The 499,592-nt window shown below is 40.2% G+C and overlaps 1 protein-coding gene across 5 annotated transcripts; it reads right to left on the bottom strand.

Moving 5' to 3' along the window:
• Nucleotides 1-52,321: 52,321 nt before the first annotated feature.
• LOC104144135 (transient receptor potential cation channel subfamily M member 3) lies at nt 52,322-450,111 on the bottom strand. 5 transcript variants are annotated; one of them, XR_011137448.1, is made up of 26 exons: nt 326,198-326,670; nt 203,613-203,692; nt 202,690-202,885; nt 193,827-194,040; nt 190,757-190,881; nt 172,913-173,084; nt 156,233-156,407; nt 142,233-142,356; nt 123,102-123,174; nt 114,627-114,727; nt 112,674-112,808; nt 110,020-110,070; nt 103,737-103,877; nt 102,312-102,341; nt 100,886-101,175; nt 99,809-100,037; nt 97,016-97,183; nt 88,629-88,769; nt 82,997-83,125; nt 80,624-80,875; nt 74,702-74,876; nt 64,817-64,967; nt 64,060-64,259; nt 62,550-62,682; nt 55,216-56,929; nt 52,327-53,676 (listed from the first exon to the last, which is right to left on the bottom strand). XR_011137448.1 is itself a non-coding variant. In XM_068925563.1 (26 exons), exons 1-26 carry the CDS (start codon nt 326,285-326,287, stop codon nt 53,651-53,653), a joined length of 4,950 nt encoding a protein of 1,649 aa, XP_068781664.1. In that variant the 5' UTR covers nt 326,288-326,670; the 3' UTR covers nt 52,329-53,650. The 5 variants fall into 5 exon arrangements, 4 of the variants coding, with proteins under 4 accessions (XP_068781666.1, XP_068781665.1, XP_068781663.1 ...); XM_068925563.1 differs by having other exon boundaries at nt 52,329-53,676; nt 55,581-56,929; XM_068925565.1 differs by lacking the exon at nt 326,198-326,670 and adding an exon at nt 449,927-450,111 and having other exon boundaries at nt 52,322-56,929.
• Between the last annotated feature and the right edge of the window lie 49,481 nt (nt 450,112-499,592).

A 499,592-nucleotide genomic window follows, 5' to 3' on the forward strand; every position in this document is an offset into this window, starting at 1 on the left:
ATAACAGGCCATGTTATCCAGATCTGATCAGAAGGAGATGTATTGTTGTTCATGTATCACTAATACTGAAATAAATATGGCTTGTTCTCTGGAGTACCAGTGGCTAAAACCTTCTCTTTCCTTAAGAGGGGCAGTAACATTTTCCCCTGAGAGCTGACCTCCTGGTTCATTAAACTGGACATAAGGAACACAGTTTCAAGTTGTGGTTTAGTCAGCCTTTTAATAGCACTTCCAGAACTTCTTTGGGTGACACTGTCCAAAACTTTCCAATAGGAAATGTCATAGTCTCTTACTGACATGAAAGTGACTTCCCAGAAGTTGACTGACTTAATTCAAATCTAATCATCACATTAAAGAATACTCAACTATATACCTAAAAGAGACAACTCTGATTTCATTGATCTGTCAAGTAGAAGGAGCTGTTCTGGAGAAAAGGATTTCACAGATGCTGTGCTGCTAGAGAACTGAAACATTTTTCAATATGATAAATTATTTGGGGAGAGGTAGGGAGTCATTAAGTGTGGCTGTGATGCGCAGCAGGGTAACACAACAACAATTCAAATTCTTGGGATCAAATGTAACTTATGTAAACTGAGTCAGCCTGAGGTAATGGTGCTGGTGATGATGTGATTTGGAGGAGAAACATACTGAAAAACTTCAGACCAATGGCTCAGGACCACTAAAAATCATAATTATCACATGGTCTAGGCAAGCAGGACTGAGTTCATTTTCTTTCTCATTATCCCTTGCCATTCTTCTCTCTTTGCTCCACTATCTGTCACTATGTCTAGCAGTAGCACACATTTAACTTCACTAATGCAGAAATATTTTTCCTGCAAAAATCAGTAGTTGAATCATAGATTGCCATAATTGTTTTTTAGGAAAGAGGTTATCTTGAGATATTTTGGATAAACTCATATTTCTCTTAAGGCTATTGTTTTAGGCTCTCTGCAGACTCAGGAAAATTACATTACTTTATACAATTCACAGAGAGAAGCATTAACAACCAAAAAATAGAAATATTACTCTTTTTTTATTTGTTAGCTTATTTTGTTTTAAATTAACTCTTGGCATCTAGTTTAAAGGCTAGAAGATAATCTGTGACAAATTCCATAAAGAGGAATCATACTGAGCTTTTTTAATAACTTCAGTATGCCTCCAAAAATACATTCCCTATTAAAGACAAAATAATATATTTCATTTTGATACATGTAGGAGTCCAGAGCTCTGAGGCTCCAAGATAATTAGGTCCAAACATCACTTACTAAGTGATGTTAGCAGAATTTGATACTTGGAGACAGTTTCAAAATGACCCCAATTACTTTCTAAACAACAGCATATACATATGGTGGAATGGGGTTATGCTTGCAAACTGCTTTGTCTTCAGATGATCACAGATAAGGGCCATCACCTAGATTGGACTGTAATGAAGAGACTATTTGGATTTGATTTCAAAACATCCATTTAATCTACAGCTCAGTTTTTAATTCATAACAAAGCTATTTCATTGCAATATCTAGACTGTATTTGGATGACCAAAGATGTTTATCATAGCTTGTAGAGGTAACAGTTGAAATCCTCTACAGCCATTCAATAAACCTGAAAGCTTGGGTGCTTGCAAGACTAAATGGCACTCACTTGTCAATGTCCAAATTCAACTTGCTGTTTATGGCCTCAGACCAGCTTCTCACGGGTTTGCAGTCTAAACTAGCCACACATAGAGGAGTATAGCACAGCTGGCAGCTCCTCCGCAGGAGCAGCTACTTCCTTCGTGTCAGGGTCGAGGTCACTAGCAGCAGTTTTTGAGGAGGCTGCTTGTTCCCTGACCCAGAAGAAACACCCATTAATAGGAGCTGTTTGTTACAGGGGGTGTAAAAGAGAAAGATGGTGACCCCAAGATGAATGAGAGGAGAACAGGCCAGGATTCTGGTCACACCAGCAAGTCACATACTAGTGGCTTGCAGGGAGACATCACAGGGGCGCAGCAGAAGGGAAGTGGCAAAAGGGAAAACAAGAAGTGAGATTCAGGTGCGTGTAAAGAAGGAGAGGAAGAACAAGTTTGCTTGTGTGTCTCACATATGTGAAGGAAAAAGTGATCCTTTATGTGGTACTTATGTTTTCCTTAAAAGAAAGTTGTGTACAGATTCTGTGAAAGAGGATAGGTTATGATGGAAGCAGATTTATCTTTATTATTTTTGAGATTTTCAAAATGTTTTCTATTTGCAAAACCAGAAGTTTTTCTTCAGAGTAAAAAACAATCTAGCCCTCCTTCTCTCCACCCCCCCCCCCCCCAGTCTCCTACACTCTGATCCTGTGCTTAACATTGGCCTAAAAATTGCATCCTTGTTTGCTTGGAGAATAAGCATGCTTAAAGAGACTTGCAGTCTGCATGAGCACTGAAGTTTTTGTGCTCCAACAGCCTCTTCATGTAAATTACCTTTGTGCTGCTATGACTGAGAAGGCTTTTCTTTGACTGGCAAATGAGTGCATAAAGACATACAAAAATCAGTCATTTTACTTCAAACTTTGTTCAGTTACTCCCCTGAGCTCTTTTACAGAGCAAAGAATTTTCTTCTCTGCTGGTGTCTTCCTGCTAAAGTACAGAAATCCCTTTTGCTTCTGTATTAACATTTGCTAATGCTTTGAACACCAGAAGTTCCAAATATTATTTCAGTTCCTGCTTTGACTTTTTTCATCCTCCATAGCCCTTGAAACTATGTTTAATGTAAGCTCAATATGATTTGATAAGCCACTGAGGACTGACCAGTGGCAAGGTGGTTTGAAATTGCTACAATAATATGCCAGTGTAAATGGCTTATTTGCCAACCTGTATTCTTAAAGTTTGTGGCCATGCTGAAAATGTTAGACATAACTGATATTCAGACAGCATTACAGAATAGTATTCAACAGTCATATAAATACAAACACATTATAAAATATTTTACATGTACACGATATCTTTCACACCAATGTGTTGCACAGGTTCTCTGCATACAGTGCCTGTGAAATATGGCTACCCCTTTCATGAGACAACAGCAACTAACCACAGCACAGCCTAGTGCAGTAAGGAAGTGTTTTAACCTTTTGGATAAATGTCTCTTAGGCACTGAACACATAGGACAGAGAAAAATTGCTTTAGAAAGTAATCTGAAGTAACAGAAGACTTCAAATTTGATTTTTCTAGATCAGAAGGGAAATATGAGAGTCAGCACAGCTGATTACTAAATAAATGCATGCAAGATACAGTAAGTATGCTGAAAATGTGTTTTTACATTAGCAAACTGACCATCCATTTTAAAAGTAGCTATGCAGTAGAAGGCTACTGACAGAAGACACTTCTGACCTTAAAATCAATAACTATGAGGACTAGAAGTCTCAAATTCAACTTTCTGGAAGAACTAGTGTTGTGGATATGCAGCCATATTGGAAAGTATGACTCCTTCCTCTTTACTACTGAGCATGGCAAACTCTTGGCTACTCTGAGAGTTAGCATTTCTCTGTCTTTTGTTACATTTAACAACTTCTCCTGTAATTTCATACAAATTCTGCACTACATTATTAATCACAGATCTTGGTCATGAGCTCTTTCTAGTACCTGCTGAATCATAGCTAATGTAACCAGTTCTGCTGATTTTGAACCTCAGAAATCAGAATGACTCCTTCCTTCCCCGGCACTTAAGCTGTACAGGTGATCAGTCCCCAGGGGATGTCTATGCTTCAATAAAATTACAGTCCATGTGGGTGCAAGGGAGCTAGATTTAAACTCGGTTTGGATCCTGGCAGCAGTGTAGCCATGGCAGCACTGAACTCAGCGTGGGCTGAGTACCCAGGATCCCAGATGGGTTTTGCAGCCTGCATCAGACATTCTCTTTCAGTGCTTGCATGGGTGTGTGAATTTCAAGTTCAAAAGTAGAAAGCTAGACTAAAGTTAATTTGGGAATGTCTACCTTTGACTACAGCAAAGACATCCAATGAAGACCAAATTCACAACAAAGCCAGCACACAACGTATGTGGTGAATGTGGCCTGGGGATCAACTTTGCTTTAGGGGTAGGTTTAAATCACATAATTTCATTTGATTCAGTGATTCATGCTGGGTATGCTCCCTATTTGTTTTTTATGAACTGATCAAAAAACCATTCCTCCCTCTGCTTCCTCAAGATTTGTGCTACTATGCTAGCTAAAAATAGGTTTTTGTAATCTCTATCACAGAATATTGGACATGAGCTCACCAGGTAGGTGTGTTATGTGTCTTTGTATGTAAGGCTTTGAAACTTCCTAATATTGACTTTATAGTAAAAGCCAGCGTCTGGCAGAGCCACCGTTTCCCCATGGAAGGCCATCTCTGGAAAGGGGTGCTACAATACAGTCTATAAACATCACTACCAGTTTACCCCATCAGATGGGCCGTGTAAATGACACAGATGAGGCATTGAAATGTTTCATTTGAAAAAAGCAAACATAGGAGAGGGATTGAAATTCAGTGAGTCAAAGTGCAATGCCATGATGCATTTTGAATAAGGAGTGAGGTCTTTTAGGCCTTCTGCCTTTCCACATGCAAAGGAAAGTGCTGTTCCTAGCACACCGCTGTGTAACACACCACCATGGAGCATGCACACAATTGCTACAGCCAGCTTTGTGTTGGCTGTTGTCAAGTCCCTTAAGTGGAGCTAGCAGTAACGTGGCAGAGCTGTTGCTTCCAATGGTCTCCCCACCAGTGACTGGCCCCTGGCCCCTCTGCCAGCTGGCATGTGTTTGATGTTAACCCAGGCAGGTGCCACTAGTCTTGCAGTTGTATGAGCTCCTTAAGGTGTGCTGCAGAGCCTTTCTTCCCCCAGCTCACCCAGGCCACCACACTGAGATGGGACTTTGCTTGGGGCCAGCTTGCTTTACTCTGTGGCCTGGTGTGTTTGCCAGCATGCTAGCTGTCCCCAGCATGGGGACACCCCCAACCTTCCTCCGGGAAAAATCCAAAGGGAACTTATTTGCTTTTCAAGGTGTTTTTTTTCTTTTTTTTTTTCATTTCCCTTTTCCTCTCCACCGGTGGGCCTGGTGGCTCGACAAGCGGAGAGGGGCCGGCAGAGAAGCCCCGGGGCAGGCGGCAGAAGCGGGCCGGCAGCAGCGGGCTGCAGGCCTACGTGTGGCGCGGGCAGGGCGGCCGCGGCGCGGCGGCATCGCCGCTTTAAGGCAGTGGCGCAGGCAGCGAGCTAGGTTCATCCGAGGACACAGTCCCAGTTCTCAGAAATCCCTTCGCTGCGGGAACATTGAGCTCCCGTTACTGCAGTTGAACGAATTGCCCTAGATCGGGGGCTGCCGGGCCCGCCCCCAGCCCGCGCGCCGCGCCCCACGTGAGCCGCGCCCGCGCCCAGCAGCGGAGCCCCCGCCGCCGCTGCACCGGGCCCTGGCCTCGGGCCATCTTCGCGGCTCCCGTCAGTCAGCGCAATTGTGGGGCGGCGCCCCGTCCCTTTCGGATTTGGGTTTGTTTTGATTTTTTTTTTTGGTGGGGAGCTCCCTGCAAACCCACAGTGCAATCCTTTGTAACTCTCCTAGCCGCACCGGGGCCACTGGGACGTTATCGTATGGGGTTTGGGGCGGGGGGGAGGCGAGGGCTCTCCCCTTTATTTAATTATTGTTCTTTTCGGCGATAGTTCTCTTTGCCAGAGCGTAACATTAGATTATCGATAGATGAGCTATTAGAAGAGCTAAGAACTTGCCTGCATTGTACGGCAGGGAGTGAGCTCTACGTGGACGCACCTCAGTGATTGGCAGGCTGCGGGAACATATTTGGGGGAGGTATAACAATAACCTCTTTCGGGGGTGGAAGAGTTTAAACGCTCCCGCACCCGCTCACTAAATAAATGACAGGCTGCTGCGAATTTATAAATAGAGCTATGGCAATACGCGTTTAGGGAAGCCAGAGATTCCCCTCCCCTTTATACTTGTTTAAAAAACAACAGCCACCATTGCAGCCTGCATGCGAGCGACACGTTTGCAGGGTTTTTTTTTTTAATCACGCCCCGCTTTCCCCCCGCCCGTAGTGAGTCACATTTCTGCGCTTCCTGTGGCTGTTTGCTCGAACACTTTGTTCCCCCGCGGCTCTAGCCCCCACCGCCCCGGGAAGCGGAGGGGCTCGGCCCCCTCCCGCAGCCCTGGCCTGGCCTGGCCTGCCCCGCCCCGCCCCGCTGCCGCCGCCCGCTGCCTCCCGGCCCGCCCATCCTCTGCCTGCCTTCCTCCGGCGTCCCCGCCCCGCTTCACCTCAGATGCCCTCCTTCCTTCTCCTCCCTGCCTGTCTCCTGCTCGCTCGCCTCCTCCATCTTACGCCCCCGCCTCCACGCCCCCGCAATGTCACAGGCACCGCAGCAGCCTCCGCTAACACGTCCGCCCCCCACCAACCGCCGCCCGCGCGGGGGTGGGGGGGGAAGAGGGGCGCCGCCAACCGCCGTGGGGGGCAGGGCGGAGCTGGAGGGGCCGTCCCCCCTCCCGCGCCGAGCTCCTTTTGCCGCCATGAGCCTGTCCTTGGACCACCTTGCATACGTTTTTAGTGCTGAGAGAAGTTGAAATCTGTGGTGCAAGTTACTCAAGTATGTTTGGCTACTGTGAAATTCATTGCTGGTTTGCTTTATTTTCAGGTGTCCTTTGAGTTAGGCCACACAATTTTGAAGTCTGCTGGTCATTATCTAGGGGACCAGGCCCCTCCCAAAACCACATGCTGAAAATATCCAGCCTGTTCATCAACATGTCTGGGCTTTGAGATAGCCTATAGCTTTTTCCAGCTTCCTTTGCTTGGTACTATAGATTTATTTTATAGAAAGATGGCCTTTCTCTAGATAACAGTCTGAGGAGCTTACAGTTTTCATTGATCTAGTCACACTAACCTTAATCCATTGCTGAAGGGCTTTCACACTGAAAAGATACTAAGAGGTGAGGAGTCATCTCTGCTTCCCACTGCAAAGGCAATAGTGATACTATATTGCAGTGTCCAGACCTCTCCCACTTCACCTCAGCTGTTGGCCTCAGTGTATGCACGGTTCCTGAAACCATTAATTTTCTACTAAGTGTGCTTATCTGAAACAATGCTAATATCTCCTAGCACACTTTTTTCCTTTAACTTATAGTTCAATATTTTCTGCATGACCATAGTTCTGGTGAAGAAGACGAGGGAGGGGCGAGGCAGGGAAACAAGTTGGGGAATACTTGTATTACATGTCCTGGAGATTAAACTTATATTGCTCAATATTTTCCAATATAATATTTGGCTTCTGGTTATATGCAGAAATTTGTCTCCTTTTCCACCCTTTTCCTGTAGGTTTTTATCAGAAAATAAAATAGGTGTTTTGGTGGATTGTTTGGCTATACATAACACTTTTGGAGTTTTCTAGTTTCTAGTCCTCTGTGTATTTTTCCCTGGCCAACTCTCCTTAGGAAGTAAGCGTCTTTGCAGTCTCCACCATTGCATTACTACTACCACAATTTCTCCAGCAGTGGGAGTGCTGAAGTGTTAGCAGAGGCCTGCTTTGGAGCTTTCTATACTATTGAGAAGCCACGCTGGATGCTGTAACTGTACTTGCAACTAAATTTACAATAATGTTGTAATTACTGTTACTGGTAGCATTACAGAGTGTACTTGTGAGAAATGTCCTTAGGAAGTCTACTTCATCATCAGTGGAAATTCTTTCCAGACAAATCAAAGATCTGATAGTCGGATAGGTCAGTCAGTGCAGGTTCAGTCAATATTTGGGAGTATGGGACAAAAAAGGAAAGGGTTAAACATATTATCTTCCTCTTATAATAATAAGTAATAATACTAAACATACTAACTCCTCTTATAATTTTGGCTACTGCTGGGTAGGATTCTTATAATGATTATCCTGTGTTTACTAGTAATATAATATTATTAAAATATTAAGTTATATCAAAATATTAATAGATTAAGTTATTATATATTACATATAACATTATATAATATTAAGATATTAGATTATATGAAACTACATCAAAATTGTAATTATATTAAAATTATATATGGAGGGTCATGTGGATTCTACAGCTCATTTCCTTGATGCTTTTTCAGCTTTTAGGATTTACTTCTAAGAAACACAGCCTCTCAAATACCAATTCCTAAACTTAAATAAAAAGATAAGTGCAAAATGAATATGTGCTTGCACATATGTGCCACATTATCATAAATGATCTCTAAGCACATCAGAGTGACTAAAAAGGCTTCTCTTGCCCATCCTCTTAGTCCCTTCATTATTTAATAAAAGATAGCCCTGTTAAAGATATTTTGTTTCAGAAAGATGTACTCTAAAACAGATAGCAGATCTTGTTTTGTGGTTTGGTTGTACCTTGAGTTGATTACCAACTCAAGCTTTGTTTAGTAATAATCAGTTATGAACACTGACTTACTCATTAACGTTATCTTAACAGCTGCATTTTCCCCAGAATGTGAGAAATGCATTATATCACTAAACTGAAGAAAATACTGGATTTTTAGTTTAGACTTACAATATGCTTTTCTGCATAACAACCAACCATCTACTTTTACTGTAGCACGTTTTCTGTGCTCCTGTTTAACATTATCTTATATTGAGTTTAGGTGAACTCTCCTTTAGTCCAAAGCCCAAAGACATTTAAGTATGCTTCCACTGTTTGTGAGAATAGAATTACAATAAAATTAACAGTTAGCTGCTGCAACATTTCACATGAAGTTCTTTGTAAGTAATAATCTAAACAACCTAACTTGCTAATTAAATAGCCATCTATATACAGCAAGTACGGTATGCAATGGGTATTTAGCTCCATCCAGTAGTTACATATACAAGGAACATATTGCTCTTAATGCTGAATTTGCCAAGAGCTTCATTCAGATCCACTAGTTGTCCTGCTTAGAATGCAATATAAGATCAAATAATAAAGGTTGACTTCAGTAAACATTTACCCATAGAAATAACATTAAATAACTATGCTGTTCCTCTTAATATCTATCATGCTGCATTTTGTGCAAGACTGAATTGAAATTCAATTTACCTGTTGATGTTTACATCAGCAGCTGTTTTGAGAATTTCAGCATTCATTCTATCAAGCAAGTATATATTTAGTACTCTACTTCCCCCAAAGCAGCAATGGCTATTAAAGCAGTAACAAAGGAAATTTGGTATTTCTGCAGAAATTAATACATCTTGAATTTTCCTCCTAGGAGTCACTTGACTGTGAAAGGCAGGAAAAGTGATTAAATGCACTTTTAGGTAGATCTTCACATATATATACAACTTTGGGAAGCCTACTCTCTTTGCATGTTAAGAATCACAGCTGTTGATTTCAGTGCCTATCTAATTCTATTACAGCCACTGTTTCTGAAGAGGAGCAAAAAAATGAGAAGGAATTATAACTTGTTATTCCCATCCATCCATCTAAAAAAGACCAATGGGAAGTTTGTTCTTCCTAGTCTACTTATAAGGACTTGCTGACTTTCAATCTGCTATACCAGAGAAGGTCCACAGAGAACAATAATACTCAGCAGGTGCCAACCTGAGAGCTAATTTTATCTACCTCTCAGGTTGCTGAAGGTAGTAGCTGGAATTTCCCTAATTCTCTTCTTCCCTTCTTAGCTTATAAACTAAACCCACCTCATGGAATAGGTATTGAAGACAGAGTAAATATAACAAGAGTTCATTCTTTCCAACAGATGCAAGTTGTGTTTTATCCTGACCAATTGTTAAAGACCCTGGGAGTAGAAAAAGTTGTCAGTGAGGAGTTTGTGTGCAGAAGATCATATAGTATCTATACCTTGTAGTACTTGCACTGTAGAGATATAAACCTTCATTTTTGGAGGGATTTCAATCCACCATTCTTGTAAAGATGTTTTTAAAAAAAACATTTAGTTATCATAGCATCCTTTGGTCTCAGTCAGATAATTTCAAAGTGATTGCTACATTTAATAACTAATATTATTCCATTGTGGAGCAATCTGCCCTCCAAAAATGTAAAAGATGTGGAAACCCTCCGATAACGTAAAATATCAGGTCAAGCCAATGGTTCCCTTCATATGAGTGGTAACTACTGGAACAATCACAAACAGTACATGTCTTATCTGGATTATCATAGTGGAGATCTAAATCACATATACAATGCCCTTCAGCTTCTTTAGATATGCTGGAATGCGCAGCCTCTTAGCAGTGGTTAATGTCCTCAGCTTGGGAACAGCTCACTCAAGAGTTCTCTTAAAAGCTGGCATCTGCATTTCTGAGCAATTTTTCTGTAGTCAAGATGTCTGTTGATCACTTGATATCTTTCCATGGATTTGGGTTGTTTGTCCTGCTAGTTTTGTGCGTAGCTGATGTTTTCACTGCTGTCCAGAATGATTTATAGCTTTGTAAAAACACCATACAATACTTAGAATAGACTTAACATTCCAAGTATCTCATGTTATCAGCTTTTTTTCCAGTGTTGTGCAATGGACATGTAGTGCAGTTTATTTTTAAGCGATACAAACAATAAACATCACTATTAAGGAAAAAAGCCTTTTGCTTTCTTCAGGAACAGTGTATAGTGAAAAAATCATCTTGGATAAATGGAAAATAGGGTATACATTACCAAATGAATCCCTTGAGATATTCTGTTAATCAATAGGCAGTTCCTATTGTAATCAACAAGTAAGAGGAAGCCTTACACTTTTTGAAAGAGGTTGGATAGGCACAAAACTACCATAAATTAATGTATTTGTTGATAACATTTTTTTTTCAGTGAGTGATGCTAATTCTCCTATCAAAATAAGAAATGAATGGAACTCTAAAAAAAATATAGCAATTTAATAGCAGTTTTCTTGTTTCTTTTTAAAAGAAGATATAGTTTCTCACAGTGTCAGTAAAAGTGAACTTTGTTCAGAGTTTCTAATGAGTTACTCTGTTCTGGTGCTCTAGAGATGGTCATTCCAAGTGAAGTAACCCTCTAGATGAACTCTGTTAGATCCAAGATATTGTTCCTGGTAGGCAGATGGCTTATGGAATTATTCATAGAGTCAGTCTTCTGCTGTCTCAAGCTGACATTTTTATTTTCTAACAAAATGCAGTAAAGGAAAGAACTATGAGAAAGCAAGAAGAATCTGCCTAGATAATAGGATTTGAATATGCACTGTCAACATATTTTATAGAGATGGTGCCAAAAAATCCTAGAATATGCACTGTATCCTTGACCAAAAGCTATTTACAATTTATGATATTTCTTCCTTGGAAAGTAAAAATCATTACAATCCAGCATCCTCTGGGTCTCCCAGAAACAGATACATGTAAATAGGTGTCTAAGACTTTACAACTTCATCTTGGACTGCCAAAAGAGTTAGCAGATGATCATGATTTTCATTCTATATTGTGCCACCCTGAGGAATCTCCAAATATTTTGAAGAACAAGGCATGGGAATCATCATTTAATCCCTTGCTGAAAGTAACTACTTCTTCATAGGAATGAAAAAAGTCAGTTCTCAAACAGCACAAAAATGTAGGACAAGAACCGAGGAATGCTTTTTATGTAGCTGCAGCAATATATCCAGAGTGTAATTATTTATGTTGAAATGTGAACAGGAGATTTCAGTTAGCAATCTTTCTTTATGAAGACTGCAAAGGCAACTTTTTAGCTGCCTCTTATGCACAGGCCTTGGACTTTTTCTTCAATGGCCAGCACTTCCTAACTCTCTAGGTTTCTAACCCCCGCTGTTTTCACTCTGACCAATATGGAGCAATGCTACCTTTTGAATTATTCAAATTATTTTTCTGAAGTGCCTGCTTACTCCCTGGAAGTCTTCCATCCAGCTACTAATCAAACCCATCACGACTGAGCTTATGAGATCTGGTCAAACTGATATAGCTAGAAGGTGCATTTTATTTTAAAAGTGCATATTTTTAATGATCAAATTGTTTTAACACTTCTCTTTCCTGACCTGGGCATACCACTGACTCTGCAGCACTACCAGGGTGCCTGTGGTGGTGGTGGTAGGGCACTATTTTTTGACTCCAGACATTGTGATGCGCCCATTTTTTTTTGACTCCAGATATTGTGACTCCAGACATTGTGATGTCTCCAGACATTTTTTGACTCCAGACATTGTGATGCGCCCCCCTGCTGCCTGGTGTATGTGCATCCATCTCACTTCTCTCTACCACTCCATTTTAAGTCAGCAGCCTAATAATGAAGCACTTCATGAGACTGTGAAACCAGTACCAGCAACAATGAGTCTTCATTATTTCTGGAGAAGACTGGGGTGTTTGAGATGCATGAAGCATTGTGTAGACAGTTACAACTATAAACTGCTGTTTGTTACTGCCAAACAAATAAGTGTTACAACTATTTGAAAGTGTTGCTCTTCTCTAGTAAAAGATTTATACTTAAAAAAAGAAAACAAAAACTAATTAGTACTTTATCTTTGTTTCATCCACACCTAAAGCGTATGGATATTGACTGGTGAACAGAAACCCTGTTCTCTATTACTGCTTACTCAACAAGGTTGGAAATGATAAACAGTTGGTTTGATTATATTACAAATAAGTGAGATAAAGCAGCTGTGACCCAAGACCTAGCCACCAAATATTTTATTTATTAGTAGATGGTTATTATGTTTGTAAAATATAAATTTTTCATGTAACTGTATGTTTGTAGATTAAAAAAATAAGCACAACTGAGAGCCTAAAACACTAGCATCCTGGTAATCTATGTTGCTTTCAACTGTATGGGAAGGGCTGAGTTTGGCATGCACATTGCAGAGAGCTGAGAGAAGATGAAATCTTAATTGCAAGGTACCCCTCCCCCTACCAGCTCCCAAATAAAACCACTGAGGTCTTATTGATAACAGCCTAGGTATCTACAGGCAGTGTAGCTGATAAGCTTCCTGTCTACCCAAACAGACTGAATATAGCATGTCTCATCAAAAGATTTAGAGCTGTCTCCTATATTAAAATAAGTCTACTCACTTTTCAACTAAATTTTTTTCTTGTATACAACCAGAATATCTTTTTCCTCTAGTGAATCTTTTAATGCCTGTGAATTTCAAACTTGTGTCTAATTTATGTCCATACCCACAAGGCATCTATGGCATCTCATTCAGGGAAAACCTTTTGACATCATGGACAGGAAATATTCCAAGTTTATGGGATCCAGTTAGTTAGAAAATTCCAAGCAATTAGATTTATGTGAAAATTATAAAAGGGACTCGATTTGTGTGGAAATTCATCTCTGTGTAGGACCACGTCACCAGATGACTCTCTTTGCCATACACACAAACAAATAAATAAGAAAAAGAATATAGTATGGTAATATTTCTAATGCATGTTCTCTGTAACATATGGGCAGAAGACTGGTAATTGCCATTTTTTTCCTCCTGGGGCAGATACAGCTCTACTCTGGAGTAGGAGAGGTGAGGAAGCAGGAATGCCATGCAGTTATGCGGTTATGATTGTATGTGACTAGACGGTGCTGGTAGGCAGATTAAAATCCCCTTAATATTTCTGACATACATACCTTATTTCTGCATGTGTACACAGACATACACACATGCATGTGTTGTGTGTGTGTGTGCCTGCCCCTGTACTTCTCTGCCATTCATAGTGCTTCAACTTAAATGATCCCGGCACAGTCATTGCAAAACAGCATGGGGAGTTCACAGAGGCTTTCATGGAAGGAGTTCCACTGCATGGCTGCATTCATGTGCTTACCTTCGTTCCTGTGGTTGGCACATGTGAAGAATGAATCTCCCTAAATAATCTCCTAAAAGAGAAGAAATTAAAGTTAACTCCTACCATTCTTTTAGTATGTGGCTGAACAAATTCTTTTAGCTTTTAAGGATTAGGGCAATTGCTGAGCAAGAGTTGATCCCATCGTGAAAAAAATAAAACAGAGGAGAAGGGAAGCTGAAATGTGTCTTTGAGCATGCACTGTATTCATCATATTCCTTTGGTTTGGTTCAACTGGTCTTTTTGTAATTTCTTACAAGGATATAAGAAATGCAAGTTGCAGTGAATATAAATTCATGTGGGCAGCTAAACTGTGATCTGTCATTCTCTCCTAATCTTAGTTGACACCCAGATGGACACTTTATTCCCCTGTTCACTTGTATTTACACCTTTTACTCCATGGTACTGGGAGAAAAAAGCTTGTTGACCCCTGTGCTAATTTAAGATAAAAGACTGGATGACTTGGGGCTATTTTATCATTTACAAAGAAATCAAAACAAGCTCTCTTATGTGATTCAGAGCTGGATTAAAGCCACCAAGGGCCTTGTGTATGCTGAGAAGTATTAGTCTCACCTGTGTAATACACCATTCTCCTTGATAATATCAGAGTGATTTTGTATTTGGATATGCTTACTGAGACCACTGTGGGAAGCCTGTCACATGTTTGCTTCCTGTCCACAGTATGAATACAAATGTCAAAAGAATCATTATAACTTACATAAATTGCTCAAGACTTACACCTCAGAGTTTTTATTACAAGAGGAGAGTGTCCTTAGAGAATGAAAAACCAGGGAAGAAAAGTAGTTGTCCCAAGAGAGCATTAGTTCATAACTGGGAGAAAAAGCATAAATAGGTTGTGAGAGGACTGAAGGGTCTAAGCAAACTGTTTATTAACACCATATAGCTCAGCATGTGTGTGTCATGAGAGAAAGAACTGCCCAAGCCATGGTTTTAAGGGGTTTAAGCTTTAAACCTCCCCTAACCTCTTCATTAGCAGTGACTAGCACAGCACATATTCTTCTGTTACCAGCTTGTGGTTGTGCATCTCTACAGATTTCCCCACCCTTGAGAGCACCATCTGTAATGGCTGTACCGTTGTACTGCCTCCCCCTTTACCATTGCAGTTGCATCCAGCCCTGTTGGAAAATGTAGATCGACAGAGGGTGTTCTTATTTTGGAGTACCTGTTATAACCTCATATGTTTATGCTGGAGAAAATAATAGCTATATTTTTCCTTTGTTCTGATGTTGGCACCAAGGGGTGTTCTCCAGCACTGTGACATGATAGCTGTGTATATCACAGAATCACAGAATCGTTTAGGTTGGAAGGGACCTCTGGAGATCATCTAGTCCAACCTCCCTGCTCAAGCAGGGTCACCTAGAGCACATTGCCCAGGATCACATCCAGACGGGTTTTGAATATCTCCAGGGAGGGAGACTCCACTACCTCTCTGGGCAACCTGTTCCAATGCTCTGTCACCCTCACAGTGAAGAAGTTTTTTCTCAGGTTCAGATGGAACTTCCTGTGGTTCAGTTTCTGCCCGTTGCCTCTTGTCCTGTTGCTGGGCACCACGGAGAAGAGGCTGGCCTCATCCTCTTGACACTCCCCCTTCAGATACTTGTACACGTTGATGAGATCGCCTCTCAATCTTCTCTTCTCCAGGCTGAACAGGCCCAGCTCTTGCAGTCTTTCTTCATAGGAGAGATGCTCCAGCCCTCTAATCATCTTGGTAGCCCTCCGCTGGACTCTCTCCAGGAGTGCCATGTCTCTCTTGTACTGGGGAGCCCAGAACTGGACACAGGACTCCAGGTGGGGCCTCCCCAGGGCTGAGTAGAGGGGCAGGATCACCTCCCTCGACCTGCTGGCAACACTCTGCCTAATGCACCCCAGGAGACCATTGGCCTTCTTGGCCACAAGGGCACACTGCTGGCTCATGTTTAACTTGTTGTCCACCAGCACTCCCAGGTCCTTCTCTGCAGAGCTGCTCTCCAGCAGGTCAACCCCCAGCCTGTCCTGGTGCATGGGATTATTCCTGCCTAGGTGCAGGACCTTGCACTTGCCTTTGTTGAACTTCATGAGGTTCCTCTCCGCCCAGCTCTCCAGCCTGTCCAGGTCCCTCTGAATGGCAGCACAGTCTTCTGGTGTGTTAGCCTCTCCCCCCAGTTTAGTATCATCAGCAAACTTGCTGAGGGTGCACTCTGTCCCTTCCTCAAGGTCATTGATGAATATATTGAACAAGACTGGACCCAGGACTGACCCCTGGGGGACACCGCTAGCTACAGGCCTCCAACTTGACTCTGCGCCATTCACCACAACCCTCTGAGCTCGGCCATCCAGCCAGTTCTCAATCCACCTCACTGTCCACTCATCTAGCCCACACTTCCTGAGCTTACCTAGGAGGATGTGATGGGAGACAGTGTCAAAAGCCTTGCTGAAGTCCAGGGAGACAACATCCACTGCTCTCCCCTCATCTACCCAGCCAGTCATTCCGTCATAGAAGGCTATCAGAGTAGTCAAGCATGATTTCCCTTTGGTGAATCCATGCTGACTACTCCTGATCACCTTCTTGTCCTCCAGATGCTTAGTGAGGACCTCCAGGAGGAGCTGCTCCATCACCTTTCCAGGGATGGAGGTGAGGCTGACAGGCCTGTAGTTTCCTGGCTCCTCCTTCTTGCCCTTTTGGAAGACTGGCGTGACATTGGCTTTCTTCCAGTCCTCAGGCACCTCTCCTGATCTCCAGGACCTTTCAAAGATGATGGAGAGTGGCCTAGCGATAACATCCGCCAGCTCCCTCAGCACTCGTGGGTGCATCCCATCAGGGCCCATGGATTTATGGATGTCAAGTTTGGACAAAAGATCTCTAACCTGATCCTCCTCAACCAAGGGAGAGTCTTCCTTTCTCCAGCCTTCCTCTCTTGTCTCCAAGGTCTGGAATTCCTCAGGACTGGCCTTAGCAGTGAAGGACTGGCCTTAGCAGTGAAATATATTCCTTTTACTTTGTCTCTATAGTAACAGAACGCCAGAAGAAGAGATATTGTGTCTGGGAGCTCAGCCACGAGCATAGGGAGGACTGAGGACTGTAGCCCACCGTCAGGAAAGAAAATTCTTTAAGAATAAACTATTTAACCAAAGGGTTCTGGGGAGAAGGCTGGAAATGACATACACAAGCTAATATGATTGCAAAGAAGGTATTATCCCAATTCTCTTTTGTTGAATGAAAGACAAGCTGAAATGTCTGGCCTCATCTCTTAGAGGAAAGGAGTGGGCATACTCCAGTCTCAACATTTGATCTTATTGCTAATGCTTTGGCACAAGTCCTCAATGTTGCTTTGTGGGCAACCACCACATTTTTCTCCTTTCTTCCCCCTTTATCTCCTACTCCAGTCCAGTCAACACACAGTAGCACAAGCATACCTCTGAACAATTCAGTCCATTCTTGAATTTATCCACTAATTTACTGTTTCAAGCCACAAGAAGTTCAAACGCCCTTGCTCATTTTTAACATTCTCTGTGATTCAGCCTCATACATTCCCTTGCATTTACTATGCTATGCTATCATTGCCTCCCCCTTTTGTAAGATTGTTTAGCTACATATAGATTTATGCCTCTCAGTTTCTAGGCTGGCAAAGTGTTGCAGCTGCATTTCAGGGTGAGAACCAAATGTACAACAGCTTTGCCCATGCCTTCAAAGCTCTGCTGGGATAGTTGAGAACCCCAACACCTTGGCATTAGGATTTAAGGAAAAAATAGTAGATTATATAGCATATCAAATGTTTTGGAAACCATAGAAATTAAAAGCCTACAGAATTAGAAAATAGAGATAATGAAATACAGACACTCACAAAACCCTTCCTGAAAAGGTATAGGCTGCTTTCATCTGAGGATCCCACTTCCCAGTTTTAAATAATGATATTCCTGGTTGAAATACATGTGGATGAAGGGACTTTGTTGAGCTTCTGTACACCACACATTTCTTTTATGTCTGCAGCACTGAAAGAGCTACACTAGCCACTATGCAGGTTCATGGAAAATACATGTGTGTGTGTTATGTGCACACATCATATATTATGGAGAAGGTTTGCTATAGTATGGCAAGTATTGGTCTTTTCAATTTATTTTATGTGAAGGAGACAACTGAAAGCATTTTAAGACTAGGTGCTTGTCTTTCATGTTCACTGCATTTTTTCCCCAACATATAAATGTTTAGAAAACCTTTCTTGTATTTCACAAGTGTAGAATTGGGGCAGCATATTAACTGTGAATAATAAAAGATACAGAAAAAAACTTGTGAAATCATTCCTTTGAAGCTGAAATAAAAACATGGTTACACCCAGAGATTAATTATGAATAATTGGATACTAATGCATTGGCAATATGCAGAGACTTTAATCCATTCAGATGACAAGGGAAGCGTGGATGAGTTGAGGAGGAATATTTTTCCATCTTAAAATGATCAAAGTCTTTTTGTATATTTGCAGAAATTGGTGGAGACAGATGACAGTCAGTGAGGGAGGAAAAGGGTGACAGTTTAAAATGAATAATGATATCAGATGAAACATATGATGAACACAAAAATGGCAGGAATCTGTACAGGAGGTTATGCAAAAATTCTGCATAATTCTGTAGGAAATAGTAAACTCTCAGTGTCCTTATAATCTCCTCCTATCTCACTCTGTGGGAATCCAGTTTCTTTCCAGCTTACAGCACTACAGTTATAAAAATAGTACAATGTAAAAATAATACACATATAATAAAATGGTAGCAATGGCCAGGGCCTGTTCTGTAACTGAGGAGGCCAACACTTTAGCTATTCAGTTGGACTTTTTGTTTTCTTTTGGCTGTGAATTTCATGATTCATTTCATAGTTTCTCTCCACCCTTTCTGAAACTTCTACACCAACTGAGCCAGAGGTTCAGTCCTGGAGGAAATGAATAAATAATGTGTTTGGGCCAGAGATGTGTGTTTGTTAGAGAAGGAAATACTAAGGGTGAGTAATGCTTGTTTTTTTAAACCTGCCAAAGACTGTTAAGTCTAAGGTAAAGCTGGAGATACTTTTCTCTGCCAGATTGCTCCATTTACTAGGCAACGAGGAAGGCACTCTTGCACCATAAGAAGGTAGAGAAAATAAGTACCATGTAAACCTTTCAGTGTACACCTTGCAAAGTATCCCTGTGCCCTGGAGCTCTCACCCTGCAGCGGGGCACCACAGTCTGAAGATGCTCCTGTGCAGGGACCCCAACGGCACTGTGGCCTGGATTGTGCCTCTCCACAGACTTCAGCTTCTTCCTTGGCTGCTTTCCCCTATCAGGCAACTTCAGTCCCCAATTATTATCTCCATTATCAAAAATAATAAAGATTCCCTCTTCAGGACCTTTTCTTCCTCTCATCCTTCACTCTAGTGACCTCTGGTTTCATTTTGCTGACATTCCCTTACAGTAGGAACCGACTATTGGAAGAGTATTGTTGGGCTCTGTTAGTGGTTGTTTTTTTTTTTTTAACTCATGCTTTTTCATACCCAGGGATTGTTTCATTTCAGGTTATTATGCAAGAATAAGCCTCAAGGCTTTTATATATGTGGAATGCTCGTGGCTGTTGCAGTTCCTCCCACCTCTGCATTTCTCCTGAAACAGGAAAAAAAAAAAGCTAGATTAGATAATGAGAGTGTAGTACAAATCTCACTTTTCTATATTTAAAGCATAACCAGATCCAATGACTGCTGAAGCAATGAATCACTGTAATTTACATATACAGGTCAGTGGAGGACACTTGCAAACAGCTGAAAACATCTCTTCAATCTGCACCCTCCTTTACTACTCCCATCTCAGCCACCTCTCAGCAAATCCTGCCAGATATGTGTCCATTCCTATTATTGATCATTTTAAACAGTAAACAGGTTGTCTGATGAGAAGGTCACGTTTTTCATCACGGGGAGGAGGCTTGACAACAAACAGAGCTCTTGCCCCACTGAAGAAGTAGCAATACTTTGCCGGCTTCAGTTAAACATGTAGCTTGGAGGGGAGAAGTGCTTCCAGTTTATTCTGTGAATTCCTGCTGAAGTCAATGAGATGAAGTCAGTAATAGATGCAGGCTACAATCCTGGAGTTCAGGTGGTAATGACACACAAAAATACTTTTTCCAGTCCCTGGCCAAGTCATATTTGAGGGAATGGGGAAGTGGGAGGGGCAGGCTTGTTTCCTTGGAAATGCTTTTGCTGTAATTAAATTTGGGAAGGGGGGCAGGGAGGAGGAAAGGAAAAAAAATCCCACTCCTTTTGACTGAGGGGAAAAAATGCAACTATTCAAGTCCTAGACTGGAAAATCAAAGAATCCACTGACCCCAATCACCTACCCACATGTATGTGTCTAAGGGTGCGAGTGGAGTATTTTCTGTAAGTGGAGCACTCTTTGGACAGCTCAAATATTGCAAATGTCCCTGTCGTGGTGCAGCTTGCTGAGCTCACGTTGTTGATGCCGTCTTGCAGCACAGCCCTGCCTGTTGTGCAGAGTACAGTCTGTTCCCTCCTGTGAACTGGGAATGAACTTCTCCAAAACCACTGTGTTTCAGGAGTTGCACAGATATGCCAGAGGGGGGTGGGTGGGAGGAGAGGAGTGGGGAGCTAGAGAGTATAAAAAAAGCAAGATGGGTGGAGGAAAGGAAGTTCCCAGAGGGTTTGTTTCATCATAAGTATTTAGGGTTTTATTTGTTTTGTTTAAATTAAAAAACAAAAAAAATCCAAAGCAATCAGCATACCTAAACAAACATCTTTTGGCAAAAGATGGGGAAAAAAAAAACCCACAGCAAACCTGTTTTTATAGAAATAGATTAATGACACTGTTGTTTCTTTGACTATGCCTGTCATTGTTAAATAAGTACATTTACTGTGCTATTTCTCTCCTCCCTACTCCTCACACTATACTTCAGTTCTTTTTCCAAAATAATTTGAAAGTGCGGCTGACTTCACCAGATAAAGGAAAGGCCAAAGGTTTGAGGAACACCCACACAAGCTTTTTTTTTTTTTTTTTCTTTTAAGAGTATGTCTTCAATAGCTGGTGGCTCTCAGAAATTTTGTGCCACCATGGTGGTGTTCTCAGGCAAGGCTGCATGTGGCTGGCGGGACTGTCCTATGGGGAGGAATAACCCCATGCCCCAGGACAGGCTGGGGGCTGACCTGCTGGAGAGCAGCTCTGCCGAGAAGGACCTGGGAGTGCTGGTGGACAACAAGTTGACCATGAGCCAGCAGTGTGCCCTTGGGGCCAGGAAGGCCAAGGGTATCCTGGGCTGCATGAGGCAGAGTGTTGCCAGCAGGTGGAGGGAGGTGATCCTGCCCCTCTACTCAGCCCTGGGGAGGCCCCACCTGGAGTCCTGTGTCCAGTTCTGGGCTCCCCAGTACAAGAGAGACATGGCACTCCTGGAGAGAGTCCAGCAGAGGGCTACCAAGACGATGAAGGGACTGGAGCATCTCTCCTATGAGGAAAGGCTGAGGGAGCTGGGCCTGTTCAGCCTGGAGAAGAGAAGACTGAGGGGGGATCTCATCAATGTGTACAAGTATCTGAAGGGAGGGTGTCAAGAGGATGAGGCCAGTCTCTTCTCCGTGGTGCCCAGGGACAGGACAAGAGGCAACGGGCACAAACTGAAATGCAGGAAGGTCCATCTGAACATGAGGAAAAACTTCTTTCCTGTGAGGGTGACAGAGCCCTGGCACAGGTTGCCCAGAGAGGTCGTGGAGTCTCCTTCCCTGGAGACATTCAGAAGTCATCTGGACATGGTCCTGGGCAACGTGCTCTAGGTGACCCTGCTTGAGCAGGGGGGTTGGACTAGATGATCTCCAGAGGTCTCTTCCAACCTCAACCATTCTGTGATTCTGTGATTCTGTGACTGAAATACCTTTGTGCAGACAAACAACTCAAGAAGTTTTAGTCTTCAACAGGTAATGATTTCGGCAGGCTGCAACGCAGGAGCCTTGGTATCGCACACTTTTTCCAAGGTGCTGCATTGCTACAGGCTGTCATCATAAAAGCCTGGTTATAGGGAGCAGCCAGATTAGCAGCCGACTTAGGCATTTTTCTTGTTTAATGCAATCAGATCTGTGCCAATCTTGGATCAAAAAGAATTGAGAATCTCAGGAAATTTTGGTGGTCTTCTGTATAATTTCTTGTACTTCATGCAAATGTCAGGCTTTTGTAGCTTGTGAAAGAACTTCTGCCTTTCTCTAATTTCATTATGGAGAGCATAGAGTTAACCTACTCACTGTCTGCATATTCTTCACAATAGCTAATCTCACCATCTAGTCCAGTTTAACTAACTTCTAATTTATTTCTCAGTGCTGACTGGATGCCATCTGCATATATTTTTTGGCAGCAAGTTGAGATTTATATCACTATGATGTGTTATATCCTTAATGTGTTCCAGTCCTTTAGGCACCTCATCAAATCCTTTAAGAACATGTTTTGTAGTCTGTTCAATAGCTAAATGATGCACCCTCTTGCAGTCTGCTGTTCAACCCCAGTGAGTTAGGGTTTTTTTTTTCTCTTGTTTTACTGCTATATTACCCCAAATATTGGGTAAGCTTCTTGCCTCTCAAGTATGAAAACATGCAGAAGAAAGGTCCCTCTCTTGCTTTGGAGTTTGTCCCCTGGGTGCCATGAGAAAAGTCATACTATGCCCCTTTTAAAAGTTGCTCTGGTTGCATCCCAGCAGACAGATCCAGCAAGTTTGAGAACAAGCTCCCAGAAAGCATATGCCCCAAGCCTTGCTCCAAAAGGCAGTGAGGCTGCAGCACCCTTTTGGTCTGATCTGGGCCCTCTGCCATCTGCGGGTCCCCACCTCTGCTCTGGGAGCTAGAGCAGCCCCTGGACCAGAAGAAGGGTGGGCAGAGAGGAGGCTCGGGGGGTCAGGTAGGATGCTGGGCATTGTGTAGCCTTGTTAAAGTCTGCAGGGCTATGCACGGAGGGATTGGAGGATGCGTGCTGGCCATGCTTCACGTGTTCCTAGCCTGTTAGAGAAGGTGACTCCCGGTCTGGTGCCTTGTTGGGACAAATCTGTCTTCCTTGTTTTCTTTCCACGGCATGGAACTCTGCCTCATTGTCCCAGGTCCCATTGATGCTCCCCTCCCTCTGCCTTTTGTCCCTTATCTTCCAGCTGCCCTGCTTTATGGCTTGTCTCTGACATTAGCACCTGGCATTGCCCTGGCCTCTGCTTCTTAGCAGGGAATGGCTGTTTCATGGCCCTGCCTGTTTGATCTTATCCACAGCCCTTAAGAGCTAAGTTGGTCCTCTCCCCCTGTGCTTTGCAAAGCTACTGTGCCATAACCATCCAAGATCTGTGCAAAAGTTATCTAAGGCCATTTCCTCTCTGTGAAAGAGGTGAGCTACTTTGTGCAGGCCACGGCCCAGGATCTTGAATATGAGCAGTTATGTGGCAGGGCATGGTAATTTCATGGTGGGGAGGTGGAGAGATCAAGGTTGCAGGTACCCCAGAAGTGCAGGGCTCCAGGAAATTGCTTGGACTTTTTGCACCTGTGGTCACTTGAAACTGATCCATGCTCAGGGTGTTCCCAAAAAAGAATAGCATTGTTCTCCCTCTTCTGAATATGCATTAACTGCAGCACTGGTATCTGTGCAGCTCAGCAGTGATTCGGATCAGGGAGCTGATCTGTCTGAAAAATAGTCTCTTTTGAGTTGTTTTGCCACTGGATCAAGTCAATGATTTGACTGTGCCAACAGATGGGAGGGTATGGGAGAGAGAGGAGCTGGAGGTATGGCTAACAGAGGTGGGACAGCACTTTTTTTCCAACTGTTTTATGTATGTTTGAAGTGACCTATTTAGAACTAATCTGTGGGCTGGATAAGGCTTTTTGGCCTTCAGGCCATAAATTTGAGATGTCAGTACAAAGCAATGTTGAATGTAAGCCTTGGACAAAGGCAGGGTTTAAGACACACCTGTCTTTTAAGTGTTTGCAAATGCAGCTTGCTTGCCTGGCTCCCAACACAGCTTCCTGGCTTTTATGATTTTATTGCTAATGCACCTAACACTTTCTGTACATTGTAGAACAGGGCAGTGTGCTTAACAGAGCTATGGACTTGGCATAAGGACTAAGAGATCAGGGTTTGTTATGGCTTTTTATGCTGCTTTGTGAAACAAGCTGGGATTTCAATTCTAACATTAAATGATATGTTTCCTTGTAGATCCTGATTGTGATAACATTGCATTTGGAGCCACTGCTATTCAAGAAGTTCCATTTTTATTCATTAATTTTCAGATCTATTGGTTATAGAATACTATTTTTATCATTAAGAAGACTTTTTTTTAACTTCATGATTATCACAGATTTGTCCTCCAGGTGCATATATTTAACTGTTTTGTGTGTGTGTTTCTTTGCAATTTGTGAAAACAGGGTAATGCCCTTGCAAAACAGTTGTTTTATTACCGTCATGGTACTTGCAGCATTTGCAATGAGCACTTTTTTGCATCAGAGAGATTGCTTTCACATGTGTGCCAGGAGACAGCACATATCCTTACCCCTCTATTCTGCTTTCATGTCCTGCTACACACTTATAATTGTATAGACTCAGTTCTTGACTACTTGCTAATGCTTTCTGCCTAGAACTTCAATTTTCCACAAACCCTGTAAAGACCTAATATTCTTTATAAACCCATGGCCCATTTGTCACAATAATTTTGCTTTGACCTGACCATTAGCTACACCACAAACTAATTTAGTCCCTAATTAGTCCATTTGCTAGCTACTCAAATTCCTAGGACTTAGTCTTATTCATTGAGGTCACCTGGTACCCAGCTCTTACAAAGAAAATGTACCTCCTCCAAGTGAATTCTTTTGCATGGGTAATGTAAGTCTCAAATTTTTTGAATAATTCTTGCCAGCAGTTTGTGATTTTCTCTGTGCACCCATGGGACTAGATTGTAGGTCTCTAATAGCTCTGGGTTTGCTGCATGCAGCAGTGTGGAAGATTTCACTCTGAATGATTTTCTTTCAGTATCATTTTATCAGGCTATAATGGGAAGTGTTGTAACTATTTTCTGCAATTTTGGCAGGTTCCCTCCAGTCTGGAAGTCCCAGGCAACTTTATTTTCCCCATTTTCAGTTGTCTTTGGCCCTGTGCATTACTAAGGTGATGCAAAAAGAGAATAGCTCCAGTATCTACCATGGGCTAAGGTTACTGTTCAAGGCAGGGGCATTATCAGCCCTGCTGATAGCAATGGCTCCCTATGAACTGTTACTTTTCCTATAGGCAGGACCTCCAAGGGGGAGGGCTGAGCAGCTCTTCAGCAGTTGTGCTGCTGCCTGCCTGGGCAGGGACAGAGCTCACAGGGTAGATAATGCAAGAGCAGACTTGGAGTTAGTCATCATCGTGGTGATGACAACTGATGCTCTCCAGAGTGGCGAGGGAGGGGGAGAGCCCTGCTGCTTTCCATGTACGACAGCATCAATAAAACCTACCCAGACAGCTGTGAGAGCAGCTGAACAATGCTTGCTTCTGCCTCATGTTTTCAACTGCAGATCCAGAGATGTAAAGCAAGGAAAAGGTCATAATGTTTTCTTCCAAGCTGTGGCTTGCATCTGTGTCTGCAGAGGAAGTGGCTGTATATTGTCAGCAGTCCTCTGGCGGATGTGTTGCAGTCAGGGTGAGCTCAGGTGCTGGGAATCCTGGAGGAGAGTGCACAGCGTGGTCTGCTCTGACACTGCTGGAGGAGAGCGGCATGTTCATTCTTCCCCAGCACAGCTCTGCTCTCTCAGCTGATGCCTTCCTCCTGGTAGGGCTCAGCACTTTAATCACTAATAGTGTTCTCCTCTGCTTTTCCTGGTGTTTCCATCCTGGGCAACTTTGCTGTAGGGACAAGTGAGCCACTGTCTACAGCTCTTACCCCTCCACCTTGAGTTGCCTTTGGATGAACTGAAGGATCAAGTTTCATCAAAACCTGACAGCATGAAAGTTCATTTCTGTAATAGGGAACATATGCATGGCACTTTGCCAGTGTCTTAGGGTGTTAAATATACATATATTTGTATATTAGGATGGTAAATATATATATTTACCATCCTAATATATACACACATTTTTTATATAATATATATAAATGTATGCTTTATTTGAAAGAATATAATTGACAACTTTATGAAAGCTTCTGATGTAATTAACCTGTCAGAATGGCTCACTAATCCTCATTAATATGCTCATTCAGAACTGTTCTGGCTCTCACATCCATACCCTACAGCCATCATTAGGCCTTAGCTTTAGTTTAATATCTTTAGCCTTGCTGACAGCATATAGGTCTGGCTGAAGTCTCCTCTTCTCCCTCTTTCCATAAGACAGGCAAACCTCCATTGTGATCTATTGTTTGAATACGTAGCAAGCTGGCATCAGGAGGCTGAGCAGTATTACAGCACTTAACTCTGAGCAAGCATGATGCACAAATGGACCTACCACCAAGTTATAGTTGGAGAAGAGCTGAAAGAAAGCAGTGTTCAGGTTCTGATAATAAATTTGAAACTGGGCTTGGTGCCTAGGTTAGGGGCTAAAACCTGAGTGGGGTCTGGATTTGACTGCACTGCCAGCTCATGGACTGGTTTTATAAGATGTGAGACCAAAGGTTGTGCTTGTGATATTTGAATCTCTTTATCTCAAAATGCTATAAGAATGTCTGCAACCCCTACTCTTGTGGGGTTTTGCCAGCTACTAACTTAGAAAAGGAATGCCTGGTTTGGGAGCCAATAGAGTAGAAACCTGCAAGGCTAGCTTTGCATTTGGCAGGGTGGAACCTGATTTCTCTGTGGTTCAACAGCTTCCATTGAGCTGAATGAAAGTGGTAGGAGTTCCTTGAAAGGGGTACATAAAGTAAGCATAAGCATCTTTCTAGTCCGGAGTGGGAAGTAGACCTCATTGCCATCACAGGATGTGTTACAAGGGTGTGCTGTGAAGGGGTTTTGCAGTCTTGCAGCTATAGGTGGGTAGAGCTAGAGACATCTTCTGGTAGAACTGGGAAGTCACTGGAGGCTGAGAGCATTCAACCTCTATCAAATCTGGATGCCGTGAAAGAATACTTTGATTTTTGCCTGTTTAAAAGGAGTTGAATTGGAGGAGGGCCTACTTATGGGCAGCTTTTTCACATGCAGAAGATATTACTCATATTGGGAATGTAATCTGTGATTTGAGAATACATGAATATTTTGGGAATACACGGGTACTCAGTGATGAAGGTATCACAGTATGTATCAGAGTAAAGGCTGTTTTTCTGAACTCTTATGCTGAATTTCTTGACTCATGCATGTATTGTTTTTCAAACTGTTAAAAATATTTACAATGACAGATCAGTACTACTAAAGTATTGGAGCTTGTAACCCTATTTTTAAAAGGTTTTATTTTTATTTAAATGTTAAATTAGGGTAGAAATTTTAAGTAGACTTCTCTTGCTATCCCTGGTGGCCTGAAAGTTCAAATCATACTCTTAAAAAAACCCTGGTAAGTAACATTTTCTTGGCATACTTTCTGACATAAATGTTTTCATCTGAATACACTTATAATTGGATTTCCTTGAAACTTCTGGATATGAGTATAGGGACATTTTTCATCTCTGCCAGATTTGTTGAATATATAACATATATTCTGTGAAATGTATGTGAAGCCACACTTAACAAGTCTTGCAAGGCAGAAGTTTCTTGCGACAAGTTCTTCATTCTGAGAAGAGGCTGCAGAAAGACCAGTAGGAAACACTGGTGGTGGGGGTGGTAGAAATCAAAGAACTTACTCAAATGCCTGAATGTGAATTCTGATGTTTTTGAAAATCCTGGCCAAGAGTTAGTCAGCCTGTAGACTTTTACAAGCACTGCTGTGTATCTATCTATGGCATTCTGTGAACTTTGAACTAAAGTTGTTTGATGAAGGATGTTTATAACCTTTGACTTGCTTATCAAGGCCATATATGTAAAAAAATATTTTCTAATCACCTGCAACTTTTTAAAAAAATTATTTTCCAATTACCTGGAACTTTTTTTTTTTTTAACAAAATCTCTTTTGTCTATAGATCACATAGAAAAAGTTTTAATATTTTTAAAAATAAATTTGGTCAAGTCAGATGTTAAAGTAGTCATAATTTACAAGTCTAGCTACTGGATTTGTATCATGCCTTTACAGTGACACTAGGTGGAAGGAATTTCCAGGACATTTTTATGGTAACTTCACAGAAGGTGTGAATAGAAGGTAAAAGAGTGACTCTGGCCATTTTCCTTCTTGTTCCTGCTATGTTGTGCAGTCCAATAACTATAATTATTTGCAGTTGTACATAAAAGGATGTTTGTCCCTGAAAATGAAACTAATTTTGTAATTTTTTAAGAACAAAAAAGGATAGTTAAGACCTCTTTAATAGTCATGCCCTACAATAGAGAAAGCTCTTTTATGAGCCAGATAGATTCAGTAAACAGAGCAAGTGACAAAGTATGCTTGAAAAAGAACAGGCTGTTTAATGGATTTATGTCTTAGTTGTGATACATTTGGGTACTTTTTTTTTTTTTTTTTTTACTGTTGCTGCCAAAGCCTCTTTTTGAAACCTCCCAGGTTTCTCCAGTACTGCTTGAACTGGACAGTCTGTACTAAACTCCTCTGAGAACTGTGGAACAGGGAGAATAGAAATCCTCATTTGTTTAAAATACCACACAAAGACAAAAACAAGGCACCAGGTCGTTCACCTCAGTGGTGGATAATAAAAACATTGCAGTGTGGGCTTGTGTTGCCTCTGGAATACCCTTGGGGATGGTTGGGGTCAGGGCTGCTCAGCACCATGGCGGCCGAGTGTAGTGATGCTGTTGTGGTTACTCCTGGCTTGTGTCGGTGCAGAAAGTAAGAGCCCCAGGCAGGGACTAGGACCTTGCTGGGCTGGGTGCTATACAGGTACAGGCTAAAAATAAGGGCATGGCCTTTACAAGCTTGTTGTAAGGGTGGGTAGAAAACAGAAAAAGTGCAAGGAAGTGACTTGACAGCACCATACCACCACACCAGCAACCTGACTGACTGTTTTCTGTAGGCATTGAGCTGTACATAGGACTTTACAGGATTTACAGTAGAGTAATGAGAACCCTTGGGAGTCCTTGCCAGCAAAGAAAGGCAGCATACGAAGGAGGCTGGCATCAGGACTGACTGGAGGAATAGAGGACAGTGGGGCATGAAACTGAAAGCAAATATATTGCCTAGAGGAAAGGGTGGTAGTCATGTCTGTGCAATCACGTCCCTGCTATATGTTCTTTTATGTATTTTATATATTTTTTGAGAAGAATTCAGTTATTGGGGAGCAGAAATAAATTTTGTCTTCCTGGATGCCTGAGTTTTATTTTGACACTTTTCCTACAGGCACAAACTGATGATGACAAGGCCCTTCCAGCCTCTGTGACAGTAGGCAAGGGCTGTGAAGCCTCCCTCTCTCCCTCTGTCTGGCTCACAAAGGTGGAGGCTGCAGGGCAGCTTGGCCTTGGCAGCTGAGCAGGCAGATGTCAGCATGCTCAGGCAGGGAGGAAAATTGTCTGCTTTTGGGTGGGCTGTCAAAGAACAACTGTTTTGGCTTTTGTGTTTTTTTTCTATACCTTAAAGAATATTTGATTTTTCTAAAAGGACATTTTCTGTCACAAAATAATTCCCAGTAGAAAACTCCCAATCTGCAGTCATGAGTGAGGCAGGGGATTCCAGGGAAAGGAAGATGATCTGATGGATGAGGGTTTCTCTAGAGGACTTGATTCTATTCCTGCTTCTGCCACAAAGCTCCCGTGGGGTTTAGTTAAGTAATTTCAATCAAACTTTTCAGTCATCACATCCTTCATTTTTCAGATACCTGGCTTGAGACCATTTGCAAAGGTAATATAGGTTTACAGCTGTAGAAAAAGCCACCAAAATTTTTCAAATGAATAAGATTCAGTATAAAATATTCTAGAAGTTTGGATCACAAGTATTTCAAATTTGGTATCCACAATTACAAACCCTTTTGTAAACTGAGATTATCAGCACTCAATCATGTCAACGTTCTTGTGGAAATAAATTAATTCATATGCATGCAAAACACTTGATAATGTACCAATGACTAACACGGGGAAAAAAATTAAATTAATAAGTTGGTCTTCAAGAGCAGGCTGTGAATGGGGTGCTGTAAATAAGGCATGGATTGATGAGAAAACAGTGTAGCTGCTTATCAATTTAAACCAGTCCTATATGTGAAGGGATGGGGGAAAATAGTATTTGAATATGTAAATAAATCTATCATTTTCTGCACAAAAGGATTGCATAGGCTACCTTTTGATTGTTAACTTCTGGGGGTTTTGCAGCTTTAATAATGCTTTTTGAAGTAGGATATAAAGAAACTAAAGCTTGTAACTAGTGTTCCCCATACCTTCAAAATACAATGAAAGTAAGTCTTGTGTTCATTTTACTGCTTGGAGTTTTAAGAGACCTGAAAGCTGTGTTGGAACCATTGAACTGCTCATATTAAAACAGGTTTATTGTGCTGATCCCATAGTGAGCTAGACAGATAGTTGAAGAATGTCAATAAATATCTATTTACAGTTTAAGTAACTGACTGTGATTGAGTTTGTGACCCTTTTGGTTTGAATAACTTGGATAACTCAATTACAAAAAGGCTATGGGGCTGAAGGAGCAAAGCTTAGTTCTTTTGAGTATTTTGATATTAAACTACTCATGAAGAATTAGGTGCCTAAACATCTTTGAATATTTGATCCTGTATCATAGTCTAATTTAATCTAGCCTAATTAGAAATAGAAGTAGAAATATTAACATCTGATTGCCTATACCTGAAGGGGGATAAGACTGGCTCTTTTCTGCCGTCTGAACCTCTATGTGCTTGAATATACTGAGTGAGTTATCCTTGAAGTCTTAATTGAAGCAGCAGTTTCAAGTGCTAGTTTCAGACTCTTTACAAAACATACATTTCAAATTGATATGTGCAATAATTAATTTTCCAAAAAAGGATTTGGATATACTCCAGTCTGTTCAACAGAGAATCTAAAATGGTCTGTTGACTTTTTCTCTGATCAGAGAGATTAAAAGTTGCTTGTAAACAGTCAAGAACCAAGGAAGCACTTTCTAGATATTTGAGAGAGAGTTCAAGCAGAGAGTGAATCTGGGAACTCTAATACTAATTCATGAACAGTTTACTAACAGAGGTGAAATTCATCTATAAATTGCTATGTTAATAAAAAATATCTGCCACAAGTGACAAAAAGTTACGATTATGTAAAGATTCCTTTTTTTTAATTCATAAGGAGTTTGCTTTTCCTGTCTTTTAGTTATTTGCTCACTTTCTAGTGCTTTTTTGAAAAACAAAGCAAAAATTCTCAAGCTGTATTATCTATTTTTATCACATTACCTAACCTTTTAAAAAGGAAAAAGGCAGGTAAGATGCAGAAATGCATGGACATTGCAATGCTTTCAGGAGAGAGAGAGAATGTCTGGGTTGAGGGCACCACAGAATATTTTTCTAGCATCAAACCAGAAACTTGCAGGGAATCTGAGAGCGATACAACCCTTTCAACTGGTGTTCATAATCCACCATCTGTACAGAAAAAGGTGCAAAGCTCAAAAACCCTCACGTGACCACATGCATATCATATACCAGTGCAGAGGACAACGGTTAGAACATTGTTAGTGGCCTACAAAGCACTCAACACAACCGTGCTCCTTCTGTGCATCTAAATCCAAGTAGATCTATGCCAAGACAGACAATCAGCAATCTGTTTAATGAGGCCCTGTAATACTGCATTACAGTAGAGCTTCATATTAGCAGCTCTGGAACAAATGAATGTATCTTAATCAACAGCATGGTAGGAAACTAGCTTCAAAGATTGCTTGTGACCCAAAGATAGCTAACTGAAGCGATGGGACTCTAATTGCAACTGGAAGTTAGTATACTGCTCTCAGGATGTACCTCCAAGCGACAGCTTATTAAAGCATCTTCCTTAGCAAGTGCTTAACCTTTTTGTTACAGATCTCTAGTTCTGCCTCTGGGCTCTCAGTCCTGGAAGCGGCACTTTTTTCTTAAAGAGGCTGCCTCACTGAAGGGGAATGGTGGCTTATGCTATACCCTCCTTTGTGGGAGCAATAACCATGCAGCTTATAGCAAATGGACTGTGAACTCCACAGAACGTCACCTGTTGAAGCCCTGCAGTTTACTTAATCTCGCTTTGGTAGCCCTTTATGCCATGCATTGTTCACTATATGGTAGGTGAGCCATCATGTTGGGGTGACCTAACATTTCATTGCTGGGAGTTAGATGCCTGGGACATGTGGTAAGTGGATAGTCACGGCTCTTGTCTCTAAGCAGTGCTATACTGAACTGAAAGTAGTGGATGGTGCTCAGTTACAGCTGCAACTTCATTTATAGGCTGGCTAATCAGTTCCCCCCATCTCCTGTGTCACATGGAGTCTACAGCAGGAAAGAAGGTGGCTCGCTAGCTGAGTTCATCCTGCAGCTCAGAGTTGACCTCATGAATGGCTTTTTGGCTCATTGTGCCATGTATATGTATATGACAGTAGTGGGATAGCAGGTGCCAACGGGTAAATGTTCTATTTCTTTTATTTCCAAGCTTTTTTGGGGGGAGAGCACATGAAAATGTTGACTGGAGGTGGGAATAAAAGGGACTTATGCCCTTAACTTTTCATTGATTGCAGCGGCTCTGGTTAGTCACCAGCTATTAATCGCTATCATTTATGTGCACAGGTAGGCTTTAAGAGATTGATGTTAGATTCGGAAACGTGGCTATCAATAATAATAATGGCAGTAATAGAAATATATTTCCACGGTGTGCTGCTAAAACAGAAATAAAAGATAATTATAAAGCCTGTTCTCACAGCCCTGATTACTGGGGCTGTAGTGCTGGCAGCTGGGGCAATGTTTAACCCTGATACTATAACAATAGCTTTTAAACAGAAGCTCAGAGCTTTTAAGTTGGCTTGCCTTTTTGAAAGGAGATAAAAACCTTGTATAAAGCTACTATGTAAATTCTGGTGAATCATTGCAGCCCACACAGTTTATGAACCACCAGCATATAAGAGAAGTGGGCAGAGAAGAGGTTTTTGTAGAAAGCCAAAAGAAAGGTTGGGTTGATACATCCTGTTGCAGCAAATTAAGACAGCTCTCCGGAAAGCTACTCATTTGAGTTTAGATGCTTCTTTATTTGCAATAGACAGCCAATGTTGTTCATCACACTGTGCACTGCTGGCTCAGGTTGGTTTCATTTGTCGGGTCAATTTTTGCTTCTAGCTATTTAAGTGTCCAGTCTGAGTGACTTGGTTGCTTTGGTGGAGCAGACAGCTGACCAATTTGTGTTTAACTGAGGTGAGAATTTAGTCTTCAAAGTAGCCATTTCTCCTTAAGTCTGCATTTTTTGATGCTCTGTTCAGAAAGCACGAACACTGGTGTTTCTTTTGCTACATGAGGACAGTTGTTTATGAGATGCTTGTTTCTGAAAGTTTTATTTGATTTAAGTAGTAAAATATTGCCTCTGATCTCAGCATTCCTGTCAGATGGTCACTTTCAGCAAAGTTTTTTCTTATTTGTATGCCCATAGTGCTTGCCTTCCACATGCTTCCATTTTCATTCAACCTCGGCTGTTCTCCTGCCAACCACAGCGGGAACAGGAACTGGTTCACAGCAGTATAACAGGTGTTGCTTGCTTAAGGTTTCTGAGTGTTTATTTAGTACTATTTTTTTAAATATTTCAATTGCAAAAGAAGAAAGATACGAAAAGAGGAGTGAGTAGAGGAGCTTTGGCAGTTGCATCCTGGTTCTCTGCTTTGATTAATTTACATTTGAGGCAACCTTGGAGTGTGAAGCAAAGGAACCAGTGTGTTTTAGGCTATCCAAACCCCTGCTGTAAAATGGTGTGAGTTGGACTTAGACCTGGCTGCAAAGGTTTCAGATGGACAGTTGTGGCAGCCAGGGATTGCCAGGATTTCTTTACAATCCTGGATAGTCCTTTTTTTTCTGGATGGAGAATCACAGACTCGCAGACTAGTTGGGGTTGGCAGGGACCTATCATCTGGTCTAGCAGGGTCAGCTAGAACAGGCTGCCCAAGACCATGTGCAGTTGGCTTTTGAATATCTCTAAGGATGAAGACTCCACAACCTCTCTGGGTAGCCTGTGCCAGTGCTCACAGAGGCTAGTGTAGTATAGGTGGTTCTGTGCTGCTCAGCGCCTTGAGAAAAATCAACTTGGGAGCCTTGTGATAGCTCAGGTGTTCCCTGTTTAGGAAATGTTTGGGTGAATGTGGTAGTCAGGTTTTCCTGTGGTTCAGCTTTTGCACTGCATTAAAGAGACATGAGTAGAAAGAAGGTAGCAGGACACCCCCCCCCCCCAAACTTCAGATTAATAAACCAATTGAAAGGGTGACATTGCCACAGTGCAGAATTAAAATCTTTAATGTTTTCACAATCTGTCTTTGGTGTTTTTCCATGTAAAATGCTTACATTGACAGATGTGGAACTGAAAGACAGGGCAATTTAGCACTGGATGTTCAAAACAACATAATATCATGGCCATTTTAAATACTTACGCACCAAAATTAGATTCATAAACCTGCTTAGCTGTTGCCTATTGTAGTAAGTGCCTAAAGTTCCTAAGTGCACATATTTTCCAAAGTCCCTTGGGGGAGACATACCCAGTACTTTCTAAGCATGGTTTTGCCAAACAGCCGAGGACTTAGCTGATATATGAAATCCCTTTAGAAATCATTAAGCAAGTTTTCCCTCTCTGCCCTTTTCTTTTGCTTTCCAAGCCCAGGAGGCTTAAAATAGGCCAACTCAGAACATGCCTAATAAAACAGGGAGCAGGAGAAACAGCTGGTTATGACACTGGTATCCTCTCCTATTATGCAGTATATAAAAAGCACTCTGAACTTTGAAAGATTTCCCACATTCTACAGTCTTTTCTCTGTCTGAGACTTCACATTATGCCAGGGGAATGCCTGACCTCGCTTTACTTTGGACTTTGGGGCCCTCTGGTTCTATGAACAGCTTCAGCCTCCTGATGGAGGGTGGCTTGCCCAAGGATACTTTACAGACAGGCAAGTGACTGCTCTAGGGGAAGGTGAGACTGAGGGATTCATCTGTTGAAAGGGCTCAGAGGAGGGATTGTACCCAATTATCACGTCACCTTGAAGTTCTTCAGGGATGTTGTTTTCTGATCAACAACTCCTGAGGACTGTGTGCCACAGTTCCAGAGAGAAGCCAGTTGCCTGGGACACGCTCACCACAACACTGCTCTTTCTGGTGCTCCCAGTCTCACTAAATTTGCAAAAATCCCTCAACAAAAGGAACTGGCTTCATACAGACAGTCTTTTCCCTTTCAGGCTTTCCATGCCCATGCCCAGTTCACAGTCAGAGCAGGCCATTGCTATGGGAAGTTTTTGTGGCGCAAGTGGTTTATGATTATCTGAAATTTTTGTATCATACACTCCAGAGCAGCGAATCAAGGTTGCAGAGACTGCACTGCTACAAGTCTAGCATTTCCAAACTTTGAATGTTCAACCGCAGCCATCTATCAGGGGATTCACCAGCAAGGTGGAAACCTGTGTATCTACTACACGGACTACTACCATGGGAGTTAATTTAATCACAGAATGGTTGCGGTTGGAAGGGACCTCTGGAGATCATCTAGTCCAACCTCCCTGCTCAAGCAGGGTCACCTAGAGCATATTGCCCAGGATCACATCCAGACGGGTTTTGAATATCTCCAGCGAAGGAGACTCTACCACCTCTCTGGGCAACCTGTGCCAGGGCTCTGTCACCCTCACAGTGAAGAAGTTTTTCCTCATGTTCAGGTGGACCTTCCTGTGTTTCAGTTTGTGCCCGTTGCTTCTCGTCCTGTCCCTGGGCACCACTGAGAAGAGTCTAGCCCCATCCTCTTGACACCCTCCCTTCAGATACTTGTACACATTGATGAGATCCCCTCTCAGTCTTCTCTTCTCCAGGCTGAACAGGCCCAGCTCTTGCAGTCTTTCCTCATAGGAGAGATGCTCCAGTCCCCTCATCATCTTTTGTCTCTCTTGTACTGGGGAGCCCAGCACTGGACACAGGACTCCAGGTGGGGCCTCCCCAGGGCTGAGTAGAGGGGCAGGATCACCTCCCTCGACCTGCTGGCAACACTCTGCCTAATGCACCACAGGATGCCATTGGCCTTCTTGGCCCCAAGGGCACACTGCTGGCTCATGCTTAACTTGTCCACCAGGACTCCCAGGTCCTTCTCTGCAGAGCTGCTCTCCAGCAGGTCAGCCCCCAGCCTGTACTGGGGCATGGGGTTATTTCTCCCTAGGTGCAGGACCTTGCACTTGCCTTTGTTGAACTTCATGAGGTTCCTCTCCGCCCAGCTCTCCAGCCTGTCCAGGTCCCTCTGAATGGCAGCACAGCCCTCTGGTGTCTCAGCCACTCCCCCCAGTTTAGTATCATCAGCAAACTTGCTGAGGGGGCACTCTGTCCCTTCCTCCAGGTCACTGAGGAATACATTGAACAAGACTGGACCCAGGACTGACCCCTGGGGGACACCACTAGCTACAGGCCTCCGACTAGACTCTGTGCCAGTGACCACAACCCTCTGACCTCGGCCATCCAGCCAGTTCTCAATCCACCTCACTGTCCACTCCTCCAACCCACACTTCCTGAGCTTACCTATGAGGATGTGATGGGAGACAATGTCAAAAGCCTTGCTGAAGTCCAGGTAGACAACATCCACTGCTCTCCCCTCACCTACCCAGCCAGTCACTCCCATCATAGAAGGCTATCAGATTGGTCAAGCATGATTTCCCTTTGGTGAATCCATGCTGACTACTCCTGATCACCTTCTTGTCCTCCAGATGCTTAGTGATGACCTCCAGGAGGAGCTGTTCCATCACCTTCCCAGGGATGGAGGTGAGGCTGACAGGCCTGTAGTTTCCTGGCTCCTCCTTCTTGCCCTTTTTGAAGGCTGGAGTGACATTGGCTTTCTTCCAGTCCTCAGGCACCTCTCCTGATCTCCAGGACCTTTCAAAGATGATGGAGAGTGGCCTAGCGATAACATCCGCCAGCTCCCTCAGCACTCGTGGGTGCATCCCATCGGGGCCCATGGATTTATGGATGTCAAGTTTGGACAAAAGATCTCTCACCCAATCCTCCTCAACCAAGGGAGAGTCTTCCTTTCTCCAGACTTTCTCTCTTGTCCCCAGGGCCTGGAATTCCCAAGGGCTGGCCTTAGCAGTGAAGACTGAAGCAAAGGCAGCATTCAATAACTCTGCCTTCTCTGTATTCTTTGTCACCAGGGCACCCGCCCCATTCAGCAGCAGGTCCACGTTTTCCCTAGTCTTCCTTTTGCTATTGATGTATTTGAAGAACCCCTTCTTGTTGTCCTTGACATCCCTTGCCAGATTTAATTCCAAATGGGCCTTGGCCTTCCTTGTTGCATCCCTGCATACGCTGACAACGTCCCTGTATTCCTCCCAAGTGGCCTGTCCCCTTTTCCACCTTCTGTAGACTTCCTTCTTCTGTTGGAGTTTTGCCAGGAGTTCCTTGCTCATCCATGCAGCCCTCCTGCCCACTTTGCTCGACTTCTTACTCAGAGGGATGCACTGCTCTTGAGCCTGGAGGAGGTGATGCTTGAATATTAACCAGCTCTGCTGGACCCCTCTTCCTTCTAGGGCCCTACCCCATGAGATTCCTCCAAGTAGGTCCCTGAAGAGGCCCAAGTCTGCTCTCCTGAAGTCCAGGGTTGTGATCCTACTCATTGCCCTGCTCCCTCCTCCCAGGATCCTGAACTCCACCATCTCATGGTCACTGCAGCCAAGGCTGCCCCCAACCTTCACATCTCCAACCAGCCCTTCCTTGTTTGTTAGTACAAGGTCCAGCAGCACACCTCTCCTTGTTGAATTTTTCCATCACCTGTGTCAAGAAATTATCCTCAGTGCTCTGCAGGAACCTCCTTGACTGTTTGTGGCTAGCTGTGCTCTGTTCCCAGCAGATGTCAGGGTGGTTCAAGTCCCCCATGAGAACCAGGGCCTGTGATCATGAGGCTACTTCCAGCTGTCTGTAGAAGGCCTCATCTACTTCCTCTTCCTGATCAGGGGGCCTGTAGGAAACCCCCACAACAGTGTCACCCATGTTACCCTGCCCTTTAATCCTTACCCATAGGCTCTCAACTTGCTCTTCATCCACCCCGAGGCAGAGCTCCACACATTCTAGTTGCTCCCTCACATAAAGGGCAACTCCACCACCTCCCCTTCCTGGCCTGTCTTTCCTAAAAAGCATGTAGCCATCCATGACAGCATCCCAGTCATGTGAACTATCCCACCATGTCTCTGTAACTGCAACGAGATCATGGCCCTGCGACCACACACAGATCTCCAATTCTTCCTGCTTATTCCCCATGCTGCGTGCATTGGTGTACAGGCACTTCAGAGAGCCAATCGAGCATGCAGGTTTCTCAGGAGAGGTGCAAGAGGATCCTCCATAGCCATGTCCCATACACACTCCCCTGGCTGCATGCACCCACTGGAGGCATCCTGACTTGAGTGGTGTTTTACTGACTACCCTGTCTCTATAACACTCCCCTTCCCCCATCTTGCCTAGTTTAAAGCCCTCCTTACCAGGCTGGCCAACCTGCTGGCAAAGACATGCGTGCCCCGCTTGGTGAGGTGGATCCCATCGCTCCCCATCAGCTGTTGATCTTCAAACAGGGTCCCATGGTCATAGAAACCAAAACCCTGTTGCCAACACCAGCGACGCAGCCAGTTGTTAACTTGGAAAATCCATCTACTCCTCCTCCCGGCCTCCCCCCTCACTGGCAGGATGGAGGAGAAAGTGACCTGGGCTCCCAGACCCTTGACCATCATCCCCAGAGCTCTGAAGTCCTGTTTGAGGGTACCCAATTTGCCCTTGGTGTCATTAGTGCCCACATGGAAGAGCAGCAGAGGGTAATAGTCCAATGCACGGACAAGCCTTGGCAGTCTTCCCATGACATCTCTTATTCGAGCCCCTGGCAGGCAGCAAACCTCTCTAGACAAGAGGTCAGGTCAGCAGAGAGGTGCCTCTGTCCCCTGCAGCAGGGAGTCACCCACAGCAATCACTCGCCGCTTCTGCTGGATGTTCCCACATGGCATGGGGTCTGCCAGGCCAGTTGCCTCCCTTGAAGCCATGCCCAGCTCCTCCTCAGCCTGGAGGACGCTAAACCTGTTCCTCAAAGGCAAGTCTTCAGGAAGAGCAAGAGCCTTTCTCCTCATACAAGAAGTGACCAGTTTCCAGCCTTCTTCAACAGTGTTATGAGGTACCGTTTCACACAGCACAGAGCCCTCCAGCAACTCCACTGCTGTGGGGGTTTGGGACTCCTGGAGCTGCACGGTCTCCAAGAATACCCTGTCTTTCTCTTGCTCGGCTTCTCGGATGCTACGCAGCCTACTGACTTCCTCCTGTAACTCCTTTATCTGACAATACAACTCATCAACCACAGCACACCTTCTGCAGGGGAGCTGACTGTCAGCCCAGGCCTCCCAGAGAGGCCCCAGGCACTCCCTGCAGCCTGACACCTGCAGGGCTGCATCCACTGCCAGAAGGTCTGTCTGGGGCCAAGCTTCAGACACAGCTGATGCAGCAACTCCAGCAGCCACTGGGGAATGTGCTCTGCAGCATGTCATGACCATACCTGAGGAAGCGTACACCACTACAAGAAATGACGGTGCTGCCTTGCCTTCTGGCGCCCTTCTGTGCAAACTGCTGCGCAAACTGCTGCGTGTGTTTGCTACCTCTGTTAGCTGCGCTCTCTTAATAAAGGATGGGAGAGAGAAACCTCCTGTTTCCACTATTGATGGCTGGACTGAAAATGACCTACAGCAACCCAGTGCTGCAGGTGTAAACCAGTCCTCATCAGTACTCCATGTGTGTCAAATCTCCATGGATTTTAGCTGCTAAAATCTAAACCATTGCTGCTCACTGATTTTAGTGTATATATGCAAAGTTCAAATATGAGTATGCTTTTTTTCTTTGTTTTTTTTTTTTTAACATGAATGAAACTTTCATTTATTTCCCTGGTTGCATTTACCTCCAACCAGAAATCAGCCTAGAAAATTTCACACTTAAAGATTACAATGTTTATCAAAGTTGTGAACAATTAAAACATGGTTAAGGTTGCCTGACATTTCCCTTTATAAGAAATAATGTTACTATCCCCATATATAATTAAATTTCATGTTGGAGATACTTTGCAGGTAAGCAGTTAAGTTATTTATGCAATGCTTTTCATCTGGGATTTTAAAAAATTGTGAACGTGGATAATGCACATAGATCAAGCACTCCACTCTTTCTTTTAAAATCTCTTGCTTTACACAGAGCTAGACCTATCCACCATAGAGTGCCAGGAATTTATTTCAGAAGACTTCCCACTTCTGCCTGCTGGTGTTTGTATTCTCTATTGCTAGTATAACTCAAACGAGGTGCACTGTGGTCTGGTGAGAAATCATAGGGTTGCAGTATTACCTGTTATACCTGTGGGCCTGCCTGGCCACTGCTTGCCCCCATTTGCTCCTGCATCACCTGTTCTTGCAACAAGGGCACTTCAGCCTGCAGTCCTGGGGCAGGCCATGAAGCCTGGTCCATGTTTGTCCTTAAGGACCCCAATTCCATTATTTAGAGCCAGAGAAATGGTCTATGTGGCTCTCTCTCAGAGAGGAAACAGTGACATCCAGTGGCCATGAAGACAAAAATGACATCACATCATGAAACCAGTGTGACCAAGTGTAATGCAAGAGCAATCTGATGTGCACAGGGCATGAGCACCATGGCAGCAGCTTCTGCTAAGGCAGAGCCTACAATGCAAAGTGTGGCCTGAGCACTACTGCTCTGCAGGGGCAGGGGGCTCACCTTTCCCAGGGTGACCAAGGTCCAGGGGGAGGACAGAAATAAATGGGAAAAAGTCTGAAATACTATGAAGGTCATTGCTTTATCATGAGGACCACACATTTTCCCATAACCCTCTATTCACCTTTTGAATGCCCGACTTCCATCATAAATAAATTTAGAAACAAATAGAGCTAACCAACACATCCCTCTTAAATTAAGAAATTACCTAGATTCACAGATGGCAGTACTTGATGTACCACATTACCAAAAATATAACTAGGATTCTAGGATCTATACAATATGATAGGTTCTGATTATTTTGTACTAAACCAACACTTCAAGCAGTCTTCTCCTTAATATCATATTTTTGAGGCATAGTGATCAACTCTGAATAAATCTTTAAAGGTAGGGAGTCCCAGAGACACAGAGGGTGTGGGAACTGGAACTTATATGGTACTGTGTAAGCCCAACCTTTTCCATGACAACTGTGTTGCTAGTTTCCAGCTGCATTTAGGCACCCAATGCAAAGAACAAGTGCTATGCCTCCATTATGTTAGATCAGAGTTTCTATTAAAACATGTGAAGATAACATTTGAATATTTAGCTAACCAAAACAGAAATGACCAGTTATTGAATCTCTCCCTAGTAGTAGAGGCAAAGTAAGGTCTTAGGCCTTTTTTCCTCATGAAAGCATCTGTGACGCGCCACTACGGGGGGGGGGGGGGGGGGTCCGGGATCCTTTCGGCTCCCGGGGTTAGCTGCACCGAACTCGAGAGCGCAGCATTTGTCAAGCGTGAGCCCTCGTTAGAGATAAGAGGTTACAACAAAGCTAAAAGCATAGCAAGGCTAGAAACATGACGGAACTGAAGATACGTGTACGTATCGGCGCTCTACAGTTCGGTCACGGGTGCCCGGTACAGCGACCGCTCTCGCCCCTTACGGGCCGCCCCTCCGGTCTAGTTTCCCCGGCTTGGCCTCACCACGCCGTTGGCACCAGGGGCGTCCCCGCCGACGGGTGGGTGCTCGGGTGCGCAGGCCAGCTGACGGTGGGGCCGAGTGCACGCAAGCGTACGCGGCTTACTCCCTTTTATAGCCAGTCAGCACCATGCCAGCCCCCAGCTATACCGAAGCCGTGCGGCTCTAGGCAACAGCAGCGCGCGCGTCAACAGACGACCCAGTGCTCAGCCGCAGCGCTGCTCCGCTGGCAACAATGCGCCCGTTAACGGGTCGTTCTGCGGGGAATGGCTCCGCGGCGCCGAGATGTTTGTGGTGTGGGTCTGCGGTGCCTTCGTCTGGACTTGTCAAGCACGGGGTCGTTGGAGGGTGCGCCCCCAGGCTGCAGCGACCCCGCAGCGTGGTGGCGCCGGCCGTGGTGCACCCGGCGTCCGTTAACTCCTGGGGAGCCCCCCAGAGCGAGCCCCTCTGCGATGGGCTGCGCCATCCGGAGCCCCGCCCTTGCCTGTCAGCATCATCAAAGCAATTTTGGCAAATAATACATAGTGTATTGTTTTGTATTGTATGGTAGTATACATTTTGGAAAAGATTTATTTGAAACTTGGCACTGCAATTTCTTTTTTAATGGTGCAGTAACTCATCATGTTAGCAGCCTTGATTAATATGTTTTTAGTGTATGATCGTTTTGTGCCACTTCTTCTAAACTTTAAAAACACATGCCTAACTTCTTCCTGCACCCAGAACTAGCTTCTCAGCAGAGCTGAGCCTTTGGTGCCTGCCTCACATTTTGATCCATAAATTAGTTGCTCACCTGCTTTGCCTTGCCTGCAGGACATGAAAGGTAGACTTTCCTGGAGTCGAATCTATATCACCACTGGCTGAGAATGGAGTGGGAAACTCTAATATGTTCAGGCTGCTTGAAAAGGTTGGAAAGCTACGCCTCTAACCTTCCATGTGAATGCCCTAACCAATACACCATGGGACTGCGCAGCTGAGTGAGGAGTCACAGAGAAGGGGGCTGTGAGTCTGTCTTGTTGAAGCTGTTCCTGCAATATTTAAGCATTTGGAAGAGAAGAAATTATGGCTTTAGAGACAGCAGTTTAGCACACCCCTCTCTGAGGGGGGAGGCTCGGGGCTCAGCTTTGTGCTCCAGCACTTGTTTGACTTGAAATATTCCAACATGCCACTAAAACCTCTTGTGTATGTGGCTGTAAGTATATTAGGATCTGCACTTGACTTTTTTTCCCTTTTACTATGGGATTTGTGAGCCTAAAACACTCACTTTTTTGCAGTTCCACCCTAGATCATTATCTTGGACTGCAATGCATTATTTAGTTATCTAAACTAGACCTGTATGTTACAGCCTATGTATCGACATAGTACCTTGAGAGGGAAAGAGCAGAAGATGATGTGGCGCACAGATAATGCACCAGCTCCCAATCTTACAGCCAAGCCTCTCTTGAGAAAATTGGTGGTAATCCACATCTCACTGGGTCCCAGTCCTTGTTTCCCTCTCTCTGTCTGCTGCTGCTATTTCATCTTTCCTGCCAGCTGGGCACTGAATTTAGTAGCCCTAGTGGCCACCTCCGTCTCCAAGGGGCCCTGGGCACAGCTTGTCCATATTCCTGATGCGGCGCCAGCAGACTGGGGTGCACAGGGCTAGCGTAAGGCCAGCTCAATGTGCCCAAGCTCGGACTCACTCGGGAAGGGCTGAGGTGCTGCAATGCATTATTTCCTGCATCCTCTCAGACTGCTGAAAATTGTTATCACCTTCAGTGGTCAGTGACCAGGATCAGCAGTTGTTAAGGAGATCCTGTTTTCTCATAAATACCCATAGTACCTTATTGCCTGAAAACACCCAGGCATTTTAGACGAGATCATGTTTGGACCAAAGTAGGCTTAGTTCATTTTCTAGAACTATTGCCAACCCAAATAAGTATATAAAGGTTTCATATAAATGTTTAAAGGACTCCAGTGGTAATGTAGACCCTAGCTATACCTCTGCACAGTGAGAAAAGGGAAAGAAAATGTCCCTGCGTTGCAGCACACTTTCCGGGGCAGCTGCTGCTCCTCTCTGCCATAGCTGAACAAGGGTGGAGGTGGCAGCAAGCCGCTCTGGTTAGAAAGCCAAAATGCTTCAGGGAGAAAATGATCTTCTGGGGAACTGGGGACCAGGTCACATTTCCTGAATCTTTGGCCTGTTCTTGCAACAGGGCAGCTATTCACCATCCCTTGCATAAGACTGGAGCAAAGAGACAGATTGTCCTTTCAGATATTCATCAAAAACCGCTCAACAGCCCCACTGAGATGGGGACTATTTATTCAATAATAAACCCAGATTAATCATCGTTGCTGTAAGTTATATGTATAAGTTATGATTCTCTGAGGAACACACTACAGTATTAGTAAAATAGAGAGCATGGTAGAAATGGGTTAGTCATAAAAAGCTCCTATTACTAATTTCAGAGCTGTTGTATAGTTCTCCAAGCATCCACTGTGGGAGAGACGTGAGATCAAGCCACATAGCGTAAGACTGATATGCATTTTAGAATACATTGTTCATATTTTTCTTAGCTGGACTACTTTTCCCCCTTTGCACCTTCTTCTGAATTACAGTGCAGTTACTGTAGTTTAGCAACTAGTGGGTTTGAATTCAGGTTTGTGACTAATTTTTGTAATGACTTCTTTGGAAAAAAGTAATTTTCAATCAGTTTTACTAATTTTTACTGAAATTTTCAGAAGCTTTGATTTTTCATTAAGTTTTCATTACAAAGTAGTGAAATGCTACATTGGCAGTTGAATTTTGGTGAGCTTTTGGATAAAGCTAAAAAAAGATTATTTGTTTACTTTTTCTGTAATGTCTTTAGAATTTTGATGTGGGTTTTTCCAATCTTGTTAAAAAAATTATAAACTTGCACACTTTGAACCAAACACATTGATATATTTTGTGAAGATAATTCTTTCCCATCCACAGGCTGCTTCAGTGGTGTACATATGGCTGTTTAACATTTGGCTATATGTTTAAGCAAGGAAAAGTGTAACAAGACTTTGTGTGGTAAGGTGGTAGGTGCATATCAGTCTTGCGTTGACTATCTGAATAGCTGTCAAACTTCTTGTTTTGAAATCCAGCCTAACCAAGGTGGTGCCTCTCATAGCTGTTCATTTTCCACCCATAGTTCTATATAACAATTGCTTGCATCACCTGCAGTGGCATTTCTGTAGCTGTTCATGGAATGCTATTGTTATTTCTTATAGACACACTGCATAACTTACTCTCAGATGCTGCTTGTTATTATTGCTTCCTAAATGTATAATCCAAATGTACAATATTTATGCCCACGATCAATTATCTGAAAATTTCAAAATCATGAAATTTTTAGAGTTTTATAATTTTTGGTTTGTGCCAGAAATGTAAACAGGGTGAAATTAAAGCTTGATATGCAAACCGGTGAGCATGTGGAAGTATTTCTGTAACTATAAGTTCTTGCTGTATTCAGTCATGACGCTAATGAATCAGGGGCTACTGTCATGGGCTAATCCAAATGGAGCTCTTTGCCATTCTGTGTTAATGAGAGCAAAATAGAATAGACCACTGGCATCAAGGTTACAAGGTTGCAATTCATGGGAATGAAAATCAAGGCTGGTGATGTTGCTTGTTTCCATTATTTATTAATTGCATGAGAATTAGGTGAAATATGTTAGCATGAAAAATCCTAGGGGGAATAGGTATATAGTGATACCTGGAAAGAAACATAATGAATACTGTCTAGCACATATTTTTTTTTAAAGCTTCAAAGCTCCCATAGCATTTCCTTCTCAGAAATTTGAAATACAGAACATCTCTCTGAGCCGTTCCTCTCCTGAAGCGTGACTGATCTGTGCAGAGCTGTTGAGCTGATAACTTTTTCATTCAATGGGATATTTGTTTTCTGTGTTTCTTTTGCATTTAGCTAAATGATCTATTATCTCAGCGAAGACGCATTTGCAGAGGGAGTAGATCCTGACTTTGACTTAATGTGTAAGTGTCTTTTATTAGTGTTTTTGTGAGGAGGTATCAGAGCTGGTCATTATTAGAGCAGCATGAAGAGAGAGACAATGGCTCCTTTCTTGAGGAAGGTGAGATACTGGGTCAGAGGAGGTCATAGGTATTAGTGCATTAGTCGGTGCCATTTGTTTTAATAAACCGAGGAGAGCTTCTTTAGCTACAAGAGCCTGTAATGCCACCCATCTGAGGAGAACGCCATACAAATGAGAGTGTTTCTCTGAGTCTATGCGAGAATAACTGAGAGAGGATCTGCAATTAATGTGCAGGTCTCCCTGCCTGCTGAAGTGGTAGCTGTAGGTAAAAGAAACAAACCCTCCTTTTAAATAAACACAGCACAAAGTATGTCTGTCTTGGTTCAGACAGGGGCCTGATATTGGCTGGAAGAAGGGATACCAGAATGACATCAGATCTGAGGTGGAAATTACTTAGACCATTCAAAACTTCAGCACAGTGATATGGGATAATAGTTTGTACCAACACTGGCTGCAGGGCCAAGCATGCTGCTATAAAGTTTGGAGAGAGGGTGCTGTACTTGAGCATCTGGAAGGTACGTATCTAAAATAATAATTGGATATTTTATTAGTGCATTGATAAGATGCTGGAAGAGTGGGAACCCTTTTTTTTTATTGTTTTGTTAAAACGAAAGCAGTAAGAGATCCTAGAGAAAAGCAGCTGCAGCTGCATTATTGTTTATTGCTTTGAAAGCAAATGACCATAAATAAATGCACCAGTAAACAGTACAGACATTTTGAACTACATCTTTTTTATTGCAAAACAATTGTTACAGAAATTTCAGAAAGTTCTACGGTAGCAATTGCCAACTTCTACTTTTTATTACATATCTAAACACAATCTAAAAGTGCATTGTGAATCCAGTAGACCTTTGGAAAGGACCATTTTCCCTAGTAATATACATTTAGACAAATTAAACTTGAAAACCTTCATAGTTGTAGGAATTTGTTTAAAATGTCATTTTAATCGTTTTTCTCCCTTTATAAATGATTGTTGTACACTTACAAATGATAACCCAAATAATAAACCATTAAATAGCTATTAGTACACTATATTGCAGACACTGTTCCAGACAGCAGTAGCAGCATATAGACTCTCCTCATGTACGACAACTTCAGTGGTGGAAGAAGGATATAACTTTAGTACAATTTACTCTTGTGCAGGCATAACACTGTATTTCACAGCCAATTCCCACTTCTGTCCCCTCCCCTTCCCCCCCCCCATCCAATACTAAAATAAACAAGAGTTATCACTTCCCTGCAGCAGAAACAGCAGCACTTTCATAATCAAACCTTTTTTCCTAATAGCTTTTTGAAATAAGTACTCTGTGGCTCTATGATGGAGCTGAAAAAGGAATCACATAAGGCAAAAATTAAAAGGTCAGAGATTGGTTCACAACCAGTCTGGTTCAATGGCTTGGTCATTAGACTGCCCACTTGATGATTTAGGATAATCTGTGTCATGACTCAAAGTAATATAGCGCTAGAAATGCAGACTAAATCCATCCTCTGATAAAAATTGGAGTAACTATTGAAATCAGGGGGTTTTCTGCAGATTTGCACCAGCATCAATGAGACCCTAGTCATGGTCAGCCTGGGCGAGGTGAAGTGGATGTGACCTTTTGCATTCTCCAGTGACCAGCTGTAAAGCAGCATAACTTTCACAGGTGTGCAGAAACTCAGTCTCTTTACATTCAACACTGGTGCTTCTATGTGCAAGTGTGGCAAGGCCAGTGGATCTGATTTAGAGGGCTGAAGGGTTTCCTTAGGTAAGCAGATACCCCAACACAGACCTTTTGCTTTTGCCTGATTTGGACTCTCCTCTTACGTGAGGTGGATGAAGGAAAATTCATGCTAGGAAGTGTTCCCATTTCTTTTGGAAAAGATCTGTACTTGATATTTTTTTAACAAAACTGAGAATGTGGCCTTTGTTGAGACTGATATGCTGGTTTGTGCAAAAATGCAAATGTATTATTATATTTAAGCAGGGCAGAGACATCACAACTACTTAAGTACTCCTAGGGAAATCCAGGAATGAAAAGTTCACATTTTCCCTACAGGTGATTATCGAATCCTCTTAAGTATGTAACCTGAGCAACATAACAATACCTTTATTATTGTTTTTAAAATTTGCACCATGAGTTTACAGATAATTTTGTTTCACTGGCTCACACCAAACTAATATCTTTGATAACTTTTGCTTTCAGGACAGAGATTTGTTTGCTCTAACTGAAGTCATTGGACTAAGGCCTTGTGCTGCAACCAGCACTCTTTTTGAGGAGTTATTTGTGAAGCTGCATTTTCCATGTGCTGACAGTTTCTAAGAAACAAATCATTTTCTTCTCTTACAAAAAATATACCCAACTAAGATATCTATCCCCTGACAAAGGGGTATTTGTTCCAGCAAAAATACAAATCCGTTTTCACCAGAAATCTATAAATGGAAAAAGAAAAAATAAAAGCAACCTATATCAGGAACCCAGAGTGATTTTCTTATGTGCATGACTGGACATTTTCAGTGTTCATTATAATTTGAAATTAGCTCCTCATTGCCATTGGTTAACTGACACTTGTGCTAAGAAAAGTAATGTAGCATCTGATCTCTTCCAAAAAAGAGAGAGCCAAATGTCTCAGGACTGCTGTTGGTTCACATTTTGTACTGAATGTTTCAATTTCAAAAAATATAATTGTCATTTTAAAATAATAAAAAGATTAGCTTCTTTGCTTAAAGATCAAATATAATGGAAAATAATGTAAACATCCAAAAGCTTGAATTCATTCCTAACTGGATTCATCTTTACAGGCAGGCAATGTTAAGTCTCTCATAGTAGTCCAAAGAAATTCATGGAATAATACATGCATTTTCATTGACACAAAAAAAGACTGGACTGTAAGGAAGCAAAACTACCTCAGTCATATCACACAGTTATTGTGAAAGAATAATGTGCTATAATCCAATACCTAGGACACATGTATACCCAACTTTAGAACAGCATCACTTAGACTGGAAACAACAGAACAGATTACTATAGGAAAACATTTATAAAATACTGTACACTGCTTCCTCAGTCGGCCAGCATATGTAAACAAACAGCTAAGTTCAGTTGAGTTTCAAAATATTATTTAAAGTTAATTTATCTTATAATCTTTTGCATAACATGCTAGTTCATCTTTCACACTATCACAACTCACCTGTCACAGCCCACAGTGGCTCATTAGAGATTTATACACCAGCTCATACAGACATTTATAGTGGAGCTATACAGAGGAATGAGTGAACCATACAGAACTTATGCACTGTGACCAGAAATGCATATTCCATATGTATAATGGAAAGTGGAACTTAATGCTTGATGCAACATGTGCTATTTTATTGAATGTTACAAATTTACAAATATGACTTTATAATGTGATGTTAGAACTGTCCTGTAACATTCACTAATCTTATCACATGTCACAACCATACTGGATTATACATGGGAGATATGTATATATGTGAATATATATATATTTCATAAGCTATCATTTGATACAGAATATGTCATATGGCACATGCTATAGTTGCACAATAATGGATTATAAGACTTTTACTCTCACTAAAAGGTCATAATAGTATTGGGAGTAGGAAATCTGATCCCATTGCAAAGAATGGGTGTTTTGCCATCAGTTTCAAAAGGAGGCAGCTTGATGCAGTGTTTAAAAAACCAGGTGAAGATAAAATGATCTAATATCCATCATAATATACTCTATATACACCATATTTCAGAATAAATGGGAAACATTCAGGAAAAGCAGTGGTCTGACATCTTGCAACACACTCTTAACATCTGGATTTACATTTTATATATAATGGTAAATTATAAGAAGGAAATAAAGTGTCCTGTTCCATTTTACCTGGAAAGTGTGCTTCAGATCAATAAAGTGCTGTATTCAAAACATTTATACAGCTTCTGGGTTTGGCAAATTCCTTTACCCTGACAAACTAAGCAATGAAACCTACCCCAGAGGAGAGCCCTGCACCTTGAACTAATTCACTAATCAGTGTTGTGGGATTTCTAACAAATGTGAAATTCCTCTAGGATAGACCAATAATATGATGGGGATGGAAGAGTTTGTGGATACATTCATTAAAAGTAACAAAGAAAACAAAACAAAACAACCCCCCCCACCCCAAACCCACCCAGGAAAGATAAAACACCACTCAAGTCAGGATTCCTCCAGTGGGTGCATGCAGCCAGGGGAGACAGCATGCAACATGGCTATGGAGGATCCTCTTGCACCTCTCCTGGGAAGCCTGCATGCTCGATTGGCTCTCTGAAATGCCTGTACACCAATGAACGCAGCATGGGGAATAAACAGGAAGAGTTAGAGATGCGTGTGGTCGCAGGGCCATGATCTCATTGCAATTACAGAGACATGGTGGGATAGTTCACATGACTGGGATGCTGTCATGGATGGCTATGTGCCTTTTAGGAAAGACAGGCCAGGAAGGTGAGGTGGTGGAGTTGCTCTTTATGTGAGGGAGCAACTAGAATGTGTGGAGCTCTGCCTAGGGGTGGATGAAGAGCAAGTTGAGAGCGTATGGGTAAGGATTAAAGGGCAGGGTAACATGGGTGACACTGTTGTGGGGGTTTCCTACAGGCCACCTGATCAGGAAGAGGAAGTAGATGAGGCCTTCTACAGACAGCTGGAAGTAGCCTCATGGTCACAGGCCCTGGTTCTCATGGGGGACTTGAACCACCCTGACATCTGCTGGGAACAGAGCACAGCTAGCCACAAACAGTCAAGGAGGTTCCTGCAGAGCACTGAGGATAATTTCTTGACACAGGTGATGGAAAAATTCAACAAGGAGAGGTGTGCTGCTGGACCTTGTACTAACAAACAAGGAAGGGCTGGTTGGAGATGTGCAGGTTGGGGGCAGCCTTGGCTGCAGTGACCATGAGATGGTGGAGTTCAGGATCCTGGGAGGAGGGAGCAGGGCAATGAGTAGGATCACAACCCTGGACTTCAGGAGAGCAGACTTGGGCCTCTTCAGGGACCTACTTGGAGGAATCTCATGGGGTAGGGCCCTAGAAGGAAGAGGGGTCCAGCAGAGCTGGTTAATATTCAAGCATCACCTCCTCCAGGCTCAAGAGCAGTGCATCCCTCTGAGTAAGAAGTCGAGCAAAGTGGGCAGGAGGGCTGCATGGATGAGCAAGGAACTCCTGGCAAAACTCCAACAGAAGAAGGAAGTCTACAGAAGGTGGAAAAGGGGACAGGCCACTTGGGAGGAATACAGGGACGTTGTCAGAGCGTGCAGGGATGCGACAAGGAAGGCTAAGGCCCATTTGGAATTAAATCTGGCAAGGGATGTCAAGGACAACAAGAAGGCCTTCTTCAAATACATCAGTAGCACAAGGAAAACTAGGGAAAACGTGGACCTGCTGCTGAATGGGGCGGGTGCCCTGGTGACAAAGAATACAGAGAAGGCAGAGATACCGAATGCCTTCTTTGCTTCAGTCTTCACTGCTAAGGCCAGCCCTTGGGAATTCCAGGCCCTGGGGACAAGAGAGAAAGTCTGGAGAAAGGAAGACTCTCCCTTGGTTGAGGAGGATTGGGTGAGAGATCTTTTGTCCAAACTTGACATCCATAAATCCATGGGCCCCGATGGGATGCACCCACGAGTGCTGAGGGAGCTGGCGGATGTTATCACTAGGCCACTCTCCATCATCTTTGAAAGGTCCTGGAGATCAGGAGAGGTGCCTGAGGACTGGAAGAAAGCCAATGTCCCGCCAGTCTTCAAAAAGGGCAAGAAGGAGGAGCCAGGAAACTACAGGCCTGTCAGCCTCACCTCCATCCCTGGAAAAGTGATGGAACAGCTCCTCCTGGAGGTCATCACTAAGCATCTGGAGGACAAGAAGGTGATCAGGAGTAGTCAGCATGGATTCACCAAAGGGAAATCATGCTTGACCACTCTGATAGCCTTCTATGACGGAATGACTGGCTGGGTAGATGAGGGCAGAGCAGTGGATGATGTCTCCCTGGACTTCAGCAAGGCTTTTGACACTGTCTCCCATCACATCCTCCTAGGTAAGCTCAGGAAGTGTGGGTTGGAGGAGTGGACGGTGAGGTGGATTGAGAACTGGCTGGATGGCCGAGCTCAGAGGGTTGTGGTGAATGGCACAGAGTCAAGTTGGAGGCCTGTGGCTAGTGGTGTCCCCCAGGGGTCAGTCCTGGGTCCAGTCTTTTTCAGACCTGGAGGAAGGGACAGAGTGCCCCCTCAGCAAGTTTGCTGATGATACTAAACTGGGGGGAGTGGCTGAGACACCAGAGGGCTGTGCTGCCATTCAGAGGGACCTGGACAGGCTGGGGAGCTGGGCGGAGAGGAACCTCCTGAAGTTCAACAAAGGCAAGTGCAGGGTCCTGCACCTGGGGAGGAATAACCCCAGGCAGCAGGACAGGCTGGGGGCTGACCTGCTGGAGAGCAGCTCTGCCGAGAAGGACCTGGGAGTCCTGGTGGACAACAAGTTAAGCATGAGCCAGCAGTGTGCCCTTGGGGGCCAAGAAGGCCAAGGGTATCCTGTGGTGCATGAGGCAGAGTGTTGCCAGCAGGTGGAGGGAGGTGATCCTGCCCCTCTACTCAGCCCTGGGGAGGCCTCACCTGGAGTCCTGTGTCCAGTGCTGGGCTCCCCAGTGCAAGAGAGACATGGAGCTCCTGGAGAGAGTCCAGCGGAGGGCTACAAAGATGATTAAGGGACTGGAGCATCTCTCCTATGAGGAAAGGCTGAGAGAGCTGGGCCTGTTCAGCCTGGAGAAGAGAAGACTGAGGGGGGATCTCATCAATGTGTACAAGTATCTGAAGGGAGGGTGTCAAGAGGCTGGGGCCAGACTCTTCTCCGTGGTGCCCAGGGACAGGACAAGAGGCAACGGGCACAAACTGAAACGCAGGAAGGTCCGTCTGAACATGAGGAGAAACTTCTTCACTGTGAGGGTGACAGAACCCTGGCACAGGTTGCCCAGAGAGGTCGTGGAGTCTCCTTCCCTGGAGACATTCAGAAGTCATCTGGACATGGTCCTGGGCAATGTGCTCTAGAGGACCCTGCTTGAGCAGGGGGGTTGGACTAGATGATCTCCAGAGGTCCCTTCCAACCTCAACTGTTCTGTGATTCTGTGATTTGGAGAAGCTTTAGGAAAAGGATGCTAACAAAAGTTGTCACATTTGAAGCAGCTTGTTAAACACAAGTTCCTTTGTCCCTGGGCTTTGTGCTATTGTTTAACAATCAGCCTGTCACAAGCATGCTTCATAATGCACAGAAAGGGGACAGTTTCTGACCTTTCTCAGTGTCACCACATGACCATAAAGCTGCACATGGACTGCAAGGTAATTGTGTAAACAGTGTCTGGATGGGGTTTAGCTCATTGAAAGCCTGGTTAAAGAAAATAAAGAAAGGAACACGTCAGTGCAGAAAGTATGAAGCAGGTTGTGTTTAATGTCACTACATTGCATTTCTTTATTTTATGAACTTTCCAACAAAGGGAGTCGGTGCCTAAAGGGTTTTTACTTTCTTTGTCCTTTGTGTTGAGGCAGATGATTATTTTTGGGTGGGGATTTGTTGCCCTTCAGAATTAACTGTCATACAGTGCTCAGAGTCTGCCAGGGTGAGATCTTAGTGAGAAAATGTCAGCCTCCATTTTCAAAGCTACCTTAGAGATTTGGAAGATAATAAATGGGATGTACCTCAGTTGCACGTGTTCATATTTTAAAACAAAAAGGATCTGGTTCTACATAGCTGTTAGTCATTTTAGAGGTGCTTTGATTTTTAAAAGCACTAGCTTCAACTCTTTTCAAGCTTAAGTTTTCGCCTCATAAAGGATGTGAGTCCAAATGCTCTTTATGCTTCAGTACCTTTTCCTTATCTTCTGCATCCTCTTCCCCCTCTGACCACTGTGATATCTTTTCATGAGAAGTTTGAAACTCCTGTTGACACTGTGGACTGCGTTTTGCACTTGGAATGTAGGTGGAGTCAGTGGAGATGTTGGAGGTATGAGAAAAAGGAGATTAGGGCATTACTCAGTCTTTCACAGGTAGTTAACAAAACAAGGCCCTGGAGGAGGAAGGAGCAAGACAACACTATAAGGCAACCAGATAAGGAAGTACCCAAATAAACCTGAAGAGAACAAAAACAGACGATAAACAGGAGAGAACTACTTGAACTACGGGAGAACTAGCCTAATTAGCAGAATAAAAAACCCACCCACGGGCAGGGAAGCCCCCCGCAGATCGAAGCCCCTTCCCCATAGAGCATGCGGTAGTAGAAAAAGAGGGTACTGTGACTTTAAACGAAGACGAGACCTGGCAGAACCAATGGGAACGAGGGTGACGATGTAGTTGTGAACTGTACTGATAACCGTTGCTTAAACTGTATGAGGTGTCGGCTGTGTAGTAACCAGGTGTGCTAGCTTTGTGGCGTTACCGCCTAGCACCCGTCTGTGCGCAGAAATGAATTAAGCAAATATCTCGACTCTGTGTTTTCGGCTCATTGCACACCGGGTGAAAGAACCCTTCTTTGGGACAACAGAGATACTACCAACTTCAATCAAAACCATATAACTACACTACAAGTCAGATATATTTTCTCCTACTAAAATGCATGTTGTGTGATATGTTGCTGTACAGTGGAAACATACTTGCAACTGATGGCTTTTACTTTTAACAGGCACCTCAAGTTTCACTGTGGTTCTTCAGCTTACCTTAAAAGCATTTTTTTTTTATGTTTTCCAGTGTTCTGCCAAGAACATTTTCCCTTAAGCAACTTCAGTCTAATGGCGTTAATCTGAATTCAGACCACATGATGAGCCTTGTGTACTTTGAAATGCTCAAATACAGCCATGTCCTCATAAAAAAGATGTATATTTTTGAGTGAGAGAATGATGTGAAAAATCGGCAACTCAAATGGAACAGCAACTTGGTGAATAAACCTCCACAATTTGTATAAGCAATTAAACAGAGCAGTGAGAACCTGATGATATTGCTGTGCCCTGCTCTGATCACACTAGTAGGACATTATTCTTACTGTTCCATCACATCCTTTAATTTAGTGAGACAACATATTGATGACGAATGTGGTAAAAAAATAAATATATACCATTCCGCTTAATTACATTCATCCTGAGCTTGCTCAGCTGTTCTAGAATCTAGAATGCCTGCTTTATACAGTAAATCATCTGATATTTTAACATAAATTCTTCCTCCATTTAAGTTGCAGTACAAAAGGCATTTCATTTCCCTTTCTGCTCTTGAAAATATAAACTTTTTGTGGCACTAGAAGTTAATACAAAAAGAGATAAGTGAACTCTACGGTTGTTATCTTGTTCATCTTTCTTCAGTTTCACAAGTGTGGGGATGTGAAGAATTTGGGAGAGTTTAGGTTTGCTTGCTGCTGGTTTCTACAGAAATAACAAATGCTTTTCATCAGTCATCACAATGGTGAAACAGATGAAAAAGAAGCCAGGATTGACGTTTAGACTATCTAATTTGTATATCTATTTTTGCTAGCTAATTCCTGGGTCCTAAAAACTTGTGAATAGTCACCAAACATCTTATGATGCCTTCTAGTAAAAGACAGATTTGTGAACCTACTCACTTATTACTTGTGATTTCATAACGGGGGGGGGGGGTTGTTGTTCCTGTTGTTTACTGAAGTCTTTATAAATCTTTCCTCCCTCCCATGTCAACTGGGTCAAGATGCAGTAACTCAGTGGGTGATACTGAGACTGACAACATGCTCCCTTGACTGGTGGCTAACGCCAACTGGAGTTGACATGTGATGATGTGTAGTTATTTAATTCTTCTAAGGAAAATGGACTGGAGAGCAGATGACCCTTAGACTGCCTGTGAGCTTTGTCTAGGCCTAGCTGTGCTTGCTCTCAAAGCTGTGGAAAGCTCCTGTTCTCGACAGTCTCCTCATAGATAGGTTGTCCCCTCTGCTCTCTGGCCTCAAGGACTTACTCCTCTGGAAGGGATTTCGCAGGCCTGTTGCATTTTGCTGTCTGTCAAGTTTGTCACTGATAGAATAGCTTTTCTGTGTGTGCTGTGCATACATGTTGGACTCCTCCACAGAGTAGCTGTTGGCTCGCTCTGTTTTTGGAAGTGGGATGCTGTTGGTCAGAGTTCTTGCAGCATTGCCATCTTGAGGAGATAAAGGGGTCCCCTTCTTGTCTTTGGCCTCAATATCCTCATGATCAGAGCTTGAGTGGCTTAGTTCTGCCTCTCTCTCTGGGTGGCAGCATCCCAAGTCCTCCACCTTGCCTCCAAGACTTCCAGGGAAACTGGCCCTCACAGCGATGGTCTGGGGAGTGCTCACACACCTCGTGTCTATGCAGTCTGTAATACTTGTGTACTCTGCTGTTTTGACTGGGACGCCAAGGCTGCTGAAGTAGCTTCGAGATGGAGAGAACATAAAACTGTGAGATTTCATGATTGATGTTTCCTCCAGAATAGATGGAGTTGTAGGCAGATAACGACTGCTTTTAGATCGCTCTAAGGTGTGATACAAGGGAGGGTCTGAATCCCAGGGGATTTGGCAATCTGTGATTTGTGAATAGTCTGAAGAAAATGCTCTTGTTTCTATTCCAGAAGTTTCCTCATAATCAAGACTCCTGCCAGAAATTCTTTCACCTGGTGTACTGCTAATGTACGCACTGTTAGCTAAAATGGAAGAGGCTATGTGAGCCTGTAGAGCCACATCTCCAGTACCAAGAATGTTTATTGAGCTGTTGAGAGGCTCTATTTCAGACTGCATCTCATCCATGGCAGAAACGTAGATGTCTATACAAGATGAAGGCCTTCTGGAGTCTGGGGCAATCGACAAAGTGCTGGTAGGGGCTAAGGGAACCTTTGCTTCTTTTGCTATGGAGTGAGAACTGCTAGCACGGTGCAGGATCATGGATCTTTCTTTAAAAATGCTTTCAAACTTTTCCAGCCCACACTTCTCCTTCGTATTTGTTGCATAGAAAGAGTGGCTTCGCATGCGGGGAGTGATTGTAGGTGACATTGGGGACATGGACTCCTCTCCTGTGAGATCTACGCTCTCCTGAAGCTTGTAAGTATTTCCTTCCTGACTGTTGAAGCTACTCTGCCTTACAATGTAGGCTGTGTCGGTACAGTCGGAGGAGGTCCTGGATCGTATCTTGGTCGTCTCACCTCTCTCTATACCAGTCAATTTTTCCAAGGCCATCGCCATTCTTCCTATCATATCCTCCAACTGAGCAAGCCTGATGTCAACAGTCTGGAGAGATGCCTTCATGCAGTGCTCGCGCTCATTTACTTCTTCCAGTCGCATGGCCATGTTCTCTATCCTTAAAAAAGGGAAGAATTAAATTGGTTCATTTCTACATAGCAGTGGTGTCCAAGTAATAGATCACCAAAACAAATGGGAACAGATAGGTCTTAAAATTCAAAGCCAATCTATACCATCTCACCTACTTCAAACCCTGCTAAAAGAGGTTCAGCAGTCAAATGATACTAGTTGTAAATGAGTAGTGTCTGTTGCTTGTTGATCATAACATAGAGGGGATTTTGGGTGTGTGCTACACGAGGGACAGAACATTAGGGAAATGTTACAATGATTTGCCAGCTTTCTACTGCCGAAACTTCTGTTTAGACTGTTACAAATGAATAAAACTTAGAGCACACATGACTTCACATTGCTCTCAGTTGTGCCATAGGCTGAACTACTATGGTTAATTCTAGAATTAAATGAAGGCATGAAAGTGGGTAATATGCCATAGACGGTGGGTAACATGCCATACTTTTTCCCACTGTTTCCCATAGATTTGCACCAGATAGTGTTGTGTACACCTAAGGAGATAGTCTCGTTCCCAGATTTATTTTTATCTCAGATATATAGAATTTTTTTATCAGTTATTATACTGAATGTAAGTAATATCAGGTGAAGTATGTGTGAAAATTATAGAGGAGAGAACACGAATCAAAACAAATGCAGTGTACAAGAGTGTATACATATTAAGATTGTTCTGATACTGTGTTTGTGCTTTGTGTAGTTTATATTAGTAGTTCAGAGATTGAAATGATGGATTTTAAAGCTATTTATCTACTTAACATATTATTTAAATAAGAAAGTTAAAGTATTTATAGCTAATAATTGAGTGTGATCACTCAATTTTTTACTCATTTAAACTTCAAAATAACTGCATACAGTGCTGATTTATCTCATTTTAAAATGTTTTCAACAATAAGGTGAATTGTGTACTAGTTTATGCCAGTGGCTTTCAAACATTTTAGTTTGTTCATTTCTAAAACTTTTCTATCAAAGGACTCCTATGGAGTCCTCTCACATATGGAAATTGCCTTTAGCATTTATGAAATGTCCTCCCATAATTATTTTCCCCAGCAGCAGTCCCTAGGGCAGACCAGGGACCTCCAGTGTCTGCCAAAGAGATACTAAAAGCAACAATTTTAAGTAGTTATCTCAAATACATATGTCATATTTCTAGATTTACACTTTTGGTTTTCTCCATTCCTGTAGACCCTGAAAAATGAATAGAGAAGTGACAAATATCAAACAGCAAGATTTCCACACTTTTATTTTCACAAGTCTCTTATTATCTGCCTGTTAGTGCAATTTCTACTCAAATATTAATAAGCACCCTGTCAAGCATAGCTAGGATTTCTGATGAGGTAAATATCATATTCTGCTACTGCTAGTTGAATTTCCAACAGGACATGTAGCCTGAAACTGATAACACCGTTAACTTTCCTACCCATCCAAAAGGAAATCAGATTTTAGACAATAAATGAGTATGGGGCATCATTAATGCATTATACATTACATAATTTTATCCCCTGAAACACTGAACTCTGACTACCTTGTGGTGAAGAACAGCAACAACCTGTCTGCACAAAAGAGAGTGAGGAATGTTATTCCAGTCTCTAGAGCAAGTGTCTTGTTCCTATGAAATATGTCTTGTAGTGAAGCCCTTGAATTTTGAAAGCACAAGCACAGCAAACCAAATGTATAGATGTCTTCTCTAAAACAACATCTGGATTACTGCAATTACTGTATTACTTCAGTAGATGAATGATCAAGTAATCAATGCTAAGAGATGAACCTGTAGTTTCAAAGAATCTCACTCTTTTTATTGTTTCACCACCAATCTACCTTTTCTACTAGCCTCCCCACAAAAAACAGATTAATGTTGTTGCAAGCACAGGATGTAATTCCATAGTCAGAGATCAGTTTACATTGGAAGCAGTTAAATGCTCCCTCATGTTATCTGTTACCTAAATTGTTATTTTATCAAAATATTATACTTCTGAAATATTTATCAGCTAAGGATTGAGTGCCTGATCACACATCCAGCCTCTGTAACAACTCTTCAATGATGATGACAGATATAACTTCATAATTGTAGGGCTGTCAGAGATACCAAACAATCTGAGTAATCTCCTGGTCCTTTTGGAGTAAATGGAAGTGTTTTCCACTGATTTTAATAGAGCCAGGATTTTACTTGTGAAGGCTCAGATTTCCACCAACAAAAACCATTAACCCAGGCAACAATCACCCCAAGAACTGGAATTAATTTATAATATTTTGTGAAACTAGCTGGATAGTCTTGTTTTTTTGATTGCTTGCTTTGAGATACATACAGAAGTGAAATATTTTTAATACAGACATAGCTAATTGAGTTATTGCATTTGGTTGCATCTTAGTGCCTGGAATATGAGCAGAGCTGTCTGTCTAAGTTGTGCACCCTGCACTCATGTGAGGTCCATGCAGTGCTACTGAACACAAGGAAACTGATGCAGCTCAAGAAGAATCTAGAGTCATATCTTGGTGGCACACCTCTGTATATTTGTCCTGCTTCCCTGAACATGCACTACTAGCTCTTGCCAGAGACACAGGATGTAAGGACCATGGCATTGCTGGCCAAACCAGAGAGAGGTTTCTGGGCTACATGGACTGTTGGTTCCTAAGGAAATAATCACAAATTTAATTGCATTGATATAGTGGGAAATTTATGTGAAAACTCAACAAGCTTAGGATAGTGCAGTCTGGCTTCAGAAACCAAGGGCAACTATAGATGCACATAGATGACTGAGAAGTACATACATGTGTTTACACTGAGTGAGCCCTGACTGTGTCATTTTTATTCACAAAAAGAAAGCTTAAGCGATGGTGATCTCCAAACTCAAAGCTAATAGCTGAATTCAGTTGCCTTTTAAATATATATGTGTCCACTCTCAGATTTTTTTAACAAATATTTATTCTTTCAGTTAGTGATATTCTCTTATATTCATATGGTGCTCAAATCTGGAATCATTCATCACACAGAGCAGCACCATGCTTCGAGACTAAGCCTATGAGAAACATGATATAATTATATCAATCAAACACTGTGGAATTAAGAGGATGTGTTCTGAAGAAAGACAATCATACTCTGATCCTTAGAATTTTTTAATAAATGAAATAACAGTCTTATCGTCCCGTAATGCTGGATGATACTTGCACTCAGTGAATAGACAGCTAGAGCTGTATTTCTTTCAGGAACAGTCTTGAATTAAAGCACTATTTCAAAATAAGAATGCCCAGGTTTTACCTCAGATTTTTTTTTTTCCCCCACATGTATTAGAGATAGTATAAACCTTTTGGCAAATTAATAATATCTGTGTACGGGAAAACGCGGAGGAAGGTCGAGGAGCTAGGCGATGGAAGCTAGCCAGACCGTCCCGTGGGAAAAGGAGCATCCGCTGGGCACGCTGACCCACAGTCACACGGCCGAGCCCGTGCCAGTGTGGCGCTGCACCTGGGCTCTGAATCGGAAGCAGCGATGAGCTCAATGTGCTTGCTGCGCATGTGTGCCGTCCATAAAAACCTCACATAGTGCCCCCCCGGCGTTCCTCGCCCTGGACCGACGCTCAGCGGTGCCAGGGACTCTCCCGCTCCATTAGTGCCTCGATCGGGAAATCGCTGGGGAACCCCCGCCCAGACGCAGAGGTAATAAACGCTCAGTATCGACCCTGGTGTGCCTTGTGTTTGTGCATCCGTCCCTGCCGGGAGTCCGGGCCGTGCCCCCGCCTTACCCTTACAATCCATGTGTGATGCCTTCACTGCACCTGTGCCTTTTCTTACAGTAAGACTTTTATCCAACATATGAGAGGGCATGAAGCCATCCTAACAGATGGACATGAGAAAAGAAAAACAGGAGGGTACATCTAAAATGTGCATCATGTGTTTTGCTGATGCTCAAAAATTTCTACTAGTAAAACATAAACATGAACTATCTGAATATGGTATTCAGTAGCTAGGAAAAAAAAATTAGCTCAGAACTGGGAACCTGACAAAGATTGTATTTTATCTGCAATCAGCCTTTTAGTTATGGTTTGGGAGATGATGGACTTTGCTGGCATTCATTCTGATTATAATTATTTCTAATATTTGCACATGTATTATTCTGTAATTTAATTGAAGTAATGATTTCATGGAAGTAAGGCACTCTTTTCAGAAATCAACTTCTTAAGTGAATGCTAGAGTTAGGTGCCCAAGTCCCTTTGTGGACTTATGGCCATTATTTAGGCATCATTTATGTCTTCAAAATCCTGTTCAATTGCTATAAAGATTGTAGACAGTTAAAGTCACTTACAGGGGTGTTCACATCGCTCACTGTAAGTGACTGTAGAATGGTTTCATTCAAATAAAATGTAGAGAGCAGTTCCCTGGCCTGTAACAGGCTATTGGCACTTTCCCTGACATTTTTTTGGTGAGGCATTGCTGGTTAAGTGGCCAGCCAGTTTTCCCAGGTGCTTTAGTTTCTGCAGGTTAAAGCCCTCGGGTTGCCCTGGCTATGTTCCCACCTACACCGTAAGGCTGCTGAACTCAGAGCAACCATCGCTTATGCAGAGACACTGCAGGATTCACAGACCTTTCCTAACCCCACTTTGTGTGTGTGGCCTGATCTGGTAGGCTGTCTAGCAGCCCTTATACTAACCCAAAACTCTGTGCACTTGTTTCCCATCTCTAAAATCCGGATAATAGCTATGCCTTTCTTCATTCATATGGATGCTGTTAGGGTAATGCACTGAAGACTGTAAAGCATTCAGGTACTATGGTAATGGAGGCCATATTGCACCAAAGATGACATAATAATATCTACTTCAATCAGCTTATCTGCTTTTTGAATACTGTTAGGATATGACCCTGCTCCCTTTGGAATCAACAGCAGTTTTTTGCATTGGCTATGAAAGAGACAAGACTTGGCCATAGGGAAGAAATACCTGCAGAGGAGATTGTTTTAGTGGCTTCATGGCAGATTAAGAAAAATCTGGCAGTCATTTTTGATCATGTTATGTATATATCTAGGCTGATGAAAATGTGCCACTGAAAATTTCACAGTGTTTAGAAAGGAAGGCTCTCCAGGAGGAATTTGTTGTGATTCTTCTACAGTAGCAAAGTCAATTTGTCCAACTTCACTTTCCTCCCTGGTCTCCAGCATATTCACCAAGATTTGTCTTTGTGATTAATGAAGTTAAAGGAACTTTTTGTCATAAAAGAGAGAGAAGGTATTTCCTGAACCAATACAGACCCCCCCACGTGACATCAGGTTAGCCTATTCCAAGGTGAGAGTATAAACTGCAACTTGTTTTAGGTGAGTCTGACAAGGCACTCTGGTCCTGACCCAGCAGAGCCATTGAATGTGTAACTGAAGTCACTGGTTTACATCCCGCTCAGTGCAGCAATAAACAGGATCTCTTGTTCTTTTGTTTTCCTGAGTTCCTCCCTGCTTCCTGGACTGCTGTAGGCTGAGCCTATTATAACTGGTTGAAATGATTCAAATATTCAAAAATTAGAGGAACATTTGTTTTAGGAAGGAAAAAAAAAGAGAAAAGAAAGAAAGAGGGAGAATGGCAACAGAAACACACTTCCAGATCTGCATATGAAATAGAACAAAATATGTGCACCTTTCTGAAGTGACACGGATTCTTTCATCATTTGAGGAATTGAATTTGTCATCCTTTTCTCTAAAATATTCTTCTATGCACTGCTCTTCAAAATCATGGACTTTTTTCAGTTCATCCTCAGTTATGAAAAGTTCTGTAGAAACAACGGAAAGAATGTGAGCCTGGCAAACCACTTTAACATGTGAAATTAACTCCAGTCTTCTTACAGCAGAATTCATGGACTAAACTTTCAAAAGCAGGCTTCAAGTTTATCTGGCATTTTGGTATGAAATCAGATGCATCTAATTACCAAATTAGTGGCTTCAATTATATATGATTCTGGAGACAGCAACACTTTAGCAAGCAAACACTGTGCAAACATGAATGCTTTCTGATTGCATGAGATCTAAACACAGCTGCTGGTCAGGACCTGGAGAGACGGTGGGGGCCAAAACCCACTTGTAACCTAATACACATATAATCAAATTCAGAGACTGTTAGGAAAGGAGTCTGAGAGCATGGAGGGTCTGTTTGACATTGCAGGAGCTGAGATCTGCTGGAAGCAGCAGGGGCTGGGGCAGACATGGTGAGGGCTGAGGGGGCAATCTGGTTGCACTTGCATCTCCAGTGGCACAGCCTGTCTCCAGCTCTCTCCTTCTAGAGAGATGGGCTGTAGTGTGGGCTAGCATTGGGCAGAGGTGCACCTCCCTGAACTCCCTACCTCTGACATATATGGTGAGGGAGCTGGAGACACCTTTCAGTTTTGTGGCATTATGCTGGAGATGCAAGTGTGGCCAGCGCAGTAGCAGGCATGCGGAGAGGGATTCATGCTTTGGCATGAGACGATATTAAAAGCCATCTGCCTCTAGATCCACAGCAAGTTAGGGTAACTCCAAAAAGGAAACTTGGAGAGGAGGGGGAGCTAGTTAGGCTGGGAAGAGAGAGGAAGAAGAACAAGATGGGGAAGAGGGGAGAAAGTATTATCAAAATAATCTAACAGGTTTTCAGTCGTGCTTATGGGAGTTCATTAAAGTGTTTGGAGACACCACTCCTCTGGTTTTAATCAGTATCAAGGAGAGAATGTGTCTACAAAATAATTACTCCACATCATCTCTCAGTTTATCTACACGTCTAGGCAAAAAGCACATTGAGGGAATGTATGTGCTGTTTGCTTTAAAAATAGGAATGCTACCTCTGCAATTTCAGCAATAAGACTGAAGACCTGGAAGCATGATGGACTGTAAGAAGAATTCCAGCAATAATAGACTACTAAGAACAACAAAACAAAATCTTTTGCTTTGAAAGAAAAAAAAAAGCCCAAGAACAACAGAGCCTCATTAATAGTCTCAAGAGAACTAAGAGTTGGGGAATGCAGGTGAAACTAACTGGTTCAGGTAAGAATTTTGTAGTTAAAAGTAGTTCTCTACTGAAAAGCTTATTTAAGTGCTGGACTCAGCCTCCATTCACATCAAACAGTAGATATGACCAAGGGCATTAGAAAGTTCCCTTCTGTAAATTGCTCAAGGCTTACTTAATCCGTAGTCTCTCTCATCTGGGTCACTTTCATGTTTCCGCCATCTACAGCAGAGGTGTTGGAATATCATAGTCATATGGCTGAAAATGATCAGAGGTGGTGGGAGAACTGGTCTTTCATGAAATGTCATGATTAGTTGATACCTTTGAAACTTCCATACTTGGTTAGATATGGATTTGACTTCAAAAAATGTATTGCTAGAAAGAGAGAAGAGGAAAAACAAATCAAATTTAAATGTTTTTGGGTGCTTTTCCAGAGATGGTAAGACAGCACTTCTAACCTTAACTGGACACACATTAGTGTGTTTCCTTATCACAAAGAAGGAAAAAGAACATATGAAATGGACAAAATAAGTTACTATCCCTTCAGTGAAGCCCAGTGGCTCTATCAGCCATTTCAAAAGTACGTTACTACTAATTAATCCTGCTCTATACAGCCGTTGAGCGTTACAGCAACCCAATGACACAAGGAATTATTTTTATTTTCATTTTCTGTATCGGGAGTGAATGATGCTATAACTGAACTCTGAATGCTTGGTTTCTCTGCTCACACTTACACTGAGTGTCCGTCCCTCGGACATGAGACAATTTAAAGAGCTGGGTACTTTCCTCATTCCCTGGAGACAAGCTACTGTCTCTCACCTTCTCACCCTTCCCTCCTCTGAAAATGGCTCTCAGCCAAAGTCTTTGGCTTAGCTGCCTTCTTAGACCATGAATAACCCCACTAAATCCATACTTAGCAATGTGCCACTCACTTGAAAACAGCAATGAGGAGGTTTACCAAAAGGATATTTGCAACCAAGAGGTAACAGGCCATGATGGCAGGAACGATCCATGCTCCTGTCTTGCAAGGAGGCAGCTGGATTATTTTGCCATCTTCTCTGGTTTCATTTTGACCACAGGGAGCTGGGAACAAAATGCAAACAAGCAAAAGAGGAATGAATCTTATTTTTTCAGTGCTTTTAACAGAAGTATTTAAATATTTATGAAGGCCCTCTCCCACCAAAACAATATCCTCCAAATAAAAGTGGCATTGATGCTCCCCCAAATAAATTTACACTTGCTATAGATGGTGGTGATAAAGTGCTTGTCAGATTTATCACAGATTTTAAGAGCTGCTGTTCATGATGTTGAATGCTGTTTGCCATTAATCACAAGATATTCCCCTCAGAAATGTCAGGAGGCCTGTCTGGTGTGAGTGAGCTGGCTGTCTCGTACTGCTAAAATACCATAGTATTCTGGTAGTAATTAGTGGCTGTGCAAATACTGATGAAATCATGCTTAACCACTCTGATAGCCTTCTATGATGGGAGTGACTGGCTGGGTAGGTGAGGGGAGAGCAGTGGATGTTGTCTCCCTGGACTTCAGCAAGGCTTTTGACACTGTCTCCCATCACATCCTCCTAGGTAAGCTCAGGAAGTGTGGGTTGGATGAGTGGACAGTGAGGTGGATTGAGACCTGGCTGGATGGCCGAGCTCAGAGGGTTGTGGTGAATGGCGCAGAGTCTAGTTGGAGGCCTGTGGCTAGTGGTGTCCCCCCAGGGGTCAGTCCTGGGTCCAGTCTTGTTCAATGTATTCCTCAGTGACCTGGAGGAAGGGACAGAGTGCCCCCTCAGCAAGTTTGCTGATGATACTAAACTGGGGGGAGAGGCTAACACACCAGAAGACTGTGCTGCCATTCAGAGGGACCTGGACAGGCTGGAGAGCTGGGCGGAGAGGAACCTCATGAAGTTCAACCAAGGCAAGTGCAAGGTCCTGCACCTAGGCAGGAATAACCCCATGCCCCAGGACAGGCTGGGGGCTGACCTGCTGGAGAGCAGCTCTGCCGAGAAGGGCCTGGGAGTGCTGGTGGACAACAAGTTAAACATGAGCCAGCAGTGTGCCCTTGTGGCCAGGAAGGCCAAGGGTATCCTGGGCTGCATGAGGCAGAGTGTTGCCAGCAGGTGGAGGGAGGTGATCCTGCCCCTCTACTCAGCCCTGGGGAGGCCTCACCTGGAGTCCTGTGTCCAGTGCTGGGCTCCCCAGTGCAAGAGAGACATGGCACTACTGGAGAGAGTCCAGCGGAGGACTACTGAGATGATGAGGGGACTGGAGCATCTCTCCTATGAGGAAAGGCTGAGGGAGCTGGGCCTGTTCATCCTGGAGAAGAGAAGACTGAGAGGGGATCTCATCAATGTGTACAAGTATCTGAAGGGAGGGTGTCAAGAGGCTGGGGCCAGTCTCTTCTCCGTGGTGCCCAGGGACAGGACAAGAGGCAACGGGTGCAAACTGAAACACAGGAAGGTCCATCTGAACATGAGAAAAAACTTCTTTCCTGTGAGGGTGACAGAGCCCCGGCACAGGTTGCCCAGAGAGGTAGTGGAGTCTCCTTCCCTGGAGAAATTCAAAACCCGCCTGGATGTGATCCTGTGCAATGTGCTCTAGAGGACCCTGCTTGAGCAGGGGGGTTGGACTAGATGATCTCCAGAGGTCCCCTCCAACCTTGGCCATTCTGTGATTCTGTGAAAATGCTTAATCCTGTGAAAAGCTAACATATTAGTTTTTTTACTGGTGGAAGTTTGATCTTTTTTGATGGATAGAGACGGATATGATAAATAACATAAAAGTATAATAAGTGCACAAAACTAAAATAAGGAATAGACATTTATTCCTGTGCACTGCACTGCCTAGAGTCCCTCTGAAAGATATTCATAACAACCCTCTGCTATTAAGGACTTTTGACTGCATGCCTAGAAACAACGGGGGAGATTATCAAGTCTTTACTGTACCAGGTAAAGGGGCAGGTAGGCAGCGAAACTGCCACCTGTTTCTTCCCTGAATGTTTTAGAAACGAAACAGTCTTTGTATTAATATTGTAGATCTGAGGCAAGCAGGGAAAAAACATTGCAAAATGGTTTGCGTTACTTCTTTCTTTTACATGCCTTCATGTCCTTCAGCAGAAAGTCTGCATTTGCAAGTGTGGGTTCAGTTTATTCCCTTCTAGCCTCAAGCTGCCCTAGCGATATTGGTCCCAAGTCTCTAATCAGCTCTTCAAGGAAATCACTGAAGAAGTGGCTTACACATATTCTATCACAGTAAATTTTGCTCAGCACTGCAGCTAGCTTCCCCTTGTCCCCATCAAAAAGAAAAAGAAGATTCAAGTGAGGAATTTCCATGTACTCTGCATTGGCTCAGATCTGCAGTCCAGCTGATATCAATGAGTGTTTCCCACTGACTTCAAGGAGAGCATAGTTCACCAATGCTGCATGTTTTGTAAAATCCTGCCCTGCATCAACAAATCCATGATCTACCAAGTATTATTTCTTTTAAAAATGTTCATTCTGACCTTAGTTCACAGAGTATAGGATTCAACCGCGGGTGATTGTATTGTGAATGGTATGATATTAAGTGTCACTTGGGTATTTGTTTTTGAACACTACATGAAGATGTTAGGCTATTGCATATAGACATAATATAGGTTTATGGGACAGAAGAGTATGTGCTACATCAGCTTCAGACATGAATTCTCCCAAAGTGTTCAACTCAGAAAAAAGAAATGGCAAAGCCAAATATAAGCAATGCTACTTTTAGCAGCAACTCTGCTGAGTCTGGACCAAAAATCTACATTGATATTAGTATTTCCCACTTATAAAAATACATGTTATCACTGGAACAGGCTCAGAGCAAGCAATTCTTCATTTCTCAGAAAACATTGCCCTTGCAGATCTTTTCAGTTAGTACTGATTTTGTGCTTCCTGCACTGCTCTGGTGCAGTTTCATTTAGGCATCCAAAATGCCATTTGTGAGCTGCTGGATTTCTTGTGCTAAGTGCACTCAGCCTTCATCCAGCAGAAACAGGGACATTGGACACTTCTTGGCATCAGCCTCAAAATGAGACTTTATGGTTTTGTTTGTATGGAAACACTAACTTACTCACATGCTGATTCAGAGCTACAAAGTCCAACAGAATACAGTACCTAAACCCATCATGTTTTCACCAGTAATGGAACAATCACTGCATGAGCTGATGAAACCTGTTGCCTTTTTATGTGCTGAAGCACACAACAAATAGTGTCTTTTGTAGCAATGAGAGAAATTTCTGAAAAACATATTTTAAACCATAGATCAGGGATATCAGAAGTTTAGGCCGAAGTCTGGCTACAATCCTGTTATCCCATTTTTTTCTATTAAAAAAGAGATTTTCCTCTAAAAAACCCTCCAGCTTTGAAAACTACCTAGACAAAGAGGATTTCTCCAACTTTCTTTTGGCTACCACACAGGATTTAGAGTATTATTAATGCGTCCTTGTCAGTGTATGCCACACAGTGATGGCCAAATTAGACTTCCTATGAAGACAAGCTTCCATAGTGTTCTGTTCTATTCATACACAGGTATTTGACTTTTCCTGGATGTTTACCAAAGCTTTTAGCTTTTGTCAGTTCTGTTGGGGGAGCAGTTTTTAAATGACAATTTTGTGCCTTACTTTATAGGGATCTAAAGCACGACTCACCCTTCAGATCTACTGCTGCATGATAAAAAGTGTGATGTGTGACCAAAATGCAGAAACTTGTGTTCCATTGAACATCAAACCAAAATTAACATTTTACTCCAGTTTTAGACTATAAAATTAGTTTTTAAAGGATTTTGTTCCACTATTAAATAAATTATTTGTTCAAAAATTAATTAGTCCCAGAAAATCAGAAACTAAAATTTCTCCCTTTATTAAAAAGGGCAGATAAATCTGACAACTGGCTAATAGTAGCAACGATATTATTTTAGATAACAAAAATACTTGCTTATGTTTAAGAAACTAGAGTTCTATTTGGCCACTTTAAATATTTTTGGAGAAATACAATAATTTTTGTAGCAAGTAAACTACTTCCATGACGACAAACTTTTTCAAAGCACAATTTTAACATGCATGAAAATGTATTCTTACATCTTTTCACGTTATGGCCTTGTTTTAGCAAAGTTATGTAGACTACTTAATTCTAGTGAAGTGTTTTGTTGAAGCAAATTCTGTTAGTGTAACTACATGCGTATTTCACGTAACCAAAAAAAAAAAAAAAAAGGTAATCTGATACCTGCAGACCATTGGATGAAGGCAGGACATTGACTCCTGACCTCAGAAATGCTTTAAAAGATAATAATTGCCTGGAGTTTTAATTTCAGTTATATGTGTTAACTTCACTCAGCTTTCAGACATTGCATTCTGACATCTGTAGATGTACGTATTTTTTGCATCTTTCGTTTCCTTTTTCATAATCTCCTCCTATGTTTGTTTTCCCTTCCTGGCTTGCCTTTACAGTTTCCTGCATGGGCCTTTCCTGCTGCATACCTAATCCTTCCTCTTTCCTGGCCAGCTAATCATTGGAGACCAAACAGCAGCAACCCATGTCTCTGTTTTGGGCCTAAAGCATTAGCAGGGCTCAGGCCTCGGGCTGTGTTTACAGGCAGAGTATATTCCCCTGGTGCAATTACAGGCATGACATGGGCACTGCTCATTTTTAATGTGTGTTGGGTGGAGGGCTTGGGAAACAACACTTGCAAATTGTGGTGGCATGACTCTTCCCCCAGCTACACCCTTCCAAAGGAGTTGTGGGAAATAACAGAGAGAGGAAAGCGCATAATTTAACAGCTTTGTTACCAAATAGCTTTTTGTCTTTGATGAGAACTTCTCATTTAAAAATGGATACGACTTTTACAACACAGGTTTAATTGTTTAGAAACACAAGAACCTGCTGAATGGGTACATATGATCACAAATCAAAAAAATAAGGAAACCAATATGTGAGTATCAAGTAACAAACAAACCCATCTTCTTTATTCAAATTTGGACATCTGAAATATACTTTTATCATCCTGCTTATGAATATATGGGCGCCTTCCAATTTTGATCACCACTGAATCCAAAGGATGCAAAAGCATTTGATAATTATTTAATGGAATGCCTAAACAACCTTGTGTTAATGGTTTGCCAGGCTGGTAAATATTGAAAAAAGGCTAAATGAGCTGCCTGGGGCTGTTTACTTCTTCACTGACAGAGAAAGTACTGAACTCTGGGAAGCCTCGAATCTCACACCATTGCTCTGGTCACCAGAGAAACATCCAGGAAATTGAACAGGGTCTCATTGCTTCAAGTATGTTGCTTTAACTATAGTATTGTGACCTTATGTATTACTTTTTGCCCTCAGCCACATTAAAAACATCCTTCAAGCATCTCTCCTATCCACTGGTATTTTAATCACCTTTCATGGAAATCTACGTATTCTTCTTGTTCTTCCTAATCCTTGCTTCCTCCTCCTCCCCTCATTAAAAATATCATGCCAAATGCAACCCAAAATGTGAGATGAGAGGAGTGCTAGGAAAGTAAAGACTCCTCTGGCGCAGGCCAAAGAGACTCTTAAAATGGCATGTAGGCTGTGCACAAATATTATCCCTTGCCTTTGTCTAATAGCGCTAAAAATATTGTCTGTACTGCAGAGCTGAAATACAAAAAAACACAGAAGAGCACAGGTATGGTTTATTCTGTTTCGTGCAGAGCTGCTCTGTTAGTTCTAATTCCAGAATGATCCATGCAGATTACATCCCTTATAGAAAAGTCCTATAGAGACATAAAAAGGATGAAATCCCAAGACCTATAGAATTTAGAATAAAATTTTCACTTATACTAAGAAACCTTAAAAACTTCTAGGGGATTTAAATAAATTCTAAGAAACCAAGAAACTTAAAGAATTTAAATAAATGTCCTTTATGTTAATTATGCTTTTCTCTTAAATTCATTAGATAGTTAAAACCTGTGCATACTAATTTATCTTTCCTCTTATACTGGAACAACTGCATTCTGGTTACTGGGCATTGCTCCAATGTAAGTGAAAGAGAAGGAGGCCCCATCCTTTTCTCTCAAACTATATAGGACTTTCCAATAAGGGAGTAGGCACAGGGAACAAACACAACGCAGACTGATCCTCAGATTCCAGATGGCATTTGAAATACTGTCAGCTGGAAAGAAAATCCAGATGCAAATCTGAAAAACAACCCAAACAAAAAAAACAAGCCCCTGTTGGCTAACAGCACTCTCAGTTGCTTCACATTCTAAATATAGGAAAATGTGAAGTCTAATGCTGATTTTCTAAAGGTGACTGCCATTTCTCAAGATGCCATTTATGATATCTGTCTATACTTTTTACCCAGCAAACTCACTCCCTGGAATAATCCTTCCCTCTTCAGTATTTCTCATATACCTCTGTACCCATACTATTCTGGAGAGGTAGATAGCTCGGTAAGGTGAAAAAAAAGTTTTTTTGCATGTGTCAAGCCCATCCTTAATTTCTTTGGCTAAAGTTGTCAGCAATAATGTCAAAGTAAGTGAGGCAAACTGAGGGAGAGATTTGATGATAGTGAACGCCTGTCTGGTTAACTGGCTGGCTGTTACCCCATGGATCCCATCAGTCAGCATAAGGCTGAGCTGGATTAGAAAAGACAGCCTAAAAGTGAGACAATTCCACATACCATCACAAGTTCCCCGACCCAGACCCCCTCTTCCTCCTCCAGTTAACAAGGCTGTGATGAACTGTCAATCTGAGAGGAGCTACCTTTCAGTTTCAATTTTGGAACTGGTTTTGCTTTTTTTGTTGAATTTGCCTGAAAAGTTGAACATAGTTCTAAAAGATTTGCTCTGCTTTTTTTCCTTTACAGTTGATTGATAGTCAGGAATTTGTAGGAATATACTATTTATGTACAGCACTGATAATAAACCACACCACTGAATAATGTATTCAAACTCCCAGAAGTGAGGATATAATTCTGTCCCCACTTTTGAGTTGCAGATGAGATCACATGCCGACAGTACATTAATGCACACACCAGTTAAAGTATGTATTTTTAATATGGAATGAATACAGGCACGATGGGTAAAAAGTATAAATGTATAAGACATGCATTATTTTAGACATTTAGCTAGTGTTTTAACAGTGCAGTGTGTTGAGATAAAAATCAGAGTAGACCCACTGGACGGACAGGCTGCCAGCTGATGGGATGGATCCAGACATTGTATCTGGTCAGCCTTAATGGCATGCTTTACAAATCAACAGAAAGTGGAAGAAAAGAAAAGAAAAATAAGTCAGAAATTTTAGAGTAACATATACTATTTGTACATTTCTCAAACACACTAGGATAATCTCCAGGAGAATAGCTCAAAGGTATATGCATTTCCAAGATCAGCACTTTTGCTGAATCCCAAACTTGTAAATAACATAGAAATATGAAATAACAGTATTCTAAAGAAAACCACAAAGAAACCCTTTTGGTTTGCTAGACAAACAAACAAACAAAAACCCTCTCCAAGCTATGAAGTTCAACTGCAGTTTAGATATAGCATAAAAATTTTAGTACGTTTATCATATTTGAGAAAGTACCAACACTCTGTAGCACTCTAAGAAGAATACAGTGGCTGATTTAGCTTAGAACAACTTGAAAAATATATGACAGTAAATTTGCAAATAGTAAAAAAATGCAAATATCTTAGCAAAACCTTTTGGGTGCCAATCAGGTCATTTTGATTGTATAGCAACATCACCAACCATTTGCTCATGCTCCCAGTCTATTCCAGAGGTAACATTTTTGAGACAACTGAGTCTCAGGCAGGCATAACATATTGCACGTAATTTGTGCTGAAAGAGTGGCAGATTCTAATTCCCTGCATCATCTGTCTCTCAGGAAGGAGGAACTAGGTGTTGCTTTTCATCACTACTTTTGCGGCAACTCCTGGTTTCCTCGACTCAGACAGAAGAACAACATGTCCACACTTATAGCTGGGGTTGAAACTGTCAGGAATTTTACTTTCCCTAAGCCTCAGAGTAATTACCCTGCATCTTTTTGCAAGGTTTAAATGTTGGGCATCTGAATAACACACAAGATTACCCCTAAATCCTTATGCAAGGGTATGGAGTCTGCCACCCTCTTGTTATACTTAAAAAGCCATGCTTCATTCAAAACCACTTTTATTTCTGAGGTTTCAGAGTTCTAAACTACAATCAGCACTTCATTAAAATAAATATACCAAGAACATCTTATTCAGCCAATTGCCACATTTGTTGCACTATGCTAGTTACTTAGTACAACATCAATAAATGGCCACTTGTAGAGGGACAGGCAGAATTCTGCTTGTGGAAGGGAACCACAATTTAAAGGGATAAACCTTTATCCCTCTATCATGCCTTTGGAACAAGATGAACTGTTAATACCCCCAACTATCATGCCTTTGGAATGAAATGCATTTTTAAAAAGAAAAGAAAAGGAAAAAAAAAATGGGCTCAGGTAAAAAGCTAAACTCAAGGAGAAGCTTTATGCTTTTATGTATTTGCTTACTTCCTTGCATGCCATGCTGCCTCTGAGAACAAAGTGGAGAGGTAATCATGAAAAAGAGATTTTATTTGCATCTACAGTACTGATTCTGTGCTCACCAGGAAGAAGAAGAAATACAAATGGCACTGCTGAAATATCTGTCTTATGATATATATACATCTGTCCATCTGAAACTCCTTAACTGTGTGTGTGGGGGGGATTCATGGTGATACAGATACATTTGTTATCCTCTGGACCTAATCAGTCCTAACCCATCCTTTTTTCCATTCAAACTTTTTCAGTGCTGAACAAGCAGAAGATCAATTATGAAAACACTGTCCTCTCCTAGGGCAGTACATAGGATAAAAAGGAATACCTTAAGTATAGGTTTAATAGATTCTATCTACCATTGGAAGAGATACTCACTTGTAAATGCTGCCAAGACCAATGAACATTTAAGTAGAAATTATGAACATAATTTATATGTCAGGGTTTGTTAAAGATAGGCTATTTGTGATTCTTAGTTTGTTCTATTCATCATACTGCATCATTTTGCATGACCACCCATCTTCTTTGGCATAATGCACCAGGTGGCACCAGGAGGTTTAATTTAAATAGAAAACTGGTATTTTCCTTATCACCAGCCAAATGAATCCTGAGGAGATAGTATATGAAATGCTGGCTTTTGTTCTGTTTGCACTGATGTGAGCACTCTTGCCTTCCAATAAATAAATAAAGCATAATTCTAATAATGGATCTACTGTCCCCAAAGAATTGCATCACATGGTTTAGCATAAGGGTGGTGGCAGTGAGAAAGTTACGGAGAAAAGAAAACACAGTGGATTAGATCCTCATGAAGTGGCAGAGCTGAAGGTCTAACCCAATATTATTAGACTCAGTACTCGGTATAAAGTTAGGTAAAAAGCATTTAGGTCTAAAATCAAACCAATGGATGAAAGAAAAAGAAGTGACTTTTTGTGTCCCAGATATACCAAAGAACTCATCATGGATACCTGGGAGGTTATCTCATCTCCATCATCCAACTGGTAAAAAGAACCATTTAGAAAGTTATTTAAATGCAAGGTAAATTTAGCATTACAGATTTCTGATTAAATAATTGGAAAATGATGCTAGAAGCATATTCTAAAATTGGTACCCCAATATTAGCAATAGAAATATTTTTGTGACCATTCTCTGTGATGGAGGAGTCCTCTATCCTGAGCCATTTATTGAGAACATGCACATGATCTAGTAAGACATCATCTGATCAAAGTTGGATACCTGACTTTGGAGTATGAGAATCATAAACTTGCTTACGGTCTATCTGGTCTGCAAACACTTCCCCATAGATCATCCAGTAAGGCATGTAAAAAATGTTTTTTGCCAGCTTCCATGAAGGCTCCTCATTGGGGAAGAGAATAGCCTGTCTCGCAACGCCAAAGCTCATCAGAACCACCAACATGATGATGACAAAATACATCATGTCTATCATCTGAAAGTCATGAGAGGAAAAGAGAGGGAGAGAAAGAGATAGAAGGGACAAGAATTAGAGAAATTTATTTGTCTATATTTCTATCATTCTATACTACAAAAAGTTTGTAAATCTTAGAGTTTTCAAAAACAACTTCTGAAAATACACTCTCAATTTTACACATAACATTTCATTTTCAAAGAAGGGAAGTGGTATTGTGTCCTTGGTTTTCCCCAGTCTTCCTTTTAAGAACAATTTCAATGGTATGAATAGGCTTGAAAATACAGACTACCATCTGGTCACATCAGTTGCCTGAACAGCAATATAGGTTCACTGGCATCAGCAAAGGGCACAAGATGATATATTGTTTTTAGGCACCTAATGGCAACTGTACCAAAACAGAAGAGCTGACATGGATTATTTTATTCACTAGTACTCATTGTCTTGGAGCAAAGGAAGGAAGCTGCATCTAACATAAGGAATAACGGGCGGCAGAACAGCCTGTTATTGCAGCATAAGGGACACCACAGTCTTAACCAGTGAGAAAGGAAAGCTGTGATACTGGCTGGACTAGAAATCAGCCTGATGGGGGAGTTTGACAAAGGCCATATTTAAAAAAAAAATGCAGATAACACAGGCACTCAGCCCTATTCTTCTCCACTGTTGAATGGCTCATTAGCATATGCACAACTTTAATTAGCGCCTGCAAACGATGTCTACCCATTCAAAATGTTCCTGGAAAAAGTGGGACAGCAGTCCTAGGATATACTGAATAGAGGCTGAAGATAAGAACAGGAGCTGTGCTAGCAGTATAAGTGAGACCCTCAAGAGAGCAGAGCAAAGGAGAAACCTTGGACATCAAACAGATCTAGCACAGATGCTTTATAATCCAAAATGATTGTGAAAAAAATGGTAGTCCTGTAAGGTCTCTTGTAAGATCCCTTTAAATGTTTTCATTATTATGGCCTTCAGTTATACTTATGCTCAGTAACTTATGTCTCTGGCCAATACTCAACCCAGAGTAACTCTAAAATTTTTTGAATTTTAATCTTTACAGATTTCTTTTCTCTGCATTTTCTGGCTCAGCCGCATTCTGCCTTCAGTGCAAGGTGTGGGCTGGGCAGGCGTACAACCAATGTGCCCCCAAAGTGAGGGACATATAGCTTCACGGCTACCTGCTGCAGCTCAGGAGCGGGGCTGCCCATGACAAGAGCTGACAGAAGAGGGGACCCATTTGTAGCAGGTGGATCTGCCATTGCTGCTGGGGTTCTTTAGCTTCAAAGCATGAGGAGAGAGACATGAGGTCAAAATAACACTGGAAAACTATTTGCTGGAGAAAAGAGAGGGACACAGAGGAGCAAACAGAAAAGGATATTCTTACACTTACTGAGAGAGAGGCTGTAAGATAAAGACACCTGTGGGGCAGGGCCCTGGTGGGAGAGTCTTGAGGAGCTGGAAGGAAGGAACTGGGGATAGGTGAAAAAAAGCAGGGGGAAAATGAAAATAATGAAAATCTTGAGGTACATCAAAAATGTAGGAAAGAAAGAAAAAAAATGGGGAGATGGGAGAGGAAAATAAATGTTATAAAGAATTAAAAAATGGACAAGTAAATCATTAACATTCCTATGTTATTCAGGGTATTAATCTCTTGAGAAAACCTGGCTGAAGAGGAAATCCAGACCATTATGTCTCAGAGAGCATCCTGAAATGGGGAATCTGCATAATTACACTAGTTCTTACTGCTTTTAGAGAAGAAACTTGTAGATGAAACCCATATCCTCTTTCCTCCTCTGATGAAACTTTGATTTCAGATAGAAAGATATAATATGATATAATGTAATATAATATAAATAAATTTCATACAAGTAAGTAAACATAATGAGCATTTCATGGTAATTTAAGATAATTTCTTAAAAGCTTCCAATGTTTTTAATCAGGAATCACACAGGTTTGAACTCATGTTGGAAGAAATAAAAATTTCAGTGTTGCCTTTTATCCAAGCAGTATATTAGCTTTTCACTCCTTCAGTTGGCTGTCTTTTAAAAACCTCAGTAGCTTGGCTGAAATCTTGTGAAATAGATGGAGGCCTTTCCACTCACTGTAACGGGCAGTGTATCAGGTCCTTTGGCCTGCAGGGCCAAATTACAATCGCTATTTTAACAAGGTTATGGCCATTTCAGTCATTCCAAAGAACTCTTCAGTTACTGGTGTAAAAAAGTGATAAAGCAGCAATGTGTTAGTGCAGTTTTATAAACTAGCTGGCTCCATTGCTCATTTGGGATTGCAGAGAAATTAAGAAAATGTAGACATTCATGCATAGGAGGGGAGCTGATACACTTCTGACCCTCTTGACGTGCCACAGGGATTTCATTCCATTCCCAAATGGAAAGGGTGTAATTCTACCCTTGTGCAGAGATCAGAAAGCACATTATGATAAGCACAGTGTGGTACTGAAATTAGCTGATAATAGTAAACTCAGCCATTCATCTTCTTATTTCTCATCTCTTCACCTTTACTTTAGACCATTGCCTTTAAACCTCACAAGCCCATTCCTGTCCCTCCTTTAATTTCACAGGAATATTTGCTCACAGGGCCCAAAGGTAACGCTTATTATTACAGCAATTTTGTTGGATGCAACATAGATGCAAGTGAAGCAAGAGAGCTATAACATTGGAAGGCTGGAGAGATTCATCTTTTGCCTCCTGAGTCTAAAACTTGCTCCCAGTAAAAGCTCTATATAAAAGCAAAGGCTATAGAGTGCATTAAAGATGGAGGCTATGGATTGCCTTTTGAAGAACCCAGTAGCTATGATGGGCTTACTCTGTAGAAATATGTGTAATCAGCTCAATCCCCTCCACTGTGCTGTATGGTACTGGCAAGACCATGGAATTAAAAAGGAGAGAACCCAAGGAGCTAAAAGGGAATGTGTTTTAAACAAAAATACACAGGGGAGCCCACTGCAGCCAGGAGCAAGTGTAACTCCCAGGGAAGCCTGTGCATGATCATGCATCAATATAAAGGGGATGGCCATTACACATGTCAATAAGCTGGCCAGAAAACAGGTGCAAGAGGCAAATTTATGTAACTCACACCAGTTGGGCATTCCATGTGTGGGCAAAAAGAATGAGGTATTAAACTAAATAACAGGAAGGCATAAAATAAAACAACTTCCCTCCTTTAGCAGATGCCCACACCTTCAGAGTACTCTGGCAGCTAAATTCAACCCCCTCTGAGTGGGTGCCAAGCCCATGGAGGCTAGTGATTTTCCTGCATTTGTTTTCCACAGAATACAGAAGTGGAATGAGGCTTAATTCATTGTACACATGTGAGGATGCCAAAGTGATGGAAATTATATTAGTTGTTGCTTTCAACCATTTCCTTTCTGCGTTGACCCCAGGAGAAAAATATACGACCATTTATACTACTGCTGAAGCTGGGCTCCTATCAGTCCTCCGTAACACTGACAGCTAGAACTTTGTTTATTCATGGCCAATTTGTTTATTATTGGTTTTCATTATTTCATTATTCATTATTTGTAGTAAGCACGGATTCACCAAAGGGAAATCATGCTTAACCACTCTGATAGCCTTCTATGATGGGAGTGACTGGCTGGGTAGGCGAGGGGAGAGCAGTGGATGTTGTCTCCCTGGACTTCAGCAAGGCTTTTGACACTGTCGCCCATCACATCCTCCTAGGTAAGCTCAGGAAGTGTGGGCTAGATGAGTGGACGGTGAGGTGGATTGAGAACTGGCTGGATGGCCGAGCTCAGAGGGTTGTGGTCAGTGGCGCAGAGTCAAGTTGGAGGCCTGTAGCTAGCGGTGTCCCCCAGGGGTCAGTCCTGGGTCCAGTCTTGTTCAATGTATTCCTCAGTGACCTGGAGGAAGGGACAGAGTGCCCCCTCAGCAAGTTTGCTGATGATACTAAACTGGGGGGAGGGGCTGAGACACCAGAGGGCTGTGCTGCCATTCAGAGGGACCTGAACAGGCTGGAGAGCTGGGCAGAGAGGAACCTCCTGAAGTTCAACAAAGGCAAGTGCAAGGTCCTGCACCTAGGCAGGAATAACCCCATCCGCCAGGACAGGCTGGGGGCTGGCCTGCTGGAGAGCAGCTCTGCAGAGAAGGACCTGGGAGTGCTGGTGGACAACAAGTTGACCATGAGCCAGCAGTGTGCCCTTGGGGCCAAGAAGGCCAAGGGTATCCTGGGGTGCATGAGGCAGAGTGTTGCCAGCAGGTGGAGGGAGGTGATCCTGCCCCTCTACTCAGCCCTGGTGAGGCCCCACCTGGAGTCCTGTGTCCAGTGCTGGGCTCCCCAGTACAAGAGAGACATGGCACTACTGGAGAGAGTCCAGCGGAGGGCTACTGAGATGAAGGGACTGGAGCATCTCTCCTATGAGGAAAGGCTGAGGGAGCTGGGCCTGTTCAGCCTGGAGAAGAGAAGACTGAGATGGGATCTCATCATTGTGTACAAGTATCTGAAGGGAGGGTGTCAAGAGGATGGGGCCAGACTCTTCTCCGTGGTGCCCAGGGACAGGACAAGAGGCAATGGGCAGAAACTGAACCACAGGAAGGTCCATCTGAACTTGAGAAAAAACTTCTTCACTGTGAGGGTGACTGAGCCCTGGCACAGGTTGCCCAGAGAGGTAGTGGAGTCTCCTTCGCTGGAGATATTCAAAACCTGTCTGGATGTGATCCTGGGCAATGTGCTCTAGAGGACCCTGCTTGAGCAGGGGGACTAGATGATCTACAGAGGTCCCTTCCAACCTTGGCCATTCTGTGATTCTGTGATTATTCATTATTTGTATATTATTGGTTTTCAGACTGCCTTTGCTGGCATCACAGCTTTTTGTCCTTGGCACCTGTGAAAAACATAGCAGAATATGAAGGTAGTTGTTCTTTTAAAAAGTTTTTTAGACTATGGATTGCATAAGCCTGAGCATGTTAAAAAAAAAAAAACCCAAATGTAAGCATGTAAATTAGGTACATGTTCAAGTAAGAGAGTAACTGGTACTCAAATACCAGGGACACATACATGCACCTCTGTAAACTCAGTAATTTTATTTAGCTCCTACAAGCAAAATGGTGCCTTAATGCAACACTTCTCCTGAGATGTAAAGAGAAAAAGCTAAGAAGCTCAAAATTGTACATCTGGCAGCAAATAGCTCTCAGTCCTTTTTGTATGCATTTACTTCTAGGCAAGCTATTTACATCCCTGCCATATTATGTACACATAATGTGACCAAGGGACAGAGGCTGCACATATGCAAATAGGTTTCCAACCTCACAAGGGCACAATCGGACAAAGGTGTTGAAAGAACATGTAGCCATCAGGCAAAATATAGAAAGGTTGCAGTTTTAATCATAACCATTACGGTTTGGAACATACCATCCCTATTACAGTGTACTTTCTTTGAGGGTCTCAAGAGACTGAACACTTTTTGTTACCTAAACAAACCACCCTCTTTGCAACTAGGCAAGAATTATCACCCTCTGTATTTACTACAAATGAGGCATGGAGGTGTAGGACGGTTTTGCTGTTAAAGAGAGATCTCGGAGAAAGACGAGCAATGTAACAGGACAGGGATATTCTAATCCTCAATGCTGGGGGACTATGCAGAGGATTTGGTTCAGTAAGGCACTGATTTCTAGGTTACATGAAAATGCTAATCTGTAAAAAAATACAAATAAATCTGCAGTGATTTCACTGGCCAAACCAAAGATATGGAGTCAAGAACTGACAAAACATAGAAGGAATACACCAGCTTCCCTTACCATTTTCCCAATCATCATAACATATGGTCCCAAATACTTGTTTACTCCGAAGATGTCTAACAACCGTATATACCAGTAAATGATGTTAACACAGTATATCACTCGGCCATCACTCCGGAGAGGCAGATCTTGCAGACGGAGCACCATCCCAATGGAGAACAGGAGAATCGCTATGAGATCAGTAACGTTCCAGTACTCCTGGAGCCAAACTTTTACTTTCTGTAACAGTTTCCCGGGCTCCGACATCAATATCTGAAGGACATAGGACATGGAGAGAAAAAGAGCTGAGTTGTCTTAATTTAAGCCTGAAGTAAATCTATAGTAAACAGACATCTAGCACACAGGCCAAAAGCAAAGCTGATAGACTCCTGTCATATAAATACTTTATGTACTCTCTGATTTTCTTGAGAAATCTTCCATTTCGGGCATCTTATTCTGTATCTATGTGCAAGATTCTTAAAAAAAGAAAAAGAAAACTCTCTCACTCACTCTGAAATCCTTGTGAAATTAGAAAAAATATAGTAACTTCTTTTTGCTTTTCAAATTGTCAGACTCTGATTAGAATTTTGGAACAGAAGGAGAAAGATGGAAAGATATTTAATCAGAGAATTCACATTTAAATAAGCTATAAAGTGTTTTAAAATGTGTATCAAAGTGCCAAGAAATATTTAATGACCATAAAGTCCCTGATTTAGCATTTAATCCAGAAAAGACCAGCTACTACTGGGATCTGCTTTTGGAAATTCAGTTCCACAGCTGGGATGACAATTCATAAAAATAATTAATCTTACCTTATGAATTTATCATCATTCTATTTGCAAGATCATTTGGGAGAGCTGATTGTTTTCCTGAATTACTGTTGAAACTGTTCCTCAAGTGATTTCTATGAATAATTCCTAGCTTTTAGTTAGTTAGCAAGCTATTTGTTTTTAGTTTTCTATATTTAGCTTGAGAGTGTTTGAGCAGATTCATACAGTTCCTTAAAAAGACAAGTGCAATTCTTACAATTTTCTTATAATTCATTCTCAGGATGAATTTTAGGCTCATCTTCGATGAACAATCTCCAATATCCACTTAGAAATCCATCCCCACAAATGTTCTTGATAAACTTTTGTGGAAAGGACAATTTGGGATGAGTGATTAGATAAAAATGGCACACAATTCCTGCCAGCAGTCTCCCACCTACTGAGCCAGTGGCGCTTTGTCTCTGTCAGTGCTGCAGAGCCCTCGTGTGGCTCCCGTCTCTATTTCCCTTTTCCTTTCAGTTAGTGAAATAGGCCATGGAATTAGTGTCTTTCTCTCTCTCAGTACCTCTTCCTTTTATTTATAATGTAGAGTTTATCGCACAGTGTTTGACATCTATCTGTGAAGTCTAATCGGCTGTTTCAAGATCACTTTTCCTCTAGCCCTCAAAAGCATTTAAAAGAACATTTGCTGTGGAGAATACATATATAGATGGCAACAAATTCAGCCCAGGGGTACAAATGTGCTGTTTCAGATGAGGTCAACGGGAGTCGCACTCACTCACATCAGGGCTGAATTTGGCCTCTGGTGTCATTGTGGAATAAATGTGTATTTGGCCAAGTGAAAAGGGCACAGCGGCCGCTGGGAGTGGGAGAGACCGCAAGGGGCAGGGGATGGCAGAACAGCTCCACACTGCATACAGACTGAGCGCCACCTTAAATAGTCTCTTTGTTGGACATGCTTTAGCATCTTTAGGGAGATGCGTGCAATTAGTTGACATAATTAGCAAGAAATTTCAAGATAAAAAGGGGGAAAACCTATTAGAAATGTGTTGCAATACTCAATATGGATCTAAATTTCCCCACAGTTAGGGCTGTTTCTATTTAAAGCCTTTGTATGGCATAGTTGGGACAGACAGAACAGCTGTAAATTTTGAAGGAACTCTATTTGGGGGAGGGGGAGTTAAACATGGCATTTTTGGCTGGCATCCCATCTCCATATTCATTCCATATATCCTTTCTCCTTTCCCTCTCCCTAAAATGTACTTCAATTCCCTGGCCACACTTCAAGGAATATGGCAAAGCTTTAAGATATGTCAGAAGACCACCATATACTTATGAATGCTATTAAACTTGCATCATGTGGAAATCTGAACAGAGAAATTCCATGGGAGAGAGGTTTTTATGCAGAGGAGGAAAGAGACAGATTCTTGGTTTTAAAATGGAGGAAGATAGAATCTTTAACTCTTTGTTTTTAACAATCCATCTGCTTTTTTGCAAAAAAAGCAATTTTATGATAAGCCCATCCTTCAAAAAAATACCTGGAGAAAAATAATAAAACCAGATATTAAAATGAAAAAAGCATTTATTTCCTTTTTCACTCTGTCTTTCTTGGTTGGGTTGATTTTACCTCTCTCATCTTCTCTATTCCCAGTGTGAAAATGTATGAGATGACAATCCATTCCTGTGTAGATGGCCAGCGATCCATCTTCACTAACACTATATAATTGAACAGCATCAAGTAGCCTATATATGCCAGCTGTAAGGAAACAAAAAGAATATCAATAATCACTACATTTATGCAGCTCAGACAGTTTCTCAGGCATGGTTAGATATTCTTAATTCCAGTGTAACTGGAATTAAACAGACAAAAGAACAATCAGACAGTGCTCTGGGTTCTCTGAAAAAGCTCACATTAAATCACATACAAAGTGGAATCTGCAAAATAAATGCCTTAATATCTTCTCTCCCACCTACATCTGACTCCTCAACAAAACTGTATTAATGCAGCCCCCTGGATCATCCCACAGTGGTGGGAACTCTGATACCTCAATGCCAACTACCACATACTGACTTATTAAGTCACCTATGTGCATATTTCTGCGTAGCCCACTTCTAACACCCTTTACTCCTCTAAAACTCCCCTTCCTTGGTTTTTATCCTTGTTCATCTAACCTGGGCTCACTCTGACTTTCCATGCCCTTTTTGCACAATCCTTGTCTGACCCCTAGAAAGTCCTAAGTGTTGCTAACGATCTCCCTACCCAGTGTAGTATTGACTTAACCTGTACCATGACTCCTTCCCTAAACACTGCTACTCCTACTGATCTTACTGCTGCAAGTAGCCATACATTCTCATCTTCTATTTTTTTGCAAATTTTTAAGTACAACCATTTTGCTTCTACTTCTCTAATATATTTGCCTTCTGCCCTAATCTTTGACATAGTGAAAAGTGCAGATTATGTTTTTGGTTTCTTTTTCCTTTTTCCTTTCTTTCTACATGCCCAGTCTAATCAAATGGTCAATAATAAAAAAAAAAGGCAAAGCATATCATCAAATTCGCAAATTCAGAGAAGCCCTGATGCCATAGCGGACCATGGCCTGTAGCAAGGGTGAGTGGCTGGGGTTTGTGGTGGCCAGAATCTAACTGTGATTACTTCGCAACAGCAGTCCTACAAGAAAATGCATCTTAAGCAAATTCAGATCAGAGAAAACATCATTCAATCCTGTGCACAGATATTCTGATCACAATCTCCATTGTTGCAGAAAGCTTACTGAATACATCTATATTTCAAACAGAAGTTTTTATCTTATGCATTTTACTTACAACTATTTGTTTACTCAGTATCAAGTTTAAGATGTTGCAATTGTTAGAGGGGCTTGGGACTTTTGGGTAGTATTATTCCAGTGTTCAGCACCTCACAGAACAGGATTTAGAGTCTTGTTCTATATGCTAGAAAAAAATATTTCTGCACTGTGTAAAAGCCACAGGATTTTGGCTTTCATTTCAGTTGCTGATTTGAAGGATACTCAAGAGAATTCTTTAAATTGCCCATAACTATCAGCACAGATAAGACAGTTGAATCACTGGTTCTCATCTACTTAAAATGGAGGAGGAAATGATCTCATTTGTCTTTTGGTTTGTGCATGATGATGGATTGCAATGCCCAGATCTAGAGCTATCTTAGCCTTTCCTGAACACTCCTGAAGGAAACAGAGCAATACTGACTTATGTCAGCATCTAGGGCATCGCATGAGTCAGCTGAAACCCTGTTTGGACAGGGAGAACTGGATACATGCCTCTCCAGCTGAAGGAACACCTTCTACCATACTGCAAAAAGCCAAGTGGCAGTGTCAGCTAATGTCCCCCTTGGAATGTGCTTATAAGATCTTGTTAAAAACTAATTAGTAGCAAATCTTACTGATTTATTTTGACTCATAAACCTTTACTGAACTTTTGTGGTTAGTATGGCAAAAGAATAGGGACATTAAAATAATAGAAACCACAAGACCCTTAGTGTAACTACAGGTCTTTGCTTTTTCTTAATTTTCTGAGATTTTGTCAACCCAAATTTACTGAAAATTACTGAAAATTTTCAGCTGGCAAAAAGAAATTGCATCTTGATTTAAGAATCGAATGATGCTGAAGCAGTGCCCCTTTCGCCCAAGAGACCAGCCCTTCAGGCTGCCGGTGACACCTTCCCTTTCCCTCCTTGAGCCTGTAACTCTGCCCTCCCAGGAGTGCGTCCTGCTCCCACACTACTGTCAAATCTCAGTGCAGCTGCCAATGCTGGTACACAAGCTTCTTCAAAAGTGCTACTACATAAGTAGTTGAACACTCTTTTTTTCTGCTTTTACATGGTTTGGTGGAGAGCTAGCAGCTGCTCTTCCCACGCTTGAAGGCAGTGCCTGAAGAAACTAAGCACAGGAACGTCTGCTAGGCTGGGTTACTCCTTGCCCTCCTATGGCTGCTGTCCCACTCTGTACAAAATACTTAAACACTCATTAAGGCAAGGGGCGAGCCTGGAAATAGTACCAGTAGGAGAGTGCTTCAACAGCAAGACTATCTTCCTCTTTTTTCACTGCCTGCCATAATTAAATGATCATAAAGTGAAGTGGTCCCAAAATGAAAAACTTATGGCAAAGCCACTCTGATGCTTAGAAGATGGCTCTTAACAGGGTCCAATTCCCTCCATAGCTCCTCCTCAGGGGAGGAAGTAGAAATGTGGCCTCTTACACCTTATGTCTTACACTGAGGCTAGCACTTCAACCAAAAGTTAGTAGTTAAAAGGGGAAGGCCACCCTCTTCACTGACAGTCTGTGAGATGAGACCTTTGAGTCATGGATTTTCATGCAACAGCCACAAAACAAAACAAAGTAAATGATTTTTGAAACTAACAGATGTTCAGAGTGAAAGGTGAAAGTTTTGTTGGTGAGAAAAGGCTGCTTATTTTGATGCCTCTGCCTAGCCAAAATATTACTTACTCAAACATCCCTACATTTAACCCGCTCTTGTGTATAGATATAGAATAATAGCTGATAGGAGGATATAGAATAATCAAGTGGTTTTAATTGATGTACAATAGCCGTGGACACATTTCTTGCATTGCAGACTGTGGAGTGTAAAATTTGGGGGATTTCTTTTGACAGCTATGATTAGTGCTTCCATCTGTGTGCTTGTGAAAAGTGAGATAGACTGTGCAATTTTAACACTCATCTAAAAGTTGCTTTCCCTTTTTCTCCAGGAGTTCCTCAATATATCCAACTGGTCAAGCACTTCAGCCAGAGTCCACCTTAATTTGCTCTTGAAGCTCAGTGTAGCCAAGATCCAGATTTAATAAGTGACCTTGATTGAGACCTGCCTTAGGACATAAAACTGCAGAAACAGGTCTACATGGAAATGCAGTATTGATCTCTCTCTTCCATTTCAGAATTGAACTAACAGGGAGAGCCAGGATGCTTCTTTCTGCTTATAATGGAAAGACTTTTCGGGTTATGTATAATACATTTTGCAATTGATAATGATACTCGACTGCTGATGAGCAGTTTCTAGACTCATCAGCCTAATTAACATGTATTGGCCACAGTTCAGCAAGTAGTAATTCCAAATTGCCAAACTGGATGTTAGAAAAGGGAGCTAATTTAGCTCTCGCCCAGCTTAGCACTAGCGCCTAAAGTAGACGAAGCCTGCAGGCCGCAGGAGTGAGTTGTAAATGAGCTCGAGGGACATCGCTGAGGATGCGACTGCAAACCCAGCTCGAACCAGCCCTCAAGGACACAGCACACAACGGCCAGAGGTAACCGTCAACCTTGGGATAAGAGAAGGCACCGTGAAGCAGGAACACAGCAACCGTCCCGGGACGTAGACGTGAACCAATCCAGAGGAAAGAGACCACCGACTCAGTAAAGAAGATTGGGAGAGACTGTCACGGGCAGGCGGGGAAATTTCACTGTAAGGAGTATAATTACCCCAAAATTTCTTTGTTTGGGGTCCCTTCCCAGAGGCACCCAGCTCAAGCTGTTACTTTGCTGTACCGTCATTTAAATAAATAATTAAATTCGCTGCTAGACATACGTGAGACTCTGCTCCTCGGAAACCTAGGGTCGGACTGTTTCCATAACACTGGAGCTATTTGCTAGCATAAGCTGTCCACCACAATTTAGTCTCTGTTGATGTGGGTTGTTCCTGCTCTCTGTAGATGTAGTGTCCAGATCTCAGAAAGGTGGCTTTTCCATTAATAAGTCATATACAGAAGGAAGGAGAGAAGTACATTCTTTGTGATTTGCTGAAGTTGGGCTGCTTTGCATTCAACAGAATGAGAAAATATAGCTGGGAAAGATGACAAGAAATCATCTGGCCAAGTCAACAGTGCCAAAGCAGGATCAATTATACTATACCATACTGGACATATATTTTGATAAGATAGATTTAGAAATCACTAATAATGGAAAATCTACCATCTCCTTACACAATTTATGGCAGTATTTCTCAGAGCTATCCTGTTAGAAACTGTTTCCTAACGTCCAACCTAGAACTGCCTTGCTGCAATTTAATTCATTTCTTTTTGTCCTGTTCAGCAAGGATTTGGAGAATATTCCATTTTGTTCCTCTTTGCAGCTACATATACATATTTGAAGACTATTAAATCCCTTCTTCAGAGTTTTTTTTTCCAGAGAAAACTTCACTTCCTTAAATATTTCCCCATAAGTCATGTTTTATAAACCTCTTGAAACATTTTTCTTATCCTCTTTTGGGTCCTTCAAATCAGTCAACATTTGTCACATGATGCAGAAGCTGGGGTATAATATTCCAGCTAAGGTTTTACTAGTGCCAAGAAGACAGAAAATATTACTTTCTGTGTTCATTTTACATTTTCATCCTATCCTTCTACATTCTAGTGTAATTTGCAAATTTAATAACCAGTCTCTATTCCATCCTCCAAGTTGTGAATGAAAATATGAGACAGTACCTGATGTAGGAGAGACTCTAGTGGAACCCTTCCTAATACCTGTTTCCAGCTTGATAGTGAATAATTAATAACTGCTCTTGAGGACCAATTGCCAAAAAGCTTTGTATCCACATAATAACTGTTTAATATAGCAGTTATTAATTTATCAGGGAAAAATATCTAGTAAAGTTTTTGACACTGTCTTACCTAAGTCAAAATATAAGACATCAGTTGCTTTCTGCCCCATCTGCAAGGCCTGTTTCTTTATAATACAGGAAATTAGACTGTCTTGACATAATTTGTCCCTGAAAAATCCATGTTGGCTGCTACTCCTATCTTTGTGTTTAACAGGTACTTACACAAACACTTTGTCTGAGAGACACTCCACAGATTAGCCAAACAGAACAAAGCAAAAATGTTCCAAGAAAAAATGTGCTTTATCTGTTTCTTATTTTCATCAGTTATTGTCCAATTTGATATACTGATTCAGACCAGCTTCCCATTGGGCTTAGCAGTGAATTCCATGGGAGCACTTGCTGACAGCAAACTACCACTTACTGCTGTACTTGAAGAAAAACATACACAGGGGTTCATATTTTAATCATTAATTTCCAGAATGAAGCAGTAGTATTTAAAACTCTTAAACAGGTCTGCAAGTGCTAGCTGACCTCCACAAATGATGTTTATGAAAATATTTATGGAGAATCCCTCCAGTGTATGCAGATGCAGACTTTAAAAGAAATACACAAAATGACCTTGATCCTATCCCAGTACTTGTCCCATTAGTAGTAACATAACAGGAAAGATATCTTACTGTGTAAAACCAAAATTTAACAATGGGAGCATTGTAGAACTCATAGATCTTTCTTCCAACAGGGATCAGTCTGTGCCTGCTCTGAACTTCCTCTTCCTCTTTCTTTCTTGATGACTCTCCATTCCCTCGTCCCAGCATTGCCTACAAGAAAGGACATTTTTGTGTTTCTTTCTTTGTGAAAGATGAATACAGTTATTTTTTGAAATTTCAAAAGGAAACTATTCAAAAGTTCTCTGATTTCTTGATCTTTAGAAAAAAACAGATGACCATAGCTAGGTATAAAATGCTTTGTTCTCAGATTATCTTTTATGTAAGAAGCTACTGTTTAGTACCTTGTAAATTGAAAAAGCAATGCTTTATCAGGAACTGTCAACACCAAGGTAATCCTTGACTGGTGGACAAAAAATAAGATGCAGAGAACATTTCCCCTTTTTGCTGTACTGATTTATTTTCTCCCAGCAGTAGCTTCTTATTGTATACTTATACACAACAAACATACACACAGAAAACAGAGAAGTTTTGAATATACTATTACAAAGGAAAGATCATAAGGTTGACACTGAAAGAGAACAGCAGGGGGAAAGATGAGTTAACGGTTGCTGAACTGGAAGCAATGAAGCTAGTGATGGTTTTTGTGTTGATCACTGGATCCACCTTAGGTGATGATCCCACAGTGAACGTTATATGGATGTAGAGGACGGAGCAGTACAGTTCACTGCAGGATTAAGGCCTTGGATCACAAACTTCCTTCTGCAGTGGTTGTAACTTCTTCCATAATGAAGCTGCAGAGTGCTCATGCGTTGCCTGTGGCTGACTTGATTTCACTGTTACTACAGCAATTCATGCTCCCCGAAGATCTACCCAGAGCTCCAGAAACACATATTTAAGGAGTCCTCAGTAGTAAGTGCATAGCTAACAGGCAAAAGAAGATAATATTATGTTTACTCTTAACTTCACACTCAGCTTCAGAGAGAAGTGGCAGGACTGACTAAACCAAATACTCACTAAAATTAAGGTGTCCCTTTGTATTTAGAATATAGACTAATCTAATAAATGTTCTTTTTTAAAAAAAATTCTTTTGTGAATACTAGACTAAGAGTGGATTTTAGGTTATTGTGTCCTGAGCAAGTTCTTACTACTTAGTTTGTGGCAGCAGATATAGATTGTAGTACTCCTGCACATGAAAGCAACTGCAAGAATTGAGATATAACTGCCCTGTCTAAGTATGCAGGGACTGCACCATGCTGCTTTTATTGAAATGTTTCTATAATGTTTTTCTCCAAGCAGATCAAAACACTTTAGTACTTTTATGTTAACTGAAGCAAATTTTCAACATCCCTGAAGATACTATTGTTCTCAATCACAATTTAAAAACATGGAAAACTAAGCCACTGAGACAACTAACTGTTAAAGAGAACAATGAGCTGCCAGACATGCTGTCTTTCAATGCAGAGGCCCCTCTTTTATCTGTCTCTGTGTTCTCTGATTCAACAGGATGTTCTGCACACACTTCACTAATCAGCTTCAGGTGAGCTATTTGAGCTGGTTCTAGTTCCTTGCAGGAATAGGGGATGATTTATGAGTACAAAGGCCAAGCAATTCCCACTTATTTAAAAGTAAGAATCACAATCTTTCCTTTTCTTCCTTTTTCTGGGCCTCATGTGGAGTCATTCATACAGGGCTTTGGTCAGGTAAAATATTAAATTTTAATAATAAACTGGTGACCACATTTTTTCTTTCAGTCAGTCTAGATATTTGTAACATTACTTACATGTATGATCCTAGATGCCTGCTGTCTAATATTTATATTGCATTTAATTTGCAAATTTATTTTTTTCTCTGGTGTCATTGCTTTCCATCTGGTCCCTTATATTCTTGAATTTGACTATGCACAGATGCTGCCTTTCATATTTTTAACAAAGTAAAACAATGACCCAGGACACAAGTATGACACCAAAACTAACTTGATATCCTCTTAGAACTGCAGCCTACTTTGATGAAGTTATCTATTTCCTTTACCTTTTTATGCCCGTTCAGATTTATAAGTTCATTACCATACATATATAAAACAATGCATGCTTAAAAAAAAAGATGCCCCCTGCTGATTCTCATCGAGCACATAAAACCTCTTAAAGTCTGGCAAGGGTTTCATATAAAAAAAAAAAAGGAAGTGGCTGCTGAGCAGAGGAGATGGTTGAAGGGTTCTCATTAGATAAGCAGATAGTCTGCAAGAACATGAGACCTACTGAATATAATAGTAACAGAGACTATGCAACCTTCACAGAACCTTGCATATCATTACCTGAAGACTACAAAACCAAACTCATTCCCAGATATATATCAAGGACTGGCTATTTGGGGGAAAAAATGGATTATGATCTGAATGTTTTGAAAAATTTCTAGCTTAAGAAATTACTCATTTATTTGCTTCTCTCTACCTCCTGACGCTGTTTTAGGGAAAACTGCCATCTGGTGCTACAGAATTTTCCGTAGCTTTTCATGAGGCTTTGTCTCTGCTGTCCTCTTGCGCTCAAGAATTTTGCAGGAGAGGTAAAAATGAATGCTGGCAGCTTTAATAAAAGAGCAGTGTGGTGCTTTAGTAAAGGGGATTATTTAAGACAGTTTAAATCCTCCACAATTTTATAAATTTCCCATTTCTGAGAGACCCTCAGCTCTCACTGGAATCAGTGAGTTGTAGGTGTTTTTAGGATAATGCTCTTTCAGTACCTGGATTTATGTTTTAGCTCATGGATGCTGGTTTCCTGCTTGTTGTTACTTTCTTGTTGATAAATGATGCTGTAATTTTATCATGTTATAATTATTTCTGAATTAACTGCATACCGTACAATGCTAACCTCTCCCTTCCCCCATGCTAAAGATGGGGAATTGCTCTGCCATGGCTCGGGATTAGATTTGACCTAATGTCCCCAAATGTTAATTATATCACAGTATTAACCATCTGAAAAGCCGCCCTATTAGAAATATACTGAAATAACATAAGTCCCTGCATTAACAGAATAGCTACAATGTTGAATGTGAATAAATGCGTTTCCATTTGAAGGGGGAAGCAATAGGGTGAGAATAACTCAAGACACTGAGTGTAGGTGGCATCTCTTTCTCTAATACACAGTTCTGTCTGTGATTCACTATGAGTCATACAAGGTAAGCCTGACAGCAGTGCAACATGTGAAGTACAGTAGGACTGCATCATTTTAGCCTGGGGGGCTGGGGTTGATGTGTGCATTTCTTTTACATGGAGATTTTCTAATCAGAATTCTGGAGTTTTTTTTCCAGGCATTTTGCTTTATTTATACCCAGGATACTTCTGGGTAGTGTACTTCTGAATTAAAATATGTTATTTAGAGAGCAGCATGAGATCCTATGATATAGTTATCTGTTTTATAATTGAATAACAGGAATTTGAGTCCTGATAATATGACCATAGGCTTTCATTTTATCTTTAGTGAAATGTATGTGCTACTTACAGACTTTCCTAGTATTTACACAGAACTGGTGAGGAAACTTTACATAGCTGGGTGGATATATTATACATCCCTCTGCATACCCCATTGTATCCTACAGTATATACAGAAATTATGCCTCCATGATAATTGTTCCAGGGTTACAGTTCTTTGCCTTGAACTACTGGTAGGGAAAAATGTTTAATGCCTTTGAATTATAAGCATATAAAATGGGATTTTGCACATGCTCAGCAGTTCTTTAAGCTGAATACAGAGAACACATCTGAAACACTAGCTGCAGCCTTAGGAGCTCAATCCTCCAGACTGCTGAACACTGTGAAAGAAGCAGAGAGTGCCAAAGTGGTTGCTTAGCAGCTGTGCAAGACGTTTCCAAACAGCTTGGAGAAATGGAGGAAATTCCTCATTATGGAGAGGGCCAGCACTGACCTAGCACCTTGCAAGTCTCTAAAAAGTCTCAAACTATATTTTTTAAGAAGCCATGAAGGGGTGCCTGCTGTTGCATGGGTGCCTTGAGCAGAGGTAAGAGTGCTGTGAGCGCACTCCTCCCTGACAGAGGTTGGTGAGAAGTGGGCGAGATGGAGATGGAGGAACTCCAGATTCTTGGACCACTGGTGCCCATAGCAAAATGATCTTCAAAATGACACCAAAACGCCCTTAAGCCTGTTAAAAGTATCTTCATATGCTTATATTCCCATGTGTGAAAGTAAGCACATGCAGCATGGCATAAAATAAAAATAAGAAATGGCCATTTAAAGTTCATCAGAATTTTAATTTGGCTGTAAATGGAAACCACTGTGGCAATTCTAGATAAGATGGTTCATGTATTTGTCCCACTTAGCCATAATTGGTGTGATACTGATGATGCTGACATGCCGCTAATGGAGGCCACATGGGATGCTGTATAATAGCTTTTTTAGAAAATAAAAAAACCCTAGTTTGCTCTCACCTTCTGTCCCTGTCCTGGGACAGAGAGGTATAAGCGCCGACTCGGTGACCGCAAGCCATGTCCTGTGTGGTAGCTCTCTGTCCTCAGCTCTTTCAGATGCTACTGTTAATGGACAGGCAGACCTCTAAGGTAACCCCATCATGGAAAACAGGTCTCAGTGTTATGGAAAAACAGTCTCTCTTACAGGCAGCTTTCCTTCTTGCAGATGAAACAAAGCTTTTTGCTTTAGCACAGGTGGTCTGTAACCCCCCACCAGCACCCACTGACCTTGCACAAGTGCTGATGTTCAAAGTTTCCCAACTTAAGAATTGCATTTTTCCTGATTTAATATTTAGCTACTTTTACTAGAGAGAAAAGGCTAAGCATACATAACATGAATAAGATGCATATCATCTCAAAGGCCAACACTAACCAACTTTGCTGTTGTTGGAATGTCCTAACTCAGACTTTTAGTGCTCTCTATGAAAGCCCAAACTCCTTATTTGATGTGGGAAATTTGAACAAAACAACCAAAACAACAAATAAAACACCCTCTAAATGGCTTTGATGTGTTATTCTGTATTCTGAAATAAGATAATTTACCAAGGAACTCTAATGTCCTAACTATAGGGCACTGAATAAGGATAAGGGCAATCCTAGTTATAGCTTCCAGAATCAGCATTATCTTTGGATGAGGCTAGACCATTGGGTTTTTTGACCAACCTAAAAATCAGCCACTAAACTAATGCCCTGGTCAGGACATTGTACAAATACAAAAGGTCCCTGGCTTTTAGATTTTAGAGCCCTTCTACTCCTCTTGGTCTACTACTAAGGATTAATGACTGGCAGGTCCATGCAGAAATTGTGTTAAACTGCCTGGTGCTGAGGTGGTGATGGGAGTGGTACTCTAGTACGTTTTTGCGAATATGCTGCAAAAAGGCAAGTCTGTTGCCTAGCATCAAAGTGTTAAAGAAATGTGTGCCCAGCACTCTCGTATACCTGTTATAATTTAAAAGCAGGTGTGAGTAACAAATAGCTTACAGTAAATAAACACTACATGTTTATATAGTATATCCCAACATTTACCAGTCCACCAAGTCCTTTGAGAGGAGCATGGCACAAAATAAACATATATTCACATACAGATGCACCCATGTGGGGACTTATTTCACTGTTGCTGTGATCACATTATTCTGTGCAAATTAGGTGTAAAAGAGTACAAAAAAATCACTGTGGCCCTGTAGTTCATCCACTCTGCACAAGCACAATCCAGAAGAATAAACTGACTCTTTTGTCCTACCATTAAGCACTGGCAAAATCTCTCCATCAAGCAGTCACCTGGGTTTAACAGCAGATGAGACAGACAATTTCAAAAGAAATCAATCAGTTGAGCTTGTCTAAATGTGATCCTTTTATGTTAGGGGTACTTTTATAAAAATGCATATAAACATAATATTACAGAAATACACAGATGAGTAGTATTCATTGGAAATGATTAGGAATAGAGCTAGGTGAAATTATATGGATGAATAGTTTATTGGTCAGAAATAGACTTTTGGGGTGACCAAAATGATTTTTAGTTCACCTTTTTTTGTTTAAGCTTTAGGGCAAAAAAAGCTCAGAAACCCAAACCAAGGGAAAATTTGGAAAATATTTTAAACAATTGTGTATGAAATATCTAAACAAATAAAACAAAACTACAGTAAATGTATATAAAAAGCCCTATTCATTTGTTCTGAAAGGAAAAATATGGAGAATAATATGCATTTGGTTTTGAATAAAAATAAAACTAGTCAAGAAAAAAGGTCATCACTGAACCAAAAAAATCAGTTATCCAAATAGATTTTATTATAAATGCTTCAGCAGCAGGTGTTATGAATGCTGTAGTTAGGGGCAATGACTGATCTGTTGAACTAGAGTTGAAAAATTGATTAAACATTTGTGAAATCACCTCATAATTATTTATTAATCTCAATAAGCCATAATAATGTACCCTTAATATAAGTGTGACTAAAGAGAAGCTTCACAAAGGTGCTTCCTGAACAGTCTCTCAGGGATCCTCTTGTCCATGGAGAAGAGGCCAGATCTAACTTATGCCAGGTAATTTGACTAAGGCCAGAAGGAAAACAACCCCAAACTTCCATCTAAAATCTTTTATTATATTTAAAATATGTCAGGCAGGACCACTCTCCCTGACACCAAAGGGGACAAGATATAACTGTCTCTGATATCTAACCACAGACATATATGCAAAGGTCTCTTTACTAGCAAATCATTCTCCGCACCACTGAAGGACATTGCTGGTTTTAAAGTGAAATTATGAAGCCATGTTACAAGTCCTAAAACTCACCACAAATTATGTAGTCAAAATATTAAGTCAGCAGTAGTGGGCCCAAGATTTTGTTTCTAAAATTGCTGGACTCAATGGAAATGGTTCTCACTTTTCTATAAAAGGCTGTATCTGTCTGAAACTTCACTGGAGTGATGCATCAAATTTGAGGGAGTAGCTGGGCAGAGTCAGTGATGGGAAAGAGCAACAGGACTGTCAGCACACTGAAAGGAGAAGGGAGGGAAGGTCTAAGACTCGTCTGGGAAAGCATATACAGTTCAGCACATCACTTCCTTGCATTGGGAGTCAGAAGGTAAAAAGGAAACACAGTATTATAGACAAGAAACCAGGAGCTGGGATAATTGCAGAGAGATGGAAGTGACTTCCCCAAATTTTATACCCATTGCCAAGAAAACGGCAGCTTGCAAAGTGCTTATTTGATTTGAATAGGCACTTCATGAGCAGATCAGAAGCTAGGGATAGTAAATCACAGTTAGCAGCTCATGGGCAGAGAACAGCCCATTGCTGCTATTCTGGCTTCTGGTCTTTCCCAACAGCCAGGTTCTTGCCTGCAAATGGGTCCTGTAGGTGGGTCTTGTGGGCTGTTCCTTCTGCTTGCCTGCATATTGGGTCCTGTAGGCAGGTCCTTCTGCCTGCCTACAGACAGGGTCCTGGGGGCAGCTCCTGCTGTTTGCCTGTGGGAAATAGTCTGGTTTTTTTTGTGTGTGTGTGTTTTTTTTTTTAAATTAACCAGGAAAAAACCCTCTTATTTCTACTCCTCTGTCCTGACCTAGAAGAACTGGGGATGAGTTTTAAGCCTTTCAAAGACACCACAATCGGAACCAAAGTGAACTGAACTAAACTAAGGCAGGACTGTTAACTCTTACAATAATAGCCTGAATTAGAAAGTGTCCAGCAAGTCTGAGAACAACAGACTGGAAGTAGGTGACTTGCGTAATTTTCAGAGCATTAGCTATTTGATTCTCCCTTTGGTGTAAATTATTCATCTAAGGCTGTGTTACTACTACAGACAAGCCCTTCTTTGCACAGTTCTACTGAGCTATGGAAGCTCTTAGTAATGGCTGAGTTGTCTAGCTACTTGCTAATGTCTTCAGGGCATTAAAAATTGCCTGTGTATATATGTGAGAGGCACTGACTACAAATCCATAAGGAATTTTGAAGAATGTTTTCATCATTTTTCTTGCCTACTTGCATGCTAAATTGCACTCTAATGAAGTGAACTAAGAGAAAAAAGAAAATCTCTAGTTTTCATCACTCTCTGGGCATCTCCATCCCAAGGAAGACCTAGTGAGCATCTTTTCTACCAGGGGTGCCCAGTCATCTGTCACAGCTGAGTGCTTTCAATTCTGAAATCTCTTCAATTTATTTCAGACAATGCAGCATCGAATTGAATCAAAATATGAGGACATTACATTACAACGTGATGCTTCAGCATCATCATGTCCTGCTGCAACATGAAGACATAATGATGCCAACATATACAGTTTAAGTCTCACCAAGCAGAGGGGGCTGTTAAGACTGGTATCCTGTTCATATACTAAATTTAGCCATCAGATAGCCTGCAACACCCACAGAGGTGCGAATAGAAAACTAACAGCACTGAAGCCGGTGATTTATTGTCAGCTCTTACAGTGAGTTCCATGCCCTCCTCCTCTTTTTCTTTCACTGTTTTTTCTGGTTCCTCTGGCTTCTTCTCCTGAAGATGGATCTCGCTGGCTTGAGACATGTAAGGCATGTCATCTTTGTTCTTGAACTCCAAGCTGAGGATTGAAGGAGGAAGTAGAATTCCTAGAATTACCTAAAGCAATGATAATGATAATAATAATAATCACAGTAAACAGATTACAATCATGGTGGTTGCTTAGTATCAAATGGAACAACTCCCTCGGGACATTTGGGAAAAGAAATAGACTTGTGCATGCGAGTTTCTATTGCAGTATAGTATTTGTCACTTGGGGCAATGTTTTCAGAGCTCTGTGGTGAAACAAAGCATGTAACTTCCATTAGTATTGCTATGAGTGCTATGGCTAATTGACTCTCTTGAATGTTTTATCTGTTTGCTCATCAGATGCATATTATTACCCACTAGAATACATTTACAAAATATTACATAGGCTCAATGGCAGGTGGGACCATGGGTGCATTCAGACCTTGAACCTGCAGATTTCTGCATTGTATGTAATAGACAACATCAGTGTAAATGACACACAAGAAGCATTAATTTAATATAACTTAATATACAACTTAATATGCCCAGGTAGTACAGGTCAAGGCATAAGTATGTGTGGGTCTGAGAAGAGACAAAGCCAGCAATAGCACACACTGACGTGCTTAGCTATGCAGTCCCCTTAGATTTTGCTTCAGTAACCTGGCAGCCACGTAATGTTCATATTTATGCCAGCTCCTTGTTTTCTGCATTCCCTCTCTTGTGCAGAGGGAATGCAGAAATCATTAAATTTGCCTTGTGCTGATATGTGCAATGCACGATGCTTGGGGTCAAATCTGTAGTATAACTAAAGACATATAACAATATAAAAAGAAGTGGCCTGTCTGTAACTGGCAAACACAACAGCTTTTTTTTTTTTCTGGAATCTCACGGAAAACAATTTTATTATACATCTTTCCCTAAAAGACAGTGAAACCAGATAGGCTGTTGGCATGTCAGAAGAGGGAGACTGCTTGTGCTCATCATGTTGGCAGGCAGCATGTGTGTTGCTGAAATCATCCAAATTACTGCAATTAGGAGCAGTTAGAACATACGAACCCCACGTCCAGCCTCAGACCAACTGAGCACTAAGTGGCCTTGACTGTTCCTGCACTCGGTTCATGGGAAGAGGATACCATCGGGCGAGGATGTGCTAAAGCAGTGGGGGTTACGGGCAGACCTGACTTCCCAGAGAGGCTGTTTTTAAGGACAGGCAGCATTAACAATTGCCTCTTCCCCTTGCATTAGTGCTATACATCCCTGGTGAGACATCAAGAGAATTAGATTCAGCCTTCTTTCCATTTGCCAATTTCAACTGGAGAAAATTGTTCATAGGAAATAATTCATGACTCATGCTTGCAAATTTATTTCTTTGCCATCCTGCCTCTTGCTTGCATAGACTGTAGCTTGCTTTGCCTTTATACAGGGCCTGCTAATGAGCATCAGTGAGTAAAATACAGACTATAAACTGAGTAAAGGATCCTTGTGAGGCCCTTCTGTTACAAGAAGTTGACAGGCAAAAAGAGTTTGTTACCTTTGATTAATCATTGTGAAAAGAGGGTCTATTTTATGACTTAAGAGATGCAAGCTGTAAAGAAGAAAGCATACAGTGGGAAATGAGTTGCTGCACTGAGCCAGATCTACCCAGGTGGAATATCTGCAAAGCCAAATGGTGAGCAAGGGACCAATCCCTCACGAAGGGCAAAGGGCCTGTGATGTGATTCAGAAAAGCAGGTAGTAAAGACGTCCCCAAACATGAGAACGCTTTCTATCTGTAAGCAGCATGGTATTTAAGTATAGCTCCTACAGGAGAATGATGAGAATCTTATCAGTCACTTATCCTCATTCATCATTGTTACTGGATTAGATCCAGTATGATAATGATGCATTTAGTCATAATCATTCTCATCATTAGCAAACATCATTTCATGCAGCAAAACAGCCGGAGCAAGTACCACTTTTCACACAAAGGTAGTGCAGGAGAGAGAATTCCCCTTCCCCTTCCCCCCCCCCCCCACGAAAATATTTCTCTATCACCTGGGAGGAAAAGGCAATTCCTGGTTTTGAACTGACTAGTGAGTACTTTGGTGAAGGTGAAAGATGCCAGCCCAGTTTTTTTCTGGATGGAAACTCACCTCTCAGAATCCACCTTGCTCTATTAGCAGTTTTGCTGGTGGAAGTAAAGCTTAAATGGCTTTGGAAATTGAATTATTCTCTAGATCCCCTCGGGTAGTCCCTTCAGGTCAGTCATCAGGAAGACTGACAGGGGCTTGCAAGAAAATTTGTACAACTCACTTTGACCTGTTCTGAGGAATTGCTCCCCAAGGCCATCAGATCAGCACCTTCCATTTGCAGTTAATTCACTTACACACACTTTTTCTTTATTTATCTTTAGAAACCTTGGCTAACCCCTCAGGTATCCAGGCAGGGTGACATACTAACCTGCTGGTGCAATTCTTACTCTGATAACTCTCGCTGATGCTGGAGGGGGCTTTGAGAAAGGTGATGAAAATCTAAGTAATATGCTTTGAACTTGGGTTTGTGATAATCTCCCTGCTGAAAAGCTGAACACAGGAAGGATATATCCCAGTTAACGCCATTATAAATAAGCAGCCGAAACGTGGTTAATAGAGCCGGTTGTTTCTAATTTGTTGTGAGCCCGGTCACCATCTATTAGAACTGCTCTAACTGTTAATTTTATTTTAAAACAGGGCTGACCTTTAGACCAGAATTTTTGCGCATCCGGAGATGACCCATCCACATGTCCGTGAGCAGCATTTGGCTGCAAGTGTGAGCAATGAAATCCCTGTGCTTGGCTGCCACTGCGAGCTGCAGGCACGTGGCGTTGCTCCAGTTCTTCAGCTCATAGGTCAGCAGTTTCATTGCCAATTGCTCGTCCTGCTTGTATGACTGATCCAGCAGCTCCACTGCCAACTGGCCAAAGTCCCTGCAATGGGGGGACATTTGTTCATTCGTGTTAGCCCGAGTGGCCTGCTGCAAAGAGAAATCTCCGTGACCGACAGCCTCTGCAAGGGGTGCATCACCTGCCCTCACGCAAGTCGTGATGGTGACTGTACACATGGAAACCCATGTTTTCAAATGTGAGTGACTGATGGTAGGCATATAAATAAGTGGCCCAACTTAGAAGTGCTGAGCACCCACACCTACCAGATGTCTGCTCCCACCTGCCTGCCCACCTCCCTGACATTTTCTGGTTGAAACCCACTGGCTGTCTGCAGCTTCGTGGATCGCTTCTCCACTGCTTGCTCATGGTTTTATGGTCAAGTCTCCTGGAAAAAGGAATGTCCGATATTCTTTTTAAAATTCTCACCATTTTTTATGTCTCAGTTTTTAATATCAGAAAAGATTATTATGAAATCTAGTCTCACTGATGGTTCACCTAAGCATGAGCTCTTTGTTAATTACTGTTTCTGCCTGAATATCATGTTCGTAAGATTTTCAACAACCGTTTTGCTTGGGATAAACAGAGTGGCTTGAAAAGGCACAGAAAAGGTTGCAGCCTGACTCTTGAGGCCTCAGGGACAACACACAGGCAGTATAGATATTTCATTGCCTTCTTGACACCTTCTCATTTCAGAAGTTATACTGCTAGCAACACTGCTTCTCTGGCAGACAGATTGCTTAAAAGCCATTTAGACTTTCTCTGAAGGGACTGTATTTTCCCTACAATTTAGAAGTGAAAGCAAGGCACAGAAAAGCAAATTTTTGGCAGGATCAGCAGGCTCCTCTTTTTTTTTTTTTTACCCAAGAAAGTATACATGAAAGAAAATCCACCTGGAATTATGGTTCAGTTCTTGGGATATGTCGTCCACCATGTCATTTTCTGATGCTTCATGGGCCATGGCTTTGCACAGTTTACAGGCCACCAGTGCTTTAGCCATAGCCTCCTCCCCATGCTGCCAGAAGAAGAGGGCCATCTTCTGACGCTTCATCAGCACAGCCCACACCATCAGCTCATGAAACGGGAAGGGGAAATGATTGATCTCAGGGTCATCCAAATCAATATCAACTTCTTCTTCTCTTTTCTTAGTTGTTTTCCTGCCTCGCCGCAAAGGGACATCATCCTGTGAGAATTGTAGAGAAAGTTTTTTTTTCCCAATAAAGGGGCTGAATCAATTCACACAATGTATTGGAGTCAATACCTGAGATGTCAAATACCTTCCCTGCAGGCCAGCCCCTTCAGCTCTTTTGGATAAAATATTTCACACAATAAAATAACAAAAAAAATTGTTCCATGCAAATTAATTAGTAAGTCAGTGCCCCCATTTCTAAACACAGGGAAAAAGAGCTTTGGGCTATCACTCTAAATTGCTCCTTCTCCCTAATAACATGAAGCACAATCACATAATGTCCAAAACAATTTTGGAAAAGCCACCATTAAAATAAAGCTAAGAGTTTGCTCTAATTATAGAGTCTTTTGGGACACATCCACCTCTTTCCACCTAAAGAAGGTATATCCAGGGGATGTTCAAGTCTACTAAACATTTCCTCCCTATTTATGGTTTGCATTTTCTCCCTTTATCCTCTCAGTAGAGTAGGAATCTCCTTTCTTTACTCCCGTTCTTACTTTCTATCCCATGTTTATCCCTTCTTCCTCCAGCTTCATGTTGTTTCTCTCGCTAGACTGTCTTGTTTATTTTTCTTTCACGCCACATTTTAGCCTACTGCTTTTATCAGATGAGCTGACCTATTCTGTACTACATCTGTGGGTAGCAAAATGAAAGTTATGGTATAAAACAAGCAAACAAACACCACTATCTCTTTGAAGCATCAGAGTGGCCAAAAGAGTCAACAAAATAGATGAAAAATTTGCCCATGTAAAGATTTCTGCACCATGCTCTACAACTGCTTCATTTCTCTGAAATCTTTTTAAGCTTTATGGTTATCTGACTGAAATACTGCTTGGACTGATGAACTGAAAAATGTTTAATCTTCAACAAAAAAAATCTGATGCAGAGAGGAGGAAAACCCTTCTTTTCTTTTTTCTCTGCTGGAGTTATATTAAGAAACATTTCTTAATTTGGCCTTTGCATAAACAAGTTATCTGGATCAAAAATACACTTTTTGTGGCACTTTTTCTCATTTAAAATTTGAAAACAACTGTTGGTGCCTTCATTATTGTAAATCTAAACATTATGTTGATAATACATATAGTTGTTAAAAAAGGGGAAGACATTAAGATTTATCGCAGGTCACTTACCTCCATTCCCAACAGTTTCAGGGCTTTTGGCTGTACAAAAAAGTTAAGAAAAATGTTATTTGTCCCAGAAGCATGATCAAAAATTCCAATTATATGGATATATATTCTGTATATAAAAATATTCAAAATATTATGTAATAATAATTATTAAATTATTATATTATTACACTATGATTAATTACATTATATAAATATATAATATAAATTGAAGTCAACCTTGAGTTTCGCCCTATTTCAACAAAACAAAGAACAGAAGACATACATACATTTGGATTCAGGCACAAATTACAGATGTTTCGAGGCTGTTTAGTGGATGGGAAATAGGAATCACTGCTAAGAGATGCTGGCATGAGTGAATTTATCTGGAGTGCATCAGTATTTTGGCTATTTCCCTGGCATACTTTTATTGACAGCTATGAAGCTGCTCTGCTTGCCTGGCTCAGGGTCTGTGAAGTCTCAACTTGTACACTTTTCTTGACAGAGTGGCTAAGGGAAGGAAGTCTCTCCCAGCACGGAAAATTACTACTCTTCCTCTCAAAAGTGAAATATAATACCAAAGGAAGTATTGGGGAATAAACAAACCCATTTCACATGTTTGGCTGTAAATGTTTTACAGAGCTGTTGTTCTTTATGGTCACTTACAACAATATTCAATAGTGTGTGTTGCTAAAATCTGAACTGAGACGTGAAACAACACTGTGAAGTAAAAATAGGCAAAGAAAGAAACACTGTTACAAATCTTACTAGAAACATGATCAGATTTTGCTTCGAGTTGGATTGGGTCAGTTGCATTATGAATGACAATGAATATCTTTTATGTTTTAGAAGGATAGTAATTTTACTTTGGATTCATGGTAGTGTAACCTGTCAGACAAGAAAACCTCAAAAATACAGAACAGTATTTTTGCCATTAGCCCACTGACTCAATGGGAGCCACATCCAGCCAATAAAGCTAATTTTGGGTTATGAGTTTCCTTGTCCTGATATCTTCAGGTGGCAGTCAAGAAGATGAGTCCTGAGCAAGGAAATGCTTCTATCAAAATACAGTTTTTTCTAAATCTAACTTGAGTGCCCTACAGTATTATTGGGAGAGATAAAAAGACTCTGGTCTTTCAGAAGCTATGGATACTCCCAATTATAGATTTTAAAGCCAGAAGAGACTGTTTTATATCTTGGTCTTACCAAGGCAGCAGAACAGCCCCACCTAAAAATTTTTACATCAAACTCTAAAAAATTGCAGCTTGGGCTGACTTGCAGTACATTGAAATAGCTGCTAAGTACGTGATAGAAATGAATCAGTAGACAGAATAGTGTGTGCCTGTGGATTTTTGTCCCCAACCTGGAATCATCTAAGAAACTATTGTAATTCATTTCCTCACTGCCAATGGGTGCAGTCATACTGATGGCAAATAACTTGCTCCTTACCCTCTTGGGCCCAAATAAATTGTGGTATAATGTTCTGAACTGCTTTCGGGTATAGTTGCAGCGATATGCTCCTCCCATCAGGTACTCTATCACCAAACCAATATCCATCAGACTTATCCGATAATCAGGAGGTAAGTTTCCCTGCAATGAAAAGAAAGAGGATTGTGGGGGAGGAAAAAATGGTTATTATTGGCATTGTTCAATATACTTTATAACTATGTTAGAATAAAACAAATTAAAATAGTTAAAAACAGGAAGGTATTATTATGCTGGTTAATTAATTCACCTTAAAATAGATCCAACCGAAACCTGGATATTCTCATTTGGAAAGAAGACATAAGTTAAATAAGAAGGTGAAGAACTTGTTGACAGTAACAGACGACATCAGTACACAGTACTTATATTCTTCAGCTGGGGAAACAAGGAACATGACTGCAGAACAAAAAGCAGGAGGATCAGCACACTTGAAAGGTCAGGCGCAATTGCTGAAGGCTAGTCTTGCTAGAGAGCACCTTTGCCGCACCATCTGACCCCCATATCTTCTGTGCTGGCATCTCACTGGGCTGCCTCATCTACTCTGCTGCGCCACTGAGGTGATGTCATGTGATGTCATTTGCTCACATGAAACCAGCTCCTACTTGTGATCTTCACATCCTGACAGGTTTCCTTCCCACAGTTCAGAAGAGGAATGGCGGGGCAGAAAGAGAGTTGCCTTATCAGCATACCTACTCTAGATGACAGCGCATGAGTTACTGTTATTGCTAGTCTCTAGAGGAAAGGAGGGTCTGGTAGCTTCCCTTTTGGAATTATGCACAAATAAATGAATAGCTTTGCTTAAATTTTACACCTAGTGTGAGGAAAATATCACTGATAGTTGTGATAAACAAAATTTGTGACTCCATTCTTGGCTAATACTTTGGGGTTTTGTTCAAGAAGAAAAATACAAGCCCAGCAATTTTCCTAGATGATACTTTCTTACACTCCCGAAATATTTAACTGAAAACTTCTCTAAGCACAGTAATCTTGCAACCTAATTTCCAGCAGTGCCGAGGAGCTCTTGTCCCATATACAGAAAAAGGAACTGTGTTTGTGGTGGGGGTCATTAGCAGGATCCTGGAAAAAACTTCTATATCATTGCTCTCCCATTTCTTTTCCTTTCTTATTCTCTGTTAAATATAATATGAATTTTCAGTGTCATCATCATGCATCATTCTTCATGTACTCTGTTGCACATTTCTTCCTTCCCTTTATGGTCAAGCCTGAAAATGGCACCACTGATGTTATGAATTCTGAGATTTTGCCTACAAGGGCAATATTATCATCCCTTTACAGGAGAAAAGGGCTAAGGGGAAGGGATTGCCCAAAAACTAAAATTTGCCTTCCTCTCCATATCATTGCCTCTGAACTGTTCAGCAAGCAGTTCCCTACCAGAAAAGAGGGCATGATTTAGCAAGTCGGGAATAGGTCACCCACATCTAGAGATGTTGTTAAGAACACCACAGATTTACAACTCTCTGTCCTGTATGTCATTGTGCAAGGGATGTGATTATGCATGAAAGATGGAAAAAGAGATAAATTATCCTTCCGTAAACTGTGAGCAGTAGCCTTGGAAAAAGAGAAAATTAGTCTAGTAAAAAATTAACTTGTACGGTCAACATTGCAGAAGGACCAGGAAATTGCAATTTTTAGCTTCAAACTTATTCAATGCACTCTAATAAAATAATCACATTTGCTATAATGATATACAGCACAGATTACAGTTAGCCTGTAGATTTCTTTATGTGATCATCACAAGAAGGTTAATAATTCACATGGAACAATTTTATGACTGCTGCATCTTGCTGGAAATATCTGCACGTCTGCCTGGCTTCTCTGCAGATGTGCTGATTAGATTCAGAGCAGAGATGCACTAATGGGGAACAGATGGCACCTGGCCATTACATAGCTGCAGAAGAGATGAAATGGAGGCAAAGATCCTCCTTCCTCTTCTCCTTCAGCCAGGAAAAGCAAAGGTTATTTCCATCTCTGCTCACCATGGTGCAGAAGAGTTGGGGAGGGAGAGAGGGAGGCAGCGCTGTGGTGTGCTCTCCCTGCCAATGGGCTGGGATTCGAGGGGATGGGGGATAAATATCAAGCAAATTGGGTGGCAAAATGTAAGCTGCCAACTACCTTTCAGTGCTGCCCCTTAGCACAGCCCTTTGCACTCTTCCTACTCTTAGCTAATCTGATGGGGGGTTCACTATGTCCTGCAAAACCATATCAGCTTATTTGTACCCAATCAATCATTTGTATTTTGAACAGTTTAAAGAAAAATCATCATAAACCAAAAAATTAAGCACTGTTTTTTTCCCCCAGAAATGTTCTCCTCTCTCCAGAATGCTTAAGGCAATGAAAGTTTTACTAGAACAAGGAAGAAAGCACTGGCAGCAGTGGGAATAACTAAGCTAGTATTGTAGTTCTTCAGCAAACTCTTGCTGTCTCAGGAATAATATTAGACACTAAAAATGAATGCTTTGAAGTTATTGAGTGACAAAGAAATATTTGAGCAATTAAAACCAGCATAACAGGCAACAGGGTGCAGCATATATTGGAAAAATTGACTTTCTTGATATAGTTGTTCTGATTTCTAAAACTTAATTGGGGGATTTAGATGCAAAGTTCCAATAAAATAACTTAAATGAAAGATGTATCTGAATCTCCTAGAAAATATTGAAACACTTCACTGAAGAAAATTCATAAAAGCACAGCAGAAATACACATTTTATACTGACGTACATATATGTATGGCTATGTGCTGTTAACAAACACAGGGTTACTTTCCCAAAGTGAGGAGCCACGATAAAGTCTTGGACTACCCTTGCGAAAGGAGTTATGCACGTGCCAAAGTGTTTGCCCTATCAGCAGACACACTGAACTACCACAACAGTGATAAGTCTGCTTGTAAAAGCTGCACGCTGCTGCGAATGGGCCAGAACTCCTCCAAGAACAGCAAAAAATTGAATGGGATAATTCAAGTAGAGCCAGGTTGGTCGGGAATGAGAGAGGAGAAGATTTGATTTTGGGATAGGATAGGTACCCTGATTAATAATCAATTAACCTATCAATGCTGAGATAAGCTTTCTAGTGCTAATGCATTATTCTTTTCCAGTAGTAACTTCCATTTTTAAGCCATAACTAATCAATTATAGTACTTTTTCACTTCATATATATTTTTATATTCAACAGAGAATGAACCTCTGATTTTGCATTCTGAGGAATACATAGTACTTAAAAAATTCTGAACAGCAATATAATACCTGCTAGTTCCCTGGAAACGTAGAAATCCAGAGGTAGTCCAGAGCAAAGGACTTTGAAAACATATATGACCCGAGAGCGAATTAAGACACAGTCATTATATACCCATTTTTGGAATAAAGAAGAAAAACATTGATCTCAATTTTCACTGTTCTTTGTTAACTAGTTCAGTCAGGGGAGGATTTTTTTTCTGAAATAACCAGTAGAGGGCAACCTCCACTTATGAAAAGGTTGTCAGGCACAGCCACTATTTCTTCCCTCTTGCTCTGAATGCACCAGTTTGTACAGTCAAGGGAGGAAAGTCAACCCTCCATGTGAAACTCTGTACCCCGAATAAGATATCAAAAAGGACATTATGCAGACGATGCAGGCAGGCTTGACCCCGTGTGTAGGTACCAAACTGAGAGGATCAAAAAGAGAGATGAACACAGTTCTCTAAAGCAGAGTCATTGGAGGAATAATTTGCCTGGTTAATCGATACATACAGAATTTAAGCCCTCTGATTACTGTAAAGTCTTTTAGCGTGTTTCTCCATGCCTTTGCAATTTGCTGCCCAGAGCTAACCGTGATACCTGGAAACCCAGAGAGGAAAATAAGCTATTGGTGTGTGGGTGTGGGTGTGTGTGGGTGTGTGGGTGTGTGTGTGTAAGCTGCTGCAGACAGGATGGTGGCAGTGTGACTTCCTTTCTGTTGCGCAAATTCTCTGCTATGCCAAGGAGTCAGGATAGTCTTTCAAATCAAAACGAAACCTCCCAGAGATTTATACAGATATGTAATACAATGGCAGTAAATTAAATAATACTTCTATGTATGATTTGTAAGCAGATGTTTTTTATTTCAGAATTCACAACAATTAATATATTAATAACTTTTTATAGCATGTACTCTTTTGCATAGTGCAGGTTTTATAATTAGGATGCATGCATAAAAGCGCAGAGTATGCATATCCTTCAAGTGTTATCTCAAACATTTTTTGTATTTATGCTTTGTGATACTGTAATTAAATCTGAGAGTTTAGGTATCTAGCTTCAAAATGTGTATTAACTCAAAAACTAGCTTCAACACTGTGGTCTGGTTTTCATGCATGGTTAGGCACTTAACTGTTAAATAATGACGTCCATTAAGAAGCTATTTCCATGGAGATGTTTTTATTTAAACTGATGTCAGATCTGCTGACTGATTTATAGCCTGGTTGACTGGGAAGGGCTGTAATTGCTCGGGCGGCAGGGCTATGTCAAGCTGTCAGATTTTTCCCAGTGACCTGTGGGTGTTCCTCATCACTGACAAAATGAGAAATAGAGTCACAGTGGTGCAGTTTCTGATGAAGGTGCTGGAGGGCTGCCCTGACCTGTTTATTTTCAAAGCCCTTAACTATATTCTAATAAGAGTACACACCAACTTCACATAGTGGGAATTACTGAGGCTTCAGATGTGGAGAGAGGAAAGAAAGATACATTTAAGGAAAAATCACCATCACCTAACGTTTAGCAGTTACTGTGGAAAAATAATGTCATTAAATATGAATGTAAGTATATTTAATGCCAATGTATGTCAATGTATAGCTATGAGTAATGATCCTCTTTTTGCCTATTCTCATACCTTCTTTTCAAATGCTCCTTTAAAAATACATCTTTTATTAGGGACTCTGGGAAAATATATTGTTACTATATACTCAGTCAAAAGTGGGTATTAAAAAGGTGATGTTGGGGGAGAGAAGACGTTTGAAAAGGAATCTTTTTTAATGTAAGAAGACAGATAATATTTGTTTCAAACATTTAAAGGCACATAAATAACTGCATATTTAATAAAGAAAAAATTCTATTAACTTGCCCTTCAAGATGAGCAGCCAGCCTAAATACACTCTAGCTTTACTCTGCTCCATCCAAGGGGATTTATGCATAAGAACAGTTTCAAATTCTTCTGTAGACATTTCAAACTTTCTGATAGTCACTTAATATATTACATATAAGTGAGCAATGATGATGCCATGTAACACACACAAACAAAAACATCAGAACTTCCCTAAACATTGCTACTGATTATTATATAGGGTTATTTAATAGAAAGATGGTATCTGAGGCATTGCTACTTCCCTCCTCTATTTCCCTTTAGTTCTGCCCAGCTCTCATGGACAGAAGAAACTACCAATCTGTGCTCTTACAAAATGTCTCCATTCCTTTTTCTGTCTTCTCTCTAGCTATTCCCATGTAAAGATATCTCATTACACAAATATACTACCCTTGAGGTCCATGTTATGTAATGTCCCCACATGCTTTGGGAGAAAATTCAGGTTGATGAGGTTAGCTGCAGACTCAATTGTTTTCCTTGATCTATATATTTAGAGGATAAGAGATTTTCATTCATTGCTGCTGCTGCAACACCTTTACTCCTGAACACGTTGCTAAAGGTATTTGGTGTTTTCTTCCTGTCACTGTATCTTTCTGTATTTCTCTCCTACCCTCTTAATGGGTCATTCAAATTCAAGATGCTTGAAATGAACTTGACAAGGGGGCAGGGGAAAGTTGCACTATTTCTTTTGTACGCTTCTGCAGAGGGAGGCGCTTACAATGTACCACACAACACAGCATGAGGAACCATTTCAATGAACTAGGATCCAGCACAAGGAAAATGGATATTTCACAGACTCAGGAGTTAATTAACAACATGGAAATTAGCTTTGAGGTTAGCTGCAGGTATGGAAAAATACAGATATCAGCATAAATCCACATGGTATGTAAAAGCCTACAGTTCTACTAACAGAAGCACTAAAACTGAAGCATCTAAAACCATGGAGAAAGTAAGCCAAGTAACTTGCTGATTGTGCATTATATGCAAAAACTTCATATTCAGGACATTCAAACTGAGCATTCTGATATGGCAGGGGAAGGAGAAGGCTCTGATTGAAAGCTCATGCAAAACAGAGACTGTATCTAGCTACAAAAAAGCAATCATGACATTATCTCCAACCTACCATCTATTGGACTCTTACCTTTTTGACGTCCCTGACTAGATGATACAAAGTGTTGGATGGTCCGTGCCTCTGCAAAGGACAGATAAAGAAGAATAAAATATTTTTGCGCTATCCAAAGAACATGCAAGATATAAATGTTGAAATAGCTTTCTCACCTTAGCAGTTTAAAAATCAGGCAACTGAGAGCACTTCAATTATATAGTGTTATCAATTATTTTAAAATCAATTACAAGAGCATTATTTCACCAAATTTCTTTTTTGTGCAAAGCACTTCTGTAGCAAAACCACAAGAACTGCCATACAGGGTTAGGTAGGAGCAGAACAAGGCACAGAGACTGGGAGGGGGCTGAAGGCAGACCAGCAGGAGAGACGCAGCCTTTCCACGCCCACAGCCTCAGCTCCCACTGTCAGCAGCTCAGAGCGCTCCTGCACCAGAGGTTGCATCTGAGCTGATGGCCACTAATGGTACATATAGTCTGTGAGCTTGTCCAATTCTTTTTTAATCCCATCTGACATGCAAAACAGCCGATGGTAATGACTCCCACAATTTTGATTACATGTTGTGTGAAGTACTTTCTTTTCAGTTACTTTTTTGACTGTTGCTGATGTTTTCAGAGACTTTTATAGGAGGCCTCCTTGGCTGTGACTGATGATAGATATGAGAATAACACTGCACGTGCACAGTCTGTGTTTCCCTACATACACTACTCCGCAGTTATCAATGTTCAACTTGATGTGTGCCAATCAGTGTGATTAGACTTTCCTGCAGTTCTTCACATGCAACTTCAAATTTGCCTATCCTGAATGGCCCTGCATCACCTTCAGGTCCCTTGTCCCTTCTCTGTCTAGTCACTACTTTTCAGATCATCTCTAAATAGACTGAACAACATTAGTCCCAGCACAGGCACTTGGATGACTGATAGTGGCCTCCATTTATGCTGAAAACTGAGCATTTATTCCTACCCACTGTTTTCTATCCTTTGAGTAGTATTTAATCCACAAAATCCTTACCTTCTATGCCATGAGAAGCCTAATTTATTTAAAAACCTTTAAGGATTAACATTGTCAAAAGGTTTTGAAAATCCAAGTGTATCAAGTGCATCATCCTTATTCTCTTGCATGTTGACTTGAAAAATGATAATAGATTTCTAAGGCTTGGCACTTCTCTATAAAAGCCATGTCAATTTTCCCCCTTGACATAAGATTGATTCCTGTGTCTATTAATTCTGTTCTTTATTGTATTTGTACAAATTTGCCATGGCAGAAGTCACTCTTGCTGGTCTGTAGTTTCCCAAGTCACTCTCAGGGCTCATTTTAAAGTTTGGCACTTTTTATTTGGGCTTTTATTCCTTTGGCGCTGAGGCTATTATGGCTGCGGTATGTCATATACCACTATTGGTAGTTCAGGAATTTCACTGCCAAGGTCTATTTGAATTCTTGCATGAATAATTTCCGGTGATTTCTATAGTTCACTTAATAAATTTGTTCTAAAAGGTCTTCTTTTAGCTGTAGAACTGAAGACTTTCCTCAAACTTATTCCCTGTAAAAATTGGCTTTGGTACAAGAACTACGCTGCTTACCTCTGTAGCGAGAAAGCTCCTAGGCTTTCTTTTTTTAATACATAGATGCTGGTGTAGGTAGGCAAAGTTCAAGCCAATCAAAGAACAGATGGAAATCTCTGGCTCTAGGGCAGCACAGGTACCTGATCCTCTATATCTTGCACAAATTTAATAAATTCTTATATTTGATATTTTTGAAAGACTGACTTCTGGTCACCATCAGTATGAAACATCTCTGGATAACAGCCCGCAGTGTGGCAGCTAATGATGGCAGTGCTTTGAAAAGTATTGGCAAAACAAAGCTTTTTGAAAAGTCTTATGCACTATAACACAATCTCTTTCCAACAGACAGAGCTAGCAAACATAAGAGCTAGACAATTCTTGAAGATTTTTTTCCATACCACTCAAGCAATTCTAACTTCTTGGTTTCTCCCAGTAGCCAGTTATGATATGAATGCTGGAATGTGCTTTGGAGTTGGGAACTGAGAAGCAATTTGAACCTGTGCAGTTTTATGTTTGTTTTAAGGGTGAAGATATAAAACTCACAAACAATGTTTTAAAAGTCAAAACTATCATTTTTGGAACATTCTGTGAAAACATAGGGAGGTCCTTCACTGTAGTGTCACTCAGGTCTCCTGAAATTACCAGATTTTACCTTTAAAGTCAGGATGTCTTCCCAGTCAGTTTGCTTTTATTTGTTTTCTGGTGTCCGAGTTTGATTAACATTTGCAAGATTTGTCTGAAACCATGGAGAGTCTCAGGAGTCATATATGACCATCCTACAGGTGCTAACTTGCCAGTTACTGTCTTCCAGCCAGTGCAGTCTGCCTACATCTAAGGTCTATCATATTGGAATTACAATGACCACAAATCAGTTGGTAGTATGTGGGGTTTAATTTATGTTTCACAAAATACATACAGAGAGATTAAGTGGGTGAGTCACAGAGAGCTCCATTACATGAGAGACAAAGCTAAGAGACAATGTGGACTTCTAATATGGAAAATGTCCCCAGCAGATGTTGGCTGCCTTGTGCATCATCATGTCATTATAATATGGATGGGAGTTAAAACAATAGATACAGAGATAGAAAATTTGCCTTAGGTTGGCCCTACCGTATTGTACAATTCCTCTAGCCGGGAGATGGTGAGAAAACGATGCATGCTTACTCCATTCTCTATGAGTAATTTCACAAAATCCACTCTGTCCAACACCAGTGCATCCAGCATTGCTTGCTCAAGGGAGCCCACCTGCAAAGCAAGCGATTAATTCAAGCTGTTCCTGGGCACTGAAGGCCATTTCCAGCTGCTTCTGTCACCCTGGCATAGGCAGAAACTCCTGCCAGAATCCTGAGGGTTGCTTTGCTAAGCTTCAAATGAGATAATCACAGCTGTAGTCTATATCGATTTCTCTGATTCAGAGAAAAATGAGTGTCAGTGTTAAGATTAACATACTCTAGGAAATTCAGATTAGCAGCAAGGAACTGAAACCTAGGAAACTGGTGACCACACCTCTACTCTATTCAGCATCTCATTATTAATTATCTTTATTTCTTGCTTTCCAGACAAACGTTCTATTTATATTGGATATATTTATTATATATACACACACACTCACTTGAATTCAATCCTTATGAGCTTTCTCCTTAGTTTGTGATGTTGAAACTCAGGGAAAGTTTGAAAGTTAGAAAGCAGAAACAGTTTCACAAACAGTATTTTCTCAAAGGGCAAAATGCAAGAGGTCTTCTTATACATAACATTCTTTTCTATCTCTTTCAGGTTGGTGAGAGATGAAGAGATGAGAAGGTACTTCATAGTTACAGCTTTTAGCTTGCAAAACGATTGCAGGCAACAGTGTTTACAAAAATTGTCACTATGATGTGGTGATGGAGCGATAGCAGCAGTGGCAATTTAGTACCATCTAAATCTCTGCTGCATGTTGCTACATGCCTATGCCCAATATTGAAGGCAAGAGAAATAGTCCTGTTCATTCTATAGCTGAAAAGGTAAGGATCTTTTAAAATCCCAGCTTTCAGGGGCAGCAAGCTCCAGAAACTACAATTAAAGCAAGTATATTGAAACAAAATAATTTTCCTTTGCTATAATTTTTCCATGGGGAGATGTAAACGCTCATATAATGATGGGGCTAGCATATGAATTTTTTCATGAAAATGACATAAGAAGTGTCATGATATTGAATATGGTGATCCAGCTAAACCTTCTGAACAAAGATGTGGGGGGGTTTAAGGTGTGGTGGGTGGAGGCCGGGTCTCTCTGGTCTTGCTGGGTGACTCCACGAGATGGAGTTGTAGCATGGGAAACTACTGCTCCGCTGCCCCACACAGAGTTCAATGTGTGTGTGTGGGTTCAATGTATATTTACAGCCCTCTCACAGAGCTCTCCCGCTGAGCAGCCTGGCCACAGTGGCCCCTCAAAGGGAAGATGCTGACCAGGGGAGCCTGTCTCACAGCTGGCGACAGCTGGAGCCGGGGCGAAGCAGGCAGGCTGGTGTCTAGCAGCGCTGGGCACAAAATTGGGTTTGGAGCCACAGCACTACTGTGGTACCGTCAGGGCTCAGCTCTCCTGGTCCACCTAATGACCTCCAACATCTGTGCAGCATAATTTTGATGTCCAGTCATCAGCAAATTCAGTATATAAAAACATATAGTATGAAGAGCCCAAATAAATTTTGCTTTTCCTTTAATTTATAGCCATTTTTTATTTTACCACGGCTTTGAACAGACACTTGTTTTTCTCAGTATTCAGAATGATTTTTTAAAACAATCAATGTGTTATTTCCTATCTTTCTGAAGGTGTGGTCTTTCGGCATTAAGGCATTGGTAGATGTCACCATTTCCTTGAACAAGCGAACATTTTAGCATGTTTGTAACCTTGCCTGCTTTCGGTAGCTATGAATAGGAATGTTGTGTTTGACTAAGAACATGACTCAGTATATTTTAAACCCTCACAAAATTGATTCAAAACCACCACCACCAAAAAAAAAAAAGCATTTAATGTTGCATAAGGTTTAAAGTGTTTTCAGTAGAAGATGCTGTATATATACTGTACCGGCCATTGTTGCCCATAAACAAAGATCTGACTGCGGGCGATGTCTACTCTGTTCCAGGCTAATGCTAGGCTCAGCTGGTCGGGAGCAGATGCATTAGCTCCTGTGTATATAGACAGGGGTGCAGGGAAGAGAGGAGGAGAAAAAAAAACAAGACATACTTTAGACTCAGTCAATAGTCCACCATAATAATCCCTCTTAGTCAGAAGTCTCACAGATGTCCATGTCATTTCTGCAACTAATCTCAAATTAAAACAAACCCAAACCTTCTCTTGTCCCTGTAATAAAATACTGGTTCTCAAATCTAAATCTATAGTTCTCAAATTGTCTCATTGACATTAATAATTACCTTACAATGCCCTTGAAAAGATATTACATTGGCAGATTCATTTGCAGTGGAGTGAGCTGATCTCCCTCCACTCAAAGAGGAAGCAGAAATAGACTTCAAGAGTGCTCCTGCTCCAGTTGCAGGAATATATACATATATATATATATACATACACACACACACATTTATATATATGTGTATGCATGTGCATGTGCACCTGCACACATACATACACAGACATGTGCATCTACAAACAAGTTCAACTCACATGGACTCCCTTATTTAAATAAACATGCATTTTATGCACATCTTTTATGTATTCCTGCCTGATAAGGGAGGATTCTGTACCAGCATAGGGATTTATCTTCTACCTGTTTGCACTTAATGATTCTGGTGGAACGTTTCCCCTCACACATGTGATATTCATGTAACCAAGCATGTCATAGAGCTGGTGTCAGTAAAATATATCTCAATTAAATAAAAAACTATGCAGATGATAGGATAGGTTTGGAGCTGTTTGTTTTTGGAAGGCAGGGTATGTTTTTCCCTTTAGTCTTAATGGACGCTGTAGGACATTCCTGCCCTGTTGTGCTTTTTAAATCTTTCACTAGGAGTTTCATGGTTATTAGGTGATTTATAATAACAAAATGGTATTTGTGCTTCGATGTCACAGAGGGAACTGGCCTGAATGAGCTGATCAACCAAATAAATAAAGTGACCTTTGACTTTTAACTACATGCTTGCTTATAGAGATTAGATGATTGTATAAAGGCTCATTTTTAAAAGGCCTAATACCTTCACTTTTTTCTTGTCTTCACATATTCTTATACTGAAAAATGGTCCTCATGGAGTGAACACAAATAAGAGCTTTACATTACTTGAAAACAGTTCTGTTCCCATTTCCATACTAATCAAAACTGTGAATGCAGACTCTGAAATCAGAGGCACAGAAAGCATACAGTGTAATATGGCATGGTGGCTGCTGAAATCCTGTGAAGGATCAGTTCAGCAGACCTCAGGAAAGCTTAGCTTACAGTTTAATTCCAAAACTCTCAACTTTTCAGTCAGTTTACTGCCATGAAAATTTGCCAAATATTTGGCAATTTCTAAAGCAATTATTTGGGAGAGGGAGGACTGTAGGTCAGCCACATAATTTTCATTTTATTACAGAAATGAGCTCCAAAAAAAAGTCAGGTGATGCAAGATAGATAGATAAAAATGAGGAAAAGGAAAACAAAGTAGTGAAAAGAGAAAACCACCTTTCTGCAGCTAAGAAGTGACAAGAACAGCCCTGTGTGTAAGACAAAGATTCTTTTTGCTTTATACTGTGATACAGACAAAAGCTCTCATGGGAGACCTCATGGGGCACCCCAACGACATCTGAACCTTTTTGAGTTTCTTATGTAAGCAACATATGACATTCAAGAATAGAAATTATTCACCTTTGGGGGGGGCAAAAATGTCTATACAGTTCTATTTGTAAAACCAGAAAAAACCTGCCCAGAGAATAAATAATATTCTCTCTTGCTCCCAGACAAACAGAAGATCCTCTCAAAATGTCAGTGGGCCTCCTCCTTCCCATCTGTGTGCCTGCAAGGAAAGGGAGAGCCTCGCCATGTGCTCAGGTGAGGTACCTGGTGGCAGCAGCTGAGGCATGCAGGCAAACTCTGCAGCCCAGGAATGGCGATGGTGATCCACCTCCTAACTTTGCTAAACTGGCTGCAGCAGTAAGGTCTGGGTACCTGGGGAAGCTGCCTGGTTAGAGATTGTTTTGGATGAAGAGGGGGCAAAATGGGTTGGGGGGAAGAAGGGGTTACACATGCTATCCCCAGTTCAGCCAAACTCAACCGAAAGCATTGAGGTTTAGCGTGGCTTCAAGGAAACACCTTCTGACCTGTAGCAAGGAGCTTTCTCCAGGGGCCTAGTGCTACTGGGCCTTTTTGTGCTTTTTTGTGCAGGAATGGCTTTGGGAAGGACTGGGTTGTTGGGTAAACATGGGGCCGCCTGGTTTGTGTGGTCGCGGGGAAGAGCACTAGGCATGGGGCCTGGAGTGGTTGCACCTCTTGAACATAACCCAAGCCCAGCAGTTAATTAAGATTGCTTTCCTTGTGCATGTTTACTGCTCCAAAAATTGGGGAGAGGGGAAAGCAAGACATGATCCAGCCTCTACCTCTCTCCACAGCCTGCAAAGCTGCTCGCTGCAGAAGGGTTTTCCTGCAGGCAGCTGTGCGGTCCCAGAGGCAATGCTCTTCTCAGTGCTGGTTACTCTAATGGTTCCTTTGATTATCTAGCAGAGTGCTGGAAACATTTGATAGTCGGAGGAAACATATGGTTTCTCAAGGGGTTTTTATACTTCACATCCAGACCAGTCCCACAGTTAGCAGAGCCTGGGCAGTAAGCACCGGCATGCCCTGCCTTTCATGAGCGTGGCAGGGCAGCGGGCCCCAGCAGCAGGGCTGCTCTGAGAGCTTTTGTTGCTAGGAAATCCTTTCACTTTTATCTTTGTTTTGCTGTCTTCTGTGATTTTCAGGTGAGTTTAGATTATGGTGGTGTTACATGAGAGGAGAAACAAAACAAAAGCTATGGGAATTTATGCAGAATAGCATATGGGCTGGGGATGCAGTTTAATTGATTTTATTCCAGGATGCACTGATGACTTTTGACTTAACAGAAAAAAGAAAGTATTCAGGCTATTTCAAGTTAAATTCTACCTGGCATTAAAAAGCAAAAATAATTCCACTAATACAAGAAATATTCTCTTGAACAAAAGTGAGGTGGGTTGTCTTAAGATATTGTTTCATCTTTGCCGTGGAAAACAGTGGGAAAACTGTGAGTAAGGATTGCGGTAGGTGTCACAAACCATTCATTGATCTGACTCAGTAAGAAGAACCCCAAAAGTGACTCTTGTGAGGAAAAAGGCAGAGTTAATAACCTACTGCTCTTATCAGCTCAAACCAGAGGATCACACTGGAATGACTTCTTAGGCCCTTAAAATTGCCAGTGGTGAGAAATTAACATTTCTTCTCCTCACAATTCTGTTTTACCCAATCTCATGGAAAGATTCTCTGCTTTGTTCCATTGTATTATTTTAATTACCATAGTATACTTATTACTTGAAATAGTGTTTTAGGCAACATGACCAATGTCTATATAATATTTACTTAATATTCTAATGTCTGGCAGAACATAAGATATGTCCCTTGAAAGAATGTACAAGACAATATGACTAATATCTGCCGTGTGGTTCTTCCTTCCCTTCATCTGCTCCTAGAAGAAAAATTCCATTTGGGATGTAATGCATTGCTTTGGCAGTATTTTATGTCAGGGTAGATTTTGCTAGATATGGATACATATTAAGCAAGAGAAGCTGAATGAGCAAGGAGGATATCTGTGACAGCTGTTAGTTCCTGCAGGTATTAACTGTATATTCTTAGGCTGGCCATCCAGAGCGAGCTCTGGATGAACTCAGATCTCTTGCACAGATTCATCTGGTAAAAATTCCATTCACATCAGATGATCTATCCGATATCTTGGACCAAAAATGCAATACACCTTGATGATAAAGTCTGGGACCATCAAATTGACTCTGTATCCTAGGTGAGCCAGGGTACAAGTCAGAAAATAAGTATTGTGCCCTTGCAGGATCCCATGTTACTGAGGAGATGCACTACAGGTTTTTATAAAATGACTGAGTTTTACTGTGACCAAAGTAAAACCTGTGATGGATTCTCTAGGAAGAGTCTATGGTACTTAGTGGTCAGGAATCTGGAAAGCCGAACTGACACGACACTGATTTATCTAGACAGCGATCATTGTTGGAAACCCCAGAAGACTCATTTCCACAATGCTTTTAAGTACCTCGGTACCTCTTTGAAGTGTCATTTAAATAAAAGAATTAGATTAGGAAAAATAGAAATACAAATTAACTTTTTCTTCTGCATCTCAGTATGTCTTATATTGCCTTCTGCTTCACAGATTGCAAGCTCTTTGGAGAAAGAACTGTATTTCCACTGCATTTGCTACAAGCACCTTCCTGGCATTTAACAAATCAATTGGCAATAACAAAACTGATAGCAACAACTACAGGGGCAGTTACCAGACATCTGGCCTAACTCTGAAACATACTGGACTGAGCTAACATTAATCCTTCTGTGTCAGGGATTTCATGGTTGACAGACCATCACACTGTGTCTTCCAGGACCATCTGATACTACATGACGGCTATTCAGTGAGCATGAATCATGACTTACTCCCAGGCTGGAAGGCATGCAGAGACATCAGGTCTGCATTAGCCTAACATGGCTCATCTCATAGGGCTACATGGCAGTAATATCATAATAAGCATGTACCATGCAGCATCTTTTTTCCAAATATTAACGATTGCACTGGGAAGGCTTCTGGAGTACCAGCTGAAACATGACTGGTGCTGCTAGTATGATGTAGACATTGCAACAGCCTTGTGAACTAGGATCTTTGATGCCCCTTCAAAACAATATTTTAGTACATTGCAATATGTTGCCTTTAACTTCCCTGTCATATGTGTTTGCAGCTATGCAGCTGCAAAAGGACAAAAATCCATTACTGTTTCAGTTCCAACTGTTCAAGTTAAGAGAGCACAGACAGTTAAACTGTATCAAATAAATGTACTTGCTACATAATCATGCAATTGGAAACTTACTTCCCACATTTGTATGTCTCTCAGAATTAAAAAAATAATATTAATTTACAAGCCATATGCTGTTGTGACATCCATGCAATATATATCGATAACCAGTTTGGATGCCATTCCCTGGTTTATTGGAGATCACTTCCAAGAAAGATAGAGCTTCTGACAAGATTAAACAAGTGGTTCATGAAAACAAACATGGAAATAATGTCTTCTGCTCAGTGCAGGGTTTGTGGTTTGTGGAATATCCGGGACAAGAGAGTTCCTGCATTGGCAGTGTGCCTGATTCAGGATTAAAGACATTAGTGCATTGCAAATCTTACACAGTAAGCAGGAAAAGATACTCTGTGTTTCCTAATCCTTGTCCTCAACCTATTCCCTGGACAAATCACTCACACCAAGGTGGGATTAGTAATTAGCTTTTATGAATTTTGACTATAATACTATTAAGCAAGAATTGCAAAATCCTGGTCAGTGAGATTGTGAAAAAGTAACCAATAATCACACACTGGTTTCATTCTTTCCTCTGCCCTTTTTTCACACAATTCTGAAGAGGTGAAAGAGAATATTTCCTGAATCCAAACACTCATGAATTTCAAGATAATTCAGATCTACTCTTCAAAGCTGCTGAGTAGTTAGACTGAATTAGACAAATATTTCAGCATTACTACCTTTAATTTCTTGATCTGATGAAAGCCCAGACTACTCATCATCTTGATTTTTTACCATGAAGGGTATATTTACAGAAAGGCAGTGTTTCTTTCAGGTTGGGCCAGAACCTTTGTGCAGTGACACTGTGTGCATAAGGACAACTGACTTGTTTGAGACAAGAGATTTCATCTCTGCACACATTGATAAAAAAACTCATATGTATTTTCATTCTCTGCGATCAGAAAGTGCAGGTTAACAAGATCTAAAATAGCATCTGATAAATCTAATCTTCTCTGAGTATCCTCATAATCAGAAAGTGATGAGGAGCAGAGAAGATGATGTTTAATTTTTAGCTCCTATGACTCTTAAGCAAGACACAAATGCTGCCATCAGCAAATTACAAAATCATGAAGTTCAGGAAAGCATGAAAGGAGATGTCAACATTACTTATGCAGATTCAGGCTCCTTCTAAGATATCAGAAGGAAGGACATTTCATTTACTAAGGAGAAGACAGGATCAATTAGGCACTTGCAAAATGGATGGCCTACATCAGAGAGGACTACTGCAGAATACATGTATATCCAGACTGCAAACTCAATACAGTTGCTTGTGTAAATACAGCAAAAGAACTTTTTAAATAGAGAACAATCCCTCCCAGCCCTATGATTTATTTTCTTCAGCTGCTGAGAGGATTGCTTTCAAGGTGGTTAAAAATTTTGAGGAATCTATGTTGGGATTCAAACCTTGAAAATATACCTGGAAAAAGTGGAATGACAACTTTAAGAAGAAAAGCTGTATCTTACTAATAGGAGTCAAGAGCAGCAATCTCAGTGATTGCCTTAAGAGCAAATGTTAAGTCAGTACACTGTACACTGAGGATAATGAAGGATCTAGTTATATTAAAGATCAAAATGAAATCTGCAATTAAAATATTTCCTAAGGATGGAGGTGCAGAGGAAAAAAGGAATGTGGTGTTGGATGTGATTCTGGTTTCTTACTTTGAATTAATTTCTTTTTCCTTTCCAAAATGCCTTGAGATTTAACTACACGGATGTCTAAAACTTGCTACCTGAGGGTAGCAGCAAAACAGTCATGTTACCTACAGGCCAAACTACTGGCATTTTTATCAAGATGAAGAAAGAAATGGAGCAAGTGATAGTAGAAAAGCCTAAAGAAACAAAAGCTACTGGAGTAAAATAATCCCAATTCATTTCTTCTGTTAGTAGTTATCAACTTGCAATCATGTTTTTAAGGTGGACAGTGCTTGTTTATTCCTCCTGTTCAGACTTTTGGTTTGAAGTAGCATTTATGCAATGAGACTAAAAACTATGTAAAAGGTAAAATACTTTTTTGCTTGGTAAGGTGAAAGTAATTCAGGCCTTCTCCCTTTTCTTTTCATATCGCTTCTGTCAGCCTGCACAGGAAGAAACCAAGAAGAAAACTGAGCCCTGAAACAAGCAAGAACAGTTCCCATTAGCTTTTGAATACCCAGTAGTTCTATTAAATTTTATGATATGACTCAAATTCAAGTCTGCCACATGGCAGTATGTATCCTCTTTCTCAGGTGTGGGGGTGGCAATAGCTTGATGACAGCTGCTGAAGTGCTTCATGAAACATAATTTTCCCCAGTCACCTTCTGAAGTCCATTCCCTAATAATTCTCAGAAATGTGCTTTAAAATTGTTTGGTATTTTTTTATTCTCTGTTTTTAAAATCGGTATAGACTGTGCAATGAAATCCGAACAACAAGATGACCATGGTGATTTTTAAGTCATTTTTACTGCACATGCATTTATGAAAACCCCCATCTGGGGAAATACCATGTAAATGGAGGGCTAGATCCTGCAAACCTTTGCTTGGGTGAGTAGTTCTTCATCAGGCAGGCAAGTACATGTACTTCAGAGCCTTCAGAACCTCACCTCTTTCTGTATTTGCAAGCAGGTATTCAGTTACCTGATAACATCATATGGTGAAGAGAGCCAAGCTTAATTGCCTAAGAGTCTGCAAGATCAGGGCCCATAATGAACTGTAATTTGAAAATATTTAAGAAAGAGCAGATTTATCATAAGACAATCTTTTAAGAGCATAAGCATAACACGTAAGGGCTTAGAAAGACTTCGCAAACTGTGAAGTTTAAGATTATAACTGCTATCAACACAATAGTCGAGTTCTTAGCTCTATCTGCAGAGGATGGAAGAAATTCCATCCTAGACTCTCCCAGGAGGATTAGAAATAAAGATATTTTTCTTTTACTATAGTGCCAGTTTTATCTAAGGGGAGAGAGTCACTTTCTGGAGTTTCTACTAGCCATGAAGATAATTTTAATACTGAAAAGTTCTTTGGCTGTCTACTCATGAGTACTAATCTTATAAATAAATAAATAGTGTATGTGGGGGGGGAGGTCACCATTAAATTATCATAGGTCAGGTAGTCTGAAACTCTGCCAGCCATCCAGTGGTTATGAATCACTAACCAAGATGGATTTCTTGAATTAACATGCTTTGAAAAAGGAAATATGACAGTATTTTAAAATGACAAAGAAATAACAATATTTTATCATTTCCTGACCACTGATGTTTCTTCTGACACATTAGGAACTGTGGTTGGAGAATAAAGATTCAGAAAGGAAAATCAGTGGCTGTGTAAACATTAAAGAAAGAGCTAGATTTGTATAAAGCAGTTGGAGCAAAAAATATACTTCAATTTCATGGTAAAAATTTACTACCTCAGTATGGTATATATTGTCAATAAATGCAGGTTCCAGGACAGCAGAGATACCGAGTTAATCCATTTGGATTGTTACAGGCTCACTGTGAAGTGAAACTCTATTACCTTTCAGTAATGCTGTCAGGATAGCTAAATCAATATCCTGGTGTCCTTCTGATCCCATGCGAAATACTGTGATCTGAAATGTTAAAAGATAATACCATTATTAAAACCATAGGTAACTTTTGAAAACAGAAATGAAATCAGGGCAGCATCTTCTGGATCTCAAAATGTCCTGATTGTTACAAGATGATGATCTTATTCTAGTCATTTTATGGGAAGCTTATTAGATAGGATTAACGCACAGTATTTTTGCGAGATAAAATTCACTAAAGGTAGAAATTGTATTAACGAGCATCCAAAAGGATAATCTTCAGTGATACTTACAGGATGAAATCAGGGATGAAAGAAGTAACATTAGATTTAGGGTGTCCAATACGTTATTTCAGTAGAGTTAACCTAGGATAAATTAGGTGTATTATAGGTTGTGGGCCTAATTTATGGATTATGGTATTGAAAAATGTTTTCCACCAAACCCAGCAACCTATTCAACCTCATGATTTTATATAGCAGAAAGTTTGCTACATAATCTAAAAACTAGGCTTATACTGGGTCCAGAAAATCTTTAGGCATATGTAGTCAGTGACCTAGCACTACAATATATAACTTTCTGAAGCAGTGAGGCGAAGTATACAATTCACGAGAAATGAAAATGAATATGGTGGGGCTGCTCTTTCAGGCCAGTTTAACCCCTGGTTAAGAGTGCACTGAAACATTTAGAAGTGCAAATCCTCTTGCTCCTTTTGTTACTATGGCAACAGCTGCTCTTGGGCCCCTACTTCCTGTGAGGCAACAGAGTGCATGCAGCCTTTTGTTAGTGCCTTTTCTTTACTAATGCAGCCTATGTCACCATTTTCATCTGAACAACTGATATCTATTTTTTTCCTGTTTGTCATAGAGACTGCCTCCAAAAAAATTCCATTTTTCATAACTCAGTTACGCTGAATGTACCGCAGTTACCTCTGTGCTGATTCAAAGTAACCTCAATCCCTTTTTCTCTTGAGGTGCAGTGAAATACAAACAACTATAAAGCTATTTATAGAAAACTACTTAAAAACAGACAGAGGAAGGAATATCAGAATTAATTCACTAGAATTCCTGAGTTTACATTTGGATTAAAAAACTGAACAATTTAGACCTCTTTCCATAATTTTTCAGATCACACACTGGATTTCACAGCACAGCTTGAGATACAACCATTTTACAATTAATTTCCTGACTTCCATTTTTTTCTACTAAAGGACAGAAAACTTTCAACAAAGCATGCACATTCCATTGCCTGGAAGTACCTGAGCTAATGCTTCCTCAAGACATCAGTCTCCTTTACAGCTACATCTCCATTTCAAAAATTGTATGTTAAAACTGCCACAGCTTAAACTGTCCATGACACCTGAATTTGTTTTTGAAGCTATTTATTTGAATATTAATTGCTAAAATCCTTTCTATTATGTATAATGTACATTACTACTGCCTTGATGGAGATGCAAACAATTCACTACCACTGAACTTATTTCCTTATAAATGTTTTAATTAAGTCATATCTTTAATTAAGTATTGTGTAATCATATTTTATACTCATATTCAGCAACACATTTAGCCCTTAAGTCCCAAATTCCTGCTCATATAGCACCACTGAATTGCAACAGTGTGCTAGAATGCTATGCAGCAGCAGGGAAAAGAGAGAGATAAACTGGCCAAGGCTAAGACAATGCTGCAGTGACAAGCTTCAGTTTACCAGCTGAAATAGCCCTGCAAAAAATATCCCAAGAAATTCAGTTTAGCTGTCCTAAAGGCTGCCTCTATTCCACCTTCTCTTGACCCTGGGAGCTCTAGGGAGATCAAAGCAAAATAAGAGATTTTGGCATCAGTGCTAGCACAAAATGCTTGACACTGAAAAGGCAAACTGGATCAAATCACACTCAGCCTGGCTTAGCTCACTTAATCAACTGATTTAGATGCCATCTAAAAAAGTTAATGTGAGAAAGCATTTACATTCAGTGTCTGCCTCAACTAGATGGTTTTCAAATTTGATATAGTTTGACCCTTGAAAGTGTTCCTGAGAGATACCATAAATACTTTAAATGATACTTTAATGATTTATTTTCCTTCATTCCCCAAGAGTCTATGGATGTTTCTGGCAAACCCAGTTGATGTCCACCCTCGTATCACAGCTTTTCGTATCTCCCCAGTGTCTGGCAAGGAAACTTTCCCTGTCAGTGTCTGTTCCTCTGACCTGCAGAGCATAGGTAATATTTCTAGGGGTAGCAATATGCTTTTCTATGTATGTCTCATCCCCAAACATAATAAAAATGTGAACTGATGAGCTCAGCCCCTCTGCTGTATGAGCGTGTGACGTGATTCCCACACCACAGATGACAAACAGTACCACGGAGGTTAGCAGCCAGGCAGATGGGTCAGGAGGCAGAAGGAAGAAAAAGTCTTCCTCCCTTTCCCTCAGCAGGAAAGAGAAACATGTCCCTTGTTGCTGCCAACTCTGGCAGCCATTGAAAATAAGTGGGTGAACAGTGTTGCCGCAAAACAGCCTGAGCATAATATCCACACACTGCTTGGCAATTTCCTTCCCAATTTTGCATCAACAGGCAGCTCCTGGTGAACAGCTCAGCTGGGAGCACTTTGTTTGCAGCACTGGTCTTGGTGGCACCACCATATGGCTAAAAGCCTCATTTGTTCCTTAAGGCCAGGTAAAGCAGTCTGCACATCGGGACTTGAAAATACTGAACAAAGGGAGTTCTGAACATGTAGAGGAAGAACAAACTAGGCTAAACGCATGCTCAGTGAACCCCCAGCTTGTGAGATAAGCTATAATTAAAAGGCAATAAAGCGCAAACACTGGAAAGCTTACCACCACAGGAAAACTAAGGGAAGCATGTTGCATGTATTGGATCACATATAACACCAAATTTCCAACTTCTCTTTCACCCTTCTCCCCTGCCTCCCTTTGTCCCCCACAGAAAAGTGAACCCACTATAGCAAAACAAATTGCTGCTCTATTAAAAATAAAGTAGAACTGTAAATTTTTGTTACATTAGAATTAAAAACCACCTGTCCATAGTAACTACCACTTTATTATTATTTTTTAAGAGGTCAAGCCATAATTCAGACAGTAAAAATAAAGACAAAGAAGATAAATAATTAAATTAGCAATAGGAATGGAAAGAGTGCTCAGAGTCAAATCAGATTTTTGATCATTTTGGGTGTCTTGCCCAAGACTGAATTAAGGATAGAATTTTAGACAGAACCAAGGCAAAATCTCACAGTACTTCATTTCAAAAAGCTGAAAGTTTAGTAGCTCATAGACTCAACTGCTACTGTGAATTTTTGCCTGCTCTGAACAAACAACAATTTTTGGACAGAAAATAGATAAGTCTAACATTCGCCAGATGGTTTAGGCCAGCCCTAACTATCCATAGCAGTTTTCTCTCCTGTCACAGGTCATGAATAAGACTTTGGACCACCCTCTGCAACTTACTGCTCTTCCTCATGCTGTTTTCTTCAGAAACCTTTCAGAGCTAGTTATCTTTTGATCTGTCGCCTCCCAATCTGGTGAAACAGCTCCATTTCAATCTGGAGTTCATAGGAATGTCTTTGTCCTGTAATGGTCTTCTGTGGTTTTTGGAAAGTTGCTTGTTTGTTCTTTCCACTGTTGCCATAAAGCTTGATCAGTGTGCTTGTAGGTTCACAGGGTGGAAGAATTAAGATAGGACCACACACTAATTAGGCAAGGAGCAAACTTTCTCACACATCTCTGCTGATAACATTTCAGTTCCGATATACAGCAATTCTCCAGCTATAGTCTTGTTGCCTCTCATATCTTTGCCAAATGTATTGGTTGTTTCCTCTATTAAGTCTTTAGAGATATTTGCATATGCATATCTCTCATGACATTTACTTTTAAATGACTAAAGGACAATATTTGAGTAGTCATGGCTCTGCAGAATTAATTTTGGAAGATGAGGCTTGCAAGGTGCAGAATGCTCGCTGCTGAACCATTTGGATCATCATCATTTCTATTTTATTTGGCAAAGCCAGTTTGTTATCAAATCAAGTGGCTGCAGCTTCCATTTTCCTTCAGTAACAATTTATGATTCAGGGACAAGGCAGCTGGATTGGAGGAATATCTCTGCTATGTTTCAAGTCCCAGAGCAGCAGCACATGAGGAATCCTGAGATCTTGGGCAGATCCCAAATGCTTCTCCAATGCAGCTTTATGTCAGGTTGCCATAGTGCTTTAATGCTTCATTAATGAAGGTGACTACCAATTCTCCTTGCCTTTTCTCACAATTTTTATCAGAAATTGTCATGGAAGGTTTGGTTTAGGGGAGAAGTTAGGAAAATGGGTTTTACTGAACAATGGGTATGAGGTGCCAGTCACCCTGTCCTCTCTGTGACCCCGGTTAGCCTGCAGGAATCCCCCACTGCCGCAATCGAAGATCATTGGCGGAGGGCTACGTGTGCCCTAGCAGCCCGTACCGGTCAGTCAGGCAGAACGTTCCAGAAGGAAGGCGAGTCTACACGGCCGTCTGCAAACAGGTCCGCAGTATCATTAGGGATCGAAACCGGACCACTAAGAGCAGGGGTCTAGACAAATCTGACCAGTCGCTTGCCTGCGGTCCCAAAGCGGGACAGGGATAAAAGGGGCACACGCGAGCCCAGCAGCGGCTTTTGCGGTGGCAGTGGACAGAAGAGAGCTGAATTCACTGAAGAAGTGGCGGTGGCGGCAAAGAAGCAGCTGCCGAGAGCTGAAGCCACTGAAGCGGCTGAGGAAGCAGCAGCCTCGGCGGCCTGTTTCAAGGCTCCAAGACGCCAGGCAGCCTTGTCCAAGGCTCTCTTCCCGCCGCCCCGCCCCGCCCCGCCCCGCCCCGCCGAGGGAAGCTCTCCGGCCCGGCAGGCTGCGGGCAGCCAGCGCCGCCGTGCCCCCTGATCCGGGACGCCGGGTCAGGCAGCTGGGGATCCCCCCACCGCTACTAACACCGGCGGACACGTGAGTCCGCCCCGCCCCGCCCCGGGGAGCAGTAACCGAAGCGGCACGCCGGCTCGGCTGCGGCCTGCTCGCCTTCAGAGCGCGCGCGGCGGCGGCGGCGGCACACTGCGCCCGGTGCAGCCTGCTGAGGAGCCCTCGGGCTTGAAGCGGCACCTCCCCCCGGGGCGTGGCCTGCTTGTCCCTCCCCTCCCCTCCCCTCCCCCCCGCCTTCCGGCGTAACCACCAGGTACCTTCCCCTCACCGGTTTGAGCCCACGTCTGTACTTGTAATGACCGTAGTTGTTCCTGTCCTGTGCTGCGCGGGGAGTTCAATGTGTGGCTACTGCTGTTGTTGTTATCGCTAGCTTTTAATTGTCATTGTTACCAGTGATACACGTTAAACTTTGTTATCTGCTTCTGGCCGTTAATTGAGAACCCAGTCATAAGTGACAGGGACACCTATACCGCCACCCGAGCCTTTCTTGCAGCGTGGGGCGCTGTGGGGACCAGAGCGTGAGGGTGCTCTGTGGTCGGCTCAGCCGCCCCTCCCCGGCCTCCCGTGACAGAAATGCATCTGCAGATGTTACTCCTTGTTTTTCCTGTCTCCTTTTAACATGGATGAAAAGGGAAAATAAACAATTTTGTAAAACACTGTCTGAGAGGAACAGAGAAGCATACAAGGTTTGTTGTTGGATGAGATAATAATGCCTTATGCTGAAGGCTCTCTTCACCTCGCCAGAAGGAAAGCATGAATTTTATTTCTATGCTTTAAAAGTACAGTTGTGAAAAGAGCAATTGTTCTTAAAATATGGATTTATTTCTTTATTTAAATACTGTTCATAGTTTTTCCAGCATCCTTTAATTCTCATAGTGAGGGAAATGAGAACATAGAGACACATCCTGAAGTACTTACTCAGGATGAGAAATGTTCAATATTTCTAGGTCTCCTCCAAATCAGTCTGTCTTGCTACAGATCTATTTTTCTGGTGATTCCTTTCCCGCAGTTAACAGGTACAAATTTTAGAATTTGTCCACTGTTTTGTTTGTTTGCAGTAGCCTCATCTAGTTTCAGGAGTCCTTAATAGTTCTGACATCTTACTAGGTGCCATTCTGAGGTACTTTGGTGGGTAAAACACTGCAGAAAATTGAGAAACACTGCATTGGTGCTGTTAAAATAGGACACTGACCTGAGTCTTGTTGGAAAGGGTTATAGATCCTACTGCACTAACATACATAAAACTACTGTGCTAAAGGTAAATGTCTGGGTGCAATAAACTATTTCCAGCTTCCTCTAACTGGATGAGCATGTCTGCCACTGGGAAGGGAAAACAGCAGGAAATTACAAACTAAGAAACCCTCCTGACAATTTATCACTGAGAATAATAAGTTTTCCTTATTTAAAGGAAGAGAAGTGACACAGCCTAAGAACTATCCACCTTTAACAAGATCTACCTTGTATTTAAGCCTGTTGTAGAATCTTAGCCTCTGTACAACTTCTGTGGAAAAAATAAAAGAAAAAAATAACCTAATAAGGCATGCATATATAATCCAGGCCATTTAATTGCAAAAACATAAAACAATACGTTGATAAAATATTTTGAAAAGTCCACATGCTTAAGACTCACTTACTCTGGCAAAAGAAAACAAGGAAGAAGAGTTGCAGCATTAGCCAGATTAGCACTAACCATTTCTTCACATTGTGGGGAAAAAGGGAAGATTAGTTTGAGTAATTTTCTTTATGCTGATCTGATTCAAACTGTTTCTATATTCTATTTTTCTGAGTACAATGAAATTGTATTAGAGAGAAAAACTACCATTTTACCTGTTTAGTTATTCCCTTTGAACCTAAAAAACAATTTATCTTCAAATAAAACAATTCCAAAAATCAAGTACACTTTTTTCCCTGAAGGGATTGGGCCACATTGTCTTCCATGTGGCTGGTAGTTTCAATTACTGAATTGAATTATTTAGAATTGCTAAACTGAATTATTTTAAAAGAATAGTTTTTTTTCTGTTCCTCCAACACCATCTTGGGGGGGGGGGTTGGGGTTGCTCTTTTTCAATTTCCTTTTTTTCTTCTACAGTGTTTGTACTATTTATTGACTCAAAATGACTGTTGCAGATAATTGTCTGAGGCATCTCAGTGAACAAGTGACTTCCAACAGCAGCACAAGCTTTTTTTAATAACACTTCTCTTCTTTACAAATACAATAAAAGCTGATGTTAACGTACCTTACAAATACAAAACTGTATTGTACTGCACTGAAGATGGAGTTAAATCTTTGAATGAAAACACACCTGGAATCTTAACAGACAAGCAAAAATGCCTCTGAATGACTAATAAAGGTTACACCAAGAAGCTGCAAAAGCTGCATTAATGGGCATCCAGATTCTTGCTAAATCTACTGTATGGCTTCCTTTTCATATGCCCATCACTATGTGCAAAGTACAGCACCTACTTCCAACCCAGGTGACTCACATTTATGTACTCTTATATTAGTGGGAAGCTGCAGGTGATGTCTACAGGAGTGAGAAGGGACCTTCCTGGGTAAGATCAGCTGGTTAGGTGAGGAGAGGGAGCAGTGGTGAGAGATTGGCAGGGAGGACCAGCTCTGCCAGGCTCCTTGGAGGAGCACTGCCCTGTGGAGGTGGATGGATGATGGACATCCACTAGCCAAACTCTTGTATCAATTTTCCTGGAAAAAAATGGAGGGAATGCATCACAGAGAACTGCCTCTTGTTTGCCTACACAAAACCTACCTCCAGGATGAGGCTTGCCTTTAAAAACAGGAAAAGAGAGGAGAAAAAAAAATCTAGTAAGGTCTTCCCTCCACCCCATTGTGAATTTTACTGAAACATCTTAATGTGAATGCAATTAACTTCCAGGAAAAAAAACTAGCTGTGTTCTAATTCTGCCTAGGAAAATGTGCTAGGAAATCACTGAGCCAAAACAGACCTCTGCAAGCACAATGATTGCAGCACACTGATTCTTGCCAGCAATAATTACAGTCCAGCAGGGCAGAAATCAAATTTTCAGGCAAGGCAGCTAGAAAGCAAATAAAAAACAGAGATGAAGAAAAAAAGCAGCAGGATAGAAAGCAATGGGGGGGGGGTGGGAGGAACAGATTATCTGACCTTAGACTCTGTATTGAAAGCACTCATTTTAAAATAACAGCTGTTTTCTTTTTAGCACTAGTTCCATTCTTGCTTGACAGATATCTTTTTTCCTTCCCTTTCCCTTTTCTCTATGTAGTTTCTGGCTCAGCAGGGTGGATTTAGCCTAATATGTTGCATTCTGTCGTTTGCTTCCCTTCACAGTGATACTGCATTGCACGTCTATAGGCAAAATCAGGTAATATTGTTTTACCTCAGAGTAGGAAATACCAACTAGAGATTCAGAAATGATTTGTACACTGTGAGACACACACTGCACTGGAACTTAGGGTTTTCCAAGTTCTGCATGCATGTAAAGGCAGGGTTACCTTGGAAATACAAATTATGGCTACACATATGCAGATGTGCACCTGTGATCTGCTTAATGGCAGCTGCCAAATCAAAGGACTAGCTAAGATCAAATACATCAAATAGATGTTGAGGAGTTTCTTCAAACAGAAAGCAAATTAAGTAATAGGAGAGACACCCCCAGCAGTGGTATGAGTATTCAGATACGTAGGGGGACAGGGAGTAGACTGTAATAATTTAATTGTAAAATTTCTGAATTCTTGAATTCTTACAACTTGTTCCCCTGTCTGATTCCATAGTAACCATTCATTTTTCTGCCCCTTACTAATTTGGGTGACATGGAGCTATTGTGTGTGGAGAGGACAGGACTGTGTGGGGGGAGACAGACAAAAACAGCTCTATGTAGAGGGCAGTAGTCCTATAATGAGCAAGTCATACAGGCTTTTTGACACAAAAACTTGCTCATTTTGCTTTGTAGGCTTTTCTCTGAGTTAGCATAGCTGTGTCACCATTTGATATATTCAGGTCTAGTTGAATATATAAATGATAACACTTTCAGCAGTATGAGCTACTACACTGCAAACATTTGTATTCTACATGGGTGAAGTTGACTTTACCCCTAGAATGAGAAGCAAGAGTAAAAGGTAGGGGCCATAGCCATAGATATCACTAACTGCAAATTCTCCAGGTCACGGGATGGGAATTAATTTGAAAAACTGTTTTGAAATTCTTTAGAACAGTTTTTGATGAGATTAATTACAGGGCATAAAGATTCTTCCCAACTACTGGCATATTTATTTCCTCTTTTAGTGCCTTTTCTAACCAAAAGTGAGTCCTTCCCTCTCATCACACTGATTTTTTTCTGGGACTTATTCTGAAAACTTCCTGGAGGCAGAAGAGCTTCTTCCATTCAGACTGAATATGAATTGCTGTGCAGTACCAGGCTATGCTTCAAATTGCTAAAATATTCTATTACACACAAACACTTCTTTTTTTTAAATTAGGGTTATCCTCAACAACTTCAGAGTGAGAAGCAGCAGCTGAAATGTATTCAGATTTTTAGCTGGTATTTATCTGGAGGGAGAGGAAACAATGCTAAATCGGTAGGGAGAATGCTGTGCCCAACTGCACTGAAAAGCATTTTGCTCTCTGTCACAAAGGAGATAAAGAAGAAAAATTATTCCCTACACCTTGGATTGACTGTGCCTGCTGACTATACAATGGATAGCAGAAGACACAGTAAAAACCACTGTAGCAATAATGAGAGCAGAGAAGGCAGCCAACAGTACTCTCTTTATATACTGTATTTGTGGCATCTTAAGAATGCTGCAAGTTATTCATGCTTTTAGAGCTGGGAGCATTTTTCATCATCATTTCACTATGATATTGGGGGGGGTGGAAACAGTGATATAACTTTCATTCAAAGTGATTTTTTTTTGCTCTCTCCAAAATTTTTTAATGTCTTTAAATATCACTTCTTATGAAAAAACAAATTGTAAATGCCTCACAGTTACATAAGTCAGAAAGAAACATCTCCCTTTTCTACAGAGAAGCAGGCACAGTTGTAAATATACCCTGAAACTATTCTGGCTGAGAGCACAGGTTCAGCAAAGCAGGCAACTTGTTCTGGAGCACACTTTAGCACTTATAATTTAGCTAGGCCTACCTGAATATTTCAGAGGAAAATTCCCCTAAAAAGAAAAAATTTGAGTTTAATAAAACAAACCATTAAAGGAAGTCAGTTATACAAAGCCTCAAGATAGTTAAGATAAGAGGGGGAAAAACACTTCCTTTTTTCTTGCACTAAATAATCCTGTTTAACTCAGGGGAAAAGCAGCATAACAAAGATCAAAGTGAGCAGGTAAGTAGCTGGATAATACTGGAGAAGAAAGGAGATGGTCAAATAAGGGAAAATTCAGCAATAGGAAGATTAGAGAGAGGAATGTTTAGGGAAAAATTAAATCAAGTGGTGTGCTATTCTGAGGAATAAGAAAGAGAATTCCAAATGAGGAAATAAGAGGGAACAGATATGTAAGGGAAGAAGTTTGAATGCTGACTGTAAAGTTTCAGAAATTTTACATTTCCTTCCACTCCATGACAGCACTGCCACACTTCACATTTTTCTTTGATCCCATAATTTGTCACAGACTCATTATCTGGTAAGAAGTAGGGAACAAACAAAAAATTCAGTGCTTATAAGAAAGGCAGCAATTCTGCAATTCAGAAGCCATCTAGGTCCACAGAAAATTGTCAAATATTATTGTCAATGTTTGGCTTCTCCTGTAATTGGTAGCTTTTGTTCCAGGCTGAGACAGCTGTGTCAACTACTTAATGACTGAAGAGAAAAGGCTATGGAAATCTCACAGCTCTGCCCCGCGTAAAAAACTTTATATTTTGCTATCTAGCTCTTCAGATAACCTGTCTGTATCCAAGTCTGGGTAAGCAGAATGTGCATGTCCCTTTGAAGCCTTTCAGCACTGCCAACCTTTTGGAAGGGAACATTCATATTTTCCAGTGGAGTAAATGACAAAAAATAAATACTGACAGTAAAAACATTGAAAACAACCCTTTTCACTTGTACAACAACTTTCATGCAATTGCTACCTTAGGCCATTTACCTCTCTGTTCAGGCAGTGAAATACTAGTTCCTCATTTCAAAGTTGAAGAAACATGAATAAATATAAATTGCAAGTCACAAAGAATATAAGCAGGGGAATAGAATTTAGAGACTATGCTTTAAACCACTAGGCTGTACTCATCAACAGATTATGATGATAGACACAAATTGATGTGTTTCCATGTAGACTTGCAATATTGGAACTGGGCAAGTATAGTGAGGAAAGAGAGATGGTTTTGGGTGAAGAAATGGACATTTTCTTTCGAAAATTGATGTATCCTGAGCTCCTTCATCACTCTGATTCAGGAAAGAAAAGTGAAGTAAATGTGATGTTGTTCACTTCCACCATCTCTTCTTCTGTAGAGAGGGTTCATAGAAGTTTGGAGAAGAAACAATATCAAGCTACCCCTACAGATTTTTTTTTTTTCTAAAATAACATAAAGTGACTTAAATTGGTTAACAGTAAAAAGGGACATGAGTGCATAAAATAAAGACGCTTTATCATCTGGAAGGCTTTGTCATCTGAATCCCAAATAGCAGGAATTATAACCAATTAAAACCTAATATACTGGAGTTCATTAGCCCTACTTGTCCCAAAGCAGCTGCTATCCACAAACACTGATTCACTAATACTATAAGACCATGTATAGGTTCCTGCATGGCATTCTTCTAGGTGTGTGGCATGTACCTAGAAGAAGCCTCTATAAAATGCATTTGCAGGAGATGCTACATGCCACCTTTAGAAACCATAACCCTATCAAATTGGTATTTCTACTGGAAAGCGCTCTTCTGGCAGAGCAGCAGGCACCTATGCCACGGACTGGAGGGGTTAGAGTCAACTTCGATCTCTGCCTGTGTCTGATCTTCTGAGCGAGACCCATGTGCATACCATTTCAGTTTTGTTTTACACTTTAGAGACTCAGTTATCTCTGGTATTTGCGTGGATTTGTGTGTCTGCTTCTCTCTACAGCTGTACATGTCCCAGTAGTTCATTCATGGAGACTATGAACTGACAGCAAATCACAGCCTTAGATATTGCTGTTTTTGTGTAAATAGGCTCCTTTTGGCACGTAACCTCAGATCCTCAATGTCTCTGCTCTCATGCTAAACAATGAATCTTGGGTAGGAAAATTTCTGTAAAAACCAGCCAAGTAAGCTAGTGTCATTCAGGGCTTTTAATGAGCAATTTAACCCATAACCCATCTCTTGCTCACAGCTAGTAACCACTGTAAAATTGAATTGTTATTCAAGCCAAAGTGTAATATAAAAGCCATGAGTGATGTTAAGAGCTCACCACTGAGACAGATAGACCTAATATTCTGTTATTTTAAGGGAACGAAACTCCAATTTGGTCATTCCCGCTGCTGTATATACTGGAAAATTATGACTTGCAAGTCACTGTCTTAACTCTATCTGTAGGACTTCCATGCACAAATATGTCTTCCGATTTTAATTTCAACTGAAAACACTGACCTTAGAAGGAGGTGTTGTGAGTTCATTAGGTGGGAAGGTATTAAGCTGGGGACCCAGACTCTTGCTCCACCTAAAACTTCAGTTTCTAATTTTGCTTTGCAATTTATTATCAAAAACTCTGATAGTACATGGAAACCCAGGTTGCTTTGCCATTGATGATGCAGGCATGTGCCTATTCTGTATTTAAGTTGACATCAAGGCCATGATAACACCCAGAAACAAATCAACAAAAATAGCCATGAACTATTAGTTTCCTAGCCAGTTTGCTAGTGATACTAAGCAGGTAAAACTTGGAAAATAAATCTCAATTTTTGTAAGGTATTCATAGAGGACAGTAAATTTGCAGATGTTGTTGTATCTACATAGAACCCGCATCTCATACAGTGAGCTACTCGTCTATGGCTTTTAGATATTACAGCAGTAAAGAAAGGGTTTCTGCCCCATCTGGAGCCAGAGAAGAGGAAATTCTTTTTTCCAAAAAAAGGCAAGAAAAATTACAATTCGTTGGACACCACAGGGTCAGGGAACGAGAAAGATTTCTGAGCAGTATGTGTAGCATATAACCTGTATTGAATACTGCTGACTTACTGATTGCAAAAATTGGCCTATATTATCTAATGTAAAACTTGCTGTGCCACATGCTACTGTTCTACCTTCACTTTCTTTATTGGGACAATTGACAGAGCTCTATAATGATTCAGTGTGCATTTTGCAGAATTACTTGTTAACAGTGTGAATAGGACAATGGGTATCTTCACAAACATATGCTTTTAAAGGGCAAAGAAACTTTTTAAATTTAATTTCTCCAGCTGCAGTTTTAATCACAGAATACATAAGAAGGGAAGAGATTTATTTTAAGTTACATTAGTCTCTACTAGGTGACTCCATCTGTGATAATTGGGCAGGGAATATGCACCAAATAGAACAGAAAATGCATGCTTACTGAAGGTAAGCAACAGATCAGGGATTTTCTGTAACTCTCTAGGTGGCTCAAGTCACAAAAGGGCTATTGGTCTTTGCAGACTTGAGCTGAAGATGGCATAGCTGAGGTTCAGGACAGACCAAATAACTAACTGTCTAAATTGCAAACTTTTGTTTTGACAGTTGGTCTGACATTCTTGTGCTTTCTGTCAGCAGGAGCCCTACTTCATCTGCCACCAGTTGAAAAGTGACTGCTAGGATCAAAAGCTTTTCAAGGCTTCAGTGCAATACAACAGCTGCTTTTGTCTCTTTTTTGATGCAAGTAGCTGTTTTGCCTGTGGAACTTGTTCTCTCGATTACTGAAGCACAAGGCACAAAAACCTGGGTCTAGGATCAGATTTTGTTCTCAGTGGAGTCAATGGCAAAGCCCAACTAGCTTCAGCTGACTTCTTGTCAGCTTGCAGGTCTGAAAAATTAAAAGGTTTACCTCCTAAGCAAAAAGGAGTCAAATAAGGTTTACAGATTTTAAAACTACCCTGTAATCATAATTTTAACACATATTTACAGAGGTAGGGCCTACTTACTAGATTAATCCTATTGACTGGAAATGATTGGATTGGAAGTTTATTTTTCATGAAAATTAAGGAGAGTTGCTATGCTCACTGCTCGACAGCACTGGCCCCTCCATTAGGATGCAAAGGACTAATCGGAATCAATTCACTTTACATTGGAAATCTTACAGAATATTTTGATGGGCGAAAGGCCAGTTGTTCTAGCAACCAGCAGATCATTAGTTATATGGTGCTCCCCTGCTCCAAATCTTTACTGCCAAGTTACATGCTATTCACAGCAACTATACTCCTGCAGAAACTAAGATTTTACTGTTTGAGAGATTACCACGTCATCTTCCACCTCCTCTATAAAAAAGATTCCATCAGCATTAAGAAATCTTGGCTGCAATAATTTATTTGTTTACTTGTTTATGAAACCCAATTTCTTTAAAAAGCTGGAGCTCAGTGAGCTATTTTAATCTTTGTGAAGGGCCAAGGAGAGAAAGAGACAATATCCTGGTATTATTAAAAACCAGTTGACATAGCTAATATGCAGTTCAACACATATCTACATGTATGTTAATAAACACTTGCAAATAATGTTTAATTAGATTGCTAATTCACTGAACTTGCACATCCAGCTGAAAAAACAGTTGTTTTTGTAGCCAGCATATGATCAGGTCAAGCTTTTGCCAGTATAAACTCTTCTAGACACACTGACAGGTTTGCTCCAGCCTTTTCAGTCAAACAAAAATAGAAAGCTCTGGAGAAGAATAAGTCTTATTGGTAGTTCGAATGGAAAAGAAATTGCTAAATCACTCATCAGCCTCTCAGTACTTTGGGTAAGTAACTGATGAGCTGAGTCAAAATCCTGTATTAGTCGGATAAAACCAAGGTACGAATGTTAGCTTTGCAACTCAAGCCACTCATACGCTGAATCTTTGTATTTCTGGACAATTTGGTTCCACTTCTGTTTGAGAGAAAAAGCCAATAAATAAGCAAGCATTTTCATGACTCACACTGTCCTGGTCTCAGCTCATTGCGCTTGCCAAAGGGGCCTTTCCCCATGCCTGCCCAAAGAAGCATCCTCCTTCCTCTTCTCCCTGCTCTGCAGAGGGACCCATTCAGCTCGCTGGAAAGCACACACTGACTCAAGAACTCACATCGCTTTTCTGGGAATAAGGCACTCTGGCAATATGCCAGTCTAAGCTGTAAAATGATTCAGTACTCCTGAAACAGTGGAGCAGCCTGTATTTGCCAGATAACTCAAACACCAGAATTACTGTCTTTAAGGATGAATAATAAGGCTAATTTATTTATTAAGACAGAAAAAAACACTCCTTTGCAAAGCTGGAAACAGACTTTTGAAGTATAACCAAATGTAACGTGTGTTCAGACACTATCTGAAGTGAATTTTCTTCTAGTCTGTTACTTGAGGGATTCCCCTCCTAGCTGCCACTTGACTACAGGGCTGAGCGAGGACTGCAGCAGGTAAAGTCCCTGCCAGATTGAATCCTCAGGGAACACCCTCACCTGCTCTTCACATTCTGAGTTCAGCAGGGTAACTCCAGAATAAAAGTGAGAGATCAGAGAACAACCTTGGAGACAATCTTGTTCTCCTCTCTCTCTCTCTCTCTCATTTTTTTTAATTTATAGAAGTCCTTTATATTGTGCCTTTGGACAAGTTGATATGGAATTCAAAGGTCCCATGTGAAAAATTCTGTTTTCTTTCCTTAAAAATTCCCCCTTTAATCCTCCCCAATTTCTTTTTTCTTAGTGGCAGACAAGGTATCATCAAATTTGCTGTTGTAGCTTCCTCTGAAGTTACATGGAGGAGATGGGAACAGGTAGAAAAAGTGCTCATAGTAATTTTCAAAAAAAGGTGTTGACTGGACTTTACAATACTACTTCCTGCACAATTAGCTTTGGTGAGCCTTCATGCTCTTATTTTAGGTAAATGTTTTTTAATAATTCTTTGTAAGTGTAACAGTAGTGAATCTCCATAAATTATATATAAGTCACTCTCCTGCCCTTGTATTCTACAGTTATATGTATAGACACCTATATTCTATTTAATTCTAAATAGGTTTTTATACCATATACATTTCTAAGCACCTTGATTCAAATAGATTTCTGAATATAAGCTTGAATGTATGCAGTGCCAACACAGCTAAGTTCGCAACGTAATTAAACCTACTCATTAAATAGAGAAGTGAAATTTGCTCTGTTTTGCAAACCTAACAGACTTAGGTCTTTCATCTGCTATGGCCTCACCCTATCATTCAGTTTGCATACTCAGATTTTATTCAGCAAATAAACAGAACACTGCACATCTAATAGTAAGGCATACAATTCAGAGACCATTCTTTAAAAGTGAACATTGAAATGTCAGAACTTGAAAAACCTCATTTCCTGTGAAGAGGGTAACCTTTGTTACGATTACGCTTTTTCCCTGGCCACCACAATTCTGTTAGGTTTATAAAAGAGATGCCAGTCATTTATATGTTCTAAATAGGTACAGTAGAAAATCTTGTTTTCAAAGTTTTTTATTCCTTTCCACAGATAAACTTGCATTTTCTTTTCTCTTTGGAAATTTCCTCTGCACATCTGTAATTCAGCTGTATTTATGTATTTTACTGTAAGAGCATCTTCCTGTCTGTACCTATTTGCATTTATTTGTTTAGCTGCACACCATAATATGGCAAGTCTCTCCCATACTGTCTACTTCGCTACTTATGAATTTAGTAGCCACAAAATCAGACAGCCTGGGAGACCGGACCCATCAACTTAGGAAAAATAGCTGTGATCAATTTGGCTGCTGCTGAGCTCTAATAAGAGACAATCTTTTGCATCTTCCTTCTATTTGTTTTGGGAGAGGGAAGATCTGAGCAATGACAATGCCAGTTCATCAAGCAGTGTTTTGTCTTATGAACGACAAAAATCAGAAGGTCAAGCCAGAGGAAGGAGAAGAGCTGGAGCAGATGTGGAGATATGAAACATCTGGCTATATAGAACTGGTGAAGCCTCCACTCACTCCTGGGAATACTTCACGCCTCCAAGGCCATCTGACTCCTCTGGCAATGCTACCTTCATTATTATGAATATTGCCATTCTTCTACATTTATCTACATCATCATGAGTCTTAAAGGACACCATTAGCTTAACAACTACACCACAGGTAGAAAATCTTTTCAGCTTACCACTGTTAAAATTTGCACTGTCTGAGTGCAACTGAGATACCTGAGAGAAACATCTGTTTTAATGTATTCCCTTTGTGCATAGTTGGGTTAATGTTACAAACTCAAGCTCAAAACACCTATGGGCAAACCATCTCCTGGCTGCTGGCTTTTCACCTGAGAGGTAGCTGAGGAGTACAAATGGTGACAGAGGTGACACATCTGCAAAGCAACTTTTAACAAATGCACCACCTTGCCTGGAATAAAAATCCTGACTTGATAACCGCAAGTGAAAACTCCATAGTTAACTTCACAACAGCAGAGTTTGTTCAAAGCCTGACAATGAAGTCTGGAATTAGAGGCCTGCAATAATCTAGATTTGCATGTTTTCGAGAGTCTTGGTAACTTGATGTCTCTCTATTTCTCTCTCTCTCTCTCTCTTTTTTTCTTTCTTGATTTCTTGCTTGCTTCCTTCCCTGCCTCCCTCCCTTCTTCCCTCCTTCCTTCTTTCATTCCTTCCTCCCTCCCTCCCATGTAGGTCCTGTACATGTGCATTATGATTATTAAAAATGTTAACATAAATGGGCACATTTACAGCATCAAAGCTATAAGAGGCACAGGGTTATCATTTCATCTGAATTCTGACTGTGGGAGGAAGCAGCCCATGGGGGATGCCGATAAATGGACAAATGCCCAGGCCAGCTCCATCAACCAGCTATGGTGCAACAGCAGAGTGGAGCTGCATGCTGCTGCTATGTCTTTCCTGCAAAGTTGTCCTAGACAACCCCCTCCTGCAGCTCTCCAAGGTAAATGCCATGTGCTTATGATATGCATAAATGTTTAGTTATGAATGAGGAAGGCTGGCTACTTTTTGATGGATGCATGAGCTGCTGGTTAGTGACCAGGGTACTGCCCTCTTGGCAAGTTAAATTGTATAAAGGAATATCTTCTGCTCTTTTGCAAAGCTCTGGCTAAAAGGACCAGCCTTCCTATTGACCCTTCCTAACCATTACTACACCCACATTCAGTGGTATCATTCACTCCATGTCCTGTTTTCAACTGAAATTAAAAGGCACAACAGAGGATGAAGTTAAAGAGAACTCAAAGAGAACTTCAGAAAAGAAACACCTATAAAAAATCTGAGTCAAATCCTTTCTCTTGAATGTTACCCTACACAAAGTGTTGCAGGCTGTTAACAACCTGGAATTTCAGGGAGCTGTGATATGAATTGAAAACAGATCATGGGAGAAGGATTAAGTTACAAAATAGAAGGATGTCTATTCAGTCAGTCTGCAAGAAATAAAAGCTACTAGAATTTAATTCCAACCGTTTTAAAATGTGATTTTGCTTCAGAAATGCTTCTGCAAAAGCAGCCTCATGGAGCTCCCAGAAATTATTGAAAGATCTTGTGTTCATCTAGAAAGTATAAGTATGTGTAAAGGGATAGCCTGCCACTGCAGAATAGGATCCTTGGGGACAAGCTGCTTTCTTTTCCTTTCACACATCTCCATAATAAAATAATAGCCCTAGTGATACTTCTACAACTGCACAGTATCTTCAAAATATGATCGCAGTGATGGATATACAATTACACTTTCTTCTGAGGGTTTCTATAGTTGAAAGTGGTAGAATTTTAATCACAGTATGCCTGAGGATGACTGAAAAGTAATAATATCCATGTCCTATTAGCTACATTTTGTTCTGTCAAAGTAAACATAGGGGAATTTACAGAGGGAGCAGAACTATTGGATTAATCACTTTATATCAGGAAATAGACTAAAGCAAACAAAAGTCTAATATAGTGATCAGATTTGGGAATACTACATCCTTCCCTTATACCTTTTAGAGTCTAGATCACCATGATCAGATTTGTAAAATCTTTCAGCAGGCTCCTGAAAGACTCAATCAAAACAATTTATTGAGCTTTCTCTTCTCAGCTAAGGAAGATCTGAACATACCAGCTCCTTCTTCTTCATGCACTCCATGAGGATAATGAAGAGGTGCTGTGCTTGCATTCGGGTATAGGTGAACGTCTTCTGGATGGTAACTAGCAACTGGTCCCTAAAAGACTCATTGATAAGTCTGAAATTCAGAAAAAAAAAAGAGAAAAAGCAAAATTCTGTTACTAAAATGGACAGCAAAAATGGACATAAGGGAAAATGTTGCAAATTCAGGCAAGTAGGAGTTAGACAGCAAAGCACTGAAAGTTGTTCTGGACAGGTTTGAAGGGCAGGAATTGCTGAAAGCATCAGAGACAAACTTGAAAACATTGTTCTAGAAAAATATGTTGATCATCGTGTTGAGATCCCTCATCTCCAAAGTCTTTATTTTCAGTTCCCAGAAGTTGCATGACAGAAGGTCATTCAAGCTATCAGCTATGTGGGGTTTCCTAATGAGAACAAGAACCACACTGTCAGCCTGCAATTTGAGGGACATCAGCACATCTAGTTGAACTGAACACCCATTTCTACCAGGGAATTAGCAGAATTTAACTCATATTTTGTTTTATGAAACCAGGGTTATTTCCGTTTGTCAGTTTTTGGTCTTAACTTCAGTATCCCAATAACTTCATCTCACAACATTGATGCTGTGCAGAACCAGGTTAAGAAAAGCATAAAGAATATTGCCCAGCTCCTGAAACCACCCAAATAAACCATTTTGCTTTTGTTTATGCTGATCATCCAGAAGTTTAAAGAGTAACCATTTTTATGTGCCTCCTAAGTGCTAATGTTAATACTTGCAAAAAGTTGGCCAACAGCAGAAAGAAATAGTAATGTTTCATGGAATATCAGTAACCGAACCACAGCCCTTGATATCAGGGAGTCTAATCATCATGACTGTTCTGGAGGAAACACTGCTATTCTTAATGTCTTACAAATTAGTGGGCTCAATAATTTGGAACATGTATCCTTTGAAATGTGAAAGCTTCTGCACTATAGCAGTTTTCTCACTTAAAATGTAGCTGAGTTTTTCAAATTAGCTGAGTCAGAATGTTTTAAAGGCTAAGTCAATGCTAATCATCTGGGGATATGAAAATCAGAAAATGTTCATCAGTCATATTTTATAAGAGAAGAAAAACAAAGCTTTATGATTAAAGCCTTGCAGCAACTGCAAAGAATTATCAGAAGCAGTGCAGCATCTAAAAGTTAGTGCTTGCTTATGGCAACTGCTTTGAGATAATAAAGACCAAAATCCTGTTTATTTCATACCATTGGTAAATGTCACCTGTACCTCTCTGGAGCAAGGAAGCCTGAATGAGACTGCAAGAAATTCACTACAAAATTGAATTTCAGATATGATTCAAATATCTTGTCATCCTACCTAGAGCAAACATGTCCTTAGAAGGGATAATGAATGGGGCTAGGAAAGAGGGCTAGAGGTGCATAGGAGAATATATAGATGCTGGCATATGGAGTGCACATGTTCTCTACTCTAAATTTTACTGTGGGTGTAAATATCTTTTGTGGAGTGGAAGACCTACTCAACACAAGAGACCTGCAAGTCATATGCAAATTTGTTGGGATTAAAATGAATTAACATGGGATTTTAGACCATCCCATGGATCACTGTTCTCTCTACACCTGGCTCCTCCTGGTGTCTTCTGCTTTCTTATGGACTCTTCTTGAATGGAGAGTTTCCCTCTGTACATCCTCTTTTCATTAAAGAGCAGTACAGCCCCAGCTGTACTTTTCCCTGGGATGTGTAAGCACTCATTCCCTCTAGTGTGATCAGCTTTCCTCACAAAAAGGGGGCATATGATGAGTTCGGTGGAAACCACCAGCCCTCTTCCTCGGGGGGTGGCAGGAGGAGCTGGCAGTGGAGGACTTTCTGTACATGGGGAAACAAGAAAAATAACCTGACCTACTGTGTAGAAGGAAGGATGCTACAAGTACATGGAAACATGAAACAAGATGTCAAAGTCCTTTGAAAGCTGAGTTGCATCTAATACACCTGTTTGCACAGGCAGAAATACAGCTTCACTTCACATGGAGATAATCAGCTTTGAAAGGCTGACACCCCGAAGAGCATCTTGTAATTACAGCAAGTTAGGTCTCCTCAATCTAACATGTTTTGTGCTGTACATTCAGAAGTCATATGTGATGTAAATTCTGAAGCCTGTTTTTAGGGCTCTAAAAAAATCAGTTGGAAATTTGCTTCGATCAAGAATACTGCTCTTAAAAAGAAAATGGTGTGGAAAGGAGCCATCACTGTAAATATAAATGGTTCAGAAGTATACATTTTTCCATCCTTCAAACTAAGAAAAGGAAAAGGGGACAATCACGAGGAGCAAATTTTCTAAAAGCATCAACTAGAGAGTCCTAAAAAAGAGGTTTAAATAAAGTTCTTATTTCTGTTGGAAACAATGTGAAGTGTATGACAAAATACATACTTGGAAACATCTGAAATCAGAAGCTTGAACCAGGGAAGATTTTCACAAAGGTTTCCAAGGATCCTGGGATAAAGCTCATCCTATTTTCTCATCATGATTGAATTTTCTTAAAAAAAAAAGTTTAGAACCCAAACCTGAAGTTTCATTTAATGCAATCAGCTTTCTCTCAGGCTAATACACACAGAAGCAAGAGAAATTCACTTTGACAAGCATTGAGTGAAAGCACAATTAAGTCCTCAGGGTTTGCTCCCAAGGCTTCCTAAGCAGTCATCACTTTTTTCCTGAATTATAGCTATGGGAAACCATATCATATCATAAGTTTAAACAGCACGTGAAGCAAACTCCATGTGAAAGCTATAGAGTTCTTTTAAAAAATCCACATAATGAAATGGTTTCCTAATTACACAGAATCACAGAATCGTTTAGGTTGGAAGGGACCTCTGGAGATCATCTAGTCCAACCTCCCTGCTCAAGCAGGGACCTCTAGAGCATATTTCCCAGGATCACATCCAGATGGGTTTTGAATATCTCCAGCGAAGGAGACTCCACTACCTCTCTGGGCAACCTGTTCCAATGCTCTGTCACCCTCACAGTGAAGAAGTTTTTTCTCAGGTTCAGATGGAACTTCCTGTGGTTAAGTGTCTGCCCATTGCCTCTTGTCCTGTCCCTGGGCACCACGGAGAAGAGTCTGGCCTCATCCTCTTGACACTCCCCCTTCAGATACTTGTACACGTTGATGAGACCGCCTCTCAATCTTCTCTTCTCCAGGCTGAACAGGCCCAGCTCTTGCAGTCTTTCTTCATAGGAGAGATGCTCCAGCCCTCTAATCATCTTTGTAGCCCTCCGCTGGACTCTCTCCAGGAGTGCCATGTCTCTCTTGTACTGGGGAGCCCAGAATTGGACACAGGACTCCAGGTGGGGCCTCCCCAGGGCTGAGTAGAGGGGCAGGATCACCTCCCTCCACCTGCTGGCAACACTCTGCCTCATGCAGCCCAGGATACCCTTGGCCTTCTTGGCCCCAAGGGCACACTGCTGGCTCATGTTTAACTTGTTGTCCACCAGCACTCCCAGGTCCTTCTCTGCAGAGCTGCTCTCCAGCAGGTCAGCCCCCAGCCTGTACTGGTGCATGGGATTATTCCTGCCTAGGTGCAGGACCTTGCACTTGCCTTTGTTGAACTTCATGAGGTTCCTCTCCGCCCACCTCTCCAGCCTGTCCAGGTCCCTCTGAATGGCAGCACAGTCTTCTGGTGTGTTAGCCTCTCCCCCCAGTTTAGTATCATCAGCAAACTTGCTGAGGGTGCACTCTGTCCCTTCCTCCAGGTCACTGATGAATACATTGAACAAAACTGGACCCAGGACTGACCCCTGGGGGACACCACTAGCCACAGGCCTCCAACTTGACTCTGCGCCATTCACCACAACCCTCTGAGCTCGGCCATCCAGCCAGTTCTCAATCCACCTCACTGTCCACTCATCTAGCCCACACTTCCTGAGCTTGCCTAGGAGGATGTGATGGGAGACAGTGTCAAAAGCCTTGCTGAAGTCCAGGGAGACAACATCCACTGCTCTGCCCTCATCTACCCAGCCAGTCATTCCGTCATAGAAGGCTATCAGATTGGTCAAGCATGATTTCCCTTTGGTGAATCCATGCTGACTACTCCTGATCACCTTCTTGTCCTCCAGATGCTTAGTGATGACCTCCAGCATGAGCTGCTCCATCACCTTCCCAGGGATGGAGGTGAGGCTGACTGGACTGTAGTTCCCTGGCTCCCCCTTCTCACCCTTTTTGAAGGCTGGAGTGACCTTGGCTTTCTTCCAGTCCTCAGGTACCTCTCCTGATCTCCAGGACCTTTCAAAGATGATGGAGAGTGGCCTAGCGATAACATCCGCCAGCTCCCTCAGCACTCGTGGGTGCATCCCATCAGGGCCCGTGGATTTATGGATGTCAAGTTTGGACAAAAGATCTCTAACCTGATCCTCCTCAACCAAGGGAGAGTCTTCCTTTCTCCAGCCTTCCTCTCTTGTCTCCAAGGTCTGGAATTCCCAAGGGCTGGCCTTAGCAGAAAAGACTGAAGCAAAGAAGGCATTCAGCAACTCCGCCTTCTCTGTATCCTTCGTCACCAGGGCACCCGCCCCATTCAGCAGCAGGCCCACGTTTTCCCTAGTCTTCCTTTTGCTACTGATGTATTTGAAGAACCCCTTCTTGTTGTCCTTGACATCCCTTGCCAGATTTAATTCCAAATGGGCCTTAGCCTTCCTTGTTGCATCCCTGCACACTCTGACAACGTCCCTGTATTCCTCCCAAGTGGCCTGTCCCCTTTTCCACATTCTGTACACTTCCTTCTTCTGCTGGAGTTTTGCCAGGAGTTCCTTGCTCATCCATGCAGGTCTCCTGCCCACTTTGCTCAACTTCTTACTCAGAGGGATGCACTGCTCTTGAGCCTGGAGGAGGTGATGCTTGAATATTAACCAGCTCTGCTGGACCCCTCTTCCTTCAATGGCCCTACCCCATGAGATTCCCCTAAGTAGGTCCCTGAAGAGGCCCAAGTCAGCTCTCCTGAAGTCCAGGGTTGTGATCCTACTCATTGCCCTGCTCCCTCCTCGGAGGATCCTGAACTCCACCATCTCATGGTCACTGCAGCCAAGGCTGCCCCCAACCTTCACCTCTCCAACTAGACCTTCTTTGTTCGTTAGTACAAGGTCTAGCATTGCACCTCTCCTCGTTGGCGTCTCCACCACCTGAGTCAAGAAATTATCATCAATGCTTTGCAGGAACCTCTTTGACTGTTTGTGCCTAGCTGTGCTGTCTTCCCAGCAGATGTCAGGGTGGTTGAAGTCTCCCATGAGAACCAGGGCCTGTGATCGTGAGGCTGCTTCCAGCTGTCTGTAGAAGGCCTCATCGATGACTTCCTCCTGATCAGGTGGCCTGTAGGAAACCCCCACAACAGTGTCACCCATGTTACCCTGCCCTTTAATCCTTACCCATAGGCTCTCAACTTGCTCTTCATCCACCCCGAGGCAGAGCTCCATACATTCCAGTTGCTCCCTCACATAAAGAGCAACTCCACCACCTCCCCTTCCTGGCCTGTCTTTCCTAAAAAGCCCATAGCCATCCATGACAGCATCCCAGTCATGTGAACTATCCCACCATGTCTCTGTCACTGCAATGAGATCATGGCCCTGCGACCGCACACAGATCTCTAACTCTTCCTGCTTATTCCCCATGCTGCGTGCATTGGTATACAGGCATTTCAGAGAGCCAGTCAAGCACGCAGGCTTCCCAGGAGAGGTGCAAGAGGATCCTCCATAGCCATGTTGCATGCTGTCTCCCCTGGCTGCATGCACCCGCTGGAGGCATCCTGACTTGAGTGGTGTTTTACTGACTCCCCTGCCACTATACCACTCCCCTTCCCCCATCTTGCCTAGTTTAAAGCCCTCCTTACCAGGCTGGCCAATCTGTTGGCAAAGACACGCGTGCCCCGCTTGGTGAGGTGGATCCCATCTCTCCCCATCAGCTGTCGATCTTCAAACAGGGTCCCATGGTCATAGAAACCAAAGCCCTGTTGCCAACACCAGCGGCGCAGCCAGCTGTTAACTTGGAAAACTCATCTACTCCTCCTCCCATCCTTTCCCCTCACAGGCAAGATTGAGGAGAAAACGACCTGGGCTCCCAGACCCTTCACCACCGTTCCCAGAGCTCTGAAGTCCTGTTTGATGGTTTCCAGTTTGCCTTTTGTGTCATTAGCACCCACATGGAAGAGCAGCAGAGGGTAGTAGTCGGACGCGTGGACAAGCCTTGGCAGTCTTTCCACGACATCTCTTATTCGAGCCCCTGGCAGGCAGCAAACCTCTCTGGACAAGAGGTCAGGTCGGCAGAGAGGTGCCTCTGTCCCCTGCAGCAGGGAGTCACCCACAACAATCACTCGCCGCTTCTTCCGGGGGTTCCTGCACGGCACAGGGTCTGCCAGGCCAGTTGCCTCCCTTGGAGCCGTGCCCAGCCCCTCCTCAGCTTGGAGGGCGCTAAACTTGTTCTTCAAGGGTAAGTCTTGAGGAGGAGCAAGAGCCTTTCTCCTTCTACGAGAGGTCACCAGCTTCCAGCCCTCTTCAACAGCGTTATGATGCACCTTTACACATGGTGCTGAGCCCTCTGACAACTCCGCTGCAGTGGGGGCTGGGGACTCCCGGAGCTGAACAGTCTCCGAGAACGCCCTGTCAATCTCCCGCTCATCCTCTCAGATGCTACGCAGCCTACTAACCTCCTCCCGTAACTCCTTTACCTGGTGACGCAACTGGTCAACCACAGCACACCTCACACAGGAGAGCTGACTGTCAGCCCAGGCCTCACGGAGAGGCCCCAGGCACTCCCTGCAGCCTGACACCTGCAGAGCTGCATCTGCTGTCTGAGGGTCTGTCTGGGTTGAAGCCTCAGACACAGCCGATGCAGCACCTCCAGCAGCCACTGGGGAACGTGCTCTGCAGCGTGTCATGACCATGCCCCGGGGAAGGACACACCACTGTGCAAAATGGAGAGGTGCCTTCTTTGCCTTCTGGCGCCCTTCTGCACAAACTGCTGCACAAACTGCTGCATCTGTTCACTGCCTCTGTTGGCTGCACTCTAGGCCTGGCTCTTATATAGGCCTCTGCCTAGCAGTGACTCACAAGGGTGCTTGACCCACCCAATCAGGAGCCACCTGAAACAAAAGCCCCAACTCCCTCTGACCAGGGCAGCCCAGAGAGCTCCTTAGCAGCAGCCCCACCTAGCTAGGACTTCCCAGGAGAAGTTAAGTCAAGGCCCCCTGCAGGAGTCCTTGCCCAGCTCTCCCTTCCTGCTAGCAGCAAGCACCGTCTAGTTCCTCGGGGGTCCCCAGAAAGTCTCCACAACTCCCAACAAGGCCCACAAAAGGCCCAGGCAGAGCCCAGACACTGCTGCGCAAACTGCTGCGTCTGTTCGCTGCCGCTGTTGGCTGCGCTGCCTCTGTTGGCTGCGCTCAGCCAGCCAATTACAGGAATACACATCTCAAAGTATCACTGCTCAGAAGCTTGTTGTCATCATTTGACTTATGCAGTTTTCTAACCTTATAAAGTACATATTTTAATGTCTCAGCTCTACAGCTCTACAGCTCTACAGCAAGCCTTATTGCCTTATTCTCCTGTTCAATGTCTTTGTGAGACAGAAAACTTGAAGTAAGTATAATCAGAACTAGAAAAAAAATAGCAAGCCTTCTAATAAAGCGTACATAGTCGAGTTAAGCTTTGTGCAAACTGAAAGCATTCATGTCAAGACTATATCACGTAGGAATCTATTAAAGTTAGAACCTCTTAAATCAAAGATCCCAATTGTGTAATCCAGCTGGGACAAATGCAACCTGCACCAGGTTATTAAAATGTCTAAATCTATGATGCATATACCAAACCTGATGCATGTAAAACAGGTAACTTCATAGACCACTGTGAACAAAACTTGCAGGTGGTGTGATGATTTATCTGTTATGCAAAACCAACCGTATTCGCTACACATACAATTGTAGCACACATTTTTAGTATCACAAATTCCTGATTTTAGGCTCTGAGGAAAAGAGATGGACCCTAGAGTCTTGTGATTTTAGTTCTTACCTAAAATATAGGAGATTCTCAACCCCTAACATCAAAAACAGTAGATGCAGCAGCCTCTGCCACATGTTATAAGCCTCCATATGCATAAGGCTCCATAGGCATCATGTGCCTCAGTTTACCAGATTGAAACTCTATGATCACATCTTCTTTCAAAGTCAGCATACTCCCCCCTAAGAAAACTGTATGCTTCATATTTAAAAACAAAGTGTCAGATGAAGATAGCATTTTTATCATCTTTCTGCTAGGCTTTGATACAGAAAATATTTTGCAGTGTACCAATAAAGTCCTGTTTCAGGCATTTTGGTGGCATAACTCCCTGAATTCCATTTACTTCATCATGGCAGCAATACTGCAGGTAACTTGCTCCTGCCTAGAAAAAATTTTCAACAAAAAGACAATTCAACCTGTTCTTTTCTTTTCCCACATAACTAAAACCTATTCTTTCATTCCCTACATACCTAAGATAAGCCCATTCCCTGTAAGTTTAGGTACCAACTACTTTATTTCCAGAGGAGCTGGGTTGCTATCTTATATTTTGATGGAACTTAGGTACCTACTTTCAAAAATCTGACATCTAATCTAGAACCATATACATCAGTTTTCATTAGTTTCAGAAAACATCTGCTCAGAAGTGTTAAGAGCAATTTTTTCTTTTTTTTTAAAGGTGCCAGTATTAGTTTTGAAAAGCATTAGATCCTCAAACCTGATCTTTATGATCTTACCACAGGAAAAAAGGGAGGAAGATGTCTTGTATCCATCAAGGCAGGCCACTTGAAACAACTGAAGTCATAAACTAAATAAAGTGTCATTCTAGTTCTGTCCAAAATATGCTGGAAAATTTAACGACAAAGCAAAACTTCCTTCATTGTTTCAGCTGATCCAGTAGAGACAGATGACAGCATTTTGGCATCCTCCCTTCTCATAAAGAAATCTTTTTTGAAGTCATGCCTAATATCTGAGGAGATAATAGACACTCCACTCGATAACGTCACAGTCTTTCAGCCTCATGGCATATGATTTTGTAGTGAAAACTGGAGAGGATTTGAAAGATCTGGTCCATAGCCAGTTCCCTAAATTATTTAGTCATTTTTCTCTAGAGATCTGGAGTTGCACAACATGCTGGAGATGTACAATGATTATGCTCTAATCAGATTTCTAAGCGTAAGTTAGATTTCTTTAACTGGCTGATATTGAAATACTTTGAAATTCTCTAAATGAAACACTTCCATTCAGTGCACTGCACATAATTTCTTTCTGATTTTTTCATTTGTGAATTCTTTTTTTTTATTATTATTATTCTTTTTATTCAGGATAAAGAAAGTTTATACATAAAATATCTGTGTGATGTGAAAACTGTTCCCTGCCCTCCTTTATGGGAAACTGAAGGTATTTTCTTTTTTAATTATGGTTTGGACTGTAGACAATTATACCATATGTAAGAAACAGGACCAGAGGCTCTGTTGATATTTATTGTGGTAGGAATTGTAAATAAGGCACAGATGTGCAACTCAGCAGAACTGACTGTATTTCTCTTGTTCTGAGAAGAGACAGAAAATCAACATACTTATTCCTTTTTTCCATTCAAACAGTGATGATTCCTAGGTGCTTTCATGAAGAAATGGTGCTGCTTGAAGTTATTCACAGGTGGTTGTTCTTCTACACCATTTTTGCCTGACTTCTGTTTATTGAATAGCTGTCCCCTCACGAAAAGAGAGTTGGCTGTATTTCAACAAAGAAATGACCTGTTTCTATGCAGTTTTTTGCTTTGCAAAGTGCTTTGGTACAAGAGAAAGGGACCGATATAAATGTAAGCAATGTGAAAACAATCTTACAAAATAATTCAGATGCAATACTAAACATCATGGTGGACATAGAAGACAGATATCCAACCTACATTATGATCCCTTTTGCTCAAAGTGAAAAAACTCATTTTTTTCCTTTTTTTTAATATTTAAGTCAAATGCTTTGGTTATGAAGCCTAAAAGCTATGCCATGGGAGATGTAGAGACAGATCAATCCAAAGGCAATCTTTAATGATTCCCACAAGAGGATGTATAGCTCATTTAAAGCAGAGAGAATGTTTTATATGTTTCCTTATGAACATCAGGCAAGAAGTACATTTTTATTGCATTGAACTGAATTCCTTAAGGCTCTCATGCTTGCAGGAGTAGAGCTGATGGAATAGTTAAGACACTATAAACTCAGCTGGGAGACTGCATTTGAATATTGCAAGTCATTTCCCATTCTGTAAGGAAATATTTGTCTAAGAAGTGACATAGCTTTAACCTAGTGTTTCATCTTTCTCTTTTTAAATTCAGCATTTAATTAAAAAAATTATCTGAGGATTAAAAATTACTACTGAATGATTCTATAAATAGTTGTGCTTTACAGTCATTTTACTTTCAGCTTGTGCTTGTATGCAAGAAAGGGAAATGAGAAGCCATCCTTGATTATACAGTCAAAAATACTTTGGCTTTGTGTGGAGGAAACATATATGAACTACTTGAATATTCACTTTCATAGCTTGGGTGCTTAGTAGGGGGCTAAATTTGGGGGCTTATGATTGCTCCTATGTTCTCACCCCTCAAAGTACTTCAATATATTTTCAGTTTTTAAGTAAATGAGCAAGTAAGTGCATCAGAGCCTGTAGATCCTGACCTTTCAGTTAGGGACAATACTGATAAGCAGCCACAAAGTCCCTCCTATTCACAACTTGGGGAAGGTTGCATTTAAGCCTATTTCTCATTTATGTGATCTCCTATCCATAAATTGTTTGTCAAGTAAGAAGATGTAAAGGGTACTGGGAACATGTCTTACTATTGAGACTGTTATTCGCTTGTAGCAAAATGGAGCCACCTTGTACATCCTTGAATGTTCTCTTCACAATTTTTGGGACCAAGACAATATGTGTTCTCCAATACTAAAGTTATGGTAAACTTAAAAAAATGCAGTAATACTGCATATCCGATATTTGTATTTAAACCAAGTCCAGTATGAAACACTGCATATTGGGCTTGCATCCCCCCCCCACCAAGTTGAACAGACTATTTTTGAGAGAGAAAAGGCACTTAGTCCTCAGAACTGACTGACCTTCAAAGATGTCTTTACTTTAAGGTACACTTCACAGTTCCTTCTGATCCATTTCTTACTCCATTACAGTGTTGCAGGCAGCCCTTCTGCAAGTCAGTGCCAGCACAAGTCTCCGCGCAGTGCTGGCTTGGGCCATCACTGCGCACTGCAAAATTTTGCTTACAGTTGCATTACATACCAGGAATCTGCTTTAGTGAAATTTCCTCCTGTCATACTGAGCAACTGTTTATTGCAGAAGAAACCTAAAGTAAGGCCTTAAAATAAGGCAGTGTTTCCAGCTTTTTATCTCAGGTCTTTTCAAGGATGCACAAAAGGTCACATTGCACAGAGATACTGCACCTTGCATAATATCAGAAATGTTTTTTTCCCTGCTATGTGAAATCAATTGGGAAGGATAAACAATGAGGAGAGAAGGCAGGCACAGCACAACTCTGTGAAACCCAATATGAAAGGGCCTTTGGGGTGGATGATTGCCCAGTGCTGCTCTTTAGGATCTCTCAGAGAGGAAGGATTGGTGCCACACTGATTGAAACTCAAGCAGAGAGCTACGTCTCATCCTCCTTCACCTCCAGACGTAGTTCTGTGTCCATGGAAACAAACTTTCAAACAAACTTGAAAACTCACAGCAGTGCTTAGTACGCACATACACACATTCTTATTGTATATGTAGAAAATGAGTCCATTTCTTGCCTGCAGTGAGTGGAAATTTAAGACACTGAAAAACAGTGCGATAATATTGACATTCAAATGCAAAGCCTGTTGCTGCCAGGAGTGATGGGGTTTTTGAGTGATTTAGATCAGATGTCCAGTGCATAGTGATGAGAAGCTATGCTATGGCTTGGAGAAGACCCTGATTTGCAGCCAGCAGCCAGAATTAAAGTAGGTTTTTTTGACTTTATAGTCTGATCGCATAGAGAACTGGAGAATTACATTCTGACTGCAATTTGGATGTGCTACATTGATTTATAGTCTAATAAGACACAGTTCTGTGTAACCTACTTGGATTCCATCCAAAAGAAAAAACTAGTAGCTGAACTCAGTTAATGTGCCAATTATTCTGTATTCTCCTCATATTGCTAAACATTATTCAAAAGTAAGTTAATATAATTAGAAAGGGAAAAGTACCCAATTTGTATATGAAGTGTAATGTATTTGGGTAAAATAGTTTTATGAATATAAATAATATTGGTGTTTCACTTTTGGTATTCTTAAAAATAACATTGCACTTTAGACTGGTGTTTTCAGAAGTGGGACAAACACATAGAAATTCCCACTAGCTAGCTTTACATATTTCATAGTATGTACGTATTATTTAGCGCAGGCTGAACAGCCCAAAAAGTTTTATGCCATATGATAATATTGCAGGTACAACCTGGAGAGTGTCAGATGGAAAGAACCACCACAGACTAGAGAATAGTAGCTTTCAAGAAGCCAAACTTGAGAATCTCAGATAAGAAAGCACTCGCTTATTCTGCCTCTAGCAAATATTATTCCATTATTTGCTTTTTTTATAGGTAGGAGTTTATGATGATGAAATAAAGTGTATCCATTTTGTTCTTGCTAAATTCTTTTTCATGATGACATCAGAACACAGAGCAGGTAGATGGAAACTGTGTAGGTGCAAACAGAGCAAGGGGATAAAATGTGTTTGAATAAGGTTTTGGTAAAGGTATAAACAGTGAGGCTGCTTAAAACAGAGGAACTACTTCTCAGGGATTCAGAGGAAACCTGAGATATTCAGAACTATCCCAGACACAACACTGGACTAAGCATGAACCTGAATATAAAAGTCATTGAAATATTTGCTACAAACTTTCTTATTCCCATTAGGAGTTTTAAGTTGAGGAAGCTTCATGATCACATTTATTTTCAAAATATATGTTAGATTAAAGCTCAGTGTATATGTATTTATGCTTTATTATTTGCATAATTCTATTGTAGGTCTGAATAGTTGTCTTTACATATGCTAATACATACAAAAATGTGTCCCCTCCCAGTGAACCCTGGATTTGTGCAGGTCAGTGCAGGCAGTTGGAGAAAAGGAGCATGAACTAGCTCTTGGTAATTTGAATCTGAGGAGATTTTGGTTCCACCTTCATGTGTTGGTTTTAAATGGTTGAATCCTCTCTTATTTGTGCTACTCTGATTGCATACATGTTTGTGGGTAGAGGAAAAGAACAAAATATTAAACAATTAGGCACTTAATTATAACATGCACTTGGGATCTTGCAAAGTGTATGTACAAGTTGATTCAACAAAAACACACTTGAATTTTCTTTAATACAAGCTCAATACTATCCTTGCTTCACCTTGAGTCTGCACAGAAAGGTGGGACAAGGCAAACACAGATCAGTGCACAAGCAGCCATGTGTGAATATAGACAGGCATGCAGAATCTTGCCCAAAGGACAAGGCAAATACAAACTAGCTTATATGAACTTTTAGGGATCATGATGATTTAGTTAGGGCTGCCTGAAACCTGAAGATAGCAGTACACTATATTATCACACATATCATATCTAAGCCAGCTTTGAATGCAGTGAAAATAATTCCCCATGCCCTTTGAGTGAAATGCAGGATACTACACATTTGCACTTGACCCTGTGTTACTTCCCATGGCAAATAACTATATTATACAGCTTCTACAACTCTGATTGCTTTATTCTAAGGACTTTCCTTAGTTTTGCTTTAATTTCTTATTTTCTTGGACTGCATACCTTCAATATTTTACCCATATCAATGGCAGAAACATCCATGCGAGGAAGGGATTAGTTTTGCACTACATTGCTAATAGTTTCCTGGGCTCTTGTTACCACCAGACTGAACCTGCAGATCGAGAAGGAACACTCACTAGTAAAGGACTCACCCTCCTTCTTCAGAATATTTGTGACCAAAGGCAAGGATGTCGGATGCCCGGCCACTGCCATCACATATTACAACAGGAACAGGAGGAGTGTCTCGCAGGTATTCCAGAACGATGGAGATAACATTGGGACCTCCTTCCACAATGAGGGCCACCACTGGAACCCCTTGACCAATTCCTGGAATAAAAGAAAGAAACAAAAAAAAAACCAAAAAGAAAAGAAACAAAAAATGCAAAGTCAGCAAACCAAATAAAACATAATGGAAGACAAAAAAAAAAAAAGATTCAAACTGAAATTACTGCATTGTGACCATATAGTGTCATGTTAGAGAAAATGGCACTCAGCAAATCATAGATTTTGAGGACAGAAGGGATAATTAATCTGGTCTATTCTATCACATAAAACAGGGTTTTCTAGAATTATCTTCTGCTTTAAATAGAATATCTATGGCTGAAATACACCATGCATTTCTAAAAACATTGAATCTTGATTTAAAAGCATAGAGAAGCTACCACAGTTCTTCCTAACTTATGCTGAATCATGACATTGCAACTTGCTTCTGATCTAAATTTTGCATAGTTTCAGTTTCCCATCACTGAGTTTTCTAGTACCTTTATTTTCTATTTTAAAAATCTCCTCTATCATGATATTTTTGTTCCCTTGTTAGATTCTTTTAAGGCTGCAGCTGGATAGCCCTGTAACCCCCTCCTTGATAAACTAAACATATTATGTTCCATGTCAATGCAATACTTGCTTTCCAGTTCTACAACCAGTCTCATGTTTTCCTCTGAATTCTCTCCAAATTTTCCAGCATATCCCTTAAGTTGCAGACCCCAAACTGGACACAATGCTCCAGAAAGAGCTGAACCACTGCTAAACACGGAGGAGACATCTTTATTTTCAATACTTGTACTGTAATTAGATGGGAACTCTCTGAAAAAGTTGCAACACAGACTTTGCCAGAAAAGTCTCATGGATTTAGAGAATGAAAATTTGAGAGCAGGCTGGCACTTAAATGACTGGCAAAACCTCTATGGTTGTCACTTCTTGACCAGTGAAGACTGGGGTTATTTAAAAGGACCTGGGCAATAAACTAATTGGACATTTTCTATTAACATTTCTTTTCAACACAGTCTTTTTTTTTTTTTTTGAAATCAGGTTTTCCTGTGAAAACTACATGCATTCTGCACAAAATTTTGATGTTTCTTTGAAAGAAAAGAAATGAGTCCTCCAAAACTTAATACTTGGGTAGGGAACCATGAGTTTTAGTCTAATTGCCTCACATTTCCATTTACAGGGAATCTGATCCACAGAGACAAAGGTAAGCCTGAAACACCTGTATGTTAAGTCTTGTTAGACCCTATAGAGACATTCCTGAATGAAACCATATTGGATATTAACCAAAGCTTATAAGGATTTGAATTACTGCCAAAAAAATAAGTGAACTGTTTTTGTTTAAAAAAAACCCAACAGTTCTTATATACAACAGCAACAATATAAGTGCCTTCTGAGCCACATTAGAAGCAAATGTTGCATTTCTTGGAGAGACTCTCAGCATACTTCATTAAGGCCATAATTTACTGTCAGATTGCGGCCCTTTTATGATTATAACTTAAATAAAGCGCAGTTTATTTATCTTAGAAATCTTTAAGCAGAGTTATAAAACCAAGGCTAATGAAAGAGAGAAAAAAAGAATGGAACATAACAAAGCGATTAACAGAATTATTATTTCTCTACCTAATCATTATTTGGTAGTTAAGTTCTTTTCAAAGGTGTTAGTGGAAAAGGAAGTCTTAGAAAGGAGTCAAATGAGAGAGAGGAATTAAAACCTTGAATTAAGAGGAGGGAATTATGAGTCTCATGGGTCAAACTATCCCTTATGTACTCCCATTAACTTTAAGGGATTTAAGCTAAAGATGAATTCACAGAACCACAGAATCACAGAATGGTTGCGGTTGGAAGGGACCTCTGGAGATCATCTACTCCAACCCCCCTGCTCAAGCAGGGTCCTCTAGAGCACATTGCACAGGATCGCATCCAGGCGGGTTTTGAATATCTCCAGCGAAGGAGACTCCACTACCTCTCTGGGCAACCTGTTCCAGTGCTCTGTCACCCTCACAGGAAAGAAGTTTTTCCTCAGGTTCAGATGGACCTACCTGTGGTTCAGTTTCTGCCCATTGCCTCTTGTCCTGTCCCTGGGCACCACGGAGAAGAGTCTGGCCTCAGCCTCCTGACACCCTCCCTTCAGATACTTGTACACATTGATGAGATCCCCCCTCAATCTTCTCTTCTCCAGGCTGAACAGGCCCAGCTCCCTCAGCCTTTCCTCATAGGAGAGATGCTCCAGCCCTCTAATCATCTTTGTAGCCCTCCGCTGGACTCCCTCCAGGAGTGCCATGTCTCTCTTGTACTGGGGAGCCCAGCACTGGACACAGGACTCCAGGTGGGGCCTCCCCAGGGCTGAGTAGAGGGGCAGGATCACCTCCCTCCACCTGCTGGCAACACTCTGCCTCATGCACCCCAGGATACCCTTGGCCTTCCTGGCCCCAAGGGCACACTGCTGGCTCATGGTCAACTTGTTGTCCACCAGCACTCCCAGGTCCTTCTCGGCAGAGCTGCTCTCCAGCAGGTCAGCCCCCAGCTTGTCCTGGGGCATGGGGTTATTCCTGCCTAGGTGCAGGACCCTGCACTTGCCTTGGTTGAACTTCATGAGGTTCCTCTCTGCCCAGCTCTCCAGCCTGTTCAGGTCCCTCTGAATGGCAGCACAGTCTTCTGATGCACAACCATCAAAGAAATCTGCTTCTCAATAACTTTTGGGCAAGCAACAGAACTGATTTGAATTAGATGGTTTGATACCAGAAAATCCTGGGTGTGTTTTTGCCTCCAAATATTAGGAATTTGGAAACAAATACAGAGGGTATATAGAAAAAAAATTCACTGTGTAGGAAGATATCTACTTACTATTCCTAAGTAGATATTAATATTGCATTTGCTAAAAATTTTGCATGTATGAAATTGTAAACTGACCATGCCTTGCCTTACTGTTAAGCCAGATTGATTGGAAAAGTGACTGGAATAGTTGCTGGATAAGACAGCACAACTGACTTTGGGAAAAAAGGTCTTTGATGAAGACTTCTCCTAAACTGGTACTCAAAATATTTTTCTTTCTAGATCTCTGTATTTCCTTAGAAACCCATGAGTCAGGAATTCTCTGCAAGAGCAGCATTTTGGCTTGCCCCCTAGCATGGGCACAGTAACAATAGTTCACAAAGAAGGGGCTGAAAGTGCCTGATATATCCGTAGGGAACCTCTCATTTCAGCCATGCCATTCAGTAGGTGAATGTCAGACTGGGATGTGAGATGCTAAATCTGAAGGTAATACACTCTTTTCTAAGCCAAGGACATCGTCATTATAAATAGAGCTTCTTCCTTGAGACTGTCAGAAAGGAAGCAATGAAGAGATGAAACCAGGCTCACAAAATCTGGGCTAAAGTACCAGGCTTGCTGTCTCCTATCACACATCCAGAAAGTACCAACTTCTTGCCAAGTGTTAAAATGGACAGTCTAATAAGTCAACTAGAAAGAAGTTTTCCCTTCACATTTTTTGTGGAATTTACCCACTGGTCTAGGCAAAACTAAGGATAGCACTCACCTTGCTGGAGTACCTCCAACACTACTGCTGTTTTCACTATGTATTTGAAAAGTATAAAATCCAAAAAATTGTGATTCATATTTTGTTAACTGGAGAGAGAGTGGAAGTAATACTGTCCATTGAAATATCGTCCATCCTGAAATTGCAGATCACCCTTCTGATGACAGGAAAAAGTGTTATTATCCCCCCCAAAATTTTGAATATTGGTGATGTTTTCCAAACATATAAAAAGACATATTCATTTTCAAAGAGCCAGATACTTTTCTGTTTCTTAGAAGACAATAAACAGTATATTACCCAGTTTATTACATCCTTTGTAGAGAAAGACTCATCCTCTTTTAAATTCAGTTGATCTTTTTTTAAATGTCTGAAAAATTATGGTGTTTTTCTGCCTTCTGATAGTTACGTGGAGGATTTGTTTTTAAGTTTACTAAGATTACACACAGTAGTTTTTATTCTATGTTATCCAAAATAGTTCATAAGCCAGCAAGGAGATTTTTCTCAAATTTTCAAAGGAAATAAGTCAACTTGAATTCAAGAGCAGGCATGTGAAACATCTCATCCAAACTTGCCTATTACTATTTCTCATTTAATAAGGCCTCCAAGTCCCATACCAAAGTCTTAGCCTCCTTGCTATGAATACAAAAAGACAGATAGTCTCTTATGATCAAGTTAACAGAAAACAGACAAAATGGTATTTTTTAATTTCTATTTTATATAGTGAATCACCCAAAATGAAGATGAAATAGTGCAGAAGACCCAGGAGTTAAAGCTGGTTCTCTGAGGCTCCTCACCATCTTAATTTCTAAAGCTATAATTTGTATTTAGAGCATTTCAAAAATGTAAGCATAGATTTTTGCAGATTATACTAGATTGGTGTTTTTCAATGATGTCCATTACTGTGGTTGCTGTTTGTGCAATATTGTAAATTACACTGTAATAATGGACAAAAGATTTCTACAATCAACCTAAAGTTTCATTACTATGTGGCAAGCAACAGAGGAACGAGAGACATTCCAGCAATTGTGATTCTATGCAGGTATGTAAATACTAGAACGTTCATTCTAATGTGCATTATTGGAAACTTGTGGGCCTTAATGTTGATACACAGAAAAATAATCCCTTTTTTCCCTTGCGACAACAGTACTGCATGAATATGTAAGTTAAAACAATAAACTAGAATAAATGAATGGATCTGGAAATAGTAGCAGGGAAAAACACTGCATAATGTCAGTGCAGCGTGAAAAGTGATTTAAAAAAAATCTATCATGTTTTGCAGAAGCCTTACTTTGCTCCCAGATCTTGGAAAAACATTAATATTTTATGCTATGAGCATATGTACAAATAATATATAACAGGCTTATAAATTATTGCTAATTATTTTTATGAAGAGCTAAACATGAGTTATCCATTGCTATATAGACCAACAAGTGAATCAAATGTCTTATTTACTATAAAATGCCATTTACTACTCACGTATGTAAATGTGCTTATAAGAGTAACTGGGATGTATCAGTATATTTTGAACTATTTCTAAGTTCACCCTTGAGATCTGCGTAAACAAAACTGAGAAGCTCTAGTTCATTATCCCTGACATAAATGTTTCTAATTTCTGTATCTTAACACTGGGTGGTAGGATAGGTGTATCTGAGCTGATTTTCTGCAGGCTGGACATGTTGGTGTGGGCTCTCCTAGACCTGTTTTATTTTTATAACTGGAAATTTTAGCCAGGGGCTTTGGTAATTGTTTGGATTTGTCTGGGATGCCGGGGCCCATGGCTGTCCCACTGGAGTTACTGCACAGCGATTCAGATGGAAATCCCTCTCACATCTCCCACACAACGTGAAGCTGTACAGCAAGTTCTCCAGAAGGTGGCTGCGATGGGAAAACATCAGGCTTACAGTACATGTAAGACAGAGTCACAATGGACATGCCACATGGGTCCAAGCTTTCCCAAAGGATGGGGAGAGTGAGCCTTCATGAGCATGTGCACAGTGCATGTGCAGTCAGTCTATGACATCCCAGAGTCTTTGATTAACAGGGAATACAGTGGTCATCTGTGCAGTGTGGAAACAGGACTTCTGACCCTTCCTAGAAATCCTGAATCTACCACAGACATGTATATGCTGCGTCAAAAATCCTAGACAGGCATGTATAGGGCAACATGAGTCTGGAATGGCTTATTAGTTCTTCATGAAAGCATGCATATTCTCATGATTAAAGTGCCTCTGTAGTTTTACATAACACCACCCTCCAGGTCCACAGTTTGCTAAACTTTCCTGGACCTGGATGGACTGGGGCCATGGAGTACAGGAACAAGCAGGTTTCTCCAGTAGTCAAGTCATCACATCACAGGTTGTCACACCCTTACCTGAGATAACAAGATAATGAACAGTAGAAAGTTTCTAGGACATACTTTAGATTTTTTTCAGGCCTCTAACTTCACTTGCAAATATCCTACAAAAGGCCTAGCATTCGTGAGCAACTGCTACATTTCCATCTGCAAAATTCTTTTAGGACTATGACTTTTGCAGGAGGTAAACTCAATGCTCTCTTAGTGGCTAACAACTAAAGGATGCATACACATGCGTTAGTGTGCCTGCAAGGGTTTGTAGCTGCACAGTGTAGTTGAAGGCATGTAGGTAGACCATTTTGCACAGGCTGTTTTGCATGTGCTCAGTGATGGCCACATGGACTTCATGAAAGTGAAGCCTTTCATATGCAGTAGAAAAATTAATTTACATCAAAAACCAGACAATTCCAAAATTGTCCTGTCACATTAAATTTTATATAATGAGGATCTCTGTTTCAGGGACCAGCCTGTTCTGGATTTTCCTGCATTCCTATTCTGCTTTATAGAGAATATTTCAGGTTGTTCCAGTTAATAGAAAATGTTCCTTTATTACAAGGAATGAATCACCATCTTTTCCAATGATATTAAGAAAAAATTCTCTATGACCTTTGCTTTTTTTTTTTCAACTATCTGCCTGTTAATCTGGAATTAAAAACACTCTGAGCTCCAGGGTTGTTTCACAAGTCCTGCAGTCATGCCTCTCCCTTACCTGACTAACGGCTGCGCTTCCCAGGCAGCAAGTACCTGTGTTGCTCTGAGGTATGACCCGATTCCACCCTTGGCTACAGCCTAAGCTAGCATTTAAGGCGGTGGTGGATAGCTGGCTTAATAAGTTTAAGTCAACTGTAAGTGATGACTGGAATGGTAAAACAAGTAGAAATACATTTTATTCTAGCATACTGGAGGTGATCATCCTGCCCCTTACAGAGATGATTTCCCTCATGTACATTCACACAGGACTACTTCAAATGAAGATCAGAATGAGAAGCTTCATAAATACAAGGTGTTAAATTGGCAAGCAATTAGGCATTGAAGTAAAATTTGGGTTCAGTGGTTTCATCCTAAGAAGAATGCCCTGTGAGCACATTTAATACAATTGCGTTACGAATAGGGATCTCGATACTCACTTTAACTTGTAAATTCTAAAGAGTGCATTGGGATTTGTTTTTCTTTGATTGCTACAAATGTTTCAGATGCACAAGTATTGATTATCATGTGGATGAATATTTACTAAATTGAAAAGAAAAATGAATAAAAAGATCATGAAAATACCAATTTATACATGCGATGCTACTAACTGGGAATAGAAATACCAAAACCACTCTGCATATGTGGGTCTTTAATCCTAAAGTGAGTGCCAGTGTAAAAAATCCACAGTTACACCAAACATATTACATGTTTCCCAGTCACAGACTATTTATTCAACAGATGCGATTAGAATTCAGGACTTTTTAATGCAATCCTTTCTCACTGGCATTTAGAGGAAAATCCCATTTAATTGTCAATGGAAAACTATCTTAAGAAAGTATTGTGAAGATCAGTCAAAATGTTCATGAATTTACAGACTTTTTGACAATTTTGAACTACATTTTGATCAAATCTGAGCTTAGCTCTAATCTAAGTATGTGAGATGAACTGAGATTTTTGAGTGGAAATCAACTAATGAGCATTAATCATTCATACTTGAAACAGAGTAAAATGACATTTCCCTCTGAGTTTTTTGCAGAGTTTGAGGATTTTGGTACCTTGAAACTGAAGTTGGAACTTGGGGATTCTGTGAATTTGCATAAACAAAAACAAAGACAGTCCTTAGCTCTATTAATAGAGAAGTCTGTCTCAAAAGTCCAGCTTCTGGGGCATTACTATACTCTGTGGGGCTAGCAGAGTAAGCAACAGCGTGAGCCTGTCTCACCTTATGGACTTCCCTGTGGCACTGCCTATGGTCCCTACTGCCTCAAAAAGGCTTCAGTGGTAATAGAGAATATCCTGAAATAATCCAGATCCTTCCTCCTAGGTTAAATTGAAAGGGATGTTACAGGTCAGCTATTTTTTTTCAGCCTTTGGGCCCTTCCAGAAACACCTCCTGAGCTGTATGAAATACTTTTGTCTAAAATACCAATAGCAAATAGATAAGAGCATCTGCATATCTGAAGCTCTGCTTCCCCCAGCTCTGCAAACGCTTATCAGCCCCAGGTCTCTACCCTCCACACTGGCTGCTCAAAGGAATTATATGTTTAATGAAGAGCCTCTCAGTATTTAAATTCGTGCATAAGATGGACTTTGGTGACCTGAGAGTTTGCCTCTCCTTTAACTGCTCTGTCCTGCACCGATGTTCCAGCAGAACAATTACATTATTCACTATGCAGCGAATCCCTCTGCAACAAAGGGAACAGACCTTCACAGGAAGCTGAACCAGAATGGGTCTCATTACCCAGAGAGATGGGAACTTCCCCCAACAGCCATGTTTGGAGCAAACGTAATTTCACTTCGCTGCTCTTTGTACTGTGAGCCCTCCCTTCACCCCACCCCTTATTTCCTGTATCTTCCCCAGTGCATTACCTGTTAATTGCTTATTCTAGATAAGGCAAAGATGAGACAGATATATTTTTTTTAATCCTTGAAAGGACTGTTCAGTAAAGAGAGCACAGAAACCTGTAGATACAAAAATAAAAAGGAGCCCAAACATGAAAACTCCTTCCACCCTCTTCTGAATAATTTTAATAGATTTCTAATTTAATAAATTAAATGGAACTTCCACTTGATTGGAGGCTCATTACATGCCCTATGTCTAGAGAAATCAAAGTGACCTGGAAAACTGATACAGCAAATTCTGAGAATATTCTCTCTCTTTCTCCAATTCACAGAACTAAAGGATTATGTGTGACAGAATGACACAGAACCACTACTAAATAAAGGAAAGCTCACAAGCTTTGGACTTGTGTTTGCTTTTCAATTTGTTTTTTTGACTTTTCTTCTTAGGCTCATTAAACCTCATTTGCTATCATTTCCTTTTTCTTTTTCATGCTTCCCAACCACATTTTAAAATTACTATTATAACTCTTCTTTTATTCAGCTTTACTTTTTCCTTTCTAGTTTGCATTCATTCTCCTTGTTCCTCTTGTTATGGTCATTTCCATTCTGCATTCTCATCTTTCTAATTTCCCTTTTGGTATCCCAAACACACTTTCACCTCTTCTCTGTCTCCTCATGTCTAATAAGCAATCTCCTTTTATCTCCTCTATTTTGAATTCTCTTCTTTACTGAGAATATGATCTGATTTTATTTGTCTTCGTCTGTTCTCCTTTCTCTTCTTGCTTCATCTCAGTAGTTTCCCTCTCATTTTGATTTGTTCAGTGCTCCTTCCTTGTCTATCTCAATCCAACTTGTGATAAATGTGTGATATTTATGTGACATATTAGTCGCGCTCCCTCCATTCTCTTCATTTTCTGGCTGCCTACAGCTAAACTGTCTCTGCTGCTCTCTCCTGAAGAGAAGAACTGACAGCTGGATGGAAACAGCACCTCTAAGGTTTATCTACATGTAACTGCCTCTGTTACAGGTACAAATAAGTTAGCAAAACCAATACCATAAATGCACCTACCCAAAAAAGAAGGAATTTTTCTGGGAATGGATAGCTGCATAGGGATAGGTCATAGTATGTCCTCCATCTTTACCAGCAACAGAGAGAGATTTCAGAGAACTAAAGGATAGGTCACTGGCAGGCCTCTGCTTTAGTCCCATGGTTCACAAACCATGGTAAATATATCACGCATGCAATTTAAGCCATTTGAGAGTGGTACACAATCTGGTGTGGAGCCAGAACAAACATGGCCACTGGCATCCGTACACTGATCCTGCCAGATGTGATACTGACAGACAAGCCTGTGGACCTGACATCTGGACTGCATCTTCATTTAATATTGGACCAATACTAAAAACTGCTCCAAAGGAAAATGCCAAGTGATGGCAATAAGAAAACCCGATGAAAATTTTGTGATCATGATACCTTCTTTCCATTTTCACAATGATCTTTGCAAAAGGAAAAAAGTTGAGAGAGTCCTAAAAACAGGCAAGACATGAGAACAGTCTACATAAAGACTAAATGTTACGATTTCTGAGCCTCAGAAGCCGGTTACAACCCCCTTGGTTACTTCCTACAGGATGTGAATATATTGTTCAAAGCAGGCATTAAGTTCAAAGACACACACACAAGAACCTTCATGGATTTCAGTCAAAACATAACCTGTCTGTCCTAGTGGTCAACTGTTTATTAGGCCAGTACTACAGGACCTAACTGGTTTTGCTCTTCTTAGAGCTCATCAGCTGTAGGTAATGGCCTAAGAGACTCAGGAACAACTAGAGTTTCAATAACATTCACGGTCTGTCTTCTCTACCTTGGTGCTTTCCCTGGTTCCCTTTGGATGTGAGCCCTACCACATATTGCAGCCATCACTTTACAAAGTTATCACAGTAATATAACCAACTTCATCACTGCCCCAGATTACATACCAAGGAGTTTTTCCTTGTTATATTTTGCATATTTGTCAATATAATGGGCACTGTATGATCTCATATGAAGCCACACATTTATATAGCTCTAAGGTGAGATCATGAACTCATCTGTTGAAAATCAAGTCCATGAGAGGAATGTATGTATCCAGTTGCACCCTTTCAATTGTTTATGTTTCTGTGCCTCAAGAACAAATTTTAACCCATACCTGCTTTCACAAGCCTCTCTGAGATATTTTTTGGCTCCAATGCCAGATCTACAAGCATCATGAATCTTTTGAGGAAAGAGGCTCAGGTTTCCTATCTCAAACAAAGCCTGAAACCTGTCAAGCCTCAAACAGTTCCGAGTTTTACTCAGGCTTCCCAGAGCTCTACTTTACAGTAGGATCCCTCTACTAGAAGGAAGTCTGCACCTACATCTTTCTAGCTATGTAGTTATGAAAATGCATCTAGTGCTGCACAGAATGTGAAAGAAAAATCTAAAATAAATGAGAATTCTAATGCACTTGATGATGGTGCAGTGGTCAGGGAAGATGCCAGTGATGACAGTTGAACGTCCCTTTGCCTTCCCAGCCCCCTTCATATATTCTCAGGCATAGGATGACAAAGGGAAGTCCACGGGTCACATGAACAGATATTGTCAACATACTACACTGTCCAAATTGCCTTCTCCATCTAATCAGCTCACTCAACTTTGTCCACCATTTCCTTATTCAGGAGTAAGTTCTTTTCATATGCCTACCAGAACTGAACTACATTTGCCAACTCTACAAAGAATGATAGATTAAATGCAAAGATATATATACCAATGTCTGCAGTCCTGTTTCAGAACAGTATGCTATGTGTAGGCCAAACCTTTGGCACTGAACGTACATTTTGTCCAGAAATGTACTAATCAAGAAGAGTAAGAATACCACAAGATGGACCTACATAACCTAAGGATTTGGTGTGGAAATCTTTCTAAGAAATATCAAGGTGGTTCAGTGCGTGGAACTCACTGAGCAGTGCAGAAGGATTCTGAGGCAAACTACACAGAGGTTGGAATTTTTTTTTAAGGAAATAAAACCAAGAAACTGACAACTGCAGAGTTTCTATAAAAGTGGACTAGACACCAGTCCTTACAAAAACTGCAGCACAGAATATTTTTTTTTTTTCTGTTGTTCTCACATGATGTTGAGAAGATGAAACACAATGTAGGTAACACTTTGGGTGTTACTCTTGCAGCGGGAGGGTAGGAGATGAAAACTAGTATTGAGGCTCACTAAATACATCTGTCATGCCAGCTTTAACACAAGTGTACTGTACAGCTTGTTCTTCAAAGCCTTGTGATGCAGTTTGACTACTCCAGAAACGTGCCTAACTGCATGCAGTTGGATTCCTTCTGATCTATTGCTCACATTTGGCTTTGAAGAATAAAAACATTTTGTCCATTGTTTGGATTTGTAAGCTTCAAACAAACTGAAAGAGTGTGTTTATTAAGAGAGTTTATGAAAGATGCAAAATAAACCAAACTACTGTTTTTTTGAAAGACACCACTTATAATTAAATATGCTTTGCTGTTATGTCTGTTGGCTTAACATTGCTGTTTCAAATATGTATTTCATACATATCCTCATTTTTACTTGATTTTGGGGTCTTTTGGGAAAAAGAATATTTAAAAAAAACTCCAAAAAGGTCCTTTTTTTTCTGCACAACTGTGAAATGTTCAGACAGCTGTTCCTGAAGAGGAAGGTGGTAGTTTTATGAAGAATAAAGACTTTTCATAGTGAAAAATGTCTTTGTTTTTTCCCATCAGTAAAGGCTATGCTACTGTCTAGGCTACATTATCGATCCTTGTCATTTTCACTGCTGATGAGAGTGAAGTCCTTTTGCTTCATCACTTCCTTTCCTCAAGATTATGCCTCATAATGTAAAATGGCATAAATCTAAGTAGCGACTTCTGGTATTAAATTAATTTTCAAGCAGACTAGCAAATAAGCTTCTTTTAAATCATTAGAGCAATCATTAGATCTTTTTTACATTTTAATCCCTGAGGGCAACTGTTAATCCTAATGTGAACACCACCACCTCCCTGGTTGGACTTTACCTCTTCCCAAAGCAAATTTTAAAGATGTAAAGTCTCAGTCAGATAGTTACAGAGAACAGAAAATTCTGGCAGTACTCTGACCAAGATTTAAATCTTTTGATAGATGGAGTTTTCAATACAAACAATGAGGTCTGGATTTAAAAGAAAAATGTCATTAACACATGATGAAAATGTTTACAAGGCTATTCGTCAGATTTGCAAATATCTTACAAAGCCCTTATTCTGCACTTCTAACCACTACTGAGAGTAAATTATCCCTCTCTAACACATGCCAAACACATATCTAAACAAAAAAGACCCCTGTAAATGAAGTAAAAATATTTGTTAATAGAATAGAGCAAAAAATTGGCAGATTTGATGCTTTTGTGCAGTTAGCAGAAAGCTATAGTATTTGTTGTTTACTTGACTTTTCCAATTATAAAAAACCAATTACCCTCTACTGAAAATGTTTACTTTCCCTTTGTTGAACATAACCTGTGCAACCAGATGGCAACTGGATCCCAAAATGCCTGAACAATATGATATTTGGTAAACATAAACCATGGGTGTAAGTGCCATGGAAGCCTAATTGAAATGGGATTCGTTCAGTTTCCAAATAAAAGCCAAAGTAAAAGGAAATAGGCTGAAATCACTGCTCCATTCTCATAGGTATTTATTCAGGCTACAAAATATCACTCTATAAAACAATGCACTTTTCTTACTGTATGGCTTTCTTTTAAGAATAGTCTTAATTATAAAAAAGTAGCTGGCAAGAATGGCACAGTACATAGATTCATTGCCATACTCAGTTTATGTCTGTTGGTATATATGTACTGATATATGCAAAAACAAAAAGAATAATTGCATGCTTCCTGAAATACACTGTAGGTGCATGTATGCTTTCTATGCTGTGTCTCCAAATTCTGATTCTGGTGACAAATAATTATAAATGTTCTTTTAAAGAGAAACTGACAGTATTTCTAATTAATTCACAACCTCTTTTACTCAATTTTGATGCTTTTATATAGCCTACATGTGACCATCTTATACGTATGGATCAATTGTTTTCTTGCCTTTCCCCACTGCTCAAGTAAGATCATTCATACGAAGGAAAGTAGCGCATTCATGATGGAAGTACTTGGCAACTACGCTCAAAGCTGTTTAAGGATTTGAGTCTGATTTCAATTAATAGTAATGATTATACCACATGAAGTGAAGGCCTTAATGCAAACAAGAAGAATGAACTGCATATTATAAATAAGTAACAATTAGCACAAAGTCAAAAGATTTAAACTTGAAGTAGGATTTTTAAAAATTGTACCTTTTCCTGACTTTCCGGAGAACAGAAGTCTGATGCTGTCAGTGTTTTTTTTTTTCCCACTCCACATGTTGACTACTGAAAAGCAGTAAATAAGGACACGCATGCATGGCTGCACGTGCTGCCCTTCAGCCAAAGGTCTCCCCCGCAGCAGTGCCACTGCCCATGCTGGGCCAGGGAAGTCCCTACCCTGCTAGGATGGGCATGGGAAAGGCAGCAGAAAGTGGCCATCTGCTTGGCTGACCCACCAGGGCAGATGTTCCTCATTTCGACCATATGGTCACCTCTCTACTCACTAGAGGCAGGCCAAAACTCAGTCACCTTCTTTTAAAGCAAAAGAAAGCAACGCAAGGCAGAGACAAGGAACTTCCAAATCCTTACAGTGCTAGGTATTTTGTTTGCTGAAGTTATATCATCACTCAGATCTACAAACCAGGAAAAATTCTGGACGTCACTGAACCAAGCTCTATAAATCTCACCAGCAACCTTCCCATTTAACAGTCCTCTCACATTTCTGTCTTTGAAGAAGTGTCGTGAGACCCAAGTATTCTTATATTTACAAGAGAGAGAGATATGGGAGGGAGAGGTTAAATGATAGAGTGACTGCCACCTAGAACAGAGAAGAAAAAAATGTATATATCCTTGCCGGGGGGGGCTTCAGATAGAAACCAGAGAAGAGAGATCCTTCATGGCTTTGTAGTTTTTTGATGAGGTCAGGTAAGCATTTGATTTGAACCACCTTTTATCTAAACCTGAATTAAGTAAATCTCTAAAGAGATTTGTATTTTAATATGAAGTTTTCTCAATACAATTTTGTCCTGTAAACTGAATATGCTCACCTTTTTCTCATAAATGGTCTAAAAATAATTATTATTTATGGCACAGTTTTCTATAATTTGATTACATCATATATGTCACTCTCAAATGTGACATATTAATGCTGGTCAATCTAGGTTTAGATCATAGTATCTCCATCTGCTAAGGACACTCACATGCACGCACTGCTAAGGATTATATACACACCACTATCTGAGAAAAAGTGATATACACACTGATATCGTAAAAACAATAAGCTTGGATTCCTCCCATTTTGATTTACTGTGGCATGAAATCACTCTATTTGTGCAGTGATGCTGAAAGATCTAAGTAGCACACCGTTTTAATTTAAGCACATACTGTAATCTTGATATAGAAAGCTATATCAAGCACTACCAACACACTGTTTTGCATTCAGCCCTTTGGGCCTGTCTGTAATTCATTATTGTCTGATGGCTGAGAGGCTAAATGTGTTTCCTGGTCTCATTCCAGTTTCAAGTGCCTGTATCACAAAAAACATCAACCTTCCTGGCCTTAAAATTGCATGTTTACAGGGAGTTATCAGCAGAAAGGCTGAAAATTGAGTTCTGTTTTCATTCCTAAACTTAGCTTATACAGGTCAATGCTGAGGTTTGCTTTTAAGACTGAGGAAGTCCTGCCTGGCTAATGTTCAAACTGAAGATTTGTTCCCTATGCAGGGCACAGGTTCAGTTTCCAGAGCTGATCCTTTTCTCCTTTGATTGCATCAACTAAAGTTTCCATCAACTAAAAGAATGTAAATAGAAGCAAGAAAAATCCAAAACATTTAGAAAAAAATTATCTCCTAGCCTAAATTAAGCATCTGTAATATTACAGAAATAGCAATAAAAAAAACAAAACACCAAAATGTTTCTGAGTTTGGGCTATGAAAAGATGGTTACAATAACAGGTATGTTCAGGTCAAAATATCTTTTATTTTATCCAAGCAGAGGTACTTACTTGAGGGATTATTTTTTCCTGCATTTTATGTGGGAAAGTGGTACATGATTATAAATATATATCAGAGAAAAATTTGGGCTCCAGTCTGATCATGACATGGAATAGATCATTGCAGAAATGATCATAACAGGTCAGACCAAAGGATCATCTAATCTCATATGCTCTCTCTGACAGTGGCCAATGACAGCTGACTAAGAAAAAATGATAAACCCAGTGCAAACATATAGTGTCATTTCTCTGAGATATCCTCTCTGCCTCTTAATATCTATGGCTCAGGGACTACTTGAGTTGTGGGGAATAAAAGGGGATGGCCATTAATGGATTTTTCTTCCATGACTTACAGAGAAATTTTCTGAATATGTTTAAGTTTAGGTGTCTGCAGTAGCTTGTGGTAATGAATTCTACATATTATGTGAAGAATTACCTCCTGTGTTTGAAACCTGCTACCTGCTAATTTCATTTGAATCCCACAGCTCTTATATTCTGAATAGGAATGAACCATCACTTCTGCAACTTCTGTGCCATGCAGGATTTCCTACACCTCTATCTCAGTCATCTCTTTTCCAGGCTGAAAAGTCCTTTTCTGCTTAGTCACACCTCATAGAAAACTCTCTCACTTTTTGTCACCCTTTTCTGTACCTTCTCTAATTCTATTATTTTCTTTATGAGATGAAGGGGACCAGAACTGTATACAGTTTTAAGGAGATGGTAGTAAAGATTTATATCTAAGTTGAACCGAGGAGCCTTAACAAAGACTGTTTGTAAGCTACCAGAAACCCATTCAGCTATTTAATTTGTGCTGTACTATCACCCACAGTACTCTAGAATCAAATTGTATTAGCTTTGTTCACCATTATTTACTTTTATTAACTCATGTTCACCATTTTAGATAGCAGAATTCTAAAAATATACAGACCTTATTGCTTTTCAAACTCCTAGTGTCCTCGATACAATTGTAATTATAAATCAATACAGGTAAAATGTTACTCACTTGTATTTATCTTCTGAAGTGAAATGTGCTTTTCCAGCTGTCTACGAAGTTTCACCTCTGCTCCATATTTGCCAGTAGTGCCATTGTCAGCCAAAATAAAATGAGAATGCATACTGTTGAGCACTGTCAACTTACTCATGGGATTGGACATCGTCTGGTATGGTCGGACCACCTGCATTTTAGAGACAGAGGAAAAAGATAATACTAAACAGAACAGACCCTCTGAACTGAATCAGTTATGAGATACCAGCTGACAAGATGATACAATAGAAAAAAAAACACCAAAATTGTTTGTGACTAGCTATTTGAGCATTGCACTTGAGCACGACTGTCTTCTACATAAAGAACAGAAAATAACCTTAGCACTTAAAACAGTGTGGCCACCTCTTGTAAAAGTCCTGTAAAGACTGACCTTTTAGAGGTAGACACTGTTTGAAGGATTTTTTGGGGTAATCTGTTTCAGTGGCCCCAGTAGCCACTGTTTTGGTGGCAAGTCCAGCTGAGGGTCAGTCCTCCAAAGGACTACGTGACCATACACGTTGTACACCTTGTTTGTGCCTTTCAATGGCCTTGCCACAAATCCCCTTCTGGCACCTAAATACAAGCATAAATCTCTACAAGGAGAAAAGATCTGGGTCTGCGGAATAGTGAATGCCACTCTTGCCAGGGTGTACACATGGTATTACATCATGTTTTTTATTTTATTGGAAAAAACTGTTGGCCCATTCTCAGCACAATACAAAGGCAGGCACTTGCATTCACAATAGCATTGCAAAGTTGCCATTCAACAGGGCATTTGCTACGTTGCTTTTGATTTGTTTTCATCAGGGGAAATTATTTTGCAAAGTAAATATTGTTGCAGAGCTGTCCCACTCATATCCTCCAGTCAGACCAAACAATGACACTGAGCCACACTGGGCCATCAGCTACTTTGATGGGTCTCCAGTGACGTCAGTTAGAGTGCACTGACATGACAAAAAAATTTCATCTTGTATTGAGGGATTCTGGCTGATCATTCAAAGTCATTTGCTAGAAATATTGTTCCCTGTATTGTTTACGTACATCTGCCTTTTCTTTTTGGAAAGACAAAGCTCCTTGTGAAAATTTGTAAGATGAAATTCCTGTTTGAAAAAAACGCTGAAGTGACTTGCTACAAAACTCAGCTGTGCTATGCTTGATCTGCAAGGACTTTTCTTCAAGGCTCTGGCATTGTTCTTTTTGCAAATCTCACAAAAATCCAATCTTTTTTAGTGCACAAAAATGTACATTCTTATGTGTTGGCAAAAGTGCTTGCAGACAGAAAAATATGAACTTCTTAATTTCTCTCTAAGCTTCCCTCCCTTTTTGTTATTTAAAAGAGCTTTTTAATTGAGAAATAATTCTTTATAAATAATATGTGTTTTAATATGTCTTTAGCAAGAGATCTCTCTGTTCTTTCACTTGCCAATGCTTGCTCCACTTTGGTCAATTCTTCGATGGCAAATGGAAATCCACAAACTTCTGCTACTATTATAAACTGTCAATACAAAGGGTGCTCTGTAAGGTGTTTCTCCAGCAAAAGTGAAGAAATAGTTCTGAGCAGACCAAGAGGGCTGCTGGCCAACAGCAAGGCAGTGCCCTCTGCTGCAAGAACAGGTAATAGCTTGGGCTTAAATTTCTTTTATGCTGTTTCTTTTCGTGCCCCATTCATAAAACATTTATTCTACAAGGAGGTATAGATTAACAAATAACAATAAGTTGCTGGAATATGCTAATTAGATAGCTTCTACAGACACAGAAACCATATCTCCTATGCCACAGATAGAAAGAAAAAAAAAGATTCACTCATACCCCCTAAAAAATCAAAAAAAAAATCAAGCTAAAACAGTTAGAGGTTTTGTAACTGATACCTGTTCCATCTCTCAATACAGAGGGCACAGCCAGCAAGATCTTTTAGGAGGGGAATGACTTGAGCTGCCCATTCACTGTGTGATTACAAGAAAAACAATCACAGAATCACAGAACGGTTGAGGTTGGAAGGGACCTCTGGAGATCATCTAGTCCAACCCCCCTGCTCAAGAAGGGTCCTCTAGAGCACATTGCCCAGGATCACATCCAGATGGGTTTTGAATATCTCCAGGGAAGGAGACTCCACTACCTCTCTGGGCAACCTGTGCCAGGGCTCTGTCACCCTCACAGGAAAGAAGTTTTTTCTCAGGTTTAGGTAGAACTTCCTGTCTTTCAGTTTGTGCCCGTTGCCTCTTGTCCTGTCCCTGGGAACCACGGAGAAGAGACTGGCCTCATCCTCTTGACACCCCCCGCTTCAGATACTTGTACACGTTTATGAGATCACCTCTCAGTCTTCTCTTCTCCAGGCTGAACAGGCCCAGCTCCCTCAGCCTTTCCTCATAGGAGAGATGCTCCAGTCCCCTCATCATCTCAGTAGCCCTTCGCTGGACTCTCTCCAGGAGTGCCATGTCTCTCTTGTACTGGGGAGCCCAGCACTGGACACAGGACTCCAGGTGAGGCCTCCCCAGGGCTGAGTAGAGGGGCAGGATCACCTCCCTCCACCTGCTGGCAACACTCTGCCTCATGCAGCCCAGGATACCCTTGGCCTTCCTGGCCACAAGGGCACACTGCTGGCTCATGGTCAACTTGTTGTCCACCAGCACTCCCAGGCCCTTCTCTGCAGAGCTGCTCTCCAGCAGGTCAGCCCCCAGCCTGTCCTGGGGCATGGGGTTATTCCTCCCCAGGTGCAGGACCCTGCACTTGCCTTGGTTGAACTTCAGGAGGTTCCTCTCCGCCCAGCTCTCCAGCCTGTCCAGGTCCCTCTGAATGGCAGCACAGCCCTCTGGTGTGTTAGCCTCTCCCCCCAGTTTAGTATCATCAGCAAACTTGCTGAGGGTGCACTCTGTCCCTTCCTCCAGGTCATTGATGAATATATTGTACAAGACTGGACCCAGGACTGACCCCTGGGGGACACTGCTAGCTACAGGCCTCCAACTAGACTCTGCACCACTGACCACAACCCTCTGAGCTCGGCCATCCAGCCAGGTCTCAATCCACCTCACTGTCCACTCGTCTAGCCCACACTTCCTGAGCTTGCCTAGGAGGATGTGATGGGCGACAGTGTCAAAAGCCTTGCTGAAGTCCAGGGAGACAACATCCACTGCTCTCCCCTCATCTACCCAGCCAGTCATTCCATCATAGAAGGCTATCAGATTGGTTAAGCATGATTTCCCTTTGGTGACTCCATGCTGACTACTCCTGATCACCTTCCTGTCCTCCAGATGCTTAGTGATGACCTCCAGGAGGAGCTGCTCCATCACCTTTCCAGGGATGGAGGGGAGGCTGACAGGCCTGTAGTTTCCTGGCTCCTCCTCCTTCTCACCCTTTTTGAAGACTGGAGTGACCTTGGCTTTCTTCCAGTCCTCAGGCACCTCTCCTGATCTCCAGGACCTTTCAAAGATGATGGAGAGTGGCCTAGCGATAACATCCGCCAGCTCCCTCAGCACTCGTGGGTGCATCCCATCAGGGCCCATGGATTTATGGATGTCAAGTTTGGACAAAAGATCTCTAACCTGATCCTCCTCGACCAAGGGAGAGTCTTCCTTTCTCCAGCCTTCCTCTCTTGCCCCCAGGGTCTGGGATTCCTGAGGACTGGCCTTAGAAGTGAAGACTGAAGCAAAGGCAGCATTCAATAACTCTGCCTTCTCTGTATCCTTCGTCACCAGGGCACCCGCCCCATTCAGCAGCGGGCCCATGTTTTCCCTAGTCTTCCTTTTGCTACTGATGTATTTGAAGAACCCCTTCTTGTTGTCCTTGACATCCCTTGCCAGATTTAATTCCAAATGGGCCTTGGCCTTCCTTGTTGCATCCCTGCACACTCTGACAACGTCCCTGTATTCCTCCCAAGTGGCCTGTCCCCTTTTCCACCTTCTGTAGACTTCCTTCTTCTGTTGGAGTTTTGCCAGGAGCTCCTTGCTCATCCATGCAGCCCTCCTGCCCACTTTGCTCGACTTCTTACTCAGAGGGATGCACTGATCTTGAGCCTGGAGGAGGTGATGCTTGAATATTAACCAGCTCTCCTGGACCCTTCTTCCTTCTAGGGCCCTACCCCATGAGATTCCTCCAAGTAGGTCCCTGAAGAGGCCCAAGTCAGCTCTCCTGAAGTCCAGGGTTGCGATCCTGCTCATTGCCCTGCTCCCTCCTCGGAGGATCCTGAACTCCACCATCTCATGGTCACTGCAGCCAAGGCTGCCCCCAACCTGCACATCTCCAACTAGACCTTCTTTGTTCGTTAGTACAAGGTCTAGCATTGCACCTCTCCTCGTTGGCGTCTCCACCACCTGAGTCAAGAAATTATCATCAATGCTTTGCAGGAACCTCCTTGACTGTTTGTGCCTACTTGTGCTGTCTTGCCAACAGATGTCAGGGTGGTTCAAGTCCCCCATGAGAACCAGGGCCTGTGACCATGAGGCTACTTCCAGCTGTCTGTAGAAGGCCTCATCGATGACTTCCTCCTGGTCAGGGGGCCTGTAGTAAACCCCCACAACAGTGTCACCCATGTTACCCTGCCCTTTAATCCTTACCCATAGGCTCTCAACTTGCTCTTCATCCACCCCGAGGCAGAGCTCCATACATTCTAGCTGCTCCCTCACATAAAGGGCAACTCCACCACCTCCCCGTTCCTGGCCTGTCTTTCCTAAAAAGCACATAGCCATCCATGACAGCATCCCAGTCATGTGAACTATCCCACCATGTCTCTGTCACTGCAATGAGATCATGGCCCTGTGACCACACACAGATCTCTAACTCTTCCTGCTTATTCCCCATGCTGCGTGCATTGGTATACAGGCATTTCAGAGAGCCAGTCAAGCACGCAGGCTTCCCAGAAGAGCTGCAAGAGGATCCTCCATAGCCATGTTGCATGCTGTCTCCCCTGGCTGCATGCACCCGCTGGAGGCATCCTGACTTGAGTGGTGTTTTACTGACTCCCCTGCCACTATACCACTCCCCTTCCCCCATCTTGCCTAGTTTAAAGCCCTCCTTACCAGGCTGGCCAATCTGTTGGCAAAGACATGCGTGCCCCGCTTGGTAAGGTGGATCCCATCGCTCCCCATCAGCTGTTGATCTTCAAACAGGGTCCCATGGTCATAGAAACCAAAGCCCTGTTGCCAACACCAGCGGCGCAGCCAGCTGTTAACTTGGAAAACTCATCTACTCCTCCTCCTGTCCTTTCCCCTCACAGGCAAGATTGAGGAGAAAACAACCTGGGCTCCCAGACCCTTGACCACCATCCCCAGAGCTCTGAAGTCCTGTTTGATGGTTTCCAGTTTGCCTTTTGTGTCATTAGCACCCACATGGAAGAGCAGCAGAGGGTAGTAGTCCGATGCGTGGACAAGCCTTGGCAGTCTTTCCACGACATCTCTTATTCGAGCCCCTGGCAGGCAGCAAACCTCTCTGGACAAGAGGTCAGGTCGGCAGAGAGGTGCCTCTGTCCCCTGCAGCAGGGAGTCACCCACAACAATCACTCGCCGCTTCTTCCGGGGGTTCCTGCACGGCACAGGGTCTGCCAGGCCAGTTGCCTCCCTTGGAGCCGTGCCCAGCCCCTCCTCAGCTTGGAGGGCACTAAACTTGTTCTTCAAGGGTAAGTCTTGAGGAGGGGCAAGAGCCTTTCTCCTTCTACGAGAGGTCACCAGCTTCCAGCCCTCTTCAACAGCGTTATGATGCACCTTTACACATGGTGCTGAGCCCTCTGACAACTCCGCTGCAGTGGGGGCTGGGGACTCCTGGAGCTGAACAGTCTCCGAGAACGCCCTGTCAATCTCCCGCTCATCCTCTCGGATGCTACGCAGCCTACTAACCTCCTCCCGTAACTCCTTTACCTGGTGACGCAACTGGTCAACCACAGCACACCTCACACAGGAGAGCTGACTGTCAGCCCAGGCCTCACGGAGAGGCCCCAGGCACTCCCTGCAGCCTGACACCTGCAGAGCTGCATCTGCTGTCTGAGGGTCTGTCTGGGTTGAAGCCTCAGACACAGCCGATGCAGCACCTCCAGCAGCCACTGGGGAACGTGCTCTGCGGCGTGTCATGACCATGCCCCGGGGAAGGACACACCACTGTGCAAAATGGAGAGGTGCCTTCTTTGCCTTCTGGCGCCCTTCTGCACAAACTGCTGCACAAACTGCTGCATCTGTTCACTGCCTCTGTTGGCTGCACTCTAGGCCTGGCTCTTATATAGGCCTCTGCCTAGCAGTGACTCACAAGGGTGCTTGACCCACCCAATCAGGAGCCACCTGAAACAAAAGCCCCAACTCCCTCTGACCAGGGCAGCCCAGAGAGCTCCTTAGCAGCAGCCCCACCTAGCTAGGACTTCCCAGGAGAAGTTAAGTCAAGGCCCCCTGCAGGAGTCCTTGCCCAGCTCTCCCTTCCTGCTAGCAGCAAGCACCGTCTAGTTCCTCGGGGGTCCCCAGAGAGTCTCCACAACTCCCAACAAGGCCCACAAAAGGCCCAGGCAGAGCCCAGCAGACACTGCTGTGCAAACTGCTGCGTCTGTTGGCTGCCTCTGTTGGCTGTGCTCCCATCAGCCGATGGGAATGCAATTTTACTGTAGGCTGGCAGTTTATCTTCAAGAGCAACTGCTCAGAGCTTTCTGGCAATAACAGCTTGGTCTGCAGTTCTAATGAGCTGCAGCTCCAAAACCTCCACGTATTGATTTGGTAATGCTGCTTGAAGGCAGATTAGAAGATAATGCTCTGGTTCTGTGTCTGCTGTTTAACTACAAGGTGAATCATATTATTAATAAAAATTAGAAATGTGAAAACAAGAACACAATTATTTTCAATGGGACTGTTCACAACACGTGCAGTTCAGTAGCTGAAATATCTTTTTTTGTAATGTAGTTCACAGACCATATCATGAACTCAGACTCCTATCCTGATTAAATGATAAGCAAAATCTGCATGAAGACAACAAAATCCTAGTCTTTGAGGTTATTTCCTTGCAGCAAATTGCTTTGCCACAACACTCAGCAGATTTTTGGTTTCCCACTCTTACAGTTCCCATTCCTTTGTTCTTTTCAATCATCTCTTCCATTTTACAGGCAAGTTAAAAGGTTAGAAAAAGTTTGACTTTAATGTCTTCTCATCTTCTCTCTGCATCAAGAAGGGGGAATAACGACCCCTGGCATCTTCCTCTACAGACTTGAAAGGAACTATTTATGTAATTAGGTAATCAGGTGAGAGATTTAAATTAGAAAATGTAATTAGGTGAGAGAAGAGAAATGAATCAAATGAGTAACACCCAAGACATTGAGACCTTGGGAGAATAGAGAGGTCAAAAACTGTACTGGTCCATTTGTTCTTCTTAAGCCTGCTTTATAGCCTCACAGTTCTGCGGTACACCAGGGAATAGGGTAGTCTTTGGTATAATTTAGAGGCTCCTGGAAGCATCACTCTCCAAAGCCTCTGTATATGCTGCACATATGCCTGTCTCCAGCTTGGCCTCAGGCATGCTCCCCACGTGTAATGAAGGATTTACAGATGAGATCATAGAGAAGGGAGAGGGTAGGACTTTGTGTGTTGATGAAAATAAATCTTTTTCAGTTAGTCCAGCTGTGATATATAGTAAAACCCAACTCTCTAAGCTTTCCTCATTAGTCATGTTTCTACATCTCCTATTTGTTCTAGTTAGTTATGAACTTTCCTTGATTCTTCTTAAAACTAGACACAGGACCTTGGAGCAGGCCTCACCCATGCCAAATGCCATAGAAATAAGTGATTCCCTATGTCATATATCAGTCCTGCTACTAAGTTCCAACATAACGCTCATCTTTCTGCAAAAGCATCATGTTATTAAGTCATTAACTGTTAATAATTACTTGGTGAACCACTACAATATGGTGAGATGTCCCTGTCTTTCCTGAAGCAGTTGGTTAGTCAGTTATTGCCCCAGTAATTTTGAGAAGTTCACAGTAGCACTTATTCCATGACAGACTAACTTCAATTTCTCCAGTTAATAAGAATCTCTCTCTAGATTTCTGATCCTGCCCTCCAAAGTGTATGCAACCTTCCAGCTTTTAAATTTCTTCCGTTTCATCATCCAAATGATTACTGAAAAAACTGAATATATGAATAACTAAGCAATTACAGCAGGACTGCAGAGTTCTACTGTGAGTACTATCTGAGCATCCTAGAGAAAACTCTGCTGATGACAGGCCTTTACTCCAGTTATAGTTTAAAAAATTCAGCAACTGCACTGATATTAGAATTGGTTACTGTGAAACTGCAGTCTTTAATAAATCAGAAGCATTATCTAGACATAGAGTGGGAAAGCCAGGTTTTATTTTATAACAAAAAAAAATCTAAATTTGTTTATTTTATAAATCTAAATGTATGTTTATTTTATAACAAAAAATCTAAATTTATATTTAATCCAATATAAGTTTAGGTTTTATACTAAAATGGACAATTTTTGCTCCTCAGTTTTGTCATTTCAGCTGCATGTGAGAGTAGGTTTCAAGTAGCAGTATACTCATTGCTTAAGTTCTATTCAACTTATTTTTTCCAAATGTTCTGAACAATATAAAAAAGCAGGCACCTGTTGTTAGTAAAGTCCATAAAGAACAACTGCAATTGGCTGTGATCCTGTTTTCAGCATTCGATTTCTAGGGAGTCAAAAATATAATTTTTTCTGGAACACAGGGTGCATGAAAGGGGTTGATATATATGTGTGCATATATATGTATGTAGTATATATTTCATAATTTTCTGTGAGAAAGTGGTTTTCTGTCTGATAGCACTTATTGCTTTCATGTAGCGCTTTTAACTGTTTGTGCCACAAGTCTACAGGGGAGGTTTATATCGTGGTTTCTGTGTTCTGCTGCACTAAATCATAAAAGCCAACCACTATTGCTTCCTCTTCATTGGGTAAAGCCACTGTTAAAACAATAATTATTCTACTTTCGCCAAAATTTCTGCTGAGCTTCATTTTTGCCAACATAGTAGTTGTTGAGTGTAAACCACTGATCAATGAAGTAATGTGGGGAGAGAAACACACTATCACCCTTGGCTATAAGAGCACTCTAAGTGAGAAATAAAACCCAAGAAATTTGGAGAGAACTCAGGAATTTTTCCTCCCTCAGGGTCTACATATAGAAAGACTTCATAGGAAGTGTGGAACAGTGGGTGACATATATTTTGTAGTGATTCAGCACAGCAGCACAGGAGCTCAATTTTAATTTCAGTTAGTTCAGAGAGAAAGGTTTTGGGACTTTTTTGTTTTCAAAATTTTCCTTACTAAAATATTGCATTCCTTTCAAGTTACTTGGTAATATACTACAGCGTTGTCTCTGATCAACGACATATCAGAGTATGCTGGAGATATCCTTTTGTTCACTAAGTCACACAATAAAAACATATTTTGATTTGACGCTCAAATACTAGCTCCTTTGGACTAAAATGGGACTTATTTGAAAGATCTTGCAGAGGAAATGGAAAGTACTAAAATCAATGTCCTTTTATTAATCCAAGCACCGTGGCAAATAGGAATTTAATCCAAGTAAGGACTGAACAGACTCTGAAAGGAAAGACCCAATAATATTAACAGTAAGTGTGCTACAAAGGCTTGCAAGGTGTGCTCTTTTAAAAGGAACAGTAGGGAACCAGACAGGACGTGGCGCATGACTATTCACTACAGGGCTTTAAATAAAGCAACTGGCCCTTTAACAGCCGCTGTTCCTAGCATAGTGGATATAGTTAATACAATAAATGAACGTGCTTTTCTGTGGATGGGAGTGTTAGATATAAAAGATATGTTCTTTATGATCTCTATACAAAAGCAAGACAAACCAAAATTTGCTTTTACTTGGGGTGGAATACAATACACCTTTAATCACCTACCCCAAGGTTTTAAACATAGCCTCACCATCGGCCATGCTATTTTAGCTAAAGAACCAGAATCAGTCATCCTCCCACCTGAAGTAACGATTTTACAATATATAGATGATATTCTAATCGGAGGACCAGATGAGGAAACGGTTCGCCAAAATATGGACGCTATTGTCCAGCATTTACAATAATTAAATATTAGCATTCTCAACTCAAAATGGCAAGGACTAAGTCAAGAGGTTACATTTTTAGGTACCCGATGGATAGGAAGACGGAAAACTGTGCCAGAATCTGTATTAACAACAGAGATGCAAAATATTCTGGCACCTTCTGATAAAAAAGAATTGCGGGCTTTATTAGGAACTTTTGGGTTTTGGAGGTCACACATTCCTGGATTCAGTATTCTGGCGAGACCTCTGTATGATTTGCTAAAGAAAAACATGGTATGCAACTGGGAACAAAAACATCATGAAGCGTTAACTGCTTTAAAAGATGAAACTTTTACTTACCGGTCTATGGGACCCATCCACCCTACGTGCCCATTTCCACTACATATAGGCATAGGTGATAAGGGCTATCAATGGGGATTATGGCAGCAAGACGTGCAAGGTAAAAGGGATTACCCTATTACCTTTGGCTCTAAATCGTGGCAAGGCTCTCAAGGGAACTACGCTCCCTTGGAGAAAGTGCTATTAGCAGCATATGAAGGGCTGCTAGCTACCGAGCCAGTAACTCAAGAAAGGGAAAAATCAAATTGTGCATGCCTATTCCTATTTTAAAACCAATTTTATCTGGTAAACCTTTACCCCTAGGGATAGCACAAAAGACTACAGTGCAGCGATGGGCCTTGTATATACATCACCGGGTGACAAGTGATGGGACGAGTAAAGAAAACAAGTTATTGGAGAGCATAGAGCGAATTGGGGTGCCTGTGGAGTACTCCCATGCGCCCTCCTCCCCGAGGACTGGTGCCCCTCCCTGGGATGGGAGACCAAAGCAGGGGTCCGGTTCACAGACGGGAACGCCCGGCACACAGGGAAACAACGGAGAGGCAAAGCCGCAGCTCTGTCAGTAGAGACCAGAGAAGCTTTCACAGAGGAAACGGACGGCTCAGCCCAGCTAGCAGAGCTCAGAGCAGTGGAAATTGCCCTGGAGCAAGGAGCCACTTGTGTCTATACAGACTCATATGCTGTATGGGCCGGTGCCACCCAATGGCTAGGGAATTGGGTGAAAAACAATTGGCAAGTAAGTGGTAGAGGTGTATGGGGAAAAACACACTGGAAAAGATTTATGATATAGCTCAATCTAAGAACATATCCATAGGACATGTATCTGCCCACCTAAAACCTAAAAAACCTGAGGCAAATTGGAATCAGATGGCTGATCATGTGGCTAGAATAAACGTATTATGAAATTCTGCGGCCGAATGGCGAGGTAAGTGGTTACATGAATGGCTAGGACACCCTGGGAGTTATGATTTATTTCAACAGGCTGCAAGGAGAGGATGGCCTGTGACAAAAGCTCTGGCAAAGCAAATTGTAGACTCGTGCCATTTTTGTCAAACAATGGTACAGTGTATGTCAAAGGGACAACAGTTTGCCAACCTCAGGGAAGGTAAACTGCTCTAGCAAGTTGATTATATTGGCTCCTTAAAGAGAACACCTGAAGGCTGGAAAATGCATTCTCACAGGAGTAGAAATGATGAGTGGTATAGGGAATGTGCATCCCACCCAAGCTGCAACTGGTCTAGCAACCCAACCGTAGCTGGCTTAAACAGGTGGTTTGCCACTCTTCCCTTGCCCCCCCTCCCCCGAGAAATACAATCAGATAATGGATCACATTTTAAGAATAAAGAGGTGCAAACTTGGTGTGCTTCAAATGGAGTACAATGGACTTTCCACCTCCCTTACCGACCTCAAAGTAATGGGATAGTAGAAAGGTGGAATGGATTACTAAAACAACAGCTACACAAGAGTGAATCTATGAATACCTCTAAACGGGGATCCCATTTGTGGAAAGTTGTAAGTCAGCTAAATAAGCGACAAACTCCCATGGGAGGTCCCATAGGTAAGGGATTCATGTCAGTAGCCACACAAATTCCTGTTAAATCAGAAGTAAAATCCTACTGAAATCCTGGAGATGAGGTTGTGGTTAAGCACCCCACTCAAGGATCCATCTGGGTGACTCTGTTGTCTTACAAAGGAAAAGGAGTATGGAATGCTATAGACAGTAGAGGGAGTAAGTTAACCATAACCGAGGCTTGGATTATGTCCAAGACCTAAGTGCCTTCTCTTGCAGGAAAATGTGGTGTTACCTTGTCACCGTGGGAACACTGATAATGGGAACCTACACCCAAAGCCAGCTTCTAAGAGCTTTCACCTTTTCAAGCTGCCCATGGAACAACTCGGGCATTGAAAATAAGTCACAATCCATCGTTAAAGCTGCAGTTACAGGAGGAATGCTATCTGTAATAGCACAAGGCCACGGACTGTCAGTAGGCAATAATGTTACATAAACCCTAAGATCTATGGTTAGTCTAAATTTAACGGTTTGTAATAACACTGGATGGGAAGCTGCGTATGGTTTTAACAATCAATTGAAATGGGTACTACAGACACGTAAGGCAACTAATCATACATTAGTGGCCCACGAGAAGTACATTCTAAGTGTAAAACATGAGAACAACATAATAATATATGGCAACTTTTCTGTAAACACCAGTAACAACCAATGGGCAAGTCAATGTAAATGGACAAAATTAAAGTACCAATGGTACCTGATTGTATTTCTTATAAAACATCCCAAACAACCTCCAATATTCCCCACCTAATGCAATTGCATGATGGACGAGAACCTATGATTATGGCTCCAAGATTAATGACAATGAACGTACATTTGGACCTGACCAATTTACACACCAGTGCATGGAATAAGACTTGTGCTAATTATAGTGACCCTCTCTATGCTTGGTGGCTACAAAATCATTGACCAATAGGACATAGAACTAAAAGAGATATTATTCAAACTCTGTTAGGTGGAATTGGAACAGGAATACTGAATTCATTTGATATTGAAACCCTAGCAAATAAGTTGTCAGTATTGGGAGAAACCGAAGCTGGTGTAACCAGAATGACTGCAAACTGGCTATCAACAGCTTTACAAACTACAGTGCGAAATTGGCAAGGTACTTGGCACCTCTGGCGACACACTAATGTATCCCTGTGGTCCCAATTACTAACTACCAAAAACGTATCACGAGAAGTTGGCTCTGCTTTATCATGTATTGTATTTCAGTTAACAAGTATGTACCAAATCGGTCAGATTTGGGTAGCCATTGAAAATAGTCAAGGACAAACATTGGAACAATTGTTCCCCGACCTAGTGAAAGGCAAATTCAAAGGCAGGTGGCTTAAAACTATTGAAGGCCCTTATTATAATGCAAACACAACAGAACCAATATTCCAATTGCTAGAGATTGGACGAATTACGGACACTCATACAAAAATAATACCTTTATGCCGATTTGCTGTCATTCCTAAAGTCTTTAATGAAAATATGTGGGTACCTACAGTAGCAGGAGATCGTTTACATTGTAATACTAATGACACTTATGAAATTAGTAAACATTGCACCTACTGGCTATCCAGTCGAGGATGGACCTGCCCTACCATGTCTAGAGCTCCAGAATTATGCAGTATGAAACACTCATCCGGTACTTGCATCTGGCAACATATCTATGGTAATGAGACACGAGTATATGACAATGGTTTTGGATGTGTGTGTGTATCCACCCTCAATGCTATTCACTTCAAAGATGATGTTAATTTTGGACCTGGCAACATTTGCCGTTGTGATGTGACATATGTTTTTGACCAAATTACTAAGCAGACTTACTGGTTAACTTCTCATATGACTGAACAAAAGATATCTTACTTTGCACCATTTAATACGTCAATAACACTGAGAGTAACATTCCATGAACTAGACAACTTCCTCAAACAAAACACCAAGGTTACTCAACATCTGTCTGAAATTGGGAAAGGCTTAGAAGAAAGAAGTGAAAATGACATATGATAATAATGAACTGATTTGTTTAGCAAATGTAAAAACTAGTCGTACAGAACATCATTGGTATGACATCTTTACAGGCTGGTCACCAAAAGCCACCAATGTGCTGCGACTAATGTTACATCCTATGCTCGTACTGTTAATAATCTCTGTATTGTTATTTTTTGTAACCCTGATATCGATCTGTTATCTTAACAATCGAATAGTACACATGAATGAAATCTTAACTCAAGTTAAATCACATACTAACTTATTGTAAGTTACTGGTCTCACATGTATATATGTTCTTACCCTCACTGTGCACAGGTCATTCATACAATGAATGTATTAAGCTCACTGTGCAACACCAGTAATCGCTAAACATTGGTCTGAGCCAAGGGGTGGAATGTGACTGACCAATAACCCCTACAACGGGAGAAGGCTCAGAGGGCCAGGTGCCCCATGAAGCTCAGGAACAGTGTAGGATGTAGCTCGTTAATCCTTGCTGTTGCACAGAGAACTGACTTTATCTCAACACAAAGAGGGCCCGGAACAGTCAACTTCTTCTGAGTTGATCAAAAGAATGTGAAGGTCTCCCTGAGATAGCCAGACCAGCATGGGGGAAGCGTATACATGGCTCAGCCCAACAGAAAGTATAAAACCTCAACAACTAACAAAGGAATTTCGAAGAGAGCAACAGGTTTGAGCTGGCTTCAACCCATGTATTCCTTCCCAGTGATTGGGGACGCCCAGCGTCGTGACGGTGAGCATATTATAGAGGCCAGTCATGGGGATCCCATTGGTATTGTGATTGGACTGTATGTTGCAATTGCTAGATTTTGTTAAGTGTATACACTTGTATTGTGATTTCAGTATATTGCTGTATCACTCTGCTAAATCAAAACTCCCGTGCAACTTCAAATTCCCCCTCAAATAAACTTTTATATGAAACACTGCACTCTCCATTTGCACGGAATATCTAAAAGAACCTGGTCAGAGAGTACTGGACTGACACAGTGCTCAGTCACCCTCACAGTAAAGAAGTTTTTCCTCATGTTCAGCATGGGACCTTTAAGCAACCCAAAAACAAATGGCTTACAACAGTAATAGTTTGCTTAACTTGGCCACTTCCCTTTATAGGTCTGAGGAAACCCCTTGGGCTTCCCAAGAGCTGACCCATTTGGATGGGTTGGTAAATGTAATAAAACTCAGCCACGACTTCAGAAAACATAAAGGGTGGAACATTAACAGTGGCACTGCTCTGCTGAGCAAATCAGGTGTCCATGAGGCAGAGAGAGACAGCACGCGTGGGTGCATGGGCAATACAGATAACTCCCTCCCTTCCCATAAATATCCCATGACCAAGCAAATTTTCTGCATCTGACACTGCTCTAAGCAGCGAGGGTATGTTTTGACTAGTCTTTAGTTTTGATCATAATTTAACTAGACATAGTTTACATAGGCATAAAGCCACATTGATGCTGGAGTTCAACAAGCCTTTTGCTATTGGTTGACTTATTTCCCCCTGCCCTCCCGTGTAATCCTTTGTGCCCTTTGTTACTTGCTTAATGATGATTCATTTTACATGCTTTTGATACTATTTATATTTCCCCTTCTTGGTTCATTTCACAGCATTCACCTCTAATGAGCCAGTCAATATAGCATTCTTTGATTTTCAAAAAGCTTCCTCACCAAATGCTTCTAAAGAAAGTGCATACATTGGATAAGAGGGAACATCATTTTAGGGATTAATAACTGAGGCAAATTGGGGGAAGGGAGGGAAAAGGATAAGAAAGAAAGGTTAATTTTTGCAATGACTGAATGTTAATAAGCAGGTCAGTAACAGAAGTGACCTACCTCGAGCTGGGTCTGTTCTGCATGTTCTGCTCAACAGAATTTGGGGGAAATAATAGGGTAAAAAAGTTTACAGATCATTCATCAGACTACAAAGAGTTAAAGATAGCTTTCATAAGGCCTTTCACCAAGCCTGGCTCTACTTCAGGCACAGAGGGAGCCACCAACGGGAGCCTGGGTAATAGAGGTACCAGCTCCGAGGGCAATCTGCCTCTTTGCTTGGCAGCCGAGGGCTTCTCACCCACCCTGGTGACGTGGTGGCTGTGTCACAGTGCACAGCAGGTAGCTGAGGGCTTTCCTGCCCATATTTGGCCTGCAAGCTCACTCGCAGCAACATCTGTGTCACAAGTGGCAGACTGTCACACGGTGCCCAAGGTGGGATATAAAAAGTCGGTCTTGGCAATCAAATGGAAGATGAAATTCAGTATCAGTAAGTGTAAAGCAATATCATTACATGTGCATTAGAGATGTGTAAAAGCAGAAGTGCTTCAGTGTTGTGTCATGTCACTGATTGATCAGGTCATGTAAACAGTTGGGGCCAGGAGGCTCAGAGGAAAAGTTTCAATTTTGTCTATCATGGAAACATTTTGGAACCAATTTTGTCCCCAGTGATGGCCCTGTAATAGTAAACTTAATGACATTGTTGTAGCTGCATTAACAGAAGATTTTGGGCAAGTTTTTTTTTTTTTATTGTTTTTTTAAATGCTTGTCCCTTTCTCTCAGATGATCAGAGACTGGAAAGATATTTAGCGGGAAAAAAAATCTTCTAAAGAAACTGGAAATCAGGGGAGGGGTTTCAGATGGTTGGAACCATAAGGAAAACAACTTTTTTCTTCAGTCCTTTATAGAAAGGAGGGCAGCAGGAGTCCTGTTAGCAGGTGCTAACTAGCTGGGAACAGAGGCAGGTAGCTTACTGACAGGTGGAAATAAATAAGGGAGGAATCATAATGTTCCAAAATTTCTGCCACTCAGCTTTGGGATTGCATCCCAGAAATGCTCATAACTGACTCTGAATTACTCTTGCAGAGCCCCATCCTGCTGCAATATAAGTATTGGTAGCCCTATTATACAAGCATTGGTGGTATTAGAGACCATAAAACTGCGCTAATTGGAATTCCCTCTAATGGCCATGAATCCCAATTGGATTTCTTTCTTCCCACTCATATTGTAATTCCCTTTGACTTGACTGATAATTGAATCCTCTTCCCCTCCCCAGATTGCTAATGGACAAATATACTGAGAAGGATGATTCAGAGTAATTTAGACAAGAAAACGTTCATTATGCAGAATGAAGATTGCATCTCTTCTCCATTCAAAACTGACCACAGGTTCTCAGGCAGAATGCTTGGGAAAGAACCAGAAATGAGGGGAAAAAAGGCTCAGGAAAGTTTCAGATAATATATAACTAGTATAAGCAAGGCATTCATCTATTTAAAGTCAGGGGGGTTAATTTTCCTGAAGAACAGTATAGGTTTAAAAGAGAAGAATGATATGAAGGAGTGTAAGAAACATTGACTCTGCCCCTTAAAAGATGACTGAAAATGATTCTTTGAGGTCTGACCTTGTGTCCAATACATTTATAAGACTCCTCCCAATTGCAGTAATAAAAAGGGATAGGATGGAATATAAGGGGGACCATCTGTAAATATGAAATTAACCAACACATCACAATACTGTTGTGAAATAAATCAGACTTCAAGCTTTGCAATCAGTGTTTTCTTAGGCACTTTTCAGAGCTCATAATGATCTAATTATGCAAGTTTAATATATATTTTAAGAATAACATTTAATGACATTTTTTTATAATTTATTTTTAAAGAAAAAAATGAATATATACTAGAAGCTACTGCAAATTCTTATCTCTTGACCTGCACAGCATGGGAATTTTTGCTGTTGCTATCTCAAAACTGTTATCAAGCATAACGGAAACCCAATGTATCTATTGATTTTTTTTTTGCTGCAGACATTAATTCTGTGAGGAATTGTTAGTGAGGGGTGAGGAGTAAAGGAAAAACAACCACAAGACTTTTATATATATATTGGTGGTGATCTATGTCTGCATAGGGCTTACATCTTTGCCAATCAGATCCTCTCGATTTTCCACAATCCCCCAGGGAGCTATACCAATAGTGCAGATCTTCCCTCGAGATTTTGAGGCATGATCCTTCAGTGCATCTCCAACATGTCTAATGACTCCTGGAAAAGAAACAGCATAAAATAGAAAATTAAAATTATGACACTTCTGTTCATTATGGTCTGGGTTCAGGATAGAATCCCTTTTCAGGAAACACCTATACATATGCTTACAACTAAGTAAAACTATAAAGCATTTTCTTATTGATTACAGTTACAGTATTACTGTAGGTATTACTGAACTTGGTCCACAATACTGATACCTTCATGGGCTTGGTAGTCCAAATTATATAATCTACAATATTATTAAATAAAGTAGCAATAAAAAGTTACACAGCTCTATAAATAAAAATGGAAATGTTGACAGCTGACAGTAACTTGTTTTTCTGTACTTGTGTTCACAAACATACATGCAGGCAAGCAGACACATGGTATATATGTCCTTCCCAAGTATAGAAAGAAACAAAGGAATGAAGAGAAAAAAAAGTGTAGTTTGCATATAAATGTTCTCTTGTGTCTGAATAAAGGATAGAAAAGTTGTGAAAGCATCATTACGCTCCTCCATGGTAAGCTATTCTACCATTCTTTCCAAATACTCAGTCACCTGAGATAGCTTCCAGTAGGATATTGGAAAAAAACCCTGGGGATCAGTGAGAAAACAGAAATTAGTACAGAGAGAATGACTGCTCTCCAACTCTCTTTCCTGTGCTTTCTGATAATGCTGCTTGTGTATGCTTTAGAGCAGCTTTGTGAGCATTTCAGTGGTATTCCTGTGCAAAGAACATGTAGGGAGAAACACTGTGGCAGGCTAGCAAAAAATTTACTCACTCATGTATCATTCCTCCTTCCCCTTCAAAAAAATCATTTTTATGATGTGGATCAATAACTATTTTTTGTGATGTGGCTGCATGGAAGTATGCCTGTGAATTTGCTATTGATGTTATCTCTTACTCAGTTTCTCTGTTTACTTCCTGTTCAGATTCCATGAATTTCAAAATGAAAAAAAAAAATCCCAACTGTTGTTATTACTATGAATTAAACTATGAACCAACATCACAACGGATTCAGAGCAGAAAATCTGGCCAGAGTGCAAAAACTTCTATTATTTATGACAATCAACTTACAGTATGGCGTGAATATTCAAAACAACTTAAGTCATTAAACAGTCATGGTTATAGTCATGTATGCGCCATCCTTTTCACATCACTGATTCACAGTCCAACAGCAGCATTTCAAGTTTTCTCTATTATACTTTTCCCTGAGAGAAACCTGATGTAAAAATTCATCATCAGGACTGTATGCAGAAATTCTCAATTTGTACAATTTCATGCAGAGATAAAATGCACAATTGTCACCTATACAATTTAAAAACCTAGCCCTAGAGCACTCAGCTACTTTGCTCCACAATTTAAAAGCAGCAATGAGTTGTAACTGATAATGTAGAACTGCTTCTGCAATTATATGGCTTTAAAATAGCACACAGCGACTGTTATTTTAACTCCATTGCTTTGGCTATGGTCACATTTGATTACAGGAAAAAGAAATCCCTTTCAACAATAATTATGTTGACTTTCTTGCTTTGTTTGTATTGTTTGGGCATTCACAATTATGATGCTTTGAAAAATGATATGTCTTGTATTTGCCAAATGAAAGTATTATATTCAGTTCCCATTCACAAAATTTCTGTAGTTTCATATCCAGTGTTCCTGTGGCAAGCCACGCACTGCAATGAGTGTACAAGGTCTACTGTCTTCTAATGTTTTTACCAGAATTTTTAGCTATCTTTGCAAATTGTCACCACAATACTATCTGAGCAACTAACACAATCACTATGACCACAGTACACAGGTCAACATTTAACCTAATTTTCTTTATTCTGCAGAGTGATGGGGAATATTAAATACATATGCATCTATCTATTCATCTATCTAACACTCCAGAAGTTATGCCTCTTCTTTGTTATTTATATTTCTAATGTGAAAAAACTGTATATTGTTTTAAATTCGATGTGCTCTGGAAACTAAAAAGCCCAAGACAAGCACTCATATCCAAATATGTAGAAGTTGATCCACAGTACACTAAAATTAATGTATGATAGAGTTATTACAATATTTTCCATAGGTAGTAAGAGGATACACTATGTTGGATTAGTGAAGCAATAAATTGCAATTTTGTTAATGCAGCAAATCAGAATGACGTAAGAAATTACATGTACATCTGCTGGCTCAAAACTTTATGCATTTATCTTTCACAGAAAACACTGATTTTCTCTTGACTCCTCCTTTCTGCCTCCTTTGGGGAGGGTGACTGACAAGCCACTGCTCGATCTTTTTCATCTGGGAAAACTGTTTCTCAACTCATTCCTGGAATCTGCATGTCATTTTCCAACAGAGCTGGGCCAGCTGCTTTCCTGGGTTCTTAAAAGGCCCATATGATATGTTACAGATGTTCTCAACTTTGCATACAAATGGCAATGATGTTATCTCTGTTGCTCCAAGGATAATAGAAAAAAATTAGGTCAAGCTGTCTGCAAGAAAGGAAAAAGTGATTCTTATTCACAATGAAGTTTTTCCCTATAGCCACAAAACAGAACCTTTTTTTCTTTCACACTTCAGATGGTCTTATAAGAGAAAATAAAAGGTCTTTTCTGGATGAAAATACTTCCTGTTTTATGTAATAAGAGTTTTGCTTCTTTGGGGTTCTGGTTACCAGACCTTCTGTGTAGGTAACTGTTGATCTTACAAAGTCCTCACTGGCAATATACTAATATAATTGCCTCACAGGAGGCTTTATTTTCAGCTTCTTGGTGTGCTTTAGCAAACCTTTTATTCTCTGGGAGCTGCCAGACTGGTATGAACTTGGCATTTTCTTGTTTGCCCATAGTACAGCCAGCACTAATAAAATAAAGCACCCAACAGCTTCTTAATTAGATCAGTTCTAAATATTTTCTGTTAAGGCAATGAAATCTCTGAGATGTCACTATGCTTTCCTTTCAATATTGCTGTTACCTGTGTTTACTCCTCCAGTGAATATCCACGCTCCAGTTGTCATAGCAGCCTTAATGAGGCCTTTTCCAAAGACTTGCTTGAGTTTTGGCTGAAGTTCAAAATTCTGAAGGCCCCCGTGCACGGAGATGAGAAGTTTAGGGAGCTCAAGCTGCCACTCTTTGGTCATCAGGTGCAGAAGAAGGTCAGGCTTTGTGTCAAAAGACACACGTACATACTGCAGAAATAAGGGCAGCAGTAAAGAGAAAAAAGATTGGTTATACCCAGTGTCTAATGCATATGATTTATGCCCAACAGATTACTGAAAAAGAGGCAACCTTCACAGCAAAAAGCACTAATTAATTGCTAACTTGATGATTTAAAAAAAAAGCTATTTGTGAGACTAGGAAACATGGAATACTTGCAATTCACAGGCTGGACAATTTTCCTTTGTTAAGGAAATTAACCCATTAATCATTTCAACATGCTTATCAATGTTAAAAAGATGAATGTCTTTAATTTATGGATGTGGATACTGAAGCAGAAATCTAAGTGATCTGCTAAAGACCACCCAGGTAGCCAGAGTCATAGCTGTACTTGAATTTCATCTTCTTCCAGACACTAAAGGAAATCCACAATATTGCAATAATGGACATTCCCATGTATCTGATTTTTAAATTAACAAAATCAAACACTGAAAAGGTAGGAAATACCAGACGAGATTGGTTGTTCACACACACAGAAGCTGAAACTGAGCAAGACTACAAAACAGATACTTTTCAGATGAATGAATGCAACAAGGGCTAACTTAGGACTTACAGACTAATTTGTACAAATTCATGAATTTGCATTACAAGGGCAAGAAACCTAAAAGTACTCTGAAACACCTTTACACATTTCCAGTTCTTGGCTTTTATGTGCTACACCTGCAGCATTTTGTCCCAAGGGAGATGATGCCTATCTGTGAGTGCACAAAGTGAACAACTGTGTTCAAAATTTCTATAGTAATATTATATAGCACACATACCTGTCTCTTCCAGACCAGCCCCTCTCCCTGGGCTCTTCCTCTGCTCTTTCTATTGCTGATGTACGAGGAGTCCCACAAAGCCTGTGCCAGGGCTCATACCTTTTTTGAATTTCATTTGCACAGCAGAAAAACGGTCATGAGAGGATAAAATCCTTCCTATAGCTTCTAAGGAAGGGCTTCCTTAATCAGAAAAAATAGGCTATAGAAAGCCACTCATGTATCAAAATTCTGATTGAACTAATGCATATAGAGTTATTTCAGGGGTCTTTCCCCTGGGGGGGAACTGGATGAACTTCTAGTTCTTCTTCTAGATGAACAACTTCTAGTTCTATCTTATGTACTGTAACATTTCAGGTAGTGTCACATCCACACATACTATATAATAATTTTGTTCCTTTTTAATATGTCTAATCAGCATTTCCTGCCATAAGGTTGTTCAGGTATTGAAAAATCATATGATATTTACATGGACTCCTCTCTAATTGAATAAGAAAAACTAAAGGACTTGACTTTTTTTTCATCACAAATTCCTAATAGCCAGATTTCTTTGCAAGAATGGGTTCTCACATGATGAACAGCCATTCCCTACATTTCTGGAAGCAGAAGCCCGTTTGGGCAAACAGTCACAGGAAAGCAAGTGGAGCACAGCCAGACTGAAAGATGAACAAGAACTTGTGAGCACAAATTCATCCCACTAAATCAGTAAAGTTCCCTGCAGCTGCCAGGCAAATTCTTAACAGGTAATAGACAAACATACAATATTCGTATTTGGCAAGAGTGCAATGTATCTTTGAGCTTCTATATGTGTACTGTATCCTTAGTAGCAACCCATCCAATTACCCGGAAGTTGAGAAAACCCTGCATGGTACCTGATCCCACTGGCCAGAAGGTGAAGTGCATAATTTTGATTAAGAATCAAGAGCTGTCAAAGTTTTAACACATAGGAGAGCTGCTAGGTGACTAATGTTTATTCCCTTGGCTCTGCCCTTAGGGAGAGCTGAGGCTGCAAAGGCAAGTCCTCATTATGTTGCAGGCATTTATAGTGAAGCATGGGCTTTATTTCAGTGACTCCAAAGACTGAATCCTCTGCCAGTGAGTGTGGAAACTATGTTGCGGTGCAATTGATGCCTTACTGTGCTTTTGGTGAATGCAGACTGGGAGTTTAAAATCAAAAAGATGATTACAGAAAATTAACTGATAAGAGTAATAGCCATATAGATTTGTTGAGAACAGAGGCCACTGAACCATCCAGATAACTGCTCTAACTCGAATCATGCTTATATCCATCCTGCCTCAGGCTGATGCTAAAATGAAGACACAAACAGCATCAGATGTATATTACCTAATCTACCTAGTGACTGTTTTTTTGAACCTCTAGTATTGGTTTATGCCCCAGAAGGTGCGATTTCACTGTCCCTAACTTCTTAAGCCCACCCATTGATTGGCAAAAATCTCTTTCAATTCCTTATCCACCTAGACCTCTGAGTTCCAATAAAGACAAAGACACATGCTGAATTGCAGATTTAGAAGTAGTATTTTCTTACATTTATTTGAAATGTAGACATCTTTTATCACAAATGCCTGCTTGTTCCTTATAATATAGGCCAAAACCCTCTATATTTATGATAAGAATTCATTTTACTTTATAAGGAGGAAATTTAAGTAAAAATAAATCTGAAAGTTTTTTTAATGTAAATTTAAATTTAAACCATCATAGATGAGCCTTACTGTTTAGAAAGTTTTTTTGAGAAGGGCAATGGTACCTAAATGTTGATTTTTCTTCTTTGCAGAGAAAATGCATTGACCTCAATTTTTGTTACTGTTGGATTCATTTTAACTCTTACAGAAGGCATTTTCAGTTCGGTATGCCTGGGATAATTCTTTTGCCATTACTTTACATGCTACCTAGTGAGTACAAGAAAATTATTTTGTCATCATTTCCAAAGCATCCATTAAGTTATGAATAAACACTTTTAAGGCCATTGTTGGCCATATTAAACATTCATTTCTTTCAATACTGTAGCAGAATATTTGATCTTTTCAGTTTCTATTTCGAATCTTAATGAGTACTTCTGCCATTCCTGATTTCTTTTGCTATAGCCTCCTGAGGTAGATTTAAAACTTAAATATGAACCTAAGCTAAACTACTGCTCTGTTCCCCCAAACTTCAGGGTCTGGGGTATTTGTCTGTCAACTTTAGAAGTGATCATTCCTAATGGCAAATTATTGAGTCTCTCCTTTATGGGAGTGGCATATGGATAGGATGTAAGATTTCTTCAGTTATTGCATATCAGCAGTGCAGGTCAAAAATTGGAAGCAGTAGTACAGTTTTTAACCATAAAATCTACCGACCGACCTGACTGATTTCAGCATAACACCGTAGAATGACACATCAGTTCAAGTCGTCATAGCCATTTTATCCCTAATCTGGCCTGGAGGTTGTCAAGAAGGGTGCCATTTGATACTAGTATTTATTTCAATTTGTCGTCAAGCAGTCACCTAAGAAACAAATGCGCCTCTCACCAGTCAAACAGCCAGATGTTTGCAAGCTGGACCCTCTCCTCCTTTGCCCTAGGCCAAAAATGGAAATTCCTAAGTGGTAAAAATTCTATGCTGTTACTCAAACCGAGCTGTCCAACTGAACATGGTGCATGACTGCAGAGGAGATTCTCAGTGAATAAAATGGAAAGACCTAGATAAAAATCTATTTTGTTGTATTTCTTTAAAGAAAATCTCTTCAGATAACATTTTGTGATCTGCAAGGCAGTCTAACATTGCTGCTTTGCTTTCTCTTTGAGGGCAGGCCAATACTACTGACCATTTCACCCATCTTGAGTATGATTCCAGTGTTACAGATAGTTCTTCAAGGTCAAGATTGATCCCTTGAAGTTTGATATTCACAGAAAATAGGCCTAATCTAATTCTCTCTAAACTCAACAGCAAAACTATCACTTAAACTGAAACCACATTGGTTCCTTACTAGTTAATATTCTTTGATGTCTTAAGGACATCTAAATTCTACTAAATAGTCAGTGGAAGGACCCTCATTAATGTAAATGGACCTTGGATGGATGTCTTTGTGCGTTACTTCTCCTTTCTCTCCATGTAGCACATCATCTCTTAAATTCTGTAAATGTGCTTTGAATATTAATCTACTATAACAAAAATAAAACCCATTGCCTTTTTCATGTTTTATGTCAATTAAAGGATTCTCTCTCCTTTTTCTCTCTCAAAAGCATTGAGGGCTTTTAAGATAATTTTTGCACAGTTTTGACAAAACTCAATAAATTTTAAAAGCAAAAAATAATACCTTTTATTTGTCTGATTTCCAAATATCCTTAGTAAAGTATAATGTATTGAGGATCTGAATATCAGAAGGTCTCTCTGCCAAAATTGTTTACGTACTTTGGAATTCTATTGAAGTTCTTTCATGTTTCCATGCACCATAAGAAACATTAAGCCCTTAGCACTCTAATAAACTTTCTATCTTCTACAGCTACAAACATATGCTAGCTTTTTATTGTGCATATTAAATATATAATTGGAATGCATTTGATTAGGAGGAAGTTATTAAAAAAAGAACAAATGTATTTAACTCACTAAAGCTTTTCAAACAGCCATCTTCCACCTAACCTTGAATAACCATGATCAAAGCAATTTCAGTTCAGTAAAGAGTGGTCATTAAAAAAAGATTGATATGGAATTCAGATTTACCAATTAATGAAAGAATGTCAATTATTTTGGATATAGAAAGGCAGATGCTAAATTCAAAAAATTGGTTTAATTTGGTCACAAGTTCAGTGCAAAATGCAGGACAGCAAGATTGTCTTAACTGGTCCACTAATGACCAAAATCTTTTTATTCTGAAATGGTCCAGAATATTGCTCATAATTGGAATGTAATCTGTCACGTTTGTTTAATAACTGCTCTTGGAGTTAGGGTATTACTTTGCTGGTATAAAGTTAGATGGACAGATACATGTTATTTCTAAAACTACTCAGAGCCAGCTGATATACACTGATTCCATTATATTATTTTTCCATTTTTTTTTAAATCCACTGATTTGTTGCAAAAGCTGCTGAAAAAGTTTATGCATTTCCACATCCTTCTCTGCCTTTAGCTGTTCCTGTTCAAAGCTGTCTTTTTACAGTTGTCATAACTCAACACCTGCCACAAAAACAAACTTAAATGTGAATGGCAAAACTGTGAAATGCATTTCTTAAACATTAATGGGATGAGCCATTTGTAAAGAAAATGGAGATTGATACTGATTTTAAAAGAGGGACACAATATTGTTACAGGATCATCTGTGGTTACTAGACTAGAAGAAAGGCCTCTTTAGCAACTGATCTCATTAAACAGTGTTAACTAATCTCTGTTATATGTTTTCAGATAATCTATTGTACTCTGTTATTCAAATTATTGACTTAAGTAGCTTAGTGCAGCCCTACTGAAGATGCTTTAGCAACTCTATGGTATTAGCAAAATTAACGCTGCTTGAGAATTTTGGTTCTGTGACTGGGGAATTAAAATCAATGACACAGCCACTTTTATTGGCAATATGCAAGCCTACATGGTCTTTGCTGTTTTGTTCCAAACTCACATTTGCTGTTACAATCTCAAAGTGATTTTTGTTTTCACAAAAACTAAAGATAATATGACATTGTTAATTGTCTGGTGGCAATTGATAGAGTACTATATCACTGCATTTGTGGCTTGCAACTATGCATGCAAAGTTATGTGAATGCTTACCATCAAATTCATGTTTGTTATTTTCAACAGGGGAAAATCATTATCTGTCAGTCTTACACCCACTAATCTGTTCCATGAATTAACTACAGGTACTAGTTTCCCAACCGCAAATCTGAGGATATAGTTGTTTATATTAATAAATCTTATCACATGCTTCATAGCCTTTATCCAGAAAAACTTACTAGGTTTGCTGTTAGCACAGATGAAGATAATGCTACTCAGTTCTGTATTTACTCTGCTTAATAGTCTTCATGTACGGGCATCTGTTCCAGGAAATAAAGTAAGGAACAGGTGGTGAATTTTATTCCAAACTCTTCCCCTGAGGCTTTGCTTGATCTTGGTCAGCTTACTAAATCTTGTTGTTTTATAGAGTTACTCTTTTATGCAATAGGCATAATAGCCTACCATGATTGCCAATAAACCTCAGCTTGTATGCTACAGTGATATTCGATATCCAGTAGTTAGCACTTAGAAAATAACTAAGTAGGCTATTTCAGAAAAGAACAAATGCTCATTTATCATGTTTTCTCTTTTCTCTCTCTCTGTGTGCATGTGCATTGATGTTTGAGCTTCTTTGCTTTTGAGTTCAAAAATGTAATATCTAAGTATTGCCTGAACATGAACATTTCCATGGATTATTATGTATTTGTTCCTTTTTCCAAGCCTTATTTCTCAAGACACTAAAATGTTCCTTTTTTCCTTACCTCTGCTGGCAAGATTGGTTGGTTGCTTTGACTGAGAAATCAATCATCTCAGATTTTTCAGAAAGCCCTTGATTTGGTAACTTTCATTGTTTATTATGGGAAAGACTTTGTAACCAGTAAATTCAGAGCTAGAAGTTTCATTCTTTCTATTAATAAAACTGCAACAACTACTCAACCAGCTCCTTGACTAAAATCTACCCTAAAACAATGTTTGGGACTGGAAATGTGACCATAAGGACATCTTCATGCTGTTTTCAGTGACAAACACCGTAGCATAACAAAGTTTTTTAGTATTTTCTCATTAAAAAAAAAGCACCATTACTTTTTTGCAGACCTCCTCATTTGTGCTTTGGTCATATGCAAGATGCTTCTCTCATTGGTGGTAACCAAACAGGACACCCATTTAGAGATTTTTAGTGAATTGTTTGATTTGAAGCGCTTTTTCCATTAGTGGGATTATTGAATTTCTTGAGGTTTTATACATATTTTTAAATCATGCAGAATTTTGTTGTTTCCATGCATTGCATGGGGTTTAATGACTATGAATAGATGGCAAATGCAACTACTTCTCCTGTTTTCTAGTACTGTCAAAATAAATCCAGAGTTTTTCCAATAATAAATGTTTTGTCTGCATTTATGCCTGACTTTTTACTTGTACTTTAGGTCTCTGGGGTTTTTAAACACCTTTTTTGTCTTCTCTTCTCTAAACTCTTCATGGATTTTTTTTGTTAGAAACCCTGGCTGAGCTTTGTGACAAGATATTTCTTTCCTTCATGTTGACTTCCAATTTTATCTTCACAGTTTCACTCCAGGTATATTCCTTTGAGCACACAGCATATACTTTGGAGCATCTCCTGTTCTCTTATGGCACTGTTTGCAGGACACCAGAATTTCAACAGATAAAAACATAAATCCTCCAGCTCAGTTAATATCAACAGCTTCCCTAAACTCTTCATCATTTCTTGTCTGCCCTAGACTACTTCTGTCTTGTCAGTATAGTTTATTGCTTTATAGAGCTTGTGAAGGACATCACTCAAAAAACTCTAGCGATTACCCTTTCCCATAAAGATAGATATAACTCAAGGTGGAGAATAGCATGATGGTTACTATATCTCCAAGTTTCACTCAGATTTTGTGAAAAGCATTCTGTTCTGTTCCCGCTCCTTCTGAGATACCATGAGAACAGTTTGTTCCATTTGTGTCAAGGAAGGTCTTTTAACTTATTCACACTAAACAAAGCCTATTTACTGAATCAGATTCTATAGCAATGGGTTGATCTGCTTTGTGGATTTTTAGGTGATTGATCATCAGCTGAACATAAGGTGTTTATGGCAGAGAAATGACATAATTTTCTATCTGCTTCTTGGGGCAACAGTGTTTTCTATTCTATCAACAGAATCCACTGCTCTGGGTGAACAAAACCATCCATCTAAGCAATTTTTCCATCTCCCCCATCCTCATGTCCATCTAAGGAACTTATATGGTTCTTGTTACCATAGTACCTGAGCGCTTCATCATCTCTTCATGTCATCTTCTCTAATCCATCTAGTACCATGACAGCTCTGAGAGCCCTATTGGGAAGAATTGAGTCAAAGAACATACCACTGGGTTGCTGGGCAGGATACTACATAGAGCACCCTGGGGTTTGGCCTCTGCCATCACAGCTGCCCAAATCAGCATTTTGGCCACTATCTGCTTTGGACACAATCATGTTTCTTTCCCAAAGCCCCAGGCACTGCAGTTTAGATATAGCTAGAGAGACTCGCTTTCAGGACCATGTAATGCCATGTAGAAATACATGCTTGGGTTAGCATGGGAACTGGAAACATATCACTGTCTTAGTGGAGCAATCTGCTCAGATTAATATACTTTGGCATCATTCAATAACAGTGTATCATGACTAAGTGAGTTTCCCAAGGAAATCTGTGGCAGAATAGGAAATTCCCAATTCCTAGCTTAGTGGCTTACCACTGGGCCTCTTATTTCATTGAAAGTAAAACAAGGAAGTATAACTGGTCTATCCTCCAATTTATGTCTGGAGGCATATAAGAGAAATCTGGTATATTTCAAATGTTTCAGCTTTGCAATGGCACACCAGGCAATGGGAAACCACAGTTTAATTCTAAAGTTATTCCAAAAAAGAGAGAGGGCTGGCCAACAGAAAAAAATCAAAATAGCAGCACATTAGCATATCTTCATAAAGGTAAGTCCTTTCATGCTGCACTGTAGCTTTTACGGTTCACTCTGTTCACTGATTCTTTGGCACAAGATACATAAAAGCATATGGTATGGTCTTACGCTAAATAAAACTTTAGAATGAAATTAAGAAAGTAAGTTGTTTATTTTTTGTGAATGTCTTTTTTGAGTTAGAAGCATTATTTATCTAAGAGAAAAATGTAGTTACCATGGCTTTATTGGAGTGGCCTCCTCCTTGGAACTCAATGGTTCCAAAAGCATCTGTGGGGCTGAGCTGTGTGTGCTTGCTGATGGACCACTTCTCCGACTGGAGAGTAAGCCTGCTTTCGTTTTTCTCATTCTGAATAACGGAGATACTTGGAGTCAGTCCAACATGTTGGCCTATTAGATGCCCACAGCAACACCTATGACATTAAACAGACAAAACATCTGAGTAACTTGCATGTATAAACTTAACAGGGGAACAAACTATATTAAACAGATTATAGATCTTAAAAAAAAATTGTTTTAACCCAAAGCCATTTTAACTCTGATAACTGCTCTTCTACTATCTCTTCTCTTTCAACTCTGATAACCACTCTTCTACTATCTGAAGACTCTATTTTTGGAAGCCAAATAATACAGATGCTACCATTTCTTTCTGTGATCCTATTTTCTTAGGACTCTCCTATTTTTCAGTAAAATCATGCTTTGTTCTAAATATATATGAAATGAAAGTAAAGAATGTTTTATAATGTCCTCAGATGGCATTAGGCCAAATAATCAGCCTTTGCATGGACTACCACATATTTTAAACTGGTAGTTCACTGCAATTATCTTCATTTGAGAGTATTTTGTGTTATGCATCCAATTTAAATAAATATTCAAGGAATCAAATGTTTCACTAGGAAGATGAGGAAATTAAACATAGACACTGATCCATCTTTGATTTCTATGTTTTGATAACATACATTTTGGAATGTAAAGAAATAGCGCTTTGCCTCATAGGAATTCATCTCTCCAAATGTAATTCAACCACCTCTCTGATTAAATATGGCTTTACAAATGACTTATATGTATATACATACACACACACATATATAAACATCTTGCAATTGACTTTATTTTTTCATATAAGTAGCATACAATTACCTATGGGGGTCTTTGGTGCTGGGTATGATACGAACACATTCTCTCTTGTAAAATGCTCTTTCTATCCATGATTTCTGTGCCTAAAAAAGAGAGAGGAAATGCCTTAAGTTCTGTGTGCTTGTTAAACACTACTTACAGTACATCCAAAGAGAAACTTCAAACATAAAAGAAAACTATACTGACAATGCAGATATGCAGTGAATATGCTGCACCGAATAAACATTTTCCATTAGAACTCTGGTTCCCTTCTAGAGCTAAGCACCCAACACAAGCTCTTAACATTTTTTTCATATTCACTAGCCAGATGACTTTGATGCTGTTGTCTACATTCTCATAACAGGAATCACTGGAGAATAATTAATTCAAATGAAATTATCAGAGCTTTCTGCATAGTAGAGAAAAACATGGCATTTTACTAAAAATACTTTAAAAAATCTGTTTCCATTTTAGTGATACAACTAAGTCAGCTCTAATTAAAAGAAATCTCTGAAACTAGAAAAAATTTCCAAATAAATTTGATAGCACCTTGATTCCACTCTAACTTTTTGTACAGGCACTGAGAGTGCTGTTTAACTTGTAGCCTGAAAATACAGTTTATTATGTGCACATCTTCAGGAAAAAAGAAAAAAAGGAAGACTTATTGGAGAAAAAAGACAAAAAAAAATCTTTGAAACATTAAGAGTCAGTTGATCAACTGGTGTAAATTGTAAAACTGGCTGAGTTCAATGAAATTATGCCAATTTATACCAGCCAAAATCTAGCCCCAGATATTCTCAGGAAATCAAGTCATTTCCTTCAGTAGAGTATTAATTTCCAGATACAAAAGAGTTCTTTTTTAAAAGAAAGACAGATGGGTAGCAAAAAAAATATGAGGAAACTTCAGAGTTCTGGTCTATTTAATTATCTGGACAGTCCTCACTCAACGCAATATGAATCCTGGTAAATCATCTAAACGATTCCTCCAGATAGAACTCAATTGTTTCATTTAATAAGGAGCTGTGTTGAAATTTTCCTTTTAAAAGTCATTACAAAACAGATATATTTTATAAAATATGTGTAAAGAATAAAATAGCCTATTTAGTTGCACAATATAAACAGAAATATAAATTATGAACTAGGAAAAAGTTATTGGGGACTTAAGTAACATGAAATGAGCTTTAGATAATTTAAGTGAAATGTTATCACCTTGCATTTATAAAAAGAGAAAACATGAAAATGCCTCTATAAATTTACCTAAAATACCTATATGATAACTATTATCTAATGTTACATTTTTGTCAACTAAATCTACATCCTATTTTGATGCCTAAGATTTGTGTTTTTGGGACTTCTGGAAAACACTGAATTGTGGACATTTCTTGGAGTCAATAAATGTCACAAGTATAAACTATAAAGTCTCATAATAAGAATTTCTAACTACATCCATTGCTTATCACTCACCATACATAAAAAGTTTTTCTTTTTTGCCTTTTTCAGAGAATCTAGTTCCTTAGGGGAACTAGTGGTCACTCATGTTAAATAACAATATTTTATCTTTGCTCTACTTGCATTTTTATTTGAAAAGTCTGCTAGATTTCATGTTCTATAGGAATGGCAGACACCCTCACATGACTCTTACTGACAGGTATAAAAAGAAAAATCTTTAAAAAACATTAAACGGAACCACATTTGATTGTTCTTCCTTATTGTAGCAAACAGAAAGTTAATACGTTATAGAATCTGGAACAAGGTGTGTTTCATGTGTAAACAAAGGAAAGTTAAATAGAAATTCTGAAAGTCTAAAAAAAGTGTGTAGACTTCATAGAAGAGATTTCATTGAAATTTTCAGTTGTTATAACTTCTGAATAGTTACAAGGCTGTGATACTGGCAATAATAATGATAAAACTGTAAACTATACAACCAAATCAGCTTGGAAGTCTAATGCAGCACTGAGTAATTCCTGAATTTAGTAGTCTTTTTCAAACAAAGAAAGGATTTTTAAGAATTAACTTTCTACACTTCTCAAGGCTTTCAGAATGAACTTTATGAACTTCATTTAACCTTACTGCGGAAATCTTGAAGCTAAACTATGTGGGAAAATTATATATATATTTTTTCAGAGTGTTGTATAGAAAGAAAGGAAGTTACAATTATTATTCAGGTATTCCAGGGATAACATTTAAAATTATGTACTTTATTGTATGGACTATATAAACTTGAAATTTCGCCCTACTTCAAGCTCCAAGAGTACACATGCTTTCTGTATTGCCTTAAGAATAGGTACACTGATAAGAAGCTGCAGATATATGAATCACCTTTGTTGCACATACACATTAACTTTTTGCCAAGTAAGGAACATTATCAGAATAATGCCAGTTTTATTTTCTTCCTTGTTTGTTTTAACACTAACTAGGTGCCTGCAATATCCTTTATCTTGTCTAGAAACATGAAAAGCTTTTACAGGTCATATTTCTGAATGGCATCCAAAAATCAGCTCCTACTACAGAAGTTCCATAATACATTATTTCATTCATGCTGTCGAGACTCATTAAAAAATCCTTTATTACATTTCATACATTTTATGTAAATTTCCCCAAATGATTTACCTTGGTAAACTTACTACATAGGCCTGAAGTATCTTTTCTAAAGATGGCCACTAATTCAATTTCTCTAAGCAACAAAATCCCATACAAAAAGGTACAATAACAGGTACTTCACTGAGAACTTTTTTCTTTGGGCATCCAAGCAGGCTATCATAAAAATATGGACAAGAAACTGACATTTAAAATCTGCTTTCTTACTCTTTTTCTTACTAACTCCAATTCAGATGTTGAATATAGAATAAAAACCCAGCTATGCTAAATATAATAATAATTTGCATTTGAATTTTCATCATACTTCATCAAATGTAAAATTGCAAACTAATAACCTGATTTAAAGAGTCCTTTATTCATATCAGGAAAAACGACTTTCTAGGTTTTAGATCTCAAACAATATACTGCCCTACCTGCCACAGTCATAATGCCAAAATACATGATTTACTCATTTCATAATTCTTTGTCTTTCCAAACAAAAAAGAAAGCATCCAGTTATATTGCCCCATGTCAGGATCTTTCTGAGACAGAGATCATTTGCAATGAAATACAAAGTTGAGAGGTATAATAAAATATGTTACTTGCAGTACAGTCTTCATAGTAGAATCAAAATAACTTGAGGAAATTACTACATTAATAACAAAATTACGTTAGATATGAAGTCTGCATTGAACTTTTGTGTATCATGAACGAATAGAGCAATAAAGCTTTTAGCAAAGTAGATTCAAGAAGAGTAAAGCAAAAAGCTTATCTTCACTTTTTGTTATTTCACAAACGCTCCTTCAATGTTAATTCATAACATTCATTTAAAGTCCATAGTGAGCTCATAAACGCCATGCCATATTTATACCTGGGAGTTCACTCTCCGCTCAATTCCCTAGATTAACCATCACTTTTCATTAACTATTTGTAAAAATCCCCCAAAGCCCATTATTACCTGAGCGTCAAACTTGACGTTTGGGACCGTCCCAGAGCAAACTGCACTGCCCACATTCCGCCGGCGCCGGTCGTTGCTAATAACACCGCTGCGCCCGCCTCCGGGAGAGCCGGGTGGCCGAGCGGGTCTGCACGGTGGGGACGCGGGTGTGAGCGAGCGAGGGGCTCGCTCCCATCAGCTGCTTGGTATGTGCCCCCTCTGGATTAGCCTCATTAAAGGCTCCGTAGACACCCACCCGCTGCTGAAAACGCTGCTTGATTCGAACATCTAATCTGATGCTAAAAGAAAAACAAATCCCCAGAGAGCTTGAATTTAACTGGCACAAGCCCTGACAAGCTTTTTTTTTTTTTTTCTCTTCTCCCCCCTTCCCCCACCGCTGCAGAAAGCAAGCTTGTGACAGTGTGATAAGGTGCCCCAAGTCCTTAAAGTTCAACTCAGGAATACAAATCCTTCAAAAGAAACAGTGTACTAGGATGGAAAGAACCTGAACACACAAGAGAGATTGTTAATCTCTAAAGAATGAAACTAGTGTGTTTATTGGGTAACTGCAAGGAATCTATACACAGTGTAAATATATTACAATTAATCAATGATGGCATTTATCCAAAGAAGCCGAGTTTTGTCGCTGTTTCTCACCACAGTTGCTATACTGTAATGAATGTATCTTTTCAGAATGTTATAAGCTCAAACCTTTGTTTTTCAGAGACAGGCAACTGCATTAATTTCAGCTTAATTAAAAGTAACTAAATTTAACCTGCATGTTTACAAATTTGAGGATTAATTCTTTACTGTAAGTACTTGATATCAGCACTGAAGAACAACCTTTTCATGTAAACAACATTTAGATTTTTGCTAATGCATACTAATGTGTTTTGAATCAAGGACTTCTTTCTAGCTCTAGCCAAAAACCAGTATTTTTACTCTTCCACTCTCCTATACATGCATACATTCCCTCCTTTCCTTTTCAATAAGGCTGCCATCTAGCCCACAGAAATCTTTCTGTCCATCTGTGGAACTGATGGATACACAAGTACAAAACTATTCTACATGTGCATTGGCTCTGATGGGCCCAGGATGAGTCAGACTGAGCATGTGCATCAACTTCTACACTTCTTATACCATCACAGGTGCTGAGAAGTTTCTGCAAAGCTGGCTAACCCATGGGAATTTTTTTCTCTCTCAGTTCCCTGAGATTTCTGTGTTTTTTATATATATATATATACACATATTTGTGTATATATATAATTTCTCTGTTACACAGTTTTGAGCAGCAGAGACAGAGTGTCAGTCTTGGGAGATGTCTTTAGGACAGGATCAGACCAGCGATGGTCTGTGGAGGATGGTGAAGATGAGTTGCAGTGTCAAGAAGACATCTGGTAAATGGAGCTCAGTGAGGTAAAGAATATGATTTGGGAGTCAGTAGAAAAAGACTGCTTGCATTTTAACACAAGGGAATTTGATTTGGTTGAGAGGTTGAAAAAGAGGGAGAGGAGGAGACAGAAAGATTTCAGATGATTTGGATAACTAAGTAAAAATCCAAATCTAACTTTGAAATGAAACATCAGTACTTGGACTTTGCAAGATCCTGGAGCTCTTTCCTGCACTCAGGTTTTAGCTTGCAAAGTAACTTGGGGCAGAAGCCAGTGACACTGTGGAGGATGTTTTATAGATAGGGACTAAGGGAGAGCCTGAATATGCCCTAATGCCACAGGGAACTACAACTCTGTTCATGGTAGTTCATGTAAAGATGCTTTATGTTATGACACTGGCAATGAAACTACCAAGGCCACAGATCTTCCTGTATTTTGGGCAGTAATAAGGAAACAGCCAATAAACAGACACAGCTATTTTTTCTGTACTGTGTAAACTGCAGGATAGAGCTAGTGCTTTTAAGGAGGTGGGTGCTGCACATTTAAGTCTACGAACATACACACTATTAATGTTCTCAGGCCAGCTCACTGTAAATGAAATGAATTCTGAAACAGTAGTTAGCAATGGGCTAACCCAGTACTGACTCCTTATGCGAGAGGAGGGTGAATGTGAAAAATAAATCAAGAGCAAAAATTTTTCAGGAAAATAGGTTTTGGCAGATTTTAACATGTTTGGCAGCTGGAATACTTAACTGCTGACCTATGAATTGAAGTTATTTTTAAAAGGGAACCAAGAATGACAATAGAAACATATTCAACTTCAGAGGTAGGGTGGAGCAGGAGCCAGTTCTAACCCCCTGCATCCCAACCTTGTTAATCTCCAACAAGTAATGGGGTTATAAGACAGGTTTCATCATGGCAAGAAAAGTGTTGATAAAAGCCTTTCACTACCTTGCAATGGGACAGGGTAGCTGGACAGGCAATGGAGTATTACTGAAGCAAATTACAGACAGGATTTGCAGGAACATCTGGTGACTGAAGTGCATCAGTGTTATTGCAAGCTGATGCGATTAGTGTTCCTTAGTCACATGGGCACTTTTGGAAATCCCACTGCCTCTGAGTAAAGAGCCTATATCAGTAAATTTCTACAGCTATATGAGTACAAGGGATGGCAGTGCTTCAATATAACCTTATTACAAGTTGTACTCAAGCCAAATTTCTCCCTCTTGTTTTAGTGTTGCCCAGTTATAAGCATTATAAGCAGTTTTATGCCTTTCTTGTAGCATTAGGAATTGGCCTCTCTGGACATTAAGCTACATGGATCATTGGACTGTCCCCAAATGTTTCAATTTCTATGGGACTTTTATTACTGGTGGTTGGCCATCAGACCTTTACCCACGATAGCTGTATTTCTGTACTCTTCATTCTTTTTCTAACTGATTTCCCAAACACTTTATCATCAGAGTTGTTCCAAGAACAATGTTCTTGAACAACATTCAATTGTCTTGAAAATCAAGCTGTATTCAGTAGGGTAGGAGGGCGCAGAACGCAGTCATTTATTACTACAGTACGTTACAGAATCTATCTGTTATCATTGTTTACCAGATGTAACTTTTATATTGTACTTGGAAGAAATTGAGTAATTTGAAAATAATCAGGAACTTTTCAATCAATAGTTTATAATTTTAAACAACATTATATCTGACATTGTTCTTATCAGAAGGCAATGGAAAATAAAATTTTATATCTTTGTTAAACCCTGCTACTCAAATATGTATTTATGCTTTGAATATTTTCAAAGCATTGTACAGATAAAACCCTTACAGCACATCGGTGACCTAGTATTATTGTCTATGTTATAGACAAGTTAACTGGAAAGATTAAGGGATGTTTGAAAAAGAACCATGGAGAATGATCAGACCTGAGATTTGGTATAGACACCCAGCCTCCCACAGACCTCTTCAATATTGATAGGAGTTTGGGGGGCATATTCCAGAGTAAAAACTGATTAAAATGAAGAATACTTTCAATAAGTTCCCTCTATTTTCTTCTCATGGGTACTGGTAAATGGGGGTAAGAATTTAGCTTACTGACTTCATTTATGATGTTTAGCTTTGAATAAATACTTATGATTTCCTCAAATTTGTCATGAGGTTAAAGTTATTTAAGTAAGTAAATGAACCTTTTATAGCAAGAACAGCCCTACTGAGTCAGATGAAGGTTTCATCTAGCCCAATATCCTGTCTCTGAGTGCCATAAACAGGTGCTAAGAAAAGGAAGAACAGGGCAAATGTATGTATTACTTTCTCCTAATACTCTTGTCAGCCAACAACCATTTTCTGCTCAGGGGCTTCCTGGGTTGAATGTAGTTTCTATATATTCTGTAATGCTCCATGGACTTTCCTTCCATGCACTAGCCTACTGATTTCATGTAAACTTTCATCATCCTTTGTTCTGAACCTGGCTCCCAGTACCTCCATGTGATGTTCTTGTACTCAGACACTGAACAGTCAATTCCCATCCATCCTCTCCATGCCAATCACAGTTTTCAAGATATTGATTACATAGCTCTTCTTAATTTTTTTTCCAGACTGAGCACTTACCAAGTATTTTTGCACATGGAAATCATTCATTACCTTTTATCATCCTTGTTGCCCTTCTCCAAAGCTTTTCCAGTTCCTCTGGTGAACTACAGACTGGTATAGCAGCATGCTGATATTCACTGTTTTGGTATCAATTCCTTTCCTAATGATTCCTAAAAAAATTGATCTGCTTTTCTTGACCACCACTGCTGAGCACTGAGTTAATGTTTTCATGGAACTATCTAGCATAACCCAAATATTTCACTCCAGTGTAGTAAAGAATTTATAATACTAATTATAAGGAACTGCCAGCAAAATTAAGCCATTTTAATCAAAATCCAACGGAATAGCAGTATAGCCATATGCAGTTCTAATTCCTGTCAAACATGGCCTAACAAATCATAAAACATGAAGTCTACACAGAAGTCTCACAGAAGTCTACAGGTGCACATAAACAATTGTAGAGAGGCATGTACAGGAAATATACTTTATGCCATTCAACACTGACAGTCTGTTTATCTTTTAAAACAGTAAACTTGTTTCCGTCTTCTAAAAAAATGCAACATTATTCCTAACTCCCCATATTAAGGAAAGAAAACAACCTCCATATTAAGACAGATCTCATTCCTCTCTAATAAAAATCATGAGGTTAAAATACAAATGTAGGAGTTTTGCACTGAATCTATTTTTGGTCTGAACTACTTGATTTCTGAACTGCTTATTCCACCCCACAAATGTATGACAGTTATAACATTGTTTGCTGTTTCAAATTTAAGGAGTAAGGTGGTTTTGTTAATCATTGTGTGGGTGCTGACTTGAAGAAGCAATTAAAATTAAATTGCACATAATTGCGTGAAAGAGCCTGAAGGAATGGGGATTCCAGACGTTCCCCAAGCCCAAACTTTCAAATGGACCGATTATATGCCACACTTCACATTTCATCTCATCTTCCAGCCCTGCAATTATCGACAAGTCCCTCTCTCATCCCTGTGTAATGTAGTCCCACAGGTGTCCTTTGCTAGAATGCAAAGTTCAGTTCCGGTTTCCTCATCCTCCAGACACTGTTTTAGAAGACTGGAGTAAAAGAAGAGCCAGTTATAAGAGACGAGAGATGAGATCATGTATCTTATCAGCTATTTTGTCTCCCTTGCCCTCTTTTGAAGCAATTTCATCATTTTCTCAGATGCCAAAGCCAATCTTAGTTGGAGAAAGGAAAAATTCAGTTTGCCTCCCAAAACACCCAGAAGGCAACAGACCAGAAGATGTTTCTTCCAGGCAGGGCCAAAATCAAGAGAAAGATTGATCATGTAAAACACTGGCAAAAGTGGTTTCAGCTTCTGTTGCTCGATGAAATTGTGAGAGCTGCTACAACATCCTTTTCTCCTGCCCTTGGCTGCGGGAACCTCTCCTTTCCTGCGCCTGAGCTTCTTCACCTTCTCCTCCCTCCTATTCTCCTGGGGCCTCCTTGCATTCAGGTGTGTCCCTCCGGGTCTCCCTATTTGAAATCACCTTCATGCCATTGAACCGAGGATGAGCGTGAGGCTGCCTTCTCTACCATCTCCGATCAATAACTCTCCTCTTCCCCTGTGCCTGGCCAAGCCTCAGGCAATAAGAGGTGGGCTCCTGGCAGGAGGGACAGACAACCCTGCTCCCTGCCCAAACACATTCAACAAATGGACACAGGACAAAGAAGTCTGAGGAGAAGAGTGTGTCACCCCAGCAGCACAGCCTGGTGTAGCAACAGTGCTTCCTAGGTTTTCTACGTGAAGTGAGAAAATTCTTAATTCTATTTTTAGTTGGCATTTTGGAACTATGTGAAACTTCAGGTGAAATTTTGAATTATATAAACCCTTATTAGTCAGACCTGATAATGTCAGTTCTCTGACATGGAATAAACTGGTAGCAACGTGCTTCCCTCTGCTGATAATTATACTACACAAAGTGTTAATTTTTGGAATGAAATCTGTTGTGATTTTTGATTATGTCATATCACTATTCAAATAGGGTCAACTGGAGTTTCTATTATTGATATAAAAAAATCCAACTAATTTAAAATCATATAGGAAGATTTAACAATGCAGTCTAAATCCTATTATCCCTTTGGACTAATAATTTTAAGTGGACTGTAACTGCAACTGAAAGAGATCTGGAGGCAGAGATTCTTTATGCTGAGTCTTCATAGCTAGAACTCTTCACAGGCATAGAGAAAACTGTAAAGGTACATACTGTTTGTATGTAGTACAATCTGATATACCAGTATGGTTCTGATACAGTGAAAAGTAAATCCAAATCTTCTTATTATAAAGAAGAGGTTCAGAGCACACATCTCAAGCATTATAAATGGGAATATATCACATTATCATCTCATACAATTAAAGGATAAAATATTATGGAAATATTTCAGGTTGATATTCATTTTTTTTCATTTTCTCAAATGTAATTATATTGTCTGCATTTTAAAAAGAAAACAAAGCCAGCTCTATAAGTTTTCTATGAGATATGCTGCACTAATTTGATATTTTTCTAGATAGTCAAGATTATTAGATACAGATTTGGACTGTATATCCAAGTTGCTCATTTTTGCTTTAAAGTACAACTGTGCAGAGACCTTCACTGTAGAAGTAGCAGGCGTCTTTAAGTATATGATCAAATATCAGAACCAGACCTGGGAAAGACACTAGAAACACACTGCTTGAATCACCCTAAGACTCCAAAAATTCTAGCACAGAGCAGGCTTCCCCAGGGGTAGGAATGGCCATAGCACTCTTGACACAGATTTTTGGGAGAAGACACTCCCACGGAGAGCAATCACCAGCAAACTGTGGTTTATTCTAATTCACTCAGTTCTGGCACTAACCTAATCCTTTGCTGGTCTGAAGAACAACACGGTAGGGTCTACAGCATTTATCTTTTCAGCACAGCTGTGAGACAGGCCCTCTGCTGCAATGGATTATCAACAGTGGTTATTCACTTTTTAAAAGATCTTCCAGGCCATCACACAAAATCCTCTACAGACAGAGGACAACTGCTCCCTCTGTGCATGGAAATCCATGGTCAGCATGGGTAAGGGAAACCACACAGAGCACCAGCCACCATCTCCCAACCTCCCCCACTCCCAGCCCTGTTAATGCCATGCCAGATGGAGAATTTGGTCCACAGACTTTGTTAAAACTTTAATCAGGATCGCTAAGCTATCTTTGTCACTATCTTTGTGTCAGAGCTTACATAGATAGGGTGCTGGGAGACAGGAGGGGTTCCTCAGGGGCCACTCTTTTGACCTTGCCAACTTTATTATACAAAACATAGGGATTAAGGGGCACAGATCCTAGATGGATGGAGCTATTTCATGTTCTGTATTCTAACCTGTCTTTTTTTTCTTTTTCTTTTTTTTCCTGGCACTTCAAGCACTGACCTTTGCTGGTTTCTGCTCTAAGAAACAATAAATAACAGAGACTTTTTAGGCATGTTTCAAGCCCAATGTATCATTTAGATTCTGATAGTCAAATTGATGGCAAAAATGAAAGCTGGCTTTCAACATTAGCTTCCTTTTATATGTTCTTGTGAAGAGCTGGTGGACATATTCTGAACCAAGTTACAAGAATACTGCTATCTCTGCTTTGCTAGTCAAAAGGAAGTAGAAACAACAGCTCCAAAAATTTTTGTTTCAGATGTCATTTTCTACTATATGCTCTGTTGTAGCTTTGGATTTCAGTGATAGCTTGAGCTGAAACTTTGAATGTATTACTTCAGGACACTAAAATAAAGGGGAAGATTTTAATAAGTGATGCCAGTCATGTATCATTTGAAACTGTTTGAATTGAGCAAAATGTTGGCAAGCCTTGATACTGAAGTCAAATAGACCTAATGAAAACTTTTCTCAGCAGATTAGGTCAAAACAGATATTTAGACCATAGCTCAGAGCTGCCTCTCACCAAACATGGAAGTGGGTGGAGGAATAAAAGTTGAGTTTTGGAGCTTGTGAGCTTACATCTAAGTCATAGCTATTACCCTGATGCTTGTACTAGGCACATGGCTGGGGAAGAATTCAGCCATATAATGCATTGCAAAAGGAGAAGCATCACTTTCTCTTTAGTTTTGTTGTTTGTACCTGCCCATGTCTGGCCGCAACACAGAGACACAATGCACTTCCAAAACAAAGCAGGAAGCACTGCTCCTGAGAGCAGAGAAAGAGAGCAGCCCTCCTGCCATCCACCAGTACTCCTGCAGCCACAGGGTAGCTCTTGCCCCCAAATTTGACCTTGGAGAGCAGTCAGTTCCTCCCCTACCTCTGAGTGAACAGCCCCTGCCATGCTATTCCTCCCCTTCCTGAGCAGATTCTTCTTCTCTGCCTTGTCTAACAGTGTGATAGAAAAGATCTGAGCAAGTCCCATGCTGTCTGAGACCTTCCCCCAGAGAACTCATGGTCTTCTTTTTTCCTTTTGGACAGAAAAGTCTGTTCTTTTATTCATTGCAAAGATACGATGGCCAGTTTCTTTACCAGAAACCTAGAAAATCCAGAGTATGGCTCTTACAAATGTGTATCTGAGAAATGAAACATGCTCCCTGCAATTAAAGCTACATTTCTTTTTGAAGCATTTCTGTGAAGTTTGGCATAATATAATTCTATTTCCTAAGGATTTTGGCATTACAATATTTTCTCATTGTATTATAATCTAGGCATACATGGCTTAGCAGTACAGTTAGCAGATCTGTTTTTTCTATTTAGTAGCCAGAGACTGTTGACATTTGATTTTCCTGAAAAATAATATCCAAATATCAAGTGTCAACCCAAGGCAATATTTTAGTGCAGGAATAAATGCATAAGGAAGATTTAGAGTAAAAACATGATTAAAGTATAACCTAATAATTAAATTCCTGAATTCCTCAGGAACATTACAATGCCTTAAAAATACTTTTTCCCTTATAAAAAATGATTCTCTTTATAATACCTACAGCATATTTGTCTAGCTGTAAATGAAAGAGGTGAAAACATCTAAAGAGTATGAACATTAATGTATTCATTGGAGTGAATGATCAATTTGAAATACTGTCAGATAAGTTTTATATAATGGCAAATATTTTTCTGGCTTTTCCATCCTATATTAGTTTATGGATTCAGCTTTGCTTGATGCATGAAGCTTTACTGAAAGGTCTTCTTTCAGCCTATTTGGCTTTGACTTTAAAGGATTATTAAGCCAGTCCAACAGTTCCATTTCTAATCCTTGAATTAATATTAGATTTACAATTTTATAGTGAACACAGGTGGGCCTCATTAAATCTCAACTCCTGCAAATTCTTCTGTGTGGGCAACCCTCTGTGCCCTGACTTTGGTAACTTTGAAGAACTGGAGCCTAGCATGGAGGAAAACAAACCACAAGCTTTCACATCACTGCCTTATTTCAGTGTCCTTTTAGCCACAACAAGTAGCTGATTATGTCTACTAGTTTTGTGAACCAACTGCCAGAAATGCTCTCAGCAAGAAAATGATATTTCTATTGGATGGCTTCATATCAGCTTGATTTCTTGAAAGGACTAATCCTTACAGCTGTTCAGCTATATGTATTTATATAGGTAAAAAATAGAAGTGTGGTAGGCAAGCTGGATAACATCAATGTAGAAAAAAAATTGAAACATGAATATGCTAGGTGAAGCCTTAGAAACAGACTCTGACTCATGTGCAAAGTATTGCAAACTTTCATCACGTGATAACCCCACTCTCTGGGATTGGACCCCCATATCACTTTCTGCTAACAAATTCCAAAAGGACAATTGCAGCAAAGGCTGTTGATAGATGATGTTCACCTGCAGAGATTTTGTTAAGCTTACAGTTATTGCACCATTACAGGAAGCAGCCTGGCATGAGGAGTGGATAATTACAGCTGTGCTAGCATTTGAACATGAAGATAGGAAGAGAGCTGTCTCTACATGTTGGTAGGTCTTTTCCGCTGTTTTTCCCCTCAGCACCTGATTAAATATTTTCATGTGAACAGATACGTTTTGTGGAACAACTTTCTATGCTGTGTTGATTTTCTCCAGGCTAGTCAATCTTCTTCCTTCTCCCTCCTAAAGGCTGGATGACTTCCTTAAAACACACTTGAACTCAGTCACAAGCTCTAGGCTCAGGGAAATTCTTGTACTGAAACTACTTTGGAAAGCCAGGTGGCACGGATTTTTCATCAAATGTATACAAATCAAATACTATCTGTTAAAAGACAATACAGCGCTAATATTCATCATCTTGGACCCTGGAATGCAGATAGCTCTACTTCCACACAAATGCACATGCATGATTTGAAATAAAACCACTGCTGCTCTCCAGCACTGTAAGTTGAATGCAGCTTGCAATGTGACAGGGAATTCTGGAAAGGATTTATACAAATTACAGCTTATTAGAGCTTCTCAGTTAAGTGAATATTCATAGGACAGAGACAGAAAGCACCCAGTCCAGTCTTATTTTTTGCAAAGCTGTGTGATGGAGGTCATTCACAGAGAGGGCACATAAGCAGTTTTAAATTACTTTCTTGTTTTGACTTGACATTGTAATTAGGATTTTAATAGCATTTTTTAGAATATGCAATTTTGAATATGCTAGATATTAAAGCTTACAGATGGAAAAAAAAGCCCTTTTACTTAGAAAGGCTTGGGCAATTTCTCTTTTTTTGTTGGGTCTAAATCTGGAATTTGATTACACAGCACATTCCAGCTATTTGCCCCAGCAGGCCCCCCTATCAGGACTTGCTGATTATTTACACATTGTTTCAATGTGAGCCCTTGAAGGACTTCATTTAATAGAGATTAGTACCTTTATTAAACCATGGTTAATTGAAGCTTCTGAGCTTTGCTAAGTATTGTTCAGTGAGGTGGATTAGTTGTTTTAATTTGTTGCTCCCTCACAAAAAAATAATGCCGAACGAAATAATTGGGCTACTGAAGGTGACATTACTATATGGCTCCTGGTTTACATACTTTAAGCAGATAGAGCTGTAAGTTTTCTAACTTACAGAGATGCCTATGGTTCAATAAGCTTTGAAACTAAGTTATCCCTAATAGCACTCTCTCCAATTGATTTAATTTTTAAATGGAATACATTAAGGCTACCATCAAGAATGCCTTACCAAATGTATGACTAAAATCTGGCATTGTGTTCTCTGATCAGAAAATAAAAAACAGAAAATAATTGTTGTTTTAAATGTAATTGCTTTTTCCAAGGGCTTCTGTAAATTTTTTTTATTTGATAGCTTTACTTTCAGTTGAATTAATTAGCAATATTAATTAATAATAATTAATTTAATAATAAACCTTGTGTCCCATAGTACACTTTAAAACAAACTTCATGCAGATTTCTCTTTTATTATTATCCATAAACTGAACTGCTCTCTTACTGCAAAAGTGGAGAAAAAACAATTCTCCCAGTAGTGTGGCATTTTGTTTAATCTGAACCCTTTCAAAGGCAAGAAATGATTAAATGCCCACACCCCATAATAATAAACATCAATCCTGCTATCATTCATTTAACATTTATTACTTGTAAGTTTTATCTGTAGTGACATTGTACTTACAACCTGTAATTCACAGATTTTTCTTTCATGTGCTTACTTTGGAAGGACTGTAAAATGTTACAAGCAAGAGTACAGGTATGAGTGATATAGAAGGTGAAGAGGTTAACATATTCAGTGTAAAGTACAATCTAAAAGGCATGTAACGTCACCAAAAATTGATGGTTCTCCTCATTATCACAAACAAATGTTTAGTATTCTCATACTTAAAAACACGAGAAGAGTCTTCTGGTAGGAAATCATTGCTGGAGTATTATTTATATGGCAGAACACAGTATGCTTGTAAACAAGCCATGAAAATGTTGGGGTTTTGCATATTTATTGTATCCACATTTAAGCATAGATATACCAACTCCATATTTCCTCGATACTGTAAAAGTCATACAATTCAATGCACAAGGAAGGTAAGATTCCACCATTTTTTGGTTTCAAACATATTCCAATTTCTCTAAGCTGGAAACTAAACATGACATTCTTATTTAGTATTTAGGACAGCTTCAGGCTATAGCTTCAGCTATGTTAAACAGCTAACGTTTGGTTGTACTAGTTACCCATTTCAATGCATTTTTAGAATGTGTCATGTAATGATTTGAGTCTAAGCACAATATGAAAAGTTTTAAAACCTGAGATACTGATTCACTGATAATTTGAAAACATTGAGGACTTGGCTACCACAAACTCCATCTTCCCAAACACACCTTCAAAATTAGCATCAATCAAAAGACGGAAAAAATCTATCCTCCATCTTCAATCACAGATTTTCCTTTGTGACTAAATGTATAAATGATTGACATCTGGATCTAAACACAGTGAGTCAAATTCAGTTTCAATCTCCGTTGACTGAAGTGAGGTGTGTGTGCTTATGTCATAGGAGAATTTGATCCAAAATACACGAGACAACTGCTTGCCCAGATAGGCTTAATATCTTGCAAAATTAATTTTCAATGTAACCAAATCTGCAATGTTTTCCCTGGAAAACATTGTTTTTCCTTTTCTTTTAGGCCCTACTTACAACATGAATGATTTATGCAGCCTTTATGCAGGGCTTTTCAGGTAATCTTCTTGGGGGAAAAAAAATTGCATGTGTTTATTCTAACTGCAATCAGAAATTAATGATTCCTTTTTATCTGAGGCAAGGAAGAAAATTGAAGATTTTTTTTAAACCTTCATTGCTTATTTAAGGATGGGGTAAATTTATCTTTCATGAGAGACTCTACTTGTGTGAAGGCTGGTCCTGTGCCACATAATCACTGGGATCTTATTTCTGTGATGTGCAATAAAATATTAGCACTCTTTCAATATGTTGTAGCAAAACTCAAGCAGAATAGAAGAAAACAGTGCAAGAGAGCAACTTGAACACTGTATGTCTGTAACCATTTTAGGAACAGAAATTGGCTTTGCCGATTTGGCATGGTGAAAAATAAATGTGAATCCTCTACTGGATCAATATTTCAAGCAGTAAAATATTTGGGATGTTTTAGCTCTGAAGTTTTAGTTTAGCTTATTATATATATGTTTCTGCTACCATCAACACATTCCCAATATGCTCTTGAGGAGTTTTTGGGAAACCACATCAGACTGGCTTTCCCTTAACATTTTAAAAAGCACTGTATAAAAAGCAGTCAATAAAAATAAAAGTTGTCCAAAGTCTTCCTTCTGAAGCGGTCCTTTAGAAATGCACAGACAAACCATTTACTTCAGGTAAAAAAGGACATAATGTGCAATTTGTGGATAATTGCTATTTTGCACTAGAGAGTCTGCAGCTGATACAGCTAATTCAGAATTAAGGGAGAAGAAAGAAGAGCGTTTTTCCAGACCTAACAAACCACTCCCTCCTCAGTTCCTCCTAAATCTAAGGCTGCATTTCAAGAATTTGTGCATTATGGTATTATGTCCAGTTTCGCACCCACGTGGCCAGGAGCTCTTTCCCGCTCCGGAATGCCAGGCAGGTGGTAGCAACAAGGTGCTGCCACGGGGAGGGGGAGGAAAAGCCCTTCACACTCCTCTCCCCCCAGTGCGTGGGCAACATAGCCATGGCCTCGTTCTTGTGCCAGGCTGGAGCGCTACCCTGTGTGTCGGAAAGGAGGGTATTTGATGTCTGGGTGTTCATGAACACTGAGGGTTATAATGTGGCCACATACAGTCTACCTATATTTAACAAAGTCATTAGGCTTTGCCCATACTTGAAATTTCTGCTCAGCTATGCAAATTTAGATAAACAGGTTCATTTGTCTTATCCTGTGCATTAAGATTCATTCAATAGCACGTACAATTTTAATAGACACAAAGTCCTCTCCCCTTCCCTCCATTTCCCCCCACCAGTCTCCTCCATCCCCACAATAATTTACTAGATAATCCACAGGCTACATTAATTTCCTTTACTACAAACGAACCGCACTGCAAATCATTTTCTGAAAACACTCACACTAATTCAATTACAGTGACATGATCTACTACTTTAACATCTCATCTGAAATCATAACAAAAGCAACTCCTACAGGAAAAGTCTGCTTTTAGCAATGCTTTTAGAGTTGTGTACACAACAATTTCAGTAATATATCACAATTAACTTGTCTCCATTTTACCACCAGTGCCTTGTGACCTCACTGCATGTTGTATAACACAGCCCTGCTATTTATCATAATTTAGCAATCTCAATTATACACTGGAAAAAGGTTGTGTAACTCTTTTCAGATCACTCTACCAATAGTTGAAAGTTTTACCATAGAGCTTAATAGCTGATTACATATGGGAACACTGGCCTTTTGAGATAAGGAAGCAAGTTAGAATCTGAGTCAAGAAATAATGATATTAGCAATTTTGCTTAAAATTCACTGACAGCAGGATGCCTTCTCTGATGAACTTGTGAAATAAACTGTCATGAGAGCAATAGCTCATGTTTGCTGCTTTTCTAGCTTCAGTTGAGATCTGAGTTACAGTTTACCACTGACAAAATGACTAATACTATTGCCATATAATATCCAACATCTGAACAGGAGTCTCCAGCTTGAACCACATCGGAAACAAGTAGTAGGTAAAGTAGGCAAATAGTGGAGACTATTTAAAATAATCTTGTGATATAGGGAGAAGAAGCTGAATGTGAAAGATAAAAGTGGTTAAGAAATAGTCTCTGTCATAAATGAAGAAAATTATTGTGAGGCATTGAAACTAAATAAGAGTTGAAGAAAAAGGAAAAAATCAGATAGCATTTGAAAAACTAGTGAAGACATGAGATTTTCTTTTTAAAAACTGCGAAGTAAAAATCTTTTGCTAGCAATAATGGTGACTATGGAATGCACTTCAAGAAAATTTAAGTGGATTATGAAAGATAGCTAGAGCTTGAAAAGATGTATTAACTAGTCTGGAAGTACCAAATCAGTCAGCCTTGCTAAGATGGTATTGCTGCTGTGCACGTAGAAATAGGATGCCAGCAGCTTTTCTTTACCAAAACGATGATAACAAAAAAAAATATAGGCAGAAGTTCTGAGCATGGGACTATCTTAAATGCTTAAATACCTTTGTGAATCAGAGACCTTTCTTTGCTAAAGGAATGCCTTAAAGGTTATGGCTAAATAGAAGGAAAAGACCTTATTTAGCAATATGCAGATTGTCACTCCAGAAGGCTAAATTTAGGCATCTGAGTAACACCCATTGAGCCTAACTGAAATCAAGACCACCAAAAGTCAATGATTTTGTTTTTACTGCTGATCTCTTTTTCAGCAGCTGTGATTTTCCCTTTAACTTCATCACGCTAAGCACTATGTGCAAATTACATCTTTTTGTATGCCTCAGGCACATGGTTAAAAAACATCCCTTAGCTTATCCTTCTTATTCACTCTCAACTTCTTCAGAAGCTTTTCCTTCTGAAACACAGATATTAAATGGCTTCACACAACATTATAGATCCTCCTGCATAGCCACTGTAAGGGGAGAAGTGATGCTAACAAGTGTGTAATCAAGGCATCGCAAAATGTGAATGCCTCAATTGGTCTACTGGACCAGAAAAATGATCCTGTTTTTAGTAATGTCACCTCTAATACATTATGGCAGTAAAGAACAACTGAACAGCTTATTTCCCACAGATATTTTCAAAGCCTTAGAGAGTGCCATTTGAACCATTCTTTAATTACCTCTGGCACAGACTTCAGAAAGCTCTGTGCATCCAAAAGTGAGAATAGTAATTGAATTTTGCTGTAGCCCAATAATAGTAATTATGATGCTCATAAAATTTAAGGGTCAATTTTATGAAGTATATAATGTATGTGTAGGTACTAAATAATATATAGATTAGGAGATTGGTTTGAATGTCACTGCTTTTGTCATTCTAGAGATCCTGATTTGGAAAATGCTGAATAATCTCATTTCCCATTGAAATACGTGGGTGTTACAGTTGCTCCATGCATTGTATAATTGGGATTTCAGCTGTAACTCGTCCTGGTGTGACACAACTAAGCCAGCACACAAACACTGGGCTGGATTCTCTCCTTTGAGATAAGTTTTTGACTCCCATGAAAATCAAGAGGACATGTGGTAGGACTACTATTCCACGCACCAGACTTGGTACAAATTACTTTCTTCTCTCATCTTCGGCAGAATACATGGGTTTGCAGTTTTTCCTTTAAGAGCAAAAAAGTCAAAGACAATTTTCAAAGCTTGTTTCTTAGGCCCCGACTCATTTGTATACATACTCAAATTCAGAAGTCATGTCTTCTTAAATCTAAGTCTCAATGATATCATGAATTTTATTTAAATACTTTTCTAAATAGAGATACTTTCCTGAATCAGAGCATCAGTTTGCCAGAGTCGTTAAGCAATGCTATAAATAGAATCTTGGATCCTATAAACTCTTTTAGCTCTTACAATGCACTAATAGTTTTAAGAGGAGAGGAAATGCTTCATTTGAAAAAAGGGAAAAGAGTATTTTTCCTAGATAGCACACTAATTTAACAATGTCAAAAAACTGTTATTTATGCTGTACGGTTAAGCTATAATAAAAAGTGAAGATAGTGATCATAAGCCACATAAGGAAACAAACAAGCGTTCTTGCTTGGAGTGGTCTTTAGCTTTTCCAGTACAGCTCTGGCAAACCATTGCAGCAGAATCTAAATCTGAGCCAACACCCACTTGCTTAGCAACAAGCTTGAAAAACACCACAGCTATGATGGTTCTCCATTGACCATATGTTTCTGCAGCTTACAGGAATTAGAGTGGTGTACTGTTTAATATACTCTATCTATAATAAAGTAGCATTCTCAAGTTAGCCTTCTCTTTAATGCATTCCTTGTTAATATTTTTCCTTCCTCCTTGGTTTCCATTCACTCCCCTCCCTATAAGATCATGGCTTTACCTGGGTAATTTTCAACATCTCTCTCTCTCTCTCTCTCTCTTTACTTGTTTTTATTAGGTTGTACTACCTACCTCCTTTTTCCACTCTTTTCACACAGCATCTGCTCTGCTCTTCTATAACTTGCTCCGTCGACCTCTCAGTCAGCATCTCTGGCAGCCCACACCTGCCCGAACACTGCCTCTAGCAGTGGTCCCTGGTCATGCTTTGCACCAGCTCTTGGTAGGTTAGGAGGCTTCACTGGATACTAAATAGGCCAGAAAATAAAGCTCTAGCTAATGCCTGGCATGAAGGATGGCAGTATAGCAGGAGCACCAAGAAAGACTACAGCCACCATTCCTAGAGTACAAGGATGATGCTGTTTCTAAGCTTCCTCTCAGGCTGCTTAGCTTTCATATCAGCCTCTTTGCTCTTCCATGTTGAAATCAATAGGCCAGAAGTATTTGAATATGCTGTGAGTCTACTGCGAGTGAAATGCTATAAAACAGTGAACATCATCTGCTGGAAATGCTGCCTCAACTATCAGCAGCATCCAACATACACTGCAGGAAATCAGTACGTGCATGTGCACAGCTGTGTGAGCCAGGGTTAGGAGTCCATGTTTATGAATAACATCAGATTAGCGCTGGTGATATGTAATGATTAAGATAGCCAGCCCAGCACAAATAGCTGTGTTCATGTACTACAGTAATGGAATGGTTACTCTGGAAAGCAGAACACATACCTGCAACCAGATGTCCCTTCATATTTTCACAAAGAATAAGTCTTCCTTAAAACAGAATGGTTATGGTGCGATGTTAATAACTACCAACTTTTAGTAGTAGATATTTCTTACAAGTGCTACAATGTAGAGCTTGATAGCTGTCACCTCAGCCCTCACACAGGCAAGACTCCTACCAGTGACTGTGTGACTGCGAGTCAGGCAAGAACCAGGATTTCAGGATTAGGCAGCAGACAGAGTCAATGATGCATATGAAATATGGAACGGAAAGAGATGCCCAGTTTTGGTTTTCTCCCACAAGTCATTTAAGTTCAACTTCTGCAAAAGAGCTATGCATGAGGTTAAGTGAAATTTCTTTGGTATGGGATGTTCTTGGATTGCCATTATCAGAGAAAGGATACTATAGGAAATTGCAAAGAAACAAGTTAGTCTGCATGGAGCAGTTAGGCCAGAAAAACAACTACCAACTAAAAATCACACTAAGGACACACTCATAAAAGTACACATCCAGATCCAATGAAATACATAATTTACAGGAGGTTTTTCCTTTTCCAGGTTAAGTATTGTGATACAACTAGCTGCAACACCTAGCCATTTGGCATCTGTGTGCAAATGCCTGTAATGTTAGCAAAGGTTCTGATCCCTGATCATGAAAATAATATGGCCTAATAAAAAAGCATCCTGTAAGTATGGAGTTCCACAATTCTACATTTATTTTAGGAAGTGGACAGTTTATTTATTCTATTTTCTGCTGTGATTCAAAAGGCAGTTCTCAGACGTTTTGAAAGGCAAAAGGAAAGTAAAGTGTTTCTCCTGTAACAGGTATAAGGAAGTGAATAAGTATGCTGCATTATCAGTGCTGAATCATCTGTTTTAGTCAACAGTCTAATTGCCTGTCTTGGCCTCCCATGGCCACATTGCAGTTTTTAACTGATTTTGTACATGGAAAATAAACAGCACACCAAGGGTCTCATTTTCTGAACAAAAAGCTAATAGACTGTGCTCTGGTTTACACTGTGCTTGTGCTATGGTTTATATTGTTTCTCTTTTACATTCTATTGGTGAGGGAATTATATGTCAAATAAATTTAAAATCCATTGTGAGAGTAGCTTAGCGCATAAGAGGTTGTGCTCAATGTTTCAGTCAGAAGCCAAGATTCATGAACTATCTTTAAAGATTCTTATTAGGTCAATCTCGTTCTCCAGTGTGAAAGGACTGTCTCTTTAGGCTAGAGCATTTCTAAATAGGATAAAGCATATTCTGAAGAATATGCCTGTGCTCTTTATGACTAAAATTTCAGCTATTTTTAAAATTATTTTCTATCTTCTCTTTAAATGGAGAAAGAACATCTTTAAAAGTGCCCCTAAAGAAAATAAATGTATTATTCAGCTGATTTTTTTCCACTGGAATTTTACATAACATTTATCTTCTCTCTTTCCTTTTTCTGTTCTATAATGTAGTGTGCTGTTTGTTCCATTGCAGTGTATAACTGGAATGTTCAGAATTGCAAATTAGATATCTGCACTGGATATTTACATTCATCCTTTGTCCTCATAATTTGTCTGCATTTTAATAATGCTGGATGCTCTGATTATTTTGCCCAAGACATTGTTTCAGGCTCGCTGGTTATTTGGGAAGGGCTCAAAATTATTTTGATAGATTTATTTGATGTGATTGTCTGATATTACTTATTCTTCTCAATTTGTCTTTAATTGCTGTTAGACTTACAATCTGGCAAACCATAGGCTTGCTGACAAGGTAGCACCTTCCATCTGTGGTATTTGACTTCCTTACTGTGTAGATGGAAGCTGAACATTATATTTTCATGGGAAAATTACTGTGGTATAGGGGTCAGTCCTATTGGCTTTCATCAGGGAGTATGGGGAGTTTCAGTTAGATTAATCCATTTTAGAAAAATAATATTTTTTTTTGGTCAACATAATTACAAACTTTGGTAATGAACAATAATAGGTTCTTAGCTCTGTACTCAAATAAGGCTAACAGTGATCCAGCATTATGCAAGTGATTTACAGCAAACAGTTCAGTCCTCAAAGCATACATATCACCCACTCAGACAATTCACCCGCAGACCCCTGTGGGAGCTAGTCATACCATTTGGTGTCCAATCCATCCGATTGATCAGAGTGCAAAGGAAATAGCATCAAATAAATTCAGGATTTTAAGCCTCATTGTATTTAGGTGTCTGTTTACTGACAAACATGAAGATGACCGAAGAGGAGGGATTATATAAAAATTAAAAAAGCTTTACATGAATAACAATCAAAACAAACAGTCACAGCTATTGCTCTACCTCATGGAACACAATACCTTCTCCTCCTAGGACACGGCAGACATGCTTTCCCGGCCATGCACTGCTAATGTCATGTTAGGAAAACAACTACTGGTACTTTTTGATGTGCAGAGGAGATTGGGCAAGCCACTCCCACTGTGATGTTTTCTTCTCAAGCCTTTCTATGATGGTTCAGATGTATTCAAAATCTTGCATGCCCACCTAAGTTGATTGTGGAGGCAGATGCTCATTTAGACATAGAGCACTGCCATACACATGAGAGTTTCTATTACATTGCAGGAGAGGAGTACTATGTAAACAAAGATGATCAAATGCAAAAAAATCTTCAAACTCAAAAGGTAACTGTCACTTGTTTGTTAATCAGAATTTACATGAATGACTGGCCCTTGATCTCCTAGGGGATATGCACAAAGATCCCAGTGAGATAGCTGTTGGGCTTAATGCCACCCAGCAAATACACTACATCACAAAGTTGGTATACTGCATAAAGAGGAGATAGACTGTAAGGACCTCTTGAGAATATCATATAGAACTCATTACTTGCAGACACAAAACTGCAATACAATAGGTTAGCCTTAATGTAATTTGAAAACATTTTGTAAACACAAATCATGGCATCACCATCTGCATTACGTTGTGTTGACTTATTAGAATATGCCGTGATTATTAGACTATACCCATCCATCAACATTTAGAATTTCCTCCTCCTCACTATTTATAGCCTTGATCCAATTAGTCTGATATCAAGCTGTGCTTGAGGCAGGTTGGTTCCATTTGGTAAAATTAGATGATGAAAATAGCCTCCAGGTAGCTCTGTTCCCACTGCTGCTGTTTCTTACCCTGGAAGCCAAGCTGCCCAGCTCAGCTCAGCTCAGCTCAGCCCCAGCTCCCCTCCCTGGTCAGGCCATACCTCGAAGCTCCTGCTCAAGTCTGTGGGCTTGCGCCCTGTCCCTGCGACCACCTTGCTCCCAGTTCTGGAACTGGTCAACACTGGTCTGCTAGAACTGCAGCCAGGTGTCAAAGGAGACAAACCAGGAAAGCATTTGGCCCTCTCTCTACATTGACTAGAGGATGTGTCTTCATTAGCAATTTATGCTTTGCAGTGGGTTCCTGAGCCAAAGACTATAAAAGACTCAGCATGCACAGTTAATAGTGAAAGTGATTTCTTAGTTGTTATGTTAAGACAATTTTGATAATCCTTTGTAAAGGCAAATTCCTTTGCATTTCCTTAAAAATAAGAAATCAGGAAAACAAGAGGACGGGATTAGCAGAATCCAGAACATTTAGTAACTACAGTGAATAGAAATATGACCTACTGCAACCATTAGCCACTTCCTAGTTGCAGAAGCTTCTCATTCTCAGATGTAATTGGACGTCTATTTGAAAGGCACATGCTAAGAGAAAAAAAAGGCTACCCACACTGGACAAATCACTACTGCCCAGACAGTCCCACAATTTGGACTACTGAAAGGGCTAGAAGTTTACTTCTTCCAAAGTTCAGCAGCTTGCTGCCTCTAACTCTGAAGTTCCCAACTCTGTGAGCCTGAAACATAGGATTTAATAGCCACAAAGATAAAGGCAAGTACTGAAGGGGTTTATTTTCATCATTTTGATAAGTCCATCCTGCATATATCTCCATGTTTAACAGAAGTTTGTATTTCTTTTCTTTATCATTATCCTCAGATAAATACACACAGCCAAAACTACAGTATAAATGTCACCTTTTACAAATAATAAATTAGTAAGTACCAAGTATCATCAGCCCTTTCTCTAACCTCAACTAATTTCTAGAAGGTATCACAATAAAAGTATATCTGGAGGACATATTTGAAATAAGATGATACCTTCAAGCAAAAGCTTTATCTCTGGATTTCTTTTGGAAAAGAGAAAAAGGACCCAGAACCAATGCCAATTCAACAAGAATCAAGATATGAAGTTAATTATTTTTCATTAAAGAATTTAGACAAATTCTGACATCAAATTGCAAATTGAAGCCAATGAATTAATATATACAGAAAATAACTAATAAGCGAGACCCCAATAGAAGAATAACAATAGAGTAGAAAACTACACAACTGAAATGGATGTTGGAGGCAAACACATAAATCAAAACTGTGTAAGTGTATGACAGTGGATGCACATTTTTTGGTAAATTCTACTGTGAAACCCTCTCTTCTGCCCTCCCAAAATAATGATCTTCCTGTAAAAGGGAATTATTAACTGTATTCCAAAGAGAGAAGATCACTCAGAGAAATTCCTGAGAAAATTAGTTTAATGCATGAATTAGATCAGAGGAATAGAGTTACACACTAGTGGTATATCTCAGGAAAAAAAAATCAAAGTTCTGAAAGAAAAGTCTAAGTTGATTAAGACAAGAGAAAACTTGCACTTTGATGAGTTTCATAAAAATGAACTAATATAACAAGGAAAGGGAAACTATTAATTATTAACATTTCTTCACAGAATTTGAAACACAGCATTTTTAGGAAAGTCCAATACTTCTTTATGATATTAGGGCCTGATTTCGAAAATATCTAAACAAGCATCTACCTTGTTTCAATGAAACTAACAATCCAATAAGTTAAACATTGAGTTTGGTCATTCATACGAATCTGGAGCCCGGTGCCGCGGGGGGAGGCTGCGGGGCCAGGGCCGGCTCCCCGGGAGCAGGGACAGCCTCGGGGCACTGCGCAGCAGCCCTGGCACCCATGAGTGGAGGGTCGGGGAGACACCACCGGGCTCAGCACAGCCCACACCGGGCAGGGCTGGGACAGCCAGCACCAGGGGAAGCGAGAGAGCTTGATATCAAGAGAAATATTTCCCCCCAAGGACAGCCCAGCAGTGGAGCTGTGCTAGAGAGTTGTGCCATCTCCGTCCTTGGAGGTTTTTAAGCCCCAACTGGGTAAAGTCCTGAGCAGCCTGGTCTGCCCCCAAGGTACAGCTGTGCCTGCTTTGGGCAGGGGTTGGACTTGAGACCTCCTGTGGTCCCTGCCAGCCTGCATGAGTCTGTAATCCTGTGAATCTGTAGCAAAGGTCCTCATCATTACAATGCAAAGATAATATTATGTAAAGTGCCAAGAGGCTGGAAAACTAAATAATAAGAACATAGACATACCTACTTACATGTCTTCGCTCATACCAGGCAAATATACACATACCCTTACTTTCATCCACATAAAAGGAAAACATTGCATTCCTGTAAGTTCCCAGAAGTCCTATGTTCTTGAACCTTGACATAGCCAGAAATGACTGAAAGTACTATCCTTTCTGGTATTTTGAGATCTCCTTCCTTCAAAGAGGCTATTTTGCAAAATGAAAGGAATATCTATTGACCTCCTTCATTGCCAGGTGATTAACCTATACTCAGCCTATACATATTTACAGAACATCTTACATAAGATATAATGTCTTAAATGAGATATAAAATCCTATATTGTATAGGATATTAACTTATATAGGATAGATCTATATACCTAAATATTTTATGCCATAACAAATCAATAGAATAATTGCTGAAAATACAATTTTAATTTATTTTGAATTCTGAAAAGATTTTAATGTAGTGCAAAACCAAATATACACTAAAATTAGTTGCAAATACCATAGTTTTCATCTGTGCCTGATTTAGGTAATAAGTTCAGGAATTGGTATTCATCAACATATCTTTCCCAAGATCATCTTTGTAACTGCTTTTAAATTTTTATATGTAGACACTATATATATTATGTAAAAAAGAAAAGTATTTCTTCATGTTGTCAGTACTGAACTTCTGGAATTTGTTGCCACAGGAGGTTGGGTGTGCAGACACATCAGCAAGTTCAAAAAAGGCAGTGATAAATTCATAGATAACAGGTAAATAAACAGCTTTTAAAGGGACTAGGCTGAGACAAGCCCTCAAACACCTTTATTCCAATGGCTGTGGAAGTTGGGAGCGCAGTGTGAGAGGACCAGGTCACTGATGGTGGGCTGGCTCCTGCACCCCCCCCCGCCCTGTTGCCACTGTTGGAGGAGGAATACTGGGGTAGGTGGACCGCTGGCCTGACCCACTGCGGCATTCCTCGTGCTATGTCCTTGTGTAGGTGACCACACAGATTGACCATTACCCATGATACCAGAATTTTTGTGTTGCTGGTATGGCAAATCTTTTAGCCCAATTATTTATAACATATGCGACTAAAGGAAATAAGGATTTGCAGCACCAAAATGGTCATGACACAAACAATGATTGTTCACTTATCAATATTTTGACAGGAAGGCAGTCATGTCAATTCATCAACAAATAAACACACACACATACATACACAAAAAGCATACATATTCCAGGCACACAAGCACATATGTCTCACCTAAAAGAGTGATTGCTTCCTTTTCAATGTCAAAGCCTGCTTGAGAAAATTGGCAATTTTCTCATCTGGCTCTTTCTAGCTTCTCGTTCCTCTGCTTGCCCTTGAGGACTGCCACTGATGCCTCCAAACCTCCTCCTACAGAGCCAAGGCAGACTTTAGTAACTCGGATTCACCTCTTAATGGGAATATGCTTCCCCCTCCCCAGTGAGAATACCTTATGGGTTTGGAACACTAGTCAAGGATACTGATAAATGGGCAGTGCTGAGTACGTGCTATGAAATCTTGTCCTTAACAGGCAGTCATACAGGTAATAAAATCACATTGTCCTCAAACAGCAAATGGAAGCCACCAACACCATTGCTGCTATTAAAAGCAGTTCAAAAGTTGAAAAGAAAACTGTCATAGCAGAGAATGAAGATTAAGAAAAGTGAAAATGGTGAGGTTGACAGGAGTCAGCATAAAAGGCTGCAGTGATGAAAATAGCATTCACTTTGTTTAAAGAAACAAAATTCAGATTATGCACATAATCCATTCCTTGTTTATTCACACTACTAGAGAAACTAAAACTTTAAGGTCATATTCTCTTGGCTATAGTTCACATTCCCATGGATAAACTGTGCCATCACCTCAGGGACAAGAAAGGGAAATACTAACTAGTTGCAAAAACTAAAGATGCAGCAATGTTACAAAATGGACACATTAAAGCCCTAGTTGTTTGTCTGGCAGCACTTAAGTCAGTCTCCAGAAATTAAAACAAGGCTCTTATAGTATGCCAATTGTACATCCAAAAGCCACAAATGCCTCTTTTGCATACAAACTTTATGACGAACTCTAAACAATAACAAAAAAAATCCATCTATCCCGAGTGTTATGGAAACAGTCCAACCCTAGGTTTCCGAGGAGCAGAGTCTCACGTACGTCTAGCAGCGAATTTAATTATTTATTTAAATGATGGTACAGCAAAGTAACAGCTCGAGCTGGGTGCCTCCGGGGAGGGACCCCAAACAAAGAAATTTTGGGGCAATTATACTCCTTACAGTCAAATTTCCCTGCCTGCCCGTGACAGTCTCTCCCAATCTTCTTTCCTGAGTCGGTGGTCTCTTTCCTCTGGATTGGTTCACATCTACATCCCGGGACGGTTGCTGTGTTCCTGCTTCACGGTGCCTTCTCTTATCCCAAGGTTGACGGTTACCTCTGGCCGTTGTGTGCTGTGTCCTTGAGGGCTGGTTCGAGCTGGGTTTGCAGTCGCATCCTCAGCGATGTCCCTCGAGCTCATTTACAACTCACTCCTGCGGCCTGCAGGCTTCATCTACTTTAGGCGCTAGTGCTAAGCTGGGCGAGAGCTGAATTAAATCCCTTTTCTAGCAGTCCTCCCTTTGTTTTTAGGAGCATACCTGCTAGATATACATGTAAGTGATTAAATTGAGGCCAAGTTTTTGCATCTTTTAAGTTATGTGCATAGTTATTTACTACCTAGAGGAGAATGTGAAGCGCTTTTTCTTTTTTAAAGTTTATCTATCTCAGACTAAGCACTAGTTTTTACCTTTGTCGGTGGAGTGAGAGGGACCTTTCAACTTTAAGAGATGCCCCAACTCGAGGGGAGATCCCGGGGTACAGGCTCGCTGTTCCTCAGGAGAGTTCAAATGGCTGTCCCGAGCGAGGTCCGTTTATACTCCGTCGATGATTTGTGCCATTAGCCAAATCAGGGGTGATCTAGCCACGGTGCATGTTTGGGAGTCAGGTACCTTTCGAATGTTAGGAGGAAGTTCCTCGTTTGCTCTCAAGCGAGGCCTTCTCACCCGGGCCTTTTGCTAGCGACTTACTATCAGTCCTTTGTATGTGTCGAGGTCATCGCCGATCACTTGGGAAAGCGGAGGGCGAAGGTCCTGCCACCTTCCCCCTCCGACTATAGTCAAACCATCAACCTCACAAAGTGGCCGTACAGGTGCCTCTTGCCTTCATGGTATAAATAGACCTCAGAGTTTACTACTCAGAATGTTATATACTGAATTAGTGCAGCAGGCCTGGTGTTTTTCACAATAACCACCACGCACGGAGGTATAGGATGATTGTAAGCAGTAAACATAACAATGTCAAAGTGCATAATATTTCTACAGGGTGAAGCGTAAGATTAAAAATTCCCATTGCCGTTGGCGACCCTGAACGGCGGCTAGGGTTTTTTTTGTCCATTGTTTCAGATGCGCTTCAGCAGTTGTCACAGGTCGTCATGTTGTAGCAGGTTTTTTTTTTTTTTCTTTTTTCACCAATGTGAGATTCATGCTGATGGGGATAGGCAATAAATCTAGAATTAGTGTATAACTAGATTGTTGCAATTGATGAGACGTAACAGGAGCTGAATAATTGAAGTCGCACCCCATAATTCCAGTAAAGTTGCAAACACAAATATTTGAGTGATTGCTAGCATCTACAGTTATGTTATCTACAAATACACAATCACAGAGGGGTCTCAAACACAAACACATCCTTTTCCAATATACGCAAGCACAGTTTCAGGGGTTTCATCGGGAGGTATTTCCAGATGACAAACGTTTTGTTCAGTGTCAAGACAAATGTCTTGGGCTTTGATAGTATTACTTTCACAAATAAATCCTTGTTGTTCCCGTACAACACATACATTGACAGTTTGCCATTTGTTTCCGTTTCGTCGGGCCCATGCTCTGTGCTCCAACGGATAGAGTATAGCTCCATTGCGATTTAATCCTAGCGCAATGATAGGGTAGATGGTGTATACCGAAGCATTGCGTATTGTTAAGACAAAAGCTGTCGCCTAGGTTTTGATGTAGCCATTCTCCCAACCAACACCACTCGGGATTTAAAGGTGATTTTTCCGAGGAACAATTTGTATAATTAGTTTATCTTCTTCAAATGTTCTAGCACATGAGTATAAACGCTTGGAGCCAAACTTTATTGCTTTTTTTTTAATTTTTTTTCTATGTATTTTTTACAATATTCTAAAATATCTAGCTTGATCTACCATCACTTGTTTGAAGAGATTGCAAGTAATCTTGAGCCAAATGCATTTGATTAGGTTGAGGTAATTAATGCTACTTGTGGAATTTTTCCAAAATTGAGCTTGCATTTCTTGATCTGAAAGAAGGAGAACTTATCCCAGCAGTTAGGCAAAATCTCAAGCTAAATCTCTTTTATTTCACATTATATGTAGGATATATTAAACAGCTAAAAAAAAAAATCCAGTATCACCATCTGCTTCCAGACATTTTTATTCACAGATAGTTTACTTTCTAAGAGTAGCCTGTCATTGCCTCTTTTGCAAAGTATTCTTGATCTGGCAGTTAACAAACACTTTCAGGTCTGTAAGCACTTTCATCCTTACATTTAGCCTCCCTTACTTCATCACCAGCCAAGTGTCCTCCTGCATGTCCAGAGGGACCTCTGATTCGGACAACGTCATATCACAAGATGAAGGCAGTGGAAACTGAATGGCTTGTATCAGCCAAAGGTGCATAAAAGAAAGACAAGGAACTAGAAACCAAGGAAAGATTTCCCCCACTCAGTCCTTAAGTTTTTTGTACTGTTTTGGTACAGAGACTGGAATCTGTGTCAAGAATAATCATTTACTTGTAACTGAAGAAATAAATGACGGGCACCCTTATTTAAACTGGAGATAGGGAAAATATCATCAAGACTTAAGTTGTAAATTGCACTTATGAACCTCCTACTATGTGAAGTCAGATTGTATAGCACAAACATATTCCCCTTCTTCTTTTCTCATCTCCACTTTACTTGTTTGCTCTATAAATCTTTCCTCATGGAAAAAACTAGGAATTTGCTCACTTGAAATAACTTTCCTTACCTGAATTTGCTAATTGAAGAAAGTTTATCATCAGTTTCTATTGGAACACTGTCACTCTTATGCTGAGTTAATTCATAATTTCCTGTTTTTGTAGCTGAAAATTATGAGTGATTCCTTCCTCACTAATTAGCAGCATTCTGAAGACTATGGACATAGCACTGGAAAAAATTGATCCCTCTTTGCCTCACTGTATGAAAATAGTACTGCCTTTTCTGCTGGATTAATACATTTTTTTTAAAAAGCACTGAAAATGGAATATGAGAATTTCATATATGCTTAACTCTTCTTCCTTCTCTCTCCTGCCCTCCCAGTATGCAGTGAGCGGATCTGAGAATGCTTCAGCTTTCTTCCTTTGCACTTCCCATTTGCAGATTCCATTTATATACACATTGATACATGACAGTATAAGCTATATACATTGTAAATAACAGTTTAAGAAAGCATCTAGTAAAACCTAGCGGACTGAAAATATTCAGTGCCTTGCTTACGTGGCCTCAACAATTATAGCATAAAAAACATCTTGCAAATAGCATTTGGAATTTGGGGCAATTAAAATAAGAAGTTTGAGAATATTTTGTATCATCTATAATAATTTTCCATTAGTGTTGAAAATGACACATAAAATATTGGAGATTCTGAAAAAAAGTCCTAAGAGCTGTTTTTTTCCCTGTAACAGTGTTCTATTATCAATTTTCTCAGATGATTTAAAAAAAAACAGCAGATATTTGTTCTTTAAAATGATACTTCAAAATGCATAACAATCTAGTCATCATCATCATCTTTGATATGGTAGTGAAAGAGGAAGACAGTCTGTGGTAATATGCGCAAGGATACTTGATACTACAGATACTACTTCTGACCTGAATGTAATTAATAATTTAAGATTCACTCCCCTGCCCCCAGCCATCACCTGGTCACATCCATCCACACAGTCTGCTTCTAAACGGCCCTGGTTTATCCTGTGGTTTGTCCATGGTTCCTATTAGCTCAGCTATCTTGCACCAAAAAAGATCTTAAGTTAGTCAAAGGCCTAGGGTTACAGCCAATTCTCAGGGACTTCCAGTATGATCCTTCTGCATCTTAATGTTTTTGCCCTGCACACACATAAGCATTGCTGATATACTCTTTTTGATTTGCTGTTTTAATACAGCCCTGCATAGCAAGAGCTCAGTCTGCAATGGGAATCCCACTGGTAGCAGCAAATGTGTCACATGGATACTTCAGGCATGGTGTAGCCCCACATTATGCTAGTGGCCATTAAACATTTGAATCCTGAGCTAATTCCAGTTTTGGGTCATTTTGTATGCTGTACAACAGGGTAAGTACTACACACACAGAGCACAAGCATGGCCTTATTTAGTTTTCAACTGTTTTCTTTACCACATCTTAAAGAACAGATTTATTGTAAGAGTATGCAATTAGCATGCTATAAGCACTCACTCCAATATTTCCAAGCAAATTTTGGATAGTGACATATAAAAATAACTCATAATTAATAGTTGGATAACTGTACTTTATACCAGTTCTAGTATGTTATGTACCATCAAAAATCTACTCAAAGAAATCCATCCCTAATATAACACCACTAGTGATGATGTATGTCCAATTTACAGAGAGTAGTACTGAAGTGAATTTGGACTGGATGAATTTCACTATACCTGGGTGTATGTATTTAGAAAACTCTTTGGAGTGAAATGCACATGACTTAAAATAGAGTAAAATCATGTGAAATGGAAGTTAGTTCTTTATTAAAGCATTCTAAAATTATTTGAAAGAAGAAATATTCTATAGCAATTTACTATAACTTTAAAATACCATACAGACTTTAAAAAAAAAAAGCCAATCTGTAATAACAAGAGAGAGGCAGCCCATCAAAAAGCCTTTTACCTAAGGGAATGCACACATGACATACAAGAAATATGTGATGGTCAGTATGACTCTTCTGCATTTTGACCATTTTAAAATGTTTATTTGATACTGTGCAATTTGATCAGGTAGAAATCTGCTCGTGGGCTGTGCTAGTGATGGATATGTGGTGAGGAAGTGGCATGTTAAAACTAAACAAAAACTACATAACATCATTGATTGCACCAGAATAAAGAGATTCAAGTATGCGATCTTTGCATTTGATTCAGGTGAGTGGTTAAATGAACCTGGGGTATGTTTTGCCTACCTAAGCTCTGTGTTTCAGGACTGTATTATCTTGAAAATAACCTGCAATCCAGACCACCACTGAATCTCATACATCTTGTATATGTTAGTCCAGGCTCCATAGCTCCTGTGTCAGAGGAAAATATCCCCCTTGCAATTGCAAGCACTAAATGGATCCCATATGCCATTGTAGCAACAAGTAGGGCCTAGCATGGGTTCCAGAAACAGGCACTGTACGTGGCTCACTGGTTCATTAAGCAGCTATTTATTTTCAATGCCTCTAGCAAAAAGCAATCTGTTTTTTCACCTATTAGCTAGTGTCTCCTGACAAGCAGAACTCAGCTGCTTGAGAAAAATCCATGCTGCAGCAGATTGTCGCTGAACTGTAGAGCTTGCAAAAATTCAGCCAGCCGAGTACTTCAATTCAATGGTCCTTCTGTCTTGCTTCTAACAACTATGATTACAGGGTCTGTTGGACAATTTGCATCAATGGTAAGAAATTTATCTCCATTCACATACAATCTACATATGATACAGACACAGCAACTCCAATATAGCCAGAGTTTGTTTACATCATATGCATAATATAACCTGTCTCTCTCATATCATCAGGACACTGGACATCCATCAGGAACTTCACACTCCAGAGCATTCATACCCACTTAGTTTTTGCTTTTGCCAAGTTTTTACTTTTTATTGCCCCCTAGACAGGGCCTTTCTCCATTATCTATGGAGAATTATATACCTATATAGGGCAAAAAGGTTCTTAGCTTAAGTGATCTGAATCATTGCCAAATGTAAAGTAACATTCCTTGACCCTTATCCGGTGAATCGCTTGTTAGGTAGTACAAGACCACACCCAAACTTTGAAATGCAGCAGAAGGACAATAAATATGCCATAAAGAGGAGCGGGATCAAACCTTTTCTTCTGAAAAAGTGAAAAGGAAGTGGTTAATGGTCATGACCTTGCTCTTATACATGACCTTTAATAAAAAATTATTTTAGTTAGTTTTGGCCCACATGGATAATGCAATAAAATGTGACAAAAAATTCAAACAGCAGCTTCAGAACCCAGATTCAAAAATACTATGAACACTTTTGTAAAGACTGAACCTTCAAAAAAAGTCTATGGAAAAAATCTTGCTAACTACATATCTGAAAATCTCGGTGGAAGTCCACCACTTTGAGGTAGAAACTTGCAGTCACCAAGGAAGGAAGGAAAAAAGATTATGATCAGTGGCACAAAGTCCAGCTGGAGGCCAGTTGCTAGTGGTGTCCCCCAGGAGCAAAGAGGAACCTCATGAAGTTCAACAAAGTGAGGTACCAAGTCCTGCACCTAGGGAGCAATAACCCCATGCACCAGTAGAGGCTGCGGGCTGACCTGCTGGAGATAAACTTTGCAGAAAAGGCCCTGGGGGTTCTTCTGGACAACAAGCTGAACATGAGCCAGCAATGCGCCGTCGTAGCAAAGGCAGCCAATGGTGTCCTGGGCTGCATTAGGCAGAGCGTTGTCAGCATGTCAAGGGAGGTGATGTTTTTCCTCTGCTCAGCCCTGGTGAGGCACATCTAGAGTGTTGGGTCCAGTTCTGGGGCCCCAGTACGAGAGACATGAACCTACTGGAGCAAGTGCAGCAAAGGGCCATGAAGATCATGAAGGGACTGGAGCATCTCTCATATGAGGAGAGGCTGAGAGAGCTGACGCTGTTCACCCTGGAGAAGAGAAGGCCCAGGACAATCTTATCCACGTGAATAAATATCTGAAGGGAGTGTGTAAAGAAGGCAGAGCCAGATTTTCCTCAGTGGTATCCACTGAAAGGACAAGAGGAAATGGGCACAAACCGAAATACAAGAAACATAAGAAAAAACTTTTTGACTGTAATGGTGATCAAGCACTGGAACAGGTTGCCCAGAGAGGTTGTGGAGTGTTCACCCTTGGAGATATACAAAACCTGACTGGACAGTCTCCTGAACAACCTGCTCTAGGTGACTCTGCTTTGAGCAGGGGTGTTGGACTAGATGATCTCCAACTTCGACCGTGCTGTGATTCTATGAAAACAAATGGTTTTCCTGCACTCCAGTTCATTGGTGCTATTTCTCCTAAGTGTCTCCATTTCATCAGCCTGTTTCTCCACAGGATGTGGGGAACACTCAGGATTTGGAGTGGTTGTCACAGCTCTGCATAGATGTAATTGGTGTGATAAGGTTGTGATGTTGTTCGTAATACAGTAAGATCTACGCCATTGCAGAGAATATTTCACCTTGTAAATATAGCTTCTCCACTGTTGTTGTGAAGAAAACTGTAGCACAATGTTAAGAAAATTTCCACTGTACTCTAGTTTTCTGCAGACAAATCATGCAAGGTCACATGCCCTGCAAGCAGAACATCTTATCTGACCTTGCCTCAGCTCCTGTTCTTCATACATAGTTGAAGAACTGCAAAGAAACCAGTTTAATCCAGCCAGCAGTGCAAAAGTTGTTCAAAGGTAATGCCAGAAGAGGTGCAAATCAGCTAATGAATAATCATAAGATGGACCATTTAAGGCTGGAAGGGAACTCTTTCATACTGTAACATGGCAAAGGGATTGGTAAAACTTAGGACTGTGGATAGATCTGATTGGCTATGTAAACTAAAGTATTGAATATGTAACAACTTACCTTGGCTTAAAAACTGTAACAAGAAACTGCTCGGGGTCCTTCTTCTTGTGCTCCCAGCCAAGAGGCACCTTATTGCTAGCAATAAAACTTAGCAACTAAGAAATCTGACTCCTGCTGCTCATTACTGGTGCCCGCGAATGAACAAAAGAGAAAAAATAAATGTATCAACAGTAAGAAAAGTTTGGGCACAATATTTGTGGGGGACTTCAGGCCATGTAGCTCATTTTCTTTCTTTTTCTTGACTGAGCCCATGATAATTTTGGGGACAAAGGGCTACCAAGATGATTAGAGGGCTGGAGCACTTTTGGGGACAAGGGCTACCAAGATGATTAGAGGGCTGGAGCACCTCTCCTATGAAGAAAGACTGCCAGAGCTGGGCCTGTTCAGCCTGGAGAAGAGAAGATTGAGAGGCGGTCTCATCAACGTGTACAAGTATCTGAAGGGAGGGTGTCGACAGGCTGGGGCCAGACTCTTCTCCGTGGTGCCCAGCAACAGGACAAGAGGCAACAGGCACAAACTGAAACACAGGCAGTTCCATCTGAACCTGAGAAAAAACTTCTTCACTGTGAGGGTGACAGAGCCCTGGCACAGGTTGCCCAGAGAGGTGGTGGAGTCTCCTTCGCTGGAGATATTCAAAACCCGTCTGGATGTGATCCTGGGCAATATGCTCTAGGTGACCCTGCTTGAGCAGGGAGGTTGGACTAGATCATCTCCAGAGGTCCCTTCCAACCTAAACGATTCCGTGATTCTGTGATTCTGTGACATGCTGAGTATGCACAACATGTCTCCCTGTATCCTTTTCCAGAGCTCACTGATTGTATGCCATCATCTCACTGGATAAAGCCAATAAAGCAACTTGAAATGACAAAGCGAACTCTGCAAGACCAAGCATCTTGGAATAAAGAGCAGCCCATGAGGCTGCTGAACTCATTACAGTCTCAGAGCTTCATCCACTGCAGATCTCTGCAAGGAAGAAGAGTTCTTTGGTGGGTCATGGCAAAAGGAGCAATACAGGACCAATGTTTTGACTGAGGTACGGGCACTGGCAGTCAGTGTGTACAGCTGATTCACTGTGAATCAGTTTGGGGGTATGTTGTTATCACAGCCATGGGTCTGACAGCAGGCAGATGCACAAAGCAAGATTCAAGTTTGCAAACGCAGGTACCAGTAATCAGATAACCACAGAAAACAGAAGCAAAGCGTGAGCTGCGAAATCCGTCCTGAGCAAACACTCAAGCACTAAGCCATGCTAAACTCTGTGCTGGTTCAACTCCAGCACTTGTATTAGCTAGCTGAAGGCTAGCTTGGTTGCGTCAACGTGAGTTGAACCAGGCTTTTTATTACAGCATGCAAATATGTCTAGTAGTGGAGTCAAGACATCTGAACTACAGGTCAGAAATTTTCATAAACTTTCTCTTTCAGTGCTTACCAGGAATAAAGAGCAGCTAAGTCTGCAGCTTTAAAACAGAGAAATATATATCATTGCATAACAAACCTCAAAACTGCCTGTTTGCTATACTCTAATACCTTCTTTCAGTTTGCCATTACAAAGCTGCTCCTTACAAGTTGATTGCGCTCAGAGAAAAAAATACAATTTTTGATGGAGATCTTTTAAAGGAAAGAAAACATAAGTGTCAAGCTACATGTGAAAAGCTCTCTGCTATTCTCTCTTGCATTCCCTGTATTGAAACTCCTGACATTTCAAGTCCCTCTGTTAGTACTGCAGTTCTTGTTTCTAGATCACTGAACCTGGACAATGTGGAGGAGTTGGATATAGTCTGCACTGTAGCAGGGCTTTGCACCTGAAACAACTATCCGAGGGTTCTTTGTTGCTTAAATGAGATCCTACTCATCACCAGACTTTTTAAAATCTCAGCACATTATTACGGCAGAGAATGACTGACAAGTTTGGTTGTGGGGATTACAGCCATTACGTGTATGTGACAACTCAGCACCATTACAAAAAAGAAAAAAAAAGAAAAAAGGGGTATTCAAGATTCTTAAGTGAGAGCTGGGTTCTGATTGCTACTCTGCTCTATGTTAGGCCTTCCCTTTTCTCTCAAATTACAGGATCTCATCTTACCCAATTATTTAAAGTAATGAGATCTGAACTTTCACAAGAGAACCATGAATGGAACTGTTGACACCCACTTTTCCAAAATCATAAGTATAAGGAACAATTTAGAGACTACATCACGCAAAAATAAAACCCCATCAACAGTTCTGCAGGAAGCATAAAGGAGTTCAGCTGTAGATCTTATGCTTATAAAAATTATAAGCTTTTATTTCACTGCCAAAAACAGGTACTAGCAATTTGTTATACTCAGTTTTTAAGAAATCTAAGTAAGTCATTAATAATTATATATATATTTCTATGCAAAGAGGGAAAAGTTCTTCTAAAACAAAACTTTAATTTTCAATTTATGTTTATTTCGCCATGTGCTTTTTACATCACTAAATAGCTGCATTGTTATTATTGTAAAAATTAAGCTATGATTGTTGCACGGAGACCCACTATGCTAAGCACTGCACATTTTCACATAAGTTTGCCCTGATGAATTTAAGTATGGGTCAATTCAGAGCCATAGCATCCCCATTCTTCTTTTGTTTGAGTATTAAAAAAGCAGTATCTCTCAGGGTAGATGAGGGGAAATGCAATTTCTCCTCCACAATAGCTCTCCTCCTTCCTCTTTGAGTCTGCAAAACATAGCCTTTTTCTGGAGATGAAAAGCAATATGCAAACATTAAATAACATGTTTTCAGTACATTACCAATGGATGAATAACAATATTGGGTTTTCCAGTTCATAAGCAATAAAATTAGAGTATGACAGCTAGAAAAATAACTTTCCTCCCATGCTGTTAACAATATCAACAGGGACAGCCTTTGGGGCCTAATGATGCCAATGGAACAGTACCCTCATCAATTCATTTGAAACCCTGCCAATGCCACATTTTGTTTTAGCTTTCATTAAAAAACAAGTCACCAGCTTCTTTTAGTGTGGAGAAAGGCTGTAAAACGCTATTTGATTATTAAATTTAAAAGCACATTGTTGATTTTTCTAGAAATTTGTATTTTCCAAGGCTGGCTTTACTATCTTGCAACAAAACCCCATCAAACAATTCCCTTCTTCTCAAAAGTCCCTAACAAAATGCAAAAGCCAGTTAAAGTTTCCTAATCTTGAGGAGACATACACTATGTCCATATTAGCATTTAAACCAGTAGTAAATTTTTGAAGTTGTGACCGCAAGGCGGGCAAGAGAGGGTCGGGTGCCGGCGTAGAGAGACGCTCAAGGTTCCGGAGGGGTTAAACCGGGTAGATTCAATAGAGGACTTACGCGCCAAGCTGCGCGGGGAGCCCCGGGAACCGCGCGGAGGGGTCGCTGATGGGAGGCTGCTGGACACCCGGGTCGGACGCCCAGGCGGGACTCACCTCGCTGTAGCCTAAGGGCCCCTTACATCTACTCGAACTCTCTCCTTATCTCAGCTGTGCTAACCTTGGGTAGCTACCGGCCGGGAAGCAGCCAGACGTTGCTGACCAAAGGGAATATGCGTGCCTGGCCCTGACGGGAAGTCGGTCAGCGCGTAGAGAGCACACTCCGGGGCTGCTACCACGTACTCTGCCAGCCACTGACTCCTCGCCAGATCTCCCGCAGGTGTGCTCACTACAGAAGTGAATCCCCCAATTATTCTCACTCACTAGTTTGGTTCATGAAACAGTTTCAGTGCATATGAATTAGGTTACTTTCAGAAAATATTAAATGGGAAGACCTACTCCTAGTGGTCTCCAAAAGAGAACCAGCCCGAAATGGGGACCAATGAGTGAACTGTGCCAGCATGAAGTCCTCCAGCACATAATACACAATGTATGGGGACCATTATGTGGGAGAGCCTAGAGGAGGATGCATGCCCTGGGGTTTGCATTTCTGGACCCTGTATCACCTCTGGGTGATGCATCAGCCAGGAGCACCTCCTGGCTTGCTCCTTGCCACAGCTAACGTCAGCAACCTCCTGTATCAGTGATCCCAGTCCCAGGATAATTTCATGGCTTTTCTATACACATTTTAGGGTGGGGATGATGGGAAGGCATGGGAGCGTTCTGGTGGCACTTGAACACCAGGGGTCCATTGTGGTTTGGGTATGATCTTATGAACTAAAGGTGCAGGGGGGACATGTAGTATTGCCCACAATGTAGGTGGGCACCCAGATTCTCCAGATGATCCTATCTCTGCTCAGAAAGGGAGTGTCAACATCCTCTTTTAATATAAGGCTGGCATTAGGAACAACACAGGCATCATGAGTCCTTCCAGCACAGGCAGCTGAGATGTCCCTAAGTATGCCTTGGTGGTCTTCCAAGGCCTGCATGACCATAGCCCTTGTTTTAGCTGCCCTGGCAGCCCACCCTGAACTTGTTAGTCAATGACCTGTATGGGCCAATGGTGCCAAGGCTCCACAGGGTAATAGCAACTTTCTTCAACACAGATACAGGCTCCTTTCCAAAATTTCATGCAAGTGTAGAAAAGTCAAGGCCCTGACTCTTGGCAAAAGACTTCAGGTGGCTCCTCTACATCTGAAAGCTTTGAACCCACCGATGGTTATTCCATGTCCCAGGGCCAAAGTGATTTCACCAGATGAAGCTCATTTCTCAGGCTCAGGACCTCTGGCTGACCAGGGTCAAAGCAGCTGCAGCAACAGAGAGTCCCAGAAATGGTCCAAATTTTCTTCCTCTCACAAAAGGATGCCCCAGTGGGGCAAAGTCGGTTCATTCAGTGTGTCCTCCTAGAGCTTTTGCCACAGCTGCAGATCAAGCACAGCATTTCCCCCCCCCCCTCTTTTTCTGTGGCATCTTTGTTGAGCTTCCTCAAGTCAGCAGGGGGAGTCAGGCCACAGGAACCATGGTGTCACTTGGAAACAAGCAGGGACAAACAGAAATAATGGGAAAGAATAAACAGGAACAAAAATAAGGCCTACTTCCATGCTTGGGGCCTCATACAAGACAAGGTGGCAGGGCAGTGACATGCTACCATCCTCTGCAAGTGATGGAAGGAAGGGCAATGTGGCACTTCTTGGACCACTTAGGGTCGGTCCACAGTTAAGAGAGCAACTTTTCTTTGGACAGCTTCAACCGCATTCATGGCAGACACATTTGATCCAGGGGACTGGTCTAAGGTTTGGCTGAAATAACATGTCCAAACTGCATGTTGCATAAATGCAGGGTCTCAGCATCAAATGCTTTTTCAAGTGGTCCAGAAATATTGCACCACATTTCTTCCTAATGTAGACATAGTCCTAGGAGAGACAGATCTCAGGAAGATCTGTCTGTTTAGCAGCCCCACAATGACTTAATATTTTCTTTAGCTATTTTAAAATTGCATATGTAAAAAATAATATGATTTCAGCTAATATGATTTTAGAAGAAAATCAATCCAAACACTTCTCATAATCAAATATTTTGGTCCTGAACAGTAATCTCCATAATGTTCATTATCTAACATATTTTAAATCCTAAATGTTGTATTTCCACAGTTAACAGTGTCAATAGTAATTTTTACATTATAATATGATGTGCTGCAAATATTCAGCAGCACAGCACTTTCCTGAGCAAAATACCCTTTTCTATAGACATCAGAAATGACTGGCTAAACAGAGAAGAAAACAAAATGGAACTGATATGAGAAGTTCACAGTTCATAGCAAACTAAAATTTAAAAGTCAAAAAGGAATGAAAAACAAAAATTGAAAAATATGTCTATGAAATTGAAATGAACAGCCATTGATTTCCTTTATTTTGAAGTTCTGTACGTATGTCAGTAAGCAGAGATCCTTTACTGACCACATAGCACAATATGAAATTTTAAAGTCTGCAGAAACATATTGTGTCTGAACAGTAAAGTCACATAAGGATGGCAACTGAAGAAATAGATTAAGAGCAACTCTGTAGATGCCTTGCTTCTGAAAGCAGTCACCTCTTTTATCAATAATGAGAAAGTACCTTTTTCATTATGAAAATATCTTTGTAAAAAATTCTTCACTAACTGAATGCTCAGAAAATGAACTCAGTAGGTTTACTGACAATAATATATGCATCTAAAAGCAAAGTAAAGAAGATGATTGAAAGATTATTAGACTGCAAAAGGTTTACACATGAAACTGGGCATTTTCTAGATATATTTTACCAAAATTGATCAAGTGACATAAGCATTTTGACCTGTCAAGTATTAGCGTTCCCACCTATTCCCTTTTAAATTGCTCTTAAAACTAAGACTTTTGATGAGCGTAAGGGTTTTTTGTAAATTTAGTTGGCAACAGTAACATTCTGCTGTTAGGGCCTGTAGTTGAAATCGACAGTCATCTTCAACTGAACCATTTTTTCCTTTATTAATTGAATAGTAATCTAATTAGATTAAATTGATGCTATTGACACTAATCTATTCCAACTGAATGTGATATATCAAGTGAGGATTTTTTTGTTTTTTTCTTAGTTGTTTATTAAATTGTTGGTGACAAAGTGACTAAATTGGGTCTTCCATTTTGCCTTAGAAGGCTTGGTTAGAAAAACTTTGGGAGTTTAGATAAGGAAGCTATTAATGTGACACAAATTCTTTTCAAAGATCCATTTTTATGGATCCATGAGCAGCAAAATGGAGTATTATTCCAATGCAAACAATTGAACAGCAGGCAGGCCTTTTTAACTAGCATTACAAAAATTCTAAGCTCTGACAACAAAGTAAATGACAGTGACCACCTGCTGACATAGTCATGAAAATCAGTCGTTTCATTCTGGCAAAATATTTTGTGACAAGGCTATAATGATTCATAGATATATTTTGGAAACTTTTCTGGCCAAGTGTGAGAAAGAGTCCCTGATTCTACAGATGACAGTATGAAAAGGGGACCTGGAATCTGGCAGACATGACCTGAATTCACCAAGGGACAGGTGAGAAGGCCCACAACTTTCTCTATCTTCATTTCCCCCTGCCTCTCAAATCAGAAAGGGAAAGGACACGAACATGTATTGCTTACCACAGGACCCAGTACCCTAACGGTTAGGGCTGATGCAAGCACACACTAATTATGTTTATGGAAATAAAACATTCAGATATTCCTTCTAGTCCAAAACAGATTTAAATTACGATTTTGAACTTCCAAACTACTACAAAGTTGAAGCACTATTCGCCAGTCACACTGAGCAGTAAAGGCACCTTTGGCAAAGAGGCTGAGTCTATAAGACATGGAATGTGCCCTTCTATAAGGCATCAGCGTGCACAGAGACTGCCCCGAGGGACCATCTCCACCACAGCTATTGATCCACCCCTATAAATACTTTCTCTTGCTTGTGCCATTCTGCACTACTGTGCCTATAGTCCTCATGCAGATTCTTAGAAGACATTATCATATTTTATCAAGGACCTTGCTCTCCCCCCATGCACTGAAGGAGAATTTCTAACTTTGGAGCAGTATTATTATTACAGTAAAATAGATGAAGCATTGTTTTCTGGTCCTAGTATTTAGCCATCAGTCTTAAAACATCTATTGTCTTCTTGAATGCTTTTTATTTTGCATTACTTTCTATACTAATGTGCTTTCTATGATTTATCCCTTGTTTTGGCACTACTACATTTAGCCAAATAAGTTTACATGCGTAAATGTTTTGCAAAATCTGTTGGTTTGATCTTTATTATCAAAGAACCATAAAGTTATTTTTCCCAGTAAAGTGAAAATTACTTCTAGCCTTATGTTCCTCTTTGTCAATAACTCACCTGAACTGTTTTCCTCATACTTATTTTGTTTGCACTGATACAAATAGAAACAAGCCATTAGGTCTAAGTGCAGATCACCAGCTCCAAACTGTGAGTAGCAAAAACATTGCCTTTTCAAATTTTTGTAAGAAAGACCTTCAATTTGCACTCATTAAGGTTCAGATATACCATCCAGTATTTGGTCAAAAGCACATACTTGTCTCCAGTCTTGTTCTTTGCAACCATTAACAACATTATTCATGACCATAAAGCCCACCTTCAGCACTTTCTAGCTACTGTTGAAAAAAAACATATCTTGTTGAAAAGAATATTCATTATGATAGATGTCACTGAAAACAATGCCTAGGGATCCCTTTGTTAAAAGAATTTTAGCTATCAAAGTAAATGAGTTCCAAAGTTTCTCTCACAAGACTGACGCTATCATTCTCTTTAGGTTTTGGGAATCCACTAAATATCCTGCAGTTGACCTTTACAGCTATGCCACCCACCATCCACTGGGAACGGTTACTGTCACCTTCCTGGAAAAGAGGCTATTCAAAGGGAGGACAGCAGCCCCTGCTCTGCCAGAAAGGTGCTACCCACACCCAAACCTGCTCTACCATTCTTGATATTGCACTGTCTGCTTCCTTGTCAGACTGTAGCTATATTGCTTAGAGGAGAGGCAGCTGAGGCCAACAGCTCACCATCTAGTTTATTTGGCTGTATGCCCTTTTACAGAGGACAGGGGCTGCTGTCCTCCATTTGAAAGAAAAGGGTAATGAGTACAAGGACTACAAAAAACCTGGGTGCAGACCTTTTATTTGGCATAGTTAGAGGTTTCATCTAGCACAGACAAGAAAAAAAAATTAAAATAAAAATCTCAAGCAAGAAACCCACACAGTTTAACACTGGTGATACAGACAACAAAAAATAGGGATCATGAAACCAGGGACCATCTCTTGATTTATAGTGTCCATTTCCTCCTAATTCTAGGTCTGGGATCTCAGAACAAAATGAAGTTACAAGAAACCTCTTCCAGTTGATTAATATGAAATATTGTTGGTCTGTGCCATAATTTTACTGTTACTTACGCATTTTTGCTGCATAAATGTCACTGATGTGATGATACTGCAGCAGAAATGGTTTATGATTGAGAACCCTAGTGTGATTCACATCACATCACAAAAAAGAAAAAAAACCACAAAATGAAAGAGGCAATTCTTAGGCACAGAAGCTTATGGGAACTTAGAATATGCCCCCCAAAGATAGAAAGGGGCATTTGGAAATCTCTGCTCATGTACCAGTGGGGCCTCACTACTTTTCAGCAGATGGCACTACAGTAGTAGTATTGGAATTTATAACAAAATGGTGTGCAAGTCACTTGGACTTCTAGAAGAACAGGATTGCCTCCTTGTTTATGCATACTGCTTCACAAAGTGACTTCACACTTTGTAATTGTTTGAGAAACAATGGCTTAAGGTTACTAGACAGAACTTCCCTTGTGAATGCTGATGGCTCTTAAATTGTAGAAGTCAGCAGATGTTTACAGTCATAAGCAAATTACCAAATATTTTGAAAATGTAATCTCACTATGCTATATTTAAAAATATATTGTGAAAAGAACAGTGTCATATATCACTAGGCATTCACTAGAACACTCTTTGTGAGCTGTCAGACACTAAAAAAAGCAATGAAGAAAGAATAAAATCTTTTTCAGCATATACATCTAATCAGGACTAAAAAGCAGATGCAAATCACATAGATTTTATCAGGATCTCACAAGTAAGACACATTTTTTTTGATCACATCGTCTTACTGAGCAGCAGGAAGATGCAAGGAAGCATTAAGTACCTGCTGAGAGCAATAGAAATTGCAATGGAAGGAGAATCAGACCACTGGCACCATTAGTTAGAGCAAGGACATACTACAGCTTTAGGAAGTCTGTGGGAAAGGGTAGAATGAGGAAATGAATTCCCCTAGATGAGGAAATGAAAATTGCTATAGGAAAGGAAAAAAAAGTGGTACGCTAGGGCAGCATCCAAAATGCTGTACGTGATCAAAGAAAATATATTATGACTATCTATGTCAGAATCCACTGAAAGATTTAATAATAGCAGCATACAATATTGCCCTACATCTACATCTCAAAGCACATTATTGCAGACTCAGATAAAAGAAGCCTTAGTGTTGCAACAAGACTGAAACACAGCAGATGTATTCCAGAGATGACTAATAACCAAGTTAGATTCAAAGCAGAGTTGCTGTGATGTTATTCTCCCAAAAAAGGTTCCCTCCCCTCATTTTTTTTTAATTCTATTTAAAAACAGTAAGAGGATGATATATTCTTTAAAATAATCTTGTTTCAAAAGTCAGAATCCCTGTGGAAGAGGACGGAAAGAAGGCAAAGAGACAGACGTTTTACGTTGCTCAGAAGACTGCAATTCTAACTACAGAGCCTCCTGATAAAAGGAAAGGAGGCTCAGGTTAAGTCAAAATTCATGAATCACAAGCTTTAATTCACCTCTGTAGCCTCAGAAGTGGCATAACCACAGTGGTTTTAACAGTGCCACCTTGGCAACTGAATGGCTAACTCTGAAACAACCGCCAGGGCCTGGGGAGGAGAGGGCCACATTCTGGTGTCCTCCTACATAAGCAGTGCTGTGTTTCAGACTGGGGGTGGAAAATGGTGGCGATGCTGTCAAGCTCCTTTAGAACAGCAGCACAGTTTTACAGAGTAAATCTCTACTATAATCTTTTGAAAACCTACTGCCTCCGTTGCTGGAGCCAGTTCGAATGCAATCAGAATGGTCACCTTACGCCTGTTGTTGAAGAAATCAGCATATTAACTTTGTCATTCATAAAAATACACATTACACATTATATATAAAATTATGTGAATTTTCTTTCTCTTTACAAAGCTCACAAAATGAGGTTGCCATGCAGTTCTACCTAATACAAACCAACTTGTAACCTCTTTTTTGTCATATTCGTTCTTCCCTCAAAGAAGGACAAAGACAGAGTTTTGATTTAAAACACTGGATAGTTCTAATAACCCTTCTTAATATCTGCTATCGATACCTGTGGTACATTAACCTGAGACAAGGCTTAATTTTCAGATTATCGTACAGTTTGGGTCTTCTTGCTTCTTTTTGGAAAAGAAGAGAAGATTAACTGTTGAAATGCAACAGGACAGAGAAGCAAGCTACTTAAGGGCTGGATAAAAGTATGAGAATGGCTTTTTGATATTTAGAACAGTTATCAAGGAGGATAAAAATGGGATGCCAGAATTACACTTCCTGCTCCAAGAAGCACTAAATTATTTAGACAAACTAGAACAATTTTGACTTCCATTTCCCATGTCCTGAATGAATGATCTAACCAGCAGATTGGCAGAAGGGTGGTCCCAACTCTCATTTTGCAGATCTAGCCTTTGCTTTGCCTTGCCTTTCTATTGCCAGCAATAACACATTTCATCATGGAATAATTCATTTAACACAAAGCCAATTTTTTCTTTTCTTCTGCTGAGAAATTCATGATGCTTTCATTTCTGAGTTACTTAAATCTCCTAAATTTAATGCAATATATAATGCATGCCAGAGCAATATACAAAGCAAATGAAATGCAGTATGTCTTAAAATATTGACATTTTGACACTTATTGATTCAATACAAGAACTCCTTACACTATGCTGTGTTCATCATGAAAAAAATTAAAACAGGGAATTATTGAAGAGTCCTTAGACAAGCAATTGTATCATTAAATCTTGGAGAAAATAGTGATTTTTTTTGAAATTACTGCTTTTGATAAAGCTTTCCTTTGTTCTGATCTGTTTGATTTATTTTTATTTTTCTCTAGAAAAAAATTTGTTCATTGCTTTCCTATTTTGCTTCTATAAAAAGCAGTCTATTTTGTTGAAATCATGGAGCTTTGCTACGTTTTTCTTAAACTATGTTTATCCTAATGAAAGCTAAATCTTTAATGTCCATTCTTCATTAATAGTATACACACTACTGCCTTTGCATAGTACTTGAGGATGTGATAAAATGTGTTTAATTTCTACACACAAAAGCCTTTATTTAGAATTAAATATTAAAAAAAAATTACCAGCTGCTTCAGGGTCTCTAAATGAAAGTACTTTGAAATAAGGTTAGAGCATGCAGTTAGACTAAAGCACTAACAATTCCTTATCTTCAGTAGGGATAGTCTATTCCATTTGCTTCCAAGTGCATCCCACTTAAATCTCAATAAATGCCCATGCTATTAGCTCTCTTTCTGAGCTCTAAAGCATTGATTTTTCCTCAGTATATTGTCAATAGCATTATTAAATGTGTTCATAAATAATCCCAATTATACTAAATAATTGATCTACCCTAAATATTAGTTAATCTACGTTGACTTATTTTTAAGTTCTTTGGAGGCTCTGATAGTCTCTATCTTTAACAATTTATAGCTCAAACACTGTTAAAAATTAGAAATTGCAACTACCTTCTAGATCATAAATTGTAAGATTTCTGAAGTGCTCTCCTTCATTAACTGTCCTGGCAAATATCTTTTTAAGTACATATTTAGATTCATAATCTATTAGTTTATAGTATTTGGGATAGTTCCTTTCAGTAAAGAAGTTCAAAGCTTGCTTACTTTTGATACCAGCACTTATTAAGACAATACACTGCAGTTTGGACTGCTGATGTTACCAGCTGAAGTTAATGAAAAAGAAAGTATAGACATATGCTATATGGCCAGTATGTTTGACTATAAGATATAAGTAAAAAGACAAAAGAATAGACATTGTATAATTTGCTAACTGGGTGGGGAGGCCAAACCTTATAAACTATCGGAAGTAAGGAATCAGAGTGCTGTGTATAGTATTTATATGTCCATCTCTTAGTGAGCCACAAGAAGGACCTGCCTATTTAGAGTTATGGTGATCTCAAAATACCAGAAGGAATGCAAATTCTGCTAAAGAAAGGAAACACTATTCTTGTAGAACATTTTTCTCTTTCCCTAAACAACTTCTAGTTTTGGGGTTGTCAGTTTCTTCCAGCTTCCTCTTTGAAATACCTTGAGGCTTTTTGGATTCACATTCATATGCACAAGCATCCAGGGTGATTATTTTAAATTGGATGAACAACATTAATTATGTGCGTGTTGTAAAAGGCCATATTCCTAACAAGGGATCCTATTCTTTCACGTTCTTTTACAGTTCTTCAGCTTCCCCACTCTTCATTTTCTGTCTTGTGTCACTTCTCAGATGGTACAGTAAAGAAAAGCCACAAAATCTTTGTTTGTTTATATTAGTTGGACCCACTAATTAGCATCCTGAGGACTTAAACTAACAGTTAAGTTCGACATCTCATCAAAACATTGGAGAGGTTCATTACCCTCATGCATATTAAAGCTGTCACATTCGTCTGGAATTCTAAATGAGTCAGGAATACAGGAAAAACTCAGCAAGCCATTTTCAACATTGTGTTTAAAAGGAATAGAGAAACTTTACTGAGTACTCATGAACAGGAACCAAAGTGATACATGAACTGTGTATATTTTATGTTAAAAATCCTGTGAGCCAAAAAAAGTCAAAAGCAGTACTATCTAAGTAAATGGTACAGAAGGTTTGTAAAAGATTCACCAACGTTTTTATTCTTTGTATTTAAAGCCTCCATATCACTAGCTGCTGAAGAATGAGAAGAAAAACAGCATTTGTAAAATATGGAAATTAGATGATTCTTGACAAAAATACATTTGGGAGTAGTTAACAGATGTGTGCCTGGCCTTGCACATAATGATTTCTCACCTTAAACAAGCACTACTGGGCAGATTTTTAGGAAGAATGTCCAATGCAGCTGCCAGGGGAGGAGGTAGGGAACTGCTCTGCTCTCTCTGATTTACAGCTGCTCTCCAGAGCATCTTGTCTCTGAATGCACTTCTAACAGGATCCAGAGATGTTCTGGCAACAGCTCCTTTGCTCTGTTAACAACATTACCAGCCAGAAGAAAGGAGGAGCCATGGCAGCAGCTACTTCCTATTTAAAGATCCTCTTACATAACACGAACTGCAGCTAATTTCTTTTGGTTATGCTCCAGCTGCCTGTGGTCACAAGAGTGCCCAATCTCATCCAAGGACAGCTTGTATGCCATGGCTCTTGTGCAAGTTGTGCACATTGTGACGCGCCACTAGAGGGGCGTCCGGGATTCTTTCGGATTCCAGGGTTAGTTGCACTGAACTCGAGAGATCATCTTTTGTCAGATGGAAGAATTTGCATCTAAACTCTTGGGGAGCACCCCAGAGCAAACTCCTCTTCTACAGGCTACACCATCCTGAGTCCCATGCTTGCTTGTGTGGCACCTGTCACACATATTTTCTCCCTGTACACTTCCAGTGAATGCATGAAAAAAGCCAAGAACCAACTGATTTCCAAAATATCCACCATCTCACTTTGCTGCTATCTAGAAACCCTCTGCAAACTCCACATGCAAATCTTGAGTGAAGTCTTGGCTTCTGAGAGTCAAGTTTTGACACTTGCTTCAGCAGGGTTGAGATCTCATTCAGCTGGTCCATGCTGTCTGTGAGCAGCACAGCTGATCTCGGCTTTTAGCCACAAACTTGTACAATATACAGTGGATGGGATGGGGAAGATATGTCTGTTAATAAACTAAGATACCAGAATATTTTTCCATACTTAGAGTAGATTGCTTAAAAAAGAAAAAGGAAATTACTTTATCTCATAGCATTTTTCAACTCTATACATTGCTTTTTCATATTACAAAAGAACAGAGATGTTAACAGAAGAACATGTTTGGTTAAAAATAGAACCATTTGAATAAAGGAACAATTTGTCACAAATAAACCACTAAAGGCTTTGGTCAAAATTCAAAATGCAATGAACTCTTCAAATTACATTAAATTGCAATTTTATTAGCTCAATAGTGGGTAGAACAATTGAAAAAAATACAGAAAACCTTTATTTTTTTTTCCTAACAGGTTTTCAGTCTAATTAATTCTATCTAATTAATTATCAATATTACCATAGAAAGAAAGCATAGAAACACAGTGTGAAACAGACTCTTATCAGGTAATGCATTTTGTGAAAATTCATTCAAATAAAATTAAAGTTTTGGAGATTAGATTCAACAGAGAATAAAAGTCTGGCCTTTGAAACAATCTAAAGTGCAAGCTTGCCTTCTACTTCTGATACAGGGACTACTAGAAAGCAATGGATTGTTTTCTTATAGAAGACCATGAAATAGCTAATTTTTCAATATTTAAACAAAAATATTCACATATATAATTATCCAACAGGACATCACTCTACCTGTTTGTTTCCTAAAATCTGTTTTATTGGCATGAACTGTTATCAAAGGGAATATTTTTTCAGAATAACACACTCTTAAAAGCTGTATTCTGAGTAGATGTGCATATCTATATTTTCTTTTAGTAAGAGTAAGGCTGCAAGTGCAGGATGAGAACAGCAAGCTTGGGGCTATCCATGTAATCTGTAACATACTGCACTGGGAATGTGCAGGTCACCTTTGTCTTCCGACATGTGAAAAACTGTTCTGAAAGGCTATATTTACTGTGTACGCCAGCTCTCTTCTTCCTAACATGGCTGCGCTGCTTATACATTATTAGTGCATGTAAATTATTCAGCTGGTTTTAATGGCACATCAATCTAATTTCAGCAGGAAAACAGGGAGACCAGTAAGACTTATGGAGACCGCAGAAGAGGCTCTCTTGAACATTGGTCAAAAGGAGTGTACCATTGGACCCTGAATTGAGACTGCAAAGGGAAGTGCAAAAGTGGGTATGCTTAAGAATAAGCATCGCTTAAAGGTACTTCCAGGGGAATATTAAAAAGTGCATGACATGGACCTTTAGTGATTAAGGGTAGATTTAAAATGTAAATGTTATGGTTATGTTATGAAGAACAGGGGTGCAGAACATCAGGATAATCAAAGGAGCAGATTTTGCTGTTGGATGGTCAGAGATGAAGTATTTGGAGAAAACCAGTGTAAAGACATGTAAGGAAGTTTGACAGAGAATTTGCTGAGTACCACAAGTCTCTTGCTGAAAGACGGGAGTTATGGGAATGGAGAGGATATGAAGTTGAGTATAAGTCAGTTTACAGACAGAGGCTCAGGAAAGGTCATGTACGCTGGTGCCCGTTTATAAGTTGAACTAAGTCTCCAATACTTGACATGTGTGTAGTGGAGGGAAGAAGGAGAATTAACACAAAATGAATGTAAAAGCACCTAATTGAGTAATAAGGACTCTCTCTACTAAAGCATGGAAAGAACTGCAGGCATTCGATGTCACCTTCACTCCAATTAAATGAAATTGTTCCCAATTGCAGAGCACTGGCTTGCAGAGCACTGATCCAAAATCACTCAAACAAAACTATTTAAGCATTCTGAATTACTATTTCCACACAAACACATTGATCACAAGGTAAAAACAAACAAACAAAATCCTCTCCCTCTTCCAAAAAGAAGCCCCCAACAGCAACTGCAAGAACCTTCCTGAATACCTCAGGAAACAGCATTTTAGAAAACAGCTGGCTTTGAAGACCAGCTGGTGGTCAAAGGAGAAGCAGTCTAATTAGCAGAGCCCCTTAAATCTGCACATCTGGTTAGCACTGATTTCACTGGGATTCAGGCTTGGAAAAGCCACAGCAGAGGATATGCGCTCCTTAAGCGAACCTGCCAGCATTGTTTCCTGCATTTTTTGAGAAGGGAATCTAAAAAGCAGGCTGGTCCTTTACTGGCTGATTGAGGATAAACCAGTGAAAATCTCCAGTAATCCAGCAGTGCAGTTGTTGACAGGGCTCAGTGACTGAGATGGCCAGTTGTTCCTATGCCCTGTATTCCTATCACAGACATTGTATCACATAATCCCCTTAATAATGTGTCCTTAAACGAGTGTAGTCTTTTGCCCCTATTATCCTTATCATAAGGCCGTTTTAGAATATCACTGCTTCTTTTTTCTAACCTACATTTATTCTTGGCCTATTTTTTACCATTTGTTTCTTTGTCAATAGCCAAGATTGTTCCTAGCTTAGCTTGGCTTGTCCTTTCCCCTGTTGTTCACTCAACTACATTTACAGACACTTTCCCCAGCATTTATTTTCTAAGCTGAAGAAGACACATTCCTCTAGCCTGTATTTGTAAAATATTCACTGTTCCCTCAGTGGTCATCAAACCTGCTTCCTCTGTGTGACTTCTAAGTGAACCTTCCTCCCTTTTGGGTTACAGTTCTGTTGTTATTATTAGCTGATGGGGTTCAATCCAGGCAACTATCCCACTAACAGAGCAGAAAAATCATGTTGATGTGAAAGTCAATAAGCAGTCCCAAATATCATCAGGGAGAAAAACCTCATCCTCTATTAACTGGAAAAACTTCTTCGTCCTAAAATAAGCACAGGCTGGAGTTTTGGGTCTCCCAACATGCCCCTCTATCCCTTAGAGTATTATATTCTGTATAAAGAAAAATAAAGTGTGTATTGAAAGGCATCTTCAGGCATGTAAGCCAGAAAATAGAAAATTTGACTGAACAGGTTCAGTAAAGGATTGGTCATACTAATCTCAGGGTTTTTGCACTCTGGGACATTCTGATCTCTCAAGTAATTGCTCCTGACTCATCACCAGAAAAAAGGATGCAACAAAAATTAACAACTTATCTTTTACATAGTGTTCTCTCAGTTCCAATACTTTATTTTGTTGATTCATAAAGATCTCATGAAGACATGACACTCAGTAGGAGATTTCCCTCCAAATTTAAGCACACATGAAAAAAAGGGTGGGTGGGGAATAAAGGCCACTGGGAGCTTAAGATAGGACAAAAAATGAACAGGATTATTATAGAATTTTGGGTGCTTCAAAACATGAGCTGTTTCAGTTCTAGAGCTACTTCTACCCTCTCATCCAAAAGTGGAAAACAAGATGATTCATCACAGAAAAAGTAGGAGATAATTTTTTAAGTTTGTCACATAGACTTTTTTTTCCCCTGGTTGGTGCTTCTTGGGACCTAAAATGTGCAACACGGTAATGACACCAGCAGCACAGAGGTGAGGGTGAATGAGTCTGGCAGGCCACTCATGTGCTGAGTGTTACAGAAAGGGAAGCTTTTTCCACATGCTACCTCTAAGAGCACATCACACAGCTGGGATATTTACAGATATTACAGGAGTGGGACAGAAAAAAAGATTAATTGCCAAACATACAGAAGGGCTAAAGATTTTTTGACAAAGTTTGTCATGGAATAAGGGATTTAAAGCAAATAGACCTCAAAAAAACTGCCTTTGGCTTCTGATCAAGAATTCGGTGCATCGTAAAATTAAGCAGCCAGATGGAAAGTTCAGAAAGTTATGAGATAGCTGAACTGCACTAGTGCCTGAAAAGTTATCTGCTGTGATCTTGGTGCAATTGTAAAAGAAGAGACAATTATGTGTCCAGTCTTCCTGAGGAAGCAGATTAGCATAGCACAGATTTCAACAAATTAATTCAGTCCTATTAATCTAGAATTTGGCAGAAGGGGCTGATGCAGGATTCTCTCTCTTCTTCCCAGAAAGAGCAGGAGGAAGTGCCCCCACAGAAAAAACAGTACCTGCACCACAGTCATGTATGGAAAAAGACAACTTAAAAAGGAGCAGGCAGCAGCACACTCTGGGACCAGAAATTCTTGAACAGACATTCAACAGTCTGGAATTATCTGTTTACTGTGATCTGCATTTGTTCACTAATTTTCATGAAAAAGTCAATCAGCTATTCCCTATAAACAGCTTTTCTGGGCAGACTTACAGTCAAAGTCCTTAAAGACAGACTTCATTTCATGGCATCTCAGTTCTTTAGTAACAGGTGCAGCTGTCCACATCAGTCCTTGAACATAAATAGTTTTCCCTGACAGAGCTTGAAATCTGCAGTTTGCCCGAGCCTTTGTTGATGCTGGTATTTTCCTTTGAATGCTAGGAGCATGCTTTTCTTTTTACACACTGCTATCAAGATACCTGCCTGCCACACAAATCAATATTTACCATCACCATTTCTTGTTCAGAGCCAACAATATGCATATTCACAGCAGTGCTATCTCCATGAAAGTGACACTAGCTTATCTCAAGAGAAAAGGAAAAAAGAAAGGGCAGGCAACAGAAACAGGAGTTTGAGTCCCACTGGAATTCAGATGCGGTGCAAAGGTCAACTTTCAGTCTCATTTTACCATATTGTTGCATTTGATACATCAATGGAAACCAAATTCAAATATGATAAATACAACATACATGTCAAAGGAAGCAGAACAAGACACAAAGGAGAGATGATTGATAGATTCAGAGATGAAAAATAAACTGTCAAGCAGTAAAACGTAAGTAGATCTTAGTTAAACCTAAGAGATCATAGAGTCTCTAGTTATCCTCTTGCAAACTGATGGGCAAAAACACCCCTAAGCCCATTAAAGCACAAGCCCTATAATGCTTTCTGCAGCTTCCTTCAGAGTGAAGCCCTCTCTCCTGCTATGAAAAGGCCATCCCCTAGAGACTCAGTCTAGAAGAGCGGTGACTGTCACAGGTCAAAAGTATTCACTGATGAATTAGCCCAGAAGAGCAGCATGTGGAGGGAGTCAGTAGAGAGACTGATTAATTTTTGGTCTAACTTTGTGAGCAAACCCAGATCAGCTGCCAGGGTGACATGTTGCCGACCTGGTCTAACCCAAATGCTGTTCTCTGCTGCCACTGCACTTAGTACGGCACCTCTGCAAAATGGCTTATACTGGATGATAAACAGCTCTCCACAACTATGACAGGACACAACGCGTTAGATCAATGCAAGTTGCTTCAGTGCAACCTGATTGTTAAATAGTCTAGAATTACTTGTATCTTTCTGTGAAAGACTTCCCAAGCAATTATGACCAGATCCCTGAACCAAGGCATGTTACACTAGGGTGATCCAAGCATTTTAAATCAAAGATAAAGACCTTCTACTGCTAAAACTGTCTGATTATTAAACAAGCACTACCACTGCAAAAGTGATAGCCTTTCTTATAAAAAACACTGCAATATATAACTCAGAACATAATTTGTCATTTAAAGAACATTTTACCATCATCATTTTACCCCTCATGACAAAGCTTTCTGATATCACATCTTCCTATCATAAAGTCCTGCACACACACCACAATGAAGTTATTTTCAAATCAATTCCTAATATGGTCCAGCATCTTATATGTGCTTTGGGCTAGAGTATCAAATAACAAAACAGTCTGCATCCCTGACAGTGACATGGAAGAGAAAAAGAGAAAAGGGCAAATGCAAATGAAGATTTGTATTTACATGGACTGCATGAAAACAGTCAGAAGGCCAGTGACAAATGGAGTCTCTTTAATCTGAGAGTAAACATATGACCTACCACCATATGACTGATGAGCAGACTGTCACTTGTAATGAGTAGATCAAGACATGCAAAAATATTGATGCACAGGATCCTATCCTCTTTCTCCAACCTCCCCCTCAAAAAAGGAAAATCAGTTATTTCTATGAGTGAGAAATAGGAGAGGCAGAACAGATCATCTCACCTATCCTCCTACTGGTACAAGACTATGCAATAGTCTTTCACATATGTGAAATCTTTAAGCTCAAATCCATCTTAAGATCACTTCCTGTTCTGTTGAATATCCATATGAAATGTATCAAAATAATGAAATTAATATCATCCAGTTCACCATATTTTTTTAATGTGATCACCTGATAATATTTTTGAGGGCCACAGTATTCTGCATGAGTACATAAATACATTCTAAAAGTGCTGTGTATGCCAGAAAATTTACAGTCTGAAGTAGTGGGTGTTCAGTTCACTACTGAGTTAGTGTTCATGATACAGACAGTCTAACTGTGTTTTACTCAGGTTTGAGTTACTGTTGATAGACTCCATAAGGACCAAGATATAATAGCATGGGGAAATAACTATTTAAAGTTGATTGAGACATACCAGTGGGGTGAATTGGAGACCACATTACATCATGCCTGCTGTGCAACTGAAATGCTTTGTGAGATAGCATATTTTCATCTCAGGTATACCTTTGCAAATTTTATAGGGCTTTGTGTTACCTCAAATAGATATTATTTGGGGATTATATTGTTTCAGACTTGGATAGGTAAGAGCTCAAGACAGTGGTGGTTGCCCTATTTTACAGTTGTCTCATAGGCAGATTGCTATCATCAGAAAAAACAAATACTTTTCATGTAAAAAATTTGCTGCAGTAATTCCAGAAATTCATGACTCATACACAGTCCTTAACTTATGAAGAGACATTTGATATATTTGTCAAATTCATCAAAGTTCAAAAAAGACACCTTTTACAGCTTTGTAGAGTGAAAAAATCATTGTGTTTTGACTTGTACTGCAGTATTTATAAAACCAAAAGACTTGAATTCAACAATTTTCCATTACATTTCTATGTGCACATTTTATAACTCCGGGAAATTTTGGCTCTGCAACTTATGCCAGTAGATTAACGTCCTCTAACAGACTTGAAATCAAATCTCAGCAGAAAGTAAAGAAAGTTAGTTTGCAGAATGAATACTAAACTTCCTAGGTCCTTTCAGTTCATTGGCTAAAGGAAAGTTTGGAGACTCTGCTTCCATCCATATTGTCCATCCTTCCTGGATTTCTATTTTTCCAAAATATACTTCCTGAAGAACACTGAGAAGATGTAAGCATGCAATGACTTCTTGCTTCCGTTCCTACCCACAGCATCCTTAAATAAAGATAATCCCTTTTTATACCAGCATGGCAGGGCAGTTAAGGGAGTCCATTGGGGAGTGGAGGACAACACAGAAGTGTGACCCAGCACACCACACACTGCTCCTCTCCTCTGAGAAGTTGTAATTTTTCACATTAGTTTGTAAAAAATGTGCTGATAGCTGTACATGGAAGAGTTGCTTCCCACACATACAGAGGAACACAGGACTGTTGTTCTGGGTTCCAGCGTTAAAGACACAAATGTCACAATGTTTCTGTCACCTGTCAAACTTGGAAAAATTATCCTACTAGTGAATCTCGCCAGTGAAGACAACCTAGAGTATTTTCTTTCCTCTAGCTCTCTGCAAGAGAGAGAGAGGGAAAAAAGCTCTAGAGACAAGAAAACTAAATTACTTAGTGGATGAATTTCCCATTGTAGCTGTACACCTGGGTGATAGGCCTCTATACATATTCTAGATTCTGAATTTAAGCAATACATGTTGGACTTGACTTCAGGGAAGGGTCCTCCCCCAGAGCAGACAACACTCCCACACACACCCTGGACCAGCACCAAATCCTTTCAAAAACCAAAAGCGAATTCATCAGTTGCCTGGCATCTCATGTAGCTATTTTTGCAAAAGCAAAGCAAGTACAAAATGCTATTGCTCTGATTTGGTAATGCTTCATTTCCACTTTGCACTGGCATGAAGAGTGCAATGGGTACAAGCCAACAGCAAGTAAACCTCCATGAATTTCATTAATCTAGCAAGCACTGTTGCAAAAGATAGTAATAGAAGAGTCAAGGATGATTTCCAAAACCTATAATTCTCTCTTCCTTGATGATTTTCCTATACACAGTCTTAACTGTAGGTTCTCTTTTTTTCTAGTTCTGAAAGCCCATGTTGGACCATGAAAGGCCATGATAGATGTGGTCAGACTCCACTCAGCATGCCAGTGTTATTCAAGGTACTCTCTCTTACTGACTGGACAGCTTCCAGGCATAGACTTACCAGTATCAAAAGTCACCCTTAGCCTCCCTGTGGTAGTACTACCATCTAGTGCACCGTGTGCTCCTCTGGTGCGCAAAGCTGTTGTGATTTCACAACTCCAGCCTCTGCTTTTCCCCATTTAGACTGGATCCACATATTTCCATCTTTCTCCTTTGTCCTCTGGCAGTCCAATAGTGATAGCAAAATCTAATATGGTGCCATTAATCTCTGCTAATATCAATTTTTAGCTTTAAGTTCTCCCTATACATTCATAAATATTCTTCAAATATAAAATTACCTTCGATATACTTAAGGAATATTCCTCAAACAGTCTTCAAACAAAGATGAACCAAAGTCTCATCATTCTTTTGCTACCCCTTTTTTCCTTCCTTGTTTCTCTTCTTTTAATGAAAAGGTGGGGGAGGGGGAAACAAGAAGAGTGAGACTATTTTATGTCTTCTCCTTGAATTCAAAATCCAAGAATTATTTTGCAAAGATAGTCATTTATGGCCTCCATTTTAAATCAGCTTTAATATACCACATATCAAACTTCAATTATGAATAATCATTATTCAATCAGATTATTCTTTCATTTCCATCTGTGTAACTCAATGGATTTCAATCAAGTCATTCCCAATTTACACTGTTGCCAGGGAAAGGAAACTGAGACTCATGAGCACAACCAAAAGTATCAATTAAACATAACGTTTGCATGAAACACTTTCTTCTGTTGAAAAGCCTTTTGCCTGGAGTTAAATGAATCAGTTTCTTGTACTGACACTCACTGTTCTTCTCTGCTAGTGCCTTGCTATTGTCCATTTTCTAGAATTAAAAATGTAAGCACAGCAAAACAACTTTCCAAAGTAGGACAGTGAAAAAAAGTGGCTTTCTTCAGATGTTCTCTCAATCAAGTAGCAGACACCTGTGAAACTTCCATGCTTTAACCTCAGCATGGGACTCAAAGGTTTCATACTGTGACGTTAGGGTTTGTTGCCAATTCACTGAATTTTCACCATTGATCCTTTATATAAGGCATATAGTTAATTATCTCAGTGGCACTTCAGAAAGAATATCATCAGTAGTAGGACCGCTTTGGCCCACCTTCAGACCAGAACACATTTTAAAAACAGAATTATAAATCCCTTCAAAATTACACTTCATCCTGTCACAGGCAAGCGTCTATAACAACAGCATATAGTATACTTACTGGAAGAGTAAGTGGAAAAAAAAGTTCTACTTTCTGCTATTTCCTGAAGCATCCACCTACAGTTACAGTTTCTCCAGAAATTCAATTTAAATGGGTTCACAAAAATTGATTTGAAGGAAACAATTCTCCTTCTGATTGCAAAGTTCTCTGCAGTATATGTAGTGCGGTAATTAATAGCTACACTGCAGGCAAAATAGACTTGGTTCCAATTTAACCAACACTGTTTTACCCCATCAACATTACCAGAACCATTTCTGAATTACTTCAGGCTGCTAGCACTGAATATTACTGAAGTTACTAGGAAATTATCGTCATTTCATAGTATAACCTGCAAAGCAAATACAATGTACTCCTTCACAAGGTATTATTCCTTCACCAGATAAGACACATCAAATGAACAGCAAAAGACTACAAATGGAGTAGGGGAAAGTGAGTGGCAGGAAGATATTAACCCATTCCACCACTGAACTGTAAGGGGAATTCAGCTTTTAAAGCACAGACAACCTGAAATTGTGTGCATGTAAATACCATAAACAAGCAACAATTAAAGCCTCTTTTCATAAGTGTGTAAGCAGAATTGACAGATTCAATCTCATTCCTTCTACAAGAGACTACTGGGATGAGAATTTCCCCAGGGTGTTCCCAGAGCAATTGCTAGAGCAGTACATACAGTTTCTACTCTCATTATACTTGACTCAGCACAATGAACATTCAGCTGCTGCTCTGAATGCAGCAACTCTTGGGAGCATCTAGGGAGTTAGCAAGAAAACTAGTATGTTTTGCCCCCTTGCTCTCTTTTATCAAAGTCTACACTGGGTCTTTAATTAAAAGGTGGCTTTTGACACTGTCTCCCATCACATCCTCATAGGTAAACTCAGGAAGTGTGGGTTGGAGGAGTGGACAGTGAGGTGGATTGAGACCTGGCTGGATGGCAGGGCTCAGAGGGTTGTGGTGAATGGCGCAGAGTCAAGTTGGAGGCCTGTGGCTAGTGGTGTCCCCCAGGGGTCAGTCCTGGGTCCAGTCTTGTTCAATGTATTCCTCAGTGACCTGGAGGAAGGGACAGAGTGCCCCCTCAGCAAGTTTGCTGATGATACTAAACTGGGGGGAGTGGCTGACACACCAGAGGGCTGTGCTGCCATTCAGAGGGACCTGGACAGGCTGGAGAGCTGGGTGGAGAAGAACCTCCTGAAGTTCAACAAAGGCAAGTGCAGGGTCCTGCACCTGGGGAGGAATAACCCCATGCCCCAGGACAGGCTGGGGGCTGACCTGCTGGAGAGCAGCTCTGCAGAGAAGGACCTGGGAGTCCTGGTGGACAACAAGTTGACCATGAGCCAGCAGTGTGCCCTTGGGGCCAAGAAGGCCAAGGGTATCCTGGGCTGCATGAGGCAGAGTGTTGCCAGCAGGTGGAGGGAGGTGATCCTGCCCCTCTACTCAGCCCTGGGGAGGCCCCACCTGGAGTCCTGTGTCCAATTCTGGGCTCCCCAGTACAAGAGAGACATGGCACTCCTGGAGGGAGTCCAGCGGAGGGCTACTGAGATGATGAAGGGACTGGAGCATCTCTCCTATGAGGAAAGGCTGAGGGAGCTGGGCCTGTTCAGCCTGGAGAAGAGAAGACTGAGGGGGGATCTCATCAATGTGTACAAGTATCTGAAGGGAGGGTGTCAAGAGGCTGGGGCCAGACTCTTCTCCGTGGTGCCCAGGGACAGGACAAGAGGCAACGGGCACAAACTGAAATGCAGGAAGGTCCAGTTTGCACAGAAGGGCGCCAGAAGGCAAGGCAGCACCGTCATTTCTTGTAGTGGTGTACGCTTCCTCAGGTATGGTCATGACATGCTGCAGAGCACATTCCCCAGTGGCTGCTGGAGTTGCTGCATCAGCTGTGTCTGAAGCTTGGCCCCAGACAGACCTTCTGGCAGTGGATGCAGCCCTGCAGGTGTCAGGCTGCAGGGAGTGCCTGGGGCCTCTCTGGGAGGCCTGGGCTGACAGTCAGCTCCCCTGCAGAAGGTGTGCTGTGGTTGATGAGTTGTATTGTCAGATAAAGGAGTTACAGGAGGAAGTCAGTAGGCTGCGTAGCATCCGAGAAGCCGAGCAAGAGAAAGACAGGGTATTCTTGGAGACCGTGCAGCTCCAGGAGTCCCAAACCCCCACAGCAGTGGAGTTGCTGGAGGGCTCTGTGCTGTGTGAAATGGTACCTCATAACACTGTTGAAGAAGGCTGGAAACTGGTCACTTCTTGTATGAGGAGAAAGGCTCTTGCTCTTCCTGAAGACTTGCCTTTGAGGAACAGGTTTAGCGTCCTCCAGGCTGAGGAGGAGCTGGGCATGGCTTCAAGGGAGGCAACTGGCCTGGCAGACCCCATGCCATGTGGGAACATCCAGCAGAAGCGGCGAGTGATTGCTGTGGGTGACTCCCTGCTGCAGGGGACAGAGGCACCTCTCTGCTGACCTGACCTCTTGTCCAGAGAGGTTTGCTGCCTGCCAGGGGCTCGAATAAGAGATGTCATGGGAAGACTGCCAAGGCTTGTCTGTGCATTGGACTATTACCCTCTGCTGCTCTTCCATGTGGGCACTAATGACACCAAGGGCAAATTGGGTACCCTCAAACAGGACTTCAGAGCTCTGGGGATGATGGTCAAGGGTCTGGGAGCCCAGGTCACTTTCTCCTCCATCCTGCCAGTGAGGGGGGAGGCCGGGAGGAGGAGTAGATGGATTTTCCAAGTTAACAACTGGCTGCGTCGCTGGTGTTGGCAACAGGGTTTTGGTTTCTATGACCATGGGACCCTGTTTGAAGACCGACAGCTGATGGGGAGAGATGGGATCCACCTCACCAAGCGGGGCACGCATGTCTTTGCCAGCAGGTTGGCCAGCCTGGTAAGGAGGGCTTTAAACTAGGCAAGATGGGGGAAGGGGAGTGTTATAGAGACAGGGTAGTCAGTAAAACACCACTCAAGTCAGGATTCCTCCAGTGGGTGCATGCAGCCAGGGGAGTGTGTATGGGACATGGCTATGGAGGATCCTCTTGCACCTCTCCTGAGAAACCTGCATGCTTGACTGGCTCTCTGAAATGCCTGTATACCAATGCACACAGCATGGGGAATAAACAGGAAGAGTTAAAGATGCATGTGGCCATGATCTCGTCACAGTTACAGAGACGTGGTGGGATAGCTCGCATGACTAGAATGCTGTCATGGATGGCTATGTGCTTTTTAGGAAAGACAGGCCAGGAAGGTGAGGTGGTGGAGTTGCTCTTTATGTGAGGGAGCAGCTAGAATGTGTGGAGCTCTGCCTCGGGGTGGATGAAGAGCAAGTTGAGAGCCTATGGGTAAGGATTAAAGGGCAGGCTAACATGGGTGACACTGTTGTGGGGGTTTACTACAGGCCACCTGATCAGGAAGAGGAAGTAGATGGGGCCTTCTACAGACAGCTGGAAGTAGCCTCATGATCACAGGCCCTGGTTCTCATGGGGGACTTGAACCACCCTGACATCTGCTGGGAAGACAGCACAGCTAGGCACAAACAGTCAAGGAGGTTCCTGCAGAGCATTGAGGATAACTTTTTGACACAGGTGATGGAGAAGCCAACAAGGAGAGGTGTGCTGCAAGACCTTGTACTAACAAACAAGGAAGGTCTAGTTGGAGATGTGCAGGTTGGGGGCAGCCTTGGCTGCAGTGACCATGAGATGGTGGAGTTCAGGATCCTCCAAGGAGGGAGCAGGGCAATGAGTAGGATCGCAACCCTGGACTTCAGGAGAGCTGACTTGGGCCTCTTCAGGGACCTACTTGGAGGAATCCCATGGGACCAGGCCCTAGAAGGAAGAGGGGTCCAGGAGAGCTGGTTAATATTCAAGCATCACCTCCTCCAGGCTCAAGAGCAGTGCATCCCTCTGAGTAAGTGATAGGCGCCACACAGGCAAGCGTGAGACTCAGGATGGTGCAGCCCGTAGAAGAGGGGTTTGCTCTGGGGTGCTCTCCAAGAGTTTAGGAACCCCGGGTGCACCACGGCCGGAGCCACCACACTGTGGGGTTGCCGTAGCCTCATGAGTGCAGAGCATGAGTGCAGAGCAAACCTAGTCAGCAAAGGAGAAGTGACACCGCAGACTCACACTGTAAGCATCTAGATACCTTGGAATTTCGTACTGATAGCTGTTGAATGTGCGTACTGATAGCTGCTGACTGTGCGCACTGATAGCTGTTAAACATGCAACTGTTAAACATGCACACTGATAGCTGCTGAATGTACTGATAAGCATCCTGTTGACCATCCTGTCGGCATCCATACTGTTATCACCTGAGGCCATCTGTTCCATTGTCCAGCTATGGTCTGGCACCGATTGACTGAATAATGAGCTAAGCCCGGGAAGGGTTAAAGGAAGTAAGCCACATACCTCTGTGTGGACTGGGACTCACCGTCAGCTGGCCTGCGGACCCGACAACCCACCCATCAGCGGGGACGCCCCTGATGCCAACTGCCAGAGAGAACCTGAATCCTCTTGGCGCAGCTCGAGCGTGGTGAGAACAATCCGGGGAAAACTATACCGGAGGGGTGGCCCATAAGGACAAGGAAAGGGCGAGAGCGGTCATTATACCATGCATCCGAGAGCAGTCATTGTACTGTGCTTCCGTGGCTTAACCATAGAGCTCTGATATGTGTGTGTTTTTGATTCTTTACTATACTTCTTAGCTTTGTTATACTTGTAGATTGTCTGCTGTTAATGGTTTAGTGTTGTCCAGCGTCCGTCATATGTGTAGAACTGCTTAGATCTAATAAATTCTTACATCTGACAAAGAATGATCTCTCGAGTTCAGTGCAACTAATCCCAGAATACGAAAGAATCCCGGACGCCCCTCTAGTGGCGCGTCACAGTAAGAAGTCCAGCAAAGCGGGCAGGAGACCTGCATGGATGAGCAAGGAGCTCCTGGCAAAACTCAAAGAGAAGCAGGAAGTGTACAGGAGGTGGAAGCAGGGACAGGCCCCTTGGGAGGAATATAGGGACATTGTCAGAGTATGCAGGGATGTGACAAGGAAGGCCAAGGCCCATTTGGAGCTTAATCTGGCAAGGGATGTCAAGGACAACAAGAAGGGCTTCTTCAAATACATCAGTAGACTAGGGAATATGTGGGCCCGCTGCTGAATGGGGCGGGGGCCCTGGTGATGAGGGATACAGAGAAGGCAGAGTTGCTGAATGCCTTCTTTGCTTCAGTCTCTACTGCTAAGGCCAGCCCTCAGGAATCCTGGACCCTGGGGAAAAGAGAGGAAGTCTGGAGAAAGGAAGACTCTCCCTTGGTCGAGGAGGATCGGGTGAGAGATCATTTGTCCAAACTTGACATCCACAAGTCCATGGGCCCTGATGGGATGCACCCACGAGTGCTGAGGGAGCTGGCGGATGTTATTGCTAGGCCACTCTCCATCATCTTTGAAAGGTCCTGGAGATCAGGAGAGGTGCCTGAGGACTGGAAGAAAGCCAAGGTCACTCCAGCCTTCAAAAAGGGTGAGAAGGAGGAGCCAGGAAACTACAGGCAAGTCAGTCTCACCTCCATCCCTGGAAAGGTGATGGAGCAGCTCATCCTGGAGGTCCTCACTAAGCATGTGGAGGACAGGAAGGTGATCAGGAGTAGTCAGCATGGAGTCACCAAGGGGAAATCATGCTTGACCAATCTGATAGCCTTCTATGACGGAATGACTGGCTGGGGAGATGAGGGGAGAGCAGTGGATGTTGTCTCCCTGGACTTCAGCAAGGCTTTTGACACTGTCGCCCATCACATCCTCCTAGGTAAGCTCAGGAAGTGTAGGTTGGAGGAGTGGACAGTGAGGTGGATTGAGAACTGGCTGGATGGCCGAGCTCAGAGGGTTGTGGTCACTGGCGCAGAGTCTAGTTGGAGGCCTGTAGCTAGCAGTGTCCCCCAGGGGTCAGTCCTGGGTCCAGTCTTGTTCAATGTATTCCTCAGTGACCTGGAGGAAGGGACAGAGTGCCCCCTCAGCAAGTTTGCTGATGATACTAAACTGGGGGGAGTGGCTGAGACACCAGAAGACTGTGCTGCCATTCAGAGGGACCTGGACAGGCTGGAGAGCTGGGCGGAGAGGAACCTCCTGAAGTTCAGCAAAGGCAAGTGCAGGGTCCTGCACCTGGGGAGGAATAACCCCATGCCCCAGGACAGGCTGGGGGCTGACCTGCTGGAGAGCAGCTCTGCCGAGAAGGGCCTGGGAGTGCTGGTGGACAACAAGTTGACCATGAGCCAGCAGTGTGCCCTTGGGGCCAAGAAGGCCAAGGGTATCCTGGGCTGCATGAGGCAGAGTGTTGCCAGCAGGTGGAGGGAGGTGATCCTGCCCCTCTACTCAGCCCTGGGGAGGCCTCACCTGGAGTCCTGTGTCCAGTGCTGGGCTCCCCAGTACAAGAGAGACATGGAGCTCCTGGAGAGAGTCCAGCGGAGGGCTACTGAGATGATGAAGGGACTGGAGCATCTCTCCTATGAAGAAAGGCTGCGAGAGCTGGGCCTGTTCAGCCTGGAGAAGAGAAGACTGAGAGGAGATCTGATCATTGTGTACAAGTATCTGAAGGGAGGGTGTCAAGAGGCTGGGGCCAGACTCTTCTCCGTGGTGCCCAGGGACAGGACAAGAGGCAACGGGCACAAACTGAAACACAGGAAGGTCCATCTGAACCTGAGGAAAAACTTCTTTCCTGTGAGGGTGACAGAGCCCTGGCACAGGTTGCCCAGAGAGGTAGTGGAGTCTCCTTCCCTGGAGATATTCAAAACCCGCCTGGACGCAATCCTGAGCAATGTGCTCTAGAGGACCCTGCATGAGCAAGGGGGTTGGACTAGATGATCTCCAGAGGTCCCTTCCAACCTCAACCATTCTGTGATTCTGTGAAAATGTAGAAGATCCTGAAAGCATTAGAATTTTGTGTCAAAATAGTTTGTACCTTCATTACATATACAATGCTTGCTTCCTTCTATCAAACTGACAGCACTTTTGAGAAAAATACTCCATCCCCCTCCCTCACAAAATGCACTGCTGTGGGAAGTGTTCCAGAGAGGATCTCAAAAGGCTTCAAACTATTAGAGATTTGAAAATCAGTGATAGAGTGAAAAAAAGATCCGTTTAGTTTTTATCATCAGTAGCAATCTTCACATTGTCATTCTCTTATCAACCTGATGTCTTAAATGCCAGAGCTAAGTGGATAATGCTAAAAATTAAGTGACACCATCTAATAGAACAAAGAGTGGAAGAAGGGAGACAGAACTTAAATTTCTTTTTCATGTAAAAAATTAGCTTGACAACTTTCAAGATTGACCTCCAACCCCTGTTGTCAGAACTGTAATACAGATAATGTAAGCATAAGTGTCTATACTGCCCTGCTAGGGGCTGGAAGGTGATTTATCAAACTCCTTGTCAGTCAGGCCTTGGCTTCTCCAAAACAGGTGCAATATAGGATAGTGGGTTGGGTTTTTTGCCATCAGATGTACACTTAATACCTGATTTTCAGAAGTGGCATGCACTTCTACTTTCCATGGAAGGTGACTCCAGAGTGTGCTGGGATTCATCTTAAAAAAAAGAAAGAAAATCAATTCTGTAATCATTAGAAGATGGCAAAGTTACTAGTTTAAACTCACTGTGTCAAGACCTTCAGACATTAAGAACTTGCAATTATAGTTAGCTTGGCTGGATTTGATTTTGTGACAGAGCTGAAAATATCCCATTCTGTCCTCTAATCTCAATGTATCCAGAATCCTGCAGTGTTTTAATGCATGGACCAAGAGTTGAAAAACTCTGGAATTTGGAAGAATTCGTAGAAAGCTCTGAATGAGCAAAACCAGAGGGAAGAAGAGAGTTGAAAGGACATTCCTTTAAAAGCATTTGTGAGGAATTTTATTTGTTTTGGTATAACTTTGTAGGGTTTGTTTTTGAGGATTTATGATTTCTTGTGGCATTATGTTTGTTTAAGAAACAATATTAAATATGCTATTTGTTTTTAATTTGATTATTTCTTAAAATCTAAGTAACTCTTTTTAGTAAAAGTCCTGAAACTTGGGCTGGTCATAAATTCAGGCAAATTCTACACTAGCAAGTAGTATTAGCCCATATTATTAGCCCATCCTCCAGGATGTGGCCAACCACGGTAAGTGGGGATGATTAGGAGGTTCTCTCCAAAAGCTCACTTCTGATCCAAACTACAGTACTCCCATAGAGACATCTTTAGAGGTTACAAAACAAATTCAGACTATTGTGATTTCCTTTCTGTGTTCATGATTCATGTTCCAGCCTGTCCGAGTAAAATGTACTCAATCCCAAATAAACAAACAAACAGGAAAAGTAAAGGCTATAATCTAAAATAGTTCATCATTAATCAATGACAAGTCTTGCTTTTTGATTATGAAAGTAAAAGTTCAAATTTTTATCATGAAAAAGTATATTAACATGACTGGCATCTGAAAAGCTGAAGCAAGTGATAATCTGTCACAATAACAGTTCTGAGCGAGTCAGAACGCACACAGACACACCAACACGTTGGGGTGAACTCAGAGCACAGAGCATTTTTTTAGCCTTTTTAAGATCAAACTGAGCAAGAAAAAGGTAGACATTCAGAGAACCTCCTAAAAGCCACACAGAGAAACAGGCGAAACGGTGGTCACTAGAGACTTTCAGCTCCACACTTGGACAAACACTGCCCTAGCTACGAGACTATACTGAGGGATACTCAGTACGGTAACACAGATTTGTGTGGATCTAAGTTCTCCAGTTATCAGCGAACTCTCATCAGTTATAATATAAGCATGCTTTTGTTAGGCATTCTCTCCTTATTACAGTCATAATTTTTCATTTGAAATAACTAGAATTGACAGGACATTAGCATTAGAACGGGCAGAAAAAAAGAGTGATTGCTTCATATGGACCCCATTCAAGTAATATATAGCCTCCTTGCAACTTCTGTTGAATCATTATGAATATCTTGCAGGCAGCCTTATCCAAAAAAAAAACGTAAGTTTTAGAAGACAACACTCAAGTTTGTAAGATAACCAATCTACTTTTAACCTAAAATTGGATCTGCAAAGGGCCTTTCTTCATGACTGTTGCTGGGCAGAAAAGTTATAAATATTTTAAGAAACCTGACTTTTCATTTTCTCAGTCCTACTCTGTGCAGATAGAGCACCATCAAAATCCATCTTCTGGTCTGCAGGTTATACAAGGCCAGCAAGCTGACTAGCTCTACCTACAATGTGTGAAATTTGGTGTCAGTTCAGTTGTCAGACATGTTTTATAGTGGAAGGAAATGAGACTGATGACGTTGTTTACTCCAAATGGGCAAAAAATGAATCTTGCAAGAGAAAAGAATGGACAAAATTTTCAACCAACATCTTGCCTTCAAAGCACCATAACAGATAGATAGCATCATAATAACTAGCAAGATCAAGTGATCCTCACAGATTCGGTATTTAAACCTAACCGTGCAGTGAGATCTGAATGGATATTAGTACATTTGTAGGAAGGTTATAGCAAGCCTACAGAGCCTTTGCGTTCTTTCTGGAGAACTCTTACTTGTGCCAGATTTAGATATGAAGGCCTGAAATTCTACCCTGCCATTTTTTAAAATGAATGTGCTAGGGAGACAATCTCAGATTAAAACTGGAAAAGCAGTTAGCCAGAATTTCTGGCCATTTTAAATAGCCACAAAAGCTACTTATTCCAGGAGCCTGCCTGCAGAATTGCAAGTAAAATAACGTGAATCTCATCAGCTCAGTAGCTGTCTCCCCAGGACAGAATCATTTATTTTTTGATTGAAATTTGACATTTATCATGCTGTTTGGACAGATCCTGGTGACAATTAGGAAATACGTTTGCTGGGCTTTCTGACAGTATTTCATGTTAGTATAGCAGACCCCATTAACATGGAGCCAGGAAAAACATCCATTGAACGAGAAAGAGAGACAAAATAAGTTCTCTTTAATTAACTCTGTCAATTTTTCAAAATGTTTCCAAGTCGATCCATGAGACTTTTGAAAATCTAAAGAACTGATTTATATGTTGTTTACAAATGCTGACTTTAGAAGAAACTTGAACAAGCCAGCTCATCATATACAGCAGCAGGTACCAAGTCATTGCATACACTACAGCAAAAATACATTTCCAATAACTTTGATTTACTTCTAGTTTCTTTAATTTTCAGCTTCATTTCAACAACAGGGAAAAAGCATAAGTGAATCACAGTTAGCACAGGGCCAATGCTTGTTTAAATGGTCTTTACATAAGCAGAATACCTGCTGTAGTGAATAAAAGAAGAAATCCACAAAAGTACTGAAATAGGTAAGAAAGAACAGACAACAAGGAATGACAAATAGCAATGTTTGGGGGGTTCTTCCACAGCCAAAGTGGTTTTGGATGAAAAATATTATGTTTATATGACTAAAGGTAATGTATGAACATCATGCATATCATACAGAAAATTTCAAATGCCCATAGACCTTATAACAGAACTCAGCATCTTAAATAATTAGTTTTAAAGATACTGCCTGGCATCATGTCATAGTTGTTTCAATTTTAGCTAGAAAGAAGGAGAAACTTAATATTAAGACAAACTGCAAGATACTTATTTGGTTCAAATAGAGATGCTGGAAAAGTAAGAAAAAATATGTCATGCTTTATGAAATTTTAGGTTGTAACTATTTTAGGAAGATTAGTTCTTTATTGGGAGTCAGTTATTTTGATTGCTGAAGGAAAGATTTGCTGTAATAAAGTGTGAAGGTCTTCCCAGATGACTGAAGGAGAGAATATCTTTTTACTTATGAAGTGTTCTCAGAAGTGTTACATTATATCATATAACATGACAATATTCTTGGTTTCCTATTTAGGAACACTTATGGCTATGGGAATAACATCATATACACAAATAAATCCCCTTAAGCTCAATGAATATGTATTCACATGAATGATTACATATGTAGGTGTCATCATCCATTTTTGCACTCTCACAGTCATTATAATGGTACGATCAAGACATATATATTTGCACATTATCAGAACATCCACCATATGACTTACGTTTTTAAAAAAAGATTTAGCATTGTTTTAGGGGTAGATATTAAAATCTTTGTTCCCACCATTATACTTTAATGGAACTAATGAAATGGGTAAAAGCTACAGTACTGTTCTGTATGTCAGAAGTTCTATTCTGACAGTATGGATCTATAAAGATTTAAGCTTTTAGAAAATGTAAGGAAAACAGGTTCTCTGCTTTACCCAGGAAGTTTTTCATCCATGCTGCATAATCAGATTATTTGTTCTGTAGAATACTCTTCCTATCTTTTCCTGTGCTCATTTTATTGAAAAAAAAAAACTTTTCCTTCAGTGTAGCTTTTCTGTACTTTGTTTTTATCTCTGATATATTTAAGATGTATAGATTCTAAGGACATTGTTATCAGTTAAAATATATTTAATTGCACTTCATTTCTGGTTGGTTGTTATTTAAAAACTTAGTTCCTGTCTCCACATATTAATATGTTTCACTGTAGGTTAATATTTGATTATTTTTATTCTCTATTAATTCCCAATGTAATACTGGAGCATCGTCACTCTAGTTTTACACAGACCTTTACATCTGACTCTCGATTCCTCCCCCACTAAGGAGCAAAAGAGCAGTTATTGTCTTGTAGGTCTACAAAGATCTACTCAGATTTTGGCTATATTATTTGCTTTTCTTTAAATGCTTGATTGATAGCTTTAAAATTTCCTATTTTTCCAAGCACTTCACTATTATTTCCCCTCACCTCCTTTTGATCTCATCTATACACAGTGTAAGAATTTTTCAAAGAGAAATGTTAGTGAAATGTTTATTTCTCTTCTGACAAGAAGTTCATCACAAAGAACAAAACGAAGAGAGGAAGTGAGATGAGACTTTCTGAAATTGGTACCCACCCAGTTTGTAAACTGTGAAGCATTTCACTTCTCACTTAGGGCAGTGAGTTCACATTCATTATATCTAATCTGCTGTATCAAAGCTCAAGATGATACAATTAACTTATTTATAGTTCAAAACAAGATGATCTTTTTGGCAGCACAGCAAAGGGAACACCCCATATCTATGCCATAGCTAGGACTTTTGGGAATCTCTTCCTATTTTCTTTGTTGTTACCACCTTTCAATTCATTAGCTGATAACAGATCCACTGCTGTCTCTGACGATACAATGAATTTACTCTGTTCATTTATTACCAGATTGTTCATCAGCAAGGTCAGTTTATTGCTGGCATTTTCTTAAACAAAAAAAAAATCAAAATAAAAGGGAATTATTAATGATGGAAAAATGCTCAGCAGTTCTACTGGAGCTGCAGTGGAGCTTTGGCTTCAAATTTGGATTGTATCAGAAAAGTCATTGAGCTTGTCTATTACGTTTGGAGAGCAAACAATAAAAACTCATACATCTTCAAAGTAAATTAAATGAGGTGGGCACTTAAAGACAAAGAGAATTGAAGAGATAGACAAGACAAGACAAAGTAAAGATGTACACTGACCAATAGCTTCCAATAAAAGTTAATATCACCAATAAAATTGATACTATTTACCACAGTTCTGCATTTCAATATACTTTTTTTTTTAAAGTATATGATAGTGGTATATGATATGCACCAATACTGATTTTTGTCTCATTATTTTGTAAGAACTCAGATTACACCTCTCATCATTTCAATCCTTATTCACATAAGTATATTAAAAGGTGCATAATGCCATTAGAATTCTGTCTCTACCTGCAGAATATTAGGCAAAGACGTGAGCCTTGACATGATCCCATGGAAAACCATTAGAATGATTTGATTTTACCTCTGAAGTCTCTGTCTCAAATACATGGAGCTATTGGTGATAAATTTTGCAATTTACTATAAATCTTCTAAGACATATTCTGCAAATATATTTGGGTGGAAATTCAAAATTCACTTGTGCTCTGCGAGAGATTTAATTGCTCAGAAAAATGAGGAAAAAACTATGATGTCTGACACCAAACACAATACAGGTGGGTGCTATGCAAGTTTACACAGGCAGGCTGCTGATTCACATGATTTGCAACTTGTGGTACCGCCCTGAAGGTTTTCCTTGGGCAAACACTGCTAGATCTTCAGATTTATTCACTGTTCTATATTTTGTGATGTGCATGTTGAAAGGGCACAGTCCTTCATCATCTGTGGACTTTTCCACTGAGTTGTAAGCGTATAGGTTGATCAGAAGAGAGAGATTGAATGGGAACTACTCTCTAGTGAAGGAAAGTGATACCCTGCATACCTCAAAGGAAAGAGTGGAGAGAGTGAGTGAGCAAGAATGCACATGTGTGCACATATGCATGTAGGGTAGGGCTCAGGGAGACAAATTACTTTTTTTCCCCCTGTACAAAGAAAAGAGAAAGAAAGGGAAATGAATACATGAAACAGAGAGAGCAGCAAGAAAAATGTATGAGGATGTATGAAGATTCTGCAATGGTACTGGGGGCAGGAAATAAAGAGGAAAAAAAGATCAAAAGGGGGAAGATATTTGAGATTTTTTGAATCTTGCACCCTATTACCATTTTTGCATTTTGAAATTCTGAGGGGAAAAAGGAATGACAATTTTCAGGCAATAATACTGTATCAGCGTAAGTATTCTGGAGTCTTTTGAAATTATAAAACAAACAGACCAAAGGCAAAATGTAAAACTCAAAAGCCCAGAGTTTTTTTTTTTTTTTAATTCTTACATTTCAAACAGTCAATCACTGGGAGTTGCAAACATGTATTGTCTCAAATAATTCAGAGCTCTTTTATTTAGAAACTCAGGCATGTGACTTTAAGTTATAATTTAAAATAACTGAAAATTCACCCACATTGGTTTGCCATCCCTTCAGAAAAAGTCTTCAAGCTATCTTTGACTGACTTAGTAAACAACTTTTATAAGTATTTTAGAAGTGTTTTCTATTACATAGTTTAGATTCCAGTGTGAACCTTTGCTTCTGTTGTCCCAAAGAAGGGTTCTTTCACCCGGTGTGCAATGAGCCGAAAACACAGAGTCGAGATATTTGCTTAATTCATTTCTGCGCACAGACGGGTGCTAGGCGGTAACGCCACAAAGCTAGCACACCTGGTTACTACACAGCCGACACCTCATACAGTTTAAGCAACGGTTATCAGTACAGTTCACAACTACATCGTCACCCTCGTTCCCATTGGTTCTGCCAGGTCTCGTCTTCGTTTAAAGTCACAGTACCCTCTTTTTCTACTACCGCATGCTCTATGGGGAAGGGGCTTCGATCTGCGGGGGGCTTCCCTGCCCGTGGGTGGGTTTTTTATTCTGCTAATTAGGCTAGTTCTCCCGTAGTTCAAGTAGTTCTCTCCTGTTTATCGTCTGTTTTTGTTCTCTTCAGGTTTATTTGGGTACTTCCTTATCTGGTTGCCTTATAGTGTTGTCTTGCTCCTTCCTCCTCCAGGGCCTTGTTTTGTTAACTACCTGTGAAAGACTGAGTAATGCCCTAATCTCCTTTTTCCGCATCCCTCCAACACTTCTATAAGAATTAATCTTATTCTGGATTTATGTTAAACATTACTTTCTGTGTAGAAACCTACAGTGATTATTCAAGAAGTCATTGTCACAGGAGTTACTTTCAAAGAACAGGACACCCATTTAACAGCCCTCTCCTAGGATATTTCCACTCCCCTTTGCTCTCTGTAAACCTTCCTCTTCCATCAAAGGAAAGCAGTCTCTGGATTCAGTTATCATCCATGACATAGGCAAGAGGATTCATTTCCCCTACCCTATCCAAGTGCTTTTAATTGAGAAATCCCCTGTTAATCAGTCAAACTGGGACAGACCAAGGCATATTTTGCAGGTAATGATTGCAACACATTGTAGAGTTAACAATCCAGCTCCAATAAAAGCCTGGCTCCTCTCCCAAAGAAAATTACAGATTCAAGAAACATTTTTCAGAATCTTTTTCCCACAAGCAGGAAGAACAAAATTATCAAATTTCACCTAAAATCTGAAATGCTATCTTGCAGTACCAGGACCTGAAGCTTTTGACATGCATTTAAGTTATCTGGCTCTGTTCCTGCTAAAATTAATTGAAACAGCTACAGTCTCTCACTTTGTACATTTGCTACTAGTAAGGCCAAACACGCTAATGTCATGACAAATGCCATAAAAATAAGATGTTGTTCATAGTTGTGAAGAAATGTATTCAAGAACTTTCCTGACTGTAAATAAAAGCTGCAGTACCTACAGCTGAGAAATTGGTTGTGCATTTACAGTAAACATTTGACATACTGGAGGTGGTATTATCAAACACCTAGAACTGCAAAGCTATTTAAGGAAGACTAACTAAATCTCTGTAAAGCCTTTGCAAACTTTGTTTTGTTATGGTAATATTTAAAGAGAATCCCACACAATTTCCATGCTGCTGCTCCCTTCATTAAGAAATTGCATTCTAACCTTACAGGAATGTCAGTTCATGAGCCAAATGTCTCAATGTCAAGTAATATGGATGCTAAAATAAACAAGAACATTCTAATTCGACTTTGTTCTTGTTAAATTTTGTTTTATATCAAGCATCCATGTGTCAGATTGAGGAGCAGGTGCAGAGTGAGAGTTGTTCTTCTAATGGCCTGAATAATACCTTAATCTCCTTTTTTCCCATGCCTCCAACAGTTTCAGAACTCACAAGCTCTCCAGGTCTTTTTGGTCCAGACAAGCACTGCATATAAAAAAAACTCACCAACTTGTAACTTAGAAGTTTCCTAGAAACAAGTGTAATATGTTTCAATAAGTTCAGGGTGCAAGAATCTAGTCCAGTTACTATAGACAGACTCATACATCTCTCAATGCAATAAGATTGTTTTTTGTCTTACCATCATACCCTGAGAGCATAGCAGTTTTGATGCTTTCTGAGAAAAATCCAATGTGTTGTCTGCCATGAAGCATCAAGGGAGAGAGAGCAAGAAAATAGTAATAAGAGCTGGGCAAATACTCTTGGGTGTCTTGGACACGTGGTTGGGTGGAATCTGATTCTTTTTTGTCCGGAGGATTGCGGAATGACTGCCAAATCTTGTCAAAACTGGCAAGAGCAGAGTATGGTTAGATGGCAAGTGAAAGTCCTGTTGTGTATACGCAGAAGTCCCTACCAGTTACATATTATCCTTGAATTAGTGTAAGTAGTCCAACAGTGTCATTATTTTACCATAGCCCTGTATAGCAGGGCCAAACTACAGGTCCTTATCCAGAAGTAATTCTTGGTAAGAAGTGAGTTCATTTCTGCTTATCAGCATATAGCTTTATTTTACTGTTTAAAATCTCAGAATTTCTGGTATACTAAATGCTGTAATTACCAGATAAGCAGCTAACCAAAGCAAATATATGAAAATAAATATATAAATATATAAAAAAGCATTTGAATTTACCATGTAGTTTCAATGGCTTTCCATTTCTGTTTCTGCCATGTACTTTCTTTACAAAATATATATCTTATAGTAATAAGCAGAAAAATACTTCTAGCTTAAAAAATAGGCAAGGCTAATAAGTGTCATTGCAGGGAAAACTATAACTATTTGTGTGTGTGTGTGTGTGTGTGTGAACTCCAGTTGTATCAGCTGGTCTATAGATATTTTAGTAGTAAGTACTGGAAGGTTAATGTCTTGATCAGTGACCAGTCATCTTTCAATGAAGTATCCAGGTTTTGGGCAGATTCCTTTTTGTGCTGGAATCTCTGCTGCCATTGAAATCAGTAGTGACAGTTTGATTTAACCAGAAGCAGGCTTCTGAATATTTAGGAAAATATAGTAGGGACAAAATAGATGCAGAGGAAATATGGCACATAAAAAAAAAAAAAAGCTCAGAACCATAATTCTCTAGGTATCTCAAAAAACAGACACTACAGAGCTTATGTAACTCAGGAGGTTTTTTGTTGTTGTTATATACATGGCAAAGGGTTGCAGAGTTATTTAAAATTCATCCAATTGTAACTGAGCATTTCCCTCCCTATTTTGTAGCAAGTCACCTTTCTATTTTTAGCATCTGAAAGTGGTGTTTGAGAATACTTTTTGTAACTGTTTTGTAAGGTAGAGATGAATTTCTTTTTAGGTCAAATAGCACTTAAAACTGGACTATGTCTATCAGAAGGTCCCTTCAGAAAATCTACTGTGTCATCAGTATCTCTGACAGTGCATAAAAAAGCTACAGTTTCTGGACATAATCTTTCAGCTCAATATAATCCTTTCATTGCCTGATGTATAATATAGGTAGTGATTCAGTTGGTAAAGAATGAACACTGTTTTTTCAGGCCATGCCAAAAAAAAATACCTGTCTGAGCTGTGATATAAGCAGACATTAAATGAGTAAATGCTCTGTTACTTTGTGAGTGAACTTTACAGAATGACAGGCAGAAAAACACTAAAATTTCAAAACTAGAAAAACATGATTGTGTGAGAATGGGTGGAAAGTAGATACAGAAGATAATGTGAATTGCATATTTCCAGAATGACGGCTCACTGAGCAAATTACAGCATTAAATGGAGCTCAACTTTCTTAGCCAGTACTAGGTTTATAAAAATCATACTGAAAGGAAGCAAGATACAGTTTTGAAGTAGTCCAGATAGGGTGGCTCTGTATGAAAGAGAAGAGAATTCTTTTTTCTGGCTTTTATCTTCTGCTGTGGCACCTCAGTGAGCAAAATCAATGTCCAAATTGAAGCATAAGAAATATGAACTACTGCCTGTATTTTCTGTGCTACGAGCTAGAGTTCACCTGAGCAAAGTAAAATAAATGTTTTGGGAAATATTTTAAATAGCTCATACTGGTTCTCCTCCTCATGCTTTATGTAAAGTCCATTGAAATTCTAAAAAGAGTTCCACTGGCTTCAATTGCTTTAACTCCTGCCTTTACTGTTCAGATGACTTGGTACATACACAACAAGATCAACAGCACTTAGCTGGGATTCTGAGTGGTGTCTCCATAAAAAAGTAGCCATAGAAATCCTGCTGTGGATTTTAAGAGCAAAACTGGCTTTAAAATAACATAACAGTGGATTCTGGACCATGAAATGTGAAGAACAGCTTGGAATATAAGGAAGTATCTTAACGTAGTAGTGGTGGTAAATATTTCATGTGATTTAAACATGGCCTAGTAGTAACTGCTTGGGTAAAAACTGTAAAATTGCTTAAAAATTAAACAAATACAGAAGAAAAATTCACTTGTACTGCCTTCCACATAGAACAAATGAAACTCCATATTTTCAAGCTGTAAGTGGCTCCAGAAAATGATAGAAAGGTGAAGTAAAGTAATGGAAATTATATCCTGCATTTAGGTTATTCATATTAGCCTATCTGCCTTTTGGAAAAGAAATCTAGCCCTCAAGTAGCTTGCTTCTCTGTCCTGTTGCATTTCAACAGTTAATCTTTTCTTTTCCAAAAAGAAGCAAGACTCAAAACTGTACGACAATCTGAAAATTAAGCCTTGTCTCAGGTTAATGTACCACAGGTATCGATAGCAGATATTAAGAAGGGTTATTAGAACTATCCAGTGTTTTAAATCAAAACTCTTTGTCTTTGTTTGTCCTTCTTTGAGGGAAGAACTAATATGACAAAAAAGAGGTTACAAGTTGGTTTGTATTAGATAGAACTGTACTAGAGAAAAATCAATACTGTTTTGTAGATAAAAATGCCTCAAAAATATGCTGGAGTTCTGTGACAGAGTCAGTGAGCAGATGGGTGACCTGATATAGTGTCTACGAATTTGTGGGAAGTTATAGCAAGTCTGTCGCAAAACCTCCTAAAGAAACGATGTTGTCATGGGATGAACAGGAGATTCCTTATTAACTGGTTTTGAGGTAGGAAGCAGACTACACAATGCAGGTAGTGTACAGGTACTGTGAATAGGTTAGCATACACATAAATTACCTGAAAAAGGGGATAGTAGGTGACAGAAAATTACTTAGAATACATAATGCTAAAGCTAACTTTAGGAGATTCAGGAAAGTTCTCATAACACTGAGTTACTGGGCGATAAAACAGGAAGCATTATATAAAAAATACAGAGTGACGCAAAGGGGAAAAGTACAAATATGGGTTCTGAATTAGCAATTCCCTTTCAGAAAACATTTAGGAATTGTCATGGATAAATCCCTGAAAACATCAGATCTGCACTGAGTGTGATCAGAAAACCAAACAGAACCTTACAAATTATTGGGAAAGGATTTAAGAACAAAACAAAATGTTTTATAGCTCTAGTTAGTTGATGTTAAGAAAGATGTAGCATAATTGTGAAAAAATAGAGAATGAGAACAAAGATGATCACAAGTATGAAATATTTTTATAGTACTATATACTGTAAGGACAAGGCACTTCCACATGAGACAAATAGAAGGGGGAGAGGGAGGGAAAAGATAAAAATCTTGAAGTTTTACAAATACTATTGAGAGGGAACAGGGAACGGTTATTCTCTATACCCCATAACAGAAGTTAGGGGTTAAGAATTTTGCTGCAAGTGTAAACAAACACACAAATAAAAATACTCAGTTAAACTGTGGAAGTCATTGATACAGTATGCTAAAGGAATTAATTTAAGATGGATGAGTTAAAAGATGAGTTCAAAAGATAACTTAATGAAAGAGATCATCAATTCATCTAATCAAATTATCACAAACATACTGATCTGGATGATTCTCCTGACCAGTCCTTAAACCACTGACTACCATAAGCTGGGGGGTATATAAAACAAGATCATTTTATAGCTATCCTACTTATTCTTTTTCCTTTTGCACCTATTACTGCTTATCTATCTCACACAGAACAGCTTTCTTATAGACATTCACAATTCTTACAGCTCTGCTAAGTATCACACAGAAGCAGAAATCAAGAGATCTTGATTCCAGCTCCATCTCTGACCACAAGCTCTCTGCACAAAAGTCTCATTTTCTCCATCAGCACAATGAGATTCACTGGCTGCGAAGTGCAAACACAATTTGTTAACTCTAACTCAGTTTTACATTTCATACTTCTCAGGGTTTCATCCTCATTTCAGCTGCAGAAGTTAGGTACAACTCAGTGCAAGCCATGGGTCAGTGCCTGGTCCTTCAAGTTTGAGCATCAGTGTGGAGTCCTCAGATGGTCACTGATTTCTAATAGATTCTCTCTTGGATAAAAAAAGGGGTTCAGAAAGCGATGAGGGGAGTAGAGGATAGTCAGATGGAAGATGGCATAGAGGGTGAAGGGGCCAGTGGCAGGGGAAGAGCGGCTTCATGTTCTCATTTTTATTTGTTTCTGCAAGTGCAACTCCTTGTCTAGCATCGTACCTTTTTTGAGAAGACCTTCATTTGCCAACATGGTATGGACAAAACAGACTGTAGTATCAGGATGAAGATATCCCCAGACTGCACCACAAAAAATTTTTCTGGTCAGAATTACATTTCCTTCATGTCTCACAAACTATTAAAAATGGTAACACACAGATTTCTAAACATCCAGCAACATGCACCCATTCAAATTGCTCTCTCTGATCCAGATATCCAGAATCTTCTGGAAAGAAAAAGAAATAGATAGGGAAGACAGTTTTTCTTCAGCTAAAATCTCTACTGTCCATTTTCTATGCAGGCACTCCAACAATCACTGTAAGGGCAACTTTTTCTCCCTCCTAAGTAACAAACCATTCACTTACCTGTTATATACAGTTCAGGCAATGCATCCTATGTTACATGAAAAGAAGTCATATCAATGCTTTCCTAGATCAACTAATGACTTTGTTCTTGGTTCAAACCTTCTCATTGGTCGAACATTTAAAGAAAAAAGGCTACTGTTTCACTAGGCCCTTGACAAGCTTTGGACCCTCTGCAAATCAGTTATCTCTGTCTTACACCAGAGAGCAAAAGTAGATATTGAAATGACCTCTCAAACCTTAGACATAACAATGGAGAGAATTCAACTTTGTGAAAACAGTGACGCTGTAAAATATTTTTTTTAGGGATGAAGGAGCCAAGATTTTATATAGCATATTATGTCACAGGCATATGAGTCTTAGATTTTATACTGAAAATTAGTGTGCACCCTTCAATAAATGCCATTTGCCTCCTTAAAACTCCAATTATGCCCTTCTTTTTGTACATAAAAAAGAGTTTTACTAATGACTTAGCATTAGGATGATACACCAGTGATACCTGTCACTCACACCTAAGGGCTACACATTGCATTCACTCATGTCATTCAACTCATCAGTGAGGCGGTTAATGGCAGCCAGCATTCCTGAAAGCATAAAATATATTGCTTCAGTAGGAACATAACTGAGTAGCTTTTAGGAACATAAAAAGTACAGGCCAGAAATTCAGCAGTGAGAATCAGAAATTCAGTCAGTGAGTTCTGACACAGTAGATGAACAGCCTTACTACAAAAAGTTAGACATAAGATAGCCTAAAGAATTTGAAAATTCTGACAAAGCAAGCATTTTAGATTTGAGGGAAAACAGCTTCTATAGCATCACTGGCATTGCTGGGAATTCAGTTTCAGTGTTAACAGAAGGTGCATCGTTATATATGTGCTTGTACTGGGTGAAACCTGGATCATTGCTTGGATTTGGTGCTAATTCTCTTTCGAATTATTAAAGTCTTGGACTATCAATCACAGCGCCCTGGGTCCTTAAGCCTTTGGGGTTGTAAAGCCAGAGCTGACTTGTTTCTTTCCACAAGGTAAAAGCCAGGCAGAGTGGGAGCTGATCCCACTGGCCTTGGCTGCCAGCTGCCTCTCCTCACCTTGTGCTGGTGTCACCCACAGACAGGGAGGAGAAACTCCTTCCTCTGACTGGGGATGATGTTATGATTTGTTTTAAGGGGATTCAGAGTAAGAATCAAATATCTCCCCAATATCTCACCTGCAATGCTGAAATAGCTTGAAGAAGACCTGGCCTATACTTCAGATACTAGCACAGAAATAGTTTTTGTATGTAAAAGTACAAACATATAGATAAAAACCCAGAAACAACTTTTTTTAATAATCTCACTAAATTGATATTTCTGTACAAACTGAGCAACAGTTTGGGATTCATTGCTAAAATGTCAGATTTCCTCAAACATCCAGCAAAGCAATTAATTAACTGATAAGCTAAATGAAACAGCAAGATCAGGAAACATTATTTTTAGTTAGACAGCATTATTCAGTTTCAAATGCTAGGAATGATTAATTTTCATGAGGAGACAAGTAAAATTAATGTTAAATAGTTAGTTAAATCACAAATGTTGAAGCAATAGAAGTAATGAGTCACATAAGTATTTTTCATTTGAGTTTTTCCTCAATGTGTAAGCAAATATTCATATATATCACTGTGCATAGAGCTTTACATATTGCATTCTAGGTGTAAAACAACAAACCAGTCTATACAAATCACAGGCAATGCAGTCTGATAAATATCAGATACATTGCCAGATTCATATATGAATGAAAGTTGTATCTTTTTCTTGATTATGTTAATTTAGAATGCATTTATTGCATTTATTTTTATATCCCATGGAAGACAAATTTTTAAGGAATGTTTAGAATCAAATTAAAAGGCAAGAAAAAGGAAATAGGAATTAATTACTCAGATAAAACATTATCACTTTATCCTTGATTTTAGGTGCAAATGTTTTTAAACTGAAACATGAAAATTTTCAACAAATTTTATTCAAAATTGCTATATAGATATCTTAATGATTATTTTAAAAGAGAAAAGTATGAAGCTGGCTTTGGTATACTGTATATGCTTTTCTGTGCCTTAACAGATTTATTTATTTTCATTGAGCATTCTCTAGTTTTGCCTTTAATATTGGATTTTTGTTCCTGCTGTAATGAGTGTCTCAGTACTCCTTTGCATCTGGCTTCAGTAATTGGACACGTGTGCACTGATGGGGCACAGGTCTGTAAGAGAGGTCCCAGAGTCCTTGTAGTCACATAAAAATATGAGATAAACCTGATTGCAGTGGAGAGGAGGATAAAGCAGTAGCAAAGCAGCCAACAATGGTGTAATCACTGCGTGGTATACTCTCGCTTTGATATTAAGATATCAGCGGGCTCCATCAGGTTGCAGGGCCTCAGGAGGCTCTTTCTAATGCTTGTGACAAACCTTTGAGATTCCCAGTGTAAAATTGATTCTGAAAAGTGCAGACTGAGATCTTAGGAGATAGAGATGACAACAAGAAGAGCTGAGTAAAAGTAAGCAGAAGAAGAGTATTTAATGAAATTTAGAAGAGTAAAAAGCCTATTTGGTTGAACTATATTTCTACTCTTTCTTTGTGAATGCTCATTCCATGAGCCATTCCTGAAATACAGGATGCTTTATATGCTTTATTGACCTATATGGTCATTTCCAGTCACATTTTTCCATTTTCCCTAAGTGAATTTTTCTTCACAATACAATAAAATGGAAAAGGTACAGCATCTGAGATAAGGATCAGCCCAAGTAGTTCCTGGAATATGCACATAAAGATGCACATGGACACATACCTACCTGTCTCCCTCTGAAAGCTCTTGGTAGGTCTGAGACATGCAGTAAAAAGATCTCAGCACTGAGAGGCTTTGATGATCAGTCCAGGAGTACAAGCAGTAAAGTACGATCAGTAGAGGCATAAAGCAATAATTGCAATAAAGGAATTCAGAAGCAGTCCTTATGCCAAAATGGATTCATGGGCATAATCCTTTCAACAGGTTTTTGAACAGTACATGTTTTTCAAAATCAGTCTTTTCACAGATGATGCTCAGAGGAAAAAAAAGGGGCTAAATTAATCACGTTTACACTTATATTACTGGCGTTTAGGCAGAGGGATAACGAACAGTCTTGGAAATAAAATGGGTCTGACCACTGGATGTCACCGTTGACTTGAATTTGGTTACTTTAACAGTGTGTTTCTGGCAAAAGGAAAAAATTGGGGGGGGGTTCCTATCACTACAAATCCAAGATGCAACATGGCTGGGACTTCAGATGACTGGAAGCTGAAAGTGTGGCTTGGCCAGCAAATTCCTGAGTAATCTTACTTAAGTTATTCCTGGGTTTTGCCTCAGTTTCCCAACCTGCAAAATGGCAATAAAACAAAACCACTAATTTTTTATCACCAGGAGATGGTGAAAATCAAAAATAAAAGGCAAACTGGAGTTGAAAGCACTATGAAAATACTGTGACCAATACATAGGCAATCAATCAAAAATAATATTGTTTTTATACTATTATGGTAGTATACTGCATTGTATTATACTATATTATGTTATAAATGCCATACATATTTTGACAGAGGAGATTCCCAATTTTAAGGTGTGTAAATATTTTATCAGAAGTAAAATATTTTATGGAATTATGTTAATTTGGGTTAGATTTGATGGAAAAAGCATTATTAAAAATTGAAATCCATGTCATTAAATTTTCTCACCTCAGTACACCGATATTTAGTGAATTATATATTTTTCACTGCAAAGTTTTAAGTGGGCTATATTGATTTCTCATTTGTGCTTATTTCTTTGATTCTAACAGTAGGCACGGAACTAGAACTGGAAAAGATGCAAGCTCAGAGTACATGTGAAGAATTTGATTCACAAATGTTGACTTTCCAACTAATACCATATTAGTTCAACTCTTAAAATAGAATCAAATTAATTAAATAATAATGTTGCTTACAGCTGATTATAATCCTATTAAGAATCTAATAAAGAATATCTTTCCATGAAGCATAGTAGTTATAACTTCAAGTAAACTGCCCAGTGTTTCAGCAGATGATATTTCCTATTCTAAAAGCCCTTTTTAGTTGGTGTTTTTCCCATTTGTTTCTAAAGGGTAATTTGTAGTCTCTTTTAATTTTAGAGGGAAAAAGTCTTTAATTGTTTTCCTTAGTCTGCAGTAAATTTCTCTGCCTACTGTTCATGCTTACTTTTACCCCTAAGGATATCAATTATTAAAAAATATGAAATACTTGCTAAGAGCAAAATTTTGCTCTAAGGAATGTAATTATTGCAATCATCATAATAAAAAGGCACAAAAAGAATAAAGTTAAAAGCACAGTATAAATTATTAGAGTATTAAGCACACCATCCAAGCCTAAGCAAGCTGCATTAGCACTACTGGAATGCAAGAAATTTACTTGTCCTGCTGGTGGACTCCTACATTATGTTACAAAAGCCAGTGACCAACACAGGATCCTTCAAGTTTTGTTCATTCAGGACAGAACTTATGCACTTGGTTACCACCCCACACAACACCCATAACTCACGTGCTTGCACTACTGCAGTGCAGCCTCTCTCCCACCCCCACGGGGCTGGAGCTGTTCCAGCACCACCGTGGCACCACTGAGGCACCACCCACGAAGAGAGCAGGGCCAGAGCCCAGATTAACACTCAGATATACATGTGCAACTTCCACAGAAACTGAAAACATGCTTGCTTCGTCTTGATGCAGCAGATTGCACACAGACCAGCTTCCTGGCACTCTTTTCACTTCCGAATTTTGGAACCTGAAGTGGTGATCCAGATCCACTCCACCACCTCATTCTCTCCTCTAACGCTGAGAAAGCTGTGCAGGCAGAGCCTGGCCACTGCTGGGGAGAGGCTCCGCCCCAGCACTTGCAGCTAGGGTTCGATCTCATTTCAAAGCTACTTCTCTCACACTCCTACTCCTTAGTGTTCTAGAAGTCTCAGATGAGAAAGACAAAGGATGTTTTTATACCAGTAACCAAGGATAACTTTTTCAATACATCAGTAGGAAAACAAAGTGAATAATTTATCATAAACTCATTTTAATGGAATTTTAAAAATAATCCTCAGTAAGTTCTAGTCACAGGAAAAAATTTACCTTGAAGCACACAACTTTTTTTGAGCTATATGCACAGGAACTGTTTACTAAAATCAGCAAATATCTGTTTTATCCTCTTTAGGACAGCATTATAAATGGGCAAACACATTATGCTAATGGTTTTTCACATTACTTCACTTTTGTGTCTATCTATCTCTGCTGGTATCTGAAAGCTTCCACTATATTAATTTATTTTCACAAGACACTCATGAAATCAATGTTTGCATTATCTGCTTGCCAGAGAGAGATTTATGCCAATGTATATTCTAGTTTTGGGCACCCAAATGAGCAAACTGAATCTTATTTTTTAGCATAATTCACATGACAGAGAGACTTTTTCTATTTAAAATTAGTATATCCAGTACATTCGCCAGCTTCATGGTTCATCATGAGCCTGTGCAACCCTCCCCAAATTCATAATTCCCATTCATTTATGTGGCTACAGCCTCTTGCATAGGCACCTCTCGAACCAAACTAAAACAGATAAGGGAAACAAGAAAAAAGTTCACTTTGCTACTTTCTTTTCTATACCCAGCCACTAACACAGCCTGCTTGTTGCAATTATATAGATGTATAATTGTATAAATGTATATACATATTTATATTTGTATATATACATTATGTGTATATATGTACACATATACATATACATATACATATACATATACATATACATATATATATATATACATGTATAAGTACAGAAGTCACATATGCCCACTCCATGTTCAAAGGCTGTTTTGGTTTAAAACTGATTTATAAGTATAATGAGAGAGCAAAGCAAATAGGAAGAAGCTGACCGGAACACAGCTATTATTAGCCTTGCTGTCTATTGGGGAGAGTTCTATAATGCCCCAAACTGAATTTGAGGTGGAAGGTGCTACTCCTGCTATTTCTGTTTTTGTTCTCATCACTGCTATGAGTTACTATCTAGCAATAAAATGTCTCACTAATGGCTACATTATATGAGTGTCTATGACCTGGGAAAACAATTAAGTCCACAAAAATGCCACTTTTCCTTCCATATGCTCTACAAACTGATAAAAGATTAAAATCCAGGATAGTACTTACATGTGCATCATAAAAGCAGTTGACTGTTCTTGACCTGATTTCTTTGGTTGAAATTCAAAGTCAATTAATTGAAGCAAAAAGATTTATTTTAGATGTAAGCTCTTTTTGCAGTTCTCTATATGGTCCACCCAGTATGAGGGCCTAATTAATTATATTTTCAACACTTCCCTGCATGATTACAAGTACAGTCTAATGACAATTCAAAGGTGAGCCAGCTGACTGCCTTTACTGGATCTGCCACTGGATCGTTAGGAAGACTGCAAGGAGTATGACAACCTAATGATACTTGTACCGATAAACAAATGTAGAAAGTTGTGCCATTACTAAGATTACTGCATTCAGGAGAGGTGGCCTGCAGAAACTCTTCAAGTCTTTTGTCTCTGCCAGCCATTCAGCCTGATTCTGAGGGAATATTAGGTAACATGCAAACATCATGGACAGAACGAGAATGAATGGTATGGTCACAGATCTTAACAAACTGGATTGCCAGAGATGGCATTAGATATGGGCATCATGATGAGGATGCAAGTTGCAAACTGTATGAAGAAAATGAAGAAAGCAAAAAGGTAGGGGCTTTTCTTTTTAAAATCTAAGTTATTGCTAGTCATGTAAAGAACATTTTCTTAGGACAATTTTGCTTTTGCTAGCTAAAACTGTAATAGCAAGGGTTACTGATATGCAACATTCATATTAATCTGCTGCTCCACTGAGAAAATTTCATTGTAAGAGAGAATATAAAAAGATCATTACTGGAGCATATGACATATGAGGAGCGGATAAGGAAATTAGGTTTGTTCAGTCTAGAGAAGAGAGGTTAAGCCGGGGGATCTAATTGCTGAATTCCACTGCATAAAGAGAATTGTAGAAAAGACAGAGTGAGAATTTGCTTAGATGCACACAGTGAAAGGACGAGAGGCAACAGACGCAGTTGCAATAAGCACAATTCCAGATGGATGTAGGTTAAAAAAAATCCCGATGGGGATGGACAACACTGGAGGGGGTTGTCCAGAGAGGTTGTGGTATATCCACCTTTGAAGATTTTCAAAACTCAACTGAGCAACCTGAGCTACCTTTGAAATTTGTCCTGCTTATCAGGAGCCTGCTAGATGTTTCATGTAACATACGTTTTAAAATTTATTTTCTTGAATGTGGTGGAAGGTTGCTATTTACAGTGCTGATGAGCAGCAAGTTCCTCACCATACTCAAGACACACATGCCTGGACACTGAAAAAAAAAGTCTATGGCCTTAGAAGAGAGGAGATGGGGGCACAACCTACATTACTACTTCATGGCTGGTTATTCTAATATTGATGGACTTTCTGGGAACAGCACTGGAAATGAATCAAGGAAAAAGACCTGCTACATGTCTTCACAGTGCTTGTCAGGCTAAACTACAACCCAAACAGTTTGAAATCCAAGCATGCCCAGCTCACAGAAGCTGCAGTATGACTTAAGTGATGCCAAAACTTGCTCTCCGGCACTTCCAGAGCAGGGGTGGGGGCAACGCTTCCCTCCCGCGGGGACACGCCATGAGCCGGGATCCCTACAGCAACACCAGTACGGTTGGGAAGGCATGGTTAGTACTGCATGGGCCTGGTCCAGTCATCTGCCAATGTAGAGAAAATCAGTAGAGAAAAGTAATACCTTTTGCTAGTCCAGCAGATATAAGTGAAAAATGTGAAGATTTTTGTGCAAACACTACCTTTGACACTGCAGTGGTAACACTATTTCTGTTCAGTAATTTTCCCTTTTTTACAGGGGAAAGGCTTGACACTTATCAGCCATAGGATGATGCACATATTAGAATAAACATAGCATATAATCAGGAAAATAATTTGACTCCTTACGCAAGATATGCTACAAATATCAATTTGATTTGAATGGTTAATTGCAATCACTGACTGTACTTAATTGTATCTAAGTGTAGTAATTGTATTTACCTGATTGTTTGCTTTCTTTTACATTATTTCTAAAGACTAACAGTTACATTCCATGTCTTAGTACCAGCACCAGGCTTCTTAAAGAAGCAGGAGCTAGTCAAGAACACTGTATATATTAGCCTATTTAAAGGGGGGAGAACATGCTTTAAAGCAATCTCAAGAGAAACACCAGCTGAATCAGCCACAATTCCCAGATTTCCCACAACATTATTTTCCCCTACATTTAAACATAAACAGGCATATTGTAGGTGTATTTTTAGCTAGCTCTAAATAAAAAAAAAAACTGGAGAAAGTGTACAAAGAGCAATTTATTTTTTTCTCTCTGTCCTCATTCTGTGGCAGGATTAAAGAATGATATCAAGCTAGCAACATCTCTTCTAGTCCCTAAAGTACTATTTAAGATAATTCAGATGCTGAAAACATATAGAAATAGTTCAGATAAATTACATGAACTGCTGGTTAGTCAGTAAGGACAGAGAATCTGAATAATTTCTTAGAGGAATTATCAGCTTTGATTTTCTTTCTTCTTCTAGGTAAGACCTCAGAGGTCATTGCCTCCTACCCCTTCTGGTGAAGAAGCAGAGCAGTTTTGGAAGGAACTGTAACAGTAAATTATAAAAGAAACATGGATCCTTCAAATTCATTATCTCCATTTCTGCTGTCATAGAAACTAGTAATCCAAGGAGACATGGGATTTGCTCTCTCTCCTGGTCTAAAAACAGTTGTGGTGTACAGATGTGCAACAAGATGTTAAATATGTGCTTTAGCTCCATGCAAAAAGACACTATCATATGCAGCAAATAAAAAATATACACAAGACATTATATTTTAATTCATATAATGAACATACTTGAACTCCCCCAAGATATTGAAATATAATTGAGATGTACTTAAATTTTGTAGGCTTTTGTAATCATTTCAATTGCATATCGTTCTTCTCTCAACAACAAAAACTCTTTAATTTATTTCAGGGGAAAGAAGCAAATTAGTTCTTACTTTCCACTTTATGCTATCTATTGCTAATTGCAATCATTCCTTCCACTGCAAGCACATTAAAAAGATACAGGAGAAGCACTTTCTAAAGCCTTTTCAATGCCAATTCCATTCTGGGCAGTATAATGACATTAAAACTCTGATGTACTGTGTAAATGGGTAGAGATGTACTATGCTTCACTGTGGCTACCCAGGGAGAGTGAAAGCAATACAGTATTGATGAGGTAGGACCTGGTAATGAAGAAAATTCCCTTTTTCTGAAGCAGCCAAGTGTTACAGACCAATTTGCAGAGGTAGCTCAGCTCTGCCAAGTCCCTTCAATGTAGGTTCCACTGACATAGAAAGTGACAGGCTTAAGAGCAGCATCTCCAGCGCTGTCTCTGCTAATGTTCTTATGGGCTACCCTGGCTGGAAATAAACAAAATAGAAACAGTGACCAGTGGGGGCAGATTATATCTGAGCATCTAAAGTGAACAGCAACAACATGCCACACACACCTTGGGATTTTTTTTTAATTTAGAAAAGGAGGAAAAAAGCATTATGAAAAAAAATGGGTCCTGATTAACAGTGTTGGTAAAACATCAGCACAGGAGCCCCAGCAGAAGAGGTCTCCTGAGAGCGGAGGGCAGCTGCGCTGGCAGTGGCAGCCTGATCTTCACTCCACCAGTGGGCTGGGAGCCAGCGGCATGGCCCTGAAGTGCCAGGGCCAGCTGAGGACAGCGTGAAGGCATGGCTGTGTCTCTTTGGAGCTGATTCCCCTGCTGGGGCTGCGCTCCACTGGGAGCGGAGGCTGCTCCTGGAGGGGTGAAATTGCTGCTATGGTAATCACAAGGAAACCACGCAAGTGCTCATGCTCTGGTGGGTGTAGGAGGGAGGCAAAGGTGAAATTGATGCTCATCTCCTGCATTTCCAAGCCAATGAGGACCTCCTCACTAATTCTGACGACACCTTGCATTAGGGGAGAGAGAGGAGGAGTCCCCATTTTATAAGTATATAGATGTACTTTATATGGTATTTTACCCATATAACTATATGACCAGTAAGCAGCATCAACATTTTATACAGGGTTCCACCACTTTTTGCAACCCTGTTGCAAGAACGTTGCAGATCTGGCTCTCAAGCCTTTGTTGTGGAAGCCGCTATGGTCACAGGGACGAGTAAGTGAAAACTGGAAAAACACAGGGCTATTCAGTGAAATTTAAACCTAATAAAAGGAAAACAATTCAGGGAATAATTAACCTAAGGGATTTATTGCCACATAATATGGAAAACAAGAACTAAATAAGCATTAGATACCCTTTAAAATTTTGTGAACGTTCACAGTTCCATTAGATAGATAGGATTACTACATATGGAAACCCTTATGCTTCTGCAAATAAGTCAAACAGTGACTTGGAGTAAGGCCAAAACTTTTCCATAAATGTCTTCTGTAGAATTCTTTGAGTATTCCTGTAAAACAGGAAGTACTAGTTATGGTCAGAGATTGGACACTGGAACACGTTTTTGTTTTATGACAGTAATACCTATAGTACCTTGATGCATAACTACTTGCACCTCTATTTCTCCATTCCTACCCATGATGTATTTCAATTTTTAGGAACAAATTTTACAAACACGCTGTGCTCACAAGAAAAGCTATACATTAGCTTTACCAAAAGCATAGGATTGATGTCATCAGTTCAAGAGATCTCAGAAGCTTAAGCCTCTATATGCCTAAGTCTATTTACATCTGCACTGTACTTTACTTTAGTCACTACTCCAAACTGTTGTCACGATCCACTTTGCAAACAGCTAGACCACATATGTTAGAAACATGAAAGAAAGGAAAGCATAGAATGTCTATGAGTAACCCTTCCCAAAAGAAAAGATATTTATACACTAAGACAGTAATTCCCAGAAGTGTATACAAGAATTCTCATTAATACCATGAGCAGGTACCTGCAGCAATTCCTGACACATATTAGAGATCGTTCAGGTACTCTACACTGCATATGCTAAGAAATGTTGTGATCTTTTAATCCATCTGAGCCTGGCTTTTGCAGATGCATAAAAGGAGATGATCTAAGCAGTCCCTGTGGAAGGGGCTACTACGGACTCAAGGAATAGTGCATATTATAACCAACACTGGTATCTTAATGGATAAGGTATTAGTTTCTCCAAAGGTGACATAAAAGTCACATAAAAATAGGGCAATGTCCTTTCTTTCCCTGTGCACTCAGCAGAGCCGATTTTGTAGAAGGAAGCACTTCTGCAGCGGCCAAGATGGAGATCCCATCCCAGCATGTGCACACTTGGCATGAGGGCATGAGTACTGCCAGAGATCCCCCAAGGACCCCAGGTGTCAATAAGCTATTAAGTCATCTCACACATATATCCACAACCTACAGCCTTTAAGCCACAGACTGGCCCTTACGTCAGTAAGTGCTTAGTGTTGCATTTTTTTTTAAAAGAAGAAGTTTTTTCTTCTTTCTTCAGAAGAAAAAAAAAAGATATGGATGAGATCAGCAGAAACAAAATGGGATGACTGTGGGATGTGTTCCAGTACTGCTGGCTGCTATATGCTTTGCATGCTTTGAGAAATCATGAAAGATGCATAGACTTACATGAAGGTCACTTTTGCAGAATGCACTGTATTTTTCATTTCTAATTCTATCTGATTTTTATACATTGATTCTAGATTTAATTTTAACTCATGAAACAAATGTTTAAAATGTCCTCTCTTTTTTTCTAAGCATCTTTGAAATATTTATTATGACTGATATCTTTGGATTTGGAACAAAACCACCAAGAGTTTTGGGCTTATAATAAAAAAAAAAAATTCTACCTTTCCCTGAAACACATGCTTATAATATGCACTACCTTTATTAATTTCTGTGAGATATGAAATCATTATTAGGCTTTGGATGAAAGAATGTAGGGCAGGAGAGGAAGCAGGAATTTCTATAATAAGGATCAAGGAAGCTTGAAAAAACAGGCCTGAAAAATAAGTTCCAACCAAGCTTTTCTTGGAACTTCTTTTATAGCTGGAAGAAAGCTAATGCTTAATGTTTCCTCTTCACAATACTGACTGATACATCTACTTTTTCTTCCCTGTACCCATGATACAGACAAAAAGGCTGCTCAGATCTTTCACTTGGATTCCAATTTCTTAACTTCCCATAGTCTTCCCTCATTCCCCCTGTTAAAAATTATCTTCGACATTTCTTTTCTTATCATTTCCATGTTCCTTTCTTTTGATGGTCCAGATTGCATGTCCTCATTCTTTTTTTTTCCCTAAAGCTTTCTCAGAATAGCAGAGATAGATAGATACCTCCCATCTAAGTCAAAAAGATATGTCTCGGTGGATTTGGTGCCCAGACTTAAGCACTGTTTTCCTTCCATCCTAAGGTACCACAGCAAATGAAAATTTGTACAAGGTGAAACAGTTCCAACTAGAAATTTGATAGTTTATGATCTTAATAGCTGTACTCTGGCTTTTGGCTCCACTAAAACCCTAGACCATCTGGATTTAGTACAGCTGTTCACAATATGGCACACTATCTGGCCATGGTTACAAAATTCAATCCTTTTTCACATCTTTGTGAAAGATGTAAAAACACATTTGAGCAGAGCTTGAGTAGAAAGATTCTGGCTATTTCGCAAATGAGGTTCTTAACATGGATAATGTTGATATAATGTTTTAGAACTTTTTAATATTTTAAAAATATTGCTATTTCTCTCTGGTAGGCGTTAGTTGGAATAACACTAAGCACTAAGTTCTGAGGATTATTAATAGCTACTGCTGTATTGCAGTCCACTGTAATTCTGCCTGAGATTAATGAGCAAGTAGATTTATAATACAGGATACAAGTCAATTAAAAAAATATATAGTTTCATTTGACAGATAGAAACAGAAAGGTTTGTGTGTGCAGAAGGAATAACAACTCATGGAATATAATGAGCAGAGTTTTCCTTTATTTTCCAGTTAAATAGCTTCTTTCCTCAGGGATCAGCAATTTGCACTACCTACAGTGGTAGGTACAGAACCAACAAGTGTGAGGGGATCTTCAGTTTACACAAACTTTCCATTACCAGTGTGATAACTACTGGCAAGTGACTTTTCTGAAAGATTACTTCCTTCCTCTCTGCTACCATCACTGCTCCTGATGTAGACAGATACAGCAGAAACTCACCTTTAAAATCTTAACTACTGATTCAATGACTATTATTTCATCTATGCAACATGGAACAGCTCCAACAGGAAAAATTGAGAGAGACTTTGAATAATCATGAGACTAGTGTTTGTGGCTCTCTGCTAGGATGGGAGAACATAAAATTGACATTCTTACCTCTCATCCCAAGTTGATAACCCCCATGTTGCTCAGATACGTTGATTCTTCTTGCTTTGACCAGAAACACCTTTCTGTAAACTGAAACCCATGTCATATTTTGGTTCAATTATTTCGTATCTTATCACTGACTCTATTTTCTCTTTCTCATTTCCAGCAGGCAGGGATTAAAAAAATAAAAAATTAATCAGAGGGTTTATGACCTCTCTAATAATTACAGTTCTCTTGCAACAGAAAATGAGAAACAATCCCTTTTATTCTGAAATCTAGTTATGCGTTGTTTAAAGATAAATTTATTACTTTTCTTCATTTCCACAAAAATAAGACTTTGGTAGAAAGTCAATTTCATAAATTGAAATTCAAATTTCTCTTTATAAAGTATCTCAAAAGATAGCCATGTGCATCTCTTTCCTGAATACAAATACTCTTCTTCGTCATTGGAATATCAGAAATAGCACAATGTAAGTAATGCAACCTCTATTCTCAAGAACCCCTTTTGCTTTAGCTTCAAGCCAAAGTATCACCAGAAGCAATGTCTTAGAAAATGATAGCAAAAAAATAAATCCAATATTGCTGAGAACCCTGTGCTGCTCAAAATGATAATTAAAAGAGCATATATTAAAATATAATTTCTTTGTGGAACTGTAAGCAGATGAATAGTAAAATACTTGTCTGACTCTGAGATTAAAAATCATCCCTATGTTTGTATGTAATTTGCCTCAAATTCTTGATCTATCCCCTCAGAAGTATTGTCAAAGAATTAATGCAGCATCAGATATAAGCTATAGCTGTGACTAAGATGTCATAATGCATTACTTTTGTAACAAGAGCATTATATTTTATCTATCTATCTACTTCATCACTTCCAAGTAATTGGACGTAGGTCTGAGAAAGCTTCATTCTATCCCATGAAAGTAGAAAACAAGGACTTCCTTTGTGATAAATTTACAGATGGTGTTGGATGTCATCTCCCTACAGAAGTCACACAGAAAGTCACAGCTTAATGTGTGTCTGAAAGGACACACATTAAAAATGATGCTGCTTTTCCAAACCCCAAAACAGAGATCCTGATGATTATGACAAAATGACAATGACAAAACCCCCACAAATATAAGAAGAATGATGGGGAATGGCAATGAGAAATAGTAGTAGAAAGGTGTATAGATAACTCAACTTTACCACCCCATCTGAGACTAAAATATTATGTCTTGTTCTATAACTAGAGCAATTACACTGGAGGGAAAATCCTCAGAAAAGGTAAAGTGCTCTTAGCTTGACTTAGCTTCTATTTCTTGTATCCAGTGAAGTCATCAGCATTTCAATGGAGGAAACTAAAAATTTGCCTTCAGCCAACCCTGAAGAATCACTGAATGGCTTCTACAGCCTGTTGCAGAGATTCCCAATGCTTTTAACTCCACTGATAATGCTTTCTGGGGACAAAATGACTCTGATATTTTGAGGGGTCTGCTGCTTGCTGTGTTTTAATTTGACAGGGGTAGATTATGACTGTTTTGTTATTACATATCAAACAAAATATTACATATCAAACAAAATATTACATATCAAACAAAAGTGAAGGATAACCATTTTATCTCTGATTTTTTTCTAAATACATTTTGTATTTGAGAAACTCAAAATATGTAAAGTTTGCTACTCCAGGAAGAAACTGTTTACCTTTTTAATGAGACATCAGCTTTATTAATATGCATATTTTGCATATTTTCCTCATAGCTGAGAATTATGAAAAATATTTTAGCCTATGTTTGGTCTCAAATAAATTAGTATTGGAAATGGAGCCATTAACTACCTATTCAACCAAAAAAAGTTCATAATTTGGCTAGATTGTTTCAGAATAATTCACTTAAGTCATATTTTAAATCCCGTTCTGGTTATTCTGTACACACAAGCCAAGAGATCTTCAGATCTCAGTTTCTAGTTATATCATAACTTGCTATCCAAATATTTAAAATACTTGAGCTGTTCTCATTAAGTAACAAAATGACACTCAGTGGGAACACCTGCATATTCCATCACCGTATTTACATTTCAAAATCACTTAGTGCTACAAATCCACAGAGACTTGATCGGAACAGATCCAATACCAAACCAACTTTTTTTTTCTCTTCAGAAAAGACATGCAATAATTCTATTCTCCACTAGCTGGAGTACACTGCTCTTTCATTTACTTCCAGAATACCTACTTCCTCAGGTATGAGTCTCCTGTCACCTAGCATTTCCATAATTCACCCATCCACTCACAAGAAAGGGCAGCTACTTCTGAAAGATGTAGCTGAAAGATTTTTTTCTGAAAAGATCTTTCATTTTCTTACCAAAAAGAGAGTATTGACATGAGACTGCTTAATATGAAATGTTAAACTCCCTTAAAAATCAAAGTTAAAGGAAGTTTGGTGGGATTCAAAGGAGAGAAGAGCCCTCATCAGGAAAAACAGGAGGAGGGAATTCTCAACAGGTCAAAATTCATCAAAGCTTTCAACCAGAACAAGTAGAACTCCAAATTTCCTCCAATCCTTCACCCAGTATCCAGTTTTCCTTTGATAAATTTCAGAAGGAAAGACTATTGTGTTCTCCATGATGGATTATGGCTAAGTATATGAGACTGTCTTGGAGCATTTATTTTCATCAGCTTTCTCAATGCCAGGAGTAGATATTAAATGTACTTTACAATAAGCATTTTAACACCTCTTCTAAAAGATTGAATTTTTATTTTATTTTTTCTTGTGAATTTCCATGCCAGGATTGCTGAACATAGTATGATTCCATTTTTTATTCATTAATCAAGCCACAGAAGCAGCAACAAAACATGTTTTTCAGAATTTAGCCAAATATTTGGTGAGCAAATAGTTGGTATACATTACAAACAATAAATTGAAGTTTTGATGTTTACTGTGAAGCATAGATCAATTGTAAACCCATTCCGTGGTTGTGGTAACAAGTACATGTCTATGAAATAAATAAAAAAAAAAACCAGTCTGTTTAACAACTGCCTCAGCAGTGAAAAATACAACCTTTGTTTCAGTTTCCAATAATTTTTTTTCACTTGAGCTGAAAGAAAAGGGGAATCTAAACAAATAAACAAAGCCTAATCAAGGAGAATCAAGTGCAAAATGTAGAAATTCAGTCTTGTTGTACTGAACTCAGTAAACATTCATTGCCATTGCAATAAAAACAGAACACCACTTATCCAAAACTATAGAAAGCTAGCAAGACACAAAATCAAACTGTTCTGAGAACATTTGTCTTTTTTCCATAGATTATAGATGCACCATAGTTACAACAGAAGTTACATCTGCAGAAAAAAACTATATTCAGAACAGAAGTCAAATAACTTGGCAGAGATCCTGAAATTATTATTATCCTGTGGAAGAGGAAATCTCTTTATAGATAATTCAGGATAAATTCACCTCAAGGACATCAAGACTATGAACTTGTTAATAGAAGAAGCTATCCCTTGTAGGATTTAGAATATATAGAGAGCATACATGGACATAGTAGATACTAAACATAATATTTTAATAAATATGTTAATAAAAACATGTAATAGCACAGTAACAGTAACATTTCAACCGCTGTTAAAGCTGGACCAATGTTAATGCTGTGAATATGAAAAGATGCTGTACTGTATTAAAATCCACATGACACGTCTCCACTTTGAGACAAATCCTTGCTATGGTACTTTCAAGTGAACAGACCCAATTCTGTAGCCAGTTCCAAGTCTTTAGGAGCTAAAAGCTCATAGAAATGAAGTACAGCCCTCCCTGAGAGATAGAAATCACCAGCTTTTTTTAAACAAGAAAGGAATGTGGCAAGGTTTCAGCTGTACTACTGTGACACAGCTTGTAATATGGGGTATCCTAACACCCAGTTCCTGTATTGATCTCACTGTTTCTTCCCTGATGTTTTCACTGCAAGAATTTTAGACTGACTCATATATTATGTTTGTACAAAGCTCAGCACTGAGTTTGGTCTTTGTGCATTATTATGATGTCCATATTTAAGAAAAACAGCTAGCACACAAGATGATTGGATTTGAATGTATGGGCTGCAAATCCCAGCGGTCAAAATAATTCCCAAATTACTCCACTTCATGGTATTCCTGAGTATGCATTGCAATATTGCCCTTAGTCGCTCCCTCTCTTCCCCAGGACCTCCAGTATTTTCAAAGGGAGATCTCTCCCCTCACTCCTCAAGGACAGAAGTGGAATAAGGAAGAGGCTCCAAATGCTCTTCTCTGGGGGGAAAAAAGCAGCATTTGCTGCTGGCTAATGTCTTTCTTCTAGCACCTCATAGAAAGCTGCATCCGTATGCGTATACTTCCCTCTGACTGGGTAGGCTCACTCAGGGGCACAAGGAGGAATTTATCTCCTTGTCCATGCTCTCTAACATGCAGTGCAATTTCTCCATTCTCATGAGAACATATAGACACACATTGATCATCTTGAGGTTTGTCCAGAAGCCTCAGGTCTGTAGGTATAGTTTTTCAAGGCGGGCACAGGAAGAAAAATTGTCATGCATTGCAGCAGAGTAGTGAAGAAATATTTATCTGTATTTGTAAATGGTTTGTGCACATTCACATAAATTTTAGTGAAAGGTTTTGTTGGTTTATTTTTAAACAAGGTGATTTTTGCTTAAAATAGAAGAGGAATAATGGAATAGTATCAAAAGTAAAAGACTCCTATCTGAAAGAAAACAAAATTCACTGCAAACTGTATGGAAATAGAGCCATTACTGTAGATACACCTATCTTACTATTTCTTTCTCTTCCCATTTCTTTCTCTTCCTTTGAAACAATTATTTTTTGTGTCCAGTGTCTTTTAAGAAAGCAATGCCTCAGTATTAACTGTTCTAACAAAACCATGGCAACATCTGTTACACACTTACTCTTCTATATTGGCATTGCTGTTGATCCTGCTGCAGGTCACAATTTAAGATGATTTAAAGAGAGAGAGAAAAGCATCTGTTTTTCATTGCTCTCCAGTCTTCTTGATAATAGCATTTTCCATTGCTGATAAAATGCATACGGAATGAATTGTATTTACATATTGAGCTTCCATATAGGTAAACTATATAGTATATATGTACATGTGTGCACATATATTTTGTATCTAAAAAAAAAATACAAAGATTAAGGAATCAAACTCAGTAGGAGGACTGTACAGAGGTTTGTAGTTATTTCTATATTTGTCATGAAGCTGCACTGTATACAAATCATGTTTTTGACTTGTTAGCTGCAAGACTGAAACAAGACACTGAAGAAACTGGTCTATTAGCTTTTATGCCTTCAGAAACACTTAAAAGTCATGAACAAAACTTGAAAAAAATGAGGATTGATGAGTTGCACTGCCACAATAAACAACTAAGGGCAACCACAGAAATGTGCACAGTGACCCCCAACAATGGCAGCCCTGAACTGCTGTTGCTAAAGAAGAAAGTTAAGGAGAGCAAAAACTTCAGATCAAAGCACACATTGTTAGAATGTAGAAATTTTCAGGCATGGATCATTAAATAGTTTCTGAGACAATTATGTATACAGTCAATGAATTATAATTCATTTAGATAATAAGACAGGAGAAGAATGCATTTTGTCAGAAATTATTGCATACTTCTGATAGTAATCTAAGGAATATGGCATACAGCCAAAACAACTTAGCAGCCTGAGAAGTGCAATAATTCATTGGGAATGCACTGCCCAGAGTATTTCAGTGCTAATATGAATATAGGGATGAGGAGGGAGCTGAAAGCAGGAATATACTAGCTTGGTTCATCACCAGCAGGAAATGACAAGATACAGGGCATCCAAAATGCTAGAGTTATTTCTTAGCAATGAAGACTGCATTCAGTTCCTTGATCTATAGAATCCTCTCTTTCTTTGTACATAATTTTCACAATTACATGCAGAATCAGAAAAAAAACAGATGTACACTGGATCATATGAAGCAAGAAGGAGGAAGCTAGTATCAAACATTCACTGTAGTGAACAAATATGATTTCAACAGAAATCTGAATAATCTGCTATGAAAAGAGCGACCATGGAAAGACATCCATAAAGCTGTGGTTACACTGCTACTTTAATCTGGCAAAAATCTGAGCTATTGTCAAAAAGTATGATCCCAATTTTGTTCAGCCCCCACTAGCTCATTCCCACTTGCTGCCCCTTGTGCTGACACAAATGGAGATCTTTCTGAGCTGGATCTGCTGCTATCCAGCTCAGGATGTGGCCACATGAATGCTGATATTGGCAAAAGAGAGGTGGTAGGAAAAAGCAGCTAGAATTGAGAAAGCAAGAAAGGTCCTCTCCTTTCAACAGCCACTAGCGTTTGCCAGATTAAAATGATCTGGCTTGAAGTCAGGTACATAAAAGACAGCTGGAAAAGGGGAATGAGCTGTATTATTTTTCAAACATAATTCACTGAGCTTTGAACCAAACACTACAGTTTCCCAAAATCTATGCCTGGTATTTCCCATTTTACCTTTGCAGAAGACATCCTGTTTATCCATTGCAGAGATGCGCAAACAAAGCACGTAGCCCTTTCTAAAGACTGAGAGGAGCAGGCGGCAGGGGCATCTCAGAGACAATCTCAGGCACCAGGTTCAACCCAGGAGAACAGGTAGGGCCAGGCACACAGCATTAATGAGGGGGCTGTTCATAAAAAAAGGAGGAATGAGAGGGTCCCTAATTTAAAAAGTTGTTTCCCTGCAGAGGCAGAAAAATGCTGCTGTCTGATCTAAAAGCATGAACTAAAACCATTTCAGTTGATATTGATTGCTCTGCTCCCTTGCTCTTTGTTGAACTGAAAATAAATGCTGATCAAGAGATTTAATGAGAGTGGGTATTGCATTTGGGTGACAGAAAAAAATAAGCAGCCTATATCATGTACAAGACTTATGTAATATGCATGTGAACTGCTATGGTCTGGAATCTCAACTCTACCTAAGCTGAACTGGGCCCAAGAGTTCTGATTTATCAGCATTTTGTCCTTAACTTGCATTTAATAAATGACTATTTAACTTAGTTTTTTGAAATTTGCAAAGTTTTCCTTAAAGGAAAGTAATTCCTGAAATATAAATTTATCTCAAATGAAAATAAAAAATATTTGAAGTATTTAATATTTTATGATATTACTTTCTAACCAAAACTGCTCAGTGAATTATATCAGAATCTGTTATCTTTTTTAAATGAAAAGAAACTTTGCCCAAAAAATTCATCCCATTTTAATCATAACACAGAATAATTTATTTGATTAAATTACAGGCAACCTGTTAAGTCCCCATCTGGATAATTTTCAGGAATTTACCAGTACTTACTCACTGGGACACACAATGAAGAATAATGTTATAATAATTAAATATACACTACAAGACATTTTGAACCAAGCTTTTCTACATGTCTCATGAGTGTCCAGGGGAGGGGTGTGGATGTCAGGTTTGTTCTGGGGGAAAAAAAGAGTTTATGAAATCTCAATGCAAAATATGGAAGCTATTTTCTGTTCAGGTCTACTGAAGGCCATAGCAATATGAAGCATGTATGATAGAAAAAAACATCAAAAGAAAAACAAGCCAGAAAATATAAACAGAGCATATGCCCTATGCGCAGAAGAAGTAGCCAAATATTTTATATGAGTGCAACTCATCATATCCAACATGCGTCTACGAAGCAACAAATTGCTGGATTAGTAGATTAATATTAAATATTTGGAAACAGAAGCCAAAAGAGACAAGTCTCTCAATCAAAATGATGATCTGAAGAAACAATTAAATTTCTAGCACAACTAAGCTATGATGTCATGCAAAGGACAAAAATCTGCCTTATAGATCTCATTACACAGTAGACAACTGGAAATGTCTGATTTTACAGGCTTTATAGGAAAACAAACAAACAGTGAGTGTGCAACAAAGTGCATGTGCTTTTGTTTGGAATGCTTTACTTTTATAGAGTGTCTTTTCCGACTGGATGACCTGTCTTTTCAGGTCATGCAACAAAGTGCGCGTAACCTGAAAAGACAGGTCATCCAGTCGGAAAAGACGTTCTATAAAAGTAAAGCATTCCAAACAAAAGCAAATGCCCTGTACAATAGAAATGTGTATATTTGTTCAGATTTACATTCTTATAACAAAGACAACAGTCAACTGCCAACTCATGTCATAAATCTTCAAATTGTGGGGTTTTGTGCAAGACAATCAAACAAAAATCACATTCTTCAAGGGATGTCTCATCATGGTCCATAAGGTGATAATAAAAGTCATCTGTGTCTTCATATGCTGTATACAACCCAATGAACTGGAATCATTACCAGCCTCCAGAACAGTGTGCAATTAGCAGAGCTGGGGCTGCGAAATGATTTGAGCAGAAGCACGTATCTTACAAATGAAGTACATGAATAAAGACCTACAAACTTAGCCAGTTGAGGTCATTATCACTATATTTGGGCTGGTCTTATTCAAAGCAAAACTGAAAAAATTTTCATCACACACAAAACTTGCATTTCATAAAAGGATCATAGAAGCCTCCTTGTATTTGTTACTTTCAATACTCAGGGAACAATCATAACTGAGATGAATTCAATACTATGTATACTTTAATGCAACAAATGGATAAGAATGCTAAAAGTCTACTAAGAAAATATGATATCACTTTTTTTGTAAAATAAAGCATAGTAGAATCATAGGTGAGACATTTTTCAACAGGAGCTTAAAGTGAAAGTTTTCACTTGATCATAAATTACCTAAATGTAAATACTCATAAATTCTACACGATTCTACATCATCTTAGTAGAATTGCATATACCTCAGAAACAGGGACTGAAAAATTAGCATGATTTGACTGTGACCTTAGTGTAGCCTGTACAACCACTTTTCTGATCCTCCCTGTACAACTTATGATTCTGATCTGGAGTATCCTCAGACTCAACCATGTTTGAAAATATCACACAAATGTATCAGACTTATGAATAGTATTTTGAATAATGATAGCTTCCTCATCTCCAAAGCAATATATCAAGAACAAATAAAATATGATGTTTATAGGGTAATACCACAAAGAAAAAAGATGGACATCTTCATGATTTTTAGTTGGTACATTATTACCTTACAAAAAATCAGAAAACTGAATAACTAACAAAAATATTGTATATAATTATAGAAATGACCTCCATTAAGCAAAAACAATCAACCTCACAAGAAATGACAGCTGAATCTTCTTTATAAAAATCAATCTCACAATTTGGGAAAGAACATTTCTGATTCTGCAGCTGAAAAAATATATGTTTTTTTATATATAGAATAAATTTGAATGTGCAGTGTAGATTTACTGTAGGAAGAATGCATGTGTTGGCATTTATAGAGGTAGCATAGTTAATTCCCCATCACTCTTCTAATCCTTTCTCTTACAGGCTTGCTATTTTTCCTTAATCTTGATCTGCAATCCTTATACTTTGTCTTCCTGGAGCAGACATAACCGTTCATAACAAATGATGTGATATTCTTAATCTAAAGAAATATCTTCTTAAGTGGATGAATTAATGGAAAGCATTTAAATAGACACCAGACTTAGGTACTGGCAATTTGTTTTTTTTTTTTATTCAGCTCTTATAATGATCTACTTTTTAAGAAACACATTAATGTTTTATATTGTTGAGTAAATACTATAATTTGCATTATGTATATATTCATTATGTATATATATGTATATCACCTACTCTAGCATTAGCCCTGAAATTTCCACTCTCCTTGTACTTTATTTTCAATTCAGTATTCAGTTTTTTACAACTTAATTCATTTCATAGCTTCCTCTCCCAAGACCACGGTAAAATGTTTGTGTTGTATATAGAGGTAACCCAGTGTCTACAGAAGAATACAGCCAGAAATCAAGGCCTAATTGCCTCTACTTTCTATTTTGCAATTACATGTTTTCAGTCAGGAAAGGAGCAAGGACCAAAAAACACAAAAAGATACTACTCTATGGCTTGAGCCAAAACCAGCCAAGGCTGCAACTTGTAGCAGTGGATGTCCTCTGACACAACAGGTCTCCATGGTCGGTACACCAACATCTGCAAAGTCCTTTGGGACATGGAGGTAGGACACAGAGGCAAGTATTCAGTATCAGAATATGAAGGCATGTTTTTTGGGGTATTAACAAAAAGTCATTTTGAAGAGAATGACATGCTTTTCTCCAACTTCTTTGCCTTTAACAGATAGTTGTTGGTAGCAATTATAAGATTAGGATAAAATGAGTGTTTGGGTTAACCTCATCATGTTTAGATTGAAGTTTTTTTGCTTATGCACATATAATGGGTATGGGAAACCAGGTATCTGTTTCATTCAGCTTATTTACATGTATCTGTGTGATCTCTGCAAAGATTAAGAACAGGCAGATAGTTATCCCTATTGCTCTTAAATTCTGACAGCAATTTTAATTTAATGAAGGCTTTTTAAGTATATATCTAAATGAATGTAAATGTATTCACATTTTTAGTTCTAATTTTGTAAGGTAGCTTTATCAAAAATTCTTCATTTTCATAGAGAATCATACCTCATGAATTGCTTATTTATATTTTCATTCTTCAGGTCCTTGGAGACAGTAACTTACATTTAATTAACCTTCACCTTGAAGGATCCAAAAAAAAGATATAAAACCTCGAAGCAGAGAACAAATTATCTGTGCAAACATCATGTTTTCTGTCACACGAAAGCATTAGATCTGGACTGGAATATACAGACAATTAAGTAAACTCTTACCAATGAACTACTACCTTCTTTGAGCCTGAGTTCTCTTTGGAGATTTCTTAGTCAATAAGACATCTGAAATTTGACTCATACAATGTGAAAAAACTGATCAGGTAATATTCTAGAGACCTACTACTTTTTTCTGAGTATAAATCCAAACATAGTTTTGGAAAATATTCTGAGAGGTGAATATGACATTTCTTAGCATCTAACTGTCAATGGGAATAATAACTATTGATAGAGTACATCATATTTAAACACACTGAATGATGCAAACAGTGACTTAAACTAGAATCTAGAAATGCTTTTTTGACCTGAACTGTACTGGAACTGCTGTTTTGCTATATAATAGACCATATATTTACTAAGGAAAACAATGTTTTTCTAGCTCTGTTTGCATTAAATAAGAATTAATCATCAACTCAAACATGGAGGAGGAAACCATCCTTCTAATTCACTGCAATGAGTTCTTGTTTCCATGTCCTGTTGAGAAAATGTTTTAAATCTTCAAAAAAATGAGATCCACTTCTGATGGTTTTAAAGAATTTAAAGCCATTCAGATAAATAAATCACATGGTCTCACCTCCAGTATATTATAGATCACTATATTTAGCCAAATTATCTCTAATTAATAAACCTCCAATAAACTTCAGAAAACCCAAGTGTCATATGCCAAAGGCAGGGAACAGCAGAGCTCAAGGCATCACTGATGTCCAAGACCCCTGAACTGGTGAATAACTCATATGTCACCTGGTTAGCTATAACTGCAAGATGTTAACAGGGGGCTTGTTCCATGCTTCAGAAGAGGAAAGATTTGAATAGATCTAACTTTAGAAAGAAATGCAGATGTTGCTACTGCAGCACTTCAGAAAGGCTTCTCCAGACTCCTCTGGAGCAACTGACTGCAAGTTAGGACTCTGTTTCCAGGTATGGTCAATAGCTTCCCTTCAAGGGAGGGAAAAAAGAAAAAGAAAACAGAAAAAAATTTGCTCATTCCTAGGGAATGTCATTCTAAAGTATATAGCTAGCACTACAACTACAATGAGATGTATGAGAATATATATATAAACACATCCAGCTCAGCCAGAGTTTAGTGATTCCTCCACAGCATTGTTTTATTAATGTTTAGTAGACTTAAGAGGTTCAGGTGATGGTATGTGTAACAATCTGGGAAAAAACCCACACCCTACAAACAAACAGTAACTGATGGGTATGAGCTCTAATATTAACACTGAAGAAACAATTCTGCAGGCTCCTGTAATGGCCTCTGCCCCTACAGCAACCCCTGCCCCCAAAACCTCATGCATTTCCTTGGAGTAGTTCCCTGGGGACTGCGACCTGGTGTCCACAGCCAGGGCTGCCTTGCTGGAGAGCCGCCAAGCATGCAGCATGATCCGTGGAGCTGACTATGGAAATTGAGTGGGGAGCAACAATTGTACTATGGCTTGGGGCTGGCTGAGATCCTCTGAGTTGAGACAAGCAGGGCTAACCTGCTCCAGAGCCTGGGGCAGCTGTCAGACCTGGCTCCCACAGTTTTGCAGCCTCTGAATCTGTCCAGAGAGCCCCAGCCCTGGCCCATCCCATGCCCCAGCTCTAGATGGGAGGATCACCCAAAGGGGACCTATAACCCATGAGACTGTTCCCCTTTGGGTAACCATCGCACCCAGACACTCAGTCCTTTCCCATCCCGCACACCTTTTTCCTATCATCCTTGGCTGGCATGGTCACAGTGGCACAATCTCATCATTAACTGGCATTTGGGTCATTGTGCTCCTCTGTGGGAAGGAGATAGCCAGAGCTCAAGGACAAAAGCCTGCCCTGGGATCTTGAGGTGCTTCCCCACCATGGCACCCTGCAGGGCTTGTTCAGATTTCTGCCCTGACCAAGTCAACAGGTGTCTGGCTGCATGACTGCCATGGCCTTGTTTGCTGCCAACATCCTTGCAAGGGCCTCCCATGGCTGAGGATGATGGTCATGCCACAGCCATGCCAAGCACGATGGCCCCAATCTCATCCCTGTCCTCACCAGGGCACAGCTTCAGCCCTGAGATCTCTGCACTGTCACAGCTTTGCTCAGTTTGTCAGCCCTAACCCACCCAGGCCCATGCATCTGCCCAGTCATGATCACTCGACCCCCCGCAACAGCATTCCCAAATGAGTCCCCTGACTATGCTGATGTTTCTGAGAAGAAGGGGCTGGAAAAGCTGCCACCACATTGCCCCTGCAACCACACCACTGACTCAGTTCCAGGAAAGGAGGTGCCCTTTGGGTACAGCCATGCCTTGCTGTTCCCTGAATTTGCAACCCTCCAGGACTGTCTCAAGGAGAGTCTGGCATGTGAGTTCATCCATCCCTCCATCTCCCTGCCAGGGCCCCCATAATTTTTGCTAGAGAGAAGGATTGGGATATCTGGCCCTGCATAATTACAAGGTGCTGAACAAGTACCTGCTGCCTCTCATCCTGCAGCTCTCTGAAAGTCCATGGAGGGTTGGGCAAGAGTGCTGGTTCATGAAGCTGGACCTGTGAGGGGCCTACCACTTGCTGTGAATCTAGCAGGAGAATGAGCAGAAAACTGCTCTCTGCACCAGATGGTCTCTGCAATGCTCCAGCACTTTGTAAAGGACATGGCAAGGGACTTACTTGATTACTACATTGTGGCATACTTGGATGACATCTTGGAGTGCTCCACCACTTGAGGTGCAAATATACTATTTCCAGGAGGTCCTTATTCAGTTGTAGAATAACCTCCTTGTAACCCTGTGGGACAAGGCCAAAAATACCTACAGAAAACAAATAGACAACCTACAGAAAACAAATAGACAGATAGCGTCCCCCATACAGTTTTCTTCATCAGGGACTGAATTTGGCTCTCCAGCAAGCACATCTAGATTTTCTGACTATCTGCTAAGGTGGACCACCATTATCTGGGGGCTTTCACCATTGTTGATCAAGATAATCCAGTTACCTACTGCCTAAAGCTCCTGTAATCTCTGCAGATCCACCCAGTTTTTCATGTCTCTCTCTTGATACTCAGACCCTTTCCCCAAGCAGCTCTCCAGACCCTGCAGTCACAACAGCAGAGGCAGCCAGACTACCAACTACAGCAAATTTTGGACTCTAAACTCCACTGGGGAAAGCTCTGCTAGCTCATTGATTTTCAGGGCTACGGTCCCAAGGAGTGCACCTGGAAACCAGCAGAAAACATGTGTGCTCCATCTAAGACCACAGCATTTCACAAGTACCCCTATAAACACTGACCTCTGTAGAGTGATGGGAGAAGATGCTTCTGTCAGGGCCCTGAGTGCACCAACAGGCTCTAATTGCCCTGATCAGCCTGTAACCATCTTCCTTTGTAATCCCCTTTCCCCACTCCCAACTCCTAGGGATCTGGCTGCCTGTGCTCAAGGCCAGCTCTGGTATGGTGCAGCTGAAACGTGGGATCAGACTGCTGGGAACAGCTAAGCAGTGAGGAAGAGCTGTGGGAGGCCTCGATGGGAGCCTCCATCCATGCATCCTCTGCCCACTGGTTCAGGAGCTGTTTTTAAGCTTGGGCCCTCACCCTTGCCTGAGCTATGCTGTAGGTATGCTGTGTCCAGCCCTGAACCCTGCTGATGCCTACCTTGCCTTGTTAACTTGACTTCCTGGCTTAACCTTGGCCCTGCCTCATTACTGTGGTGATCATTGGGCTGTGGCTGAACCTGGTCACCGTCACCAGACCTGCTCCACTCTCCTTGGTTGGGTACCATGGGACTGTGGCCCTCATGGCGAAGTCGGTATCCTGCCCGCCTTGCTGTGGCACTCACCTCCTGGCTTGGCTTCCCTGAAGGAGCAGCCCACTCCTGCTGCCAACTGACAATGCTTTCTTTAACTGCTTCCCCCTTTCTTCCCTCTTTCTTCTCCCTCTCCTCAGTATTTTTATGTACTTTTATCTTCCACTCTTCTGGAAAATGCCCTACGGGTATGGAGAATTCCCTCAGCAGTCAGGAAGATATAGCTTGTGTTTAGACAGAGCCATCCCTGTACATCTCTTTCATTTCCATACCTCTCAGAGAATGAGAGGGAAAAAAACCAAAAACCCTACCATTTCCCTCAAATGTCTGGGAGCTAACCACACAGAAGTAACATTCTCCAACAATGTTCACTGCAGCCAGATGAGGAAATAACAAATTCAGAGCTTCCTATGGAAGATCGAAAGTCTCTGGTTTTGCTGCCAGTGGTACCTAGCTCTTGCCATGAAGACATATCAAAACAAATTCTGCTGAAGAAAAGACTTATGGTCCTTCAGTGCATAACTGTACATAAACAAATAAATATTCAATTTGAAATGAAGTAGGTCATGAATAACAAACAGGTTGACAGCAAGTAGCTGATATAAATTAGTAGCTCAAGCACTACCAGGCCAAAGAGTCACAGACACAGTGGTTTTCTGAACTTCCTGAAAGCTGCCTGTTGCTGTAAATCACTTGCTACAGCTATGATCCAGTCAACCACCCAACCAAATTTATGGGACACTCAGCTGCAAAGCACTGAGAGTAACTTCAGAAGACTCTTCTGACAACTCCTGAATTCGAGAAGTTCCTGTGATAACAGACTAGCAGTTGCAGTGCTGTTCTGCACTGTTTAAGTGTTTAAAAATGCATCTCTGGCTACAGTTAAAACAGAAGAGAAACTTGCAAAACCAAGAAAGGATGTTTTCTTTGAAGATTAACCCTCTTCATCCCATTCTGCAAAATATATCAAATCAGGCAAAACCAATTCACCAGTCAGGTCCCATTAGATCAATTTGCTCAGACCCTGTCCAGTTGAGTTTTGAGTGTCTCCCAGGATGGAGAGTCTGTAGCCTCTCCAGGCAACCTGCTTCAGTGCTTAATCACCCTTATGGTGACTTGTATCCATTACCTCTTGTCCTGTTATTGCACACCCCTGAGAAAAGTCTGGCTTCATCTCCTCTGTACCCTACTTTTAAGTATAGAAAGCCAGAAATAAGATTTCCTCCACCTTTCATTCATGTGGTTGAGCAAACCCAACTCTTTCAGCCTCTCCTTGCATGTTACGTGCACCAGCAACCTGACCAGCTTAGTGGCCTCAACTGGACTCTCTCCAGTATGTCCATGTCTTTCTTGTCCTGGGGAGCCCCAAACTGGACACAGGACTCCAGATGTTGCATTGCAAATAGAGGGGAAGGATCACTTCCCTTGACCCCTGCTGGCTACACTTTTCCTAATGCAGTGCAGGATGCAGCCGGCCTTCTTTGCTGCTAGAGCACACTGCTGCTGCATGTTCAACTTGCTGTCTACCATAGCCTCCAGCTTCCACCACCGTCACTAGCATTGACAACAAAATAGCAAATGAGAAGGCAAATATACATGAACAAGCTAACTCATTTTGGCTCAGATCTGTGACTCGTATTTTGTTATGCTCTGGAGTAGAGATCATGAAGGAAGAAAGCTAACAACAGTTAGTTTAAGGAGTAGCTTGACTAGGTAAGCTTTCTGAAACAAACTGATATTGGTAATATGATATTCTAAAATGCATTTGTATTTTATCCTGTGCATGAAGTTCAATGACATTATGTTAATATTAAGTTTTCTATTTTCATATGCTTTATTTCACTTATAACTGAACTTGAGTTTTCATTTTGTCAGCATTTCTGTTTCACAACTGTGGTGGAGCGCAACTCCTCCCCCCCCCCAATCTCAAGCCCAAAGTGTGACAGAGTGCAACTCCCTTATCTCAGGCTCCAATTGACTGCAAATAGCTGACAGCGCCCAGGGCTGACCAGGAGGAACTAGGCGATACTGGTTGCAAATGGTGAGGCCAGAAATGGACATGAGATCAGGAAAAAGGGATATATTTTCCCCTACATGGCATGAGATCAGCAAAAACAAGGTCTCCACACCAAATATTGTATGACCATGAGTCAAACTTCGTGCCCATAAATAGCACTGCAGCTTAGAGCCCATTGAGCTCTCCTGCATGGCAGCTGGCTGCACGGCGGTGAATCTCCCCTTGAGTTGGGACGCCTCTCAAGGTTATTCCTCGAGGTTGAGAGATTTCTTACCCACGACAGCTTCTCAGTAAGAGACTAATAGCATGCTGGAACTTTGAAAACTTTGCTAAGTTGTATCTCGGTTTGATTGTGCATATAATCCTTTAGACATAAACCGTTGACCAAGTCTGGGACTAAGAAGGAGCTTGGAAAGCAAGGGAGTCCACTCTGAACCCCACGACTCAACGGGAGGGTCTCCTTGACAATTTCGTCTGACCCTGTCCTCTATGCAGTAAATAACCGAGTGAACCTTGCCATTGACCCTTGTTAAACCAGTCTTATTTACCATTGAACTTTGTTTAATCACTGTCTTATATCAATAAACCATATTGCTGCTTCTCTCTTATGAGCGAAGTGCATCACTCATCACTCATCTGCGACAACAACTAATTCAAATTATTATGCTTAAGGAACCCACTTGTTTGAATGGATTTTGAAAAAAATCTACTACAAGCAGAGATCTACTAATATTCAAGTAATCCAAACAAGTGGGATATAATAATAATTGCTGCTTTGAACATAATATGTTTTAGCATTTATGTATTCACAGAGTATTCAGATCACATATCAACTACCTGAATTAATTATGGATATCTCATTCCTTACTGAATATTTCTTTTTTGCACTGAAACCAGTGCATTATGTTATACTGTTTGTGGCCTCCCAGTGAGCTTGAAAGCCCTCACAGCAGAGAGCAAAAAGTGTTTTAATGACCACTAAACTGAATTTGTGAGGAAGACCTCAAATTTGAGATTCAGAGTCATAGCCCATTGCATCATGTAAGCACATAACAGGAAATAAAGGAAGAGCTAAAATGTTAATGGAGCATTTTTGATACAGAAATATTAAAACCTGCTCATCCTAGTGATTTTGATTGAGATCTTCAGCTTTAGGAAACAAGATAAAGGGCTTTGTTAGAGGACCATTATTTTCAGAGAATGTTGTCTCAATAGTTTCTGAAAAATCAATCCATAGTCAAGATGTCTTAATTCTCAGCACACAAAAATAAGGCCTTAAAAAGTAACTCTGAGAATGTTAATGCTAGCTTTACCCACAGTGTTATATAACAGGTCCTTCCGAAATGAGTTTTTACATCTGCAAGAGGTCTTTTTCTAGATGATATATATACTTCCAGTGCATGTAATTGGGATTTTGCATGAGGAAGAAATGCTATGAGAGAAGAGACATATGGCAACATGGTCCAGATGCTGTTGCAGTAATAAACTTGCTATAGCAAAGGCCAAGGGAGTATGCCCCAAAACTGGGGTTCAGCTGTCATATCAGACAAGTTTGAACCACCATAGGGGAGAAATCCTTCCTGACATGGGAAAGACTTCTCCCTTTAAAATGGACATTCACTTACAAGTGCTAAGGAAGGGTTAGAATTAGGATCTGGATGACTACCACAAAGAATCTAGTTATTAAGGCTTGAAGCAGTGTCACATGAAGTGATCACATGGATGTCCAAATAAAGCATGTTCAATGAAACTAGCTTAAACTAGAACACGTCACTTTGCAGCTGCAAAGGGCTAGGAGCATACATACAACCATTAATGTGGTTTGGCTGTAATGCAATGGTATTTTATGATTGCACCAATGCAAACAAGGGTTAAAACTGCCATGAATAGTGAGCATATCCTTATTCTTTAAAAAACTTTTAGCATTAAAAACAAAGAAAAATGAAAAAATTGCCATACTATGCTGCTAATCAATTTAATTAATGAATGTTCCACACATTCTTCTGCTGTTATTCATATTTATTTAATTGTATTAAGTAGTTTGCTTCAGCTTTTCATCCTCCCCATTTACTTTAAGGGGAGAGTGGACTTCAAGATATCATATGGAAAAAAATTGCAGCATTAGTTACACACACAACTATTTCTAGCAGAAATACCTGAACACATCTCCAGCCTTGAATCAAAAACAACATAATGTACATTATATATATCCTGGATTTTTATGCTGTTTCTGCGTCAAGCTCTATCATCTGGCAAATAAGGGTCATGCCCCCTAAAAATCAGTGAAATTCTCTCCATTAATTTAACTGGATTTCAGATGACTCCTAAGTAAATTAATGGAAACTATCTGTGCTAAAACACTTCATGGCACTGAGATACTAAACTTTTCATATAATTTGATGCAAACAATTTGCTCAGTTTCAATACTTACTTACTTAAAGACTTCCTGCTGTATTCTCATCCATGGCAGACTGCAATAATGGGTAAATAAGTATTTCTTCTCATTTGTTCAAATTCTACAGATATCCATTTATTTCATCAAGGGACCTTTTTAGTAATGCCTGAGAATTTTTGAACATTGAACAAAGCTGGAAATTTGTACTACCTTAGAAATAAAAGTAACCTTTTCCAGTAAGACACCTGAAGACTACAGAAAGAGAGAAAAAAGCAAGCAGCAAGGGAATCTCAGTTTGACTTCAGTGCTGGAAAATGGAAAATACTGGAATAAATAATCAAATAATCTACATTGTAAGATGACAAAGAATCACGTCATGAACAAGTCTGCTAAATCAGTCAATTTCCAAACATGACATAAGAACTTTTAAATACAAAGGCTGCTACATGTGTCCTCTGTGTTCACAGTGTGTAAAACAAGAAATCATGGACTTAAAAACCAGCAAGAAAGATCTAGGCAAACACCTCAGATAAATATTTCTGATGGCATTGATAGGGTCACTTTCCAATGGATTGCCTATGGAGCTTATGACTTTAGGAACTTAGACAAACATATGTCAAAAATGATGCATATTTAATAGGTCCTGTCAGTGGCAGTGTAGGGCAAGCAACTTTTCTGGGTTTCTTTTCACAGTGTACTCAATTTACCCTGTTCTCACAGAAGAACATAAGTGTAGGACCTCTAAAATTTTGGCATCAATGTGTTTTTTAAGACAAAGTTGAATTTGAATTGAATGATTAAAAAAATGTACTTGCTTTCTAGACACTATTGCTTCATAAGCAGATATCCCAAGTCAACAGAGACTTACAGCTATAACATCCAATAGCAAAGGAATACTTTTTACTACCACTTTGCTCTTCTCACTAGCATTGTGGGCAATCTTGATGCCAGATCTACCCATCCTTCAGGCAGAGGGAGCTGACCACAGGTGGCTCACTCAGTCATTGGACTGCATGTGGCAAATTATTTGTCAGGGTTATAACCATAATAACCTGGCATCACTATTGCTTTTGTGAGTACAAGACAAGCAGCGAAATATCAGAAAAATTCTGGGAGCAATGCAGTTCAGGAAAAGGTCCAGTGGGGAGGTGGGCAGAGATGTAGAAAAAAAAAAGTTGAGAAAAGCAGTAGCATTTTAGCTAGGTTGTTCAGATCATCACACTGTTTTTATTTGGTAACATGGAATTTATGGCCAGGAAAAAAAAAACACTGAACATCAGATATTGCCTCCTACATATGACACAATCTAGTAATTTGAAGTAATGAGCCCAAAAGTTGAGCAAGAATGTATCTATCTGGAATATACCTTTTATGATTTAGAAAACTTGGAAACTTATACATGCAATCATAGGAAAGTCACTCTGGAAGGACCTCAGGATATCATGTAATTAGCTCATCTAGTCGCAGTTTTGATCTCTCTTTCCAGCTGTATGCAAAGATGCACTTTAAGCTATTGCATTGTGAAACTGATGTGTGATATTGCATTACAACAGGCACAGCCGCAACATGCCATGCCAATTTAGTAACTCACAAAGTTCAAAAAATTGCATCCTTCCATAACAGAATATTGTGGTGCATCCTCCATAAATTCTTAATTATAATGGCTCAGTAAGTTACTGCATCTTCCTTCTGCTTCTACCAACAACAGGTGAAGAAAGATGGGTCACTGAAAGATGTTTTCACTCCATCACCTCCTCACTAATATAAAATCAGCCCAATGATTGTTTTAATTAAATAATAAGAATCCTGATATTTTCTTCAGTAACTTCCTTGACATTGCTAAGAGTACTTTGTCAGATTGTTTCATGTCACCATATTATTTGGGGGATGAAAGATATTTTCGATGAAGTGATTTTATTTCATGCTTTATTACTGGCTTTGACATAAATTTCCAGAGAGCCCTGAGGCCATTTCTTTTTACACTGTAGCATAGTCTTGTTAGCAATTCAGGTGGAATAAAACCACTCAGCTTCACTTCATGGTCCTGTGGCCTGAATTGCTCACGTGGCATCCTTTCAAACATAAGGAACAGTATTGCAGAACGACACTGAAATTTTATGCCGTTAATATAGGAGTCCATTAACACATAAAGTGGCATTGTATTTGCAGCATCTTGTTTAAATGACTGCTGTACGTAGTAGTATTTTACAATTATTTTAAAAACAATGGTCTCTATTTGGAATTAGACTTACATTTTTCTATTCTGTTAATATGCATCAAAAATGCTATTTCTTATTTTTTAATTTGTCTAGAAGTGAGTCCACAAAGGCATCTCTCATACAGTCAGAAATTAGGAGAGTTGAATTTGATCCCTAAAATCCAGGTCTATTGCAGTGTTTCACATGTCCCCAGTTCTTGCTAGAGTCAGTGGGAGTGGAGGCCATTTGCCACCTCCTGTAAGTACTAAAATCTGAAAAGATCGAGTACCATAGGAAGTAGGGATTGTTTTTGAGACAGGTCCTTTAAAATGCAGGAAACATGGACCTCCCTTGATGATTCTCCCTTGATGATTATATACAGACTACTTCTGTATATAATGGGGAAAAAAGTTTTATCAGCTTCCACATTTCCTTCCCTTTCTGGAGAAATGATCTGACAGAATCTATCAGAAGCTCCTTACACATGAATATATGCCCAACCACCATACAAGGAGGATCAACTCATTTCATGTTTGGTGAGAAGCCTGACTTCAAGTAATAAGCATCTTCTGGGTATGTGCAACCCCCAAATGGCATATCGTTAGTTCTTCAGCTGCAGTTAAAAAATGTCTTCGCCATTAGTTGCCTGTAAAAATGTGAAGTACTAGAGTCTGAGCTAATGGTTGAGCAGCAGGAACGCAAACTTACCTGTGCAAAGGTGGCTTGAAGCCATGCTACAACACCTGCTGCTCCTCTGATTTGGGATGTTAAACCAATTTCCTGATGATAAAGCAAGAGATTGCAATTGCACAGCCGTGCCCTAGCTCTGTTCTCCTTTCTGCCATCCTTAAATGATGAAATCGATGTTAGATGGCACAGGAGCAAAACACCCAACAGAAAACAGAGTTCTTCCATTCTCTGGCAATCTGGGTTCTGGGCTGCTAAGTACAGTTGATACATCCCAGAAAATCTGAGAATTAGAGCCCAAAACATGTAACATCTATTACAACTGTAATATATATATAATTGTGATCTTTCTAAGAAGAAAACAAGTTTGTTTATCCAAGTAATTTTTTTCTGAACAGAAGTCATATGCATTCTCAAAACTCATCTGTATTTCATACCATATACAACAGCCCACCATACAGAGAGGTGTGACTAGTTTTCTTATTAGTGAATTTACAAGAAAATTGTTACATTGGCTGGTATTTTCTACATGCCTCTGTTTTAAGCTGTCTGATCCTAAGGGCTGAGCTGTTATTACTTCCCAGACTGCACCACATCCTCCTGATGAAAGCATAGGTGATGGCTCATTCTTTATTACAATTTAAGTCAGTAAGCAGATGAGTGCAGGCACAGGTAAATTACTACCCTCATTTTACTGTCAGTAATGTACATATTGCTTTCAGGAATGCTTAATGTACCAGCTCACTAATGATAACAGTATGCATTAGGATTTGTTCCAAGTATCTCAGTTTTTCAGCTGAGACCTACTAAACTTGCCCTCTCGTTTTTGTTGCAGTTTGGAAGTTTTGGAAGTTAACTAAAACAATAACCTGAATCAATTCTTAACTATCAAGCAGTGATACACCAGAAGAGCCCAGTGCCAACTAAGCATCAAAAGACTAGCTAAGAAACAATAATCTTCACATTTTTATCTGCCTTGGTGCCCATCTGCATTTTTGCTCACTTTCTCGTTTATAGGGAATAAAACAGAATAAAAAATTTGCACTTCTGTTTCCCAAGAGTGTAACACAATCCAGTATTACCATCTCATGAATATGGCAAACAAACCCACTTACAAGTAATTGTAAAAATTATTTCCCAAGAGTATCATGTCTGAGTTACTGAATGATTCTGACAGTCCAATAACTTTTTTAACCCACTGGGAATAAAAAAAAGAATTCCAAAAAAATACAGCTTTCTCCTCTCTTATAATCACTTTTGTCTAACAGTAGAGGATTTGGAAGCATAGATATTTATTGTTTTCTAAAGAACACATTTTGTTCTTCCATCATTCTTGAGACACAAATTGTTCACTCAGTTTACCAAACAATACTTTAGAAAGTATCCTGAAATGACGTTGTACTTGGTAATCAAATAGCAACAAGATTTTAGTTGATTTAAATTGTTGGGCAAAATCAATGTGGTATTTCACCATGTGCCACAACAAAGCCTACTGTGTGTTTTCCAGTCTTTATTCCTTTCGATGTCTTCTTTATGAACATAGCTAAACAAATTTGCTGTAATGGGAAAAACATTGGCCACACTTCTATTCCACAGATTTTAGCATGGCCAAAATGTCACATGTTTATTTTGTTATACTTAAAAAGACACTGCGCCTTATTCTAATGAGCTGCTTTTTAGCTTTTCATTTTTCTCCTGGGTTACCTTACGCACTCTGTCTAGGGCAATCAAATAAGAAATAATTAACAAAAATAAGGACCAGCTTTTCCTTTGGCAAGAAATTTAGTGTCTGATCTCTTTAAGCTTCCAGCAGTCCCTGGAGCTGGATTAGGCAGCTGCCCAGGTTGGATAAGTGCTCTTTGTAATTATTTGGTAGAGCTGAGCAGGCATTTGTTACTGAACCATATGCTGGAAAATATTATCCAAAACATTTTCTCCAGTGTTTCTTCTGACTCATTCCATTTCTTTTCCTCTGGCCTTTCCAAAGCTAAGCTCTTAACTTCCAAATCTACTTACTGACATATAACTCAAAGTCCATTATAAAAATTTTCTAGTAGTCTTACTAAGAAAATGGCTGGGTAATTTGTTGTTATCCCAGCATTTAGTATAGTACTTCCATATCTGAACATCTTTAAATCCATGATGCTACGCTTACTGTACATTAGACTCCTTTTATTTTCCTCTCCTCTGTCTATTCTCAGATTTGTGGAGCTTTTATATATTATTCATCCCCTGACCCACGGCATGTGTCATAAGCAAATCTATCCCAACCAAAAGTGAAACATCTGGAGTCTCTCCTAGGGCACAGAGTCCTCAGAGTGAAGTCTTCATTATCATGTCATTCATCAATTTTTTAAGAGCATACAATATTGCTCTAAAATGTCTATTTTCTCTAAATCCTTCCATTTGGACTAGGCTTCCTTTCTTGGGAGACCATCTCTTTATTTGATGAATGGAGACTCAGAAACTCTCTTTCACCTTAGGACAAACACACAGAAATATGACTACCAGAGCAAGTGGAACAGTGGTTCTTAAGTATACAATGGCACAAAATGGATACTGCTTACCATTAATTAATATTAATTGTTTGTAATAAGAAATAAAGAAGAAACAAGGTAACAAGATCCTGGTCAAACACACAAAGAAGCAAATTTTAGAGCTCAAGTGGAGAAACGGAAGCTAAACAGTCGCTGCTGGAAAGCAACCTGACACTTCAGTGACCATCTCAGAAAAATGACAGTTTTTTCTGATGGCATTGATAGGGTCACTTTCCAATGGATTGCCTATGGAGCTCATGACACAAAAATCACCCTCTCCGCACATGTGCTCAGTGCACTTCTTAATCCTCTTACTTCACATGGAAAGACAGTAGACAGTGAGTTAGCATTTATTTAAGCGTATTTAAATAACCACAAAAAGTACCAACATGGGATGTGCTATAGGAAATATTTGGGGGGAAAAAATGGGACCAGTGAAGGGTGAGCTGATGACACAAGTTGTAAAAATGCCCTCTAATTATTTGATTTAACCTGTGATTCAAATATAATAGCTCCTAGTTCTCTAATACTCTGGGTGCCTGTTGAAATGAAAAATTAAGGAAATAGGATTATAAGACCATTCCTAAACCTGAGGGTATTAGTGAAGTGAGTTAGAACAGAAACACATGCCTGGAAGAAAAGCATAGGGAACAGAGCTGGAGAGCTGCTGGACCTGTCAGCATCTGTGATTGATCCTCATTTATCTAAATCAAATCAGGTCACTGTGGCCAGAGCTGTGTCAGCTGTCAGTCCATGTAAGCAGTGCATGCCAGTTCAGCAGGAGAGAATAAGAGCATAGCTTACTTGTTGAATAGCACATTTTATTATTTATTTAAAACCAGTCATTTTGAGACAATCCCATATATTTATTAGGGAGCAATATGAAAAGAGAGATCTCAAGGAAGTCCTGGTTTCCAGTGTTTATCTATTTCCATCAGTCTAAAAGCACAGATGCTACATGTAAAATTGAATCCACAGGATGAGAATTTTATACTTCTCATTCATAAGACACAGAGTTAATGTACAGCCAAGAAATTGAAAAGTTCATACTGTTTCCTCTCAAGGCGGTATGTCATGCCACAGTGACTTTTTTCCCTGTGTATTACAGGAAATCTCTGCTAACTCTTATTCTTACAAATTCAGGCCGAGGTGTATTCTTGAACTTAATGATGTTCAGTTGTTTTGTTCTGGTGGACTAAAATAAAGCATGGAAATGACAAATACAATATTATTTTATATTCTCTTTAAATAGATTTACAAAACACATTGAAATAGAGTTTGGCAACCATAGATAATGGAGATAATGATAAAATGCGCCTTTGCACATCAGTTTTTACAAAGTTTATTGTGTAACTGAGGGCACTCACTACAGAGAAAGGCTAATCACATTCAGTAATACAATATGTTGGATGAAATCAAAACTAAATGAATATAAAAATAAAATAAAAATAAAAATAAAATAAAAACAGAAATAAAAAAGAATTGGCATATGTCCTCACAAAAGCAAATTAGCATTAACATCATTAAAAAAGAATACTTCTATATCTGGCCACCAAAATGTAAGAAAGCAGAAGAAAAGCATGCTTTTATCCAATAATTTCAAAAGAGAACACTTGGATTATTTTTTAGGGAGAAATACAACATATATATTTATATGTTTTCACATATAGAGATGAATTTAGTATTTGTAAAAAAAAGGATCTACTGTATATCTACTGAGATACAATATTGCATTACCACTTAAGGCCTCTTAGTCAGTTTGGAAATTTAAAAAATGAGCTAAGATTGCACTTGCCTTTCCAATGTTTGTGGATTTACTAGAGCACCTTTCTTTCAGAAAAAGAAGGGTTTCTTCTTTATTTTTTTGGAGACAGACCCCCCCCAAAAAAACCAACACAGATGCTCTTCTGATGAGTGAATTTGTATATGTAAAAATTTTCAAATTCCCTGAGGAAAAACAGGAAAATATTTATACTGCTCATCTGGTAATTTATTACTATTGTTATTGCACTCTTTCCTTATTAGCTCTTTGTAACTGGAAAATTCCTTCAGATTGCCTATTGTATCTTTGGGGGAATTGGGACAATGGGGCCCTGTTCTTGCCTGCTCACATGCTTTGAACATATTAAATAATAAAAGACAAAAGCAAAAAGTATATGTTAGAAGCATAGTTTTGAGCTGACTGTGTGCCCTGAAGATGCTGGTATGTGCATTTCCCTCACTGATCAGGCAGCTCTGCCTGTCAGCTGAGGAGGTGCCCGAGTCCCACCTCCTCTGCTGTGGCCTCTCCCAAGCCTCCACCCAAAGGCTGCGCATCTCCAGTTATTTCTCCCACTCCTCTTGCTCACCCCACGGGGTCTGCTCACTCTCTATCCCTAAAAAATTATAGCTGTAGCCACAGGAAACCATTTTTAGTCAGCACTTTTAATAAATAGTCAACGATGTTTACCCATAAAACAAGTGCAATGAAGAAAAACTGTACACAGGGGGGAATATTTGTCTGCTCCCCAAAAAAATATATAGACTTTTTTTGTGATATTGAGAATGCTAATAAAATGCCCTACATTTGAGTTTTCACACCCTGGGAAAACTATGTTTTCCTAAGTGTATTAGCTTTTAAAGTATGGCTATTCTAATTCATGCTTCTGGTAGGAGAAAAAAGAAAAAAGCCTTTGCAAGATAATCAGCACTACTTTCCAATTTGTTCTGTATTACACTTCAGTTGTATTTTGATTTTTCAGCAGATCTAATGTATACCTTACTTCTATTCTTTGGAGCTGCTCACAGTGTATCTCCCAGCAGCCATACACTTGGATTAGAAACAGCAACGTTTTTCTAGGGTAGTCCCTTCCTGTCAGGGTATGACAAATACCTGTTGTGATACACAGTATGATCATTTTGCTTCACATATACAATAATTATATGTACATTATTTGCCTGGTAAGTGCACTACCATACAGTACACTACTGTGCAAATATATTGCATTACTGAGGACTGATTTAGTTTCAAAGTATCAACTATCCATGCAAAATCAAATGGTTATATCAATCATTACATTCCACGACACTGTGAGTGTAGCCATGTTTTACCTGGCTTCATATTAATTTCAAAGACAAACTATGAAGTACTAAGATGAACTGAGATAACTAATATGTCATGCATCCAACATTTTAAAAACCAAAATGTATTGCAGGTATGGAAACCTAAAGGAACCTGACTATATTGTTTAACTTTGCATTGTGTATTCAAACAAATTAACATGCTCCAAGAGCAAACAAGATTTTTCAGCTTAATATAACCTCTATTTTCCTCAAAAAGTTGATTCATGATATTTTTGTTTTCCAGTTACATATGCCTCTAGAAAAGGCATAAGTGGGACATGCAGTAGTAGTGGTGCTTCACATGCTGCGATTAAGAGCCCCCCCACTGTCTATAAATCAAAGTAATTTTCAAATAATTATCTTTTAGGAAGGCATATTTAAAAACATCTTCAAAAGCAAACTGTGCCACTTGGTTTAAACAAAGAAAAAAAATCATCATCAGAAATTTTCACTGAAGGTGTCTGCACTGTCAGTCTTTAACTGACCACTGCTTCTATGTACAGCTGTTAACAAACCAAGATATTTTTTGTCCACTCACATCTTGCTCCATTTACAGGTTGGTCTGAGTGATACTGTACCTATGGGTATCCCTAGGGTCTAAATAACCCCAAATACTAGATAGCAGAAGACTGCTCACAAACACACACCCCTTAGAAACTCATTTCTTCTTCCCTAGAAGTTCATGTCCTTTTTTAAGTCAAGGCAAACTGAAACACAGATTGTTTCCATCATCCCTTACTCTCTTTCCACCTTTCTTACCCATCTCCCAGACCTTTATCAACTGCTAAACATGTGGAATTGGAGTACAGAAACCTAATTTTGATATCTTCAGGTACTCGCAGGGGTTTTAAAGGTGGTAGGTAAACTAATTAATAATAAAGTTGAGACAATTTCAGAATTAACTTTCCAGCAATATAGTCTAAAACACTCTGGACAGATGCAGAATGGCAAGCACTGATTTTCAGAGAGGCATGTCACAGTACCTTAAGAAGTCTGACAGATGGGAGAAAGGCAGCATGGCACAGCTTCCGGATGGTCCAGTTTAGTGGCCGGGGAGCATCAGTTTGCTTCATGACCCTCCACAAATTCCACTGGAAAAATCAACCGCAAACCTGACAGCGCCTACCAAAGAAACAATCTGCCACCATTTGGACATCCCATGTTCGCCCTGTAGGACAGAGGCTTGTCGGGACTTGGTGAGAAGGCTGGCAAAGTGGATTTGCTGTAGCCACTGATCCTCCTTAAGAAAGTAACCTCCTGTCTTGGAGCAGTAGTGCTCATGCATACCAAATGTGGCTGAAGGGAAGCAATCAGCCTGCTGCTCAGGGGAGGGCTGCACTATTTTGAAGGAAAGGGGCAGTCTGCATAAAAAAAAAGGCTGCAGTGAGTGCTGCTGCTGCTGCTCTCCTCTCTCTCCTGCTCTCTCTCCGCAGACAGCAGCCAGGTTAGGCTCTCCCGGGGACGCTGAGCCATTCGCCTTGCTTCTCTGCTCCCGTGGGCGAGGGCGCAGAGCGAAAAGGAAAGAATTTAAATAAAGCAAGCGGCGGGGTACCTTGCACTTTCTTCTCCCAAGCATTGCGAGGAGAGAGAAATCGGCATGAGGGGAGGGGCCAGCGTGCATGCAGCAAAGATTGAGAAGGGAAAGAATTAATTCACTCTTGATTTACTGATATAATGGACCTAGAAAGCATAGTTTCATTGATCTGACATAGCATTGGTGTGCTAGCAGCGCTGTCAGCATCTAGGTGTGCTGTAAGAGTATGTGTGCTAACATGCACATTCTGCTAAAATAAAAAAAGACAGTCTGAATTCAATTCCGCTCAGTTTAATTATTAAATTTAGACTCAGAATTATTCTTTTAAAGACATGCAAACACATGAGGTTATGGCACAGGGACACCTCAAACCTAATAAAGCATACTTCCATTTGAGGCAGTAATTGGCTTTCCCTACTAATGAAAATGTGCTTAATGCCAACTCTCCAACTGTAGGAGAAATACCCTTTCCATGTCATTTTTTTTTTAATGAGGATTACATTAGGGAACAGTTATGAAGTGCAAAAAGCAAATACCCTATAATGAGTAAAATATTTTATTTTGCCAGTAATAATCAGTTTTTAATCAGATTATGGAGGAAACCAGCCACTTATCAGGAAAGTTTTAAATCTCTCTTCAACCACCCTGACATCTGCTGGGAACAGAGCACAGCTAGACACAAACAGTCAAAGAGGTTCCCGCAGAGCATTGAGGATAACTTTTTGACCCAGGTGGTGGAGACGCCAACAAGGAGAGGTGTGCTGCAAGACCTTGTACTAACAAGCAAAGAAGGTCTAGTTGGAGATGTGCAGGTTGGGGGCAGCCTTGGCTGCAGTGACCATGAGATGGTGGAGTTCAGGATCCTGGGAGGAGGGAGCAGGGCAATAAGTAGGATCACAACCCTGGACTTCAGGAGAGCTGACTTGGGCCTCTTCAGGGACCTTCTTGGAGGAATCTCATGGGGTAGGGCCCTAGAAGGAAGAGGGGTCCAGGAGAGCTGGTTAATATTCAAGGATCACTTCCTCCAGGCTCAAGATCAGTGCATCCCTCTGAGGAAGAAGTCCAGCAAAGTGGGCAGGAGACCTGCATGGATGAGCAAGGAACTCCTGGCAAAACTCCAACAGAAGAAGGAAGTCTACAGAATGTGGAAAAGGGGACAGGCCCTTTGGGAGGAATACAGGGACGTTGTCAGAGTGTGCAGGGATGCGACAAGGAAGGCTAAGGCCCAGTTGGAATTAAATCTGGCAAGGGATGTCAAGGACAACAAGAAGGGCTTCTTCAAATACATCATTAGCACAAGGAAGACTAGGGAAAATGTGGGCCCGCTGCTGAATGGGGCGGGTGCCCTGGTGATGAAGGATATAGAGAAGGCAGAGTTGCTGAATGCCTTCTTTGCTTCAGTCTCTACTGCTAAGGCCAGTCCTCAGGAATTCCAGACCCTGGGGACAAGAGAGGAAGTCTGGAGAAAGGAAGACTCTCCCTTGGTCGAGGAGGATCGGGTGAGAGATCATTTGTCCAAACTTGACGTCCACAAATCCATGGGCCCCGATGGGATGCACCCACGAGTGCTGAGGGAGCTGGCGGATGTTATTGCTAGGCCACTCTCCATCATCTTTGGAAGGTCCTGGAGAATCGGAGAGGTGCCTGAGGACTGGAAGAAAGCCAAGGTCACGCCAGTCTTCAAAAAGGGTGAGAAGAAGGAGTCCTGGGTCCAGTCTTGTTCAATGTATTCCTCAGTGACCTGGATGAAGGGACAGAGTGCCCCCTCAGCAAGTTTGCTGATGATACTGAACTGGGGGGAGTGGCTGAGACACCAGAAGACTGTGCTGCCATTCAGAGGGACCTGGACAGGCTGGAGAGCTGGGTGGAGAGGAACCTCCTGAAGTTCAACCAAGGCAAGTGCAAGGTCCTGCACCTGGGGAGGAATAACCCCATGCCCCAGGACAGGCTGGGGGCTGACCTGCTGGAGAGCAGCTCTGCCGAGAAGGACCTGGGAGTGCTGGTGGACAACAAGTTGACCATGAGCCAGCAGTGTGCCCTTGGGGCCAAGAAGGCCAAGGGTATCCTGGGCTGCATGAGGCAGAGTGTTGCCAGCAGGTGGAGGGAGGTGATCCTGCCCCTCTACTCAGCCCTGGGGAGGCCCCACCTGGAGTCCTGTGTCCAGTGCTGGGCTCCCCAGTACAAGAGAGACATGGCACTACTGGGGAGAGTCCAGTGGAGGGCTACAAAGGTGATTAGGGGACTGGAGCACCTCTCCTATGAAGAAAGGCTGAGAGAGCTGGGCCTGTTCAGCCTGGAGAAGAGAAGACTGAGAGGAGATCTGATCATTGTGTGCAAGTATCTGAAGGGGGAGTGTCAAGAGGATGAGGCCAGACTCTTTTCCGTGGTGCCCAGGGACAGGACAAGAGGCAACGGGCACAAACTGAAATGCAGGAAGGTCCGTCTGAACATGAGGAGAAACTTCTTTCCTGTGAGGGTGACTGAGCCCTGGCACAGGTTGCCCAGAGAGGTGGTGGAGTCTCCTTCCCTGGAGATATTCAAAACCCGCCTGGATGCGATCCTGGGCAATGTGCTCTAGGTGATCCTGCTTGAGCAGGGGGGTTGGACTAGATGATCTCCAGAGGTCCCTTCCAACCTCAACCATTCTATGATTCTGTTAGAAAATATCTGCTCATTTACTTTGATTTTGCTTTTTTTTGTTTTTATTGATCATGCTGGCATTTTCACATTTCCTGTTACTCCCCATATTACATGTCTTGTTTCTCTAATTATAATTTACTCATTATTATTATTATATTAATCAGCAAAAACTGACAAAGTCTCCAAATGAGGGGAAAGAGATTTACAAAATTGTTTCCATGAGGCTACGCTAATCAAATTGTCTTGCGTATTACTGTCTACAATGGTTTGCAGTGGGGCTGCAAATCTAAAACTCCGTAAGATGAAACATCATTTGTGGTTCTATTTTTAAGGTTTGTCTAAATACCAACAGCTCTGGGAAAAATGGGAAAACTCAGTACTTCAGTCAACACCATCAGATCTTCCAAGTAACCTAAACCCTAAAATCATCTAAATTATCCAAGTGGAGCATGGTAAGGATTGGTGTTTATACCCTGATCTTCCATTGTAGAGGAATTCTGGCCCTTGTACATACATGGATATTTTCCAAAGCCTATAAATACTGGAGCCCAGGTGCAAGGAGCTCATGTGCATTGAGGTGGAAGCCCAGTACCTTTATGCTTCTTTCGAACATATGCATATCAGCCAGCTCCACCTCACTATGCCCTCTTGAGAAGTGCATGAATGTTGCTATTCCACCTTAATGTTGGATAAAAAATTCTTGTGCCTGGCACAGAATGGCCCAGAACATAGTGCAAGGCTGATTACGCAGCAAAAGAGCTCTCTCACCAGTTCCACCCCACTGTACATTGCAAAATACAAAACTGCAAAGCTACAGAGAGCAGACAGTGGGATGTCTGTAGAACAAAAAAGGTAGAAGACCAAAAGTCATTCCCTTGTGACAAAATCTGTGCCAAAGCAGATAAATTTTTAGTTATGACTGGGCAGTTAGTTTAAATTGTACATATTTAAATGTCTTCTCAACTGAGCTTTGGTTGTATTTGTTTTAGAAAAGGAGGAAAAAAAGAAACATGCTGCTGATAATGAAATGGAGCATGACTAAGTAAATACGATTTTCTGAAACTACTCTGCTAAGGCAAATTAAGTAGATAGATCATCCTGATCAAATAATCCTGACTTTAAATAGCATACCCCTTAAAATGTGTGTAGATTGATGACTTTGCTCAGTTATAAAGGTAATAATGAATAAGAAATATCCAATGATTAAGCCTTTAGAGTTCATAGAAAAAAGAAAGTAAAAGACCCAAACAAATCAGAAACAAGTACTCTCAACACTCCCAAGACCATGGCCCTATAGTCTGATAACTTTTCTTTACCCTTGAAGAACAGGAAAGAATTTCTTGTGACGGATTCACCATTACCTTGACTCTTCCACATCTCTTTTGCGTTAGGCATCTGCTATAAACCTGAGTGTTCAGTCTATGTGCTAAGGACAAAGAAGATGATAGAAAAACTATAGCCTGCTGCCTTTCTATTTAAATTAGTAGAATAACAAATCTCTGAGGATGTTAGAGAGTTGAAGACAATAAAGAAACATAACAGATAGTTTTAATAAACTAAAAATAGTGAGCCCAATGTATCTTCTAGCTTCCACAGAGCTTCCCGTCTTTGAGATGGAACTCTATCATTGCCTTCTTCTACAAACAGCACATTTGGGATCATAGCTTTTACGTGTTGCAGTATTTAATATACACCAACTTGCTTTCACAGGCCTATTTTCCATGGCCTTGTGCCTTACCTAGTCATTTGTGTTTGCAGACAGCAAGTGTAGGAATACTAGCTTCCTACAATGGCAGCAAGGAAGTCCTGATGGACAGAGTGCTGCCCTAATGCGGGAGAGTCAACTCCACCACTGAGTCCTTGGGTGACTTTGGATACATCATTTAATCTCCTCTTGGCCTTAATTTTAATTCATTTTAACTTTAATGTACATCTTTTATCTATAAGGAATACTGCATAAATTTGAAAAAGGCCAAGTAAGGAGATTTTTTACTATCATTTTGTCTTGGCAGCAGCCAACACCAATTTTAGGTAAATATAAGTGGTGAAGGGTTAGGGAGCAAAGAATCAAATTCTGAAAACCCTTGTTTTCTGAAGTGTTGACAACAACTGGTTAAAAATATAATGAAAGTTTAGGGAGTGGTGTTTTTTTTAGTTTGTTCTGTAGGGCTTTGTATCACTTCAGTGAAAAAGTCAGAATTTGAAGCTCTTATTCTATCGAGTTAGAAAAGCATGTGCTCAGCTTTTCTAAAATCTGAGGTCCATTAGGAGATGTAAGGATGTAGCAATCCCACTAGGATTTGAGTTCCTACTCTGCTAGAGCTGAAAGACAGAGCTGCCACTTTTAGATTAAAACACTTCTTCCCCCAAGCATGCTCAGTGCACCATCAGCATTCACATCTGGTTCTTTGTCTCTTGCCAAGGTGCACCTTTGAAACAACAGAAAGACAGAACAAATAGAAGGCAAATTCCGTGGCTGCCTGCAGATAGGGAGATTTCTATGCTCCTTAAACCTATTGTTCTTGAAAAGCATTTTTAAGAGCACTTCTTTGTGGATTTCTGCTATCTAACATGATAATAATCCTAACTTTAGAAAGCTCTTATATAGTAAACTTTAACACTTTTGGGAATGCTACAGAATGAAAGAATAGCTGAGGAGATCATAAAATCCAAACCACTCTCAGCACATCAGCAGTGTTCAACATTTTCAACCTGAGGACAAATATTCATCAAAAAGATATTATGGGCTTCAGACTCTCTAACCCAACCATTTCTCTCCCTTTCTTAGTCCGTAGCACAAGGAAAACACAGGTCTGGTTTAGGTACCTCAACAGGAGTTGTGATTGTTGTTATTATTACTATTTGTACTGAAATAGGATCTAGGTACAAAAACACAAAGAAAGTTTTCCTACTCTGCACAGTTTACAATTCTTTTATAAAATAAAAGACACTGGGTAAATGAAACAAGCAGAGAGGGCAGCACAAGGAAACCATAAAGATATATTGGTCAGTGTGGTGGAAAGCAACCTCTTCTAGACAGCAGCAGCCTAACTGGGGAAAAACATCAGGTGGAGGCAGGAGAATTTCCCTATGATATCAAGCTTGGTATTCCTGTGTATACCATAGATGCGAGGAGAAAGATATATCTTCTCCACAGTGCAGATATAGAGCCACCTTTGCTAGTGCTTCCTTACCTCAAAACTCCTTTCCAGCTCCTCTGAGGGCTTGCAGAGCCCCGCAGGGTAGCAAATAGCAGAAAAAACGGAGCTACTCTTGTCCCCATTTGCTTACAGTGCTGTGAGTGCTCATCGAGTGAGTACTACAGAAACAGTCTGGGGCAGAGGTGGTAGCTCTTCATAACACACAAGACCACCTTCTGAGACTATGGAGGAAATGGCAGGATGGCAAAAGAAGTGATTCAGCAACTTTTAAATAAAAGTCTGAGCTAACAGAATGCATTTTATCATCACAATCAAAAGGACAGGGTCATCTTATTACCCAGTCACTTTACAGGTTTGTAAGTTAAACAAGACTGAAGTGTACATCAATGAATAATAGCCCATATTTATAACAGCAATACATTTTTAACAAATACTTACATTTCAATTTATTTACCTTTGTTATGCATGATTGCTTGCAAAAATCAGAGAATAGAAAAATGAGAATATGTTACCAAATTTGGATGAGTTATGCTTAATTTTGTGCCCATCAAAATATCTTAACAGGCCCAGATTTTCTTGAAGCTTAACTCAACTGGTAATTAATTTATACATTTTTCCACTTCTCCTGCATCTTATGCTATTCATAGTATGGCTTAGGTAGCTTTTTCTGCTGTTATCTTTGCTGAGGTATTTCACAAGTCTTCTGCCACATGTTCATATCCATTATTCCCTCTTCCTCAAACACAGATAGTATTAATGCAATATACTTATTAGATGTTAATTTGCAGAGAGAAATAAGCAGTTTAGCATTAATGAGCACCAGCAGGGAGATGGACTTTAACCTAGGACACAGAAGAAAGAAACAAAAGAACCACAAGACTGATTCCGGAGGACAAGATAAGGAAGTAGAAGAGCCAGACAACTCTGCAAGAAAGAAGTAACCACAAAGACTGGTTCAGAGGGACAAGATAAGGGAGTAAAAGAGCCATCGACAACTATGCAGAAGTGAGATAAGAAGTAAAGAACACACCTGGAAACTACGGAAAGGACACCTGGGAGCTGGAAGACCCTGAACTCTAATATCATGATTGGTTCAGAACTATGGGGTAGATACTAGACTGGAAGGGTATAATTACCCAGGGATTTGTTCAAAGGGGGTCCCTCTTCGGAGTCACCCAGCTCGAGCTGTAATTACTGCAGAGGTGTCATTAAAATTTATTTCACTCTGATTTGGCTTTGAACTTCTGTCTCAGTGGGAACCTAGGGTCAGACCCTGTTATGGTGGCTGGTGAGCCTAATTTTCCATAACATAATTAAATAATTTATTCTAGATGTAGGTAATTTTGTAGACTGTCTCAAGCATATACATAATGCCATTAAATGTAGCTATGAATTATGGCTTTAGGCAACTGACAGAACAGCTAGAATAAAGGGTATAGCTTACAAAATGGTTGATGGAGTTCTGTCTGTTTTCTTTTATTAAGTTATATAAGTGTGTGATGAATATCAAATATGATGAAATTATTTTTTTAAGCCTACTCACTGCCATCTTAAGATCACTTTTAACTGATCTACTTCTGGGTTGTGCCTGGGAAAGCTGGACTATCTCAGAAGAGATCTCTGGGGCACTGTAGCATATGCACACTGCAAAAAGTCAGGGGAACCAGACTTGTGAGACAGCAGGTGATCTGAGCAGTGCAGATACACCCAATGTTTCCTTTTTAGATCTGTTTTCCTAGATACCCTGTTAGGTTATCCCCAGTTCCAAAATGAGCAATTGAAATGCAAATTCAAAGTTGCACTATACACACAGAAAATTAAAGTTTGAGCAGATATGGAGCAAGCATGCTTTGCCATTCTCTCTGTGGTTTCACTTCTATAGCTATTGGCAGAGAGTCCTGATAATTAGCATCATTTTGCCTTCAGTTGCTCTCCAGGTACTTGTAAAGCTGTCTACCCTTAACTCTTGAAGCTGTATCCTAGAATGCTGTATTTGACCAAACATTCCTCTTTAATTAAAGGCCCTTTTCTTCTTCCCTTTCCCTTTCTTCTCCCCTTTCCTGGAATAACTGCTTTGATTTCCTCTCTTCATGTTTTCCCTGCAAGCCTGGATTTGGCTTTTTTATTTCAACAAAAGGACATTTAAAAAGCTACTCTTGGTAAGGTCAGGCAGCCTTTTAAAATTTATCTTTGAAAGGGATTAAGCCACATAGGAATATAACACTTTTATTTTGGGTCTCAAAATGTCCATGGTTGATTGTTACTTAGAAACAAATACTGCATTTTAATTGACAATCCATCGTAATTTAAATTAACTTTCAAGTGTAGACAAGCTGTTAGTTCTGCAACCTCTACAGTATATGACAGAAATTAGGCTACTCAAACATTCAGATTTATGTTTGTGCTCAAAGTTTCTCTCCATCTTAGCCATCATGCTCCTATCATCTGCACTGTTTAACTTTGTGTTAATAGCATCATACTTTTCAATGAACTTTTTCAGTTTTGATCTGTAACCTCATTTTCTCTATCATTTCCAGATCAGAGATCAAATTTACTAAGTATATTGGTATAATATTTTCCCAGAGATAAATAGGAAACATTTTCCAGTCTTGATTGCCTTGGTCAGCATAAATACAATGCAGAGCAAATCTTCATGAAATCTTCACAAAAGAGAGCAATTCACTGTGACCACTAAGCATTTCAACAAAGACCCAGTATGACATCTATTTTGCAGTAGAGCATTTTTCTGTGTTTACAGCAGACAGAAGCAGTAAACAAGCAGAATGTCTTTCTCATCTCAGCTGTCATAGTCCTCCAGAGCTGGAAAGTAGTTTTGTGTCTTATGAGTGTGACAAAGAATTACAAAAACCTCTGTAACATCTTCCTCTGCAAGGTAATAAGGAGCCTTAGCAAGATAACCAAATGATATTTTCCATTTGTTTGGTTTATCTCTCTCTGCTTCACTGTAGAACTTTTACACCTCAGGAGTTATCCCATTCTGTACTACATGACCAATTATTAAGAAAAAACAATAAATGTACCTACACCTTCAGCTCTTTCAGTATATGCACTGATGTGTGTCAGAAAGGTAATTATAGATGGTCATCTTATCGCATGCTAACCTTACTACCTTCTCTCCCCACACAGTCCCCTGCATCCCCAGCTCCCTGATGGAATATATACCTGCATGATATGGATCATGCATCCTCCATGCCACCTTTAACCTCCCCTCAGAGGCAAAGGTCTTATACCAGAATGGACACTGCCTCTGCTGATAAAGCCTCCTGCTACCACTGAGATCAGACTTGCAAAGGCACAACGCAAAGGACACAACACAAATCAACCTGAGGGAAGTTTATCACATCAATTTAACACTAACGAAAGCAGTGCTAGCAACTAACAGCAAACAGTTCTCGGCAAAGAGCTAAAATGCTGCTTATTACATAGATGTCATGAAACACCTAATCATATATTTGAAATTTTACTAGGAAACCCTTCACAGGCTTTTCAGACCCACTGGTCACAAATAGCACTGGAAAATAAAACTTGCTCAAGAGTTATAGGTATTTTTCCCTCACTCATTTTGAGCAGCAATAGCTTCAATCAGGCAATGGGAAGAAGACTGGCGTACAAAACTGCTGCTCCTCTGCATTAAGCAATTATTGTATTTCCTTTGAGAAGCAATAAGAGGAAAAGGGTAATATTTGTATCAAAAAACTCTGTGAAATTTAACAAAAAGAGAATGGCAAAAACTGGACCAAGTTGTGGAACAAGATATATTATTCAAAAATATTCTTTTCTTTTCGGATAAACATAAATGATTCCTATGAGGTGTTTTAAAATATGTTTTTGAATTGACCTCCTTAATCAATTCTATTTCTAGCATTTTGCATGTTTTGTTTTGCTTTATTTTTAAAGTCACATATCTAATCTACATACATTCCTTTATAGCCTGGGCTCACACACATCTGCAATTTTATACCTATACTCTCATTAGGAAAATTATAAGCATATCTGGACAGTGACAAACGCTGGATGATAAGAAAAACTGTAGCAAAAAAGTGTATAGGGGTTTTCAATAGTGTTTGTTGCATTTATTATGTATTTGTATTCAGTACTACAGTGGGGGCAAAGGCAAAGATTAGGGCCTTTTAGATTGATCACTGATCAAAACTGTAGTAAAGAGTGGATAATGCCCTCCAGAAAGGATAATCTAGTTTTGTGCCCAGACACAACAGATGGGTGTCATGGAAGGTGCCAGATGAGGGCAACAGTAAAAAGAACATCAATTGCATCAAATAAGCTGTAGTGTCAGCTTAAACTTTTCTAATCACTGTCTGGTGATGTTGTTTTGAAGGCATCAAGGCAGATGCCTGCAAAAATGAGAGAAATGCTCAGCACTGACTTACTAAAGCATAATTTAGTTCCTTGCTCAAACAAAACCACAGAATTTAAGAAATCAGAAATTAAATTCAGATCATAATTTTTATGTTGCATCATGTCAATTTTGCAGTTTAGATTTTAATTAAATCAGTCTGCTTGAAGAGACATCAGTTATACTCCCCAAACATCTGCCCAAATTATATTACTTTGAGGGCTATTTCCGAATAGTGGTGTGCGATCCCCTGCAATGTGTTGATATTGACATCAGTTCAGGCAATTCTAAATTCTTACAGCAGACAGAAAAATGGAACTGGAATATAAAATTGCACTGCAGAAAAAAACTCCTGAGTTACCTTTTTTGTAGAGCACAACAGTAGTGCTATTCATGACAGACCAACTACTTATTTATTTAAGGAGACAAGCTGTCCATATTTTTCCACATCTCCAAAGAGAATACACGTAACTATTCAGATGTAGCAACAACAACAAAAGCCACAGGAGCAGAACAGAGCAAAAGAAAAGGAAGTGGGCTTAGTTTTCTTAAAAACAAAAGTAGCAGTCAGTTATGCAATTGCTCTCTGCAAACACCTTAAGGATGCAATTTCTAACACTACACTGTGCTTATGGCTGCCTTGTCACTACTATGAAACTCACCTTCTCCAGCCTCTCATATCAACACCAAACAGACAGATCCCACTGGCAATAGAAAGCTGCTGGAATGCTTTTCTTGAAGAGCTTTTTTGGCACACCTAGCAAGTCTTTGCCAAGTTAATGTCCTCATTACAGACTGTCCTGTAACATCAGCAGGCATAGCATATTATACTCACTTTTAAGACCCTCTGTTCTTTGAGTCCCACAATTTGTACAATTCTACTCAAGACTCCTACTCACAAATCTTTTCTTAGTAGGATTTGCAAACCACAAGCAAAGACAGTACATGCAAATTGTATTTTAGGCCCTTTCTCTACCACTAGAACCTGAAAATAAATTTGAGAGCTGATTTCCTAGTGCAGTAAGTCCCATGTTGTATTTCATTAAGCAATGGTCATGGTGTAAATTGTACAGCAGCCTTAACAAGTGATAGATTCTCTCCAAGAGTGTGTGATTTCATCCTCTATTTAATGCTTTTAGCACTTTCTTAATGCTCTAGGTCAGAAATCTTGCTTTTGTGATTTATGTCTGACTCCCAGAAAGCAAACAAACAGATTCTTCTAGTTTCATTGGCACTAGGCTTTATGCCTCTATTGTGTTATGTATAAAGTATCTGTTATATTTATGACACACATTATTTTTGAGACTCATAAAAAAAGACTTTCTGATTCTTAATGGAACAGAGGATCTATGGATACGATTTATGCATCATTTTGCTACAGCTGTTAAGCTAATTCAGGGGGAAAAAACTGAAAATTGACTACTGTAGCTAGAGAAACAGAAGCAAGTTGGAATTGTTGGGAGGAAAACTTTCTGGAAAAGAAATGAATGTTTGTAGAAATGTTTGCATCAACACTTTCAGTAACTATTTTTCAAAATTATTTGGTGTTTGATATAGCCCAAATAAGTCAGCTCTTGGGTGTATATAGTTATTATTAATTGCACAATTTGTCATAAATTTTTAGTTAACACAGTTTTTTTCCCTGAAAAGAATTGGATGTATTCTACAGTGTGGTTTTACACCACAGTTCATGCAATAAGCAAGAAATTAACATTTATGTACTCTTGGAAGAGATGTGATTTTCTACGGAACTGTTAACAGTTTGTGCATTAAAGAAACAAAAGATATTTTAAGGATTTGTTGTGTTTTATTTTGTTTTACTTGATATCAAGAGATATCCAATGAGAGAGCTCCTAACTGGACAGGTGCTAAACCTCTCCACTGTTGTAGAAAAATCTAAAGATTCAAAAGTTTTAAAAGCATCCTTCGCTTAGAATACTTTTATTTTATTGTTGTGAATTATTTTTAGCAATCTCCTTTCCTAATGCTTTTTTATCACAGGCTAATTTTCTGTTATTTAATCAGCCAACAGTAGCAAAGAATCACATATTAGGGCATTGTCTCTTGCACTACAGATGTCGTAGGGAACTAGGAGCAAATACAACATGCGATACTAGAAGGTATCTCCTGACTTGAAAGGTCTATAAATTATTTAGCTTATCCAGCTATATGTTATAATTACCTCATAGAGTTTAATTACTGGAAGAGAAAACAGTAGGTGAAATATTTTCATATCTGAAAGCACTGCTGGACGTTGCTCTAGATAACAAAGCTGAACTTCCTAACTGTTGGTAAGCAGTATACCAATTTCACTTTAGGCATATTTGGTACAAAGGAGGAGTTAAATAGCTGAGAGAAAAGCCTGGGGCTCTCTTCAGCCATTTTGACATGCACATAAACCTCAAGCTTCAAAAATATTTTGGCATTATGATCAGGAAGAAAAAGAGATTGTATTTAAGTGCAATAAGAGTAACCAATGATGATCTCAATTATATCCTACATCTTTTTTTTTTGAAAAATCTACTTTTATGTACTAAAAATACAAGTCAGACTCATAACATATAAAGAAAGCCTTCTCATGTGTGCATCCATGACAACCTAGATTTATATTTTGAGCTCCAGAAAGTTGTTTCAGCTGTTTCAGCACAGTTTACATAAATTACTTTAAAGAATGTAACAAGATAAGGTGGTTTGCTACCTAAGGTATTTTATTTGGCATAATATGTAATATTTCAACTATATTGAAGCACACAGAAAACCATTGTGTAGTAGTTTGAAATCAGTCTTGTCATAAAGCAAGTATATTTTTAATATAAAGAAAATGTGCAGGCTCTTTGAGATAAAGCATACTGGAAATTAAAAAAAAAATCCCCAAAGACTTAGTAATTGAATATTAGTATACCATAGTTCGGAAAGCAAAGAAACATAACAGAAATGTGAAGCATACATTCCCTGAAATAAATAAGACTTCTTTCACTTACACAAGTGTGCTGCCTACTGGGATTCCATCTGGACTGCTTTAGGCACAGGCAAGCTATTTTTTTTCTCCTTCGAATAAGGGTCTGGCTTTACTATATTAAGTATTACTAACATTGCATTTCTGTTATACATACTTTCTTTTTGCATTTGACTTGAGAGGGCATAGCATATTATTTATATACTAGATTAACACAGTAGGCAATTTCAAAGTACAAAATGGTGACAGTGAGATGATACTTCATGAGATTTTCCAAAATGAAAGATCAGTGTCTTCCCTAGCATTTTATTGTCAAATAAATGTATTATCTATCTAACAAAGAGATTTTGACAGGAGAGAGATGCAATCATTTAAATAACAGTTTTCTGAAGTAGTCTGTGAAGTTAGTCTTTACTGTTTAGAATTCGAATACTGTTTTCAATACAACTACAGTCTCTATGAAAATTATTGTGAACAGTCTACTGCTTTAGACTGCAATCCAGGAAAGTGAACAAGCAGAAAGACTCATCCTAGAGTCTTCCCTTAAACTCTTTTGAGAAAAAAGGATCTTGACATCAATGACGCCATGCTAGAATGGCACATTACTGAGCAGCCTGACACTGTGTGGATTCATTATTTCTCAATCCAGATCAGGGGGTTCTAAGGTTTTGTTCATGTAGAACAGTATAAGTCAGTAGTACAATAAAAGTCTTAAGCTGGGAAGATAATACTTTTATGGGAAAGATTCTTTACCAAAACATTATTACATACTTATAAAATGGTCACTGAATTTCTACTTTTTCTTGGCATATTACAGTACATTAGTTTCTACAGCCAGGAATATATTTTACTTAATGAAATGTCATTTACTGGCACTACACAGCACTTTCCAACTTAATTAATATAGTAGAAACTTGAGTCTACATTCAACTTCTTTCAGTTCTTCAGGGAAGTGCAGGAAATGTACAGCAGAAATTAAATTCTTTAATCAATAGCCATCAGCATTAATGATCTCTCCTGAAATTTTGTGACAAAAATGTGCAAATATATAATAGCTTGCATGATGTATAACAGAAGAGACTTGAATGACTGGCTTACCACAGAAAGGTACTGAATCCTAATTACAAGTTTTCGGACTACTGCCACTACTGCAACCAGATGATTTTGAGAGCCCAATGTCCTGTCCTGCCCCAACTTGATTGCACTAGACACTATGTACCTAAAATGAAAAGACCATCCTTTCTAAAGGGCCTATATCAGGAAGCATATGGAAAGGCACCACAAAGGCAACAAAACCATATTTATATTTGTCATCTGTCAGTTATAATCATAAGTGGTAAATAAAATTTGGCAAAAAGGTTACACATAACCAACTAAGTGTTTCACAAGCCTCATATAAGAGGAAAATTTAAAAACATATTTATTTAACTTTTATTCACTATATTTTAGATGGTAGGTTTACCATAACTGGTTGAACAACCTATTCCACTGATATCTATGTATTTATTCCAACATTTTTCAATGGAAATGAATTTGTGGCCTAATAAACATATTAGCTAACACACACATACCAACCAGCACAACAGAGATATGCTGCTTTTGTGTGGATAGCAATGTCTTGAGGGCCATCATGTATAAATACTTATGAGGGTCAAAACCTCAGATGGTATACCACAGAACTGCAATGCTACATAAAATTCTGTGTGCAATATAAATGTATTAATTGAACCACTTAAGCAAGTTTATTGGATGGGTTCCTGTGGTGTGGATTAAAGAAAGTCTCAAGGAAAACAGCAGTTGTACATGGAGGAGTGAAAAAATCAATGTTTTGTACAAATATTAAGATACTATGAAGTTACTGTTATTTCTCATGTCTACAGTTATCTGCCACACAGCAGATGCAGAGCCTTTCTTTTGCACTATTTTAGCAACAGAAAAAAATTACTTTGAAAGTGGTAATTTTTCAAAGAGCACCTTAAACTATAGTTTCTGTCTAACAGTCCTTATGAAGCAAGATTGAATAATGTCACATGACAAGGGTTGACAATGATAAAAAACATAAAATGGAAATAGGTGTTACTAGTACACATTTCAGAGCCCAGGTTTCTGCTTCAGTGCTGCTTTTATATGCACATCTAAGTTAAAAAGACCAACTCAATGAAGTTACATTTGTCTCTATTTGAAACTCCATTAAACTGCTCTAATTACAGCAGGAAACAGATTTCTTTCAAGTGTTCCATTGCACATATTAGCTTTTATCTATAAGCATTTAAGATAGCTTTCAGGAAATCTGTGACAGACTAGAACATAGCTAAATCATACAGCTGCTTTTGGAAATTTCAGTGCAAATTTCAGGAGCAATTTGAATCTAATATATAGAATTACAGTTGGCAAAAATAAAAATTTAAAAGGGAATGATTAAATATTTTAAAGACAATTATCATGTGTGCATTATTTGATCAACTGATCAAATTATTTGATTATTTGATCAACCAATAATGGAAAAAATAATAAGCTTTACAAAATCATGAATATGTTGATGAACAATTCAATATACCAGCTTATCCTTCAAAATGCTGACTTGCTGTTGTGACTGAGCAGTAATTGAGTGCACTTAAAACACCTGAGTACCGCATACTCAACACAGTTATCAATACAGAGCAGGCACATTCCACCAGCACTGCTCAGTGGAAGCTATAAGGGAAGGTAGTGTTAGAGTCCACTTCCTTGTTTTCCAGAATCACAGCATGGTTGAGGGTGGCAGGCACCTCTGGAGATCATCTAGTCCAACCCCCTTGCTCAAGCAGGGTCACCTCGAGAAGGTTGCTCAGGGCCGTGTCCAGCTGGGGTTTTAATATCTCCAAGGATGGAGACTCACAGCCTCTCTGGGCAACCTGTTCCAGTGCTCAACCACCCTCACAGTAAAAAGATGTTTTCTTATTTTTAAGTGGAATTTCCTGTATTTCAATTTGTGCCCATTGCCTCTGGCACTGGGCACCACTGAGAAGAGTCTGGCTGTCTTCTTTACAGCCTCCGTTCAGGTATTTATGTGCATTGATACGATCCCCCTGAGCCTTTTCTTCTCCAGGCTGAACAGTCTCAGCTTTCTCAGTCTCTCCTCATGTCTGATGCTTCGCTGGGCTCACTCCAGTAGGTCCATGTCTTTCTTGTACTGGGGAGCCCAGAACTGAACCCAGCATCCCAGATACAGCCTCATCAGGGCTGAGCAGAGGTGAAGGATCACCTCCCTCGACCTGCTGGCAACACTCTGCCTAATGCACCCCAGGATACAATTGGCGTCCTTTGCCACGAGGGCACATTGCTGGCTCATGTTCAGCTTGGTGTCCACCAGGACTCCCAAGTCCTTCTCTGAAGAGCTGCTCTCCAGCTGATTGGCCCCTCAGCCTGTCCTGGTACATGGGGTTATTCCTCCCCAGGTGCAGGACTTCCCCTTTGCTGAACTTCATGAGGTTCCTCTCTGCTCATTTCTCCAGCCTGTTGAGGTCCCCCTGAATGGCAGCACAATCCTCTGGTGTCTCAGCCACTCCTCCCAGTTTTGTATCATCTGCAAACTTGCTGAGGGTGCATCTGTCCTATCATCCAGGTTATAAATGAAGATGTTAAACGGTACTGGAGCCAGTATCGACCCCTGGGGGGTCACCACCAATGACTGGCCTCCAGTTGGACTTTGTGCTGCTGATCACAACCCTCTGAGTCCAGCAATTCAGTTAGTTTTCATTCCACCTCAATGTCCACTATCTAGCCCATACTTCATCAGCTTGTCTATGAGGATGTTAAGAGAGACGATGTAGGGAGCCATAAAAAAGTCAAGATAAATAACATCCACTGCTCTCCTCTCATCCACCAAGCCAGTCATCTCATTGTAGAAGGCCATCAGGTTGGTCAGATATGATTTCCCCTTTGCTATTCCATGCTGATTCCTCCCAGTCACCTTCCTGTCTTTCAGATGCTTGGAAATGATTTCCAGGATTTTCTCCATCACCTCCAATGCGATCGAGGTGAGATGGAATGGCATGTATATAATAATCATGTATATAAGAGCCAGGCCTAGAGCGCAGCTCCCAGAGCGCAGCCAACAGCGGCAGCGAACAGACGCAGCAGTTTGCGCAGCAGTGTCTGGGCTCTGCCTGGGCCTTTTGTGGGCCTTGTTGGAAGTTGTGGAGACTTTCTGGGGACCCCCGAGGAACTAGACGGTGCTTGCTGCTAGCAGGAAGGGAGAGCTAGGCAAGGACTACTGCAGGGGGCCTTGACTTAACTTCTCCTGGGAAGTCCTAGCTAGGTGGGGCTGCTGCTAAGGAGCTCTCTGGGCTGCCCTGGTCAGAGGGAGTTGGGGCTTTTGTTTCAGGTGGCTCCTGATTGGGTGGGTCAAGCACCCTTGTGAGTCACTGCTAGGCAGAGGCCTATATAAGAGCCAGGCCTAGAGTGCAGCCAACAGAGGCAGTGAACAGATGCAGTGGTTTGTGCAGCAGTTTGTGCAGAAGGGCGCCAGAAAGGAATTGATAGTGTGATGAGGCTTACATTCAACTTGCTATTTTCCCTTAAAAATTTCTTATGATCCAATTCTTTTGACAGCTCTTGCTTGAGAGCAAGGAGATAAATGCACAAGAGAGAGAAAATGGACTGTTAATTATATAGTTGGGTCTGAAATATGAGATGATATCATGTGGATTCAAGGTGAAGTACTTTGCATAGTGGTAGGTTCTAAGTGATCCTATTTTCTGAAATACAGCTTCTGTTGTACAGATTTTCATTATATAATATCAGAAAACTTTCATATGTTAGTTTATGCCCCACTTAGTTTCCCTCTTACCTGTATTGTATTAATATCACTCACTTGTCTGGGCAGTGAACTGTGGAACAAAAGTGTTTGCCTAGACAACAGCTAACAAATAGATTAATCCAACTTTTCTCATTCTTGTATATGCAAGTCCTCATTAACACTTTGTAAGTCATATCGAGTGAATGCTAACATCTCTGGTGGGTTGGAAAATCCAGTCACTCGTACTTGGTGAGTTTGGGAGGGGAGGGTTCTGACAGAGAAAATCAGATCTAGTGAGCTCTCACATTCAATGTGCAACCACAACTTCAAAAGAGTCAAAGGGAACTGAGTGCCTGTGGACTTCTTGCTGACATATTAAACCCCAGACAATTTGTACACCTGTTTTTCACTCCTTGAAAAACACAGCCTGCACAAATTGTACTCTGTTTACTTTTCAAAGAACTGCTAATGCATGTGCTATCATCTTTCATTAATCTCATTCACATGCCTAGTTGCAACATTTGCCAAATTAAAAATTCGGTTTTGAGTTTCTGTGAGTATACAGAATAGTTATATTGAAAATATTATTAATTGGATGCGGACATGTTTAAAGCAATTAAGTTGTTCTGCAGTCCCTGGACTTGTCCATAATACTGACTAGCACGAGTCAGTGAAACGTGATTGGCATGAATGTGCATATCAAAAAATCAAAGATTCCAGGGGCAATTCCAGTTTTAATGGATTATATTTTAATGGATTATAGGAGCACAGCCAACAGAGGCAGTGAACAGACGCAGCAGTTTGCGCAGCAGTGTCTGGGCTCTGCCTGGGCCTTTTGTGGGCCTTGTTGGGAGTTGTGGAGACTTTCTGGGGACCCCCGAGGAACTAGACGGTGCTTGCTGCTAGCAGGAAGGGAGAGCTAGGCAAGGACTCCTGCAGGGGGCCTTGACTTAACTTCTCCTGGGAAGTCCTAGCTAGGTGGGGCTGCTGCTAAGGAGCTCTCTGGGCTGCCCTGGTCAGAGGGAGTTGGGGCTTTTGTTTCAGGTGGCTCCTGATTGGGTGGGTCAAGCACCCTTGTGAGTCACTGCTAGGCAGAGGCCTATATAAGAGCCAGGCCTAGAGTGCAGCCAACAGAGGCAGTGAACAGATGCAGCAGTTTGTGCAGCAGTTTGTGCAGAAGGGCGCCAGAAGGCAAAGAAGGCACCTCTCCATTTTGCACAGTGGTGTGTCCTTCCCCGGGGCATGGTCATGACACGCCGCAGAGCACGTTCCCCAGTGGCTGCTGGAGGTGCTGCATCGGCTGTGTCTGAGGCTTCAACCCAGACAGACCCTCAGACAGCAGATGCAGCTCTGCAGGTGTCAGGCTGCAGGGAGTGCCTGGGGCCTCTCCGTGAGGCCTGGGCTGACAGTCAGCTCTCCTGTGTGAGGTGTGCTGTGGTTGACCAGTTGCGTCACCAGGTAAAGGAGTTACGGGAGGAGGTTAGTAGGCTGCGTAGCATCCGAGAGGATGAGTGGGAGATTGACAGGGCGTTCTCGGAGACCGTGCAGCTCCAGGAGTCCCCACCCTCCACTGCAGTGGAGTTGTCAGAGGGCTCAGCACCGTGTGTAAAGGTGCATCATAACGCTGTTGAAGAGGGCTGGAAGCTGGTGACCTCTCGTAGAAGGAGAAAGGCTCTTGCTCCTCCTCAAGGTTACCCTTGAAGAACAAGTTTAGCGCCCTCCAAGCTGAGGAGGGGCTGGGCACGGCTCCAAGGGAGGCAACTGGCCTGGCAGACCCTGTGCCGTGCAGGAACCCCTGGAAGAAGCGGCGAGTGATTGTTGTGGGTGACTCCCTGCTGCAGGGGACAGAGGCACCTCTCTGCCGACCTGACCTCTTGTCCAGAGAGGTTTGCTGCCTGCCGGGGGCTCGAATAAGAGATGTCGTGGAAAGACTGCCAAGGCTTGTCCACGCATCGGACTACTACCCTCTGCTGCTCTTCCATGTGGGCGCTAACGACATGAAAGGCAAACTGGAAACCATCAAACAGGACTTCAGAGCTCTGGGAACGGTGGTGAAGGGTCTGGGAGCCCAGGTCGTTTTCTCCTCAATCTTGCCTGTGAGGGGAAAGGACAGGAGGAGGAGTAGACGAGTTTTCCAAGTTAACAGCTGGCTGCGCCGCTGGTGTTGGCAACAGGGCTTTGGTTTCTATGACCATGGGACCCTGTTTGAAGATCAACAGCTGATGGGGAGCGATGGGATCCACCTCACCAAGTGGGGCACGCGTGTCTTTGCCAGCAGGTTGGCCAGCCTGGTAAGGAGGGCTTTAAACTAGGCAAGATGGGGGAAGGGGAGTGGTATAGTGGCAGGGGAGTCAGTAAAACACCACTCAAGTCAGGATGCCTCCAGCGGGTGCATGCAGCCAGGGGAGACAGCATGCAACATGGTTATGGAGACTCCTCTTGCACCTCTCCTGGGAAGCTTGCATGCTTGACTGGCTCTCTGAAATGCCTGTATACCAATGCACGCAGCATGGGGAATAAGCAGGAAGAGTTAGAGATCTGTGTGCGGTCGCAGGGCCATGATCTCATTGCAGTGACAGAGACATGGTGGGATAGTTCACATGACTGGGATGCTGTCATGGATGGCTATGGGCTTTTTAGGAAAGACAGGCCAGGAAGGGGAGGTGGTGGAGTTGCCCTTTATGTGAGGGAGCAGCTAGAATGTATGGAGCTCTGCCTCGGGGTGGATGAAGAGCAAGTTGAGAGCCTATGGGTAAGGATTAAAGGGCAGGGTAACATGGGTGACACTGTTGTGGGGGTCTACTACAGGCCACCTGACCAGGAGGAAGTCATTGATGAGGCCTTCTACCGACAGCTGGACGTAGCCTCACGATCACAGGCCCTGGTTCTCATGGGAGACTTCAACCACCCTGACATCTGCTGGGAAGACAGCACAGCTAGGCACAAACAGTCAAGGAGGTTCCTGCAAAGCATTGATGATAATTTCTTGACTCAGGTGGTGGAGACGCCAACGAGGAGAGGTGCACTGCTAGACCTTGTACTAACGAACAAAGAAGGTCTAGTTGGAGATGTGCAGGTTGGGGGCAGCCTTGGCTGCAGTGACCATGAGATGGTGGAGTTCAGGATCCTCCGAGGAGGGAGCAGGGCAATAAGTAGGATCACAACCCTGGACTTCAGGAGAGCAGACTTGGGCCTCTTCAGGGACCTACTTGGAGGAATCTCATGGGGTAGGGCCCTAGAAGGAAGAGGGGTCCAAGAAAGCTGGTTAATATTCAAGCATCACCTCCCCCAGGCTCAAGATCAGTGCATCCCTCTGAGTAAGAAGTCGAGCAAAGTGGGCAGGAGGGCTGCATGGATGAGCAAGGAACTCCTGGCAAAACTCCAGCAGAAGAAGGAAGTCTACAGAATGTGGAAAAGGGGACAGGCCACTTGGGAGGAATACAGGGACGTTGTCAGAGCGTGCAGGGATGCGACAAGGAAGGCTAAGGCCCAGTTGGAATTAAATCTGGCAAGGGATGTCAAGGACAACAAGAAGGGCTTCTTCAAATACATCAGTAGCAAAAGGAAGACTAGGGAAAATGTGGGCCTGCTGCTGAATGGGGCGGGTGCCCTGGTGACGAAGGATACAGAGAAGGCAGAGTTATTGAATGCTGCCTTTGCTTCAGTCTTCACTGCTAAGGCCAGTCCTCAGGAATCCCAGACCCTGGGGGCAAGAGAGGAAGTCTGGAGAAAGGAAGACTCTCCCTTGGTTGAGGAGGATCAGGTTAGAGATCTTTTGTCCAAACTTGACATCCATAAATCCATGGGCCCCAATGGGATGCACCCACGAGTGCTGAGGGAGCTGGCGGATGTTATTGCTAGGCCACTCTCCATCATCTTTGAAAGGTCCTGGAGATCAGGAGAAGTGCCTGAGGACTGGAAGAAAGCCAATGTCACGCCAGTCTTCCAAAAGGGTGAGAAGGAGGAGCCAGGGAACTACAGGCCTGTCAGCCTCCCCTCCATCCCTGGAAAGGTGATGGAACAGCTCCTCCTGGAGGTCATCACTAAGCATCTGGAGGACAAGAAGGTGATCAGGAGTAGTCAGCATGGAGTCACCAAAGGGAAATCATGCTTGACCAATCTGATAGCCTTCTATGATGGAATGACTGGCTGGGTAGATGAGGGCAGAGCAGTGGATGTTGTCTCCCTGGACTTCAGCAAGGCTTTTGACACTGTCGCCCATCACATCCTCCTAGGCAAGCTCAGGAAGTGTGGGCTAGACGAGTGGACAGTGAGGTGGATTGAGAACTGGCTGGATGGCCGAGCTCAGAGGGTTGTGGTCAGTGGTGCAGAGTCAAGTTGGAGGCCTGTGGCTAGTGGTGTCCCCCAGGGGTCAGTCCTGGGTCCAGTCTTGTTCAATGTATTCATCAATGACCTGGAGGAAGGGACAGAGTGCCCCCTCAGCAAGTTTGCTGATGATACTAAACTGGGGGGAGGGGCTGAGACACCAGAGGGCTGTGCTGCCATTCAGAGGGACCTGGACAGGCTGGAGAGCTGGGTGGAGAGGAACCTCCTGAAGTTCCACAAAGGCAAGTGCAGGGTCCTGCACCTGGGGAGGAATAATCCCATGCCCCAGGACAGGCTGGGGGCTGACCTGCTGGAGAGCAGCTCTGCCGAGAAGGACCTGGGAGTCCTGGTGGACAACAAGTTGACCATGAGGCAGCAGTGTGCCCTTGTGGCCAGGAAGGCCAAGGGTATCCTGGGCTGCATGAGGCAGAGTGTTGCCAGCAGGTGGAGGGAGGTGATCCTGCCTCTCTACTCAGCCCTGGAGAGGCCCCACCTGGAGTCCTGTGTCCAGTCCTGGGCTCCCCAGTACAAGAGAGACATGGCAGTACTGGGGAGAGTCCAGCAGAGGGCTACAAAGATGATTAGGGGACTGGAGCACCTCTCCTATGAAGAAAGGCTGCAAGAGCTGGGCCTGTTCAGCCTGGAGAAGATTGAGAGGTGATCTCATCAACATGTATAAGTATCTGAAGGGGGAGTGTCAAGAGGATGAGGCCAGCCTCTTCTCCGTGGTGCCCAGGGACAGGACAAGAGGCAATGGGCACAAACTGAACCACAGGAAGTTCCATCTGAACCTGAGGAAAAACTTCTTCACTGTGAGGGTGACAGAGCATTGGAACAGGTTGCCCAGAGAGGTGGTGGAGTCTCCTTCGCTGGAGATATTCAAAACCCGTCTGGATGTGATCCTGGGCAATATGCTCTAGAGGACCCTCCTTGAGGGAGGTTGGACTAGATGATCTCCAGAGGTCCCTTCCAACCTAAACGATTCTGTGATTCTATGTACTTTCCTAGATCCTCCTTCTTGCCCTTCTAGCAGGTAGGAGTGACACTTACTTTCTTCCAGCCCTCATTTCTCCTATCCCTGTTCCCACATCTTGCATGCTTCTTTTCTGTGTTTGAGTTTAGTCAGGAGCTCCTTGTTCATCCATACAGGCCTCCTGCCATCTTTTTTTTGATTTCCTGCCCATAGGGATGGACCATTCTTGAGCTTGGAGGAGGTCATCCTTGAAAATCAACCAGCTCTCCTGGACCCCTCTTCTCTCCAGGATGGTCTCCCATGGGATTCTTCCAAGTAGATCCCTGAACAGGTCACAGTCAGCTCTCCTGAAGTCCATGGTTGTGATCCTGGTTTTTGCTTTTTTCCCACCTTTCAGGGTCCTGAATTCCACCATCCCATGGTCACTGCAGCAAGGTTGCTCCTGACCTTCACATCCCCAACTAATTCTTTCTTGTTTGTAAGTATGATGTCCAGCAGAGCACCTCCCCTCAACAGTTCCTTGATCATCTGTGTCAGGAAGTTATCATCAACGAGCTCCAGAAATCTCCTGGATTGCTTGTGCCCTGCTGTATTGCCTCTCCAGCAGATATCAGTGTGGTTAAGATCTCCCATGAGGACCAGGGCCTGTGAATGTGAGGATTCTTCTAGATGTGTGAAGAAGGCTTCATCTATTTCTTCTTCCTGATCAGGTGGTCTGTAGCAGACACCCACCATGGTGTCTCCCACTTTGGTCTGCCCTATAATCCTCACCCATTAGCTCTCAGCTGGCCCCTCACCTGTCCCCAGGCAGAGCTCCATGCTCCAGTCTTCAAGAAATCTATTGCTGTTTACAAAGGCTGATCTCAGCTGACTGTTTTTATGGAGAGGAGCTGAGTCTTTCCATGCCTCCAGAGTCTATGGATGAACATTCAGGGTCAAGGAAGTACTCCTTGGCTCACAATAATGATATCTGGAGTCCCCAAGTAGTTTCCCCCTTGCCATTGAAGGACCATGAAGTTCAAAGCTGAGATACAATCAGGTACATTCAGATCAATAAAGCACTGGTTGTTCTTGTTTTGCAAACTATAATCATATATCATAATTGGTGGCAGCATAACTGACTCTAAACAAAATTCATTCCAACCCATGAACTCAGCATTTTACATAAGAACATTTTTGTTTTGGTTTGGTTTTGTTTTGAAGCAACCTTAGGTATTTAAGCAGCATCTTTAGAAAAATAGGAATGGCAGAATTTTTAATTGACAGTGGCTCTTTTCTGACCATAAACTTAGGTTGATACAATGCTTTTCATCCTGAAAGATTCCAAAATTTAGCAATTTCAAATTAAGAAAAAAAAAAAAAAAGCCCTATTTAATCATCTTGCATCCCCTTTCACTGAAATGTAGACAGGCCCAAAAGATATGAACCACCAGTTAGCTTTGCACAGCAACTGTATGCAACAGATAAGGAAAAGAAAAGAATCTACTAAATAAGTCATTTTCCATAATGCATTATAACTGGGAGGTAAACAGCATGCAGCTACTTATGCAAGACAGAAATGGTGAAGGTAGCCACACTCCTAAAAGACTACTGTGAAATGTATAGATAACCACACAGTAGGACTTCTGCTTATGCCTTATACACCAACTCCATAAACCATCCTCCTGGCAGACCTGGCTTTAAAAAGGATCAATGCAGCCACACTATAGGCTTTCAGAGGGTTCAATATCAGAGACTGCTGTGGTTTATTAAATAGGGATCAGGCAATAAAGACCAGTAAGTATCACATACACTTTGGCTTTTTGAGGAGAGGAATTAGAATAAATAAGTCTAAAAGTGGGACTCTAGACTTAAATCTAGGCTAAATTCATTGTCCCACAGTCAACCTATAGCTGTCAGTGGACACTCAGTCCAACAGACAAATGTGAGTACATACATACACACAAAAAAAGGTGTGCTAGCCTGCACACTAGCACATCCAGTATATCAACATGTTATCTGGCACAGATAGCAAAAGAAGTGAGGCTGTATTGGCATAGTCCATGGTATAGCTATCAGAGCACAGACTCACAAGGGACTTTGCCTATGTAATTTAGCTATTCATATTTGCAGTGTATGTCCACTCACAAGCTGCCTTCACTTATTATAATCCTGCACGCTAGATTCACACCTTCATTTTACCTCTCAGACATATTTTATGGGTAAAAAGTTAATAGCTGGGAAATTCATGGACAAGAAGAGGACAATGACTCTTGTATTAACCAGAATTAAACAATTGTATGATGCTGTATGGGAAAACGCGGAGGAAGGTCGAGGAGCTAGGCGATGGAAGCTAGCCAGACCGTCCCGTGGGAAAAGGAGCATCCGCTGGGCACGCTGACCCACAGTCACACGGCCGAGCCCGTGCCAGTGTGGCGCTGCACCTGGGCTCTGAATCGGAAGCAGCGATGAGCTCAATGTGCTTGCTGCGCATGTGTGCCGTCCATAAAAACCTCACATAGTGCCCCCCCGGCGTTCCTCGCCCTGGACCGACGCTCAGCGGTGCCAGGGACTCTCCCGCTCCATTAGTGCCTCGATCGGGAAATCGCTGGGGAACCCCCGCCCAGACGCAGAGGTAATAAACGCGCAGTATCGACCCTGGTGTGCCTTGTGTTTGTGCATCCGTCCCTGCCGGGAGTCCGGGCCGTGCCCCCGCCTTACCCTTGCACATGCAAACACATTAACTTAAAAAATATGGACAGCAGCAGCACACAAAAACCTTATGTGGTAAATCAGTGACAACGGCTGAGCTAGTTTTGCTGTACTGCTGCACACAAGATGGATGGGAGTATGTGGAGCAAATTCAGGCCCTATCGCTGACACGTTGTTCAGGAGAAAAACAGAGAACCATCAGAATAAATGGTGTGTCCAGTCACTGTTTTAATACAGGGACCTTTGCAAGTATTTTCCTTTGAACTCTATCAGTAAGATAAATGACTATCATCGGGTTTACATGTTTCAATATTTCAGCAATTAAAAATAATGTGTTTATCAGTAATATATTACTACTGAAGCCATGTTCAAATAGTAGTGCGTTTTTAATGTTGCATAAATAAGAACAGGAAATGTGCTAAAAAAAGGAATTTTGGGTCTACTTAAATTTCCCTATCTACTACCTACTTTAGCTTAATGGCTCCTTGATATCTGGATACATGGACCCAACTGGGCCTTGAAATGCATTTTTTTCCTGAGATTAAAAGGAGAGATCTAAATTCCGATGATAACACTAATTCAACCTCTGTAAAATTAAGATAAACAAGATAATTTTTTGACATATATAACTTTATTATTGTCTTTCCAAGATAATAACAGTGACTGTGACTTGCTGAGGGAGATCAGTGTGTCTGGGAGGACAGGAAACATGATAACAACAGGAGACTGTGACTACCTCCAAATAGATTAGGTTCGTATCATGCCAAGTCCTAATTCTGAGGCTGAATTATACAGGGAATTTAGAAGAGAAAAAGCTGTTCCCAAGTGGCACACAGGACCTGAATCAAAACATTGCTAATGAAAAACACTCCAAAAGTGCCAACAACATACTGTGCTTCAGCTTCCTTGCACAAGTGACAGAAGCCAACAAAATTCATTATGGTATCAACTTTAAAAAGGAAACAACATAAAAATGAGGAAAATCTTTAAAAAAACCAATAAAGAACTACCAAAAGACAAAAATGTTGACAGACAGCTGAGAAACTATTTATTAGAGGCTTGGATCAAATGCATAGCACCTGTCAAAAAAGACTTTAGGAGGACCAAAAGAAAGTCTGCATGGCAATACAGCAGGATAAGAGAGGATATTAGAAATAAGAGGGCATCTTTAAAAAAACAAAGTTGTGTTCAAAAAAAGATAATAAAAAGGATCATAAACTCTGGCAGGTTAAAAACCCAAGGCAGCAAAAAGAGAATTTGAGAAGCAACTTGCAAAGGGTTTAAAAAAAAATAGATTGTTTAAGTACAGCAAGGAGCAGGAAGCTGTCCAAAGAGCTTGCATGGCCAACAGGCGACAGACAAAAAATGAAAGATCCCCCAGAGAAGATAAGGTCATAACAGAAAGTAAATGAATTTTTCATAGTTGTGTTTGCCCTGGAGAGCACAGGGAGGTTTCTCATGTTGGAATCCTTCCTTCTGAGGAATTCCCTCTGTGTTAAAGTGAAGTCAAATGGGATATAAAATGCATTGACAAAATGAACAATAATAAATCACTAGGACCAGATTACATTCTCCTAAAGCTCGTCTGTCTTGAAATTGCATGACACTAGAGAACAGAAAGATAGCAAATGTGATGGCAAAATTTTTAAAGGGTTCCAAAGGAAATTCAGGGAACAAAAGGCCAGAAAGTCTCACTCATACGTGAGACAAACTACTTTAGAATGGAATCAGTGGAAAAATGGACACAGAAAAAGCATTCATACAATTTTCTGAAGGAAAACCACTCCTCACAAACACAAAAGAATTCTTTGGAGTAACCAATATTCATGCAGGCAAAGAAGGTGGGATTGATATAGCTTATCTGAGTTTTCAGAAGTCACTCAAGAAACGTCTTATAACAAAAATTCTTAAAGAAACTAAGTGGATATGGGATACCAGGAAAGTATAATGATGTTTTCTACTATATAAATCCATATAATATAAATATCTATCTTCAATACTGTGAAAGGTTTGATTCTTTACTTCAAAAAAGGATATAGCAGGAGTGGAAAAGCTTCTGAGGAAGATGACATTGATAATCAGAAGTATAAATGGGAATGATTAAACAGACAAGGAATCATTGCCCTGGCAAGCAGATAACTAGGAATAGATATGATAGAAAGCCATGAAATTGCAAGTGGAATATCAACATTGAACAGGAAAAAATTGTTCCCAGTTTCATTCTTTATAAGAACTAAGATATGTTAAACAAAACTAGCAGGTTCAAAATAAACACGAAGAAATAGTCCTTTGCACAGCCCGTACTTCACATGGAATGCTTTGTCCTAGGACACTGCAGATACTTAAAAGTTCACCAGGATACCAAAAGCAATTGGACAAATTCATGGGAGAAACAAAAAGTCCATCCATGTCTGTTAAATACTGAGAGACCATATATAGGCCAGAATGGCCCAGAGACAAAAATGCTGGAAGCTGGAGAGTCCTTCTTAAGGATTTAAGAAGTGTTGCCATATGGTCGTCCTGTTCTCACAGTCTTCCCTATTGGCCAATGTCAGAGACAAATAACTGGTGTGGGTGAACCTTTGAACTGACACAGGAGAGGCTGTTCTCAGGTGTAAAATGATGATCTTTATAAATGAACATTTCAGGATACCTGAATTTGACTTCTGTATGTACTTGCCCCTGAAAGGTCTGGAAATTTATAATCTTATCAATCTTTGGGTAGAAAGTAAAACAGTATTCTGATTTAAAAGAACAAAAATGAAGGAAGCTTGAAAGCTTTTTGTCTAAAGAGGGAATTGAACATGTTCCAACTCCTTCCTTCCCACTATCTGACAGAACTGTAGATTATGATTACTTTATGGACCATAAACAACAGGAAGCTGTGGCACCCATACCAGGAGATTAAAACACACTGTGAAGTAGTAAAACCATTTGAAACGTCAGTGTTACAGTAAAGCTGAAAGACCTGTAGTGGCCAGTGGAATTAAATTTTATTTGCAAGTTGAATAACAGTGAGCTTTGGAAATTCCTTCCATGAGCATGATAACTGTCCTATATCACAGTCTGGCTACCTTAAGAAGACGGATACTTCTTACAAAGTATATTTTTCCTCATTTAATCATGACACACCTTTGTCATAGCATTCACGCACTTTTACTTCTCCTATACCTACCTTCTTGTGATTAGCAGCTTATTTAAATGAGTGTAAAAGTGATTTCCGACTAAGAAAGGATTTTATCTGACTGTATGCTGACAGGAACCTGGCGGAGCTTTTTGCCTAAAGATCTAAAGTGTTGTTCAATAACCAAGTGCTCTAATACCTTGTTACTCTGAGAAAAAGTTCTGATCACCACCTTGATGGCCAAGTAAGATTTAAAATCTATCAGACAGAAAATAAGGTGCTATCATTTTAGGACTAAACTTTTTAGACAAATGAATTTAAAAAAACAACTTGATGCTGTATTTGTTGAAAAGTTTTCTCTGCGTTCTGCTCTTTTGCGCTATTGCTGCTTAGATTTCTCTCTTTTATTCTCTTGTCATCACAACAATATTTGAGTATAACACAACACAGCAGATTCCAATAGAAAGAGAAGAATGGGTAAGATGTATGAGATTGCTATGGAAGAAAAGTAAGCAGTGTCTGATTATCAGAGCAATAAAAAAGGAACTAGAGACCTGAAATAATAACTCTTCCTAGCTTTCATGAAAATCCCATGAAATTTGTCAGAACGTTTACTCACATTCTTTCCATTTATACTCAGTACAAATTGTGCTTCAGCACAAACCTGTGTTGTAACTTTTGGATGACCCTGTATAACTCCTAGAAATTTCACTCTTATGCATAATTTTTTTCTTCTTTTCTTTTCCCAACTTTTCCTACATAATTTACCCTCTTTTTCCCATAACTTCATCCTGCCTTCACATATCAAAGACAAATTGTCAAATTAATTAAAAAAAATTATTGTAATGCTATTATTGTTAGAGGCTATTTAAAGTGTCAAAATACTATGAATGTGCTAAATAATCAGCTTGATTATGCACTTTCCTCCTACACTGTATCTTGAGAAGGTATCTTTAAATAATGCCAGGGTAAATGTGGGCTCTACAAACTGAAGCATTTCTGAGATTACTGCGATACAGAACACAGCAAATTTAAAGTAGGACAACAGAAAAGCGAAATTTCTCTACGAAATTACAGATTGGAATTACAGATTGTGTGGAGACCATATTGAGGTGCATACAGATATTAAGAACAGAAGAGCAGTCAGATCAAAGTATCCTGTCTCCAACATTTGCTGAAAGCAGATGTCTATGGAAGACACAAATACAATGCAAACACACAAATACAAAGCTAGTCTCCTAGCACCCAATTATTTACACCTTCCTGGACTTGGGATGGTTTTAAGTACTTAGCAACCCCGATGGTAGTTTCTGTTCTGTGAACTGTCTGGTCTCCCACTGAACTCATTTACACTATTTTGCATCAGCAGCATTCTGCAGCAGGGAGTTCAGCAATTTAACTACAACTTAACTGCTGTCCTGAAAATACTTCTGCGGTTCCAGTGATGTGACTAAGGGATTGTTGTGGAGATACCTAACCAATCTTTTTGTGAAGTTTAATATCTTTGAATGAATAACATAGAAAAAACCTGAGCTCAGTAAAAATTACCTGAAAAAAGTTTGTGAAGAAAAACACGATTTTATATGTAGATGTGTCTTTATATTACATATTATGTATCATAAGTATTATTATCTTGACTTTCAGCATGACTAACATTTGTAATGTGTAACTTCAACTAACAATAGCATCTAAAAACACATTGGAAATGCACACAGCATTTGTTACTAATGATAAGAGATTTACTGAACTGGAAGTTCTGCAGAAGAAACAATTTTCTTATTTTAATGCAATTAAGAAGAATTTACAGCTGCTTACCTATATCCCACAACTGATTACATGGTTTCAGAACACAATGGAAAAGAAGATAACCAAAGGCCAAATCTAAAGCTTATTGAAGCCAGGGGGAGTACTCCCTTTGATTTCAATAGGCATTAGAAGAGACTTAGAAGGAGCAGAACAGTCCAGAGTGTCCATAATTATATTTCCATTTATATTTGTATTTTGGAAGGAAAGCACATTTTCAGTTTGCCTGGCTCCCTTTCAGCAGCTTCTGAAAACTGTTAATTTGCTGAGTCAACATGCTAATACTCAAGCTTCTAACATTTCCGTGTGCTATATTTCATTCTATTCAGCAGTTACAATTTACAGGCATTAGGTTGCACAACATAACACCATTTCAATGCTTAAGGTCACGCTTTCCCCAGTCAAACACCCAGACACTGATGTAGGGTGAAAAGGATCACCCTAAAATCTCTCATTATTAAGTGAAGATAGATTAGAAATAAAATATCCTATGTTTGAGAGTCTGAAAAAAATACTAATTTGGAATTGACAGGATATCACAATTATTTCTTTCACATCCAAACTTGCTACTACAATCCCAGCTTTTGAAAGCCTCCTAAGAACAAAGAATCACATCTACTGAGAAGCTTAAAACAATGCAGAATATGGTAATACGTCTTGCCAAGCAGTATGTCTCTCAAAGACAGCATATGCTACCTTTGTTCTGTGATCTCCACTAGCTGTCTGCTGCTACCTGGATAGACTTTAGGACTGCGACCCATAAAACCTAAAATAGCTTTACACTTTACTGCTTAAGAGACTGCTTCCTTCTCCATGCCATATTACCATAGCTACCATCTGCAGAAACCTTTGTATTTTTTCCACACTTCATAAAAGAGCTGCTGGAAGGATGCTCTGCAGAAAGGAATCCTTGCCCTGACAATAAGAGCACATCGTGTAGAACCACAAGGCACCTTTCGGGTCACTGAGTCTATTCCTCTGCTATCAGAGGTCCATAACTCCTATACTTGATGCAGTACTTTGCCTTCCGCAGCATCTGAATCATTGGCAACCGAAACGTATTGCACTGCCAGATGGATAAAGTGACTGAGGATGTCTTGTGAGCCTGGGTAACAGGAGTTTTAAGATCTTTAAATCTCATGACTAGCGATTATCTGACCTGCAGTAAGATGGAAGTGCTGTTGCTTTAGCAAGGCAAACTTTGTAAGGACTTTGTAGTATCTCATCATACGTTAGAAGTATCTGGCTTATAAATCAGAATGCACAGAAGCAGGGGATACAATACTAGTGTGTGTCTGTGTATGGGAGAACCACATAGCTACATGACAGTGAAAATACCACACAGCACTGGGTAAGAGGTTTGCCACAGGGCATGCACGGCTGCTGCGCTATACTACAGCTTCCCCTCAGCTCCTTCCACCTAGCTCAGTGCTCACACAATGAAGAACAGAAGCACAAAAGATGCCTGCAGGAACTAACAAGCATGCCTCACCCAAGAAAAGCGTTGCCTTCACCCACATATTTCCACACCTTTGACTGATATACTTGCTGTTTCCATTAGATTGGTAATTATTATGGCAGCTGATTTCATTGGAGTTGCACTAGCATAAAACTAGTTTTATTCATATACATATATTACTGTAAGACTTCACAATGGAAGGAATGTATTTATTGCATATGTACTTTACAAGTTCCATAGAGCAACAAATACAAAGGTTCAGAGAGAGCTTACTACAAAATAGCAAATGTATTTCAGAGCCAATGCTTTATATCACAGAATCGTTTAGGTTGGAAGGGACCTCTGGAGATCATCTAGTCCAACCCCCCTGCTCAAGCAGGGTCACCTAGAGCATATTTCCCAGGATCACATCCAGACGGGTTTTGAATATCTCCAGGGAAGGAGACTCCACCACCTCTCTGGGCAACCTGTGCCAGTGCTCTGTCACCCTCACAGGAAAGAAGTTTTTCCTCATGTTCAGACGGACCTTCCTGTGTTTCAGTTTCTGCCCGTTGCCTCTTGTCCTGTCCCTGGGCACCACGGAGAAGAGTCTGGCCTCATCCTCTTCACACTCCCCCTTCAGATACTTATATACATTGATCAGATCCCCCCTCAGTCTTCTCTTCTCCAGGCTGAACAGGCCCAGCTCTTGCAGTCTTTCTTCATAGGAGAGATGCTCCAGTCCCCTCATCATCTTTTTAGCCCTCCGCTGGACTCTCCCCAGTACTGCCATGTCTCTCTTGTACTGGGGAGCCCAGCACTGGACACAGGACTCCAGGTGGGGCCTCCCCAGGGCTGAATAGAGGGGCAGGATCACCTCCCTCCACCTGCTGGCAACACTCTGCCTCATGCAGCCCAGGATACCCTTGGCCTTCCTGGCCACAAGGGCACACTGCTGGCTCATGCTTAACATGTTGTCCACCAGGACTCCCAGGCCCTTCTCTGCAGAGCTGCTCTCCAGCAGGTCAGCCCCCAGCCTGTCCTGGGGCATGGGATTATTCCTCCCCAGGTGCAGGACCCTGCACTTGCCTTGGTTGAACTTCAGGAGGTTCCTCTCCACCCAGCTCTCCAGCCTGTCCAGGTCCCTCTGAATGGCAGCACAGCCCTCTGGTGTCTCAGCCTCTCCCCCCAGTTTAGTATCATCAGCAAACTTGCTGAGGGGGCACTCTGTCCCTTCATCCAGGTCACTGAGGAATACATTGAACAAGACTGGACCCAGGACTGACCCCTGGGGGACACCGCTAGCTACAGGCCTCCAACTAGACTCTGCGCCATTCACCACAACCCTCTGAGCTCGGCCATCCAGCCAGGTCTCAATCCACCTCACTGTCCACTCATCTAGCCCACACTTCCTGAGCTTACCTAGGAGGATGTGATGGGCGACAGTGTCAAAAGCCTTGCTGAAGTCCAGAAAGACAACATCCACTGCTCTCCCCTCATCTACCCAGCCAGTCATTCCGTCATAGAAGGCTATCAGATTGGTCAAGCATGATTTCCCTTTGGTGACTCCATGCTGACTACTCCTGATCACCTTCCTGTCCTCCACATGCTTAGTGATGACCTCCAGGAGGAGTTGTTCCATCACCTTTCCAGGGATGGAGGGGAGGCTGACAGGCCTGTAGTTCCCTGGCTCCTCCTTCTCACCCTTTTTGAAGGCTGGCGTGACCTTGGCTTTCTTCCAGTCCTCAGGCACCTCTCCTGATCTCCAGGACCTTTCAAAGATGATGGAGAGTGGCCTAGCAATAACATCCGCCAGCTCCCTCAGCACTCGTGGGTGCATCCCATCGGAGCCCATGGATTTATGGATGTCAAGTTTGGACAAAAGATCTCTAACCTGATCCTCCTCAACCAAGGGAGAGTCTTCCTTTCTCCAGACTTCCTCTCTTGTCCCCAGGGTCTGGAATTCCTGAGGACTGGCCTTAGCAGTAGAGACTGAAGCAAAGAAGGCATTCAGCAACTCTGCCTTCTCTGTATCCTTTGTCACCAGGGCACCCGCCCCATTCAGCAGCGGGCCCACATTTTCCCTAGTCTTCCTTGTGCTATTGATGTATTTGAAGAAGCCCTTCTTGTTGTCCTTGACATCCCTTGCCAGATTTAATTCCAACTGGGCCTTAGCCTTCCTTGTCGCATCCCTGCATACTCTGACAATGTCCCTGTATTCCTCCCAAGTGGCCTGTCCCCTTTTCCACATTCTGTAGACTTCCTTCTTCTGTTGGAGTTTTGCCAGGAGTTCCTTGCTCATCCATGCAGCCCTCCTGCCCACTTTGCTCGACTTCTTACTCAGAGGGATGCACTGATCTTGAGCCTGGGGGAGGTGATGCTTGAATATTAACCAGCTTTCTTGGACCCCTCTTCCTTCTAGGGCCCTACCCCATGAGATTCCTCCAAGTAGGTCCCTGAAGAGGCCCAAGTCTGCTCTCCTGAAGTCCAGGGTTGTGATCCTACTTATTGCCCTGCTCCCTCCTCGGAGGATCCTGAACTCCACCATCTCATGGTCACTGCAGCCAAGGCTGCCCCCAACCTGCACATCTCCAACTAGACCTTCTTTGTTCGTTAGTACAAGGTCTAGCAGTGCACCTCTCCTCGTTGGCGTCTCCACCACCTGAGTCAAGAAATTATCATCAATGCTTTGCAGGAACCTCCTTGACTGTTTGTGCCTAGCTGTGCTGTCTTCCCAGCAGATGTCAGGGTGGTTGAAGTCTCCCATGAGAACCAGGGCCTGTGATCGTGAGGCTACGTCCAGCTGTCGGTAGAAGGCCTCATCAATGACTTCCTCCTGGTCAGGTGGCCTGTAGTAGACCCCCACAACAGTGTCACCCATGTTACCCTGCCCTTTAATCCTTACCCATAGGCTCTCAACTTGCTCTTCATCCACCCCGAGGCAGAGCTCCATACATTCTAGCTGCTCCCTCACATAAAGGGCAACTCCACCACCTCCCCTTCCTGGCCTGTCTTTCCTAAAAAGCCCATAGCCATCCATGACAGCATCCCAGTCATGTGAACTATCCCACCATGTCTCTGTCACTGCAATGAGATCATGGCCCTGCGACCACACACAGATCTCTAACTCTTCCTGCTTATTCCCCATGCTGCGTGCATTGGTATACAGGCATTTCAGAGAGCCAGTCAAGCATGCAAGCTTCCCAGGAGAGGTGCAAGAGGAGTCTCCATAACCATGTTGCATGCTGTCTCCCCTGGCTGCATGCACCCGCTGGAGGCATCCTGACTTGAGTGGTGTTTTACTGACTCTCCTGCCACTATACCACTCCCCTTCCCCCATCTTGCCTAGTTTAAAGCCCTCCTTACCAGGCTGGCCAACCTGCTGGCAAAGACACGCGTGCCCCACTTGGTGAGGTGGATCCCATCGCTCCCCATCAGCTGTTGATCTTCAAACAGGGTCCCATGGTCATAGAAACCAAAGCCCTGTTGCCAACACCAGCGGCGCAGCCAGCTGTTAACTTGGAAAACTCGTCTACTCCTCCTCCTGTCCTTTCCCCTCACAGGCAAGATTGAGGAGAAAACGACCTGGGCTCCCAGACCCTTCACCACCGTTCCCAGAGCTCTGAAGTCCTGTTTGATGGTTTCCAGTTTGCCTTTCATGTCGTTAGCGCCCACATGGAAGAGCAGCAGAGGGTAGTAGTCCGATGCGTGGACAAGCCTTGGCAGTCTTTCCACGACATCTCTTATTCAAGCCCCCGGCAGGCAGCAAACCTCTCTGGACAAGAGGTCAGGTTGGCAGAGAGGTGCCTCTGTCCCCTGCAGCAGGGAGTCACCCACAACAATCACTCGCCGCTTCTTCCAGGGGTTCCTGCACGGCACAGGGTCTGCCAGGCCAGTTGCCTCCCTTGGAGCCATGCCCAGCCCCTCCTCAGCTTGGAGGGCGCTAAACTTGTTCTTCAAGGGTAAGTCTTGAGGAGGAGCAAGAGCCTTTCTCCTTCTACGAGAGGTCACCAGCTTCCAGCCCTCTTCAACAGCGTTATGATGCACCTTTACACACGGTGCTGAGCCCTCTGACAACTCCGCTGCAGTGGGGGCTGGGGACTCCTGGAGCTGAACAGTCTCCGAGAACGCCCTGTCAATCTCCCGCTCATCCTCTCGGATGCTACACAGCCTACTAACCTCCTCCCATAACTCCTTTACCTGGTGACGCAACTGGTCAACCACAGCACACCTCACACAGGAGAGCTGACTGTCAGCCCAGGCCTCACGGAGAGGCCCCAGGCACTCCCTGCAGCCTGACACCTGCAGAGCTGCATCTGCTGTCTGAGGGTCTGTCTGGGTTGAAGCCTCAGACACAGCCGATGCAGCACCTCCAGCAGCCACTGGGGAACGTGCTCTGCGGCGTGTCATGACCATGCCCCGGGGAAGGACACACCACTGTGCAAAATGGAGAGGTGCCTTCTTTGCCTTCTGGCGCCCTTCTGCACAAACTGCTGCACAAACTGCTGCGTCTGTTCACTGCCTCTGTTGGCTGCACTCTAGGCCTGGCTCTTATATAGGCCTCTGCCTAGCAGTGACTCACAAGGGTGCTTGACCCACCCAATCAGGAGCCACCTGAAACAAAAGCCCCAACTCCCTCTGACCAGGGCAGCCCAGAGAGCTCCTTAGCAGCAGCCCCACCTAGCTAGGACTTCCCAGGAGAAGTTAAGTCAAGGCCCCCTGCAGTAGTCCTTGCCCAGCTCTCCCTTCCTGCTAGCAGCAAGCACCGTCTAGTTCCTCGGGGGTCCCCAGAAAGTCTCCACAACTCCCAACAAGGCCCACAAAAGGCCCAGGCAGAGCCCAGACACTGCTGCGCAAACTGCTGCGTCTGTTCACTGCCTCTGTTGGCTGTGCTCCTATAATCCATTAAAATATAATCCATTAAAACTGGAATTGCCCCTGGAATCTTTGATTTTTTGATATGCACATTCATGCCAATCACGTTTCACTGACTCGTGCTAGTCAGTATTATGGACAAGTCCAGGGACTGCAGAACAACTTAATTGCTTTAAACATGTCCGCATCCAATTAATAATATTTTCAATATAACTATTCTGTATACTCACAGAAACTCAAAACCGAATTTTTAATTTGGCAAATGTTGCAACTAGGCATGTGAATGAGATTAATGAAAGATGATAGCACATGCATTAGCAGTTCTTTGAAAAGTAAACAGAGTACAATTTGTGCAGGCTGTGTTTTTCAAGGAGTGAAAAACAGGTGTACAAATTGTCTGGGGTTTAATATGTCAGCAAGAAGTCCACAGGCACTCAGTTCCCTTTGACTCTTTTGAAGTTGTGGTTGCACATTGAATGTGAGAGCTCACTAGATCTGATTTTCTCTGTCAGAACCCTCCCCTCCCAAACTCACCAAGTACGAGTGACTGGATTTTCCAACCCACCAGAGATGTTAGCATTCACTCGATATGACTTACAAAGTGTTAATGAGGACTTGCATATACAAGAATGAGAAAAGTTGGATTAATCTATTTGTTAGCTGTTGTCTAGGCAAACACTTTTGTTCCACAGTTCACTGCCCAGACAAGTGAGTGATATTAATACAATACAGGTAAGAGGGAAACTAAGTGGGGCATAAACTAACATATGAAAGTTTTCTGATATTATATAATGAAAATCTGTACAACAGAAGCTGTATTTCAGAAAATAGGATCACTTAGAACCTACCACTATGCAAAGTACTTCACCTTGAATCCACATGATATCATCTCATATTTCAGACCCAACTATATAATTAACAGTCCATTTTCTCTCTCTTGTGCATTTATCTCCTTGCTCTCAAGCAAGAGCTGTCAAAAGAATTGGATCATAAGAAATTTTTAAGGGAAAATAGCAAGTTGAATGTAAGCCTCATCACACTATCAATTCCTTTGTGTTGGCTATCTGAAAGATAAAATAGGAGCGGTTCCTTATTCTTTGTTAAAACCTAGCCTACTTCTGGCACATTATACACAAATGTAGCACAAAGAAATGCTACTAGTCTCAGACCTTGTTCTATTTTATTTGTGCTTATTAACAGAATATGAATTTGTATCATAATTTAACAGAATTCTGTGTGGAATTTACTTTTTTTCTTTTTTCCCCCTATATAGAAGGGAATAAAATGACTTAGGAACATGAAATCTCAAAGTACTCCTGTCTTCTTTCTCTTCTGATCTCTGGGGCTTAAGCAACCTGAAGAATACCTAACAACACTACCAGAGAAACGTCTTATTTGCTCAAACACAAAATAGAAGAGAAAAATATTGCATTGATAGATTTTATAACCTCAATTTTTACTTTGATAAAGAAAGCTAAGAGGACTTCAGAAGGAGGTAGCTTTAAATGCATTTTTGCACTATGGGAATGAATTCACTTCATTTGTTTAACAGATGTCTTCGATAATCTCTATGGATTATCTGCAGCTAGACAGAAATACAATTTGTTCTGGCAAAGCCTGAACAAATCAAAACTCATATTTGAACTTCCTTTAAATAAAAGAAAATTTTCTCTCTGTTTCTATTCTGTTTCTAGTTCTACCAGCATTTTGGTTGAAGGACATTTTTTAATTTTTCCAGCCTAGACTGCCTACATTTCCTTTACATTTTTTTAAGAAGGAGCTATCTGAAAGTACTTAATAATTGCTATGCTTAACTTTCTTTGCTTTGGAGATAGACTGCCATGGTTAAAAGGCTGACTTAAACAGTGTCACCCTTGTGGCTCTTGAAACACCTGAGTTACTCTGAAAAATGGAAGGTAACTGAAAACTGATTAGAAATATCCACTAACAAGAACATCCAGATTTCAGAATACAGCCAGGCAGTTACTTACGACCCTCCAGATGCTGAGCACTCTGCAGCGTGGATTTTATTTCCTTGATTACAAATCTGTTTATGACTTTGATGGAATACATGGATGATGAAAAGGATAGATATCAGACAGAGCATTTATGGCATAAAATCTATTTTATAAAGGATTATTTCATTATAGTCTTAGGAAAAATATTCTCAAGACAAGCACTAATTTTTTGTTAGTCCCTCAGTGATGCAGAGAATCTTATACAAAAGTAGACTTCTGCTGGTGCCATTCAGAGCAGATACTAATTTATGAAGTCAAAGGACTCATGGAGAACTCTGGACAGTCCCAAAACTTGAACATCTGACTCCATGCGAGGGCTGGGGGAAAACTCTCTCTCCCATTCTGGATGCTGGCCTAGGGCATATTTATAACAAAACCACGTCTACAGAATGAGAGTCTGTGCGCTCTTCTCCAGCAAAGTGTGCCATGGAAAAATCTGCCTCTGCATCTTGAAAGAGCAGGGAATGGCTACATAATAATATACTAGTACGATGTTAAAAATGACTTCAGAGTCCCACTGTAAAGACTTCTGGCATTTGTGCCTGTAGAAGGATAGGACCTCATTAAATTTATTGTATAAAGTAAAAGCAATACAAGGTAGCTTACTGATATTTATGTTTCTGGATAACATGTAGGAAGGAATACTCCTGAAAGAAATAAGTACAACTTTCATTAAGCATAAGGAGAATATTTAAGAGAAATAAAGTTCAACCATAGCTCATGATTTTTCTCTGCATGCTTTGAGATGTTTAACTTTTTACTTTAATTAGTGACCTCCTATTGAAATTGGCTCAAACTAGAACCCAAATCCTAATGTCTGAAGTTGGGGAACATTTCCTTTGTGTGCAGATTTTGTTGCTGGAGTCTATATAAACAATAAACAGATCTCCAACTGTGCAGTGCAGCAAGATTTACAAATCAGTCCCAGCAGAACAGAACACAGTCCCTGGAAGAGGTTTTCAACAATCCTGGCACAACGCTCCCTGTTTTACTGAGACACTCTGCTTACCATTAAGAAAAGTATGAGTCACTCTTTCAGATTTTAAGGGAACGGTGGGCAGATATTAGGGCTCCCATAATTACTTAGCCTGCATGTGCCACACATGAGTGCAGTGAGGATGCAAACACTGCTGCACTCCTGTACATTGGACAAGTTTGCAGGGGAGTGAGTGGTGGGGTGGAAATATGGTGCGAGTCTTTTCAAAAAGAAAGGCTGTGGATGAGTGCTTTTCCTCAGGGCACCTTGCAGCATTTTGCCAACTTCTAACTCCAAAGCTATCTGCCAGCCTCAGCCATGCTGCTTCCATGCACCTCGAGCACCGTGTGCTTTCCCTTGTGGTTAGCAAAGAGCTGCGGAGTGAAAGTCTGAAAACCAAAATCATGGCTGGAAGCCAAGGTGGCTTGAGAGAATGGAAACAGCATCTGAGAGAAATCCATGCTTCAGGTTTTAAGGCTAAACATCTTTAGCTGTTTATATTTTTCCATTATGTGATGCAAACATTACTTTTGCAGTAAGCAGCTTAATTTGAACATTATACATGAATTTCCTTTTAATAACATGACAATCTGGTCATTTCTACAATAGATGTCATACAGATAATTAGATCTTTAAAGATATCTTCCTCTTTTTCTTTTATCACTATCATATGTAGAATCTGAATTTGCAAGAGGAAAATAGTAAAATATGAATACCGATCCAATTGCACAAAACAAGTATATTTCTGAGCTGGTGAAAACTTCTGTTACGTTTTCAGCTAGAAATAACCTCAACTAGAAATAACCCCTTACTGTCTCTTCTGAAAATCTTTATGTTGTGTCTCACTGTGATTTTCAAGCTCTGCTCAGTTTGGGGAAAAATGTAGGTACTACCTATTTTACATAACTATCTGCAGTATGGCAAACTACTGCTGTAAGTAGAGCCTTCCACTATCCACCTCAGACTTCTTCATTGTTATATTTTCTATTCTCTCTGCATGCTTATTTTGCTCTTCTTTCCTTTCATGAAGCTATTGGACTCTATGTCCTACATTACAGTGGAACATCTTCTTATGTAAGAACAGCTGTGAAGAAGGCTCTACTATTTGCTTCCCTCACTAAAAACAAAACAAAGCTAAACTCAAAGCTTAACATACCCCTGCCCCATATAAACAACAGGAAAGAATAAATGGCCTGAGAATATAACGATAAGAAAAGGTGTAAGAGAGGAAGGGAAATAAGTAGGCTTCACAGAATTACAGCATGATTCCAAAATGAAGAGTTGTACCATACAATAATCCCAGATATGGGGCTTCCTCCCAGTCAAAACTGGCCACATCATATTGATGGTAGGCAGTGAAGCAGGCACCTGGATAATATACTTCTTTATATGGCTGTCTAATTATTTCTTAGTCATAAATACTAGTTAAACTAACAGGATTCTATGCAAGTTTTTTTTTTTTTTTGAGCTGCATGATAACTGTTTGCATGCAGTATTTCAGCTATTTGGGAACAGCTCCTGCTGTGGAGGAAAAAAATATATTTGAATGGTGTATATAACAGATTAGATTATTCTTCTCAAAATGAAGTTGCTTGTATAAACATTTTGAAAAAATTTATATTCATGTTGTTACATGTTTTTTTACAATTTTAATAGGTTTAGATGTAAAGGGATAGCAACAGACACTAAAGCTTTTGGATCGTATATTTTGTACATCCTCTTAAAAGTCATCTCAGCATTCCATTAAGGAGCAGGATTAATTTTTCCCTCTATGATCTTTTGCCTGAAATCATGGTGTTGCCATGAGGTACATAGCTGTAAACACTTCCTTTTACGGCAATAGCATAGACTGAAGAAATTCTAATAAGAATAAGTCAAAAAGTCATAGTAATGCCCTGCCATAAACAAAACCTGATGCATTTATTTTTAAAGCCTGAAGCTTAATAATGTAGGGGTTCTTTTTTTGCAGGGGAAATAAATTAGTCTTTAAAGCTAAATAAATATACTAGACCAGAAAGAAAAATTCACAGTGGGCAATGCCATATCAGCCTATCTGCAGTGATTGCATTTGCTGAAGCTAGAAGTAAATGCACTTCCACATTTTTTATTTAGAGGGAGGACTCTTACCATCAGTTTCAGATGGGAAAAAAAAATCTCTTCACAGCTGAATTTATTTAGAACATCCATCCATCCATAATGAATCCTTATCTGTAGTATCTAATTTTCTTGCCATCTAAGCCTCTTTCTGCATCCCTTTTCTGCTCAGCTCCTAACTCAAGTGCCTTAAGCTACTCTCCTGTTTCTGTGGAGATCATTTGGAATCAGACATCAGGAAACTGTCAATGCCATTTCCATGGTTTGCAATATCCCCAACACCCTGGGATAAACACAGACTTCTGTTATTCCATAACAAAGATTATCAGTGATATTTTGAAGAGCAAAAAATATATTTTGACGTTTTCTGTTTTCCTATGAGAATACCACACCCCCAGTGAAATTTTCCCTAGTTTTTGTCACCAATCTGGTACTGCAGAAATCTGCAAAAATCTCTTCTTGAAGTGGAGGAAGCAAGCTGGAATCCCTGCGAAGAAAACACTTCAAATTCTGAGGCAAGAGACAAGCAGCTTTGCATATCATTTTTCAAAGTAGAAGTCATAACCCATATGCTTTATAGCATTCCCAAATTGTGTTAGAATTCAATATTGATTGAAATTCTGTTCTGACATCTTTTCTTTATGAACAGCAGAGGATGTTGGATTTGAGGATTTAAACATTATCTTTTACCTTTATTTTGGAGATTATACCATGCTTATGATGCTAAATATAGCTTATCAGATATTTTAAGTTGTAATTGCATAATAAGATATGTTTATTATTATCTGGAGTTATTAACAGCTCTAATATAGTGGTATTTTTTCTCTGAATGCTGAAATTAAGGAGTATTACTGTCAATGCAATGACTGTGTTGTCCACTGTGTGAATTCCCATGACTAATACTGTACCAGATGAGCTGACTGCCTAGTTGAGAAAATGTCACTGAGAAGTGAAAGCAAATATTCATCAGACACACTATTGTTCATCAAATGACAAGCCTCAAATGGATCAAATTTATCTCGAATATTAAGTCAACACCTTCTACTTCTATAATGTTTGTGTACAAGTAAAGACTATACCTATGAACCAGTTGAAAATATTCCACCACTAACCAGGCTCAAACTAGGCTCACATTGAAATCACTATTCAAACAGAGACTTTGAATCCAAGAGAGTGTAATCCAAGAAAATAATTATTTCCTGCCTTTGGGTCTTGTGGCCAAACTTCTATTCACCTGTTTGTTGAAATCAGATGTGTACAAATAGGTATCTTTTAACATTAATTTTTAGGATAGACATTCAACATTTGAGTTGAATGAGATATTGAGTGCATTGACTCAGTAGGACAATTTGCACTTTTGCAATTTGCAAAACCAGTTGTTCATGCATGACTACATGAATTCTGAGCATTATCAATAATTATCTCTAAATAAACTGGGTATATATTAACTATAGGTCAAAACAGATCAACTAATGAAAAAATACAGATCAATTTTGAAAAAGTAAGGATATAGGGAAAGACAGCGTCTTTTCACTCAAATGTACACTGTTTCAGAAAAAATAGGTAAGTCGTCAAATTTAGAATCCTTTTGTCTAGTCAGGAAGATCCATCCATAAACTGTTCATCTAAAGATTTACATTCAGTTGATCTAATAAAATGCATTGCTTTTTCCTACAAAGCTTCCTTTCTTAGACCATCATGGCTACAGCATCTCTACTACATGGAAAATTAAACCACCAAAATAATTTTCTCAACATTTCTAGTAGCAACTAATTGTAAACACATTGTATAGCTCTTTCCTTCCCTGTATATTTGAGTATAAGCAATAATTCATATAAGATGAATGACTTGAATTGCCTGTGTTTTGAATCCTTTCCAGAGATTTATTCTGGCTGAGAATGGAACAAAGTCATGGAATAGTATCTATTTCAATCTGTTACTACATTAGGCTCATTATAGATACTGTTAAATTGGATTATGTACAAAGCTGAATTTAGTGTCCTACATGACAAAACAAATAACTACAATTACACCATCAAGAGAGATATTTAAAGGAAGTGCTATTAAGATTGAACACCTCACTGACACTAAATGTCTCAAGAGGGTGTTACTGGGCAAGAACATCCAACAACAAATATGACAGTGAGCCCTATTTTGAGTGATTAATGTTCTTAAAAAGATTCTCTAAGGTATTTAAAAATAAATTAGAAAATTACATGTTATATCTGATATCTGTTATATCTAACAGACTGGAAAGATGAAGGAGAACATAGGAAGAGAATATACAGACTTTTAGAAATACTAAAGTTCAATAAATTCAAAGTTTTACTATTTCTTTTTCACAGAAAATTAAAGGTTTCTCATTCCAATTCTGAACAAGAATTTCAGACTTTCATGTGGTTCAAAAATATTGAGTTTCTGCTGCTGTCAACATCATGTCACTCTATGCAGAATGTTGAGTGGGACTTAGGCCTAAGCATATCGTTTTAGCCAAGAGGGCTTATGGATCTATTTAATTAAATGCTTATTTGACAGTTTCTTGAATATTGTAGGAGGATGCTATTAGCTTACCAGGCCAGATGGAAAAGGCATGCAGAAATGTACATAAATAGTGAACTATGCAGCACTGTTGAAACTTTATACAGTTCAAAGATCCTTTGGCTGAATAATTAGTAAATGAATACTAAAGAAGACATAATAAAGACTATAAAATAAAATTGTAATAATACTTACAATAATAAAAAATGTGTTTTGCTATCTATACTTATTGTTAAAACAAACAAAAAAGAAACAAATGAACTCTCATCTTTTCCTCTGTGAAAATTCTACTGACAAAGGGTTTCTTTGAACACTTCAGAGAATTTCCCAGCAGATAGTCAAGGTAATTCATCTATTTTATACGCCACATTGAGTTGTCTACTGTAGTCATGTCTAGGCAGTAGAAATTAATTTTTAGCTTCAAACATTTCTCTTAAACATTTAAAAGGAAGTGGAAGCATTTATTAAATTGAAATCATAGTGGTTTGAATGCCTATGTATGCCAAGGAGCAGATAAAAGCCCCCATTCTGTAAATATTTGTGCATGAGTAGTGCTAGGCATATGAACAGTCATATTAAGCTCAGTGGGAGCATCTGTGTATGTCAAATTACTGAAGACTGTGTTCACACATGTAGTGAGGAGCACACCTGCGGGAGATCTGGCGAGGAGTCAGTGGCTGGCAGAGTACGTGGTAGCAGCCCCGGAGTGTGCTCTCTACGCGCTGACCGACTTCCCGTCAGGGCCAGGCACGCATATTCCCTTTGGTCAGCAACGTCTGGCTGCTTCCCGGCCGGTAGCTACCCAAGGTTAGCACAGCTGAGATAAGGAGAGAGTTCGAGTAGATGTAAGGGGCCCTTAGGCTACAGCGAGGTGAGTCCCGCCTGGGCGTCCGACCCGGGTGTCCAGCAGCCTCCCATCAGCGACCCCTCCGCGCGGTTCCCGGGGCTCCCCGCGCAGCTTGGCGCGTAAGTCCTCTATTGAATCTACCCGGTTTAACCCCTCCGGAACCTTGAGCGTCTCTCTACGCCGGCACCCGACCCTCTCTTGCCCGCCTTGCGGTCACAACATGATTAGAACCTCCAAGACCCAAATACTTGATCATGTTAAATTAGCTTTCTAAATACAATTTTATGACAAATGCTATTTTTGGGTATGGGTTTTCCTCTTTTGTAATAAAGATATTTTATTAGTCAATTATAATACCTTGCAAGAACTCTCTCTCAAAACTTCTAGCCTGTTCTGTTGACACTGTATCTGTTACTTCAGTTGTATTGGTAATTATTCTAAAAAATACCAGGGTAGCAAATTTAAGTCATCTCTGAAGTATTGTCTCATGCTGCCTCAGCATTCATTCTTGAAGGACGATACAAGAAGCGTTTGGAAGACAATGACAGAAAATGCTACTGCTATGGGTAGCTAAGGGGAACATTTAGAAACAAATACTAAGGTAAATGATACAGCTACAGCCTGTTTCATGCAATATTGCTTAAAGCAGCAGCAAATCCCCAAATGTCATGTATTAATTACAAAGCATCTTGCTCTATGCAATAAACATCCTTTTTTTCCATACACATAGTTCTACAATAACCAGTGATTCTGTTAGGTTGCCTCTAACTTTTCAGGCAACAGATTTTTTTTTAAGGCCTTTAAAGGCTTCTGAAGTAGGCCTTTAAAATACAACAGGGAGCATGTCCAGGGCTGGAGTAATAGCTTTATTTCATGAAGTTCTACTAAAGCTGCCTTAGACAGAAACCTCATATCTCCCTTCTGCAAAGGCTCCTTTGGAAAGCTTTGACAGGCAGCTAAAATAACAAGGAGAAATGAAAACACATCGACCATACCCCTGTTACTTCTGAAGCAGCTACCACAGCTTCCACCACTGGGTGCACGTACATTGAAATAACTAACTTTTCCACTAAAATTACTGTCAAATGGTTTTGCATGTAATTTGATATAGAATGCAAGTATTAATGTATAATAAATTACCTGAGGAACAGGCAGGTCTCTACATATGTGCAAGATAAAGAAATAAAGGCATAATTCACTCAGTGATATACCCTCACAGAATGGTTGAGGTTGGAAGGGACCCCTGGAGATCATCTACTCCAACCCCCCTGCTCAAGCAGGGTCACCTAGAGCACATTGCACAGGACCATGTCCAGATGACTTCTGAATGTCTCCAGGGAAGGAGACTCCACCACCTCTCTGGGCAACCTGTGCCAGGGTTCTGTCACCCTCACAGTGAAGAAGTTTCTCCTCATGTTCAGACGGACCTTCCTGCATTTCAGTTTCTGCCCATTGCCTCTTGTCCTGTCCCTGGGCACCACGGAGAAGAGTCTGGCCCCAGCCTCTTGACACTCCCCCTTCAGATACTTGTACACATTGATGAGATCCCCTCTCAATCTTCTCTTCTCCAGGCTGAACAGGCCCAGCTCTCTCAGCCTTTCCTCATAGGAGAGATGATATCCTCATTACTCCTTGCACACTGGGATGCATTTTATTACATCTATCTTATACCAAAGAGTCTTTCTCATAATCTGCCAGTTCAAATGTTCTCTTTCTTCATACGTTCCCATTCTACATACCCATTTTGGTTTAACAGCTCGTCGTGCTGGGAAAATAAAAGTGTGTGCCTAAAAAGGCAAGTGAAAGGACTCAAAAGCTAGCATCCTTTGAGGAGGGGAATGAAGTTAGGTTTCTGGTGCACACTCTGTGGCGCATCCCTTCAGGGAGAGGAGTAACAAGGCTAGACTTGCATTGGCTTAAAGATTCATTTTTTTGGCTTTGTAGGTTAGATTGAAGATTATTTGTAGCTGCCTCAACTATTTGCCAATGATTTATTGTATAGCACGTTTTTAAGCTTTTTAATGCTTTAGCAGTAGGTGGAGAGACTGGGGGAACGTGAGGAAGGATCAGTGAATATCAACAAGCAGCTATGTGTGAATTCTTCTCCAGGGCAGAATACAATTCTGACAGAAAAGCATACTTCCTGACAGAGGAAAATAAATCTAGTGGAAAATCTATCAGGTATAGCTAAGCTCACTATATACTGAAGCCTTATGAAGAATAACAGCTGAATCTGATCCTGAGTAAAAATATTGGCACTTCTTTATCCTTTATATACTTCTTGTACTTTACTATATTTTGGTGCACTGGACAGATTTAGGAACTTCATTTCTGCTAAGCCAAAAAAGATCAATTTTGTCCCCCCCCCCCAAAGAAAAGTAGTATTGCCAAGGATGGCAAATGTATATGTACTACAATAAATCTGAGAAATAAATGAAGCAAAATGAGAAACAAACAAGCAAACAAAGATAGTGAAAGTCACAGGCATAAAAAGGCTAAATCTGTGCACAATTACCATTTAATACTTGGGGTGAATTAACCCCCCCCCCCAAGGATATAATAGAGAACATACTAGTAGATGAACTGCCAATCACCATGCCTTTTCTATGACCCTGAGCATAACCAGTACCACGCCAGAAGTTTCCTGCACTTTGTTTTAAACTGATTGGCTCTCTCAGATCATGTGATCTGGACTGTCAATCAAGGGAACCTTCCAGAAGGCTAGCTGAGTGGTATGCTTGTTCCCACTTTGGTCAGGCATGCAAATAGCCAGATCGAAAGTGCATAGTTGGTCAATTTAGTCCTTGTGGGTGATTACGTACCCGATTGGCCTAGCTATAACCCCCTGCCCCTCCCCCCCGGGCAAAAGCCCCTGTGGGAAGTGTTGGAGGTATGGAGCTTGAAATTGTGAAATCTGGTGGATGTGTGTATTGAAGAGCCAAGTGCTGAAGACCAGCGTGCTAGGGGAGGAAGAAGCTGAGGCAGCTCTTACCAGAGCTATCAAGCTGCCCAGCTGCCTTTAACAGGTACATTCCCTGGCTGAAGATGCTGAGCAGCTGCAGTGGTGAAGGCTTCCACCGGCCTTCACTACCAACCCCCTCCCCCGACCGGGACGCTGTTCGGGAACATCAAGGGACCCTTCACGAATCCTGTCCCCCCACCGGGTAGGAGCACCACACTGCATGGGGTGTAAGCATAGCTCCCGGGATTGGCATAAGCCTCTCCCACTTCGACCCCCACATCTGGCTGTCGACCCGTCCGGAGGGGATCCGGGAGGCCTCTGAATTGAGCGCCGCTTCTTCCGGCGAAAGCCGTGCATCCCAGCCCCGTTTGGGAGCTGTCACCCGCTCCGTCCCGGGAACGGAGACCAGCCCGCCCGGAGGGTTACTGCCGGGAGGCCCTGTACGCAGGCGCCGCGTCTGCCATCTGGGGCTGTTCCCTCCCCCTCCCCCCCTCCCGGTCGTGTTCACTTTCGGTTTCTGGTTTAGCCGTAGCCGCATAGCCTGGGCATCAATCCCATTCAATGACCTTGTTCTTCTTTTATAAAAGTTTTGTTTCTTTATTATGGTTATACTCTTTTGATTCAAATATATTGTTTTGTATAGTTTTGTACTGGTGTATATATATGTAATGTGTACATGTATATAGTTATAAAATAGGAGTAAGGTCTGTTTACTATTAATTAGGTGTATCGCGTTGGAATATATTGTGACTCTGTTATGGTTAATGATTGTTGGGTTTTTTTTTTTCTCCCTTATATGGTGTCAATATCTTTACTGTTATAAGCAACTCTGTTCCGCTGTTATGTGCCCTGGCATTTGTAAACCCTCTCACACCTCAGGAAGGCAACCTGCCGGTCATCCAAAAGAAGCTGCAAGTGGCAATCGGCTATTTAACATGCCTTTCTCGTGGTGCACTCGCACTGCTGGCATGGGCTGCCGCAATACTAGAGAAAATTTGGAATTGTATTTTTTTTGTATTGCAAGCTTATATGAGAACACTTTCTTCTGCCTCTATAGTGTATGAGAATAAACAATAGCAGTATCTTCTACATTACACACACCCACAAAATGGTGTTTATATGTGTGTACATCTGTTCAACCCTGTTGTAGGGGGTAAAAATGCATATAGGGGTATGTGGCTTTACTACAGTCATCTGGAAAAAGTGTGCATGTGGTACTTCCACTGTGACACACAGGTTTCTATGCTACTAGTACTCTGTTCAGATCATTGTGAACAACTAGTAACGTATGTTTACAGTAACAGGACAAACTATTCACACAGAAAAAACTGTTTTTAGAATTATTAACCCTCTCTGTTTAGAATAGTGAAAAACTTTCCAAGCTCCATGATGCAATGTCTTGAAAAATTAACTGCTTCTTATGAGAGCAAGAGATGAATATGAAGGCTAAAATACAGTTTCACCATAATAATTTGGGTCATACAGTTTAGAGGGATCCAAGCTATAGATGTTCTTATACTCCATAAACCTTAATTATTTTCTACCAAAATTCAGTATTGCTGTACTGTAACGTAGCACCAGTCAACAACAAAGGTACAGGAACAATTCTGGATAAAATGTCCATCTTTTATTAGAGACCATGCATTTTAAGCCATGCTCAGCTTTCTCAGCACCATATATGCAAAAAAACTAAAACTGACATCATCTTCCACTCACCTCTCACAATAAGTCTGCAAAATGCCCAGAAACTGCAGACTGAGAACAATAAGAGTGACTGAGCATAGAATGTCATAAGTATACTTTACATCTGCATGTAGCAGTATTGAGATAGGCAAATAGAAGAGCAGATATTTTTCCTAACAAACACATCCAATGTATTCACAGATAAGTCTGAACTTTGACCTGTTCTAACAGTAGCTTAGAAATCATTAACGCATTGGGTCACAATGATTATGAATCTCCCTCTGTATAACATGTACACTTGGCAACCTCTGATTCATTACTGGAATATCTTAGGCTGCCAACTTAGGTTTTGGCAAGCTGGTGTGTACTGTTTATTTGCATGCTTGTTTATAAAGACTGAAGAACTTATCAACAGCCTTTAGAACAGAGACTAGCAATATTTTAAACAGTAGAATTGCTGGTGCAAATCTCCTTTACTACCATTGTCTAAACTTTGTCAGACTTTCACGACCCAAAATAAGGCAGTGAAATGTGGACTATATTTTAGATGCAACACATTTGTCCTCTGAGTACCGCATATCTACATATTCTAAAGAAATGTCATTTGGGAGATTTCAGGGATCAGTGGCATTTCAAAATGAGGATACAAGAAGTCACATTTATTCAAAATGTTTGGAAAATGTGCTTTAAGTCCTGACTGTTTTTTCCAGCAATACTGCTGTTGTCATAAAAGGTAATTACTTCTCTCTAAAAACTTTGCTATTAAAATAGCAGAAAGACAGACTTCTGGGGGCAGATACTTTGCCCTGAACTGGCATTTAGCCAGAGCATGTGTTTACAGGATTCCTCTTTAATTTTACTGTTCAGAGGTCATGTTCCATTTCCTGGAGTGCTTGAGTGTTATTCACATGATCAACAGTGAGAGCTGAGCTGAGAAACTTTAGCAGAGATCAGACGGCTAACCACGTACCAAGCAGAAGATGCAGTCACTTCTCAAATCAAAAAGAGTCAGACCATGTATGCAGGTAGCAGAGGACAAGGAAATTATTCTTAGAGCTTGTCAGAGAAAGGGAATGGCTTAACAGTACCATTTTACCTGGATACTAAAGCATAGTAATGGTTGTCATGGTAAAAAACAAATACACTTATCACAAACAGATCCTGGGAAAGGTACCAAGCTCCCTTACCCTGTAAACAAATTAGAGCCAATATGGCTTATTTAGTAACAGGGAGTTTATGACCAATTAGGAAATTTGAGTGTATAATGCAGAAGGAGTAGCAGTCTCTGCCTTAGATCATGAAAAGCAGTGAGTCAGCCCTGGCTCTTCACAACCTACATGTTTTTCTCCTCCTCTTGACTCAACCTTGTCTGGCCACCAAGAAATCCATATGCTAAAGAGCTTCAGGGAACTATTCATTTTAGCAACAAGTTACAGATCTGGTTAAAACTGGTTGGCCAGAAATATCAGTCCCTCTGGCTACATATCATTTCAGAGACTACAGATGCATGGGAGTTTCTCTGCTGGGGTTTCTAGATTTATATTTGAACTTACTTTAAAAATATTTTTCTGTTAGTTTTTGCTGTAAAAAAAAATCCAACAATCAAATAACAAGTGGGAGATGAATAACACAGAAAATAAAGAAATTAGCAAAGTCCTGCTAAGGGGAAATGCAAAAATAAACAAAATGCAAAGGGAGTTGTATCCTTTAAAGAACTTAACTAAAATATAGGAGGATCCTCAGTATTGATTACATACACTGGCAGAAAGAAATAGTGTCCCAGAACATCTTAGATTATTCTGATATAGTAAACATGACACTAAATGAGGGTCTAGTGAGAAACATTGCCACAAAAACCACAGTGTTATTGTGTAATAAATATGGTATTTGCATGTCTAAACCAGGGAGAGAGTTGATCTGGAAGGGCATGAGAATTTCACAGGTATCAGACAATAAAGACAGGATAGTCTTTAATTCTCTTTGCTGTTGGTTTTGTAATAAATTTTATTAAAATGTATCAGTTTTGCATATACAAGCTTGGCAGTACTGACTATAAACTCAAAGGGATTATAGAAAAGTGGGAGTAAGAATAGAGCAAAAATATATTGTATTTCTCCTTAATACTGTCCTAGCCCCTATTTTCGCTTAAGGGACGGATAACAAAGGAACAAAGCAGTGACTCACATAAAAATTACTTCTTTAAAAAAGGAAGTCAGAATGGGACATTATAACTTCAGCTAGGCACTACATCTTACTAGTTATCTCAGCTCTTCTTATAGTCAATGAGGAAAGAGGATGTTTTCTAGCATGGAACAAATTGGTTTTTTTGAGGATTTCCCTACACATGCTCTACATCAGATGCTTGCCAACTAGCTAACAGTAGATAGATAGGTCAAGTAAACTCCTGCCCTAAATAGTATTGATAATGCCTATGCACATTTTAAAATCCACAATTCTCTGTATCTACCCATCATATTGTAACATAATGTCTGTGAAAAACAGTTCTCCCACATATAGAGTAACATCATTAGAAATAAAATAGATCTGAGAGTGACAGTTTTCAGAGGCTGGGTTAAGATATATCATGTTTTTATAAGAAAATGTTAATAAATGCACTGATTTTTTTTCCCCCCAACAATATAATTCACCTGAATTATAGTTTACAGAGAAAATTCAGAATTATAATTCAGAATTATAATTTAGAAGAATATAGTGCATATACTGCAAAATTATATTATCAGTAATTACATAGCTTATATATGCAATAAAAACATGGTATTACTTAGATACAGCTTGCTTTGCATTTAGCACAAGCAGAGCAGAAAGGTCGTAATAGCCTATTCAGATTCATCATAAAAGCACCACGAGAAAAGAATGCAAGTCTGTCCTGTAAATAATACACATTTCTTTCATCATTGATGTTGTCTTTGGTCTCTTCCTATACCACTTGGGCAGAGATATTGATGATGCCTTTAACCATACTGAGCTCTTTGTACACACTGTACAGAGCCTGCTGATGTTGCCGATGCCTAGAAATGATGTAATCCATTTAAGTCCTTGCATCTGTTTCCAAATGAGCTTGCCTTGTCCAAATGTCTTGGTTTATGATGATTGATTCAGTTTATGCATCATCATGTACTGCTATTGTGGTCTCCAACTGAGCTCTGTACACCTTCTGGTTCAGATTTCGGCTTGTAGCACTCTGTAGTACATTCAGTCTCAAGCACACTCCACCAGCCAGTGCTCTGAAATGTGATAAAGGAGCTACTTTGCTTGGGGAATTCTGTGTGCTTTTTCAGAAGGGCCTCCCCCATTGAGTGCTTCACCCCACAGCTTGAACTGGAGTTAGTCTTTTATCAGACATTGAGATTAGCTGCCTTCAAATTTGTAAGATTGCCCTTTTAGCCATAAATACTTCAATTGTCTGTGTTTCCATTTTTTAATCACGCTTCTGTTCAAAAACCTGATTTTCAGACACTTATACACAAATGCTTTATCAAAGATACATTCCTAAAATACTTATAATGCTGTTTCACAGTTAACCATCTTAGTTTGAACTGAAAAACCCACCTAAGCACCAATAGCATCAGAACTAGCAACTGACTACTACTATCTTCCATGTAGTTGTGCCATTTCCCTGCAGAGTAAATTGCTGTTTCCAGCATCTAGTGTCATCATATTCTGGGGAGAGTTCCAAATTAGATTAAGTTTTTAAACTGCTCCCATCTTTCATTCAGAGTATTTTTCCATTGCATTTTGGTTTTGGCACCACGTGTTATTCAGAACTTTTTCAAAGCCAACTAGCCAGATGAATCTTGAAATCTAGCAGATGGACCAGCAAGATGGAAAAGCATGGTGCTATGTAAAACAGATGTTGGAGTAGCCACAGTGCCTCCAAAAACATCTGTCAGCCTTTTTTTCAATTCCACATGAGTGCCAGGAATCTTTCTTTACTGTGATGTGTGGCTCCCAATAGGCTTCAACTTAACTTCCTTACTCTCTCTCTTTGCTTCTTACCATGACTTTCTCTGGCAGACTAGAGGAAAAGATAGTTGCAAAGAACTTAGTTTATCCTGGAAAACACCCTGTAAAACAGGAATACAACCAATAAACAGCCCTCACATCACTAAACTCACCTGTTTCTGATATGATTTCAGGTGTTTTCTATCTTTTTAAAATCAATATGCATACTGTTCCTATGACAGCCAACCCAGATCCTTAATGAGCTTCCCTTGGTAGTACTACACAAATGAATAATAATTTCCTGTGGGTAGAGTTCCCATGTCTGCACTGTAATTCAAAGCCTGACCCCGCATGCTCTGGGTTACATGCAGTGTTTCAGGAGCCTCCAGCTTTATGGAGTTTCTTCTGCTGGACCATTTTTCCCCTCATTGGTTTGAAAATGGATCGGCAGCTCAGAGATGCTGCAGCAGAGTGGAAAGCAGCCAGGCGACAGCCATGAGCAGATGTCACTTAGGTTTGAGAGGAAAATGAATTCTAGTTATGTGATCAAACATTCATGGATCTTAAGGGAAAAATCAATATCTCCATGAGTAAAAGTTCCTGTGTGCCTGCATGATGATTGCCTTCAAAGACCTGTGCACTATTGGGAAAGCTATGATATCAGTATTTTATTTTGGTCTAGTATTTCACATAAGAACATGCAGTGACTTCGAAGACTTTGAGCTACAATGTGATAACACAAATCCACATACTGTTCTATACAAAGTCCTTTAATCTCTGCTGATAAGCTTGTTTAATCTCCCCTCATTCAATGAGGAAAGATTAAAAGACCTAAAGAGGTATACTTGACTGAGAAAGACAATAATTTGTTGCTGGGTTTTTTTTTCTTTCTTTTATTTTTCTTTTTTAAAAATTGCATAAAACATAATACTTTTTAGACTATAAGCTCTTTGGAAGAGGGATTGTATTTTTCTCTTGTGCCTTCTGACCTTGAGCACTGACACACAAAGTCCTTCAGTAAGTGACAGTCATTATCATAAAAGTAGCATCACTAACACAGACTATTTAACTCATAGGTAATCATTTTGATTACAGCAAGGAAACCCACTTGTATAAACAGGCACATGCTGAATCAGCCTCTTAACGAGCAGCATGTTTAAGTCTTCTATAACTTTGTTCATTCAGATTTTGTGTAAAGATGCTTTCATTGTATTTGTAACAATAACAGTCATTAAACAAAGGAACCCTACAAATGTATTAATAGGCTTCACTAGCAAGATATTCAAACTTATTTGAGGGAAATGTTTCAACCTTCTACTCTTTAAAAAGACTTTCTATCATATGGAATACATCCTACTTGAATAAATAAAATGTAATTGTTTTCCAAGCATGGCTTGTTTTTGCTTTTTAACTATCATGCTGTCACTTACTGTTTAAGTCATATTAAACATGAAAGACTAATGCAAATGATGTACTTTCCCTCTGCATATTTTAAAAAGAAACTTAATTCCCTAGTTTCTCAATTATTAGTTAGCATCTAATGATCACAAATTTCTACCTTTGAAAGGCACCAGATAACAGTAAGTAATCATTCACACACAACTTGCATTGCAGCAATAGTTGGATCTTTATAAATCACAGATACTGTTGACAATCTGGTAGATCTGTATTTGAGTGTCCTACTTGTTTGGTGGAAACATTTTTGTTTGTTTTAATATGGCAGCACCTGTCAGTTATAACTCCCACAAGAGACTTTACGAGCAACGTGAATAAATATTTTAAAGCTATAACAGCAAACATGTTTGAACATGATAAAATCAAATTTGATGGGCTACATTGGGGTGTCTTGTTAGGCATAAGTGCATGAGAACATGGCAGAACAGTGAAGGCTACTTGAAAGCTCCTTACCGCCTTAGCTTTCTACAGTATATTTCAGTACAGCAACACACTGTGCTCACAAAGACACTGATTTGCTGCAGTCTGGGGGGGCACATCGAACAGCATGATAATAAGTGAAAACAGAGACTACACATAAAGTGGTTACTAAAACAAAGCTATTTCTTTGACCCTTAAACATCTTTATGTCTCACACAATGGGTTGATCCAGATTCCTTTCCTTTCCCTTCCCCCCTCCTCTTAGGGAGCTCCTAATTCACTGTTCTTTTTTATTTATAAATTTCCTATGATTCATCCTTTCCCTTGTCACATTGTGTTAACAATTCTTATGCTTGCTAGTCCTGCATTGCAGTGGATGGGAATTCAGTTTACCCAAAGGTTTCCTGATGCAAAACAATAAGAGTATGCATTACATCCTTCAGGTAGAAATTTGCTAGGCACAGGTTAAAACTCTTAGAAAGGAGGAGATGTCAGGAAGGCTAGAAGGCAAATTCCATCTTTTAAAATCCTATATTTATGTTATTTTTCCTTTGTATCTTACCTCTGTATTTCTCTTTACAGCAGAATAGTTGAATAGTTCCAGACTAGTTGCAAAAAATTCCTTTTGTATAGCACTGAACAGGCATCTCAAATATGGAGTAAACTCAATTCACTCATGAAAAGCTCTCTCTCAACAAAAGCATTATTTTTCTATTGGGCCTAATAGTTTGTTCACTAGCTGGTAAAAATAAAGCAGAACAGGTAAAATTCTGGCCCTTTCTGAGTTTATTAGGAAACTCAGCATTTTTTCCTGAAACATTTCATCAATCTTCAAAAAAAGGAAAAATTCTAAATTCTAATTCTTCTAAAATTTATAGTGAACCAAATGTAGACACTTATTGGGTATAAACAAGCTTTTTAGAAATAAGGGAAGGGAAAAAAAATCAGGCTAAAATTACCTGTCCAAAAGAGTCATCAGCAGTAGAGAGAAATGCAGGTAGTGATAGTTATTGAGAGCTGCTGCCACTCTAAAGATATGTTGATAACATCACAGAAATAAACAGCAAGACCTTGGCCTTTGGAGCAAAGGCTCTTTGCTCCATAAAGCACCTACCACAAGGGGAAGGGGCTTTGGGGTGCTGCAGTGATACAACCAGGAGGAGCAGGAGAACAAGAAAAAAGGAGATTCAATAGTGTAATTCTTTGTGACTGCTGAGCATAATGCTACATGTGACTATTACTGCAGACAGGTCAAGGTGGAGGGGGAGAAGCAAGAGCTGGGGTTGCCAGGGGCAGGTGTGTGTGTGTGGGGAAAATGGAAAAGAGAAAGAAGAGCTCAGGAGTCATTCTCTCCACAAAAGAAATTATCAGGTCTTAGTACCAAGTGCTTCATAATAAAGGCAAAAAACAGTCTAAAATAAAATAAATCACTTTAGATGTAATATGAGATTGGATTAACTAAGTTTTGCCCAATGATTTGAAAATATAAAGATGGTACATATGTATTGGTGGATTATGTCACTACAGTTTTGTCACTGTGACTATCATGATCAGTGACTGAATTGCTGATTCAGTCTCTTGTTTTAACTATACATTAAGACAGTTGATTTACTGAAACTTTTTTTGCCTGAAAACATTCCACTGAAACTTCATAATATTCCTCTAGTATTTAAGATACTCCTCAAGTTTCCAAAATATATCTGTTGTTCAAACGCATAGAAAAGTGCTCAACAGATTCATACCTCTCCCATTAAGCATACTGATGTGTTCTTGTCAAGAATTAAGGCTAACTGCATCCTTCTACATGTTCAAGATATAACACTTGAATCATTGCAGAATAAGTCATGCTTCCTTTTAATTTTTAGCTAAAGGAAGTCAAGGTTTCTATCACTCCGTGGAAAAAAAATACCTGGTTTCCAGAACTAGGGGCATGATCATTGATTGAAGCATATCTTAGTGACAGAAAGGAGTTTGCTTGATTTTGTTTTCAAAGGCAGGGAATCAGCCACCAAACTCTTACGCTAGACTTGCAGTCGATAGAGAAAGGCAGGGTGTTTTTTTTCCAATTACTTTTGAATTCTGGAAGCCTGACTAGTTACATACACTATATACACAGGTGGACCTGAAGACATTTGACGCAATGATGCCAGCTACAAAACATCAAATGTTTTGGGCTTACTGATACTCACGTGTATAAAGCTAACAAAATACAGACCTATGATGATCTCTGGCAGTCTGCAAGTTAGTCTTAATCTCTATGTCCATTAATTCCTTTTTTATGTAAGAAAAGTATCTGAAAAGCAAACTGCATGTGACACTTTACACTATTGTTTAGAATCAACATCCACCTTTTGCAGGTAACAGCATGAACTTCACAAGCAGATGAATTTCATAACTGAGATAAAATGTCTTAATATTTTAGAGGCCTTTTAAAAGTACAGTTACATTGATGTGTATGGGAATGCAAGTCATAAGTCAGACCCCTTTGAGGAAGGGGTCTTTACATTTCTCTGCAGGTAAATGAAGTAAATACAGGACTCATACAAGTAAACCAACAGGCTCTGTGAATTTTAATTTAAAAAAAGCTAGACTGAATTTAGCACAGCAGCCCATAGGGCTTGCTAAAGCTGTGCAAAGTCCTCAGCATCATCTTCCCCTTCCTCAGTGAGTTTTAGAATTGCTCTGATGTAACTTTCAACAACAAATAAAATTAATTTTTAACAACAGACTACAACAAAAGTAACTCCATAGAAGAGCTGAGCTCTGAGACACCAGCAGTGTGCCAGCCCTGGCGTACACCTTGACTATCGTACTGGTGCTTGCTCATGGATCACTGAGAGGAGCACAGCAGTCATCAGCCTCTGATTTAGGGAAGGCAAAAGCATCTGTGAAGCAACTACTGCAGAGCAAGACACCAGAGAAGGATCCCTTGTGCAACCTAGCAAATCTCCACCCAACCTGGCAGAGGTCTGATCTGAAACAAAACACACAGGTCTACAGCTGAAGGCTGCATGGTTTAGCAGGGAAATCAGGGGAGGGAAGAAAATACCTCATGGACACCAGAGGGAGGGAGGGGGGAGTTTGCGCGGCCTCTTCCCTGCCCACGGCACAGGGCTTTGCTCACAAGTGCCAAGGATGCCAACTTGCTTTTGCTGCAGCTGACTCATGTTTGGCATCGCCAGCACACCTGCCCCCCACAGCTCAGCTCCTTTGGAGCTGGGGGCAGGCAGATCCCCATGGCCAGCTGGGGCCATGGGAGGGGAGGCTGCCAAGTCTCGCTCCTGCCAGCTCTGTGGTGCCAGGCTGGAGCAAAGCACCCAGGAGACCAGGGGAGTGAGGAGAAAGGTTACGGGGGGGGAACAAGCCAGGAGGCCCCACAACCTTCAACAAAAGCAAAACTCTCATTGCTTTATCAAATCTCTCATGTTTTATCAAACACTTGTGATGCCGAGAGGTCATACATATAAAAGAAGGTATACGTTCTTATCTGTCCTAATATTAAAATAAATTTTATTACACTTATTGTCCCAGGTAAATGCAAAATGAGCAGGTACACAGGAGCTTTTCAATACCATACTAAGCCCAGTACACTGCCTGAAATTTCTCCAATGAGATTCAAAGCACTCTTTAGATTACGATGGCTCTAACCTTTATAGAAACTGCACCACAAGAAATTTCAGCTGAAATAAGACTATTATATAACTACTGAAATGTACACCTTTCCAGTCCTTTTCTGAGTATTATCTTTCCAGACTTCATTAAAAATCTAAAATTCAGACATCCATATTAGTTTTTGTCTGAAAACAGAAGATAGGCTTTTACTCCAAGAGGCACTGTAGCATTAAATGAAGCATTAAAATAATCTGTTGTGTGTAAATCAGCTTATTAAGAAGACCTGTATTTGAAAACAATTGAAAGGTGCCATCAAGTGGTTGAAGGCAGCACAGAGTTAATATAAAACTGGACCTAGGATTCAACTACAATGGCATCCTAGTGGTCTGAGATCAAATAGGTAGAACAAGTTTCAAAAATTTAATCCAAAAAGGATGTTTTAATGTTACTTTGACATTTTAACTCACATACAAGTGAATCCAACTTATGACTTTAAAATACATCTTAGTCATTCTGTTATACCTTATTTCTTTTTCATTTAAAAACATGGCATAGCACATCATCCAGTGTTATTAGTAATTCAGCATGCCTACTACTTACAATAATTATTTTAAAGCAAAAATAGAAATAAAAACACAAATTCACTTCTATTTCCCCTAGGGTTTTAATATAAAAGCATTCTTGTAGAATGTAAGTTATAGAAAGCTTTAGAATCCCCATTAAAAATACTCTATAGGTTGATATTATAAATAAATTATATTTCTGTAGAATTATATTATTTTCCTATTTGGCTTCATTGGTTTACTTCCTATTGAATTCAATAGGAAGTTTGTTTTGTTTGTTGTTGTTTTCTAACAGCTGCATATCCAAAGATAACATCCCCCTGATCAGCAGTCTCAAAAAACAAAGTACTTCTATGCTTCAGGAGTTTGGCATGGGACTTCATTTATAAAGCTACAGGAGACTTTGCACAAGCATGGCGAGATGCTTAACTGCTCTTATACCTGAATTGTCCAGTCTGCCTTGTATTGTTATTCTCATATTGTAAGTCATTAATATATGAACTTAAAATGAATTTAGATTTACTTTGCGTAATACAGTACAGCTAAAGTATACAAGTGTGGAACATTAGATTTTATTTGTTTAACTAAAGTTCTAATAAGCAACTTGTTCTTTGGATTTATGTATCTGCCAATGTTTGTAAACAAAAAGCAGTCCTTAATTCTGCATATATTTATACTGACCATTTATTCCACTCAGGCACAAAAAATCCATTTCAGGGCTTTGTTTTTTACTTCAAGTGGGTATTCCTTCATTATCTGTACATCTCTCCTTTTTTTTCTAAATAGGAAATAGAAAACAAATTTTGAAGCCTTTTAATTTTTCATTAAACCTCTTCCATTAACCAGTAGAGGTCATACCTTTTACAAAAGTCCATCACCCTTACATCAGATTGATTTTCAATACATACACAAATCTCGATTTTAAACCCATTTCTGCTAGAGAAAATCATAAAATTGACACTATATCTAAAATAAAGATTGGCCTATAAATGCATGTGCATTAAAAAATAAAAATAGCAATGCCACATTGCTTAATGCTTTGATATTCTCTTTTTTGAACAGCTGGCATGGTAGGATGGTTGTTTCCTCTAATTATGGGCACATTTGGGATGTGTTTCCCATTGCACTGTCTACTCAACAGCTATAAAACTGCAACAACAAATACACAAAGCCTCTCTTTGAAAGAGATCCCTCCCACCCATTGCTCTGTTGACCCTGAATGTGGGATAGATTCCTTCTCTTTGCTTTAAGCAGCATATCTGTATAAACTTCCTCCTCCACAAAAAATGTCCACCCTGAATGCACATGTAGATTTGGGTCTTATATGGGATTATACATATTATTAACACACAGTTATTGTGAGGAGTAGAAGAAAAGGTGGGAGAGAGACCTTTAGAAGAATAGCTATTTGCACTTCCTGCTGCTTCAAGTGTCATGAAAAGTTTTAACAACCGGTTCCTCAAAACATCAAGGTCGTTACCGTAGACACACCAAGAAGATGTCTCTTATCTGCCTAAGGACTAAGTGGCTGTGTACTAGAGTAGTAATTCTTCTTGAGATTTTGCGGCTCTCCAGGAGCTTCTAGGGCTTTTAGGGGTTGGATTCTACAGCCAGAATCTTCCACCTGGAACAGGTCATCAGTCAAGAAAAAGAAAATTATGGAGTCACCAACCCCAAAGCATTCGGTGTGGTGGGACTATGTCAAGGCTGTGGGCTCCCATACCCTTGTCTCCCTGTCAACCAAACACACACGCTGCAAAGCAACTTTCTTTTAGAAACCAGATCATGTTTCAATAGCAGCATATCAAAATTAACGTTTCCAAGAAATATTTCACTCTTAATAAGTCAGCATCTTTTGACAGAACTTGAGTCAGAAAATTTCTGAACATTTCTGTTGTTTATACAGTATAGAAGAAAAAATTTGAAAAAGCTACTCATATGCCATTAAACTAGGCATAATACTAATTTTTTAAGAATCCACCTTCTCCAAAAAGTCAGTTAGTCATCCATCTCATCCATTCAAAAACAACAGAAATCAGAACTATTTCAAATACATTCTGAAGAAAAAGAAAAATTGCAAGTCTTTAATGAAATATGTTGCATGTCAGCACAAGGAGTTCCTGTGCATTCATACACTGAGCTATAGCCCTTTTATATAACAACATATATAAATAACAAGCTGTTCCTGAGAATTGCAGCAAACTACAAAAAAAAAATCAATTTTGGCTACTTCTGTCTATCATACTCTTCTCTAACACTTCCCATAAACAATATGGGCATCTAATGCTTCCAAAAAATTGACATGATGGTACATAAAGAAGCTTCAGAAAAAGTTTATCCGCCATCATGTTTGATAAGGACACAATACTGAAATTTCTTGTATTGCAAGTTTCTCCTGTAATTTTGCATGAGCAGGTAATGAGGCTAGTATAATATGACACAGAAATACAGATACATTATGCTAAATTAAATGTTTGCTCTTAAAATGTACAAACATTTTGAACCAAATGGAGAAGAGAATCTAATTTCTGGACGAGCCTTGCTAGTAGCTATAGCTCAGGTTTGTTACTACATTGCACCTGCAGCATCCACAAGGGAAAAAGGTCATTTACAGAGCTTAACACAGGAGTGACCAGAAGGCCCTCTCTCAGACATACTTTAGCAGGTAACTAATGATCAACTTTGAGTACAGCTGCTTGAAAGTGCAGTGGTCTAGGCATTGGTTATTTTTATAAAGAATGAATTTCCTCTCAATTACCTATATGGTAATCTATATGCTAGATATATATTTTTCTCAGAAGCAATGTGTTTTCAAACAATAGTTGTAGAGACAATGAGTGCATATTTTACCGTGACCTAAAAAAGGGAATGCTGACATAGCATAATAAAATTCTGCACCTTCCCAATTTACCTCAATAATTTTTCATGGAAAAAAATAAAGGAATAACTTCTTTCAGTAGATAATTTTATGACAATGCAGAACAGCATTTTTCTTTGTTAGGAATTCAAAGGAAAGAGAAGATCTGTTCTGACAAGTTTAGATGCTTAAATTGTACTTGATTTTTTTTCTCTATTTTAATCTTCAGCATAACATCAAAACAGTTGTCTGTAGAATTCTGTAAATATCATCTGACAAAAAGTAAATTGGTTTTGCCAGATTTACAAGCAAGTTAGGTACATGAAGAGTTGCATGCAACACTTAAATGTATACCTAATACCATTAGACCAATGCCCTTTCTAGTCATTCTAGTCATAGGTGCACACAACTACCAGATTTTTATTTGCAGTTGTGATAGTTTCATAGACAGATTTGGCACAGAGTGTAATTGGTGCCAACTTTTTAAAAATATATACAATAAATAGAAGCTTTACAAATGGAGAGTTACAAATGTTTTTTAATTGAATCACTTAATTTTCAAAGCTGAGATACTTTATACAAGACTTACAACATTTCCAAAGCATTATTTTGGGGAAAGGAAAGAAAGCTTAAAAAAAAAAACTAAACAGAAAACAAAGATGAAAAATCAGGAAAATATTTTAATCTTTTTCTGGAAATTTTTTATGTTAACCTATATAATAGCAAATTAAAGTTATGATAAACGGATTGAAATGAACTCTGCAAATGTCATCCAAGGAGGAAGTGAAAAATTCTTCAGGCACAGTTTCATACTTTGGAGTTTCTTACCTGAAGACAAATGCTAGTATTTCACGAAACAACATTGCTACCTTCTGCACAGCTCTAATTTATTGTCAAATAAGAAGAGACCTGGCAGTACTGAAAATTTTCATATGCCTTATAGCTCTGGTCTAAGAGCAGCTTACAAGTAACATCAGACAATTTACCAAAGTTTCAGCAAAAGAAGATACTTGCACAACTCTGAGATGGGATTTAATGCCTGCAACTGCTCTGAGGTCTTAGCACAGAATCAAAGTGGCCCATTTCTGCCATAAGTTGCCTGTAAGCAAGCTCTGTATGACAATGAACAACTTCGAAAAAGATCAGCCTGTAAAGCTAGAAATCTTCAAATGAAGTTAGTTAATTTTTTCTTAATACTATTATTGCAACTATTGAGTCTATTTAATCTGTATCTATCTAATATCTATCTACCAATGAAAAGGTGTATAGTTCCCATATAGGCTTAATGCTACTGAGCTATAAAACAGCCTATAAAACAGACATGTCAAAGATGACTGGGTTCCTGCAGACCTTTCAATACTGCAAGGCAATTCCCAGAAACACTGTCTTTGGGAAGGATCCTACAGTGTCAGTAAGTTGTTCCCAGAACTGCCATGGTTTATGTCAGAAAGATGGCTTTTAGAAAAACCAACAATAATGCATTAAGGCTGTTAGAGAGGTAGAAAATTATCTGGTATGTAGACATACTAAACAGAACTTGGTTTATAAGTATCTGCACCTAGAATTTCTAATAAATTTCTATAAACATGGGAATTTACTCTTCTCACAGTTTACCAGTAACTTGTGCTGATTTACACCGTCCTAAAGTACCTATCTTCTAAGATAACAGGTTGGTAAAATAATAAAGCTTATTTCATGTTGGCACTTGTAAATTTTGCAGTTAAAAACCATCTAATGCTCTTATGGTTCCCCCCCCCCCCAATTCAAGTTAATGATTCCTTGTTTCAGTTTTACAGATCTTTTAAAATCTGTTTGGCTTGGATTTCTTTGACTATGTTTTTGACAGATTTTGTTACAACATATAGGAGCATTTCATATCCAGATCTTATACTTTTAAACACAGTCTACAGAACATAGATATTGGAGCGAAACTGATACACATAGTAGCATTTTTGTTTTGATTGTTTGTTTTTTTAATCTCACAGATCTAGATAGATTTACTGTCTGGCTTGTTTACATTTGAAATGTTGTTCAGGTAATTTTTTTTTTTTTTTGAACATACAGCTTTGACCTTACCACTACACTCTCTGGATTCTTCTGTCAGCTCCAATTGCTCTAACACAGAAATACCAAATACTTGTCTCCAGTTCTATAGTCATTCACCATCTAGTCCTTGTGTCCTTCATACCATCATCACCCCCACTGATCCCCATCACTGCTTTTTCTCAGAGTACCAAAGGAGCACACTTGTACCTCACTCAGTGATGCTCTCACAGGATCCCAGAGCTTTCCATACTGATCAGCTTTTTTTCCTATGCTCACTTGTTGAGTTTGTCCTAAATGTAGAATGTAAATTCTGGAAGCAAGAGTCACATTCTTGTTAAAAAAAATGCTGAAATACCAGAAAGGAGATGACTTCAGTAAACAAGGGTTAGTTCTGATCCTGCAGAGATTTACAAATGCAGACACTTAGCTCTAAACTTATATGTTATCTTCAAGTCCAGTGGCACTACCTGTGTGTTCAAAGCTAAACTCATGCACAATTATTTTTTTTAAAGAATTTTGGCTTAGAAAAAGCTGAACAACTGGGATTTTATCTTCATAGAGTTGTGAAAGTATTTTTGCTTATGATTTGGGGGTATGCTATCGCCCTGGCTGCACGGTCATGTGGGGCTTGCAGGTCTGCAGCGCAGATGATGCATGGATCCCCGCTGGGTGCCCAGGCTGTTTCCTAATGGGTGCCCAGCTCCACCAGTGGAAAGGACACACATGGAAAGCTCCACCTGCCAACACAGGTACTGCAACGCCTACAGGGAACCATTCAGATTTATGAAATAAGTTTTATCCAACCTATAGTATGTGCGAAATTGCACTATATTTACCAGAACTAGTCATTTATGAAAATTAGCAAATTAAAATATATTTGGAATTTCTAGCTCCAATCTGAGCTGCATCATCACATCAGACAGCAAAAATCATAACGTGGGGAACCTGTTCAATGAATGGAAAGCATTCTGTTTTCTCAAGCTCTAAAGAATGCTTTGACAGACTGGTTTTAAAACGTCCCTGGAATATTCTGCCATGGTATTCAACCTTCCAATGATGTTTCAGGAAGTTGACTATTTTTACTAAATTAGTCAGTGAGACGTAAAGTAGCAGCAAAAATAATTTATAAACATAAAGCAGTTTTTACCTTTCCTGTATAGATCAGTGTCTGCCCCTAATACAAGTTGTGCCAAATAATTACAAAGCTGTTTGCATATTTATCTACATATGTAGAAAATTTCAAAGCAGAATTACAAGTTTAGAAGTTATTGACAGGAGACATCTGTTGTACCAGCTGTACAAAAATTAAAGAAAGAAAACCCTCCTTTTGGAGCATTAGTTTCTTTCTTTTTTGTTTTAAGCCTTCTATATCACAGAAACTGTAGTCCAAACTAACCATACCTTACAATAAAAGAATATAGTTTAAACTCAATTGTTAAAAACCTATTTTAATGAAAAGGCTAAGAGGTGGTTTAATCATAGTATAGGAGTATTGATATGAGAACATTTTCTGAGAATAGGTGCCATCAAAGATGCAATAAAATATAATGGCTAGAAGCAGAAACAAAATAAGGAATAAACAAGTTGATTACAGTGATGTTCTTCAGGCCTGGATTTTCTTATATCAGTTGCCTCCCTGCAGAATTTTGGAATATCAGAAAGAAATTAAAGTCCTCAGGCTGTGGAATATAGCAACCACAAAGGTGAAGAAAATTAGAAGAGCAAAAGCTGGAATTCAAACAAATGTTGTGCCAAAACAAAGAGGGTACTTCATAGAAAACACTGGCACCAAGGAGCTTTCAAAGGCAGTGTCTTCACAAAGGTTAAAATAGTCAGTTAAAAAAACTACCGAGAAGTTACATGAAGGAAGAAATACATTCAGTCTAACATCTAAGAGAAGGAGGGGCATCTGGACAAATTGACTGATTGTATTGATACACCAAGTGAAATGGCATAAAGCCAGACTTCTAAAAGATTGTAAGAGCTAATAAAAACTTTTAATTTCTCAATAGTAATGAGCAACTATTCTTTAGGATTGCAAGGTAGAAAATGTTGCCCTTCTAGAGACAGAGCAGCTTTCCAGGAAATTGAGGAATTACAAATACATGAGATGATTCAGTCAATATGCAACATGGCTAAACTGATCATTAAGAACTAACAAACATCAAGAAGAGTATATGAAATTTCTGCAGGTGATGATAGATTTGCAGGAAAACAGATTTAGTTTTGGTTATCACATTGAAGATCACAAGAACTCCTTGTTCTGACTGCCCATTTGCTCCCATGTCCAGTTTATAACTGGATCAGCACTAATCTGTTCAGCCATGAAACTTAGCAGACAGCAATTGTCAAGTACTTTGGAAGCACACAGATCATTCAAAATGTGCAGACCATTGTGTTACCATAGCTGCCATCAAATTTCAGACAACTCATAATTTTTTGTTTGTTTGAGATAACAAATTTTATGCACTGATGTGGATCTACTGCAACAGCCATACTAAATCACATGGTAAAGAAACGTGCCTGTTGAGGAAGAGCAATCAACCAGTATTTTTCATTCTTGCTAGCTTCTCTGGTTGGATATAAAAGCAAACGTATTACTGAAACCACCTTCAGCATCTGATCTTGCCAGCAGTCTTGATACAGACCTAATTTTGAGTTGGAAGGCCATAAGCTATCAGCCACCCGTTCCCAAAGAAATGGCAAAACACAATTGATAAACATGAAGTCACCAGTATTTTCAGCAATACAGTAAGATTGCTAATAAAGGACTGATGCTGAACAGACCTGGTTAAGGCTATAATCAAGAAGTTAACATGAACAGAAAAAGATTTGCCATTTCTCTCTAGAACATTTGTTGCTAGTGGAGGAAAATCTCACAGTGGAAGGATGTGAGGTAATGACCATTTGAATTGCAAAAGAGACATTATATCTCTTACATTTCTTTGAGCATGTCCAAGTGGTAGATAGAAGAAAGTAAGTTGATAGTATCTTTAAACGCTCAAAAGGGCTTTTAAAATTTTTTTGCAAAAAAGGCAATGCTAAGGAGTTATAAGGCAAGTAGTATTTTCTTGGCCACCAAAATTGGGAAACGGACAATAAGAAAAGAGCAGGATTTAACTGGCCAGTTTTTATCCCAGCAAAACAAAGAAAACCAACACCCTTTCCTTCCCTCCCCTCTGATACCAACAGAGCAAACAGTCTCAGAGGCCCACACATGGTCTAGTGTTCTTTGATACATTTATAGTGATGCAGACAAGACAATTTCTGGATGACAGTTAAGGTTAATCATAATCATAGAATTACAGCCAGCATCTGAAGGCTGTGATCCAAATGTCATCGCTTGCAAAAACCTGGAAAAAGATCTACTGTTAATCTCACAAAGTAGTCCTTTATGTGTTAAGATTTTTTGGAAATAAAGCAATACTGCCAACAATAAAAATGAAAGGTAGGCAAGAGGTATACAAAAAGGAAGCATTTATCTGAGCATCTTTAAATAGTCAGAAGTGTCCCATAAATAAAAATACATTTCTGTGAGGAAAGCATGTTCCTCATTGTCTCCCCACTACCTGGGGAACCATCTGAAGGCTAACAGCACACTGGGCTGTGTAAGTGGGAGCATGGCAATAAACTGAGGAAAGTCAGTATTCCCCTTTCATTGACCCTTGTTAGATCACATCTGGATATTGTATCCAGTTTGGTGTCCCCAATACAGGAAAAACATTGATAAAGTGGAGGTAGTTCAGCAGGGAGCGAACAAAATGGCAGGATGGGAGCCCAGTGCTGTGAGGAGGGGATGTGGAGTCAGGGCCAGGAGCAGGGGCAGCCTTGGGGCACCTCACAGCAGCCCTGGCACCCACAGGCAAGGGGTTGGTGAGATGCTGCTGGGCTTGGCACAGCTGCAGGCAAACCCCGAGCAACCTGGTCCGAGCTCAGAACTGAGCCTGCTTTGGGTGGGGGTTGGACTGGAGACCTCCTGTGGTCCCTGCCAGCCCAAATGACCTTGGGATCCTGCGTATGTGGTATAAAATTAATGGCAGACTGTGCAAAGGATTAAAAGATATCCAGAGATGTAGAATCATAGAATCACAGAAAAGTCCGTGCTGAACAGGACCTCTGGAGAACATCTTTGCCTTAGATTAGGTCACCCACAGCTCTGTCAAGCTGAGTCTTTAATATTTTCAGCTAATAAAATCCCATCACTTCTCCGGGCAACCTAATCCAGCATTTAATTGTTCTCATGGTAAAGATTTTTTTCTAATATCCAGACAGAATTTCCCCTGAAGCAGCTTGTGCCCATTGCCTCCTGTCCTTTCACCATGCTTCCCTGTGATGAGAGTACCTCCACCTTCTCTATAACTACTTTTTAGGTATTGTTGGCAGAGAAAACTATAATTCTGGCTGGGTCAGACACATTAAGATCATTTTTGAACTCTTATGATCCACAGTTATATATACACTAGAGGAATCATATAATTTATGACTCTTAAGAATTGGCATACATGTTACAGTCAAAGTGATACCGACCACTCCACAAAATAACTGGCAGCATAGGTATTCCTTGCAGCATCATGACTGTTAATGACTGAATAAAACAGAAATTCGAAGCATTTCAGGAAATTGATGTTTTATTCTTATAGCCATACTATGAAACCTGTCTTTGCAACCGTTTTGTCATTAGCTGGGAAAAAACACCACTGTGCATGGCAGGGCCCATATCATCCTGTCTGCCCTGACGTGGCTGTGAGGAGCACGGATGTGAGCACTGCTAAGGCAAAAGCAGGGCACCTTCACATGCAACATGAATGCGTATGCAGCTGACAAATCTTGATAAGTTACTGACACATGATTTTCTCTTCTGTGAAGTGATTTTTATTGTATTGTTAGAAAAAAAAAAGAAGAAATGTCATGGACACATCTCCCTTTTGAGACTGTATGTAAGGTGATGCCTACTTGCACATTCAGTTATTTGGCAAAGTTGTCCAAAAAATTCACTCCTTTTAGTCATTGTGAGAAGAGATTGATTGAAACCACCCATTCAAAAAACAAGTGACAATACTAGTTATTCCATAAAATGCTAATGTTAATTTCAGCAGAAGAATTGGCTGTATTTTTTCATTTAAACCACTAGATGTCCCTAGCTCCATTCATTATAAGGGCAAATCCACAGCATACAACACGCATTACATTCATTGTTGAAAAACTACTGGGAGAAAACTTGAGTTGCAAAAGCACAGTACCACAAATTTGTTCCTATAACTTCAAATATAAATTAAATGTTCTATATGAAAGGTGCTATCCTATTTTTCTAAAACAGACATGGAAATTTAAAATATATTGTAGTCCTGCAGTCCTGAGTGCAGTATAAATCCTAGCTCTCAATATAAGAGTATGTTAGTGCCATCTTAACTTTTTCAAGAAATAACTTTTTTCAGAGGGACAAGTTCTAGAAGGAAGTAATACAACCACAAAAGAAATTCACAGTAATTCTGTAACACAAAAACATTTTTTGCATAATAAAGATGAAGAAACAGATTCTTTAGCCAGTTTTGAGTGCACTTAAAATGTTTTTTCCTATTTACATTTTTTATTTAAAAAAAAATCAAATATTTTCTTCATGAGCTGTTATTTTTTGTTGTTTTGACATTAATAGTAAAATACAGTTGTCATATTTATGTAAGAAACTGAGTCCAGAAGCATCACTGAAACAGTCTAAAAGAGCATAGTAAGGAAAAAAATATGAGATCATATAGCAGAGGGAGTGACTAGCTAATGAGTGCTGGTGTTTAGGTTCAAAATACTGCATCCCAAACAAAACGTCATGCCACCAAAAAGATATGATTGCTCTGGGGATGGAGTTACTTCATCCTAATGGACCTAAACAAATGAATGTGGGTTTCATGCTAGTTACAGGAAGGAAGAGAAGATCTCTTGAAGGACAAAATAAATTTCCAGAGTTCAGAAGGAGACAGCTGAGTATCACAGAAATATGTTCTGCTACTGTAAAGTGGAGGAAAAAGCAGTGAGGTGATTTACAGGGATAATTTAAAGAAAATGCTTTTGTCTTTTTGCGCTAGTAGCCAAAGATATTAGCTCAAGGAAGAGATTTGCTAAAACATGCACACACAGAAAGGAATTAATTCTGTGTCTACAGATGTGACTACTGAGAGAAGCACCAGAGACAGAGACCCATGGAATCTAATGAGTAAACTGGGCAGAAAAAGGTCATATATGCACAATGTTTTGAGAGAGATCAGGTGATTAAGAATGGGCCAGAGCTGTGGAAATCAAACAAGTAGAGTGTCTCCAGAAAAGGCACAAGATCTACTGCACTGAAGGCAGCTGACAGCCCAGGGAGACCGAGAGAATGATTTTGAGTTTTGGAGATGAACATACCAATGGAGACAGGAGGGTCATTAAGTACAGATGAGAGAAACCAGAATCAAAAGGGGAGTCCAGCATGGAGTCAGCAAAGAGAAACTCCAGGCAAACCGTGGCTAAAACATAGGCTTCAGTGAAGGCAACACAGAAATGTCTGGAAAGGAAAAAGCATCAAGAACGAGTATTTTGAAAGCAGATGCAATGAAAGGAATATAGTGGAAGTCTTCAGCAAACACAACCCCTATATTCATTCCAAATATTACAAAATGATAATTTTCCTAGCACACATGATGGAAATGTATATCAAATACCTTAATTTAGAGGGAAAATGGCATGCAGTATCCAGTTATGGCATAACATAACATAAACAAAGAAATGAGCAACTATCAAGAAAATGAAAATGACAGAATCCAGTCTCAAACTTTGCTTACCCATTGGGTATTTTCCAGACATTACTGGGACATCAAAACACTGAACATCCAGGCTCACTTGGAAACTAGTTTTTCTCTGAAGTACACCAATCATCTCATTTGTTACAAAATTTCTCTGAAGTTTACTGGTTTACAGGTCACCTCTCTTCAGTGTATAAGAGCGTTCCACATAAAACATGTTAATTTACTCAAAACCACTACTACCTCAAACATAAAAGTGAAAATGAGAGCCCAGAACACACAACAGCCTTCAGGTTAATTCACTATTTTGGGGGAGTGTTTAGCACCTAATTTGCGTTCAGAAAGGCTGATCCTGCCACAGGTACATGGGCCAATTCCTTGCAGCTTAAGATGGTAGAAACAGTCTCATGAAAGGAGCAGCTCTTGTTATTTATTCCTTTCCACTTTTGCCAAGACAGGTTTTGGACATCTCACAGAAGTAATGACAGGCACCTTACTAGCAAAACTTATTAGATGTGCCCTCTTCCAATAGAAGTTTTTCTGGCAGTAAATAGCCATTTTCCAGAGACCTTCTACATCATAAAAAGATAATATAGATGTAAACACCTACTTCAAAAACCTCCATAAAAATCAAGGCATTTTATTGCAATTATGAAGTAAAAGGACAACACAAAGGCAATCAAATTGCACATTCAAGTTGAAACTTAGTCTAATACAGATGCATACAGAGATCTCATATTTAATACCAAAAAATAAAAAGATTGCATACAAATTCCTTGAATTATTATACTACACAGAAGGAAATCCCTGAGCTGCAAATAGCTGAGTTGGGAGACCATAGTGAGGAATTATCATCACACATCAATTTGTCCTTATATTCTCTCAAAAAAATTCTGCAGGATAGATGAGTGTCTAATCTGACCTGATATGACTGTTCTATCTTAAGGTAAAAATCAGATAGATTGTAATCACCAAACATATTATTGCAGGTCTTCTGTCCAGGCCATAAAATTGAAACTGATAAACTCACAGAATTTTAAAAAGGAGCTGCATGTAAGCAGCAACTTTCCAGAACTCCTTCCCTTTCTGAGCATCCATACGAGTAATCCTCGAAAAAACAATTATTCGATTCATGTTATAAGATCATAAAGATGCAACATTTTGTTTGTTGCCATTAATGCCGTTATTCTCACACAACGCTATGTAGTGTTTGAGGCTCCTCTACCATTTTAAATTCCTCAATGTCAGAAAAATTAACGTTTTGCTTGAAAATTAAGGATCTGAGCACAAACTCCATGACCATGAGCAACTTGATCCAACTTTCGAAGCTGGCCCTACTTTGAATGGTTGGACCATATCGCTTGCAACCTAAGCTATTTTGTGATTCCAAAACATATGAAACTGAAACATCACCAGTTAGCTTCCCATCTGCTACCACCATCACAATGCTGTCTATATCCCATAGTCAGTAAAGGGAGAATTAAGCATCTAAGGAGCTGCTTACAATGAGGTTAAGTTGTAAATAGTTCTACATATCATCACATACCAAACATTTATTCTGAATAGTCGGTTTGTACTGACATTCAACTTTATGTATTAAATCACTACACACATACAATTCATTGCTATCATTCCAATTTTTGTTGTTGTTGTTGTTATTTTCTTTTTGAAGAAAGCACAGGCTTCTTTCAAGGGCCATTTGGAACAGTTCAGGAGAACTTTCTAAAGAAAAAAAGTTCTGTTGTGAGGACAATAGAAGTTTATTTAACTGCCATCATGAGAGAATCAAAATTAAAAATGAATAAAATAATTCTGTATCAGTACAGGAAGATATATGATAAAATCTTCCTTAAAAAAAAAAAAAAACCAAAACCTTACTGTCAAAATTGTCCTGTCATTCCCTTATTTTACTCAACACTTGGGGCAGGTTTCCAAAATCTTTCTGGGAGGAAACCATAAGTCAGAATAGCTGTAAAAAGCTGTTCTTGTGATTAAGTAAAATGCAGTTATTTTCTACTATTCTAATGTTTTCAGCTGAGTTTTTAAGAACAGAACTAGACAAAAACAGAGAAATACTTGCTAAAGGAACAGGATTTCACTTTGCTCTTAAAAATAGTCGATGGTAACATAAGGTCATTTCAGTCTCTGATATAGCTTTCTTATTTCAGATGTTAAAGAATTTTCAATGCCTGCACTTTCTAAGTATACAATTTTCTCTATCACTTTATTTTAGAAAAGCATTAAAACTAAAGACAAAAGCCCAATTACAGTAATGTATAAAATGAACAGACTGGATGCTTAGAAGCATACTCTCTAATCCCTTTATTTTTTAACCCTGGCCTTTGAACAGTACTTGTCTCATTTGTCCGTGATACTTTGTGACACAGAGAAGGAGAGAAGCATCCTCTTTTTCATCCCCATCCTATAGCTGCTGGTCTGTCATAGCACTAATTATGACCAAAAAATGTTCCAGATCCAAAATTAAGTCTTTCACTACTGGAGAGCTTTTTAGAACTGTCAGTACACGCAGAGATAACCAATAAAATTTAAAAAACGGGCACTGAACATTTGTGTTATCATTACTGAAGAAGCAACACACAATAACGTACAATATTAATGTTATGCAATACATACAAAACCCACCATAATATTTTAGAAGCTTGTAGAAACCACTTTTCTCTTTTCCTCAGTTAAACGTAGGTTTTGGCTGGAAACAATAAAATATTACCAGTGAACTGAATTTCACTGGAATATACTCATATCTAATGAATAAAACATTTTATTTTGAGAACCAGATAAAGTGAGTTTATGTGTCTCTAACAGGCAACAGTGTGCAGAAGAAAGTGAATTATTTCTTTTGGATTTGAAAGTTCTGTTCTAACAGTAATTAAAGGAATATTTCTTAAAATAACTACGTTCATCACATAATGCTAATGTCCATCTAGCTATTTCTAGAAAATTATTCTAGTGAGCTAGCCAGATAATTCAGAATATTAACTTGCCAACAAAGGCATGTCTGAGAGTCCCTTACGCTTAGGGTACAAACACTAAAATATTTCTCTTACTGCTTTCTGAATCACAAAGCTTCAGAGCTATTGCTGTGAGACTGCCAGAATAAGTCTTTCCCAGCCATTAGTTAAAAAGTGACAGTATCCAAAGGTATGCCATTATTTGATGTACATCCTCAAAGACAGCTATGAAGTCAGGGGCTGTTTCAGCTTTACCATTAGTGATGATTTTTTTGCCTATGTTTGTGGAAGATCAGATAACATTTTTGCACTTTCATTCAACCAGCAATTTGAAATGATTATATTACTGTTTAAAAGTACATTAAAATGTGTTATGTGATAAGAAAATCAAAGTTATTAATAAGAAAATCTGACACTAACTCATTCGCGCATCCTGTCCTAAGTTTGTTAAACAAACAGATTCCAGCATGCTATCTATACACCCTTGATATCTGCCTGGCTAATGACCACTTGCAGTTAGAATACAGAGATAAATAAGCGTTGTGTGTATTGATTACTCTACAGTGCTTACGCAAATCAGCAATTATACATTCAGAGCACAAGGAACTCCATACTTGAGGGGAAAAAAAAAGCAGCTAGATGTCAGTGATTTTGCAATATTGCTGATTGTCACTAAATCTTTATCAAGAATTAAACGTATTTTGCTCCTCACACTTGTTTTAATGAGTAAGCAGCTGCTATAAGATGCTATTACCTTTAGATTTTTAATAGAGAGCACACAGAAAGGAGCTTTTTTCTGTCCTTACCCTAATACAAAAAGATTATTCAATTTAAGTACAAATACCTGCTACAGTGAAGTGATGTCTTTTGATACTTGTTGAAGGAGATTAAGATGTCTGATATCTGGGAACACATATTCTGTTAAGAAACTCATTCTGCAGCTCTACATTCAAAGAATAAACAAACACTAAGACCTTAATTAAGGTCAAGCACCTCGTGCTATTTCTCTCTTCTGATATTGTAAGTGTTCAGATCAGACTAGGTTTCCCCTGAAATTTTAACAAGATGCATTCTGCCATTGTTGCCTGGGGAAACATTCAAAATGCTGAAATACTAACTACTTAGTCATTTGTCATGCTCTTATACTCTAAATATTTGCTTTATAACACATAATTATGTTGTCATCAGAAAGGAAATATATGCTCAGCATGGGCCTGCACACAACACTCAGTTGAATATAAACAGAAAGGTAATAATATATTATTTAAATTCAATTGATCATGAAAATTTTTTTTTAAATGAGGAACAAGTTTCTAGCCAATAAGCTCCTACTACATGTCATAGCAAAAATCTTGATGCACTGTAATAATCAGTCATGTAATTAAAAACAAAATCCCTCATTTGCTAGCTGCTGATTAAATAGGTTTTGCACTACATATATGCTCTAATTTACAAATTTAAGTAAAATTCCTTTTATTTCAGCTAAGGTTTTAGCTGAGGTTAGGTGTCATGCTCTAGCTTTGATTGTAAACTAATTTACTTCAGCAACCAAGGAACAGAGGAGTTCTTTGATACTAATAGTATCACTGTGCTCTGTAAATGAAACTACCAAGTAACAAGTGAGGCACAAAAAGAGCCAAAAACAATACAGTAAATTTTCAATTTAAAAAATTCACTGAGATTAAACAGGAAGGGGCAATAGGGTTTCTGGTTGTGGTGAGATAATTGATTCCTTGGGATTCAAAGTCCAGTCAACTGTTTCTGTTTATCTTGAGATATCCCCAGGAGAGAGTTTTTCCTAATTTCCATTACAATGAGTCTTCAAGGAATGGATGAAGATAAATTCTTTGCATTGAAATCCATGATTAAATTCCAAGTCTTACTTTGTTTGTGCTGCAAACACTGATCAAGCCACTCAGCCAAAACTTAAAGTCAATCATGTTGTACTGCTTATCTCCTGTAATCTACCAAAATCCACAGACTTTGGCCATTTTAAAATCAGTCACTTTTTGAAAACTACTATCTTAGAGTGTATGTCCAATAGAATTGCTTAGGGCCTTTAGCTGGATACAGGGTATGTCTAAGGTTGGACACATTTATAATGCTTCAGCTTCAGGTATCCATGACTACAGTTACAAGAGATTTAGGGGAGGCAGAAAGCCTAAAGCAACTGCATGCTCTTCCCCCTTTTTACTCTTAGTACACATCGCTGCCTGCAGTGTCATGAGTCTACTCCTGCTTTTTAGTGTAGACGCTCTCAGACAAGTGGGAATTCAATCAAGAGCTATGAATGTTGTTATATCATGCTGTACTGTGAAACGCATAAAGAAATAAACTGAAAAGGGTAGGGAAATGTTCCCTTTCATTTCCCTCGGTCATAGTGACAATACTTACTTATAAAAGTAGTATATAGAAAATTATCAAAGAAAAATGCACCTCTGTCCCTTCAGGCAGCAGGCTAAGGAATCCACACATTACACAGTTTGCTTTCTACCCTGCCAGACTGTACTATACATCATTTTTCACCCTCAGAGGACATGAGCCATGGAGAACATAACTCTCCCCATTGTGAGACTTTCTCAGACAAGCAAACATTATCATGTGTGATCAAATCAGTATATCTGCATTGTTATGAATTCAGTTTTGCCAAAGCATGCATGTCTAAAGTACATCTGCAGATGGAACACACAAAACAAATTCTACTCCCATAAATACTAGATTTCAGACCAATTCTGTTTTAACTTTTGAAGATGCAGAAATTTGAGTGACATGAGTTACTGAATATCTGAATCTGGGCAACAAGAGAGATGGTAACTGTCAACATAAGCATTGCCTGTTTTGCATGTTGGTAATGGGTAAGTCTGTGTGTTCACTACTCTCTAAGCTGCCTAACAGTTGTGTGACCTGGCTACCTATGGGAGTACAGCGCTGACTTGTCCTGCATTATACATGCCTATAAAAAAACAGCATAGTCATATCCCAAGTACCAGGGGGACTTCTTGAAGGATATTCACATCCGATCAATTTTAGGCACCTAACTTGGATGGATGCCCACACTCCTAACCCCCTGAATAAGAACTGGAAAAAGAGATGTGTTATTTCACAGACCTTCATGAATGACTGGCATGTGCCAGTTCTTGGCATTCATGAAGAGCAGATGATAGCAAGACATTGCAGAAATCCAGCTAATTTCAACACAAGATGTTCTCTTGCTGTACAGTTACTAAGATGTTATGCAGCCTATTGGGATTTAAGGCAAATCAGCATCCATGAAAAGTCAGTTGCTATTTCAATTGAGCAACACCTGAATGTGGATATGAGATGTTGATAATTGTCATTCGTGATAACTTATGTTTGGGTTGCAATTTGCAACACGTACTTCTTTACTAAGTTAACTTTCAGTTACTAAAAGGCAGTCTATCCAGATGCTCCAAACTGAAGGTTTTAATTTCCCCCCCTTCTAATCATCTGCTGCTTACAATAATCTAGTGTGGAAGGAAAAAGGAGAGTGTAAATGAAATAATAACCACCATACTAAATAACTTATCAGTTGAAGAGGGAACTATTATTATAGGCTATGAACCAATTCAAATATCCTTCCTAACCAAGCTGGCAACTTACATATTGCCATTGTAAGATATGAGCCCAGTACTTGGGTTTGAAAAATGTCAGTTGTTCTTCCTGGAGCTGTTCCCATTCAGTGAAGCCAGTTTCTCTTGTAGGTTAGAGCCACCTGCCCATACTCCTGCTTCAAGTTTGACTGCAGGGGTTCAGGGTAGACAACCATACCACTGCAGATATCCAGGAATCTGAGCTCAACCCTATCCCAATGAAACCCATGCTAAAATGAGGCATTCATCTCACATTGGTGAGAAGTGCAGTCCTATTTAATCAGAGTCCAAGGGGATCACTTCTGTCAACCCTTTATCTTTTCCCCACACTGCCATCCAGCCAACTCAATCACAGGTTTGCTCCGCAGCTATTTAGATTCAGCTTTGCACTGTTTGAATTGATTTGGAGCATTAATATTGTGGAAATTGTTCATTTCATTAAGACTCTTTTGTGTTCATATACGGCCAAAGAACTATGACAGTCTTAATAACAGGTCATTATTACATTGTTTCAAAATTAGAAATTGAAAAATATGAAGAAAACATCATTGGGGCCAGAAAGATATTAAGCCAGACCACTTACAAGTCTGAAATAACAGCAGCGGAGGAAAATAGTGTGGTGTATATGTGCACAGGTCTCAGAGGAAGCACTTGAAACCATGATTAGATGCATCCAGACTGCTGTGCCTGCCGGTTGCTATAGATAGCGACTGCATGTTCCTTGGTATCAAAACATAACAAAACCTACCTCCTAGTGTATGCTACAGTGACAGATGCCTCACTGAGTGGAATAGATTGCGTGGAGAAGCTGCAACGCCTCAGGGAGGCTTTTCTTTCTATATATAACTTTCCACCTGTCCCTGAACTTTTATTAATTAGTTCCTCACCATCTCTATTAATATATGAAATACAAATAAAAACTGCCCTACAGTGCTTAGTTCAGATTTATTAACTTAAACCAATTAATTTGCTAAAACATTATCTAAATACACACAAAAAACCTTAAAAATTACATGACCAGCACTACAGAAATCAATGTAAGCATATTAAAAAACAACAACACACCAAACAAACAAACAAAAAAGCCACACACACACCAAACACATGTCCAAAATGAGTTCTAGGAATATGAAAAGCTAAGTTGTTTCTATTTACATGCTTACTTTTGTTAATGTATGAAGAATGGCTTTACTTAATGAACATAATTCTCCAAAGCTGTAATTTGGGCAGAAAGGGTTCTGATACCTATTCCAAAATATGTCTGCATGTATTTGACTTTGTCCAATAAATCTTTAATTCTTCCAAGCATATTGGAGTAGAAGGTGGAAAACACTATCTGCCTCCACTTTGATTATACAGTAATCATGCCAAAGCTCTCTTGTTTTAGTATCTAACAAGTTTAATTTATTTGGTAAAAGATTATCTCAACCTAAAAATACTAAAAATTCTAAATAATCATCTCTACATTTCAAAAGTTAAATAAACCATGTTACCTCTCTCAGAGCTATTCTTTTAGACTGTCTGTAAGTTCACAAAGATAATATTGGGTTCATTCATAATTAAAGCATAAGTTTTATGACTAGAAACATTTTTATGCTTTTTTGTTTGTTTCTAGATATCCCTTTCCTCCCTGTCAATTATTAGAGGTTAACAAATCCTCTAAAATCACCTGTAATAAGGCTTAGATATTTAACTTGAGACAGAGGTTTATCAGTCTAGCTTTGGTGATCTCAAATTAAAACTTAACTGGTGTATCTATCCCATCCCTAAATGCATGGTAATAACTCTTGCCATACTAACATATTCAGAAGAATCTACCTTAAGAAAATAAAATTATTCTGATTTTACAAACCATCTCCATGTTTTGTTCCCTTCAGCTATGCAAAACTAGACACAAGTGAGCTCAAATCCCACTTCTTTAATTTTTCATGAAGGGTTTCTACAAACCCTGGAACATGTAATTGGAGAAAAAAAGTGATGGTGCAACAAATGTTTCAGGATGTCTAATTCTATTAGATATTAATAAAGCTGTTGTTCTTTTTCTTTTCATGTAGTACTAACTCAGCTTTAATAACCCCCAAACCCCTCAGCTCCACTGGCTTTGGATGTTGTGGATGATGCTTAAACCAGGAAAGGGACTCCCACCCAGGAGGTTCAGTGAGCTCTGTGAAAGAAGGTTCAGTGTTTCTGCCTGCCTTCATACAACTTGCTTTCTATGGCCCTTCTTTCAACATACTTTTCCTGAGCTAAGCAACTTATTAATACAGTCTGCAGCTTCACAGTAAGGGACTATTAAGGAAAAAAAAAATCAGCTGTTTGGGTAAGTGACTGGAGGGTCCTAACCAAAGCTGATGAAAGCCTTGTTTTTATGGCACCTTTATGCCTCCTCAAGCCAGGGAAAACCAAAAGTTCATCCACAGGACAAGTCCCACCTCCGGTGTAACTGTGATGGGGTTTTGGCAGAGCTATCCTCCCTACTCAAATTCCTCACCATAAAAGTTCAGTTCTCCTAAAGAATAATAAAATTTGGCTCAGAAATATGATGAGGGCATTTCCCTGAAAGCTATAATCTAATTCTTCAGGATCTCTCATCATTTGTGGTGCACAAGGCTTCCATTCCCTCCATCCCAGCTCTTTCTTGGTGAAAGGAAGTAATGTATAAGGGAAGTCAAAGTTAATTTGTCAGAACAAATCCCTAGAAGAGACAAAGACAATAACTACTAACAAAGCACTGTAAAAGGAAAATATTTCTGGTTTTATTATTTGGGAACTCAAATTTTCAATCAATTGAAAATTGATTGAAATAGGGGGGAAAAAAGTAAAAAAAAAAAAAAAAAGCCTTTATTTTAACTTAAAAAAAAAAACCACCCTACACACATCATTTTTCTACTGAGAAACAGACCTGAGAGTACATTTCTCAATATTACCTATTTCTTATCCAGATTAAGTTCCACATTGATTCTCAAGAACTAAAAACATGCAACTCTTACTTCAGGTAGATAGAAGGTCTGGGTTTGTTAGCTCAAAAGTGAGAAGAGAGGACTGCATTATACTCCTTTAAATCACAGCTGGGTTTTTCTGGAGTATCAATATTAATTCTCTACAGAGGCATAAACATGGATGAACATATGTCTTGAGAGAAACCATGCATAGCATATCAGAGCTACCAAATGTGAAAAAAGAAATCATACTGCTTCATCTGAATAATAACCTCCCTTAGACTAGAAATACGAGATAAGTCTTTTCTTTGTCCCTGACAAGAGTGAAATTTATTGGAAAAACAATACATTTCCTTAGTAAATCTATTTAGGAAACAACTATATTTAATCTTACAAAAACAAAAATTGTATTGCATGCTATCCAAATTCTCTTTGCTAGTTTAGAAATCCTATTAACTTCTCAAAGATGCTGAGCAACTCCAAACAAAAATGATTTAAAACTCCCACTTCCATTGCAATAAATATGTGACTTCTCAAGTGTTTATGACATAGGATGTAAGGGAAGCAGGATTACATGAACTGCATATGTTTTTTGGTCTTAAACTAGTAACTTTAAATAACTATGCTGTGTTGTATTTAACAGATTATTGAGCAGGCTGTCACTGGCAGGGGGGAAAGAGTTCTGTAACTGGTTCTGATTGATTCAGTAGGGATGAGCTTCCCAGAAAAGACACAAGACTTCACCATGTTGTGAAAATTAACATCCACGTGCCTTGGGAACCCAGCTCCCTCAGTTACAACAGTGGCAGTAAAAATCTAGCAAGTTCAGAACCCCAAGATTTATACAGATATCCTACTGCGTTACACAACACTATTTGCTTCACCCAAACTTTACCAAGTTCCAGTTTGCAGAACTACTTTGTGAGGACTGCATACATGAAAAATTAACCAGAATAAGACCTTCTGGAAGAAAAGAAAAAAAAATTAGCACAATCTCTTATTTGGGTATTTCTTATTAAAAGTATTATGGGGATCAGACAGTATAGTTTAAAAATACAGTCACTTTAGGTGACAGCTTGGGGAGATAATGTGAAGGCTCAGGCAAAGGCCAGCATTTTTGGCACAATCATTTTTATCAGCAGGATGACAGCAGTTAGCTTGAGTAAGCCCTAGTGCATCCTCGCACAGTAAGACATTGTCTATTTATTTCACAATTGTGATTTCATGCTTAATATTTAACTTTGCCATATTATCAACCTGAGAGTTTATAGCAACGTTTCCATCAACTAAAGCAGACATGTCAGGCCAAATACATTTTGATGTTTCAACTGTCTCCAGTTGTGTGGGGGGGGGTGTATATGTATCTCCCCTATGCTTCAGAAGTTTATGGCCAAAGTTTAAAGATGCAACAGCACTAGAAGCTAGTAAAACACAACCCCAAAATGCTGAGCCATATTTACACACATTAATCTCCTAACTAAACCATAATTAGAAGATCAGATAATTGCACTTTCAGTTCAAAATGATTTGAGCAATTTGAATTTCCTTAGAATTATGTAAATAAAACTATGCCTCTAATAGTACATATAAAACACTTAATATAATCAACCTATGAAGGGATAATCTGTGCATCAGGAAAGGTTGTTTTAGGTTGGGTTTTTTTTTTTTTGGTTTGTTTGTTTATACCCCCACCCCACATATTTGCAGACTATAAGTGCATATATCCCTACCAAACAAGCAGATACATATATTGCATGGGTATGTTGTCAAAGCATTCTACAAGACATTAACTATGGAATATATTACCATAATAATTAAAAGGAAATTTTTATCTAAAAGATGTCTTGCAGAGAAAAAGTTGTATATAAAGGAGTTATTACTGAAAATTTTCAGCTTAAAAAAAAATCAATAAAAAATCATAATGACTAGAAAAAGTATTCTCTGTGGTACTACCAATTATGACTCAAATCCTAATTATGCAGTACATAATAAGAATGTCGATCCACAACAATGGCAATGAACATTAATGAAGGCACATCGCAGTTATATTAGTATAAATTCAAATTCTCAAAATCAATCAATTTACCAGGGAGATATACACATTTGTACTTTCCCCAATGCAATTAGAATCAATATATCACCAGTTACCAGTTTACATCATAGGGCTACTCAAATGCTATAAATTTCCATTTTAGGTTGTACACTTTCAGAGCAGGGATTTTGTCTTATGTGGAACAATATGAATTATACATTTTGGAGTCAAGGGATATTTTAAAGTTAAAAACTGCAAAATGAGTCTTTTTCCTTTGAAAATACTAAATTCCCCAAAACAACCAAGAAAGCAAACACTAAGGAAGGAAAAACTTGAAGCCAATTCAAAATACAGTAAAAGTTATATATTTGAATAAATATTTCACTGAATAAGATCTTCTAACAAATTAATGGATTTCCTATGGTGAAACATCTATATTGTGGAAAAAATCCATTTGAAGCATGTAATTCAAAACTTTCATTTCATTGTTTTTGATGCAGAGAATTAAAATATTAATATTGTTGCCCTTTTGTGTGTGCGTGGGGGGAAATGTTTCCAATGAGACTAAAGGCTCATTTTGTAGAAATATGTCTCAGGACCCCTTGATTTAATCTTCATATCTGGAAATCATCCCTTCAGTGGCCACAGGCTGTGATCCAAAAGAACTCACTAAGTGCAGCATGCCGATTTTAATTCTGACAGTTAATTAGGTCTTTAGCGTTTTCTGGAAAAGCAACTGAAATACTGTTTTATTGTGTTTTACAGTGCTTATCATCTCAGCAATGAATGTCCTAAAGGCTTACCCATACATTATGGGCATATACTATGTGGGCACGTTAATTTTCAGAGCTCTTTGGCCCATTTATAATGCACTTCTGAATTATTAGTCTTCAGTTTTCTGCACTCTGTGACATTTAACAGGTATCATAATGATCTATTATTAACATTTCCTTCTTCATAACCCATTAATGAAATACTAATTTATTTCAGAATGTCCTACTGTATATTTTCCATACAGTTCTAACTAACCCTGCAGCTCAAAGTGGAGTCTGGAGAAAGAATTCAAAACACTGCTTACATGAGCATACATCTCTCACTCAACTGAGCTTCTGCAAGCTAATTCTGACATCCGTTACTGACTTCAAACTTAGATAAATTCTATATTTTCCTCAGATACAACCTGCCCATCAAGGCGTACATGGTTCTTTTTTAAAATGGAACAGCAGGAAGTGAATGTAGTTAATTAAATATGGATAGCTAATAGATTATACTTGTGACTGATTAAGACAAATATGAAAAAAATGGTGGAGTTAACAAATTTAATACATCTGTCATTGACCCCCCAAAAGTCTAAAAACTGAGTGGGTAAGTACAGACAATACAATATCTAGCTGATGGAAAGCTTTTATTTGACCCAAAATGAAATATTTTTCTTTATTGGGGGGGGAGATAATGCAACATTTTAAGTTAATTTAAAAAGATATATAAGAACAAAAAAAGAGGTTTAGAGGCTGTGAAAACTAAGTGTTTCTACAATTTAAAAATTGTAAATTATAAATTTAGTTAAACCTGAACTTGCTAAATTCTAGCTTCTACTGAAGCTTCATTTTTCTTTGAACTACTATGGGGGAGGGAGAGAAGATGGCCAGATAGAGGGTCAACCTCATGACAAAAATTCAACTGCAAATCTTAAGACAGTGTCTACTGTCACCCAGTAACATACAAAAATGTATACACCAGTAATTAAAAGATCATCTCAAACTTCAACCATTGAAATCATACTCTGATTTATATAAAAATTCTGATCAAAATCAAAAAGAAAATGAAAGATATCTTCATGAAAATAGAAATTTGGCTTTTGCATTCACACTGTATTTGAAAAGATTTTTCCCCCCTCTTGTAGCTCTATGTTTTCCTCATTTAAAATCTAGAGAAATTATCTCCAAAATAAACTAATTCAGGATAGGCTAATATACATAAATGGTAAATTTCCGATGAGGGTATGATTAATCAGGTGTGTGTGTGTAGGGGGGGAATTAATACAGCCAAGTGTCTGACTCCACCTTTGCAAATCCAGCACAAAACATTTACAATATCACAATCAGCTGCTATAGAAACAGCTGTCATTTCTGAAGCCCAAAATATTATTTTCCTAAGTAATCACTATACAACCAAAAAAACCCTAATAAATTTAGTACCCCAGACATGTTTGTTTCAGCACACCAGTGGTCTTAGTGTTTTCAAATTGAAGACTTGAGCTATAAATTGCATTGTTTAACGTTGTGCTGGATTAAGAGCCCTCCAGACTAAACTCTGTTGTTTTATTCAAACAAAACTTCCACTGAGTTTACAACACATTAGAAGAGACCCAAAACGAGGGTAAAGCAAGGGCTAAGGAAACTATGTCACCCTATGACTGATCAGTGAAAGGAAGAGACTTGTTGCAAAAGAAAGCAGGTCCTTGACTTTTGCCAGCTCTTCTCCTTCCTTCTCAGCTACCTCTCCTCATGATAGGTAGTCTCACAGATGCCAGTATGTAAATATTATTTTTTAATTTGCTCTGAGGGGAGGAAAAAAAAAGAGGGAAAAAAAGAGAGAGAGAAGAATATAAATTAACAGTCTTGAAAGAATATTTTTCCAACAGTTCCACCCAGAAAGGGATTTCAAAGTGTGCAAAAATAAAATTAAAACAAGTGGAAACGTGACATGTAATTAATACATTTCCATAGGTTATCATTGAGGCCAATGCTCTTTGCTGTGCTAATAAAACCCTTAAGTAGATGGTGTAAAACAGTTGCATCAGTATACATTAAAAATGTAAAGTGGATATAAGCCCTGCTGCAAAAGCCAGCCAATATTTGCAATAGTACAAAAACAGCAGCAGGTTGGTCTATGGAGTCAAACAGCTCCTCCGAAGCTGCCTGCTGAAGATGAAGTACTCCTTTTTCTTCACATTTAATTGTGCTCAGGTGACACCCATGTTGCTACAAGGCCATCCTTCTTATTTTTCCAAACAGACATAACAAGAAAAAACACAGTACACATAGTCCCAGAGCTCTGTTACATCTGGGGCCTAAGCACCTTCTGCAACTCTTCAGGATGAAGAGGGCAGAAAAGTTTAATTCTGGCTCTTCCTTTCTCTAAGCAGGGATAATTTGATAAATGAAAGCGTTTTCTCATGTCTCCAGTAAAGAAGCCATCAACTCCATCAGAATGCACAATTACACTGAAAAATTCCTTAGAAAGAGAGGATGGATTTCATCAGAATTCTGTTTCTGAAGAAAGAAGTTCTAATGCTAAACAAACATCCTGTTTTGAGCACTTTATAAGCAGTCTTATCTTGTTTCAAGTTTGCCTTTGTTTGTACTGCAATAATAATAGGACAAATTCCAAGCATTTTATTTTTCCTCCAAAGAATTAAGCAATCTTCTTTTGCTCCAACCCAGAAGGTAACAAAATTTCAGTACTCTTTCTGAAATTAAATGGACAACTGCTTATGTATTTAGCAGCTTATGTCAATATTTAGTATTAAGCACTGGATATCTAAATACATGTGAATATAGAATTTTCCATCTCTTGGCTTTCAAGCACTAATCCATGCTATTTGAAATTACTAAATATAACATTCAGTGGTCCAAAAAGTCAAGATCAGGGATTAAGCTGAATAAGTGATGTGGGTTTCAACCACCAGTGAAAATATACTTAAAGTAAGATATCACCATTATGTGCCAGTTTCCCACAAAGTTCTTGTCTCGGTGCTTAGATATTCTAGCAAGTTTGCCAAGACTAATGGAAGGGTATGGGACACAAGAGGAGTCAAAAAAAAATCTTTTGATTTATGAAAGGGAGATCTATCTTCTTACCAGTCTTCTGACAGGTACTGCTGTTAATTGAAATTTTAAGGAGATTTACAGAAAAAGATTACTTCAAAAGGTAGCACTTTCTTTTCTAAAAGTTAGGAAGCAGTTTCCTAAACTAAAGGGAACACAGGAGAATCTGGTGAAGGAGTTTTCCAGGCTACAAGATATATAATCAGCCATTTAAATTCCACAGATGAACTACCAGGTATATCCCAATTCACAATTCAACATACAATGGTAAATCTGTGGAAAAAATTATGTCTTATGTTTAAGCAACTGATTTTTCAGATATTTGAGACAATGATACTTTCCGTCTTAAAAGCACAACACAAAACCCCGACTCTCTGGGTTGAGCATGGCCACATCTCCAGATTTTATGATTAAGAATACTGAGACAGAATATGGATTAATAAGACAACTATAGATAACTTAATAAGATCACACAGTTTTCATACAATGTTCACACAGTGTCTTCAAAATGTTTTACACTAATTGCAACTACATTTGTCTTCCAGAATTTTACTTCAGAAGTTTTATATTCATCTCATATTAGGAGCTTGTTCAGAGTTTAAAAATGCATTAACTCAAACAAATGAAGACATTTCACATAATTTTGCTTTTACAACTCTGATAATTGCTCATTACTTTGTGATACTTCTCTCATTGCCCCATAAAGAAGTATTTCTTTCATTGCACAAAATAACTTTTTTTGCCTGGCTATCAGCATATGAATCAAAATTAACTAAGACATAAGACAACACCCTATTCTGAAATTATTCTTTTAAAGGTGAATCTACCAGACTGCACTAGAATAAGCTAATACTACTAATAATATTTAGCTGTGGACAGACAAATAGGTCTGGTTAAAGGTCTCCTGTGCGAGAGCTTGCTTTTTTTTTTTTGCAGACAACTAATTCTTCTGCTACAAAAAAAAGCATGTCAACTTGGTTTGTCTTTCTCCCTCAGACATAACTGTCTACATTCAACTACAGCAGGACTCCAAGAGAGTTCAGCAGGAGCCAGAAAAGTCTTCTAGTAGTAGGCCTTCATTTTCCAGGCAGTTCATGTGAAATTAGCATACTAGCACTATATTAAGAGATTATAACTGATTTTATACAAACTTAAAAAAAAAAAGATCTTTTCATATTCAGCGAAGAAAAGGGAGTAGAAAATAGACAGGTGACATGTATATTCATATATATGTCTGAACTACAATTCAAATGCACTTGCTTATTTTCAAAGGCAGCGTCAACCCATACAGAATTTTCAAACAACCTGGGATATTTCAGTAGGTACGTCTCAGAGATTTTTATTTGAAACATTGGGAGAACTTGATTACATGTCCACATAGACTTTCATTACTGTAGAACTGATTAATCAGACCTATGCTTTTTATTATTCTGTGTAAACGCATCCAAGAAGAATGTTAGGTATATCAAATATGTATTGAGACACATCCTTAGCTACCTATGAAGAATGGAGGGAAGAGGAGGAAAAATAGCATAAGGAAAGAAAAAGCAAGATGGCTAAGTGATTGCAGATTGTGGGGGTTGCTTCTCAGACAACAGCAGGGAAGTGGGTTGGTACAAATGTCAATCAAAGGCCCAGAGAAAAGTATAAAATAGCATAATAAAGAGACAGATATTGAACAGCAATATTTATCCATAAATTAATATGCAAAATCCCCAAGCAATACTTCAGCACTTTCACATAACTAATCTAATCCAGTATCATGCCCAAGAGGCCTTCATCAGCTCCTGTCCAGAACCAGCAGAAAAGCATAATGTTTGGTTCTGTGGAGTGTATCAGTTTGTCTATAAAAATTGTGGGGACTTGCTTTTCACTCGTGTGCTGATTTACAGCATATGAACTGAATTGTATCTTGTTGTTTAGGTTCTAATGAGTTTTCTGACAGTCTCTTTTTGCTTTTTATGTGATACTTTTTAGCCACACAGAGGATTACATATTGTGTGTGTGTGTGTCTGTCTGTCTGTCTGTCTGTCTGAAAATTAATTGATTGTAAAACAAATCATCTTGTTTCAGCCTCCCTTTGCATTTAACGTCAAGCAACAAATTTCATTTTAGCTTGAACTTCTAAATAAAGAGTCAGAATAGATTTAAAGAGCTCACATATCTCAGTGTTTCTCTGTAAAACACAGGCTTCAACATAATGTCACATCCAACCACCTTTCTGACAAAAAAAAGCGTTAAGGACAGAGGAAATACTCAGGATTGGTTAAGACCAACTCCTATCCTACAGGCTATATAGCTCCTGTGCCCCCAGGTACTCTACATGTGACCTCTCCTCTGAAAGTTTACATGGGTCAATCACACCTGCTGTTCCTCACTGCAGCTGAGTCAATACTACAAAACAGTACAGGAATGGCACATAAAACTTAACAGTGACAAGTTGCACTCACAGTACTCTATAACTAACAACAGGCCAGCACAGGTTGTTCAGGACTTTTGACTTGAAACAGGAATCAAGTCAAGGAGATCTGTTGGTCTTGTTACTTGATTGAAGTCTACAGCAGAGACAGGCCCTCAAACATTTCTTCTTTTCCTGTAGATATATCTCATGACCTTCAACCACTCCTTTATCCCTCCTCTTAAAAGTTGTAGACATACCTACCTAAACCTACACTGCATATCAAAAAGACAGCATCTAGAAATAAGACAGATAGAAATAGTTACTACCCAACTTATCTTACCAAACCTCCAGAATACAAAGACAAGAAAACAATACGTTTCTTGGGGAATTGATTAACTGTATCCAGAAGGAAAATATCCTACTTAATCTCAGAAATCTAACTTCAGGGATTGCTGCATATAGAATAGGCTGATAAGGCTTTAAGTGCAGTGAGAGTCCAAAGCCATCCAAATTAGATTCTTCAGATGATATTAGATTGTACCTTGAACAGACAAACTCCCAGAACAGTTGGTCTCCAGGTAGGACATTGGGAAGTTTACTATTTGGATGAATAGATCATGGTGAAATAATTAACAGAATACGAGAGACAAAATACATCTCAAATATTTAACACAATTTAACACCAGTCAAGCACTGAAACACACTTCTACAAAGAGTTGTTAGTAGTCTAACTCTCATTTGGCCCAGACAAAAGATGTTCTTATAAGCTGAATTCTCATCAATTCTTAAAAATTGGATACAGTATCTATTATTAAATCTTTACAGGGATTCCCCACTCCATAAATTATGTGATAAACCCCACAACCCTAAATTCCCTGTGTTTAGAAAACTAACAATACACCCTTGATGACATCACTATCTTCAGCATTTGAACTGCAAAGAAACATTCAGATGGCTGCCATAAGTCACTGAAACCCAAAGTTTTGCTTTGTTTCTTGATGTTTTCATGTTCTGTTTATTATTTCTTACTCCCAAATTCTATTAAAAAGGGCTATCAAAATATTAATGTATATTTACATAAACAGCGACTGCTCCAAGTCACCATAACACAGGCAAGCACTAGCAATAGGAGTTTCCTCTTTCTGGGAAAGCTATAAGATAATGCAGGCAGAACTATCATGATATACAAGAAAGGGGTGAATTATGGATTTTATAAATATATATATTTACACACACACATATATGCATAAAATACAAGAATATAACATAAGAATCTTTACAGCTAGAAATTGAACACATACACACACTTGTGCTTTGCCAGCTTTTATGTGATGCTTTATACCATACAGAGAATTAAATATTGTGTTTTGCCAGCTTCTCCAACTGTGGGTTTTTAAAAATTCCTTTGTACCTCCTTATATTAGATGATCAGATTTCACTGGAATCTTCTTCCTGTGACTTCAGACACAAATTTCAAAGTACTGTTCAGAGCCAAGCTCTTGCATTTTTCATTAGCAGACAGGCGTTGTTTAGTTGCTCAAGTAAGCCTGTTCTCAGGACAGCCTGACCTTCTCCAAATTACTTAGTTTTATATAACTTATAGAAGGATTATAGGAGAATATTTATTAGGCTTATAGAAGGATTTAGGTTTGAAGAAACTGGCCACCTAGTCCAATGTCCTGCTCAAAGCAAAGCTGGCTTTAAGGCTAGATTGGGTTGCTCAGGGACTTGTACAGTCAAGTTTCTTCTACCTGGAAAACTATTTAATTACTGAGGAAGAATTAAACCCCATGTTTTTAATTCCTTAGCTTATATACCCATCACAAAAGGTGTAAAAAGCCACTCAGAGAAACACAGTGAAACAGCCAACACTTGTTGGCCCTAAGAAGCATTTCTAAGGGAAACACAGCTGGCCTTGGAAGGAAGGTGAAAAGCAGAGAGGAGGTGTCTCCTCCCCAAGCACTACTAGCAGAGACATGCATCAGCACCTTTGCAGAACTGAAAGGCACAAAGATCCCAAGAAACCACTGCAGTAACTATGACCACCACACACATACACACTTGGTTTTTTGCAGTTTTATGTTTCCTTTGGGAAGCCACACTTCCTCCTTTTCCTGCACAGGCCTTTAATTCCCCAGGCTTACTATGATCATTTCCTGTTCATGCTGATCCTCTGTGACACAGGTCAAGAAACAGACATGAAGTCCCACAGTAGCACATCCTGCATCATCTTTCCCAGTGTATCAGCCACACTGGGAAAACTGACTGGCAATTCAAGATACTTAATCACTGAAAGTCTTAAACTATGACTACTTCATTATAAAAACCTGTTGTTAGCATCACAAAGCACATGCTATCTCACAGGTCAATAGGTCTCAGTCAAATTTCTATATGTGGGTAGGTGCTTAACAGTTCTTTCAAACAAGCTGCATGCTTGAGATAAAGTTCAGCTCCTTGTTATAAGTGACGAAATATAGATTTGTGAGTCCACACATTTGTGATATAAGATTTCTTCCAGAAAAACCTAGGTTTTTTGTTTTTTTTTCTTTTAAACCTCATAAGAAAAGTAAGAGTGATTTAAACATTTACCAAGATTCCTTCTGAGTTCTTGCTTTCAGTGAAATTCTTAAGCAGAAAAAAAATCTGTATACTACAATAGTATCTTCAGGATGTACAGCATAGGCAAATACTGCTATTCTTCCATCACAATTAATCACAAATAAGTTTACTGTATTAATTTGACTCCTAAACTGACAATATTTGCTCATTTTCCTTTTTTAAAAGGCTTTGTTTCTCTGAAATTAAGTCAGATATCCCTTCTTAGTGTGACTAGTCCTCAACATGTTGTGCATAGTATATAACACCATTAGACTATTTAATTAAAATTTTTTTTCTGAACTGTGAATCATTTTAAGCCTAGCATTTAAAAACAGTACTTATCTGTTCAAAAAATGCCTCCTGATTGACTCTGCAGAAAGATCACAGAATTAGCCAGTGGTGTTATATTTCATTTTAAAATCTTTTCTTTGTGTGCAGCAAGGGACTAATAGTGTAGGACATCACTAAACCGTGGGAAAGAACTTTAATTTTGAAGTTTAAATGTTACTGAAATGCGGAGCTTAGTTCACATAAACCTCATATAATTTCCACAATAATATATAGCATTTTATGAAATTATTTCCAGAAATCAGGCTACAGAATTGCTTTCTTCACTAAAAAGGTGCCTGTATCAGTTCTATTTGCAATGTAGAAAAATATCCTTTAAAGCTATTTAAAATCACTTTTTAAGTATTATGTTGTATAGCATTAGGGGCGCAACACCCCAAGATCAGCTCTCACTTTCTGGAGCTCTGTCATGATTATATATGCCCATAACAAAACAAGGGAAGACATTCAGAGACCAAGCAGCAAAGAGCATTTTGCTTTTTTGTAAAACTCTCAGATTTTAAGGGACAAATATTACAGGCACTGAATGACAGGGTTCAGAAATGTTAGAGATCGCTCCCACTCATCCTGAGCAAGCATACTGATTGCTCTGCTAGCTGGGAAGACACTCTTACTGGATCTGCTGAAATGCCACGTTGTTTTCTAATTTTTGTTTTCATTTTAATTTCTTCTGGGCATTATGGGGCCCAATAAAATAAAACAGCTTTTTCCATGGAGATACACATCCCTCACTGGGCTAACCATTTTATTCTTATTTTAGAAGCATCTTTAAAGAAAATAAAAGCACATGCCATACAAAAAGATGGGATAGTTATCATCACCAGGTCAAGGTGAAGATGGAACAAAACTTTGGCTGCAGTTCTTAGTAAAAATGTATTTAATGATTTTCAGCAACAGAACTATAGACCTTCAGCAGCTGCTGATGGAGTAAGAACACTTCAATTCAGCTGAAGGCTGAATAAAGTGTTTGAAATCTAAGTTTCCTATTTTTTTTTAATCCACAAGAACTTAATGTTGGAGATTTTGGCAATGCATTTAGAGAACTAAAACCTTAACCTTCCACCAAAGTGCTCAAAGGAGTTTGTAATACACTTGGACAAATTCTTATGGTCATCACTATCGCTGCTTCTCAACTCCTTGATATGATAAATAAATTACATGTTTCTTACTGAAATTTATACTCCTGGAGCAAGAAAGTCTTGTGTAAGATATATGACCATTGCTGGGATGCCTAATGTCAGCAGAGTAGGAGAGCAGTGATCATAAGAAGCAATTGGCTGCAGAGACAAGGGTACCTCTGTTATCCCCATGGCTCACCTCCTCCTTGCACCAGGAGAGGACAACAAAGAGGGAGCAGGCAGTATCATCAGAGGATGGTGGTGATTTCCACCAACTCCATACTGTTTAATTTTTACTGAAGTTGAGTCTGAATTAATAGGCTAAATTTATCATTTCAACCCAAAGAAGGCTTTGAAGTTGATTTACCATGCTGCAAATAATCAAAGTGCCCAAGCACTTTCACAGTCTGCATCTGGCACATCAGCATCCCATCCTGCTCTTGCAGAATTTGGGACAAGGCTTGAGCCACTGGCCCCAGGTTGAGCAGGTGGCTTCAAACACCAAGAGACATCAATGGAATTCCCAAAAAGCTAATGCATTAAGAGTTCAGGACTTGTCTCTTGTTTTACAATATTCAGCAAAAAAGAGACTCAATTTAGAGTTCTATGATCATTAATTGATATACACCAATTTGATATTGATATACACAATTGATATATGTGCAAATTGACTATACCTGCAACACTGAGAAGTTTCCCAGTCTAATCTGGCCTCTCTTTTGCAATAGATGGACAGAAAGATTTGGGAACTGTCCTTAGTCATTTCATCAAGTATATTTTGTCATGAATACATCAGCATGTGCACCTCAACTAGTTCCTACTGACACAGTTGGCACATATAACATACAATAACCCTATCAACACAGAGATGGTGGAAATGGGACACCATGGTCAGAGGCTTCCCTGCAAATGCATTTACAGTCCAAGTAGAAACCAGAGGACATGACTGATTGAGTGGCACGGAGGACTTCCAGTCCAAAAACATGCTCATCAGGTCACTTAACAGTGAGTTTGCCCCAGAAAGAAGAGTTGAGCTTAACCGCAGTGGTTATAAGCACAATCTCCAGGAAAAGGACAATATCACAAAGCTTTTGTTTCAGAGCAAACTAGGAAAGGCACTCATTCAAACTATGTTCCCCCACAACCTTCTCTGAGATGAAATACTGAAACATTATGTTTACAGTGACTGAATGGTAAAAATTACCTGGTATTTCTTTTGGTTAATTATTTCATTTCACAATAGCCCATTAAGATCTGGATTTTCTTGTGCTAAATGCACCAGACAGAGCAAATAGTTACGACCAAAGTAGCTTTAAAAGACTGCTTTGTCTTTTAGTTTTGTGCATGCATATTTGAATTCATGTTATATAATTTACCTAAAGGCAGTATCGCACTTCACTTTGTCTTCTTCCACTATATTGCAATACGTGCTAATGGATAGATGATGATCTAAATGGAGGATTTTTTGCCCAGTTTCTATAAAATACAATGCCACTGTGTGGCTACAGACAGTTGGAGTGCAGCCAACAGAGGCAGCGAACAGACGCAGCAGTTTGCGCAGCAGTGTCTGGGCTCTGCCTGGGCCTTTTGTGGGCCTTGTTGGGAGTTGTGGAGACTTTCTGGGGACCCCCGAGGAACTAGACGGTGCTTGCTGCTAGCAGGAAGGGAGAGCTAGGCAAGGACTCCTGCAGGGGGCCTTGACTTAACTTCTCCTGGGAAGTCCTAGCTAGGTGGGGCTGCTGCTAAGGAGCTCTCTGGGCTGCCCTGGTCAGAGGGAGTTGGGGCTTTTGTTTCAGGTGGCTCCTGATTGGGTGGGTCAAGCACCCTTGTGAGTCACTGCTAGGCAGAGGCCTATATAAGAGCCAGGCCTAGAGTGCAGCCAACAGAGGCAGTGAACAGATGCAGCAGTTTGTGCAGCAGTTTGTGCAGAAGGGCGCCAGAAGGCAAAGAAGGCACCTCTCCATTTTGCACAGTGGTGTGTCCTTCCCCGGGGCATGGTCATGACACGCCGCAGAGCACGTTCCCCAGTGGCTGCTGGAGGTGCTGCATCGGCTGTGTCTGAGGCTTCAACCCAGACAGACCCTCAGACAGCAGATGCAGCTCTGCAGGTGTCAGGCTGCAGGGAGTGCCTGGGGCCTCTCCGTGAGGCCTGGGCTGACAGTCAGCTCTCCTGTGTGAGGTGTGCTGTGGTTGACCAGTTGCGTCACCAGGTAAAGGAGTTACGGGAGGAGGTTAGTAGGCTGCGTAGCATCCGAGAGGATGAGTGGGAGATTGACAGGGCGTTCTCGGAGACCGTGCAGCTCCAGGAGTCCCCACCCTCCACTGCAGTGGAGTTGTCAGAGGGCTCAGCACCGTGTGTAAAGGTGCATCATAACGCTGTTGAAGAGGGCTGGAAGCTGGTGACCTCTCGTAGAAGGAGAAAGGCTCTTGCTCCTCCTCAAGACTTACCCTTGCAGAACAAGTTTAGTGCCCTCCAACCCGAGGAGGGGCTGGGCACGGCTCCAAGGGAGGCAACTGGCCTGGCAGACCCTGTGCCGTGCAGGAACCCCCGGAAGAAGCGGCGAGTGATTGTTGTGGGTGACTCCCTGCTGCAGGGGACAGAGGCACCTCTCTGCCGACCTGACCTCTTGTCCAGAGAGGTTTTCTGCCTGCCAGGGGCTCGAATAAGAGATGTCGTGGAAAGACTGCCAAGGCTTGTCCACGCATCGGACTACTACCCTCTGCTGATCTTCCATGTGGGCGCTAAGGACATGAAAGGCAAACTAGAAACCATCAAACAGGACTTCAGAGCTCTGGGAATGGTGGTCAAGGGTCTGGGAGCCCAGGTTGTTTTCTCCTCAATCTTGCCTGTGAGGGGAAAGGACAGGAGGAGGAGTAGACGAGTTTTCCAAGTTAACAGCTGGCTGCGCCGCTGGTGTTGGCAACAGGGCTTTGGTTTCTATGACCATGGGACCCTGTTTGAAGATCAACAGCTGATGGGGAGCGATGGGATCCACCTCACCAAGCAGGGCACGCGTGCCTTTGGCCAATCTGTTGGCAGCCTGGTAAGGGGAGGGCTTTAAACTAGGCAAGATGGGGGAAGGGGAGTGGTATAGTGGCAGGAGAGTCAGTAAAACACCACTCAAGTCAGGATGCCTCTAGCGGGTGCATACAGCCAGGGGAGACAGCATGCAACATGGCTATGGAGGATCCTCTTGCACCTCTCCTGGGAAGCTTGCATGCTTGACTGGCTCTCTGAAATGCCTGTACACCAATGCACGCAGCATGGGGAATAAACAGGAAGAGTTAGAGATCTGTGTGCGGTCGCAGGGCCATGATCTCATTGCAGTGACAGAGACATGGTGGGATAGTTCACATGACTGGGATGCTGTCATGGATGGCTATGGGCTTTTTAGGAAAGACAGGCCAGGAAGGGGAGGTGGTGGAGTTGCCCTTTATGTGAGGGAGCAACTGGAATGTGTGGAGCTCTGCCTGGGGGTGGATGAAGAGCAAGTTGAGAGCCTATGGGTAAGGATCAAAGGGCAGGCTAACATGGGTGACACTGTTGTGGGGGTCTACTACAGGCCACCTGACCAGGAGGAAGTCATCGATGAGGCCTTCTACAGACAGCTGGAAGTAGCCTCATGGTCACAGGCCCTGGTTCTCATGGGGGACTTGAACCACCCTGACATCTGTTGGGAAGACAGCACAAGTAGGCACAAACAGTCAAGGAGGTTCCTGCAAAGCATTGATGATAATTTCTTGACTCAGGTGGTGGAGACGCCAACGAGGAGAGGTGCAATGCTAGACCTTGTACTAACGAACAAAGAAGGTCTAGTTGGAGATGTGCAGGTTGGGGGCAGCCTTGGCTGCAGTGACCATGAGATGGTGGAGTTCAGGATCCTGGGAGGAGGGAGCAGGGCAATGAGCAGGATCGCAACCCTGGACTTCAGGAGAGCAGACTTGGGCCTCTTCAGGGACCTACTTGGAGGAATCTCATGGGGTAGGGCCCTAGAAGGAAGAAGGGTCCAGGAGAGCTGCTTAATATTCAAGCATCACCTCCTCCAGGCTCAGGATCAGTGCATCCCTCTGAGGAAGAAGTCCAGCAAAGCGGGCAGGAGACCTGCATGGATGAGCAAGGAACTCCTGGCAAAACTCCAGCAGAAGAAGGAAGTGTACAGGATGTGGAAAAGGGGACAGGCCCCTTGGGAGGAATACAGGGACGTTGTCAGAGTGTGCAGGGATGCGACAAGGAAGGCTAAGGCCCAGTTGGAATTAAATCTGGCAAGGGATGTCAAGGACAACAAGAAGGGGTTCTTCAAATACATCAATAGCACAAGGAAGACTAGGGAAAATGTGGGCCCGCTGCTGAATGGGGCGGGTGCCCTGGTGATGAAGGATACAGAGAAGGCAGAGTTATTGAATGCCTTCTTTGCATCAGTCTTCACTGCTAAGGCCAGTCCTGAGGAATTCCAGACCTTGGAGACAAGAGAGGAAGGCTGGAGAAAGGAAGACTCTCCCTTGGTTGAGGAGGATCGGGTGAGAGATCTTTTGTCCAAACTTGACATCCATAAATCCATGGGCCCCAATGGGATGCACCCACGAGTGCTGAGGGAGCTGGTGGATGTTATTGCTAGGCCACTCTCCATCATCTTTGAAAGGTCCTGGAGATCAGGAGAGGTGCCTGAGGACTGGAAGAAAGCCAATGTCACCCCAGTCTTCAAAAAGGGTGAGAAGGAGGAGCCAGGGAACTACAGGCCTGTCAGCCTCACCTCCATCCCTGGGAAGGTGATGGAACAGCTCCTCCTGGAGGTCATCACTAAGCATCTGGAGGACAAGAAGGTGATCAGGAGTAGTCAGCATGGATTCACCAAAGGGAAATCATGCTTGACCAATCTGATAGCCTTCTATGACGGAAGGACTGGCTGGGGAGATGAGGGCAGAGCAGTGGATGTTGTCTCCCTGGACTTCAGCAAGGCTTTTGACACTGTCTCCCATCACATCCTCCTAGGTAAGCTCAGGAAGTGTGGGCTAGATGAGTGGACAGTGAGGTGGATTGAGACCTGGCTGGATGGCCGAGCTCAGAGGGTTGTGGTGAATGGCGCAGAGTCAAGTTGGAGGCCTGTGGCTAGTGGTGTCCCCCAGGGGTCAGTCCTGGGTCCAGTCTTGTTCAATGTATTCCTCAGTGACCTGGAGGAAGGGACAGAGTGCCCCCTCAGCAAGTTTGCTGATGATACTAAACTGGGGGGAGAGGCTGAGACACCAGAAGACTGTGCTGCCATTCAGAGGGACCTGGACAGGCTGGAGAGCTGGGCGGAGAGGAACCTCCTGAAGTTCAACAAAGGCAAGTGCAAGGTCCTGCACCTAGGCAGGAATAATCCCATGCACCAGTACAGGCTGGGGGTTGACCTGCTGGAAAGTAGCTCTGCAGAGAAGGACCTGGGAGTGCTGGTGGACAACAAGTTAAACATGAGCCAGCAGTGTGCCCTTGTGGCCAAGAAGGCCAATGGTATCCTGGGGTGCATGAGGCAGAGTGTTGCCAGCAGGTGGAGGGAGGTGATCCTGCCCCTCTACTCAGCCCTGGGGAGGCCCCACCTGGAGTCCTGTGTCCAGTGCTGGGCTCCCCAGTACAAGAGAGACATGGCACTCCTGGGGAGAGTCCAGCGGAGGGCTACAAAGATGATTAGAGGGCTGGAGCATCTCTCCTATGAAGAAAGACTGCCAGAGCTGGGCCTGTTCAGCCTGGAGAAGAGAAGATTGAGAGGCGGTCTCATCAACGTGTACAAGTATCTGAAGGGGGAGTGTCAAGAGGATGAGGCCAGCCTCTTCTCCGTGGTGCCCAGCAACAGGACAAGAGGCAATGGGCAGAAACTGAACCACAGGAAGGTCCCTCTGAGCATGAGGAGAAACTTCTTTCCTGTGAGGGTGACAGAGCCCTGGCACAGGTTGCCCAGAGAGGTAGTGGAGTCTCCTTCCCTGGAGATATTCAAAACCCGTCTGGATGTGATCCTGGGAAATATGCTCTAGAGGTCCCTGCTTGAGCAGGGAGGTTGGACTAGATGATCTCCAGAGGTCCCTTCCAACCTAAACGATTCTGTGATTCTGTAACTATCAAAAGGATAATTATCTTTCATTTTTAAAAAGTTATATAAACATTTCTATAACTAAGGCAGACTGGACAGATCAGAAACATAACAAAGAGATGGCTCAGGAGCCCAAGTAATTTTTAAGAAGAGTTAGTGGATCCTAAATGGATGGTTTTAACTGCGGTTAAAACCATCAAGACATCACCTGACAGGTAAATAAATCACAGAATTTAGATAATACATAGAGATTGATTAAAAACTTGGGTATGCAAAAGACAAAATCTCTGTAGCATAGTTGCCCAACATGCATTTAGCCAATATTCACATAGTCATTTTTTTCTCTTAAACAGTCTTAATTAATCAGGACTTTGAATGTGCTGCTGCAATCCAGTACTACTTAACGCTTCAGTCCAAGGACAGAAAAACTTAAACATATATGAATGGTTAAACCTTTTGATAACCTTGGGTTGTTATACCTATATTCACAGATCAGAATGGACACTCTCAGCAGTCTTGACTGGCCTCTTGCACATGCAGCTGTTCAGTGAAAGCTCCCCTCCGCTGCACCACAGGTGGGTGGTGGTTGAGACAAGAAAAGGTGCTTCTTCACAGTAACAGAGACTTTCTGGAGATTCACAAAATTCAGTGCAAGTCTGCATTAACAGCAGATGGATGTTTGCACTCATCTATTATAAAAATTACTTTAACTTTGGTAGTATTTTAGAGAGTGAGCAATTTAAACAGCAGAAGAGTCAAGTCTGTCTTATTTCATGCAGCAGAATGTTATATGACTCACCAATTAATGTTAATCATTGCTCCTAAAGAGCTAAGAACAGATACTGCTCCTGCCTTTAAGGAAGGAAAGGATTAAGAACATCAGCCAAGCAGTAACATTTAAACAGTAGGTTAAATACACATCAATGCATAATAGAGCACTTATTAGCATATTTCCTATGCTAGAGATGACAAAGTTCAGAGAAAAAATCCTTTGCTCTGATATTCCTCTTCCAATATTTCTATTTGCTTTCAAAAAGCTTATGACTTAATGAACATCCTATTAATCTAAGAATATGCACTGATGCATTTCACCTGATGTTTTTACCAATTTTGAAGTCAGCACTAATTTTCTCAAAGGTGTTGATAAGCAGTACAAAAATTCAGCACATTTATTCATTACAACATATCTGTTCATATTTTAGGGGTAAAAGATCAAAACCAAAACTGTATTTTTTCCCTACTGAAAGAAGCTACTTGGTTTTAATCTGAACTATTGAATAGTGTTCAGTCTCCTGTTCTATTTAAATGGCCTATTCTCAACTGCTCATTATCTTTGCTAACTTAACTAAAACATTCCTCAAAATGGGTGCTTTCCTTTCCCTGGCTTAGTCACTTAAACATGCACAGGTGTTTGTATTAAGATTCTGACTTTTGCTTGAGCACCAGCTTTTTACTCCCATGTTTGCCCTGTTGCTTCTGTGGGTTTTCTTACACTGATTGGTGGCTACTAGAGTGTAAATGAGTAAAAGCTAATAACAGTTAACAGATCAACAGAAAGTTCTCTTTCTACTACTTTCATTAAGACATGGCAACTTATGTTAAAAAGGAAAGAAAACTGTTGTCAACTTTCAATATTTTAATAGATATTTTCACTCCTCCTGGTTTCAAGATGAGACTATTTTGCTGTATCAATATTTCCAACTGAAAAGATATATCCAACAGGAAGGAAATTTTTTTAATGGAATTCAATTACACTGCTCCTGCTAAATAGCAAAGAAAGGTAAGGAAAAAAAAAGATTAATTTGAAATCATACTGTGTAATCTTTGAGAAGCAAAAAACTTTTAAATAATCCTGAGTGTGGCCTATGAAATATTAGAGCTAAATTTCCTTCTCTGTACATAAAGCTCAATTAATTTTAAGTTTTCTGAGCTTGGCCCACTATCTGCAAGAGCCAGCAAGGTTCTTCAGGGACCTTAGGCCATCCCAAAACAGCAACTGGATCGTCTCTTTGGCTTTAATCATATTGGTCATAGCCCAACATGCTGCCTTGATGTAAGGGCATGAGCTGGAGCATCTGACACAGCAAGAATTTCCCCTCCTACAAGGGAGTTCTTTGCTGCTTTTAAACTCCAAAGATGCTAGAAATTAATTGAAAAGCCCCATCCTCAGCACTGCCTACATTTCTCAGTTTTAAACACCTCCCCAAAAGTAGGAACTAATCTAGAGATTAGTAAATATCCTAAATACAGTATTCATATTAAAAAACATACTCCCACATGCCCAAAGATCAATGGTTTGAAAATGAAATAAGGAAAACCAAAGACAAAATAAATAACTTTTAGCTTTTTTGATTCAGAGGGCCAAACAGCAATCTCTTGTTAAACAGCCATAACAAATCTGGTGAATTCACTCTAGTGATTTTATCAAGCATACTCAAGATTTTACAACTAGGAACATATGATCAGAATCTGTTCTGGTCTGTAAGAGCATGAGTTTAAACACATTATATTTAAATTGCAACACTCTTGTTTGAGGGCATGCTTTACTAACACAGTGATCATCAGTATTATATTCCAACTACAGCACTTTCACTTTTAGCTGCCTCGTGTTTCTGCATACTTCAGTACAAATGTAAAATGGATTTAATTAAACTCTAGGTACTTGTTGCCAGATTTCTCTCTCATGTTCAGGCACTGCTGAGCACATATTTATTTTTAAAACCCTGGAATACCAAATATTGTACAAATAGTAGAGGGCTAATTTGTCTTTCTCCACAGAACATATGCTCAGAGAAAAATCCAAGAAATGGTAGAATAAAAGAGGCACATTAAATAAATAAATATAGACATCAAACTGTCTATGTATTTATAAAGATCCAGATGGCAAAAAGACTACAGTTAAGTCTGAATCCTTGAAGACTAGTCGCCTTCTACACTAACTTAGAAGAAAATTTAATATATTGTACTCAGACAGAGGCAGGGAAACATTTGTGGGGAAAACAGGAACAGCTTGTCAAATGCTCATTAATGATGCAAAGGGGCCTGGGCAAGGATGATAAAGAGTAAGCCGGTGAGAGAACAAAATAGAAAAAATTGTGCAGGACAGTGAAGGTAAAGCCAGGAATTCTGAATTGGATGAGGTAAAGGAGAAAAAAGGGGGTATGTTAAATAAAAAAAAAAGTGGTGACAAATATTGTCAGGCAAAGTTATTTAAACAGTTAAACATACGCACTGAAAAACTGCAATATGCATTCTAAATGAAGCAGAAAGTGTGATGATAATGAAAGACAGAAGATGAACTGCTGAAAGCAACAATTAGGCAAAAATTTTGACAATATTTGTGAGGGAAAGAGCAGGATTAGCATGTACAATAAGATAAACTTCTCATGTTACAGACCTGAGAAACAAACTGATGACATTTATACATGAAGCCTCCCCAACCAGTCAAATTGCCATAATAGAGAGCTAACCTGTAATTTTAGCCTAGGCAGACAGCACTGGAGCAAATAAATACAATGAATAGTTTTCATTGATGAGCACTGCAAACAATTTTGGAGTTAAAAGTTTTCTAAAATAAAACCCCAATGCTGATAAGTAAAAGCCACACTTACTACATTTATAATCCAACTGAATATATATTTTTTCAGAAGAATGTGATGGTTTTTTTCTGAACAGGCAAATAAAAAGGGCAAAAATAGCTTAAGCAATTTGTATACACTGGAAAGTGTGTGTTTTAAATAAAATATACATACATGTGATCTATATTTATATAATCTCACTGTATTACACAAGCACTATTTAGCAGAAAAATACTTCAGTATATTCTGACTATACAGTTAGTGATTTCTTTTAATGGGAAATTGTCAGCGACTGCAGGCATTGCTGTATGATTTCCTGGAACAGATGCACAAAGGAGACACTCCTCTGCGTACGTACTTATCAACAGACATTGAAGTAACTTGACTTTTCATCTGACATATGAAAATGCTTTGTATATGCAACATTTGTAGCAGTTTGAGGAAAATGAGAAATTACTTTTCTTAAACTGTTGAGCTCTCAGTGGCTTTCAATTATACTATAGTCATTATAATATCCCATTATACTTTCTATTCTACTATAATCTCACACAAATTCATTTACACAGCCATTACTATCTGAACACACTATGACATTACAGTCAATGAACACTTCAAGGTCCCATCCCTCCCTCAAGAATCAGAGAAAAAAAAAACATCTTTTCATCTCCCCTTCAAATTTCCTAAAGGATATCTCAATATTCACAAGTAGAATTAAATGTTAAAGTGCAATCCAGTTTTACAAAATGTGTCTGCTGGAGGTTGAATGTGCTCAGCACTTCTTGGAAGGGTATCATCCTTTCACCTTCCTGAGCCTGCACGTTATAAATGGTTTTCCATATGGGCTTCACTCTGCAAAACAGGAGATCTCCCTCTTGTAGAGTACACAAACACCCTCACCTCTTACTGAACCTGATGCTAAGCAAATATCAGGAGGTACTCAGCACGTTACAAGACTGGATCCTTTTTTCTGCACTAATGATGTGTTTCTTCTGCAAAGTGAAATAATTCATCTTTTAAAAATGACCTCAACTATCCTGGTTTTCTCATGAGAATATTCAATTATAACTGAGGGTTGGTTGGGGATTTTTAAATTATTTTCACTGAACTTTGCTAAATCACAGATGACATCTGAACTTTTCTTCACTGGTACCAGTAATAAGTTTTATTGTCTACTGCTGCATTTCTTAAATTGGAATACTATTTTTTTTCCCATGTATTTAAACTGGAAGTGTTTTACACAATGCCTTCCTTCATTTCTAGTTCACTACATAATAGAGTCTTTAAAGAAAAAGTGTGACTTCTGAAAAAAAACCTACTTTTTGAGAAAGTGCCAAACAAATAAAAATACTGTATTAAATTAAATAATAAGTATATTTAACTTTCATTTGCCACCTTAGACTACACTGCAGGAATTATACTGGCACTAAGCCATGCATAGTCTGAGCTGTGTTACTGGGAGTTCAGTGCTTTATTACCAATGATCATGGGTGCTTTGGGCTACACCACTCTGCACAACCCTTAAATATATGCCTGAGAAGACAAGATTAAGGACAGGGTACACACACAGTATTCTCAGAAAAAACAGACACCCTTCTGTGCTCAGGAAGATTAGCAACAACGATCTTCATATTACCAGTCGGATATCACTGTATTACAAAAATAAAATAGCAATTGTGGGATCCCTGCAGCAGTTCATAGAAGATACTCTGGCCCATATTTAAGTAGCTTTGTAGTAATCAACACAGCACAGCAGATTCCTACCACAGCAACACCAGTGGGCAGAGAGCGAGCAGTGGATTTTATCCCTACTACACATTAATCTGAAAATGAAAGCACACACAAGCATCCAGGAAGGGAAGTTCTCTAGAAAAAAACAAAATACATCCATCTATTATTTTTCTTCAGTATTAATTGTAAGGTTCATTTCTGTGCTGCTCTTGCACATAAACCAAATTAAATATTTTCTTCCAATTACCATGTTCTGCAGCTGTGCTGTCTCCATCCACTCTGTACCACCTATATCAGCAAAATAACACAAAAAAAGATTCAGAGCCACATCCTGCAGGGTTTTTTTTTTTTTTTTTTCATATTTTGCTTTTTAAAAATCCTTTCCATGTAAATAGCAGGCCTGAATTACAGAATAATGTACATTATGCTGGTACAAAAGGTTCATGACCATGCTGTGCAGACAAGCTTCTTCTCAGCTGTCAAAGAAATGAGGGGACAGAGGAAAGGGGACTAAATTGCAGCATTTAAATACTGATCTGGATATGGGTTTCTTTTTTAAAGTGAATATGTAACGTTTTTATTTGAATGAAAGAGCAACGGTACGGTGGCTGTCCAATCACAGCAAAAACAGAGCTTCACATGAACTATAAAATCTGCTAAAAATCTAGCAGAGCAGAAAGGATTTAGGTCCCACACAGCTTTCCAAATACATGGTGCCACACACGGGCATCTCTGCGACTAGGCTGCTCCTCTTAGCCTAGAGCTACACTCTGGCACCACAGCACTGATACGTCCTCTGGGAAAGATTTAGGACCCCCAGGCTGCTTTTAGTGTGCGGTGTTAGATAATTTACGGGGCATCATTTTCTGTGAAAAACAGATGAATGCTTCTAGCTATCTTGAAGCAGGGCTGCCAAAAATAGAAAATCAGCACTGGAAAAGCATCCCAGGTAGAGCAAGTGGTACTGAACTGCAAAATGTCTTTGTTATCTCCTCCGTACTTTGTAGGAAGTAGATTTTTTTGTTTGTTCAAAACACACTGAACTGCATTAGAAAAAAATTCTGGCTTTTAGTCAAGAATCCAAACTGCTCTGAAGCAGCACTGCCACCTCCAAAAGATGGCACCAGCTACCTTTATCATATTATAGAAGAATGCATTTGCTACTTTAATTTCTCTGCTTCATTAATGCACACAAAACCTGTCCATCACCTTCACTGACTCCTTTGCTTACTTTTGAGAGAAAACTTGATAGGCTGTGACTGGTTCTCCTAATTTACATTCACTTTGTAATGATTTCCACGTGCTGTGGAATTAGGCTTATTTCCTTAATATGTATAGCATCTTCATTGACAATGCTAGTTTCATTTTGCACTAATTTCTATGTAAGAGCAGAATAAAACACATCTCCAAAAGATAAGAATATCTGGTTTACAGAGTATAACAAAGTTAGCTTAAGCACAATAATACAACTGTAGTACTATTAACCAAACAGATATTTGCTTATAACCTTTATGAAAAAATACGCTGCATAAAACAGTAATCAATCTGAAAGTTGTCCCCCTGCCACCAACAGTTCTTAGTGAATTGCTTGTAATGTTGAGTACTTCTGCTAAAGCCAGACATATAATTTCATGACCACCTTCATGACAGTAACATTTCTTTTGGGGGACTATAACAAAAATACCTTGACCCTTTTTCTACATAGAAAGGACATTGCGATGGTTATTTTGGGATCACATTTCCAATTATAACTTCTCTCAAGTCAGGAACATGACAATGGTGTTCATGTGCATCTCAGATCTTCCCATTTAAAAAAGCTTTGTAACAATAACTACTTCTGTATATCGCCAGATGAATAAATTTTTCTGTGGCTGTAATTTTCAAGCTTGAAAACTTTTCCTTTGCTCAATAGTTGTTACTTGCAAATCCATACAGTCACAATTTTCTCTTTTTGAATTCCTCCTCTCTGCCTGGTAATGCATGGGGATACAGCCAGCCTACAAGCCCCTGCCTATTACAATATCTCATCTTGAACCTGTTTGCTCTGCCATACTCCTCCTTCCGTTATTCCCATACTCACAGTTGGAAACATTCATCAGTTTTTCCTTGCAGATAGAAGAACTGTCTACAAAATCAAATAGGAATACTTAAATATGTTCTAAATACTGAGCCAAGTATTTAAAGTCACAACTTGCCAATACCTGCTGATATACAGAAAGTTTCAGGAAACACTTGTAGATATTAATGCATTTTGTTGCAGTTCATTAATACATTTTGTTTATTTTTTCATTACTTCTCCTATCAGACCTAAGGAAAAAAATCTTCTCTCTTCTTCTATTTATGTACAAATAAATGAGAGGATCTTAATTGTTATGAGAAGTTATCTGGAGTTTTTAAAAAGTTTAACTAGATTTTGAGAGTGCTTAAGCAAACAAATATCCAAAGAGAGGCCACAACATGGACCTAAAGCAAATCTTCAAGAACGGTGACTTTTGCCACATGCAGTATTTCTGCAACCCTGCACGTTAAGCATATCAACTTATATTTCAAATTCCCCATGGGTAAAGTACTTACCCAGGCTCTACTAATATTGCTGCAGACACCATATTTCAGACACACTACATCAAACCTGGTAGCCTTGGCTATTTAACTCTTAAAAGTCTCTGACTAAAACCATGGCCAGTTAACCTTTTTTTCCTGTAGGGAACATTGCACTATAGAAGAGGAGCGTTTTCACAGTCAAGCATAACGTAAATCCAGCAGCAGCCTATTTCACTTGTGACTTCTAAAATCACTTAGGAATTCCTCACTCAGGCCGTGGTCTGGACTCATACCCTGATTGCAAAAGAGCAATAATCTCCAGAAAACACTCTATTGGGTTTCAGGCATTGACCTACTAACTTCATTCCAGTGTGGTTACACACTGAATGCGGAGACCAAACATAGCATTGCTAAGATCTGCTTTACCCTCTGCTTGTGAGGAATATGTCTTAAACTTCTGAAAAGAAGAGGTTTGTGCAATAATGACAGTTTTCAGAGCTCTGTGAGCCTCTCCTGGTGCAGAATGCTCATTTTACTGCTGAATGCAAAGCACACTCCAGGCTCCCAACTAAGGTGAACGAATGAATGAAGTTAATCAGGTACAAGTGAAAATGAACTCAAAGTATACTTGAAGAACTCTGTATGTCTTAAGCACACTTTTTTCAAGATGTATCTATGTGCTGTATTTTCTAACAACATTTTAAGAAGAACGTTAATTCTAGTGAGAATTGATAAAAGGTCACATATGACAGATATGTTAGGAAGAAGACTAAGCACCCATGAATGTGTTTTTGCCATGTAACTTCCCCCTTTTCCCATATTTTTTAATATTTTAAATTAGCATTCCTTAATTTTAATTAATTTTTTTTAATATTGCACATGATTCTTGCAACAAACTGACTGGCCAGAGAAGGATTAATAACTTTCAATAACATAACCATTAAATGAGTGCATCTGAGCAGTATCCCACAATTCGATTAACACATAGATGGCTCAAATGGACTACAGACAATTCTGTTTTCTTACAGATTAAGGAGACTTGGGAGCCAGACAAAGAAAAAGCTATATATATATTTTTAAAAACAAACCCTAGAAAGAGAACAGTAGATAGATTATTCTACAGCTAAATATGTAGCAAAGGATGAAGTGGCAGCAGAAAGCTGAAAATATCAGACCATAAATTTTCTCCACAGAATCTTGCAAGATGAAATACCTCTTAGTATAAAATGTATATTCATTCAACGGACTATCCACAACATGCTATATGACGAGGGTGTCTAGGAGAACAGTATAGATCCCCATCTCTGGTATAGATATTAACATGACACAAACTCAATTCCCACTATGTAGAAGTTATAAAAAACAGTCATTGAAAAGAGATCTTGAAAAGAGATCTTTTTCAGGCAAGTCTGGCTTCTAAGACAGCTCTGGTCTAGTAACGTTAACTTAAAACAAAGCCTATCTTCCCTCCCTTTATTGCAAGTTCTTTGTTTAAGACATAACAGAGCAAAAAACATTAAGGACACAATCTGATTATGCCATAAGAAGAACATCAACAAATAAGTAAATCATCGAAATTGCACAAAGGGGCCAGTTATCTCCTCTAATCTCTTTGGAGATCCCCGAGTCGTCAGCAGACGAAGATCATGCCCAAGCACACCTCACACGAGGCACAGCTCAGACTGTACTCATGGGGTAAATGGCACATCAGTTCAAAGTGGGGTTTGGTTTCTGGAGCACCAGCTTGCAGAATGAAATGCAGGGACTTTCTCGCTGGCCCAATCTGTGAATGACAGACAGAACTGTCTAAACACATCTGTGCTTGTGAGTTATAGCACTGAGAAGCATATAGTTACTTTCCTCTTGCCATGCGCTGAGTGGGGGTCTAATGGTCACAAGGACCCAGGCAGATTCATTTCCAGTTGAGGAAATTAAAAGGAAGAACATGCGTAGAAGAAAACCTAAATAGCAGCCTCTTGCCCTTGCTTTTGACACGGTTATTTAATTCGTATCATATATGGAAAATACAAACATACTGCTAAAATATTTTTCCAGTGAATGAATACATGCATGCATTATTGATATCCCTTTATGGATGTAAAGATTAAGCCCTTTAAAAAGAAGGAAAAAAAACACACCTGTAAGACACATGCCAAATCATCGCTATTGTCAGACTGTAGAAGGTTTAAAAACAAGACCAAACAATGAAGTCTACAGTTACGTAGGACCAAATTAATCAAAGTATCTGCTCCATGTCAGGACTTTGTCTTCTGGAACGATGCTAGCATTTCAAATCTTTTTTTGAATTTTTGCCCACTCTTTACATAAATAAAGCATACTTTCATACTCCATAAAGCAAAAGTTGGTATTTAATAATTAGGGGTGAGTCAAGAAAACACCACAAAAACCACACCCTCCCCCATATCCTTCAAAATAGCTGCAATATTACCACAGCATTGTTATAACTACAGCATTTAGCTGCTTGGAGAAACTACCCACACAAAATGACCTAGTCTGTACTTTTACACAAGAGTTTTAACCTTCAGCTACTGTTTTTTGTTGTTTTATTTTGTTTTTTGGAAATACTCTTGTACAACAAGTTTTCAGAGGCTATTTTCAAAGGATTGAAAGATAGCTTAACAGGAATAACTGGATCATTTTTTTTAAAAAAAACTATATCTGAATTGCTTTTAATATTTTCCAGTGCTGGAACATCAACTTTATTTAATGACAGGATTGCAAGAATGTTTTCCCACTCTTTATTCTTTTTTCCTTATCACAGAATCACAGAATGGTTGAGGTTGGAAGGGACCTCTGGAGATCATCTAGTCCAACCCCCCTGCTCAAGCAGGGTCACCTAGAGCACATTGCCCAGGACCATGTCCAGATGACTTCTGAATGTCTCCAGCGAAGCAGACTCCACGACCTCTCTGGGCAACCTGTTCCAATGCTCTGTCACCCTCACAGGAAAGTTTTTCCTCATGTTCAGACGGACCTTCCTGCATTTCAGTTTGCACCCGTTGCCTCTTGTCCTGTCCCTGGGCACCACGGAGAAGAGTCTGGCCCCATCCTCTTGACACCCTCCCTTCAGATACTTGTACACATTGATGAGATCCCCTCTCAATCTTCTCTTCTCCAGGCTGAACAGGCCCAGCTCCCTCAGCCTTTCCTCATAGGAGAGATGCTCCAGTCCCTTCATCATCTTTGTAGCCCTCCGCTGGACTCTCCCCAGTACTGCCATGTCTCTCTTGTACTGGGGAGCCCAGCACTGGACACAGGACTCCAGGTGGGGCCTCCCCAGGGCTGAGTAGAGGGGCAGGATCACCTCCCTCCACCTGCTGGCAACACTCTGCCTCATGCAGCCCAGGATACCCTTGGCCTTCTTGGCCCCAAGGGCACACTGCTGGCTCATGGTCAACTTGTTGTCCACCAGGACTCCCAGGTCCTTCTCTGCAGAGCTACTTTCCAGCAGGCCAGCCCCCAGCCTGTCCTGGGGCATGGGGTTATTCCTCCCCAGGTGCAGGACCCTGCACTTGCCTTGGTTGAACTTCAGGAGGTTCCTCTCCACCCAGCTCTCCAGCCTGTCCAGGTCCCTCTGAATGGCAGCACAGCCCTCTGGTGTGTCAGCCACTCCCCCCAGTTCAGTATCATCAGCAAACTTGCTGAGGGGGCACTCTGTCCCTTCCTCCAGGTCACTGAGGAATACATTGAACAAGACTGGACCCAGGACTGACCCCTGGGGGACACCACTAGCCACAGGCCTCCAACTAGACTCTGCGCCACTGACCACAACCCTCTGAGCTCTGCCATCCAGCCAGGTCTCAATCCACCTCACTGTCCACTCCTCCAACCCACACTTCCTGAGCTTGCCTAGGAGGATGTGATGGAAGACAGTGTCAAAAGCCTTGCTGAAGTCCAGGGAGACAACATCCACTGCTCTGCCCTCATCTACCCAGCCAGTCCTTCCGTCATAGAAGGCTATCAGATTGGTCAAGCATGATTTCCCTTTGGTGACTCCATGCTGACTACTCCTGATCACCTTCCTGTCCTCCACATGCTTAGAGATGGCCTCCAGGATGAGCTGCTCCATCACCTTGACAGGGATGGAGGGGAGGCTGACAGGCCTGTAGTTCCCTGGCTCCTCCTTCTCACCCTTTTTGAAGACTCGCGGGACATTGACTTTCTTCCAGTCCTCGGGCACCTGTCCTGATCTCTAGGACCTTTCAAAGATGATGGAGAGTGGCCTAGCAATAACATCCGCCAGCTCCCTCAGCACTCGTGGGTGCATCCCATTGGGGCCCATGGATTTGTGGATGTCAAGTTTGGACAAATGATCTCTAACCTGATCCTCCTCAAACAAGGGAGAGTCTTCCTTTCTCTAGACTTTCTCCCTGGTCTCCAGGGTCCAGGATTCCTGAGGGCTGGCCTTAGCAGTAGAGACTGAAGCAAAGAAGGCATTCAGCAACTCTGCCTTCTCTGTATCCTTCGTCACCAGGGCACCCGCCCCATTCAGCAGCAGGCCCACATTTTTCCTAGTCTTTCCTTTTGCTATTGATGTATTTGAAGAAGCCCTTCTTGTTGTCCTTGACATCCCTTGCCAGATTTAATTACAAATGGGCCTTGGCCTTCCTTGTTGCATCCCTGCACACTCTGACAACGTCCCTATATTCCTCCCAAAGGGCCTGTCCCTGCTTCCACCTCCTGTACACTTCCTGCTTCTCTGAGTTTTGCCAGGAGCTCCTTGCTCATCCATGCAGGTCTCCTGCCCACTTTGCTGGACTCCTTGCTCATTGGGATGCACTGCTCTTGAGCCTGGAGGAAGTGATGCTTGAATATTAACCAGCTCTCCTGGACCCCTCTTCCTTCTAGGGCCCTACCCCATGAGATTCCTCCAAGTAGGTCCCTGAAGAGGCCCAAGTCAGCTCTCCTGAAGTCCAGGGTTGTGATCCTACTCATTGCCCTGCTCCCTCCTCCCAGGATCCTGAACTCCACCATCTCATGGTCACTGCAGCCAAGGCTGCCCCCAACCTGCACATCTCCAACCAGCCCTTCCTTGTTTGTTAGTACAAGGCCCAGCAGCACACCTCTCCTTGCTGGTTTCTCCACCACCTGGGTCAAGAAATTATCATCAGTGCTCTGCAGGAAACTCCTGGACTGTTTGTGCCTAGCTGTGCTGTCTTTCCAGCACAGAAGTGTCATTATACAAATTCTACAAGACACTGTTTCAGCCTTTGCCAGAAGTTAAAAAAACCCAAAAACTAAACATATGAACATACTTGGACAGACACCTTTGTTAAGCACTGCCTGCAGTTTCAACATGAAATGGTTTGTTTTATGTTGTATAAACCAGGAATACCTAGATATTCCCATTAGCCCAGTCAGTTCAAGACAAACAAGCAACTCTAAGCTCCAGTCACCTGCCCACACTCCAACTCCCTTGACTCAGAGTCAGGTAGCAGTCTGGGCATTGTAACATTAACTACACAACTGCTTCTGAGAAAAAGGAAGAAATAGAGGAAAGGATGTGGGAATCAAAAGGAAACTGGTGGATAAGACATACAGAGTCATCATTGCTTTAAGCAGCCTGTACTTGTCTATAGATTTAAAATGCAATCAAAAAGTGGCTGATGAATCCATTAATGCTTCACAGTATAATAGCACTTCTCCAAATAGCTTAATATAAATACATCCTTATGATTCAACTCTCAAAACAGCTTTATATATATATATATATATATATATATTATAAATAAATAAAAGAATTGGAGGGGGAAGAGAAAAATGTGCACACAGATGCTAGCCTAGGTGTTGCAGAAAGCCTCTGCTTGAGAGAGGGAAGGGAACCACTAACATGGGCAAAGAGGAGAGTACAGGGCAGACACACACAGATAAACTTTGAGGAAGAACTGAATATCTTTATAGAGACACACTGAACTCCTGCCAAGGGAGACTGAAGCGGGGAGTTTCAGAGAGCCCCACAACTGAAGAAGTGGGAAGCGTGGGACAAAGAGGTGCTTATAGTGGGCAAAGGGACTCATAACACCACTTCCATTGTGTCATTAAAAGCAAACATGTTCTCTTTGCTTTTAGATAAAATAAGAACAGGAAAAACCCTACTTACACTGGAAAAGAATAGGAATTTTTTAATATTTCCATTCAGAAGGAACAACTCTAAAAGAGCCATTTGTGTAACAGGATTGCTGAAGTACTGTTTTAGCAGAAGCATTACATTTGTGTCTCTAATGCATTGCTTTCAGCTACAAACGCTACTGGGTTATAATAGGAAAGTTATATCACTTTCTAGCCACTGTTAGAATAAGAAGTACAAGCTGCATCTAAAAACGTGCTGTTTTCTTAAGTGACGTTAACATCTTGGGTACTTTGAGAAGTTTTTCACTGTATTATGTTGGGCTGAATAAAAGAATATTCCTTAAGCTTGAGGTAAATTCCAAAAGCCTGCATGAATCCTTCATAGTATTTGCTTCCTACAGCTGAAAAATAGTAATAGTAAAAAAGCCATACAACACAAATTAAACGACTACACGGATCTCATTTACAAAAAGTGATTCTGGAAGGCAAAAGTGACTCCTGATCTAGATATGTTTTCATGCTTCTAGTCACAGGTCTAGGGATTTCCCATCTTCCCCAGCCCCCTTTGTTTTCTTTTTCCTTGCTCCTAAATCCTTTGTTTCTCACAATTTAAAACTTTTTTCTCTTTTTAAAGAAATTTAGTATTTTCAAGCAAGCCTGGGGCAACTTTACAGGATAGATAATAGATCTGGTCCAATAGGAAGGCAAGCCTTCGGGGGGGGGGGGGGGTTGGCTTTTTTGGGGGTGGGCAGGGACAACAATACCTCTACCTTCACCAACTCACTGACTACTAATCTATACACAGCATACAACTGGAAATGCTCAAGATTTTACAAGATATCTCTTGATTCTGGATGTTCAATTTGAAATTAATCTTTTATTAAAAAAGATTGCCAGCAACCACCTCAGAATTATTAGTCCCTGAAGAAATACATGCCATAAAATCAGATAGCCCCAATTATTAATCATTTTTAAGTTCTCCCCATGGACTTTGACACTATCATTCTAACTACTAAACTTCATTCTCCTTTTTGAAATATGCCTGCTTTCATTTCAGATAGAGAATACACTTTATATTAATAATTATTAATTATCTCTGCCAAAAAAGAAAGAAAAACACCAAGGTGACCAGGCCTTGGTATTTTCTTAGGCACATTGTCTTCCTATAAAAACCCTTGAAACATTTTTGGGGGAGGCAATCGAGTGAGAATTATGGAAATAGAATTAAGCATTGTTCTCCTTCCGTATTTTAATGGGACTCTGTTTCCCCTTAGTTTGTTTTCTGTTTTCCTCATCTTCTACACTAAAAATTCACATCCTAGTTCTACAGTGACTTGTATCACATATGACTATAGTCACCTATGCCATGTTCTACTCTCTCAGGTGCAGAGTACTACTCTCTCAAAGTAGAGTCATAGAATAATATACCATGGATGGGACTTCTGAGGGTCATCTAGTCTAACATCTTCCAGAATTATTTAAATAAAAAAATCTAACACTTTCCCCTCAGCAAAAGATTTAGCAATTTCAAAGTCAGTTCATACCAGGAACCAAGGATTATGGATATTTTTCCAGCATCAGACAGAACTCTATCCATGAAACAGAAAACTCCTTTACAAGAATGGTAGTAGACAAGTAAAAACATTTTTCTTAATATAGTTCCAGTATGCAAATGATTCCTAACATCATCACGAATTACTAATCTTCAGAAGTCCAACTCTGACACTAGTTACAGACTAGTCTGCACATGCACCCAAGGAGTGACACACAGAATATCAATTTTTTCCCCATCAATAAAAGACCAAGCTCATGATTAGCTCAGACGAGTTTATAGGACTAGTCTATCATAAGGTGTGTCCTGACGGGTTTGCTTACTGGAATCCCACAGCAGGAAGAAAGACACTCAGCAGAAATCCTTAACTGTGTGGCCTCGTGTTGAGGTGCAGGAAACTGCCTTTAAACTGAAGCATAAATAGGTATCTTTTCTAGCTTTGTTATTAATCTATCCAATAAAGCAGTTAGGAAAAGTGCTCATCTGAAGTACATAGAAACAAACTAAAAAAACCCAACCATACTATATATATAATACTTTTTAAAAACTTGTTACTAAGCTACAGGTGACATTTGGAGTCCTCTCTCAAAGAACAGGTATAACAAATGCCCTTCCAGGAAGGCAATAAAGTTTAAAGCAAAGTTTTCCATCATCATCTATTGGAAACAGAGACAAAAGTCCAACTTGTCATAGATGACAAAGTATTTCTGCAGAGAATTAGTTTTTCTCCCTTTAATAAATTTTTTTTAAATGATAAAAAATATACTTTTTTCTTTAAAGATGGTAAACCAAGATCAGACATAAAATTCATTATAATTCACCTTATGATTTGAGGCCTAGAAAAGCTCAATATCTAACCTGTGACCTGCACGAACATGTCTTGCTGTAGGCTTAACTCACTCAAGCCCTTGCCTTACCTCCCAGTCACATTGCTGACAGAGATTTCTTGTTTCCATTTTTACTGAATCTTTTATTGCTACACTTTCTGGACATTAAAACCATCAGAAAGGTATTACAAATGTAACAAATGGAAAATGGACATCTGCTTTTAACTAGCTTCTGCAGGCTAACTCCTCTCGGCAGAGTACCAGAAGTATCTGGGCTGGAGCCCTGGGCTAAAGGAAGAAACAGGCATACCCTCCCGTAGGGTGCAGAAAGGGCCCACCACCTCAGGCAAAATGCTACTTCGGATTTTAACATATTATCAGATTATGTCACTAATCCCAGACCTGGGCTAGAACTACTATTTTTGACTTGTTAAGATGTGTGTTTTCACTTTTGATAACCATTGTTGGTAAAATTTTAACTTTTACAATAAATTATGAGGATTATAGATAAGTGTTACTAGACATGTTAGTGTAGATCTTATAAATAAAGTATCAAAGGACTTTTTATGTTGATTTACACCATCCCAGGATCACTAAGGCTGGCAGGGACCGCAGGAGGGCTCCAGTCCACCCCTGCCCAAAGCAGGCGCAGCTGTAGCTGGGGTCAGACCAGGCTGCTCAGGGCTTTACCCTGTCGGGGCTGGACACCCTCCAGGACAGCTGGCAGCACCTCTCCAAGCCCAGCAGCATCTCCCCGCCCCCTGCCCGTGGGTGCCCCGAGGCTGCCCCTGCTCCTGGCAAGCCAGCCCAGGCACCTCTCCTCGTGGCATCAGGCTCCTACCACCCCGGCCCAGCCAGCGACACCTCCCTGTGCTGGCGCTGGCCCTGGCCCGGCTGGCGGTGCCTGGGAGCGCTGATCAGAGAGGACAACCCTGCCCTGCTCACACAGCCCCAGGCGCTGCTGCCTCGGCGCTGCCTGGTGCACACGGCCCCTGCCCTGCTCGCTGTCGCCGGCCCCATGGCTGCTCCCAGTCCCAGCTCAGCCCAGGCAGGGCTGGGCCTTCGTCCCAGCTGAGTTTCATCAGGTCCCCGTGACCCCTTTCTCCTGCCTGACCAGGGCCCTCTGAACAGCAGCTGCCCTCCCACATAGCCACTGGTCTCCCCCCAATTCAGGGTCATTTACAACTTGACAGAGTGCCCTCTGTCCCCTCCTCTGGGTCACAGATGGAGACATTGAGCAGGACAGGTCCCAGCAGAGACCCCTGCGGTGCACCACTTGATGCCAGCCTCCAGGTAGGGTACGACCCATAACCACCACCCTCTGAGCCTGACCCTCAACCAGTTTTTTACCCGTCTTGTTGCTCCCCTTACCCTTGGTAAATCCATGCCGACTGTTCCCGATCACCACCACCACCACCACCTCCCTCATGTGCCCAGACGTGGGCTCCAAGAGGACTTGCTCCAGGATTTTCCCAGGGATCAAAATGTTGCTGACCAGCCTGCAGTTCCCCAGATTTATTTTTTGCCCTTCTTTGAAGATGGGTGTGACGTTTGCCTTTCTCCAGTTGTGGGGGACCTCACCTGGTATCCACAACCTGTCAAAGCTGATGTATAGTGGCCTTGCAAGGACATCTGCCAGCTCCCTCAGCACCCTTGGGTGCAGCCTGTCGGATCCCAGGGACCTGTGCGGGTCAAGTGCTCACGAGTGACCCCTGACTCAATCCTCACCCTGGCTAGTGGCTCCTCTCCTTCTTGAGTGCTGTCACTAAGCACAGAGGCCTGGCAGACCTTGCTGGTGATGACAGAGAAGGCAGCAAGGATCTCAGCCTCATCTGTGTCTGCTGTCACTAAACCACCCGCCCCATCCAGCAATGGGCACACATTTTCCTTGGTCAGCCTTTTAGTGTTAATGCAGCCATGGAAGCTCTTCTTATCATCCTTGATGTCCCTTGCAAGTCTGAACTCCAGCTGAGCTTTGGCTTTTCTGACACCACCCTGACATGCCCAGGCAATGTTTCTCATATCCTCCTTTGTAGCCTCTCCTTGTTTTTCCCTCCTGTCTGCTGCTTTTTGCATTAGAGCTGTGGCCTGACTTCCCTGGTTAGGAAGTCAGCCTCCTGATACGTCTCCTTGTTTTGCTGAGTATTGGGATGGACAGTTTTTGTGCTTGGAGGATGCTCTCCTTAAAGGCGGACCAGCTTTCTTGAGCTCCTTTGCCTTTCAGAGCTGTCTCCCATGGGATCCCATCTACCTACTTATTCCCTGAATAAGCTGAAATCTGCTCTCCTTAAGCCCAGGGTCTGGGCTCAGCTATTCTCCTGCCTCCCTCACTCCCCTCAGGACCTTGACCTCCACTATTTCATGGTCACTACAACCAAGGCTGCCACTGACTACCACACCCCCAACCAGTTCTTCCTTGTTAGTGAATAGCAGATCCAGTTGTGCATCACCAGCTGTGCGTCACCCCTGGTTGGCTCACCCAGTACCTGTATAGCAAGAAACTATCCATGACACCCTCCAGAAATCTCCCAGATTGCTTGCATCCCACTACGTTGCCCTTCCAGGAGATGTCGGGGAGGTTGAAGTCCCTGATGAGAACAGGAGTCTGTGACATGGAGACTTCCTCGAGTTGGTCAAAGAAAGCCTCATCCCCTTCCTCACCCTGGTTGGCAGTGGTCTGTCACACACTCCCACCACAATGCCATGCGTAGCGGTGTCTCTTCTCGGCCCCACAAGCTTTCACCCAGACCCAGAGCCCTGCACACTTGAGCTGCTCTTCCACACAGAGGGCAGCTCCCCCTCCTCATCTTCCCTACCAGCCTCTCCTGAGGATCTTGTATCCATCCATCACAGCACTCAGTCGTGTGAGGTGTCCCACCACATCTCCATTATCTCAGCAATGTCACAGCTCTGTGACTGCACACAAAGCTCTTGTTCCTCCTGCCTGTCTCCCAGGCTGTGCTCGTATGTGCACATACACTTGAGGTAGGTGTCCTTTTGCCCTGTTTTATCATTCTTGAGCTCTGTCTTATTCCTCCTGTCCTGCACCTTTTGCTTTTCTTTCCACCCTTGTCCACCATTTCCTCACTTAACTTTGGATTGTCATCTCCCATTCCTAATTTAAAGCTCTCCTCACCAGGCTGGCCAGCCTGTTGGCAAAGATACTCTTGCCCCAGAAAGTGAGACAGAGAGAATGACAGTTAATTTATTTAATTCTCAGATGTGGAACTAACAGGACAAAGTAAGGTTGACCACCCTAACCTGCTCCAAGCCAAGTCACTCTGAAGTCCAACTCTTTCACTCGTTGGGTGACAACTACTGTATATCCATTTATCCCCAACCAGATACATGTAAGCATCCTCAGCTCTGCCATAAGGTAGCTGATCTCTCCCTGCCAGTCTTTGGTATTCAGTCCATCTGATTTTAGAACTCCAGGACAGGACCAAAGACCTGGCTCAGTGCTGGTAATTTCATTGTTGCCACACCAAAATAAAAGAGCAAACTAATATTTTATGTATTCATACATTTCTCACCTGATCTTTTCTTTTAGTTTCTCTGCTACTGTAAATATCCTGTGGGAAAATTCAGATCAAAAGCAATACGAAAAACCTATTACCTTTGAACAATAAATAAGAAAAAAGTTGCTGTAATCAAAAAGTGTGTTGTAGTATACCCATTTAGCTCCTTTTTTTGCTGAACTAGAACATCATCCTGTGCAGCCCCTAATTAAAATGGGTTAAAAAACCTCACATACTTCAGAGGGCATAAGTACAAATGATGTCCAAGATTTGGTCAAAAGGAGCCAGATATTCCTCTTTATGGGCAGAATTTAACATGATCTGTTGTTTTGAATGGCAAAACTTTTCATCAACTTTGACAGTGCCGGGAGTTTCCACATATCTTTCAGTTACCAGCATTACACAAAAGGATGATGGAGGGAGAACACCAGGAAAGGCTTATTTTCTGAAGGGGCAGCCATTCTTTAGTCCCTCCAATTACTCAAAATGTAACCAGAGCCAGTATGCTATAAACAAAGATAACAGCTTTCAACTTGGGGATTGTTTAGAGGTAGCCACCTGTGTTTTATGTGATCTCTCCAGTTTTAGCTCTTGCAAACCTTTTCTCTCAAATACCCTTCCCTTCCTCAACTTCTGCCAATAAAACAACTCACTCTCCATCAGTCAAGGCACTGATTATTACTGTTAAAATAAGCTAAACAAAACCAAAAAACTGTTTCAGTAAAGAAATGAGGTTACAAATTATTCTTTGGGAATTAACAGTTAAAGAAATAAAACAAAAGTCAATTTTTAGAATTAGTACTTGTTGATTTTTCATTGAATATGTGCGAAACATCAGGATGAGCAATTTTTACAGTCACCTGAAGGAAGGGAAGGTTGGAAAATTCAGATATTGGTAGACAGCACCAGATAAGAAAGATACTGTAAGTGAGGCAATAGATTTGATCAGAAAAACAACATATCTGTTCTCAGTGCTAACCATGATGTACGACTACTAATTTAAAACTTCTGTATTTGACAGGAAATCTAAAACAAGTCTTAATAGAGAAGAAATCAGTTCTTCAAAATGCAGAATTCTCTTTTTCTTGCAAGGAAGGACACCTACTTAAATGGCTTTGCAAGACATTCAGATGAGATCCATTATGCAAACACTTGACTACACCACATTTTCTCCTTGAATAAATCTTGTTTTTAAAGATGGAACTTTGTGATGTAGGTTAAACCTCAGAGAGGTGCTAAAGCATTACCCACAGCATCTTTCATCTATCCAAAACCATCTGCGGACAGTAGTGTCCTCTCCTATAAGGCACATTATAAAGGCTGTTACACCAGCCTGCTTATGGAGCGCGAGAGCTGCATGCCGGTCAGTTTCCAGATGACCAATGACACTGAACAAAATCAGTTTTTTTAATTAAAAAGGCATAGTAATCATCTCAGGCCTCAGATGTTAAGACAAGACTAGGCAAGGACCTGTTCTCCACCATGGGTACAAAGAAATACATGCACATAGTGCCACTTATTCCAGCCTCCCGCTTCATCACTGACCCTCAGAAGTCCTCCTCAAGTCAGTGACAACCTTTAAAATAGAAATTACTTCAGGAGGAACACAACTGGGGAGGTGATACTGCTAATGCTAAAAGGAATTTAAGTCTAACACTTCTTCAGGGTTTGGGGTGCAGGGGGGAAGGGGTGGTGAAAAATGTCTTAAGGATTACTAACATCACTTTGGAAAATGACCCCAAATGAATCTCATAGTGAAATGTGATTTCAAAAACCCCTATGTTCTCTTATAAAAAGAGTACTGTGTACTGGAAACACAAACTAATAGCTACCCCTGTCACAGACAAACAAGTGATTTGTAAACAATTAACACAAATTAAAAACAAATTGACCCAAAACCCCATACAGAATCAACCACTGTCTCCCATCCTCCAAATTATGGAATTTAGTATTTTAAGTATAATGCAAATCTGGTAGTATAAATACACTACTCTAATATCATTTTAGAGAAGATGACAGGAAGAAGTTGCTCATTTACACAGAAAGACTCTGGAAATGCAAAGATGAATAAAAGATTAATACAGCCTTTCAATTCTGGCTAATCACTTGTAACCTGAATCTAATTCAGGGCTTTTGCCTGGAATAAGAATCCACCTCTGCCGTAAGCTACAAGAACCACTTTGTTTCACACAGCAAAAACAGACATGCAACACCTCCCACCACCACCATCATCCTAAACTGCATTGTGCATTTACCTGGTGAGCTTTGATAGTAGAATCCTTATCTGGGAATTAAATTTAAGGTATCTACTGTAAAAATAAGTTTGACAGTGCATTATGGAAAAACCTGAATTAGACAGATTGTATTTTAATCTACAGGATGGTACAGATGAATGCAACTCCACCTTCCTCCTCCTCTTCCTCCTCCATAACAGGATGTTGTTACTTTCTCTGATGCTTTCTTGTTGCCATGGCATCCTTTCTACCATAGGTCTCCTCACCCTTATGCTATTCCCCAACTGACATTCAACCTGTGGGCATCTTCCTCCCAGCTCAAAAGCTAATGAATCTACATTTATTTTTAAAGGAATACATTTGTTCCATTGAATAAGATGTATAGTTCCAGACCTCAGAGAGTCAGCTTTGGGGAACAACACACAATCCTGCTTCTAAACAAATAAAGTCCGAGGCTGTACTTGGACAGTCCAAAATCTCTGTTGTATATATTCATCCAGCACCTAACACTAGGGTCCTGATCCCAGGGAAAAAGATCTCCAAGCACTATAATAAATACTTCTCTCTTCTACTTGAATACTCAATTAATTCTCTCAATTTCCTTGTGTATCTTGCCAAGATGTTATTTTTTCTGACATGTAATCTATGCTGTGGCATCTTCATCAAGATGTCTGTCCAACCACCTCAGAAACTCTTCACACAACCCACCAAGTTGGCAGAAGACAGAAACCTCACCAAGGAAGGCACACTTCCCAAGGAGACACATTTTCTCCCCCAGACAACGCCTTTTAGTCTACCTGTCTTAAAGTCTTTTGCCCACAAGAGCAGCTGCTTCTTTCTTAATGTGCACAATTTATAACAATTCCCTTAAGCTGCTACTTTCCTATCAAACCAATGCCGATCCCGTATGTTCCAACAGTTCCTCAGGGGCTGCCTCCACCCCAGGGAGCAGCACTGTCTGCTCTCCCAGGAGGTAGTCAGCTTTGCAGTTTGAAAAAACACAGGCACACACCCTCCCCCCAAATAAAAAAAGCACACATACAAAAAAGAAAAACACACACACACACAAAAGCAAAGCAGAAGAATTTTACCTATTGGAGCAAAAAGTCAGAGTCCGCGCACGGGAAGTGGGATTTTCCGCCTAAAATGCAACAGGTTGCCGGCGCCCGCCCGCTCGCGGGGAGCCCCAGTTTACCCGGCCGCGCGGAAGGGAACCCCTGCCCCGGCCCAGCATGGCGCGGCGCGGCACTCACCGGCGGGGCGGACGTCCCGCCGCGCTTGGCGGAGCCGCGCCGCGAACTGAGGCGCCGCCGAGGACTCGGCCAGGCGCTCGCGGCCGGCGGCCGGCGGCCGGCGGCCGGCGGCCGCCGCCGCCGCCGCCGCCCCCTCGGCGGCGCGGCGGCGCTCCGCTCACCGCCTTTGTTTGAGCGGTGCTGCCGGCGCCGCGGGGGGAGCCGCGCGCGGGGCGGGGCGCCGCCGCCCGCCCGCCCTCCGCAGCCGCGGGAGAGGACGGCGAGCGGCACTGGGCTGGCCCGACGCCGCGGGGACGGCCATTGCAGGGCACGGTGCGGCTGGGGGCAGTTAAACCCCTTCGTATCCCACGATAAAGCAACAGTTTTAATCTAGGGAAAGAGGAGCTGAAGCGGCAAAAGGCGCCCTGTGCCCGGTAAGTGAAAGGGGCAGGCTGCTATACCCTGCTTAAGTGCTAATGCTACACCACCTGTTTGCATCAGTGCCTAGGTCTCACCAAAATCTTAACAGGAGACTCCCTCTGTGGTCATCTATTCAACTGAATTAGTATTTTCCCATAATAAAGGGTGTCCTCTCTCAAAATCCTACAGCACTTTATAGACAAGCTCCACACTAAGGCCAGCACTTTTATCCCCTGTTTACTTGAATGGAGACACTGAGCCAAAAGCAAAAGTCAGCATGGTACCTGGAGAGACCATGCTGTTGTAGGGCACGCCTTTCGGGGGCCTGGTTTCCTCTCCTAAATTCAACGAGGAGCATCTCTGGAATTAAGTCCCCCTGCCAAGACTGCAAGGGTCTCCTGCAGCCCTGGTCATGGTCCTGGACTCAATCTATTGCACAGAGGGCATTTTAGGAACATGCATGTCAGGGTCATTGACTCCACAGCTGAGCGTAGGGCACAAGCATGCTGTATCACCGGGGAAAACTGGCTCTCCTCAGTCCTTACTGCTCGCCACTGATTTTTCTCTGCCAGGTGAGAGGATGCACAAGTCCCCAAGGCTGAACTAACAAGATGGTGAGGCAGCACGTTAGAGTGCAAGCTCGGGCTATCCACTGGCATTACTGTGTAAATACCTGTCCTGCCCTTCTGCTACACCATCATGCTAAGAAAAGGAAAATCTAAATAGACACTCTACTATTCAAGGATCTTTTAAAATAACAAAAATAGACTGTTTCTCAGACTTACTTTAGGAAGGCATTAAAGCATTGATTTGTGCTTACAATTTAACCCTTCCTACAATGATTTCATAGGAAAGCATTTTGCTGAAAAAGAGTCTAAATTATGCTGCTCTCTTGAGTAGAGGAACCTTCCATTTTAAAAAGATGATATGACATTATAATGAATAGTATTATTCTAGCTATAGCCACAGTATTTAAAATGTTTCATGAAAGGATATATTTTCTGCACAGAGTATGTAATACCATGATAATAATCAAGAAAGATGGGTCAGAGTTTCCAAAGAACATGTTAAATTCTCTGTTAAATGTAGATTGGAAACTAATGACTAAGGCTTTTGTTATGGCATTAGGTAGTCTAATGCCTTTCATTACCCATTCTGATTAAATACCTTCAGTGGGGATAGAAGTGATCTGGAGGGTCTTTTCCTTCCAAGACCTGTAACTATATCAAGATTTTGCGATCTAGCAAGTCAGTCCATTTGGGTGAACTATCCTCATGAATAATTTTGACTTCATTTATTCCTCACTGAAGTATGTCAGCACTTGGTCAACATTGCTGATTTAAGTCAATTAGCTTTATCATTTTTATTAACACTGTGTTTTAGAATACAGGTCTATAGATCATCTCCTTTGATGTCTCCCCTATCTGCTAGTCATAACTATTAAATTTCCCAACTCCACTGTTTTCCTTTAATTGTACATCAGAAAAATCTAATCGTTTTCAAGCTCCACAAAAATGTATAAGTGACTTTTAAAACAGTCAGATTAAATAAAATCAAGAACACAGGCAGATAGTCTTCTTGGGGGTGGGGTGTAATTAAGAATCTCTAAAGGAATTCACAGGATACGAAAATATTTATATTACTGACTTGTCAATAGTCTGGTTTGATTTTCTTGTAGCTGGAAGATCAAGGTTGGTGCCTTTACCTGTTTAGTTACACAGACTCTGCTATACTACTTACTCAGCTCACAGTACCATGTAAGATACAATAGAAAAGCAAGCAAATGTTCTTATTTAAAATAGCAAAGGTAAACAGTCACAAACTTCAAACTACGATAGAACAAAATCATAGCCAAGATCTAGGCTATGATTTAGTCTTCCTTAAGTCTAATATAATATGCAAAACAGGTCATTTGAGTAACATCATAAGGTCAGATTTTGTGAAGAGCAATTCCTGTGTCAACAGACGTGAAAATATTGTTTCTTTTCAGATGTTAAGGCTGACATTTCGGCATAGAAAAGTGTTTCCTCCTTATTTCAGACCATAATTCATCTAAACCAGACAATTTGACTATGTGCCAGTCACCTTTTGTATAAATCATTGTAACAGTAACTTTCAACCTGTTACATGGTCCTGATAAGCTTTCATGCAACACACATGTTTTATAACTATCTACATAACCATTCATTTCTAATATTTATATTATATACACCATATATTTATTCCTCACACTCTTGTAAGCATTGCTGTTATGGCTTTGATCAGGCAATACTGTATGCCTGGCAAGAAAGTTAATATTTTCATCCTGAGCTGAGAAGGACATGACCACATGCTATGTATATTGCAGTCTAATATCTTTATTTCACCCTCTCTCATTCCACCTACATGTTTGTTATTCACAATCTTTTATAAATACTTTCTAATATTTATCACAAAGTACAAGAGTGCATGTTAATAGGTGGTGACAGGGCTCCATTTGCCTGATTTAAATCTTCTAGTCTGTCAGAGTCCAAGACCCACCACACCGTTTATAGTAAGTTTGAACTACTCAGAAACTTGGAAGCAGTCACTCAGTGCCTGTGAAATGCCTTCATTTCACCTTGCATTAGCAGGACAGAAGTTGCAAAGTAATTAATGTTGGAAGGGGCCTCTGGAGGTTGCTCGGTCCAACCCTCTGCTCAAAGCAGGTCCTGTTAGATCAGGTTGCTGAGGGCTTTATCCAGTCAGATCTTGAAAAACGTTCAGGGATGAAGATTTCACAGTTTCTCTGGGCAACCTGTTTCGGTGCTCTTGGTGAAACAGCTTTTCCTTATAGCTAATTGGAATTTCTCATGTTCCCACTTGTGTCTGTTGCCCCTTTCACCATACACCTTCAAGGACAGTCTGCCTCCATCTTCTCTATACCCTTCCATTTGGTAGATGAAAGCAGAATAAAGTCTCCCTGTAGCCTTCTGTCCTTAAGGCTGAACAAACCTGTTCTCTAGTCTTTTCTCATACATCATGTGCTCCAGCCCCCTGACCAGCTTGGTGGCCTCCACTGGATTCGCTCCAAGATCTCAGTATTTTTATTGTACTGAGGAACCCAAAACTGGGCACAGTACTCCAGATGCAGTCTTACAAGCACCAAATAGAGAGGAATAATCACTTCCCTCACCTTGCTGGCTACACTCTTGTTAATACAGCCCAGGATGTGGTTGGCCACCATTACTGCAAGGGTACACTGCTAGCTCACAGTCATCTTGCTCCTTGCAAGGACCTCCAGGTCCTTTTCTGCAAAGCTGCTTTCTAGCCATTCAGCCCCCAGCCCATCATGTTGCCTGGAGTTATTTTGGCCCAGGGAAGAACTTTGAATTTTACTGTGTTGAACTTCATGAGGTTCCTGTCAGCCCATTTCTCCAACTTGTCTGGATTCCTCTGAATAGCAGCCCTGTCCCGCCATGTATCAACAGCTTTCCCCCCAGTTTGGTATCATCTGTGAACTTGCTGAGAGCTCACTCCATCTAGGTTATTAAAGACATTAAATAGTACTGGCCGTAGTATTGATTCCTGAGGGATGCTACTAGCTACCTGTTGGACTTTGTGCTGCTGATCACAACCCTTTGAGCCCCATGATTTAGACAAGTTTCCATCCATTTTGTTGTCCACTGATCCAGTCCATATCTTAACAGTTTGGTTATAAGGAAATTATGGGAGACCATGTGAAAGGGCCTGCTAAAGTCAAGGTATACAACATGCACTGCTCTTCTCTTGTTCCCAGAGCCAGTCACCTCATCACAAAAGGCAATCAAATTGGTAAGGCATGATTTCCCCATGGTAAACTATGCTGGCTATTCCTAATCACCTTCATGAGCCTGGAAATGGTTTTCAGTAGTATTCACTCTGTAACTTTCCCACAGACCAGTTAGATTGACCAGTGAGCTCCCCAGGTCTTCCTTGCCCTTCTTGAAAGCGGGTATGATGTTTGCCTTTCTTCCAGTCATTGGGAACCTCCTCTGACTGCCATGACCTTTCAAAGGTGATGGAGAGCAGCTCACAATGCCATCAGCCAGCTCTCTCAGCACCCTCAGATGCAACCCATTGGGTCTCATGGACTTGTGTGCGTCCAATCAGTTAAGTACGCCCTAAATTGAACTTCCTCTACTGTGGGTACTGCCTCACTCCCTCAGACTCTGCTATATATGCACCTTAACTTCTATATTTCTGTACTAAGAAACAGAAAATAAGAACAAGCAAGCAAAGTGTTTTCTTCATTTTCAAAAATATGTACAGCACCATATATTCTTATTTATTTATCTTTAATGCATTCTTAGTTTAACCAAGCTATCTCAGCTAAATTATTTCCTAAATGCCTTAATTCTGACAATTTTTAATTTAAATATTTATAATATTAATTTTATTTATAGTGTCATTTCCTAAGTTGTGCTTTCCCTCTAAAAACTATGAAATATAACTAGACACTTGAACTGTTGTCCTTCCTTCATTTTCAGGAATGTTTCCTAAGAAAACAGGTTGCCTGTCCTCCTCTGGTTTCACCACCTAACTTTTGAACCTTTTTACCAGTTTTAACCAGTTGGAAAGAAGGACAGAAGTCTCAGAGATAGTTAAATTCCCATACATTTTTACAAAAAAAAAAAGGTGCTTATATTAAGTAGAGAGACCCAAATGAGCAGTCAGAACTCAGAGGTTCTACATTAGCCAGCTGGGTACCGATAAGCTATCAGTATTCACATAACTCTAGGCTAATCAAAACATGTGTTGTCGATCACCCAAGCATGTCATTTAAATTATTAGAAGAGCTAATAATAGGTTTACTATTTCCCCTCAACATAGAATAGCTTAATAGATATTAACAAATTTGTTCCTTTATCTTCTGGTAATTTTCTTAATATCATAAAAAGAGAAATAAACATTCTATAGACTTCTGCCTAAAACCACCCTGCACAGTTTTCTGTGTGGGCTTCATCTTTTCACTCTATTGCATTTGTTTGTGATCATTTACATTTACGCTAACCTTTGTTCTGCTCAAAATTTCTACTTGCTTAGTCGCAGTACACATCTTGTATACCAGACACCAAGAAATAGGCGCATTGTGTCTGAGGATGACTAGCAGGATCTTCCAAGTTTTTATTTGTTATATGACATTAGAGAAGTTGCTGAAGTATCTGAAAAATAGCAGTTATATCCTAAGTGCAACAGAATATCCAAAATATTTCCAACGACCTTATATGGTAAAGAGTTGCTTCTAAGTGGTGACAAGGTATAGAAACACTGTGTTTTGGAATATTGCTCCAGTAAAATAATAAAATCCTCTCATATCTTTAAAAGTTAGTGTCTTTTCACAGTTGTTTTCATAATACACATACATAGAAAAATGAGTTACAAGTGTTTTCCAAGTGTACAGATGCTGAGGAAAAACAAAGAGACCAAACCCATCTCTGGTGTTTTTCCACTAACCTAAAAACCCATGTGAAACATTTGCCATCCACTGGAAAAAACCTTCCTCTCTCCTCTCCCAGTTTTAGGCTCCTTCCAGTTTCTACTTCCCTCACCATGGACCTAAGACCTCTTTCAGCAGCAGCAGCCCTGTAGCCTTTGTCTCCACCAGCTATGCTCATGTCCCCTTGCCTCAGCTCTATGGCAGCCTCTTGTTTCCCTCTTCCATTAGAGAGGAGCACAGAGGGGGAATGCCTGCACGTGGCACCTCTTGCTCCTCAGCTGCTTCCCAGAGGTAGGCAAACCTGCCTCACTGCAGGCACTATCAGCTAAGAAATTCCCACCTGTGTAGCTCTCAGGATAACACCCAGGCAAATTGCACTCTTCTCCCCTAAGTGCTCAGCAGAAGTAATATCATGGTCCTTTGAGCTTGAGGCAAAAGGAGGGCTACTTTCAAGCCATAATGTTCCCCCAGTCCCAAAACATAGTTGCCTGTGCCCTACAACATCAGAGCAATGACTGACTTACAAAGATGACAGTCCCAAAGAAGAGTCTCAGTACCTATGACAACACCATGCTACTGTGATATCAATTTGGCCTACCTAAAGCAAATACACAATACACATTCATTCTTCACTGATAGGAAGGGGACACAAAAGACTGACTTCAGAAACACAGCAAGGGATAGTACATCTTTTACGTTGTGTTTATGGGGTTTTTTTATTTTACAATATGAACATTTTGTAAGACCACACATCACAAGTATGAAATATCCACATGGCCTTTGTTCTCAGGCCTTTGATCATGCTTTCGCCACTACCTCAGGCTCCACAAAATTATGCAACTATTTCATAAACTCTGCCAACACCATCAAAGACATATAAACAAAGATTAAGTGTTTTCTTTGATTAACTGTTCATGGAAGTAATTACTTCAAGGATATTACACAGTTGCAAAGGGGCAGAAAGGTTGTCTATGAATTCTCCTTTTTAATGTGTGGTTCATAATATAAAAATATAGGTTTTCAAAGGCTAAACTTCCCTGCTAAACTTTCTCTCTTTTTAGAAAAAAGTAACTCCTCATAAAGTTTCCTTGTTCCAAAAAACCAAAAAAATCCCAAGAGCTGATGTAAATTTTTCTCTTCTCCTCTTAAAATGGGAACATATCTAATATTATAGTTTCCTTCATGTATATGGTGCTAGAAGTGGGTCATACACATGCATGCTTTTTATCACCTGCATCATGGAAGATTTTTTTTCCATTTTCTGGTTCACAGAATTTTAATTAAAGTTAAATTCTCACACTCAGAATCAAAGTCCTATAAGAGCTTTTTCCAGAAGGTCTGTACTACAGTTGCTGATTATTGTTTGTATTGCCTGACTAATACAGGTTTAGTCTACTTTATACATTGCACCATTCTATAGAGACAGACAGATAAATCATAGCCAATATCAATATTCTTTGGTGGGATACTTACAAAATACTTGTACTGCAACCATAACACCATCAGACAAAGACAAGACTCAAACACAACACTACTTTGATTTTGAAAGAAAAAGAGTGACCAGTCTTCAATTGCTTGCACAATGAATGAAGCTGATCATTCACTTTTCTGTAAGTCAGACACAAAAACAAACCTTGAACAAATCAGCCTTGAAACTTTTTTAGAAATTAATATTCTGACCCAGGCCACCAAAATGTCTGAAATATTAGAGTTTAGGTAATGAAGATCACTCTGTTGAAAAGCTTGGAAATAACCACAGTAAAATGTCTTTTATAAAGCATGACTCTACAGCACTTTTATGGGTTTTGAAGGCTACTGATGAAGTCTTTTACATTAAATGCTGCTCATATTCCTGTTCCTGTCATTGGCAAAAAACCCCTCTGACTCAAATAGGAGGATGCTTCTTGTTTTAAAATGAATTAAAAATTGGATTACAAGAAAGATTTTTTTTCTGTGCAAGATAAAAGATGAGGAGGTAGACCTTTGTTACATGAGATCATTAAACAATGAACTTTCTATCCGTATGCCTATCTATCTGATTCATCATCATAGGACCTAAGCATTTGATAGTGGACTTTCAAAGAAAAACACTATTAGCAATTTATGTCTGAAAAACAGTGTTAGTGACCTCCTACTTGGTCACACCAACTTTACAGCTGAACCAGATGTTATTAACCTGTATCTTCTTAATTCTGTCTAATACCGCAACCATCTCTGATCATTCTTCCCCTCACATTATCTAGGTGGGGGAAACTACAAGTAGATAGCTTGTTTTCTGCTTTACAAAGGACCAGAATGGAAAAATATTGGCATTTTTACAGTTTCTTAGAAGTCCTTAGTATAGTGTTTATTCAAACTGAACTCCCACTGCAGAGGAAATTTGGTTTGAACACAGACTGCAGGATCAAACTTTTAGCATTTAAGTCTTAATTATGCTCAATTTTTCTTTCTCCCGTCTGTTCACAGTGAAGGGTCACAGTCTCCCCTACGACATTGTCAGAAGCATTTGTAATACCTTAGAGAGCAGACAGCATGAACAAATATTGTATAGTATTTTTGCTAAGGCTCTAGTAGTTCATTTTATACATAAAACGGGCAGCAAATGCAATACAAAACAAAGAATTGCTTGACTTGGAATTTAGCCTATTAAGAATTTATGAAATTATGAAATCCAATGCATCTCTCGGTAATGCAGCATAAAGAGAACATTTGAATGGCACGACATATTTGTGCCCCAACTGTGAAACTTGCCTGTCATGCAAGGGCCAACAGGCACTAAATCAATGTCTTCTGAAGTTACTCTACAGAAGAGGCATGGATGTTCATTTTGCCTTCAGGAAAGGGGTCCTTGGAGTTTGGGATAGGTAAAGGCTTGGAAGCAATGTTTGGTTCCTCTTGAGACCTATCCTCTCAAAATATCAAGTGCTCCAGAAACACCAGGACATTCCCACCATATTGATGCCTTTGTTAAAAACATGTAACTGTCAATTAACAGAGACAGATAAACAACTCAATATAGCACAAGATAAGAAGTAATAAAACAAAGAGGAGACTGATAAAAATGCTTTCCAATAGCAATCATAAAGGCCTATTTACAAGTGTCTGTTAAGTACCTTAGTCTAGATCTCAAGTCAAGCCACACTTGCACACGGTTGCCAATGACTTTTCTTCATCCATATAACTCTTGAAGAGCATAGGAGGAGTCATAGTTTCAAAAAATACACTTATTTGAGAACTACAACTTATCTTTACATAATCATTTTATTAAATCACACTTTTACAATCCAGTAGGATGACAATCCTAGCCTTAAACAACAATTTTGTGCTAATGCAAGTTCACAATATTTAATATTTCAATCAGAAAGTAATACAAAATGATATAGTTAGATTTGTCTCAGTACCACTACATGGATTTTAGAACTTAGGTCAGTGTTTAAAAATCTAATACTTTTTCCCAGCATGTAAATTAATAACTCCTTATTGTTCACTAAAAAACAGGTATGCTAGTTTACCATATGCCCAATAAGAAAGATGGAAAAAATAGCTTCTGCATCTGTCAGGAGAAGGCTTCATCCCATTCCTACTGCTACGCACTAAACTTCAATTAATTCCTCTAAATTTAAAATATATATATATGTATAGCAAACTTTAAGATGTTCCTTAAGATGTAAATTTTCCCTCTTGCTTTGTATCCCACTATAGTAATTATACATTAGTGAATGTATGCAAAATTTTGAGATGCATATTAGCCTCAAACAAGTGACGGCACTGGACTCCTGTGACAATTCTGGATTCCTGAAGTAATTGCCACTTAAACTGCAATTAAGGAACCTTCTTTGACAATATGGTTGGCTGTCCAGGTAAAACACTAAAGCACTGAGGGGAACAGAAGGGATGCCAAATTTAATTCATTCACTTGGAGAAAATTGAGTCCTTGCTCTGATTCTGCATCTCCATTTCCCTGGTACACTACTAATGCCCAAAATCATAACTAACAGAAGATTAATGTGCAGAAAATATGAGCATTCTCTGATTTGAAAAGTTGTCTCCAGATACGACAATACACTTAAGTATATCTTTAACTTCTCTGCTGGATAAGGATATGTGTGTAGTGCTCTAACTAGTATTTTTTTTTATTGCAATTTATATCAAAAGTTAGATTTTTTAGGTAAGACATGTAATCCACCTTGTGGATCACATTCAAGTTTCCCTGCAATAATAAACTTCATTATTCATATTGGGAAGCTCAGTTCACTTGAAAAGAAGAAAAAAAGTAGCAACACAGCTTTCTGAATCATCTTGCAAGCTTCACTTATTCCTATACAGTGGACGGCAATGCTGTGACCCCTGGTATACCATTTTTATTTATTTAAGGAAAGAATAGCAGCATTCAGTACAAAAACTTAGTAAGCTTGGTAAACTATAGGATTTTCCTTGTTTCTTTATTTCTAAAAGAGAATTCCTTGAGACAGTCACCATAGTGTCCTTTTCCATAGAAGATCTCCAGAAGCTGAGAAGTGTTGAGCTTGAATAAGGTCTTCCTGGAAGGTATTATCAAATAAAGAGAGATAGAACTGGTTTGTCTCACCCACACAGGTTAGTAATTCCCTTTTCTAGATAAAACCCTCATGATCTTTATCCACCGCTGACTGTCATTCTTCTAGCCCCTCTGCCAGACTTGAAAGCCAAGCAAGAGTGGCAGTGACCACTGAACTGCTTCACCTGGCTACCCCACATTTACCCTTGCAGAAGAGAAGCCCAGGAGAAGATCAATATAGGACTGTTCCAATCAGTGTTGTCCATTAAATTAAGAGGAACTTCTTGCTCTTTGAATCTAATTATTACTTCTGATACCTGGCAGATGGGATCTTAATAATTTATGTATTATTCACATATGTAAAGACTATGACTTGTATTAAGTTGAACATCATAACGTTTTATTCCATATAAAATTAAGATTTTAACCCACCAAAGCACTTGGGCCCATATTTAACTTCAAAGTCAATAGCACTGCCAGAGATTTTTAATGAATCAATATGTCTGCTTAACATGAAGTACTTAAGTGCCAACTATTAAAGGTTTTACTCTCATGTTACCAACATTTCTTAGATGAGAAAGCTGGCCCTATATGTTGCATTCTATAATGATGTTATTAGATATGATGCCAGAACATAGAAATTCTTTGATGGGCATGAATCACCTTACCTCTGGAACTATTTACATATGTAAACAAATATGCATTTTAACCTTTACAAACCTTTACAAAATAAAACCATAAACATTACTGTATTGCATTAATTCCTCTGCTTACAGAACTTTAAGAGAATTTAACTAATGGGTAGAAGAAACCAGTATTTTATGCACAGTTTAATGAGGAATAAAGTTATGGGGGCAGTTTCCAGTCAATGTCCTATTTGTAGGAGTTAAACTATCAAACATTACACTGCAGTCACAAGCTGTTATTTTTCAACACAGTAGCAAGTAAAAAAAGATTTTTTATCTTAAACCTCTAGAGAAAGGATTTGCTCAGGACTAAGATAAAAAGTAAAGCAATAGACTTCTGGTGCTTTATCTCATTAGTCTATACAAGATATTTTCCATAAATAGTGATAGACATCTTTTAAACCTCAACTGTAACTTGTGAATTCTAGAAATAATAGTTACCATGGTACCCCAAGTTCTTTTAGCAGGTTAATTCTTCCCCAGAGTTGGTACTGTTATGTCATTTAATGTGATCACATATTCAGAATGACTGATGATTTATATCAACAACAGACTGCTTGTTATCACTTATCATTCTTCTCTTCTATTGAAGTGACAGCCACCTTGATTTTATAGCAAAGATATTTGTTATTTTGAAACACGGATGAATTATTATTTACATATTTTTAAGACCTAGAGTATGCAGTAGGAAGGCAGTTATGGTAAAGTATTTAAGGGTTTTTTTTGTTTTTGAAGTATTTCACCAGAAGTATTAAGGTTGGTATATGAATGCAGTATGTATTAATGGAAATGCATGCTTAAGCACAAGAAGAAACAGCAGAACAAGGATTATAAGAATGGCCTGTACAGATAACGAAGGATACTGCTCCCAGCAGTAAAACTGAAGAATAAGTTATTTCTGTCAAGATCCAAAAGCCTGCACTGTGGTAAGACCACAGCACCATGGGTATCCCTTGACCTCTGTGTCCAGAGAGCTTGGACACATCCATCTTGGTGCTTGTGAGTATGTGAGAGTGAGTGAATAAGTGAATGAAAACTATGAGATAACAAGTGTGAATGCATAAAGCAACTTGCTTAAAGATGTTATTAATAAATATTACCTTTTCCTTGCATAAGATCGCACACTGAGTTTTATTACACTAGTTTTCCTGCAATGTGTAGGCATAAATATTAAAGTTCAATTCACAATGAGAAAGCACAGCTCATAGTCTAAAACTCACTGGAGCCAGCTGGAGGTTTGGACTGGATACAAAAAGACAGAGGACATAGAATCTGTACAATAGTCCTCCACTTTGGACATATAAAAACGTCTCCTTTATTTATGCTAAAAACATACCTTGCTCAGTGAAGGAATTTCAGTGGATCTGTTTAAAATAACTAGTCCATACCAGTAGCAGGATCTGATTCAATGTACATACAATACAGCTGGGACAAGAGCTTCTGGCAGAGGATAGAAGAATGGGAGCATCGCCATGGTTTATAGAAATTAATTGCTTTTGCAGATATGAAGCTATAAATATACACTGGGAGTTTTTTCCCAGACACGAGTGTAGCAGAGTAGAAAATATGACAAATAAAATTCATTACCTAGAGTACTCTTTTTCAAAGACCCCAGAACCAGTAACATCTCAAGAGAAGTTATTTTAAATATCCAAATTTTCTAAACAGGTACAGTTTATTTAAGGGATAACACTTAGACTAAGTTCTTCTTAGATCTGATCTTGTGCTAAATCTACTGTGACAAGAAAGGTGTGTGTGTGTGTCTTTTATAAAGCTCAGTAAGAGAATACTTTTAGCTTAATTTTTGGGGGAAAATAGTGAGCTTCAGGGGGGATGAAGAAGGGGAGATAAACTGAGGTTAAAAGAAAAGAATCAAGACAAACCAAAATGATCTGACATGAGAGAGAAAAATGACATGCCAAAGAAGACCTATCATAAAAGGTGGTATGTAGGGTTTGTTTGGGTTTTTTTTAGACTTTAAGTTGTTTTCTGTTCTCCACAGTTCCTATCATTAAAACACACACACACACACATGCAAGGAAATGAAATATGTATTTATTATGAAAGAGATATTAGAGGTTACTAGAATTTTTCCTGACCAAAATGAGCATATATGTGTCATTAGCTATTCAGATGATCTACTAAATGAAAAACAGAGCTAGAGGTATTACTGGTTAATACCATGTTGCTGGCAGTGTAATAGTGCACACATCAGGTGCATGGCCAGCAAGACTGCTCCAATGTAAAGATTGAATATATGGGATGATATAGGGCATAATTCCTGCAGTCTCTTGCCAAAACAAGGAAAGGTTGTGGCCATCCTTATTTGCACTGATCTTAGAATACTGATAGCAGATGTTATTTTTGAAAATCCCTTATTCAAGGGTCCTAAGCCTGATTTTTATTTTACTGAATACTCCAGATAAATATGAATCAAAATTTACAAATAAAAAGTATTCATTAATTTGACATCAAGCAAAAAAATAAATCACAAATTCTTAAAATTATATTGTTTTGCATAGCTCCCTAACACCTTCTACAGTACTTTTTAATTAGCCACTTGCTCTTTGTGTGCATAACATCTATTCATGGTTCTGCAGATGAGCAATTCTAGGAAGTAGTAATAGTGTGAAAAGCGAATAGTTTAGCTGGATCCCTTCTGATCCCAAGCAGTCCCTATATGACAAATTATAACGATAATCTCAGAGGCTTCTGAAGTTTTCAAAAGTGCATGGAGAATCAGTTCTTTTCTGTGCACACATTTGCTCTATATACTTATTAAGCAAAATAAAGTCATTCAAGCATATTATTTTTCTGGATCTCTGTTGTGGTGCTGAAACAGATTCAGGAATCAAAAGTGCTAAGCTATTTAAAGAGTATGCATAAAACAGGCTTTGTTTCTACCTTTCAGAAATATCAACTTAAAATTCTAATTCAGACATATTATAGCAATAAATCAAAACACTTTTGACATGCTCCTAGACTAAAGTCCAGGAGATGCTTTTCTAGCCAAATTGGAAAACCTACTTTCAAATTTCCCTGTCAATGTGGCAAGCACTACATAAACCATATATTCTAAAAACATAGTTTAGCAGTATTTTCTTAACTTAATGGCTTCCAGTAAGTTTCAGAAACTAAAGAAAAAAAATCTAAATTGTTTACTCAAAAATTTGCATTTATCTTGAACATAAATTTGTTTCATTTTTATTTTGAAGAGGGAAGGCACTTTGAAGAGTTTACATATACTTTTCCAAACCAAGAGACTCCTGAAAAATTAAGGTGGAAAAAGAAAGAAGAAAAAAAAAGAGGAGAGAGCTATACATTCTGTGTTCCTAGATGGTTTAAAAAGAAAGGAAGTGAACTGAAGTAGAAACAGAATCACTGTGCCTCACATGGGGAACAAAAGTTTGCACTAAGAACGTTTTGACATCATTGCTTGTTTCTCATCCTCGCTAAAATAACTTCACCAAGAGTCAAGGCCTAACCACATGAACACAAAACAGTTTTTTCACTTCAGTGGAGGAAGACGGTGCCCAACATCACCACAGAAGCATGGGATCTCAATTGAAAAAAATAAAAATAAATAATAGGAACAAAAAGCAACATCAAAGATGCTGATATGCTGAACATAAGGAAAACGCTCTTCATGCAGATTACAGTGATTTTTGTGTCATCCTTATGAGGAATAATGCAAAAAACCCCACACTCCATATGGTTATTGATATCCATGAAGGATGGCTTAGTAGCATGGGACATTTTAAAGAAAATGTGTAAATCTGGTTGAAATTGCCAGACATGCAAAAAATACAAGAAAGATAAACCTTCTTTGATTAACTGTTGTGGGAGTTCAATGTGTTACTGAAAAAGAGAACTTGATATATGCTACAGTATATCTGAGCTGGTTTGCTGTACAGGCAAGGATGTTTCAAAACCGACCCCAGCTGTCTTCCATAGCTGTTTTATGTGCAGAAGGTACATAGGGATGAAGTACCAGCTCCTCTCAGCTGTGTTAAGATTGAATTTGTATACTTTATTAATCATTGCAAGACTGTTGCATTCCTCCACTTTCTGCTGCAAAGACAACCTTTTTGTTTGTATTATTCTGAACTTGTTCATTCAGAAGAAAATGAACCTCACTAATATGGCTTGAAGGCAGTTTACTGGCTTCAGTCCAAGAAGGAAGAAGTAAAATAAGAAGGGGGTCATGGAGGAAAAAAGAGACACACACATGGGAAATATGGGATGAGAGGGAGCATTCAAGAAGTTCGATGTAAAAAGTCAATAATGCAGACTCAAACCAGTGGTCTTTGTAGGCAATACATTTCAGATGGACTAAAGATGCCCTTGAAGAATGCATTTATCTTTTGTACCTGCACAGCTCTATTCATACTAGAGTCCTGCCTAGTTATTTGTAATGTTTCTGACTCAGACTATGCTTCCTGCAGCTGCAGAAGGAGAGAGAGAGAGAGAGGGAGAATGAACGATCAGGGCTTATGCCTAAACTAAATAGAAATTGCAGACATTTTGGCATCTACAGGCTCTCAACTGAGAAACAAGTGGTGAGAAACACTAGCTTCGGTGACTTATGCTGCCTTTCTTCTGCAGATCCTGCTTATTGGTGCAAAATGAATCAGTGTAGCTGATATTATTAGTGGGAACATCTAGTTCTGGCCAATGCCAAAAATTCCCCCAACTCTCCCAAAGCAGCCCTTGCTGATTTGCATGGCTCCTGTTTGGGCCAGCATCTCCTGGCCTGCAGGATGGATAACTGCATAGCGCCTCAGAGACTGGATGCCACAGTAAGAGGCACAAAATCAGGGCTTCCAGTCAGGGTAACTTCTGGGTGCTATTTTCAGCAAGTTTAAGAAAAAAATTCCCTATTCTATCTGGTCACTCTGGGGCTTCCTAAGGAAGATATCTCACTCTTCCTTGACTCAGTAAGCATGTACATGTATACAAATTTGCTTGCCTTCAAAGCAGGTCATTTATATAGAGATATTTTATTGCTTATACCCTCTCAGACATATTCCAAAACAACATAGAATATACTGCCTGCAAGAACAAATGATTAGATTTTATGGTCCAGATCTCTTCCAGTCCCACACTGTTGTATCTGCAGGAAGTATCTCTGATATAGGGGCCTTCATCTCTGCATCAGGGCCTTGCTAGAGGCTTTGACTTCAGCCAGAACACAGAGCTTGACTGGCTTCAGCAAGAGGCTTTGCTCAGGTGGTAGGAATGGGCCTTAAATGGACAAGTTTTCAGGCCAGACTTAAACACAACTCAACATAAGAATTGTTTTGCAATGACTCTCTAACTCTGAGAAGTTCTAATTTAAGGCATGGCTGGCTAATCCTTTTCATTTAGAAGCCTCCAGCAAAGCTCCAGTCAATTTTTTTGTTCATTACTCAGATATTTTTTAAACATATAAAACTTAAAATCCCTTGAGTTTTTGCATACTTAAAGCTTTGCTCTGCTAAGATATCTGCCCTCATTTTCAGGGATTTAAACAAGAAAAGGTGAAATAAATCTAATCTATTCTTGAGTTAAGGCAGGAAGAAACATTTATGCCATCAGTGCCCTCCATACCTATCAACCAGGGTTAGGAGCGGGAGGACAGCACTTCTTTTCCTGTGAACAAGCTAAAAGCTTTTCCTTGCCAAGAAACACAGAGAGAAAAGGGGAAAGTACCACTAAGATTACCTAAGGAACTCCCTGAGCACGGTCAGTAAAGTGCAGTATGAGAGTGCCAGTTGCCACAGAGCTGAACAACACAATAACTAGAAACTCCTTTAAGGAAAAAAATCCACTGTGCCCACTTTGATACCTCCTGGCAGAGAGGGAGCAGCTTCTCACTGGATTGTGTTGAGTGTTGCCTGCCTTCCCCTGATTGGCTCCCATCAGGGACTGGATCAGCCCTCAGGGGAGTGAAGCTGTTTTGGACCGATCTCTTTCTTTCCAAACCAGTTGCATTTAAAGATTCTCCTTCTATATTGCAGATTTGGAAAATTTAATGACCCTCTGGTGAACTATTTTCCTCATCTTGGCACACAAGAACTGAAAAGCTACATCCTCTGTCTCTCTTGCCAGTGAACACCTTTTGGCAAAACATGTCAAAAAAAGATGCTTCTGGGGAAACTGAACAGCAGCTACACTGAGTTTACTGAAAAACAGTTCTCTTACCATTGGCATGCAAACATTGAAAAAAGTAGGTAAGATATATTCATTATCATTAAATATACACATTCACTTGTCCTACAACATTAAAATTGATTTTGAATACCAAACTTCCAGAGAACACAAATAGCTGAGCAAATCCTACCCTGAAGAACCCATTCAGCCAAAAAGATGAACTCTGGAAAAAATTATGTTTGTTATAGCCCCACCCCGCCAAGTTTTCATTAATAAAAGTTTTACCGTAGTAAATACATATAATTATATTTGCTAGACCTCCAACACACATTCTCATGCACAGAATCAGTCAGGCCCAGTCTTATAACTGTTGAAAGAGTAAAGAGAAAATTATGCATCTGATTGCAAAACCTTTGCATGCAAATTAAATGTGGATATTAGAGTAATTAGGGCAGGAGCCAAAGAATGAAGCAAGCTAAAAGGCTTGTATTGTAGCAGGGTAAACTTGCAGTTTTAACTGAAGACAGACATATGTAATACCTAGCTAAAAAAGAGTATTCAGCAGCCATAAGAATTAAACAATGGCAAAGATAACTATCTTGTACTTCATGACATATATCCAGTGCAGAAAAATGATATATTTGCATCCAGAAGCCAAAGGGGAAAAAAATGCCATCAGCTGGCAATTAGCTGAGATATACTATATAAAAAAGGGAAATCACAGCTAATGCCTTTGGACCAAAAGGGCCAAATGATTACAGTCTATTTTAGTAACCCTTCAATAAAATATTAGTCAATGCTCTGCTGCACAGTTTGAATAGAAGAGGTAAACAATGGTTTGATGCTAAATTTACACAAGGGATCCCAAATCTCCGGAAGTTAGAAAAGATAGTGTTTCTTTCAGAAAAAAAAAGAAGGTTTTTAAGGCCATTCAAGTAGAGGAGTTAAAGGATGCAAGACTCCAATGTCGTTACAAAGGAAAAAATTCCCTGCTTTTTTAGGCAAGATCCTAGTAATCCCATATCTTTTTAAGCAAATGCAAGAGCAGAAAGTAGAATTCACTGTGGAAGGAAATCAAGAAACCAAGTCCCAATTCACTTTCTCAGGGTTCATTCTTAGGCTTAGTTTCAACACATGATCTATTTGCTATGGTTAAACAAGTTGGCTTGTATTAAGTGCTTGCATGCCCTGCCATAGGCTACAGTAAACATAAAGCAATTTAATTTAGCTTTAACCTCTCTTACTGTGGGCTAAATTAAGCCCACAAAAGATTAGGAAAACTCAAACTGTCTTGCCTTTGATATGGTCTAAGCACACACTGGCTGACAGTTATAACAATACGAAGGACTCACAGTAACTATGATTACACACATGCGAGTATTAGCTCTTTGTTTTAAAGGATTGAGGGCCATGACGCATGGCACATACAAGCAGGTATTTCAAACTTCAACACTGTGTTGCAGTGTCAGTTTGGGTTTTTCTAGATGACCATATCAGTATTTCTGGGCTAGGTCAGGCCATTTATGCTATAGCAGTGATTGTCTTTGTGATTCCTAAAATATGTAATAGCAAATGGTAACAGTAATAGCAAATGTCTATCACCCACAGATTTGTCAGCTTTTCACATAGGTGAGACATTCCTTCTTTTCATGTCATTCCTTCTTTTCATTCCTTCCCTCTCTCCTCACCTCTCCCAAGAAAAGGAGAAGGAACCCTGCATATTCACTGTTTTGAGGAGCAGATTAAAGTTTACTCTGTGCTAAGCCAGAAGTTAACAGAAATAATGGATTTAAGAAAGACTAGAGCACATAACACAAACACACAGTTTCTTCCTTAGCAAGGATCCCTGGGAAGTAAACGAATCAGGTCTTTAAATAAGACATAGAACTGTAGCTAGCAAAGAGAATAATGATCTAGCAAATATGTATCATTGGCAAATGCAAATCTCTCCTCTCATCATCTCCAATCAGCTGCAAATGGACAGCACTCACAAGAAGGCAATGGAAACAAAAAAGGAGCTACATTAGTGACATATCTTCATAGCAAGTCTGGGTCTAGGGAGCCTACATGCACTACATGCAAAAGGATTTTAAGAGACCTAGTATCTATGATACAAATGAGTGACGTGTATTTGACAAAAAGGTCTTTAGCTTCTGGAAATATGTTAATTTTTTTCCTGTTAAGAATAAATGTAGTTTGATTCTGAGCAGAAAATCATAAACTGGCAAATTTGCCAAACCTTTTTCTATGCTAGAACTGTGCCTGTATGAACATCTGATCATAAACCATCTCAATACATATTTACATGGGTAAAGAGACCCGTGTAGATACCAATTAAGTCTCCTTTATTTAAAAAAAGACTGGGCTTTATCATTGACTTTGAATATTGGAATCACAGAATCACAGAACGGTTGAGGTTGGAAGGGACCTCTGGAGATCATCTAGTCCAACCCCCCTGCTCAAGCAGGGTCACCTAGAGCACATTGCACAGGACCATGTCCAGATGACTTCTGAATGTCTCCAGGGAAGGAGACTCCACAACCTCTCTGGGCAACCTGTTCCAATGCTCTGTCACCCTCACAGGAAAGTTTTTCCTCATGTTCAGATGGACCTTCCTGTCTTTCAGTTTGTGCCCGTTGCCTCTTGTCCTGTCCCTGGGCACCACGGAGAAGAGTCTGGCCCCAGCCTCTTGACACCCTCCCTTCAGATACTTGTACACATTGATCAGCTCCCCCCTCAGTCTTCTCTTCTCCAGGCTGAACAGGCCCAGCTCCCTCAGCCTTTCTTCATAGGAGAGATGCTCCAGTCCCTTCATCATCTCAGTAGCCCTCTGCTGGACTCTCTCCAGGAGCTCCATGTCTCTCTTGTACTGGGGAGCCCAGCACTGGACACAGGACTCCAGGTGGGGCCTCCCCAGGGCTGAGTAGAGGGGTAGGATCACCTCCCTCCACCTGCTGGCAACACTCTGCCTCATGCAGCCCAGGATACCCTTGGCCTTCTTGGCCCCAAGGGCACACTGCTGGCTCATGGTCAACTTATTGTCCACCAGCATTCCCAGGTCCTTCTCGACAGAGCTACTTTCCAGCAGGTCAGCCCCCAGCCTGTCCTGGGGCATGGGGTTATTCCTCCCCAGGTGCAGGACCCTGCACTTGCCTTTGTGGAACTTCAGGAGGTTCCTCTCCACCCAGCTCTCCAGCCTGTCCAGGTCCCTCTGAATTGCAGCACAGCCCTCTGGTGTGTCAGCCACTCCCCCCAGTTTAGTATCATCAGCAAACTTGCTGAGGGGGCACTCTGTCCCTTCCTCCAGGTCACTGAGGAATACATTGAACAAGACTGGACCCAGGACTGACCCCTGGGGGACACCACTAGCTACAGGCCTCCAACTAGACTCTGCACCACTGACCACAACCCTCTGAGCTCGGCCATCCAGCCAGGTCTCAATCCACCTCACTGTCCACTCATCCAACCTACACTTCCTGAGCTTGCCTAGGAGGATGTGATGGGAGACAGTGTCAAAAGCCTTGCTGAAGTCCAGGGAGACAACATCCACTGCTCTGCCCTCATCTACCCAGCCAGTCCTTCCATCATAGAAGGCTATCAGATTGGTCAAGCATGATTTCCCTTTGGTGAATCCATGCTGACTACTCCTGATCACCTTCTTGTCCTCCACATGCTTAGTGATGACCTTCAGGATGAGCTGTTCCATCACCTTTCCAGGGATGGAGGTGAGGCTGACAGGCCTGTAGTTCCCTGGCTCCTCCTTCTCACCCTTTTTGAAGGCTGGAGTGACCTTGGCTTTCTTCCAGTCCTCGGGCACCTGTCCTGATCTCTAGGACCTTCCAAAGATGATGGAGAGTGGCCTAGCGATAACATCCGCCAGCTCCCTCAGCACTCGTGGGTGCATCCCATCAGAGTCCATGGATTTATGGATGTCAAGTTTGGACAAAAGATCTCTAACCTGATCCTCCTCAAACAAGGGAGAGTCTTCCTTTCTCCAGACTTTCTCTCTTGTCCCCAGGGTCTGGGATTCCTGAGGGCTGGCCTTAGCAGTAGAGACTGAAGCAAAGAAGGCATTCAGCAACTCTGCCTTCTCTATATCCTTCATCACCAGGGCACCCGCCCCATTCAGCAGTGGGCCCACATTTTCCCTAGTCTTCCTTGTGCTAATGACGTATTTGAAGAAGCCCTTCTTGTTGTCCTTGACATCCCTTGCCAGATTTAATTCCAAATGGGCCTTGGCCTTCCTAGCCACATCCCTGCAGACTCTGACAATGTCCCTATATTCCTCCCAAAGGGCCTGTCCCTGCTTCCACCTCCTGTACACTTCCTGCTTCTCTTTGAGTTTTGCCAGGAGTTCCTTGCTCATCCATGCAGGTCTCCTGCCCACTTTGCTGGACTTCTTCCTCAGAGGGATGCACTGCTCTTGAGCCTGGGGGAGGTGATGCTTGAATATTAACCAGCTTTCTTGGACCCCTCTTCCTTCTAGGGCCCTACCCCATGAGACTCTTCCAAGTAGGTCCCTGAAGAGGCCCAAGTCTGCTCTCCTCAAGTCCAGCGTTGCAATCCTACTCATTGCCCTGCTCCCTCCTCCCAGGATCCTGAACTCCACCATCTCATGGTCACTGCAGCCAAGGCTGCCCCCAACCTGCACATCTCCAACCAGCCCTTCCTTGTTTGTTAGTACAAGGTCTAGCATTGCACCTCTCCTTGTTGGTGTCTCCACCACCTGCGTCAAGAAATTATCATCAATGCTCTGCAGGAACCTCCTTGACTGTTTGTGCCTAGCTGTGCTGTCTTCCCAGCAGATGTCAGGGTGGTTCAAGTCCCCCATGAGAACCAGGGCCTGTGACCATGAGGCTACTTCCAGCTGTCTGTAGAAGGCCTCATCTACTTCCTCTTCCTGATCAGGTGGCCTACAGTAAACCCCCACAAGTGTCACCCATGTTAGCCTGCCCTTTAATCCTTACCCATAGGCTCTCAACTTGCTCTTCATCCACCCCGAGGCAGAGCTCCACACATTCTAGTTGCTCCCTCACATAAAGGGCAACTCCACCACCTTGCCTTCCTGGCCTGGCCTTCCTAAAAAGCCTGTAGCCATCCAGTCATGTGAGCTATCCCACCATGTCTCTGTCACTGCAATGAGATCATGGCCGCATGCATCTTTAACTCTTCCTGCTTATTCCCCATGCTGTGTGCATTGGTGTACAGGCATTTCAGAGAGCCAATCGAGCATGCAGGTTTCTCAGGAGAGGTGCAAGAGGATCCTCCATAGCCATGTCCCATACACACTCCCCTGGCTGCATGCACCCACTGGAGGAATCCTGACTTGAGTGGTGTTTTACTGACTACCCTGTCTCTATAACACTCCCCTTCCCCCATCTTGCCTAGTTTAAAGCCCTCCTTACCAGGCTGGCCAACCTGCTGGCAAAGACATGCGTGCCCCGCTTGGTGAGGTGGATCCCATCTCTCCCCATCAGCTGTTGATCTTCAAACAGGGTCCCATGGTCATAGAAACCAAAACCCTGTTGCCAACACCAGCGACGCAGCCAGTTGTTAACTTGGAAAATCCATCTACTCCTCCTCCCGGCCTCCCCCCTCACTGGCAGGATGGAGGAGAAAGTGACCTGGGCTCCCAGACCCTTGACCATCATCCCCAGAGCTCTGAAGTCCTGTTTGAGGGTACCCAATTTGCCCTTGGTGTCATTAGTGCCCACATGGAAGAGCAGCAGAGGGTAATAGTCCAATGCACGGACAAGCCTTGGCAGTCTTCCCATGACATCTCTTATTCGAGCCCCTGGCAGGCAGCAAACCTCTCTGGACAAGAGGTCAGGTCAGCAGAGAGGTGCCTCTGTCCCCTGCAGCAGGGAGTCACCCACAGCAATCACTCGCCGCTTCTGCTGGATGTTCCCACATGGCATGGGGTCTGCCAGGCCAGTTGCCTCCCTTGGAGCCATGCCCAGCTCCTCCTCAGCCTGGAGGACGCTAAACCTGTTCCTCAAAGGCAAGTCTTCAGGAAGAGCAAGAGCCTTTCTCCTCATACAAGAAGTGACCAGTTTCCAGCCTTCTTCAACAGTGTTATGAGGTACCGTTTCACACAGCACAGAGCCCTCCAGCAACTCCACTGCTGTGGGGGTTTGGGACTCCTGGAGCTGCACGGTCTCCAAGAATACCCTGTCTTTCTCTTGCTCGGCTTCTCGGATGCTACGCAGCCTACTGACTTCCTCCTGTAACTCCTTTATCTGACAATACAACTCATCAACCACAGCACACCTTCTGCAGGGGAGCTGACTGTCAGCCCAGGCCTCCCAGAGAGGCCCCAGGCACTCCCTGCAGCCTGACACCTGCAGGGCTGCATCCACTGCCAGAAGGTCTGTCTGGGGCCAAGCTTCAGACACAGCTGATGCAGCAACTCCAGCAGCCACTGGGGAATGTGCTCTGCAGCATGTCATGACCATACCTGAGGAAGCGTACACCACTACAAGAAATGACGGTGCTGCCTTGCCTTCTGGCGCCCTTCTGTGCAAACTGCTGCGCAAACTGCTGCGTGTGTTTGCTACCTCTGTTAGCTGCGCTCTCTTTTTATTCATGCCAGAGGACACTCTGGCATGGAGCAACTAATCCTGGACACCATTTCCAGACATGTGGAGGACAAGAAGGTGATCAGGAGTAGTCAGCATGGATTTACGAAGGGGAAATCATGCTTGACCAGCCTGATTGATAGCCTTCTATGATGGAATGACTAGCTCTGTGGATGAGGTGAGAGCAGCGGATGTTGTTTATCTCGACTCTAGTAAAGCTTTTGACACTCTCCCATAGCATCCTCATAGAGAGACTGATGAAGTACAGCCTAGATAAGTGGACAGTGAGGTAGACTGAAATCTGGTTAAACTGCCAGATGCAAAGGGTTGTTATCAGCAGCACAAGGTCCAGCTGGACGCCAGTCACTAGTGGTGTACCCCAGTGTCAATACTGGGGCCTATACTGTTCTTCATTAATGACCTGGATGAAGGGACAGAGTGCACGCTCAGCAAGTCTACAGGCAATAGAAAACTGGGAGGAGTGGTTGATAGACCAGATGGTTGTGCTAATATTCAGCAGGACCTTTAGAGGCTGGAGAAGTGGGCAGCGAGGAACCACATGAAGTTCAACAAAGGGAAATGCCAACTCCTGTACCTGGGGAGGAATAACCCCATGCTCTAGTACAGGCTGAGGGCTGACCTGCTGGAGAGCAGTTTGCAGAAAAGACCCTGGGGGTCTTGGTGGACACCAAGCTGACCATGAGCCAACAGCGCACCTTTGTGTCAAAAAAGGCCAACAGCATCCTGGGCTGCATTAGGAAAAGTGTTGCCAGCAGGTTGAGGGAGGTGATCCTCCCCCTCTACTCAGCCCTGGTGAGACACATCTGCAGTGCTGCATCCAGCCCTGGGCCCCCAGTACAAGGGAGACATGGACATACTGGGCTGAGTCCAGTGAAGTGCCACAAAGACAATGAAGGAACTGGAGCATTTCTCCTATGAGGGGAGAGATGGGTCTGTTCAGCCTGGAGAAGAAAAGGTCCAGGGCGATCTTATCCATGTGTATAAATATCTGATGGGAAGGTGTGAAGAAGACAGAGCCAGACTCTTCTCAGTGGTGCCCAGTGACAGGACGAGAGGCAACGGGCACAAACTGAAATATAGGAAATTCCATCTGAACATAAGAAAACACTTCTTCACAGTGAGGGTGGTTGAACGCTGGAACAGGTTTCCCAGAGAGATTGTGACATCTCCATCCTCGGAGATATTCAAATCCCAATGGGATACAGTCCTGAGCAATCTATCTGCTCGAGGTGACCCTGCTCTGAGCTGAGGGTTGGACCAGCCAGTCCCCAGAGTGCCCTGCCAGCCTCAGCGCCTTTGTGATTCTGTGACACTCCTCTCATCCCTGCACTGATGAGGAGCAGGAACTCTAGTTATTTACTGATTTGATGAGCAGATTACTATTTCCATTATCTTCTGGTCTTGGCAAAAAATTTAGATTTTAAGTAAAACTAGATCACATAAAAATCACACACACACATAGCTTTTTCTTTAGCAAATGGGCAGTACATAGAAGATTTAGTAAGGTACTAATAGGCATGGATTTCATCAACTTTGCTATTCCTCACTTTTTTCCTTACTTCATCCTTTTGTACAAAGATTACGCTCTAAAGAGCAAAAAAGGGTGTGTGTGTGGGGAGGTGGAGGGGCGAGCAGAGCCCCTCTACCACTTTCCTGCTCAATTCCAATTCTGAGGCTGTAAAAATGCATCTGGGCAGAGGCAAACTGCACCCACTCCACAGCTTCATCTCTCCCAGTGGAATAACTCTATAATAAAGTAGGAGAAAACTGAGAATAAAGTCATCCTATCTATTAGAGAAAATGATATTTTGTAGTATCTTCTTTCTGGAGCACATACAAATATTGTATTCATAGTCTATCAGGCAACATTTTTTATAGAATACTTAACAATTGCTACAGATGATATATAGCAGTTTAACACTCCTTCAGTCATTCCAAAATAGGCTGTAGCCCTGTAATATTAAATTACTATTGATTATCACAAAGGTTAGTGAAACCGATGCCTATGCCTTGCATAAACCCTTACCTGCAGTAGGACCAGCTAGTGCTCTAACTTGCTCCCATCCCTGAATGGTTGCTTTTACCATGACACCCACATCCTTCCCACTCCCAGAGCTCACTCAGCAAGCCAGCCGTGCTAATGCACTAACCACTGCCCCATAACTTCTGTAAAACACCACATCCTGGAGGGGGGATACCTTTCCTCTTAACATATGTGTTTCTGCTATTTCAAATCACAAAACTGACAAACCTTTCCACCTTTTCCTTGCTCTACTTCTGACTGGAAAGAATCTTACCTGCAGCCTGCCCAATGGCACTCAGGACTTCATCTCTCCTGGTCTTTTTCAAGTAGGGCTGCTATTTGTTATTTTGCTTTCCTTAGTTGTCGGCTGTATTTTCTGTTGTCTTTTCAGATCAGAGGCAGGGAACTTTTCCCCTGCTACAAGTGAAAACAACAGTCAAGCCACCAACAGGCCTCACTTCAAAAAAAAAACACATACCATATGCAATGTTCAAGAACAAACATGCGAAGCTAAGAGCCATCAAAAAGCTGAAGTCATAGGCTGTCTTAGGTTTCTGGGCTGTAGGTTCCTTGTTCCTCTTTTCCACACAAATTCTCTGCCTTTAAGGACGGTATGTCAGAGGTAGTTTTACCTTAACCCCAATGGGCTCCCTGCCCTGTCTGTGGCCACAGCGAGCAGAGGGACACAGCCCAGCACTGTCTTTCTCAAAGCACGGTTCCCCTCATCTGTCTAGGCTGGCTTGCACAAGCTGTCCCTTTCTGCTGGCTCCTCCCTCCCAGCTTCGCCTCGCTGATGACCCTGCATCAGACCACTGGATTTGTCTTTCCTACATGGCTTTTGCACTCCTCCCTCCTTGCCAGCTGTAATCCCCCAACCAGTCTGGCCTCCAGGCAGCACGTCTTACTGGGCAGTAGGACCGCCCATGCCACATCTCAGCCTCTTCTGCAGCCTGGCCGAAAAATCCTCGAGACGTGGGGGACCTCAGCTTCACTCGTGTCGTTGCCCAAATGAGCAGGCAGTCTAGTCATCTACGAGTCCTGCTACACCTGACATTCCCAAATCCTTCTGCCAGTAAAAAGTCAGAAAGTGAAAGTTGGCCTGTTCTGGAGCATGTTGCAGGGTTGTCAGTCTCCCTTGGTCTCTGCAAAAGCAGCAGTAACATTGCTCTGTTAACTGCCACTGACAAGCTTACTGCTGTTTGTTGGGAAACTAATGGGGGAAAGAAAAAAGAACAAGTGCCAGACAAGTTTAACAGATAGCAGTAAGGGATGTAAATAATTTCCAAAGCCATGTTTTTTTTTATTATTGAAAAGAAACAAAATTTCCCAATTGAATTTTCCTTGTTATTCATCAGGATAAGAGCAATAAACCTGGATTAAACATTACATGCCTGTTGTCAATTTGCAAGAAAATTATTTATTTCAAAATTCTCAGTTTTGAAAACATCTGAATTTCTGGTTTGGAAAAAAAAAGCCATCCCAGAGGACACACAAGTATCTTTTGGTGCAGTATACAACATAAATCAAGTTTAGGTCCAAAAGATTTTAACTGAACTTCTTTCTGTAACACAACCTGGAAAACAATCTGTCTGCAGGCTGGCTCTTCAGAAGAAAGACTAAGCACCTTTGACCAGAATTTTAAAAATCTTGCCCAATTGCTGCAGAAAACTATATGAAGGACTAAAATCTCTCCCTCTTAAAGCCCTGATCAAGACAGTTAGATAAAACCCTCTTGCCAATATTTAAAATTTCATTGTATTTTATTGTGTCTTTCTTAGCTGAGAATCATTGAAAGCTTAGTTTAAAGCACAGAGCTTGTTGTCATAGAGATTGTGAAATCTAATATGGCTAGGTTTATTATTATCATTATGTAGGTTTATGACACCATAACTGAAAATTGCCACTTTGAACAGTTAACACTAATTAAAGCATAGAGTAGCAGGTAATGCATTGTATAGCTATACACTTATCTTTCCTCTTCTATTTTGATTGCTAGATTTCAGTCCACTCTTAAAGGAGTAATTAACATGCAACCCTACCATCTAGGTACTTTGTAGACACACAAACAGCTAATGTCATGTCATAACATATCCATATCACAGCACAATTCAATGTAGCACAGAGATTCCTTAGCATTAACAAAGGCAATTTTTTATGCCCCAAATCCACTCGCTCAGATGTTTATGGGTTTTAGATCTTTATTTTACCTGAAGAAGAAATAGTTTAGATTCGTTTATTCTATTGCATCTGGGATTTGTCTAACACGTTAATGAGTCACAAAAGGCTTAATGCTCTAAAATCCATTTAAGAGTCTAATACAGAATGTATGCCAGAGTCTCTGTGACAAGGATTTTATGAAGTTTATAGCAGTATTGTGTCTGCTAGGTTTTTTTCAGGGTAACACAAGAAAGACAAAGACATTGCACAGTACACACATTTGAAAGAGCCAGTGTTGTTTTATTGAATACATTCTGCTTGGAGACAACATCCATCTCCTGCTCATAAAACAGTTTGTACTAGGATATTAAAGAGAAAACACGCAAAAAAAATGCATGCCTTGCCAGAAGGTGCAGAGCTTGTCCTTGCTCAGACTAGCGTCTCAAGATACTACACACTGGGTCCTTGAGGGCTTATTGAATGTGTGGTGAATTAAACCCCCCCCCCCCATAGGAACATACTAGAAGGCAAACTGCCAGTCACTATGCCATTTCTACAACCTCCAGTGTGACTGATACCACGCCAAAAGGGTCCCACAACTCTACTTTTAAATTGATTGGCCATCCCAGATCAGGTGGTCTGGGCTGTCAATCAAAGGAACCTTCTGGAAGGCTGGTGAGGCAGCAGGTATGCAAACAGCTGGATTGAAAGTGCACATTTTGATTGGTTAGGTTAGTCCTCTTGGGTGACTATGTACCCGATTAGTCTAGTTATAAAAACCCCCAGGCAAAGGCATGTGTGTGTGTTGGAGACTTAGAGCTGGAAATCATGGAGGCAGGTGGATGTGTGCTAAAGATTGATGCACTGGGGAAGAAGCAGCTGAGGCAGCTCTTGTCAGAGCTCTCAAGTGGCCTAGCTGCCCCCTGTAGGCACATTTCCCCAGCTGAAGATACTGAGCAGCTGCAGTGGCTGGCCCCTGCTGGAGTGGTGGAAGTGATTATTCCACTGGACTTCATCATCAACACCCCCCTGGACTGGGATGCTGTGTGAGGACACTGAGGGACCCTGCCCCTTCCTGCTGGGTAGGAGTGCTGCACTTTGTGGAATGTAAGCTTAACTCCTTCTCCCCCTGACTCCTACAATGAGGTGTCATCCTGTCTAGAGGAATAATTCTGGAAGGCCATGCACACAGGTGCTGCTTTTTCTGTCTGGTGCTATCCCCCCCAACTGTGTTTATTTTCAGTTTGTCTCTAGCTGCAGCTGCCTAGTAGCCTAGGCATCAATCCCCTTCATGACCTTGTTCCCCTTAATAAAGGCTTTATTTTTTTTTTAATTAGTGTTATATGCTTTGATTGAAATATTGTTGATTTTTCATTTCTGTACTGGTATATAAATATTGTGTGTGTATATATAGTTTCTGTTATTAGAATAGGAATGAAGTTTGTTAAGTGTTGTGTGCCCTGGCTCTTGTAAACCCTCTCACACCTCAAGAAGGCAACCCACAGGTCATCTAAAGAATCTGTAAGTGGCATATATGGCTATCTAATATGACCTTTTTTTGTGGTGCATGTGCACTATTGGCATGGGTCACCACATTTCAGATTTGTCTGGCCTGTGGGTATCAAGAGCACAAATCTTGACTGGACTTTCCTGGGCTTGGGGAGGGCCAGGTCTGTACCCCCACAGGAGCAGCATGGGGAATGCAGCTAAACCAGTCAGGTGCACAGCAAGTTCAGACACCTCTAGAGCTTGTTATTGGTTCTGTGGTGAAAGGTTCCTCAATGGCAGCTTTGTCCCTACACAAAGTCACTGAAAATAAACTTAAGCTGTTTGGTACAATTCCAGCAGTTCTACTGCTCTCTAGTTTCAAACTGAAAAATATTGTTTTAATATTGTTATTGACCTTAAACATTTTTAGGGTTTTTTGAAATATAAAATATAAAGAGTTTACAGTACTTTAGTTATCTGTGTGACTTTAACTGACTTTCACTTCAGCCTATCCTGTTTGGGAGGAAAGGGGGAAGAAGCTTCTCCCTTGTAACTGTAAATCTTTACATAATTATCATCCATGTATTCTTCTATAGGACCAAAACAATCTCAAATTAACATACAACTAAACTACTGCCATCAGCATACTTAAATCAGGCCAAAAGTATTTTCCAAGTTGCTCATGTGATCATTTTGAATTAATATAAAATCTTGATTTGCAGAAGTATCCTGAAGTCAATAGTTGTTATGCAAAATACTGATAATACTCCATAGACTATATATATATTTTTTAAACCTTACAGCTTCAGTCTAGAGACATAACTTTAAGTGCAATTCTATATGCATGCTGCACAAAATAAGAGTGGTTTCAGGACAAAGATTTACATGTGTTGGGGATATTAAAGAAGCCTGATAATGCTTTAAATCAAATCTTTCCAAGAAGGATTTAATGATTAGATTGCCATTACCCACTAGATAGATTATGGGCTGGCATTTAATTGCATTCATTTGTGATTAAACAGCTGAGCCATAGGATGCTTCTCACATCTTCAAGTGTCTCAACAGGAAGTGACTATGACAATATTTCTTCTTAAATTCAGTCATTGTGGTAGAATATGCTGGATGTTGATTTAAACTATGAAATGGAAATGACTAGTCACTAAGCTTAAGTGATTCTCTGCTATGGGATTTAATTGTTCCTACCCTATTCTGTACAGTAACCAGCAGAAAGAGGAAAAAGTAGAGGCCTAAAGAAAAAGCCAGGAGAACTTACACCAAGGCAGAAGGTGTGGCTGTCTGCAGTAGAGAGGGGAGAATGCACTCACCCTTTCAACCTTTCACCCTTTCAACAATTACCTGGATATTTGCACAAACTTTTGGTACCCAAACAGCACAGAGCACTGCTTTGTGATCCTTCACTAGGATCTTGTGGGTCTCCCTGTCGGTCTTGGTTTTTTTCTTCCTTCTCACCATCCAGCACACATCAATTTGAGTGCCTGTGGAAGCCATTTGTCTGTCTTAACATTTTTACCATATGTTAATTCTCAAATGCCTCCAACAGCTCAGTCACTGAAATATGAATATCTTCTTACCACCTTTAAGTTTAGTTCCTAACTCCATCTTTCCCTATTTTCTAACTTATTCTATTTTGAGTCATCTACCCATTTGTTAGCTTTCTCATAAGTATATCTATATTTTTTGATGCTATACACATCAAAGGGAAAGCCTTTCTAGACAATAGCAACAAAGCTCTCCAATGTTAGTGCTAGCTTTAAAGACTCCTATGGGGAAAACTAAGCTGAATCTTAAGGATAATTAAGAGCTGATTTTAAAATTAATTGTATAAACACTAGCTAACAAAGCTAATACACCATATAGCACAGGATATGAAAGTTTCTTACCACCTAACTTTAGAAATCTAGAGTTAGTGTCTATGTTAGGTGCCTAGATTCATGCAATCATTGATCTTTGTATTTCTTTCTCATTTGAAGGAGAAATACTTGTAAATATACATAAAAGTTTAAGAAATACATTGCTTATTCATCTCCACAAATTGGAGAAAGCATGTTTTTAAATGGAGTAGCATCTAGAATAGAACTGACTGGGGAAAAAAGATTTATGTTCTGGGTGGAATATTTGAAGAAGGCATTCACCCTTTTGTCCAGCATTTGAATTTAAGAAACCTGAAAATAATAACCTTAAGTATGGAAATAATTAATTTTCAAGTGCATGTTTAAAAGGCATTTTTTGTGACTTTTCTCTTTTTCAACTGGAAGGCAATAAAAGGGTTTGGATGATAAAACAAGCTATTCTTCATGGGATTCCTTCCTACCTTTTATATCACATTTTAAGTCTTCATTTATAAAAGAGGTTTGGTTTCATTGGGCAGTTTACTAGTTCAAATGCATATTATTAATTGTTGTGAAAAATGTGGAATGGCTACAGGAGTAGGTCCCAGCTTTATTGCCATACACACAAAGATGTGTGCTAACCGATTATCGATGTCTCCATTTAACAAGCTTCTGGCAACATACTTCCAAATCCAGGGAAGTGGGAAATGGAAAGATGTTCACTGTTGTCCAGTTATTATGTAGCATGAAAAATGTATTGAGATAAGTGATCTTAATTTGCTAAAAATACAGATTACAAGTGATACAGCAACTCTGACATGATTTATTTTTCTGAATATTGATTTATTTCAGGGCATTGCAGGCATGCATCTTTAAAGAAAACTATTTGCTAAAATGGAGTGACAAAGATTTGGACATTGGAATCAAAATCAATAGCATGTGGTTAATTTAAATTGGTTTTTGAAGTTTTTTTTAATTTAAAATAGTTCACTACAGTAACAGAAACAGAATAGGTGGTGTTAGATGGTGGGATGGAAGGGGGGTGGAGGGGAAGTGGAAATGAACTTGGAGGGAGAGAAAAAGCAGGAAAAAATAGTAAAAATGGAATAGAGAAGTCTCTCTTTTTTTTTTTTTTCCTAAAGAGAAAAGAAAACCAGAAGTATTAAAAAAACAAAAAAGCCCTTATTTGACTTGGAAATGTTCACAATTATAAATAGTTCAGATTAAATTTATTACATTTTTAATAAGACACTACAAAGTGTATATTTTTCCTTTTAGAGCATGGGTATCAAAACGCCTCTAGGTCCTTGGTACAACTGGATGGACAGCATCATTTTGGGTACCCAGGAATTTGTCAGCTCTGGTGTGAAAACAGCAGCAGTTGATTTGTGTGAGGGGAACCCTCCTCCCCTGGACATCTGGGCTTCAAGCTTCTTAATGTTGTTTTGACATCTCTCTCAGCACAGTGTTTTTTGAATATAGGGATGCCGGGAACAGTTTCAGGAGCTGTGACACCAACAGACTAACAAAACAGTGCTGTACTGTCCCTTTCCACAGGATATAGTGCTTTGCAAGGCTTAAATAATTAAAATCAAGATCCAGAACATAAACCTTCCTTCCAAGCATTTGTTTTCTCTCTTATGTGCCACGTAGTCATATGGGTGGTAGGGAGATTTATTTTATTGCTCTTTTCCATGAAAGATTTATGTAACAACTACCCAAACTGAGAGATCACTTAGGCTACAGGATATAACTGCAGACCTGTGGTCTGTCTCCTATATCCAGGCTACTTCAGAAGATGAAAAAGCTCTGTCCTGCCAGGATACCTGGACAAATATATATTCTCATGCCATGCCCTAGGCTTTATTTAGTTATTCATCAGTAGCTATTTTCCTACATGATCTTTCCACAAAAAAAATCTTTTGCACAGATTAGTCCTATGTTTGCATAGCCCCACTGTAAGTACACTATTTTTCATTTAGCTGGCAGCTCTCCACCTGTGAATGGTAAGATGACCGAAACAGGAGGATTGGGTTTGTCTATTGTATATGACTAGATACTGCAATGACTACTCTAAGCTGTTTTCCTTCAAATTAAATAATCTTTTCTAGGGATGGGGGATAAGCTTCTCTCTGGATGGAATTCCTCCCTGTGCTCATTATTTTAAAGTACCATGAAAAGCAATATAGACATTAAACAAAGCTACACATAGACACTCAAATTGTGCACGTTAGTTTGTTACTTATAACAGTCAAACATTCTCCTTCTCAAACCATAACATAGTATTTCTTATTCTAATTGCTGCTCTGCACTTGGATTACACGTCAACCATATTCTCAGATCAGTTGCATTATTCTGCCTTAGAGGCTATAAATAGCTGCCAAGTCCTTTTCCAAGAGAAGCCAAAGTTTTGATCCCACACAGGTAGCACCACCAGCACATAAACTGCCCAGGTGGTAAAAATCAAACCTTTTCTTCCCCTCAAAATGCCTCTATTGGTTAAATTAAAGGCCAGTCTCATTTAAAGCAAGCCCCTTGGTGTCACTGACAGTTCTCTGTAGGCTGGTGAGAGGATGCTTTTGATTAGAGTTCCCAAGTTTCTGTCCTTAAGATATAGGAGTCTCCTTGGGGGAAGCCTTCATAACCAGGGAAGGCACTGAGTTTTAATGGAGAATTGCTTTTTCAGTTACAAAGCGTTTGTCCTGTTGAAATGTTGGTCTGAGCAGCAAAGAACAGTGTGTTAGCAAAACTTTATTATTAGGCTTGCCTCAGCAGAGAAGTACTGAATCTTCATGTATTGGCCACTTATTCCTTTCCTTGTTATTTCTTCCCCCCCCCCCCCCCCGACACCACGGTATTGCTGCCTGCAAGACCTTCTTCCCATCCTTTACTATTACACTCACCACATAAGCTTGCCTTTCCTCAAGTCTTCAGAGCCTCCAAAGGACGTTTCCTCTCGTGAAGCAGGGGGATTTTTGGAGAGCGGGCTGCCAGAGGGCAAAGTCACCTCACAAACGTACAAGCATGCCGGGTGCTTGGTGCGGGGACTGGCCCCAAAATGCAGCCCCCATCTCAGCTCTGCAGTCAGGGCCTCCAAAGGGCAGTGCACCCCCAGGTCTCATGCTCATTGTCACACTTATAACGCTTTGCAAGCCCCAGCCAGAAAACCCTGTTGTCAGGGTAGTCTCAGTGTCTCCAGGACCAGGAATCAAAGGCCTAGCACTGTAATGAGACAACAGACTCATCAACCATCAACCTGGTAACCTCTTTCTTAATTCTTAAGTGTTTTGCTGTAAGAAATTAAGTATGATAACAAGAGAAAAATGAAGGGAATGATTCACATGTTAAACACTTGAGCTCTGAATTTTGAACTCTTATTAGAAGTGATTCTATACTGTGAAAGTCATTTATTTAGAAAGAAAAAAAACTTTGCAACTTCATGCAACTTCATCTCTGCTGCTTGCTCTAACTCTGACTGACCCCCAAACTTGAATCCAGTCTCCAGTTGAGCAGCCTGCAATCATCGCATGCACTTGGCACATCAGAAATCACAGTGGAGTAACCAGCTGTCACAAGAGAACTTGACATATTTCAAATGATAGCTGGAGGGTGCTTGTTATTTGAAGCTTATCATAAAGACTTAATGATTGTTCATTTCATTCATAGCAAGCATCCAGTACCAAAAAAATATTTCAAACCATTCAAGCACACAGTCTTTTAAGATAAGTTTCCACTTAAGGCAAATCAAAATTCATCTGAAATCTAGGCAGATGTGGGTAAAATACCTGTCCCTCCAGAAAGGCTGCTTCCCTCCTCCCTTTCAGACTGCTTTCTTCCAAAGTGCTTTTAATTCTCCTGTCATTCCCTGAGCAATGAACACAGGTGACAGTGTTCTGTAGACAGTCATTTGCCCTGCTCTATCTAATATACAAAAGCACAGACTGCCGAAAATTGTAGCAGCCCTCCCACCTTCTCCTCCTGCATCACCTTCCCCAACTTTAACTTCGTGTCACCCTGGATATTATTTATACTGAAGGCAGTAAGTGATCACACAAAAGCTTAGCTTTTAAAAGTAAATTTATTATAGGCCCCATCACTATAACACTAAAACTAATTCTGTGAACCTAGTTCTTCTTAAACAGCAATGATGACAGTGACCAGACAGTAATGGCAAAAGAGAGGAAAGTGTGTTGCATGCATGAAGACCTCACACCTGGTCCTCAAAACAACAAACAACCCCCCCCCCAACACACACACACGCACACCCATCACCACAGCTGATTTCAGCTGGAATAAACTGCTGACCCACACACTGGCATGTTACCTTGCTAGCTGAAGCGGCGGATCAGCCTGGTGGTGGTGCATTTCTTCTCCCATAAGATACAATTCAGTGTGCACTGAGGATCCATACAGTGCACTTGCCATTAGCAACAACACAACAGCTTCAACCCCTCATCAAAACCCCGGGGGGCAGTCCCTCATCCAGCAGGATTCAGTGTCAGAAAGCAGAGCAGACTGATACCCAGATGGATGGAAAACAGCAGTGGTAACAATCACTGCAATAAAGTGGGCCACTATGCCCACAGTCTAGAAAAAGGTCCATGTGGTACTGGTTCAGGAAGGTACCCACACATCTAAAATCCGTGAATGGGAAGCGCTGCGATGTCCAACTTGCATGGGTCCTCTGGCCTGACTGTGCTGAGGAGGCACCTGTGCTGGTACCAGTGCCAGCAGGGAGGTGGGACAGCAAGGGAGCTGGAGGACACCAAAGGGACCAGGCTCCAGGAAGCAAATCTCGTCATTCGCTAGGAGGTGCACCATGCCCAAAGCCCTATACTTCCTTGCTCTTTTGTGCTAGTCACAGAAAGCTTTTCCCAGTGCCATCCTGGCCTTTTCTTCACACTTCTACAACTTTTCTGAGACAAGATACCACACAACAATAGGACCAGCATTGTTACTATACTGCCAGGAGGGCTTTTTACAAGAACATACCCATTAAATAACAATAATTATAGTTTTCAATAAGTTTTAGTGTGTATATATGAGGATTGCGTTGCAACTGTTCAGAGTAAGACTGTATTGTATCGGTCATCAAAAATATAGCAATAAAGATTGCAACTACATTTTATAGTCTTGCAATAGAGACTTCATATAGAGCATACTGTTGCACAATTGAACTAATATTTTCAAGGTCTAGAAGCAAAACACCTAAACAATTACCATTTAATCCTTTAGTCTTCATCTTTGTTTTAAATGAGATCTTACAAATTACATTCCTAACAGTTTTTAAATGTACCGATGCCTTTCTGAATAGAACCACACCCTTCAGAGGAATTTCTACTAACAGACAACATATTGTTTTTTAATTTTCTCCTCCTTTTTTAATATTATTTTGTTCTCATGTGAACTTATGTTTATTGTTTTAGTGATACCCTCCTGTTGATTGTTACTCACTTCACCGTTTGTGACATAACAGTTAGCATTGCTGTGGAGAACATTGTGACACCAAAATCAGCAGGAATAAGACCTTAAAAATCACCAGATATCTTGTTTTTGTGCGATTATCTGCACTAAGAGAGGGAAATACAAAAACTACATGAAACATTATCTCCAAAAGATCTGACTGGCTTTTCCAAAAGTTGTCTTACAGCATTTTAAGGGTACTTCTATGTTTATAATTGCATGAGTGCATGGGGGGAGTGGGATTAGAAAAATAATACATTTCTATCATTGAATTACAGAAAATAAGATCCTTAAAATATACTTCATGTATAACTTTAAGTTACTGTAGAAGTTAGTTTGGGACCCAGAGACTGCAAAGCATTTCAATGTCCAGTGCTGAGTCCCCCCCCAGCCCTCCTCCCCATATACTTTTCGAAGATACTTACTACAGGATAGCAAACAATGTAAACAACATGTATTTTTAAGACGCTTTCACAAGCAGTATCTAAACTCTCAGTGCAATCTGAGAACTAGCAGACTTTTCACTTTCTGGGGAAGTACTCAAGTGTCTTCGGCTCTCATGGCACGCGTTATCGTGCGAGAGCTTCTACGTCTGCCACTGGTGCTGTACACAGGCAAGACTGACCTTGTCCCCCCTCCCCTTGCATCCCACAACATTTGCACTTTAAAATCTGAGGTAGAACCGGAAGAGACTCAGAGTTCATTTTACAGTTCACCTGTCCTTTCTCCCAGTAATAACTTCATCATTTTAAGCCATCTATAGACAGGTCTTACTGGTGTTACTAAAATTACTTGACTGTTTTCAGCAAGTTGCAAACCTCTCTCTCCTAAGTCTGTGATGATAATTTCATATAACGTAACATGTTTTCTTGTCCAGCCCCCTACTCTGTGCAAAAACAACTCCTTCCCCCCAAAACCTCACCGTAAGGCAACAATCCTCAACACTTACCTCACTTTGCAATGCCTCTGAACCAAGGGTACTGATAAAGTCATAGTATGAAAAGTGAAGGAAGCAAGACAAATCACACTGGAATTTATCCTTTAAAAAGGTGTAAGATCACTTACCATAGTAGGAAACTATTTCCAAGTTAGCCTTCTGTGGGAAAATTCTTTTCATTTGTATAGTTTTAGTCCTACATAAATGTTTAATTTAAAAATGAATTTCAGAGGGCAAGAAAAGTTATATGAGTTTATTACCTAAATTATGTCAAAATAAGTTATTGTTCATAAAACAAGTTAGTCATTTTAGACTACTAAGTGGTAAGGTTCAAAGCAATAACTAAGCAAAATTCCAGATGAAAATATCACATTAATATTTCGAAACCAATATCTCCTGTTAGAAGTTTTCAACAGAGCTAAGCATCAGCCCTCAAAAGGCACTCGTATATCACTTAGAACAGGGTGTAGAACAAGCTGTCATTTCTTTTGACAGGTACTTCCTATCCCATACAACAGATATTAATGAAAAAGTAGAAAAACTGTACATGTAACAAAGCCCACATACTCTTCCTCAGGAGTGTAGTGTACTCTGCATACACAATCTGTGTACATAAATTAACTAAAATACTTTCAACACACTGAAAATAGAAGTCAAGACACTAAATAAGACTCTTTCATAGCTTCAAAGGTGTAACTCTTATTTTTAATTATTATTCAAACATTAGGAATTAACTAAGTTATGTTACATTAAGCTCTGTGGTAGTTTTAAATCCCATTGTTTCACTCCCATGGACACTGTCAAATTATTTAAGAGGCTGGAAATTATTTTGCTTGCCTTTCCTGGAACAACAAACCTAAAACCAGCTTATCACTGAGTGATACAACATCTCCAGTACCATGATACTACATCACCAAGGAAAATTGATATTTTCAGGCTTTTGTGGCTTTGCAATCATTCTGCTCCACAGTGCACCTGATCTCACAGGGAACTATTTAGAGAAATTTTCTTTCCAGAGTGTCCCAACCATGTGAGTCACTAGAATTAGGAAAGAACAGTCCTAATATCTGATATTAACTTTAAAAAAAATTTAAAAAACAACTTTTTCCTTCAAAAACTTTTTCCTTTTCAAGACATTTAAACAAAATGAGAAATTCACCTGTTTATTCTTCATTTGGGCAGCCAACTCTCAACAGGCAAACTAATACAAATCCAGCTGCCTTTTCTTCATTCTGGGCAATGTCAGAGGCGAGATGGGTTCAAGTCTATCAGCAGAGTGCAACACTGGTGCATTTCTACAGCAGGGAGGTGGAAGCAGGGGTGGAGGGAGAAGAGTCAACCCTCACAGCAGTTTCAGAGGTCTCGTGTGTTGTTATTGCTGCAGGTTTCTGTGCTGGGCGTTTGCTGATCTCCCTTCCTCTGACATTTCTGCCTGTTGAGCTGCGGAGCACAAACGAAGGCTAATCAGTGCGCACCTTGAGCAGCCAGCCCTGGTGTTTTGTCAACTGCGGAGACAATCGATACCTGGGGAGGGAAGAAGTTTTGCTGCCTGTCACCTGCCATAAAATGATCAATTTCCTAATTCTCCTACTGATGTGGACTTCAAAGCCAGGTGACAATTATCCCAGCTGGTTTTTAAAGCGATCTGTGAATGACACTGTGATTATTAAAACTGACGTGAAAGGCTTTGTGGCACACAAGTTCATTGGATCTATTTATAGATTAATTTTCCTCTGTTTATGGAGTCATGTGGAATTCAGGAGGGAATAAGAGTTCCCCCTTGCGAACCCTGCGTTTTTCCTTCACGGGTATTGTGATGGATGCCTAAATTGGCAAACCTTTCACACTGATGACAAACTACAATAAAACAGTTGGTGGTTACTTAACAATTCACTTTATTTATTTATGGCTGGATAAATAAAGACTGTGGTGAGTCAGCTATGTCAGTGTTACATGTGGACTGAGAAGCTGCTGTTTTCTAACATCTTGAGGGCCAAGGACTGCCACATAAAACACCCCTACAGCCTAACCTCTCCTTTCAAGCATTGCTTATTGCCCTCCAAAGGAACATGCTCATCAGGTCAATTCATCTCTTCATTAGTAGACAAAGGAACTTTAAGAAATTTCAGGTCACCATTTAGCAGAAGAAAAAGAAATCACATCATTGTAATACTAAAGCTTGTCTAAATGTGAATTTGGACAAGTCTCAGACTATTGACCAACTTCCTAATGAGCAAACAATAATACTCTGAGCAGAAACAAACTTAAAAAGGAGATTTTTTACCATAAGTCATATATAATTTTATTTAACTTTAGTTTATCAAATATGCAAAAGTTCAACAACTCAGTAAACCCAGACCCGTGATTCTTTTATATGAAAAAAGATTAGATCATACCTCTATTCACATTTTATGTCCCTAAAGCACAGTACCCTTGGCTATTCTATTCAATTATACTATCATCACACTTCTGCACTTATAAAAGCATTAAAAATAAATCAAAGCATGAGATTAGGGACAAATAAACCCTACATCAGTGCAGGATTTCAGCTCTGAATGAAGAGGAAAATGGGAGAAGGGAAAAAAAATGGAATACTGAGCCTAACCTCTCTCTTTCATATAACTTCTCTGCAACTCCCTCCCTTAACCTCTGCCCAAATCTGCAGCAGTGCAGGCCCAACTTCTAGGTCAGTTAACTTGAACTGTAATATGACCAAAAATTACTTAACTCAATATAACTAAGATGATTGCAAATGTAGAAATCCCACAGACATTTGTATCTATGCTTCCAGATTTAGCCTTTCAGGAGTAACAGCTAGAAATACATGTTTGCACTGCACAGTTCTGAGGTTGCTCCAAAAAATAAAATCATTCATTGAGAGAAGAGATAGTACATCTGTGAAAATGCTTCTCTAGAATTTGCAAGCTTGGGATCAATTTTCTGTTTTACTGAAGACTTCCTGAGCAACTGAGGGCCGGATGATAGATAGATAGACAGACAGACAGACAGACAGACAGACAGACAAAGTTTCTATGTATCTAGTGGGGGATTTCAGTTGAATTACATGCTCAACTCCAGTGCTGACATCCTTAAAACTTCTGCTACTGTCTGAGACTTGACAAAAAGTTCCTTAAATGCCTCCAGTTTTCTTTTAGCCTTAAAATCTTCTAGGAAGCTCTATTTTTCTCATGGCTGCAAGAACTTCAGGTACAAGTTTCATACATAGGCCTGACTTTGACATTCAGTCAGAAGCTCTTCTGTCTAAATTCCCTTAACAGAGTCCCTCTACTAGGCAGGTTATATCCTAGACCACATATAATTACCTTTTGGCAAAAATCTCTCTCTGTCCAGAATATATTTGCAGATGCTGATTTCTTCTAAAACATAGCTGAGGGCTGAAAAGGAGAAGGCTAGCCCTTTGGTAGCTATTAGCTAGCAGTCACCTGCCTTTTTTTGGCAGCCAAATTCAGTTCCTTTCTCTGCTCCATAAGATCTAAAACTTCTCTCCCATCTCAGAGTACCCTAACAGCCTCACTACTGTGTTACAGTAGGGAAAATAATTCAAGATTCGTGTGGAACTGAGAAAATAAAAGAGCTATACCCAGTGCAGCAGGGTGCTCAGGCATCCTGGAGGGGGTCTGGGATCTGATCCCCACATCAGGAGATGTTGTATATGTTATAGCATACACTTGCCATCCAACAATTGCTTAAGCCTCAAATTCATTCAGAATCCCAGAAATGGGGACCAGAGCAGTCTTTGGCCCCAGTGCAGCCCAAATTTTCCAAGGCCATTCCCAGTGGGAGTGCAAGGGCCGGCTCCTCTTGACTCTCCCCTCATGCCCGCCGCTGCTCAGAGGGCAGAGCCTGCACACACACATGGGAATCTCCTCAGGCAAGGAAAGGAGTTAACCAGTGCCCTACTTTTTTAAGGAAATTCTAGCTGCTATTACATAAAATGAGACCCAAACACAACCTTTTGCATCTGTTTTCAGGCTATGAGTTAGTCTTATTTTTTCCTTGAAAGAAGATACCAGGACCAGGTCCAGCCAAGAATCTCTTCTGGAGTATGTGCAGACACCTCCCCGCAGCCTTGAATATAACATCTGGAGGGTCTAATGAAAGTCTCCACTCAGATCAGCATTTTCTTACTGACTAGCTTCAGGCAGAATTGTGCTGGTTTGGGGCAACTTACTTTTCAGTATGCAGAGTGCTTGACCAGAAGTTTGAACAACTACCATACATTGAGTTTTCATATCAAATTTTATTCCAGATACCAAGCACCGACACCCTTTCTGCATTTCAATTACATTTCCTTTCTTTTTCATTTTTTTTAGGAAGGTTGAATCATTCATTATTTGCTTATTTGTGGAGGCAATTTGTTTAATTTTTAAAGAGTCATTTCTAAATCACATCACTATGAAACAGAGAAACAAAATAGAAGGGAAAGAAAGATATTATCTAGGACAGATACAAGGGTCTTGATCTTCCTCAGTTTACTCATATTATTTGCTCACAGTGAAGGTTTTGACAGCTAAGATAACATGTGGATAAAACAGCAGGTATGAGTCAGACCTTTCTCCAGATTTCATCCCGGAGCGAAGAACAACTATAATCTAGTTTATTTTAAAATAGAAGATAGAGAGGATCAGTAAGGAAAACTAAATAATAAAGATTTTTTATTAAAATGTAAAGCTACAACGTAAGCTTAAAGACTTGAAACATAAACACACAGATTACCACTACCACCTTAGCTATGTTTAAAATCAGTGAATGCTAAGAATTTTGTTTTCTTGCGAAAATGTATGCTCTTTACCACTTAAAATCCTCTCAGTTTTGTCAATGGAAGAAAATTAATCATATTATTTATGATGTCCTTCTCTTTCAGTTTGTTAATGCAGCAATGTCTGGGTTTCCAACATTTTGGGAACATGTGACTATTTAAGTAATAGTGTTCACTTTCATATATATATTTACTACAGCAAAAAAATTCAAGAACATATTAGGATTTTTAAAAGGTTGTTTTTACACTTCAATTTTTTTGTGGACTGATTTTGAAATTGTTTGTTTTGAAGAAAAAGGGACATAATAACAATGATAGTGGCCAAATTGCAGCATAGCAGCTGTAATTTAACTTGAAAGAAGGTGATCTGGTAAGCTCCAGGAGCAAAGAAACGTAGACTCCCATTAGCTGTTATTTATATTGAAATTATAACATCATAATGCAATAAATAGTTATTCTTGTGTAGAACTCAAAACAATTTTCACTTTCAATGAGGGTGGCTCTTTCCTTGCAGGCAGTAGGGTTACCCCACCAGAACTTTATAAATCTTGCTAAAATCTTTCTTTGTTTTTGTCTTAATAGTGACATACAATGGCAGCATAAAACAATAGATGTAACATAGCAAGGAGATGACACGTAGCAAGTTTCCATAGTTTTTTTTTTTTTAATTACACTTAAATGCATGATAGTTCTCATGCAGTCATGGACATGTGCAGTATTTCTCTGTGGGAACATTACTGCTATCCCCAAACTTGCAGAGATGAGCATTGACAACTTGGGCTGAGCAAGACAAGGGGCATACAGGAGAAAATTACAAGACTTTTTACAAGATAGTGGCCATTTTTTTCCATTTATCAACATGTAACAAGTTTGATGATTGTTTCTATAATTCTGAACATTTCTTTTGACAGTAGCAAAAATGGCAATAAGATCAAATGGAAAAGATTAATACATCCAGCCGAGAACCTTTTATATAGCATTGAATCCTTTTGCTGAGACAATAGATCTGAGAGAGATCTGAGACCAGTTGCTATAGTAATATAATTTGAGAGAGCCCCATGTTGATGCTGTGCATATGGACTAGAAGTGCAGAGAGGAAATGAGCCAGTTGTTTGTTTTTCCATGCACAGCAAGGCCAGCCTGCACAACTGTAACAAATGAGCAAAAAAATGTCACAGATTGGTAGCCAGTTGGAGGTGGGTGGAGGGGGAGGTGAGTGGAGAAGAAACTGGGCAGATCGGACGGGCAAAATTGGGAGAGGGTGTAAGTAACGACTATATATATTCTAATTATCTCGTTCACTAACAGAGAAGGTATCAATAAGAGGAGGACATTGCACAAATGTATTTCAGGGTGCTTTTTTGATAACTCTCTAATTAGACCAACACGTCTTGCTTTCTCCTCTCACCTTCTCAAACCAGCTCCATCAGCAACCTAAGGTTAGATCCGGTTCAGGGTCTTCACACACAAGCCTTACTAGCTGCACAGGATTTTGCTTGAGACAAGAAGCGGGCAAGCGGGCAAAGTTTTCTTGGTTTGTGCGAGCAATTGTCTCTCTCCTCTCCATTTCCCCTGCTCAGAGTTTTAATACTTTTAAAGGTATTTGTCTCCCTTATTGGTGCCACTGCCACCTTTCTCATTGTGAAAGAAATAAAATAAAGTGTGTGATGATGTTAAGGGTGTCTCATTGGACTGCTAAGGACTTCTGTTTGATGCTGTAGGGTCCTTATGGTTGTTTTGGTCAAAATGAAAACTTCTTATTCTTTAACATCTCCCAAGCAGTGGCATTCCCACATGTCATGACTATGCAGACTCACACTTCTGAAGGGCTCCCACTGAGGTGGAGCTCAGGATAACAGGACAGGCAGATCTTCAAGAAAAACTGGCATTCAAAACAATGAATTTTTTGGAAGGCAGACAAAACTCAAGATATTAATATAAATCTTAGAATCTAAGAAGTGTAAGCAGAGTAAGGAAGAAAAGTGCTTTCATAATACAGAGACCTTGTTTAATTGTGTGACTGTATCCCCATATAGGACTAGAGAGTCTGGACTCCTTAGGGACCTCAGACTTGTGCCCAAAAGTGGTAGAGAAACTCAGACAAACAAAACTTCAGGGGCATATGTGGTTTTGCTGAATATTTGCATTTGTTATTAGCCAGTAAATATATTTACTATTTGTGTTTCAGTCTGTGTATAGTCTATGCATCTTCATGTGCCTGAATAATTAACTGTAAACCAATCATATTTGCAAGCTTTGGGCTTATTAAAGAAGTGCTAAATGTAGGGGGTCCTCTGGGAGCAGAACTGGCCCTATGGATTTAACTTTTTGGGAAGTCATTCCCAATCTGCTGCAGTTTACAGTGCAATGGATTGAGGCAGAAGCAGTGAAACTAGTGCTGATTTGCCTTTATATACTTTGCTGTAAAGTGAGGAGGGTCAGTTCTGACTTCTCAACGTCTTCCCAGATATGGGTAAGAAGGTTATTAACCTTGTCGGCCTTTACATCTTAATCTGCTAATGTTTGAGCCAAAAGAAGCTGAAATCCCTCAGGTCCAGCCTGGACCATGTTGAGCCAGGAGAGCTCTATCTCAGCTGTGACAGGTACAGGTATGAAGAAAAAATATAATATGTTGATATAGTGACAGCTGCTGTGATTGTAGCAGGGACTCCTGATGAAAGTGGATTGACAAGGATCTGATTTTGGATTTTGTCATCTTGGGCTGTGGGGGTATATATATCTAGCAAATCCCTCCACCTCACTGATGGTAGGCTATCCAGCTCTGGTTTCTTGCCATGGCTGGGAGATCACTGCTCAGTTTTGTTCAGCTAGTCAGCTCCATCGAGTACTCAGCTGTCCTCCAGGCTAGACCATTTCCCTTGCTCTCTTTTCTTCTTCTGTTCCACACTTTTTAGCAACACATGCTGCATAAGTGATGTTAGTCCTGACTCTGCTGCGGGGTGACTTTTGTGCTCACCCATTAGAAAAGAGGCTGACAAGAAGACGCAGTAACCATGGCCTTGCTTCATCGGTTCAGATGCACCAGTGTGAACTGACATGAAAGGCAGCTCTAAAGCAGGGCTGCAATATTCAAGGTGAAAAAAGAGAAGACATCAAACAAGTAAAACAGCTTTGTGGATTATTTTTTATAAAATGTATAAATGAGTGCTTTTTAAAAAAAATCTCCCCCCTTCCCAGTTTGACTCACTTGTTCCAGTTACGTCACAGTATAACAAGCGTGTCTTGAATGAGCTTCCTGCTACAAACTGCATGGCTAGAAAAGTCAGTGAAAAAAGGGAAATCAATATTACAAATACATGTTCAAGGTTAAAGTTGCCAAGTATAAGTAGCATTAGATGCTTGTATTGCTCTCATCTGGGAGTGCAACAGCACTTTAGTGATACAAATAACTGTAATTGAGAATTGTTTTAATCCAATTTGATTGTCTGTTCTGAATAGCTCAATGCTATTTGGGACTCTCTTTTTATCATATAATATCAATGATAAGTTAAGGAACGTAGTGAACATGAAAAATTGCCAGTGCTGCCCAAAGTCAATTTGGTAAGGGCTACGAAACAATACAGGAATGGAGGTAAACACATCTTTTTATGCAAAAGTATGAACTGTTACTTGTTTGGCAAAGAAACATTCAAAAGAGGATCAGATTCAGACTGTACATATCCATGCTACAGAGTTTATAGAGAAGAGGTTGGGTAAATGAGTCTAGCTTTGCTTGGTCTCTCACAGAAACCACGTTGATTATAAACCTATTTCTACTTCTAAATGCCCAAAAGTAACTTTGAGATGACGTAAAGAAAATAAATATTTAAAGCACATCGTAAGATTGATATATATAAAATATATAAAACATGAGTGGATTTATCTAAACAAAACTTTCAGACTGTTTTATGTTTGTCTGGAACCAACTCCTATGAGAACAAATAGGGCAAGATTTGAAGCCAGTACTAACTGTAGAATAACCCATATATCCAAATGGCTCTGGTTAGATACAAAATACATAATTACACTTCCACTCACATAATGTGTGTAGATTACTGATCAGTTACCAAAAAAGAAGAAGATAGTTTAACATCCAAAATCCCACCAGTAGTTCATCTAATCCAATATTTTATTTCTCCAAGGAAAAAATACACATCAAAAAAACCACCAAGGAACTTTATAATGATGCCATCCTTCCTCAAAAGAAAGTTCTTCCTAGCAGGAGGAATTAATTTTTTTTCCTCGAGCGATTAAAAATGTATTATGCTAAACATTATATGTAGGCAGGAAATGATCTTCCTATCTGGCATGAATTTTCAAGACTTTCAAAATTGTCTTTCTCAAATTCTGACAAAAAGTTGATTTCTTGTTGTTAACAGAATGGCTAAGTAATGGCCCTGAATGTTTTGTCTAGATTACAACTCATTTTATATAATTAGTTGATATTTTCAAGACGAAAAATTCTCTCAATTTTTGCCAATAGGGTTGTGACAATTTCAGAACTCTTTTTCTAGAGATTCTTTCAACATCAAAGAATTTCTTTAAGTCAACATGCTCTGAAGGAAGTGTTTCAGCTTTGACCACTGATATTTCTCCATAAACTGTTGATAAATTCTCATACAACTCCAAATTGCAGTCTGAAAAAAACAAACTGAATTTTATTTGTAAGCCTTCCAATGATGTAAGGGTATGAAATAAAAATTGAAAAACCAATCAAGAAAATCTTTGAATGTTTGGCAGCATTAGGATTTGCTAGAACAATGTGGTAGGTCTAGATCATCTTCACATCTTTAAGGGATATCAGTGCTGCTAATCAGTCTGATTTATCTGCCTATAGATAAGGAAGTATTGCAAGTAGACCTGCAATAACAATGAAATGATTCAGTTGACAGCTGTTTCTGTAGTACTTTGCCTCTTTTACATGATTTCATTTGTTTAATTGTTTTTGCTTAATTGGACAAACATTTTTCATCTTGCTCCATTCTCTGCTTGCCTGAAAGAAGGTAGCATCCTACGCATTCCCTGCTCCTCCTCCCTCTTTTTTTTGCACAAAATAAAAACACAAGCAGTTTTACATGAATTCAGAAGGATCCATGTCCCCTGTAACTCCCATCTTCACTCACTATTTGCCAAGTTTCTTTTTGTTCAATTTACTGTGGGGTTTGCATCTTCAAATACAGACAGGAAAGCTCCTTCTGATGATAGTGAAGCTTGATTTTGTTTCATACCTCTTGTTTCTAAAGGACTTTACAATCTGTCTGGCTCATTTCATGTGCCCACACACAAACACAGAACATCATCCATCTCTGGTGGGAGAGCAACAGCCATGTAAGCCAACTGGTAACCAGCCAATGCACTGCAGGGCAGTGGGAGAAGGCAACATTGGCCAAGGATGCCATGGCAAACCCTCTTCTTCCAGCCTGTGCCATGGGATTTTCAATATCCACTAAGAGCTGATGTCTTTAATTTCTCATCATTAAAAAAAAAGGGACTTACCAAGATCGTGGTTTAGCTAAAGGAGGGGCAAGATAAGCTCCTCAAGAGTCTGGACAAGCAGTCTTCTGAAAGAGAGACAAGGCAAATACTTGGGGCATAAAACCCTTTACTTTTGGCCCTGATGAACAAGTTAAGAGGACCAAAGGTATGAGGAAGCAATCACCATAACGTGCAGTGGGAGAAAGGCAGCTTTGCAGCCCATCTGTGGATGCTCAACCAGTAGGCTCCATAAGACAGAATTTGAAAGCAGCCTCAAGAAACTAACTTTGAGAGAACCATGAAAGGACAGATATATGCCGTTACCAATGCTAATGTGCCTCAAGACTGGATTTCATGCTTCTGCATGGCTGACATTAAGCAGCTGGCCTATACTGTACGTTAGCATGCTGTGAGTGTTCCCAGCAGTGGGTCTGATCCTCCATGGTAACACTCTTCAGGGAGCTCTGGAAATGCTTTAATTATTAAAATGAATAATTCCTACCAACACATTTAATTGGAAAATATTACATGTTTAAATGTGTGCTAATGGAAGAGCTCTGAAAAATCTAGCAATATAATAGAGTATGCTGTTTGAAGTGAATTCTAGTAATGTTTTTTCAGCCAATAACATCATGCATTATTTATCTTATCTCTTTTTAATCCTATCCAATAGTTCATATGAAGAAGGAATCACTGGAACCTCAGAGATAAAATGCAAATCTGTGAATCACCCCCTGTGAGCTTAAACTGCCACATCTACCTCATCTGCCTTCCTTGCTTCCTGCCCCCTAGTTTCCAAGGAAATAGCTCAATGAATTTATTGCTGGAGTATGAATTAATCCCCCTGTTTCTTCTTCAACCCTGGGAGAACTGTGCAGACAGAGCAGTTTAAGGAACACTTGTTACCTAGATTTGTTATCGCAGTATGACACCAGTTGCATCTGAAGGCGAGAGAAGGCCAGCGTGAGTGCAGGTTAGTGAGTCACATGATGAGAGGGCAGAGAATAAGGTTTCAGGGTATGAACATCATCCAGCTAGAGAAAGCAAGGATAGACATGAACAGGGTTACTCAAAAAGGTGAGAAGACATATCAGTGGAGAAGTAGAGGTGTTAAGACCATGTTAAAGACCTGAAGCATTGTCAAAAAGGATCCTATCCAAAGCTGCTGTGTCCTATTTGGATGAAATGGCATGCAGCATGGTAGACATAGTTTCGCAGTTGCAAGTGTCTAACTTGTATATTGTGTTGTATTGTATATTGTCTTTGGGAAGAGCGATCCAGTGAAGAATTTGTGCCTACAGGTTGGCTTCTGCCAAGCCTAGCAGGCAGGTGCCTAAGCCTAGGCCATACAGACAACATTTTCAAAGGGAAGGAATAACTGGAGGTATAGCAACCATGAAAAGTGATCATGCTGGCAGGTTTCATCTAATCCAATCTAAAAAGATTGTGCTAACATCAGGCTTTATATTGCTCTGTATATTTTCTTCCTCCCCAGAAGGAAAATGTGTTACCATCTGGATATTTGTATGGTGGAAAAATCAAAAAGCCAGTTTCCTCTGAAAGTTACTCCCTCTCTCCCAAAGTCCAGTAGGAACATAAAAGAGATGCAGGATAGGAGCATTCAAGAGAGTGGGAAACAAGGTCAATAGAAGAGGAAAAGTCAGAGTATATTTTGAAAAAAAAATAGTTCTGCACTGAAAATG

The sequence above is a fragment of the Struthio camelus genome, chromosome W (assembly GCF_040807025.1).
Source record: "Struthio camelus isolate bStrCam1 chromosome W, bStrCam1.hap1, whole genome shotgun sequence".
Taxonomy (NCBI): domain Eukaryota; kingdom Metazoa; phylum Chordata; class Aves; order Struthioniformes; family Struthionidae; genus Struthio; species Struthio camelus.

What these genes read in the sequence shown, in the direction of transcription:
- LOC104144135 (XM_068925562.1), bottom strand. Translation starts at nt 326,287, where the DNA reads ATGAAGCAAACTGATGCTCCCCGGCCACTAAACTGGACCATCCGGAAG. An exon ending in TAGTCAGGGACGTCAAAAAG is followed by an intron (nt 103,878 to 110,019) that starts GTAAGAGTCCAA and finishes TTTTCATTGCAG; the next exon opens with GGAAACTTACCTCCTGATTA. An exon ending in TGAGAGAGACTACGGATTAA is followed by an intron (nt 62,683 to 64,059) that starts GTAAGCCTTGAG and finishes TTGTTTCTACAG; the next exon opens with AACTTTTCATAACTGAGGAT.